Below are 576,716 nucleotides of genomic sequence, written 5' to 3' on the forward strand. Positions count from 1 at the left end.
CCTGCCACGACTTCAATCAAAGGCAGTAATTAAGGAGAGAAAGTGGTTTAATGAGCCTGATTTAGTAATGCATGTGCCAGGGCATGTATTTAAATGCTCCTAATGCTCTTGCTGCAGCCTCGGCAGTCAGTCTGCAAAAACAGCCTGCAAAGGCAAGGTGGGGAGCAAGCACAGCGTGGTCTGCGCACGTGGAGCCGGCACGTGGCCTCCTGTCCCTTGCCCCCTCCTCGCCCCTCCGTGGAGCCCGCAGTGCCAGGCTGCCCGGTGGGACGCTCCTCCTCCCCAGCACGGGTGCAGTGCAGGAGGGGAGCTGGGCAGAAGCACCGAGGCAAGCAGAAAGCGATGCCTCAGTCCCACAGTTGTCTAATGAAGATGTTCCTGGCTTTTGAAGAAGCCTAAAGCGACATCAAATGTTACCAAAGCGTCTCTTCCTTCTGCTCCTGTTTTATGCTTTGTTACGATAACCTCTGAGCTTTGAAAGCTGGTCTTGAGCAGTCTGCACCGGGGCACTGCGTGTGCAGGTGTTCCTCCCTCGTGCACGGGTGCTGCCCAGCACCGCCGCTCTGCAGTGGGTGAGGGACAGTGGTGGCTCCCAGCCATCGCTCACTGGCCCATCCTGGCAGTGGTTTGGGGTCATCCCAAAGTCACAGGTCCTAGACACCCTGGGGACCTCAGGGGTTGTGAAGAATAAGAAGAGAGGCTTCTGATCCTTATGGTCACAGCAAGGAGCTTGAGATGTAAACCCCAAAGGCTCAGTCAGACAATACAGTGAAAAAAAACATTTTTAAGCCTCCAGATTTTTGAGCCAATCTCCAGATCTGTCTCCTTGCAGTCCGAAGCTCTGGGGTCGAATCAAGGGAGCCCTCACCGCTGCAGGAGCAAAACAGGCAGGCAGCAGCCGTCGTGGCCACCAGTGTCCTCTTCTCCCACTCCTCTTTTTCAGGACTTCCCACCTCACCGTGGGCTGAGGAATCACTTGAGGTCTCGTCGCCTGCACCACCCCTAACAGACCCACTCCATGACAGATTCCTTCAGCCTTCTGCTTGGAGGTCGTGGCCAGGCTCTGTGCTGGAAAACCACACCACGTATTTCAGAGCAGCTCTTGACACGTGCTCTTCCATTCAAAGAGTAGACACAGGAAAGAGAAGCGGACTGCAGTCGCCAAATTTATACCTAGGAGTGAGAGGGGGTATTGGATGTGAGGTCTTGGCCCACCTGTTTACAGCATCTGCCAAGCAGAGACCACGATTCAAATGCCTCCAAAGCCAGGGGCATAAGATCAGAGCAGCAAAGGATAGGCCCTTAGCAGCTCCTCTGAAGTAAAGGCTAAAAGGGGTGGCAGCCTCAGTATGAAGATAGTTCTCATAAATCAATTCTCATAAAGCCAGGCACCATTTTTATTTGCCTCTCCAACAGCTGATTAAGTAGCTGGTGAAGGGAAGACGTGTAATTCATCGTCTGACTCAGGACAAGGAAACAAATCTGCTCGCTGTGATGCTTCTGAACAGCTGGAAGGGGAAAGAGGGAGAATGTCTGTTAATATTGGACGTGGCAGAAATAACCCGGCAATACATCAGAGGGCAGACAGCCTAATGCAGTTAAGGGCAGCGTGTGCTGTGAGATACCATTATATTTTAAATAAAGCACTTTGGAAGGTCCCAGATCTTTTCAGATCTTCTGTGACTGGCATGGATGAGGCTACAGCCTGACTTACGCCCTTCTCTCTTGGACAAGCTCAAAGCGACCTAGCTGGATGCTAATCTGCAGGGTCCTTTCTGGGGAGCACAGTTGTTGCATACACGATAAAGCACGGCTGAGATATACCGTGGTCCACAGCAAACTGCCGCTGCCATAGCTCAGCTCCACGTGGTGCCTGGGTGAGCTGGGTGGAGGGGACGGAGGCAGTTACAAACAGTGGTGTAACGTCTCGTCCCCAGGGCACCTGCTTTCAGCACGAAATGAGAAATAAAGCCAGGTCATCGCTGTAAAAAGGATGCTTTGCTCTCCTGGCCTTAACGTGATTTGCTTGGTTTAGGCTTCTTTTTGCAAAGCCAAAAGGAAACTATAGATTTGGTGATAATCTGAGACTCACATAAATGACAGAATCGCAACGGCTGGCCAAATAAAGGAAATGCTTTCAGAATTTAGCAAAGTGAGAGGTATATGAAAACAAAGAACAGCTACACAGAAAATACACTACATGCACGCCTGACTCTCTTGCCACATTAGAACCCCGCGTAGCTAGATATTTAGGAATTAGAGGAGTTAACAGTTCATATATAAATTGTCCTGAAGTTGTGAGTGCTGAAAGCAGGCTCCTCTATGGATCAGTTGGGAGGCTGTCCACCCCGGCATGCTTGATTAAATTGCCTTTGTCTCATTACCTGAGATGAGAAATGAGCCAGCAGAGTTGTCCCAGGCGTAGGGCTGAGCAGGGAGGGCAGCGGCAGGGAGTGCCTTAAACCCGGGGGCACGGCTGGCGCGCATCGCCTTTGCTAGGGTGAACACATGGGCGGAACGAGCCTCTTTCGCCAATCTTCCTTAGTTTTGCCTTCTTTGACTTGTCTCCTCCATGAAAAAGACAGCAGAGCCACCGCTCTACAAAGATACAAATTTAGCAGTGCTGGCATTTAAAAACATGAGTTACTGCTCAAAGCAATGAAACTGGCCTAACACAAGAAGGCTGAGGTTTACAGACAGGCTGCAGGGCAGGGCTCCTCTGTAGTGCTCGGGGTTTTTGCTGGGTTTCCTCCATTGACCCCAGAAGATGTCCATCGCACCACATCATTTTGCTCCCTGCCTGGTGTCACCTGTGGCCCTTTCAGGCCCAGTACCCAGAGAGAAGAACTGGAAACATAGCAGGAAGCAAGTGCAGGCTGTGATTTTGCTTGGCTGCCAGGAAAGCACCTGCCTACTCTCGGATGACCGGTCCTGGAGTACGAGGTGGCCTGAGCTGTCCATGAACGACCCTCCTTTGCGTTCACAGAAATCGAGCTTCAGTCCACCCGATTTTGTCTTTTGGGTCCAGCTCTGCTCTCCTTCCACTTCACAGCATTGGGCTAACAAACCTGGTTTTGACTCTGGTGAAACACTCAAATGCCGGTTGCTGCATGCACCCTCCTCTGGTGTTTGGGCAATGGTATTTCTCAATTTAGCTATCGCAGGAAAATAGGGCTGAACAGGGCCAGTGGAGGGGAAGGGAGGCCGGTGTTGCTCTGGCGGCCTGCAAAACCAGCGCCTGGGCAGAGCCAAAGGGCGAGCGGCTGTCTCTGCCTGGGGAGGGCTGGGACCAGTAACGCGAAACGGGGGGAAAGAGGATAAAAAGGAAGTGCTCTCCTGGTTGGGGGCTGCTTCTTTAGCTTTAACTTTATAGCCGTTTAATTTAAAAATCTATTCTAATAAAGGCAGAAGAAAATGAGCACATTTTCTCAAAAAAACCCCATAAAGTTACTGAAATTAGTTCTGAAACATTTATGTTTAAGAGTCTTTTGCTGTGCTGTGCCTTATGTAGTAAAGGCAAAATTGGATAACCCTCCCTTGTACTGGCCAACACCCTGAGCTGATAGGTGTTTTGTAAGCAGATACAACTGCAACCCCCAGGTTCACAGGCGCCCTCCGAGTCCAGCCTGCAGCCCACACCTAGGCTGCCCGTGCTGTCCCCATGTGCTTACCTGGGGCCTAGCCCAAATCCCCGCAGTTTGCAGACAAAGTGATTGCTCTGCACCAGGGATGCCGCTAAGGCTGGGTGGGCTGATCAGGTCGATGGCAGGGGTCAGGACGAGGGACGAGGTCTCCCCATGCGGTGCAGGGACGTGCTGAGCTGCAGGGGAAACCAGCATGGCCCCTGGAAATGCTGCTCGGGGACTGACCCGGCACAGCAGCGTCCCTGCATCAGCGACCCCGCGTCTCCCTGGCAGTGGACATTGCCTGCGCAGGAGCAGGTCCCTCGTGCGCTCAGCCGCTCTTCTGCTGGAGCTGCAGCACCCCTCAGTGCGTTTCACTGCCCCAGGGATCCCCTGCTCGACACCATGCTCCTGTGGGTGAGAGCCACAGAAGGATCTTCTGTGGGCAAAAGAAGCATAAACTTCATGGCAAGGCAGCACAGCTCTGAATCTGTCATGAGCAGCTGAACTGCTTGTGTCCTGCCCTCGGGGGGCACAAGCCCTGGCGAGCAGGGGCAGCCCCTCAGGGGCACCTTGTGCCCCGCAGCCCCGCTGGCACGTCCCCGACACGGCACCAGGGTCAGCGAGCCCCAGCTGCCCACTTTGGCCTGAGGTCTGAGCAGCCCGGAGGGTCCCGCACGCCACTGTCCTTGCCAGCTTCAATTACACCAACGCTTCTTTCCAGGCACCCTGATCAAACTCCTGATTAATTTGAAAAAGAAGCAATTTCTTGTAGCACGGGTAAGTTTCCCAGCCCATCACCAGTGATGGGCCGGCACCCACCGCCCTCTGCGCGTTTCAGTCGAGCTCAGGCTGCCAGGAGCGGTGCTCCCTCCTCGAGCAGCCCGCCCGAGTCACTGGCAGCGCCGGCACCTCCTTCTGCCAGCGCTGCAACACTGGGTCTCGCTCGTGGTGTCGGGGCCAGCAGTGCTGCTTGTGTGGCTGGGGTGACCTACACCTTCAGTCTGAGGACATCGATTTTTGAATTAATTTTTCATAAAGGCTTGGGATACACAGCTCAGAGTCAATTGCTAGTGCTGCTTAAAGGTTGCTATTTTTATCACCTTGATAAAATAATTACTGCTAGAGCTGGAGGTGAGCGCAAGAATGTAAATATTTATTAGTGGGTCTGTGTGCAGATATGGAGATGCACTGCCAGCTCGGGTGAGGACTGACATTTCATCAGCACTCCTGCCCGGCCTGGCAGGTCTGCTGGCTGGCACATAAATAATTGCTCTGGGAGATGGATTTGGTATTACAGAAGGAGATTGTACAGCGTCTGCAGCACAAACAAGGTAAGGCTTTCAGAAGAGCAGTGCCTGTTACAGTGCAAAGGCACCATAGCACAGAGACGCCCCCAGGTCATTTAAGTAAGCCTCACGGCAACGGTGGGGCAAGTAATTAATAACCGAAGCAGACGAACAGCAGCGAAAGAAGAATGAATGCAGTGCTCCTGGCTCAGCTCTGCCAAAGCCCCGAGTCTCCCGGCTGGACGCGTGGGCTGGGGAGAGGGACCCGTCCTCCCTCCCAGCAGCGCTGTGAAAGGCAGAAGCGCTGACACTGTCCACTTTTATCCCTTATGATTTGTCCCACATTGGTCAGTTTGCTTCATGTTCAGCTGCACAGTGCCAGGGAGGACAGCCTGCTCCTGCTCCCGCTCAAGAAAGAACTGAACGGCTCTTTTCCTCGCCTTTACGTCATGGTTCCTCAGGTGGTTCTTCATAGATTAGCTACAGCACATTTGTTCTGCTGACGCTCTTCAGCACGTTCATTGATTTGCTTTTGCTGTCTGTTTTCCTGCCTTCTGTCTTTGACAGCAGCAAGCAGCACGCCTGCCGCACAGCCTGGCTGAGCTTTTGCTGGCTGCAGAGCAATGCGATACCCCACAGTAGCTCCGATGGACGGTGCTAAGCGTCACCGTGTGCCCGGAGACCCCAGACACGTGAAAACATGTGTGTCCCCCATGTGTGCCGCAGGCGGCCGGCTGGCCTGGCGGGAGCACATGATACCAACAGCAGTCTCCATTTCCACGGGGCTGCGCACAGCGCGGAGATTATCTGCCATGGGGCAGCTTTGGGCTCATCACCGCAGATCTGAGCAAGCCAGTCTTCGCAGAAAACGATTCTGCTCTGACACCTGCAGCTATTCAGCACGGAAAGCCATCACGGGGCTGATTTTACTTAAGGCAGAAATGTCTGATGAAAAATGTGACAGCTTCAGTTAACCCTGCACATGTCCCCATCTCACATGTCTCTCGTCATTTGGTTTTTCAGCTTGCTTTAATGGAGTATGCGGCGCTGCAAGCTCTGAGCAGAAATGAGCAGGACTGGTCCATCAGCGGCAGCCATCGGAGGCGGTTGCAGGACAGGAGCCCACGCCAGCTGATGCACGTATCCTACAGGGACAGCAGAGGCTCTGCAGGGTGCTGCAGGGGGATCGGGTGCCCGTGAGGGTAGCGGGGGCTCCGTGGGTGCAGCCCTCTGCTCCACAGAGAGCGTGATCAGCAGCTGGCACTAGGTGCCGGCACTTTGTATCTCCCTGGGGATGGTTTTTCCTGCATCTCCCTGGGGATGGTTTTTCCTTCATCCACTGCAGCCAACCAGTCCCTGTCCCGAAGGCACCCGTCCTGATGGCCCCACGGAGACCGTCCTCGCTTCAGGCTGGGACCAGGGGAGATGTTGGAGCAGTGGCCGTACCTGATGTATTGCGCGGGTGGGAGGGCAGGCCCAGACCCCCACCTCTGCCCATGGCCACACGGGCTGCTCCTCCCAGCCACTGGCTGAGCCTCAACCGGCCGCGGGCCATGCGGCTACCTGCAGGGTCCCCCAGCCCAGGGGCTGCCGGGGCGCTGGTGGGCTCCCCTCGTGGGGCCGCCACGGCCTGGGCACCCCGAGGGGGCTCACCACCCCTCGGCCGGTGCCTCAGGGCTCACCCTGTCTGGAGCAGGGAAACACCGACAGGGAAGTGTATTAGGAGAGGGAAGGGATACCCCGAGAAACGGCGGAACGAGGCAAAATACTTAAAAATGCAAACTGCACCTTTCATCATTGTCTCTGTGAAAGTGGTTCTGTGCTATTGTGCGTTTTTCAGTAGCTGGCGTGGTCTAATAAAGAGCTGGCTGCGTTTCAGTGATAAGTGAAGAGTTTATCACCAAAGACATGACCAAAAGAAAAAAAAAGGAAAGGGAAGAAATTCTCTCGGTGAGTACTGCGTGAAGAACCATTTCCACACAAGGTGGCACCTGTCTCCTTCCCTTCTAGCCTCGCTAGGGAGACCCAAAAGGCACTGTTCTCTGAAAATTAACTCCTAGCAAATAGGATGGATGATTCCTCATTAATTTGCTCATTTGCAATAATTTTTTTTTTCCTATGCACTAACAATCAGGAACAGAAGTAAATTTTGCTGTAGATCAACACCGGTATTTAGCAGCAAGGGGCAGGCAGGAGGGATGAGGCCAACAAAAGCCGAGTCAGCTCCCGAATCCCCCGGCTGTGGGACAGGCAGGCTTTCCCTCAGAGCCTCCCGAGGCAGGACAGCCCCGCAGCCGAAGGGGAGCCCTGCCCGGCCACCCCCGGCTGCCCGAGCCGGCCCAGGGACACCCCCGGCCCCCGGGCACGTCACGGCCTGCTGCAGGTGGGCAGGGGTTTGTGTACTCGCAGCAGATCTGCCCTGCACTTTGTCTGATGGAGCTTAATGTTTTGTGCCTATAATTTTAAATCACGATCAAGGTCTTTTAGAATACTTTCTCATACACAGTGGAGACCAGTTATAGCTCTGCTGACGTGTGACATGCTTTTGCATTCAGGCTGCTAAGAGGCCTGCCTTCCACTGCAGGCTTTTTGTTTTGATCCTGACCTTTCCAAACAAAGAAAATGCAAAATATTATTACATATTAGAAATACGGTGTAGCTAGAAATAGCCTCTTGCGGCAAGTAGTGGGACAGTAACACCACTGCGGCCTGGCTGAGATGCCCGGGCTGCACTGGGCGCGGTGTTCACCGCCTATGCCAGCGGGATGGCCCGAGTCCGACAGCCCAGTGTGCCCGTGCTCGTCCCCGGGTCCATCCCAGAGCTGTCCTGGAGCTGGTCCCATGGCGAGTAAACTCAGAGAGTTAATTTTTGGCAGGATTTGTCTAGGTTAGCAGACCTCAGAGAACAGCAGAGCTATGAAGGAATTACATAGATAGTGCCTCAGTTGTTTTCTGTAAGAAACTAAGGCTCCTGGATTATGTGGCTTTGGCAAGGAGGCTCCATCTATAGACAGATGCTTCACATTCTTCAGACTCCTCTCAAAAAGCAATACCTCACTGCAGGCTGGGACGGCATCCCTGGAGCTAACCTCAGCTCCAGCTTGGACTGTGCACCGGCAGAGCTGCCCTGGGCAGCACGGGGGGAAGCACGCAGCGCTCTTGGCCAGGGCGCAGTGCAGGCAGGGCACAGCCCCAGGCACCCAAAACCCCAGGCACACACAGCCCCGGGCACCCAAAACCCCGGGCACGCACAGCCCCGGGCACGCACAGCCCCGGGCACTCACAGCCCCGGGCACCCAAAACCCCGGGCACGCACAGCCCCGGGCACTCACAGCCCCGGGCACCCAAAACCCCGGGCACGCACAGCCCCGGGCACGCACAGCCCCGGGCACCCAAAACCCCGGGCACACACAGCCCCGGGCACGCACAGCCCCGGGCACACACAGCCCCGGGCACGCACAGCCCCTCTGACTGTGCAGACTGGCTGCACGGAGCCTTGGGTGTGCTGCAATGCAGAGCTGCTGTTGTTAGACTCATTGCTCCTGTCGCAGGGTACAAAATGCCATTCTTGCCAGCAGCGCCAGTTAATGTTTATCCCAGTACTGAGTGGAAGTTAAAGTTTCAGTATTTCTCCTAAAATCAGAGCCGGGTTGGGATAGGGGTAGACTTTTTAGTGTATCAAAGCACTGTGCTCCAATTTCAGCTTTTAAAAAATGGCCTTTTCTAATATAAAAGGAAATATATGTCAAAGTAATGAACTTCCTACATGGCAATCTAGACATCATGTTCTGAAAATGTCAGCTTGGGATGACGTTAATGAATCATTTTTTGTTTGAGTATTTTGCTGACGTGGAAATTCATCAGAGTGGACTGTCGTCACCGAAATGTATTTGCTTTTGACGAATTGGCCTTTTACAATGGGAAAATGGTCTGTGCGAAAATTGCCGACAGCCCCAGCCAACAGGGCACTGTCGAGCCTTTCTCCCTTCTAAATGCGACCGCTGTTGGCTTCAGCCTGCACACACTCGCTGCACCTCACCCCGGGCCAGGGCGATTTCCCCAGCTCCTGGATTCCCAGGGGTCAACCCCAGATACCTTGGCACTGAAGATGTATTGGCGCCAATTGTTTTAGCAGTTAACCATTAACCCTGACGGCAACGTCTGCTGCATGCTGCCGTCAGGGACTGCAAATAGAAAAACCCGTTTTCTGCTGCGCTGTCAGGTGGGCCTGTTCTGTCCCGGTGCACCGACTCCGTTCAGTTTGGTCGTTTCGTAACTCATCTGTGGACCTGGGGCCGGCTCCTGTGCTTTCGGGGATTGCAGGCAGGAGCCTGAGTTCAGGCTGGGGCAGAGGGCAGCCGTCACCACGGGCACGCTGTGCTCTCCCTTGCCCACACCCCCGACTTTTCAGGGTTGGCATTACTTTTGATTCACCATTTCAGCACACCAAGCTGTGAAAGGTTGATTTCAGATCTCACGAACACTGGTGGGTTGTTACTGCACGGGAATTGCACTTAGTTCAGCTGAATCGGTTCAGATTTAAACCCATGTAAGTGAGGGCTGGTTCTGGGTCCGAGAGGCAATTTATCTGAATTCCTGCTTCATGAACTGTAGTTACCGCTAAACGTCCTGTTTCAAAATCGTCAAAAAATCACACCGATACTTACCAAACACTGCTGCTGCCATAAAGTGAATTTTCATGTTCCTGAGTTGCAGGAAACAGAATTCTTGCACTGCAAATGGATTTGAATATAGCATGAAGAAATTCACACAAGAGTGCTCTTTCTGCAGCGAAAACTGTCTTTCTGTCTGGCACATGGCAGCCTATGGAGGTACTGAGTTTCTGTGATGGCTTATGCATATTTAACTAACATGCATATTTTGCAGAACAGCTGGACTGATAGCATTAAATTGAATTGCTGCAATATTTGAATAAACAAATCTACATGCATGGTTTAGTTTGTCCAAGACTGCAGGTGAGGTCCAGCCTCACACGGTAGCCCTGATTTGGACGGTGGCTGGCCCAGGCGACCTCCTCAGTCCCTTCCAGCCTGGCTCAGCGTCCTCCAGACACTGCCGCAAGGCCAACATCTGCCGAAGTCAGATGCTAGACAGATGCTCCAACACTCAGGTCCTCTGATGATAAAATCATCCCCGGCGCCGAGCTACGGCACTCTGCCATGGCCCCACCGGTGAAATCACTGCAAAAACCTCCCCGTGCTGTACTTGGAGGTTGTGATGCAAACCTCTTCTCTCGCGCGGCCGCTGACCGATGGGCTCGCGGGAAGCGTCCCTTAGAAGTGTTCCTCTGTCCTGTGCTGCTCATTCACTCCCAGCAGCGCTGTGCAAGGGCCTTTAATTCCCGTCATTACCATTTAGTCCTGCAGCCCAGTACCTCTGGGTGCTGTGCCACAGCCACTCCACACACCAGCCAGCTGGGACGGGAGTGACACGGGCTGGGCACCCAGCCTGTATGATGCTGTGTTCCTGTGCTTGGCTTCAGGAGCAGGATCAGTGCCTGCAAGGGGAGCTGAGACCCAAACCCAGACACGTATTGACTCATTCACAAGACTTTTTCTGGCTTTTTTTTGTTTTCTTTAAAGCCTCTGTTTTACCCATCCTCACATCAACCTGCAGGCTGAGAAAGAGTCAAAGTCACAGAGCTCTCAGCTCTGTGATTATGAAAATATATGCCCTTCTATTTTTCTGATTTATACAGGGCAAGTTATTAACCCACTTCTCTCTGCCCTGGCTTCATGTGCCATTTATTCAGTTTTCTAATGAATTTCTAGTTTGAATGGCCAAGTACCTCATCTGTTTAAAATGCTCAATTTTATAAAAACAGACTTTTTCGAGCACTTCTGTTCCCCTCTGGTACAAGAACAGAGGAACATAGAGATTTTCATATCTTAAGCTAGAAAAGAAAAAAAAATGGAAGGTCAGTTTTGTGGATGACTTTAAGGGTGATGAACTTCTCAGCCTACTCCTACCTGACCTGAACATCAGACGAACATCACGCAACAGGGACTGTAACATGACTGCTCCATAATACACGCTTAGCAAATCTGGAAGAGCTTTAAGATAAACAGTGATTCTTCTGGGATATTTATATGCTTTATTGTACACTTTTTATCTGCATCCAGTATGTGTTTGGCACAAACACTTAAAAAATTAAATAGGACATACCAAAAGTGTACTTTCAGAGGGTTATCGCACTTCTGGAATGACTAAAGCCACTTGCCCGTCAGTCCCACATCTCCCACAGCACTAGAGATGCCGGCAGTCCAGAAATCCCTTGTCTTAGTGTGTAAATAAGGCATGAACAGTGCCCCTGATCTGCAGCCGTCAGAGATACTATGTTTGGATAAGGAAAGGATCTTACGGGCCATCTGGCCCATTTACTTCCATCTGTAGGTAATTTGGGTGTATGCAGAAGAGTCATACTAACGAAAGGTCTTTCTGAGACTTGTTGACAGGGGGCGAAAGAAGCAGGGCTGTCCTCCAGCACCTTGCGACCTCGGTACCGCGCTCCCCTGCCTGCACAGAGCCCGCTGGGCACCGTCACGACCCGCCATCCCGGCAGCGGGGTCCTGGCATGGGCGCAGGGATGCCCCTCCTGAGCATCTCCTCTGGCGGCGTTGCCAACAGCCCGGTTCCCACCAGCGCTTCTCCAGGGGCATGCGGTGGCACACAGCACCGCCACAGCATTCCTTCCACGTGCGTTTTCCAAACTCGGCTCGCACAGCTGGGGGGACCCTTAAGGGCCCATCGCCATTTATTTCTTCCCCCTTCCAGCCTCCAGTCTTAGCCTGTGGCTTTCTAAATCCCTGCCTTCATGGACTCTCAGATTTCAGCAGAAGCCTTGCAATGTTTGGTGGCTTTAAACCTTAAAAATCTTAGTGAAGCTATGAAGCTGCAAGATCACTTACTTGCATTAAGGTCCTCCGTCAGACTTGCAGAGAAAGGCAAGGATAGGTCCTGAAGGCTGCAAGACACCAGTTTGATTTTCATGTCATTATTTTTAACCCTTCACATGCTTCTCTCACCTGTCTCCAGCTCCGTGGTCTCTGCCTGCCCAGTGCTGCCACGGTGGCTGGGGGCTTGGGCTGCCATGCCCATGGAGTGGGACAGGGTTGGGGAGGGGTGCAGGACAAACCCTCCGTCTCCAGCCTCCGTGGAGGAGAAGGGGAAAAGCCATGGGGACACCTGGCCAAGGATGAGAAAGGAGATGTGTAAAAAGAGAGAAATGACGATAAATACAGGGAGAAGGAAAGGAACTGTCTGAAAAAGAAAAAAATAATACACATTTCAAGCCTGCTTGGTTGAACAGGGTGTGGGGAAGATGGAGGAAGGGCAGGGATGGTTTTGCAGTACTTCTGCATGTGCATCCACAAGGCACTGAAACACAGAGCCAGCACTGGCAGGACCAGGGCACCTCCTCGGAAAGCAGTATTTATTCCCTTTATGTGTTTCCGTCTCAATAAAGTTGGATAAGGTAATTTTAAAATAACGGAGCCGGTGTAGGTTTGTCATTGCCTGGAAGCCCCTAATCCTCCATGGGGTGTAGGAAACTGCCCAAGCAGCCACACAAAGAGAAAACTCAGATCCTAACAAATTTAGCACACAAAGCGATGCAGCAGCTACCACCAAGCCCAGCCGCGCTGCCTGAGGCCAGGGTCCAGCTTGTCCCCCGTGCCAGCCGCGGGCACCCCATTGGCATGGGGCATGCGGGCAGGAGCAGGCAGCTTTGGAGGGGACAGGGCTGGGGCACAGTCAGCCAAACCCTCATACGTTGCCTGAAGTAAAATTGTTTCTCATCCTGTTTTTGAGCTGTGATTGGGCTCGACAAGCACAGCGGCTTTATGAACTCTGCTCAGGCCCTGCATCGTTTGCCTTATTGCGGTCAAAATCTCCTCCCAGCCCTCCATCCTTGTGCCTGCACCCACAGGCACTGGCATCTGTAACATGCACCCACAGGCCCAGAGAGGGAAGGATGAAAGGATAAAAATATCCATGTAAAAAAAAAGAAAAAAAGAAAAGAAAAAAAGAAAAAGAAAGAAAAAAAAAACCCCAGGCACCATCTGGATTCAGAGCCTAGAGAGCAGGAAAGCTCTGGGCAGGAAGGGAGCAAGCAGAGAGGAGTGCGTTTGCTGGTGCCGAGAGTTGGGGAGCAGTGCCGAGCTGTGAACACTCTCACCGCAGCCGGTCTCTGGGGTGAGGGAGAGTGGCTTCCATGCTCCGTCTCAGCAAACCAGGCAGTGTTTCATCCATCTGCATTTTGCATAAGCCTCTGTGGATGCTCTCAGCAGACGACCGGGGACGTGGGGCCGCCGGGGAGGGCTGGTGGCTCTGCAGGAGGTGGGCAGCCCCCGGGAAGGGGCTGCTGCTGGCTGCAAAGGGGATAGAGCAAGCCGAGAGCTTGCTGGCGATGATGTCCCCATGGTTTGGGAAGGACTGGAGCAGCTAACTCTAATACAAAGAGGCACAGGGGAGCAGACAGCTTAATGACAAAATCTTGCATTGGTTTCTTGTTGCATAGGACAGGGACGGCAGCTGGACCACTAATGTCCAGGTGAGCATTCATGAGGTGGTTGGAGACACGTGAAACTCGGACATCACAGCACCCAGTGCCCAGGAACAGCCCTGTCCTGGGACAACTGGTCCCCAGCTCTTCTTAGAGCAAGGGAGCCCCTCCACAGGAAAGCAGACGAGCAGCAGATGGCAAAGGAAAGGGATGAGCCTTGCCACGGGCACACGCATTGCACCAAGCAAACGTGGATCGGCCAGGAGAGACCTGGCGGCTCCTGGCCCTTGATGCTCCCCCATGTGTCTCACACCCGTCCTGGGGCACAGCAAGGTCCGGCCCCATGGCAAATGCTTCCAGCCAGTCCTCCCTCTGCCGCGGGAGCACATCTGTCGTGGGCTCCCAAGCCACCGTCCCCACTACCCACCCAGTACATGAAATGATGCATGAACAGCACAAACCTGTGCAGATATACCCTCCACAGGCAACACAGAGCAGCACAGAAAATATTAACAATTAAGCTGAGAACTTTTCTTTTCTCAGGATTGGGTTAAATACAGCCCTTATTCAGGATCTTGCAGATTGCTCCTGTTACGACTAAAAATTCATAATGAAGTCTGGTATCAATTTCTTGCAACCTGTTAATTAAAAAAAAGAAATCTCAAATTCTTATATTTTCTGCACATGCTGCAGGAGACAGTTTTCCTGCTCAAAATTCAAATGTCTCTCTCTACCATCAGTATTGTACCCAGAAGTGTCCACCCTCTTCCACAAGCCTTGGCTCTTCTGCTGAGCCTTGGCTTTCCGCTGCCAGCGTCGCCTGTGGCCGCAGTTTCTGGTGGGCGCGCTGACAGCCCCCGTCCCAGTGCCCGTGCCCAGCTCCCAGCCCGGCCGTGCAGCCCGTGCCAGCCCCGCCTGCCCACGGCGGGTACGTGCCCCGGGACCGGGCAGGCTCCGCAGGCGTGCGACCCCCCAGAACAGCCCCAGCTGGAGTCAGTTCATACGAGCCAATTCCTAAGAAGGGACAGAACCCTAACAGAGCTGACGTTTTTACCAATTAACAAAACTACATCCTGAGGCTGTTTCTCCAGCCCCTGCTTCTGAGTACAAACCATCATTTTATCATCTACAAGCATCTGTGCTTTTGGAAGGAAAAGAGGTCTCTCGCCTGACCCCGCAGCAGGCTTTCCGCTCGCGAGAGCTGAAAGGAAAGTCTGGGACTCTGCTCTGTGCAGAAGAAACTGCTGCCGCCTCCGCTTTGTGCTCGCTTTCATGTCCCTGCCCTGGCATGCCGCTCAACCAATTTGTGATTGCTAGTGGCAAAGCACTCGCATCCGAGGTTGCGTTTCCCTCACCCGTGCTGTGTCTGTACAAAGCCTGCAGCAGGGCGCGGGGGGACAGGCAGCCAGTGCGGGGGCTGTTCCAGCGTGGCCGTAACTGGGGCTCTCCACCTCCGCCACGGCTCTGTCTTCCTCACCCCCCGACGCTGCCCTTGCGAAGGCCACGCAGTTTGCAGCTGCCACCACAGCAGTACCAGGGTCAACCGGGGCAGGAGGTGCATTCACACAGAAGGGCACGAGGCAGGTGGGGACGACGGGATGGCCAGATCCCACCGACGCGGGATCCCAGCTACAGGATGGAGACCAGTAGCAGTGACAGTTCCAGCAACAAGCGTACAGCATCACACCACCACCACCACCACGTTTACAAAGCACTTCAGAAAATTGCCTTTTTGGAACGATAACACTTCACGGGACAAAGCACGCTTATTCTCTGTGCTACCAGGCAGGGAAACAGGGAAACACGGGACCAGAGCCTGCCCGGCTGCCGTGCCTGGGACCCGGCCATCTTCCTGCGCTTGCCTTAGTGGGGTCCTCCCCAAGCCTCTGGTTAACAAAACAGGGCTTTAAAAAGAAACAAATTCCTGCAGTCTCTAGTGACTCCAATTCATCAATGAACAGTAAAAAAGACAGGAACTAGGCCAGCTTTAACCCAAAATTCCTGCGGGGTCCAGCCACCCAGATGTTGTGGTTGCGCTGGCAGTGCTGGGAACCGGCCTGGGTGGGAGCTGGTGGTGGGGGCTGGCGGAGGGGCTGCGGGGCAGCGCCGGCTCCTGCACGGGCCCTTCCCCAGCTGGGGACGCTGCTGGTAGGGAGAGGTAACCCGGTGCGATAGAGCCGGGAAGAGCTGGACCGTTTCCCATTAGCTACCTCCAGGCTGTGGGTTTCTGCTCTGGGATGGGGAATGTTTGCTCCAGTGGATGCACTAACTGTCCCACAACAAGTGTGCCCCGGTTCCCTCTGCCCTGCCGGCAGAGGAGCAGTCTCCAGCTGGGCTGCAGCACTCGGTTGCACTATGAGCAATGAATAAGCTCCTGTATTGCATCTCCCTAGCTCCTCTCACATGAATACGGCTGTAATTGAGCGCATACAGGAGGTGCAGCAGCGGCTCTCGGGCAGTGATGAGCCCGGTTCCCTGGTCCGGAGGCTGCGCCTGGGCACGTGGCACCGCGGGGGCTGTGCCAGGGATGGTCCAGGCAGGTCACACCAAGGTGGTCAGCTCCGCACACCTGGCCTTAATCGGGTGCACGCTCAGCCGCTGCCTGAGAGCCCGCATTTGGTGCAAGCGCATCTTCGGGGAAGGCAGGCCTGCACAGCTGCGCTCGGGGGGAGAGCCCAGGCTGTTTGAAGGTGGGCATATGCAGACAGGCAAGTCCTGCTCCATGCGTCCCAGGGATCAGAGAAGGTGCATCAGGAAAAGCAGGGGTCCAGCCTGGTGTCCAAACTTGGCACCCAGATTTCACTGACGGAAGGGTGCCAGGCAGATGGAGAGCTGGCGAGGCACGTGGAGGACATGTGCCACAGGGCACCGCTCCTCCAACTGACCAGCCTTGCTCAGGAAAGCAGCTGGCGGTGTTGATAAATAAATGTGATAAAAAAAGTATAAAGTGTTGGCCATCAGCAAGAGGGCCCCACAGGGTGGGGTAAATGAGTTCAGCAGCAGAGAGCAGCGTGACAGCCGCTCAGTGGGGTGGTTTGCTCCGAGCCTGCAAATCTCATCCGAGGCAGGAGAGGACAGCACCAGACGCTGGAGGAGAAGGGGACCGTGCGAGTGCCAGGACAGGACGGCAGCTCCTTACCCGGAGGTCTGTTGGTGACACAGCGCGGGGACAGGCAGAACCGATGGACAACACTTCTGCTTGCCACGGGCTGTGCTGGCGTTCACTGAAGTCTTCAAGGATCTGATCCCATAGTGCCAGCAGCAGCGCAGCAGCGTCGCCCCACACCAGTCTCCAGCACAGCGTCAGCCCGGGGGTCCCCGTGCCCATGCGGGGTCTGTGCCCGGGGCAGAGGCGGTGCGGCTTTCTCCAGCCCGTCCCCGTAAGCAGCCCTGTGCGGAGGGTCCAGCGTGACTGCAGCAGCCGTCCTGAATGTGGGCTCACCGCAGCTTTCTCACACGGTCCCAGGGACCTGCTGTGCTGCCCTCGCACCTTCAAAGCACATTTTGTGGCTGCAGCGAGCAGGAACAAAAAGCAGCTTAAAGGAAGGCAAGGTGAAACCTAAACCCAGCCTGGGCGTGGGGTCCCTGCCATCAAATAATCCCACTGCTGATCTTTCCTCTCACTTTAATTTCCATCCTGCGTGAAGGCACACAAGGAACTCTGCGTTTGGAGAAGCAATATGCCAAAACCAATGTTTGCTGTTGAAGCTGATGCTCTGTGCTGGGCCAGGGAAGGAAGTTGTCCAGGAAGGGCACCGATGGGCAGCAGCGATACAGCAGTAACTACAGTAAACCCTCGGGCTGCCGACTGTGAAGACAGCAGCGGGGCAGACGCCGCTGGGTGCCGGGAGGGAAACACCACGCGGCTGCTCGCGCCAAGGCTGCCGGAGCCAGTGGAGCTGCGCAGGGCTGGGGCAGCACCCCGTGATCCTCCAACAAAGCCAGTGCTGACTCCGGCCAGAAACCGGCGGGTTTAAACCCAACTCGGAGCAGCTTTTCCCGAGGCACACGAGGGGCCAGCCTGGCGCTCCCCAGGCGTGCACGGACAGGCGTGCGGGGTTGCCACCCTTGCGCCTGCACCTCTTGGGCAGCCCGGTGAGGCAGGGAGCCCCGGTGCGTGGGCACACCACCTCCTGTCTGCCCAGGCGGGAGTTGGGCAGAAAGGTGTCTGCAGGGCAGGCAGACTCGCTGCCCATCCCCGGGAGGGAGCCAGCATGCTGCGTTCAAGGCTACAGCATGGGCACCGAGCGAAAAGCAACTCAACCTTGTCCACAACTCCAAGAAACATTCCTGCAGTGAAGCAGCAGTGCTCAGCCTCTCCGGTGCAGCAAACACAGGGACGGGTGGATCAGCAGCTCCTTGAATAGCTATACACGTCAGGCAGCCAATTTCTGCCTGAAATAAACGGCCTTATGACGGTGTTTCACCTCAGGGGAAAACATGTCCTGACAAGCTGTAGTTAACTCGCGTGCCCCGAGGCTCTGTGGTGCCTGGTTTCTTCAGAGAGCATTTTACTGACTTCTCCCACAGCCAGGAACAGATTTATACCAATAATAAACAAGGCAAAACAAAGAACCAGAGCAAAGAGTTGATAAAAATCTACATTTTGCCCACCTTATTTGCTATTCTGGATCTGCAGCACAGGGAAGGGGCAGGGGCCAGGGAAGGGGAGAGGGAAAGCTCTGTATTGTTGGCACATAGCCTTGTTTCTGTCAGGTAAAAACTCTCCCCAGTGCTTTTGCTGCTGCTTCGTGCTGATTGCCAGAAATCATTGCTAGAGGAATACACCAGACATCTCTTAGATTGTGAATTTTCGTAAGCTCTCTGCTAACGAACCAGAACTGCTAATTTAAAAGCTGACACTAATGCACTTGTGTGAGCCTGAGCTTGCACACGCCACTGCACCGGCGGTGGAAGAGCCTGCTCCTGCTACGAGCACAATCTGTTCCCTCCTGCCCAGCCCCGAGACCCGCGGCGGCAAGGGGCTGCCGGGCTGCCTGCCTCCGCTCGTAGACCAGCGCTGCTCTCCAAACTGCTGCTTATCAGCAGCTTCGGGGAGCACAGCGTTGCAACAGAGGTACCACAGGGGATAAGTCAGAGATGAGCTGACGAGAAGAAATGCTCGGGCTTGTTCAGAGCAGACATTACAGCAGCTCGGGCAGGACGCAGCGGGTGGAACGTCTTTCTGCCATGCAAGGCTGACATGCGGCTGCCTATTTTAAAATAGCATTTAACATGACTAGAGGTGTTGGATGGGTGCAGGAGCGCTGGCTCTCCCGAGCTCTTCTCTTGCTGAGAGCCTGTCTAGATTACCATATGGTATCCTGCCGTACACTTCATCGTGCTTTATTTGTCATCCTTTAGCACATATGCTCACAGCTTTACTGCCTGGCACTCAGAAAGTCTGAATTTAGCTCTGAATCCGTCACAAACAAACACTCGCTGGGGGCAACGATCTCTGCTTCTCACCATCCTCACCTCCCGACCCTGCCTCGCAAAAGGAGAAAACAGTCAGGCGGTCGGACTAGATGACCACTGTAGGTCCCTTTCAACGGAAAATATAATCTTTTCTATTCCTGCAGCATCTGCCGTGGCAAGCAGGAGGGCAAACCGTGCCTGCAACACACGAGTTGCCCTACAGTCACTGGGAGAAGAACAGCCACACTTCAGTTCAGGATATATTTAACGCCATCTTAAAGGAGAACAACCACAAGAAAAATAATCACAAAGGAGGAAACCAGACATGAGGGACGTTTTGTACGGGCCAGGCAGCGAGCCGACCTGCACGGAGGCAGGCGCCGAAGCCCACGCAGCTGCGGTGGCCGCTGTCCCTTCCCTTCAACATCAGTTCTGGGAAGCCAAAAGCACAAGTCAACTGCTTCCCTTGGTGCAGTTGTGTTTACTTAAAAAGAACATGCTCGTTCCTTTTACCTTGAACACAGCAGGGACAAACAGCACCAGGAACATTGCTTACTCACGATTTCTCAGCCTACCTTTCCAGGCAGAGCTACGGCACCAGGAGATTGCTGTCTCGGCTCGCTCGGCAGGGCCGCCCTCCAAACTCTTGCCGCTTTGCCGCACGCAGGGTGCGGGGGGCTCCCTGCCCAGTTGCTGAGTGCACCGGGGCAGAGGGCTGCGGCGGGCCGGGACTGGGTTTCACTGACCGCCAGGCAAGGATGTCATGAATGGCAGCTGGGTGCGCGGGAATATTATTAGTTCATAAGTAAATTTTTAACTTAAGAAGCTGTCTGTGTGCTCCGGGAAATTATTTTATCGTGAGACAGTCTATAATCGTGCAGGTGCAGACCTTGCCAGGCGTGTCCAAAAATACTTCGCCACGAAACGTGGAGAAGGGGGAGACACGGAACCGCTGCACGTGACAGACCAAGGCAGCAACCTCTGCCCACGGGAGTGCGCTGGCTCGGGGCCATACGCGCTCCCGCCTTGCCACAGGGTCACTCATGTGACAACCTCTGTCTGTCCATCAGTCCATCTGCCCATCTGCCATTCTGCCAAATCCTGCCTTTCCCTCCAGCACCACTGAATACTCGCTCCCCAGCAAAGCCCCTGCCCAGCCATGCCCTGCGGGTCACAGAGCGCCCGCAGCTGGGCTCAGCCCGCTGCAGAGCTGGTGTTTCACAGGGGCCGAGACACCACTGTGCTGGAGGAAGATGAAGGTCCCTCCTCCTCTGAATCCCCTCGGGGGTGTGGATTGCAAGTCAGCATTGGAGCATTGGAAAACAAGGGAGAGGGGTGAGGGGCTTGTGCCGTTCCTTCCCTACCAGCTGCGCTCCCTTCACAAGCAGGTGATTTTTGTGCCCACTCATCCCACGGACTCATCCTGGCTCAATGCACAAGCCGTTCCTTCTCCTTAGTGCATCATCAACAACAACACAGGCCCCGCGAGCCAAATTAGCCTCTTAACGACGGCTGGGTCACTGCCCTGGCGTCAGCCCATCCGCACTCGTGCGGGTGGTGGGCACGTGGCGAGCGCGGCTCGTGGCACGCGGGCAGGGGCAGGAGCGGGCGCTCCCTCCCCGCTCTGCTCCCCCGGCGGGAAAGGCGTTTCCGTGAGAGAGCGAGGGATGCTAAAGGCTGGCGCGGGGCAGAGGAACCTCATTTCCCACCGCCAAGCGAGTGCGCGCCCAGGGGAGCAAGCGAACCCATAGGAAGCCGCCACCGTGATCTCGCCTCCCCCAGAGCGTTCACAGCTGCTGCTGGCGAGTAGCAAACCTTCCTGTTGTATTCTTTAAATCAAGTAACGCTAATTGGACCAAACCGTACAGATCTGCATGACAATCACTGCATTAAGTGCAATGTGCCTGAAACAGAGTTTTATGCTGAAAAATACAGCAATTGCACTGAGTGACTTCGGCATTTCAAGGCTGCAGGAGGAAGGTGTGTGTGTATCCCTAAGGAAAGCTTTTCCTGTGCGCTCTAAAAGGAAAGAGAGACTCGAGATTCTTATTCTTCAGGAGTGCTGGGGAGCGTCAGTAATAAGTCATCTTTGGCAGGCATACGTTAACAGCATCCAGGGAGGGGAGAACTTCATCAGAGCAGAGAAATCATTCCAGCCTGACTTTGGTATAACTCCAGCAAGTCTGAAATATCTGTAAGGGCTCTTCTCCCACCCCTCCGCAGATCCAGCCTGACCCCGTCTTGGGCAAGATATGCAATTTACACTTTTCTGTACCACTGGTTTGTAATGCTTATTTGCTTTTACACAGTGTTTTGCAATTTTAAGAGTTTGGACGTGTATTTGCCCAGAAAAAGGCTGCCTCAGTTACAGCAATTACCTTCCCCACCCCGTTAGTGAAACAGGACCTGGTTGCTGCCTGGATGCTGTGCTGCAAGCGGGCCACACACAGTATGTTTTTAACTAGGGCTGCACCTTTGAATGGATCACAACCATGCTTTGATTTTCTTTCATTTATTTTTAGTGCTTATTAACCAGCTAAATGGCAAGGAAGAAAACCACCATGCATGAAGGGTAAAGGCACCTGGATGGAGGAGGCCTTGCAAATCACTTTGAAAGAAGCTGAAGCCATCGTTAAGTGCCAGTCCAAAAGACGGGGGGACGCTGCAGCAGGAGGGGAGGTGGGCAGGAGCAGGGTGGCGAGCCCGGCAGCCCCATCACCCAGCCTGGCGCGACACCTCACAGCCCGGGGCGCAGAAGACCTGCCTGCCGCAGCCGCGCGCCCAGCCACTGTCGGGATTTTGTGCTCCTTCTGGGCTAACTCTGGCCTGCCGGTTGCCCCCGTGTCGCGAGCCTGGCACTCGGCCCAGGGCCCCGGCAACACGGGCACAGCCAGTGACCAGGCGAAGGCACGACAGCAGGGGACCAGCGCCTGAACCAGGGGCACGGGGGGCATCAGCTCCGCCGGGGGAGGCAGCCCAGGCTGCTCAGCCATCCCCGGCCGGGCACAGAGGGGCGGTCAGGCCAGCGTGCTGGGCGCAGGAGCCCAGCAGCACCCAAGGGTGCCCGGCCCCCCACCCCGGATCTGAATGGTTCAGTGTGCAAAGTCCACGGCCGACCAGGCCCCGCCATGTTCACACAGCTCCAATTACAAAAGTTGTCAAAGCTAAAAAAAGAAAATAATAAAAACCTCTGTAGGCAATTAAGGTTGCCCAGAGGCTGTAACGAGCGTGCTGGCTGCTTCTGCACTCCCCGTGCTTCTCCGCAGTTGACTGCTAGGACGAGCATTTGCCCTAACAGCCAGGGGACCTGCGACGGCGATCACATAAATCAGAGAGAAGTGATCCAAGACTGCAGCAGATCAAAAGCATTGGCTGACAAAATCTGCACTGAAATCAGACGTGTTTATTGGTTCAGTTCACCATGGCAATTAATTATCTAGCACTTATCTAATTAACCAGAGCTTTCATCTACCGTTCCCAGAGGCCAATAGCAAATGCCAGATTCTGCCCCTCCAGCCGCTGCCTAAAATATCTTCCTGGGCAACGTCTCACATCGTGTCAGGACAGGCAGCAGGACCAGTATCTCCAGTCTTCTCCCACTCCTAAAGCACAGGACGCTTGCGCACATCTGTCTCAAAAGGCAGCTCGTTGCTGATGAAATGAGCCCGAGAAGCACCGAGGCAGAGACCGAGCAGCCGCAGCTTTGCTGGGCATCCTGCAGCTCAGGCTGCGAGCAGGGGGACCTGGCCTGGCCGGTGCAGGGTTGCCTCCGTGCTGCCCTTTGGTCTGAGCCGCGAGCAGGGGCTGCGGTGGCTGCCCTGGCACTGCTGCCTGCTCCCCAGGCCCCGTCCAGCACCCCAAGGCTTGCTCCATGTCCCACCGCGTGCTCCGTGGCCCTGGGGACAGCAGGCAGTGCTGCGTGCCCCGCGGAACACAGCTATCGCCCGGGCCCGCCACGCGTGAGGACGGTCACCGAGTGCTGCTGTGACACCCGCAGCTGCCATCGGGTGCCGAGGTGCGACGGGCTGCTGTGCAAAGTCCCTTGTGTCCTTAGGAGGGGTCTGAGAAGTGACCCTGCATGGGGCACAGCGGCACCAAAGGTGGCTCCTGAACGGAGGGAGCGGAGGGAAGGCTGTGCTGGAGAGACGCCCCAGGGAGGGCAGCACGCACACCTCCCACAGCCCCAGAGCGCCAGCCGGCCTCCCCGGGAGCAGGGCAAGCCTGCTGCTGGCACCCCTGACCGCAAACGGGCCTGAAGGGCTCCTGGGCTGAGGCGGAGTCGGGTGCGGACAAAAATCATTGTCTGGACATTGCTGAGAATAAAATCAGCCTCTCCAGGCCAGGATCAGTCGCTCCAGGATCCGTTTCTGAGCAGCAGTGGCCTACCTCTGTCCGTCGCCATACCTGGGCACCGCTGCGATAATCAGCGGTGCTGCCATCTGGGGAGCTCAGCCAACGCGCGAAACAGATCTATTGCAGGTCACTGTTTTGTATGAAGAGCCGTGAGCGTGAAGACGGGGCTTAGCGGGAATAGGGACATTGATCTTTTGGCTTTTTGACGCTTACCTTGTGAGTGTTTTCCTTCTCAGACAGTTTTCTGGGCCACTCAGGAGGACCACGACGGTTCAAAATGTAAAAGGCGTCCCAGTCTCTAGCGACCCGACACTCTGATAGACTGGCCAGGGCTGGGGAGCCAAGCGTGCCAGGCCCCGACCCTGGAGCCAGTCCCCGCACCAAGCCCCGTCCCCCCCCGGGAGCGCGTCCCCTCCGAGCGCCCTGGCAGGCTGTCGCCACCAGGACGGACACCTGGGACCTGCAGGCACCAGCGAGCACCAGGCACAAGGCAGCCGCTCCACCGGCACGGGTTGATCGGCACCCACAGGGGACCCACAAAACAGCCCGGGCTGCTGCAGCTACAAGCTGTGGTGCCGAGCTGGGGGCTGTGGCACCGCCGCTCCTAATGCATCGCTGCCCCTTCGCAGAGCCCGCAGAGGTTCACTACAGCATTAACTCTTTCTTTGTGCGCCTGAGAAAAACACAGGGTGGTTTCAGATTTCCACCAAACAGGGCCAGAGAAAGGCACGGTCCAAAGCCAGTGTCCAGGGCGGGAGTGCTGTTTCGACCCCCGGGGCCCAGGGGAGGAGCGCCGCCGCAGCCGACTCAGACAAACCCTTGGCACGAAGCCGTCACCGGAGCCGGGCAGGCCTGCGCCCCGGCGCGCACGGGTGCCTGCCACACGCCCCGGCGCCCGCCCCGCCGGCCAGAGGGCAAGCAGGTCACCGGCCCCGGCCCTCGCTGCCCGAGTACGGCGGTGGAAGGCGACTCGAGGTTAACAGCGACGCACCTGCAAAAACAGCCAATCTGGGACGAACCACGGCGCGGCCCCGAGGAGGAACCTCTCGCACCTGATGGGGCAAGGGGAGCGGGCGGAGGGGCAATGGCCACTGTTGATCTTGGGAGCCGAACAAAGCAGAGAGAGGGTATTTAACCCCCTGCAGAGCCCCTTAAAACCTCTTCTGAGCTCCAAAACCCAACAGCTGAAGAAATAGCAGGGTATTTTCCTTACCCTTTCTGCAGAGTATCACTTTCAGCTGACTCTGGTAGAGCTGCTATGACCGAAACAACAGGTTACTCCGGGTGAGTAACAGGAGGGTTTGAATTTGTTTTAATAAGGCAAGAAAAATGTTCTCTGGGTTTTGTTTAAGCCTTATTTATAAAATTGACCTGTATTGTTACTTAGTTGCTTTCCATTTATTAAAGCAGGTGGAAAGGGAAGGCAAACTGGCCTCCCGCTGTCTGCAGAATCTGAATTTAATTTGCACTTGTGCTGCTAGGCAATTATTTGTCACAATATAAATATAAAATCCCAATTTGCTAAGAGCTTAATAAGCTGTCACATACAAAATAGCACAGTGCATTACCTGCTAGATATTTCTGGCAGAATTATATGAAAGAAAGAGCTAAGGTTACCATTGACAAAATTGATGATAAATATCGAGAAACACTTTTTGCCAAACACGCAGATGTAACGAGAGGGATGTCGAAGAGGTTACCGATCGCGAGGGATGTCAGGAGGAGGAGGCCAGCCTGCCCTGTCCCCGTCCCTGCGGGCACTGCCCGCTGCCCCTGACCCGTCCTCACCCCGTCTCCCTGCAGCAGTGGGCTTGTCCACCTTAAAAACCCACACTTGGACTCGATGGAGGAGGACGTTCTGTATCACTTGGACTTGGGGACGAAGACGCACAACCTGCCGGCAATGTTTGGGGACATAAAGGTAAATGGCAGGTGCAGAAGTGAGGCAGCAGCTCCCAGCCCTGCAGGGCTCTCCAGCCCCTCGCCCTGCGGCTCTGCTCTCTCCTGCTGGGGCCCCGCTGCTGCGGATGCTCCTGCCGGGGACGGGGCCCGGCCGCTCGGTAAAGGGACTCAGCGACCCGGGGCAGCCCAGGCAGGGAGGTCATCCATCCTTGCTTGTTTTGGGCAGAAATCCCAATAGAAAATTATCCTTTTAAAAACCTGTAGCTCCATAAAACCTGATTTTATATTGGCCCCCATGTTAGAGGACAGACGGAGGAAGCATTTGTCTAAAGCATCTGATCATCACCTACTGGAGACAAGGGAAAGAGGATGTTGTATTTTTGGCTGAGACCTGCTGTCAAAACCGGCCTGTCACGACTGCATTCCTCTTCCATTTTAAACCGGAGCATTTCCCCAGCAGCGCGGGGGGAAGAGCCGCGGTGCCCCGGGGCTCGAGCAGCCCGGCACAGCCGCTGCCAGGCGCGGGCTCCTGCTCCCCTGCGCCACTGGCAGCCGGATCAGCAGCGCTGCCCTTGCAGCCACAAGCTGGTCCCACTCCTACCTTCAGGGAGTATTTTTTCTTTTAATATGTAAAATTTGTCCTTTTTCTCGCTGACTTTACGGCTTCTGTGTCATCAGCAGTGCTCACTAATTGCAGTCAACACTGTTGATAGAATAAATTAAACGACGAACTACTCTAACATCTGGTTTTGCTTTGCTGTCAGTAGGAACACTAACAGCTTCAATTTGCTGAATTATTTTACATTTTCTTGGCCTGGGACTGATACCCAAGTACGTGCAGCTATACAGCTGTCTGGACCTAGCATAGTCACAACCCTAAAGGGTAACAGTTTGGTTTTAATGTTAGTTCCTGGTTGTGAGACCCTCAGTTGTTCCGTTGTCCCCTGATTGCCTGCAAGGAGGCAGCATCCCACTGCACTCTCTGGGGAGACGTGCCTGGTGCAGCCCGCCTCTGCCACATTACGACTAAATCTTGGTACCTATTTTAGCTAAAAATTACCAACACATTTGTATTTTACATCCAGTTTGTCTGCGTTGGCGGCAGCCCAAACAGGATGAAGGCATTTGCCCAGTTCATGCACAAGGAGCTGGGACTGGCGGGCGATGGGGAGGACCTGGCAGACATCTGCGCGGGGACGGACCACTGCGCCACGTCCCGGGCTGGGCCGGTGCTCTCCATCAGCGTGAGTACCGCGCCGTGCTGCACCGCACCACACAGGTTTGCCACCCCGGGCACTCACCGCAGCCCCTGCCCCGGGGTCGGCTGCCGCCGGCGCGGTCCCGCAGCGGGCGGGTGCAGGGGCCCCGTCTCAGCCGGCGGCAGGGAGGGTGGCCGGCACGACCTCTCCCTCCCATGCCTCCGCTTCCCACAACACCCACCGGCAGATTTTTTCCCTCTTTTCAGCTGTTACCATCAGCACAACCTTTCAGCCATGGTAAAGCTGCTTCTGTTGGAATGGCATTTTTCACACCGTATATGTTCAGTTTAAAAAGCATCACATTAAAAGGAGCATGCATGTATTTTGCTCAGCTCTGCAGTCTGGCAATTCAAGAGGCAAAGATCACTTCCCACCATGCGTGAACTATGAAATATTGCTGGAAGTACCATGTTAACATGAGCTCTAAAGTAAAAATCTTGCTTTGTTATTAATTATTCTTTAAGAGCAGCAGCATTTTTAGCACTGCACAAAGGGAAAAGCAAATACAGGCTGTGCTGGCGGGTGCTCACACCCCAAGGCTCGGTCCTGCCGTCATTTCTTCATGCACACGATTAGTCTTAAATCTGATTCACAGGAGACGGCGTCACTCATACAACACAGCTCACGTTTGGTCCCTCTGACAAAACCGAACCAACCCAAACCTGACTGATGGAAAAGCCTGAGGGAATCAATCTGACAGGATCCAAGGGGACAAAACCCCACAAGTGTCGCTATTCCCCGATCCGGCAGCAGTTGTGACACAGCTAGAAGAAAAGCCGACGCTGAGCTCTTGGCCATGCACCAGTTTTCTGCCCATGCAGAAGCCATCGGCCCCCAGGCTCGTCCCTGCGAGGGGACGCAGGGCAGAGCACGCAGCGAGCCTCCCCCAAAATGCTTCATGCAGAGCAGCTGCCAACATCACATTTTTGCAAGTTGCTTAGAAACACAAATGAACTCAAACATAGTGGAGGCAGGAACACAGTTTCCTGCTTTGAATATTTACAATGAGAATAAATTTTTTAGGCATTGGCAAATAAGTCAGGCTGATGTTCCAGAATAACAACATGCAAAATGTTTTCATATTTAAAACATGATACAAACCTAATAGACCATCAGTCTCACAGCCAAATGAAGAGAGACAAAGCAATATGAAAACTGCATATGTTAAATTAGCCGGGCTTCTTTACGTATGCTTCCTTCAGGTTTTTGAACACAACAGCAAAACCAAAAAAACGTGAGGCATTTTTCATGGCAAAAAAAAAACCAAACCACATCACCCAACACCTTTTGTTTTTAAAGGTAAAGCTGACAAAAGGACGGCGGTTGAGCGATGGAGCAGAAAACTAAGGGGATCACGTGAGGGAGCGCTGGGCAGAAAGCAGAGGCAGCCTCGACAGCTCGAGATTTGCAAAGCATCTGCCAGCCCAGGGGAGCAGCAGCGGAGCCGGGGCAGCGGGGCACCACCAGCCGTGGCAGGGGACGGGGAGCGGGCTGGTGCCAGCAGAGGGGAGGGCCTGCAGGCAGCCAGGCAGGCGCGGGACGGAGGGACACCGGGGGGGTGATGCGAGCCGGGAAGCAGGACAGGTGGCATGCAAGGCGCGAGGCTTCACGCGGCAAACGCCTGACCCCGAAACCGGTCCTCACCGAGGGGCACAAACCCATCCGTCAGCCTTCGCGCCCAGCGATGCGGATGGAGGTGCTCCGGCGTGGGGCAAGGATGGGCTGGGGGGCGCCCGGAGAAGCAGAGGCTCGGGTTGTCCTCGCTGAGATCGATCGCTCCGAGAGTACGAGCAGGAGACAACAAAGCATGGAAGTCAGCACGTGGCATAAGGATGGGCAACACAATGGGAAGGTCTTGGAGCATTCAGCCGTCAAGATACATTCGTGCAGAGACCTTTCTTGAAGGAGAGACGCCATCTGTGCACCTGACGTACTGGTCCCCAGCGATGAACATCAGCTCTATTGACGAGGAGAGGAGCAGAGGGTTAGATGCTTTACCTGGACAGGCTACACAGACCCTGAGATGTCTCTCCCCCCTCAAAAAATCCCTGTTGGCCTCATCAGTGGGAAGAGGCCACAGCGTAACCCTGGGCTCGTTGCAGTCACGTACCTGTCACCGCTGCAGCGTCACAGGGAACGACATTTTTCTTTTCTCTCCCCCAACAGCATGAGATGGGCATCCCTTCCATTTCTATCATGCTTCATGAACTAATCAAACTGCTGCACCACGCAAAATGCAGAGATGTTACTATTATACGCATTGGTACTTCTGGAGGCTTAGGTAAGCTGCCCAGGGTCTTTCTTTTGGGCAAAGAGGGTATTAATAAAAAACATTCTCAGCAATAGGTCATGTAATTATGAGCTTTAGGATGTTGTCAGGTCCCCAAATATCAAACAACATGATATTTTGTTTTGGGTTAAAACCCAGCAAACTTCTAGCGACTGGCTTAGCAGAGCGAACATTTTCATAATGAACAAAGGCCTTGAATTCACAAGGATTGGGTATCACTTTTCAAACAGAAAACACTTGACTGGAAGTCACTCTCATGCTTGGAGATCCTCCCGGCTGTCCCGGCGCCCGTGGTCCTGCGCGCTGGCGGGACCCCCGGCTGGGGCAGTGGTGCTGCTCGTGCCTGCACGAGCTGGCAGCGGGGTATGATCTCTGCAAGCCAGAAGCAATTAAAAGGCTGTTGCTCAGCACGTTCCCACAATCACTCATCGTGTGCTGATTCCGTACGTTTTACTCCTACATCTGTGCTACTGCATGAATTTCAATCATTCACTCACATCTGTTTTACTCACCAAAGAGAACAACCCCACAGTCACACACACATTTGTAGAGATTTTTCTGTCATACTAAAGTTTTGCAGCAGGTCACAAGTGTTATGAGCTCTGGCTTAGCCTCAGCCTTCGTTTTCACAGGGATCGAGGCTGGGTCTGTTGTGATCACGGACACAGCGGTGGACTCCTTCAAGCCACGGTTTGAGCAGGTGGTGCTGGATGACGTGGTGGTGCGGAGCACTGAGCTGGACAAGGACCTCGCGGAGGAACTACTCGCCTGCAGCAAGGAGATCCCTGACTTTCCCACGCTCATCGGCCATACCATGTGCACCTATGACTTCTATGAAGGTAAAACGATTTTTGACTGTCCTTCCTCCCCCCAAACATAATGCCAAGTCTCTATGCTCTTACGTAGGCAAAATTATCCATGCTACCAAAGGCTAAGAAGGGCTGCAGGAGCTGACGTACCTGGCCCATTAGCGCGCGTTCAGCAGTCGGAGCAGGGTACACCTGCAGAACACACAGTACCTATTTTGGCACTTCGCCAGCATGAGACCTACTCTGCTAATTGGCCTCTGGTGTATCAAGCAGTTCACTTTGTAATGTCACCTACGAGACCAGTGCTGCTGTAGCCGGTGGCAGATCAGGAGTGAAGATCCACCCAGCAGCGGTTGCTCCCTGGGACGACGCAGGTGCCCGGGGGACCTCTCGTGCCCCCCAGCCCAGCCGTTACACAGGCGCAGACCCTCCAGGCGGCCAGTAGCCTCACCCCAGCAAAGAAAACAGTCCCTCATCCACAATCCTGTAGCAAGCCTAGCAGATGGGTTATGCCGAGTTGTTTCCTACAAGAAGATTGTAACTTCAGAACTACCAAACACTAGAAAAATATCAGGAAGCATGTGACATTTACATAAACAAACTTTGGTTACTCTGGATCCATTTCCCTTGCAAAATTAAATGCTGATTGCAGAGTAGATGAAATGTAATAAATGAAGAATTAATAATCTGAGGACTATTTATAAACCTTTGGATCTGCTTGCAAATGCGACCATCTGTGTATTGCTCGAGACCATGTTTTATTTAAACAAAAAGCCATTTGAGAGGATTAACAGTAGGAACAGCAACGAAAGGAAGCGCTCTGCCCAGGTTAGCGCAGCCACAGGTGTACAATTTGCTGGCACAAAGGACTTCACAAACTGTGCGAGAGGAGTCGCTGCACCAGGCACGGGTCCGCTGCGTGGACCCAGGCGCGGCTGCAGGACAGCCAAAGCCACCAGCGGAGTTCGAGGAGAGGGCCAGGATGGGTGCCCGCGCCTGGACGCACTGAACATGGCGCCGGGTCCTGGCTGCGGCGGGAGCGGGAGGGAGCGCAGCGCCAGCGCCCCGGGACCCAGCTCCCTGGCCAGCACCACTGCCACCCAAGCAGGGAATGCCACGCACCAGCAGCTCCAGCTGCCTGCCATCCATGGCAGCCCCCTCAGAAAAATTAAACCTAAATTAAGGGGGTTTTCCTCTCCCCAATTTTCCCGTTCTGCGCAGTTTGCTATGCCCCTCTTCCACAGTAATTTGGTGCTTTTGGGATTTAACCTGACAGCTGATGGATCTCAGAGGAGCTGTGATGACTTGCCCCTGCACAGTGCAATATACCCCGGGTACTTAACGCCTGTAGGCTTACTCATCCTTTTTAGAAATATTAAAGCCTGTGTAATTTTCTCCTTTATACAGAGACATAGCACACTGCCTTTAAACACTGACGTTAATATGAGTTAAGTAACTATTCAAAGGAAAACTTAGTTGGCTTCAGACAACGCGTAGGCACTTCTGGAGTTTCCATTTGGAACTACCGTGAGTGTAAACCCACGCAGGGCCGGCAGTGACACTTCTCTGCTTCCTTTCAAGGTCAGGGGAGATTAGACAGAGCACTGTGCTCTTTCTCCAGTGAAAAGAAGTTAGAGTGCTTAAAAAGAGCTTATGACGCCGGTGTGAGGAACATTGAAATGGAGTCCACAGCATTCGCTGCCCTGTGCAGGCTGTGTGGCCTGAAAGGTGAGTCCTCCTGCAGCCGCTTCCGCATCCTTCCCGCATCCCCGCGCTTAACTCGACCTGAGCGTTCGGTCAGTGCAAGATTCAGAAATCTTGAAGGCCAAAAACGCATTCCTAATAATTTTCACCAGAAAAGTCCACTAAAATAAATTTTGTGGGTCAAAAAAAAAGTTTGTTTTAAAAGGCCTGAGCACATGTCGGACAAAACAAAACTTAATCCCCGCTCATCCCGCTCCCAGCCTTAAAACAAGTCCTGGCTGTACCGCTGTAGCTGCCTTTCCCCATTTTGCTGGAAAAGAAACAGGGTGAGCGGAGGGCGCCTGCAGAGCGGTGCGGTGGGCAGCGGCTCCCCGGGGTCCTGCCGCTTCAGCCCCTCAGGTGCGTGGGGCCGCATCCCCCAGCGAGGCCCGGGGAGGGCAGCGGGAGCAGGGCCTCCTCTCCTTCCCCACAGGGCAGCGTTTTAAGGCAGCGGGTACCTGTTGTCACGCGTGAGATAACGCAGCGCTTTGTCCGTCCTGCAGCCGCCGTCATCTGCGTGGCACTCCTGGACCGCCTGGAGGGGGACCAGATCCGGGCGCCCCGCGAGGTGCTGCGGGAGTACCAGCAGCGGCCCCAGCGCCTGATCGCAGCCTTCATCCGAAAGCGCCTGGGGCCGCGCCCTCCGGCGGGAAACGCGCTTTTCTCCAGCAACTGATGGGCAACACAGCACGAGCAACGGGGCGCCGGGTCCCAGCCGGCATAGGGCATGTTTGTGCCCCCAGCGCTGCCGCGCCAGGGGCGGGCACGCGGGCCTACCCGCACCGGCATACCACGGACCCTTTTTGTGGGAAACGGACAAGAGGCTCAGTCGCGATGCGCTCCCGCGGGCAGGTGCCCTCCGCGGCCGAGTGGGGCAGCCGGGCCCAGCGAACACCGCTGTGCAGGAGCTGTGGACCTCCCATACGGCTTGAATTGCACCAACACACTCGCACGCCTAAGGACCCCAGCCACAATTTGCACAGAAATTAAGACTGTGTTACTGCACGCTCCTCACTCCCGTCTTCAGTGGGCGCAAGGGACTGTCCCATTAGGGTCACCCCTGTCCACAGCGATCCTCTAGGAGGGGCGTGCCTCTGCATTTGGCATAAAGCCAAAACCTAAGTAAATGACATGCAAAAGTAATCCGCATTTGTGACCACTACTGTTACTCATTGCTGTTACGAAGGCCCTTCAGACTTTCATGCAGACAATATTTAAGTCTGTCAAAAGCTGACACGTGCCAGTGTTTGGACAGAAGAGGCTGGTGTGCGGGAAGCCCACCTTGCCCAGGCTGTCCCGGCTGCGCAGGAGCAGCTTCGCCACTGTCGGCAGGCGTGGGCACGGGGCACCCGGGGACCCCGAGAGGGCACGGGATGGGGAGACACCTTACTGGTATAACCTTGACCTGGTTTCAGGTGACTGCCAGGGACTACATCTTTCACATTCACCTGCTAATGAACACCTATCAACGATCCAGAAAATCATCTTCAAGTGTCTCCACAAGCTGTAAGAGACTGAATTGTGCCTGGGTTGAGTGGAGGGGTTTTTCACAGAGGGTCCCTACAGCCTGAAGAATTTCCCACCAAAATCACCTTCAGCTGTTAAGGTTCACTAACAAGCTTGCTTCCAAATGAATTTTGACACCTTTGGAACAATAACTTACAGGATTTAAGAGCCCCGGTAAACAAAATTTTAACATATAAAAAAACATGGGAGAGGATCTTAAGATATTAACGATATTGAGGGCATGAAACACCTAAGTCTGAAGATACTTAGAGACATGCCGGGGGGCTGTCCCCGAGGCACTCGTTCTCCGGTCAGTATTCCAAAATCTGCTTCATCAGCAACCTCGGGAACCCTCTAGTCCCAGAAATATTTCCACACGCTCAGGTAGCGCTCGATTTGCCTCCCAAACGTGCGGGTTCCTCTTGGCGTGCCTCTCATCACCCCGCTGCACGCCGGCACGCCGCCTCCCCCTGTCCGCAGAGGTCTGCTTCTGGGGCGCGGGGCTGGCGGCGGAGCGGGGCCACCCGGGGTGCTCCCCCGGTGCTGGGACCCCCCGGTGCTGGGACCCCCCTTTCATGGTCCCTTAACTCCTCCAACAGCTTAGCAGCACTTCGATCTGGGATACGTTCCGGCTGCTGCCATGAAATAGCAAACTCCACTTTTTACAAGAAAAGGAGATTGGTTCCTAGTTTCCATTCTTGGATTGCAGTTTTTAGGCTCAAATATTAATCTGACAGGGGAGGAATCCCAGGACAGGAGCCAGTGTCCTCCCAGAACAGAAACAAAATCACTCCAGTCCCTTGACGTGCAATCTAACCTACCCTTCAGTCTCAGTTCTGCCAAGTCCAAAGTCCGCTTAAGAAACTTCTATACTAATAGCAATGTACTTTAAGTCCTTTGTGAAAATAATTTAAAATCGCCCCAGGAAAAGACATACAATACTTTATACGTTTTTTTGAAACATTTTTCCTAATTTGATAGGCGAGGTTTGCTCTGCCATAGCTTACAGACACACAGTCCTGGTCATCAGCTTTGCAGGAGACAGAAAACTGAGAGTTCACTAGAACACTCTCCCATGAAGGGACTCTTGTTTTTCTTATTTCGCTTTTAGCTTAATGATTATGTCGTTAAATGGTTTTTCTGCTGCACATTCCAAGTTTGAGGCTCTTCAAGGGTCTCAGGTGAGTCAGCAGTTTACCCAGCTGAGAATGCGTGCCCTTGGTGAGCTCCTTTTCAAAATATTGACCATTACTGCAAAGCCCTCTCTATTCTCAGAGGGGTCAGAACTGGCATCGCAATCACTTATGTTTTTCTTTTTCTATAAATACACACATAAATGTGCATATTCGCTTATGCGCACATAAGTTGGCACAAACTTTAAGTGTTTTGCAACAGCTGGATACCGCACCAACTGATCTTGTGCCAGTTGGGTACTTGACTTTCAGGGACTATTTAACATTTAAGCCACTTTTCTAACTACCAAAATTCACAGATAAATAGCATATCTTGAAACCAAATAACTTAATTTTCACAAACAAGTTTTTCCCAGGCTTTAAAAAAAAAATCAAACTGCATACACTTCATACGTTGGCATAAAGGATAGCTGAATTCTGAACCCTTACCAAGTCAAAACCAACAAAGTAGGGCTGCAAGAGATGCTGGTTGGGAAGTCTATTTCCCATTAACATTTTCTAAATTGCTATTTTTATGTGCAAGTAATTTCATACATCTTTGTACAAAAATAACTTGCAAAATTTCATTTTTTTTTTTTTTAAAAGAATAGAAAGCATTTATCATGAAAACAAATGTCCTTGTAAGCACCTCTATTTCGTGAAGGGTTTGCATCATCTCTCATGAACAGTGCTAAGGTGAGAACAACGGAGCAAGGCGAGAGGCACTTGGCCAGGCCGGGCTGCAGGAGCTCCCTGGGCAAGAGCAGCCTCTGGTTGTGCTGAGCAAAACACCTGAAGCCAGTTTCACCGACCTGCACGTTTTCCATGCTCCACCGTCACATGAAAATCCCTCTAAAGCCCCTCATTCTGGCCTCACCGTTCCAATAACAAGCCCCGACTCACGGCTGCGGTGAGCTGGCACAGACTCATCGAGGTAAGCGGACTTCTACTCAGTCTGTTCCCCGAGAAACAACAGACATGAAGACATTCACAAGAAACTGCCTAAAAATCAGTGCCCTTTATTTCAAAAACAAATGTCTGCTTAATTTAAACCTTCCTTTTTCATCAGTGTCTTGGTATTTGTAAAAGATGACAAGACAACTATAATCTTGTAGATCTGCTTTTAAAGGCAAGGAAAAAAAAAAAAAAAAAAGAAAAAACCAGCTGCCTTGAGTTTGGGATCTGCCATTTCTGGGAAGCAGTCTAGCAGCCAATCTGGTCTCCAAAAGAGAAGAAACGCAATGCTGGCCTCCCCTGCAGGAACATCCAACAAGTTGTGAAGCTGGCCAAGTGAGTTTTAAAAATAATGAGTAACCCCAAATGAGATACCAAAATAAAATGCACAAATATACACAGAATTGTAATTTTAGCACAAACATGCAAAAGCTAAATCCAGAAGACATACAGCTCCCACGGCTTTTGGGCAGTCTCTGTAGCATTTTTCCCCCCATTAAAATAACTTCGCTTCAGTACTCAGATTATGCTGCTCCTGGTCTTAAACTCTGCTTGCTCTCGGGAGCCTGTCGCCCCAGCTCTTCCCCCGCCTTTCTGGCACGCTTCTTAGAGTCCCCGTCTGCTTCTGACTTTGCACCCTTCAGCACCCAGGCCACCAGAGCAAACCTCCCTCCCCCTGGCGCTCAGAGACACCTGCCGAGATCAGGCTTACGCTGCAAGGTTTTGCCAGCGTTACTATCGGTTTGAGGTGTGAAAACGTCACGTTGCTCATCTCTGATCGCAAAACACTGGCTGTAGAGTCGCTGAATATGTCAAGAGAAGAGGGCCCGTTGTCTGGGGCAGGTAAGGAGGTGGCACACGGTGGCCAGCAGTAAAACCGCTCTCGGCGTTTGCTGGACCGGCGCTGCGGGCTGTGCTAGGAGAACACAGGCAGGGCTCCCATCTACCCTGATCCTCAATTTCTCATTTCCACAGTGAGGAATTACTGTTTCACAAAGCACTGTAGGTATGTGATCCATTAACACCTGCAAGGCATTACAATATCACATTAATGAAGTTCCTATAATTATCTAGATACACAACTATGGATGTTCAGATCTTTCTGATATTCATTGTCCTTAGAAATTTTTGGTTAAACTGCTAATTGTAACTTGTTTACATATATTTTACACTCATCTTATGTAAGGCTTGAAAACATAATCAGTTACAAAATGAAATGACATCAGTTTCCCTTTCATTTAATAGAACCGTATTCAGCAGTATCAGCTCCAAAATAAAGATCCCAGATCTGAAACGTTATTTCTGATTTATAATTTATACTGAAAGACTAATCTGCAATATGATATTGCATGACTGGTTTGCAGTAAATATGATGCAGCAAATTGGTTTCTCAATATAGACAAAGGATAAGTTTCTTAGAATAATCAAGGAATAATAGAAACATTCACGATAATGAAGATGTTATAATTAAAAGAATCAAATTCTCAAGAAACCTGGAATAAAAGTTGTGGGATGTATTTATGTGTCATAATATAATCTAAAGCGACTGTTCTGCAAAGCTGTTTTGGATTTATGCTGCCAATTAAAAAGCAGAGTTCGTCCTCGGGGTGCTGTCAGATTGGCCTGCAGTGTCTGTCACGTACAGGTGTCCTGCCTCCCAGTAGAAGGGGACATGGGGAATTCTACCACAACAGCCTACACCCACCAAACCTCTATAAAACCTCCACCAGGGCAGGCGTAAAATGGTGTAGCACTGCACGAGAAAGGCACATTGTTTTTCTGAATGATTGCACACACCGAGAACTTAGTTCTATGACACAGCCTAAGGGAAATTTATTTAAAGTTTTCACGTTACAGGCCAGACAATTCCCCTGAAGCTTCTCTACTCCTGATATGAGAGGTGCTCTACATTTTGAAAGCTGTAGATTCCATATCTCTTCTTGGAAGCTTCAATGGAGGAATTTTTGGTAAAATCTCTTTTGCATAAAGTGTTTTATGAAGTCCAGCTTCTCGAAGAGCTAGCTCAACACGCAGTCTAGGGTCAGAAATGATCTGTTGAAATAAACCACAGCAATGATAAATGGAAAGAAAACAATACTTTCCTCATACAGCGTATCTTACAGGTTATCTGTGGATAGATATATTTAAAAAGTTTTAAGAGACAGTCAGAAAATGATGGTCGTAAAATAAAGCCTTCAAACGTGGAGAAACTCTGCAGCGAACAAGCCTTATGTCACTGCACATATCTTGATATTATCCTTTTTAATATTAACGATCACAACCTACTTTAGCAAAGAGCCCTGGTTGTCATTCCTCAGCAAAACTCAAAGGGTAGATGCGAAAGCGAGTGACTTTTAATTCAGCCTACTCACTGAAAAGTTGCTGACTTCTCTAATGTTCCCATCAATACAGCCCTGCTTTCAGCACAAGGCTTTTCATCCCTCCCTGTTTGTTTCTATGGAATCTGAGCGCTTCAAACACGTTTATGATTTTTCTCACAGCGTTGCCTTGTGACTACATGGCAGTACCACTTCCATTTTACGTAACAACAATTAACGCTCAGGGAAATTACTTCTAAAATTTGTCAAAAGGTTATTTGACAAAATTTGTAAGCCTCTTTCAAATCCTTCTTCCACGGGCTACAGCGGGGGAGCAGTGAAAGCACAAGAGAGCATCACGCTGCCTTCAGTCCTAGCGTCGCCTGCCACTGCGCCCAGAGCGGCTGGGAAGCCCCGCGCTGGGGAACGTTCTCCATGCCCACTGCAGCTCGGGGACGGAGCACACCAATATGCTTGGCAGGAACACGTATTGCAGTCTGAGCAGTACCAAAACCCGTTTGGAGTCGAAACAGAAAGAATGTTCTGAGAATTCAAGTATCAATCCCAAATATACGTTCAGAGCATTTTTAAGCCAAGGCTTTTCAGAACCTCACACATCGGTCAGATTTGGGTAAATCTCAATAGCCAAGCAGTAACTACATCTCTTGTACCACATCTCTCCTTTACCAAACTAAGAAGCTTTAAAATGCCTTAAAATGGGAAGTGCTGGACAAGCTTAGTTATAGACATCGTTAAATTTCAGCTTATTCAGTGCTAAAAAAAAGCTTTTATGCCATAGAATTATATCATAGCACTTCTCTTTCTGTAAACATAATTTTCAAATTCCAGAGTGGGAATAATTTCAAATGCGTAGACTGAGCAGATGGGGAACAGTAAGGGAATCAAAAAATCCTCCCCTATGTTGCTTAATTCCATTTGCAATTGAGCTAGCACTGTCCTCAGCAATCTGAGCGACCTGAAAACAGGAGCAGAGTTACTTCGGTTTCCTGCTTCATTTACACCTCACCGGTTTCTTCTCCTTGAGCCCTTGCATATCACATCCCAACTGATCCTCAGTCCAGCAGTGTAAAGATAGTCAAGATACTAATTTTCAGCTTATGAAGAGATTTGTGCTGTGCATAGTCTTCCAAGAAAAAAGAATACTCCATAATTAAGTTACCTGTGACATAGCTCTTTTGTATACAGTCGGGAGAACTTTCATGCTGAGTCAATTCGCTTCAAATACTTAGTACAACACTAACTGGAGCAGGTGAAAAGGAGGCATGCTCTTACATAAATGCATAAAAGTGTAAAAGGGGTGCATTTTGAAATGAAAAAATAGCAAACAGATCAGTCAAAACACTAGCAAACACAGGAACTGCCTGTCTGGTCCATTTAGCCCAGTGTCCTCTCTCCAGCGGTGGCAATGGGAGATGCTGTGCAGGGAGAGCCCAGGAGCCCTACGCTGGACCTGAATGGACCTTTGTGGTCCACTCTTGTTGTGCTCCTCCAGCATCTACACTGGGTCAGAGAGATTACCCCACCTATTGCTCCTGGTGTTTTTATTTTTACACACATTATATTCTATATTCTACTGTTAATATTGCTATTTAGGATATATTTTTGATATTACGATCATATATCGCCATTAAGATGTACATGCATACAATAAACTATATAGTATGATCACAGACAATTACCTGCTGTTCACTGTATGTATGCAACTTAAACAGTGGCTTCTGAAGATCAAACTCTTCTTTGGTTCCAATGCCCATTCGAGCTTTAGATGCCACCGTATCAGCCACTACTCTAGCTGGATCTACTTTTGCAACAACGGCAACCTAAAAGACATGATATGAAAATAACAATTACCCTATCTATGTAGACCTAAGGTGAGAAAAGGTTATTATCAATAACACATCCTTTGAGAACATGGTCATTTACCTGGTTTAAAAATCTCAAAAGATGTCTTAAACCACCTTGTATCCATATATAGAAGTTGTGAAGCTTAAAACTTGAATCCAGAGTAAAATCACTTTGATGGAGAATAATAATCAGGGAGACTTTTTTCCTCTTTCCCCATGGAGACAATTTAATTAGCTGGACTTAATACAGCACTGTGCATGCCCAGAACTGCTGTAAAGTGGAGAACTGCCTGCTACATGGGCAGGCTTAACACAGAATAACCTGCATATTGTGAATGCCAGTTGTCAGCCCTTGAAAACATAAATCTGAAAGCTGGATGGCATTTCCATGAAGAAAGAGCTTATGTTGCTACCTCGTCATACCCCTGGTAGGAAATAAGCTTATGCTAAGCTTAAGGCTACAAGAAAACAGCTCTTCCCGAATACGTGCACTACTGATCTCTGCACCGTAACAGCGGCGTGTGGTCCTGGCTGCGGAGGCGGCCTTGGCTCAGCAAGGATGCTATGAGAGAGAAGCAATAGCATCCTCAGCTCTCTAGCAGAGACTGACATCAGCTCTGACGTTCAAAACCAGTAACCAAAAAGAACCAGCAGACTCGTAGTTTAGCAATACCCACAATTCCTAGAAGTCCAAACTTTCTTCTTTTTCTTCTGATGGCAACAAAGGTGTTCAGATCAGTAGTTCACAATTTTTAGAGTCATGGGCAGCAACACTGAGCGATATGCCACAAATAACATAATTCTTTGGGTTTTTTTCTGAAGTGTGTCTGTTTTAACTGTTTAATTTCCTGTGGCTAGATCAGCATCGAAGATTCTCTCAGACACTATATTGTGCAAGGGTCAACCTTTTTTCCTTGCTTATTTTCTTTGTGTTAGATATTCAGATATAGGCTAATACTACTTTGGAAAATACAGAAAGAGGCATGAGCAAAATAATCAAAGTCAGGACATCGTCTGAATGGCTAAAACCAGAAAAAATATTTTAAATTGCACATGATAATATTTTTTTTTTCCTCTCTTTAATAAAATGTCATCTTTGTATTTACAGGCTGCCAAATTATACAGACTGGATGACTTTACTAAAGATCTTTTTTTTTTTTTCTCCCACATGCCACCAAGGGGCATATTTTATGAAGCAGTATTTCATTAGTGTGAAACACAGAGAATAAATATTGGTTAGAAAAACATAATGAAGTGGGAACTCTACCATCCTGGTCAAAGGCCATTCTAGAAGCATCTTCTGCTTTGGTAAGAGAATTGGGTCAGTGAAAAGAGATCAACAGATCATGACTCTGAACCAGCCTCTTGTAAAATCTGACACAAAAGATAATGCAATTCAGCCATAACTTAGAAAAGACGTAATAAGAGTTATTATTAAAAATACGTTGACAACCTAAAATAACACTGTTAATACTGCAAAATATTTAATTGAATCAGATTATTAAAAATAAAGCATTGTTGACTGAAAACAAGCCTAAGTTCAACAGTTTAAAAAAATGACTGAAATAACAGGCCAATGATCCCTTAGGTTTATTTATTCGTGTTATGCTCAGCTCTCCCACAGAAGATGGCTTGGAGTATTTGACCTCTGTTATATTTTTCTTTCTTCTTGACTTCGTACACCCAAATGCTGAAGTGAAAGCACTTACAAGGCACAAACAGTCCACGAGGGACTAAGAACGAACTTCACTGGCATGCACACTGTACTGGGATGGTTAATCTTGAAGCCAAAGGACATGCTGAAGGTGAGGTCAAGGCTGCATCAAATACCATATTTTTAACCACGAGTAGTGCCGGGGAGAAAGCTGCTGCATCAGTGCTGTTTAAATTATCTGAAATCAAAAGGGTTTGAAAAGCACCTTTTCTCCCTCCCTTGTTTTCCTTTGGCTGCACATTTAGGCTGCAGTTCCTGGAACGTAAAGAATGTGAACTCCAGATTTTTCCTTTTAATCTTTGGAGGAAAAAACAAGGAGATTAGATACAAAAATATAAATGAAGGTAAAATTACTCCTTCAAAAGTCAGCAGTAGAAAAAAAAAAAACAACACAACACCACTATATTTACGATGACAAACATTAGCAAGCATTTTCTGGGATGCCTTTTTTAAAATAACGTGCAGAAGTTTCACAGAGTTAAATCTCTCTCTGAAGAAAAGTCGTTCAAGGTCTGTAAGTCTTCAGAATTTAAAAAGAATTTAAATTACTCATAAATCTTACCTAAGACTCAAGGCAGACTTAAGATTATTTAAAAAAAAAAAAAATCAAAGAAAAAGAGAGATCACATCCAACCCAGAAAAAATAGTATCTATTTTCAGACATCAGCAGGTTCTGCAGTGCAATTTAACATCATAATGTTCCTGTTGTCCGAGTTACAAAGCACATAGGATTTATAACATGACAGAATTACTGTTGAAGTCAGACCAAAAGTGCATTTTAACTTCTTCATTTATTTACTTTTGATAGATTGTTCTTTTTATCTTTCACGTAATACGAGGGTATGTGTTTGTATACTATACACAGGAAATAAACCCACCTGTTGTCGCAGTGCTTCAAGGCATTTCTCTTTTTCCTCCTCTTCACGTGTTTCTTTAAGGGCCAGTTCCTTTTTCTCCAGCAACCGTTTTTCTAGTAATGCTTGTCTAAACTTTACCCTGCAAAACAGCATACATACAAATGGAAAAAACATGGACCAAGTGTAATTTTAAATTTCTGTTATGATATTTCAGTTTGAAAACTAGTCTGATGTTTTATATATTCACCTAATAATAATACAGTGGTTCATCAAAATGCCTGAAAAACGCAAAAAATGCTTTTTCATTTGAATGTGGGTTTTTGGGGGTTTTTTTGAGTTTTTTGGTTTGGGGTTTTTGGGGAAGGGAGGTTTGGGTAATTGTATTTCTTTAATTTGTTTGGGGTTTTTTTGTTTTGGTTCAGTTTTTTTTAAACAACTTGCCTAACCTTTCAGATTTTCATTTCTAGAATGCAGCTTTTCTCTAGCATGCTTTACATAGCCCTGTTACTCTTTCCCCCCCCCCATTTTCTTTGCCAAGAAAGAAATGTTCTCTGACATCTGTGTATGGCAGAACTCCTTCCTATAACCCTTTCCATTAAAGGAAACACATTACTCCCAATCTTGTTACTGGAAAAAGCAAGAAAACTTGAGAATTACATCCTCCTTCAAAAGGAAAAAAGTGGAGGTTAGCACAAATAATCCTGAAACTTTACCTACGACGTTATTTCTGCTGGTCAACTTTTCGCAACAGGTTTTTATAGCCCTGATAATACTACCATGAGCATATTTCCTAATAACCCTCGTGCACTGCCAGACTCTGTGTCTTATGAAGCTGCAGGGTATTCTTTGGTATGTCGCTTTTAGTCCATATATAGGAGTTGCCATTGCCATGCTTTGCATTCAGAGAATTATCGTTCTTTTGCCCTTCAAATTTTAACTTGCCTTTAGAGAAATAGAGAAGAAAGAGCTGCTTCAACTACAATAAAATATGTATTTTTATCTTCTTACTCTCGAAATTTTAGTAAGCTCAAAGGAGTATATAACTTGTGCTATAAACTGCAAAAATCAGAACTAACCGTACAGTTATGTTGGTAGCTAGAAAAGACCACTTCATCAATAATCCAATAACAATTATCAGGACAAACAAATTTGCCCCAAGAGAGCGGTACAAAGCTGCCTGAGGATGCCCCAGAGAAGCTTTCCGTTTCCTTCTGTAGCCATTGTAGTTTAGGCAGATGAATGCTTACATTAGTAATCTTCAGAGGTAATTCTGTTCCAGGGAGAAAGCCTAATCTTCTTCTTATAGGAAGAAAATTTAATAAAAAGCATACATTCATATTTTTCTGAAAAATGACAAAAATTATATTATATTGAAAACCTTTCACTCCGCTTGAGCTGACTACTATGATACATGTTCTAAAATACCCCAGTGTTATCAAGTATGAAATTCAGTACCCTGGAGACTTCAGTAAATTACCAAGAAGGAAAACTGAGGGGCATTCATCCAGGCCTAATTTCAAATACTTTGTCTCTACTGCAGAAGTTTTCAGGTACATAGGAATGTAAATCATTGCTAAGTGGAAACATTTTATGGCATTTCCATACCCAGTTTGAATAGGTGTAAGTGATTGCAGTTGGTGGCAGACCAGGGCAGAGCAAGGACTTAGCACCTTGGTGCAGCACTTGTTGCTCCTAAGAAGGTGGTTCGTGTTGTCATGACTATGTTATCCTAAGGAGATCATCATCTTGCTCATGCTGGCGAGACCAAGGCCGGTATTAACAAAGATTAAGTTTCATTGTCAGAGGGCAATGGCAGGGCTATGAAGTCTACACTCAGGGAAGGCAGAGACCCTTGTAAATACATCTTCAACCGTACATTGTATTCCTAATTCGGAACATTCTTCCAGTAATTTTATACTTGGCTTTAAATGTTTACTTGAGCTTTGATTTCACAGTGTCCACGTCCAAATAAAGTTGTCAATTCCCTTTCACTCTGTTACACTTAGTAATATTTTAGCTACTATTTCTTCAAAGTAAACTTAATTTTACAGAAAAGCTTAAAATTAAAATGTCTTAATACTCAATTTTGACTTTGAGTACCATAGTAACTAACAATTTTAATAAATCACCAGCTGAAAAAATGAGCTTAGTTGATTAGTTTCAGTAAAGCTACCTTTTTGAAGTATTGTGGGCACACACTTACATAATTTTTGATATGCATAATTTCATTAAAACTCTGCTTTCAGACACTCTCTCATAAATATTCAATAAGAAATAATGAACTACTATGTTTATTATGAAAGCTTTAGCAAAACTGTTAAAAATCAGGTTATAATATAGATAGGTTTTTTGGCCTGTATCACAACTTCTCCTGTTCACCGTTGTCCGTTGAATAAATCTCATATAAACAGCAGAAAGCATCTTAGTGGCTAAGAAGGTCTGCTTGTGTTCGCACCTGCGATAGGCTGAATCGACGCACAACGTCGCCGAGGCACGAGGCGGCTGGGACAGACCGTGCTCTACCCGCTGACTGGAACGTTTCAGAAGCAGCCACCGGTTCCCATGACAAAACTGGCGGGCCAGATCCTTTCCTAGTTTGCGCTGCACCTGCAGCCACAGCGCCGCGGCCACGCCGACGTGCACAGCCTGACCAGCCCGCAGCCCTGAGGCCGTTCTTAAACCTAACGGCACAAGCTCGAAGCAAAGCTGCTGCGAGCATCGACCCCACTCACAGCCCTCTCATTTGCCCAGCTTCGTGAACGGCTTTAACACCCAAGTATTTGTCCATAGTTTTTCTGGATTCTTTCTGTTCTGCGTCCCTTCAAGGTGCAGCACTGACAGGAGAGAGCAGGAGGGTTTCAGGGCAGCTGGTGAGAGCTGTGCTTTGGGAAGGGGGGAACCTTGAGGTGGGGCAAGGGGAGAGAGGAAAGGCTGTCGGCACCCATTGCCAGCAAGGAACTGCTGCAGAGAGCACAGGGGAAGGGAGAGACACAACACGTAAGCACCTTCACCCCCGGCACCTGCTAAAGAGCTGCATGGCAAGCCGCTGCCATTGCTCTGTTTCTGACGGTCAGTCAGACAAAATTCTTGCAGAGAGCAACACTTTCCCTCCCACTCTCCCACCCCTGCCCTTTGAATTCAGGGCCAGGACTGGCAGCAGTACAGGTGCTGGGTTAACATGCGTGCAGATGTTTCCTACTCACTGCCTCGCTGGAGAACAGGACTGTGCCAATCTATTTCTCATAGGTAGCGAGTGAAAATATTTGCACAATTTCATGCCAATTTAATTCTCACCCTGCAACATTAATGCAAAATCTATTGCTTTGGGGGAGAATGTTCTTTCAGAATATTTTATGTATGTTCAATCCATTCCATACCTACGGGACTCAGTGGAAGGCCTGACTGAAATTCACTGCATAGGTAAAAAAAGGGAGAAGTGGACTGTTAGCAACAGACATTTGCCCTTTTGGATGCTAATTCCTGAAGCACATTAAGACTTAAATGCAGCTAAGAGAGTAAAAGAGAGCTTATATTCAGTGTCCTAAAGACATAGGCACGTCGACCTAACTCAAGACATTTAGAATAGCTGAATGTGTGATCCTATGTACGTATAAAGGACTGGCTGCAGCAGATGTACATCCATGCTTACGTCTCTACTTTCCATGGGCTACGTGCAAACGTATCCTGCCAACGCTAACTTCTTACTCCCAAAGTAGTCCCACCAGCTACTCCAGCATAATAGGGTTAAGTCCTGCTGAATGCCAGTAAGGAGCGCACACACCATTTATCCAGTACCTGCTGTGTTTCTGGAGCATTTCTCTCTCTGGAGCTGTCATCTACTAAACCTTTAAGTTTTTTTAATAAAAGGATCAGAACTCTCTGCTTTCCTTTTCAAATGTGACCAGCCCAGACCTTTTACGATACACACCAGTAATCAGAGCTCTTGTCCAGACAGTTTTAGTCTCAGGTTCTTAGCCTGAAGGAGTTAAAAAAAATCTGCATTTTCTGCATTATCAGCAAGCATCACAACCAGTGAGAATATACAACAGTCTAGATAAGGGCACCTCCACCCCTGTTGTAATAGCTGGACCACTATCAGCAAACAATACAAAAGGAATGGGAGTAGAAGAAAGCAAAAAAGGAGTATGATTTTTGCCTACTTGTTGGGGCATATGACGGGATCTGGGCAGACCTAGGTCCTTACCCTAGCCCCTGTGATTTTTTTAAACGCTGTTTTACAGATTTTGTATGGAATGACTGTTGGATAAAAAATTAATACAGAATAGATATTGTGCTTGGAGCAGAAATCACAGCACAATCCTCTTCCCCTCTCCCACGTTCCTGAATGCAGATAGCATTGCTTATTAGGATTTTGTTGAACTCACTCTTCTCGCCATGTTTTACTTGATCAATGTCTACGGGCACTACATGAACTTACACCCACGAGGGTTTAGGCAAGCGCTGGGTAGCCAGCTGCTCTGAAGACGACAGCTCTAAGACACACACGCAACATAAAACTGCAGCTACCTAGGACCTTCCAGGCCAAAAAATGCAATGTCCAATCAGTTCAATGTCTCCACTGTCAGATAGTCACTAAGCAGAGGAACTGTAGACAGCAAATTTGGACTTAGTCACCTGAAATTCTACATCCAGTTTCAGGTGCCTTTAATCCTTTTCTTTGATCTGGTCATAGCTCTGGCTATTCAGCATCTTGCAATTACGAAGTGAGACCTCAATAAATAGAGCACCACAGTGACCCAGTGATAATAATTTTCTTTTTTATAAACTTGATTACTTAATTTTAAATTAATTTAAAAAGCAATTTAGGAGAACAGCAGACCATTTTTTAATATTTTATTGTACCTATTAGAAACTCTACACACTATCTAGGCCATATCTTGTACTTGGAATAGCCAGTCAGCTCACGATCCAAAAATCTTTTCCTTTCCCAAAAAAGCCTGAAAACACGTCAGATCAGAACTGTGGTACTGGCCTGTGCCATCTTGCATGATCAGTTCTGCGAAGACACAAAACCAATTTATGTGCTGCAACAGGTAGAACATGTAAGAATAGCATTAGTTTCTCAGGACTGCAGTTCTGCACTGTGAAACCATTATGCCAGTGTTTCTACCTTACTTCAGTACAATACATATTTTAAAATGCCTTATATCATACTTGTAGCACTAGAGTACCTAATAACAGTAACATCTCTCTGCCCTTCTTTGATTGATGTTTCTGAAGGCTTTGAAGATGAAAAGCATTAAGTAATTTCAAAGAATTATTAATCTCCACAAAGAGTGAGCATTTTTCTTTAAACTGTTTTATTTTGTACAGCATGCCAATTCTGGGAAACATAATGCTAAGCAACTTCTGATTCATACTAGCCCGAAGGTGTAATCATTTCCTTCCGGCATTCCTCAATGAACTGTACCATTTCCTTATATTTTATTCTGCAACGTTTATTAGCATAAGAAAAGAACATTCCTCAGCTGTATGGCACAGTGCAGCACACAGGTTTAAAGAAAAGTCATTTTTTCCTGATCAGTTCTGCTGATAACTCAGTAATTCACGCATGTGTGTTTCTTTTGCTATGAGCTAAAATCATTGCAGGTATGTTTAAGGAAAGGTATAGACATATTTGTAACATGAGGATAGAGACATTTAAATTTAGTTGTCAGCAAGGTATTGTAACAAAATAAGATTGAAGTAGTGCTTCCCACAGAATGCTTAAGACCAAGTTTAATATTCTAATGCCAATGGTACTTTAACCCTATTTTAATTACAATTCTGGTCCGTGCAATTTGGTGGCTCCCTCTATGTAAAAAAAGTAAGCCTGTGACTTGAGAGCAATTATCAGCAGACTACATACAGGTTTTTTATGCCCCTCTATGACAGAGGAATCCTCTATGAAATCAAGTATTTCTTCAACAGGTCATTAAAGGCCATATTCTGCAGTGAAGACTTCGCAAGGATTCAAATGTTAACAGGCTGAAGTCCTAAATTACATCGAACAGATGAAGAACGTCTACAACTAGATGTGCAGTTTAAGACCCTCTAAAAGAATAATAAATGTCTTTGAGGCTGTTAAGTGTTTAATGTGCTCCTCTCACTTCCCTCTCAAACAAAACAAACCTGATTAAAAATAATTGTAGAAGGTCTTATTACCCAGCTACAATTAAAAAATCATGAAGGGAGCTGGTTTTAATGCATGTACCCTATCATGATTACAACAGTTTAGCGCTTACAAATGTCTAAAACTTTGATGGATATGAATTAATTCAAACTAAAAAATAAATTGCATCCAGGATACAATCATGATGCAACCTTAGTGTATAGACTGGGGTAACTGCCAAACAGGAAGAAAAAAACCAAATCACTTCTCATTTATTCTGATTTAGAAAGTTGGGAGATCAAAGCAAATTAGATTATAAGAAGTTCCTATTGATACTATAGTTATTCAACATTTGATTTCTTTTACCTTTCTCTGTCTTTAACTGCTTGTTCAGCCATTAATTTTCTTAATTCCTCCAGACATTGTAGATCTTTCTCTTCCTGTTCTTGCCACTTGAGCTGTTTCTCAGCCCAGTACTTTTTCACCTAGAGTTTGAACAAATACAGTAGACAAAATAACAATCATTCACAAGCCAAGGTGGTGAGAGCAAATAAAGTAAGAAAAGCATTAAGTTAAAGAAAATGCAATTTTGATCTTTTTAGAATAAAATTTATATTTTAGAACAGTATGGGCTAACAAAAGATTTAGTAGGAGAACAAGAGGGTGTGCAGCCCCCACAACAGAAACAGTAAAATCAGACTGCAGACGCTAATTTGAATATAATTTCCAACTGCAAACTAAAGACAACCACTTTCATTTGCTCCTTGCTTTCCTACTCTGCCATCAAAACCTTCAACTATGCTGCTCAAGTGAGTGAATATTCCTTGAGTTAAAATGTCCTAGGTTAGCTTAAGCGGCTGGATCCATGCCAGCCCAGTTCATTTTGGCTGAGGTGGACGGCCTGCTGAGGAACAGCAAGGAGCTTGAGTGGTCCTCATGTAAGTATGAAGCTTTTCCAAAGCTGAGTGAGAAAGAAAGGCCTCAAGCAAGGGAAGCTTATCTGGAAAGATGAGGTTTTTTAGATGCAAAATGAGGAACTGGGATTTAAAGTAAATATTTCTGAAGAGAAACTCTGAATTTGTCATTTGAATACATTCTACAGGATCCCATTCCTAAAACCAGTCTTCAAAGACCACTGGTGGAATTTGCAGCAAGCTTCTAATTTCCACTTTGCCATGACGTACATTACAAATCATAAGATCATAGAATCATTTAGGTTGGACAAGACCTTTAAGATTGCCAAGTCCAACCATTAACCTAACACTGCCAAGTCTGCCACTAAACCATGTCCCCAAGCACCACGTCTACCCAGCTTTTAAATACCTCCAGGGATGGGGACCCAGCCCCTGCCCTGGGCAGCCTGGGCCAGGGCCTGACAGCCCTTTGGGGGAAGTAGTTTTTCCTAATATCCAACCTAACCCTGCCCTGGCGCAGCTTGAGGCCGTTCCCTCTCGTCCCATCGCTTGTTCCTGGGGAGCAGAGACCGACCCCCCCGGCTCCAGCCTCCTTTCAGGCAGTTGCAGAGAGCGATGAGGGCTCCCCTCAGCCTCCTCTTCTCCAGGCTGAGCCCCCCCAGCTCCCCCAGCCGCTCCTCCCCAGCCTTGGGCTCCAGCCCCTGCCCCAGCCTCGCTGCCCTGCTCTGGCCACGCTCCAGCCCCTCCATGGCCGCCTTGGGGTGAGGGGCCCAGCGCTGAGCACAGCATTCGAGGGGCGGCCTCACCAGTGCCCAGCACAGGGGCACCATCACCTCCCTGCTCCTGCTGGCCACACTATCCCTGATACAAGCCAGGATGCCTTTGGCCTTCTTGGCCACCTGGCCACACTGCTGGCTCATAGTCAGATGACTCTCAACCAACACCTTGATGATACCTTAAGAAGAAAACTGCTGCAGCGGTACACTTCCCAAAGACTCGAATGGTGACTCGAGCTAACCTCACAAGCTACCAAGCAGCTCGGAAAGCTGATAGAGCAGGTTCTCTTAGACAGAGGAACAAGAATTGCCTTCTCATCTTTGAAGTGCTGACTTCAGATTTTTTTTAATACAATTTTCAAGAACATCTGAATTGCACTGAAATTCAGGAGCCTGACTCCAATACTGCATTCCTAAGCTAGTGTTAGGTGAACCTATTCAGGTAGCAGTCACAAATGCTGGAGCCGCTACAGCACAGGGTTTGTAGGGATCTCAGGAGGTCATTAACCCACACAGTATGATCAGCATCAATTAAATCATTTCCATCTAGGTGAGACATTCCTGAAATACAAATGTATTTACTTTGCTTCTGAGATAACTATTACTATTAATTTTCACCAAGTCCCAACTGCCATAGTTGGATTGCCAGCAGTACTGCTCCTAATAAGCACACCGTTAGGTATAAAGTATAATATCTGTAATATGGTACGAGGTCAGCAGCGACTGCAGTACAGACAACTCTCTAGCCCTTTTATTTTTCAGCTACATTAACACGAAGCTGCCGCCTGTCACGTTCACAGAGATAAGCCTCTCTCACTTCAGACACCTGGTAGGGGCACAGAACTTCAAACTCCTCTCCTGTAACAGAAAAAAGCCATTCTGCTTGCAGAGCAAAACGCAGGGAAAGTCCTCCTGTAAATCTTGCTCTGCAATCCAACAGCAGCACAGCAACATTTCCTGATGATGCTACATGAAAATGAGGGCCCACGGTTGACATCAAGCAAGGCTTTCAGGAACCAGTGACTGCAGGCTGTATTAAAGCTGATGATGGCACGCAGCAACTTTCACAAAGGCCAAGAAACCATCCTCTGGGGAACAGAAAGCGCAGAGCCCCATGAACAGCACAGCTGATCGAGCACTACACCCCAAACTCGAGTGCCACCGACCAAGAGGGCACCTCTGCCCCTCCTGTGACGCATCAGCTCAGGGCACAGCCGCAGTCGAAAGGCAGATCAAATGTGTCTAGTGTCAGGATGTGGTACAAAAAGAATAGGAAAAAACAGAAAATATGTTTATAGTTCCACGTGCAGTTCTGATCCCTCCCTCTCTGAAAGGAACCTTTTCATATGGAAAGAGAAGAGAAAAAGTAATGATCAAAGGTTCATTGTCTTCATACGAGTTTTCATACAGGCACTGAAGGAACAGGACAGGGCTATTCAGATGGAGAAGTGACACTTTATGGGGCATTTGATATGAAGCCTACAAATTCACAAATGTCATGAAGAGGCTGGATGGAGATCGATTCTGCCTCTCCAACGTGAGAACCAGGAGGCTTCAGCTGACACCAGCGAGACCCAGATTTGGAACAAAGAGAGGAGATGGCTCTCCATGCAGTGGGTGGAAGGCTGGTGGAGCTCCTTGCTGATGGATGCGGGAAGCTCACACGTTTCAGGAAAGATGGGGCAACTGCCCAAAGAGAGAGCCCCTGGTGCGGGGCTGGGCTGCTAAACTGACAAACCACCTCAGCATCAGGGAACAGCTGGAGACAGCAAAAGCAGCTGGGACGGAGGGAGGGAAATTATCGTGTTTCCTCTTTTGTTACGGCCGCTGCTAGAGACAAAAGACAGGGCTCCTGGCCGGCGCCAGCGCAGCCCTTCTCCCCACCACCCGTGGGGCCTCAGCTGCTTACTGCAAAACTCAGTGCTAGGGGCTAGGGCCAACTTCATCTCATGGCTTGGGGAAAACCATGCATCCTTTGGAGGATTAACAGCGATACAAAACGTATGCAAATGATGACGGTTAATACAGAACAGAAAAAACCAAAAAGACGACGACACATAAAATCACACTTAAGATATTTAAATAAGCACTGACAGACAGATTATATATTAGGACAAAAAGCCCCTTAGTTTACTTAGTTTCAGCAACTAATTTTCAGGAAGGGTTTAGACATCTGTAGATAGGAACCTGTGTATGAACCTAAGTTCAAAGACAGACTAATGTATTCAGGGCGCTACACTCCTTATTATGTTAATAACACAAAACAGTTCAATCTATGTAAGGTGATTGGATGTAATCATAATTCCCCAACTCAGTCTATGAAAAGTATCAACTATGCTTATTGGCAACATGATGCTCCAGCCATTTCTTGTATCCTTTTGCCTACGGAAAACCCCAGCACACCTTGGTATAAGACCTCCCGTATTTCCTGACCTTGCAGCCTCTTGCCCTAACTGAAGTTAAGCTGACCCATGCTGCCTGTTCCAGTTATTAACACATAATAATAACAATAACACATAATACTACAGCTCATATTTCATCTCATCTCCAACAGGCATCATATATTCTCTTTTCTGCATTGTACTAAATACTCTGCTATCCAAACAAGAAGTTAGGATGACATGGTAGATCTACAAGGGTTAGCGCTCTTGCAATTTCTCTTTGCTGTACTTCTCTCGCTTTCATCTCCACTTTTTTTCTTTCCATTCCACGTGCAGGTACCAGAAGAGAAAGACAAGCTGGGACACAGAAATAATGACATACTCTGATGTACTTCCAAGCGAGAAACCAAAAGAATAGCCAGAGAATGGCATGGTGCTCCTTACCACCTCAGGGCTGACTGAGAAACCCCTTCATTCCTTAGACCTAACAGACTTCTTGGCAATGGCTGCGACAAATAGAAAGAGAAAAGCTACAAAATTCACTAAAAATTATTGCTTTCAGCAAAACAGTGTTTACCTCGAAAATCAAGACTGAGTTTTTGAAAAGACTATTTATGATGACAGAAGCGTATGACAACGCTGCCACTTGTAATTCACTGACAAAACAGCATTATGTTTCTAAAATTTAAAATACAGCTGGAAAAACAGAGACTAGAAGCTTTAGAAAAAGATGTAAAAATCTAAGAAAATCTTAAGAATCTTAACAATCTAAGAAAATGTTAATTATAAAATTAATTTTAAAAGCAATTGAAATTAATACCTCAATAATCTGTTGATTTTACAATTAAATGCGTAAAGTTCCTGTGAAGGTCTGAGACCTTATCCTGCCTCCCAAAATATAGGCAATTTCTTACAATGAAATCTACTGATGGAATCATCTCATATAGGAAAAGCTTCAGAAAACGGCAATAAACACTTCTGTATCATGCACTGAACTATACTGAATTTAAGCCTCTTTTGGAGATTTCAGTTGAAATGGCAGTCAAAATACCATGCTCTTTATATGATTGACTTTGCGCAGAAAAACCTTTAACTATCATGATTCAGAATAAAAAAAATCTGAAATAGAAGCACTGTTTGGAAGAATTCCCTACCTATCAGCCAATCATTTCTTTATGGTGGCCATTTTTTACACATGAAGGACACGAAAACAAGGATGGCTATAACCAAACTTCTTAAGAATGCCTTTATTTAATATTGTTTGGAATACTTGTATTTATGAAAGAAAACTCTTTTGCAATTATTCCCTTTCCGTACTCCACATTGCCTGAAGGTTTTCTCATAAACTCTTACTAGGGGCCACTGGATATTTCTGAAATTCCATATTTAAATACATAGGAAAAAATCTGATCTGCAGTCCAATAGAGCAAACATAGCAATGGTATTTAAGATTTAATGTCATTTTACCCATTCCTAGGTTTGGAAGTATTTAACATACCCTGCCTAGGTTACAAACTACATCACGGATATTTTACATGTTCTTCTTGCTGCCACAGAACATTCACCAGAAAAGGAGCTGCGGTATAAGGTCAGCAGCCCTTTTTAAGGATCGAAGATGTAACATACTCAACTGAACCATACGACTGCCGACCTCAAACAGCTGCTACTCCATCTGCGCACAGGCAGAGCACTGTTCCCCATAGACACTACACACGGGCCAGAGAAAAGTGGAAAGTTTGCACAACCGAAATATTTACACATAGAACGAACATCGCTGGCGGCGAGGTCAACGCAGCCTCACCAAGCCTCTTCCCCTCCGTGCGGTTTCTGAGCCACCTGCCGCTATGAACACAGTGTGAGTAAAGACAAATAAGCAGAACAAGCTGTAACAAAAAGAAAAGCAGCAGCGAAGTTTCTCATAAGCTAAGCAGCAAACCATCCCTAAATACAGGCTGCCCCTCTCTCTGTACCTCTGCTTCCAAGCCACAACATCTCACAATCACACACCCCAACTGAGACAACTTATGCCTTATCCATACCAGGCAAAATGTCATCACATCTCACCCTGAAAACTCTTCTATAGAAGATGAATGCAGACACCAAAGGTAGAACTTGTGCCTTAATTTGTTATTTTATGACTTTAAATCCAGCATGTAAGAACAGTAACAACATATCAACCAAGAACAAATACCAGGAACCATATGTCAGTGTGAAAAAAAACCAAACAAACCACACAAAGTTTTGTAACACAGTCATAGAATCATAAAAGTGATTAGGTTGGAAGAGACCTTTAAGATCAAAATGCACACACACAAGATCTTGAAAAATTCCCCTGTGTCTTTTTATAGAGGTTTATGTCTAAAAAGTTCACCAACAATATCTACAATAAGCCAATTAAAGGTAAAGGTAAAACCAATACTGATTTAAACTGAGCCAGGATTTCTCTGAAAGTGCATGGTTTGCAAACACATAAATATGGCTTTCTCAACTTTTGACCTTGAAATGACAGTCTCAAATATTAAAGAGAAATTTAGGGATAAATAAATTAAAATAAGGACAAAACCATGAGTTACCTGGTTGGACCTCATAACTGAGCAGGAGATTGGACTAGAGACCTCTTCAGGTCCCTTCCAATCTGAACTTTCCTGATTCCTATGAAAAGCGAGAGTATTCGGTGTATTTTGAAGGAAAGAGAAACATCTCTTGAAACTGTCTTTTGGACAATTAGTTGCAATTTTGCTAACTATATGATTTAGCATAGTTTAACGGAAAGATTGTGCTCTGCCAAGAATGTATATTTCATCTTTAGGATAAATTGCAGAAAAAGAATAAAATCAGGTGACCAACGTAAGCAAAGACCTCTTCAGCTAGAGAAGAAACTGGATATATGCAATGTGCAAACGCAGTCATGAACAAGAAGTGGTCATGAACTCACAAATAAAATAAAATCAATTTGAATTTAGGCAGCTTTTCAAATATTGGCTCTGGGGACTTGCAGTGGTGAGAAATAACAAGGAGATAACAGTCTCTGTCTGGAGACAAGAGGGCTTCCGCTTCTTTTCTCCAGGTAGCACTTCCAGTCAAGTGCTGCTCTGCAGAACTGTTGATAGAACCAAATTCAACGCTTATGCAAACTACCCCCAGGAATACAATTAAGCCGCAAGAGCTTCTGCTCTTGACCTGTTTGACACGACATGAAGACATATTTCTTTGGACAAAGCAAGGAAAAGATATTTGAGTGCTATAAAAATAGATAGTGAAATTCCAAGTAGTGTAGGACTTTGTTTTCATTCTTCTGCTAAGGCAGCCAGTTTCACCCACCTGCAAGTCATTTATTTTGCTCTGCTATAATTTTTTTTCTGCTTTTAGTAAGTGTTGTAAATTGTTTTAGCAACAACTTTATCAAATTACTGTAAGTATGAATAGGTTTGTGTTTGTTTTTTTCTGCTGCAAGGAATATCACTGCAATAGACACCTCTACTGACATGAGAATCCATCAAATTCTAGGGTGTCTAACTGGCCACGGTGTAGTCCCATCAGTAAACGTTTGCTCCCAGTAAGATGTTACACAGAAACATCGCAGATAAATAAAGACAAGACGACAAAATCTAAAGAGAAAATGTGATAACGTATAAAAATTTTGTTTTCTTCTTTCTTTTGCACAAACTTTCTGTAGTGTGACACATACTACTGTCACTAAAGCCTTCATATGCATCACGAAAATACTCTATTTGGAACAGTTTACCCTTGTTTTCTTAACTCTGCTTCTAACTGGTGTGTTATAAGAGCACAGCTTTTAATGACCCTTCTTGCAAACATGTTAGCGTGAGTAGTCCCATAAGAGTAAAGGAGATTATTTACTCATCAGCATTTGAAAGACAAAGCAATAAGAATCTATGACATTCTCCGACTTATTTTTTCTAGAAATAATTATGCAGTCTTAACAAGCACGCCACAGGTGAGTTGGACTCTAAGCATGCCAGATTTCAGTGTAAAAAATAATCAGAATAAGAGGTAAAGTTCTAATAAAACAACCTCCTGAATTTTTGCCATATCATTTAAATAAAAAGGTCAACACAAATACATAACGTGGCACAGCTTGATTTTCTAAAAGCATTACATTCATTATAGCGGATTTCTGATTTTCTGTTAAGTTGAAGTTTAGACTTATGCATCAAAGCCATTTCCCAAGTAGTCACCACGTAAGTACTTAGAATAACGTAACACAGACTTCCGATACCCTGAAATGGTCAATATTACCACTGTGCTTCAGGCCCACTTTTAAGGTCCTTGTGCTGCAAAGTGCAGTGCGCTATCTTGCAGACAATATACTGTAAGGCTCATTTGCTGCATTGCAGCATACTTAACTGCAGCATTGGAAGCTTTCATAGTCTTTGCCACATTGCTAGAAAGCACAAACCTGTAAGAGTTAGAAATCCAGTAGTGCCTCTGCACTGATTTTTTTGTGACACGGAGATAGTCACATACGCTTATTTGTGTACGCTTTTTTTTTTTTTAGAAAGGCAATGAAGTAACATAACTGGTGTGTCAGAGCAGGCAGCTTTAAAGCTAAAATGGACAGCAGCAAGACTCAAGTAGCCAGTTGTTCATCTCTGTGCTAATACTTAATACTTTATATGACTACAAGGTAGCGAGATCAGATAAAGATTTTAAATTGTACACATTAACATAGGCAAAAATGTATAAAAGTTTCGCATACTTTCTCTTTCTCCTGAGCTCTACGAATCGTTTCCCGTTCTTTCTGCAGGCTTTCTTTCTCATCTTTCTTTGCTTTTCTTCTGGCAGCCACAGCAGCTTCTAGTTTAGCAGCCTCGTCCTGCTGTGCTTTCCACTGTAAAACCTGGAAGAGAGAGTTGAAAAGACAGTCCTGCAGCAGACGTGCAATACTGTGATCCTGCCAAACTGAGACTGGGAAGGAAACCCACGTAATCCATTTACAAACAAAGATTTACAATCTTATCAGCAATACATAATCATTTAGTAAGCACCACCTTTCCCACGTTAATGTGCAGTTTGCAACTGGCTGGCATAATATGCAACAAAATCACTCAAGAAAAGATTTTAGGCAAAATTGCCAAAACCACCTCAGTTTTGGCAATCAGATCTGAAATCCCCCTTCAGCCCTTAGACTTTCAATAACATGTAAATTTCTTAACAAACCTATGAATGGAGACCAACGCTAACAGACCAGAGGCCACTCGCATCCTTCAACTCCGGCATTTCTGTAACAGCATTTCACTTCCAACCAGGACTCGGTGGAAATCGACGGACTCCAGTGACAGAGACTTCACCTTTTGTCAGCTTTCAGACCATGCAAAATTAGTCTAGGATCCTTGCCACCTGTTCAAGGGTTGCGACTGTGCCTGTAGTGGTCTCCTACAGGACATCCCGCTCCTCTGGGGGAAGAGAGCCATCAGCTGCAGCTCAGCCGCCCGGCAGCGGCCCGGCCCCTGGTTAAGGGCACGCAGCAGCGCGGCAGGGACCGGCTCCACGGCACCTCTCGCTGCAGGGCCTGCCATGCTTCTTCACAAAACGTGTCGGGGACGGGATGGATCGCTTAGCTCAACATGCCAAAAATCCATTCTCGACATATTCCTGACACACTGTATTGGTGAAACAAGACAACACGTGCTCAGTAACTGGTACTGGGTAGCGACTTATTTTCAGTGTTCTCGAGCACACGGCTCTCAGTCAGTGTGGATCCCTGATTTACCTCGGTGTTGTCAAGAGCACTTGCATGCTCATCTGTTTCACGCTGGTTTCAACAGGATTAACAATGTCTCCTTTTTGTTGGCTTGCCAGCTCTTTTTGCAGTGGATTTGTCAAGCGCTAACAGAACTCTGTGTTCCTCAAAGGAACAAGCATTTCAGCCATTTTTCATCTGGCTTTGTATACTACAGTAAGTACTTTAATACTAAGATATTAAAATACTTACATTTTCCCCCCACCCTTACTGCATTCCACTAGCTGTGCGCACAGACTCTATCAATTCTTCTGTTCCGTGCTTGTGGAAGATTTTTGTTCACAAATCCAGCGCACCCTGTGGTCTGAGATTCTCAGCGAGCTGCGTCTCTGAGTGACGCAGCGTTTGCCCCGCTTCTTTGCTTAAATAACTATTACATTTCGTTCTTTGGAAAGTGTCCCAACAGACTAAACACTGCTGTGGCTTTTCATGTAGCACAGGCAAAGCAATAACATGAAATTTTACAGTGGTTGTAAAATTAAACTCTCTCTTTATTGAAAGATTTAAAGATAGCTTGTTAAAGAGACACTCGCCCTGTAATGAACGCCACGGGTACACAGACTAACCAACGGTTACTTTTGTCTCCTGCAACATGAGTTTATCTTTAAAAGTTCGATGCAGTCTGCTACCATACCCAAGCATAAGCATTAACTGGTGTGTTTTCATGTTTTAATAAAAAATAATGAGTTTTGGAGTTCTTCAAGCAACTTCCATTTATAGTTATTCTCTCAGAGTACAGACAACTTTTCCCAGTTTCAACTCCATCCCCAAAGTTAAGAATTCTAATTTATCTGAGCATTAAACTCTTTTTAACCTCTTTTCTTCCATTTTTGTAACTAATTCTCAGTGGAGAAGTGTGTTTCACTTTCTGAAATCTCCTTTCTCTCCTTTTGGGGGGGGGAGGAGGGGTGGGAAGCTGGAGAAAGAGCCATCTTCACCAATTAAATGTTTTACAGGAAGAGAGCAAAGGCCCAAGTCAAAATTTATCCTTGCGACTAGGAAAATGTAGGCAGATAAGAGAAAAAAGGCACAAGATGCTGAAAACGCAAGCCTCTCTCCTTCCCCCCTCTCCACCTTCTTTGGACAACACAACCAGTTGTATGGGGCAGCGGGGTAGAAACAGGGGTAAGTTTGTCTGTGCCAGCCAGTATTAATGGCACTGAATGAATGTCAAAAAATGTAGTGGGACGGTTTGCAAGGAGGGAACGTAAATGAGTGCACATGGAAACGGCAGGTGGGCATGGATGCCTGAAAATACGCAAGAGGGATCAATCAGGATACACACATGCAAACTGCACTTGTCCATATGTATTTGAGTGTGCAGTAATGTAATGGCAGACAGCATAGAAACAGCTATTTTTCTTTTAGCTATTCTTACAAAATTATTTCAAACTGGAATTCAAACTTGTACAGCATGGAAAGAAAAATTAAAAATGTTACTGCAGTGTTCCTTAGCACAGATGTTACTCTTCATATATGATCTTTCTCCTGAAAATGTTCCCTTAACAGGATCTAAGGAATATAACAATATATATAATATATAATATAACAATAATAATAATTGTTAATGAAAGACATATTTGGTAGAGCTTCTTTGGCAGTGGTAAAACTCTCCTTTCGTTCCTAAAAAGAAAAAAGCCCCCCCCGCCACCCCCTCAAATCCTGTAACCTGCCAGTCATGGGCATGTGACGTTTCTGTCAGAACTGGGGAGCGCACTGAGCACGCGTGGGACACACACAACACCTGCTCCCCCCCCCCCCCAATTTTCCACTAATTACAAGTGACATATTAACATAAATAACCCTTAGACATAAGTACTATATTATAGTATAGCTCTAAGCATCTGCATGAAATAATTTCTTTCTTTTTTTCAGAAAAGAGAACGAAATATGACTGGTCCCACTTGAATATACACTGCGTAGGAATCATTTACCTTATTTTCCTCAAAACAGATTACTAAAAGAAGTACTGGGCAAAAATTTTTGCTAAGTAGTAGGTTTCATACCCCCGTAATATGGGTTTGGTCATCCCAAATACATCAATTAATTCAAGAAGTATGTTCCAAACAGTTTCCAAATTTTTATTTAATGACTTGATTAATCAAGACTGCCATATCACAACATAGATACCTTAAGCCCTCTTACCCAGGCTGTGGGAGATCCACATTCAATTCTTTATTCTGTAAAAAGGAAGATGAAGCCATGTTTATGCTTAAAATTATTCCAGGTTGCAGAAAACAGAGCAGCTGAGGTTGGAAGGGACCTTTCAAGACTGTCTAAGGCCACCCCCCCTGTTCAAGCAGGGTCAGCTACAGCTGGTTACCTAGGACCATGTTGAATTGAGGTTTAAATACCTCCAAAGGGTGGAGGCTCCACAATTTCTCTGGCCAACATATTCTAGTGTTTACCCTCTCAGTAGAAAAGTGATGGATGGAATGGAATTTCAAGTGTTTCGGTTTGTGCCCATTGCTTCTCACCCTGTCACTGGGCACCTCTGAAAAGAGCCCGGCTCCATCCTCTCTGCACCCTCCCTTGAGATATTCATACACGGTGGTGAGATCCCCTGAGCCTTCTCTTCTCCAGGCGGAGCAGTCCCAGCTCTCTCAGCCTTTCCTCCTAGGAGAGGTGCTCCAGACCCTTCATCTTAATGGTCCTTCGCTGGACTTGCTCCAGTAAGAAAGAAATAATGAAACACTTTTTGAGTCAGGGACCTGTATCCAGCTGTCCTCAAAATTAAAAAGAACACCCTGATCTCTAGACTAGCTTGAACCAGGGTCTTCTCATTCCCTGACACTGTAGCTGTTCCACTTGAAAATCACCAAGCAGCAGAAGAGCCTCTCTCTTCCAGTGTCTAGACATTCACTTGGGAATGTCTTCTCTGCCGTCCACTGTCTTTTCTTTAATGTCAAAAAATTACTCTGGTGTAGAGAGGAACACATTTTCTCTATAGTTCAGTCCTCACATCATTCTCCCATACCAGTTCCCATAGTCAGTTCTGGGAGTCAAGCCTTTCTCTCCTATCATCTGAGATCTTATTTCCGTAAGTTTGTTTGTAAGTTAAAAATATCAAGTCAACAAGCAGATGCTCTAAGATTTAAGCAAGTTCCAAGAAAAAGAACCCGGCATTTAGCTCTGTTTTTAAGCATAACAGAAATGCATTTTCTTGAGGAATATGCAAAGCAAGAATTCTTGTGATGTAGTTCAGCATAGGGGCACTACAAAAAAGGCAGGAAAGAAAGAGGTAAGAGGATCTAACACGCTTTCTCAGGAGAGTTAACTCTCCCAAGTTCTGAAGAGAGCCACTGGAAGTGAGGAACAGCCAAGTATAAGAAGCAAGATGCATCCAGACTTTTATTTCAGGGTTTTCTGTAGTTCTGACACTGATAAATTCAGCACTAGACGGGGTCTAAACAGCTTGCTTAGCTTGCCAAGAATGAAAATGGATAAATGAGGACTTGAACAAAAAATTGCTACGTAGCAGAGGTTTATTAGATGGACCCTACAGAGGAAGCTGGAGGGTTTGGGCCTGTCTCGTGCAGAAGGAATGACAGACTGATTGGTTTCAAGCCACACAAGGATAAGAATACCATCAAGTGAGCAAAGAAATCCATAGCAGCTCCGCATCCTAAAGCAAGCAAGTTCCGAGGGAAGTGTCAGCAGAAGAACGTGTATCACTCTTAATGAAAACAGCCAATTACAATTCAAACCATCCATCTAAACAGAAATATGGAACAATAATAAAAAGAATGAGGATTACATGAGAGGACCATATTTGTGTCCATTTTCCTAAGATCCTATTTCCTGGAGCTTAGCTGTAATACCTGAATGAAACTTCCCCCACACTGTGAGATTTGTAACACAAGGTCTTTGTCTAAATAGAAATTTTTATTTAGCAGTTTTGACAGCAGTCTGCTAATGCATTTCAGCAGTTTAAGAATCTAAAATAAAATGCTAAATTGTTTCAGTTACCCTTCACCTGCTACACTGATAAACTTCAAAAGGAATGTTTTGAAAATGAATGTGGAAGAGCATGCAATCATTGCTACCTGACTTTTGAAACAGACTGAAGCAAAAACAGATTCGGGAAACTTTAACGTCTAACAAAAAATGAAATCTGCTAAAACCCTACTCAGACTGGAGCTAGAATAAACTGCAGAAGCATTCAAAGGAACTTTAAACTTTTGTAATAACATCATTGAGATTTTCTGAACTGAAATAAGCTAACAGTCATAGAATCACAGAATCATTAAGGTTGGAAAAGACCCTTAAGATCATCGAGTCCAACCGTTAACCCAGCACTGCCAAGGCCACCACTAAACCATGTCCCCGAGCACCACATCTCCCTGGCTTTTAAATCCCCCCAGGGATGGGGACCCAGCCCCTGCCCTGGGCAGCCTGGGCCAGGGCCTGACAGCCCTTTCGGGGAAGAAGTTTTTCCTAATATCCAACCCAAACCTGCCCTGGCGCAGCTTGAGGCCGTTTCCTCTTGTCCTAAAAAACTATGTTACATAGTCAAACTATGTAACAAAAAAATTGCTTTTTTTTTAAGCTTGTATCTTCCTACATCCTGCTTCACACTCCCTTCAATACGGAGATACATGCCAGTGTAAGTGGGCTCATGACATGATGCAGCTTCAGTTTCCTCCGAGAGCCCTCTTGATCCTTCACTGGTCTTCACTCGACACTAATTTACCTATTAACCAGGAACCTTTTTTAGCTGTTTGACTGCAGGCATTAGCTGTCATGGTGAGTCCATCAAACTGGCCCCAATAGAAGTTGCAGTTAACGGATACTTCAGGGGAACTACTGACTGGACGTGGATGTTGAGAACAGAATCGGCCCAGCAGAGTCTGTCAGGACGAGAACTGACGGAAGGAAAGCAAACAACAATAAAGCAGCAAGCAGATACAGATGCTAATCTAGTCTAAAATCATCTCAAGCCTCCTTATTCACTCGTTTTGATTAGCAGTTGTTTGCACAGCGTACGTTACACACCAATCTCACGACAGGCCATAACCACTTTCCCTAGTTATTTGCACATAGCTTGTCTGTTAAAGCCTTTTGATACAAGTCAGAAATCAATATTGGGGCACAATCTAGATTTTCAACAGGTTTCATACAAACAAGGCAACATAACCAAGCGTCAAATAAATAACTTCATTCAGCTGACAAAACATTAATCACGCAATGAGGTGCCCCAGACAAAAACTGATAAGTCAATAATTCAGTGCATATCTCCACTGCCTTCTACAATGCTATCTACGCTGCCCTAAGTCAATACTAAACACACCCATTTACTCAGTGGGTAGAATCTGCTTACCATTTTTATCTAGGTAGTTTTTTTGAATGCGTAAGCCCACTGCCAATCAACAAAACAGGTAATAAGAATGACAGAAGGAAGGAAAGTTTCACTGCATTATACTTTCCCACAAAACCCATTTATTCTTTTCTGTAGGCACCGTATGAAGTTAGTTTACGTTATCCCTGCCTCTCCTATGTTTATCTAATCCACGCCTTTTCATTACGTCAAAAGGAGTCACTGCCTTTAAAAAATGATTCATAATTGCAACAAAAAAGGAAAAATTGGTAAAAAAACAGAAAAGCACTGTTTGCAAAATATTTATAAAATGTGATTCAGTAGGCCGGCATTATGCCATGTCTTCCCCACATCAGGAACTAAAGTCATATAGGATAAAATGTTCTTAATAGAGCTGAGCTAAATTAAAGTGGTTTATTATGTAAGAAATGCCAAAAATTAGGAATTAAACAACTGACTCAAATGTCGATATATTTCACTTTTTAAACCACATTTGAACATTAAAATATCTCTCTGTGTAGTCCCACAGCCTCAACTTACTTTGTGGGCCAGCCTGCCTACAAAGGGGGACAAAAAAAATTCCTGAACGATAATTCTGGTTCACTAAGGCAGTAACCTGGGACCACAGAATGCACAAGAAAAATTAACGTGTGCAAAATCAGAAGGGTAGAGTTTACTGTGTCAACAGTACATGTTCTGTTTAAATATTAAAAAAATCCTAGTAGTTAAACTAATATTGAAAATACACCGAAAACTGGATCCCCTATTGCCTGTTTCACAAAGAAGCTTACATTTTAGCAGTACAAGCACTGCCAACATTAAGTTCTGGAAGTTTTTAATTACCAGCAGCACTTCAAGTACATTTCACAGTTCTTGTATTATTAGAGGAGCTTTTGCCAAGTGAATTATTAAATTGCTGTGCTGAACAGAATGCGTACATACCTATTTTCAGTTCATTATTTCAATATTGCGTATTACAATAACGTAAAGTACACTACAAACTAATTAAAGTGATAAATTAGTTCTTTCACTCTAACATCTGAATAATAATAACGTATTTACCATGTACTTAATGCTACAGATACATCTCTGTTAATGACAAAACAATTTTTGAGATACTTTCCTTGGGAATTCCCATTAAATTAGCGCGTGGTAACGCAGCACCATGTAAGGTTCTCTCTTTAAGCAACGCTGACTTACATTATAAACAGATTTTGAAGCTGCCCAGGGTGACCCAAGAGAGGTGGCATCAAGCTCCTCCTAGCAGCTAACCTGCAGAGCTAGGTAAATAGGAACACAGGACAACTGACTGGCGTGGAGAGGGTCTGCACGGTAAAGGTCACACAAGGAGTAAAACTAGCCTCTGAAAACTGAGGTAAAAATATACTACAAACCAAAAGGACATAAAATGCCCGGGAGGAACAGCATCACAAAATGACTACTCAGAGCTCCAGGTCAGTATTCTCGCAGGCTACGCTGTGCTACACGGATATAACAAGCTGCTAGAATTCAAATTCTAAGCAAGAATTCCCAATAATCATGTGCTAAAGTCAGTACTGTTTGTCATAACTAAAGGCATAAAAAGACAATCCTCTGATATCCCCACCCTGGTTCACTCGAGCTCACTCTTTCAACCTTATAAAATGACCCGATCCCAATACACTTTAATAAAGCTCTTGGAGATTCTGAATCTCAAACATTTCTGCACACCTTTCCTTATGTTTGTTGTGGTTTGCAGGTTTTTTTTCTTCTTCAAACTGTTCGCAACTGATTCTAAGAATGCCCGGGAAAGAAATTTTAGAGGGTCTCCAAGAGAAATAACTTCACAAATGAAGGTGCCGCAAAATTTGAATGAGTAAGTTGAAGCAGCACGCAACAGAACGCTGTTCCAGCCCTGGTGAAAGAACCAGCATTTTCGTGGTGGCGTCACCATGCAACTGAAAGCAATAGCAGCTGCAGCAATCAGGGTTGCATGGTCAGAAATGTTGAAATGTGATTACAAGATGACTAGAGATACAAATACTATTTAAAGGAATTCAATATAAAAAAACCCGCTAAGTGTAAAACAGGGAATCACAGAATGCATCTACATACATTTGTCCCACAGTTCTCACTGGTTGTTCTGCAAAGTGTGTAGGAAATCCCAACAAGTGATAGCCGTGAAGTGTTATTTCACGTTTCACAGTTGGGACAGCACAGACTACCTGAGCTTAGTGTTATATTGTGCATGTCACCTGCACCAAAAATTGGTATAAGTAGCAATAAAATTCTTCTTTTGTGGCAAAGCTCCATCTTAGGCTACTGAAGGTACCGCTGGTAACAGAGAACAAGTTCAGCAGCGTTTCGGCTTGTCCAGAGAGAGCCCAAGTAGTCGTTCAGAACCACGAAATGAGCTCTGGAAAGGATGAGCACCACATTGCATGGGAACCCGCGTCTGCTCCCTTTCCATAGGATTATTCAGGCTAGAGCCCTCTAGGTCACCTAAGGCTTCCCTACAGCTACTGACACTGCGCTCATACGAAGCTCAAAAGAAAGAAGCAGCTTGGAATCAACAGAGTCCAAAAGCACAGCAAGAAATGTCCACAGTTCAGACAACCAGCCTGATCTAATTCTGTTGCCAGGACTAGCTCCTCTCCTTTCTCCCCCTCCTTCCCAACTTCATCGTGTCATTGTCATCCTCTCTGCCCAGCTTTTCTGCCCTGTTTCTTGCTGAATATGGAATTGAGAGTTATCCCATTATGGTAAATCAGAGATATCTCTTCATTTTTCCAGATGGAAGCCACAAGGCACAGAGAGAAAAAAAGAAAAAAAGCCTCTTAATTGCAAGTTTGGATTCAAACCACATCAACCATGACATTTTTCCTTCATGTTTTTAAGATAAGGACTGCAGCCTCAGAACAAGTTGGTGACCTAAGGAATTCTGTTTACAGAGAAAAGGCTGGTTTAGAGCTATGCATTTCTGGTGTGTCCTGAAAAACAGAGTTAAGCAAAACAGATGTAAAAGGTGATTAAGTGATGAAAGGTTATGGGCTAAAGGAATTACAGGATGGCAACATCAGGTCTTCAGTAAGGATATTCTTCTCAGTTCAGTTCCTAATGGACACATCATCCAAACAATGAAGATGATTTAATAAATTTGGCAAACTTATTTCCCCACACAAGAGAAGGTCATTACTTTTTATCTACTATAGAACTGGCCAAAGAGCACAGTCAAACTGAGATCACTAGAAGATTAACATGGAAAACTCATTAAAAGGTGACTTTCACCACCAGCAGTGTAGCCTCTTCACTTGCAATATAGCTAAGTCGTTAATATTTCAGATAAAAGTAGTACATGCTGATCTATGCCTCTTGCCTGAGTAACTCCCTTTCATTCTAAGGTGGAATAAAAGGAAAGATTTTAAGAAAAGGGGGAAGGAAATGTAGAGGAAAATAAAAAATTGAAGACCTAGTCTCCCGCAGAAGAACAAGGATTCACCCAGATAATTTCTATTAAGGTTAAGAGAAGTTAAGCACATAAATTCCACTTGGGTTAATGGGATAATAAATCCCTTAGACTTAAATATTTTATAAATGGAACAGGACAATAGAGGTCTGTGTTACAAAACTAAAACAATTTTTTAAAGTCACTAATTATACAGAACTGTCTGTTCAATGGCTGCTAAAAAGTAGTGCATTTCATTTTTAAAAAAAGCGCGTTTTCAAACTTACTTGCATTCACCCACAATTTCTCATTACAAACCCTGCTTTGACTACTCAGACTTTTAAGACTTTCTGCTAGGGATTAGGAAGAAGGAAATTAATGCATATTGTAAAACATTTGCATCTCCAGGACAGAACTGCTACAGCTTTTCCCAGACAAACATGTGAGCCTCTCCAGTATGTGCACAGCACCCCCACCGCTCACAGGAAGCAATGGCTGGATACGCTCTTTAGAGATGGTTGGAGCATGCATGAAAAGTATGAAATTCAGGAAACATTGGACCTACTGGTAACATATGCCGATGTGCGGTAGTTTCAACAGCTCTCAGACATGCAGAATTCACAGCACAGGTACGGGAGAGCAGATTTATGCTTGCACAGTGGGCATCTCATGGATTTCTACATTTCCAGTTAACGACTTGTTTGCCGAGACTTTGGAAGTCACAGGCAAATTTTGCCCCAATAAAGCTGACATCTCCAAGGAAACTGGGATGTATAGTAGACCTGCTACTGATGTATAATTTTATCAACTGAAAAAAAAAACCAAAACACCAACCAAAACAGACTTGCACTAATCAAACCCACCACACATTGAAATATAAAATAACAACAGCGTTATTCTTGGAAATAAAATAAGAATAGAAGGTGTATGCATATATTCCTAAATGGAAAGATAATGAGACTGGTGCCTCAGGGTGTGAATACTAGAGCTTATAAAAGGGAAAAAAATAAGAACAGTTCCCTGGAGTCTAAAATATTATGAGGCAAGGGGGAGTTTGTCAAAACAATGTGAAAAAGCCATCATTTTTTAAATTTAGAAAGTCCTAGAAAGTCCTTTTTTATAAGCATCATACATATTGTTTCCTTTTTCTTGTGTGTCAGTAGCCTTATGAACTGACACGAATGTTTAAAATAGCAAATGCGTCAATTCCTAGTTTACTGTGGAAGGAAGTTCAGATTTACAAGGGGGGCTCCATATTAAATATCACGGTCAAGTAGAAATGTTTAGCAAGAATCATTGCTGTATACATGTTTTGGTTCATACGGACCTCGTATTTGGACTTGGCAGTGCTGGGTTAATGGTTGGACTTGATGATCTTAAAGGTCTTTTCCAACCGAAACGATTCCGTGATTGTATATGCTGGTGGTAGCAGCCCAAGGAGCTGCGGTGATGAGTTACTGACTCCTGCCAGCAGGTTAAGCCACACGCTGGTCAGACATCCTGCTGTCTGTGCTCTGTGACACAAGGCTTAAAATTCTGCTGGCCGTTAGCTTCACGACAAACAACAAGCATTCAAAATCCGTGATAACACCTAATCCTAAATACAAAAACCCAACACCCTCCCGCGACAGAGGTTATAGGGCAGCGAACACTCTGAAACAGCAGGTCACTCAGCAGTCCAGCAGTGAGAATGGTGCTCACTCTCGCTGGGGACAAGACTCAGCTCCACCATCACGGCAAAGAACTCGTCTGTATTACTTTTACAGCGCGTGCAGCACCTCCTGAGACCACACAGTTAATAGAGGAATTTACTTATGACATCAACAAGTACGTCAACAACAAACTATCGTGGTATTAACGGATGGTCGTCTGAAGTCTCCAATAACTTTCAACTCTAAAAACCTGCTCCTTCTTCTCTAAATGGAGGATTCTTCTACCCTGAAAACCTCTGAACAGCACCTGGAATCACGTCCAGACTCCACAGGGTCTTGAATGACAAAACAGCAAATGGTACAAGCTAACAGTATTCCGCTTCTGACAGACTTACACAAGACCTATGAGAAGTCCATTATTAGAGCGTTTGGCAATGGGATAATTAAGAAATAAGACACTTGCAAGTTTGTTAATCTCATAAAATAATCTCATTCTGGCTGCGATTAGAAAAAGCAATGAAAGTTGACATCCCTAGTAGATTTTTGACTGGTGCTCTTCAGCAGCTTGTGCTCCACAGGTTACCTCTAAGAGGTCTGCAAGAAATAATGGAGAAAAGCAAGGCTACTGACACTAGGATTAATTTTGTTACATAAAAAAAAAAAAAAATCCATATCCACCTCCAGAAAAATTTTAATTTGAAAATCAGAATGTGGTTAAATGTAACTGTTTTGATCATTAACAGAACTGCAGACATTTTCTTCAGCTATAAAAGTGTTTAAATCTGAAAAAGGGATATGAGAAAAGCATTTGAGCATAATCCTCAGTCATAACCTGAAAAGTAAAAAGATACATTGCTTTTAGTTAGGAAACTTAGTCACAACGGCTAGGATTGGTACCTATAAAACCTGTGATGCAATATAGGACCGGTTTTAATTCCCTGGAGCTGAAAGCACGTCACAACATCTTTGCTCAAGACAGCGTGCGAACAGTTTACTTTTCACAGATGGTCCTTGTGTTTCCTCTCTCTTCTCAGTCAGCATTATTCAGAACATCTTTCTGTTCTTGACAACGGGAGTGTCAACATTTTATTAACATGTTTCAATATTATGTAGGCTTAAACATTCACACATGCATAACCTTAAGTAAGCTGCATTCCTATGTACAACTACTTAGCTAAATTTGCTGTCCTTTTATATACAGTACTCTCTCTTTTAGCTCCTTCTGCAGTTGTATGAAGAGATCCTTTGATCCTTTACTGCTTTTGCAAAATTTTAACGCAAATTATTTTTCTTGCCTGGGCTGCCACTTTCCTAGCTGAAGAAGGAAGATAATTCTCCTAAGAAAATAAGATTAGCATGAGCTGCCTGCTTGTCCAGCTACCCATCCTCAAGTAATTTTGGGGATCACTGGACAATTCCAACTAAATCTGACAGGTAAGTGTATGTCTCAAACATACTGAAGATCCTACAAGCTTTGCTAAACCTAGCAGCCAGGTAAATGAAGAAGATGCATCTCAGGCTGCGGCACTAAGTGCTCCTCTGATTCCTTGACGTTTTGGGGTGCAATGGGTTGTTTAAATGGGTCTCAGAGTTCACAAGTCAGTTCGCGGTCTCCGCCCCTGCAGGGGACCCCTGCAGCCCCCCATTACCAAAATGCTGCAATTTATGCCCAGTACCTAAGATTAAGGATGCAGTCATGATAGCATCCTCAGAAGAATAAAGAGAAACACACACCATGGAGTTACCATGGTTTAAAAAACTGCCCCTTGTCAACTTTTCTAGAGTGTGTGGCTCTGTGTGTGCCCCTAGTCCTTCCCAAATAACGGTCAAATAACGAAGGAAGCATGTTCAAATTTGTATGTTGTCTCCTATAGCGTAAATTCTAATTATAACGTTGGAGCAAAGCATGAAGGCAGTTTAAACTAACACACTTTCCACACAACTGGCACCGCGCAGGGGCCCACTGCTGTGGCTCAGCTGGGAAGCCAATAGTTAGGTTAAGCTGATCACTTGCAATCACCTGCGCATGGCCTCCCACAGCCAAACTCACAGAGTGTTTTGGGCAACTAACAACGTAACTAAATCACTGCAAGTAGAAAGAATGTGTGGCTATAAATTGCATTGCAAACACAATTTATGAAATAGGCAATAGCTAAAGTCTGAACTTCTGTTTCTCTCAGATTAGTATTTACTAAACCCCTGTGAAATAAAATGTAAGGATCTGGTTAACATAATCAGCATCTGGTTATTTATCTTTGTATTCTGCTAATGACTTCTTCTTATTTAGCAAAAAGGACAAATATTTTTTCATTTGTAGCTTAAAACATAGGGAAAACAGTCTGCTTTTTACACACTTCATAAATTGGTTTATCAGCTACTTCTGTTGTGTGTGTATTGAAAGAGAGTGAAGTTATAAGCACATTTCCACCTTTTTATTGTGGGGGTACAGTTGCATCACCATAACAACGAGCTGTGAACTGCACCAGGAGGTAAGAAAAAACATTTGGGATGGTAACCCCTTAAATCTGCTGTGTCCTCAGACAAACTATTAGGTAATACATTGTGAGAAGACTTCAATAGAGAGGTTGATAGATTCAGAAATAACATCGTGTGATAGAAAACATGCGGTATAGGAAAACAGGAGGTAAAAAGGAGGGGTGAAAGGAAAAGCAAGGAAAATTTGCAGAGACAATCTCTGTGTGTCCTTCAAGCTCACTGCACATGAGCTTTGTCTGACCCAAAAGCCATGTAATTCATCAATGCTGCGCTGACCTCAAACTAATAAATCCAGATTTATTAGCTCCGTATTTAAAAACATACTACTGAGTCAGAGTTGGCTCATCTTTGTTGAACTTTAAAATCTGAGATATTTGCTCACATCCACTTTGGAGAAATACTATAGCATCCTACAACTTTTAAGCTCACCACATACTTCATGAATGCGTACCTGTATTTAAAATTTAGGTTATTAAAACTTCCTTGTATTTCTCATATCCAACAAATGAATGGGTCACCTCAGTGGTGAATAGACAATGCTTCTGAAAAAGAAAACTCTTCTTTTAAATATCCCACTATTTAAATATTTATGTTTTTAAAAGTTTCCTGCAGAATGATCAGATTATAGTCAAAGTACTAGATTTGATACCTACTCAGACTTTTTTTTTTTTTTTACACATTCAGTTGTAATATTTCAATATTGACCTCCTACAGCAGTCAAATCATTCACATCAGTGACTTGACTATATGCTGAATAGGGAGATACAACTTTTTTTCCTGAGTTTAAAGTCACATCCTTTCTTCTCATCATACAGGAAGGGAGAAGGAAGGCAATCTGCAACATGCTTTATGTGATTTGCAATACCCCAGTTAATTCCACCTCACTCTTCCTTTTGAAATTAATTTATCTTAGTTTCTGCCAGGATAAGGAATGCAAGAGTTACTCTCCAAAAATTCACAATGTGTTGCAAGAGATTTGAGCACTGGAGTGGGAATTAATCCTAGAACACAAAAAGAGAAAAGATTTAAAGGAAGGCAGAGACATAGCTTTATGCTAAGGAAGAAAAAGCCCAGCCTATGCGTCATACACAGGAGATTCAACTGTCCTTTTGTCTACTGTTGTAGGTCTTCCCTTGAGTGTCCTTTTAAAATTGTTTTATATGAAGATGGAAAATACTGGATTATAAACATTTTACGGCAAATTCAATAGAAAAATAATGTTTTGAATGTATGCAGCAGATACCTTGACTGAATTTCTAAACGTATTACAGCAAGTACTTCAATCCTTCAAACACCAACTGTGAAGCGGCACCCTACTACCCCTCTTAGAAGATCACTCTCTCACTTCATTACTTAACTGCCTTGTGACATAGAAGAATTTGCTTCTCTACGTTGTTTAGAAAGAGGGATTTTACACAGGAAGAGAAATTTTTTACACAGCATTTGCTACAGAACCCTGAAAGTGGTTAAATCCACACAGTATAAAGCATACCAAATATGAGTGATTCTTGATCACTCATTGAAAGTGTAGCCCCTCCGTGGGGTTTTTTTGGTTTGTTTTCCCACAGCAAATGGGTGTTAAAGATGCATACCAGAAACATTTCCTCTTTAAGAATGCACAGTATATCCTCGCTAGTATTATCCATTTCACACTTTATTTCATTCAGATGACTACCATATGGCCCTCGTGATTTATTTCACCTGAGCTTCTTGAGTTGTTTCAAAATTCCTCCTTAGAGGCTCTGATTTCTGCTAAGGACACACATTGATCTTTTGTGAGATGGAACATGGAATAAGAATTTGAAAGTCCTTTCCCCAAGTAAAAACTGCTATAAACATTAATTTAACTTCTCTGCTGCTTTACTTTTTAATTGTTATCACCTCTTGTCACAAGGCCTAGAGTCTCACTCATAGTTGCTTCCAGTGCATTTAAAACAGCTTTAAATAATGCATTCTTTAGTCTGTTTGCTATGCCTTTGGTTTGTTGTTGACAGATGAAAAGAACTTTATAAAAGTTAGGTGATATCATGTGGTTATTGCAGTAATAAAAAAAAAAAAATGCACAGTCTGTCACATATGAATATTTTCTTTCCTGCATTGCTCAATCTGTACTACAATTAGGAACAAACTGATTTTCACACACAGGAAGAAAAACTCTTTTGAAAAACCCCACAAACTCAAAGAAGCATAGAAGTTTACAGAAAGATATCCCTTTTAAACCAAAGAAGCAAAACAGGCTAAATGGTTTACTGACTGGAAGTTAAATGAAAGGTGTCATATTCAGAGTCTAGTCTTCTCCCACTCTATCAACAGCTGCTTAAACAATCCATTTTGATTTTAATGTATTTCTGAGTAATCTGTCTGCAAAATAGATCTAATGATCCTTTGCATTTCTAGAACTGCTTACATATCTTACAGTGCGTGTGTCATAACTTCATTTTCCAGCTGATGTAAATAGGCATATAACTGCTACAACTTTCTCTGAAACCTGCTGGTGTAATGAAGGAGGTCTATATCTCTCACATTCAGGATACAAACTCTTCACAAGCACACACAGAGTTTACAAAACAGCTAAATCATTATCATTAAAACTACATTTTCCCCTCTGACAAAGTGCGACGAGAAAGTTTTCTTTAGGCTAAACTAAATTTTATGCATTTCAGTAAGCCAATTAATGGCAAAAAAGAAAAAGTGGGAGAAGAGCCCTAATCCCTGATTTCCAGCTCTACACTCATTCCCTTAGAGACAGATTCACTTTTCACCCCATCTTACGGATCCTCATCAGGATGGGTTTTTATCCGTATAAATTAACTCACTAGACTGAGAGTTACTTTTTACCTGGCAGCTGCCAACAGTCACTTTCCACAGTATGACACTCTGTAGTTGCACACTTCAGAAGTGTAGAAAGACAAGTCTGTAAAATGAACTATAACTGGGTAAAATATGAGTTTTCAAACGCATATACTCATTGAATCCAAACAAAAACCATGGATATATTCAGAATAATTTCTCTGAAAAACAGCTAGCTCCTTCCCCAATTTCAACTTCCGTCCTCTAGCCCTCTCAGCTGTAGAGCTGATCAAAACAAGGTCACAATGATTCCTTCTTTAATGGAAAAAAAAAAAAAAAAAAGTACCTTTTTCATTCCTCTTTTCTGGGAAACAGGTGAATTGTTTTTGTTCAAACGTTCAACATTTTAACAAAGCCACCTTTGAAAGCAACCCTTGAAAAGTGTAGGCCTAATAGGTTTAAGTTTCAAACAGTTACAGGTTACTGGAAACAGGAGGTCAGCATCCAAAAAACTTTCAGACAATGTTCAATGCATCAGTGAGAATCTTAAGCTACACGGAAACAACGTAAGTACTCCAACAGTTGCTTGTTACTTTTCGGGGGGGGGGGGGGGGGGGGGGGGGAGAAAAAAAAAAAAAAAAAAGACTGACTCATAAATTCACAGTTCTGGAGTAAACGGCCCTTCCACCTCTAATTGTGCAGATAAGAGAGACACAGCAATTCCAGAAAGGGAGGCCTAGGTAAAAAAAACCAAACCAAACCAAACAACCCCCCCCCCCCCGCCCCAACTCCAGAGAACGGCTCCTTACCCCACCTGGCTCCAGGGACGCCCGCCACAGGAGTTACAATGGGGGACTCCCCGCTCAGTCAAGCCCAGACAGTTTCTAACCCTAAAGTGTTTAGGTTCAAACCTTCCTGTGACAGACAGCTCCAGGAACAGGAGAAGGAAGGTTTTTTGTATTATGACTATAGTGAAGAACTAGCATCGACATAAAAGAAATCTTAACCACAGTACAGGTTTTACTGTGTCTTTCTACTTGTAGAAAACCAAAATCAAGTGTTTAGTATTTCACTGAAAAGTAAGGGTTCACCAGAGGTAATGTTGGTAAAGTGAGAATAATACACCGTATATGCTTTTAGATGTTAATTTCTGCGCAAGTGGAAAAACCACAGAGAGCAGTTTAAACAAATCTTAACATGCCTTTCATGCCCAGAAACGTGATTCCCCTTACAAATGCCTTAGGCATCAACATCATAACACTCTCCTCTTGTGTCCAGGCTCCTCCCATTTTATTCTACTCTTACCAAAAGCAACCCAGACATTTTTATCTTTTTTTACCTCTTAACACAGTAAATCACCTTCCAGAATATTGCAAAACCTCCCTAACAAGGGCAAACAAGTTACAGGATCCATTTTTTCAGGTCTTAGAAAGCATTCGTAAAAATAAACAGAAGGGAAGACAGATATTCATTATTTCTCTGAAAACAGACCAGCATTAATCTAAAAAACCGATGGTAGTGATGATGAATGGAATGTTTTGCTTCCACTTCTGAGGAATCTAGTGTTAAAAGCAATTAAGAACTAAGCCTCAGACGGTATAGATATCAATCCCACTTTGTTGAGGAAGAAACAGAAGCACACAAATATTTTGTGATTTGCCAATGTCACACAGGAAACCAAAGGAATATGACGCCAGACCTTAACTCCTGTAGCTTGCTTACAGTCTCTCGTATTGTAAACTGCAGAACAGATCTTGTTCTTCCAACACTGAAATACAGTTCAAACTCTTCAATGGAATTCAAAATCCATCAAAATAAATGTGATCACAGTTTATACAGAGATTATACCCCCAGTATGAAACTCATAGTAAGGCCTAAAGTGTGCTAGGTAATCAAATTCTTAATCAAAAATGGACAAACTAAGTTCAAGGGCTGGTTGAAACACTAACAAGGATCCTTATTGGTAATGAAACAGAGCATCTTCAAAACCATTTGCAAGTCAAGCTTCACAAACATACTGATCTCTGCCAACAGCTTATCGTTTGCTTTTTCCCCCCCAACTGCCCAAAACAATTTGATCAGGCCAGTAAAAATAGGATTGTGACAACCAGCTTCAGTTAGTTTTTCTTCACTTAAACACTATAACTTCATTTTGAATTTACTAATAAAAAAACAGACTTGCATGTGGTAGATTTATAACTGAACCTACCTTTGCTTTCAGATCAGCACAAATCTCCTGTTGCTTTTGTCTGGTATTAGCCAACGCTACTTCTGTCTCATGAGCAGCAGAAGCTTCAGCAACAGTTGTCACTGCCTTAAGTAAAAAGGCTTTCCTAGCTTGAGCCCAATTTAGCATCAAGACTCTGCGCCGATTCCTGATGAAACGGTAACAATCCCAAGCTTTCTCATGCACGACCTAAAAAAGTAAAGCATTTCAGAAAGGTTTTAAAACTATGCATTAATAAAATAAAATAATTCTAGACATTTTTGCAAACCTTGAATATAATTGATTTAATTATTATATCACCACTATTCCTATGGAATCCACAATTTAGGGCCCAAAAGCATTCTGTCAGGTATCAGGTACACTGCAGCCTCCCAGTGTCGGTGACACCACTCCAGCCTTTCCCTGTTTGCCTCCACCACACAGCACTTCGCTACCCTGATGTCCCACCGTTCTTTTCTGAACTACGCTTTTGCAATATGAATAAATTAAATGCAATGGTTCCTTCCTGCCCTAAAGTACATAAAACGCAAGTAGGTCCTTTCAATACATCTTCAGAGACACTGAGCACTTTTAGCAAGGTGAGGCTCTTCGTAGCAAATTATGATCTATGGAGAAACAGAACACCAATTAATGCAATTGTACAAATGCAGTATAGATAAGAATTAGCTTCACTTTTTCTTTCCTAACAGGAAATCCGGAAATAGATTTTTAGCTTGCCCAGCAGCATACTGCCACCACCAATGTCACCACCTAACAAAAATGGTGAGCGTTTGATCTCAAATACACCTTCTTTGGCCTTATTCAGTGAGGTTCCCAAGGACATTCAAGCTTCAAGACTTTAACAGTAGTAGTAACAGGTAAGGCTGCACAGACTGAGGCAGCAGAGTCTTGGACCTGTCTTATATCCCAAAAGTACACGTTACAGGGATGAAGGAGATTCTAGAGATGGCTGTCTGCTCACAAGTGTCAAGGGGACCATTCCTGATGCTAATTTCCAAGCTTTTGGCAGGGGACAAGGGGATGCCGACTCGTCTGGTGCCTAGCTCACAGATATTCCTATCAGCTCATGGCTGGATGAAGATAAAGTTGTACCACTACCTCTGGAGCTTCTCTTGGGCCAAATGCACATAGGCCACTGCAGCAGAAGTTCACATTGCCATTGCTGCTGCCACAAACGCAGGTGACCCTTGCTAGCAAGCACCTAAAGCTAAGACACTCGTAAGTAAGAAATGGGATGGAGAGTTTGCACCTCTAAAACCAGACCTCTCTAATGAGCTGCTACTGGATCAAGCACTCGGTGCTTGTCCACTGATCCGCGGACAGAGGGAGGAAGGCACAGAAGGCTCTAAGTTTAGTATTCCAATGTAACACAAACGCTTTAAGAATAGATTGTTAGTACTGTTTTAACATTTCTGAATTTGTCATGCTAATATACACGCTAAGAGATATTAATTCAATGCAGAATCATGATTTTTAAATTTAGAATTTTTAAATTTTCAATGAACCTTCAGAGAATTAGGGAGACCCATTAATAACGGCTATGCTTAAAATATACCTACATTGTACAAAGCACATCGTTATTTAGCCCAGTTCTCACAGGCAAAAGTTCTGAAATCCACAAGAACTTTCTTTTTGGTGAAACTGTGCTAATTATCAGTATCGCTCCACTGCCACTCCTTTGCACTAGGCACTCCTCAAACACAAGGAAGTAGATGGTCTAAAAATACAGGCAGAGATAAAAAAAGACTCCTAATTTACTTATGACATCCTGAAGTGTTCTGGCCTTGAAATGGGTTTCTCTATTAGCTGCTATGTGCTTATTCACTGTGGAGTGTAAAAGGAACCAGCAATCAATTTGAAAGGTATTATGCATATAAAAATAGCCTCTCCCTGAGAGCAGGAGATAACTTTCCACTCTTCCTGCTATATATGTGCCACAGACCAATTAAAATAACTATTCCTAGACAGTGCGACAATGCTATACATCCTCATAAAAAATAAAAATACCAACAGAAGCAGAATAGCATGACATAACTATAAAACTGTACAGCAAAAGCAATGCTAACAAACTAATTTTGTGAATTTGGCTGTGAGAGTATGTAGAACTATAAAATCTCCACAGTGCTTATTTTGAAGAAGTGATGGGTTTTCAAGTTCGTGCATTTTGCAGACAGGGACACCCCTTATTCACTGTGCAGAATAAAATTTATAATTAAGAAATTTTAAAACAAAAAACTTTGATAAACATTCTTTAATACAAATATTCACTACATGATTTATGTAAGAATTTATATAATTGATCTAATATTTAAAACAACACTGACCAGATCATGCCTAGATTTGTGAGGAAGGTATCTCTGCAGCACATCGAGGTACAAAGTCCTTCTCCTCTGAAGATCACTTGGATACTGATTGATAACAGTCTGAAAAACCCACTGATCTTCTTCCTTCCATTCAATGCTCCTACAGAAATGCAAAACAATCAGCCCCAGTATAACCTAACATTTGAAAAGGAGGAGTTTACTTCTAGTTTCTTTTTTAAGGCCTAACCTTTCAGTGGGCTCACGATCCTGAACCTGTAAACTGGATGTTGGATCAGAGCTGAGAAATTCAGATTTACTTCAATGAAACAAAGCAAACCTATATTGCTTTTCTAATGTGACCATTTACTGTGCCATCGAGTGAATTGTTCCTTTTCTAACCTGGCTTTTTATTGGGGAATGATACTGCGTTTCTCAAACACATTGCATCAATGAATAGTCACACCACACAGAAAATACAATGTCAAAAAGGAGGAAGATGATCAGTCTCTACCACTGAGCACTAAATAAATGATCAAAATGAAATGAAGTGATAATACCTGGACGTAGCTAAATGAAGAACTAGTTTAAAAACAAACTTCTGACACCCAGAAACTCATCAGCAAGGCATAAGATTCACAGTTTTTTTAAAGTAGAAGGTGTAGCAATCAGTATGCATTGATGTGTTTCAGAAAATTAGAGTAGCAAGAAGTAACATAAAATTGAAACAGAGTACCACAGGTTTGGCTTTAGTAGATTAGATTTTACCCTCAATCTGAACTCTTGGCCTTGAAGGGATTAACGTCAGGCTTTTATTGTCAGCATTAATGTACGAGCAGTAACACTGAGTCAGACCAAAAGGTCTCTCTATCCCGGTGACCTGTTTTCAAAAGTGACTAAAAGCCTAGGGAAAATTAAAAGGCGGCCATCACGCGACTCTGCGCCCCACCAAATTCCTGCAGCCTCCAACTGTTCGCAGCTCTTGGGCTTCCTGAGCCAGCAGTGGTGTCTTGGCATTTAATAGCAATGCATTCAGTAAGATGTTAGAGCAGTTTTAGCCTTACGCAGGCAGAAATATCAGGTATTTAAAAAAGAGGATTTTTGGTGAGATGCTCATATGTAATTAATATTAAACTAGATTTTATGATATGATCTAGCATTATCTCTAAAGAGAGAACAGTCACCAAATGTATTAAAAAAATTCTACGTAATCCAGTTTAACACAATTTTTCTTTAAAAAACATTGTACAGTAAAACCACGGTGTATTATCACCATTGTACAATATTCTGCGACACCAAAGGAGGAAACAAGAAAATATCCCTAGACCTGTTAGTTTTAAGAAACGGAAAGCTTCACCTACAGACATATCTCAAGAAGGCAAAGCCACGCTACCCCATTTCAACAAGCGGTTGTCAAAGCAATGTCCTGTCAGGCGGGGGAACCCAATCTCCTGATGACATGCATTTCGCCTTTTTCCTCCTCTCTCCTGGCACTTTCTGCTGTTGCATGCTTTGCCATGAAGTTGGCACAAATTTGGTTCACCTACCGAAAGACATTTACTTTACAGTTTCCTTCAAGCAGACTAATGGGCTTTATTTTTACCCTTATGGTCTTAAGAGGGATTTAACCTTCACCCATGTTTCTGGAGACAGCTTGTGATCACAGGTTCTTTCCTCCCCACTTCAATTCTTCATCCTCTGACTTTCATGAAACAAAAATGATTCTTAGCTTACTATAACATTTTCAGCACAGAATCATTATTCCACAATCAGAATGGTGGCATTAATGATAACCAAATATGAGGAAACATTAACATTACTATTCCCTAGCAATGAACACCTTGTTTCTTGCACTCTATGTGTACTTTTTCTCTTTTTTTTTTTTTTTTTTTTGTTTTAAATAAATGTTAAAAGTTACTCTTGTCTTTTATGCAGACAGCATCACAATGAAGATGGCCAGGTAAGGAGAAATCACATCCTACCTCCTTCAATAAACTCCAGTAACATTATCATGGCCATTAGTGCTACAAACACATCAAAACAGAGCGCTCTGCAGTAATAAGGTCTGTATTGTATACAGAGAGATTCCAGTCATGAAAGGGTTTTTTTGCAGGAAAATGTGAGGCACTAACTCTTAGCTGGCCCTCTGTGGTAGGGCTTTTGAGTAGCTTATCTGTTTATTAATGGAGTAAAATGAAAGCAACACATAGAAAATTAACTCTGGAAAAGACTACAGCGTCCACAGGTAGCAGTATCACGTCACAGGGCAAAGAGCATACGCTGACACTTTAGTCTTTGCTTTCCACGCCAGAGAAAAGGTTCACAATCTGCGTTTGTTGACAGCTCTAGAGTAATGCACAAAACGTAGCCAATAAAACCCAGAATTCACCAGCAACCTAACTTCTCATGAAAAGAACGCCAACCAGCCAACTTGCAGCTAGCGCTCCCGGAGGCGGCGAGCGGGGTACCTAAAGCCTCGCTAAGCCATACCTTATCTTGCAGCCCATCAGCTTCCCTGTTTACACAAGACTTCAAACACTCGCTGTGCGGGGATGTATTACAGTACAGCAGCACAAGCTCATACAGAAAAGCTCCCCGCCACTTGTGTGGATACAGATTTAGGACTAGGAATAGCATAGCAATAATTCTGACTTGGAGATTCACTAGTAGGCTGAAATTAATAAAGTTATGGAAGGAGACAGCTTTCCCTCTACAAGCTTACATGAGATAGATACCTACTATTCATACTTTCCACCTATTTTCCTTTCTCTTCTTATAAACTGTGTGAAATATCTGACAAACTATTCCTAGGACCCAGCTGTTTGCTATTAAATCCAGCCATCACGAAAAGAAATGGAGGTGGCTTCAAAACCGGGGAGAGAAAAGATCTAGCTCCTGTAAAAAGTTTATTTGCAGCAACTGACAACTACCAAGGCAAATGCTGGAGACAACATAAAAGTGAAATTACATTAGCAAAAGCATAATAGCAATTAAAGTGTTTCTTTACAGGTGATTGCTTAAGTTTCCCATGACAGACAATGAATATAGATGCCTGGGCTGAGTGTTTTTTCATACGCTAAGTCTAAAGAAGAAATAGTGCCCTGGAAAGTGCAACGGGGCTAAGGAACCCTTCAAAGAGAGTAATATCCTATAACCTTCAAGCTGCAGGTCGTGAACAGCAGGCACAGTTCTCCAAAGACAAGAGTCCCTGAGCTTTGACACCGAGGCGGCACTGGAAAGATGTGCTATTTCTGCAACACTTACTGCCTCTAAGAAAAACATCTTGCATCTGATTCTCAGAAATTAACGTTTTTAACTCCTCCCTTTTCTCTAGAGGAAGCTTGTCTATGACATCAGTTCATTTATTAATTGTAGAATGTCTGTGTCATAATTCGATATTCTGAGGTATAGGCTTTCTGAAGAATAACTTTAATGAACAAATTAATTATTCTTTGCTGTCTCTTTCACTGCAACTGCTCCTACTGATGCTGAACTGAGCACAAAAATTTTTTTCTTAAGATAACACCTAGCATTCTTGTCTTTCCAGCCCCAATATTTTATTTATTTATTAGAAGAACCACCATAAAACCCTGCTAGCCTTTACTCAGAGGGAGTACCAGACATCCTAGAGAGTGTTTACTAGTTTATGGGTTGGATTTTGAACTACCTCTTGTAATTTCTGAAATAAATCAGTAACCCTTTTCTGTGAGTCCTGATACACCTCGGTACAGTGCCGTCTGGAACATGTTATTTTAGTGACAGTAATGAGACAATTCTAAGAGCTCAGATTCTCTTTTGTAACTATCTACCTCAGATATTTCTGACCATACAGGCTTGTGAACAAATACAGGTCTTCTGTCTGCAAGAAGAGTAAGGCAGACTAAGATACCTCTTGGTCAGGAAACACTACCCCGTGAACTCGAGAGCAGGGAAAAGCACAGATTCTGTGGTCTGAAGGCCAGCCTGGTGACCTCCGCCGCCGCCAGCACGCAAGGGCGGACGCACCAGTTGCTGCATCAGTCTCTGCCTCCTCTATCCCACATATCTTTCAGGGTTCCCCCCGACTTGTATATCCTTCTAACGGCCAGCTAACAATGGATCTCTACACTACCCAGGAACAAGATGGAGAAATTAAGGTTTGTGGAAGATACTCCGGGGAGCAACAAGCTACAGTTAGAGCTACAACTAGTTTATTGTAAGTAGGGACAAACTGACTGCCAATGCCTTGGTTTGTCAGCTGTGCCAAAATTTGTCAGCTGTGCTGAGATTTTGTCAGCTGTTCACAGACAAATAGCCAAAAAAAAAAAAAAAAAAAAAAAGGCAGCATGATCCAGCCCAGCATATTCATAACCATTAAATGCATGGAGAATTTCAAAATATCCTGCCTGATTGAAATCAAGATGTCACCTCACAAACTTCTGTAGAATTCCAGAAAGGAAGATCTCATCTAAAACGAGTTTGAAAAGTGCCAACACATTTTACATTAATCTTTAAGCTAATATCAGGCTTCTTCAGCATCACGATATTGACAAACTTCTACCAGGCTGAATGCATGACCCAAATTTTAAATGCAGTGCTTGCTTTTCTTGCATGTACCATTCTACTAGAAAACAGTACGATCTTTATTTTGTTTCAGAACTGAAACACAGCAATTGTCTCATATTCAACAACCCTGAGGCAGCTGCTTCCTTTGAAACAGATTTACCCAGCATTAATCCCTGGCTTTACACATTCTAAAGAATATAAACGACTCCGAAGGGAAGCTACCCTCTCCACCCTATAATCCCACATATCCTTTGCAATAGCAATGTATACCTGGTGCGCTGCTCTCTTGTTGAGCCTGCAGACGCACAGACCGCACCAACGCCACCAAGTGAGATGTTAACCTCCCCGACTATTAACTATGTCATTGCCAGTTGTTGTACCAGAAACATCCTGGTAAGAGGCCTGAAAAGAGGGACTAAATTTACTTGACTTAGTCCTAACATCCCATTCATTTGAAAGGATGCTGCAGAGGATACAGTGCTGAATACGCAATACTCCTCCATTCATCCTTCAGTTATTTAAATAATTCCGATATCCTTGGAAATTGTGGCAAAAAATTAATAATGCTGAGAGAATCATCAGCTATAACAAACACATCAGTTCCAAGTCCACAATTTGTGGGATAACTCAGGACTTGGGTATTTCCCAAACACAAAAATTTGTGTTTTGCCAGCAGTAAAAGAAGTGAATTTAGATTATAAAACATAATCCTATATTATGCTTCAAAAAACCCCAAATTCTTCTTCAGTCTCTAAAAGCAATAAACACTGCAACGTGCATTCTAGTAGGACTGAAAAGCACACAAAGAACATAGCAGACCAGAATATTATCTTCTTCTGATTTTTCTTCTTCAGAAATTCTATGCTCATTTTCCAAATTTTCTGTTCCAGACACTCTGAGCAGTTCACCAATGAGATGGGTAACGCCAGAAGGTTTCTTTACGTACATTCAAGCATATGATGAGAGAGGAAGAACGACAGAGAAGTAATCCTCAGATGAAGTGACTAAGTTATCATATTATCATATAATCGTGTCGTTCTACTGAGCAACTTCTCAAATTACAAAAGTGAAAAGAAAAAATGTATAGCAGGAGAATGTTTGGTATCCCTGGGTATAGATAATTGCAAAGGCTCCATTAAGGCTATATTAATCAGCAGAGTACACTGGATACATACCAAGGTCAAAAATCTGTCACTCAATTTTTGACAGTATTATCTGTGTCAGTTGGATCAAGGTTAGCTTGATGAATTATAGAATACTTATATCGCAAGGCTATATCTTTGCAAACACATAGAATATTTTCATGCAAACTAGCCAATATAAATGTAAGAAGTGACAGAGAGTGTTGTGTCTTTTATAAAACCCAGAACTTGGAAGTAAGCAATTCTACAAGAACAAAGTCTTGCTTTTTTAAATTGAAAACATATTTTTAACATTGTTGTGGATAAAATCATAGAAACATAAATGAGCAATACATTAAAGATTTGGAGACCAGAAGGCAAACAAAAAAAGGACCAAGATCTAGCTTTAAATAAGAAGCTTAAGATAATTGCTGATGGTTCATTTATGATTTCATACCTTCCCAGCTAACGATACTGGCATACGCTGATCCAAATTGGGTAAATTGTCCTACGCAACCTACCCTTACATCCCACAGCAGATTGCTGCCGCTGCCACTACCACGAGCATTTCCTCCAGCTACATCCGTTTCTTTTTTCCCATCTAGATGTCATAACTTAATTCCTTCAAAGTACCACTGTATCTATTTTCATGCCTACAACTGAATTTCTTTCCCTTACAAATATGGTATTCCATCTTTAAGTCTTGATGTTACTTAATTATCAGTGCAAAATTAGCTAGCTCAAGACCTAAACTCAAACCTGGCATATGATCAATGAAAATACCATGGTAGATTTTTCAACCATTTTAATAGCTTCTGCTGTCTACGTTGGTGTTTGTCTGTTATTCAGTAGCTCACACGCTGTGTGGATCAATGGATTTAAATTTATGAATTTTCACCAAAACTGTGTTGATCATAAACTTTAACACAATTTTAATTAAAACCACTAGAAAGACAAGTACAAAATTTAATGATTTAGTATTTATCACAGATTTTCTCATGGAGGTTGTTAAAGCTTCTTCCATAAGAGCAACTGTAACAAAATATCAGAGACAGCAGCAAAGGAACTGCTGCAAATTTGCCACCTGCTGCTTAATAAATGCTATAAATACGGGAAAGATCAGAACAACTTTTAATAAGTATCATGTTATAATAGGTAGGACATTACACTAATAATATACAGGTTTCAGGTAATGGAAGAAGAACCTACAGAATATCTGTACAATTTATATGAAAGATAAGTAGATTATAACATCACTTTCTAGGGGATCCAACATGTTAAACCTGTTTCAGCACCCCCAAACTAATTCATCAGCAGTGGCAGATTTAAGTGCTCCACTGTAGGTATATAGAGAAAAAGAGGGAGATTTCGAAGCAGCATGTGATTGTTTTATCAAAGAAACTTAGGGACTTTCCTGCTCTCCCCAGTTTCTTCTGCCCAGGCTTCAAACAATTCCACTGACCTTCCTATTTTCAGTTTTCTTAAAACCTGATGCCATTCTAAGCCAGAGGAATATCAGTAGATGGCAAAAAGAAGTCAAGGCTGGTCCAATATCTGCAACTCAGTATCTCTTGGACTCAAGTTAGCCTCAGCAGAAAAGCTAAGCTTTATACTATTAATATATAGATATGTTACATCTCTAGATCAATATTTACGTTCTTTCCATAAACTTTTTCGTTTACAGAAAAATCTCTCCTCCTTTCAGTTATTCTGAATCAGAGCTACATACATTTTTTGCATTTCTTTGTGATGAGAATTACTGCAGTGATCCAAAATTTGTGAAAAGATTGGACCTGATTGGACCTATTTATCTGCTTTATAGATAAATACATTCTAGATCTCTCTCAGAAAAACTGTACTTTTCTGGCATAAATTTGATAGTGTAATTACCATACAGAAAGAATCATTTCTATTCTTACAATAGCATGTGAAGAGGACATTTGATGCACACCAGATTGTTGATTCTTTAATCCACAAAACATTTCCCTTATTATTTCAGATGAGAGCTTTTCAAAGGACTGCCTCAATTCTCTCAGCTGAGCAAACAGTTACGACTATTTAACCCCAGAAAGCTGGGCAGTGCGTCAACTATTCTCTGCTCTGCATAAAATAAAAGCAACTCTAATGGCAAAGGCAACTGCAGGATCTATAGATAACAAAATACATTATAGTTATTTATTCTATACCCAACAAAAGAAATCCAGAAACAGAGGTCATTACCTACATAAAACTTCCAGCTGTTGATCAATCTCTTGAAGCTTAGACCAGTACCCACTTGCAAGCTTTCGGTATTCATTGATAACTAAGGTCTTCAAATCAGGGTAGGGGCATTCCAAAGACAGTAGTGCTGAAGGAACTTCAAGGAAAAGTCCATTTTTCTCTTCAAAAGGATGCGCTAATGCCTGCGATGAAAAAGATGCTACTCAGCAGACTACTCTGCATTGTATTTTCTCTCTCAAAAAATTACTAATTAAACTTACAAGGAAAAGCTTACTTTTGTTTTATAGTCTTCAAGCTCTCTTTCCAAAGCCAGACTTTCACGGATAAGGAATTCCAAAATTGCCTTCTGTTGCTTCTTCACAAATTTGATCTATTTCATGAAATATGTTACTGTTACTTCTTTATCTTGTTATAATACGAAAGACCTTATTTAGAAACAAAGAGCCTGATTTTCAGTTCTACACTGCTATGCTTTTACAGATTTTAGTGAAGCAGATTTACACTATGGCAAGTACTGAGGTTACTGAATACTCTGAATGTGAGCTATATTTTCAAACTATTATATAAAAATAAATGAAAATGCTAAAAATATGGTGATAATAAATTGTAAAAATAAAGTTAAAATACGAACCTGCTGTAACATCTCAACTGGATTGAACTTAGATTTCAGACAAGATTCTTCTGAGAGGTAACACGGCATTTCAGACAGCCTGAATTTCAAATTCTCTTTTAGTTGCCCGATAGGAACTACAGTATTTGTTTGGTACGTATCCCGCTCCTTTGATAATTTATGCTCTATATCCAAATGAAACATAAAGCTTTAAAAAATTAACTCTATCCCAGCTGAAACCAGGACACTCAAATACACAAAATAAGATAATTTTGACTATAATAAATAATCAAGAAACTAAAAAAAAAAATTCTTACCCAAGTTCCTCATATCCAAAAAAAAGTTGTGCTTATGACTTGCTTCATCAAGAAAAGTCTTTATTTCTGCTTCTGCTTTTTGCCTGGAAGGTATGAATATGCGTTTTACAGCAGCTTTAATTTCTTATTCATTAAGTTTTCAAGAATGATAAGCCTCAAATACTCTAATAATTAAGTAAAAAGGGGGATTCTTTGCCTGGGAAGGGATGGAGTGCAGGACTGGGACATGACAGTGGTATGGAAGCCACCCTCCTCTGAGCAAAAAATGCTCTCATTGATCTGCTGTATATACAATACACAAGCGAATGGACAAGAATAATATTAATGTTCCCTATTGTAAGTGTGGCCTCAATATGCACATCGAAAGACAGACTCTGAAGGAATTAAGTATCTGAAAGCTTTTGATATCTCACAAATACATGCTCTTCAGATGTTGATAGGTCAACTAAACAGGTATGAGATCATCATGGAGAAGTACATGCAGAACAACATCCACCCTATCCTCCCCTCCCTTTACGCGTTCTCTTCATGTCTACAGACCCCTTTCAATGTAGGTCACAAACTCTCACGCCCTGCACAAAAAAATTATCTTCAGTTCAAGTAATTTAATCCTTTCCTCTTAATGTCCCTTGAATCAAGTATGCCACACCAGAATCTCTGTCTACTGAAGTATTTCTTTAATAATGGCTAATTAAGATTCCTCAGCTCTTACCTGTTCTCACTCAGTCTTTTATGCTCTTGCCACCACACTTGCCGATGCTGTTGCAGCAGCATTTGCTCTTTGTTAATTTTTGAAACTTGCTCTGTTTTTTTAATCTGGAGGAAAAATTAAAGCTTGTAAGTATTTTAAATCTGTTCAATAGCTTTATCAATAGCAATTTAAATCTGTTCAATAGCTTTTATGCCTTCATATGGAAACTTTTAACTACAGAATGGTGAACGTAAAAGCTTTTTTCAAAACTGTTTTTCTAAAGAACAACTGGTTCAAATGTAACCAATTTTCATGAAAAAAAATTATTTCATTTCAAATCACAATGAACTGAGAGGAGAAAGTGAAAAAAACAGCAGTCCATTTTCTTCTTTCTGTTTTTCTCCTTTTCTTTCCTGTTCCTGCTTCCCAGGAGGTGAAGAGGGGAAGATGAGCAGCAGACAGAAAAATACACTTTCTTACAGGCGGGAAGATGAAAGAGTGAAAGTGAGTCTTTCAAGAAAAAGAATTTCAAAAATTGATTACTAAAAAAGAGTGCTTTTTCAAAATCTATCCAATTAAAGAGGCTCTGAAACCATCTGAGGGCTTCACAGAAACATTGCCTCCAACTTCAGACAAAATAGAAAGAGATGCTTTTGAGATAGATGGAGTTACTGCTTAAACTAGAGGAAAGGCTGTCAGGGAAGGGCTGACGAAGTGGTAGCCAGATGACTCTGGCCAACCAGCAATGAAGGAAAAAGGATCGGAAGCCTGTGGCTGCCAGAAGCCCGAGACAAGTCAGGTTTCTCTCACCCTCCCACCATCATGACTGTCTTCTGGCCTCTCAGTGGATACGCAGCGCAAAGCAGCATTTCGGTTCAGAACTGGCTCCTTTCCTGCTCCTTGTCTTTTTGCTGCCTTCCTCCATAACCCCTGCCTTCATCCCTGCCCCAGCCAACTTCTTCTAGTTGCAAAACCCCTTCTGATTCCAGAGGCTCCCACAATTCACACACATCCCCCCCTTTTTTTTTCCCCTCCTCAGACCTTCCTTGCATGTTACATTATTCTACTGCAGAATGGTAGCAAGACAAGAAAAAAAAAAATCTGGAAGCTATTGTCCTAGTTCATACCAGGGAGAAATGCATAAAGATCTCCCTCCACATCTAGTTCAGGAAAGAAATGATGTTCTGAGTCAAAAATGCTGGTTTTCCACTTGGCTCAGGTGGAAGCAATCTGCTCTGTTTAAAACGCTCAGTCAGCTTTCCTGCCTGCTGAAAGCTGGCCAAAACCACGCGTTATCCCCCTGCGTTCACACGTGTAAGAACAGAGCGCGCACGCCGCTACCGGGGCGTTCTCCCTTCCCTCCGCCGGCGGGGCGGGCGATACCAGCGGGCTTCTCAGGGGAAAGCGGTTGAACTTTTCTTTGCAGCACTCAGGCACAGGTAAGCAAGAATCCCATCGCTTCTCGAATCACGGCCTCTCGTTCACCCACCAACAAAGCTAAAATCTTACTTTAAAACAAAATGCCTAAAATTTTGAAACTAGAAACATTTACACCTCTCAAATGAATCTGAGTTTAATATAGCTGGTTGAATACACCTGGTTTCTAGATAGTCACCTACGGAAGAACCACAACTCGAACGTGGTTGGTCCAGTGTGCTTTTGCAGCAAACGGCTACGGTGGCGCTGTTTGGGTAGGAAGTTGCAGTAGGTGCGACGGAGGGATTACCCGACTGCGAATGAGAAACCAGGTGTTTCTAGGAAGCTGCATGTGTGGCTGTACTATAAGAGAGTTTGAAAATACCCGTTTTATGCTTTCAATCAGTATGTTACAATGCTCTTGAATCAAAGATAAAGTCTCCTTATTTTTATGGCTTACATATTTTCACGTTTAAAAAGTTACTTATAGCTTCCTCTTGATTACCACTAGGTGCTTAAAACCAGACTTCAGCAAACAGAATACTGTATTTAAAGTAACCTGAAAATACATACATCTTCAAATAAATTCTAAAACTGAAGTGAAACAAAAGTTGAAGTAGATCTGTACCTAAAGTTTAATATGCTCTTGAAATTATTTTATAGCAACAGCAATGACATTTATGTATAACTGCTGCAATATTAGCTTTTTTTCTGTATGTGCTGTATTTTTCTTGCTTAAATGGTCAACAACTGATATACCATTTGCTTCGCTGGTTCTACCTCAATGGAGAAGTAAGCCAGCACTTCAGAATTTGGAGAGCCTGAATCAGCAACAAAAAACCAGTAGGCAGGAACACATTCTACTCTCTGTGGAGCTTTCAGCATATATATTTTACTAGCTACTCAGTTGGAAAACACTTGAAAAGGTGAAATACCAAAAGACAGATGATGAAAAATTTAAAGCTTGAATGAATTCAGTAGAATTTTGTACTGCCAATCCATGAAGAAATATCTGCCGGAGCTTTAGATACATTATACTTAAATGCATTAGAGGAAGCAATACTATAAAGAAAGTATGTATTTTCTCTCTCATTCACTGTCACCCTTTTCTATTTTAAATACAAAGAGGGGAGTTGCACGCACAGCCCCCTTTTTTGTTGCAAGGCCTTCAGGATAGTAGTGCCAACTAGTAAATTATGCTCGTTGGTACTGTATGTATTCCATTTACTAAGATTTAAGAAACAGCATCAGAACAAAAAAAAAAGTATGTGGTTATGTTGCTAACCAATATATTCCATTTAACAACCTCTGTCGAAAGAACTTCTAAACATGTTTTAGACATGAATATAAAGGATTTTTTTTTTTTTAGGACTTTATCATAATCCCATATTTATTCAGCAAATTTCCCTTTGAACTCTGCAATCCCATCTGAATGAAGACTCTGAATTATATTTTATACATGCCAAAGACATCAGATGATCAGGTCCCTTAGTCATCTACACAAGAAAACTTTAGTCACTGCATTTTGCATAGTTTCTATACTCTTCAGCATAGTCTTTCATTCCAAAGGCCATCCACAAAATTGCAACTGTTATGAGGAACGGCAAAGGACTGGAATGACAACAAATTGCCATGTTAGCACAGGTTAAGCATACAAAACCGTGTTATCCTTATGCTGGATTTGCAGTTTTCTGAAAAAGCATTCAAATAACATTACTGCTGGAGGGGGTCTGTTTCAAACTGATAATTTTTTTCCTCTTCTATTTTGTTTCTCAGCCTAAAGGAACTACTTCAGCTGAATGTGTATCAGTGTCAATTTCTTCAGAAATCACTTCTTTCTGTGAATTTGATTTTTTTTTTTTAAATCACGTAACACTCATCAGTGAAACAGTTGTACCCTGAAAGCAGTTCCACTCTCACAAGGAGGTACCACTCTACAGTGTTTCTGGATCAACGTTTTACACTATTTCCACACAACCTGAAAAGGAAAACATACAGAGCCAGCAACACATGCTCCAGAGAGGCTGAAGACTTCTTGGACATCCACATTTCTGGCAGTTTGACATATACTCTCCTTCAAAGAAAGCACAATTTTTTAAAGGGAAGCTCTCAAAAATATAAATCCAAAGAATGTTTCTGGACAGCCACAGCTAAAACCCAAACCTGTTTATTCCTAACCACCTCCATCCTCCAACCCTGCCCCAACTAGTTGCAATATACAAGTACTTATGCACAACCCAGTGTAAAAACACCCATGTCTTGGCTGTCCCATTAAAAACAAGAAGTGCAACACTTCAAATTCTGTTGTGGCTGAACAGCCACAGCGTGATGATAAGCTGTATGGAAAAGACCTAAACTCATAAATAGGTTTCAAAGAATTTCTTTTCTCAAGACAAATATGTTGAGATTAAAATACATTATTTTCTGCCCACTGCAAAACCAGGAAGAAACTATTTAGTGTACAGCTGGATGAGAGCTAAGACGAACCACAGTCTTCTCATAAGTTTGGGTTTGCTGTTTAAGGAGCTTGTTCACAAAAATATTCCATTTTGTCCATGTTGGTTTGTAGGTAATGTTGGAAGCAATCAGAACCACCCCCTGAGAATGGCACAAAATTAAAAAAAAAAAAAAAAAAAATATATATATATATATATATATATTCATCACCTCTCCAATGCTGTATGTAACCAAAACTGACAAGCCAGGCGATACAGTATTCATAGAGAACACACTGAGAAACAAGACACAGACGCTCAAGCAAAGGTAAACTGTGTTCCAGATAAACAAGGCACCTGAGAGTTGACACGACATAAAGTAGGTCTCACACAACAGTTCTGCTTTGGAATGTGACCCAAAGAAGAGACACCTTGATCAGCAGGCTAGCATCCTGTGCGTTTAAAGTAAAATCTGGCTTGATATTGTGGAAAAAGTACGTTTCCATTCCTGCAAGTGTAAAACCAATAAAGCTTTGTAAGAATAGAATGTCGTTTTTACAAAGTCTCTTTTTAAAGCGGTGATATACATTATTGATTTCAGTATTATGTTAAAATAAAGATGGGGAAATTATTGAAGGACAGGAATAAGGAAGAGAATACGATGATGCTCCAAAGTTCTGCTTAGGTTTTTGGCAGAAGAAAAGAACAAAAGCCAATCTGCATCCTTGCTTTTGCTTGCCCAAAGGTAGCTCAAAGCTAAGCAAATTGGAACAGATTCATACATGAGTGGTTTATCTGCAGTTAGTTCTAGTATCAAGTTGTCAGATTTCATTTACCTGTTACATAGACTTGTATTAACATCAGTAAGTATAATCAATACTGTTACTCAAAATACTTGAAAACTTTTAACTCCTTTAGGTTTTCTTATGAGGGTTTTTTTCCTTTATTATTCAGGGTGGGTGTGTGTGGGGGGGTGTGCAGCAGAATGTACCATAACGATGAAGGTCACATGCAGTATTTTACAGCCTCAAGCTGCGCCAGGGCAGGTTTGGGTTGGATATTAGGAAAAACTTCTTCACGGAAAGGGCTGTCAGGCCCTGGCCCAGGCTGCCCAGGGCAGGGGCTGGGTCCCCATCCCTGGAGGGATTTAAAAGCCGGGTAGACGTGGTGCTTGGGGACATGGTTTAGTGGTGGGCTTGGCAGTGCTGGGTTAACGGTTGGACTCGATGATCTTAAGGGTCTTTTCCAAACTTAACGATTCTGTGATTCTATTCTAGAGTTAGCTATGTCCGAGCTATATCTTAATCTTTCCAATTCTCTCTTTACATTGTCTCTAATATTTGGTCCTTCTTCTACAAAGGTAAAACTCTGTCATAATGTTTGGCATATGCCTAATGTAAAGGATGAAATGAGGCTGTCTGGATAGATACCAGCGTTCACCCTGCCCTCCCCCATATTTAGAGACTGGTGCCTACTTTCCATTTTCTTTCTTGGGTTTACAAATTCTTCTCTTCACCTTGTACTCTAATTAACTTGCACATCATTAAAGAATTTGGGTGTATCATTGCCAAAAATGCTTCCAAAATTTTGACTCCTTTCTTAATATACTAAATTACTTTGCTATTTTCAACTCATGTGGTACCGCCCACTGTTGCATGGATTTATTAAATGTCTCAAAGATCAGACTTACAGAAAATATGAGTCTGAAATTACATTAGTGGATGGAGAAAATCTGGTACATAGTCTTCTTTCCAGTTTGACAGCCCTGACTTTTGCTGCTTCTTCAGTTCTGCTAGTGACCCTGCTTTGTCCACAGATTATAAATGATCATTCTTAATAAAATTAGAGGTAAAGTTTTCATTAACCTTTACTAGTATTAAATAGACTACTTTCTTATTTACCTTTTGGCAATACTGCAGCTATTTACACCCTTTTAACTGTCTAGGTCTACATTGACATTTTATGGCTATAAAACCCTTTTAATTTTCTTTTCAAGGTCTACCTCACCTTGACTTTTGGAAATCCTCAGTTCATATCTTTTTGGGGTTTTTCTGTTGTTGGGTGGTTTTTTTTGTTTTGGTTTTTTTTTTTTCCTTCCTTCTGGATCAACCCCCCCTTCCCATTTATTCCTGTAAGTTCCTGATCACCCCCAGTATTTTTAGTAGTTTATGTAATGAGTCTGGATGAATTTCCTCAAAGCACTCAAATACAAACTTTTCCTGTCTTTTTGGGAAGCAGAATCCACACATATTTTGCATCTCTGATTCAAAGAAATTCCACACTTGGCCATTAACGCATCCAAATCACAATAACGCTAACCGTGATAAACTTCCACCTTTTGCCCCCTTTTGCCGAACACTGCTACAGCAATTTGTTATCCCTATTCGTTCTCAGATGCCTTGGGGCAGTGAAAAGAAGTATGATCATTGAATTTTAAAATCATTCATGTTACAAATAATATAAAAATCATACCTTTAATTGAATTTTTGCAGATGCCATTTTTTCTACCGCAGCAAGTTCATATAGATGTTTGTAGTCAACAGGTTTATACTTCTGGCTGCAAAGATCATTTCTCATAGGAACAACCAGATTTTCTAGTTATCACATAAAACACATACAGTCATTTCAAACTCTGGAGAAATATTTTAAGCATGAGTCATAAAATGAAAGCATTATAGATAGAAATTAGAAACAGTATATTTTAAACATTAAAAGTTTCCATGACAGAGATTGTTAGTTGGTGAATAAGAATTTGAAACAAACATAAGCTACTAGAAATTATATAAGAAACGCTAATCATTTGTCTGTTTACAAAGAGTTTATTTTAAAAGGTTTTTTTATATGTAATGTTATTTTTTTTTATACCTAAAGAATAATTCACTTTAAACTGGGTTTACTGGAATTTTAGTAAGTTCTAATACAGAAATACGTAAGTTTCAATATATGCATTCTGATTTCACAAATAGGAAAACTACCTCAATATTTACTGTAATCTACGGAATGAGCAATAGGAGTAATTTTTTTCTAAAAGGTATATAAACTACTAATTATATGTAAGCAGAATGAGTTGCAGTTACATTTCCCATTGAATCTCCAGCCATAAGAGCAGCATAATTTCTCTGTTAAACTTCTGTAGGCCCCTGGGAAACAACGTACTTCCTTAAAAAAGGGAAAGGCACTAAATCATAAGGAAAACATCATACTTGGTTTCTGCTGCATGCAGTATGGATTATAATGTCCACTCTCTGCAGTCCTATCATCAGTATTTGAAAGATCGTGACAGCATTGAAAGATTGTTGTCCAAAAAAACCCAGAGGAAGTAGTTTTGCTGAAAAAGCATTTGATGTCAATAAAGATTCAACCAAGCTGGTCTTTCACCACACAGTGAAGATAACGTACAGTGATCCCTTTAAGAAGTTTCATTGAGGGGTTGCCATATTCCCTGAACAACAGATACCTCAAGTTCACCATGGAGTCCTACTTTGAGCTTATGTTCACATTCCTAAAATCCACTACCTTTATTTCTCTTCCCCCTCACCAACTTCCTAAGAATAACTTCCACCATTTTGCAGTCACTTTAATCCAAAGCATATTATGTATACGATTAAAACTGTGTGAGGCAAGGACTGAGAAGACCAGCAGCCATATCAGAATGAATCCAGAAAACCAAGGCTGCAAACGCTGTCTGAACAAGATTTGTCAACAGAAAAAGAGAGAAGCACGCTCAAGGTAACCTCAGATACATAGCTGCCTAGTATTAATCGACAGGTTTTACTGGCTTATTGGCCTGTGCCAGACTCCCACCAAAACAGAACTGCGTCTTTCTTCCCCTCTAGTCATCACCTAGAGTTTCCACAGGCAATCCCTTTGCAGTTTCCACTCCCTGAGCTTGAGAGGGTACACCACCTACGCAGAGGAAGGCTTCCTCCTCTCCTCCTGCTCGTCAATCCTGCTTTCCTCTCCACTAATCTTCTCAACATGCAGATTATTCCACCAACTCAGTGTTATGCTAAGCAGGTTACAGCTTTGATCTTGTATTATGACTACTTTTTTATTCTCTATATACCTTACACAAAGGTATAAGCTCCTATGAGCTTAGTATGAATAATCTCCTTTCTCCCAGTTTTTAGGCCTTTAGATAGCTTTGTTCATCTGTGTGCTTTTATCATCAATCCAAATTTAAAGTTCTCATCCCTAAGTTAGCAAGATTTTACGTGAAGACTTTTTTTCCTTCTTTCTGAGACTGCTTACAACATTGTCCAGCAGAGATTCTGCAACATCATTCCGTGTTCAAAGAAGCAAAGAGTTCAGTCGCCAACCCTCCGAAAAGCCACTCATTCAGTTCTTTCTCCTAAGCCTATTCCTCCTCCATTACTGCTCCCAAAGGCTTACAGTCACTTCTAGTCTGCTAGGAGTCGTTTCGGGCAGGAACATCAGTGTCCACACACATGAGCAGCAGAGCATGGCAGGAGCTTCACAGCAATTCCGTAACATTTCTAATTTAGGCTCCCGGCAGGCAAATGCATGGGAGCACCTGGGAGATAAGTTAGCAGATGCATCCTGTCATAGTCATCAGAAAAGAATCAGTAACTGTTACTAGTACTACTAAATGACATTACTGCTAGAAGTCATTAAGTACAACTCCTTGGTACGGTGCTTGTCAATCTCATGATCATTGAAAAGCATGATGGTGTGATGTTCCAGCATCAGAGATCCTCAGTTAATTCCAGGAGAGCATACTCTGATGCAGCTAAGTGTCAGAACAAAGGTGGGACACTGTCTTCCTCCCAAGGAGATGAAGATCTAAATCTCTCCCTGCAACAATTGCTGCAGCTGCTGCAGCGACCTCTGTAAGTACCTCCCGTCAATGTTTTTGGAAACGTTCTACATGCATCTTACACGCACGTCAATGCGTGCACTGACCAAGTCCTCAGGCCACAGTCAGCTTTTAGCCTTGCCACTCCTCCTGCAGATCAGGAATCAGAAGTTATTCCTAAATCATTTCACTTGCATGGATCTCTCGCACCACTTGTTCTGAATTGTGGTATAGATATCCAGGGGTAGGAACCCTATCTGGGTATGGCACTCAAAACTGCAATATCCTGACCAGTTTTCTTTGGTCTGTGTCAGCATCGTCATCTCTACTCAGTGAAACTACAGTTCGCTCTCCCTGTTTGACAGCCCTCACTTGCCACTGGCTTTTGAAACCCTGCTTTCTCTATGCCAGCTTTACTCCTCAATACCATGTAGAAGGGATAGGAGACATGATCAAAAAACAAATCCATGTAATCTTTTAGGCATCTTTTCTTTCTCACAATATAAAATGGGAGAAGGGAGTTGACAACAAAAAGCATGGAAAAACAGGATTAAAACTGTTACAGTGTATACTGACGTACAGGAAGCAATAACGAATACAGTGCAGAAAACAACGAGGGAGGGAGAATGGACCATCCCACTGAATGCATAGATGGAGAGCACAAGGAATGCTATAATACAACAGGGAGAAGCACTGTTTTTCTTTGACTGGGTTGTTTTAATCTGTGCTAACCACAGAAAAACGTCAGTGAATAAGCAGAGGGAATCCATTTACTTAAAAAGGTTAAACTTGGTGTTACATAGATTAAAAGAAGTTGTTACTATATGGGGTTTCTAAACAAAAAAAAAGCTTGTGGCAATGTCTGGAAGCCTTAGAGTTGTCTCAAAGTCCCAAATCTAATTTAGCAACATAATCTGATATTTTCTACACTTTAAAAAAAGTGGTATATAAAGCATATAAATATACGTAGCTACATACAGAACTAATGTAAGAGAAAGTGGATGCCTGAGGTACTTCCTCAGGTAACTCATCTTCACCATCTTAATAATGTCCCTCACATCTAAGAAAAGAATGAGGAGGAGTGAAAGACAGGTTCAATTTTCAAACCTCTAACCCAGAATAATTTAATTTTATCTTTGCTTTCGATATGCTTTTCCTTTAGCCTGTATATCTGAACCTTATGAATCTCTGCTACTAATCTTCATCTGTTTCTTCTTCCGCTGAGGATTTTACTCTGAGGAATTTTCTGAAGTCAATAGGGTCTATCCATGTGAGATTAACTCCAAAATCAGGGTCTTGGCATACAGGATGCAAACTTTGTATTTAATAGGTAGTGTATTGGATGTGTCTTATATTTTACAAAGAAAATAAATTTTATGTATTTTTATATGTATGTATACACCCACAAATAAATACACACATATACATACATCAATAAAAATATAAAATATTAAACTTTCATATTTTTAAAATGCCTTTTCACAATTTTCTATAACAAATATTTGCTAAAGTCTGAGATACAATTATAACGGTAAATGAAAATACTTGAACTTTTGGCCCAGTACCGTAAAGCTTTAGGACACAGATCCTCAGTAACTTTACATGAGCTAGGAAGCGTATAGGGATAAGGAACGGGCCTTTTGTTTCCAACCTGCTTTTTAGGTTCCTTTAGTAGTGAAACTTGCCATTAGGTATTAGTAGAAAGATTTTTTTTCCATTCACTATTAAAAACATGGTGGCTGGAAGCAATATGTCTGACATACGGTTTTGCAGAGGGGTCCCATAGAAAATTTTAAGGTAAATCTTGCAAAGCTATCTCATGATCCTCCTTCAAGTCTCCCCTAAGGATTTTCATTTGCCACATGCCTACAGAAAGTTTGACAACATGACCCCAGATGATGCCTCACTGGGGAAAGATTTTTTTCAAGTTAACCACCAGGGCAGTCCCCAGCATCAGTACGGATGGGCCACTGAATGGATCGAGGGCTGCCCTGCAGAGAAGGATTTAGGAATCCTGGTGGACAAAAAATTGGACGTGAGCCCAATGTGTGCTTGCAGCCCAGGAAGCCAGTCGTATCCTGGGCTGCATGAAAAGAAGCGAGGCCAGCAGGTCGAGGGAGGTGATTCTCCCCCTCTACTGTGCTCTCGTCAGACCCCACCTGGAGCACTGCATCCAGCTCTGGGGTCTCCGGTACAAGACAGACATGGACCTAGTAGAGCAGGTCCAGAGGTGGCCGTGGAAATGCTCAGAGGGCTGGAGCACCTCTCCTGTGAAGAAAGGCTGAGACAGTTGGGCTTGTTCAGCCTGGAGAAGAGAAGGCTCCAAGGAGGCCTTATTGTGGCCTTTCAGTACTTAAAGGGGGCTTATAAAAAAAAAACAGAGGAAGACTCTTTACCGGGGCCTGTAAGGGGCAACAGTTTTAAACTGAAAGAGGGCAGATTTAGATTGGATATAAGGAAAAAAATTTTTACAACGAGGGTGGTGAGGCACTGGCACAGGTTGCCCAGAGGAGCTGTGGACGCCCCATCCCCGGCAGTGTTCGAGGCCAGGCTGGATGGGGCTTTGAGCAGCCTGGTCTGGTGGTGGGTGTCCCTGCCCGTGGCAGGGGGTGGGAACCAGATGATCTTTAAGGTCCCTTCCAACCCAAACCGTTCTATGATTCTGTGATCAGAATGCCATAGGAGCTTCCATATGCAGCTGTTAATTGCACAGAGAAGTTTTATTCTAGATCATGATAAAACAATTAAATTTGAACATGATAGCATACATACCTACATCACTAATCCTATGAGTTGTAAAGAATGTTCCACTGTCCGGTTGACTCATTTTTATTTTTTATATCTGTTGAGAAACAAACAGATGTTTTGAGAATATCAACATTGTGGATGGAAGCTAAAAACACATTCAAAAAATATGTATTGTTTTCTGAGGAGAGAGGACACGTCTCACTAAAAATGTAATCAGACAGAAATTCCACAAGTTCATCTTTCATTTTAAGAGAGATTTCATGTGCCTCATATCATTTAGCAGCTAAGAAAACAAAATATTATTTTCTTGATGAATCTGTAATGCTGTCGCATAGATCACCTATTCTTTGCTTTGTGCTTTTCAAAATATAACAATCCTGTCGATCCAAAAGTAAGGTAAGTTTCTGAGGTGTTCTTTGCTTTTTAGAAATTAAGCCTGAAAAGATCACTCTTTTCTTATATTTAGAGACTGTGGTTTATGTATGGATCCATATACACCCCCTTTAAGAGTCTCTGTATTAACACTTGTCAACCCAAGTCAGCTGTTTCAGCAACTGTGGCTCAGCTCCTGATGAGCAACTATGACAGGCAGCATGTATCAAGTATTCACATCATCTTGGGATAAACTTGACATTTAAGATGCAACAAGATACAGTAAAAAACTTGGATGCCTTAAAAACCTTACCTTCACCTTAATTAAGTGTGCATGGGCACCATCACAGGTCTTGTATACACAGAAAAGCAATAGATCAAACCAAAGTGTTTCAGCTGAAGTGAACCAGTAGCTGAATACTGCCAGAAGGGGAAGGTCATGTTCACCCAGCCTCCCCACAAACCCTCTCCCTCAAACCCAGCTCCACCTCACCAAAATTTCCCACACACAACATTCCTTTGTCACACTTTGTCACACATGTGACATTCGTCTGGTCCCACGGCAAGTAGCAACAGAGTAAACAGCAGACCAGCAAAGTAAACAGGAGACCAATTTCATGAATGAGCTTCCATTATTACTGCAAACAAATGGTAAGTGCAGTCGAAATTACAGCCACAACAGTACACATACACACACATGCACTCCTGTTCCCGTGGCTCAAAGTCAGCTTGATATTAATTCTGTACATGTTAACTATGCGAGTTACAAGGCAAATAAAATTCATGACCACCAGGCTTTGTACGGTGAATATTCCATGACCAAACAAGTAGAAAATAGCAAACACTCATTGATGAAGTGTGACATTTCTCAATGCTTCTCCATGCATATTCTTCAGTGTTATTTAACAGCGCTACGAAACTGTCCCTTGCACTGAACCAAAAATATCAAAATCTAAATGTCAGCTGTCTTCACCCAAGAGTCACCATTCATTAACAATACAAGGACCTTTTCAAATTTGTTCTGAAAGTAATTCACAATATCAGTTGGTCAGAAGCTACATTGAACATCATCTGATCACAAAGACTGAAATTGAAGACACAGGAGAGTAAGAAAATATGACAATACATGAGGGAGTTCATTCCTCTTTTGAAATATTAATGTGTATTTTACAAGCTAATAGTCACCTGTAAATAAATTTACAGTTCTGTCCCAAAGTCTACACACTCCTCAAAAGTCAAGGGAAAAAGAAAGGAAGAAAAAGGTTAGCACAGGCATGGTGTTGATTCCATTTTTCTCCACGTAAAGCAATTATTTGGTTTCAACGTGTAACCATATAACACTGCCAAATTCATCTAGACAAATGAAGTAATTCTCCATATCAGAAGCAACTTTGGCCTGTTTGTCATGGTAATGTTTTATCTATACACCAGCTTATCTACATACAATTTTCTAACTGCATATATACTTAAGTTGGAACAGATTTTTTTAAAAATCAAATTAATTATATATGCAAATCCTTAAGGTAGGGATTTACATAACACAGTAAAGTATGGGATTTACCTTACTTACTTCTTCAAGATGCACAAAGACAGTTTAAATGTTACTTCTTTTCCCCCCAAAGACAAAATATATGTTTCTACTTCTTCTTAGAAAGACCAACTATGCACAGGCTTGTCTTTCTCTATTTCTTGGAGGAATCACTGGAAATATAACTGGAACAAGAAATGCTCAATCACCAACACACAAATCTTTAAGCTACAGGCTGATTAATTTAAAAAGGCATTTAAAGAAAATTTTTCTTACAAGTCTGTAAATTAGGTTTAGTGTAGTATCCCTAGTGTCATAATTCCCTTAGATTTCCAGCCTCCACAATCTTCTTCCAAGGAGGAGGGGTAAGTAGACACACCACGCAATTCTGTAATTAAAAAAGGGCCCAGAAGGGGAATCTTAAAACAAAGAGTGAAACCCTGCAAACCGACGTAATTGTCCATGGAATTCTATAATATCCAGCACAATTATATGACACAATTTTCCACTGAATTTATAGTCATTAAGGTTGAACAGGAAAACTTAAAACACTAATAATAAAAGCTCAAAAAGTAGAAAAAAAATGTAAGAAAAATCAAAATATTTGTTTAGTACTACTTTTTGGTTATTCCTTCTTAAGGCTTTCAATGCGAATCACAAAGAAACAAAATGAGGCTTTTTTTTCTTTGCTGAATTTTACCCTTCCCTTGAAGGGTAAATCAATCACACACCTGAATTTAGGGAAAAGGGAAAGCATCACAATATAGTGAAATTCTTTATTTTAAAGCTTTTTAGATTGACCAGTCTAAAACAGGCTTTCATACACCTCTTTCTTAGAAAGATCACAAGTCATCACAATTCCTAGCCACATTCAGGAAGACGTGAATATTCAACTGTGGCTTGATATTTCTGTAACTCTGCTGATATTCTTACTAACATAGAAACGAAGACTAACTGCACCAAGTCTCTTCTTATACCATCAGATATAACCTATATTTACATAGGGCCAAGAAAACAAGGGGGAAGGAAGCAACACAAGGATTCTGAACGAGTATGACCATTCTCCCGTGGAGCCACTCGAGCTCTACAGATCAGCAGCATGATTCTTAAACAACAGCAAGCTCTCTTGAGGGTTTTTGTGTACTGTGGTTAATATCTACACAGCAGCGTTGATTTTCCTTAGCAGAGATATCAGCAAGGCTACTACATTCTGAGATTCTGCAAATAGAAATAAATATATCTGTATTAGAGTTGAAGCAGATTGTCTGCACATGCTTTGTGGAATCATTTGGACTTTTTAGATTTGTAACAGCCCAGTGACAGCAGCAGCTTTGACTAAGTTGCCAGAATTCCTCAAATTAAAAGCAGGAAAATATATCTACAAAGGAAAACACAACATGGGATAGTCCTAAGTACAGAGTGAGACACCAAAGTTCCTTGCAAAGTCAAATGGAGAGATTTGCAACAATGAAAATGGGCTTTGCTTTGCCTGCTCGCGCTTGCAAGTCTTGGCACCCAGTTTCCCCATGCTTAAGTTAGAGAGGGATTCAGCGGTATATTGGAGTACTGTGGTACAAAACGAAGAATTCGCTTCAGAAGTCTCCGACTCTGCTCTTTTCACAAAGTTGGTCCTTAGAAAGGGCATTTAAGCCTCCATCATCAGTTCTACAGTCTGTATTCATTCATGCCAGTATTACAGTAGAGACACTCTCTCTTGCTCTGGGCAAAGCGCCGTCAGGCAGTATTCTCAGAGCACAGGGTTTGCATCGGTAGTCTGAGGAAATCCCTGCCGATCTCAGTCTCCCCAGGCTGAGTGGAAGAACTGTGATTCAGCAATTTCAAGGAGTATAAAACCTACTTCCATTTTCATTCTTACAAACATAACCCGTGGAAAATCACATGTAGCAGAATTTTTTTCTACTTCCTCTTGCACTCTAGTTCATGGAAAGTGATGCAAATATTTCAGTGGGTATTTTAGTTTTTAACAAGAGCCACTGGATTTTGCATCTCAATACATCTTGCAGTGCCTTTAAGCACCTTCACCCTTTTGCTCTTGAAGAGACCATTGGAATTTTTGCATTTTATAGCCTTAAAAGAGTAATTTCCACTATGTCAATGCTCTCATTAAATTCCGAGATCTGTTAGTATTTCTCCTAGTCATGGAGTCTGTATTAAAAGGGGTAAGAAAATCAATTTAGGGTGAGGCTTGGTATATTTACATCATAATGAAACTTTTACAAAGATCAAATTATTTGTAGGCTTAAAGATGACAAATGTAATTGATAGCAGTGGGTTAATTCTGGGGGTGCTTGTTCAACCTCTACCCTGCAAGCCCCTCGCCAGCTTAAATTGAAATTTTGCCCTGAATGAACACTACAGCTTACAACCCAGACTTTATATTTCATGACAAAAATTATTAATTTTTAAAGTTTGCAGCTGCTTGAACAGAGCTAATGAGTTACAGCTAATGATTTTTTTCCATACACCTATGTGTTTTTGAGGCTAAAATACTTAAAGAGTAGAAATATCAATTTCAGTAAGAGTTCCCTGCCTTCAAAGTCTTTTCACCTTCACAGATTACAACAGAATAACTTTAATTCGCATACTTCTTTTCTAAAGGAAGATTATTCAGTAAGTAGTACTCCTTCGAACAAAAGTAACTTCACTTTTCTTACTCTAGCACTCATAGTATATTTTCCTTGGGACTAAGTTTGTTTCTGTGGGCTTTTTTAGCAACTAATTTATTAACAACCATAAAATGCAGCTTGAACCAAACACACTATCCAGGAACTTGGTCAATCCATTTAATATTTGTGACCAGAAAGATTAAGAAAAGATTCAAGGAGGCTGACATCTTAGCATTTAAACTTTTAAAATACTCTTTAGAATACAGCCACAAGGAAATTTGGGTACCGTTCACAAAAGAGAAAAGGACCTTCCCTTCCTTTAAACATTGTATCCCAGTGGTTAGGGATAAAGAGGCACAAAGGAGGAAAAATTTGGTTTCTTTTGTTTTTTTCGGAAGGGTCTCGTAAGCATTGGAACCACAAGGATTCCCACATATTGGATGGTTATCTTATCCATACATATTAAGGGATAATCTACTCTGAAAGTTTTTGAAAAGTGCCTATACCTCGCATGCAAGCATCCTAAACCAAAATGAGATATCATGTCATTTGAGTGTTTAATCCAAAACACTTTATCCAATAACTCAAAATTTAAAAAATACAATAAAATAAAATCCACGTGGGTTCCCTTTCTTAGCTCTGCCCCAGATGTGGTCACGACTGTAAAACAGAAAAGCTCCAGAAGAGCCGAGGAAAACAGTATTAGGAGGTACTGACTGTCCACAGTGCCCCACAAGGCTTTGATCCCAAGCAGCTAGGGCATGCCACGCTTGCTTTGCTGATCCTACATGGTACTTGCAAAGCTGTTAATGCTTTGTGTCATGTAACATTGCATCCTTCCAGGAAAACACCTGGATGATGGTCTGCCCTAACACAGCTGGCCTATGTGGAGCTAGCCAGGCCGGGACGACTGCGCTCCCACCTCGCTGGCGGGCGCAAGCTCAGGCCCAGGCTAACAGGCACCACAAGCTAAGGCCTTCCTCCCATTCCCTCTGCAACCTGCAAGGTGCTCCAAAGCCTATGGGTGAGTGCAAGTTTGTCTCCAACTAGCTTAGACGCAATGAAGTTTAAGCTTAGATTCGTTGTCAGGAACAAGAAAGGACAGGCTGAAACAGAGCAGTTCAAGTACCCGACAGCACTGACGACATGGAGCTACCTCCCATCAGGGTGTGAGTGCGAGGACTGGACAGGAGTTGTAACTAACAGCAAAATCGGATTAACTTCTCACAAATGGGGAACTGCTTCCCTCACCACTCACGCTATGATAAAGAGGATGGCATTTGTACTAAAGGTACTACCACCATGGAGTCCAAGCCTGGAGACCTAAGCAGCAGGGGAAGGGCAAAGGAGCATTTTAGCTGGAGAACTAAGAACTAGAGAACTCAGCAGATTTGGAGGAAAGCTCTAAAAGAAGAAGAAAAAAAGCTACATTAGGGAGCTCTGCCAGTTAGTATTATGTGCTGTGCAATTGCCTAGGAGGATGCAAACTATCTTTTGTAAGGATCAGCAATCCGTATCCAAGTTTGACAGAACGTGTCAACGTGAGCAGTCTTGCACAGACAAACCCACACTCTTCATCCACAGCGTGATTGCCAAGCTGGCTTCTGGTTATTCTCCTGCCTTCCCCATCAGCTCACAGCACCTGTTCTGGCTCTGTTGCACATGGTCAAAGCACAATAGCATGGGATTTAAAAATAAATTAAAAGAAAAACAGGTCAGGGTCAGGAACTTCAGCTGGAAATAAAGAGACGGTTTCATTACTGCATCAAACCTTTAGTAGGGTTAAGATTTTATTAGGTTAAATAAAACAAATCAGGCTGAAGAGACATTTCAAAATTATGAGTAATGCAAAGGCTGGACAAAACATCAGTCTTTAGAAAAATAACCACACAAGGAGATAACAATTTAGTCTCTCACAAGCTTAAAAGAAATTATATTCCTCTGCTATAGACAGCCAGCCTTCCTACTGCCTGCTTTTTCGGGCTTCTGACCATCCTAGCACTACTTCTATTGATAAATTTGGGAAGAAAGCACTACGCAGTAACTCTCGTCTAGCCCTATATGAAGGCAAAAATAACTTATTGATGAAATATTGGGAGTACTTGAAAGCTTTAAGACTACTGGATCCATCACACGCACTTCTCTCTACAAAACCCTTTTATTACTGTCCCCTGCCCTGCTGCCGCATTAGCATCCTTCTCCTGCATTACATATTTTGGGAACCATCATCCCAGTCTGGGTCCACCTTTAAATGACCAGCTTTAAATGACAAGCTTCTTCCACCACAGGAAACACTGCCCTTTTTGAAAAATAACTATGGATACTAGTAAGATTAGCAGCAGCATAGCTACCCCTCCAGTTTATTTATTTACCCCTTCGTCAAATTGTTTATTTCTCCTCTTTCTACTCACATGTTTCTGATATAATGTCAGCATTTTAACAAAGCTTCACATACTCACCTCAGCTTACACTCCTTTGAAAAGAAAGCAGGAGAGTGCATCTGTGGGAACAGAACTGATGCAAAAAACAACTTACTGGCTGTAATTTTAGGGCTACTGTGTTCGATTAAATAAGTGCTTCTTCCCTTCCAGCCTACCCATTTCTCTCTTCTGCAATGACATCATGCATTTGTATTTGATCTCAGCCTTTTAACGCACATTATTTTCTTTTATCACAAATTCAACATTATGACATCACTAAAACACTGAAAAGGAATGTTCAGATGGTTTTGGAAAGGGCAAGATCTGTATAAACTGTATTTTATCTTCAGTAACTAGAAAACATACCAATCAAAATGATAATGCTTTGTTTCAAACTTCAATGGAGTCTCTAGATTAGAAGTCTTGATGCACCTTAGAAAGAAAAAGTACAAAAGACGAAACAGACCTCGAACAGAAGCCTTTAGTACATGGAAAACTGTTCCCCAAGGACGCTGCTTCAGCTGTGTCTGCAACCAGCCATGACTAAACCTTTTAGCAACAGTAAAAAGCACAAGGTTTACCAGTCCTCTGTTTCTCCTCCTGTTGATAATTTTGTATTGCACTACAATTCAGAACTATGTTAGGTAATAACAAATATGACCTCTTAAAAGATTATGCCTCCGATTCAACTCAACACGTCAGTGCATTCTTAATGTAAACACTTGTGCCTGAGGTATATGACTTAAGTATATTCTTAAACATGGGAATACCAAATATTAAGGCAAGATCCTACTCCCTTTCATTTAAATAGAAATGAAACTCTACAAGTGTTAGTCAGCATTTCTGGAGCAAGCAAAGCCTGCCAATCACGCCCCGTCACACGCTGCTACTGGTGATGATTCATGCCCAGCGAAGGTCCCAATTCCACAGGCAGGAGTGCTCCCAATGAGTTTAACCATTAACTTTAAAGGAGCCTAGATTTCACGGCCACAATTCAACAAGTCATTTGCACACGTAAATCTTTGCAGATTCGGGTCATGAGTGTCATCTTTTCCTCTCAGCTAAACTGCTGCTAATCAACAGAAGGGCAAAATTACTGGGCGGGGAGGCACAGTGTTTAATGACCTGGACATGCTATTTAAAGCAAAACTTTTTGTGCATGTTTTAAATCAGTCAAATTATTAAATGTAAAATCAATGATATGAAGCCGTATCAAGTCTACACAAAATACAATTTAACAGCATAATCAATGACAGTTTAATAGCTACTCACATTTTGTGCAAACGAAGGTTGTTTCATTTCACAACAGCAGGCGTTAGAACCCTGTCAGTGGTGCAAGTAAATTACCAGTGGGCACACACGATTAAAAACCAGAAATGAACCACTGACTTCACTGAAAACTTTGAATACAACACCAATGGGAACTTTGATTATAGATTAGGACAGATGTTTCCTAAAACATCCAAACTCAGGGAAAAAAACCCTATACCTCAAAGTCCCTGGAGATTATCTGGATATCTGGAGACTTCTTAAATATTTTGTGGAAGGTTTTTTCTAGATTTTAAAGTTTAAAGGAAATGTTAATTGCTCAGCTACCACACGTTGCCATTGAAAGAAAAGGAATATTAACATGCAGTTGTTGGAACCCTCTGATCCTAATTACCGTTAGGGAAAAGAGGCAGAGAATCACTCCCATTGTACAGCATGGAGTAAAAACAACAAACAAATAACCAGCTTTATCCTTTAATCAGATCCATTCTCTTCTTCTAGTTGAACTATCTGAAAATGGCACCCATCCAGAACGTTTTAATCTTGCAGCAGTCAATCCTTTCCCCAGGAAGAAAATACACAGTATAATACTTTTATCATTCAGTGTCAAAACAGTTGCTAGAGAAGTCCCGTAGTTGGATTATCATTTAAATTTGCATTCCCTAAAGAATGAATTATGGATCTGTTTGAAACAAAGTCAAGTATCAGAAATTGTACAGTCCCAAAACAGACATAGTCCTTTTTGTCTATGATAATCTCATTACTTCCTCATTAAGTAAAACTTAATCCAAAGTAGGAAGATCAATTTGAGGAACACTTAAAACAATCAGCTTCATGGAGTACGCTGTCACACTCCGGGGGGGGTGGGGGGGTGGGAAATAGCTCATCTGCTTTCTGAGTATCTGCACGTTACAAGAGAACTACTACTCCCCCTCCATTCTTTGAATATTCTAAAGTAGCAAATCCAAGATAAAATAAACTTAAACACTTCATATAGAAAAAAAATTGCAACAAGCAAATAAAAGAAAGGAAGAAAAATTTTTAGAAGTTGACATAAAAAGGGTAGGAAATGAAGTCACTCATGTCCACCATGCAACCCTGAATCGAGTGAGTCAGCTGGCATTTTGGTATGTTGTTTTGTTTTGAACAAAGCACGCACAATCCATTTTCACTGACCAAACGCAGCCACTTTGAAGTTAGCCAGCTGCAGACAGCACACCTGGCAATTTCAAAGTTTAACTGAAAGAGAAGATGAAATGAGAAAATGCTCTGATGCTCTTAGTAGTTAATTATCCTAGAATGGTTTGGGTTGGAAGGGACCTTAAAGATCACCTGGTTCCCACCCCCTGCCACCAGACCAGGCTGCTCAAAGCCCCATCCAGCCTGGCCTTGAACACTGCCAGGGATGGGGCGTCCACAGCTCCTCTGGGCAATTCCTGGCATGTGGCTGGGCAATCCTGGACAAAATCCTGCTTTGCTGAGCTAAAGGCAAAAATCCTGAGGCATCATTTACAGACTTCCGGATTTGATCACAAGAAATTTGCAGTTTTATTATATACTTTTTTATTAATGTTCCATCTAGCTTCCTATTTATTACCTCCATGTGTAACAAAAAGTAAGTTACAGATTAAACAATATGCTTCACCATATTCATTTAAAGATTTATTGGAAGATGTGAGTCCGAGTTATCCATTATAGCACCCTACAATTTTCTCCATTACTTAAGAAATAACAAATGTATAGTTAAATCGACCTTTAACTGGCTGACTCGTAAAGCATATCTGCTTATTCGCTAGCCTATGTGGAAAGCAGGGTATTTGTAATGGTGCAGTGAGCAACTTAGCACTCTGCTGCTCTGGCATCCATCAGATAAAATGCTTACATCTACGTCACTCATTTAGCACAACAGAAGTAAAGACGCTGTAATAGAAAACTGCCATAGAATCAACGTTCCCCGCATTACAACAAAGCATCTGGGCTTTGCCTTGACTTTTTTTTTTTTCTTTCTTTTTTTCTATTAATGAAAAACAAAGCCAAAGCAGTAGCTTGAGACTCTATAAAAGAGATTGATATTAGTGGAATAAAATCTTGCAATTTCATTATCTCTTAAGGCCCACCAGTTTTGGAACCAAGCATTTCAGCCACCCATATAAACCCAATATAGTCTTTTTTCTTTTTTAAACCAAAAAAATATCTGACTCACATGAACCAGGAGACTAGACCTAACAGTGCAGAAAAGTACTGAGAGAACTAATTTTCTTGTTCAGGGTTTCTTTGCTTAATAGCACCAATGAAATGATGCTCCTGGTGCAAAATTTGACCTGCCTTCTAACTGCTAAAACAAATTAAATTTTTCTTGCTTGTATATAACGAGAACATTTAACTTTGTGGTAATAAATAAAACTATCACCTTGGTAACTTAAGACAATGCGCTCTTTCTCTAACAAGTGGCACCCAGAGCTCTGCAAGGCACAGCACTTCAAATTGAACCTGTACGGAAATTAAAAACCGCAGTGTTTTCAACATTTAAAATCTATTTCAGAACCAAGTCATATTATCCATACAGATCACTCCAAATTGTGTAAGAAAAAATATCTGCCTGTTTATTTCCATATAAAAGTTCTGGTGCCATTCTTCTTCCCCTGCACTTAGACTTTCTCCTGAGCACTGTTCTGCAAGATCATGGCCATTCTAGGCTGGACCCAACACAGCACATAGCTGCATAGGTGCTTAAACACACCAAAGTACTTTGTAAAGTCTGGGTCAGTATTAAATATTCTTGATACCATGCAAATACACAAGAGGAAGTAAATTATTGCATTTCTAAGAGAACTAGCATACATTTAGAAAAAAAAATCACCAAAACTGTGTAACCAGAAAGGAAGGTTTCATAGGACTAATACCATCAGCTGATGTGTAACTTTCTGACGATAACCTAAAAGCTGTAAGGTTTTTACAAAAGAAACATCTTTCCATTACAGTTTTCATAGAAGAAAAGGAGGGCTTAATCAGAAAAGAAAACGTGTTGCTAGAGCTGTAAGGACAGCAAGGAGGAAAGGACTGCAGTAAAAGCAGAAAATACTTCAGAACAGATATTCAGGAGACTCAAAGGAACTGAATGACAAGAGAAACTAAGGAGGTTACAGAGCTCACGGCCGGGGGACAGACCAGTCAGCAAGGTACACCGACCCAAGCAGAAGGGCTGGCTCTCAGGTGGCTCACTTTGGAAGGTGATACTGAAGCGCTTTTGATTAATGATGGCCTCCTGCCACCCTGATGTGGGAAGGACTGACCATATGTTTCTGCAAAGAGGCATCTTTGCAGGGGAGATATAAACATCTCTTCATCCTTCAATGCGCAGTGCTTGATTGCTTGTAATCTTGCTGATCCTCATGCCTGTTGCAACTAGGATCCTCCGTATCAATGAAGTTGTAACACCATAGGCAATCTGGTCTTACACAAAATGAGCATAAGCCTCCTTTTTTCTAGTAAAAAGTTATGCCTATGCAATAGGCAAGGATTCAACTGCAATGACTTCTTGTCTAGAGGTAGGATATGCACTGTACCACAGAAATTTCAGAGATGGATTCCATGTACAATAATGCAGGGCCAATGGAATAAGAATGTAATTTTACAGGCGGGGATAGTTAAGGAGATAGACCTTAAAGGAGCTGTAGCAGAACAGTGTGAGAACAGTGTGTCCTGTAAGAGGCATCACATCTGCTAAACCATCAGATACTAAAATAATCAATACTAAGTAGTAGCAGAAGTTCAGTGGAAGACAGCTAAAGAAGCTCAGAGTATGCAGAAGTCATCAAGTCACTAAAAAAAAAAAAAATTACCTACTGAAGACTGGGCTTAAAAAGTCTATACAAAGTATCTGGATTACTGTTGTTAAATCACAGCCCCACTGCTCTTCAGATAAACCAGCTGCTGTGATTTTGTTTCCAGTGCTGCAAAATAAACAATTAGAAATATACAGTTTTCAGAGTCATGATAGTTTTATTTTCTTTACCTAACTAAAGCCCAAATTTTCTCAAAGTAGGAGGGGAAACAGAAGTCCAATTCTTTGTTTTATAGAATGAAACAGGTGATTTTAAGTTGTCCTCACCTTTCGCACATGCTCCTGTCTTTGCTCTTGCCTGCTGTATAGTATTTTAAATTAAAGCATTTCCACCTACCCCATTTTCATGCTAGCTTTGTTACTGATGTTTTTTTCTTTAAAAAAACAGACCTGTATGGAAAGGTGCACTGACCCACTGCTGGAGGCCTCCTCCCCACAGCTCCGCTGACAGACCAATTTGTGTACACATTTCTTAATGAACTTCAGGCAGAAGTCAGCTGGCTTAGTTTACACTGTATGGGGGCACAGTTTTTCTTTATCAGTGCTTCAGGAACATATTACTCTGTGTGAGTAAGTCCAATTTCTCTTTAAGCCAAGATACTTTTTCCTATTATACCCTATAAGAAGCTACAGCTTTCTCAGTTGCAGTGGTTTTATACATTTATGGTCATACTTAAAAGCAATTCTGCATCAGTCCTCTCAGCGTTTAACAGATTGCTTCACAAACTGAGCTTAAGGCGAAGACACACAAACAGGGCTAATGGCCATTAGGGGGGAAGGAGGAACTTGAGGAAGCAGGACCTTGTGAGTTAGCGCTGACACCAAAGCCTCTGTATCACTGTACCTCAAGCTCGCCTAGCTGATTTTTGTCTGGCAGTAGCATAGCTGGAGTCAGAGAAGAGCATTTGTCTGCAGCCTACGAGGTAGCAAGCAAGAGGGACAGATAATTCATATGATTTAGAAGCCACTGCGGGTTATTTTGTCAGGAGCATCAGTATCATTTTGTACAGCTTTTGCCAGTTCTGCTAGGCCAAATTTGCAGAGTTATGTGCAGGGAAGCATTTGGCACACCTTCACTTTAAATTAATGCATAATGTTGTCTGATATCCCGCTACAAAAAACAAAACATGCTTGTCTGAAGCCTCTCATTTACAACCCTTGGAAATGTACAATCCATAAATAAGAATCAATCTTCTTTTTGCATATACATTTTCTTTGTTGCATCCTTATTCATAAGGATCTCTAGATTTCAGTTTGAAATTCTGTATCCCTAGTGTGATAAGAAAGATTACAATTTGGGAAATTTCTCAACAATTTTCCAGGCCTCAAATACAGCCTAGTAAGAAGACGGGTAATATTTTGTTCAGCTTGAGAACTGTAGCAGTCAGCAGGAACTGCAAAGGATTTTAGCAGGCCTTCACCTGTCCTTGAGCACATGTAAGTACCTGCATTCTCCAGAGCTGTTTTTGTTGTTGTTGTTTGTGGGGTTGGGGGAGGGTATGTTTTGTGCTTTGATTTTTTTTTAATATTGTTGGTTTCTACAAAAATTATTTACAAGCTTAGGACCTGAAAACCCACAGAACAGAATGACTGCTAATCACCTTTCTCTACTGGACATCCCACTCGCCTTTTCCTCACATCCTCACACCAAATCATCCATTTGGCTGCTGCCGAGCTGCCCAGTTTTGCCAGATGCAGTAATATCCAAGAGCAACCCTGACTTACAGGTACACCTGTGTGATGAAGCCTGGTTTCACAATTATTTGACTTCGGCGGCAAAGCTCACTTAAGGACTTCCCTTCACTGGGCACTTCTTCCAACCCTCCCACTGCAGTATGCTACCCCCAAACGAAATGCCAACAAAACCCCTTGTGGTGCCACACTATAAGCTGAATCAATATATCGGCACAGGATTCTTTGGTTTTGCCAAGAAAAGGCTACTTTTCTTAAACCTGAATCAACTCAGCAACTGAGCTTATATTGTGGTCCAGCAAGCTGCTGTTCCTCAAACCTCCATTTTGCTGAAAAAGGTACCCAGGGCAAAACATTTCACATTGCTGCCAAAAGAGGAGGTCCCCCGTTCCCTCTGTACGTGGCTACCTGCAAATATCTTACTGCAGGCATTAGAGGCAGGAACAGTGAGCTAGATCAGGAAACTGATCCAACTAAACAAATAAGAGCATACATTGTAGGGAGGTTTGTGGGGAAACTGGATCAATTTTCTAATCTAGCTCACTGCACAGTTGCACGATCATGTTTGCTGGCACAAGGAAAGCTGGAGAGATACCATGACAGGGTAGCATTGTCCCTTTCCATTGCAGCTGGGCTTGGGCCAGATTAAAGTGGCTGCGTAATCAGAAGCTTGGTGATCACGCTGAGCACTTTGCAGGATCTAGAATCAAATATTCATACCTGATGCTTCAAAGCCATGGAAGAAAAAAAAATGATGAAAATGCAAACAACTTGGCAGTATCCAAATAGCTTTCCTCAATATTTTGTTTTTCCACAAGGAGAGAGAAATCTATACACATGATAGAGCAGTAATTTTGAATGCCACCATCTGAAAGTTAAAATTTTTATAAAAACCCTCGCTGAAACAGCAAAAGGTCAGTCCACTACTACTTCAGAAATACACCTTCTATTAGGTGCCACACCTCCCCAGTTCAACAATAAAAAAGCAGGAGAACATTTACTGCTTTTTAAACCAAATGAAATTACAGTTTCCAAATTACCCAAAGTCAATTGTATCATGATTGACTGAGTTGCTGTGACATCAACACAATGGCTTGCAGTAACTTTTGAAATCAAATTGTAGGTTTTAATGAGGGGAAAAAACCCACACATCTAAATAATTTCCCCTGTGAATGCTAAACAGCTGCTCATTTGTTCAGTTAGCCTGCCACGAGCATCACTCTCTCCTCCAGTTATTTGTTTCCAAACCTTTGTAATTTCAGTACCTGTAAGAGATTACAGATAAAACAGGTAGCACACTAAAGAGTTTCTAGGAAAAAAAAAAAAAAAAAGAGAGAAACAAAGGCAACACTGGTTTTGTGACTGATATTTATCTTCATAATCCCACATTTCCAAAGACCAAACATTCTGTGCCGACAATTCCCACTTTCTAGCCACGGTGCCTGCATGCTGACACCAAATGAGAAAACCCAGGTAATCTTGCAAATAGAGAAATAATCACTAAAATTAAAGACAGGCATGCCAGTGTTCTGCAAGGACTATGAACATCTGTGGAATATAAAAAAAATAAAAGACTCCAATTTGGATTAATTTCAGAATAGATTAAACGAAGCAGAAAAACATATTAATGACTTGAAATACTGAAGGAGCACAACAGCAGCAAAACAACCAGCAAATATCCGTTAACTAAATTGCTCGTCCAAAAAGCTGGAAAACGAGCACAATCATTTTAAGAGATCAGATTTAAGGCTCATAAGAAACCAGGAGGGTTCAGAAGGAAAACATGCCATTAGATTTTTGTAAGATTTGCAAACATAACGGAATCAGCGCTTTCCAAATGACGCTGAGAATGAAAAAGAAAGATCATCTTACTTTCAAGTCATATCCTGAAGAAGGTGACTAAAAAGAAACAGTACTTGTTTGTTGCTGATCCTAAAATTGATACAAGAGTTTAAACATGTATTTGACAAAGGCTATTATCAGCTAATGGAATAAGAAATCAAAAGAATCACTACACCATGCGGTACCGGAAAGTTAAAATGGGGTGCCTTTCCATAACGTATTTTGTCCCTATTGGGCTCAGTACAGTGATAAATGGGTGGGAATTGATGGCCTGCGATACACAGCAGTCAAATTAGATAATGTATTGGCTGCTCTGGGTGCCAAAACAAATAAAAAAGCTATGACTGTATGACTAATACCAGATAGAATGAAATAGCTGTTCTTTACTGATAGTCATTCAATATATTTGCAAATCCAACAGGACCTCAAAATATTATTTTTAATTCTTTATACTTCTGCTGTGCTAAAACAAACTGGCTCAAGATCACTTTCTCCTTCTCGCCATTATTTTTCACTCTGTCCCATCTTGCCCCAGTGGCAAACTAAAATAAAGAGAGACCTTGCAATGCACGGCTCTGCAGGGACACAGGGCACTTGGAACAGCCTGTTCCTCATAATGCTGAGGGTTACAGCCATCCACCTGGAACCAGCCAGAATCTGGAAGACCTGGAGGTGGCATTATGCCACCTTTCACGTCCTGCCAGTAGACTCTGCCTTGCACAGTCACAACAATAACATTCAGAAACAGTTGGATTTACCAGGGGAGGCAAGTAAGCTTCTTCATTTTCTAAAAGCTGTTACCTGTGGAAGCTAAGCCAATGTAACAATATCCAAATTACAGGTTAAAGCCAGTTGAGACTGATTTGAAGTTGATTTAATTAATCCAGTACACCTGTGGTAGAAGCAACCTTGCAACTAACGAGTGTCATTGCTCTCACAGGTTCTGTGCTTTCTCCTCCCTTTATTGTAGATCTATTTATTCTGATTTCACATTTTATTTTTCTTTTTCACTTGCTCTCCACTCTCTTTTGACCCTTCCCCTGCTTACCTTATTTCACCCTTGTTACTCTTTGTTTTACTAAGCTTCTGCTATTATTCCTCTGGACTCCTGTTTCCTAGAAGGAGGCCACCGTTCTGGTTTGGTAACATTTTATATTCACTTAACATAGTATGAATCATGACATTTTCAGGGCAGTGAGGAATCAAGACCCCTGTTTACATCTGCCAAGCGCTCTCCATCTGCCATATGATCATACTGTAGGAGTTCCTACTGTATTAATCCATACAAATGGTAACAAATATCACAAAGATTAAAAATTATACCAGTAACCTGCACAGTTTCCAGCATTGCAGATTACATTCCACATAAGAAATTAAGAGAAGGGACTATATGAATTCTGAGTTTAGAGGTGACTCTCCATGTTCAGCTACCCCCTACCTTTTACCTGCAGTTCCACCTTTCTGAACAGAGAGTAAGGACATAGTTCTACTTGTAGCATCAGCACTGATTAAACCACATCAGAGTTGTCACATGTCCTTATGCCAAGATAAAAATATGATGCATCCCATTGCACACTAAACTGGAGAACTAATCTGGATGGAAAAAAAAGGCACCAGTTAAAACACAGGTACCGTTTTCATGGTTATTTTTCAGCAGGGCTCCTACACAGTCTGCGTCAATGCAACAGGGGAAGGGGTTGAATAAGACAACCTCTTAAGACAGCAAGAGCTGCTCACTGAATTACACCCCAAATATAAGTTTGCGTATAGGAGAACGTCTGGAGCCTTCTTAGCGTGCCAGACAAGTATCAGGAAAGATAAAAGACTAAAGCATAATAGAGTCAAACAAGAAGACATGCGCTTCTGGGAAGATTCAAATGGCAACTTGGTTTGGGCTTCCTTTAGCCGTTCACAGCACCGTCCCCATATTAGCCAAGGAAGTGGTGAGCGTCCCATCGCAACTGTAACAGCAGTAGACTGGGAGGAGGGGAAACGGTGTTAGTCAGAAAACCCTGAGAAACATAAGGAGGATTTGTGTTCGGGCCAGCCACGTAACTCAAAAAGAAGACGAAATATTTAACACACGTGCCCTCTCACCCAAAACTTATTTTTAAATGTTTTTACAGTATCTTGAAATATATTGGCTTTTCTTTTCTCCATCTACAGTTCTCTATGCCATAACTAGTTAGGCCAGTACTAGAAGCTTCAAAATACCGAGACTTTAAAACGCCGTAGAAAGTATTTTTCCTATCTTTCACAAAGGCCTCGACTTCACCCGCCGGGGCCCGAGCAGAGTTACGGGCTGTTCGTCCTGCGGGGGCACCGCGCTGCCGACGCCGCGGGTCTCCCGTTCCTGGTTCCTCACAGCCCGCCAGGAACCGCCGGAGCGCCCCAGCTGCAGTCGGCTCCCGCTACCGCTCCTACGGCGGCAACGCCGTCCCCGACGGGGCAGGAGGCAGCCCCAAGGGCAGCCCGCCGAGACAGCCCCCCGCGGCGGCCGGCCTCGCCGGCAGAGCCTGGCCGGCGGCGGGAGGACGCGCACCGCCGGCCACCGGCAGCGGCCTTCGCGGGCACCCCCGCCCGGGCACCGCCGCAGCGGCCATTTTGCAACCGGTTGCTCCAGCCACCTGCGCCCCGCCCGCTGCCGCGCCGCGCACGGACACTCACCGCGAGGAGGCCGGCGGACTCCGCGGTGGCGCCGGAGGAGCCTCCCGCCCAGCGGCCCCGCCCAGCGGACACTCCCGCCTGCCGCCAACCCGGGCGCGGTGCGGGGCCGCCGCGTCCCTCCGTGCGGCGTTGCCAGCGGCCTCGCCTCGCCTCCCCTCCCGGCTCGGCCCGGCCGCGACCCCCGCGCTGAGGGGACGGCAGCACCTTCCACTCTGCCGCCTCACGGCATCGGTAACCATAGCAACCTCAAGTTGTGCCGCCATTGGCGGGTTTAACGCGGGGCAGCGGCCAATGGAGCGCCGCCCTGTGCCGCGCCTGGCCAATGGGCGCGGGCGCAGGGCAGGGCGCTGCGCTGACGTCGCGAGCGGGGCGGAGCGAGGCCAGGCGGAGCGGGCGGCGGGGCTCGGCGGCGCCGGCGCCACCACCGCCACCATGGAGACCCCGGGCTAGGGCCCGCCGCGGCCCGCCGGCGCGCTGAGCGGGGCCGGCCCCGCCGCCGCCGCCTCCTTCCGCGCGGTGAGTGGGCGAGGGCTGGGGGTAGGCCGCGGGCCGGCCGGGGCCGGAGCGCCGCGCCGCCCCGGTGGGAGGCGAGGCGAGGCGAGGCGAGGCGGCGGTAGCCCGCCGGCGGCCCGGGGCAGCCGGGCCGAGGAGCCGCCGCCTCAGGCAGAGCAGCGCCCGCTCCGCGGCGCCGCTGCCCGCCCGCGCCGCTCGCCTTCCGCGCGGGCGGAGCGCCGCATGCCCTCCGCGCTGCCGCCCGGTGCCCGGCCGCGCCGCGCGGCCCCTGCGGGCGGAGGTGCCGCCGCCCGGCCCCTGCCCCTGCCCCTGCCCCGGGCTCCGCGCCGGGCGGCGGGAGCGGGCGGGCGCCGCGGGGGCAGGTGCGCGCCGTCTGGGCCGGGGACCCCGCGGCGGGGCGTCGCGGCCGGCCCCGCGGCAGCCGCGGGTCGGGGCCCCGCCGCCTTCAGCCCGGCGCGGCCGCCTCCCTCCCGGGCGCGCCGGCTGCCCGCGGCCGCGGGGCGATCCCGCGGCGGATGCGCAGCCCGCGGCCGCGCCGTGCGGCGCCGTCTGCGCGGGGCGGTGCGCGGCGCTGCGGGCGGGGGCCGGGAGCCGCAGCGGGCAGGGCCGCCCGCCGGAGCCCCCGCCGCGCCGTGCCGCGGCCGCAGCGCCACGGGGCCGGCGGCGCCGCCAGCGCGGGGTCGGGCGGGGGCCCGGCCGGGGCGCGGCGGGGCGGGCCCGTGCCGCCGCCCGGGCAGGGTCCGCGCGCCGGGCGGACCCCGGCGGCCGCGGGGAGGGCAGCGGCGGGCGCGGCGCCGGTGCGGCCCGGAGGCGGGCGGCGCTGCCCGGGCCCTGCCGGGACGCGGCGGGCAGCCCGCCTCCCACCCGCCCGGCGTTTCCGTGCCGCGCTGCCTCCTGCCCCCCGGTTCTGCGGCGGGCCCCCGCCGCTGCGCTCCCTGAGCGGGATTTAAACGCGTGAACGGTTTTCACCCTTGGCGTGGCCGCTGAACTCGGTGTTGCGTACCAGTAGTCAAGCGCTGGAGGACTGGCAGGGAATCCTCTGCCGGCGCGGTGGGAGGGCAACTGTTGAAGCTGGTAACTTTTTGCAGTTTTTCCCCCCCCCTCTGGTCAAAAAAAAGAAAACAAGCAGGAGAGGAGCAGCAGATGCAGAGTTTGAACGCATCCAGGTGAGCGTTGTGGCACACGTGGACGCTCGCTCGCTGCTGGGTTTTGCCTATGGAGATGAAGCAGGCTTGTCTCTACCTGAGGCACTCTGCAGGGGTCCAACAAAAAGCGTAAGCGTATGTCTACATACAGGTTACTGAGTGCAGCTACAGTGTCTGAGGCTCGGACAGCTGGGAAATGAAGTCTCGGAAGAATAAAATTAATACTGACGCTGAAGCCAGGCTGTTTCAGCAAAAAATTATGTTTACGTGATTGTGATTTCTGTGGAAGGTAGGAATACCAAATGCCACAGAAAAACATAGGTTAGGAATTGAGCCCTCTCTGGTCCTTTTCCCCTCCTAGCTAATGCTTCACAATGCATCAGTGTCTCGCTAAAGAAGAACTGTGTGTTTGGCCTGTGGATCTTTGTACTTTTTTTTTTTTGTAACCTCTGCTCCACGTTAATTTTACATTAGTCATTGCTTCAAGATTTGACTGTTTGAAGGAAAAGGTGTGGTTGGACTTACAGTAGTAGTATTTAATTAACTAGCTTTTCAGCTTCTTCAGCATTCTCATTTTTTGATAACTTGGAGCTCAGAGATTAGGAGAAGACAAGGATGATAACATTTTCCCCTTTAACTAATAACTGTATTTTTGAGGTAAACGACAAATAATATCTTCACCGAGATAAAAATATGGGAACCTACTAAATGTACTTGTTTAGTTTATGGAGATAACACTGATTTGGTCTTGTCCATCACATTTAAAATAGGAGTGTGTTTCGGGGGCAAAAGCTTATTGTTGGCACGGACATGCTATAGCGTCTTGGCTAAATATTACAATATTATACGCAAATGAATGTTATCTGTCTGTGAAAAGACAGATTGCAATAACTTTCTCCTTTCATTTGCATTACTTGTAAAGTGCTGTCTTGCTACTGAAATAAGTTGCTATTAATATTTTTAATTAAGGTGCAACAGCTGACGGGCCTTTTCCAGTAAAACTGATGTCTTTTCTTCCTTTCATCTTGTTAGATGTTAAGGATAAATAGCAATAATAATAATAGAAGTTCTGCTATAAAACAGTTGGGGCAAGTTTTGTGAGAGTAGTCTTCTATAAGACGGGAGAATTTGTTCTATTTTTTCTTCAGATGTTGACAGTATAACACACCTTTTGGTGTTTGCTTTTTTTAATAGTAATGCAGGATCCTTTTATAAGGAACAGATGAATTCAGTCACACAATGTAAACAAGGAAAGTGATACAATACTTTTTTTTATAGCAGCTTCATGTACTAGCAAAATAGCATCTGTAATGCATTTTGGGGTATTTTTTATATTGAATGATAGCATGTGCTATGTAAAAATAATTGTAATCCTAATGAGTAAGCTGTGTCAGGTGTTTAGTAGAGGAAATCTGCATGCATTGTGAGAGAAGCCTCAGTGGAAGAAACACTCTGCATATTAACAAAGGCGGAAACATAACTAAGAATTTTATGTACTCCTGCTTCACTTTATGTAGATTATTTAAATACATTTATAACAGATGAAAGGCTAAAGCAATTCCAAAAGATGTGACTCTGTGAGTATGGTCTTAGTTTTGTTGGGTTTTTTTTCTTAATTTTGATGCTGAAAATGAGCAAGTTTTACAAGCATTTATCTGATTATTTATTAGGAGCAAGAAAGCACTGATTAGTTCAGGGATCTCAGTGAGCTTAAAGAAGTTAAGTGTAATCAAGAATAATTGGGTTTATTACCAGAATGTAGTTATTGTAATGTAGTATAGAAAAGACCCCGAAAAAGCAAGCAGAACTCGTGATACTTGTCTGGAAAAAAATACCTATGAGCCTGTTATCAGACATATTTTGTATTGCTCTCATTTACTTTCTTATTATTTTCAGTCAAATCAGTGAGTCTAGGTTAAAATTGGATTCATCTGCATGCGAAGCTGCACTCCTTTTAAGCTGTTTACAACTTGGTTTACCAGAGCAGTCCCCATAAGCAGAGGGGCTTTTATAAGCCATACGGAAGGTTTGAGTTGGCTGTGGTGGCAGGGCAACCCTGATGGTGGCCAGGGACCCTGTTGGGCTAGGCAACCCGCGCCTGTGCCTGCCTTTCCTTGAGGGCTCAGCCTCCTGTCCGCGTGCCGCGGGCCTGCAGAACCGCGGGGCGAAGGCTGCCGAACGAATGAGTCTGGAACAGTAGCTTCATTTGCCCGCGTTCGGTTGGAAACAGCTTGTAAGAGTTGCTGCAGAATCTTTCTGTGTTTTGTCATCTTGCATAAAAAGCGCATGTATGTCTCCTGAGTAACTCCTGCTGGTGCCGTTCAAAATTCTGGACTTTTCAGAGTTTTTGGTTAGGTTTGTGGGGGGTTTTTTCTCTAGTGAAAATAAGACAGCAAATCATTGTGAATATGGCACGTACTGTCACTCCAAAAGTAAACTGAACTGGTTCAAACTTTACTAATCAGGGAGGAAAGAGAAAAATTGAGCTAGCATAGCTTTATGTGCAAGTGAATAGAAAGCTGGACCTGAAACTGGAGTTTTGGGCATGGCTTGTAAATATTGCTTGCTACTGTTCCTGTCTTGATTGCAAATACTGCTGACAATAAGGCAGCTCAAGTGCTAGTGAAGATGGAGAGTAAAACGTGCCGGTGGCTGAGCCCAGAAGCGAAGCCCACGGAAGCAGCCCTTCTCGCTGCCCTCTGCGCTTGGGTCCTGCGGCAGAACTGCGCCTCACGAACTCGCAAGCGGAGCTGGAGGGGCTGCCAGCGCTAAGCGGTTCTCTGGGCGTGCTGGGTAGCTTTCCTGATTCTCAGCTGCTTTTCCTAAGGCCTGTGATACGTCCTAGTTCATTGGATAACTTCTCATGTTCTTTTTATCCAAACGGAATACTCATTTATTCTGCTCGGGGGAGGTTGGCAGAGGGAGGGAGGAGGTGGATGAGGACAGCCAAAAACTGCCTCCGGTGACCTTCCCAAAGCTTGTGCTCGCACGGAAGAAAAGTGCAGCTTCTTGTCAGTTAAAATCTCTGCAGCTGGCACCAGCGTGCAGACCTTTGCTCCTTGCCCGCTCGCTGCCTCTTTCCCTATCTGCCCTTAGTACCCCGCTTGCTTTCCTTCCAAGGCGGAGGAGAGGTGCCTGCACTTCAGGAAAGAGGAAAGAGTCCTTTGCTTTCACGGTAGATTAATCTATTTATTTTTAATAATGAAATCCCCAACGCTGTCATTAAAAGGAAAGGCTTAAGGAGAAAGCTTTGAGTGGTGTCTTGCGGAGGTTTAATTGCTCCCTGAGCCAGTAAGAGGCAGGAGGACGTGCCTTTCCAGTCCGGCCACGCTCTGCGGTGGAGCGGGCCTGTGCCACAGGGTCAGGGAGGTGACTCTGGCGCAGGCTTGTCCTCCTCTCGGGACCGGCTTCCCGAGTCGGCCCTCCACTTCCGAAGAGCATTGCGGCTGGAAGAGCACAACGCTGGCGACCAGTTCGGCCAGTTTGCTGCCTGCCTTGCCTTGCCTTGCCTTTCCTCCCCTTGAGTCGGAAGTGAAGGGCGAACGCAGAAGCTTTGGTTAAAGTGATCTGTGGAGAATTGCTGGGGCTATCTTTAACTTTCTAGTCCTTTTCACTTCATCCCTCTTTTGCAGGCAAATGAAGACAACATCACTTCGTGAAAAGTTAGGGAAAATCTGTTCTTAGTGTTTCAGTATTTTTAAACAAGATGCCTTTTTAACAGAAATTTTTTTTAAAAGTTAGGCATGCTTTTAATAGACATGTGTTTTCCTCCTGTTATTGCAGTTTTAAGATATAGGGGTTACAAAAGAAAAAGAAATTACTGTTTTTCTCCAAAATGTCTCCACAGCCATCTCACGCATCTTCCCCCCGCCTTTTTTTAATTTGCGTAGCGTTTTACAAAGTTCTTACCTAGCACTAGAAATTGAAGACCAGGCGATTTCCTGTTTAATGGCTTTTAAAAATCATTTTAACTATCACTTTATTTTAGTGGAGAAAAGAAAACAAAACTGTGAGACATTCCTTTATTTGAGAGTGATTGATTCATTCTTCAAGGAATAATTAAAATTAAGACTTCTCCCTCACCCCCATGTAGCGGGGCCTTCGCTTATAAAAGACTTGTGATCTAACTGAAATATAGTGGGGTTTTGTGAACCTTAAATCAACATTATAGCTAATCTAATATTCTGATTGGTATTGTGATTAATTCATTATTAAAGAGAAAAAAGGAATCTGTTGTAAATCCTTTGAAGGTGCACGAGCTGAAACTTGCTTTCTGCATCACAGCTCAATGGGGGGATTTTTAATGTATTTACTGTTTACGCAACCGTGGGGTGGTAATTGTGGGCAGTGAATAAAATTGCCCTTTAGCTATTGGATCTGCAAAGCAGATGGTTCGTAGATAGTGTGTAGGCTGTATAATTAGCTAGCCTTTATTGTTCGTTGAGCTTTTAAATCGGAGTTTAGAGCACCGGGTCCCCATTCCTTATGAGTGAGGTACCTCTGGGAGCAGTAAGTGTGAAAGCTCTGGTGGGATTCGCTTGTCCGGAGAGCCCTTGTGCTAGCTGGCAGCAGCGCAGCATGGAGCAAGAGTGGCTCTGCACAGCGTGGGTTCGGTCCAGTAAATGTCCTTTGCTTAGCTGGAGCCGTCTCCAGAGGCAGTAGGAGCAAGAGGGAGAATGTCCTGGAAGGAGATGAAGGGGCTGAAGGCAAGAAGGTAGGAGCCATTTTTCTGGTGCCAGGCAGGGTAAGGAGTAGCAGAGATCTGGGGGAGCAAGTGAGGAAAGGGAGGAGCTGGGCTGCCAGTGCCAGGCCTTGCTTTTTGTCAAATGAGGGTCAGCGATAAGGAAACAGGGAAGAAGCATTAGAAAAATTCTGGATTTCTGTTTGTTTGCGTGGGTGCAAAAAACTTTTTGTCTCTTCACCTTCTTAACAAAACCTCATGATGGCACACAAGTGGTGTGGAAAGCCTTAGGCTATACCTATATATCACCTGGGCTATACCTCTAACATTTTTTTTATAAATGTACTCAAAAGCATTTGCATTACACGTGTTCAAATAGAAAGCATCTAATCTATATCTTAATTTGCTTTGAATGATTTTACTTATGCCATCTCTGCTAGAAATATACTGCGAACAGGAGACTTCCCCATTTGTTGTGGATTTCTGTCCTCTCCCTGCCCAGGAAGGCGGCGGTAGGCAATGCATCCTTAGCGCTCCTAAAGGAAATCTCTTCACTTCCAAACCAGTGGTGTTCATCATCTTGGATTGGCAGAATTTTCTGTTATTGTGTAACGTGAGAATGGAGTATTGGTGCGTTTGTTACTGTGAAGGTAAATCTGGTTGGTGGAAACGAGTAAACTTGTAATCGTTCCCATTAGCCTGTTCCTGTGGAGCGCGGCGTATGGACGGTTGCTCATGGGTCGGGACGCGGTGGGTATGCAGCTGGGTCAGCCGGCAGGCTCCCCGCCGCCTTTGAGGTATCCTTTGGAAACTCTCGGTTGCTGATACCGTATAAGCACAGGATGCAGATTCCCGGATATTTCTTCCTGGATCGATTTGTGCATACAATGCCGCTACTGATATATGTTACCTAATATGCTGAAATTCAATACAATATCTCCACTTAGAATTAACTCTCTTACTTTGTAGTGGCAGGTTTTGTAGTAATTTCAGTTCATAAAAAAATCACGGATCTATCTCTGAAACAATGTCAGACAAATGACAACTCCTTGACTTCTATGTCGGTGTGACATGCTTAAAAATGAAGTGTTTCATATCTTTCACAAAAATAAAACTAAGATGTTGTATGTAATGCAATTGATTTCAAGGGCTTCTGGACAAGTGAAATGCTGGAATGTTAATGGGAGAAATTCTGTATGCAGATGTGTTTGTGTGACAGTGTTCACTGATTGTCTTTTGCAGATTCCTACACAAGTCTTGCATGGTATCCAAAGATAAATAGGGAGACAGATCTTAAAAAGAGTTAATATTGTTGTCATGTTTTTATTTAACACCACAATTGATGGATTTTGTTATTAAGAAATAAGACAACAGTATCAAAATGATAGCATATCATGAAAGGAGGTTCCATTTGTACTGTCGTAGTGCCTAAACTCCAAATTGACGTGCCCTTTTATGAAGTAGAGGAAAATCCACGCTCCATAGACAAAAAGGCAAAATTTAAACAGATAAATGAAACAAGTGGAGGAGAAGAGATCAAGAACATGACTTTTTGTAGTACCTACCTTCAGTCAGGGTGCTTGTGATCCAGGAATAATGCTGAGTTGTTGGTCTCTATTATTTGATACAGCCTTTATCGAAGATGTGCTAGCAGAATTTGCCATCTCTTGCTACTTCATATCCTTCATATCAAGCTTTGTCCTCATAACTAATGTAATGAAAATAACCAGTGCCATATTTTAGCTGAAATAGAAAATATTGGCATGTGAGATGATGGATATAATACATCACTTGTTTCTGGGAGCGTGTTTATATTTTGAACAAGAGATGAAAAATCATTGAACCCAAAAATTTCACATTGGCTCATAGATCTGCGAGATGTGTCTGTTTTCTCCGCGCTATTCGGACTATCCAATAAGAAAGAAAATTACTAAGTTTTCTTAGCTTTGCCATTGTTTCTTAGCATAAAACACAGCAACAACATACACTGAGATTTGCGAGATTTCACTGTAATTAAGTATGTTCTTTTCCAGAAGATACTTTTCAAGATCATTGTTTAGGATTCTTTACAGAATAGAAAGACTGACACAAAAACTTCCTGTGGTTCAAAGACTTGAAATTTTTTAAGCAAGTTCTGAAGTTCTGGTAGAGAACACTGCCTATTGTGGGATGCTTTTTTGTTCAGGCTGATGTAATCGGTCTTCCAGTACTGAGAGAGTTTTCTAATATTGTTGTGGAACACAGAGGCTATTTTTAAGCGACACAAAAAATTCACCAAGTCATGTACTGACACTGAAATAAAAAAACAAAACCAAAAACAACCACCAAAAAACCCAAACCGAACAACAAAAAAAACCCACCCCAAAGACATTCAGTAGCTTAAAATACGTTGAATTAGCAAGGCAGACTGAATACAGGTATTGGATTTGTCTGATGAGCTCCTGAGTTTTATTTTGGCCAACCCTGAGTGCTCAGACAGGAGCAGGAAGACCACCCTCCTTCCGACAGCTGAAAGTCTGAGAATTTACTCGCACAGTGTAGGAAGAGAACACTTTTTATTAAATGTAATATGTTTATTGGTATTCATAATAACTGGATTTTTTTATATCTGTTTTACTGTAACAGAGGTAAAAGAAGATACCTTAAATTACAACTCGCATGCTTTCGGGAAACGTGTAGTTCATCAGGTTTAGAAAGCCTTGCCTTACTTGTATTTGAGCAAATGCTGCTATAGTGATATAGCTCACTGTATTATTTTATATTGTATTATTGAATTGTCTTGTATTACTAGTATATGGATTTATTCTATAATATAAATATTTGTTAATATATTTCAAGAGGACTGAAATTTGAAATAGAAAAGGAAGATACAATTTTTTTTTTTAGATAGCAAAGATAACTCAAGTTACTGCAATTTTTCCAGACTTTTCCTTTGCTTTCCCTTCATCTCAAAGCATCACAGGCATCATATTATAAAACCAAAATACTTTACTATGGTAATATTCCAGGTAATTTTTGTTACAGAAAGTTGAAAAATAATGCTTTATGTACAGCATTGCAAACTGTGCAATGTTGTTTTCACATGTTCAGATTTTAACAGTTTCACTAAGACCATCTGATTAAAAGCTCGTTTATTAGTTACTTAGTCCTGTGTGCACATCTTTGCAGATTAAAATGGTTGACGGAAAAATATCAGGTTGGTAGGCACTAAAGTTGCATGTAAATTAACTGGTCAGGACGGATCGATACAAACAATACAAATATTGTATTGTCACCCATAGAAACACGCCTGCAGCAGTCTGTGGCAGGTTGCTTTTAAGTTGCTGTTTTGGTTGCTTTGAAGAACACCTGTGAGTCCTCAGCCTCGCAGCGTGTGGGGGCTTTTTTCCTGGTATTTACTGCGTAATGTCTTTCTGAATTGGTTGCTCTCAAACTGGCGCGTTCTGATGGAGTATTGTGAAAACAAAGTATCTTGCTGTGCAGTTGCTTTCTGCATTTTGAGGCATAAACGTTATCTTTTCCTTGTGAATGGAAGCTGGGATTGATCACGCTTTAGAAGAATGTCACTATATGAAAACTTACGACAGTTTTCCTCCTTCAGTCACGTTTTGTCATCAGAGTAGCAGTTCAGAAATACTTCATCTTGCAGTCCAACAGCCGAATGCATTCTCCTACTTGTACAGAATTTTTTTCTTACAAAATCAAGAACTGCTCACGCTAAGCGGGTAACTTCTTCAATATTTCATGCTTCTGTTGGAGCTAATAATTGGTTCTGTATGATCCTAAGCAAGCCTTTTCCCCCAGGTTCGCTGAAACAAGCAGGCAATTGGTAAAAGCGTGTCAGTGTTGTCGGTGTGGCAAACAGCCACCTGCCTGCTTAGGCTTTTCTTTCAACATATTTGATGTGTCTGTCTCACTTCCAAGTCTTTGGATGGGCAAACTTAAACATGTTGGAAGAAGGGGAGACAGGATATACCGCTGCGTGAACTCCATTCCTGCTCCTTCCCTCCGTGCCCAGGATCTCGCGGAGGCGGCCGTAGCTTGGGTCTCCTACCTTAGACATAGCCTGCAGCTGACTGCAATGATTTGCCTGTTGCACAGAATTATAGCCAGGCTAGAGGTTTTTATCTTGGGTGCAAAAACGCCTTCTAGTTCTAGAAATTCAAGTGCGGTGTGTCCTTTTCCCTGCAGTATGAATAAATACTAAGTGTGAAACCCCTGCAATGTCATTCTACTAATGTTCGTTAACTAATTAACAACCAACTACAAAGCCTCTGCTCTGGCCATTTGTAACAGTCTTAAACAGAAGGAGAGCAAAGATATAGTTGTGATAACTAAACAATCTTCTTAACTTTCTTAATTCTTACAACTTTTATTTTATCAACCCTCCCATTGTACTGCTGTCTTTTATATTTACGCTTGTCAGTGTGTTTTATAATTCCTTAAACTAAGGCATCAGGTGAAAATCCTTACGGAAGGGTATAGTCTATTGACATTCAAAGCTCTTAAGCTTGCTTGGCCTGTATTTCAGAATCAAGTTTTGGTTCCAGACAACAGATGAATAGCTACTGTTCTTCAGCATCTTTTGTTACAAGAATCAGGCACTTGTATTTAAAGGGTTTAAAAGAAGATTATCTTTAGAGCATATGGGGGGGAAAAAAAAACCCTGGGAAACAGCTAATATTCTGTGTTACTTCAAAATATTTCTCCTTCATTTTACACAACTTTTTAAAAGATACTCTAAGTTGGGACTTTTTATCTGCTTTGCCATTAAATTCCCATAATTCAGCTGAATCTGGTAATTCAGGATTGGAAGATGTCTTGTTTGTACAGCCAACTTGTTTCCTTGTGGTGGCTGGGAGAGAAACCCGGGGATACAGAACTGCATGCTTCTCTGGGCCTTTTTTTCTCAAGCATCTGCTGCAGGACGTCGTCAGTCAAGATTATCATGCTAGATGAGTCTCTAGCCTGACGCAATATAGCTTTACTGAAGTTCTTATGCGTAGCTGGATTTAACACATGCATTTGGTATTTGGACTTTTTCAGTCTCTGTTTGAAACAGGACAATCCAAGCTGAAGACAATGTTTACAACTGAGGATATGCTATTTTTTGAAATATAAAGCTTTATTATTTTTAATGTGTTTAATAATCTCTTACGTAGTGTGTGGAGTGAGCAGCTGTCTTTACAGTAGTACTGGGGACTTAGTTTGCCTTTCAAATGACCTTACTGATGGACAGCCTTGTATGGTCCAAAGTTTAGACTTCTTGCCAGTGTATTTTTTTAAAATGAATGTGAAACAGTTTGGTGTGATGTTGCCTCATGTTGTAATGTGTTAAATTTGCAAAACTTATGACTTCATAGGTGTACAGACACAAACTGCATCTTTTCAGTTGTAAGTGGGTATTAGCTTTCTGCCCAGCTGTTCCTTGAAGGCAGAGCTAGTGTTCAATATAATTAATCTTGTCAGTATACTGGAAGCAGACCTAGTAACGTTGAATTACATGGTGCTAATGTCTGACTTCATTTCCATTTTGCCCTTTTTATTTCAAAGTATGTATTAGGAGATGCAGTGACTGTGCCTCTCACCTGGCCAAAGTCAAGATCGTTTCTTCATCTAGATGAAAGAATATGTGGCTGTCAAACTTCCCGCAGTATAGGATTGAGTGTAGGTTTGTATGTTATCTTCAGACAGAACGATGATTTACGTGTGCAGATTTACTTGGGTAGGGGACATTCAGCATCTCCCCCAAGGAAGTTATCATTTATAATGACACAGCTACATCTGTGTAGATTTTCTCCTGTGCTACTCATTTTGGATTGGTTAGAGCAGCTATGGCCTTGACCACCTTGACTAGCTCTACACTGAAGACGGGAGCAGATCCCCATTTAATCCTGGGTGAACTTAAACCAAAATGTGAAGTCTTACCATAAAACTAGCAGATGGAGACACAGTGACTCGAGCTAATTGTTTTCAAATACTAATTTGTACCTTTAAACATGGTGGAATCTGAGCATATGATTCTAAAAATCCTGTGGATGTCCAGATGTACTTGGCGTTGTTAGAGTGCTATGAGTGGATGCTAAATGTAGTAATAGCTTTGATTATTAATAAGTTCAGCTACTGTATGAAGATACTTGTGTATATTTTATTCAAGAGCGCTAATTGAAATGGCCCTACCACAGAAGGAAAGCAAGCAAATCACCTTGATTTGACCTTAACATTTTCTACTTGTAAAGAAGCCAGCAGGATATGAATCAAAACAATACTGACTGTAAACACATCCCAGAGGACCTGGCTACTTTCTGCTGTTTTAACTGTGTGATTGAAGTAGTCTGACTTTCCTTATGGTAGATAGGATTTTATTTGTATACCAATGGGCCCTTTTGCCATAAGAAAAAATAAATTGGGTATACCAGTATGACAGGAATCCACTCTAAGGATCCTGACAGTGCAGTTACAACAGTGAAGAAAATAGCCACCAGTAATTCTATTCTCAATTAATATATTCAGTATATTTTTTTCACTTTTCCAAGATGTTCGTTACACTGAGAAATTTCCTAATTTATAGTTATAGATTTCGTTATTGTCACTTAAGACCTATTTGGTTTTCTCTCAAATGTCTCCTTATTCCCATTTTTACCCCCAAGTATTCATAGAAAACAATATCTCCTCAGTCACTGTTTTGTTAGGTTTCTGCCTGTCAAAAAGGAGGGTTTGGTCCCTTTATCATCATGACAGCCTTTGAATTCAGTCAGACCAGCACAACCAGCTGCAGATGTAAGAAACAAGACCTGTGCCAGGCACTGGGTTAACTTTTATTCCATTATAATGGAAGCAACACTTCAGAATCTCTTTTGGAAGTGTATTTTTGATGTATTCTACAATGGCATGTGCCATTACTGTGGCCGTCTCACAGGGACAGCTAGTGAGTCCATATTCTTCTCACCAGTCACTTCTTTGTGATGCCTTATTGTCTATTACAGAAACTTCCCTTGGTCACCATCTGTGGCTTGGCTAAAGAACAGCAGCAAGATTAATTCCTCGAGGTCTTCCATAACAACATGCCTGCTTAATGCCCCAAGCCCTTCTTGCCTACCAAAGCCCCCACAGATTTGGAAGCCATGTGAAGGCCAGTTGCTTTGACAATGTTAAACATGATCAATCACAAGGGAATTCCTCGTAGAGAAACTTCTTTCCAGATGGAGCTTCTCATTAACGCTGCTTTTTTGTCTTCCTTCCTGTAAGCAGGCTGAATCGTGATCATCTGAAAATAGAGACCATGTGCAGCTTACTCGGTCTTAGGTACCTGGTAGGGTGTTACCTGACTGTGTCTTCTCGACAGACAAGTGTGTGTGTTACTCTTGGAATTTCTTTGCTGCTTTAGCGAGTCTTGTTTGGCTTGATTGTCTGTAACTTTCACGTAATTCCATTATTATTTGACTTGGAAACCAGCAGTTCTCAAAATTCATGGATGTGTAGATTTCTCCTCTCCCCTTAGGTTGCTCTACTTTTTCACTTCTATCTCTTAAACTAGGTATGCTTCCCAGATAAGTAATTCTTTGTTGGCTTAGATGTATGTTGCATGTTTCTGTGTGTCATCCTTTCCACTGCTTTGGACAGATGCAGATTTGTTTGGTAGCACTAGCATCAGACAGCTCTACTGAGCTCAGCTGCTGATTTCACCACGTTGTTTTCTGTTTGATAAGATTTGTTCTTCTCAAATTGATGACTTCAGTTACAGGTCTGCCTACTTAAATTATCCTTCCATTTTAAATTTAAATCAGTCCATAACAATGTGGTCCGTGGCTATTTTGGCAACTGATTTTTTTTTTCTGCTCTTCTGTCTTTTAGGCTTCAGTTTGTTGAGTAAATAATCTTTTTTGTTGGTTTAATTGCTCTTTCATCACCATATCTGTGAAATGAATGCCTGTGCCCCACCATTATGATGATTATTCGTGCATCAATCAATGTCTAGAAAAGCTAGGTCTTATAGGACCAAGTTTGCAGCAGTATTTGTTTCTAATAGAGCTTCCACCCCAAGGTTTGAGTGGCCACTACTAGCAACTATCTCTTCCCTGCTGTTGGAGATTCACTAAAACGCATTAATGGTTATGCTGTAAACTCTGTCCTTTTTCAAACAAAGGAAGACCAGTTACAGAAATGAACGGTCTCCAGAGATGACTTCTCTCTGAAGCTGAAAGCTGGTAACATGACTGTTCCTATCTTTTGAATTTTGCTTTGGTCAGCGGGTCTTACAATTCACCGATGGATTACGTTTATAACTAATACATTGGAAATGTCACAAAACAGTCTGTTGTGAAGACGCTGTATCAATAGTTTATTAAGGAAGACTTTTTTTTTTCCTGTTGAAAGTTTGTAGCTTTGAGCATGCTATACTTGGCATGGACACAAGTCTTTCCCTCTTTTGCAAATAGGTCATCCGTGAGGTTAGGTCATCAGTTCTTCGGAATTCAGTGTGAAACCTGAAGTTCACATTGCTGTTCCAGTAAATAGTGTTTCACTTTCATGAAGACTTATTTGAGGATAATGAGGTCTAAAGACGCGGCGCACCCCTGTGAGGTGTTCGTTGTGACAAGTATGGAACACGTAACCGACCTCGTGTCAGAGCTTTGTCCCGTGCCAGTTCTACTACATTTTCCTTCGTTTATATGCTTTATGCTTCTAGTTCCTGTTGAGGATAGGAGTAGTGATGGTGATGCCCGCAGTTGTGAAGGGATTTCCAAGTGGCTTCTCCGAGCTGAGGGCTGGCTCCCTGGCACGGGTCTCGGCCCCGCGGAGCATGGGCGTGCCTGGCGGCCCGGGGCAGCGCTGCGCGGGGGCCCGCCCGCTGTCCCGGCCCGGGAGCGCTGCCGCGGTTTGCGGGCAGGGTGATCCTCCTGGGAGGAAGCCTAGGGTGTCCTGGGCTGGGTTATCGACCTCGCGGGATTCTTCTGTGTCTGCGTTTCACTGCAGCAGACACGCGTGCTGGCTCAGCGGTGGCTGGCCGGTGTCGAACGCCAGCGTTGCGCAGAGCTCTGTGTGCCACTCGCTAGTCTGAGGACGGAAACTCTCCAGATCACCACGGGCGTGTTACTCTCTCCGTTCAGTTGCAAGTAAATGCTACCTTTTCGGGTGACGGTAAACGACAAGTTAAGGGACTTCTGGCTTATTCCCTGCGTCTGGCAAAATTGTTGGGCATATGTGGCTCAACAAGAGGATGCTGACAAGCAGCAACAGCATCGGGATTAAAACCAGATAAAAGTGGGACAAGGGAGCATGTGAGTGTGCGTGTGTTTACCTTGCTGTATTTGGGAATGTTGATCTGAAGCCCGCATTAATAGCCTCGCTGAAGTCTATTTTTAAAGCATATAAAAAAAGATTTTAACAGTGTTCATCAGAAGGTGCATTGAGAGTTATTTGGAGTTAACCAGCAGCATTACCGTAGAGAAACAAATTACAAACTGCGTTTGCCGTTGTAAGGGAGCAACTCCTTTGAAAATGTTATTTGAAGAAATAATTATATGCAGACTATATAATGCAGATATTTTTCATAAAGTTTTTATTGTGCTTTTGTTTGACAAAAGAAGTGGGGTGTTATAGACTTCCCTTAAACAAGTGAAGGGTCAGGTAGATTTTTGAGCCTATTTTTGCCCGTCCTTTGCTGGGGATGTTAGCATTTGCTCTGGCATTTATGGCTTTACCTGTCTGGTCATATGAGAACTGAACTAATGGAGGACGTACTAGGTGAGCTTTAAAAGAAAAAAGCAAAAAGAGGTGAAACCCTCAGTAGAACCTCTTCTGTGCCTTTGCTGGGAAGCTCCATTTTAAAATTTTGGGATTCGAAGTGGTCTTTCTCACAAACAGAAAGGCAAAAAATGCAATTAGTAGATATGTATCCCGTTAACATCTGTAATTTATCCTGCTGTCTGTGATACTGAAAAGATAACTAGCAACTGACTTAAAGCACCTTCCTGAAATATTTCATTTTTAGATGGCATAAATGACATGTGTAACAAATATTTTCAGTTCCTGTGGTGTAGTAATACGGGTGTTTCTTGTTGATTCCCTTTCAACCAGGGCTGGTTTTAGTACTTTATTCTGCTGAAGGGTGTTCGGGCTTTGTTTGGCTTGGCGTGCTTTCCTGCCTGGTGCTTCCTTACTTCACAGTGCTCAGAAAGTTCAGTTCAATATCAGCTATCTGGAATTGTATATATTTTTATGAAGCTTAAGTAAGACATTCTAAAAATGGGAGATATGCCTCTAACTACAATTACTATTTAAGCGTTATATGAAATGGCAATCTTGCAAGTTCTGGAAGTGCATTCTTTTCGGCTGTTGTCATCCATGAGTGTATTTCCTGAGTTGTTATATTGGCGTTTTCCTGGACTTGCACGGTGCAAGCAAGAGCAGGCTTTCTCTGTTTTGAAAGTGGAAATCCCCTAAAACAGTAATTAATTGTTGTGGTTTTTTAAGACTTAAAATTGTGTAATTTTTCAACTACTTCGTGTTATTGAGAGGATTTACTTTTGATAGCTGTGTTTTAAACCCCTCATTTTGAGCTTTATGTTAAAGCACAGTGAAAATAACTGATTAAGTTTGGAACTTTTCTGGTGGTAGAGTTGCTTATTTAAATATGTCAGTATTAATTGTCAGGCATATCTAAATCATAACTGTGAGCATTTAATTTTTTCTATTATCTCTCGTTATGAAGAGGTCTAAAAAATAAAGTTTGTTTGAATTTGGAAGGGGAGAAGAGCACCCCAGTGTCCCATTTAGAAAAGACAGTAACACTTAAATAATTAATGTCATTGATATTGTCTGATACCTGGCAAGAAGACAGCAGTAGCTTTTAAATGTTATCCTTCATTATTCTTTTGTCTTTGCTGCAGTAACTTCAATATTTCAGCCGTTATCACTTTTCCCTATAGTCTCTATTTTGTATCTAAACACAGGCTACTGCTACGTAAAATTTGCATAGCTTTGGTTGCTCTCTTCTGACTTTTCAATTGATCTAGCATGAAATTGGGTGCACAAAACTCGGATATACTTCTTTAGCTAAGCAGACTGGGAAGATTGTGCATTTCAGTGCAGTGGGAAATGGAAAATAAGCAGGAGTGATAAGAGATACCTTTTTTTTCTTTTTCCCCTCCTTTTTCTTTGTCACAGGAAAGTGTGCTTTGATTAGAGGCATCCCAGCTTCATGTTGTTTTCCACAGAGCTGTTGTCTTGCTGGTTGTCTTCTGTACTGCACTTGTTCCTGCTTCAGTGCAGGACTTTGATCTTCTTTGTAGCCTGGCGAACGTGAATATAGGCAAGGCAGGATTGTGCTTGTGGAGGTAATGCGAAATCAGTGGGTATCACTGGGGTGGATAGACAAGCTTCGACATTCAGTCTGAGTTGGGATCAGCTGCTTTTGACTTTGACATGTGTTTTTAGAGAGACACTCCTATAGCTGACGATGTCTGAATGCTGGCCCTACCACTCAGCGAGCCGCGCTTTCCCCTCCGCTGTCCCCAGCCATCATCTACGCAATGCTGGCGGTGGGGCTGGTTTTCATTCCTCATCCCGGGTAACCGGGTCCAGGCAGTACCTGTGACAGAACCCCATTGCAAGTCTGCTTTCGATGCAAGTGAACTAGTAACTGCTGCTTTGATTACAACTTTCTAACAGGTTACCCTGGTTACCGCTTTCCCCCCAGCGTGTTTTTACCTGTGCTATCGAGGCTGCGTGTCAGAAGGCCGTGTGGCAGTGTCAAAAGCTTTGCCGTCCAGGTGTATTTCTTCTAGTGCTCTTGTCATAGAACAAAATTAGGTAGGTTTGATATGATCTGCTCTCGACAAATCGACGCTATTTCTTAACACTTGAAGTTCTAGTACCTACGAGATAGCCTGTTACTCGTTTTGGTGTGCTTAATTTTCCCTGCTCGGAAATTAGAATTAGACTAGAATATGGGGCAGGAAATTAAAAGGTAGAAATAAGAAGGATGATGTTGTGACCAATATTTGAGATTCCTTTGAAACTTTGGATTTGAGCTTTTAAAATACATTTTAGTCATATTTTTAGTCTTTCAGGGACTGAGGCAGGAAAGCTGTCTAAATTGCATCTCCAACCGGTAAACTTTGATGCAAAATATTGCCATTTCATGACAAAATTGTATGCCTGTAGGAGGTTTTACAGGAAGAAATGTTTTTCACTGAGGGAAGGAAATCCCATCTTAGCATCATCACAGGGCGCTGCGTAAAGATGCAGTACTTCCACACAACAGGAAGCCTGCGAATACTGGTCTGACAACTTCTTGTTTTGATTGAGCATCAGTAAAAAGCCTGAACTGTTCGCCATCATTCAGTATTCGTTTTCCTTCTTGACCGTTTCGCACTTAATCTTCATTCCTTTGGTATATAGTTTTCTATCACTCTGAATTTTCTTGTTGCTGTATACTGAATTGTCTACATTTTGCACTGCAGGCATCTATTTTAGAGTGTGGTTAAAATTATTTACATTATTTAATGTACCATTGACCTGACTTTTTTTTTCCCTTATGGCACTTCTGCAAAAAGCCTTTGTGCCTAGCCAAACATTTTAACCTAAGTGTGTCTATAGTTATGCTTCTGTCATCCAGCCCCTACTCTGGGAAGGCATATGGATCATGTTGACAGGAATAGTTCATGTAGTTTTGTATTTATCAATGTTAGCTCGTTCACCTTGATTTATGGTTTTCCTCAAGTTACTCAGTTGTCTTTGATCTCCTCTAATTGTAATGTTACTTGTAAATTTTGGCGTTTCACAGCTCTTCATCTCTACAAAGTATGAGTAGAAATACTAAATTCTCTCTAGAGTTACGTGTAATCAAGTACTTAAAGTTTTTCAGGGTGAACTCAGAATATACCTCAGAAAAGTAATACCGATGATACCTCTTTTGGGGGGGATTGGCGAACTGATTGAAGTATTGGTAATTTTGGCCTTAAAAGCCAGACACTTGTTGTCTAATTCACAAGAGAATGTGAGAGCTCCATTTGCTTAAATATAGAAGTTTGCATGTAGAGCATTCTTGGCAGCAAACGGAGTTTTGCTGTGCAGTTCTGTTTCAGAGCAAAAGAAGAGTCAACGACAGTTTAGGAATTGATAAAATTTCATTTTAATAGAACCTTTTGCTAATCCAGGGCCATGTTTATTAGAGAACAGTGGTATTCCCCTGTCTATCTTTATGGTATGCAAGAATTAGACATTTCTGTAGTAGTCATTTGAGCAGGACCAACCATAGGTTGCATTAAAGAACTTACAAATGTATCCTGAGTAAAAGCAGAAGTTTTAACATCATCAGTTTCTAAATTTTGCAAGGGCATAGTTGGACTTTTCTCCCTTCTAAACCCGATTTAAGCTGCTGCTCGTTGGTCACTCGTTCCTGAACCACGGTTCTCAAAGCGGAGATGAAGACTGCAGTCTCAGTAAAAATACGCGAGTCTATGTTACAAGTGAGATGGTGCCACTGACCGAGTCTGCTTGGTTTTTAAAGGCAGGATGCAACAGGGGGTTGGCGGTGTCTGGTTCCAGACCATCTCACTGATACGCCTTGCACCACATCCCTCAGAAGCTTGCATTGGCAAAACGTGGGGAGCTGTGGAAGTCTCGAACTCTTCAGCTGTCTTTTAAAATTGTGGTTGTAGCTGTTAATTTTTATCATTGGAAAAACTGTTTATATAATAATTTTTTTCCAATACACTATGTGACAAAATTGAAAAGCATACTTTTATAAATACATATAAAATAAATTTGTTTTTATAATGCTTCCAGTTGAAATATATCTGTCTACAGTTAGTATGCATTATATCTAGCAATAATGTATGGAGTAATACTTCAGTAACAATTGTACAGGGCTAGGAGAAAAAAAAAGTGGAAATTGAATAATACCTGCAGCTATTGTTCTGCTTGGTAGTGTTTATATCTTTATTTACAGTTACTCTCAATTTAACTCCCGTTCGCTTGTTTATAGGAGTTTTCAGGTGGGAGATTGAGAAGTGTCGGTTTGGAGCTGCTACACTTTGCAAGCATTTGGTAGCAGTACTGCACAGCATACGTGCACTACAGTTACTCAGCCGTTACAGTTTTTAAGTTAAGTTGTTCTGTAACATTCATTCTGAATGACTTCATACTCTAAATTAATCGAGAATATTCCAACACCAAACTAAGAATTTATCCTTCTATGAATGGTTGAATGAATAATTGATGAATCTCTTTGTCACCTGGCAGTCTGCGTGGAAAATCTAAAGTCCTTCTGCGATACTACATATCCCGCCTCCTCCCTCTCAGTCTGCACTAGGATAAGACTGAACTTTATCCCTCGAGGTAAATCTGCTGTTTGTTTGCTCGTCTGCAGAACTGGTTGTGAGCGCTGCACTCGGTGAGGTGCTCCTGAATGGCAGTGGATTCAGATCTGTCGGCTTAACAGAGCAATACAGACTCGGGATGGTCCAAAGGAAAGGTCCGCGTTTGGGGTCTGTCGTTTGTGTTTTCTTTAAGGCATGGAGTCTTGTTGACTTAAAATACTGAAAACTCTATTTATTGCCAATTAGCTTGTGGTACTTCATATATTTGTGAAGCACGAACGCCCTCCAGACATCCTTCAGATGACAAAGATGATTCTTTTTTCAAGGTGAGCTACAAACGGTGCCTCAGGCCTTGGAGGATATGATCGTAAATATGCCTTTATTCAAAATGGTCGTCTTCTATACCTGTCTGATCTCTTCTGTTGAATGGTTAGTTTAAAGCTATAAAAATATTCATCTTGTGAACATGTTACGACTGGATATTTGCGGATGTAGAATCTTGCCTGCTCACTAGAGTGGAGTTAAAGTATGTAGCCATCGGCCAAAAAAAAAGGGGGGGGAGGCTGTCTTTTACTAGGAGCTGTAACAAAAATATATTTGTCCAAAAGCTAGGGTAATAATTTTTAGCATTTTAAAAAGGACATAGTGCCAGATGCTTTTTGAACCTGCATGTATTTAAAAAAAAAAAAAAAAAAAAGAGGGAGAGGAGAAAATGTATCCCGAGAAGAAAAAGGGATGAGGAAGACAGTAAATGGAGCAGTAAGGTAGCTGAGCGCATCTCCCGCATTTCTCGGGCAGCGCATCAGCTGCATGTAGGTTTCTTTTGTTACTGAGGGACTCGGCCTGCACAACTACGCAGCTGTATTTTTTTTACCCTGTCATTACAGAAGTCAATTTCTTCCATGTTTTTATCAGATAATATATTTACTTCCCTGGTTTCATCCTTAAGTCCATGTGAACAAAACTTCTGCACTACTAATGTCCATAAAGAAAAGTGATATCTTAACAGAATGTTTAGCCTATAACGTGGTATTTGAAGTATCTTGACTTACTGCATCTGGAAATTTTAAAACCTATTTTTCATGTAAATGTCTTTCACATAATCCAATTTTAATTGCTTGTGTCATCTTTGCAAGTGGATGAGTTGTCATCTGCTGTCTTTTCATCCAAACACATGACTACGGGCTGGTAGACATAATACAGAGTTTGTCTTAGTTCAGTCACTTGGTTGCACCAAGCTTGAGAATGTAAATCACTGCCTAGTTCGTGGGTGAGCAGCACTCCATCCTTGTAGCAGGATGGAGGTAATAGGAGCTACTCACACCTAGAAGTGTACTGACATGTCTGTGAAGTAACTAAAAAACTCAGATAAATTTTAATCATGTCTTCATCTAAAAACTGTAGAAATGTAGTAAGTCTTGTTCTGGTTTGACTTTCACATATACTGTAAAGGATGAGAAAACAAGAATCTCTGACCAAAAGCTGAGATGTGCCTTGTTGCTTAAGTGTACATTTGTAAGAATAACTTAGTTGTTTAATATACAACATGTCAGTGTCCCAGCAAATTGATTTTAGCATATTGGAGCTTTTTTCTTCTGTACTAACGAGTATCTTCCTGATGTCCTTGGTGATTTACTCCTGTTGCTTGAGTTAATCTTGTAGCTAGATAAATATGAGGATTTTTAGTGATGAGATGTTGCTTGTTTTTATCATGTTTCCCTCATGAAATAGATGGTCTATCCTATCCTAGTTGAAAGCGTTCATAAGAATTACCTTAGCTCTGCAGTGCGAATGACTTTGGTGGCTTTTGTTACTGGCTTCAGGTCAGCAGTGGGAGGCTCAGAAACAGGGAACGCAGGTAAGGAGAAAATTTGGGAGAATCACCTGTGTAAGGAAGGCAAGAGAAATATGAAGGGAAGTGAGTAGAAAGCTGTGGAAAAGCACCGCTTTTGCTGTCTTGCAGGGAACCTGGAAAGGTCTGGGTTCTCCTTGGGCCCACTCTACAAGGAGAGGGATTACTCGGTGCTGGCAAAACTCTCTGGGTATCTCTAAGAAAATAACAGGAGGAGCAGTGGAAGGTGGGGAGTAGAGACTAAAGAGAATGAAGAATTAAAGCATGGTTTCCTACGCTCAGTTTAATGATTTCTCGTATTTCTTCTCTCCTTCTCAGTTGTGTATTCGTGTTCCTTCCTTGCATCAGTGATTGTACGGCTGCAAGATTGGCTGGTTCAGAAAAATAAGACCCACTCCCCCAAAAAAAGCATAGCTTTGTGTCAGATGAACTCACTGAACCTATTTGCTTTGCAGCTGTTTGACCATTTGATCAGACACAAAAGAAAGCATTACCCATTTTGGCAACCTACAACTCCAGCGCATGCTTAGGGGACCAGCGTGAAAGCCAGGATTGGCAAGCTACTAAAGCAAACCGGTGAATCTGCCCCATCATCAATGCTGGGGTGCCAAGAAGTCCGCTGCATTTGTACAAAAGGAGAACATCTGGGAGGTTTTTAGGAGTCGGTGCTTTTGTGTGCTAGATGTAAACAAGCTAATTGTGCATGGTGGAGGCAATAGGTATCCTCTAAAGAGACAGTTAAAGTGGCTGTTTAAATGTGGTTTGCTCAAGCAAATCCCTGCAGTTGCCTAGAGGTGGTCTCCGCCGTACACTTGTTGCATTGGAAGCTAACTCTTCTTGATGGCTTGGTTTGCTCTGATCCAACTTCCTGCATGGTTTCGTGAAACCATTTCAGTGTGCCTCCATGGTAGAGAGGATGGAAAAGCCACTATTTTCAGAATTATTGTAGGGTATTTCAGACTAGAGGCTTCAAATTGAACAGCTTTATTTGCCTTGCACACTTGCATCTAGTTTGAAAATGGGAATGCGGGCCAGCCTGGAGCTAGATTGTCACTGCTTCTGTTCTTTGTCTCTTACTTTTAAACAGAGAATTTCAAAATTCAGAATAGGTCTCAAGAATTTTCTCAGACGTATGCTACAAGATGAAGCATTTAACAATTTTTCTGAAAAAATATTTAAATGATTGGAAATACATTATTTTGATCAGAGACTGAAATCTACAGAAAATGGTAGCAAATTCTTACTGTTCTCAAGTCCGCTGTTAAGTCTCCCTCAAAAGTTTCAAGGCATCTCACATTACACTTTTGAGGTATACTAGAACCATTTACACCATTCACAAATCTGTAGTTCTGCAACATCCACCAAAAGATCATCTCGGAACACTTGCCTTTCAATTCTCATGCATTCTTTCCTATACCAGAGAACTTAAATCTGTAAACTTTTCTCTCGTATTCAGGAATTTTAAGAAGTTATGTGAATAAGATATGCTGAAATGCATTGCACAAAGCAGTAGAACAGTAGAATGTTGTCTGAAGCTTTCGTTATGGCTACATAGATCTCGGTGTCTTTAATGTGCAGGAGCAATTTGAGAATTAAAAAAGCTGGAATACAGGGAAGCTTTAAGGTCTATTTATACATGGTACCTGTGTATATTGTCTGATTCATCCACGTATAAAGTTTGTAGAAAGCAGCCCTGCATCCATCCTGACTGCAGCTTAGTAGCCGTGATACTGCAGCGAAAGGTTGTAGGGGATGAGGATTTGGACAGACAGGGAAAGATGTAGGAGCAAAGTCTCCCATTCTGGGTGAGATCTAACTGCTGGGCCGTGACACAAGAGGCAGGCAACGTAACTATGGACCTAATTTTTTGAGGGATGAAGGGTTGCTCGTTTTCCAATAACAAACCAGTTATCCATACCCAAAGGAGTAACACAACTCAGGAAGTATCTTCAGCCAGTAAATCCCAGTCTTGTGTAAGGAAGAAAGAGGTTTTCTTACTAGCTCCTCCCAAGTTTTACTTGTACTTGAAGGCTCTCACGAATCCTGTATTTGGTATTTCCTATTCCTGTAAGGTGAATATGAGACTCTAAATTGACTTGTTGAGTTCCTTTCCTCAAACAGCATGCCTGGACGGAGGCACGGTGGTGGGGACGGGGTCCTCTGTGGGGCTGGGCGTCAGAGAGCATCTCCCCGTTCCTTCCTTTCCTGCACCAGGTCACCTAGCTCATGCGCCTGGCAGCTGCCTGGCCACGCAGGAGGTCGGAGTGAATGAGCGTACTCGTTTGCAATAGCTTAAGTATGTACATAAGTGTTTGTAGGATCAAAGCCAACAATTGTCTAATCTTGAAATCGAGATTAGAAAATCAGTTACTTTGCCAAGAAATGTGTTAATTGAAAGAACAGCAGTTAAAACAACTGCCTGTGTGGAAGGGTATAGTGCTCTAATTACACCTCTTAACACTGAGATGGATGTACATTTAACATTGACATCTTCATTAATAATTAATTTGATTGGTTTTCACCTGAGTGTTGTTATTAGAGACTCAGTATGGGGTATATTATCTGTTCAGAGAAATTGTCATACTTTCCAACTAGTTCAGATGGAGGTTTTCTTGACTGGTTACAGAAATCTGCTACGGATAGGTTGAAGAGTTATTTCATAGTTTTGGGGTGAGAAGAGAGTGACAGATAAGATTATGGAAAAGACAAATTGAGATCATCTCATATCTGTGCTCATTATATCTTATTTTTGTAGAGATTTTTAGTTGGTCTAGTTTTAAGCATTCATTTAGACAATATACATTGAAAGTGATCACTTACAAGGAATGGGCGCTACATTTTTATAGTACTTTTGTGGCACATCATAGAAGCTTCAAAAAGTCAAGATTGGGGTTTTTTTTAAGTGAAGTTAAAAGAAAAAAGCTGTGCTTTTCTTCCCCATATGTCTTAAAATTAAGAAGTCTTTTGTTTCATGGACTAAGTATTGCACTGATTTCAGTGTTTTAAGGTATCTCATAACTTATCTTTTGTATAAACCATAGTTAAATGTTTGGAAAGAACTGGAAACTTAAAAGTACGTCCATGGCGGCATGTTGTACTGATTTTGGCTGGGACAGAGTTTAATGTTTTCCATAGTGGCTCCTGTGGTGCTATGTTTTGGATTTGTGACCAAAGCAGTGTCGATAATTCCGGGATGTGTTAGTTACTGCTGAGCAGGGCTTACCCAGCGTCAAGGCCTTTTCTGCTCCCCACCCCGCCAGCGAGCAGGCTGGGGGGCACAAGGCGCTGGGAGGGGACGCAGCCGGGACAGCGGACCCCAGCTGACCAAAGGGACATCCCGCACCATGTGGCATCCCGCTCAGCAATGACAGCTGGTCAGAAGGAGGAGGAAGGGGGGACTCTGGGGCATTTGTCTTCTCAAGCCACCGTTACATGGGATGGAGCCCTGCTTTCCTGGAAGTGGCTGAACACCTGCCTGCTGGTGGGAAGTAGGGAATGAATTCCTTATTTCACTTTGCCTGTGCGTGCAACTTCTGCTTTCTCTGTTAAACTGCCTTTATCTCAAGCCCTGAGTTTTCACGCTTTTACCCTTCAGTTCTCCTCCCCATCCCGCCGGGGGGGAGCGGGGGTGAGTGAGTGGCTGTGTGGGGCTGAGTTGCCCACTAGGGTTAAACCACAATGCATCTAAATATTTAATTGATTTAAAGTAACACACATGCATAATTGCATAATTGAGAATTCAGTGCTGCCTTTTTTTTTATTACTTAAAAGATTGGCTTTATTTATTGTTGTACTGTATTTTGTGTTTCTTACCTGGAAGTCCCAAAACACAACAGACGCTCCCCTGGTTACCGTGCAGATGAAGACATGTTGGGATGTATGGGCAAGAAAGCAGCCCATTTCTGAAAGAAACTCATGTGTAACTTGTGAGAGTTTCTGAAATTTGGCCTTTCGATTACTTAGCAAATATTCCTAAATGAAGGAAAAGCTTGACTGGGTAGTTTTATTACTTCATGATATGCTTGCAAATTTAACAGTCCATTTAGAAACCTGAAACACTGCGTTCTAGTCATAAACGAACTCTGGAAAGTGATTTAAAAAATCAGGTGTGACCCAGGGAATCGTAACGTGTATTCTATGATTCTTTGGGTTATTTCAGCCTGATGAAAGAGTTGATTTTTACAAGTAAAACCTTGAAAGAATTCATTTTTATTTCCTAAAACCTTAAAGTTACATCTTTCACTTTGACTGTTCAAAATCCCATTGTATAACTATTAGAGCACATTTTTTATTCCGCTTTCTTGGATGCTATTTAACTCGTTCTTGTAGAAACAAGGGTCCTTGAACCTTTAGGTGTACGCCAGGCTTAGGGTTAGCTTATCAAAATCTGTGTGGCAGCCTTTGTATTTGCAAGCTTGAAACGAATAAAAATGTTGTTTCAAAAATAGCCAGACATGGCTGGTTACGCATTCGGTGGAACTTCGGGGGCCGAGTAGCTGCAGTATTGCTTCACACCTACTCCCCACGAGTAAGTTCTGTCCCGGTTGCGAGGGACCCACCTCGGTCCCCTTCAGACATACCGCCGGCACCTCGGCACAGATAAAGCGACCGTGGGAGAAACGGTTGTTATCCTTTTTTTCTTGTTTCTTTCTTTCCTTTTTTTGGTTGTTGCTGGAAACTCGACCCGCTGCGACCCTGGCAGCGGGCGGCGGCGCTGCCGTTCCCGCCTCCAGCCGGGAGGGCCGAGGGCTCCTCGCCCCCGCGGCGGGGCGGCGGGCTGCGCGCCCCGGGGCCGCCCGGTCCCTCAGGTGCGGCCGCCCCGCGGAGCCTGGGCGGAGGGGGAGCAGGACGCCGTCTCGCCTTCCTTTCTCGTCCTCTCCCCTTTCCTCCCGGTTCCTCTCCCCAGGTCTCTGGCATCCGAGCGGAGCGTACACTGGGAGCCGGCCAGGAACGGGCGGGTGGGAGGCCAGGCGAGGCGGGCCGGAGGCCGCGGTCCAGGTGGGGCTGCCGCCTCCCGCCCCCCGGGCCTTGGCGGGGAGGGCCGGGGGGCCGCGCAGCCCGCAGCCCGCCGCCGTGCCCCGCTGCCCCGCGGGCCGGGCCCCCGGCAGCTGCCCCGGGGGTCGGTGGTGAGGAGGGGCGGCGGTGGCGGGGCCTCCTCTCCCTCAGCGCGGGGCGGGGAAGGCTCTGCTGGGGCGTTGAGGCGCTGGTTGTGGTGGGAAGGAAGAAACACCTACGCTGGACTTAAATTCTTTTTAGATTAGGAGAAGGACAGAGCGTGGCGTAGTCTTTATGTTGCCGTGATGGGGGTTCGGTCCTGTTGGAAGGTGAGGTGAGGGCGGAAGGAAAGGAGTTGCTCTTTGTGTCGCCAAACTAGTGTGCCCAGATTTCCCTCTGCAGTCTGACGCCAGAAACCTGGCAGCGCCGTACTTGTGCAATTTCTTTTTCTTTGTTCCAGAAGATAAATGCAGTATGGACACAAGGTGAGAACGGGCTATTTATACAGACTCTTTTCAGGTTAATGGACAGTCTCCCTGTATGCCTTGTGCGGTCGCTGAGGGGAGGAGAGGCCCTTCTCCAGAAAGTAACTGAGCCCAGGTGAGGCTCTTGCTGTAATGTGCTTTTGGAAGCAGCTTTGCTTTTCCCGTTCACAGCCATAGAAGCTGATGGGTGAGCAGGCGCCTGCAGCATGCGTTACCCCCATGACTACTTCACTGCCTCTCGTCACTCATCTCACTTTATTTTCTGTGAAGTTGCTGTTTGTTTCCCACAGTGACTGATGTGAAACTGCACAATAACAGTGTTACTAGCTCTTTTAGCAGATGAGAATAGTGTGGTTAATAAAGACCACCTGCTAACACGCTTGAAGCAGCTCATAAGCCTGAACATCCCTCTCACGGTGCACGTGCCGCTGTACATGAAGTGGAACGAAAGTACTTTTTCTTACATCATCTCTCTTCTGGTTTCCACTCATCTCCTCTGCCCAAGGCTGCCTGTAGTAGCATAGAAGTCCTCTGACAACACAGTGCTTTGCCTGCCCTCCGCCTCTGTGTATAGGCACCAGTATACAGCCTGTTTGCAGTGTAAGCTGCTCCTTGCGAAATGAAGGGAAGGAAGCTGCTGTTCATATTTGTCTCCTCCAGGAATGCTGAGTTTGTTCTGAAAGTCTGAAATGAAATATTGACTACTTTTAACATTAGACCTCGTGACCTTTATTTTCTTTTTTTCTGAAGGAAATTAAGGCATGGTAGATGAGCAGAAACTACATCAGTACCACCTACTCGCGATTTTCAAAGTATTAAACATGCTTCATAACTATCTCTCTAATATTAGTTAATAGTGACTTCTATAGTTAAACAAATAAATTGCCTTTTTTACATGTACTGGAATTGTTAGTGTGCTGCCTCTGCGATAATGAGGTTTGGGATTCTTGAACGCTAATCCTGTCTGTCCTTTCCACACTATCCATAGCCCAGGGCAATTGGTTTAACTTTAGTGTTTTAATTTCCTCTTTTGCAAAAAGAACACTGGAAGCATTATTCCCATTAACTTTTTATTACCATAATTAGTCTCTTCCATGGTTAGCTCCTAACAGCAAAGCACTCTGCTGTTACATGTCATACTTCTATGCTAAAAGCTGCACACGTGGTGAACTTTTACTGATCCTGGGTGTTCTTAATGTTTAACACTAGTATTTTTCACGCATCTTGGATTTTGCTACTTTTAGTAACTACCACAAAATAACATTTTAAAAATAATCTTTAAATGTCACGCTGCCTGGTTGCTTCTGCCCAACCCTCACGATCTGGATGTAATTCCGATTTCAATTTGTGAAGGTGAAGCACAGTAATAGCAACATACGTTGATATTAATAATGCAAACTTCTCTGCTAATTTGGTTAAGTTTGGAAAGATTTTTAGAAAAAAGAGAATTTATAATCCTCAAAACTTGAATTTTCTTAAACATCACTGGCTCAAAATTTAAACTATTTTAAAATATTGTTATTGCAGGCAAAATGCCAGCCCCTGAGCAGACCCCAATGGTGGAGGAGGGGCTGCCGCAGACAACACAGGAAACTTCCACGGGCCCGGGCATGGAACCAGAGACTACTGCCACTACCATTTTAGCTTCTGTAAAGGAACAGGTATATGCCTTGTTTTCAGCAATTCAGAAATTCAGTATGCGTTGTGGAGTTAACCGTTGTCTTTTATTGGATTGCTGGAAAAAACCAACATTGTTTCTGAAATGTGTTGCCTAGCATTGGTGTAGTATATTTTGTGGGTCAGAATGTTAGAATCTGAATATAAAGGGTTCATTTAATTGCATTGAACAGAAGCATCATTATGGTATTCTGTATCCCTTGGAATGTATGCACTGTTGTTGTAAATCAGACTTGAAATGCAGGGTTATTGTTTAAAAAAGAAAAGCTAGCGTAGAATTGATGCAACATTGAGAACCCGTCCTTTTTGTACATTCTGCAAAGTTATGTACAGTGTTACAGAAATTTGCACATAAAGGTTTTGGTATGATTAATTGTATTTTGTTAAAGAATGGGTTTTAAACTTCGAGTTTGGTTTCGGTTATCAATGCCAAGGTAGTAATATATTTTAAATCTGCAACACATTTATGGATATGTATGTATTAATGATAGTCTCTACAGGGAAGATAAAATTGTGGTTTAGGTCAAGTTCAGCCTTAATTTGTAAAGATCATTCAAGGGGAAAAAAAATTGCAGTTCTACAAAGAAACATTCTAACTAAAGTTCTTTGTTTGTGTGGGGTTTTTTTTGGTTTTGTTTTAAAACAAGTAATAGTTTGGCTCTTACTGTCAGAACGAGGAATAATGATCATCTTTCTTGGCTTAATACGTAAATTATAACATCTGAATTTCAGAATGTATCTGCTTTGCTGTTCAGAACTCCTTTTAAGATAAATCAGTACTTGATTCAAGATACTAACTCTGAATGTAAACACTTGATGTATTAGTTCTCATATGTTGTCCCATATTAATACTAAAAAAAAAAAGGTGAGAATTGGACTATATGGTCTTGATATCAACAGATTTTGTACCCATAGAACCTTCAGTCTTAAAGGAAAATTTTCTGCAGGATGATGAAATTTGGATCTTTATTTTCATGCCTAAATTAATAGTTTCAAAAGTACTTTAAGATGACAATAGCAACCCTAGTAATTTCTTAGTGATATTAAAACTAATGTTAAATCTTCCAATGCGGAAGATATTAATGCTGGAGGCTATTGAGATGCAAGTAATTGCAGTCATCTGAGTTACAGTGATCTTGAGTCTCCTCTCATCGTCTAAGACAGTAGCTTGCCTTGTGCTGTCTTACCTTATCACAAATGTAAATTAGAACTCATTTGCTTAAAGGACATTTGTGGTGATTTTAAGTTGGTCCGTTTGATTTTGCAGTTCACAAAGCACATGCTCATAATGGTAGCTTAGTTGATGAGCAGCATTGCAATAAATGTCAGTACTGTAATTGCTAGTGATCACCAGCCAATACTCTTACTGCTGTGATTACTGTCCAGAAGTGCTTTTGTGCAGCTTTGATGCAATAGTGATTGCTTAAACTGAACACACAATTATGACAGCATCGTCGATATTGGGTTGATACAGGATAAATATACAGTAACAAGGCATTTGTTAACACCCCCCTTCCTACCCAAGAAACATTTTTATCTTTTTCTGGTTCTTGGAGAAAAAATGATAATGGAATATTTCTGAATTTTGAGACCTCTTCCCTTTTCCATTCATAAAAAGACTGTTAAATATGTGGACTATTAAGTAACTCAATTCTGATGAAAGGAAAAAATAAAATTAAAATAGGATTTAATAGTTAGTGAAACACAAACTTCAGAACTGTAGCCTCACTTTAAAATGTATAGCCACATTAGAATGAATACAAGGGGGAGGAAGATGTAAATTGTACTTTGCTCTTGAAAATGATAACGTGAAAGAATTAAGAGCTGAACCGTTGCGTTCTGGTATTTTTTCTGTTGATAATAATTATGGACACTGACATATTCAACACCCTTCCTGTATGGCAGAAAGCCCAGAACAGAATATTTTCCAGTGCAGTTACTTACTTTATTAAGCTTGAACAGAAACTACTATGCTGTTTGCTATGGCCTAACTTCCTTTTATACAGGAATCTCTCTTTATTTGCAGTAAGTCTGTATTTGCAAAATAGAGTTGCCACACCTTAACTTCATTACTTCAGAAACACTTACTACAGTGGAAATACGATTCAGAAAAGCCTTTGTTATTACTTGCCAAATTGTACAAGATTTTAATTTAATAAAAACTTTTTAAATTACTACGGTAGTTCTGAAATAGGTAGATAAATTTATTGAATGACTTTAAGACTGTTCTACCATAGTGGCATAGACACAAATATATAAAAAGTTGCACTAATTAGTCTTTGAACCCTACAAGCCACTTTAAATAAGCTCTCCGTTTGTTTCTTTTTCCTATGACCCCAATCAGTTTGCAGCAACTTTTTTACCAAACTAGACTGTGTGCCCTGCACTCTGAACAGTCTCTCATTGAGACAAAATTGTCAGACAGCTGTGTAAATCTCCCTCGATTATATTTTAGGAAAGAAACATTTCAATTCACTTTTAGTGTTGTAGAATAATATGTGCAGAGCAAGCGTAATCTGCGCAGGAATTTAGATTACTGCAGCTTTGTGCTTTTCTGACAAAGCTCAAGTTTTGTTTTAATGTGAAAACACATCCCTAATTAATATAAGTGATGACACTACCACCACAAGCACCACTGGCTTTGGTTGGGGTAGGGAGGGGATAATTCTTTTACCAGGTTAAGTTGTTCTGTTTGCAGATACGCTAGTGGATATGCTTCTGGATGAAAATCAAGGGAAGGACTGACTCTTACTGGTATAAGTTGCATCTCTACTAGAGGAATTCCTTTATGAGTGCAGGGAAATTCTAAGGCTAACTGTAATGAAGCTGAAACATATTTTGGCCTTTTTTTTTTTTTTCTTTTAGTGGATTTGATGATGGGTTGTGGGTTTTTTGGTTTTGTTTTTGGTTTGGGGAGGGGGTTGTTTTCTGTGGGTTTGTTTGGGAAGTGTTTTTTGTTTGGTCGGTTGGTTTGTTTGTTTTTTTAAGAATGTGTATTTCACTTCTAAAATGTTATGAAGTGTCCATGCCATAATGGATAGCAGTATCTTAGGAAATGCTGAAACAAGTTTTAAGTAAAACTAAAGCATTAAAATATATGTGTCTATATTTCTGAATCCTGGGGAGTCCTTGGACAAAAGTTTAGTTGAGTTCTGTAGGAAGTCTCTTACCCATATTAAAAGTAAATTGACTATTTTAATACTAAAATAACAAGTTGTTACAAATTGGAGGGGCAGCATCATAGCAGTAACTTTTTTGGGGGTGGGGGGAGGGAATGTAGAGGCAGGCAGCTAGTTGCCAACTACTCCAGATAGATTTGTAGAATCGCTGCTATTTTACATGTGCAAGCCGTGTGCTGCTGAATTTGGAATGAATTGCTGCTGAACTGGCAAGATTAAATGGGATCATTTGGAATTGAATTTCCTGCTTAGCGTGTTAGTTTTCCTTTTCAGTGATTGGGCTGAGAGAAAAGGTCTCACAGGAAAAAACTACCCATCGATCCAGTTTTCGAAAGTAACATGAGTATGCCGGCTGTAATTTCTTTCCTAAGAGAGGAGCGCTTGCAGCAGTGGCAGAGGTTTTCGTTTCTTCATTCTTTAGTCTAGTTGGTTTTGATACCTAAAGATGGACAACTTTTCACCATTACTTTTGTAAATAGGTGACAATAGAATAAGAATGATCGGATATGCTTTCGGATGATTAATCGTAAATGTCTTGGGTTTTCCTAAGTGTTTTCCTAGAGGTGTTCACTTTTGTTCAACACTTCAGCAAAACCTTTTCCTTTTGTTAACTGCATGGAACCATATCATATTCTTAGAAAGTGTGCGCTTTACTCTTTTCCCCTTTATTGTTTAAGTACAAAATTCTTTACATAGTTCTTGACGTGTTTTTTTAGGGTTTGTGGGGGGACGAGGGGAAAGGCAAAACCCTAAGTTTTTCAGATGGAAGTGGAGGAAAGAATGCATTCTCCATACAGCAAAGAATTTATTATTGCATGTTTATAAACATCTTTACTAGAATGACAGTATTTTGATATTGTTTGGGAGATTTGTTTACCAATTCAGATACGTAGTGCTTTATGTCAGGTACTCTGTAATCCAACTGTGTAGGCATGTCGTTTCAACAAGATACCTGAAAAAAAGACTTATTAAATGCACTTGCAGTAATTAGGCACAAACATTGAATAGTCTCACTTTGAAATTCTGATTTGCATGTATCTAGTGATCAATTAGTTGGATAAATGTGCATCAGTTCTGAAATGAAGGCGGTACTTTTTATCAAATGGACTTCCAAGCTTCGCGTGAGTGAAACAAAAATCTTTGTCAACGTTTTCTGAATGACTGGAAGAACTGTTTTTTTTCCAACTCTCTTAATATTGTGTTCAATTGCATAGGTCATTGTTCCCTATTTAATCCCAGAATTTTGAAGTTTACTGTTCGTGCTGTTTACAAGCATTTCCAGGTTTGGTGAATCAAGTCTGAGAAGTCCGCTTCCCAATGCTTTTATTCTAGGACAAAATTTATGCCACTCCTGTCTCAGATGAAACAACTAACTCATTTCCTTAATCAAAGTTATGTGTAGTCCTTCATTCATATGAAGGTCTAGAAATTAATTTTGCTTTCTAGCATGTGCTGTTAGGCTTCTGAGGAGAAAGTCCCCTTGAAAAGGAGTTGCCTAGAACCGTGGGTACCCCTGAAATATACTGGAGTATTTATACCTTTTGTAATGCTTTATGTTTAGATTACCAGCCTGTCTACTCAGCAGCAAATGAACTCTAGTCACCAGCTGGCAGAACAGCATACTTAGCTTCGGCACCCATTTAAAACAACCTAGCATTGTAACAAACAGTTTCCAAAGAGGATGCTGCTCAAATGTAGTCAGTGAGTACCTCAAGTGGCGGTCTTCCTTTCTACCATTGACTAAGAGCAAGCTTTCTATGAACTGCTTAAATTTTCATCCCTGTTCAGCTAGAGCAGCACTAAACGGTTTTACCAGACTAGTGAACAATGCAGGCATAAAAGTATTAAGGGCTTTAATGGTCTGCTGCTGTTGAATACAGAGTAAGTGTGATCAGCCAATAATTGTAGCTGTGTCATTTCACATCCTGTAATCTGTGATTCTTTTTACCCTGTCCAATTTTTTTATCTTTTGTCTTCTATTTTGGAAGATACTGAAAGCATGCAAATGCAGTTGTGTGCGTGAGTAAACTTTATTTTTATGGAAAATGTTAAGGTTGATCTAACATGGTTAGTTAAAAGTACAGGGTTTTTTTTCTTAATAGATTCTGGTAGAGAATTTAAATATTAGATCACTACAGTATGATATTCGTGTTAGAAAAATACAGTATTCAGTGTGTTTTTAAGTAGTCAGTTTCTTGATCTAGCTCTGAATTACGGGAAGTGGAAACGTAGAACTCTGCATAGATCAGTGTAGGAGGTTAATGTGAAGAAAGTATAAATGAACTTAATTTTGTTTGTCCTCTTCTTTGTTGCACAGTTGTATCATAAAAATGTTCAAAATGTAATTGTCTTTTCTTTAGCACCATTTGAACTTTCGTAGGCAATGGGAGTTGTGTGTCTCTGCACTGTAGGTTGCAGTTGAATGAGAAATAGTAAATGCAAGATAAAAATATTCCTCTCAAATGTGGGCTACGCTTTCTTAGATCATCAGCTCCAACTACTGGAAGATGCTCAGCTGAATTGTTCAATAGGTAACATTTTTATGATTAGGAAAGTGTTTCATAGTTCAACTTAAAATTGCCTTCTTAATATTTCGTGGTGTCATTTGGCAATTGAAGCAACTTAGCATATCCCAGTGTTGCTACAACTTGAAATAACATCCCATCCTAGCCCTGTCTTCTACCACAGCAACCGTTGAGAACTGGTAGAAGCCAAGACGCTGCAAGAGGTGCATCGCTCTGTCAATGGCATCATCTCTCTCAGATGTCCCAACTTGCCCAATCTGACTAGCCAGGCATGTAGCATTCAAAAACAGTTTGTGACTTGTCTTCACTGCTTGTGCCATTGCTGCTGATTCTTGCATAGTTGTCACCAGAAAACCTTCAGTTAGCCAATTGGTCCACCGTTTGTTTAAAGTTTTAAGTTACCTGTGTTTTGTCAGAGGTTTTCAAATCACAACAGGGCAGGAAGAAAGTAATTTTTATTTTTCAACATTGTGAATGTAGGCTCCTCATTCTCATCCACGTTACTGAGGGATAAAAGTTCCTTGTTAACAAAAATGGAAGTGTTGGGTCTCTGCAACGTGGTATCATAATGGGATGCAGATAGAAAGCTCAGAATTGCCTCTGAACCTTCTTTTATTATCCAAGGACTGCAACAGGAAAATTACAGTCTTCGTGGTCAGTCATACAAATTACATTCCCCTTACTTAGCTGTTTTCAAATATTTGCTGTTAATAGCCCGGCATAGTGTATTGGCAATTGTTTTCATTTGCCAGGGAGCCACAAGCCTGTCGGAGGTACTCAGCTTTCAAATGAAGAGAGTATGTTGTTTTCAGCATTGGTATAACTTGTCTCATCTGTATCTTGCGGCAGTGAAGACCTTACAGTGTCTTCTTGAGTGAGATCTCAACATCATTGCAGGCAAATTACCACTTGGCATGCAGAGCTTGCCAAGTAAGAGCTGTTATTGGTCACCTGGGGTGTACACTACAACGTTGACACCCCAGGCAGGGTTTGTCCCTCCTCTAGAAACTTCAGCCTCTAAAAGGAAATTACACAGCTCTAAAATTTGATGGGTTTTGGTTTTCACTCTTGGAAGCTTGTCTGCCTGTAGTCTGTGTGATTGCCTTTCCAAAGCAAGTTGCTTTCTTCTCTTTCTTTCTTGAACCATGTATATGTTTCCTGTTCCTTAAATGTAATTGTTTTGAAAGCCAGCATTTTTTGTAGCTTGATGTTAAGAAAGATGGTCTGTGGTTTTGCAGTGGAATTTAGGTTATGAATACAAAACCTGTAGTTTTATAAGGTGATTAAGTAGTTACTGCTGAACAGGTGAATAGAATTATAGAGCTTTTTTGTCCCTCGATGTACATTGGATAAAAAGTAGCTCTGGCCAAGGCATTGTAGTACATACGTTTCAGAAGATCTGGCTGGTCCTTTTGATGCAGTATGGCAGTGTATTCTGTAATCTACATCTATAATTTTAGCATGTTCTTGCCACATAGACGTTCTTTTGCAAATGAAAACAAGCTTATTAATTGTTTCATCTGACTCCTGTCATGTCATTTTGTCACAAGCCAGTACTACAAAAATCACTTAATTGTGATTTTTGCCTAGGGCAGCAGCTTCTCTGTGGTGCTAGCAGCCAGCATTGTGTGGGAGCATCCTGTTTGAGGAGCATGTTCTCCCACTGCTTTCAGAGAAGCTGGCTAGAGAAACAAATTCAAATAGATTCCTGCAATAAATAGTATACTGTCTGATAGATAAACGTGGTGGTGGTAGGTATCCATTCAGAGTGGTATAAAATGTCATTATAAGGAAGCATAAGCTATGAAGGTGGTCAATGCACTTATGTAGAAATGGTTAGGACTTAGTTTTATGTAATAATACGATGATTTAAGCTAAAAGAAAAAAAGGCTTAACACGTGAGGTATTCCAGCTGTAAAGAAGATGGTACCTCTAAAATTATTCCTCTTATGTGTTTATGCAGGTACTTAAGACATATCAACTGCAGCTGCAGATATTTAAGAAGAGACATACAAAAGTCAGCATTCATTGTTTCAAAAAGTATGTAAACTTTGCTACTTCATTGGAACCACAGGCTGCACACATTAGAGCATTACTCAGACTAGAAAAGAGCTGAATTTTTTTTGCTGTTTTGCTTGCACTTGCAAAAATACATTAGATCTTCCTAAGCATCATCATGATTTAAAAATGGCAAATTAGTTGCATGCCTTTTACACCTTTGCAATTCAGTGCACAGTGAATTTTTTTTTTTTTTTTGTCAGCACCAAAATATGAAGTTATGAAGAACATCGTAAATAGACAACTGATGGTGTTCTCCAAAATAACAGCGCAAGTACCTGAGAGGAAGTGGCCAAACATGGCTTGGTGGTTTTTTCCTCTTATTTCTACTTAGCACAGTTTTTCTGATAGAATAGTAGCGAATTTTACTTTTTAAACATAGTATAAATAAATGAAGTAAAATTTATTGCTGTGTTGTCCATTTGTTGCATTCACCTCTTCCACCCCCAAGAAAAACAGAAGTACGGTTCTTTTGTTTTAACTGGCTTTGGATTTTTGCAGTGTGGGGAAAAAATAGGGGTTTTACTTAGATAGGCAATTTGTTACGTCTGATGTTGTGCAACTACCTATACCAATTTTATATCACAATGTTGTTTTTTTAAGAGAAAAATTGTCTGTATTAAGAGCTCTGTTGGGCATGCCACACAATGGTCCAATACTAAATGTATATCTTTCTACATCATTCTGCCAGTCAAAACCAAATTGTATAATTTTCTAGATAGGGATTACACTCTCACTGTGAAGACCAAACTGCATAAGTTTAAGACATTCTATATCAAGTTAGAAGATGAATTATCAGCAGAAAAAGAGTTCTTCCCTTTTCCTACTGTGTTGTTTTCAGTTAAAGTAACTGAAATTAATTTAGTTTTAGAAAAGATTTTTGCCTCAATTTTCAGTGGGAGTCTCTTGCCCCCATCTCTCAAGTCCCTGAACCTCAGGGCAGGTATGACATCCCTTCCACTGTAAGTGAAGATCAGGTTTGAGACCACCTGAGGAACCTGAACACACATGTCCATGGGACCTGATGAGATGCATCCCAGGGTCCTGAGGGAATTGGCTGATGTAGTTGCTCTCATGTTTGAAAAGTCATGGCAATCAGGCAAAGACCCCAGTGACTGGCGAAAGGGGAACATCACAGCTGTTTTTAAGAAGGGTAAAAAGGAGGACCCTGTCCTGACCGACCAGTCAGCCTTACCTCAATGCCCAGTAAGATCATGAAGCAGATTCTTCTGGAAGATGTGTGGAAACGTGTGGAAACATATGGATGATAGGGAGGTGAAGCCAACATGGCTTCACCAAGGGCAAATTGTGCCTGACTAATCTGGTGGCCTTCTACAATGGAGTGACTGCATCAGTAGACAAGGGAGGAGCTCCTGCCGTCATCTACCTGGACTTCTGTAAGGCCTTTGATATGGTCCCCCACAGCGTTCTTGCCACTAAATTGTAGAAAGACAGGTTTGTTGGATGGACTGTAAGATGGATAAGGAATTGGCTGGATGGCCATGTCCAAAGAGTTATAGTATGGCTCCATGTCTAAGTGCAAACCAGTAACGAGTGGTGTCCGTACTGGTACCAATGCTATTTACGGTCTTCATTGGTGACATAGACAATGGGATTGAGTGCACCCTCAGCAAGTTTGCAGGTGAAAGCAAGCTGAGTGATGCAGTTGTTTCACTTTGCTAGAGGGAAGGGATGCCATCCAGAGGGACCTTAACAGGCTTGATGTGTGGGCCAACAGGAGCCTCATGAAGTTCAAAAAGGCCAAGTGCAGGGTCCTGCACCTGGGTCAGGGCAATCCCCAGTATCAGTACAGAATGGGGGATGAATGGATTGAGGGCAGCCCTGCAGAGAAGGGCTTGGGAATATTGGTAGATGAAAAATTAGGTATGAGCTGGCAACGTGTGCTTGCAGCCCAGAAATCCAGCCGTATTCTGGGCCGCATCAAAAGAAGTGTGGCCAGCAGGTTGAGGGAGGTGATTCTCCCCCTCTACTGTGCTCTTGTCAGACTCACCCTGGATCCAGTTCTGGGGTCCCCAGTACGAGAAAGACATGGACCTGTTGGAGCGGGCCCAGAGGAGGGCCACAACAGCGATCAGAGGGCTGGAACCACTCACCTGAGAAGAAAGACTGGGAGAGTTGGGGTTGTTCAGCCTGGAGAAGAGAAGGCTCCAGGGGGACCTGATTGTGGCCTTTCAATATATAAAGGGGACTTATAAGAAGGGAGGTGAAAGACTTTTTACCAGGGCCTGTAGTGACAGGATAAGGGGCAATGGTTTTAAACTGAATGAGGGCATATTTAGACTGGATACAAGGAAGAAGTTTTTTTTATCATGACTGGAACAGATTTCCCAGAGGAGTTGTGGATACCTCATCCTTGGAAGGTTGGACAGGGCTTTGAGCAGCCTGGTGTAGTGAAAGATGTCCTGAAATCCTCAAAAATCCGAGGTGATTATTGGAATTGGGTGGACCTTTATTTTCCAGACGAAGAATTGGAATATAGTCTGAGGAGTTCTCAGGGAGGGTGGGAAGGAAACTGTATACCTATTAATACTGTATAAAGAAAGCACACTATGAAATGAGAAAAATATAGCATATCTTCCACTTTCTGTATTTTATCTTGATCCCTTTTCTGTGCTGCAAAAACACAGTATTTTCTGTAGCTGTTACACTTTCGTTGTGTTTTAGAGAAGACCTCTCTTGCATTGGTCATTCTTTTAGTGTCAGTGGGGCGCTTTTGTCTTTTAAACCTGTAATTGTTTTACATCTGTAAAATATAAATCATTATTGATTTTTCTGATGATCTCAATTATCTGGTTCATCTCTTAAGCACCTTTAGGACAGAAGTGTGTGACAAATTAGTGTAAAAAGCTGTGGTTGTGTAGATGCAAGCTTGGTCGACAAGCCCAGATTTTATTTTCCCTCTGGTGTATCTGATTTCTGCTGTTGTAACTGTTGGAGCTGGAGTTTTGTCCTGTTTCCTTTGTTACATGCTCCTTTTTAATTGATTCACTTTTTGTAAAAAGGCTTTCTAGACAATGTCGACCTTTTTGTGGGATTTGGTAATTTACTGTAATTTTTTTCCTTCTGGAATGCAAAACAGCAAAAGTTGCCTAGTGATAACGTTTGCCTTGTAAAATGCCTTCCTGCAGAAATACACGTGAGCTGGTGTAAAGGACTGTGTTAGAGTGCAGGAGAAGACAGCAAAGAGAGGAGAGAGCGCAGATGAATGTCTGTTCGTAGCATGTATTAAGAGTATGTTTTCTAGAATAATGTTATTAATGCCTCTGCCTGTAATTAAAAAACAAATTAATAGAGACTGGTTGAATGGAAGCAAATAATGGCTAGCGTATGTTTATTTTATTCATCTAATTAAAAGATCAGTAAGTAACAGTAGGCAACTTGAGTCTTCTGTTCAAATTCATAGTTTGTATCAATGACATTGCTATTTAAATATGGATTTTAAAGTAAGGAACAGGAAACAGCTTTAAACATAGGGTAAATGTTTTCTATTTCTGCAAACAAGCAGTGCAATACTGTTTATTTTAAAGATTTATGTGTTACATGCTATATAATACATCATGTTTTACTTGGGAAGAAGCTTGTCTTGCTGACATTCACTTCAAAACTTAGAGCTTCAGCATCTGAGGTTTGTTTGTTTGTTTTGTGTTTTTTTTTTTTAAATCATGGCATTCTCCTCTAGCATGTTAATGACTGGCTGGTAAATCAGCTTTTAGGTGGGTATATTATCTATATTCAGACTTAGAATTGAAAAATCTATTCTCATTTATAATGTCTGACTTTTTTTGCTTAATACACATTTTAATATTTTCTCTCCAAAACACAAATTGTCTAAATGAACTGACTGGGTGCATATGTACCTACCTCTTTGGTATAACATGAATTTGAATCATGCTGAGACCTGGTATCAGACTGTGACGACTGGGTCTCTGCTACTGGGTGCAGTTACATGTCATACAAACCTTCTGATATTACCCATACTTTCTAGTCCATATACAGGCCCTTAAGATTTGCTGTGGTCTGCAGGTTATCATGTTCATGAGGCTTTTCATATCAGGTCTCAGGATTAAAAGGATTTTAATGTCTTTCTCTGAGCATTATGTTCCAAAAGCCTTTTACAAAGGCTGAGGTTTGGTGCCTTTGACCAAGAAATGTAACAAAAGGTGAAATAGCACATCTCTACCCTCAGCCAGTTTGAAATAATAAATTTTAAGTTTTTGAATACTGAAGTCAGAACATAGCGTAGCTTAGGATTTGAGGTTTTCAATTGGAAAGGTTAGGATACAATATTTTCCAGTATACCTCTGTTATAGATGAAATTGAGGATTGACTTTATAGGCACCGATTTTGTTAGATTGTGGCAACAGAAGGATATACAAAAATTTTAATTGCAGGAGGAATAAAATCCACAAATACTTAAACATGTTTTTCCTTTTGTAACAGGTGATAAATCAATATTTGCATGAACCACTGATTTAAAGAACCATTAAATTCCCACTTTAATCTTCTAATAGTTTATTCCACTAAGGAAGAGTCAAAACAAGAAACATGATTGTGATGAAACAGTGATTGTTTCGGAATTAATCCACACCCATTTTTTAACATCAAGAATGCTTTTCTTTTTATTTTGAAATTTCAGGAGCTCCAATTTCAAAGACTTACCAGAGAACTGGAAGTGGAAAGGCAAATTGTGGCTAATCAGCTAGAAAGATGTAGGCTTGGAGCAGAATCACCAAGTATCGCCAGCACAAGGTACAAGTCCTGATGACTTTACTTTCATATGTCCCATAAATTAAAGGTCTTTTTAGTGGTGCTTATGTCCTACATACAGATATTTTCACTGATAGCTGTTCACCTTCCATTAGTATCTCAAGTATAAAAAAAAATGCAGACTTGCTATGAAGAGTTATGGGACAGTTTAAAGAGGCCTCTCTTATCATTGATTACATTTTCAATAGAGTGTATGTAAAGCTTTAATTTCTCTTTAAATATGTTGAAGTTTGTTTTTAAGATTCAGCCAAAGAGAAATACAGTAGACATACATATTTGTGTCAAAGTAACAGTGCTAGTTAAATGCAGTAATCCAATTATATATTTTTTTTTTTCCTGAATTAGCTATCTAGTTTCATTCAGCTTTTCTGAAATACTTTTTGTTGTTATATTTGTTTTCAGGGAACATCTTATAAGTGTATTGTTAGCATATTTAAATAGTGTGAAACATACCTAATATATTTTTACATACAATAACTATAGCAAAGCATTTTATTAATATTTCAGCTTTAACTAGTATTATGATTTTCTTTTTTTTAATTCCTTAGCAAACTTTTTAACTCTAAATGTGTTTGGGCACTCCTTTATCTCAAGCATATTAAATGATTGGTAGCTTTTGATTCTGAAAGCCTAGGTAACAGTGTGTTCTCTCATCAAACATTTATACCTGCATTTTGGGTTACAGCGTGATCTCCTGCCTTAAATACTGTTTTTTTCTATATTCTTTCAGCAATAAATTTGGGTATCATTCTGAAATGTTTCCTCCTGTGGCCATAATAAATATTTCTGTAAGTTAAATGGAAAGCTTTTCCTACAAAAACTTAAGAAACAGGAGGTGATTATTCAAAAATGAGTTTTAAAAATCCAGTGTACCAGCTAACACAGCTGGTTTTTATACATCAAACTACTTGACCAGAGTTGTCATTTGACAGTATTGTTACTAGCATGAGAACTTTTGTTTAATAAACTTTGAAATAGTCAAAAATACTCCTTGGACAAGGTGACTATTTTATACCCTTCATGCTTGCCTATCGTCCCTCTAGATCCACATAGTTCTCCCGCTGTTGCTCAGATTTTGTTCTGAAAGCTAAAAAAGTTAAATTCCTGTGGAAGAATAAGTAAAAAGCCTCAGTTATTTTATGGCTCCGGCCACCTTTCATTCAGTCTTGAATGTTCATTTTCAGTGAACTTGCCTGAGTAATACAAAGGAGAAGGTTTTTCTACGTCCCAGGTCCAGAGAATTTCACGTACAAAGAACACCAGAGTTGGCTTATCCCACAGATACTGTTGTGTAGCTTTTGAAATAATGTACAACTACCTGTTTCTACACAATAAGTTAGATCCTATACTTCTATCAAATACTATCATTTACCAAGATGGAAAACATAATTTATAACAGCATGGAGTCATTTCTTCTTTTGGTTGCTTCCTTATGGATAAATGATGTTTATTTGTGTAAAAAAAAGATGATGAAAGTTTAGGGGGAGAAAATACTAGCACAGAAGTTGGTTTGTAGTATACTTTGGTACGAGTACGTTTGTGAATCTAGATAACCTCTTCAAGCTCTTGTTTTCTGGGCCATAAATTTTTCATAGTTATTGATAAAATATTTTACACATTTAAAATTAAAGCCTAGTTATATTTTCAGTTCTTACAGACACCACTGTATGCTGACCACTGCTCCTGGTTTTCTAACTTTTTTTACCCCAGCGGAGTCAGGTCTTGTATAGATGAGGATGCTATTCTACATTACTTTTTTACTGAGGGACACAGGATGAAAACTTGGTTTGGACAATATGCTCCGAGATGTGTATGTCCTTGGTTAATTTTTTGACTTACTCTTTAATGTGGATATTCCTTTTAAGAGATGTTGAGAAGCTTGGGGCGGGGGGGAATCTGTATTTGAATTAGATGCTTTCATTTCTTCACAACCAGTTGCTTCCAGTGTAGTTAGAAAGAGTTGTTGAAAGAATCAAGGTAAAACAATCTCTTAGAGCAGTATCACAGCAGCCACAAATATAGCAGCAACATTTATAGCTATAAAAAGGTACATGTGTTTCCACAAACTAGGTGATGTAAATGTTTTGCTAAGGCTGACAAGAAATTAAATAAACATGAAGAGGGCATGGAGAAGAGGCTTGGAAACGGAATGGCGTGTTGAGAGATTGGTCATGGACAGCTAGCAGCCTGCTCCCAGAAATACAGAGAAGTTAAGCATTTAGAGAGCAAGATGATGTTTCTCCTAGCCAGATATAAGAATTGTCCAATAGTCTTACCTAAAAAAAAACAAACCAAAAACAAACCCAAACAAACAAAAAACAAACAAACACAAAACCAAAGCAATGGCAAAAACTAAAAAAGCCAGCAAAACTAAATCATAAGATGCATACACCTTTTTATTTTTATCCTTTGTTCAAGTTTTCTGTCCCTGAGGAAATCAACAATACTTTCTTTCAAAGATAGTGCTTTAATCTCCTTTAATGTGGTTAAAAAGTTCGGGAGCATTTCATTTCAGAGGTCCAACTGAATGTTTTATTGACCTCGGTGGTCGTAGCCATGTCTCCGATTTACGCGCTTTTAAACTGGATTCCTGCAAGCTGGCGTTGGCCTGGAGGTGGTGCTGCTTTGCAAATAAGATGCTGACGTGAAGTCGCAGGTACTTTTGCGGCAGCATATGCCTGTCTTGGTGGCTGCAGCTTGGGCTTCAGGGTGTTCTGGGTGTCAGTCAAGTCATCCCTCTGAGCCAGCTCATTGCCCACTGGCACAACTGCCAGCCCAAGGGAAGTTGTGGTGACAGCTAGCAAGGGAATGGGGAAATGCAACATCGGTACCTTAAACCAGCTTAAACTTCTCTGCAGCTAGTACGTGTAGCTTCTCAGCTGGTCTTCATGGCCGTGAGCCCAAACGCTAGCACAGTACGGAGTGCAGGCCGTGCAGATGTACACCTGGAGCAATCCATCTGGAGGTAGGCACCGGTGATCAGGCTCTCACCTACGTGAGTGCGCCTGAGGACTCTCCTTTCAGAAGCATGGTTTGTTCTGTTACTGCTAGTCCTTAGGAAATGTGTGTATCGCTTTGTACACATGGACAAAGCAAAACAAACAGAAGGTACTTGTAGTTTAGGTTTGTTAGCCTGTCACCCACCCGTAGTACGACTATATTGTAAGTGCAAGCAACGCACAGGAGCAGATGGATGTTTTGCTCTCTTAAGAGGAGTGTAAAAGATGAGAACAAGAGCAGATCTGCAGATCCTAAGCAACTGTAGTGTAATGGGTGGATAAGGAAGCACTAGATCAGCTGCAGCCCTGGATTCCAATACAGCTTTGTTTTTGTGTACCTGTACTTTTCTGTTAAAATTATCTCTTCTCATAATTATTTTTATAAATGGGTATCGTGCTCAGCACTTCTAAGATCTTTCATGGCATCCTGTACACTTTCAAACCTCTTAAGAGCCTGAAATGATACGTGATCAGTGTTACATGTAAGTATTAAATATTTTTACCCGTGTTGTGCACTACAAGATGGGAGATGATAGACTGGGAAAAACAACATGAGGTTTCAGTTGTATCTTCTTACGTTCGTTTCATGCTATAATGTACGTGCACAAGGTTTCTGTGAAGAAGCCCCTGGGCTGTTCAGCCTCCCGTACAAACAGATACAGCACTGCAGCTAACTTTCCATCTGTGGTGTCACTGATTCAGCTGGATTCAGTTCTGGGCTGCCAGGTGTGTCGGAGTATGCGCTGATGCAGGTAGATACCAATATGTATCAAGGGTCAGTAGTTAGGCTCGGTTTATAAAACACATTGCCTCACCTCTCGGGTGGGAGTTGGCTGCATGACTCTCACAGTCGACTAATTATTTTTGTGAGTTACCTGTGGTGTGCAACTTGTGAAAACTGGGTGGTGTTGGCAACCACAAGGCTCATGCTTACTAATTTAGTTGTAAAATAGTGCACTCATAATAGCAGCTTGTCACAAGCACTTTAACAAAAGAAAAGTACATAAATGGCACACTAGATTTCATCAGAATGCAAGCCCTTTAGGCAGTACGGTAAATAATCAAAAAAATTTTAACACTTCAAGTACTGAACAGTCAGTTCGAGTAATAATGTGCCTACCTGAAGTCTTTTAGAGTTTTGCAAAATTAAATGTATTTCATAGCTACTAGGATGGTTTATTTTCTCTGCTCTACATAGCAGATAGTCGTCGTTTCCCAATGCCAACTAAAATACAGTGGGCACTTTCTGTAGTAGCAGAAAATATTCCAAAGTGATTCGGTAAAATATTGCACTCTGTGGCTGAACACTGTAAACTTGCTGTGAGACGACCACGTATTGTATTTCGTGGTCACGCATTTTTTTCTCTCATAAAATGCGAGAATGCTTATAAAGAGTGTAAACAGAGCAAGTAGTTTTGCTTGAAAGCCAGCACGCCGTCGTCTGACGCTGTGTAACTTTTGTTCCACTTGAGGAGCACTAACGTGCGAGACGCTTCCAAACTGTGCGCCGCCCCACGCTCCGGGCATTCCACGGCGTGCAGCAGCAGGCTTATCCTGACCAGACTGTTCGCAGTGAGCTGCTCTGGCTGTAATTATCCTTACAGAAACTAGTTTCATTTTGCTCGTATGACGTATCAAATATTGCAGTGGTTCCAAAAGGTATATTTGAAATTGCCTGCATATGTTGCAATATATGTGATGTTACCAAACTTTTGTGGCAAATTATAAGCTCCATAAAAATTACCTGTAGAATCAGTTTGTGCTTTCAGGGCAGGAAGAGGGAAGGAATCTCAGTAATTTAAACTTTATTAATTTATTTACGCTAGTATTACACTTACTGAAATTTGAAAACAAAACAATTAAAGAGCTACATTAAATTTAAAAGTAAGTAAGAAAAGACATACTTAATTTTCTTTGCAGAGCTTCAGCATACAATAAAAGCTGGGCTAAAAAGTATTCGACAGAATTTAGCTAAGTAATGAATAATTTTAAATCAAGATCTCCTGGTTGATCATCATAGAGCTGTTGGAAGATTATTTTGGGCACAGATATTAATAGTCCATTTATCCTAACAGTTTAGAAGAAATGATGACTAATTCAGTCACTAGTAGCTAGCTAGGAACTACTTGCCACGTTAGATGAAATAACTGGTCGTCACGTCACCTGGCAGTTGCGGACGCTAAACGTGCGGAGGAAGTACCCATCTCTGTTGCAGAATGAAGGAATCTCCTTTTGTTAGAAACTGGTCCATGCTATGATTGTTTCAGGCATTACAGTTTGTTCTTACTCTCTTATAATTATTCTTTAATCTAGCTGTAGAATTTCTGTTCTCTATATTACAAATAATTACATGCAAAGAATTGGTTTTTATTACATTTTGGACTGTAATGATATCTTGTGACGTTAACTTCAGAACTTGAGAACGGACTGTGTTAGGTTTATTCTTCTGTTTTAAAAACAGTCTCATTGAGTGTCTCTTCCTCTGTCTTTACTATTTGATTGAACTTTGAAATGCCCTTACTTTAGAATTGTCTCAGGAAATGAACTTGTTTTTTCTTATCTTTCATTTCTGCTAATCCTCTAGTAGGGAAAAAAAAAAAAAGGGAAAAAGAAAAGAATTAGAACAAAGATCGGAACCATCGGTCTATAAATACATCAGCAAATTTTCATGATTTTTTTTCATGTTTTCTTCACAGCCTGGTTCAGGTTTGCTTTTTCGACTGTACCTACGTGTTAGAAGTTTCCATTGATGTGTGTGTTTCTGGTTTGTACAGTTTCTTACTTGCCTACTTCAGGTCTTCAGGCCATCCTGGGAATGCAAATACAGTAAGAACCATGCTTGTAGGTAGTTTCATTAGTGGTTATGGTGGACATACAACCTTTGTGTATGCATTATGTGTTGCATATTTTCTAGGTTGTAGTTTTACCAGATGACTTCAGGAAGCATCCTAGGGTCCCCTGCTCTAACTTTTAGGGCCTAAAGAGTCACTATATTTCCAGTCAATCTATCATTTAATAAGGCTAATTAAGGTGTTCCGCTTAGTGAGCAGGTGATCAAAAGCACTTAATCTTGAGATACAGAAGACCTCATTCCAAGTCTCTGATGCTGAATGCTATGTCATTCCTTCAGCGCTTCAGCTGTGGCACTCAAGCAGCGTCAACTGTTTGTTTAAAATTACAGGGTGTGCTATCATTTGTCTTGAGTCCACAGAAATTTAGAAATGCTTATTTTTGCATGTCTACATCAAAAATGAGTGAAACTTGCGAAGTTTCTTGTTAGAGCTCCAGTATTTGTATTTTTGTTTTCTGTTTACCCAGACTGTAAGCCTTTCTGAAATTCCATCAAAGTTTTTGGATGCCAGTAGCATTGAGGAATTTTGGGAGGTTTTTTTATGCAATTTGCTGATGTTCAAATATGAAAAAAAAATGTAGCTTACTGATGAGTTGCTCTGGTGATAAATTGAAGAGTGATGATTTAATATTGACTTCAGTGGCATATATAAATACTTATTATCTTACCCAATAGTAGACTGGGCTACAAAATAGGATTGTTATTTTTACTGTGAATGTACATCTACTGCACACTACAGATTGTGATGCAGTAAGTGACCGTGAGCCAGCTGAATTATGGTAACTGCTCGTACGAGGGCTCATGCAAGATGACCTAAAGTCTCTAGTGGACAGTTGTGACGTATCAGGTAGTACGTGTTAACCTGTCGCCCTCTGAAAATGCCCGAAGCGCTGAAAGGGCAGTGAGTGCCATGGTAGCTACTGTGATGCATCATTTAGCTAAAATAATACTTGAAGGACTGTTAATTCTTTCTGAAGATAGTCAAACATGACAGAGACCTACAGTTTGAATTACTGTTTTGTGGTACCGGTAGGAAGACGCTGGCGATGGGTGGTGTGCTGTTACTGCTGTCAGTGCCGGCTGTGCGCGGTGTCAGGCAGCACAGGGCTGTAGGGTGGCAGCAGTGTGCTGCTGTCCCTGGCGCTGGTGTTGCCTCTGCGGCTGCCTGCTCCGGGGGCTTGGGAGTCTCAGTCGCTTCTCAGCGTTGGCTTTCAAACTGAAATAGCATCCTTCGGTATGAGTGACCACATCTGGGCGTAGTGTTCCACATACAGCTTTCTGAATTCATACCCAGAGCATTAGTGCTTGCCTGTGTCTGCTGAAAACATCTAGTGAGTCGTCGGACCACTTGCTCTTGGTGGCAGAGCTGTTCGATTTTTGTATGTGGGACATAAGATGGCGATGGTACTTTGTATAGTGTCTAGCGGAGTGGGTACGGGAATTAGGCATATTAGTGAAACCAAGAAGATAGCTATTAGAAAGTTGACTGAAAATTACCTCATTTAGTTAAAATATTTGTGAAAACTTCTGTTAACCTGTATCAAAAAGAAAAACAAAAATATGAAATCTCGTTAGACTGATTTTGATGGTTGCCAGTTGCTTGTAATGTGTATCACAAGTTTATGGAGTTTAATATATGCCATTTTATTAGAAAAATCCCCCTCTACCAAGAATTTACAGTTATACAAAGCTTTAAGCCTTCATACTGCGTATAATTGTAAACATGTTCTTGATGTAGATATTTAAAATGGAAGATGAAGGACAAGTAAAACAATACATTGTCTTAAGAGGCACTTAAGTTTTGGCTGGCAGCTCTGCCTAAGCAGCAAGCACGAATCTCTGTGAATAAACCATTTGCTACTGGGTGCCTGACAGAACAGATGTATTCCAATGATGAAAGCTTAGCCAAGCAGTAAACTAAAACACTAAAGAAGTATGTGTGAAGTACATACATTTTCAACAGAATTATATATTTAGCTTTTTACAGCTTTTCACCGTTTTAGAAATATTTAATAAATAATATGTAACTTTTTCAGCTGTTGCCTTTTTTTTGATGACAACAGTGATATATTCAAGCAGTTAAGACAGGCAATGGAAATCGCTACTTTTCTCTCAAGCAGTAGTTTAAATCAGAAATACATTTCATCTTATGGAATACTTGCTAAGATAATGGGCTAAAACTGTTTCATGTCATATAATACCAGCAAAAGATGTATGTAGCGCTAAGAATTTAACTGCCCAGTCTAGAAACTGAAGATCATAGTTGTGTTTACATAATTTTTAAAAAATAGCGTACTGCTTAAGACATCTCAACAAAAATTAGAAATCTGCGATTTTATTATATTGTAGTATTGTTCTCATACACAGCTACTGTCAGAGACCTGTCCGTGACCTTGACCGGCCAGTTCTGCCTTTGAAGTGTGGCCAAGTCCTTGAGCTGTCATAGCCATTCAACTGAGAGGAGGGTTGATCTCCTTTTCTAACTTGGAAATCCAAAGCTGGAAAGTGTTTGTCTGAGATCTGTCTCTTGAAGGATGTAAAATGGTACTAGTGATACTTAGTATGTTTTGTCTCTAAGTGACTTCATAAAAAACCTTTTCCATTTATCAGGTTATTGTTTTTTTCCAGATTGGCAGCTGGTTCAATTTTGTGTCTAAGACATCAGCTTTAAACTAAAGCTGTAAGATGGCAAAGAAAAGGTGTGAAGTTAAGAAAGGGGGAAAAAAACCCAAACAAACAAAACAGACAAAAAAATTCAGATACTTATGAAATACAAATGAGGAAAAAAATGCAAAAGATCAAAAAAAAAAAGTGAATAGATTGATTTCAGCAGAGTTTGTATGCATGCTCCATCTTCAGTTACCAAATATTTGTGTTACTGGCTAAAAAAATTAAGTGTTTCAGTGTATGTATTTTATATGCACTTAGTGTAGAGTTATGTTTATATTTCACTTATTCTTTGTGCTCTTGTGAAGCAGATTGAGAAGGGAAGAGGAAATTCTTTTTGTGTACGTGACCGTATGTCTGATATTTTATCTATGGTTTCCTTCCATAGCATTTTAAAATAGCAGCTATACTGTAATAATATTTATCTCTAACTTCTTTAATTGAAAACTATATACGTCATACCAAACTGTTCTGAAAGAAAAATATAATTTCTGCATGTCTTTCCTACTAACCTAATTCTTTTTCAAGGATAATAGTGGGCTAAAGCTAAGTATTTTTAGAAGTGCAGGGCACCACGTGTAGGCTCTCTTTGGATACGTTACATGTTCCCGTCAGGAAGAGGCAGCCTAGTGACGAGTTCATGGCAGCAGCGTCTCATTGGTAGTGCAGTATTTGACCACACTGGTTTTTAAACAGTGGAATAAAATGCATTAGGCTTGCTTATCAAAGCTGAAAGATTTGGTACCTTCAAAACATTTCATCTGTAAGGTGACAAAATTAGATGATGAAGTCAGTAGGTGGTAGATATTGGACTTCTGCAAAAATAACTAATAAAAATCAAGTTAAATTCTTAACCAGTTTAATTGTTCATGAAGCAGATTTCTACTTATGACCCATACACAAAGCAACCTTTCTCATTCGTAAGTCCTGTACGCATAAAGAAAGTTCAATTAGCCAGATGTGTTGGGTAGAGACACGTTTGGGGTTTTTTATGATCTCGTGTATGTAAGAGTAAAGTATTTCTGTATGCTTAGCACTTTTTACCTTTGCTAGCACCACAGAATGATGTCATCTCATTATACGGAATTGAGTTTCCAGAAAGTCTGAGGAATAAAGTAAAAGGTGAAGGGTGTAAAACTTGATGCTTGGGTAACACAAGAATTCTGGGGCCAGTGTTCACAGTCTCTGTCAAATAGTCTTCCTATTTCTTCATTTCAGTGCAGCAAAGTATTAACGAGCAGGCTAACAGTAATTGATTAAAGAACCCGTTATATCCAAGTTTGCTCGGTGAAGAGTAAAGAATATACTCTGTAAAGAATTCATGTAGATTAACTAACATTCAGAACTCAGCTTTCAATAATTAAAATTCATTCCGTTTTATACAAATTCTTTTGAATTCAATACCAATCTTCGTACAAATTTCCTCATGAATTTTTAACAATAGAAACGTTTTTAAAGGTTTCATCAAAATAGTTAAAAGGTTCAGTTTGCAAGCAAAAAACCAGTAAAGTTGCAAAGAATTTACTTTGGCATGTAGTTACAATCCCCAAAACATGCCAAAGAAACACTCTGGAGTTAAAGCACTAGTTAGATTCAATGGTAGTGTACTAGAAATGAGAAATATTTTTAAGTTGCTATTTAAATTGAATGAACTTTAGCCCAAGGCTGTGCAAAAATTGAGGTTTGGTGGTCTTGGCGCTGCTTCCCGCTGTGGAAGAGGCGGGTGATGGTAGTACAGTTCCTTTGCTGCAGAGTTCCAGGTGTCTCTAGATACTTTTAGTTTTTCACAGAGCTGTCTAACTTGTGCACCACGTTCACTTGGTCTGTTCTTCTGCGGAGAAAGTTGTAATTGCTTAAGAAATAACCATCTGTGGCTCTTTATTGCCTCCTGTTAGCTGGAGGCTATGACCTTCTTTCCTGAAATGCCTTAGCAGATTCTGTCATGCAAAATCTGGGTTTGTTTAAATCCCAATTTAAGCTATACCACTAAAGGTAGTTTAAACTAATCCACCTGACTTTGTACTCGGGTGGATTGACAGAACTTGCGTGGTCACAGTAGCTGAGTTTTGGGGAAGGTAGCTGCTGGTTGTTGTAGGGTAAGTTCTTAAACTATCCTAGTTAAACCCACAGGATGACGTTCAGTTGAAGCGGTCACTTATCCTGTTTTGGCATGTAGTTTGATTTTTTGTTTATGTACTTATTTAGTGTTTCTGACGTTGGACTTGTGTTCCAGTACTGCTAAGTGATTTCGTCTTTGTCTAAACTTAAGATATTTGTACTTCTGGGCTTGGACAAGATGGTTCTTCAGGAAAGGGGAAACATCTGTGAAAGTTCAGGCATGCATCTGAATAGATGGAGTCTGTGTTTGAGCACCTTTCTCTCCACAAGCGTCTTGGAAATACAGTAGAACACAACGAAACTTTTGAAGGCAGATGAGCCTGGAAAGTCTCAGTCTGGAGTTCATCTCTTCACCTGTAATTCTGTACACCAAGTTTCAGTGTTATTTAACTGGTCCACTTCATGTACACTCTAAAGAAAAAATGAGCACCCCAAAAGACACTAAAATTGTAGACTGAGGGAAAGAATAGCCAATACATAGTAAAAATTCTGTTACTACCTAGATATGAAGTTAGCTTTTAGACACTTGAAGCCTCCATTCAAATTCTCCTTTTTCTTTAAATTTCATTGTAATTGTAGTTTAATTTGTGCTAGTATGCAAGTTTAGCAGTCCTTTATACACAAACATTTTGTTTCCAGAAAAGGCTCCTAAATGATTGTTTTTATTTTAGAAAACAAGTGTCTAGCGTTGTTCATATTGCTGTGCTAAAGTTTTTTGTAACTGGTAGCTGTGGGAGAAAGAAGTAAAATAAATAACATTAATTTAGAAATAGATACATCTTACCCAAAATCACAGTTTCATGCTGATATTTAGGCATCACAAAATCTGATGGACTTGCCTATTTTTCCTTTAAATAGCTTTTTGTTTGGAAAATAGCAGCTTGTAATCATTGCAAAAATGATTTAATATTCAAAGTTTGATAGCTCGTATGTCGAGTGAGGAAATACTCTACATATTTTTATGGAAAAATGTATCTAATTTTAATACATGGGTGAATTTTGTATTTGTCTGCAAAGGTAGTCGTGCATCAATACTGTTATCAATACATGAAAGAACATTGCTTTGTAGAAGAAACAAAATGGTTAAGGTAGTTGATATAAAATAGTTATTGGAACAATACAAGAGAAGTAACAAGTAGGGGTTTACACTGATATGAAACACCTGCTTGATCTTGTGAAATAGTTGTTTCTTAAGGCATCCCTTTAACCTTCACGGTGCAAAATCTGTTATCTGTTTACATTTAGAGGTGTACATGTTTTGGTATGTCAAATGGTTTGACTTCTCATCATATGCAAAGGATCAGAATTCTCTCTGGAAAACTGGAAAATGAAATAACAGTAAAAATTGTAGGTCTGTTTCTGTTCTTTTTTTTTTTTTTTTTTTTTTTTCAAGCTGTTTTGCATGTAGAAGCAAAATGCTCTGGAATTGTGATTCCCAAACGTCCTTTGCTAGACCCTACCATGAGCAGCAAATGCTCCTGTCTTTGAGGTGGTTTGTTTATTGCTAATCATACACATATGACTGAATGCTTGCTGTATGCTATTTTACTTACGTCATTACATCTTACATAGGAAGTGCGTATCATAAATCATGCTCTTACCTGTCCTGGTACGGACAGATTATGCTGCTTGATAATTTACCGTGCAGTAAGTTACAGGGCATTCCCACTGAATAATACAAAATTAAACTCAATAACCAAGGGTTTAGTTGTCCAGTGTATAGTGGTGCAGAGTGTTATGTACATGGGCTATTGAAACTTTATCTGCTGGGTTGGTTTGTACGATTTTGTATGCTTTGGTTAAAAAGAAAAAAATCCAAACTAGCCACATGGTTCATTTGTGTGATAATTTTTTTTCTTTCTGCAGCTCTACTGAGAAGTCATTTCCTTGGAGATCATCAGGTATCATCTTTTATGTGTACATTTTGCTTTAAGCCCAAAAAACTGTATTTTCTTGGCATTCATTACTTGTTTTGAAGTGAACTGAACATTAGTAGCAATGCTACATATCTTTTTCAAGTATCTTTTCTAAAGTATAACATTAATGTCCTCTTTCTCACACAGGAAGAGACTTGTGTGTTCCTGTGTTATTGTAAAAGGTCGTTCTGGCTTAGAGGTAGTGGCAGATACTTTTCTTGCACCTTTTTGCGCCTTTGTGTTTTTGTGTGAGATGTGATGGTAACAAAAGTCTTGTGTATTGGGTCTCCTTTGTAATTAATTCAAAAATACTTTTGAGTCCCCCTTGGCAGGTAAGGAACATGGAAAAAATACTGTATGTTTTAAGCTTGAAAACTGATGTTCTTTTTACAGTTATTCGTATTTAACTGAGAAAATCTCCAATAAGCAAAGGTTTTTCTGAGAGTGCTTTTTCTATTTTCGTATCTCAGGATAGCTTGAACCTTCCAAAATGAGAAACACTTTTCTTGTAGTACTTCTACATCTACTCTTGAGTGTATTAGGTGGAATGTATAGTTCTGTATCTTAGAAGTGACATTCAAGTGTCTGTTGAAATAATCCAATCTGTCCTTCACAGATCAGAGCATTTAACTAGTTAGGAGTTTTGCATCAGTTAAAATAGTTTAATATTAAAGAGTCAGTCTTCTGAACACTGGTCACCTCTTTAGAGTGATGAAGTGTATGTGCGGAAGTCAACACGTCAGAACCACGCAGCAGGACCAGAAACGGGACCTTGACTCCCTGCGAATTGCTTTTTGCACTGGATTGCGTTTCTCTAATTCAGTCATGTACTCCTGACAGAATGTCATATGAAGCAAAACTGGTCTAATGTAATCAAAATGCAATTAGAATTTTAGGTAGCTTGTGAAGAGTTTTATTAACAAAGTTCTGCATAGTGTTAATATTGTACCTTTATATAAGGATGCATGCAGTTTTAAGAGCTATCCAGTTTCTGCTGTACAAAGACTAACACTTCATAGTTATCTGCTTGTTCACTCGAGCATATTCATAATTATGATAATTGTGACTATTTTAGGTAAATAAGTCTCTCAAACTATCTACTTTCCCTTCCTCTTCCTGTTTGTTGTTTTATTTAGAGACTTAAGCTCTTAAGCTCGTGCATAATTGTATTTACATGGTTTCAGTTGCCATCATGGTATCGCCTCAGCTGAGGTGAGGCACACATTAGCTTTTTTCCTTTCTTTTAAATCTAATATTCTCAACAGCCTACTTGTCTTGGCATTTAAATTTTGCTAGTCGTGGCGGTGCTTTTCAGGTATTTTTTTAGCAATGTTTTTAAACAGAAGTCAAATTTGTTTTTTTAAGTAATTGAGAAATTCATTTTACTTACTCTTTCAATGTGACAATTATTTTTGTGGGGGTTTTTTTGTTGTTGTTGGGTTTTTTGTTTAATCACATTATTTCCCCTGCTTCTATAATGTTCCACTGTAATCTGAAATATACTGAAGTTAAAGATGAATGAAAACACTGCCTTAAATCACCTTTTTTCCTGATTGCAGACAGTAGTTTATATCCAAAAAATCAGTAGATGATGTGATAAGATGTGACCACAGCTGTAATTGCTTTATGTGGCGGTAGAATTATACAGAATTTTTAACAGAAATATAAAATGCTTATAAACAGAATATTAGATCAGCAGCCATTTATAAAAAGGCTATTATTTTATTCAGGGCACTCTCCTCATGATTTATAGTAGCAGAAAGACACAGAAAGACAACAATTCATTTTATTGTGCATTCTTGCCTTTGTTGGAGAGCCTAAACAATCTTTATTTTTTAGCATTGTGAAAGCATTTGCTTGGTGGCAAATGTGTGATGGAAGCGAGGTTTTGGTTCAGACCTCTGTCTTAGGAACGTCTGTATGGCACTGCACAATTGAACTTTATTCTTCCTACATGTTTCTCCCAAAATTGATTATTTGTCAGTTTGAAATTGGTTTGGTATCATGTAATATCAAGTAACTAAAGTAACAGGGCCTTGTATTATTTAAACAAAAGGATTGAAGATTAAAATCTTGAAGTTGAATAGAATTCTAATTTAAATGTCCCAGTACCTGCAGGTATTCAGTGCTAAAGAATGTCACACCCGCTGATGTCTGTTATGCTCTGTTATCGAGTTAGTGTGGAAGTGCGTTATTTCAGTGTTGGTTCTCTATCATTTCTAGGCATACTGATGATTAAATTAATGGAAGTGTAGTAACACTTCTTATTAAATCTTAATTAAATTTGGTCATGATACTCCTATTATAGTAAAAAAATTAGTGTCATATTTTACTAGATGGTTTTGACTGAAGAACTGTGCTGACTGCCTGTCATTTCGAAGATGTGTTGATTTTTATATATCTTTTTTTTTAGTCTGGTATTTGAATAGTGTTCGAACATTCCTCATAATAGCAATTAATGAATAACGTTTTTAGTATGAACGTTCCATTATGGCTAATTGTGCAAATAGTGAGACACCGGCGTTTTGTGTACAGCTATTGGCAAAAATCAGTGTGTTTCTTTACAGCTTGGTAGGTACAAATACTCTGTGGTTTTTATTTATCTTTTGAAGTATACTGCAATAACAACTGTGATAAAGAATTTCCAATAGTTCATCTGTCAGGATTTTTTTGGTTTGGGTTGTGTTGGTTTTTTCTGGGATTTTTTTCCATGAGTGCCACTAGATTTTATATCAGGGTATTCTTTGTCAGTTTGAGAGAGTTTTTGTTCAATTTGTTTCAGCCCTTTTTTCTGTCTTCCTCCTAGCATGGAATTTCTGCAAACTCCTAACAGTTTTGCCTCTTCCTGTAGCGTGCTGTTGTATTCATTTTCAAAGAGCACTTAGCAGGCTTCACTGTCCACACCTCACAGCTCTTGGCATGAAGCAGTCACAGAAGTTTTTGCTAGACTGGTGCTTCTTAGCGTGTTTCTTTTGGTTTCCACTCTAGGCTCGCTCTCATATATTTTTTCAGCAAGAATTTACATATCTGGTGTTACTTTTAAATGTAACCCACATTTCCTATTCCCCTTCCTCAGGGCAGGTTTAGGTTGGAGGTTAGGAAAACTTTCTTCCCCGAAGGGGCTGTCAGGCCCTGGCCCAGGCTGCCCAGGGCAGGGGTTGGGTCCCCATCCCTGGAGGGATGTAAAAGCCGGGTAGACGTGGTGCTTGAGGACATGGGTTAGTGGTGGCCTTGGCAGTGTTAGATTAATGGTTGGATTCGATGATCTTAAGGGTCTTTTCCAACCTAAATGATTCTGTGATTCTATACTGCGTCTCTGACGCCTGTTCTTCATCAGTAAGTGTAGCATGATGGCAATTGAATGCTTAATATTTCTGTCAAAATAATTTTGATTCAGTTTTTCTTGTTGTTTCATGTCCTCATCTTTGTCCTTTTTTTCCAGGCTATGTTTAACTTTTTCCTTTCTTCATAACAGTGTCGTGATGTCTCCTTTGCTTTCTCTTTGCCCTCTGTGCGGTTCAGCTAATATTCTTAGAACTGAAGTTAGCTTAAGAGTTGTTCAAAAGTAAACATTTGGATAGTAGTATATGAAGTAAAAAAATGTATAAAATTTGCAGCAACTTCTGTTGATGGTGCACAAACAGGGATGAAATTCAGCTCAGCCTTTTACTTACGAAGCTCTTGAGATTACAGGACCTTAAGACAAGTGATAGCTATCCTCTGTGCACTACAACACAGTTGCACAATGTTTCTGCTCTGCAAAGTATACTTACTAGGTAATCAATTATATTTTTCATTAAAATAGGTTGGAACGTATGTTTGAAAAGTTAGAATTGTAGAACTACGTTAAAACTACAGGAAACAAGATCCTCGGACACTAGTAGTAACACGCTTTTCATTTAGTTTGGTAGATGCTACCTGTCTACCAGTAGTAGCAAGTTCTTTATTAGTATGTGTGAGAAAATTTATTATGATTGAGTTTGCAGGAAACTTACATATGAAACATTGGATTTATGTAATTCACTTATTCTTTCAGATCCTCCGACCACCAGTGTAAACAAACCCCAAGCGTCAGAGAGTGTTCATACCAATGCCTATGACATTAGGACAGAACCAGAACAAGGGAACCTCTACTCACCAGAACAGACATCTCTCCATGAAAGTGAGGGTCTGTTGTGTGCATTTTAAATCATAGAATGTATTTCTGTGTTGACTGTATAAAAATGTAATATGATTATGAATGCAACAAATAACAAAATTATATTTTATTTTTGTGAAGTTGTTTGATGCTTTTATTCTTATGCTGGCTTCATATCTACAGGGTCTGTAGGTAACTCAAGAAGTTCAACACAAATGAATTCTTATTCTGACAGTGGTTATCAGGAAGTAAGCAGTTTCCATAACAGCCAAAACTTGAGCAAATCAGAAAACAGACAGCAGCATTCCCTTATTGGAACCGCTAATAACCATTTGGCGAGAAGCTCACGAGCTGAAGGGCAGACATCAGTCCAGGTATGCTCAAAATGGCACACTGTATCTCTGTCTGTACACTGTCTGTAGCGCAGTTTTAAAGACAGTGATTGTATAGCTGTACCTACCTTTGTGTAGGCTGGAATTAATGTTATTAAATTACACTTCTATTTAGCACCTTCACTGGTTAAAAACCAGAAATGGCTTGCAGCAGACAGACTTGTTTGCTGAAATCAGCATGTGTGTGATGTCCTTCATTCACTGCAGCTGAAATTAAGTAAAACTTCTGAGGACTCCTGACTGCAGAGTACGCTGCTAATATAGTATGAAGAAAGTATCGCTCGCTTAAAATTCAGTTGTGATATTGGGGAAATCTCCTAGAATTTAGCCTGTGTGTAAACATAGTGCTTAAAGGAAGATGGCATTTGTGTTCCTGTACCTTCTACTGTTTCTGGTTTTTCCCCCCTTCTTTTTCATTAATCAGAATGACAGTAAGACAGTAATTGACAAAACTTTATTAGCTTATATTAGAACTCTTTGCATTGCTGTGCCTGAATTTCTGAAGTGGTGGAGTAGTGAGGAAAGAAAGCATAGGTGCATATGAACATAGAAAGCCAAATAAGAATGAGGAACGGATGGTTTTTAATGCTAAATTGCCATTTTATATATTAAGAAATACTGGTTAGAAAAAAAAGTTATTTTATAGGAAAGCTTGAAGGAATTCTGTTTAGGGCGAAAGCTATTCTTCAGCTGCTTTTATATATTGTTACATTGTATGCATTTCTTGTTGACTTCCCTGTCTTATGGGGAAAAAGTATCAACTATGTGGCCTAAATGATAAAACTAATAAATGTTTTTGTTTTTTAAATAGCCTTCAGTGAATATTGCTACCAACCGAGTCATGAGACGTGTCAGTTCAGTCCCATCCAGAGCACAGTCTCCCTCTTACATGGTCAGCACAGGTGTTTCCCCTTCCAGGGGGTCGCTGCGAACGTCTCTGGGTAGCGGGTACGGTTCTCCATCAGTTACTGAGCAAAGATCCCTTACTTCTCATGCATATTCATCCACTACTCTGCCAGTACAGCGGGCAGCATCCCCCTATGCTGCACAGAGACCTGCCTCTCCAACGGCCGTGCGGCGGATCGGCTCCGTTACATCCAGACAGACGGCAAATCCCAATGGCGGGACTTCCCAATACCAAACATCAGTCAGAGTTGGCTCTCCTCTTGCCCTTACTGAGGTACAAACCAGAGTAGCTTCTCCATCCCAAACTCAGCTGGGATCTTCTTCCCCGAAGCGTTCTGGCATGACTGCAGTTCCACAGCATTTGGGAACAACACTGCAAAGAACAATTCATGATATTGAACAATATGGACAGCAGTATGATATATATGAGAGAATGGTCCCTCCGCGTCCAGATAGCCTTACAGGTTAGTAAAAAGGTAAAGACACAGCTTAAAACTTGGTACAAACCTACAACTGTAGAAAACATGTAATGCAGTAGTCATTTTGTGGATGAAACGTTGCAGTACTAGGTCATAATTGTGGTGGATGTATCAAATCAGTTGTAAATACTGATGTCAAACACTATGGATCAATCGTACTATAAGTTCCCTGTGAACACTGTCTTTCTCTTTAATTACTGTTTTTCTAGCCGTTAAATTACATCGTATGTTTTAAGTAGCTAAGTGAAATTCTGAGTCTTCCAAACAGAGGCACTTCAGTATTTTCAAAGAGAAAGTACATTTAAATGTACATTTAAATGTATGTGCCGGCTATACATAAAGTAAAAGATACTAGGCTGGAACTAGTTTTATGTCTAGTTCTTTCATATGTAACGTAGTATCACTGAATTTTAGTCTTTTTTTCCCTAATATTTCTGGGTTATCTGAAAGTACTTCAACTTAAATATAGGGTAACCATTGTAATATTATCTTAAAGTAAAGCCCTAAAAGGTAGAATCTATTCATCTGAGAGGCAGTTCTTATTAAGATGCAGTTACTTTGCATTTTAAGTTCTGTGTGTGTTACTGGTTTTGTTCTGACCTTCACCTAAATGAGCACAGACAAGGTGATTTTGCAGTTAGACCATGTGCTCTTTTGAACAGACTGCAACGTCCGTTTTTTCTTTTAAACTATTATACTGCAGGAAATGCCCAAATATTGTCATTCCCCAGCAAAAGGTGTAAGGTGTCTTCTCCCTCACCTCTCTTTGCAAGACACAATAATCTACCAGTTTGATAAGGGGGGGAATCAGTTTGGCATGAAGGGGTATTCAGCAGTTCAAATGAATGCAGGCCAGTGGGCTGCATGACTTGTGATGTAACAGCAATCTTGTACTCTTAAAATGTTAAGGCACTTTACAAATACCACTGCTTGGGAATATCACCGTGTCTAAATAGGTGAACTGATACATCTTTAGAAAAAAGGAGTTATTGGGATAGTGAATCAGTAATTCAGAAACAGATGCTTTAAATTTAATGCTTTTAGTGTTAAGGAAGTAATCAGCAACTGTGGTAGTCAAGCTTAGAGAGCATCTTGCTTTATAGCCATCCCCCCTGTAATCTTTCCAGGAAACTTGAAATGGTCTGGTTTTCCTGGGCTCTGTGTTACAAACTGTAAGAATCCCACAGTATTATAAAGAACCTCTTACATTTTGTAGTATAAATTAGTTTTCATGTCTCTTTAGATGGAACAGTTCGATATAACACCTGAAATCTTAAATTCAAATTTGTATATGATCAGTTTTCTGAGAGGAAGTTTGGATGCGGGGAAGGTTACTACTGTGGCAGCCTTTAGTATCATCCAGAACTCTTCCCTGCTACGTAAGCTGCAGGAGAGGATGGATATATGAGCAGGTCCTCTATTCCTTCTGTGCTTACAGTCTCTAAGCAGGGTGTGTGTGGTGCGTGCTCTGCGAAAGCTGTGATGTGAATAAGGTGTCTTCCCAGGAGATAGCATTGTCACCTGGGAGGTATAGGTCCGATTGCCTGCTCTGCATTAGACATGGGTCCAGTTGCCTGCTTTGCTCTGTTTTCACCACCTCTGTTTTCTTAATGATGACCTGCGGGACCCCCAAAGGTTTCCTTGCAGACACTGTGATAGAGCAGGTCTGTGATTTTGGGGGGAAAAGTACTCAAATGCAGGATACATCTGGTTACACATCACTACTTAATTTATTTTGCAGTTGTTCCGTAATCTCCATCGTTTCATTGCCTTTGCATAGCTCACTTAGCATATTCTATTGCTTTGATAGCTGCTAAAGCTTTTAGTGTCCACAATGGTAACAGCAAAGTAGACCAAACGGTATTAATTTTATAAAATATTTTTTAAAATATCCTTTAAAACCAAAAATTATGCTGTTTTTATGCCCTACTTGAGTTTGTGAATGACTAAACGTTTAAAAATGTGTTTGCCTTGGCTGTACCACCCATATGTTACATACTTATTTGCTAACTTTTTTCTAACTCCGTTAATTTATGATTTGATGTAGTGAGTAAATGTTGCAGATAAACTCTGCATATAATTTTAGGCAAGAAAGATGACAATAAATTATGTAGTAAGATTGAAAAAATTAGGTTAGCAGTCTAGGAAGGGAAGCATGAGGAATGCTGGTCTGAGACCAAGTGGGATGTATGTGATTGTCACACTTACTTACTGTAGTACAATGGGAAGTATTTTGGGTAATCTTTACTCGGAAGAATTTAATTAAAAGAACAAAACTGGTGAAATCACAGAATAAACGAAGAATGCCAAGAGCAGCAGGAACTGGAGTGAGTTCAAAATGGGTGAAGCGAAGGGGAGATTAGACCATTGCAAGATGCAGTAAAGAAAAGTCAGAGAGCAGAAGAGGAGCCCCATGGCAAGGTAAATCTCAGGGGCAAAAGGAGAAGTGTTGTGTAGTTGTTTCAAAGGGAGTAAAAACTCAAGAGACTGGGATACGGACATTAAAAAAAAAAGCTTTTCAAAATTAAAGAGAATTTTCCTGGTAGTGTAATATTCAAACCCCAAGTTGGTGTAGGTGGCAAAAGTGTTACCTAGCACTTATATAAGTAAACGAAGTTTGAAAATAAATATGGGTTTGACTTATATTTTATTAAATATGAGCATCTGAGGCTTGTTTAGCGCTTAGCTAGCTAAAGGTTCGGCCAAGGAGACTGTCAGTTAAGAGCGTGTAAGGCAGTGAAACAGATGATACAAAAGTGTGGGAGATTAGAGAGGAGTACTGAAATACAGCAATTCTGAAATGCTGCCAGGAGAATTTTTTTAAGAGTAGGGGTAGAGGAGAAACTGAGGAGTGCAGAAGAGCTTTTCCTTTGGGTGATGCGTCCTGTTAGTTGCAAAAGCTCTGTACCCTCGGTTCTAAGAGCAGCACAGAAGCTGACAAAACTCAAGTAGGAGATGGTGAAGAACTCTCGGAATTAACTAAATTCTAACTACTTTTCCACTACCCAGTCTAGTACATTAGTGCCTCTCTGTAGACTCTGGACATATAAAATAGGGGAACTAGGATGCTTTAAATGAAAGCATTAAAAAGATGAGGAAGTTGGTGGAGGGTAGCTAGTTAGTACAACACCAATACCAGGAAACAAAGTAGATACAATGCATTCATTAGCTGTATGTCAAAAATGTTCCAGGACTGAAAAAGAAGAAATATAGGATTAAGGCTGTACCACTAAGCCCCTAATCAGGATGGCAGCAGTGAACTTAATAGGAGATTGGTTGCTAATTCAGTTAGCGAAATAGTAAGGGAAAGATACATCCGTGCTGGTTACAGAGGTACGGTAATACACTGAAATGCATGGAAAGAAATTCTAGGCAATGTGAATGAAGTTTTCGTGGAGCAGATAGAGGGGGAACCTTCACAAGGAGAAGCAAATCTGAACTTGTTCAGTGCTATTCAAAATGCTGTTACTGAAAAGCTGTTCTGCCCTCTGCCAATCATGTACCGGGATCTAGCACTGCAAAAGTGGTCGCAGGAGGTCCACTGCTGAGGAATTTAAGTTAAATGAGACAGACATAAGTTGAAAGGACCTCAAGAGGGACAGCTGAAAGGCAAGGTGAAAAAAAGAGATTCTCATGCAGCTGCAGCATAGCAATATGTGTATACACACCTCATGGGCTATTTAAACCTTTATAAAGACTTTTCTCCACATGCCTAAATCTCTGCTGCCACTACCAAGAAGACTTTTGCTCTTACTGCCACGTGTTGTTTCATTTTCAGGATTATGATCCCCTTTAGGCTGTGCCCTGTTTCACAACTGGATTTCTGTCAGGTTCACAAGTTACCTTGTCATTGCTGATTCTGTGAACTGCACATGCTGACTTAGCTTTTGCTCTGTATGTTTTAGACTTTCAACTAGAAATGCTACCAAAAAATTGAGTTGGAAAACTTAAAGTTGTCAGTGTATGGACAAAATTTTTCATCAAAGAAATGCTGCTTTGTCAATGAATCTTTCAGTATGGATCGTTTAATAATGGAAAGAAGTTTAATGAATAAACCTTTATAACTGTAGATACAACTAACACCTTTTCTTGGCTAAAAGAAGAAAGATTCAAGCATGACAGCTTTATCATTTTTAATTGATACAGGCTGTGTACATATTTCCGTCTTCTTGGTTTTAGGCCTGAGGAGTTCATACGCTAGTCAACACAGTCAATTAGGACAAGAACTGCGATCAGCTGTATCTCCTGACTTGCACATCACCCCTATCTATGAAGGCAGGACTTACTACAGCCCCGTGTACCGTAGTCCAAATCATGGAACAATCGAGCTCCACCAGGGATCCCAGTCAGCATTGTATCGAACGGGGTCAGGTGGGTAAAGGGCTTCCAAAGCTCTTCCGTTGATTGTGTCCCAAAGTCATGCTTAATTTACTTACTGGAGTTTTCCTGGAACCGATGGCATAGAGGAGAACATATATGAGATATATAATGCCAGTTTAAAAGGAAAAACTAGACGTTATAAATTGATGGAGGTAGAAACTGGGTTTGAAGGACTTAAAATAGCTAGCAGGAATTAAAAAGCTTTTGTGATGTTTGCAAGAAATACTTGAGGCTATATGTCAGTGTCAGCTTAGGGTCAGAATATTTTGTTTGATATCACGTGCTCGGGTATATCCAAGCAAAGCGTATTTCATGACAAAAAAATTGTTGCTTCCTCTTGCATTCTCTGTGCATCATTCTCTTATGAACTGAGTTTGTTCATTTTTTTTTTTTTATTCATCAGTACAATAAAATGATAGCTTGCACACTTAGATTACCTACTGCCTCTTTCACAGTAAGAATATTGTTTTTACCCAGCTTCTCAGCAAAGGATAATGTTAAAATACTATATCTGAAGATTGTGTATTGAAACTGAAATATTTCTATAGTATTTCATCGAATTACTACTTGTATATTATGAAGTGCATAGGCATTAGATTAGTATTAGAACTGATTATCTGTAAAGAGAAATGTAATACATGTTGCAGTGCAGTTTGTTCTTTAAGGTTGATTAATAACTTGTATAGTGGAGTGATTTCCAAAAGCTCTAAAAATACTAGAGTGATTTAACTAAGTAACTCTCTAGAAGTATTTATAGAAAAGTGTCCGATTCGTATGTCATGTTTTCACACATTTGAAAATTACTTTTTAAAGTTTTTTAATGTAACTGAAATACTAAGAGTATGGAATATTGAAGGAGGCAACAGGTTTTGCAGCTCTCCTGTCTTCTACAACCTAGAGGAAACAAGTTTGTCAGGATGTGCCAATGAGGAAATATGACTAGAAATTGGAATTCTCTGTTTACGTGTCTACCTCATATCACTTACCTTGGAAGAACAAAAGCTACCACAACACCTCTGTTAAGCAGGAAGATACATGTTCCCGGTTTTGAAACGATCAGCTTAATCTTTGAAATCACCTTGTTAGCTTTTACACGTAGTTGGGAAAAGGAAAATATCATATAAACTATGTAAATTTTTGGTTACTTATTTTTCCTTTTTCTTTTTAGTACAGTTGGAAAATTGACGTTACTGTTAGCAATTGAATTTTATTACAAACCGTGAAAACCTTTCACATCCTGATTTCTGCTTGATGGCACAAGATGCATTTCTTACTTTAAATACTTGTTGAGGCAAGCTGAGGCATAAGCCTGATTCCACCAAACCTTTAGTTCTGTAACTAACCTCTCTGTCTTCCCTGAGACGTTGAGTAATTGCTCCCTTAAATCTGGCGATAGCTTTCAACATTGAGCACGCTACGTGTTTTTAGGACTGATTTTTTTTTTTTTTTTTGCTTACATTTTTAACCACATATTGCCTCTTCTCTTCAATAAACATTTGTTACCTAGTTTGTTTTAATACTGATTTTATACTAGGAGTCGGAAATCTGCAAAGATCATCCAGTCAGCGTAGCACACTCACATACCAAAGAAATAATTATGCTCTGAACACAACAGCTACCTATGCGGAACCCTACAGGTCAATGCAGTATCGACTGTCAGAGTCCAGTTATAACAGGCTGCAGCATGCAACGCCCGCCGATGATGGGACCACGCGATCTCCATCCATAGACAGCATTCAGAAAGACCCCAGGCAAGTCCATTTGTGCTTTCAAGAATCATACATATTTGCCGTAATAAGATTTTTAATACATTCCTTGAATACATATGGCACTTTGTTGTGCATATTCCAGTTTTACATTGTTTAAACAATCATGACTATTTCAGATATTAAGATCTATACCTTTATAGCCAAAGTAATAAGTGCAGTCTACTTGTTACCATAAGAAAGAGCAGCTTTTATGCATTTTGATATTATTACATTTTTCTTGTGTTTATTTTCACATAGAAGTTATTACAGGAAATACTTACAAATTTGATGAGAATTGACTGGATTATTCCAAGTATTTTTGAGTAACACTACAGAACAACCTCTAAGTTTTACTCTGTAGTAAGTTTTCTCTTTATGGGAATAGGAATCAGGGTTTGAAAATTAGAAAGTACCTGCCTAATTTATTTGAATGAATTTTTCATGAGCAGCCTGCTTAAATTTCAGAATAAGTTTAAAAATATTATATAAATGTACCATTTTGAAAGCGAATATAGTTACTAGTTTGATGTTGTGAATGTATGTATGCAGTGTGGGCATGTGACAAGTGCAATAATATCATTACAACTTATTAGAGGCACTATTCATGGAAACGTATTCTAAAATGGGAGTATCAAAACCCAGTCCACGCAAAGCTTGGAGGGATTTATGGTAATGTTTGTCTTCAGTATGGGTATGTGATGGCTAGAAATTCCAGTCCGTCCAAGTTCATTGAGGCAGCTCCTAGACACTCCTTGGCCATGAAAGCCCATTACGCGTTCGGCTGGTTTAGAAGGAACTGAAAGCAGAGCACCTCATAGTGGAGGTATGGACTCCAGTGACGGCTCAGGAGTGTTTCGCATGGAAACATTAGGGCACCATACAAACTTTTTTAGTTTTGTATGGAAACGTTAGGGCACAAACTAACTAACAAAACAAACTTTGAAAAAAGATAGCTAACAGCTATGGTCAGACTAGAGTCTTACACTGAAATCTTTTGGGCTTCCTGTGTTACAGAAGGCTCATAGCATGATTCAGTTATTTTCTAGTTTGGCCCTGTTCTTCAGTCTTGAAAACAAAAGCACTGGTTTTAATAGATTTTGTTGTTCTGTTTATTAGTGGAAATTAATATATATATTTTTTTTTTTAATGGATATGGAGAGACTGGATTAATTTCACTTAACTGAGTGGTACATTCATCGAAATGATGTTGATAGGATAATCTTGCCTCTAAGTAGTAATGGTTGCTAGCTGCATGCTACTGCTGGCCTGTTCTGGCATGGCTTACAAGAAAAGTTACTTATAATAGGGATGCTTCCCATTCATAACAGGGAACTTTAAAGAAATTCTGACTCAGTTTTCATTGCTGATGCACCTTCTTATCTTGTAATTTCACAGTGGAATACTTTTACCTTACGTTTTTATCTGTTTCGGTTTCTGGTTTGCATATCGTGCTATGGCAGAGGTTAGGTTAGTGTGTTACAATAGCCTCAAACTGGGCTATTTGAAAGCATCGCTCTAGAATCAGAGTGAGGGAGCATTCAGAAAGCTGCTAGTTTTATTAGAAAGGCAGTTTTCCCTACAGTCTTCCTCTCATTGGTATGGAGAAATAAACCTCTAAGTTGTTGGGCAGTTCAGAGTAGGCACATAACTCAACTTCCCCTTTTTGGTGACTGTAGGAGCCCTGGGGAAACCCGACTGGCCAGGCTAGCGTTAGCTTTGGATAGCTCCCAAAATACTCTTCTTGGAACATCTTTTTTTAATCTTCTTGGATTTTTGAGCATGGGAAAACTTGGATACTACTTTTTTTTTTTTCTTCTCAACCTTCCTTTACAGAAGGAAGATAGCCCAGTAAATATAATGAGTATATTTCTAAATCTGTGAATTGGGCATGGATATGTTTAACGTTCAATCCTTTTCCAGGATTTGTCTGCGCTAAATCATTTTGTTTAACAAAGGAGATTTTATTTTAATGATTTTAAGTTTACAATCCCGGAATAACTCAAATTATGCAAACTTCCTGCACCCGATCATGACGATGAAATTTCAGGCTGCGCAGCTTTTGTTGAAGTATAATTGACTTCAGAGTAGGAAGAACGTTGAGCACTGAGAAAAAAATGTGTGGAAGAGCTGCCCCTGAGCGGCACTGTTAAGTGGATATCTGTTCCATTATATATTTAAGTTTTGGGGGATTTATGTAGGTTGCAGTGCTTGAGTTGGTATAATCTTAGTGTGTGTATATATATATATTTGTGTGATCAACAACCAAGCTAACTGAAGAACATAGGATATAAAGCATCCTTTTCCAGTTGGAAGACTAAAAGGTGATGTGACTCATAGTTATTCTAATATACCTGTTTTTTCTCCTAGCCCTGATATTCCAGAACAAAATCGGAATTGTTGAAAAACACCTAAGATGCTCTAATAATTCTACTTAGTAAATAAACATACATTTATAACTAATGCTTTCTCTTGAATGTGTTCATCTAACGAAGGGAGTTTGCTTGGCGAGATCCAGAACTGCCTGAAGTCATTCACATGCTTCAGCACCAGTTCCCGTCGGTTCAGGCGAATGCAGCTGCCTACCTTCAGCACCTGTGCTTTGGGGATAACAAAGTCAAAACGGAGGTACTGTACTGAGCGTGTTTCTGTTCCTGGGGAGACTATAAAGAAAAACTAGATCTCTCACCTCTTTTTGGTTTTATTCATCATAACATGGTATTTTGGGGCCTTTTGTGTTTCTGTTTGTACCAGATGGATGATAATATTGAAGTACCTAGGTGTGTGTAATTACACACTCCCACTCCCTCCCTCCCTCCCTCCCTCCCTCCCTCCCTCTCTCTCTCTCTCTCTCTCTCTCTCTCTCTCACTCTCACACAGATCTTTCCTGTCATAAGAGGCCGCATGGAAATCATATGAAAATATTTTACATTGAAGTTGTGTAATCTAGCAGAAATGTAAAGTATGTTTACCAGAGCCTGTTTTTGTGTAGCCTGTTGATGACTGGAGACTAAGGAAAACAAGAATTCTGTAAGGCTTTCCACTGGTTTTGATCAAAATATTTTAAGGCATCGTAGGAAATGAGTGAGCTGTCAAGCAAAGGAAAGAAATCCAACCCTAGAAATATATGGAGGATAGTATTTATGTCGGTATGCTGTGAAGGAAGGATACATCTGAGTGAAAATTCAGATTATTATTCAGATTTCTAGAAACCATTTGCATTTGAAGAGCTGCTCTTTTTGCAGAGCAGCTATGAGTTATTGATCTGAAGGCATTTGCTTTTTTGTTCGTATCATGTGTGTGTGTTATCTGTTACTTTCAGTATAAATATTATTTATGTTAATAAAATGTTGGTGCAATTTTTATAAGATAGCCCAACATAATTCACTGTTGCTGGAAGGCAGATGAAAAGATGGTGGTGGTTTTGATGTTCTGTTAAAGATCGTAGTGATAATCAGATGTAGACAGATTTATAAGATAGTCTTGCTGTTTTATAAGGGATATGACAGCTTATTTAGGAATTCTTGGGATATTATTGGTCTGCACATGTTCATCTATAGGAGATCTTGTTTTTCTTCACTCTTTTCATTTTCATTATTACAGAATTTGTTTTAGAAATTATGGAATATCTGTTTTATTTTTTTCAAAAAATACACAAAACTAAAAGAAATACGCCGAAGTTCAAGCAGAATTTGAATGTGAAGCTAATTTGTATGTCATGTAGGAAGTGGTGTCTCAATTGTTTATCCTACTTAGCATTAGAAATATTTGATATGTTTTTAAATCAGTTCAGGTATAAAGGATTATAGACATATGATACCATATAATCAAGCTCATAAAACCTTATCCAAAGAAGAAGGTCATCTTTTTGCTTTAGAAGACGAAATGAGATACAGTAGTCAGAGACACAACTGTAAATGTAGCCTGCCTTCCATTTAGTGTGTGGAATTTTGGAACAGAAAATTGCTCCTTTTCAAACAGAGAAGATTTATGTACTGGCAGTTATTTCTTTTGAATGGGAATAATCAGCCGTTAGAAATTCTTAAATACTATGACAGAAGGAATGCAATTGTCTGCCTTCTAGGAGAAAAGAATATTCCTGTGCTTTTGGGAAAGCGAGCCTTATGTCAGTGTTTCCTGATGAGGCTTTCAGTCTCGTAAGAAGCAGCTGTGCCTTGGGTTGGGATGGCGGGTAGGGATCCGCACGTTTTGAAAGGACGCTGGTATCAGTGGCAGTACAAAAGTTGCAATTCACGTTACCTTCAAAGCAGAGGCCAGCGCAAGAAACTATTTGGAGTCGGAAGGGATTGTAATTATTTTAGTGCCAATGTCAGTAAAGCCTTATTTGAGGACTGCTTTTGTATTTTCATTCATTATTTAAATTTATTATTTTATTGCTGTGGTAAAGACCAGATTAATTTGCTAGACTATTAAGGATATTAAAAGCCTAGCAAAATGAGCTAGAATGCTGGCATTGTTAAAACCTGAAGGTAAGCATAAGAAACTGCTTATCGTGGGGAGGAACCTTTACCATTTAAATTAGCTATGAAACTATACAGAATGAATAAATTACACTGCCATGTAATGAATATCTATCTGTAAATACATACAGTACTGATTTATTAGTTCATGAATGTATCGTTTTACAAGAACACTGATTTTTTTTTAAATTTAGAAATGGAAACGTCTGTTCAAACTAGCAAGAGCTAGTTAAACATTTTAAACTAGTTAATGACTCGGCAAAATGTAAATCTTAAGAATGGATTTCTAGTCCAGTTTGATTTTGAATTATATACACAAAAACTAACGCATCAAGTTTTGAGAAAAGATTGAAAAAACAATAAAGCTATTTTGTCAGTTGTAACTTGTATCTGTATTATGGATGAGTAGTGTAGATGTAGTGTTTGATGTGCTGTATTGACATGCAAGAGGGAGATTTAACTGAGAAGTATGAATAGTTATTTGTTGCTTCATTTTTTAGTAACAGAAATAAGAATTACTTGCCTTGAAAAAGAACAACTCTCTAAATTTTTTTTTTATAGCATCCTGCTTTCAATGTAGTCTGTATCAAATAAATAATCTATAAGGTAATATTCATTTCTGAGCTACAGAAATCTTGCCAGGTGAATAACTTTAAGCTTTAAGTCCACTGAATGCCTTTAGATTCAGATTCCTGGTGGCTTTTGTCATAGCAGTGGCTTGTCTAATTGATCAACGCCAAATTTTATATCCCCTGGATTTATAACTTACACGGTAGATATATCTAGGTGTGTAAATATAGGTTTCCTTTTGAAAAATATACGTTTTAAACAGAGGTCTAAAAAATTTCCAAGTCACCAGTCTTTCATTTTATTTCTTTTATTCTGCTTAAGAGGTGATTTGGCAGGTAAGAATCACATATAGTGTTGGTCATAGACCTTGCATTTCATTTGGCTTTTTCCAAGCCTTTTCAACTTGGCTGTTTTAAGGTGTAGCTAAAGATATTAACCGTTTTGATACCCAGTGCAATTTTCAAGAATGTAACAGAAGATTCTGTTTTCCAAAGTATCAACTTAAAATGATTTGGCTAAATCTCACTTATGTTTTTATTGAGAATAATTTTATTCTCCTTGTGTTATGGCCAGTAAAAGACACTGAACTTTTAAAGCCAAAAATCCATGAAAACTTGTACACAATAGCGTATTCCAAATAGCCTTGTGGCTTGCCAAACTCGTTGTTATACAGGTTAGAATAGAAAAGGGGCCTCTAAAAGTGCTTCCAGTGCTGAACTAGAGAATCCTTAGGACTGTCATGTTTTAGACCTCTTCTAACCGTTTGGCCCAGAATCGCATCCCGTACAAGCCAAGGATTCAGGAATGATGGTACCTCTTTCTTTTCACCGCGGGATCTCCTTCTAGGGCAGCAGCAGTTTAGCTGCTGTAGGTGGGGGGGTTTAAAGAGATCCTGTGCCAACTTCGTTAGGCATATTCTCTGGATAGTATGGCACTAAAGTTACTGTGCCCTGCTGAAATAATACCAGGTTGTAATAGGTCAATCTTACATTGCAAAATAGCTCATATTTTTTAAAACAGTTCATAGAAAATGTTTTGGGAGCTTTTTGGTGGTGATTTTTAATGTAAAAGTAATGTTAATTTTGTAAGTTATACTACTTAGTTATCTCTTTAAAATATTCTTTATTCAGTAAATATTACAGAATTCTAAAATACTTTAATCTTTTATCATTTCTCTAAGTTATTTTGAACAAAGGAAAGTACTACCTGGAAAGGAGATCTCAAAACACAATGTTAAATTTTTTGAAAAATATATAAGAGAATAAATGCAACTAACCTGCTTATAGCAAACAATATAAAAATTTATTTTTGTTTTACAAAATCTCTGCAGAGTAGACCTTCCTTTTAAAAAGAACTCCAGATATGCCAATAGGACTGGATATATGCTAATTTGAACTTATTTTTGTGTGTGTGTAGCTAAGTGTAAAAGTTGGCAGTTAAATCTTTGCAACTTCTGATTTCTAATATTCCCTAAAGAGATATTCTGAGGTATAGGAAATTACGTTAAAAACTGCATTACTGAAAACAAAACTTCAGCAGTAACAATTCTTCTCTGAATACAGCAAATGACTGAAAATGTCCTTTTCGACAAGGACGTGAGTGGTTCACAGGAATTTTCAGTACAGTGTAACAATCAAGTGATTAAGGTTTACCAACAATGTTTCTTCTTGAAGTACAATGGAATGTACTACTTTTATAAAAATAAAAGCCTTTTAAATCTGTAGAGTGAAATGGGCGAAATCAGTGGGTGCTGATGTTCCCGACGTTCCATGTTGCAGGTATGTCGGCTGGGAGGAATCAAGCACCTGGTTGATCTCTTGGATCACAGAGTCCTGGAAGTTCAGAAGAATGCTTGCGGCGCACTGAGAAACCTTGTTTACGGGAAGTCTACTGATGAAAACAAAATAGCAATGAAGAATGTTGGTGGGATACCTGCCCTTCTGCGATTGTTGAGAAAATCTGTTGATGCCGAAATAAAAGAGCTTGTAACAGGTAAGTTTTGAATAGAAACAAGCAGAGAACTATAATACAGATTATTTTTCTGAAGTGGCCAAGACTGGAATAACTGGTAAGTGACTGGAATGGAATATATCGACTGGATTTTTATTTGTGCCTTGGTATTTTTTTGTGAATACCAAATCACTTATTTTGATTACTGACAGTTAAAGTATTAGGATAGAAGTATAGATTCACTGGGAGAAGTGAATCTTGAGGCAGTTGCACTACAGCTCCACTTAGAACAAGTTTTCCCCTGGTATGATTCTCCTGCAGACACAGCTAGGTCTTGGTTAGGTATTTCTTTATTGACTCCTAACATTTGTTTTCTTACGGGCTTTTTTTTTTTTATCATCTGCTGACAACAGCTTTACATAAGGTCTTGGAGAATTCTTAAGATGGACCCAAACTATGTAAACGCGTGTTAAAGTACAGACAGAAAATTGCACGCATGCAAATTATAGAAGCATCTCAGTGCCCAGCCTGCTAGTAGAGTCGTGGCACGTGACTCTGTACACACTCCTAGTCTCTTCAGTAAGAGGTAGCAGATTTAGCTTATAACCCATGCACCTACTTGGCACTTGGTGCAGACAGAAAGTGCAGAAATAATAAATGATTTACAGTTCTAACACATGAAGGAACTCCATTTCCATCAAAACAAGGTGGATTTGTTGGGTACTGCATACATCTGCTATCTCTTTTTCTTAGTGTGGGAGTGATTTGGCTATGAAGGTTTTAGGGGATTGAAAAATATGAGAAGATAGAAAAAAAGCAGAGTTTTCACTTTGCTTAAACAGTTCCTTTCCAGTTTTAGTAGCTCCCTCTTTGGATTTTGTTAAGCTACGAAGCTAAACTACTTACCTACTAAGCAAAGCTGCGCAACAGTGCGCAAGTTAGAAGTAACAGAGGTGTCATACTGGGAGCCTTTCCAAGTCATTGCCTTGTTTAGAAAAGCTGTTAAGCAGGGAAAGGACTCTGTACAGAATGTATCCAAAGCATTTAAGTTCATATGCAGGTGTCGTGGTTTAACCCCAGCTGGCAACTAAGCACCACACAGCCTATTATTTTCCACATAAGCAAGCATTAAGATAACCTGCAGCTTTCATGTTCTCTCTAGAAGGATACAGTTTTTTCCTTAAGGAGTTATGTAAATGGAATATTTAAAACTAGAATTACACATTAGCTGCCTTGTCTGCTCTACAAAATTCATGTTTTATGCATCTAAATTACTTGTGCTTTTAAGATGTTAGGGATGGTTCCACAAACAAAGCCAAAGTCAAATTCTTAGTTATAGAAGGTATTTAGTCACTATTAAAAAAAAAAAACCTACACTGTCATCTATCCAAAAACATATAGCACATCATCTGTAAGAAAAAAAAGATTTTTTCAAATAAATATGTTATTTAATTTGAATTATAATTAAAGGTGACTCCTTCAGAAAAAGTGACTCTTACTTTTCAACACACATATTTTTAATTTTTTTAACCAGCTACAACAAAATGGAAAGTTTTGACCCAGTTGTCTTCTGGTTAAGTCAGTGGCATTGACTTCTGTTAGAGTTAGAACGCTTGAGAAGAATCCAGAGCAGACTTTCGGAGCTTAGGGATTTCTAAATGCTTTCTATAAATAGCAAAGAAAAGAAATGGAAAAGATCCAATGATTTTCTGTTTAATAATTAAAAACCGCCACCTATGTTAGAACTAAAAATAGCACACCACACCCAGTTCACTATGTTCCCAGATTAAGATAATGTAAATACAGTTAAATTAGTATCAGTCTACATCACTAGAAACACTACGTGTCTGACTTCTAGTTTAAAATCGCCACTCTTCATTCCTGCTGTAGTTTATTCATTGTTTTTCATATAAAATGGATTTTCCAGTGTAACATTTAAGGAAGTACAATGCTTTTCGTTTTCCTGAGGATGGTCTTTCTTCCTTACTAAATGAATTATACTTTCATTATCAGCAGTATCAATTGCCTTTGAACGATGACAGGTATATCTGGTGTCACTGCAAGTGACGTTCATCCGGTTTACTTTAATAGGCAGTTAGATAGATGAAAACTTTATTATCCCAGATAAGTGCAATTAGAATAACAAACTTCTTGCAATCTGTATAGCTATTTTTCACATGGATTCATTTATATAAAATTTGTGAGGAATTATGTCGTCAAAAGCAATCTTTTAAACTCAGAAATTATTTGGGAACATGCCCTAATGATTAACTATGGTAAGTTTGAAAAACTAGCGTACTGGAGGAGGGTTTAATTGCACAAACATGTTTTAGAGGAGTTAGAAAACAGTAGGAATACTGGGGTCTATATTTAATTAACAGTAACTGAAATGACACGATTGAAATGCAGGGAGATAAAGAAGTGGAAACTGAATGGAAAGCTACATTAAAAAATGCAGAAAGCATAATTGCAAAACCACAAGAATGTTTTAAGAGGGAAGCAAGTCATCTTTTTAATGGCTATAGATTATTCAGAAAATAAAATGTGCTAAATCACTTTTCATAATCATTATATGAAAATGAAGTAGTAGTTTTTAAAGCAAACGTCTTTAAAAGTTGAACTTTGGAATGCATTGGAAGAGGATAACTCTACACTGAGCTCGCTCCAGCTGCATGCGGTTTCCATTGCTGCTGACCCATGGCAGCCTTGCTGTCCCGTGCCCTGCAGTGAAAAGGTCCTTAGAGGGAAAGTACCCTTTTTTTGGTAACTGCAACACATTTCATTAGGTTTCAGCACAGCGCTTTCTGGAGGCTACTCTTTTTCACGTTCCAGCACAGCTTCAGCACTAGCCAGCAGAAATATTGGTGGGGCCTTCCTGACTGTGTGCAAGAGCTCCATTCCCTAGCAAGTGACGTGAAGGATCTGCACTGGTTCGTGCTGTCTGGTTATGTTTTTACGTTGCAGTCAGCAGAGCCTGGAATCAATCTGTGAATTTCAGGATCTCATGTCTTGGAAGGCTTATACAGCAGAGAACTGTCTATGAGGTAGAAATCAAAATATTGCATGTTCTTGAACCCAGACACAGTTTTCTAACAATTGAGTCTACTTCCAAGAGACCTCAGAAACAGCCCTTTGGTATGTTAAAATGTGAGAAACGTTGGTGTACTGCACTACTGTAAGTTTTCCAGAGAAAGCGAGTCAGATGCCTACCTTAATAGAGTAGTTTCTTGATTTTCATCAGATCTTTAGCAGCAGAGATGAGCCACAAACCGTGCCCTCCCCAGAGCGAGACGTCTGATCCAGTCTTTTGAATAGATGGTTTTCTGTCAGGATTCCTCCCTGAAACGTCAAGCAAGTGACAGTGCTGAACTTGGGGAGTGGTACGATTTTAGAGCTGGAAGGAAGGAAGAATGAGCACAAATTCCAGCAACAATTAATCACTAGCTTAGCTGTACGGTAAAGCTCTGTCCTTAAAGGGGAAGGAGGTTGCTGTTGATGGTCCTGGCAATTCTTCATAGTTTATTTCTTCAAATTAGTACTACCTCAGCCAGTTCAGTTGAGAAATGCTGTTCTCTGTCCAGCAGCACGATCTTTTGTATACACAGTGTCATCTTTGTGAGAGATGGCATTCTTGCAGCAGTTGACACTGTGCATTGTTGCTTGTGTATTTTTGGAAAAGGGACCCTGGGTTCTGCAGTTCCAGGCAACCCGAGGGAACGTGGGAGAAGGTACAGAAACAGCTGCAAGTCCCACACAGTTTTGCAAACTAAGCACTCCGTGAAATGGGTGTAGTTTCCTGTCACAACTTTCACGTTACTATAATATTTACCTCAATTCTACTCTGCATACAGTCCAAAGTACTTTGCAGGTTTTACACAGTGGATCACAGAGGTAGCGTAGGATCATCCATGTTCAGCAGCAGACCTCCAAGCTGGTGCAGCTGCTGAAGGACTCTCAATAAACCTGCTCCCCCTTTGGTTAACGCTACCTGATGTGAGCAGCGGCAGTGGAACTCATTGCAGTAAACTCGTCTAGGGTCTTAAAAATCTGGATTAAAATGCCAAGATTCAAAACCAAAATAAAGCATGAAAAAGTGTGGCTGGATACAGAGCAGAAACAAAGTTCTCTGTCGCTGGCAATGCCAAGGTTCCATGAGTAGCTGAGCCCCCACAACACCCCAGAGTACAAAGCCATCCAGCAAGGAATGAGCAAATCATACTTTTCTCTTTCCCGTCCAGAAATTTTCATTTGTGTTGGTTTTAGTTTTGTTTTTTTTTTTAACCCATGACTTAAGCTTGACTTTAAACAGCTAAAGCTGTTGACTGAGGAGACAGAGATCATTATGCGTTGATGTCTTTTAGTCCTAATGAAATTGCTGGCTTACCTTATACATTTCATGTGTTCTCTGAATTAGGTAACAAAATAAAGCTTTGAAGAGTTACCACATAAGGGATTTTCTGAACAGAGCAATTATTTTACAATTTTACAATCCTATTACAGTTGCTTAAGTGACATCAGTAATGTAACCAATTCAACACTGAACCCGTAACCAGCAGAAACAAACCGACAAAAGCAAACCCTTACAACGCTAAAAGCTACTGAATCAGAGAGAAGGTGGTTTTTAATTATCCTCACACTTCATTGCTATATATTAGAAAAGACAGATTTATCACCTGAAAATATTGCTATAGATCCCAGTCCAGAAGGATTATGAATAAATATAGAAAATTTTGTACATCAGAACAGTCGATACACAATTGTCTTAATATTCTTCCCTGAGAAGAAAATGTTAGAGACAAGGAGATGTTAGGAGTTATTTCCCGTGAAACAACTTCTCTTGGTTAAGGAACATCGCTAGCCTGTCACCCATGAGGCGCTGCTAAGGATCAACAAACTCGTTCTGTCCCAGCTTACTTTTGATGAGCAGTGAGAAAGATGAAGCCGAAGTTCTGCTTACAAATTACAGCTCTTCTAGTAACTCCAGCAACTGCTAGTAAAGTGGCTGAGGATCAAAACAATTATTTATCTTGCCTGCTTAATTTTTGCTGTTACAGAAGCTAACCAGTCTCGTCCAAGTTCAGTCCAGGAGTGGATGTAAAATCCTTATTATGAAGAAAAGTGATGATTTGTAAGTGAAGTAGCCGACATTTGATGCAGTTAGGTTTGCTGATTTTGTATGTCGCTGTAAAGTGGCATCTACTGGTTTTCTTGCACCAGGGCCCACAGACTTAAAGCAGCATTGCTGTGATAGGCATTGACCTTTAAAAATCAATAAAAATAAAACCTTGTATTTCATGAGGTGCTTACAGTCTGTGACAACAAAACTGTTGCAAATCTGAGAAACTCTAGATAACAAGCTATTAACTTTTATACTAATTAATAAAATATTTACATGTGGTATGCAGCTATTGCACTATTTTCTGCATTCCATACACCTTACCACATAACGGTAGAAAAAGGCCAGTGAAATTTCATAGACATTAGTTTCATACTTCTGTGTTTCAGTAAGATCAGCGATGATCTACTTCACTGTTAGTTTCTACTGTATATTACATACTTTGCTGTTCGTTTTCAGCTGATGCTGCCATTTGTAAAGTAGATGAAAGCACTATGTTTGTGCTATTACAGGGCTAGTCTTTTTCCGTACCTTAGTATAGGAGATGAAGCTTACTGCATTTATTAATCTGTGACTGGAGTTTTAAATATAATTTATTTTACTTCTATAGAAAGCCATCAGTTTGTATGCTTGAATATGTTACTCCTGAATAATATCCAGCAATTTATAGAGATCTTTTTTTTGGAGGGCGGAGGTGTTAAAAAATCATAGCAGTGTTTTTTCCATATTTATGCTAGTTCTAGTGCTTTCATTGTTGTATTTGGAAAGTTTAGGTAGAAACATGTTTGTTTCCTTACAAGCTGATAAATCTGGATTTGTACTAGGTAATCACATGACCTTTTATTTCAGGATTTATAATTGCAGTTGAGAAGACATCAAGTTGTCTAAATTAATGATTCTTTTCAGTTGTTTGCCTAAAGGATACTGTTCTTAGAATAGGACTAGTAGAAGGAATGGTAAAGGTATCAAAAGAAAATGTCCATATATTTTTCTTGAGCGGTATATGACACCAACGTGTTTCAACAGTAATATAAGATATACTTCATATACACGGAGTTCTTTATGTCAACACAATAGAAAAGTGAATGCTAGTGTTGATTTGAGTTACACTGGAATAGAAATTACCAGATTGCTGAGTTTTACAAAGAAAAACAGCTTTGGACACACAGCCTTCCCAAGCTCAGATTACAGTAGGTAAGTGCTACAAGAACACAGAGCTGCTCCTTTTCCTTCTGTTACTACAATTCATTATAGGCCAAATCTTGACCCTTGCAGATCTAAATTAGCATACTGTCTTCCATACATTACAGCACCAAGTGAGGCATTTCACAGCTGTTGTCGGGTCATGGGTTCCAGTAATGCTCTCCTGAGCCCAGTATAGTAATCTTGGGCGTAATCACAGATCCATCTGGCTACACATACTTTGCTTGCATCTGTTCCAGCCCAGAGCGTTATGTGCAGCAAGCAGCATATAGAAACAGACTGTTACTATTTAGTGTGTTGAAAAAACAGTTCTTCGTAAATAATTTCTCCCCAGTTGAAAGAGCCCTATGGAACATTATGAAAATTCAGTTGATTTTTCAGTATTTCTATGACCTATCCACATGCAGTGGGATTTGATTAGAAACAGTTGCAATCACTAAATGCAATAACATTAAGTTTTGTCTTTATAGATTCCGAAGTACCTGTTTTCACTAGATGTTCCAGTTCTGGATTTTTTTTTTTTTTTTTTCCCCCGTTCTACTTCATATCGCCTTGTCCGGATCACATTTCCAGGACAAAATTTGATCCTTGCTGCCTAAGTCTTGAGGTCTTTTTTTGTTTCTCCGTAATTTTTTGGTACATTATGTGAGTTAATTCAAGCATCTGTCATCCTCACAGAAGTTCACCCAAGTTGTCTTCTCTATATACAGCTAGATCTGCTGTTTCGTGGCATTACAGGCTGGCATTACAGGGAGTATCATAGCTGGCATGTGGAGTCTGGTCTCTGGGCCTAACTGGCAGACATTTCCTCATCACAGATCTTTGAACCTCCAGATACGCTCCGAGTAAAGTGGTACAGAAACATGAAGACTGAAGAGAGGGCTGTATTACTGCAGAGTCTTGTCCTTTTCCCTTCTAACAGTAATTTCCTTCCTGAGAAGAATCCTTTTCTCCATTATTCTCTAAATATTTTTTGAATCCTTAGGGAAAAAAAAAAAAACAGAAAACGACCCCCCAAAACCTCAGTCACTGAAACTTAGTGGTTTAGATTTGTCTCTCTGTTGCTGCTCTGTTACAGTTTGTAGAAATTTTAAGTGCTTTCAAAGTGTCTTTACATGAGGAAGGAACATCATCGGTTAAAATCAATTTCTATTATTAAAGGTGTACGGGAACAGTTTGACCAGCATCTTAGAGCCAGAGACCCTGGACCTTTACAACAAAAAGCTGATTCTTTCAAATTTTCGGGAGAAAACTGTTAAACCAAACTCTCTCTGCTGCACTATTATGTGTAGGTATTTCTTCAGTTTAGTTCATCTCTGCTCCTTTTAAGCACTCAATTCTATAGTCAGTTCCTCAGAAAAGGCTCCCAGATTATCCTACTTCTTTCTTTTTTTTTTTTTTTTTTTTTTTGCTGGACTGGAGTTTACATTAGTCAAGATTGTTTGGCCTTAAGCAAAGCTTGTCAGGTTCAAGGATGGTAAGGATGGTATCTAAATTAATAAGATTTCTTCTCTCTATTTTCTAAGTAGTAGGGGTTTCAGTCTAGAAAACCAGAAGTTTATGGGCAAGGCTTTTCTTTTTTTTTTTTTTTTTTTTCATTTGCAAGTGTTAATGTATATCCCAATCCTATGTGGAAAATATCCTCAAAACACCTACTGGTACTGTTTCTAGTTGCCATTATTTTTAGAGAATAGAGTACCCTGGCTGTCCTCACCCTATCTGCACCCAGTAACTTCAAACGTGCGATCTATCTGAAGTTGATGGTGTTAAAACAGAACTCTGTTCTGCGTCCATAAGGCAAACCTCAAATACCTTGTCTTTGTATCAGTAGTCCTCAACTTCATTCATGGTATTGTGTTTGGAGGGTTATGTTTTGTTGTTGCCTCCCATTTACAAGGTGGTTGTTACTTCCGCATGCTTTTGTCAGCTGCCACTAGCTGGTCCTGTCCCTTGTTGCATCTTCTGTTCATTTACCCGAGGCCCAAAACAACTTCAAAGCCCTGTAAATACCAATCGCTCGATCTGCTGTCAGCAAGTATTGTTATGCCAAGGAAGATGACAGATGGGGTCAAAGAACAATCCCTCTCATCTGCTTTAGAAGGCTGTATAATTCAGTATTTTTGACTGTTTTAAGTGTTTCTTCTTTGAGAGTCCTGCTGTGCACAACTTTGGGCTTCTGTTTTCACAGAATCACAGAGTAGTTGAGGTTGGAAGGGACCTCTGGAGGTCGCCCTGTCCACACGCACACCTCCCCGCGTGAGCAGGGCCGCGTGGAGCAGACTGCCCAGGACCGTGTCCATGTTTTACCTGTGTGACAAATATTTGTCTATCATCCTCATTTGTGATGTTACATCAATTCTAAAAAAATTCAGGACAGGATAGGAAAAAGATCAGGGGGCTCTAAAATACCTTCAGTGAGTAACTTCTGACTTAAAGGACTCATTTGACTCTGTCAGTACTCCAATGTATAGTCCCTAAATTTTGCTAATTTTAGGATCTAGTGCATGAACCTATACACTCTACATCAAGATTCTTTTATTAAAGCTATTGGGATTTTTATATTGACTTTGTTGGGATGAGATCTTATAGAAGATGTATATCTGTATCTTTAAACATCTCAGCTATTTAAAAGCATTTTCTCTACAGTTTAATCAGGGTTAGATGTTTTCATTATTTTTTAATACTTATGCTGGAATATTTCATTCAAGAGCCAGACATCTAGGTTTTTCTATACTAGGTAGTATTAAATATGAGCTGGAAAGTTGCTTTGTTTTTGAGAAGGCAGACATATTCCTTAAAGGTTGTTGTTTTCATTTTTATTCTTATGATCTAATCAATTTAAATGACTGGCTAAAACTTCGGAGATGGATATTTGTTTGTTAAAGACTCATGTTCCTTGTCACTTTAGATGCAAATGTCAAGGTAAATTCTCTGTCTTGTCTAAAATGAATTTTATGAAAAAAATGTGCAACCATTGCTAATACCAAAGCAGTTTTGTCAATGATAGCAACTGCAAATTTTCATGTAGATAGGCTCTCAACTTTATCGTGCTACTTATTTTAATTTCCTGAGTGGGATTATTTTGGACAATGTTCACAGAAATGTTATTTTCGCATGGTCATCTCTGAGAGCTGTAAGGGTCAGAATTTCAGGCAAAAATAAGGCAGGCAATCCCTGATCAAAAAAAGAAAACAAAAAGACCCACTTCTCATTAGAACTACAGAAGCTTTTTCATATGGCATTTTAAACTCTCCTGCAAAGCTTACTGATATTTTTTTTTCCCCTGGTGCTGTTACTGCTGATTTCCTTCCTCCATTAAGAATTATCCATCCTTGGTAATGCTGGTATCTTTTGAACTTAGCCTTCTCTTCTCAGGTTTTCCCCACCTTTAGGCAATGCCAAGCACTAATAGTGGTTTGTGATTTTTTTCCTGCTGTATTTTATAGTACATTCACAGACTAAGCAAGAACCACGAGGCCAGCTGAAGCAATCAGCTGAATTAAACACAAACTAAAGGGTAACGTGAGTAGCAAGCAGAAGTTCCTCTCCTTCCAAACCCAGAGGTGCTAGGGACAAGAGAGATCTGCCTACGTAGGTAAATGGACTTAGCACTCCCCTTGCTACACAGAGTTGTTTGTGTCTGGGATGTTCACCAGTCTTCCAGAATGATGGAAGTTGCAGCTAATAGCTGTTGAAAAGTGATTTTTTTGAAATTCACCCTCTACCTACAGCTTCAAACTGCCTCTTTGGACTTAGGCAGGTGATTCTGTGACAGTTAAATACTTACTTGTAAGTGTACCTCCACAACAATGAGGCATAAAAAGGCACTGTTATTTAAATGACATACAAAATTACACTGTAGTCCCAGAAGTCTCATAGACCTTACCTTAATACAGCATTGTACCAGCTCCTACCACCATTTTCCTTATCTTTGAATGGAAACTTCCCAAATTATAACTGCCTTTGCCTTCAGGGTTTATTTCTAATAAGCACTAAATTTGGTCCCAATTATCTTAAAATGAGCACTCCACAAATAATCAGAGTCTATTCTCATTTTTAACATGAAGACTAAAGGGCTGTCTAATACCCAGTTCTGCTTTGTAAAATCAATAGCTGAAGACTTCTCCCAAATTAGGAAATGAAGTGTCCTGGTGAGAGCTTTTGCCTTCACATAGTGAACACAGGGGTAATAAATCATTCATCATCTAATCAAGCTACCTCCTTGAGAGTCCAGCTTCTGGGCAAGTTTTGACATAGTTACTCAGTGGAACTCTAGTGATTCGCTCCTCGAACACTCCCAGGCTAATCCTGATGGACAAGTTAATATTTGCAAAAGCTTGACGGGCTTCTTGGAGGGACTGAGTCCAGGGAGTTCCTCTGGCTGGTCTTGTCAGTCTGTGCCATTGTGCCCGTATATGAAAAAGAGATGCTGCTGGCTATTCTCTTCCAGTGTCTTCGCAAGCATCTGCGGTACCGCGTTCCTCTGAAGGCAAGGCAGGGGTGCGTGTGCCACGTCCCTTCTGGCTCTAGCGAGTGCTGCTGCGGGTAACTGCATTGGGCCAGCAATGCCTGGGTAGGTAGCGTATCATTTTGTGGCCTTGGTATTTCGAACGGCAGCCAGCTGCTCCGGCTTTTTCACAAGCTATAGGTTAGCCAGTAAATATTTAGAGGCAGTGGTACTTAGCAAGGCTGAGAGATTTACCCCTATGCCACTAACTGCACAGTAATATTTTCAAAGCTAGGTCACATAGACTCGAGCATGCTATTTTCCTGTACGTTTCACATTACAACAATATGGCAAACGTGACAGTTGTCCTGTGTCTGTCTCACTTGTAACGTAGGTTCCATAGCTCAAGCCATTTGTTTGAGTGAAACCACACCTGGATTCTTCAGCAATGATGCAGCCGGGAGAATTGTCTGTAAACTGTTTCTAACTCCATCGTTGTGTGGTTTCTTTGCATTTAAGATAGATATCCTAGTTTAGATTCCAACAAAATGAGACTTTTGAGTTTTAAAGTTTTTCGCTATCTTTGGGGAGGTCAGTGTAAGGGGGTGATCAAAACAGCCCCATCTCAAAGTCTGGGCTCGTTCTGCTTTCCCTTGAAGCAACCGCAGTCAAATAAAAATGCCTTGGGTTTAGAAAAGGCAGCTGAAGGTTTTGTGAGGGTGTTCTGGCTCTTCTGAGGGTTCATTGTACACTCTTCGCCTAATTGCCCAAAAGTCCGTTTGCTCGGTAGGTGAGCTGCTGAAGAAAGTTGCATTATTCAAGGACAGCCAAGTTAGCAACCATCATCTCCAACCAAACGTTCAAGTTATCTTTGTGTGTGAGCTAAACCACGGAGGTAAGAATCTCCAGGAACCACTGCGTGACACGTTAAGTACGTTGGCTGCCTGTCTCGTAACGAGAAATCAAGACAGTCATAACTCTCCTGACGTATGCATCCCCCCGCGGAGCCCCCTCTTAACTGTTGCACTGAAGAGAAAAAGACAGGATGTTTCATGCAAAGATTTTTCTCTTATTTTTGTGCGGCTGTATTAAACTTTTGCTGTCTTATAAATTTTTGGTTTTGTTAACTCTTGTAACATTTCCTGTCTTGTCCCCCCATAATTTATTTCTGAGGAAACTAAATGTTCAAGATCTAGTCAAACTGAAAACCATATGGTTTATAGTAGCAGCTTTATTGGGCTATTGAGGAAATGCTGTTTAATGTTTTTTGCTGAGCTATACGCAGCTATACTACTTTACAATTAGTAAAATACTGTATGTGAGGAAAATATTTAGAGGGAGATGAGTACCTGGTGAGAATTTAGATGCATTTTAAGCTGTGTTTCACGATGAAAAAGATGAGTAAATGCCATGTTTAGCATTTTACTTGCATATACAGTTCTGCTGATAATTTATGTCAGATCTCAGACTTTTGTATCTGAATGTCATGTAAGAAGGTTCCGCAGGGTAGGGAACTATAGAGTTCTGCCTGAGGATAAAAGATCGACAGCGGTTTCATTTGGCTAATAGGTGAATGTAAAATACTCTAGGCTTCTTGCTATAGTTGCCAGGAAGAAAGTTTCTGTAGGATTTTTACATTCGCTCTTGTGTGTGAAGCTCTGCACTTAAGTCTCTGATATCCCAGGCATCCCATGCAAGAAAGCAGTAATACCAGTGCAGGCCATTCTTCCCGTGTTTATCATTGGGGAAAAAAACCCAAAACCATATCCCCCCTCCATTGCTCATCTTGCATTCCTCCTTCCTCAATGCTGGCTTTCCAGGTTCTGCCTGATACAGAATCATGTCACGTCACGCACTTGGGACCTTTACTGAAAACTCTTTAATGGCTACTACCCATCTGCCAATCTACCTTCTTTGTCATTTTTTCAGAAATTTTTTCACGAGACCTCGTGTTTGCAAAACACTGATGATCTTTCAGCCATGACGTCCATAGATTTGGTTTCTTCTGGCTTTATTTTTGCTCTTGTACTCTTACGACCTTCTGCCTGCAAAGTTGTAGAGATTTCCAGTGTAAACAGTCTCTCTCTTAAGAATATTGCCAAATCTCTTCCATGTTCCTTTTGAAGAAGTAGTTTATAACTTTAATCTCCAAGTTGCATATAAATCAGGATAATGATCTGTTTCTTCCCTCTCCCAAACCTTTTTTTCAGGGTTGTTGAAGACTCACCCTTTGGAGGTCAGATGTTCATGCCTTTTTTTGAATAGGATGAAGAGTTCAGAAAAATGCCTTATCTCTCCTGATAAATATGCCTTCTCACCTCAGACTGCCGACTGGCTAGGACTAATGCGGCAACAAAAAATACCGCTGGGGATCAGGTTGTACTCACAGAGGGCATGCACTTTCAGTGGCCTCTGTAAGGAGCATTTTTATCTCTGAGCTTTAGCTGCCCTTCCACTGAAGGCTGCACCATTGTCTGAGGTACAAAGCGTGGCCCGTTTCTCCTGACAGAGCAGTGACGGTTCCAGTCGTGACCTCTGCAGGTCAGGAGCTTACTGCTGATGGTCCCCGCAGTTGTAATGTCCGCATCAACAGCTACTGGAGGGAGGTTACCAGCAGCTGCCTTCTTCGGAGATACTTTCTCTGTTCATGTCAATATTCGCACCTTTCCTTCTACGGGAATTCTCCTCTGGGAGAGGGACCAACCAGTAGCGCAGGGTGCCGTTCCTGCCAGGCACGCTCGGGAAGCAGTGTCACTGGTATCCCGCTCCTTTCCAGCTGCAGTGACTGCGTGCACACCTACAAATGTGCACAGAGATGACAGACGTCAGTAAAACTCTAGTTAATAGGAAATGACTAAATTACTTTCATTTTTTGTTTTCTATGAAGTTTCAAGCTGAATTAATCTGGCGAATCCATTAGTGACCTCTTTAGGAACAGAAGCGTCTGCTATGGCGTGTTTATAGCAGCTTGCACTGATGTGGCATGTTGCCTGGCATGCTACAAAAAAAGAAAGATTTTTCCTCCCGTTACAGGTAGTCAGTATGGGATTGATCTTTGGGTATGTAAGAAAGCTGTTAGCCTTAGAGAGATACACCGAGCTTGAGGCACGCATGTTTCAGAAAGATGGAAAGGTGTTTTGCAAATGGGATGAGCGTGTGTGCCGGTAGGGAGTGTTCCTCCGGACTCCCGTAGTGCAGCGGGGCCTTCCCCTCCTCTCGGGTAGCAGGATGAGCTGTACCTCGGGAAAGGAAGAAGGGAACCTCTCCTGTCAGTCAGCGCCTGCTTCTGCTGAGTACTTTTCCTTAAGAAAAGAGTGCTTACTCACCGATACGCGTGTTTTCCTTCTCAGTGTTGTGGGAGACCTAGCTGCTGATCTGTTAGGGTTACTCTGGTTATCGTCTCGCATTCCAGCTCTCGGCAAAGAGCTTAGGCAGCAGCCAGACAGCCAGAGCAAAGGCCTGAAGTTTAGAAACCTTTATTTCAGTCTGTAATGTGAATCTTTCAATGGCAGCTTTGACCACTTATTGACCAATAATGTTGTAATAATATTAAAGTGACATCGCAGATTAATTCTGTTTCTTTTGGGTTTGCATAGGTAAACTCTCTTTCTCCTGTTGAAAGCGGCGTCTTTTAAGTTGGTAATGTTGCTTTGTATTTGTTTGCCAAGTCTTCTCTGACTTTACTGCAATGACAATCTTTTCTTCAGGGGTTCTCTGGAACTTGTCTTCGTGCGACGCGGTAAAGATGACAATCATCAGAGACGCTCTGTCGACGCTGACAAACACTGTGATAGTGCCGCATTCTGGGTGGAACAGCTCTTCCTTTGACGATGATCATAAAATGAAATTTCAGACCTCCCTAGTTCTACGCAATACTACCGGGTGCCTGAGGTAATTTGCTGTTCTAGAAGACTCCCTTTTACAGAGCAATCATGTTAGCCAACAGGTCCTTTTTCTGCTGTAATTTTTAAGACAAAAGAGTTGTTGCATTCTATGAATTACGTGTAATTCTGTCATTTAGGCAGCTTTTGCATTTGGGGGTTTTTTTTCATATTAGAAAAATGTGAAAAGTACAAAGTTAGTCACTAAGAGATGCTAACTGCAATGGCTAGCGGTTAAATTTTGGTTGTTTTTTTATAAATTATGATCATTGCACTTTTCCCCTATTAATTACTGCAATTTTTTTATTGTGCGTAGGGCTTATGAGTATTATTTAGGAAAAAAATCATGCATTTGGTGATTCTTTATTGTTGTATACATTTAAATAATTAAGTTTGTACGTGCATACGTATCAGCGAAGAAGTGTTTGACTATTCCCTTTGTGGATTTCTGAAACAGTAGTAAGAAGAAAAAAAAGTATTCAGAATAATAAAAAGCAAACCTAAAATATCTGAAAAGAGAATTCAAGGGCCAGGGGTAGCATATGAGCTATTTCCATTCATTTGTAGGTTTCTTTATGATTTTCATTTATTAGATTTCAAATTGCGTTCCGTTAAACAGCAGAACGAGGCCATTGTGTTTAAACAGAACTGGAATCGCTTTTTATTTGCTGGTAACCCTTCTAAACTTCACAATACTCTCCTCAGCTGCTTTTTTGTTGTTGTTCACTGGGCTGTTTTTCAAGATGACGGGTTTTACACTGCTTTCGAACACAGGGTTGCGCTAGCGTAGTAGAGCAAACATGATGTCTAGAGAAAAAGCGCCTCTGTGGACAGGCACGGAGGCGTGCTTGCAGCAGCAGCACCCTTCTCAGCGTCCGTCCGGTCCCAGTGCGAGCTTCAGGTTGTGCAGTACGGTGGCCTCGAAGGTAGACGCTTGCCTCCGTCCTTTGCTGCTTATTCTAAAGCACAGAGCGGCCTTTTCCTTTCCCTGCACCCTAAATGATAGGTTTATACTTCTGTCTGTGTAGCGCCATTACAAATGTTAACGAGGCTGCACCACAGAACAGATCTCTGGATGGATCCAATTTAAAAAAGAGGCAACGAAGGGTATTTCTAACACAGGGAAGCTCAGCGATCTGTTCTACAGCACGTACAAACCATAGATCTGGGCTTGTACAACAGAGAGGGCTTGGAATGGAAAAGTGTGGGAAAGGGGTTCTATTTGTGGCCGTTTTTGTCGGTGCTATCGTGAAATTGCAGTTTTGAATCATTTACCTTTTATAAGAATCGGGGATGGCTTGCTGCACAAAATGGAGTGTTTGCTTTTAACTTCTCAATTCCCAATCAGCTGTATAAAAAACTTGTGCAAACTGTCTAATAAAATGATCGTGTGTCCGTCCATCTGTGAACACGCCGTGTTCCGTTATCCTTCCAAGGAACCTGAGCTCCGCAGGGGAAGAGGCGCGGAAGCAGATGAGGGCTTGCGAAGGGCTGGTTGATTCGCTGCTGTACGTGATCCACACGTGCGTGAACACGTCGGATTATGACAGCAAGGTGTGTGCACGTCTCATCTAAGTGATTTTTAGTGCTAAACTGTGTGTCTGCTAGGATCTTTTGGGGTTCGTGTAGCGTAATTTAGCACTGTGACGGGCTTAGCTCAGCTGGTCTTCTCTCCCAGCCCCAGTTTACTGATGCACAGGCAAGTTCTGTTGCATAACACAGTGCAACTTGTTCTGCGCTTTTCATTGGCATCAGTGCTGAAGTATTCATTCTTTAACAAAATAATAATAAGCTCTTGTGCTTTTCATTTTCCGAATACGAAAAAAATAAGCCACTATAGTAGAGATTACTGTTATAAATGTTTTCATATTTGAGGATATCAGGAGAGAGATTGCAGTTTTCTCAGAGAAACGGACAAAGCAATGCCCAGGGCCCCAAATCAGAATTTAGTGCTTGTGCTCCAAATGCCTTTTCACTTCTACTTAATTGGTTTGCTTTATCGCTATGTAAGAAAGTAACTAATTACATGACATCTTTCTGGTTGGCTTCAGACAGTGGAAAACTGTGTATGTACCTTGAGAAACCTTTCTTACCGTTTGGAACTGGAGGTACCTCAGGCACGTCTGCTAGGCATCAATGAATTGGATGACTTGTTAGGAAAGGAGTCGCCTAGCAAAGATTCGGAGCCAAGCTGCTGGGGGAAAAAGAAGAAGAAGAAAAAAAAAACTTCACAGGAGGATCAGGTTTGCTGTTTTCCTTGTATTACAAATGTATCAACTGTAGTTTAGCCAATGACGGGGGGAGTACATAGCTTGAAGAAAATCTGTCATATGTTGAATGAAAATACAGAGGTTTCATGTAGTCACAAATATATGCTCATTTCTCAGTGGGATGGAGTTGGCCCTATACCAGGATTTTCCAAGTCTCCTAAAGGGGTGGAAATGCTGTGGCACCCATCTGTGGTAAAGCCATACCTAACGCTTCTAGCAGAAAGCTCCAATCCAGCTACTCTAGAGGGCTCTGCAGGATCTCTCCAGAATCTTTCTGCGGGCAACTGGAAGGTCTGTGAATTCCTATTCTTCCCTCTATCGTTGTGTTTTAGCTGCTTTTTTAAATAAGATATTAGAATGTGTTTGGAAGGAACATGTAATTTTCTAGTATGCACCTGAGCGTTTCTCTCTAGTGTGTGTCATTAGCGCTTATGTGCTGCAGTACTGTTATTTCCACAGTGAAAAGCAATGACAAAGATGGTAGGCAGGAAGAGCAATACGGAAACTGGCCTCGAAATCGGTACCGTTTAGTTTAATTAAACAGAAAAAGCTTTCTTCCAGTGCACATTAGGTCAAAATGATCTTCTAGCATCTTCTAGCTGTGAGTTCCGGTGGGAAGGTACTGTCAAAATAAGACCAGCATAAATAAATTGTTCATATTTGCTTTATTATTTGTACTGCTTATTTCCATACATTCTTGCTTGTGGCCCTTGCATACAATGTCACAAAAGCACCACCTGACAACACTTTATTAATGTTATGTATTTGTTATGCAGAGATTAAAAAAAATGTTAATTGCTTCCTTTGCTTATCGAAAAACTGCTAAGACTTCTTCATTCTATGACCATTATAAAATTGGGTTTTAAAAGAACAAAACAAACCAAAACTGTTCCCTTTTCAATAATTGTCATCTATTAAGATATTTTGTCTGTTAGACGGCCTTTTTTAAACATTGCTGTGTAAGAGGAACGAGTCAAAAACAACAACGAGCCAACCCTTTAGAATAATAGAAAAGATAGCACTTAACGCGTCCTCTTTTCTTCGGAAAACATCCCCTGACGTACCTAAGAATTACAATCTAGCAGGAGATCATTTCAATCAGAATGTTGTAGTCGATCGGTGAGTAACTGGAGTTTTATTATAGTTCGCAGCATACATTCGAGCTGCTGTACGAAAAGAAAAAGGACTGCCGATCCTCGTGGAGCTGCTGAGAATGGACAACGACAGAGTTGTTTCATCTGTGGCAACTGCCTTGAGGAACATGGCGTTAGATGTTCGTAACAAGGAGCTTATTGGTAAGTACAGAACCGTGCTGAAGAAAGCACGATTGCCAGCGTCTCAGGCCTCGTGTTGAAAAAAGACCAGGATGAGATTCTACCAATAGAAACAGCATACTTGATCTTGCTCTGTCACGTCAGTTGTGTCACAGAAATTAATCTTTTTGACAGCAGTAGCTTTTCAGAGTAATATCGACATTTTAGTTTGCCTTCAGCTCTCTTGCGTGGCAATGTCTTTACAATGGATGGAGGTCACCTCAGCTAAACTAAACTGGACAGGGAACTGTCCGTACAAAATATGATGGAAAGCACAACTCGACTTCCTTGGAGCTAAACAGTAACCCTCGCAGAGGCTTTCAAGGTCCCTTACGTATCCTAAGAGGACAGGACAGCTCTGCTGCCAGTACGTCAGTGAATATTTAATAGTATTGGACAGGGAGAGGGAAGAAATCCTCTCCTAGTAAAATATTTCCACGAAACCCCAAATATAGAGCAGTGTATATGTGTCTGCTGAATTAAGGAATCGACAAGGGTGCCTGCTAGAAAAACTTAGTGTTTCCCTTTCATCCATTTCAATATTTAATACTTTAGGCATTCATCTGTGTCTTTCTCATCTAGCATTTAAAAAAAACCCAGACAACATTTTCCCTGCCTTGCCCAGGAGTCTCAGTCTATTATGGCGAGTGTTGAACGTGCCTCACCCTCAGCTTCAGACCGCTGTGGCCCAAATGAACCCTGTTGACACGTGTCATGATCTAAAAAAGCTTCATTTGTGATACAGAAGCATGTTCTGTGTTGTAGACTAGTGGGATAAGGATATAACAACTATTTATACAGATAAGAGTATCATTATTCTCAAAAAGATAAATGCAGGTGAACAGAATTTTATTATATTTCTGAAGCTTCTCCATCTTGGGTGTTCAGAACATGTTTTCTTGCAGTGTAAGTATTACATACGTAAGACATTAGGAAAAAGAAAATTCTGTTCTGTAGCACCAGCCGTATACAGGTCGTACTCAGGTGATATTCTCTTTTCAGGATTTTTGCTTCCCTTCCTGGCAGAGCTTTTCAGTTCAGGAATGCAGCTCCACCTATTCCCTCTCCCTGTCAAAGCCTTCCCTATGAAAGAATTATCGGCTTTCCAGATACACTCTGAAACTAATTTTTGTATAAAATAGTTTGAGACGTGAAGTGAGTCATAACTTAGCCCGTGCTAGTAATCTATTTTATGCAACTGTACTGCCATTGGTAGGGGCAGGAATAATGGGTTTACATAGTCTAAACCCTGAAGAAAATAAGAGACTGGGGACTCCAGCAACCAACCACCAATTGGTACGTGCAAGCGTGTGTCAATGAGACTGGCAGTGACAGGGCACGACTGTATACGGCGTTGTTGGCGATAGTTTTCCAGCGTATTTGAAAAGTTGTTCCTTTTGTCTGCAGAATTCCTTTTTGGATATTTTTTTCCCCTCAGGCACGTTATGCAAATAGATAGCTAATGGCTTTGTGTAAAGCTTATTCATTATTCACTGTTACGTACAAATACGGGTCTTCAGTAACATCGATTAATCGTTCAATTAACAGCGCAGCCTAAACAGGAAGAAAAAAATTGCCTTAGCTTTAGTTAATGTCCTTTGTCCGCAGCGGGGTTATTCCTGTGCAGCAGCCGGTCACTGAAATCTGAGGGCTGAGGTCTGATCCCTTACGGGTAACAAATAAGGTGAACGGCCTCTGAAAGAAAAAAACTCCAAGTTACTGTAAGGTTTTCTTTACCCCTCCCGCAAATGAAGCCCGGGAACGTGCACCGCTCCTTCAGTCATATAAATAGTGTAACGTTCTTCCTTGAATGATTCCGCTCTCTCCAAATAATTCCTGTTTACAGATGCTCCTGTTTTAATGCAAAAATGCAACTTCTCACATTTTTAAGCTAAAAGGAAGAAAAGAAAAATTAAAAATCGATATCTAGTCTCTCTTGACTCTGTGTAATGTGTGAATTCTTGGAAGGTTTCCGTGGTTTTGATCCTGTGTTTCTTTTTACTGCTTTCAGATGAAGTTTTGTGATGAGTCCTACAACTTCAGATCCGAAGTACCAAAATGTATTTTTTCACTTGGTTCTGTTGATGGGTTTTTATAGGTAAATACGCTATGCGAGATCTGGTGAATCGCCTTCCGGGAGGCAATGGTCCAAGCATACTGTCTGATGAGACCGTGGCAGCAATCTGCTGTGCTTTGCACGAGGTCACTAGCAAAAACATGGAAAACGCCAAAGCCCTCGCTGATACTGGAGGAATAGAAAAGCTGGTGAACATAACGAAAGGAAGAGGTGACAGGCAAGTAGGCAACAAAGTTCATACCTACGCTGTTTCTCTATTCCGTTTACAACGCTTAAGAATGCAGGAAATGGTTTTTTGAGAAAAAAAACCAAAACAATCTGCTTTTGTAGTCCTGATCTGAGTAGCTAACAAAGCCTGAGTCACGTTGGGAAAGAGGCGGCGGGCGGTACCGCCATTCTCCTGCAGTGTATTCTCCATCTAAAGCTTTTGGAGGCTTTTCCAGCGGCACGCAGCAACCACGTTAATGGGGCCTAGTCAGGTTAAATGGTATTGAAAAAAAATTGTCCCCTCTTAAACACCTACAAGATTAATAGAATATTTAGAGCTTTCCAAAGTCAGACGATGTTAGCACCTTGGTCAGGATGTATCGCAATCGCTATTAATTATATCTAGCACGGCCGTTTGGTAGGCTGTAAGGAAAACCTGGCCTACCAAGCAGTTTCCCTAGCCGGCGGGATCTTCTTGAGTAGGATTGCAACGCAGGTGTCGATTGAGGAGACCTGGCTCTTTGCAGACTGACTCGGGTACGGCTGTGCCAGCCCCTGTGCTAGGGGTTTTGTTAGCAGCGTTCAGCACTGGGCTTGATCAGGCATTGTGTTCATTTTGTAGTCCTAAAACCTTTCAGAAGGGGACAGCTGAGCATCGAGGAACAGGCACGCCTAACAGCTCCTGAGCCGTGCAGGGTCAGCACTAAGTCAGCCCCGTGGACCCCACCTGGCTTTGGTCAGCGTCGCTGCTCCGTGCTCCTTAGCGATCCGACTGATGCAAACCACGTCGGCAGCGCCTGGTGTAGAGCAGGGTGTCGCAGATCTCCCTTCTGTGGGGAGCAGAAAGCCGATGGTGCAGGCAGCCCCGTGCGCTGCTCCCGGCGTCGGACCAGATGGCAAAGGAGAGAAAAGGATCTCTTCTCAGAGAAGGCGGTCGGCGTCAGTTAAACATACCGCATTTTTAGCAAAGTCTTCGTCCCAAAAGGAACGGCTGTATTTTGAGTATCCACAGTTCGGAACACTTCACGTGTTCAAGGGACACAGCCTTATTTCAGCTGCAGGGGTGAATGCGGTGATCCTTCGTATGACTTCATTGGCCGGTGAGACAACGTGTAAAGCTGCGTCTGCACTTGCATTGATGAGGCAACAGAGTACACTGAACAAATGTAAAATCTTGTGAACATATTAAGAGCGTGTACTCGTGGATTAACGCCGTCCACTGCGATTTTTTTCAGTCTTTTCTTTCAAAAACTGTATTTGGATGAATCTTCACGCTGACAGAAAAAGGCACGTGTTTAACACAGATGTCATGCTGTGGCATTTAATGTCAAATCACTACTTCCGTACCGCTACCGGCTTACTACCATTTCTCTTTAAAATGATGGCACGATTTTATTCTTAATAATAGCTAGAGCAGTTTTCCTAGCCTTGCTCTTGAGAGCGGAAAAGCGTTTTCCCAACAATAAAAGTTTTCAGTAGTGCAACGCAGAACTGAGAACAAAGTCTCACGACGAGAATGTCCGGAGGCTTTTTAAGACCAGCTCTCTTGTATTTGTTTATTCTTTTTCTACAGTTAGGAATTTTGTGCAATGATTTAAAGTATGTAGTCTCAGTTTTTATGAAGTGCACTAAATAGAATGTTTCTTTTCATGATTTTTAATTCTTGCAGACAATGACAGTAGCTATTTCAGCCCTTCTATCTGTATTCCTCACCTGGGTGACCTGAAGCCAAAATTTCTGGGCTGGAGAGGGCAATGATTGTCGTGCTTAATGGGGCAGGTTCTGCACCCGGCTTTTGGCGAGGCTGCTGACACAGCTGCGTTCACGCTGCGGTAACGCAGGCGTGCGTTACCGAGACCTGGAGAGACGGCCTGACTGCTTCACAGCATCAAGGTTTAGGCTATTATGTAGCTCAGGAACATTGTTCTTTTTAAGTGGAATTAAGTGGCTTTCTAATAATGTAATATTCTTTACTTCCTTAGATCGTCACTGAAAGTTGTCAAGGCAGCCGCCCAGGTACTGAATACATTATGGCAATACCGAGATCTCCGTAGCATTTATAAAAAGGTAAATTACAAAATTAGCCCACACTGGAAAATAGTTCTACAAAAACTCCTAATTTGATGAAAAGCGATTTATTTTGATGTTTTTTTCTTTTTGCCACTCCACAGGATGGATGGAATCAGAGTCATTTTATTACGCCAGTATCAACACTAGAGCGAGAGAGATTCAAATCGCATCCTTCTTTATCAACAACAAATCAACAGATGTCACCGGTCATACAGTCAGGTCAGTCACGAAACGTAAGGAGATTTACCGAAGGGGTAGCTGGTATCCCATTTCTTTAACTTAAATAGCCTCTCGGTTTAGTACTGATTCTGTCTAAAAGCGGGAGGTGCTGCCGTCCCTCCTCTGTATTTAAACAGAAGTACCTCACGTACTCGGAACGTTACCTTCGCTGTTACCTGTGGCAGGCTTCAGATTCCACGGGATCTGTGGCTGTCTCCACGTGAGCATTTTAGTTTGGATAAGGAGCACCTGGAAGCAAATCTCCCCACGTACTCCTTAATGCAAATCAAACTGCAGTCTCAGTGTGTGAACTGTGTTCCTTTGGGGTGACAGGAAATCGGCTGGTGCGCCGCCAGACCACTGATGCACTCCCGCTGCTAAGGGGCATTCGGTTCCGGGGACCAGGTTAGACTTGGCGCTCAGTAAAATCCTCGGCGTACAGACCTGGACTTTGTTACCGCCGATTTCCCGCTACAATGGCACTCCTCCTGTGCTGCGTGACCCGGCGGTGTACGCGGGGCCTCACAGAACACGGGTACCTCGAGTACCCCAGCATAGCGAGCAACAGGCCGATAGCAAGGAACCTGTTTTCGTTCCCAGTTACGTGATGGCCCATTAGGATGAGCCAGACAAATACAAAAATTGTCCTTTTCTGACTCCTCCTCCTTTATTTCTCACCTTTGTTCCTTTAACGTCTTCTGTGCTAGGATGTAGATCTCCATGAGGGGGCTGATACAAAACCTACTTGAAGCCTTGTATATTGTCTTCATTGGGCGTTTTATTTTATCCAATTCACACTTCTATTTTTATGTGAATAGATCTCTGTTAATACCAAGAAATATCTATCTGCCATGACTGCTAAAATAAGTGACCAGTTCCTACAATGCTCTTATTTAATTACGTCTTTACATAAAAGTAACAGCCCTCACACGTTCCTTCGTGACACGGTTGACTTGCAGAACAAGGATTCAACCGGGGATTTATTTTCCTATGAGAAGTATACCGATAGTGTCTTAAGAAGGCTGGGCCTAAACCACGACACACACACGCATTATGTTGACCCCGTCAGAATTTTAACGACACCCTCAGTTTAGCTTTTTTAGCCGTGAATATGCCAGGATAGTATCAGTAATTAAACTGTCCATGATAACACAAAACTGAGAGATATGATGTAATGGGCACAGCTAACGGAAGAAGATACCATTGATTAATATTTTGAAGGAAAATTTCGAGAAATTATTCTTAAGTGTTTTTCTCCTGTGTTACTGGAGTCCTTCTAAGCCAACCAAACCTGAGGGGTCTGTAACACAGGGAAGGTTTACCAGAACAAACTTTTCACAACTACAGTAGAGATTCAGCTGTTCACTGTAGGAACATCAAGTAACCAACCCGTGGTTACGATCTTACGGTGGTCAGCCAGCTGGAGCGCAAAATGTCCAAGATACGCTTCGGCATGCTGACCGAGGAACAGTAATACAAGTGTGTGCGTGGATCGCTTCAGCCAGGCAGGCTGTAAATTCTTCTGTCCTGTCCCAAGTGATAGGATGGACTTAAAGATTCTAGTTAACTTACATAAAATCGTAAGCATTAGCAGGAGTATCATCTTCTAAATGCACACAAATTGTGCCATGCGCAAACGGAACCGGGTAAGGTCTCTTATGTCAGTTGCAGGCATTGCAGAGCAGCGACTCGCCATTACGGTATCAATGATAATCTCGTGGTACGCTGTGATAGCTTTTGTCGTTGGGGTTCTTCACCCAGGAAGAGCTGTATACTGGTTTTGTCCCTTACCCGCATCTCTCTCGTTTGTCAGTCCTTGAGGAAGGAAGGGACGAGGAGAGAATGAAGAGAAGGTTTGGTATGGGAAAGGCTTTTGGTGTAGGTACTGATAATCTTTCTCTTTTCATCAGTTGGCAGCACGTCCTCGTCACCGGCTTTATTAGGAATTAGAGAACCCCGCTCTGAATACGACAGAACGCAACCTTCTATGCAGTATTACAATAACCAAGGCGACGTCATTACACACAAAGACATATATAGTGGTAAGATACCGGTTAGGTGAACTTTTAACTGGAGCATGTAAATATTCCTTATATGAGGAGTTCCTACAATCCCAACAGGGACAGCTGCTTTAGCAGGCTTGTTACTACTTCACGTTGCTTTCCATTTTTATTCACTATATTCATTGCCTGTGGAACAGAGCAGGTTTTTCATCTCTCTGCTGTTCTCTTTAAAATCGCACACATGACCAGCATTAGAGAAGATCTGTTTATATATTGGGAGGTGAGAGGTGTTTGGAACTAATATATAAATTATATGAAGGTTTCATCTTTTCCCTGATCTCCCTTTTCCTTCTTACTATTTGACACAAGCTGCAAAACAATCGAGATGACAGTGGATAAAGAGGAGGAAATTCCTTGTTTTAAAGGTTATTAGTCTGTAGAACAAAAACCAGCAGCACAAAAAAGCCTCTTGGTTTCAGTTTAACTACTGCCGAGGGACAAAATTTGCCTGTATTGTATTTATTAGTAGACACTAAAATCTGCAGACTTAATTGTTTGGGTGCTACGTAATTTCTTCTAGGTAAAACAGAAGCAAATAGACTTGCAGACGAAAGAATAAAGACCGAAGTTTATGCCATAAACTGTTTTCTCGCAGGTTCCAGCAAACCTTCACCAATTTACATCAGTTCCTATTCCTCACCAGCAAGAGAACAAAACAGACGACTACAGGTGACTCCAAAATTTTATTTTGAAAGGACCCTCAAAGGTCATAAGGCTCAGCACATCGGGTTTAATGAACTTAAGGGAGTCGGAGTATGCTTCGCACTACTGGAGGGCGTTGTGCGAGAGTCTGGCTACAGCGCAGTTCATTTGTTATAGGGCGTCAGCGTACTTACACTGACCGTTGCTTAGGCACTTCTGTTACCTTTGTTTTCTTTTCATAGCCACCTGCGTTAGCGTGTTCTTCTTACGGGGGGATCCGAGACCGCCCTTCTGACGCGGCTTGCCTTTTCTTTGTTCTGTACTTTCTACTTACGCTCCAAAAGTAGTACTTCGGGGAGTTCCTAGCTTCCCAGGGAAAGCAGGAGGAGACGCGCAGGCAGGCTTAGAGGTTTTTCCCCCATTTAGTTTCATTTAAGAATGAGGTACGTTTCATGGAGGTTTGGAGCCTAGGTCACCGTCGTCATTGGTAGAGCTGCACTCAACTTTTTAGGGAAAGGTTCTGTATAACGTGCGTAAGTTTGAGAAACAAGGATTTTCTCTGCTAATGATACTTTGAAAGCTTATTGTTCTGTCATTTTGTCAACAGCATCAGCAATTGTACTACGGTCAAGAAGATGCCAACAGAAAAAACTATGATGCCTACAGATTATACTTGCAGTCCCCACATAGCTACGAAGACCCATATTTTGACGATCGAGTTCACTTTCCTGCTACTTCAGATTACACGACACAATACGGACTGAAATCATCCACAAATTACGTAGACTTTTATTCCACCAGACGATCTTCTTACAGAGCAGAACAGTACCCAGGTTCCCCCGACTCCTGGGTGTAGCATCAAGGAGGAAACCCAGCAGTGTATTTCTCATCTTGCTTGAGAAGAAATGGAAGGGCCTCATTTGTTCTTTTGGTTATGAAATGTGAAAGTGAAATAAAGAAGGAACAAGGAAGATTTTTTTTTTTTTTTTTTTTTTTTGAGTGAGGAATTGTCAGGAAGAAAAACTGGAAGGGATGGTTTTTTGCTCTGTTTAGGTGTTAGGTATAATTACTTGTAGCTCCTGTAGTCTGGTGAGGGTGCGGGCGACGTGATGAAAGGTCTGAGAATTGGGTAAAATGAATTTGGAAAGAGTGTAGGTCAGAGCAAATTAAAGCTGATTTTTTTTATGTGAATAAAAGTCTTGTTCTGATAGTTTGTACAGAAACAATAAAATGGATGCCCTTGTTTTACTGCTATTACTAAATGTCAAGATTGTACGCTATTACGTCTTGTAAATTTCTTTCGTTGGTGTAAATATGGAAATGCCACGTTGGTTAAAGTGCCATCCATTTGTAACGCAGTGTGTCATTTTAAAAGGAATTTGAAACATCATGCACAAAAAAAATCCAAGAAAATGTTATAAATTTTAAAAGAAAAAAAAAACTTTTAAAAATGAATCGTGTAATTTTGAAGCACAAAGTCCAGTCCAGCGTATCTACACCTCTCCCATTCCCCGCCGAGGTCATAAGAAACTTCACTGCCATTTTCTATGCACATGGAATAACAATAAATATGGAAGTCTCATCCATGGAAAGCTGTTCCCTGTTCATTTTTTTTTTATTTTCTGTGTGTGATATTCGGAAACAAATACCGTGGCTATGAAGTCTAACTGCATGGTTTTAAGCAGGTTAAACATATCAAAACATTTGGGCCATTCTCCCAGCTTGCTTCAGTGCGCATATTCTGAATTGTCAGGCTGGCAGACCACAGTGTGAGATTATGCCCTTCCCTCCCGTTATTCCTTAGACGAGGCATTTTTACTTTTGATACGGGCAATCCAAGATAGTTCAGAACTCTGTCCTGTTTTCTTCCCATCGCTCCTCTACTCCTCCCCTTGCTCTCCCCAAGAAGATTAAGATGATCTTGCTCCCATAGAAATGATAGTCTCCATTTTGACTACATTCGGCTTGGATTTATTTACAATAAAAATCTTTGATTATTTTAAACAACTAAATCGCCTACTTTCCTCGTGCCGTAGAGCCTGTTAGCTTTATACCGTCTGTAATCATCATTGTCCTTCCCCATCATTGCACTGCTCTGCAGTTTTCAGTGTTTCCAAATATCCCGAGTGCGTCGGTGAAATGAGAAAAGGTAAGCAGAACGGCTCCAAAGTTAGATTAGAAGGCAAATTCCCTTCCCCTTAATTGATGAGGCTACTTCAGCCCCCGACTGTAACAGGGAAAAGAAACGAAGGGGTAAAGAGCACAGTAAAAGCAGTGAGTTAGGTCTTAGCTTTGACGCACAGGCACGCGATTCCCCCCGGCCGCGGCGTGCCGTGCGTTGCCGAGGGCCAGGTTTGTGCAGGTGCTGCCTTTTCTTTCCTAGAAGACTTTATTTTTTCTTTTACGACAGAAGATAGTTTCCATTGACTTGACTTTGAGTTCGTTTCTTGTAACAGTAATTTCGCCACTGATCTTTCATCGTTGTTCTGCCTGCCTTCAGAGTTCTGTTCGAGCTTTGGTACGCAGACTAACGCAGGTCAATGCCTACAACCTACTAAAGGAGGTAAGCTCACTGAGCCAAGTACGCTTCTTTGGCGTTTCATTGTCCCAGTGAGATTTAAATTAGCTTCAGATAACAAAATAATAGACTGATCGCCTATTATATTTGCTTCTCTGAATCTGCCAATAACTCTAAAAAAGAGGGAGGTAGTCATTTCAACAGAACAGCTGTATGGTGGAGGGATTTTTGCTTCTCATCTGAGGCGGTTTCATCAAGATCAAAACCAGCAAGATCTGGGACAGCACCCCCAATTTGGATCTTCGACGCTCTAGAATATATATATATATATATATATATATATATAAAATTATGTTAGTTTTCTTTTGGTTTTATTGGTCTCATTTATGTATTTTTACACATTATGTCTTGGTGCTATACTGATTAAAATTATCTGTACAGTGTATTGGTTGGTTAATTTCCCTTTATGTGTGGTTTCAGAGTGAACGTGTGGAAGTGGGGAAGAAATAGGGGACGATTTCATTTCATTGGGCACTTTGGTTGTGCAGTCTGGCTTTTGGGCCTGTTCCAAAATGGCAGGAGCATAAATTTAAGCTGAATGCTTTCAGAATTTGTTGTGTTCACAATTCTGCATTCAGAGTAATACTCCACTGAGAAAGATAAAAATTGTTAACGTTTTGAAAAAGTCCTTAGGAGAAGGTGATGCTGATTTGGAAGTTAAATAGTGGTAGCGCCCTGGGAAATTCAGTACTTTGTTTCCACCTTTCTAATAATTGCAAATGTGGTGAAAGAAAAAGAGGAATTAATCTTCAAAAGCAGGGAGTTAAATATGATTTGGATTAGGAGGGATTGCGGTGGTGTACAGCGAGACTCCGCAGGCTTGTACGCGTCCGTTTGTGTAACTCGCTCCCACGGAGGACAACTGAAAGTAGCGCTGACCGCGGTGAAACAGCTATGCTCGCCCAATGCCAGAGAACGACGGGAAACAAGTGCTTACAGCAACGCATGTCCATGAGTCTCTGTCTTGTAAAAAGCCTAAATACAATGCGCTTTAAAAGGAGACGAATCCTAACTGAGTTAGGATTACTATTTAAATAGGCTCAAAAGAATCCTGGCCCCTAAAAAGATACTTTTTTTTTGTGGTCTTTACTCCCGCCTGAGTGAGAAGCACCCGTTATGACCAAGTTAGTCTTACATGAATGTTCGTAACTCTCAACAGACTGACCTGAAATGTTGGTGAATTGATACAGTTCCATACAAGAAGTCTATATGAAAGGACAGATGAGAATTTTTTTTCAGGACAGCATTTGTGAGATGATTCTTTTATTTCTATTAGTTGTCTTGAAGAGTGTGCCTGAACTGTAGTCCGCTTGTACCGTTCCTCAGATAGCGTCTCACATCTTTAACCACCATGCGCCTCGTTTGTTCAGCTAGGGATTTAGGTTAGTCAGCAGATCGCTTCTGCCCAAGGCGGGTATTGCTGCTTCCTACCGACTCCCCCGTAACTTGAAGCTAAATGTAAGTAAGTAAGTGCTGCACTCTTGCAGTGCCTAATAAAATTTCTCCTGTATGCTCCAAGGGAGAGAAATGGAGCGACTCATCTTAGCGCAGCACAAAGATCTAGGATATATCCTAAAATCCTAATTCTAGACACGTGCACAGAGGCATACCGCTCCAGTGGGAACACCGAGCTGTGGCATGACAGCACAGCTACACGAGGTCAGAACAGGCCTAACAAATATCGGTGAACGGCCAAGTGAAACGAAACCTTTAAGGCCAAGCCCGACTTTACCGGGTAGCAAAAGAAGAGTGATGTGGAGGAACCTGGTAGGAGCAGAAACGAGTTATGCAGAAGAACAAGATCTAGCTAGAGGAAGGATTGTGAACACTGGAAAAAGACCAACTCTTTAGCCTACCAGAGCGAGCAGGCCCTGGCTTGGCTGCAGAGAAAACATCTCAGCCAAGGACGCTAGTCAGGCGTTTACTCTGTGTTTGAGTTACTGTAAGGAAGAGTAATGCTCGTAAAAGGTAACAATGTAAACCCTAATCAACTTCTAAAAAACCAAAACAAAACATGACTTTGTGGCCATGGGTAAATTGTTGCAGCTGTCAACAACAGTAGATAAAGGGCTTAGAAGGAAAGCTGTCATTTTGAGGCCGACTATGAAATTTCTCGTAGGTAAGGGTGCATAGGAGTGACGGGAGGAATCTTCACGTGCTGTGGCATAAAGGTGCAAGGATTCGTTTCTGGCTGTGAGGCAGAAATGAGGCAAGGACTCATTTCTGGCTGCACCACTTGCTTCACTCCATCAGTCCTTGGAACTGGACAATTATTACGGAAGCTTAAGACTGTCTAATGCTATTGTGCACAATGTTGCCTTCCTAACAATGGTCAGCATCTAGTGAGGTGTCAGTCTTGTAGATTTGAAAAGATCCGCCAGTCGTCATCAAAAAGAAAATAGCCCCTTTTCAACAAAACAGAACTTCAGAATAACTAGCCCCCAGTGACGCTCCTGCCTTCCAAGCAAACCTCGCTCCTCTGCAGGCTAGGATCAAGCTGAATATCAGCATAAATACAGCAGCATTAGGCTTCCAAAAGCCTAAAGTATACGGGTCTAAAAACACTTTAAGGGGAGAAATTGCTATGCATCCTATGAAACGGAAAGAGCAACAAAATTATTTAGGTACTTCTTAAAATATACAGTTGTCACACTGTGTCATAGCCTGTAACACTTAATTCAACAGATGATTAGGAACTAGAACTTGGTTAGGCTAACCGTACTAACATGACACACAGGAAAAATCCTCTGATTCAGTATTCAGAAACTTCTACATTGTAATGCAGTCTCTGTTACAGAATCATCCATGAGGGAAAAAAGGTAAGCCAGCCGATTTTTAAGCTGACCCACGGTACGCTCGGCAAAGGTACTACACCTTTGGAGATCCGTGTAAATTGCTGACAAGAATAGGGTTATTTTTTCTGTGCCTTTTTTCAGAACCAAGTCTGATACGTGACTCTTACGCAATAGCCCCTAACACCGTACATTGCTACGTATGAAATGAACAGGTCTTCAGAAAGAAATCATGGCCTTTATTAATTTTCTACCATCTGATTTTTTTCACTGCATTGACATCTGTTGGCAGCTCATGTTTATATAAAGTCCATGAAATGTCACGGAGGTAGTAACTTACAAGGATAACCATGATAGGAATAACAATAGCATTTATAAGCTCTGAAAACAAATGCTGACTTGATTTTTTTATTGCCAATTTCTGTGACTAAATTTTGAGCCTCATATTGCACCTCTTCTGCTGTATCTGATATTTGTATCTCTTCTCAAAACCTCAGTCAGGTTGGAGTAAGTCTAATACGAGGGAGTCATATTAGATCCACATAACTAAATGAGAAATTTTAGGTGATTCTTGTAGGTAAAAACTTTGTTTCCAAAGACGAGCTAAAGATCTCTGAAGAATACCATTGGCTTCTAGTTTGACATATTTACTTTTAAAACTGATCTTTTCTAAATCAAAGTCTAGGGACGTACAACAGGCTCAGAAGAGTACACAACTCGGAATGAGGCAGACTTTGAGGCAAAGCATAAAGCTTGGTATCCTCAAGAAAAGGGTAAGACAAGTTGGCAAGAACTCCGACACAAATGGTGAGGAACAGTCTGAAGGAGGAGGAAAGAAAACCTATTCCCAATTTAAAGGGTTACCAAAAAATCGAAAAGACGACTACAGACAGACATACTCCTAAGAAGCCTGGCTGGGTTAGAATGCTTCTCTCTCCCTTAAACAAGCCCTCCGGGCCCGAGCGGGAAACACGTGCTACAGCTGCTTCCCTCCCTGCCACGCCGGAATGGCAGCGAGTGCTTTAACGGGTTGAGGAAGGTGCCGAAGACTGCAAGTTCAGTCAACGCAATAATAACGGGAGCTCTCGATTACCTCCATGGAGACTGGGAAAATGCCACATTATGGTGTGATGCCCAAACTCATTTTTTACTGACCATAACAGACTGGCACTTGGGGCGGGGGGAAGCAACCTCTCCCTAAAAAAAAAAAAAAAAAAAAAAAAAAGGAATTTCTCCATAACTTCTCCATCCGAGGGGAAGGAACTCTCGACTTGCTCCTAAACACCCAGATCCTGCTCCAAAATGATGGAATGGAAACGGCACAAGCAGTGCCTACAGGGGCTCAGAACTAGCACTCAGGAACTGACCTTTTCACTATTTCATTTTAATTTTTTTAAACAAGGCTAAGGAAAAGCCAGATAGCTGTGATTATGGTGTTTAAATTCAAAATGGCGATTACATAAAACCTGAAAGTTTGTAAAAAAAAAAAATTTAAAAGCACTGTGAAAGGGGTGTTTGTGAATCGAAGAGTACTTAATGGCACTATATTAAAGGCTCAAAGCAAATGCTATCTACTGAGACATTTCGAAAAGATAAAAAAAAGCTAGTATGATTAAACAGCAAGATAGCGGAGTAAGAGAGAAGTAAACATCAATCCTTCAAAAGACTGCAGTTATGTACAAATGAGGAAAAGAAAAAGAGTCAAAACATTTGGTTGGTTAAATGCAAAAAACTACAGTAAATTCTGCCCAAAAGAAAGCTTTACTTGGGAAAGGATTTTAAAAACTAATTACTTTTTCAAATACTGAAGAAACAGTAAGTCTGACAGAGGTATATTTGAAGGTGCTAATGAGGAAAAAAGAAAGAAAAAGAAAAAAAAAAGAAATGCCAAACATCTAACACATACATCCCCTTGCCTCAGGATAATATGATACTATGGATATTAAGATGTCATGTACACTGCAAAATTACTAGGTGAATCTTTCTTGTCTTTATTAATACAGTCACTGAAGGTAGTGAGAGTTTAATACATCTGTCCTACCCTATTCCCTAGCCGAGTCCTACAGGTCACTGTCAGAGCAAAGTGCTCAGGTCTTTTGTCTGACAGCGTAAAGCTGTTGCTAGGTTTAAGGTGGACGACAGCATTTCTGAAGATCAAAAATACATGGAACGTTATTTTTAATGAGTTATTGAGGGAAATAAGCTGCTAAAACGCACTTCTGCCTTCTAAAAGTCTGAGTTGATAGACTGCATTTACATGTAGTTTGCTCAACTTGCAGCACAGGCAACACCACCGAAGCCTATATAGCCAGATTTCATAACACTAAACAACTGTAACCAACCTGATCTCAAAAATACCTGGACTTATCCATGTGTATACAATTCACCTGGGGCCTATTTCCAATAGAACCTTTTAAACATTCTGGAAAAATACAAACCTTGCTCCAGTGTCATGGAATAGACATATAATTCAGAATAAACTTTTTTTCCTAATATTTTAAGATTTGGGGGATTGTTATCAAGTATTTTTTTCCAATTATGCTAATCACCTTGTGCAACAAAGCTTAACTCCAAGTCTGGCTGCTGCATGGACTCAACTAAGGCTATTCTAGATTTATTTCCACACCAAGGAATTTAGACTCCCTAGACCTAATATTTCAGCAACTTACACCTTTATACAGAGCCAAAAGGAAGCATTTTACCACCTTGTTTGCAGAGATCATTGCTACCACTACTACCACCATAGTGCCTTGCGCCAGACAAAAGGTGCATTTCTTCCCGAGGCTCCTTCAAGCTGCTGCCAAAAAGACAGCAGCAAGCAGGGGACTGAGCACTTCTGACACATTCTTCAGACTGGTCCACGGGACACCCTTCCTTTATCCGTGGTTGTGTAATCATTTACTGCCGTGCTAAGGGAACATAAAAGACATAGCAATGCAACTCATCCCTTCAACTATAAAAAAACGCACTTAGCAGAGTTCTAAAAAAATTACCAAGAACATGGAAAGGTCTTAAAGTATCTGTCTACAGAGGGCACTGTTGAGAACATGGTCTGAATTACACTGTATGCTGGCACGGTGAGCACGATCATAGTCAGGCTTTATTGATTATGACTATTAACAAGCTCATTAGTGAAGCTCCTGAACTGTTTCTTCTGTTACCATTGTGTGTCAGCAGCTCATCTGTGTTACCAAGGCTCACTAGCGGGAGGGAAAAAAGAAGGCACTGTAGCTGGTCTTTGAATTGCTTGAATTGTGCTTGTCCAAAGTAGCTTAGTGCAAGCGACCGCGACCATCTCTATTATGTGTTCTTCCTGGATTGTCACACCAGGTCCCAAGATGTACTGCTTTAATTTTATAGCTTAAATATTTTGTCTGTCCATGTGCTACTATACTGCATTTAAAAAATCTATTAAAATATGCCTCTGAAGTTTGCTTGTCTCTTCAAAAGCTTTGTGCATTCTGTCATTAACCTTCAGGAGCGAATCTGATAAAGAGGACAAACTGAGCTCCTTAGTGCCTAGGTTAATGAGCTAAAGTGGAAATGCAGAGTGACTAGAGAGCAGGAAAGCTTAAAAGCATCAAGAGAAGGAAAAACAAATCTTTTGAGATTCTTACTGAGATTTATTTTTTACGTAAAACAAGTTAAGTTTAGAGTCCTTTAGCAGATTAACAAGAATTATTGAAATTCCCAGTACGTAGCGGCCATTAGGATTATAAGTATTTGGAAGTTGATGTAAATCACTTTCTCATTTTCTTGCTTTATTTTGATCGGCACTATTTGCAAAGCTGTTTGTTTGTCAGAAAACATCAGAACAGTAATCATATTCATCATCTTTATGAAAGAACCGGAACATAAGTACAAGCCAAGTATCTCTATAGAAGAAGATCTGTCTAGCTCCCGAGGTATGTGTGTTTTACACACTTTATGTGGGGATATTTACATTAATGCATGTTTCTCCCCTATTTGTTTTAGTTTGAAGATCAGACAATATATTTTTAAATGTTTTTCCTCTGATTAATAAATAGAACAGGGATGGTTTTCAACATAGGTGTATCAAATGGGATGTGAACTTCCAGACCTGAACACACAAAAAGGATCTCCTGTGGGACAAGGTCAAATTAAGGGAAGAAACTGAGCTGAACCTACTGGTTTTGTACTGTTGGATATAAAAAAGTCTGTCAAAACTTGTATTTCAGGGTTGGTTTTTTACAGCAAAGTAGTCTGTGTGTTCTGAATATCTTTACAGATACAATTAATGGCCTGTGCTTAAGATGACAAGAAAATACGCAGCAGTGACTATATGTCTTAAGCTAAGCTAAAATTTGACCATGCCCTTCCCCACAGGAGCTGAAATATTATGGAAAAGGATACGCTTAGCACAGCACAGTCTGGTAAGTACATGTGTTCACTAACTCAGTGTGTCAGTTAAGATCTAAGGAGGTGGAAGGGGCCACGTCTAGTCCACAGTTTGAGCAGTGTATGGCAGAACAAAAGGTGGGTTCTTTTCAACTGCATGGAAAACGTGCCTGGTTTTTATCTTTCCACAGATGGGGAAAGCACTAAGAACTTGCTCATCTCCACAGCAGTTGCAAATAGCATTGAATACAGCTACCTGCTTCTACATAAGGACCAGCAAATACCTCGTTTTCAAGTTGGTATACACAATATCTCCTCCTCTTCCTAATATTTAGAGTTCTGCCCATTCCAGAGTAACAGCTAAACTAGTGTTTAGAGAGTACTGCATTTGCATAGCATTCGCATACTTCTAGGAAGCTCTCTTTCCAGTGGAACCAGCCCATTTGAGTCGTTTTTGAGCAACAATTGCATGCTTCAAATCAAGGCCGATTCATCTGAAATGCATATTTTCATTAAAAAAAGGTCCTTTCTAAACACAGGCAGTAACAGAAGAATATATAAACACATACAGCTCACTGATAGGCAAGCACATACAGCTCACTGCTTTTCCCATTTCTGCTTTCTCCTGGAGATGGGATTACCTCTTGCCAGGGAGAAGTCATGCCTTTTTAGCATCAACACCTTGGCCTGTGAGACCAAGAATTCCCTCATCAATCCAGAGCCACGTGTTCTTGATATTCCATTTGTTGATTATCTTCCTGTCCCACTGTGCTTACAAATTCCTAATACATCCCACTGTAAAAAAAAAAACAAAACAAAACCAAAAAAAACCCCCACGAAACCAAAAACCCACCACATGTTGGCAAATAACTACTGCATAAAATACTACGCACAGTCAACTTCTGCATGCTCCACTCCACTCGTATAGCCAGGGTTATGATTTAACACACAGAATTGAAGAACTGTACAGAAACACCACAAACTATAATTTTCCTAATGCAGTAAGTGACCTTCCCTTAAAGATAACTGCTTGTTAATCAAAGCACTTGGACATTAATCCTTTTAATGTACGTACCTTTCCATACTCTCAAAAAAACCAGAAAATGTACACTCTTTCTATTGTCCATTTCGGCACAAAAGAGGCAGGGCCACAGCACAGATATAATTTCAGAATAAATATGATTTTCCCCCCTTAAAAAATGTACACATTTCAAGTCAGTGAAAGAACTTGTCTGGTCTGAAATTTCTTCCAGGTGATCTATAAACCATCTCATATTTACACTACAAGAGAGTAATGAGAGAATTAAACAGGATTTACAAGCTGTGGGTTCGCCATACTGATTCTTATCTGAGCTCGTACCTGAGATGCCACACTAGCCTTATTTTCACTAAAGCTGAGATATCTAATTTCTTGTTTGTACAGTGTAAATGCTTTTATTATTAACTTACGTTCTTCTCATTTCTTCTAAGCATCATCGTTTTCCTCCAGCTAAAAGGGACAGTGAATCAGTACATTCTAATACTCTTGCTGATTTGCCATTCACTGCTTATGCAAACTTTGACAAAAGACAAACTGTATCCGAAGTACAACCATTCCAAAGAGAAGTGCCCAAACTCAGCTGGATTCCAACATTTACGTATACCCTAAACTGCAGGGGAGTTATGATGACTTCTGTAAGGTTGACATTTCCTTTGTACAAGCAGCAGCATCTCAAGCAGTTCAGTTAGTAGATTGATATGAACACTCACGCTACTCGTGTGCAATTCCCTACAGGCAGCCATGCCTTACTTTTTCTTCTCCAAGAAGTGCTTCAATACTCTCAAAACCTATGCTAAGCTGCGTCACGAGAGTACATGTTCAAAATGATCTGCTAGTGACGCAAACGCCACATTTTACTCATAAGAACTATGCCAAATGAGATAGCCATAGCAACACAACCATAAGCGCTGGCTGGCTAAACCTGCTCACCTATGGCAAAGTTTATTCAGCTAAACTTGCCATGCTCATGGCAATAGTTTTTAGTATCAAGAAACCACTCTTGACGCTGAGTTTCTGCAGATCTGTTCACAAACAACTAACAGCTGTGCACCCCTCCTGCACTACTGGTTTGTGTGGGAAGCCTGACAGGAAATCTGTCCGTACAATTATCATCACGTGATTGAATGCCAGTAGAGGAGACCGCCAGAAGACAATTCACAGGGGATACGCTGCCTCCCTTCTTGCCAAGCAACATGTAAGCATGGCAACATGACTGCAGAAAGGGAGACCTGAAAAGGCTGACTTTTGTCAGGTTAGACCTACAGCAAAAGGTCTGATGCCTTTTAGACCAACTTTTTCAGAAGAATCTGTTGCAGAGGCCTCAGGCCCTGCTGTGAGTACTGAGCAACATTCCCTACCTATCACAACCATTTTCTATGAAGCACGTAACAGCATTTTCCAAAGCTAAGACATGCCTTCAACACAATGGGAATGCAACATATATACTGCGTTGTGGATCCTGTAACATCCAACAGTAAAATTATTCCATTTTTTTCCTGTCACATTCTCATGAGAAGATGTCTCTGCTTTCTATCGGGTGGTCACTGTGTGAGTGGTCTTAAATAAACACAGCCATGAACCTGCAGGACATTCTGATCTGAAGTATGCTGCTGGCTGTATTCTCCGAGCACCCCACCATTAGCTTAGGATTTGAATACTGTCACAGCCTAGATCCAAAACTCAAGTTCTTAAAAGATTAGCACTTCTAATCATGAAGAGAGATTTGAAATAAATGGTCAGTCACTGAGTCTGGCAAATGTAAGACAGGAAAACAGCCAGCAATCCAATTTCTTTCCCAGCCAAGCCCTCAATGTATGAAAACATGATATAAGGCTGGTGTACATAAAGCACTGTTTGCAGTATGTAATTACTTCTTGTTAAGGAGAAGACCTTGACGGTTTACCTCAGAGAAGCCTAAATCAGGAGCAGGGTAACGTTCAGAGCCTTCTGTCAGGGGATATGGAGAGATACAGCTCTCCAAACACATAATACAGGTGGGAGAAGTCAGAGTCTGCAAAGGAAGGCAGAAATCAGCAGCAAGGTTCTTCATTTGCTCACAATTAGCATCAAAGGGGTATTTTGTGAGTCCCTTATCCAAAGATAGCCTTTATTAGATATTATAAATATTTTATATTTAGATGCATACCACTTACAGGGCATTCATCAGTTTAAAATGCATGTATTTTCAAAAAATATGGAGTTTTCTTTTTGCTCTTATTAGGTCTTTCAGGCTATCGAATTTTTTTTTAATATTTACTTAGCTTTCTTTACGGCATTTTAATTAACAGTAGAGTTGATAATTACATCATAATTAGACATGCTAGTGTAATCATCCTAGATGTGCTATTTTCATAAAACCTAATCAGGTACGCTTAAAACGTGTAACTGGAACATTCTAGAGGACTTTTAGGTTAACCCCAGAAAAACAATTCTGATTGGGTTTTGTGAACATCACGTAGGACAATCAAATCCATCATCAGCTGTATCGCTTTCTACACCAGACATCTATTCTGAAACCATACTACTAAAACCAAACAAACAAATAAATAAAACTGAAGTAACACACAGACTTAGAGCATGTACCAACTACTCAGCTACTGCACTGACAGTCTCTTCATCAAGCCCTTCCTCAAGTCTGTGTGGGACTGCGTTTGTGTCTCCACAAACCTAGTACAAGTTCCAGTAAAGTACCTAGAATAGATTATTTCCCAGAGTAAACATTAACTGTCAAAAGCCTGTGTTCTCAATTTTGAGAAGAAAACATGGAGACTTCTCTGAGACTTGTGTACCTCCATTTCAATCTGCCATGAGCACAATTTCATTTATGGCAGCATTTTAAAATGGGCAGTGCCAAAAACAAGGAAAGCAAGCACCCATAGTGCTACATCTCAAAGACTTTCTATCAGCTATTTTAGCAGCTAGAGCATATATGGTAGGCGAAAAGCAATCGCATGCATTTTTCCAATGAAAGAAGCCAGCTCTTTAAGGCTTTAGAAAGTAAACCGCCTACAGATGAAGAGCTGAATTACAGAAAACCAGTCATACTTTATTTTTCCCTTAACCTTGCATGTTGTCAAGGAGGGTGTTTCAATGGAAAGGATTCATTACAGTTTTCTAAGTTCTGCATATGTTTAGTAAGTTTACCCAAAAAGTAACTTAATACTTTGTGAGATTTTAGCATAATTTCATTTTACACCCTTTTATGGAATAGCTACATTCTCTGTATAACTTTCTGATTAAAAGAGAAAAAAAAGCTGGAAAAGTATATTTTTTCATTCCTCCATGGCTTAGAGCACACTGAATGCTCACCTTTCCCATGCAATGGCTCCCATCTGAACTGAGACCAAATGCAGAGTTCCATATGGATGCATCGCTTTCTAAAAAAATAATGGACATAGGAAATAAGAAATTTGTACTATATCAGCAAACTCAACTAGAATGCATTACTTATTCTTTAAAAAGCATTAACTGATATCAGTCAGTCTCATACGTAACAGTGGGGTGCCTCCTTCTGCTTTAAATTGACTTGCTATTTCTGCACTATACCCTCTGCTTAAGTGCAAATTCTCCAATAGAGTTTATTATAGTAAATAAGCCTCGTGTGCTGTTGATATCAAGTTCTAATATCAATTGTTTTGCTATTAAAATGAAGGTTAGGAAAGGTACATTCACAATAATATACCATCCATCCTACATATATAGATGTACCTCAGGTAGACAATGGGCTATACATCCAAGTATCCCTCTAGAACACAGAACAGCAGGCTCTGCTGAACCAAATTTGTATCAAACTAAATTTAAATAAACAAAATAAAGAAATAAAAGCTATGAAAGAAGGTCCTATGTGTTACATACTCCAACCTAACACAACCCATTTAGAATTTGTCTACATTCCTCTTTGCTGGACAAAACTGGGCGTCATTTATACTAGTCATACTTATCCTTCAAAAGTAAAAAGGTAAAGTGAAAATAAGTGAAGTATAAACACTGGAAAATAAGCAAGAGTCAGAAACATAATGTGAAAGACCGAGGACCTGTGCCTGAGAAACAAAACACTGTTCTAATGAGAGCAAGTCGAAAGACTTACTTTGATGCAGCCTTCATGACCTATTACTGTTTTGGCACTCTGCTTTGCTCCACCTTGTCATCTACATGTACGACTGCCCACCACAGTGGAAGATGTGTGAGGAAGCGTTGATTTGTTTCTTGACAAAGGTCAAGACTTGACAAAGGTCAGTGGAGAACTGCAAAATGGGGGAATTACTCGTATATTCCACACAAGAGAATAATTACAGTTCACGAGAGAAGGAAAAAGCATATTGGACAACAACATTCAGCTCAGACTAACCCTTAACTGACATTGATTTCAATTATCTAATGATATTACTATGTCTCAGCTTTCACTCAGGGAAGTAATCATCTGGCCAGAGGAGCTTACAGAATACAAAGGAGATTTAAAAACAACAGACCTATAACACAGTCACATTGGATTGCTGTATGTGTGCCTTGCACTAAAGGAAGGAGCAGGAAAATGGGTTACAGTTATCTGTTGGTAACTTGTATTGCATGTCAATCTGTCCTGTCATATGTGTAACTGGAAACGCTGTAATGATAACACACTTCTCTAAAACACTTAATATGAATTCAATAACCCCTCAGGCCCAAGTGGCACAGTTTGGGAACTAAAGCTTTAGTCTACTTTGATTATTGTTAAATGTGTAGCTTCAGTAGTATGGAAGTAAGTGGAGGCTGCAAAACCTACCCAAGAAGCTGGGTAAATACTCAAGTTGTTAACTGAGCGCCTTGTTATTCCTAGTTGTGCTCACACTCGCAAATTTAAAGGCAACTTCTGTATATCCTAGATAGGACATATATGTCATCAAGACTGTAACATGCATTTATACAAAGCTTCATACGAATATTGGAAAACAATTAAAAAGTAGTATCATGGACAAAAAGATGAACATCTTTTATCCCTATTTCTATTGAAATGAGTCCTGCAGTACTTTCACACATGGGATCTTTTTTTTTTTTTCATTAGTTACTGAAGATAAGCTGGGAAAAAGTCAGCATGCCACATGAAAGCTTTACATGTCATAGCTCATGTGCAGACCGCCTGAAATTTCTAGGGAAGACTTCCATCGGTCCACACGAGCTGATCACTAACACAGTGGACGTTTTTGGACTCAGAGATCCATCAGTGTGTTAACAGAAGGCCTTGCAAAGAACAATGAAAACCTGCCAGTCACCAGCAGCAGCGTTACCCTAGGTAATTAAATGGCAGACACTCATAGCTCCATCAATGGAACTATTAGGAGGAGGGTTAAGCCTACACACAGAGCAGAAAACTAAACATTTGCTCTTCCACTGTGAAGTCTGTCGCTGTAAATGTTTTAAAATAGGCTCTTTCCCCATAACAAAAGGATTTAGTAATTCAAAGAATGATGATGATGACGATCCCTGCTAAAATACTTTGCCAATGAGACTACCATGAATCTGCACATTAAATCTTCAGTGACACATTGGCTCATGCAAGCAAACAATTGCGACAACAGTTTCCCTTCTCTCTGGAACCTAGTGAGTTTTAAAAAAAAAGATGGAGAGTGAAGTTGAAAAAGAAAATTGAGGAATTAATCACATTTGTAGGCAAGCTCTAGAAGGGGATGTGAGGACAAGAAAAAGTATCAGAACAGGAATACTTTATGGAGATTTAAAAAGAGAATGCAATAGCTTCTTCAGAGATACCATCAGACCTAACTGCCCATTCCATTGTTGAACAGGGGCACTCGTACATGATATTAAGGTTTGGGTTCTCTTTATATGCTCAAAGCATTTCTTTCTGCTCAAACCACATGAAAAGTTGATTCAACTCCTACACATTATTTAAAGATATGTGGAGTGCTACCACAGAGTGAGGGCAGACTAGTTAACACGGACAGATGAAATTTCAGGTGTTGATCACACCCCTTCTGAACACAGGCCAGGAAAAGTACACAGTAAGGCACTGTTCACTGGGAAGGTATGCTATTAAATTGCAAAAATAGAAAGTTCTTGCTTCTGTGGTGAGTCTAGGGAAGAAAAGTGGTTATAAAAGAATGTAATGGGTGTGGCAGCAGCTAATAACAAGCAAGGTCACAACGGCTGTCTGGTCCAACTGCCTGCAGGTGGTTTGTGCAAAGAGCACTATCCTGCCACAGGAAGAAACAAAGTTCAACTTTTTTTTTGTCATGCCGATAGAGATCGATAATGCTGTAAAAAGCAAAGCAGGCATTCGCTTTGGGAGACTGCAGCAGTAGCCTTCCACAGCATCCGAAGGCCTGGATCAGCTTGCCAGGGTCAGCTGGTTCACTGACCTTAGCCATGAAGTTGACCAGTCTGAGTCCTAGAGCAGGCCAATAATCTCAGGCACCGTATCTCCTTACTACTTCAGGGCACCCTAACTATTAGTAAATATCTTTACACATACCATTTTTTTACACTAAATATCACCTCGTAGTCTGTTCTACTTTATATGAACTACGTGTAAAAGAATAACACAAGCAGCAGGATATTTAATGGGGTAATTTCCAGCTGGTTCTTAAAGTCATATATGAAAATATTTATTTAATATTTTAAATTTTATAGGTATGTTAACCCCTGTTCATGCCTGACATACTAAGGGCTACAAACCAAATTCTGTTATAACCCTAACCCTTTCACATGACTGCAACTCTCTGCAACATCCATCCTGTTTGACTGTTCACCAGTTACGAATTTTGACAATGAAGCTTCTAAAAAGGACTAAGCAAAACCACTCTCCACTGCTTTTTTAAACTTTTCCCATATAGCACAAGTAAGCTTCTAAGTCCGTTTGTTTGAACGAGGTTGAAAATGACCCATATTGAAACCAAACTTGAAACCTAAGAATATAGTCTTCAACAGGGCCTACTGACTTAACACATTGCACAAAAAAGCAAGTCACGCTGAAAATGCTCACTAGGTGTCTCCATATATTTTTTTGCAGATCTAGCTGCCATGAGATTTTCTTTGCCTTAGTGATTATCTTCCCTAATCTAAGTGGTTTTAAATTAGTGTGCTAGATATGGTGGCAGTTAACCAGTAAGACCACAAAGCCTGTTTGGTCCAATGGCACAGGTAGTGTTGTGGAAGTAGCACTATCCTGCCATAGTGCTAGAGGGACAAACTGGCTGTAAATTACAGGGCTATAGGGACAAACCGTCCCTATAGCACTATAGCTGCTATCCTGCTACGGGGACAAACATACTAAGATGAAGATTTCTCTTCAAATAGCATGAAACTGTCCTAGCGATGCACAGGGGTGTAAGTTGTGTAGTTTACAAAGCCTATGTGTTAAGAGGAGATACGAAGAGCTGGGCAAGCTCATTTCAGCTTGCCAGCTCTGTTGGTCCTACAAATGCTAAAATCCTCTGCTTCATCACCACCATCTAGCGGCAGTTACGTTTCTGTATACAGTCACATTTATGAGAATATGAAATACTTTTGTTTCCCTGGCAACACAGTACAGACAGGTCACTTCCTGCACTCTCCAAGCAGCACGTAAACAGGATCACAAGGACATGCTTCCCCAAGGCTTCCATTTCCACAGTCTGCAACACATATTATTTATATAGCATAATACGTATTACTGCCCCATACATGCTGATCCTATTGTGTAGTCTGGTGGGGGAAAGAGAGGAATCCTTGTGTCTCTGTTTCCTCCTCGTTTTCTTCCGAGTGATTGGCACCTCACAAGACAGAAGGACTAACCCACTCTGTCTGCACAACATTGCCTTTGAAAAAGCTAATCGGGTAGCAACTAAAGAGAAGGCTTGCAGTTTACTTATCCTCACCCTTGACCCACACATTCAAAGAAGGGAAGACTGTAATCTAGCTTGCAAGATGAATATCTCCATAACTATCGTTAACAACACAAACAGAAGAAAAATGGGTATAAAATGGGTATACTAAAACTAATTCTGATTATTCAATTTTAGCACCCTTGTATATTTTTTATGACATTCTGCAAAGACTACAAATTATAACATTTTCCTCTTGTTTAACTTTTGTTTTTATTCCTCTATGTAAATACAGCAATTACATTTTAGCTCTATACTACTACAATGTTATCCCAACCCTGCTATAAATGATACCCAGCCAAACAAGAGCAGGGGCAATTCACAGTTCTCTCCCTCTATTTTCCAGCTTATTGATATGCTTCCAAGGAGTATACTGTAATCACTACTGTTTCAGAAAGCTGCTACTCCAGCGGCAATTACTGGAGAATTTGAATCAGTTTCTACCCACCGTGAAAAAAGTAAATTTCTTGTTTACAACTGGGTCTAGCATGAAGTTATGTATGGTACAGAATTACTATTCAATTACTTAATATCACGTGCCCTCTAGTGGCTAGGCGCTCTAATACAAAAAATTGCTTTTGTATACTTGTTCAGAAAAACAGGTATGATGACAAGTAATTTGTAGTTGGCTAGCTCCAAGGAGTTCAATATCACATGACATGTAAAACCTGCAAGATACTAAAAAATATTTTGCTTTACTTTGCTTCCCACCATTAAGCTGTTTTCTGAGGGTGAAGGTCCAAAGCCATGATCAACAGCAATAAAATACAGTGAATTCTCGAGTTTAACCTTTGAAGAAACAAGTGTTGCTGTTACGATATGACAGAAATAGTGAAATCTGCGTAAGGGCTTCCATACAGCTCAGTGTGTTGCAATTTAATTCTTTAATATCGATTCACTTATTCCACTACCCCATGATGTTTTTTTTTTTTAACAAGGACACTTAGGCGGATAAAACACGTGATGACAAAGGTATATCTTTCTAGTCATTCTGTCAAAAAAGTTTGATTCTATAACCAAAAATTAGCCAGTAAGGTATATCTTCTCCTTAATGACATTACCCTTTACCTTCTAGCACTATCATACAGTGCCTGGACACTTCTTTTTCTCTTGTAGTCTGTTAAACAACTGGCATCCAGATCAGAACCAGAACTTGAACTTCTCAGGTTTCCTAGAAGAAACAGGTAAGCTTTACAGATGTGAAACCAGATTTCCTACAGATTTTGTCAGATGCATAATGCATGCACTAGTGAACAATTATATCAATCTAAAAATCACTGAACATATCTCTGCCTTCACTAATCGGTCATCTCCGTGCTTTAGATACCTAACAATAATGTTCTTCGCAACATTATTAACTTTATGCTGAACGACTATAAACAGACAATAAAAACCCAGGACAGAGGAAAAAACCAATTTTTAAAGCATGTATTAATAAAAAAAAAGTCATATACCTGCACCAGAATATTTGTTGTCTCCATCATGCTCCTGCGGCATCTAAAAATAGCTATATTGACTCAATTGAAAGATGTATTGCTTATCCGTAACTGAGCTTAAGAAAACAGCAATAGTATTTCACCATTCAATTACCAGACATAAAAACAGTATCAGTTTATATCAGTAGCCACAAATTAGTAATTCTGACATTTGAAAATGAACAATACTGGAGATAAGGTGGACAAGGGAAAATACTGCAGAGTCGGGAGCAATAGGTTTAACAACACAGAGATATGAATTAAAACATGATACATGGGGAAGATATTCCAGATGTCTGTGTGCTGAAGTGCTCGGACTATGCCTGGTCTATAATTATGCTAATAGCAATTAGCTAGATTAGATCAAGTAATCAGACAGTCTGCTTGGAAACATGTTGATTCTTGATTCTGCCAAGTGACTTTTCAAACTTTGCAATCAGGTAATAACTTGCCTATAGAATGTAGATTCTAAAGGAGGATTTGTCATGAAATGTGAAAGTGTTCCAGAGCACTGAGAGCGCTGCTCAAAAAAATTTCCTATGATGACTCCTGTCTCTTTATCACAGTTAAAATCCTGTGTCTGCCCTCAGGCTTTCCCACATCTGCCTCCGTTATGAAAAAAACCCACATTCTAAAAATACATAGAACCATTACAGTATAAATTCCATTCCTCATTCAGTCATTCACAGACTACTACCATTAAAAGAAATCTATCCTCCGTATCAGATTAACATCTCTGAAGTCCGATATTTATGTGATCAGGACTTCAATGGAAAAAGGACTGAGAATGGCAGGAAAAGGAAGAGATTTCAACCGCATTATCCCATGGTCACAGAAGAATGATTCTCTCACTCATTCCTCCCACCCAGACAAACCAGCCTAATAATGTCCAACAGAAAAAAATCTAAATAAATTAAAGCATTAAATAAAATCAGATTTACAAATCTATGCTGATGTTGTGCTATTTTAATAGTGCCAAGGACTACCTGTCAAGAACAAGGTGCTCTGATAAGTACTACGCAGATATGATTGCCATGCACAACAGCTTCTGGTTTAACTAAATAACAAGTGACAGAGGTACTGAAGTAAAGAGAAAGAGGGTGGAAGAAAAACAAAAAAGAAATGGTGAATTATATTTAGTATTGTAAGAAATCCACAATATCAACTCACTATTTCTTGTTTAAACCAAGTTCCCACAATTTTCACAAGAATTTCTGGAACAGATGTACAAACTTTTTTATTATTAATGCTTTAGGAAGCACACCAAATCCGTATTACCTGACTGCCTTATGTGGCAAGTTATGAACCACCATCTCTGCGATTTGTATGGTAAAAATCAGTTTCTTTTATGTTCCGTACATTTCATGATTCACGCTCATTATCAGATTGCGCAAAGTGGTTTTCATTTTTGCACTTCCATTTCCATACTATGGGACTAATTTAGCATGGGTCAATGGCTCTGCTTGCCGCTATAGTTTTAGCATTAACAGCATAGACTCCACCTAGATCACCTAAAGTCCGGATTTTAAAGGCAGTGAAGGAGTTGTCTTTTAGACAACTCTCTGAAAATCCAAGCTTAAACATTCAAACCAACAGATACAAATCTAAACCTGTTCAGAATTGCCTTCTTTCAATCAGTTTTATAGAGGTTGTGGAAGATATTGCAGGAAGCATGGATGAGAACTGCTATGGCTTTTATGCCTTAGTAGGAATATTGTTTTGTTTTTAACTAAAGCCGGGAAGGACTAGGTTTTGATACTGAAGTATGGTTGTAGACAATGGGTAGAGATGGCTACCTCACTAACAGCTAGTATTTTAAGCAGAAACATAAAGCCAATATATATAATTATTAGATGTCATGGTATCAAAAGAATCCCAACAGTTCAACTGCCAAACTCCAAGTTTGAATTGAGGGTACTGAGGGGACAGAGTAACGGAGAAGAGTTTGACACTGAACCTGCATGCAGGAGGTGCAAGCTGCAGAAAGGTAAGCAGGCTGTCATGGGTTTTCCAGATTCTTCTGCTCTCTGTGCTTTATTTATTTTAATTTTCTCACTCTCGCTTTTCTTCACATCTATTTCTTCCTTATCCTGCTAGCAGATTCAGCAGCATCTCTAAGATACCTCATTTTCCTATGTGAATTCTAGGTCCACTCCCAAAAAAGTAAAGTAGGCTGTGTCAGCACATTAAAATAACAGCTACCTACAAAAAGTGTCCACTGGTGAGGGCTATGTCTGATCTGAGTAGATAAGCTCTAACAGGGCCTTAAATTTGAAATGAAAGCACCATGGATGGGAATCACCACACAACGTTCCAAAATATGTCAATAATGAAATACGTCAGTTCATCGCTCTTTTACAATGTCTGCCTGAGAACTGTGCTGCTGCTGGGAGAAGGAATGAGATAAGGATTTAATGGATTTGCTCTTGCATGCTTCGACTTCCAGGACTGAAACCTGTGGACAATATCTGATAGTGACTAGCATGCAAATAGAAAAAAGAAACTTCTAATATCTAACCAGTGTAAAGAGATAATGACTTTGGTTCATTTGTCATTGCTATTAGCAGCAGAGAAAATAAATGTTGTATTAATTATCTTAAGGAAAAGCTCCTGAATCATTCAGCTCTGATATAAGGGTACCATACCCAAGTGCACGTAAATAAACTGAAAAATCAATACTTCTCTGCTAAGGCAGAGTAACATTAATATGAAAAACCCTTACTACTGAACAAATAGTTCAGAAAGTTTGTTATCTGTGCTGGCTTTGGCTGGGACAGAGATAATTTTCTTCATAGTAGCTGCTATGGTGCTATGTTTTGGATTTGTGCTGAAAACAGTGTCGATAATTCCGGGATGTGTTAGTTACTGCTGAGCAGGGCTTACCCAGCGTCAAGGCCTTTTCTGCTCCCCACCCCGCCAGCGAGCAGGCTGGGGGGCACAAGGCGCTGGGAGGGGACACAGCCGGGGCAGCGGACCCCAACTGACCAAAGGGACATCCCGCATCATTGAATGAATTCCTTGTTTTGCTTTGCTTGCATGTGCAGCTTTTTCTTTACCTATTAAACTGTCTTTATCTCAACCCGTGAGTGTTCTCACTTTTACCCTTCTGATTCTCTCCCCCATCCCACCCAGGGGGAGTGAGCAAGCGGCTGGGTGGGGCTTAGCTGCCGGCTGGGGTTAAACCACAACATTATTTCTCCTTCAGATCACTTTATCTGAAAGAATTTCTTTCCTCAAACAAAATTGTCGTCATCCATTTCAAGCTAAATACTTATTGGCAGAGACATGCAGTACTATTGACTTTAATATTGGCAAAGTAAGTTGCTTTTCTAGGGAGGAAATCGCTGCATTTCAAAGCTATTTCCTGCCTCATACATACAGAACTAAAATATCAAATAGATCTGGTTTACACTGGATGTCCTTTAACTTTTTGTGCTCTAAAAATCCAAGCCAACAGTAGTCATCCATAAGGTATCTGTAGTGCTGTAAATCCCTACTGGTTTCTTATTCCATGTTCTCTTCTGCTTTTTCTATTTCATTTCCCCCATCTTCTGATTCCACTTAATCACATCCTATTTTTACATTTTCTGCCTCCTTTTGTTTTTAATTGTTGAAATCCAAGAATAAGACAATCCCGAATAAATCATGAGACTAACAATTTTTTCTTCTTTCATGTTTTGCTTTCAGAATCTCTAAAAGAGCTATTTTTTGTGATGAAATGCTTTGGCACAGCAAAGCAGAACATGTTTGCAGCATTCTAGAAAAATCTCTGTTGCATTGTGTGTTATGGTTTCAGCAACTGCTTGCAGATAAAATTAACACCGTCTCATCACAATATATGCAGATTTTGCTTTCTGACTCAGGCAGGGGTCACCCTTGCATGAGTCAGGGAACTGTGAGCAATGCTTTCGTAGCTGTCTTTTTAAGGCACCAAGTACTGCAACACAATAAAATAGCAAGCGTTGGTAGTACTCTAATACGGCTTTCTGTTCTCCCTCCCCAGCACACATGCATGCGTAGGCACACAAATGCACACACACACATGCCTTTCTTGACTTGTCTGGGTAGGGACAGAGTAAGAATGAGCTACCTTCTACTCTACCTGCCCATCATCTTACACAATGCCTAGGGACCTGAAGGTACCATTATCTTAGTACAAAAGATTATAATCACTGACAGATTCAAGAAAATGACAAAATTTGCAATGAAGACTTCTTCATCCACAACATAGTTTACAACATAGATGGTAAACATTAAAAGATAATTCCTTAATTGAGTTTTTAATTTTAAATACTGAAAATGAAACTGTGAAGGTGTTTATCAAATAAATAATTCCAGATTAGCTATATCTACTTCCAGTTCTTATATTTCATTGTAAGATTATTGTAATCAGACATTTATCTTGGGTGATGCTATTCCTACATAGGACATTTATTTTTGTGACTCAAAAAAGTCTCCTATCATCTCTGATGTATTTCAGCTTCTGTATTTCACTACGGCTTCCCCCAACAAATAAGGATTAACTGTAGAGGTAAAGTTTTTTTCAAATACTTGTGCATCTCCTGATCATCCCCTGAACAAAAAACCTTAAAGCCTTCTCTAGAGAGCAAAAATGTATAATTTAGAGGCTTTTTGCCCAGACGTTGGTCATAGAAGCCTAGTAGACAAATGCACAGTTACATATATTCACACAACAGTATGGAGGTTGTTCATAACTATTACAACATTAGACATCAGTCTAAAATTTGGACCACAAATCCATAGTTGAACTTCGTATCATCGACAGTTAAAACCAAGTTCTGCTGCAGTACCACTTAAAAACTCCAAGAGAAACTGATGACTAGTTTTTGTCTCAGAAGAGAATGCTTTCTTCAGTCAGGATACAAAGTCACGCCCAACTTTACACTAACTTCATTATTTTCATTAGAAGTAGTTAGAAGGCACAGCAAAATAACATAGCAAAACACACACACATATGAAATACATATTATCACTAAGATAGCAAAAAAAGAGATGCTGCAATATGATACCTGGTACCATAAATGAAATTTTACCTCTGTACCACTTAAGTCGGTGTTAACTCCATTGACTAAAATAGACTTTTCCTTCACCTACATGTGTATTAGAGGACGTTTCCATGGAATACACAGCCAGTAAGTGACTGGCTCTGGTTCTGAGGGGGTGTGAACTCCAAATGAGATGTCCTGTAGCACTGAGATTCTCTCCTGTCTGCCAACGTTCAAACTCCTACTAGAGCCTTTCCCTCAACTGAGGTACTACCAACTGAGGTACTTCTCTACCCAGAAACTGATTTTCACTAAACTTAGAGCAGAGAATTATGTCTGCAATCTCTAGCCCTCTGTCAAATGTGGCCAGCAGCACCTGGGGGGGTTCAAAAGTTCTCAGTCACAGGAAGGAATACCTCAAAACACGAGTTGAATGCATAACCTTGGATTCCGTAGGAAACTCAGCTAAAAAACAAACAAACAAACAAACAAACAAGTCAACAAAAGCAATGATAAAATTCCAAAAACAACAACAAAAACTTGAGACACATACAAGTGAGAAAAATTCTAAGTGAAATACCATGGAAAGTAAAATTGGCTGAAGGAAACTTTCATAGAACCCTAGAATGGTTTGGGTTGGAAGGGACCTTAAAGATCATCTGGTTCCAGCCCCCTGCCACGGGCAGGGACACCCACCACCAGACCAGGCTGCTCAAAGCCCCATCCAGCCTGGCCTCGAACACTGCCGGGGATGGGGCGTCCACAGCTCCTCTGGGCAGCCTGTGCCAGTGCCTCACCATCCTCATAGGGAAGAACTCTGGGTCTACAGCAGTAACTTAAAAAGTCTATGATGAACAACCATGACAAAACGAAGAAAAAGGAATAGCGACAGGGCGACCTGGATGAGGGCTGACTAAGGCGACGGCGGTTTCCAGCAGAGCGAGATGGGACAGCAGTCAATCTAATACTAACCCCTCGTGTAGTTAATTTGCTTCCTTTGGTCACTCCCTTCCTGCTTTTCGCCTGACTTACACGATGCCCCCACGCGTCGCAGCCTGTTTTCTCGGCGCTGCCTCCTCAGTCGGGAGCTGCGGGGAGTTCAACGCTGTCTCCACCTGCGGGAACAGCGCACCCGGTCAGTCGCTACCGGCCCCGCCGCCACCACCACCCTCCCCCGGCGCGCTGCAGCGAGCCCCTTCCCGCTCCGCCAGCGGATCTCCCCGCTCCGCCCGCTGACTGACTGACCGACCGACCAACGGACCGACCGACCGACCGACCGACGGCCGGCCTGCCCGCCACGCCCACGCGCCGCCTCCCGCACGCCTCAGGCGCCGCCGCCCCGCCCCCGCCCGCACAGGGCGCTGCGGCCCCCTCGCCCCGCCATGGCGCGGCGGAGGCGCGCGTCGCCGTTCCCGCCGCTGGGCAGGCGCCCTCCCGCAGGTAGGGGCTGGGCCCGCGGCGTGAGAGGCGCTCCCGCTCGGCCGCCGCCGCTCTCCTTGGCGCGGGCGGGCGGCACCCGGGCGCCGGCACCCGCCGAGAGCGGAGGGGAGGGGAGCCGAGCCGAGCCAGTTCCCCCCGTGCCCGGGGACCGCCGTGCGGCGACGGCCCCGGGGGCAGCTTGGCGGGTCGCTGAGGGGGCGCGACCCCCGACATCAGCCGTTCTCGACAAACGCGGCTCCCGGTAGCGCCTGGCGTCCGCGGAGCTCCCGGGACGGGCCGCGCTGCCCCGCCGCAGCCGGCGCTGCCGCACCTGCGGGCTCCGGTCCGCCCCTCCCGAGGCCTGAGGGGCTGCGGAGCGGCGCCGGCAGCGAGGGCCCGGGCGGACGGGACCGGTGGGGGCCGCCCCGCCCCCCCCCCCCCCCCGGCGCCGCCGCTGGCAGGGCGTGGGGCCGGAGCTCCCGCGGGAGGAGCGCTGCGGAGCGCCCGTGCAGCCGCAGCCGGCCCGGGTGCGGGCAGGAGCCCGGGGCTGCGGTGCCCAGCCGCTTCCCCTTCACCCGGGCGCCGCGCCTCGCCGCTGGGCGCGCCCGCTGCGGGCGAGGCACGCGGGAGCCGCTCGGCGTGGGCTCCGATCGAGCGGGGCGGCGCGGCTGCGCTCCGAGCCGGGAATGCGGCAGCAAGCAGTGGGGGAGAAACGGGTCCCCGTGCTCTGGGGAAATACTTTTTTTAGCGTTCCAGTCTTATTCCTCGCCCCCTATCGCAACGTGACCCCCCCGCCCCAGGGAGTTCTTCATCGGACTGAACGGTGCTACGAGCTCGGGCTGATGAGCGTTCCACGGGGTGCTCTAACCACTGCGCTACGTCACGGGTGATGCGTAACGATGTAATACTTAGCGTTTAAATGCGTGCCTCGGGTCGTTGGAGAAACCGCAGCTGCGTGCAGGCGGTAGTCGGCTCCTCTGGTTGCCTGTTGGCTGACGGTGCGGAGCCAGGCGCGCAGCGCCGCGGCGGCGTCAGTCCGTCCGTCCGTCCCGGCTTTGGTGTCCGCGCGGCTGGGCGCGCGCGGGAGCCGCTGGGGCTGCAGCCTGCGCGGCGGCGCGCGGCCGCGGCTCAGCCCGGGCCCCGCTTTGGTACCAGCAGCTGTGGCCTGCAGAGCACCAGGCAGAACTCGTGTGTCTCGTCGTGCCCCGAAAATCTGCTTTGTGTTCCCGAAAGGTTTTTTTTAAGCATGCTTGTACATGAATTTGTGATGCAAGTAGTTTTTTCAGCTTCACTTGTCTCTAGTCCTTCCCTGGATTTTGTGGGTCTCTGTGCGTGGCAGGGACGGTTGAGTTGCACCTGAAAGGGCCTTTAAACCACTGCGGTGACCTGGTGCAGGTACTGGTTTTTCCTAATTTGCATGACAGTAAACTTGTCTGTCTTACCTGGCTCATCTGTCACTGCAGCGGAGGTGCCCATCTCCGGCAGAGGAGTAGGGATGGCAGGAGTAAGTTGTTTCAGCTGTGCACTTAGTGAACAAAGGTTGAAGGTGGACACCTTTATTCTGACCATAGTATCCATAAGTAACCTCAGGATTCAGTAGAGCTCAGTGCCTTTGTTTTCAGTTTGGGTTTTTGTTGTTGTTGTTGTTCTTTTGTTGTTTTTTTTTTGGGGGGGGAGGGAGAGAAATGGGATTTTCTTTCTTTCTCTTAGTAAAGATTTAGGCACTTAGTTCTGAACTGTTAGATTACATGGCTTATGGGGCACTTCCAAAATCAAAAAATTGAACTCTATATTAAAATTTTGACATCTCTCTTAATTGCTTCAAAAAAAACCCAAATTACAAAACAGCTCTCTGGTGCATTCCAGAAGCATCCGTATTTAACTATTCCACTGCCATGGATGTGTCTGAACAGGTTTGACAGCTGCTAGTAGCAGCTATTTTCAAGTCAGTGAAAAGATTGAAATGAGTCCTGCGTTATTTCTAATCATTAAAAATAACTTTCTTCTGTGGGCTTATTGGCAGTAGATGCAATTCCTGATTGGCCACTTAGTGTTTAAATATCTTTTCCCATTTTGGGTATCTCCCTCCTTCCCGCCCACCCTCCCAACACCCCAGCTCCCCCTCATGCTTTTTGTAAAGCTTCATAGTGTTAAAATATCTTTGCCTCCCTGTGTGTCTGGATCTCTTCACCCTGCTAAATTAAAACTATAAAAAATGCTTGTATCTAGAAATCACCAGTCCTGCACACGTGTGCTTAGTGAAGGTCCCAAACCAAAAGTCATGGATCTAGGTTCAGGTATGGTTTTTTATCTACTTCCAAAATTTTAGTTGAGTTCCTATTTGCTGTTTGACTCATTGCTAAAAAGCCCCAAAATCTAAGCACCTAATAAGCTGTGGAAGAATACTTGGGATAACTTCCACTGGTGTTCTGGATGAACGTGTTATAAAGGGAAGATGATGTCAAGAAGACATCAGTCTAAGATCTTGAAATATTCCAGGGTGTTTGTGTATGTGGGGTTTTGTTTTTGTTTTTTTTAATCCTTTGTCATTCTTGTTTAAAGGTGCCTCTCGTGTTATCTCCCGCTTACAAAGACGAGAAAGAGTTTCACATCTTGTGAGCTGAGGGTATTTAGAATCTTGATTCTCTTTACTGGTAGATAATTGAAAACGGTCGACACTTCCATTTCAGAGGAGACTTCTCATTTTGCAGTTAGACTCCCAAAAGAATTTGGTTCAGTCTAGATCTCTAGCGTATTTGCAGCTGTAAGATGGCTAGGCAGTTCATTTGCTGCTTATACAGCAGTGTAATTAACTGTATGTATGTAATTTTGAAAAGAAAAGAAAAGCTAAGTCTAGATATTGCAGAACTCTAGCACTGTAAGGCTGCTTTGGACATGACTGTAGGAGAATTCTTGTTTCTAAAACTAAACCTGCAATGAGGAAATAAAAGGCGAGTAGTCAGATTTGATAAAAAATGGGTGTTAGTTACAGATGGACACATCTGCTCCCCCGAAAATGGCCAAATACGTTTCTCATGCTGTTTAGCTGAGTAATTCTTGAAACTTTTCTCCATTCCCTATTCACTCCCGCCCCCAAATGTTTGAGTTTGAAAACTCTAGCATTGATTATTCATGATAAGAATAGGAACCTTGCTGTGAGATGAAGCAACTTCTTCAAAATAAGGAGAAATGCATACTAAGTTTGTTCTTTCTTACTCTCACAGATTGAAAACTGAAAATACCCTCGTGAACAGGGAGAAAGATGTTTCAGCAAGATGTTTTAGATAACTTTACAGGTTCTTTGTTCAGAATTGAATTTTCTGACAGGCTTCAGAACTTAAATTGTTATTGTTAGGTCGTCTGTAGCTTAATTAGTGCTAATTGATTTTGTGATTGGCAGATATCTTAATATAGTATAATTAAACATGTTAGAACACGAGTACAGGATAAGTATGCAGCTGGCTCTTATCTGCATTATTAGGTTTATTCGAGAATACCTTGATCAAATCACAAAACCTTTATTGCTGTTAGTGACATTGTTCAAAAACCTGAAAGTGTTTAGAGGTTGGTTGGTTTGTTTTGCTTTTTTAAATTTAAAATGGAAACTATTGCATCTGAGATTGTGGGGCATATTAACATAATGGCGCGTATTAACATCATAAGATGTTGAGATTTAGTATAGTTAGCAGTGACCAAAACCCCTCTGACTTCTTGATTATAGGATTTGGAAGTTGATTTGAGTATGCCGTGATGCAGAAGTTTGAAGTCTTTGTTGGATCTCTTTGGCTTACTTCTGTGTATGTGTGTGTTCAAAAGCGAAGCATAGAGTTAAATACTGAAAGATCATTTCTCATTAACAATTATCTGGGGTGTAAGTATTTTTTTCTTCTCTAAGTGTACGTAATGTAGTATGTAATTCTGTAGATATTTTTACATAAATTGTATTTTCTTCTTGCAGTCAAAGCTGGAGGTATGAGAGTGTCTAAAAAGCAAGAAAATGGACCTGTTGAGAAAAATGCTAAGCCTCCAGGAAAAGAAAAACCAAGGTATTGCACTGCAGGGCTTCTTCCCCCCTGCCCCATAGTTAAAGTTCATAGGTAATGGGCTGAAGGTTGAAAACAAAGACAACTCTTGATCTCTGAAGAGTTTAATTCTTAAATTAACTTGTGCAATTTATAGGTAAAAGGCAACTTTGAGGTAATCATTGACTCAAAACCAAAAAAAACCCAAACCCAAAATAACCCAACAAAAAAACCCAAACAAACACCCCCCGCCCCCCTCCAACTTCAAAACCTAAGGACAATGCCTTGCAATGAAAGACAAAGGCTGAATCTCTTCTTTATCATCATATATTGTGGAACAGAAATTAAAACTATGTGTTGCCTACCTGTACCTAATAAAGTAACGGTTAAACAGTTCCCAGTGAAATAGGAATGCATTTCATGTCCTCATTCTGAAGGAAATTAAACACACATCTCCTACCCTCCACAAAGAGTCTATTATCTCCTGTACAGGCTGTATCTCCTATTTCAATCTGAAATGTAATTTGGCTTTTTCTGTTTTCTACTTCATAAGGTTACTCAAGCTATTTTGCCCTAAAATGAAGGCATGCTTCTGCTTTTGAATAAGGTAGCAGTGACTGGTTGAAGTGGTCATCAAAACAAATATTTTCTTCCAGCTTTTTCAAATGAAGACTGAATGCTTTTCTAAAGTCTATGCACTTTTCATAAATATCACTTAGCAAAAAGTGAAGTTCACCAATATAAGGATAAGAGGGTAAAATTTTAATGACTTGTGGTGTTCCTGAAATTGCATTAGAGTCCAAATCCTAAATGGAATACAATGCCTAAATAGGATTCAGACACTCAGGGTTTTGCTTCTGTTGCAATTTTAAACTTTCCCAGTGGCCACCCAGTTTGTATGCTCCTTATCTCACCACATACCTTCTTTTTTGCACAAAAAGTTCCCTTTAAGAGCCTGCAGTTCTTTTGGGGCATATCGAGAACTGCACAGTTATTGCCGAGTACCTAGCAGCCCTCATAATTGCTGTGGCCTTCAGAAACCTGTCAATGTGACGCTAAGGTTTTTGTTCAAAGGAGCCCAATCCAGTGATTTGCTCTTGGAACGAATCTGCTGTGTCCTGATAGCTATGACCTTGCTGTGCGAGGAAGTGGTGTACATATCCTCCTCCACATGATGATTAGGATATTTGTGAGGAAATGGAAGACCTGAATTTTAGCCTGTTGTCAGCTCAAACTGGTACATACCTTGCTGTGTCAGTTGCCTTCACCAGTGAGCTAGGTGCTTCCTGTTTAAGTTTCACAGAAAAAAGACTCACAGAAAAAGACGTGAGATTTGTGGGGATAAGACAAAATGTAATGGTTAAAGTACTGTGCTTGGGGAGGTGGGTCTAAAATTCCACTCAGCATTGTAACTCATGTGCATTTAATACCTTTATCCCTTTTGTCAGTGTTCAAAATAATGTGTAAGCTGACACTGGAACTTGGATATCCTTCTCTAATGAGTGCTCCTGCACCTAGTATACACTTTTTTCCTAGCCCTCTAAAACTTTAAATTTTTGCTGCTCAGTGGCCCAGCTCCAAGAGGAGAGCACAGTCTGATCTTGTAGACTCTTGAAAGCAGGAGATGGGGTTTCATTCCCTTTAGAATAAGGGCAGCCTGGAATTCCTTCTTCCCTTGGAAACTGTTGAGCATTACTTCATTCGGTATGGGTAGGAAACACATCTGTTGTTGTTTTAAAAGTGACTTTATCATCTTGCTATGAAAAAGCATTTGTAAGCACATATTTTTACCTGTAGCAGTGGGCTCTGATTTCTGTCTGGATGTAGATGCCTCTCCTGCAGTCCCAATTTCGGACTAGTTTTATGCATAAAAATAAACTGAAACAAAACAAGATTAAATATTCTGTTGTATCTCTTAAGAACAGAACTCCCTATTCTGAACAGCAGTCTTTGTATTGTCCTCATGATAGCCTGCTCTGGGCGCGCTGAAGAGGCCTGTGCAAACTGGGAGGAGCTCTAGAATCAAGTCTTTATTAAAGCATATCTTGGAATTATCCTGAAAGTTGTGCATTACTCCTTCCACTGCTGGGGATTTAGGGACATCAGTTACTTTTTACTTACAAGAAAGGAGCTGCCTATATTATGGAGTTTCTGTGGTACCCAGGTAACCATTTAAAAAGCCTGGATTAGACAGGGTAGGTAAGTAGTCCAGGTGACTTTGTTCTGATTCCCACTTTTTTTTTTTCCACACAGAGGTTTAAGGTGCCTGTATTACTTTTGATGAACAGATTTACCTCTGGTGTTTCTGAATATCTTTAGCTGCTGTCAAGAAGGCTTCCTTTTTAGTTGAATGTCTATGTGTACATTGCAATCATAGTATCAGTGTCTGACAGTCACTACCAAGTACTGTAATCTAGTAACATCATTGTGAAATAGATTATTTTGCCAGGAGTTAAAAGGGAGGCTTGTGACTAGACTGACAGATGAACTCGGTTTTTGGACCAAGACGTGATTTTATTATTTTTATTTTCCTCTAAAATGTTGTAATCAGCTGGATGACTTTTAAATTAACTGGGTTTAGCCATATTTAACGCTGACATATTGATGCTATCTCTTGGCAGGCTACAGAAGTCACCACTGTAGGTTTTTATTTGTGTGTTGGCTCACTGGCTTGGAGGACACTAACCAAAAACAGAATTTTTGGAACACAGCTGAGCCAGTAACACTGACTTCTTTCCCGTTTACTAGTTCTCTGCGCTAGAATCAATGGTTACTCCATATAGTATACATACCTTGTTGGGATGATGGATTTCATTGTCAGGTTGCAATCATAGAAGTTTGTGATGTAGTTTAGTAGCTATCACACACAGACTTCTTGCCTCTAAGTTTCTGATTCAGATGAGATTATCTGAGAGGCTCAAAGTCACTGTCATAGCTTAAAGTGGCTACTCAGAGCTGAGGTTGGTCTTGGCAGGAGCTGAGCTTTGAGATTTAGTTCTAAAAAAAAAAAGCATGCTTGCTCTAAAGTTGTGTAATGTATGGCATAATAGAATGTAATGTATGATGCTAGTAACTAGATGCCTGCCTGACAGTTTTCTGACAATACATTACGTTTGGCTATACCTCATTATTTAAGAGACACGATTCAGTTTGGTGTGTTCTTGAGTTTTTGTTGTTTAATAATTTGACTTGGGTTTTTTTTTTTTGTTTGTGTTTTTTTTCTGGAGTTAGAAGGTTTTTATTTTCATTGATTGCTAGTTGTCTGGGTGTAATTTTGCTGCTGTCTTTTCCATAGTTATAGTTATCTGATGGCATAAACAGATCTTGAATGACTTATATTTGTCAGTGTGGCAAACTATCGATTGCTAAATTGAAGTTTCAGTAGGAAATGTGTCTGGCCTGATCCGCAGAATCATTAACTTAACCAAAGCAGTATCTGCTTTTTCAAGAGTCACATTTAACTTATCTGGTTCCATGGGTAAGGGTAGTAATGATTTTTCTTGACTCCGTTTTAAGCTACAGAGGTGTGACTGCAAATAATGGTATTATCAGAAGAATGTGCACTCCACAGTTCTTCCTGTTGCTAAACTAAATTATTTCCTATCCACGGATTGTTTATTTGTGGAACATTGGTAACATGACTGTTCTTCATTGGCATATGGAGCGGTTAATGGAATAATCTTGCGCAAAAAGTTCTTGCGTGACAAACTGCTGTCAAAGGAAACATTCCCCAAAGGCAGAGGGTGAATTTTTTTCGTGGGTCTAGATTGGAATCAAGAAAATTACGAAGTCAAATTTTGTAGTTCTGGATATCAGTGCTCAGCTTCTGTGAAGCTACTCCGTGGTGTACAAAAAAAAGTCCCTTTTGAGATATTTAAGAATATTTTATATACAGATTTTTTTGTATAAAACTGTATCTAAATAAAACAGCCTGCAACACAGATTTTCATTGTTCTATTCTGAGGCAGCGGACCTTTTTTTAATATCATATAGTCTTTAATGTGATTAAAGGATTTAGCTCCAAAACCTGAATTTCTATTACAAAATGTTTTGTATTATGTCTGAAAAATGAAAGTGACAAGTGTTCCTGTGAGACGGAAATGCTAAATACCTTTTTCTTTTCCTTTACAGTGCTATTGCCAGTTTTTCAAAAACTCAGAACATGAGTGTCTTGCTAGCAGAAGTGCTGAGCAAAGTAAGTACATCTGGAAGAATAAGATGTGTGTTTGTCAGGGCTTCTCCATAAAGCTAAACATAAAAAAAAAGAAATCAAAAAGAGAACTTTCCTTAAACTGCTGACATTTGTAGGTTTCTCACCTACCACTAAATACTCTTGAGATGATCTATTTCTTTAGCAGTTGTGTGGCTGAAATGCTAGATGGCTAAAAAGTAACTAGCCTTCCCTCCTTTTTCTGCTATGTTTGATTCCATTCCTATTTAACACTAAGTAGCCCCAGGGTAATTATGTGTACCGGTTACAGAAAGTACAGCAAGATATTAAGGTGTGTCCTTTTCTTAAAGTGGTATGTTGATTTAGATTTATTGAAATGTCAGGAAGAATTGTCAGTGACGTAGTAAGTTTGTGGCAGACCTGTGATTACAACCCAGAACAAAACCTAGTCTTCAGTTCTTTATCCCGCTGTGGAAATAGCGTTAACTTCTGTAAGGGTCCGACTTAGAGAAGTGAAAAGATAGCTTCTCGAAGGAGGTGGGTGGTGTCACTGACTGCGCACAGTGGATACCAAGACGGTAAGCTAACGTCACACTACTGTAAGTGATCCCGGAGACAACAGGCACAGCATATTCCACTGTTGCCGCATATGCAGCTATTTCACCTGAGGCCTGACATGAGGTAGTCAAGCATCTTCTTCACTTCTCCCTTGGAAATACTACAAGATCATTTAAAATTTTGCGTTGCAAAGCTGTTGATGGACCCTTCTGTTCATCATTATGCTTACAACTACTGTCCAGTATCTCTTGTTAGGCTGTTGATGCAGACTCCTACACCTACACTTTGCAAGAGCTGATTTAACAAGCAGCTTTTTAATTTGCATGCTAATCTGAAGATCTGACAGTTACAATCTATCTTTCATATACTTGCAGTCTTTAGATTCTGAAGCATACAAGAGTTTCTCATCCATAGAGCTTGGTAAAACATCAGTTGCATCATTTCAACATAAGCCTTTTATCAGCAGATGTGATTATAGCTTTAGTATGTAGATCTTGAATTCATGCTTAGACTTGCTTGTTAAGGAGAACAGATACAACTCATCCTGCTTCTCTTCCACTTGTCCCCATCTCCTCTGTTCTGGCCTACCACTTCCTTCTCCTGTTGGTTTCCAGAATCTCATACATGAAGCTTCCTCAGTAGTTTAAGAAGTAATAATTAGATCCTGTAATGATGATGATTTGAATCTGTGAAAATAAGAATTTGAAGCAACTTACTGTTACCTCTGGCATACTGATTGTTTGCTCTGCTTTCCTTATCTTGACAGCTCATTCTATGAACTGCTAAAAAAAGGGAGGAAAAAAAAATCAATAGTTCACTGAAGGTAGTCAGGCTAATAACACTTTGAAAACAGAAATTATAATGAAATGTCCAGTCACCATGAGTTTTATGTATTGATCATTTGAACTTTTTGTGGAGTTAGGTTTTATTACTGTTTTTAAACTACTTTCATATGATGGAATTTAGGAAGAGAATAGCAAAAAAAGCTATATTCTATCACAACTTTTTTTCCTTCCCCTTTAATGTTACAGATGAGCCACAAAATTCATGCAGCAGCATTACAAGTGGCTCACCAAAAGCCACGGCCTGCCTTGGAGAAGTTCATACTGCCTAAAAGAATTTACATTATTCAACAGCCACGGAAATGTTAAGATACTCATTAAAATACTCATGTTTACTTAAAAGTGAGTTTCTATTCTAAATAGCACTTAGCACACTGTGGTAAAATGGTCAAAAGCTGTGTGCCTTCTATCTTACTGTATTTCTGTTACTGACAATAAAATACTTTGTAAGAAGAGTTACTAAATGTACTTGGGATTTATTAAAATATCATGGCTTCTGTCTAACCTGGTTTAACTAGGATACAGTAATTACTCAATGCCAAGAAGTCTAACAGCTTCACTTACTGTGTGAATTTTGACTGTAGTACTGGAAACTGTCAGCCCTATTTTTTTTTAATTTTTTTTTTAATTTAATGATAGCAAAGCTGAAGCGAACATGATCCTAAGAAAGCAGGTCACAACTGAAAGACATGGTTTTTGTTTTAATTTAGGCCGAGGTGTTCCATGCTGAATATATGCCTTAGGCTTACAGCATAATAAGAAACTTCAGAAAGTCCTGGGGAGGATTTCCAGACAGCAGAAAAAATACTTTTTCCTTGCATTGCTTTCTGTAAGGAAATCCAGCTCCTCTGCTGGGATGCAGACAGTAGGAAGAACCAAGTGAAAATGGTCTGTTTGTGCAAGCGCCTTTGGGGCTGGGGAGGGTGAGCGCGGGAAGTACCTGACCTGGGAGCTGAGCCTCTGGGATGAGCGGGCAGATAGGAGGGAGGAGGCAAGGGGCAGAGAATGCGGTGAGCGGAATATGGAGTTTAAGGACGGCCAAATGGGATATGAGGCTGAAAAGCGATGAGGCTGAGCATGGGCTGGTAGTAATAGGGTCTTGAGGGGTCAAGCTTAATAATGGGGAGGAGCAATTGTAAATACAGGTAGAGGCAGTATCCTCGAGCCTTGCCTGCTTACACTGTCAGCAAAAGACAAGAGAAGTAGTCGGTCCTGCCCAGCCCAGAGGATAATACTCTCCTACTGCTGCTAGTTGGTTGGGTAGCTCAGCTGACTTCTTGCTCTGAATTTCATTCTGCTGGGACTGTTGGGGGTTTTGTTGTTGGTTGTATTTGTTCTGGTGTTTTGGTTTTTTTGTTTGTTTTTTTTTTTTTTTAAGGTAGTGATTGCAGGTGAATATGCCACTAAAATTGTAGTCAAGAAGTCCAAATAGACTTAATATGAAAGGTGATGCTCAAAAATGTTTATATTGTCAATGAGGCTTCTTTTTATAGTGTGCTTTCCACATGACTACAGTGGAAATCTACTACAAACGTATGAAACACACTCCCACTTAAATAGAGGGATCCCAGGTGGATTACCCAGAATTAGTGTTACCATGTAACATGAATGTCTGCTTCATTTCATCCATCCATAAAATCCATAGTATGTGCAATAAATAATTCAGTTACACCTTGAATAAGTAGGAAAAATTAAAATAGTGCTGCTCCTATGAAGAAGACTGTTTTTTCTCCTATGTTCCTTAACTGACTGGTAGCTACTTGTAAAGTATTGTCACTGTTACCCTGGACAACAACAGCAATATACTTTATGGATATTTAGGTTGTAGGCACAGGATTTGGAAAACAGCTAGTTCTGCTTTTACATCATACGTAGCACACTTTCTGTTCCCCAGGCTGACTGTATATAAATGAATATCAATATGAATGTAAGCGATGAAACATGATTTGAGTTAAAGCTGTCCGTCATGTGTGAAACGATTATTCATGCCGTCAAGGCCAAACCGTGCACTCCAACATGTCAATGGCTAATAGATGCTCCCTACCAAAAGAATATTAATAAAATCTGTATAATTCTAATCTTTACCCCTTTTGTTTCTGAAGAAAATCAATGACTAGTGAAAAGTTATAGGATCTGATTCTGAGGGCCTTAATGAACATTACTTTCTATGAAGTAATCTGCTTCCGAGAATTTATTTATATTCTGGCCAAGGATTTAATGCGAAATGAGATCTTGTAGGAAAAGGATTGTCTTTTCCCAAGTCATAGCCAGCCTTCCCCTGGATGCTGGATTAACTAGACACCCCATTGTTCCTGCCAGTTTGTGCTTAACGTACCTGAGTGGAGAAACCAGTTGAACACCCTTTCCTGGTGCCTGGAAGGGATGGGACGTATCCTGGCACACTACAGGAATGGGTAACTGTGGTAAGTTGTACCCTGCTGCGAGGAGCTACTCAAATACTGTGGGCATGGAGATACCTGGGATCCTTATTTCTGTCCTACATCCCTAGAGCGGTTGGAAATATTACTATCCTAGCGGTGTGCAAATGGCTCGGTGGGAATTGGACCTGTTCTTGCAGTGCCTTCATCATTGCAGTTGTGGGAACACCACGCTGTGACATCACATTAGCATCGCTGCAAGTGGCAGCGAATAAACCAAAGGATCTGACTGCCCTTCTGTTAGTTCCTTATTTGATTTTGCAGGGGTTTTTTGTTCAGTTGGTTGGGGTTTTTTAATGTTATTTAAACTGTTTAAAGCAGTATGTTCAGGGTAGAGATGGCATGCTCAATGCAGAAGGTAGCTATAGGAAATTACTTTTGTGACATAAATCAGGTAGTCATAGAGTCATTGCTTATGGATGTAATAGTTCTGTTTAAAAGGTCCTGTATAGCACTCTGTGCAGTGCACATTTAGCAAGTTCAATACTATATCGATGAATGGAGTATATTCAGTAACTCAAGTTCTGGAATTATAGTGCCTACTGTATCGTCAAACGAGAGTTACGCAGCGTAGGCTCAGCAGATGCTTCTGAGAAGCATCAGGCCTGGAAAAACGAATCCATGCATGTATTGCAGCCGTGCCTAGGGTCTGTATACATACAGAACGTGTCTGGAGTGATGGTATACTCGTTCCAAACAGCCAAGCAGAAAGCCTGCTTTAATGTAAAGTATCGTCCATGTTCTACTTCTGTAAAAAAATTTCAGGTGTAAAAAGAGGACCTAACAAGAAATCGGGAGGTCTAATTTTGATAAACTCAGTTTCATAGTTTTACTAAATGTAAAGCAGGTGCAAGCTCCTTTTCCGCTCTTAACACATACCTTGCGGAGCAAGAAATCCTGGCAAAGGATCTGTTTCATTTCCAGACAACATCTGTAGGATGTTGTCCCCTGCGGTGGCATTACAAGTAGTGTTTCATACTTGCTTTTTGTGTCAACAGCACTTACTAGTCTTTGGAGGGAATCTGAAGGATTTGTATAGAGAACAAACTAAACTCTTCTGCTTAAATATATTTTATAATTAAGAGCACTCTCCTTTCAACCAAGTCAGTCAGTCTTGTACCTATTGTATTTTGACAGATGCACTGTCAGGTGCGTTATTTTCTCTAATTCATTTCTATTTATTAAGGTGTCCTGCTTATAACAGTATTCTTAATAACAAGAGCTAAATAGGGAGCTAAAACTGATTTTTGAACTTCTAAATAATAGACAACTTAGTTTTTCATCCTGCTTGTGCCCTCCATTCTGCATGTCATTTTAGTGTGTGTTGGCACCATCATTGATGATACTATGATGAATCGCTTGCGTCTTCTGTTTTAGGGAGTTTGTTTTATTTAGCTCAAGTCCTAATTTAGTACTTTGCTTTCATTATTTAAATATGAACTACAGCTAAATTCAGAACACAAGGAACAAGTACAGTTGGTTTGCTAGGAAAACCAAAACCTTGCAGGAAGCCTATTTTCAGGCTTCTTGAGGGTTATTACAAACAATGTAGGCATTCCACAAGAATGGCATGGTTTCAGGAAATTATTTCTTCTGTCGATCTTTATTTCATCATTTTGATGGACGCAGTGTTGGTTAATATGCAGTTGATTTTATCTGTAGACCTCAAAACACCTTACAGAGATGGGAATGACTGAAGCCAAGTGGCAATGAAAGCAGTGAGAACAGATTTCATAGATGTTGATTGGTTCATCATGCTGGTAGACTTGATAATGTCACACATTCTGTTTGACGGCCTGAGTCAGACATGCATGTTTTGCAGGACTTCTCTGCAGCGATGCATCCCCTCTTGGGCAAGGGAGAGTCTCTGCCTTTAAGCACTTGACGCTCCCAGGTTGGGTTGTGCTTGACAGGGCTGTTTGGGATTTTGGCAGTGTGCAACTTTTAACTGGTCTGGAATGAACTGTAGTACGTGCTGTTCAGGGTACAGGCTGAGGTCTGAATTGAGAGTATGGGATTTCTGGCTCTTGCATGAAGCTGCAGCAGATGAGACGGCAAAGAAATTACATGTGGCAAATCTGGGAAGTTACAGTAAAAGAGAACTATAACAGAAGACTTAATAAATAAATATTAACTGTTGTTTAAAGCCTCTGTCCCTTCCAAGATATACTTGTTCAGCCTGTTCCTCTCGAAGTAGTACGCACAGATTTGCAAATCATTTCACGCACAGTAACCTCTCCTTGGTGTACAACACCCAATCTGGTAACTGGTACGCACAGAAGCCCACGCATTTACTGAGCTCATCTTTAGTTTCAGTGGTAGAAGAGTATATTTCTAGAATGTAAAAAAAGAAATTCCTTGGTCTAATTGGTGTCATCTGTGATACTCGTATTGTGATTGTTCCTGTGGTGCATAACTCCCATATCAGGTTCACCATAAAACACCTCTTGGTTTTGAAAGCCTCGCTGTCCGTGAGGACCGTTGTTTCAACATGCTGCCGCTCCTCCTGTTCCCTTCCCGCGTCTCCTAGACCATCCTCTCCTACTGAGTGTGAGCAGGACAGGTATGTGCAGCTGATCAGCTCAGCTGGAGGAATCTCCACTTCATGATTTCGGACCGCTTGTGTTAAATCGTTTTGAAGAGGGTAGGTGGTGTGGGATTCTCTGCAGATACCAGGGTTCCATTTGCTTTGCCTTCCTTCAGCATTGCCTGACTGTTTCTTGTCTTCCCCGCTGTCAGCTGAAGGGCTGCTGCTATGCCAGCGTTCTGCAGACACATTATTGAACCAGGCATGTACTCTAACTGTTTTTGGTCTTGCTCAGCTACTGTAAAATCTAAAGGCACTTTGACTTCCCCGGTGAAACCAGTCAGTTTTCCCTGTATCCAGCAGTATCACGCTGAGAACAACGATTCAACAGAATAGCATGTTTATTATTCTTGTCAAACCTGGCCACGGATTCTACTCTTGGCCTTTATTCCACTCTTGCTGAATTTTAATGAAATACTTTTAGATAATTTTGTTAACAGAGATTTCAGTCTGGCACTTCATTCATAACAGGCTACCAATGTTTAGTTCATTCTTCAATCGAAGAGAAGGACTATAACGATTCCGAAGCCTGAGTGTTGCTGACTCTCCAGCTGAGAGAGACTCTCCAACTAACAGACTCTCCAACTCTCCAGTTGTTTGCTAACACTTAAGATTTTATAGAGGTTTATGACTCACATCAAGAGTAGCTTAAGAAATTTCAATAGTTCTTAATTATTATGTGTATACTATTTTTGCCACAAGAGGTTGCTATATGCCTACAGCTTATTCAGGTTCTGTCAGCTCAGCTAGCCGCAGAAAACACAGCTATTTTCTTACAAGGAGGTATATTTTAATCTGCTGAAAAAGTTTCAAAGAAAAAATAATAGATTAGCTTATGAAAGCATCATGTGGTATTTCACAGAGGACGTGACTCCCTAGAAGTTGTAACGATACACAGGCCATAACTTGATGGTAACAGAAAGTGTTACCCGGTTCCTTATCCTGCCTACACCCTGCGTTCACAGCTGTAGTCAATTGGAAATGAAACCTAGAACAAGGCATAGGGTAAAGCGCATACTGTATTGGTATCAGGTAACATTACAGGCTTAATTAAGATTTGCTGGTTTTGTAGATGCTTTCATATTGTGTTTCTAAATGTGGTCACTTCAGAACAAATTCATTGCTTCATGAACCAGGCAACATTGAAAAGTTGGATGCAGCATTTCATATTCGACAGTTCTGTATGAAGGGATGAAATTTCTGAAACTGACTTCATTTATACACAGTGCTTTGCCCTTGTACTTCGGGTTTACTTCTGGTGATTAATTCAGAAGTTATTTTTACGTAAAGGAATGATTAAGACTTTTGCTAAGCTATTATAAAAAAATGTTTATATAATAGCCATCATTCTAGTTGCACAATACGCATTTACTGTATACTGAAATAGAACAGTCACTAAAATGAAGAATGACTCTAAAATTTAAATCCAGCCTTCTACTTTCATTGTTCATAACTTTCTTAAATTCCTTCTAGTTTAAAGTTCCCATATTTGGTATGTTTTTTCAAAGTTAGAGTTGGAGCAAACTCTGAGCTGTCTTTAAGCTACACAAGCCTGAAATGTTTGTTCTTTATATGTTACTATCAAGAAACGTCAAAAACAATGAAAAGCAAGATTGTCTATTAAAAAACCAGCTGAAATCGAAAACTTAACTTGGTTTATTCTATGGATCTCAGCCTTAAAAAGTAAAACAAATCAAAAAGCCAAATTTAGAATGAGATTTTTGTTGGAGCTGTTCACGGATGCCAGTCAAAGATGGGCAGGCATATAATTGCTTGTCCACAGCGCGTACACATTTGAACTCTTCTATACAAAAGCCTTTTGAGGTTTCTAAAGACAGTACTTTAAAATATGTTATGAAGAGCCCTCCAATTATGTTGAAAACTCTAGCTGCTAGTCCTTTAGTATTGGCCTTGCTGCTTTGAATTGTAATGAAGAAAAAAAAGGGGGGGGGGGGGGCAAAATATCCCAAAGCTCTGCAGGCCTTGGCTGTAAGGAATTTAGAAATTTGACTGGCAAAATCGGATATACTGTGTGCATCTGCTCTTTTAAATGCATATACTGTTCTAAACTAATAAGCCTACACTTCACGAATTGAAGAACTTTAAGTTTGAAGCTAGTAGGGACGGTAGAATGATAATGAACTCAGTTGTTTTTTTTTTTTTTTTTTTTTTTAAATTAACCCTACTTTTCCTTTCAAAAGGAGCAACAAGGACTACTCACTTCTGGTCTTTTCCCCAGCTCACATACAACCTTTCAGTAGCCCGGTGTCTGCATTGTGCCTTCAAACACTGCCAGTGAGGCACAAAGTGTTTCGCTTTTGTGGCTCACTGATTAAAAATAAATTCTCATTTTAAAGAACAGTCCCTAATATTTGTAACAAAAATGTGAAAGCACACTGTTTTCATCGTGCTTTGGTTCCAGCTTGGTGGGGCAAAAAAAATCCCTGTTCCTGAGAAGGACCTCAGTAGCGCTCATCTTTGCAGCAGTCTGCTTGCAGAGCCGAACTGTAATAACCAAAGAACTCCCTTAGGTCTCTTCTGAGACAGTCTTTCCCAACAGAATCTTCAGAAACATAAATTAATACTGGATGTCAGACCTATTGCCATGGAAGTATAAAGAGAAAATATACTAGTGAAGCAGCACAAATTACTAGCCATAAGCACAGGTCTCCTTACTTGCATGACTCTCTTCATCAGATAGATGTTTCTAGTGCTTCCAGCTTTTCAAGACATTAACTGGTTATTTTTTCAATTTTTTTTGTTACATCCTGGGGATTGCCGACGTACAAGGTGTTATAAGGCATTATTTCCTACAATTTAAAATCTTTTTTTCCCTTGAAACTACTACTGTGTTCAGTATTTTCCACATAGGGATTCATTTCCAGACAAGTACTATTAGTAGTTCTTCAAATGTAAAGCATGTGTGTCCCTTATTCTGTGATTTTACCACAGGTTGGAGCACATAATTCATATACAGTAAGCTTCTCAAATTTTATGATCTGAAAACTTTTTTCCATTTTCTAAAGTGCATTTTCTGAACTGATGCTCTGTGCTAAATAAATACACTAAAATAAAATAAAAACACCCGAAAAATTAAAAAAATACTAAAAAACCCCAAACAAACCCAAACCCTGCCCTTTGCATCAGTTCATATTAGTTATTTTGGTACAGGGAAGGAGAGGGAGGGAGCCTAAAGGGCAAAGAAGAAACTCTGGCTCGTCTCAGATTGGTCTCTAGGACATGTTGCCACTGTCTTCTTCCCGCTGCCTTCTTTTGCAGCAGTTTTGCTTCCACCATTATATTTTATCATCATATTGTATTTTTTTCCTTCAAGTGACTCTGTAAAGAAACTGGAATGCTTGAGTGTCAATGGATGATAGATAAATTGTCGTAGAAGGAGCAGAGAGACAGGAAAACCTAAGGAGATAAAAGGTCTTAATCATTGGACCCAGTTCTTTCAGATAAGTGTATACAGTTTTCACTTATTTAAGTGATTTATATTTTTGCTTTATATATATATATAGCTATTTTTGGCACACACAATCCATAGGCAGTCTAGGTAGCCAAATCATCACTTACTGCTTGAACAGTAATTAAAACTCCATGTGTATCATGTAAAAGATTCCCTAGTTCAGACCTTCAAATGTTTCAGATCATTAGTTCTAACTTCTTAGTATCTAGGTATTTTTGTGTATAGGCAACGAGTAACTGTTCACTCATTTTCTATCCCTGCCTTTAGAACTGCCCAAGTTACAAGAGGGCTACATGAGAAATTCCAGATGAACAGGAGTTCTCACAAGTGTGGGGATTTGTCCTGTGGTTTTTGGATTGCAAGCAGGAGGCTACATAAAGAGCACTAAAATTTCCACCCTACATTTTTTGCTAAATTGTATTGCTTTTTGTTGTTGTTGTTTCCTGTAATCAAGAGTAATTTTTTAAATACTCAGTCTGTTACGTTCCCTTAAAAGATTCCCTGGTGTTAGTTAGTTCTATTGCTGAAAGTGAGACAGAATGCATTATGAATATGATTCTTCTAATTGGTGGCCCTTACCAGTATTTCAAGTATCAGTGGCTCCTTAGGAGTTCAGAGGTGTGACCATGCTGCAGATGACCTGTAGAAGCAAGGCTGGAATCCAAATTCTGCTTGTTCTAAAAGCAGAAGACCTGCTTTTGGCATCACGTAGAATCGTAAGTCCCTGCTTACATTATTGGGACCTGCAATACACTATTCAGCTATTCTGTTTCTCCTATAAGTCCCTCTCAGTTCATGACTGTAGACTACTGGCATAAATACATGTTTGAAGAGATGTATCCTAGGTTTTGTTCCTCATGCTGCATGTCTGCTGTTGGCTGTCTTTTGAGCAGTGCCTATACACGTGTTCATGGATCATTACACCTACATGGACTGAATAACAACATTTCTTTTCTTATTCCAGACAAAGTTTACTACCCATCTCTTGCTGTTTTTCTGATTCACTGGAGCAACAGAAAAGACACAATCTCCCACACAGCCTCCAAAAAATCATGCAAAAGTTAAATAAGGAATTAATGCTCATCTGCAGATGAAATAGAAAACTTGTTGGGTAACTTAGATCTACTCTTGCAATACTTCACCGCTGACTTAAAATGGCTTTAGCCTTCTGTGTTCATTGTCAGTCCAGCTTCTGGGATGCGGTAGGAGATGTACTTCTTATCTTTTTCTTTCTTTTCTAAGCAGCATCTGGTTTTGTGTAATGAAGCTATGTGGATTCTGGCTAAAAAGTAATACTTAAACAGAAAATCATTCAGGTCTAAGTATATATTCACAGAGTAAGTCCCTGCCCCCTTCACTTTGACTTTAGAACAGCAATTCCTATGATAAATGATAAGGTTTATTTGTTGTCCTACCTCCCCGCACCTTTCAGAAGCGTACTCCTGACAAACGGACAAGACAAGAGCACACGCTAATGCCGAGCTCTCCAAGCTGCTGTCTGCAAGACCAGACCGTATGCAGAGGTCAGGTTCCGATAATTTTTTTAAGAAGTACATAATGGAAGGAGTTGGGAATAGGTGGACAGAATGGAAGCAAAGCATAGGGAAGGACAATAATTGAAATCTAGCTGGAAAACAGTGGATAGAAAAGAGCACAGGGACCAAATTATTAACGGAAGTGGTTGCAATAAATGTAATGGCATTTGGAATATTTTAGTTGATATCACCAATTATTATTTTCTACTACCTATCCTATTAACACTTTCACAAAGTAGCATCTACACCTGAGGGAGCTGTTGACAAACAAGTATCATAAGAGATTAAACACTACAAATACAGTAAGTTCTGATGTGTTACCAGTGAAATCACTGAGGCTCGGTGCAGAATCTGCTGTGGACAGCAACTGCAAGACCTAAGCTGGTGCGTGTAGTGATCGTGAAGTAGTTTGACACAGGTGGTGTTCGTAACTTGATAGGAAGCTTCACTCCTGTTGTGCCCTGGAACGCCACGTGACCAAATTTTAGCCTGGTTTCGCAGGGAAACCAGGCCTATATATAATCCCTACTCATTCCCATTCCTCTCTTTCCCCGCTAGCTTCAGAACCAGTTGGTTCATTTCAAGTAAAATCAACTGAGAGTAATACTTCAGTGAAATGGTATTAGTTGAAAACAGGTAGCCAAGATGAGACTACCTGCTACTGTTCTCCCACTAGGCAAAAGTGGCAGCACCAACAAAAGCAGACTGAGACATCAGATAACTGCATCCTGCATAGACACTATGAATGCTACTTTTACAGACAAAAAACACAACTCAGAACTTACACCTTCTTAGACATCTGCAAATCCAGCAGTCACAAAGCTACTGAATATAAGGTGGTGTTGATTCTACTAGTTGTAGAACAAGTTGTTTTCTTAAAATCAGTAAATTGAGAATTTTCTACCAAATTACTATTTTGCGTGAGAATGAAACTGACAGGCTAAAAGCAGCTACCTTGAAAGGAAGCTCCTAAAATTTACAAAATTCTCTTCTTTGAAGGAGCCCTCCAAAGCCAAGAATTGAAATCGTAGGTTAAGATGAGAAGCCCAAGCTAACATAAACAACGCTGAAGCTGAGCAGAAAAAGTGAGAAGTCTGATTTCTTATTTCCCTAGTCCCAGCATGACAGTGAACGCTGCTGCCATTATATTTCAGCTTGGTCTAAGGTTCCTGTTTTCCAAAAAAAAAACCCAAAAGACTTTAAAACGACTAGAAGCTTGCATGATAAGGGTGAGGCTCTGAGGACAGCTCTAACATTTGTGAGAAGGAAAAAAAAAGGAAGAGCTGAAGAAGTTCAGTGGCTGGGAATGGACAAATCGTCTGAACAAATGAGCGGAAGGAGCAGAGGGCAGAGCAGTCAAAGTAGAAAAACAGCTGTGGGCTAAATTCTTCCCTAAAGGAAGTTACTGATGAGAGCAAAAATCTTTATGTTGCTGGTATCAAAAGCATTGCTTTACCGAGACAAATAGGGAAGCAATAAAATCAAGGCCTCGTTAAAAATACTTTGATTCTGAGCTTTCCTGTGGAACAGCAGGACCTAAATCCAATTGACTGTAAATACTATTTCAAAACTTCTGGGTTCATCTACAGAGGAAGAGAGTGAGCACTGGACCTGATGAGGAATAGATCCCCTAACACTGGAGTCATAGCTCAGTTTTTTGTCGGATTTCAGAGACAAAGACAAAATCATAAAAGGCTGCCAGAACCAAGACATTTCCTCTGAGAGAGAGAAAATTCCTTTCTTCCCAGACATACGCCTCATCACATAGGCAAAACAGAGGGAAGAGAATGTGATTAAGAGGATTCTCCACTGGAAGAAAGAAAAGCTGCTGGCTGAGTCGCACACAGCATCCTACCCTTGTTTTGGGACAAGTCTTCAGCTACTAAGCTGCTGAAGTCACAGTGGGAGAAGCGTGAGATAACTAATTGCTCTGCTGTTGTAACCCTGAGAGGCTTTGTCTCCATGTTACTCTGCTCCTAACTCCATACAAGGCAATCATGTCAGATGTTCCTGAGAGGGTGCTCCTCTTGTATCTAAGCCTGGGACTCGTTTCTGAACACATCTATGGGTTCCCTTTTGTACCCCTTACAGACACATTGAAGGACACCCTGTGAAATGCATGCGTGGCGTAGAAAACGTTCTAGGTTGCTCTGGCACTGTATAATTCTTTTGCAGTTAAATTCAGATTTAGTTTTTCATGATGAATTACATATGAAAATAAATCATAGTTTGCCCAGCAAACCCTTACTATTATTTCTAAATGTATTTTGGATTGTCCCTACATTTTCCTTTTTTGGTGTGAGGAGGATTCATTTTTTAATTAATTATGTGAAACCCTATTGTAGAAATTACGTGTAGGGAAGCTAAGCACTTCGGCCTCTATGTGGGGAATAGCTGGAGCATTGGGCGTTTGGGGTGGAAAAGGCAAGCAGTTTGAGGTTGAGAGAGAAAAACACATCAGATGAATATTTTTGCTAACGTTATCAAGTGTTGGGCTTGTAATGATGGCATTCCAACCATCGCTGCTAAACCTATGTCTTAAAAAAAACCAAACACCACTTTAACACTAAACCCATTAATGTGAGACGGTTATCTAAATGTAAAAAAAAAAAACAAAACAGCTAGAGATAATGCTCTGTAGTGGCTACTTTGCTCATCGCAGTTACCACAGGTAGCGTTGACCGCAGTTAGGTGCACCAAAGTAAGAATACCGGTACCTCATTTTCTTTCTCGTGAGCTGCCTTTTGAGCCATCTTTTTGAGGAACTAAATATTTTAATGCTCTTACTGCTAGGCATCACCTTCAGCCTCCAGATCAGTTTTGCAGCTCTCTTCTGCACCCTCTCTGATTTTTCAGTATCTTGGAAAATATGGATGGAGACTGGGAACAGTGTTCCACTGCTGGTTTTACTAAAGCTGTATTTGGAGGTGATGCCACCTCTCTGCACATGCTTGCGAATCCCTTGTTTGCACAGGCAAAGAATGCACTAGCTGCTTTTGGTGCAGCAACACCCACGTTGCGTGGCTTTACCGTTACAGCCCCAGATCCTTTCAAAGGCGCTGCTGTCCAGGACGGAGTACGTCCCTTTCTGCATTGCGGGCAGGGCCAAGTTCCTTGTTCCTAAACGTGCAATTTCCAATCTGGCTGTCTTAAATGCCTTGCGTGGCCCAGTGTAGCAAGTCACCTGGATCACTCTGAGAGATCTTCTGTCATTATCATTTATATTCCACCCATCTTTTTGTCCTTTGCAGATCTTTCTTACAAGCAACGATGTGATTATTTTCAGGTTACGGCTAAAAAAGGCTGTATTATTTCCAGCGCGACGGCCGCCGCGGGCCCCTCCGCGGCCTCCCCAGGGACGGGCGGCGTCGGGGCAGCGGGCGCGCTGGCAGCCCGAGGCCCGGGTGCGGCTGTGAGCTTTCGCAGCCCGGCTGCGAGCAGGGACGCCCAAGCCCACCGCAATAAACCCGACAGGAGATGACAGAACGAACCGATGCTCCGCTGCTTGGAGCAGCGCGCGCCCGAGTTCAGCAGGCTGGCGGACCCGAGCCCCTGCTCTGCAGAGCCACGGCAGCTGATGCGGTGTCGGCGCGTCTCGGGTAAGTTTGCCGGCGGTGAAACACTCCCCTGCGGGGACACGGGGCGCAGGCCGGGGGCGGCCCCGCCAGGCCGCGGAGGGCGGACGCCGCCCGGGCCTGCCCGCTGCCCGCTGCCCGCCCCCCCCCTCGCCGCCGCCTGCGGAGCTGCGGGCGGGCGGCGGCGCGCAGCTGTCCCGGGGAGCCGCGGCCCGGCTGCGGGGCCGAGGCGCGGCGCCCTGGCGCTGAGGCGGCCGCGGGACCTGCCCTGCCGCCCGGCTCCGCTCCGCCCCGGGCGCTCCCCGCCCCGCGGAGCCGGTCCCGTGGAGGGGCGGCCGTGGGGGGGCGCGGGGCGGGGACTGCCGCCGCCTGCTCCCGCCTGCTCCCAGTGAGCTCATCCCGCCGACGCGCCGGGCTGGCCGCGGAGGAGCCGTGCCTGGGCCGCGCCGCAGGAGCCCCTGGGCGAGGGGGGCCGGGCCCCGCGGGCGGAGGTAAGCGCTCCCTCCTCCTCCTCTCCGCCGGGGCGTGCGGGGCGCGCCCTTCGCCCGGGCTCCCCGGAGGGCTGCGCGGGGGCTCGGCGGGAGCGGAGGCGCCAGTGAAACTTTCTGGCCGAGGAGCGTGTACGGGCACGTCGGGCTGCGGCGCGGCCGGCGGGGCTGAGGCGGCGGGGCTGCGGCGGCGGGGCTGAGGCGGCGCCTGCCCCCGTGCCGGCGCGGCGGGGCCTGGGCCGTGGCCGTGGCCGGCGCAGGTGGGGGCAGGGCGGGGAGGAGCGCGGAGAGGCGCGGCCTGGGGCGGCCGCGGAGGCCGGAGGGCGCGGGGCCGGGGCCGGGGCCGGGGCCGGCGGGGCCCGGGGCGGGGCGGGAGGCGCTCCCCGGGCGGCGGCGGGGGCGCTCCCGCAGGGGCGAGGCCCGGGGCGCCCTGCGCGGCCGGGATTTCCGCCTCCCGCACAGACTTCCACGTTCCTGTGACTGGCGCGGGCTTCATTGCTTTACTAGCAGAGACTCGGGGGAAAAGGTCGTGCTCTCAGGAAAACTGCATTTCCTGCGGTCACTTGGTTTTGAGGGTAAGATGCGAAGAAGACGCCGCCAAGAAGAGGAGGCGCGCCGTGACGGTGTCGGGCATAGCGCGGCAGCGAAAGCTGAGGAAGACGGCGAGGACGGCCGCGCGTTGCCGAGGGGGGTGGCCGATGTGCGTGAGGTGCTCTGGGCAGAGCTGGCGAGAAGGGAGATGTTCAGCTGTTCGCCTCTCCGGGGGGAGCGGCGGCGTGGGGCCTGTGCGTGTCCGTTGGTAATGACCTGGCTCTGGCTGCCGAAGTAGAAGGTCCTGCCCTGGTGGTGGCCAGCGTTGCCTGCTGCGATCTCAAGAATAAAATGATACGATGATAATTTGATTTGTCTTTTACTATGTGGGTTCCTAATGTATAGTAACTGTGTATTTTATAATACACTTCCTAGAGCTTTTTGATTTCTCAACAGTGTTATTTCAATTATTTGTTTGCCCTAGCCTCATAATGCGTATTTATTGGACAGAGAGTAAACTGGGTCCTAAATGATTGTTTTCAAAAATAGAACGTAGCTGGAGACCTCTTTCTGTGAGGGTGAGCCTCGGGGGGGAAGAGGGGCTTTAGATCTGCTCAGTGTGATACTGAGTGGGTCCCCTCAGCCCTGTTCTCTGCTTCGTGCCCACCTCATTTTCCTCCTTCGTGGCAATGCCTGGGCTGCTCCAGGGGCTGTGTTTTCCAACTGATGAAGCAAACGCTGCTTTACCGTTTGGAAAGCGAACAGTTGGGGATGTGGGAGGTTTCCTTTGGGCTTCTGTGTTTGCTGGGTGTAAAACAGTTTGCAAGAGGGGTACTGCTTTGGGGCATGTTAAATGTTTTACTCATCCAGGCTACTTCAGAGTTTTGCAGGATTATTCAGTATATGCGAAAGTCCTATGTTAGCTCGTATTTTTGACAGCTGCTGCTTGAAAATAGCCTGACGCTTATAAAATTAAAAACACCAGGGAATAAGGGAAATAAATGTGATACCTTGGATCCTACAGAATTTCCTCCCGCTGTAGTTTGATACGCAGCTGCCAAAAATGAATCTTTCCTATTTGTTCTGATCTGACAGTTAAGTGCTGGAAAAATAGTATTATGTTGTCAAATAATGCTAGTAAACAAGGTAAGCGCGAATATAATTTCTTTTTGCTATTGCTAGGACAGTGTATTTAGAGCTTCGTTTACATGGGTGCTCTAAAGTGCTGGTTGTCTTGCTTTCTCAGTTTAGCTAACCATTGGAATGTCCAAATGGTGATGAATTATGTCTACTTTAGAGCCAAAACATATTTGGTTCATAGCCAGAGTTGCTCAGCTTCCCATAACAGTCTGTACGAAAAGGACATTTTGTGTGTCTAACCGCAGTCCTGAAGTTGATGCCATAGCAACTTTGTGATCTCTTGAAGACAGCTAAGCAGTCTTAGCAGAGGTGTTCTGGTTTTCTTTAGCTGAACTTCTTACTGTCATCAAGATTAAACCTTTCTTTGAAGATGAAAGATTAATCAGCAAGCCTTCAAACTCTTGTGTGTCTAAGAACATCGGCCTGATCTGTTGATTATTTGTAATGACACCCATAAACATCTGTAAGTTAAAATTTATATTAATGGTTTTAAAATTAAGATTTTTCTGTAGAGACGTTGTTTTGACTAAAAATTGGTATTTCAAGCTCTATCAGGAGCTAGATCTTCATGGTTTCCAGAAAAACAGAGAAAGGTCAGCTTCGGGTTTTGTGCGTGGGTGAGATTTGAGAAAACTGGGTTAGTTCATGTGTTTTGGTTGCTTTCAGCTCCCAAGACTTAACATGGACGTTGTTGGGTTTATGTATCACAAAGCTGTGGCAAGGGAAAAAGAAAAAAGCATAGGGCCAAACAAATGTGTAAGGTCTTATGTTTTAAAAGTATATTTGTGTATAGGAGGCACTGCTGTTAGAAAACTGACTTCTGAATAATAAGTAAGTCATAGTATAGCACCAAACTGAGAAAAAGAAAAAAAAAAAACCAAACAAAAACCAAAAACACCCAAAAGCAAGCACTGAAACAGTCCATGATCCTCACAGCATTTGGTTTTGTATTTAACTTTTGTTTGAAAAGTATCTTGTTGGTTTTTTGTTTGTGGTTTTTTTTTTAAAAAAAAGGAAAGAAAAAAAAAAGGGGAAGAGGGGGAGAAGTTTGTTTTGGTGGAGCCTTAAACTCTCTGATTTTGTCCTGAAGGGAAGTAAATAAAGATATCGGTTGCTCATTAATGCAAAATATCTATTGTGTGGCCTAATATTAATGCGTCTACATCCTATGATATCTCTTACTACCTTCTCCTTTTGAAAGTCATTGTTTAGGATGACTGATTAAATCCTTTAGTATTCATTGTATTTAGGAAATTCTGTAAGGATATTTCAGCATGCTTACCTGATGAGATTATTTATCTAAGTATAAAAATACTATAGAGGTCACGAGATACTCTCTATTCTGTACTTAGCCTCACCATATACCTTTAAGAGTCTAGCACAGCGTACCTTTCCTGCTTACTTAGGATGGAGACAGTTTTAAGTGGGGAGAGTCTGAACCGAACACAGGTTTTCTGCCATCCAGTTTTGTGCTTCAGCAAAATAGTGTGCCTTCGATCTCCTTATCCATAGCTGAAATGTCCTCTTGCTCCCCCTGCCCCGTCTTTCAGCTTCATAAAGAGACTAATCCCGCAGAGTGTGCTTTCTAGTTATTTCAGGTTTCTGTGCTGCATAGGTGATACATCACCGTATAGACTTCATCCATCCTTGTCACTCCTGCATCTTGAAATATATGCGTTGTAGTTCATGTTAATGTAATGACTTCAACTCTTTGCAGTCCTGTTTCTCTTGCCGAGTTTCAAGAATTCTGTTTTTGTTTCCTCCCCTCCACTCGCTGAGAGGAGGCCCATTAAGCTATAGGCTTAATCTGTAAAGGCACTTTGGTACTGGAACGTCAAACTTTGCAATATTTTAAGTTCACTGCGTGGCCTCCTTGTGTAATGTATGGAGATGGTCCTGTGCCTAAGTAATGTTCCTGAGAGCCTGGAAGCAGAAGGCCAGGTAACAAAAAGTGTCTATTAGAGTTGCTTCTCCATTCTGTGACCGGGAGCAGTTGCTGGAATATGTGCCTTATTTCCTGAGGTAGTGCCACCTCCAATTTAGTATTTCACTTATTTTGTTTTCTCTTCTTGATCAGGAATAATAATTTCTGATGAAGATGCCAATTTGAAAACAGAGGTTCCACTAGCTTGTTGGATTAAACGCCTTGCAGATCAGCCAGCTTGACGGATTTGAAGTGTCTCCTCGTTGGTGTCTTGTCGCGTGGGAAGTCAGTTCTTAAGTGTTCGCAGGGAACAGTTTGCTGGGTTTCATAGACTGTATAATGCTTCCAGCTTGAGAATCTCGATGGGTCTTAAACAGGGATCAGTTCAGTGATACCAGTAAATGAGTTCTTTGCATAGCTGTTAGCAGAAATTTAAATGTCTTTGAGGTCAAATCAAGAGCTGCTGTTAGGATCTTGACGTTGTTGAAGTTGGTGGCAATGCTGAATAAATTATTGCTCACTTGACCTTTCTGTGTAAATACTTTGTGTCAACAGGTGTAGGGGTTATGGTTTTTTAGTGTTTGCATGGTGACTTACTTGCTGAAGCACTGCTTTGTGAAGTACTTCTCAGGCACTTCTGCAGTCCAGATGACCAAAATAATTTTGGGAATAGGGCTGATCTTGAAGTCATCTAGTTCTTCCTCATGTGCCTTGGTGAATTCAGCTGTATCTAGACGTGTATGAAATTGGAAAACTAGGTGCAACCTAGAGTTCTAGTGATCTTAAATATTGTACAAAGCTACAGATACGTATTTTGAATCTCTCTGTGCATTTTTTATCAGCTGCCTTAAATTCATGGTGTTGCTTTAGAGTTAGAACTTGTGAATTACCAATAAATGCAGATTCCTGTGTTTTAGACTTCTAAAATACAGGATGGTGTTGAAAGAGAAAAAACTCCATAGCCTATGGTAGAATTGTTTGCAGTCTCATTTTGGCCTGCAGCAGAATTTCCCCTCTGATTGATGATCCAAGTATTACTCAAATTTAACACCTTTATTAGAAAAAAGATGCATCGTATTCCAGCATTGCAAGAATTAACCCATCCAAGAAAAGCATGCAAGGTGACCGTATGGCATGTACTGCATGGCGTGGGAAGTGAGACCGTTGTACTGATGGAGTGGGAATGGCCTGTGTGGGTGGCACGTTGGCAAACACACCTTGGGACAGCGGCGGTGTGTGAATGGGCGAGTTCATGACTGGAGTCGGTAGCTTGAATGTTGACCCTCCTTCACTTCAAGATGTTTCTTACCCTTTCCCTTCTACCTGCATGTTCCCCCTATCTAGGTCAGACAAATCTGTCATTAAAATATTCCAGAATTGGCACGTTTGTAACAAAGTCTGAAGACTTTGTAAGGAGTCTTTTTGGCTTAATCCAAGCTACTACTGTGGTTAGTCCTCTAATTCAGATAGCAAAGCGTGCTTGGCCGTATTGGGGAGCCTCGCCTTCTGGTTGACCTTCTGACTTCTGTAAGGGGCGCCCGCTTTTACATACATTGAATTAGCAACTGTTAGTGGTGCTTATGCTGTCTGTACCTAGTAGCATGTAAAGTGCAATTTCAGAGCTGTGTAGGGTGAAAGGGTGAGGGGCTGGTACTTGTTTGCTGCGTATTTCATGTATTTGATAATTAACAGCTTTAAAAGCAAAGGTGCCCGTAAAAGGTTTGCTGCATTGCATTGAAGCTGCGTGTATGGTGTGGGTTGGGTTTTTTGTTTTGGTTTGTTGGTGGGGTTTTTTGTTTGGTTTGTTGGGTTTTGTTTTGGCTTTTTTTTTTTTTTTCTTTTTAAACTCTATCTTAGTCTTGGTTAAATTTAGATCCAGCAGGAGAGAAGCTGGAACTTGTTAGCAACGCAGGAAACGCCCTGGAAGAAAGTTTTTGATGTGTACGCTTGTGTCTAAACGTGAACTCTGCAGCTACATGGCTGGAGTTAGACTGTGGGGAGCTCTGCTTAGTTGACAATAGTTTTGCATCTTTAAATGTTGTATTAGGTTCTGGTGGAACTTTGCTGCTGTGTACTTAATATAATTAAGTATTAATTATTGAATATCTCTGACTTGTCAAAAGCTGGTAGTTTTAAGTCAAATTCAAAGCTATTGCACTTAAAATAGCTGAGGCATTTAATTGCTGAGAAGACAGAGTCCAGATTAAACCACTTCGGCTTTGTTTTATCTGGAAAAATATTGGAGTTTGAGTAGCTTAAAGATTGTGCTTTTCTTCTTTTAGTCATTTACAATGAAACTAATCCATTTCTTTCTTAACAGATGTCCTTTCCTTAGAATCTGTATTTCTGACCATACTTCAACAAGTTAGTATTTGAACGATATACAAGTAAATAAAGAGAAGCAAAATATGACCTTTGCTTTTTGAAACTGAAATGAGATGGAAGTTGCTAGAGAGTGTAACGTGTGGGTTGTTTTTGTTTTGGACTTGTTTTTTTGCTTTTTTGTGTCTTTTTTTTTTGTTGGTTTCTTTTTTTGTTGTGTTTTGTCATTCTTGTTCAAAAACAACAAAATATTCTTAATGTGAATTTTGGAGGGAGACTGTTCTTGTGTTTTACACCAGAAATGCCTTTGAGTTGAGTTGATTATTTAGTTAATATGCTTCAAGGTCTGTTTTACACTGGGCTAAATTCCCATTGAGGTCACAAAGGGATTTTTTTGTGTTAGTAAGGACTGAGTTCCTGGATTTTTCTACAATATTTGCCAGAAACTGATAGTTTGAAGAAAAGAGGGAGGAATATTACTGCCACAAAGCGTAGACATGGTTTTGCAATGACAAAGTAAAATTTTCAGCACTTCCCAACTACTGATACAGAATCTTTGTGTGCACGTAAGAATTACTTTGAAAAGTTCAAGAGACAGTGAAAAGACATTGCGGAAAGCTTTGCTTTCTCCTCGGATAAATTATACTTGGCAAAGGTAGAGTGGAGTATAGGAACATTGTGCCTTCTAGCATGATGTACCAAACTAATGTACAGTTTCAGAATTCATTGGTATATTTAGAACTCTGGGAATACAGAGCTGGGGTGTATAGAGTTTTTGTTTATTCTCTAAGCTATTCTTTGTGCCGCTGTAGTACATGACCAGTTGTATTTTCTGTAAGTTTGCAGTAAGTCAATCAGTGAGTGATGGGACCACTTTATAAAAAGTTTTACACTCATTCAGAGGTACTAGGCATATTTTGAAAGTTTGGGGGAAAAAGATCTAATTAATGTTGGGAGGTGTTTTCCCTGACCAAAAATCCTGCCCTTTGTCTTTAAAAGACAATATGGAAAGGAGGACAGAAGTGACCTTAAGCTATTTTGTTCTGCTAGAGTTCAAAGCTCTGTAAAAGTCTGCACCAGAGGAATATACTGAATGGTTTGTCAGAGAGGACTTTTTAATTTTTCTCCCCCCCCCCCTCCGCCGCTGCTGCCTGCGCAGAGGATTCTTCCAAGGGTCTTGCGTCCTCTGCAGCAGCGCGTACCACCAGAGCTGCGCCTTGGATCACGCTGGGGAAATGGGCTTCTTGAGAGCTCCTTTTGTTAGTAAAGTGTTCCAAGAACCTGGCTAACTGGCATCTGAGAAAGCTAACGCTGTCCCTCAATCTGGCAGAAACAAGATTCTTTTCTTCCTATTTCCATCATGTCTGCTAACAGGTAAAACAAATGCTTTTCTCCTTAGTGAGCCTTGCTTGAGCCGTCTTTCTTCAATTCTTAGTGTTCCCCAGGAGAAAAACTGAATTTTGTTTCTTTGCAGTTTTTCTTCTGTTCGCAGGATTTTGAGCTAAGTGAGTTCTTACTGGTGTTACATCTATTCCCCTCATAAATCGGTGAGCTGAGCTCATTTGATTTACATGGGACTTGCAAGCATCTCATTAACAGGTTAAGGTGAGGCAGTATATGCTGTCTTGGCAAACTTGTAAAGATTTGCACAGACCTAAGATTTTAATGAATAATTAATTTTTTTTGAAGGATACAAGTTTGTATTCCACTACTAGTCATATTCTGGTTGTGAGGATTTAATTTTTTTCTTTTTTTTGGACACTTGCCTGTGGAGGGAATGCTTCCTCGCATCTGAATTAGAGGCTTTAGCGGTGCTTGGCTGTTTAATTACTGAAAGCAATAGGACAACTGTAAAATTTTAATAAATATGGGCTTGCCAAGTATTTCATATTTTTGGTAAGAGCATGTAAGATCCTGTCTACACCAGGGAGTTATTGCAGAATGAGGCAGGGTGTGAATGTGAAGCACTTTTCCCCTTGTATAGACAAGTCTTTAATTTTTCTTCAAGAGCAAACTCTGGGATGTTCCATGTATGTTCTTGTCCCTAGTTTGAGCTCTGTAGTGGACTTATGGCTGACAAGGAATAAGACCTATCTAGTTCATGTGAATAATCTGATTGATTTCGGTGGTCTGCTTGTGTAAAGAGAGTACACAAACGCTGGGTTGTGGCAGGATTGGAGGGCTTGCTTGTAAGCCCGTTGTGGGAGATACTGCCTGTCAGAAATGTTCAAACAGAGCTTATGTTAATGCTGTAACGAGGTCTCTCGATGCTACTGCATTGTACGTTAAAATGAAAAGTGCTTTAAGGGAAAAGGAATTGGAAGAATACGGGTATTGGAGTGTTTCCTTGCAGTTTACGCTATAGAAGAATGCCTGAGTCCTGTCCAATAAAATAGCATAATCAAGTAATTAAAAATGGAAGGTTTACATTTCACAGGAGACACAAAAAGGTAGCATCCCAAGATGTGAGATGGGAAGTAGGGAGGGCAATATTTCTGCTTTGCCACATTCCTATGGGTGAGATTTCAGGAGACAGTTGAGCCAATCTAACAGTTTGTTGTGATTCAAAGGCGTGGTTTTCCTTCCTTCTGTACCTGCCATGAGATCCTGCTCTTTTTCCTCTGCCCTCTCTGTTGCTCATCAGACTCTGCAGTGCAGTTCAGTTCAGTAAACACACAGAAAACTGGATCAGCGCTAGCACAATGCAGCAGGAGTATACAGCTGACCTCTTTGGCCATCTTGTAAAGGCTGGCCAATTATGACCTTGAGCAAACGGGTTTTTGCTCCTCTGAAGTGAAAGGGAAATAAGAGTACTACCCTCCCTGCAGGCTGTTATGAGCTGTAATGAGATGCTCTGAGGAGGAAAAGGCAGTGTATATAGATGCCTAAGATACCTTCTGATTCACGTAACTTAAAGGTCTAGTCTGGAGGCAGCCTCAAGAATGTTAGTGTTAGATTCCCAAGTTCGCTAATTTATTTTATCCACCTAGATTACTGCTTTATACCCTTCTTTTATTGTGTGTTGTGCTAATGTGTCCTGGAGAACGGTAACAGTCCCGGTAGGTTTGAGCTTTGTCTTCCTGCTTGTTTCTGCGTTTTAGGGTCGCTTAGGAGTTGCATCATGCTCCTTTGTTTTTTGGGGGGAGTGCGTGCGTGTGTATTTAGGCAGTTGCATGCTCTGAAGGAAATAACTCTGTCTGCATTGCATTTTTAATACAGGTTTCCAAGATTTTCTTGTATGAGTTGCTCTACTTGAGCAGGGGGGCTGGACCAGCTGACCTCCAGAGGTCCCTTCCAACCTCAGCCACTCTGTTACTCTACCCTAATCAAAGAAGTCTTAATGAGTGTGGTTACTTTTTGTCATCGTGAATATTTCAAGCTGCTGTTGCACACATACCACTCTAGTAACTGAAGCTAGAAGATAGATATCCTAATGAAGAAAACATCATCAATTTGAAACCAGAGTAATATTTTTTAAAACTCACATTAAAACCTCCAAAAGTGCTTATTTAATAATAGATATGTTCATCTCTATTTTTAGGCCTCTGAAGCAGGAAGTATATACTGTGCTCTTTGTATACAGAGTTTGAATGGAGCTCTGCATTTGATTTCTGGCACAAGTGAGTGGCTGTGATTCCCAGCTGTTTCAAGATCAAGTATTTTATGATTAGGGATTATAGAAAACATACTGTCTCAGAATTTCTAAGAACACCTGACATGGGGGGAAAAAAAATAGACCAGAACATGGACCTGTATTGGACATTGATGTCTAAAATAGAGACCTGTAGTGTCAAGAGAAAAGTACCAGGAAAACTGGAGGAGAGGGACTACTTTTGTTTTTTTGAAAGGGAGGAAAATTCCATGAAAAAGCAGAGAATAAAATCCTGAAAATAATCTGGTGGGATGGGTGAAGCATACAGGAGATCTGGAGCTAGATATGATAAGGAACTAAAATAGAAAAAAGCTTTGAGTTTTATTAGCACCATCTTACTGTCATTCAAGGAAATACAGCTGTCTACATTAGTGTGACCTTTTTTTTAAAAAAAAAAAATAAATCTCAGGCATACTAGATTTATTGGAAACTTGGAAAGTAGCTGTGATAATGAAAAAGCCACCTTTTCTGTGTCCTGGCCATAATTCTTTGACAGCTTTGCTTTGTCTGTTGCTAGATTTATCGAAGGGATCTGCTGTTGCGGTCGCTGGTCAGGGACGGTTAAGCTACAGGGTGGCCCTTGTTCACACCCCTGCGCAGCAAAGCTGTGTTAAAAGGCGCTCTGGGCCAGAGACGTGAAGGTACTGTGGCTGTCGCAGCTACGGGGGGGCTGCAGCCTACAGCCACACCAACAAAACTGCTCCCTTGCCAGTTTGCTCCACTCCGACGGGGATGACGATACTTCATTCATGCTATTGATGGTTTTGCTGGTATCGTTTCCTTAATGTATCAGTAGAAGTATCCAGGAATAGACCTGGCTTTGGTTTCAATATAGGAGTGAAAGTTAAGCAGCTGGCACGTCAGAGAGATGATGATGTACCAAAGGGAGCTGTATTGCTGCCTCTCCGCTTGTAGATTCGTTTCAGTGTTGTTTTCAAAGTTCGCATTCCTTAGTAGAGTGACTGTCAACTATCTCAAAATTTTTTCCTCTTCTGAGAGATCTTCTTAGCATCTGTAGTGATCTGCCCTGCTGAGTTACCTGCAACCAAAGACAGGGCTGAAGACTCTGAAAGGAAGAAAGCTGTGGGGCGATAGCTTTTGGCAGGCGGTGTACGGTGTAAGTACGTATCGGCACTCTGTAAATTCAGCAGTATTTTGACTGGTCCCCTTTCCTCTTGTTGCATAGAGCAATTGTGTCAGGAATAGCGTCCGTGCTTGCTACAAATTTGCTTTACAATGGGTGAAAGAAATGGTGGAAGAAGCCTTCGCTTCTAGACGCTAAGCATATATCTTCGTATTATGTCCTACAACGTTTTCCTTCAGTTATATGCATCTACTAATCAAATACTGCCAGGTTTCACTAGTGCCTGCTTTGGCTTGGTATCAAATGATTTCATCTAGCATTTGGAGGGAGTTTGTTTTCCTTTTCTGAAAGGATCAGCAGTTAGTCTGTTAAAGTCTTTGTAATTCAGTGATTTTTTTTTCATGTACGACGTGGTACCACTGGCAGACTAGATACAGTAGATGCAGCAGGTGGCATTTTAGGTATACAAAAACATCCCCTTTTCAAAAATGTGACCGAAGACAGTCATGCTGCCTGTTTATATGTAGTCTGGTGGTAGAATCATCTCATTTTGACGTACAGCAAAGCTTCTTCAAATCTGGAGCTGCCTAATGTTTTTTTTCCTTTATCCTTGTTTTGGTTTGCAGGTTTGTTGTGTGTAGCTTTGTCGACAAAAGAAACAAATATGGAAATTAATGTGTTTGTTGGACCACATGCAATTTTAATATGTCCAGAAGAGACCTGTGGTGGTAGATCACTTTGAAGTCGTATTTTTTTGGATATTACCTAGAGTACTGTTTTGAGAGCTGCCTTAGCTTACCAGTGTACTCCACTGAAATTCTCAGGGCATTACTCGTTTTGGTCAGGTCTGATTTTGGAAAAGATAATCTGTGATTCTTTTCTCTTTTTTTAATATTGAGGCTGGTAAGAGCTTGGTTGGTGTTCTTTGGACTGAAAAGGAACAAAAGTGGCTGCTTTACAAGATCTGAGTTATAAATGCACATCTTAAATCTTGAAAACAAGACTCCATGCAGGCACATAACTGGATAGGTTTATGTAGGATTTTTTTATATAGGATTTCTCATCTCCAGTATTTGGCGAGTTGAAAGCGTTAAGCAAGCTGAAAGTGAAACTTAGTAAGTTTATCCCCCTTGCTATTGGTTTAGCCTGATGCTTCCTTCTAATAAAGTATTTTATGATATTAAATCCCTTTACATGGGATAACTTCCTTCCCTTGAAGTTTCAAGGTGGTTGAAATAAATAGTAATTTATTTGTTTCTCTATGTGAGCTGTAGCCTAAAAGCCACAATAAACAAGCAGATGGTGGTTTGCCCGTCTCAGCTGCAGTAGTTCATTTGCTAAGCTTATGGATTTTAGTGATATTTAGTAAGTGTAGGAAGGTTAAGTCATTAGTATTCAACCTCACTGGGTGGACCTTATAATCTTCTCAGTAGTGACATAAGAGGGAAACGTAGCCCTTGGCTACTCACCCATCGTGTGGCTGGAAAACTTGTCTATCCTTTGGGGGGAGTCTGAGTAGAAATGGTACGACTTACACAGAACTGAGTTTTGGTTAAGCTAGTTCTGTCCTGGATTATGATAGTAGACAAATTTTGTGAATGCTCTCTGATGAGGAAGCACTGACCATCTTAAAAGAATGTCCTGTACCAAAAACTGATAATAATTCAAGTGTCATGGTGTCATTTCGCTGTCTACTAAATGAAATTTGGTCTTTTTCTCCTGTGGAGGAGGGTATAAAAATTGCATGCACAGCTAGAGGAGACAGCCATGTGAGTTTTAAAGCGGTAATGAATCCAATATGCCAGGTAGCGTTTCTGAATCAGCTGGCAGGATTGCGTTGCCATGCAGACGTGAAATGAACTGTCATCAGGCTCAGAGTTTTCATGTGGTGAAGCCATCGCTACTGGGGCTGTAGAAGAAACTGTATTTTTCCCTTTGCTGCAGCACAAAGAAGAAAGGATCCCTGATCAGAAGTAGGTGGTGTAGCCCTTTGAAAATCCTGCCCAAAATTATTGCAGATTTGATGTGTGACCGATCAGTTTGGTACTGTTACATGAAGCTTGTAGCCTGTCCTGTAGTAATAGATTTTTTGCGAAGTAGGTATTACTTCTGGTTATTGCTTGTCTTTAACATAAAAATATTTGTTACATCTAGATTGATTTCTTCTGCTTCTTCCCCTACTTAATTTTCTAGACCATGGTGATTCCTTAATAGTACGTGTAGTTTAACAGGAGCAGAAAAAACTTGCTTAAATACAAATTGCAAAGACTAACCCATACAGGCTGCCTGTTGAGCCTTTTTTTTTAGAAGTGGGGGAACCCATTACCTCTTAATGGATATACTGGAGACTGCATGGTGCCTGAATAGGCCAGAGATCCAGTCTGTTAAAATGTTGGGGTCAATTAATGTAGATACCAGTGTACTATCTGCCCCCATTTTTACTTTGTTAGATCAATCCTGTCTTCAGTTTTGTGGGTGATGAAACCACGTCTGGAATTGCAGCAGTCTGGAGTAAGCAGGTTTAAACTGATGTAGAGTGGTGGGCTGAAGGAAAACGGGTTTGCCCACTAAGTTGTTTGAACTGCAGTCTGTGTAATGTAAGATGGATGCATTCTGCATGGCATTTACTTTTAGCTGTTTGGAGTGAATGATTGTGTTGTTTTACAGCAGCTTGTTGATGTTCATCTGGAAATCAGGACAGTATCTAGGACAGCTGAGAAACTGGAGACGCATTTTATTTCTGTACTCCTCATCTTCCGTGCTTTCTGGAGAGGACGGTTCTGTCATAACCTAAGCATACAACTATTCGGTAAAGTACGACTTGATTACTATGACTTGGGTCAAGATTTTGGTTACCATGATTTTTGTCTTCCTTTCATTTTTCTGTGTGCTAGTAAAGCTGAAATGGCAGTTTCTGACCTAGTTTTCATCTAGTTTTAGGCTCTTGATTTTCTGCTGACATAGCGTGTGCAGGGTGTCACTTCTGCCAGCTGGAAAGCAATGACTTTTCTTGCCTAGTGTTTTGACCCTTTCATAATCCATTTTAAAGTAGGGGGTTTGTCACTTTTTCTCTGTTTAACATGGGAGGATGGAGAGAGGTGGGATGAAAGTGGCCATTATGACAAAGGCAAGGAAAAAATACGGTTATATTTCATTTTCCATCACGCACTCCTGCCTCAGTGCAAGCTACTTCTCTGGCATGCGCTGGTTTCTAGGGATTGCTGGCTGGGATGCTCATAATGGTGTTTCCTCGGGACTTTTTTGTAAACCGTGTGACCTTATTTCATTCTAGAACGCCTCTCTAAATAGTGACCTTCCACTTAGAGGAGGGCCAACTTTTTGAACCCTTTTTATTGAGGTGAGGATTATTGCTGAAGCCAAGTAACAGGCAGCCTTCCTCTTACCCACGCTTCGTTATTCTGCTCTCGCCACACCCACCCACCTCCTTCTTGCCCCTGCAGCAAAAACTTATTATGCAGCATAATCTATGTACACTGATCCCCGTCTTGCAAAGCTGGAGGAGAGGAAAGATAATTCATTGAATTTAGAAATAAAAGGCAGTGGAATGATAGAGGGTAATTTACTTCTGTGATACCTAAAGATAAAATTGAAGGGAGAAAACAGCCCTGGTGAGACTGGAGTTAGGCTAAATGAGATGAGACATGGAGAGTACAGGGGATCCTTTGATCCTTTGAAGAATTTGGCGGTATCTTGTAAATGAGAACAGCTAGAGGGGTGAGGTTCAGAAAGAAGCCTAAATAGCAAGGATAAATTTGATAAATTCAGTAGGGATGGGAAGCAGGGGTTTTTTTGTTTGGATTTTGGGTTTGGGGTTTTTTGTTTTGTTTTGTAAGTCAACTGAAGAAAGGGGAAATTTTGTAGAAAATGGTAGAAGGCTATGGTCTTGACATTTTCTCTGAAGGGACTCGGCAGAATGGGAAGCGAAAGGGAAAAATAAATTTGTCTACACCTCATCTGTGGTCAGATATTTTTCATATGAGAAACAGCTGCGAATCTTTAAGATTTTTTGGCTCCTCTGTTGACAACTGCTGCTCTTTTTCCCCAGTGTAGACAGGCAAATGGCTCAGCTGATGATTCTTCATCCGCATCATTGCCGAATTGTTCAGGTTAGTTCAAACAGGTGCTTATGACCTTTGAAGTTAATATTTCTGACTTGTGAGTGCTCTTCCTCTGCTTCAGTGCAAGATCGGTTTCTTCAGTGCTTCAGGGTAGTGACAAGTAGCTGGGGAACAGTAATCTTTAAAAGTGATAAACAGTCATTTCTGCAGTATCTGGCACCAGACCAAGAATTTTTGGACAGCAGTCAAGTGAAGAGACCATCTTTTCCCCTGTGTTGGCAGTCCTTAGAGACACTGGCCAAAATAATCAGTGATAGGGTAAAAGAGTAGCATAGCAGAAAACTGGGTGATTGCAGGATAGAATAGGTACATCTATGACATCTGGGAAGTCAAATCTGGAACCAGACTGGTGGGGAAAAAAGCTACTGCAAAGGCACATTCTAATAGCTAACACGATAATGAGGTTTTTCTCACGCTTCCTCATCTTTCGCCTCTTTCATTGTATTTTAATAGTGCTTCAGGGCATAATTCCGCTACTCAGAAGTGAGCAGCAAATTGGAAACCTTGGTGTTCTTTTGCAGTCTCCTGTTAAATTCATGCATAGCTTTCAGGGGTGTCAGATGGGGGGGGGGGGATGTGGAGTATCTCATAGGTAAGATTAATAATAATCAGGTTATTGAGTGAGCAGCAAATGAAACAAATGCAGTATAGCTTGTCAATTTTGTATCTGTATTGATCTTCCTGCACAAGAAATATCTGCAAAGGGTAAAGACCGTAATTGTTCAGGGTATTGTAGAAAAATATGTCAATAACAGCTGTTTAACTTCAGTGAGTGTGTTAAGATTTGGCTAAATATAGCCCATTGGAAACATGATATACACCATTTACTTTGTTATTGTATGAAGTCAGAGACAGACCTCTTCAGTGGATCTGTTTTATCATTTTCATTCATGCATTTCAATAATAATAAAACAAATATATCTCATCAGAAGTTGTACATTTAAAAAAACTAAAAACCACTGTTCTCTTGTTTTCACATGTTTTTGTTCATTCTTGAATTAGGAGTCTCTTTGATCTGGGAATATGCCTTCTGTTTATTATAAAATGTTACATATTGATGACTCAAAATGTAGTCATTTTAAAGGATTTTTTGCTTACTGTCTTGTCTTGATTTCTGTTGTATCAGTAACACCTTGCTGCTTTAAGTATTGTTGTTGTTGTTTTCCTTTTGTTTGAAAAATACAGTTAAGCTAAAGGAATTCGACTTTGCCAGAAAAGGGAAATGTTGAAAATTTTCCGTGTATAAACAAGGAAATTCTTAATGTGTTTAAAGGCAGTGAAAGCAGTTGTGACTAAATGAAGTTTTCTGCAAACCTTAGGACTGAATCTTGGGATATTTACAAAATACAACATGCACTTTTTAAAATACAGCTTTTTTTTTAAGTATATGTTTAATAAATCCTACCCTGAAAGCTGGTAAATCCTTAAGCACTTCTGTGCAAATGGTAGAATGACTAAGATGTTCCACCATTTATTTCTTTGCAAATATATGCTAACTGTTTTTCAGTATTTAAATATAGAGAGACCGAACAACACAACTTTGGGAAGCAGGTCCATGTGGAGTTCATTAGCTCAGGTGGTTACATACCATGTAGGATGAGTTTATTTGATCTCTCCAGACGTGATGAACTCTTGTGCATAGGTCTTTGAAAATAACCCACCCTGATAGGTAGGGTATATAAAATGTTCCTGCTTCAGACCTTTAAGGAAGGCGGAACAAAAGTTACGAATGCGAACAAAAGCTATGAATCATCTTGCTACTGATGCTAGTATCTGTCAGTAGTAGCTATACGTGGCAAATACTCTCATGCAAGAAGTTGCTGAGTTTCAAGGGAGTGAAAGTGTGGAGAGATTCGCGCCCCCCCCCCCCGTCTTTTTGCTTTTTGGAGGGGATTCCCTCGGTAATGAAGTATTTTGTGAAAGATTAGGAATGAAGTAAACTGTTGTGTGTGTCTGCGCTCCCAACTCTACATAACCTAGCGTTTGTATTTTATAAGCCTGATCTTGTTTTGGAGTCCTTCATTTATAAAAAAGCTGATCATACAAATTCTTAAATCAAGGGACTTTCTGCCCCTTCCCTTCGTGCTCTGAGTATGAGGCGATTGTATGAAATGTCTTGGGTATGTAAAGACAAACAGTTGAACTGGTGGGAGGGCAGCACCCATTTTAAAATGTATTCGACGTGAGCTGGGGTGGGGGATCCAGTTTTGTAAGCAGCTAACGTGATCTTTGATTGCATAAACAAAAGAGCGTCGAGGTTATTTTCCTTCTTATGTGACATTATTAATATACTTGGATAACAAGTTCACATCTGGGGTATCTGTATTGAAACCAGAAATGATAGTTGAAGGTTTTAAAAGGCCTTCAAATCTTTAAAAAAAAAAAACAAAAAAACAAAAAACAAAACAAAACAAAAAAAACAAAACAAAACCGCCACCCACCCCCAAACAACGAACAGGTGGTTTCAGGGCAGAATTTAAAAATTGGAACCAAGAAAATCTAAAGCTGAATTGTTTACCAAAGCAAAACAATTGCAATGGTTGAAAGTGTTTCTGAAATCTTTGTGAATGATTTTATTTAAGCTTAGCTGTGGAGAAGGAGGAAATACGGTGTGCTTAGAAAAGATAAGACGCCAGCATTACCGGAAAATATCCTATTAATACAAATATCTTTAAAAAAAAACAAGATCCAATATCCCATGTCTGTTTAAAGGGATGAGGAAATGTAAACGTACAGTATTGCTGTTCAATTTGATCGGTCGTCTTGAAGTACAAAAGACAGGCATGAAGACGTCTTTTATGAGAGGCTGAAATGCTTCTGGATATATGTCAGAAAGCTTCACGATATGTACAAATAAGCTGTTTTGTTTTGTTTTTAAATAACACATAGTTTATTTGTAATCAGTATTTCTGAGCTGTAGTATTTGGTTCGTTTCCTCAATGGTGCAACTACACACCTTTGTGGAACTTGAATGATGTTGTAAAGTAACCAAGGTATTGGCTTTAGAATTACTTAAGACGACAGTTTATTTTTTGGACCTTTCGGCTTGCAAATGAACAGTAAATTTCACTGTGTTTGCTTTCCTGTTCAGAGCCTTTCTTGGTTAGGCTTCTTGGCTGTAACTGACGTATCAGAAGGTGAGTCTCCTTGGAAGTGGTTGTCTGCCGCTTTTGCGTATCATTTACAGGGGAGAAGGAAGGAAGTGGCCTTCGCTTCCAGGTAACAGGCAACTTTTGTATCTACACTGAACACGGCTGAATAAGCAACCCTCTCACATGCCACGTCCGTTCTGTGTTGGAGTAGATCCTTGAAGAACCATATGCGCAGTAGGGAAGTTGGCCTCAATTCCAAAAGGAGAAAACCTAGGATGGAATTGTCCTTGATTCCTTTTATTTGATCTCTTATTACCCCCCACCTGTATCCTAAGAATAGGAATGACGTACTGTAAAATTTCAGGTCTATATCAAGCTTCTTTCTTCTGGTTAATTGAAAATTTATACTTGTCATGTTCGCAAAATAAGAAGAAAGTGAAATATAATATACAGGTTTTCAGGTGGCGGTGTTTTGGTTGTTTGTTTTTTTTTTTTCTTTTAATTGCCACTCTGTTCTAGCTATGTATGTAGAATATCATTCTCAGATTCTGAAATTCATTAACAGCTCCAGATCTCACCGTTGCATAGTGCAGACTTTCTAACGTGGCATGTTTTTTGTATGGAAAAGAAAAAAAAAATCTTTTTATTTAAAAAGCAGAGTGTAGTAAATACATTGGGACTTTTATTTTCTTTGATGTCTTAGCTTAGGAGGTTATCTGGGAGAGGGTGTTTGTGTATTTAGAGAAAATGCTTAGAGTTGTTTTTCTTTCCTTTTGGAATCTGATAATTAGAATTTTTAGATCTTGTGGTACTGGGAGGCATATAGCATTTAAAGTGAGATTGAGCGAGTTAGAATGCACTTTCTACTACAGTACAGCTAGCTTCTGTAATGTTTTTATTCCGGACCGTTCCGTGAGGTTTTCTTCAGAGGCAGAAGGCGTCCTCTCTGTAGCCCCTTGAGCTGGTTATTTACTGCCTCTGCTCGGAGCTGGATCCAAGGTGAGTTTTGTTGGAGAAAGGGAACATACTTGAACCAACCTACGAGATTCACAGTTGCATTTCCTGCCATTCCCATCACCCTCCCTCAGTATGTTAGGTACATTTCAAGGCATTTCTCTTCTTTTGAGCGTGAGTGGGGCTTATCCCTTAAAAGCAGTATGTGCAGTGTATGGGCCTACAGGACGGATAGACTCAAAGGGAGTAGCGTACCGTAAATGGTGCGGCGTGAAACGCATGCAACGCCTGTGGTCAGTGGCACGAAGTCTAGCTGAAGGCCAGTAACGCGTGGCGTACCCCAGGGGTCAATACTGAGTCTAATTCTGCTCAACATCCTCATTAATCACAGCATGGTTGAGGTTGGAAGGGACCACGGGGAGTCACCTTGTCCGACCTCCCTGCTCAAGAAGGGTTACCTGGAGCCGGTTGCCCAGGACCGTGTCCAGACAGCTCTTGAATACTCCCAGGGAGGGAGACTCCACAGCCTGCCTGGGCAACCTGTGCCAGTGCTTGGTTGCCCTCGCAGTGAGAAAGTATTCCTGATGTTCAGAGGGAACCTCCCGCGTTTCAGCTTGTGCCCATTGCCTCTTCGGCCATTGGATTCCTCTTTGCACCCATTATTTTTTCCACTGACTTTTTTTAAGCTCACATTTCTTCTCTCTTTGAGCTGCTATGGAGGGTTTCTTTTAGCACTGCACCTGTTCAAGATCCTGTAAGTGTTGCGGTTTATTATTACTGTATTTTTCTTAAGAAAGATCCAGTTCTCTTGCAACGATGTAGTTGTCTTCACTTGCAGTAGGCTGCCCCCTCCGATGATCGGCTCTGTGAAACCAAGCTCTTTCATAATTACCCTCTTGTGGTTTTGGTTCTGGTTGCATTACACCACTAAGCTGTATCACTTTGGGGGGAAAAAAGGCATCCCGTGGTCTCTAGGGCAGAGCTAGATGAGACGTGCTCTGGGAACGTCAGCAAGGCTTCAGGTAGACTTCCTTCCTTGTTCATGTGGTGATAGCAGCTGAATTTTAATAAAGTCACTATTGTTCTGCAAGACTTAAAGAGATTTTAAAATGCTTGTAAGTAAAATTTATCATGCAACATACCAACAATATACAACACTGAATAATTTTAGAGGGAACATTAACGTTTCAAAGCCAGGCAGAAGTTAGAGAATACCAAATGAAGAATGTCTCTGCAGCTCTAATTAGACTTCCCATTATTCTACATATATATTATATTTCAGCCTTGAATTATGTGATTAAACACTTTTCTTCACTAAATGCTCTAGCTGGACCTGTGAACGCCTGCTAGTAGCGTTAAAAGCTGCAATACCCTTGAGTGCAATTACCTAAATTGCAATGTACTAAAATGAGCTGAGAAAATTTTCATTTTAAGAAACTGTCCAATTACATACAAAAATGGGTTCCAAAGAACGCAAGACCTTCAAATTGTAATATTAAGGTGAAATTTATATATCTAGGTTTCTGGAACAAATGACTAGTGTCTGAATATGAAGCATAAAGTCTGTGCTAGTTCCAAACTCATAGAAGGACCGCTATCTTGAGGTGTGAAGTGGCTGGAAGGATTTGAGATGAGTCAGAACAGTTGTTTTCAGATTTTTTTTTTTAAGAGTTTTGTACTAAAATTAGAAATATCCTTTTTAAAATGGTGATCAAGAACATGGGAAAGGGAACAGTGGGGCTGGAGCCCACTGTTTGCTGGAAGAAATAACAATGAAGGCTTCTAAAAGTTTGGCTGATAGGTACGAAATGTGTATCGCAGCTGTCCTGTAACAGTACTGTACTTCACACAGTTGCGTGATTCGGGAAACATCAAAGAAGCCTGGTCTTTGAGCAAAGAACATTCACTGCAGCACTTCTAATTATTTGTATAGCCAAAGTACATGCCGTGCACACTGGACATGCATGTTTTTACAGCCATTGCAGCCTACGTGATATGCACAAGGAGGAAGCTATTCTGAAAAAATACTTAGTAAACTTGGGAAGTGAATAATTCAGATATTAGGAAAAATACATTTAAGGTGTTTGAGCAGTCTTTTGTCTCTGTGTAGCACAGTGGCCTTGTGGTAGAGCCAGGAGCAAACAGAGCTTTCCTGGGCCCCGGTCGGCGCGCTGGGGACAAACAAGGTTTTACTTTGTTGGTGGACGGCCTTTGCACCGCATGAGTGGACGTGCTTACATCGTAAAAGTTTCTAGCACAATTTGTGGGCAAAAGCAGCACAAATTTGGGTTGCCCTCACAGTTTTGGCATCATTTACATATGTATAAACCATTTTTGTTTAATCTGCAAATTTTAATCTTGTGCTGTTATGAGAAGTCATATTTTTAAATACCTTTTTCCATACTTAATAAAGACCAGTATTTTATAGGGATAGAGGAAAGTTAGCTCTCTGTGACATTAGAATATCTGTAATAATTCAGAGAATGCTTTTATATATAATTTTTAATGTAAAGTCACTCTCACCTCATACCTGTTTCAAACTATGGAAGATATTCGTAGGTTCTTGATTTGTTAATACTGTTTGAACATGGATTTGAGGTCCAAAAATATAAAGTTTTTACATTACTTTCTCAAAAAAAAAAAAAAAAAACCAAAACAAACTCCACAAAAGCACCAGACTCTATTTTATAAAAAAAATATATTCTTTCTCATGCACTAAATTTCTATAAGAGATATCAGTTGTTGAAGAAAGGAAAGCTGCTTAAATCTTCAGAGTTTGAACCCTTTTTTTAGTATGTTTTTCCTTCTTATGTACAGTTTCGTCACTGGCTATTTGGTAAGCAGTTAGGGCTCTACGATGAACCCTTCTGTAGCCTGTGTATTCCTCTCGGCTGACGTCTGACAGCACGGAGAAGAGGTGTGGGAAGGGCTCCTGGGAGGTGGGTTAGGACATCCCCCAGCTTACAGGTCTGATCCATCGGAAGGATTTCTGTTATTAAACAACTTTTGATAGAATTGGAAGAAAAATAAGCTTTACAGTTCAATCTTTTTTCATGCCTGAAGCAGAAGCTTGTGAAGTTTATGGCATGTCTTGTGGTTTTTGTTTTGGTTTTGTCCCCATCCACTGACGACTGTCACGCGAATGAAATACCTTAACTTGCCTGGGTCTTTCATCCTCAGCATAACACCCCTTACTCCAGCCGCAACCAGTTGTGTGCTTTTTTTCTTGCAGATGTCTGTTTCAGGGATAAATATTCCACTCTTTCCTTATGGGCTGGCAGTTTTCCTGTAGTTTGTTGTCTGTACTTCTAGGAAGTTTTTTCTTAGAGTCTAAACTAAACTTTGTCTGCTGCAAATTACTTGGTCTATCAAGAGATGATACGTAGGATAGATTGCTCCCTTCTGTGTAACACTTTTAAAATATATAACAGGCTAATGTGGTTAGGTCTCTCCTTAAGTCTTCTGCTCTTAAAAATAAACAACCTTTTCAGTCTCTTAAGTTGCAGTGTCTAGACCTCTGATCTCTGGCCTTGGCTTCTCCATTCCCTCCACCTGGTCCAGGTCTAAATTCTGGTGCCCACGATAGGACGTAGGCTCCTCCAGAGGCCTCATTAATACCAGAGAGAGTGGAATGATGACTTTCTTTGTTTTAACAGTGTTGGTCTTCTTACAGCTTAATGAGTGGTTTATTTTCTCCTGTCGTCAGATGGGCTGTTTCCAGCTGACCATGTCTGAGTCTCTCAGAAGAGTCATTCTTCCTTTTTTTGTAACAGCGTACCTGAGGACGTGACTTGTCGTTTTTCCTTGTTACTGCTTTTTGTGAAAGCTGTTCTGTGAGGGAGAAGTGCTGCTTTTTTCCTTTGCGAAGCTAGGAGGCATGAGTATTGGGGAACACGTGATGAGCGAGAGTGGAGATGCAGTGCTTGGCTATCTTTCTCATCCCCCCAGTAACTGGCTGTCGGGGAACATGAAGTATATGGTGTATCAGTGGAAGTAACCAGGGCTGCAGGTAAATTTTGGTTAAGGTTGTTCCGTTTTAAACTTCTTTTTCTAGTTGTCAGTGCTGTTTGTTAATCTCAAAATTCTTTGCTGTTGTGTATTGTCTCTCTATCTAGCTCGGTCAGACAAGCAAGGAAGGGAGATGTTCCCTCATGTTGCATTTAGATGTTCCCTCATGTTGCATTTAGATGTTCCCTTCTCATGATCTTGTGGTTGAATTTTAGGAGATATTTTCTTCTTCGCCCCCCCCCCAATGAACGTTGTTCAGAGGAGTGTTGTTCACCGTGTTCTTTCAATCCAGCTTTTCCTACGTTGCTGGACAGATGTGTTGAGAGCTGGCACATAGCCTTTTCCTGTAGAATACGATTGATATCGAATCACTGATATTATAAGCACATAGAGTATATGTTTAAAAAAAACCGCTTCACTCTTCCAATTGGCATTCAACATTCTAGTACCGTATAGTGATGCTTATTTTCAGAAATATATTTATGCTTTGTATTCCACAGATAATCATAATTTGCTTCCTTTTAGTTTATTTAATTTTTCAGTTAGATGATCTAATTTTGGGGTTTTTTGTTGGCTTTTTCAAGTTTTTTAATGCTGAAACTGGGGAGGGCTGCTTAGTTTACATTCTTTGGGAAACACCTGAAAATACCGCAGAACTTGCTTTACTCCTGTAGTTTGCAAAGAGATAGTATTAGCAGAGCGTCTTTTTTTTCTGTGTGTAGTCCTTGGCAGATACTTCACTTTGCTGCTTGCTTGCCCTACGGTGTGTGATACTAAGGAGTGTAACTCGTCAGTACGACTTGCTTGAGATGTTACCCTGCCGCATGAAAAGCAGCCGTTTGTGTGCACAGCTGTACCTGTATGGACGTGACCCAGGGATTTGTGCGTTGAATATAATACAGGCTGTGGAAACCTTCCAGCTTTCTAATTGGTATTAGTTGTGTGCGCTTCAGGTTATTCATAGAAGCTTAAGAACTCTGCTGTACTGATTTTTCTTTTTCTGCTTTATTTCATAAAAAGAAGTGAACTTTCTGAAGAATCCATTTTTTTTGGATGCAAGATTTTTGCTTTTCCTGTTGATTTCATGTGGGTGTTATGGCAATCTGTTACACAAGACAGCATAGTCAGTACTTTTTTTTTTTTCTTCTTGTTGCATATTCTGTACTGCAAGTTTTCTGAAATGAGATATCTTTGGAATTTTTCAATAGAGAAAACAAACAAAATTAGAATTTATAGATGCTTCAGAAAGCTTTTTGAGAAAGAGGTGCTCTTCATAATTCCTTTCGTTCCATTTTCCTTGCTTTGTATCTGAAGATAGTTGTCTGAAACAACTTAACTGTCTTCCAGGTTTACATCCCTGATATATTTTTCTTATCATTAATAATCTTCTGAAATCTGCAACTGCTGCTCACTTGAAGGTGATTGTTAAATTTGAGATGCGGAAGACAGAAATGCGCGTGCTCGCAGGCATGGATATGTGGGCGCATAGGCATGCTCGCAGCAGTGCAGTGATTTAGGGAATTCGTTCTGCTTTTTCTGCATTGGTCAACAGCGTGTTGCATACAGGCGAAGAACGGTTGCGTGGTGATAGCATGTCCCGTTGTCGCCCGTCTGTTGCACGCTCCTGCAGTGTGCGGTCTCCAGCCGACAGCAGGTTTCTCACGTGTCGCCTGCTCCCCAGCTATGCTGGAGACTCCGGTCAGGAGTTAGACCTTTATTCTGTTTTGGTTTTGCCATAGTGCCTTAAAGTAACTTACAGGGGTTTAGCCTTATAACCTTAATTATATGTGGAATGTGGAGAATGCTGTATTATTTTTCTGCATAAGAAGACAGTGAACTCTAATTGCTTAGCTCAAGTATTAAAACATTCCTTGTGCGTCAGGACTTTGCTTAACCAAGCTACGTTGTAAAAAATAAATGTAACTACTAAAAAGTTTCTTCTGATTCCTTCACTGTTTTATTTGTATTGATCCTATCTTTATTTTCTTCGGTTTTGCGTGAATGGATGTTATTAATGTTGCATTTATTTTTGTTTCTTTCTGTTATCCTTTAGGAGCAACATTTAAAATGTTAAAGGCAGTTTTAAAAAAGAGCCGAGAGGGTGGAAAAGGGAACAAGAAAGACTCAGGTATGAATATTAATAAAATATTTTATGAGATGAGTTGTGCATTATAAATCGAGCAATTAAATTTATTCTGTTGCAGCAGCGATGCCCCATCTTTAGGGCAGCGGGTGACTCCGGTTGCTGACGCCAGCTGCAGGGGGGTCTGTAGGCCACCGGCCCTCCCCGCCGCTTTGGCCGGACTGCTTACAGGCAGAGCAGGAGGAGCAGGTCTGAAGCTTCCCGGAAGGTGTATCCAGTGCGCTTGTTCCTGAATCGCTGCCGGGAAGGACAGAGGAGAGCAGCTTGCTCTTGGTTCTTGCCGTAGAAATACTGAGAGCAGGCTGTGTGTATTGTCCTGCCAGCTTAAACATGGCCCAAGGCCAGAGGTTGAGAACCCTGAAGTACAGAAATAGATTTTAAATTACTTATTTGATTATATTATAGAAAAAAAAACTATTATGGACGATAGAACTTTTATTATTCATGTATTTAGAAAAAAATTATTGAAAATAAATTTTGTGAAAAGTTTTTAAGGTGGTTATCAAACTTCATCGTGTTCTAGCTTTTGCTTTAACTACAGAGATTTTTGAAGGTAAAATTAATCATCAACGAATTTTACTTTTAAAAAAAATAAAGCTTATTTTACTATTAATCATAAATTTAGTAGGCCACTGCTTATCTGTATTGCCTTTCAGGAAGAAGGGTAACTAAGGACTCTGCCATTTTCAAGGGCAGAGAAGGACCAGCAATGCCCTTTGAGAGGGAGTAATAGTTACTGAAGTGCAGGTGTTGGCGGCTGAGTATTAAACCTGCCTGCTCTGCGCAGGTCATGCCGACGTCTTTGCTGCGCTGGCTAGAAAGCTAATAGACCTGAGTGACAGTTACCTTTTCTTCACAGTTACATTTTTAACTTCAAACTATTATTGTAGACTAATACATCTGATTTTTTTTATGAGTTAGATCCTGAATTATCTGTAAGAGTGAATTTGTGCTCTTTGGCAACACAAATTTGTTAGTACCAGAATAAAAAAAAGTAAAAACAAATATTCCTTTGATGTATTAAGTACAGAATGTAATATGGACTACCACATTCACATTCGTCAGAACCTTTAAAACAATGAAGTCATGTTTTCTTTGACAAGCAAGTTGTATACGTATCTTGCATTGTAGCTTTTAAAACTGTACTGAGTTACACTGAGCCCTACACGGGGAGGGTATCTCAAGTGTTCTTTTGCAAAAAGCAGTTCTGTGTTCATCTGGCAGATAATGTGTTCTTCAGGAAATTCTTGTGGGCTTCTGAAGTTTAGACTCTACCACGTTTCTTTCTAAGTGACTGAATGATGAGAGCTGTCCTCAAAAGAAAAAACACTGACAGTAGATCAAAGATGCACAGAAGTGATCACAGAGCAAGACGAAAGGCATCCTGTTAATTTTGTATGTACTGCTGACTTGAAGTTACCAGCTGGAGTTGTTTAAACATAGTGGGCTAAAGATTCCTGTGGTGAGGCTTTCATTGGTACATTTTTCCTTAAAATACTAGATGGAAATTGGTTTAAGCTCAAAAGGAAAATCAGGCTGTTTGGAACGGAGCTTTGACCAGGCTATGATTAAAATCTGAAGCTTGAAAATCCTTTTTCCTTCAGGTCAGAAAACACATTTTTTTATTTTAGGATCTCATCACATCTGTCTGGATTAATGTATGCAAAAGAAAGGATTTTCTCCCTTTGTTTTTACAAACACAGTGCTGCTGTATTTTTGAACACCAAGGGGAGTGTTAAGAGTGTGGGAGTTTTTTTGGGTTTGTTCTTGGTTTGGGTTTTTTGCTTTGTTTTGTTTGTTAAGCAAAGCTCTAGAGTTTCGCGTATGAATTGAATGTTACGGGAACCAAGTATTGGGAAAAATCGGCGGGTAACGCCTGGCTGGTGAAAGCTAGAGTAAGGAGGAGTGCAGGAGCTGCTTTTGAAAGGAATTAATTAATTTATACAGTGGATTCCAGAGATTCTGGCTTATTTTGTATTGGAAGATGTTGTGAAAAGTTTGAAAAAAATGTGTGCATTCCGTTCTGTGTTACATACAGGAGTTCCTGTGAAGTTGTGTTCAGTTTAATAGTTTTCTCTTCTGTTCCGAAGGACCTGCCAGTTCTTTCAGGGGTAAGACATTTCCCAGCTCTTAGAGAAGATGTGAAGCCAGGCAAAGAACGGTGGTCATTGTAGAGCTTATTTTTTTGCTTGCTTGTCTCCCTGGTCCTTAAACTCCAAACAAAGAGAAATGGAAATTTTTTTAGTTCTAGAGTTGTCCCAGTTCATGGCCCTTGGGGTCCTTAACAACAACAGCAGCTCCTAAAATTTACTCTCTAAAGAACTATGAAGAGAGTGAAAATGCATGCTAATGGTGGAAGCTGACTTGAGAGACAGTTAATGTGGAAACATCCATCCTTCTAGCCACTATTTAAGAGAGTAATGCAATAGTAAATTTAGATGCTTCTCTCAGCTTCACCGGCACATAGATTTGATTTTTTTGCTGATGAAGTTTTGAAAAAGTTTTCAGGTTTCTCAGAGCTTGAGAAGGTAGCAGGAAGTAGATGAGAGAGCGCAGCTCAGTACTGCCGGACTGAACCCGATTAGGAGGGCTTCTGGGATCTTTTTTCGGTATATACCCAGTGTAGGAATAATGCTGAACAGCCAGAAGGTAGTAAAATGTTAAGCTGCCATAGCCGTTTCAGAATCGCCTGTCTGAATGTGCTTGCGGGCTTGCCCTAAGGTGGGTGGGCAAATCCATCACACTCCGCGTCCCAGGAGAGAGGGGAGAGGCGCTGAGGTGTGGAGTTGCAGCTGAGGAGCGGTGACTCCCGAAAGCTCTCTCCTGGCCGCGGGTGATTGCTTCGCTCTAGCCGAAGTCAGAGTGGAGGAGGTTTAGGCTAAACTGCAATCGCTTGTTCTTAAACTGAAGTAACCCCTGTTGTCCCATGGGTTCGCTTGTGCATAAAAGGAGCGCCTGGAAGTCTGCGTAATGCGCATCGGAGCGGGATGGTTCCTGTGGCACTGAATGGAAGTTCCTGTTTGTGCACAAACAGGATCTTACTGGTTTTACATCTGTTAGCCTTGCGGAACCAGGGCAAATAGGAATGGGTTTTTTTTCCTCGATTGAAGGCACAACTGTAGGTATTAAAAAGCCCGTAAGAGGGTTAAAGAACAAAAAGCAGTTGGGACTGTTTTTTTAAAAATAGCTTGTATGGATTTTAATGTTAGAATTTCCTCATTTGCCCTGACATAAGGGCTTAAGAGCTGAAGATGCACATAGTCTTTTTGAAATCTAGCTGCTGAGTATGTTAATTACAATTTTTAATAGCTTTTTAAATTAAGGGTTATCTTGAAAAAGAGGGTTGCAAGAATTAGGGTTGATGCTTTTGGGAGAGAGACTGAAGTGCTATGCTAAAGACTGGTAGAGGGTCTTCATATGAACAAGTTCTGCCCTCATCAGGTGGAAGACTGTCATGTGGGAATGTCGCTTTTGGATGGAAAAACGGTGCCTTAGGCTACTCCAGTAGCAGTATGCTAGCGATACGTAGTTGAGCTCAGATCCTGCAGTTGCTTCAGTAATAATTCTTTCTTCTCCAATTGTTTTATTAAACTGGGTTTATTTAGATGTGGCTGGGAGGCATTGATAGGTAGGTGGCTGCTGTAGGATTAGATAAAATCTAAATGAAGCAAAATTTGTGTGCTTAAACATGCACGTACGTAATGACGTACATGATTGTATATCAGTATGTGCAAACATACGTGAATGTAGATGAGAAGAGAGCAGCGTTGACAGCATGTTGTTTATGCATGGAACAACTTTTCAAAACAAAACTTACTGAACTTACTTCTAAACATGGATTTGAAGACAGGGTAGTTGATACCGTATTTAGGTAAACTGATGTGCCAAAGGAACAGAATTTCAGACAAAGCAATTTGTTGAACCAGGCATCCAACTTTTTCTGCATCCAGCTTTTTTTTCAGGTTTTCTGCAGTATGAAGCAGCCTGTCTTTACACCCCTTCAGACATAGTTATTTCTGTTGTATGGAAATAAGTATCTGTAAGTTGATTTCTGTTTTGTCGTGTCCCCCTTCCTTCCATTAAAGTGGTACATACTCGGTCAAGGGAAAAAACCCACAGTCTGCAGCTGTCACGTTAAAGTAACAGAAAACCATTTGGTGAATGTTTGGAACCAAGCAGGAAGAGGGCAAACAGGAACGTTAATTTTTGTGTCCTGGAAAGTAATCTGTGGTTTTATACTGTCTCGTGTACACTGAGCTGGAAATGGACAGCAATTACTCTCTCAGTTTCCCATTGTTTCGCAAGGTTTTCATTCAGTCTCGGAAACAAAATAAAAATTTGATATTTTCTCCTCTTTGGCAGGTTATGATCATCAAATAAATGTTATCTCTTTAAACTCCGAAAGAGTTTCCAAGTCCTTTAGAGATTCCTTAGGAGGTGTCTTTCTAGTAAGAAGCAAGCTGCTTAGCTCGTCTTCTTGACGGGAGTCCGTTAGTGTAACTCTGCTGAGGCCCTAGGAGCTCTGCTTAGGGCACACATTTTCTTTCCTTATTCTTTGCCTTTTGCCTGTGTTTTGTTAATGGACTTCCTTTTCTGGATTTAAGATAATCTTGTCTCTTTGTCTTTATTTCTACCCTGTGTTTCTTTCTAACTACCTTGGAAATTTCTTTCTGCTCTTTCTTCTGTGGTGTTTCCATAGCTGATTGTGGATTGTATGGTTTCCAGTTCCTTTCCTTGAGGTTTTTGAGTTCACCTCTGTAGCCACTGGGAGATTCTCTGCCTCTGCAGGCGTCTCTTGGAGGGAGCTGACCTTTCTTGTTTTAGCATAGCACAGAAACGTCGTATCTTAGTGTCACAATTCAAGAACTCAGAGCCAGAAGACTGTTGTTCGAACTCAGGTTCTGCAGGGTTACGTGCAAGTCTTGTCTGTGTCCATGACGAGGTGATAGTAGAAAGACCATACATAATAAGCTCCGGAATATAAACAAAAAATATTTTTCAATTATGATTGTTTTAGAAGTTCTACTCAGCTACTCATTCTTAAATGCTTAAAAATGCTTCAGAGAGAGACTTGTATTAGTGTTTCCTGTTGGTTTTATAGGCGGCCAGCTGCTTTGCCGTATATAATTATGTTTGTTTTCTTTAACTGCCCTAAAGCCAGCAACTTGCCTGCGTTCTGGGAATCTGCTTTTTTTTTTTCACTTACTAAGCGAAAGATGTTTCAATATAAAATACTTGTAATATATTTCAACTTAAAAAGAAAAGAAAAGAAAAAAAAATCCTGTATGTTAAATTTCTACAGAACATGCTCAGTTATTTCAGATGGCTTTTTAGTAGCATGAGCATTGTCGTTCTGTTGACCCAATATCAGGCCTGAAGGAACATGAATAATGGAAGTATTGTGCTTAATTTGCAGTATTCTTCCTGCACTAAATCCCATCAGAAGTTTAACATCAAATGTAGTACATGGTATGCATGAGAACTTCGTTGATTTCAGTAGAAATTAATGTGGTAAGTAGTTGGGACTTTTAGGTTTTTCAGCTTAAAGGTTTGTTAGACATTCATGTAGTGCTCAGATAACAAGGGACAAATTATTCTGTCAACAAAAAATAACGTTTAGAATGTAATACTATAGCGCTTTAAAGGTAGAGAATCTGGAGAAATGAGATAAATCTTTTTGATTTCTGGATGATGAAATAAAAGGTATTGAACTGCTTACGTATTCGTTTGCGTTGTAATTTCAGTGATTGTCTTTGTACTCAATTTTTTTTTTTTTTATTTAGGCTACAAAAAAGTTCCATGTTAATAAATCTTTCTTGGATCTTGTTTGATTCTCCTGTAGATCAGACTTAATTTTCTACAATACTCTCTTGAGACTTAGTTTCCTTTGTTTTTCCTTCTTGTATTCCAGTATCTTTAGATAAGTATCTTTAGATAAGTGTCTTTGACCTAAATATGAGTGTACAAAGTTCTTGAATGTTAGGACAGAATGGATGCTTTTATTCCTGCATTATGTTCTGTTGTAGATTGGCATACTTTCAGTTATTTTGTTTGTATGCCTTGCTCTTTATCAACATTTTGTACTAAACAGGATGGGTGAAATCTGTGAATTTGAAATTTCTTTCTTTTTTTACATATGATCAGATACAATTAAGGCATTGAAATTATACTTAGTATTCTTTTTGAAAAATAAAATGGCTTTCAAAGGCACAAGCTGTGATCGCTCGTATGATGTCCTGCCATTCTTGTTTTTCTTTCTCCCTTTCCTATTAGCCCAGGCCCCTGTTACAAGCCTGACGCACAGCACTAGCGCTGCACTTTGAATGATAAACATAAATGTGCTTAAATTCACTGACACAATTTGTTTTTTGCTAATGGCAACCAAATTGCTACTTTAAAAGTGAAGCTGCTATGCAAGAAGGCCTAATCTTTTATTAAGACCTACTACTTAATCATTATTTTAAAATGAAGCGTTTTCAGAGTTATTTCCCTGGAGCTGTAAAGGTTCGACTCTCAGCTGAACCTATTTAGTTAAATGCATATTTGAATCCCACCTTTATGTCTCATTAAACATTTCTGTCTGACTAACATACTTGTAACCAAGCTGAGAGCATGAAGAGCTTCAGAGACCCTTCTGGCAAATTGAAAGGCTTGAAATCATTAAATAAAACAAGCTTGCATTTTAAAACTAAATATGCAAATTCAGTTGGCTTTTTCTGTCCAAACTCTCTATGATATTAGGCTTTGAATTTTAAGTGCAGAGGGACTTTGGTGCATAAAGTACTAGCATTAGCTGGAACATTGAACTTGTACTGGAATACTTCCAAGCTGCAGTTTGACTTTTTGTTGTTGCTCTAAAAATATCTTGCAACAGAAGAAGCATTGTTTCATGCTGAAAATATGGAGCTGTTTTTGATTATTCTGTGTTGCTTTGCCCACTTTCTGCGGTTGTTGACAGTTATTTAAGAGTTTAAACTCCTTTTTTTGCTGAGCAGTGAGTATTTAATGCGGTGAATGTCTTTTCCCAGAAGCTAATTCCAGTGATATATCCCATGTACATATAAACGGGAAAAAAAAAGAAAAAAGATCCTGCCCTTGAAACACATAAATGGAAATTACTATAGTGGTCCTAATAACCTCTGTTTATCACTGTTTTCTTTAAAAATTGCTTGTTTTTTTAAGTAAGCACTACAAGAGAACATTAGTATTTTGTGTAGTGAAAAAATAATCCAGAGTTCAGAAATAAATGCCAGAAAGTGAGCAAATAATGCCAAGTACGAGCATAGTTGGCAAAGATTGTCCATTTGGACCTTTTATTCTAACCTTTACTTGGCTTGTTTCTCACTCAGTGCGCTTCACGGCCGCTGTAACTCGGGCTGTAAGGAGTTTTCTTCCCATTCCAGGCTAGTTTCTCCCTTTTCCTGGTCTCTCCAGAGTCTCAAGAGCAAAAGAATTAAATGTTGATCTTCCCTAATGCATGTATTTTACATGACAGAAGCCTGTTTTCCTATCCCGGAAAGCTAGCTGATGAACTGCTTCGCTGAGCATGAATTTTTCCTCAACCCCTGATCAGTGTTGGTAGTAGTGTCAGTGGTTACCTTGTCCGAACTGGAAAGACCGGGTCACTTGGCTCCCCCTGTCCTCCTAGATTGCCTTCTCACTGAGTTGGACTGGCTATGTATGTACAAGTACACGCACGCGTGTAAGCGTTTTAATTTTGAAAGAGACAGATCCTTTAAAGGGCAGTTGTCAGTGTTTTGCAATTAAAATAAAGAACCTCATAGACAGTCACTGAACCACGCTACAGAGTTCTGTTTACAGTTGCCTGTCAATTCTGCTGAAAAATAGGATGGGAATGGAACATAGACAAAAACTGGCTTTTAAAATATCAAACCCACTGTTTTTGGTAATCCTTAATCAGTTTTTTTATTACTTAGACATAGTGATGCCTCGTTCTGGAAAGTGCTTTCCAGCTGTATAGCTTTCCTCATGCCATACAGCTGATTTATTTTTCCCACTCATAATTTCCTCATGAACTTGTCTGTAAAGTCTTATCTTTTCTTAACGTTTGTTACGACGGAACACGTCCTACGAAGCAGAATAAAGCTTAATAAGACTGTCAGTAATGTGTAAGCACATCTGAAAGTTGGATATTCCTGTTTGCAGAGATGGTCTTTCTTTCCATAGTGCTGCGTGTGCGTGTAGATTGGTGCGCTTTGCTACTTGTGCTGTTCTTCGAAACTCCAGTTTTCACAGAGGTACCATGGGGCGCTTGGTGTGAAGAGCGCAGAAGCCTCATGGAAAGCAGCTAGCGGAATAACCCAGCAGTAGTTACTGTCGTTACAGTCTTTTGTGTGCTCCCCATGTCAACGTGATTTAATTCTGTCTCAACTCAGACCATCATGCTTGCTCTAAAATAGCAAAGGAATTATACTTCTTAAGCTCACCTTTTCAGCTTTTTGTGGTAAGGATTCTCCAGAGAGCTTTACAGGAGTTTCAGTGATGGCTGTATATGCAGAAGTTATCACAGAATTGCAGCACCGGGGCTACCCCGGACCGCGTCCGGTCAGCTTTTGAGAGTCTCCAGAGATGGAGGCTCTGCAGCCTCCCCAGGCAACCTTTTCCACTGCTCTACCACCCTCGCAGTTTTTTAACCACAACAATACACTCGTGGCTGACAAATTTAGTGATTCCTCTATTCCAGTAGAAATGTCAGGGCAGTTTGCAGACAGAGCGATTGCACGCAGGTTGAGACTGAGCCAGCCACCAGGTTTAATGCTGGTTGTGTTCTCTTCCATAGAGAATACCGATTTCTTTTTTGTCTTTGCTGTGTCTTGATCTCTGAGGACTGTCGACATAAGCCAGCAGTGGCCTTGGTAGACACGTAGCCCTAGACCAGTCCCATTAACGTTCTCTCCTCCTAAGGATAGTTAGCAGTGGTACCGGGGTTTTTGCCACTTTCTGGTCTCCTGCCCCAAATGTTTTATAAAAGTGCAAAGTTTGCAACTGTTGTTCATTGCTCCTTTTGCTTTCCAGTTCATGCCAGACAAATCTGGTCAGAGCTGGGCTGTTACAGTCAAATTCTCATTTGTTTGGGAGGTGGTGTTGGTGCACTTCACCCCATGGTGCTTGCCAGGAACCTTTTTCAGCAGTAGGATCCTGTAGTGTTAACACTTCTTTTTGTTTTGTTTTATTTTAAAAACATCTTAAGCAGAACTGCAGAATTTAAGATTTTTCCTGCTATAGCACAATTTTATATCAGATATATTTTTTAAGTGGGTTGAAAGTCTTTTGTTTCACTTTAATAGATAGATTAAAGGAGAAAAAGACAAAATCAGCTATCTCAGAAATACATGCTGAGAGAAGCCTGTGGAACACTGTTCTGCAGTCACTGTCAATACTGAGACTTAAGGAGTCTGCACTGTCATTGTTCTAGCTTTCACTGGTTTGAGGGTTGTGGTCCTATTCCTTCGTGTTAAAATAATCTGAATTCCAACATTTGCACCAAACTCCAGTTTACATGTATTTTGGTACAGTAGTTAGCATTCTTCTGGTTTCTATTCAATGTATATTGAATGAAGAATTAGATGTGTTTTATTATGATTAATACTGACACATACACTGTAAAGGTTTTCGTTTTAGTTATCCTCTCTATTCAATAGAAGGATTAGTTTAATCTTAAAGTTCAAGTTCTCTTCTAGGATATTAGGCTCTACAAAAACATTACGTTAGTCAGCCATCCTTGTATCTTTTTGTATCTTAAGGAAGAAGAAAAAAAAGAGTAGTTTGTTAATCAGATTATGCCTTTCAGTTGCATCCCTAGGTGCAACTAAACTGGGATTTGATTTCCATTCTCAAAGCTTTTTGTGTGTGGTTTTTAAAGCTATTAAGTTGTTTCCATGGTTACTTTGACCACTGAATAAGAACTCTGGTGTTGATTGATGCTTATGAAACTTTTTTGTCTGGAGGCTACTTGGCAGTGGAAAATGTACAACTCAGAGGTTTTAAGAATAAGAAAGTGGGATTTCACAGGACCTTTCCTTATGACATTATTCAAAAACTTGTGAGAGGTCATCTTCCTCCTGTTCTAGAACTGATGTTTGTCTGTCTCACACTGGGATGGAGACCAAGAAATGTAATGTAAATTTAAAGTATTGTGCTGGTAGCTAAAATATTTGAAATTACTAACCGTTAAGTTAGTAACAAATAATTTTGGGTTTCTGTGTGCATCAGTGTGAGGCATCTGGTTATATTCGGGCATTGTAACAAGTCGTATTTTGACAGCTATTACTCATGCATTTTTCTAGTATTGTTTCCCTAATATCAAGTTGTTGTGTGGAAAGCATAATGTATTACCTTATGGATCCCACAAGCTTGTAATTTGGGGTCTGTCTTGTCATATATGTAGATCCAAGTATCTTACGGGGATTTTGCTGTAAGTTGGATGAAATGTGTGGATTTGGTCTTCAGCCCGATTTATATACAATAGAAAATGCAGGATTAGGATAAATTAAATATACAGGATAGATTCAGAGACTGAAGAAAGGATGATATAAGCATATAAAATCAAGTTTGCCATCCCACATTATCACATGTGTAATTTAACTATAGCCAGCCATAAATAACATCACTTGTGTGGGTATAGAACCTCCCTTCATGCTGTACTGCAAGAATAGGTTAAATTTTGTGGGTCAGTTTAGAGAGCCCGTAGGACCAAGAGGCAGAGGTCATCTGCCTCTGATTTTGTCCTGTAACCCTCACTGTGATACAGACCCATGATCCTATTATAAAATTGCGTATGTCTGAGGCAAGTGCTTTAATACTCAGTTGAACTGGGTTGTCTCTGTGGGAGCTTGGTACCTCGCAGTCTTAACTTGGCATGAAGCAGCTCTTCCTCCTGCTGTGACACCATTGAATGTGGTGCAGAAAGGTGAGCCTCACCCCAGCATCAGAGGCAGGCTGTATTTCCAAATCTTCTACCCAGTTCTGCCCTCCTACGCACTTACTTCTTTGTGTCCCCGCATCCCCTTTCTTTACCTCTTGCTCCCTTTCGGGGGTGAGAGTATGTTTGCTTCTGTTAGGGAGAAAGCCAGTGGGAAGGATAACCCTGAGGAGGTGCGTAGGGAGCAAGCAGCTGTCCTGCTCACCCTGTCACCGGCCTCTGACTGTTAATGGACTGGGGACTTCCTCCGCTGAAAGGAGGTTTTAGTTGCCATCAACAGATTCTTTCTCTGTGAACAGCCCCTTGAGGCCGCGTAAGGTTCTGGCATTCAAACGCCACAGGTTTCCATTTACTGTTTATTGCTAGGAGAGTTCTGGGACCATGGGGGTCTCTGGGGAGTTGTCCTCCTGGTAGAAGGTCTGGTTTGTGCCTACGGCTGGGACAGTATGCGGAGGGTTGTGGTGTATGAGTTCTGCTGGTTCCCTTCTGTTCCTGTTGTTTTTGGCTTTTGAGGTCACAAACGTGGGATTGGTCCGTTAGCTAGTGTTGCATTTAGTTAACAGTTCTCTAGAAAGGTCCTGGAGGAGCAACTGTGCAGTTTCTGCTTTCTTGGAATGAGTTGTGTCTAATAGCTGTCTGCTATTCCACAGTATCCTAGCCATTTTTCATTTACAACATGCTCTCTTCTGCTCCAGTACAATACATCGGTGTTTAAACGCGTTCCAGCCTCGCTGAGGGTATGACGTCCTCGTAGGCTGAAGCCACTGTGCTTGGGTTTTCTCAAGGTGTGATTTTTTGCTCTAAAGAGCTGTTGTATCTTAACAGCATGGGTACGTGAGTGACAATAAGCAAAAGCTTATTGTTGTAGAATTAGGAAAATAAGTGACCGAAAAGGAGAATTTCTGTGGTACGCATTTTGGATATGCGTTTTTTAAGTCATACTGCTCTTAGAATCTGAGTCATGAAAGCCTGACCTTTGTGCCTCTCCCCGCAGTATCTGCAGTGCTGTCAGGAAAATACAGTAATAAGAAAAATCGGAGTACTGCTGTAACAAAAATTGCTAAGATACAGTGGTGTATACGTAGAGACTGTAAAACATCTTTCAAGTTACTGTCATGATCAAATAATCTAAACGTATTGATTAGAGTTACACCAGCAGTGTATTTAGCCCCATCTAGCTCTCTTCCATGGTGTAACATTTCATATACAATGGAGAAGGATAAATTAAAATTAATTCAAAATTCGCAAGTCTACTAAGAAGACAATGAATTAAACACTGATTGTTTGTGTCATAGTAAAAGGGAAAATATAAATTAGGGCATTGTAGGTGGACTTATTAACCCTGATGGGGGAGTAACTAACTTCTGTTTGTTGTTCTCTCGTCTCTTGCACTCCCTCACTAGCATTCCATCTGGAATACTTACACAAATTCCAACCTTGGCAATGTACCTAGTAAAAAAACGCTAAAAAGAATGCCTGTATTTTCTAATTGTAGTTAGCTGCATTACCGTGCTACTTCCTTGCTTTTAGCTTACGTTCAAAGGAAAAAATGGAATATCACAAGTTTCTCTGTGCGTTCTTCTACAATTTATGAAGCAAACTCAGATGTACTGCATTGAATTATAAATAATAATATACCTAATGTTAAATCTGGGTTTAAAAACAGCTATTGTGAAGGTTTAATTTCTAAAAGAACAGAGGAAGAAAACCCGTAGCCTCTTGATTTCCACTGAAAGTGAGTGGGAACTCAGCAATTCAGGTATCTTGGTGTTTCAAAAAAACCTCATATATGCGATTATAGTGTCTAAAATATTTAGTCTTTTTATTTTAAATATACACTTAGGCTGTACTTTTTTTTTTTAAGAACGGTGTGTTAGAGCTAGCTTGCTAAAACATTGAAGCTGCTTTTCTAGTTCCCAGGATTTTAAACCAATAGTTACACTCCTATAATAGTTGCAATGGACTTAAAAAAAGAATATAAAGTTCCAGTTACTTAGTTTTTAATTTCCATCTTGACTTAAGGAAACCAGAGTTGCTTCCTTAAAATCATTACCTGTTACTATGAATTTTGTTTGAACAGAGAGGGCAACTTTTGGAAGGTGGTAGTTTAGTTGGTTTCAGAGGAATAAGAGAGTAAGTTTTGCAGTTTACAAAATGTTAAGAAAAGTTTGAATCTAGCATAGCATTCTTCAAGGACCTGTGTCATACATAGCCCTCGTGTGGTTCTTGTGAGGACAAAAGTATGGCTAGAAAAAAACCCCAAATAATCTTGGACATGCACCTTTGGCAATAGACTTTAACATTCAGGCATGTTTGATTTTCTTATCTTCCGTGCATACGTCTAAAAAAAGGGAGCAGTAGTTAAATTGACAAAAATATTTTTACTTTTCTCAAAGGGTTAAGTTTGTTTTTTTCCTTCTGACACAGCGTGGAAGTTCGTTGTATGCAGTTAATGCTGCCTGCAGTGGAATGGGGTCGGAGAACAGCTGTTAAAAATTGAAGGCAACAATTGAATGACAACAGAATGAACAAGAAATGCGGATCTTGTAGAGCCACATTTATCTGAAGTGTTTTCCTTGCTGTAGGAAAATAAGCCTGGTATGAGGGATTCACATTTGACAAGATATTACTTCTCATTTGTCTTGTCTTCTAGCTGTATTTGGGTTCCAGTACTTCAAGCATGCTGCTTGTTGCACAGGGACTTGTCTAAAAAATGTTCTGGCATTCTCCTTCCTCTTTGCACCAGTTTTGTTTTGCTATTTTTTATCTTTGGTCATACCAATTCAATTTCAACAGTAGTTCATGTAAATTATTGAGCAATACCCTAATTTGGATATTAAAAAAAGCTGTAGTTAGTTGCTAACCTTTGTTTTTCAGCTCTGTTTCTGTCATTTGACTAGGAAAACCCTAGCGCTTTCAACGTGTATTTCTGCTGTCTTTGAATCATTACTGTGTGCAATCTATTTTTCTGTTGTTTTGAAAACATATTCTTGATTTAGCTGAAATTGCATTTCCTGCACCAGCAAGGCATTTCTCTGTTTTGAGTGTATTTCCCCGTTTCGGTGTGCCACTTAGTGTGTTGTGAACCAATAGCTTGTTTTTCCTTAGGTAAAAAAAATCACTGTTGCTGTCAAATTGCACGTAACTGCACCTCTCAGTTTTAAAACAGAAAAATAAAGTTTAGACTGGCCATCTATGAGTGTACCTTTTAGTGATCCACCTTTTCATTGACCGTAAGGGGTAACCCAAGTAAATTCCTCCTTTAACTAGTTCAGTAAACAGTATTTTCAGGCGGTCTTGACTTTCAGGATATCCCAGTGATCCCAAAATACCTTTTCAGCTGTAAAAAATACTTTTATCTTCATAAGAAACTTGGTTTTACCTCTAAGGATGAAAACTGGAAAGTACTTACTTTGTTGAAAGTGAGGTTTTTCTTACTTGTGTATTTGAATTTTTCTGGTGGTTATCTGGGTTCTGTGGAAGGGAGTACAGGGAAGCGGGGAGTGCACAGTAAGATGAGTCATGCTGCGTTGTTGCTGGCAAATATGTTTTTCTATGTTAAATGCTTGTACTTCAATGCAACACTATGCTTTTCATTTTGGTATATCACGTAACAGATGACAACATTTTATTTTTAGCAGGTGACTCCTGTCCAGAGAATGCCTTGCAGGTTATAGCAACATCTGGCCACAATGCAGATTTCCCCACTGGCGATCAGCCGGTCCCTGAGGACGCTTATAGAATGAACTTGGCTAAAGGAGTCTCAATGTCGCTGCCATCTTCACCTCTGCTGCCACGCCAGTCCTATTTGATGCAGTCAAGATCAAACAAAAAGTCTCCAGGTAAAACGAAACTGCTGAGCAGTTAAAATCTTCATAGCACTTTAACTCAGCTTTTGATACACTTTATATAAAAGTAACAGTAAAATCGTGTTAATCTTTTGCAATAAGAACAAGAGCAGCGAATGCTTTCTGCATGTTTCCAGGGAAAAAAGGTAATTGGTGATTAAATGGAATATATTATTTCATATGGCAAAGAATTGTTCTAATTGGTATCACAAATGCCTATACTGAAATGTCTAAATATGTTTAAAACTGATTAGTTATGATTAGTGTATCAGCTAGGTAGAAGACAGCTGCGAAAACCTTTGTTTATGCATACGTTAGTGACTCTGTAAGAGTGAATGTTGTTTGTGGCTTTTACAGTTCACTTATTTTGCTTGTATCTACATACATAAATGCATTAATAGATAAATTGCTGCTGAAGTTGTGATAAGAAACTTGTTAATTTTCAGCGGTGGTGTCCTTAGTAATGACCGCATACTTATGTGTGAGCCTTGCTAAATAAGGTGCTCCGTCTGGTTGCCGTTTTATCAGCATTCTGTACATATAAATCATTCCAACGCGCTAGCATCACTTGGGTTCAGTCAGGTCAAAGCTTGAGTGTCATGTGAAATTGTCTGTATTCCTATTACTTGTGGAGACATTCAACAGTTTTGAGGTTCTTTGTTGTAAAGTTGGTAAGGTCTAGGAACAAAGAGTGTCGAAAGTTGGTTTTTGTCAGCACTGAGAAATGTCTTGGTTAATGACCCATTTTACATAAAATTAAAGAACAAGTGTTGCTCGAAGAATTGCCACAGGATAGTAAATACAATTTGTAAAAAGTATTCTTGGTTTAAGTTGCCTATCAATATTTATTTCTTCCTTTCAAAATTTAAAAATAATACTCTCACATCATGTTTAAATAATTTTGGGTTGGTTTTGACAGTTCACGTAAAATTTTTGAGCCACAGAACGGTATTTTGTTGTTTTGTCTCTTACTACAAGTGATTTGCTTGCTAAACGACTTTAAAAGATAGGGTGAAGTCCTTGTAATGGAGAAGGAAATGAGATTTTTGCCAAAGACTTAAGTGAAGGTCAGGATCTAACTCTTTGTTTTGTTACTGTTGGGAAAACTTAACTGCATTCTAGGTACGTTTGAGGTAATACCTTACCAACCTCCCCACGCCATGATTTAGTTCGGTGACACGCATTTTTATAAGCCGAGTGTAGGCTGCTGTTTCTCTTGCAGAAAATGTGTAACAGTTGATAAATTTTGAATGAAAAGCCATATTAATGATGACTTCAAAGTCATTCCACTGTGGTACATAGCCAACGAAAAAGGTTTAAGATTATGAAGTGCTGTGAATGCATTGGCATTTATGTATCATTGTTTTGTACAAGTACCTAACCAGGTGACAGGATGCTGATGGAAACATTCTGTGCTAGTCCTTTGACTTTCAACAAACTATAGCTGATGGAAGAGGGGTTAATACAGATGTCTAGCATCTGGGCCAGGAGTAATAAAAAGAGAGTGTGTACTAATGTACTGATTTCACAGCACTCTGTTTTAGTAGCTTACAAATAGCAAGTTAAAGGTTTTTCAGGATATGGTGGATGAAAGAAGAAAGGATTGCACAGAAAGTTGAAGTAGGATGCTGAAGTTAAGATGTAGTGATGAAGTTATCTAACCAGTGGTAGAACAAAATTTTAATTTCAGTCCTCTCAGTGTACAGGTGAAGACAAAGCAACTACTTAGAGATGTATTTTTCAATGTAAATCGTATCATTAATATTTTTTAAAGTCTTTGAAGCTGTGTAATAGAGCAGAGGAAAAAAACTGTCCCTTGACATGTAATCATTTGTTCTACCTTTGTTTCTGTCCTGTAGTTCTGCTCATATAACCCAGGCATGTTGGTGGTCGTATATATAAGGTGATACCCTTGCATAACTTATTTCCTTGAAATAAAATTCTATTTAGTGTCTACTAGACTAAAGCAATATACTGTACATATACTCAGTGGTAACGGTTAAAGAGTATATTCACTAAATGCTACCCAGGTTTTAATGAAGAGTTTTTCATGACTTTTTATTGAGTCTGAGTAGTTCTAGTTAAAAATTTTGGTTAGTAAGTTAAAAACAGTCGGATTTTCCTGACAGTGTGTTTCAGAGTTATAAATTCAAAAATAAAAGTTGTAGTTAGCCAATAGTTATTTGCACCAATGTTCATGAAAACATACATATTTGACGGCTTCATACTCAGTACGTTCCCACTTTTCTAGCAAATTTGTCTATACTCTAGCTTTATATTTATCAGTATTTGCTGATTTAAAAATATGAACTTAATTATGCTTATATGATCAGTGAATAAAAATAGTTTTTCGCGGTTAAATAATTTTAAAACGATGCATGGAAGAACATTCTGCAGTAAGAAATGCACTGTAAAATGTTTTACGTTGAATGTCAATATCAGTTACACAAAAAACTCTTTCACAGAACTAGACTCTGGTTGGTGATGTCTAGAACAGAAAACTCTTCAATGTAAATCAATTAAATGACAAGTTGCTCTTACTGCTTTTCCCTTCATTGCCCTTTCTGCCTGTTTTCAAGTGGGTGTTAACCTGTGCCTACAGATTTGGTTTTGGTTTTTGTTCTGATTTCACCTCTCTGCTTGGCTTCACTACTGCCTGAGCAGCAAGTGTTTCTGTCCATTGTCGTTTCTTTAAAACGTGTGAGCATTTTGAGTAGGACTTGAGCAAACTTTTTCCTTCTATAATTGCTTCATCCACTCGCGATCTGGTTATCCATCGCATAAAAGTGTTGAAAAACCAGCGTTTTAGTTCCACCAAAAGTGATTTAGTGAATGATGGAAGTATGTTTTATACTTAATTTCCTATCTTGTTAGAAAGTTGCACGCTCATAGATAGATGGTGCTTGAAAGAAAGCCAGTTCTGTGACTATATCTCGTTAAGCAAAAGGTATTGCAAATGTTCTGGACATCTTAGTAAATTTTGGTAATTTACTATATCATTTAGCAATAGTACCATATGAAAAAATGGCAAAAACAACAACCAAAATACAAGGCCAGTTTGTAAATTTACATTCAAGCAATGTATAAATCCAAACAGAAACTGTTTAATTTATAATCTGAAATAATGGAAAAGTACTTTTTTTCCCCCCTTTCGGCCAGGCATATTCTTACTTGTGTGAACATTTGCTAATTCTGAAAATTATTTTACCTTCTAGGTTGCTTCAGGGTTTTCTTTAGTTTATCTAATTTTTTTTTTTTTTAATTAAAAATGCAACGGTAGGAAAAGGATGCTATGCTTAAAATGATTTTCCCTGTGAGTGTTGTATACCTCTTTGTAGTTTTCTGCTCCAGGTGACTCAGAGAACAGAATGCTTTTGCCAGTGTGATTAGCCACAGAGGTACTGTGCGGAGTGTGGTGGTTTCCTTCTTACCCTTTAGACTAACAGGATTTTGTTCCCTTGTAGGCATATTTGTTCCATGAATAAGTGAATTATCAGTTCTCAGGTTTGGGCTCGTGTCACTGAGAAAAGCACTTAGATACCTTAATGTTTAGTGAGTTGGAGGTACCTGTTCAGAACAGGTTTGGAAATTGCTAGTCCGGGGCCCCCTGGGACCAACATGGGACTTTCTGGTTTTGGTGTCTCTTTGAAACTGCTGTCCCGACCTCTGGCATCACACTTCTCATGCCTTTCTCTCATCCGCTGCCCCTCTGGGTAGGGGTTCAGGCTTGAGACTGGACTGATCAGTTCTCGTATGCCAGGAGACCAGTCTGTTAGCACTGTTAGCTGTTTTATTGTTCCTATTACAGTGGACAGGCGTGATGACAAACGTACACAACTGAGAGGCGTCTCTGCTGCAGCGCATGTGTGGTCATAGCTGCTTTTTTGCCCATCCATCTGCAAGTAGGTCAGCCGCTAGAACCTCATAACACATGGGCAGGCGAAACCACGGGAGAGCAAGCTGAACTTCTTCACTGCAACACGGGAAGCTGCACGATCCCGTTTGCACAATCTGCTGTGAGTGACATTGGGGTTTAATTATTTGCATGGGAGGTGGGGGAGCTTTTTCTTTGTGAGAAGAGCTTGGAAGAGTACCAGTGCTTCTGGCCCCAGTTCAGTCCTCAACTCTAACTGTAGAAGGAGGGAAGAGAGAAACTATATCTTAAATTACTATGGAGCCTAAAATTATTGGCAGAACTAAAGCGACCGGTTCATTTGGAGTCAAAAGCTTCCTTAATGAAATAGTTCATTGAGGAGGAGGTGGATAAAAGAGCGCAAATGGACAGAACAAGGAAGAAATTGTCAGCAGGACAGCTCTGCGAAGGGGAGCAGTAAATGAGGAACTGTCACAATAAGTTGAGTTTCTTTTACTGTGAAGCCAGAATGAACATTGCTTGGATTGGTAATCTTACAGGTGTGCAACTAAACCAATATTCGTGTTCTTAAAGGGGCGATAGTTGTGATTGTACTCTGATTTAGGAGGGTCAACTAAAAGAATGAAAATACTGATTTCTAAAGGAGGTTCCAAAAAATTGGTCATTGGAGTTTAAGGTGTGAATGAAAGATACTGCTTCTGCCCTTGATGAAGTAAATGTTTACTGACTTAAATTATTGATACGGTCATGCTTGAACAGAGAAAGGAAGCAGCTTTTCTTTTAAAGGCATCAGTGAATGCCCAAGATGACTGCTGGAAGAGTCTTCCATAAATGTGCAATACAACTTTTAGTTAGTTTTTAAATTAAACTTTAATTAAAGCTTTTAAATAATAAAGAAATTAATGATCATACCTGATACTTGAGACTAGACTAGGTAAGAGAACTGGTTTCATCTAAGGCTTCAGTTTTGTGCACCGATCGTGAGAACCCTGGGAAGCAGTTCCTCTTACGTGCAATAAGCAATCCAGGTGCAAGGTCCTGCGCCTGGCGGGGGCAGTCCCCAGTGTCGGTGCGGATACAGATTCATTTAATGCTGATGGGAGGGAAAGCCGGTTCAGAGGATTAGGAAGGAGATGCACAAGTTACAATAATCTTGTGGAAAAACAGCTCTTCTGCAGTCCAAAAAGCATTAAAAATTGCTAGGAGAGCAATAGATCATAAACAAAAAAAAGTATCGTTATGGAATTGTATAAATCTGTAGTTCATCTGCCTCAGGAAGATACTGGTGTAGCTCTAGTGACACCGACTTTAAAAATCGGCAGTAGAGCTAGGAGAGAGCTAGAGAAGGGCTGCAGGAATGGCTCTGAAATAGAAATTATTTAAATAGATTTGGCTGGTATTTTTCTGCCTGGAAGAAAGACAATTGGTGGGAAAGGGAGGCTGCGATTACTGTTTCATGCAATGTTGGGTTAACTTATGGATGGTGCGGATTGTTAAAGAAAGGCCGGGATAGATTCTTGGAAGGAAAATCCATCTGGAACTCCTAAATAGAAAGTGACCATTTCTGACTCAGGAAACAATAAGCCACTTAACGCAAGTCAGGAAAAGCGTACCCGGGAAGTATGTTTTCCCGAACTTAGATTCTTCTCTGCCACTTGCTGCTGATAAAATACTGTCCCAGGGAAACCTTTTGTCAGACCTGATTCAGCCACCTTGCACTTCTGGAAAAGAGCTTCCGTTGTGCAGATACAGTTCAGGTTCAAATGGGTCCTTTTTTATCCGTGGATTAATTCATGTGTCCTACTCTAGATTAGTGCATGAACATAAACTTTCCTAGTTGTTGTGGTGATGTCTATCAAATTTGCAAGCACTTCAAGTCACTTCCACGTTAGTTTGTGAGAATGAAAATTCAATAAAGGGTCTCGGCCACAGGTTAAGGTGTGAGTGTTAAAAATACATCCTGAAGATATTTCCATTCTGATCTATTTTGCATGACTGCTACGTGTTGTTCTGGTTCTTTTAGAATGGTTGCTTTTTGTTGTTCAAATTTTTGAACACATCCAGTTATACTTCTGCTTACAAATGAGAGATTTGGACTATTGTCTCCTTAAAGAATGTGATTTTGTTTCAAAGGAATGTATTTTTAGCTCCTTTTACCAGGGCCAATGCCCCTTATTTTTGTTACGAAATAGCGTTGAAAGAGCACCCTCTGGTGTTAGTTGGTAACTAAGCTATCTTTTAGTGTAAAAATATAATCATCTCGTAGTCTCTAGGTAGAGATACATGAACCTATGTTCATATATGATTTAAATTCCCTGCCTGGGATTTGTTAGCTAAGAAATGAGGTTATCACCATATTCCCATATTCCACTGTTAGGTGGAAATCTGAACGAACAGCTAGGTCCCATAGTCCAATGCCTCAGCACTCTTGTAGAAGCGATCGTTCCCGGGGCATAATGTGCGGAGGCCTGCGACGCAGCCGGCCACGCTTCGCCAGGTCAGCTGCGGTGTGGTGGGGCAGCGTCGCACCCAAAACGGAGAGGGTTGCAACTTGTCTTTAAAAGCAGTCGTCAGCCTTAAAGTACTCATGAAAAAGAGCAAGAAGTCAATGTAGTTTTCAGAGACTTAATGTAGCATCTGAGACTGCTGCCAGAAGGAAGGATGGGACACTTCGTATGACTGCAAGTGTCATTGCTTATTAAAACCCCACAGTATATTTAGGCTAAGTGTGGGATGTCTCAGAGAGCTTTGGCGTGCCCTTGAATTTTGAGCCAAGTAGAAGGATGCTATTTGAAGACACAAATTGAAGACAGGAAAACCGCCTTATCGAGGGCTGTGTGGTATAGTTGGTGTCAGTCCCGCAGTCTCTCTCCAGTGCTTTCTGAATGGAGTTTACTTTGTTAGCAAGGGCGGTTGCAGACCAGAAAAAGGAGGAAGAGTTGAAAGCCTGAAGTGCAGTCCTAAGTTATATACCAGCAATAAGGAGGAAGAGAGGAGGGAAGCCAGCCTGCTGGGGTTGTTTGCAGTGTGCAACTTACACACCACATACTAAGAATACCTGGCAAGCCAGTTCTGTTTTAGCCGAATACTGCAAGCACTTTCAGGTGAGGAAGGTAAGTACTCCTTCTTTTGTTACTGGTGTGACAGGAGGAAAGTGAGACCTGGAGGGCTGCGGTGGCAAAGTAGCATTTAGCAAGCCAGTAGCACGGTGAGGAGGTTATCCACTAGGACAGAAACTCAGTTTGTGCCCATTTTGGTTTTTGTTGGTTTAGTTTGGGGGTTTTTTTGTCATTTTTTCTCTGATATAGGCTATTTTTTTTTATTGTGGTTGTTATTGAGGATGTGGTGGTGGTGTTTAATGGAACATTCACCTCCTTTGTTTTGAAGACTCTACCTTTAGTTATATTTTGTATATTTAACTTAAGGAAAGGTGCTGGTTTTGTCCTTAATTGCTTTCTTGAAATCTCGTTGTAAAACTAATTGAAGTCATCACTTGTCAAATGCTGCGGTAACATCTGTGGATGCAGTTATAGCTGTACATGTATACTAAAAGAATAAGTAGCTGTAGACACTGAGATGTGGTCATGATTGACAAATGTTGGCTTCAGAAATAGTGAAAAATTACTTTTATAATTATTTGGGAATTTACCAGTAGCCTTTTACTGTTATCTACTGGAACTCTTTCATGTCATGAGACTTATGCTTCTACTTGATAAGTTTGTGAACTTTTGTGGGAAGGAAAGATCTTGCTTAATAGCTTGATAACTAAGCCCCTTTCTCTGTTTTTTTAGCTTGGTTTCCTTAGGAAATGAGCAAGCTGAGCTTATTATATAAATCTTCTAACTTCTAATGAGGTTATATTTGTAAAATCAGCTTTTCAATCTGGCACTTCATTCATGATGATATAATTCCTACATAAAAGAATACTTACCTGAAACCTTTTTTCACTCCTTTCTTTTTAGAAATGCATGATTTCTCAGTCAAACAGTATCTAATGTGTTAGTCTATAAGCTTAAGGGATTGGAAGACTATGAACTGTAATTTAAAAACCCTTTTAATATCAGTTTGAGTTTGGGTCAGTGATTCTGTAACCAGACATAAGTATACTACTGTGATTATAGTGATTAAGTCAGGGAACTTTAAAAACTGTGCCTGCAATTTTGTCATCTTTACCAGTGATACTCGGCGTGCACAAACCAGTGTGAGAAACCGTGGCCTTGTGGGATATTCTCCTTGTTTTACAGATGCACTACGTAAATGTCACCGTACTGTTCCTTCGTAGGACCCTGTAAAATGTACCGTCTTCCTTCAGTGAACAGGCTCCCCAGGGCAGAGAAAAATAGACACTGTCAGCAGTGGGTGCCTGAGCACGGCTGCTTCCCTCGTGGAAGCTTTGCATCCGAGACCTCCCGAGGGGAGGCAGGACTGACTTCTTCCGGCTGGGGAGCAGGCGGTCCAGCTTAGAGGAGGGGACGGGGCGTGGAGTACGTGTTTGCCCGGTAGCATAGCTAGCTGTTGCTCCAAGGTGTATCGTGAACTGCCCTTGGTTCACATACAAACGCCTCTAGATTTCTTGGAGCTTCCTGGCTTCAGCTCTGGCCGCCTTCGGAGGCACCGGTCAGTGCTGAGATCCAGAGTTCTGGCACTCCGCAGTTACAGTGTGGACACAGAAGTAACTGGGACTCAGATCCTGGATGGCGGCATTTCCTGGCCTGCTGCTCTTTCACTTCTCGTTAACCGTCAGCTGAACTGTTGGCAAAAGGCCTTCCATCACCCAGTCCCTACTTCTGCAACGGGCAGAGTCAGGCAGTGAAGTGACTTGAAAACCGCAAAGTTTCATAATAACAAAATGCATGTTCTGCGGCAGTGTTGTGGGTCTGCTGCTTAAAGGCGTATTGGTTTTGCGTACTGTGTATTGTTTCATTGATTGTTTCCTGTTTGGAAAAAAAAACCAAAACCAAACCCACCCGAAAAAAATCCCAACAACAACAAACAAGGAAAAAAATATCGAGTAGCCTTGCCGGTAGTTTATTACTGAGAGATATAAGAAATATATTAGTACTTGAGTTCGTCATCTGCTTTCAGTAGGGGCTTATTACTGATGAAAGGTGGAGATTGGAAACACATCTTGATTCTAGAGCTTCAGTTGCTTGAAAGCACCTCAGTGCAAACTTAACCAGTCTAGCCAGGGAAGACATTTGGCTGAGATCTTGGGATTTTGTTTTGATTTCAAGTCTACCATGAATTTGATTAAATAAAGGATCTAAAAGGAATGTTTTTTGAAAGCCAAAGATTGGCGTGACTTGAAGATGAAGTCGCTGTAGCCTTAGACTTTCTATTTGGTAAGTGCTTTTAAAAAAGACTTCTGAAAGTACTTTTAATCCTGGGTTATAAATAAAATATGTAACTTGGGAACTGTAGTGCATTTGAGCAGGTGAAGGGTCTGGGAAACAAGACCAGGACACATGTATAGCACAGTGTTGATAATTGTTAGTGCTTAAGAATTGTAGTACAGTTTAGATGCTCCTGATGAAGACCAAGACCCGGCGGTGAGAAGGTCTGGCGTCTTTTCCGCTGAACTTGAACTGCAGAGTGCAATGTACTGGGAAGGCAAGAGAGGGTACAGTAAGAAAGCAGGGGGAGAAGAGTGTCCTCAGGGGAGAGGAGCAGGGAAGTAAGAGGACCTGAGCCTGGCTGGGGAATCGAGCTGCGCTGTGGCTGTGACAGAGCCTTCGGCTGGGACCCGGGTTCCTGCAAGGACGGTTTGGAGTGGGTAGGGCGGAGGGAAGGTTTGTGGGGAAACCTTTCCTTCCAGGATCTGGAAGAGCTTCACCAGCGAGTGTGGCAGTCCTAACAGTCCTTCCTCTGCTGACAGCCAGTATTTCAAACTGTTGAAGATGCCTTTTGTAGTGCTTAAATGCTGTTTCATTACGCTTACATGGATATTTTTGTAGTACTCCGGCTTCTTTTAGTTAGGTGGGGACAAACAGGGCTCACTTAGTAAGCAGATCTATTCAAGGGGTTTTCTCTTTATTGTTCAGTATGAGGTTCCAGTGCCTTCTCTGCCTTCTTAGAATGATCGAGTATCTCCAGTTGGAAGCGATCCATAAGGATGATCGGGTCTTAACTCCCTGCTCCTTGCAGGACCACCTAGTACTAAACCCTGTGACCGAGAGCAGCATCCAGGCGCTCCTTGAACTCTGACAGGCTTGGTGCTGTGACCACTGCCTGGCGGAGCCTGTTCCAGTGACCGAATCTTTTCAACCAATTCTGGGTTAAAGAATTTGAACAGCTTAAAGACAAAGTTATTAACTTCTTTCTCGTGTGATTCTCTGATACTTTGTGCTACATCTGCATTCATGACAGCCTTTTCCATAAACCTTAGGGGTGTTCGTTAGAGGTGCACGTTTGGTGTTACACCTTTTTTTACTGAATTGGTCACAGGTGAAAAACATTCACTTTTTGGAGTTCCTAAAATATTGGTGCCATTTTGTTGTTGCATTTTCTTCTTTCCCAGAATATATTATGTACTCTAGCACTTAAGAGTGTAGATGTAATACAGTATTTGACTTGAGCTCCAGCATTTCAGCTTCTCCTATTTGAATTTGACAGAATTCAGCTTTGAGGTTCTTTTGATTTAAAAAAAGAAAAAGGTGATGATGTGACTGTAAGTTCAGGATTCTGTGGAGTATCGCAAGAAACGTTCTTCATGAAATATGCCAAGTTCTGCATGCTTGATTTGAGACTCTGATTTTATTATTATGAATAAAATAATAAGAGTAATATACAAACATGCAAGATGCAAAAGTGGAATGCTGCCAGTAGGATGATTTTCACTTGTGCTTCGTCACTGTGGCCTAATGTACATATTTAAAAATCATTTGGCTGCAGCATGTCAGACATATTTTCAAGTGAGGAAACTTCCTTTCCTACTCTACAATGAAGTTACATGATAGAGAGAACCTGAGATTGTATCTCTGCAATGTAACAAGAGGTTTTATGTGAATAAGAAGGGAAAATCAGTGTGTATTGCCAAAGCTGGGGAAATCCACAGAAATACCTGTCTCAGTATTTTGTTAAGCACAGCAACTGACTCTGTTTCTAGGGACTTCCAGCAAATATTTAGGTTCTTCTGGATGAAACATTGGAATCGCCTACCACACCTCAAGCTCACTAAAACTTTGAAAGCTTCAAGTGGCTTTGTTACACGTATTATAAGAAATTGGAATTGTCTTAATGAAAATTTAGGACAAAAATTTGGGTTTGAGTTTTCAGTACCACTGATGATGATGTTTCCATTCCCCATGCCGTTTAAATATCTTAGCTTTCCAACATGTAACTTTGCAAGTTTCCCTGTTCATGTTTTTCCAAATTAGTGTTGCAAATGCCTTTATTGATAGAAAATTCTGCTGATGTGTTTTTCAGGATGTTGATAATATATGGTGGAGTTTCAGTTCTGCGATGTATTGTGCGTCAGCGTAGCAGTCTACCTGCCGATACTATCAGTTGCTGAATTAAGATCTGAATTTCACCCTGTGTCTGCAGTGCAAGCAGTGTTTGTTCATTCAATAGGACCAGTATACTTTTTCTGGTAAACCTTTAGAGGGCAGCATCGTTCCCCTTCTGTTAGATAAGTTGTGTAGTTAAAATTTCCTGTGGGGGCTACTAAACCATATTTAGCGAAGAATAGGATCATAAACAGCCTGAAACCAAAGCATGAAGCTAAAAGTGAGAGTAAAGAGTGAATCCATTTAATTTTTGAGAAGTATGCGTGTGTGTGAATACTCAATTCTTCTTAATACTGAAGGTGGTATGTTTGAGCTTGGTATGCACGTGAACTGGGAATGCTGCTGTTTAATGAAACCAGAAACCATTAGTAGCCGCTAATGTTTTCTTTCGTTTTTCGAACTCGTCTTCACCATTCCTCATGATCGGGGCATGTGTCAGTATTTGGAGAAAGTACGCCGTAAGATAAAGCTTCTTGGGTTTGAATTATTTAGTGTGTTGACGTTGCAAGCTGTCTGCCTGTAGTCTTTTTCTCCTAGCTTCAAAGATGCTGATAATAAAATTATCTTACTGTTATAATGGAAAATAAAAGCTCTGAACCAAGGAGGCCCGTTGAAAGTTGTTTGAGTTTGAACGTGAAAAAGTCACTCACTTTACATATACAGGAGACTTTTTCAGGTTTGTCACAGCAAGGAGATTGGGTTTGTTTTCCAGCAGGCTCCGCATTCCAAAAAGCCCAAAGAGAGTGTTTCTTTCTCACAGGAGTGGAAGTGCAGCAGCTCACTAGTCTTTACGGTAGCAGCTGTGTATGTAAGAAATAATTCCTCTACTTTTTCTGCATCGTGAGGATAGACACTGTACATATGAAACTTGCAGTCCATCTGGAAAAAATTAGATACATGCAGCTCATTCCCATTGCAGGTCCGCTCAGGAAGCCCAAGTATGTGGAAAGTCCTAGAGTGCCAGGTGAGGCAGCTCTACCGCTGAGAAAAGGATCGGAGCAAGGAGAACCCAGTCAAAATGGTAAGAGTCTGATCAATGATGCTTTATTTGGTAGAACAGCTGTTCGTTTCAGACAGAGTGATACAACGGAGCCTGCGTGATAAGGAAATCTGATTCTTTATTTTTAAGAATGTTTTGCAGATTTAACATGCTTGTGGTAAGGAGGAGATGCTCGCCGTTATACTTACGTGGTCTTCATAACTGTCCCAATTCTTGGAGCTGTGCATGTACTGCAGGCAGAATGATGTCCGAGTGTTGTTGATTGCTACATATAGCAAAGGCCTACTAGAATTTTTCTGAACTTGTTTTCAATGTAAATTGATTCCAAGTGTGTACCTCCGCAGGGGGTACAATGCTTCATTTCAGAAATTTTGTAAAAGCTTGCTAAATAAGAAGGCAGTAACAGTAGACTCCTGTGTTGGCAAAGCTGGGAAAAGCTGCGTCCCTGGAGTTAACTGGTATTCTTGGAAAGTTTCATATTTGTTAAATTTGACTGGTGCATAACAGAGTGTCGCTTTGACAGTGAATGTCATGGTCAAAGCAGAATGACCCATGTGTTGGTGTATGACTATATGCACTGTAACATGGATTTCGTATGCCTTGTATTTTTAGATTAATTTTTCAGTCTAACTAACCTCATTAAAGTCATTGCATGTAACTGATGAGGTTCTAGCTGAACAATTTTTTGTTTTACATTTGCTTCAATTTTCAAGGAAACTACAGTTTTAAAAGCCACTGCTTTCTTTTTTTAAAAAGCCCCTTATTTTTGATACTTACTAGTGAAAATAGAACTCATTGAAATCGTTTCCACCATCTTCCATATGCCCTATTTGATACGTTACAGTTACCCTGGTCCCTCTTGTGCCTGCACCTTCACAGCCATCGTAGTGCTGGCAGTAAAGTTTTCTGTCCAACTGGGAGAGCACGTAGTCCTCATCTCCCTAATCTAAAGGAGACCGCCTCATGATGATCCTCCTCTTCAGAGTTGTGCTCCCAGACAGTGAGACTACTGAAGGTCAAAATTAAATGCTAGTGTTTAAGGATTAAGCAGTGGTTGCTGGGTTGAACACCTTAGGCTCTTGGCTTTTATCTCTGTTGCTGAACTGAATTTGGTACTATGCCTAACACTTACTCAGCCTTGTCAAAGATTAAATATAATAACAAGAGGGGTTTGTAACTTTGATAGAAGAATGACGGTGATTTCACGAACTCCATAATTTCCAGGATTGTAATTTTAAAGATTAATTGTAATCCTCAAAATGACAATTTTACAGAGAAACTATATTTTCCGGTCAAATATTCTAAGACCTGTCAATTTGCAAAATATTCTGAGATATAAAAACTTCAAAAAAGACACCATTTCATAGACTTCCTCCTTTTGGGCTTAAATGAGAATCAGATAATTCGATCTTCCAGAGTAAAACCTTAAGCTGTCCACAAAGTTAAGAAATACGTGTGTTGAAGTAGGCATTGAGCTGGAGTGAAATAAAGAAGGATGGTTGACTAGTAAACTAATCGTGTTTGCAAACCATGGGTTTTATGTCACTCCTAAAATTGAAACATTGTTGAAGTAATGCTTACTGGTCAAGCTGTTCAGTTAAAGTCATCGTTTTCTTTGTTTTTCTTACAATCTGCAGCTTGGGGAAAAATGTGCTATTTATTGCAAATACCACTGAACGTCAGCTGTGTCTTATGTAGTCGGATCCTATATGCTCTTCATGAAGAGTAAACACTGTCCTGACACTCGTTTGGCTTAGTGAAGCCGTAAAGGGAAGACCAAAGTAAAAGGGGCAGCTCCGCCTTCCCGCGGCCCGCTCTGCCCGTTGATAGTGTAGAAGGCTTTGCAGCCGAGAGGCTCGTCTGTCCTCTTTTAGACCTCATCAGTGAGTCCATACACTTACATCTCTCTCCCTTTCTTCACTCGTCCTCCGAGGCACTCCTTATCAATTAGGAACTTTTTGTTGCATGAAGTCTGCAATTTTTAAACTGATAAAGCTGTTTGGATGTCCCTGCTGCCTTGCCGTTGTGTGGGGATGACATCCAGAAGCGCAGTGCCTTGCCCACGCAGCCCCGATTGGGAAGTAACAGTACGGGTGCTCCTGCTTTTCTCCCTCTTTGCAGAGTCAGGCGGGAGCTGCCGCAGCCAGCGGTTCCATAGCTGAGAATTGCTGCTGTGAGCTGTCTCACAGTGGTTAGCTGATGCTCCTTAATCAATTTGACTGTTTATACCTGAGGATGGGACAGGCCTACATGTTATTCTTTTTTTAATGGCCAAGAGAAATAAATACTGTATAAATGTTTCTGCTAGGGAAGAGCATTACAGGTTGGTAAGTGATGCCGAAGTGTTGGCACCAAAGGAAGAAAATGGCGGAAGATGCTAGTTTGTGAGATTACATTAGCAGCAGGTGTTTTCCCTCAGCAGATCTGTGATTGGCTGGTATCGGTGCAGGCTGCCTCGTGTTGAACTTTGTCTCATTGTATCTGTTGGACACCAGCGGACACTTTAAAGCACTGTACTGATAAAATTAAATATTTTTGCAACCAGAAAAGTTGGGACATTTAGAACTGGTGTCACATGCTTTGCATAGCAAGCACAAAAAAATGTATGGTATTAGTTGTAGTGTTAACTGTGAGATTACAAAACATCTGTATTATGAACCTCTACTTTTCACGTTTTTAACGTGACCGAAAACTTTTTATGAAGTTACTGGAACAGAATTTCAGTCTGCTACTGAGCTTTGATAGTGCTGAGCTTAATGCTGCGCTTAGGAGAATAATCACATCCATCATCAGTCCAGCGATGAACTGGTTGCACTTAACCATTTCTGTTTTGACTGGCGGGGTGATTTTTTTTTTCCCCTAGATTTGTGCAGATAGGCAGAGGATCCAAGACCCACCAACAATTTAAAGTCTAATGGACAAAAAGTTTAAATGGCAGTAGCTTCTCTGTTAGATATATCGCTGACTGAAGAACGGGTGTTTACGTTTGATTGTACTTTTTCTACCTGTTGTAACAGTTTCCAAATACAAGACTCTAATCTTCACCAACTTTTTTTCCCCCACTCCAAAGCAAAGCCTGATAAAGACTCAAGCTGTTCTCCTGCAGCACAAGAATTGATGACAAGACTGGGTTTTTTACTGGGAGAAGGGATCCCGACTTCTGCTCATGTAGAAGAGAAAAATGAAGTCATGGTAAGCTAATGGAAATAATATATTTAATGTTCATCCTATTTCTGAGAGGACTGATGTTATTTCTTCTATTTGCAAGTTGCAGTTACTTGATACTTAACAAAATACAATCCATTTTAATAGACATATGGTAATAGAATTGTAAATTAATTATAACAAGTGTGTGTGTGTTTGTTTTGAAATTGTGAGTTGACCTTGCATTCTTAAAAAAAAGAAAGAATAGACTCATCATTTCTGGAAGTTAAATCTGATCTACTGTGAATGTGAATAGCTTGTAGGGTTCTCTCTGCCGCCTTTTAGGATTTAGGAGGAACTTTTTTTTTCCTTCTATTCTCAGTGATTTATGAGAATGGAAAATGTCAGTGGTTTGTTAAAATAGGAGAAGGCTTTTTGGGGTGTGTGTTTGTTTTCTCCTGAGAAGTTCGCTTCCATTTGACAGTCTTTCTCTGTCATTTGGGGGTGGAAGAATTGGGGAGAAGCAAGCAGCTACTATCCATATGAAACTCATCTGCTGACCAAAACTGCACAGTAACAACCAGTCTCTCTTTCTTCCCCTTCCTCTCTCTACTTTTAGTCCCCGGCCTCGTAAATTTTAGTGCATCAGTTTGGGTTTCATTGATTGACCTGTTGGAGCAAGTCCAGAGGAGGGCCATGAAGATGATCAGAGGGCTGGAGCACCTCTCCTGTGAGGACAGGCTGAGAGAGTTGGGGTTGTTCAGCCTGGAGAAGAGAAGGCTCCGGGGAGACCTGATTGTGGCCTTTCAGTACCCGACAGGGGCCTACAAGAAAGCTGGAGAGGGACTTTTACAAGGGCATGTAGTGATAGGACATGGGGTAGTGGCTTTAAACTGAAAGACGGCAGATTTAGATTAGATCTTAACAAGGAATTCTTCCCTATGAGGATGGTGAGGCACTGGCACAGGTTGCCCAGAGGAGCTGTGGACGCCCCATCCCCGGCAGTGTTCAAGGCCAGGCTGGATGGGGCTTTGAGCAGCCTGGTCTGGTGGTGGGTGTCCCTGCCCGTGGCAGGGGGTGGGAACCAGATGATCTTTAAGGTCCCTTCCAACTGTTGTAGTTTAACCGCAGCCGGCAACTAAGCCCCACTCAGCCGCTCGCTCACTCGCCCCCCGCTGGGATGGGGGAGAGAGTCGGAAGAGTAAAAGTGAGAAAACTCGTGGGTTGAGATAAAGACAGTTTGATAGGTAAAGCAAAAGCCACGCACGCAAGCAAAGCAAAGCAAGGAATTCATTCACTCCTTCCCGTCGGCAGGCGGGTGCTCAGCCATCCCCAGGAAAGCAGGGCTCCATCACCTGTAACGGTTACTTGGGAAGACAAACGCCGTCGCTCTGAACGTGTCCCCCCCCTTCCTTCTTCTTCCCCCAGCTTTCCGTACTGAGCATGTCATCATACGGTATGGAATAGCCCTTGGGCCAGTGTGGGCCAGCTGTGCCCTGGCTGTGCCCCCTCCCAGCTCCTTGTGCACCAGGCAGAGCAGGGGAAGCTGAAAAGTTCTTGACCGGTATAAACACTCCTTGGCAACAACTGAAACGTCAGTGTGCTATAGACATTATTCTCATCCTAAATCCAAACCACAGCACTATACCAGCTACTAAGAAGAAAATTAACTCTATCCCAGCTGAAACCAGGACACCAACCCAAACCATTCTATGATTCTATGATAGTGAAATGTGAATAAGACTGCAGTTCTAGTGTTTTCAACCCAAAGAATAAATACTGGGGGTGGAGGGGAGGGGTATCCAGTAAAATGTTTAATAGAGAAGAAATCTGCCTCACTGCAACTCTTCCACTGAACTGTGAAGTTCCCTTTATTCTTCAGAACTCACTTTTTAAGAGTAATCTGAAAACATGTCATTAAGGTTCCCAATCAAGATAAAAGTTTGCGCTTCTTGAAATTTTTGCTTGAAAAATGGGCTCTTTGCTTTCTTCTTACTCTAGTTCACCTTGATGTTTTGAATTTTCAGCACAGTAGTGTACTGCCTCCTGTGCAATAACTGTTCGTTTTTCTTCACATTGCAGTGTACAGTAGCCAGTCAAGGAGTGAGTCCATGTTCCACCCTCACAAGCAGCACTACATCACCTAGCACTGATAGTCCCTGCTCAACTCTCAATAGCTGCGTTGGCAAAACAGCAGCTAACAAAGGTAGTCCCTGTGGAACTATTAGCAGCCCTAGCTCCACCCTGGAGAGCAAGGACAGTGGAATTATAGGTAAGCGTCTTAATTGGTAATGCAATTAATAGAAATTAATCTTCTCTTAATAGTACAAGTCTGAATAGCTGCTTCATGTCATTGTGTTCACTTATGCTCTTCGTGGATCCCATTTCAAATCCTCTGTACTTGAAAGACTGAAATCATAATCTTTGGCTCTAACAGTTGCTGTTGTTAGGTGTGCATTTCTCTTCTTTTGTTTTCTTGGTGCAGTTCCAATTTCTCCATGTTTTCCTTTAAAACCATGAATTTCCTCTTTCACTCCATTTCTTATTTTCTTCTACCTTTTTCCTTTTCCATTATATATGTCTCTACACTGCATTTCATAATGGTGAAGCACAGCATAGCTTGAAGCTGGTTTAATTTCCAGCTGAGGAACAAATAATTGATGCTGCTACTTACAAGAATAACCTAAATCAAACTGTTTAAAAACAGTGCAAACTCTTGAGTAATGGCATGAAAATGATGCTAAAATGGGGCATCGTGGAAGAGGTGAAATTGTGTGATCCTCCACTGAATAGATGACTGAACTGAGGCTATACATGCATCTCCTGTGGGGAGTCAGTTATCTGTAGAGAGGCAGCTACCGTCGCAGACCAGCTGTTACATAGCTCCAACTAGCTGAATATTTCAGTAAGTCTATTCAGTGCTAACGAAAAGATCGAAATTCTTTGCTGCCTCGTTTGTGCCATCTTCCCTACTTCTGCTCCCTGCGCTAATGGGTTTTTGTCTGTACCGCTAGCTGCCGGTACCTTTGCGCACCCAGGTGGCTGCTTTAGTATTATTTCCTGGAAGGTCAGACTGAAATGTGCAAAGCGTATTTTTCATGTGGTTATAAACTGATGTAGGAAGGTTTATTCTTCTTTATTGGTTTGGTCTTTTTTTTTTTTTAAATGCTGACTCCTTAACCAGTTGATCCCTTTTAAAATTGATTTTGTAACAGTTGTTAAGCTTACCAACAAAGCACAAAATGCCCCCTAACCTGGTGCTTTCTCAGTATGCAAAAGTGAGCTTTCAGTTTTAGTTAAGTCTAGCTGATGGACTAAATTTAGGGAGGCTGAAAAAGGGAAGCAATTCTAAATCTTAAATGCCTAGATTTGACAAAGTAAACTTAAGATGTATCATTGTCTTCGTGAACTTAGTACTTTTTTAATTACAACCTTTGTTTGTAGAAGGAATTCCAAGTGAAAGTGGTCTCCGCCTGCCATTACCAATACTGCCGTGATGAGCACTGGTGTAGTGCTTGCCAAGAAGTAGTGATAATACATGTTTTCATAACGCAGTTGATAACGCTTTACTCTGACTTTATAGATGTTCTTGCAGTTATTATTATTATTATTATAAAGTGAAGTAAATAATAGTCATAACTTATGATATAATATTATTTCTGCTGATCGGTTACCCTAAAAGAGATGTTCATCATGGGTCAAAAAACTCATTTGCATAACACTTAAGTACTTCAGTTTTAGAAAATGATTTTGTGAACTCATTCTGTAGTAGATTGATAAAAGCCATTGTGCATGGTCAATTCTGTGTAAGATCTAGTTTTGAGATAGCATTAACATTTTGATGTAAAGGAAGGGTTATATCAGAATTGTTGCTCTTGGTTTCGCAGATTTCAGTCATTGCCTGACTTGAGAACAGAGTACATTAGTTGTAGGTTTTGTCAGAATTTAGGGTTTCCTGTTTTGATTACACTGATGCACATATAAAACAAACTGAAATGATGGTACAAGTGAGTATAATGGTGTAAAAATACAGCAATGTATGACTAGAAGAAATGGTAATGCCTCTTGCGGCAAAAAATACTTATCTGTCGGTAGACCTTAGTCCTTTCCTTGTTTAAAAAGTTTTATAGGGGTTTTGCTTTTTTCATAGGGTAGTTTAAATCAGTTCTCTGCATGACACGGGTATCTATGAGAGTTGTGCCATTAAAAGAAAATGGGCTTTGCAGATAGGACCTGGTTACAAAGATAGTTCTGCCTTTGTAAATGCATCTATGCTTAAGCTTTTAGTAGCTCTGTAAGCGGTGTGCAGACTGACTAATAAGTGCTTCTGCTTAGGCGTGTTTCTTTAGAAATTTGGGACCTTAAGGCTTCTCTAAGTGGTAAGTGTTTGCCTTTTATAAAAAAAGCATATTGGTTTGGAATACTTAGTTGTTTGGAGACCTAAATCAATGTGTTTGTTCATTTGTTTAAAGTGGTGCCGCACTGAAAAACTTAGTTGAATTTGCAAAAAAAGTTTAAGGACTGCACACTGTTTTGCATGCAACTTTTGTTTATATCAGTGAGAGCTGCATCAATGTGAATATAAAAATTGGCATTACAATACACTAAATTACTTCTCTGGTACGTGATATAGAAGGGGAAAAAGGGATCCTATTTCTCCCTTAGTTGCATGCTTTCAGCCTTGCTGAGCTCTTCTGTGAGGTCCTGCAGCCCAGGGGAGGGATGCATGCATGTTTTATATATGCAGTTTAATGGCACAGAAGATGCATTTCTTATGCAGATACTTTATGAAGTCTTGGAATAAATACATTTACGGTATGAGTAACACATAGTTCATCCAAGACTGTAGAAGCAGCTGCTGGTTTTGGTGTGGAGTGTGTTCCTTCTTTCCTTCCAGAAAGGCAGGATAATAGGCTGGAGCTCTGTTCTTTAACCTTCTTCAAAACCTGTTCTTGAGTGATAGCTTCCCTTCTCTCAATTGGACAAATGTAGATACTGATATGCACCTACTATCCATGCTTTGCAAGCTTGAAATATTCTGTGAGTATGTCCATGTTCTAAATGAGGTCAGAACTAGCCTCATGTTTGTTTAAAACAGTATATTGGCATGACAACTACATCATCCCTTGTATAACCTTGTAAGTACTAATATTTTTAAGAAAAGATTTTTGAACCCAGTGATAAAAGTTCCTTATTGAACTAATGAAAAGCAACGAGTTTCAAAAATAGGAAAAACACGAAAATAAGTCCTTTGTTATACAGGGAGAAGAGAGGATGGTGGAGTTCTGAAGCGTATGAGTGTGAGAGCAGGGGGGAAAAACCCTAGAGAAGATAGGAGGGTGGGGGGGAACTCCTGTATGCCTCCTTCTGTCAAGTATATGTGGTTCATGATCACGGGACCGTATGAAAATCACCTGCCGCAGTTATGCGGAGCTGTCGTTCCTGTCTCAAATTCAGGGAGAATTTGAACACCTCTTGTCCCTTGGCAACCCATGGCAGCACCCCTTAGATCTATAAAGGCATGAAACGAAGAAGGGAAACGAGACATCTCTCTGATAAATAACCCGTGGTTTTGTTTTTTAAATACAGATGCGTCTGTGCATTCAAATTCATTGTTAGTAGTAAATGTGCATTTTAAATTATGTTTAGCAGGTATTTGTTTTCTAATGTCTTTGACAGAGTTCATCCAACCATGAAAATGGCTTGCTCCTTCATGCTACTTATGTGGGCTTCCATTGTATTTCTACTCCCACTATGTTTTCTGGGCCAGCAGACTCTGATGGGAAATCTAGCTTTCCTTCCTTTCCCTCTTTTTTACTTATGGTTCAGGTTTCTTTTAGTTTTCTAATGTTTTACTGCTGTAGTTGAATTCTTCTTTGCTTCTGTTGAGTTTGACTTAATAGTAGTGGAGGCAGGTTTTAATCTTCAGCAATGAGCTAAGTAGGAGAAAAGACTGGGCTATTGGCCAAAATGTAAGCTTTTCTGGATATTTGCCACTGTTTCAGTATGGAAATCTTGAGGAGCAAGGTTTCCTGATGCTACATTTCACTCCAGGAGGAATCATAGTTTTAAATATTTCATACTTCAGGAGGAGGCAGATTTTTTTTTGACACAACCAAAAAAAAGAAATAGATTTGTCTTACAGATGTATAGTCTAACCTGTGTGCAAAGGTTAGTGGAATGCCTGGAAAGCTTTTTTCTTCTATTGCCTCTAAAACGTATCTTGTATTATTGGTATTTCTTAGAATACGAGCTCTGGAATGTAACCATCAGGTCTTAAATTTCTTGTGAATGTGAGGCTAAGCTGGAAGAAGGCAAAGTTGTATGAGTACCTCATCATCCTGCAAGGCTGAAGCCGCAGTGCAGTCGATGCGAAAGAATAGTTGGTGTTTCTTCTGACTGAAGAAGCCTCAGAGTTCTGAGGAGCAGTCTGTGCGTTTGCATTTTGTTGGCGGTCTAATATGCCAGAGTGTTTTACGTAATGATTTGGTCAGTTGAATGTAGAATCACCACATATATATATTTGACGTTTAAAATTTTAGCCTGGGGAGGACCCACAGTTCACATAGATATTATTATTTGAACTGGCATTGATTTTTATTTTTTTATTTTTTAAATCCTGGTGCCCTTTCATCCTATTTTGTATTTTCCTCTGTTGTGTTCAAGTGTTCAAAATGTATTGAGTGTTGGCTTAACCTTTAATAAATATTTGTTGTTCAGTTATTTTGTGAGAGTTTAATGTAAGTATTGAAAACATTTTAAATGAAACAGAGTAATTTCACTATTAAACATACAAAAAACAGTATGTATTTGCAAAGTGTTCTTATGTGAGCACATTAGCCTAGTTTTATCGAACATCACTCAAGTAGGTCTTTAGGAGTATAAATTCTTCACACCTTCAGTTATTGTAGGTGGCCTTGATTAACTGCAATCTTGAGCAACTAAAGACGCACTCTAATAACCCTCGGCCACCAAACTGGAATATTTGGAGCACTGTACATAATACAGTTCGTGGTGTTGTTTCAGCTTTCATTGGGTGAATCGCTGCAGCAGTGGAAAACTACTGTTCTGTAATGCAACATCCAAAACCACCTGTGTGGTCTTTAGTTGTCTTTTAGCTGTGGATCTGTCTAGCTCTATGTTGCTTATTTTGTGGCATCTGAAATTTTCATAGCAAAAAAAGCACATCCTACTGTCAAAAAGTTTCACATAGTATTGAGAAATTATTTGTACCTGTTTTCTGGTTGGTTTATAATGACATCAGAAACAAACTAAAAAAAAAAAAAAAGCCTTTTTTTGGAGCCTGTGATTTACTTTATACTGCAGTACACTGAAATACTTTAAAAACCTAAATCAATATGTTCAATATAATCTGAAAGTTTGTTCATATACTCTACTGGGTCTGATCAAACATGCATCTAGCCTTGTGTGCTCTTTCTGGCAGGTACTTAAGAAAGGAGTAGTATAAAACTCAGTTGCTGGAACCTTTCTATCCAGGTTAGTTTGCCAGGTATGTGAGTGCAGGCTGATTGCCATCCTAACGTACCTAAGCTAACTATTTTAAGTGAGCTAGATCTCTGAACAGCATTGAATTTTCATCATTTATGCTTCACAACATACAGGATGCTTGGTCACAAGTAGGCTTGTGGAAAGCCTCCCAGCTTTGGAAGAACTGTGCAAGTTTTTTCAAAGAACTGAATTTTTAATTCTTTTTGTAAAATATTAGTCTTTAAAAATGTGAATTATCAAAAAGATGCATTTAATTTTTTTTTTTCTTGCTCTAGATGCTATTTTTACTTCTTAAGGAGCTTTTGTTGTCTCCATGTTTACAGAGTAGTTTGAAAATTTGCAAGATGTTACGGATTTTTAATTTTTAAAAGAAGTTGAGACATGTTTTGGTGAAGTAGTAGATTCTTCATATAAAGTCATAAATGTTTTGGTGGTTGGGTTTGTTCCCGCCCCCCCCCCCCAATTACATAAATCTAAAGATACGTCTGGATTCTTCAGAACATTTTCTTGCCTCCTTTCTCCAGTGTTTTTCCCAATCTGAGAAGCTGTTGTTCAGCTCTTTTAGATAAATAATATTCCTTAAATTTAACAAAATATCCAGTGAAGAAATACTTGAATATCTGCTGGGTATGAAAATCATAGCGCATATTAACAGGAGTGTGCCATTTTTCTCTGATGTGTACTTTAGTTGGGTTTTTTCTCTCTTTTTCAGCAACCATAACAAGTTCCTCAGAAAATGATGATCGTAGTGGTTCCAGTTTGGAATGGAGCAAGGATGGGAGTCTCAGAGCTGGAAAACATCAAGGGATTAGTCATGATCGAAGAACAGATAATTGTTCACCAGTTGCAGAAGAGGAAGGTGTTGGATCTGCTGAAAATTTGCCAAAAGTACCACCAACAGGAGAGGGTCCCGTTCCTTATGCTCAAAGTTCTGGCTCTTTAATAATGCCTCGTCCAAACTCCGTTGCAGGTAGAGTCCTGAGGTAGAAAAAAGGATGTTCTTAATGATAGGACATTTCTGTTGAATCTTTCCATTGAAGTTACGTTGTTAGTATGAAAGAATTTTATAGGACAAAAAAAAAAAAGCATAGGTTCTAAACTGGATAGATGAGCATTATCTAAGTTGTTTAAAATTGTCATACAGAGGGCTTTTATCGTGCATTTTAGTAGGTATTGGTTAGGTCAGGACTTTTGGAACACTTTAAAAGTCCATCAGTCGTTCTAGGACTGTATCTGGTGTCAGCTAATCCTTGAGGTTGTTGCTTTTGTGTGTGCTCGCACTTGCCAGATCTGTAAATCTGACTAACACTAAGACCTGTTGAACAAGCAATGTATATACTTTTCTAAAGAACTATGTGAAATTCTGCCTTCTAGTTGAACCATTCATTCAGAAAATGCCTGTTCAGTTGAGATAGATACATATGTGACCTCACCGTTACTAAGCGTTGTGAAATAGCCAAATCTCTGAAAAAGCACTTCTGACTTGAAATCTATTAGTAGAGACCATCAAATTCTAACAGTAATGGGCAATTCGCTTACATAAATATAACCCTGCAAGAAAAATGTCCTGATAGTGTTCAGAAGCATGGGCACCATATATAAGGCGGTAGGTTTAGCTAACTAAAAGTTCAAAGTTAAAAAACTTGGTAAATGCAGAGTGAAGAAAGCTTCAGTAATGAGGTTAGGGCTTGGGAGTTGGTGATTCCTAGAGGGAAAAGGGGAGGATAGTATACTTCATTCCAGCTAGAAAATATTGTCAGTAAAATGGAGTATTTTTAATGTAAAAGGTGAAACAAAAATTGATGCATGGAATTTTCATAGTATGATAAGATGTATAGGGGAAATATTGCTAGTAAACCAACTTTTGAAATTGTCAATGGCAAAATTTTGGCAAAGAACATGCTAGTAATTTTGATGAGAATCTTTTAAGTTCTGACAATACCACTTTAAATTTTGGAAGGTTATAGATTGTAATATGAGCACTAGTTCTGTGTTTTCATTGTGAAGGAACAAACATGTTGGTTCAACTGGGAAAAAAAAGAAACATTCTCCATTTAATTTTGAAAGGAAGTATACAATGTGTTCATTCCCACAAATGGTAATATATTGGAATTGCAACAGAAAAAGATGCTAATATGCAGCTCAGTAAATGTTATCAAGACCTTAAGACTTGTCAGTAATAGCCAAAATCCAATGCTTTAAAAACAAACAAAGAAACAAAACAGTCCTACGTTTAGAATGCTTCATGAAGTGTCTTCAAAGATACTGAAACACACACTGCACTCTTAATAAAGGTAATTTGCGGTTTTAAAATACAAGGGAAGTTATTAGCACATTGTTTCAAAATTCTGCGGTTGAAGGATTATTTTGCAGCAGCATGTTATGATACGAATACAATAATGCCCAGCTTCACAGGGGGAGAGCGAGTACCACGTAAAACTGCTGTCCCCACAGACCAAAGCTTTGCGGCCTTCTGCTGTGTTTGTTCATTAGAATCACCCTGTTGACAAAAGCGCGTGTCTTACAGTGAACAGCAGCAAACAATTGTAATGAATTTGCACGTGTCTAGCTATTTTACATAGTTAGAAAATTACAAATGTTAGAAAGAATTTTTGAGTCTGCTTTGAAAATAGCTTGATTTATCTGCAATTTGCCTATTGAATGAACTGAGTTATCGTTTTATAGTGCCAAAAAGTTAATGCTCTGTGCAAATCGTCCCATGGCAAAGGAAGTGTAGTATCCTGATGTTGGATGTTCTAGTATCTGATAGTGCAGAGATTTTGGCTACAGATTTTTGTGAAATCTAGTGTCCTTTTAAACTGTAAACGACTGTTTTCTGGCTTTTGAGTGCCAGTGCTAAATACTTCTCTTCAAAAACTGGATACTTGTGCTACACGTGCAAGAAATTAAATAATTAATCTGCAATATCCTTGCAGATAAGGGTGACTGAAGAAATTTTTCCAAGTAGAATGTGGGATCGGAAGTTGTCACGCCTCCAGTCCCTGCTAGAGAAGCAGGAGTGTTGTTTTAGGAATCATTTAATTGTGTCTTGCTGTTACTGCTTCCCCTTTTATTATGTCTCACTTCTTATTTTGGAGTTCTGAGATGGACCGTAACCATGCCATGCTCCTGCTTTTCCTTTTATCTTGCATTATTCTCTTCCTGAAGAAAACTTCCTAGTTCATGAACATGACAAAGATGATATTCCAACTCTGCATCATATGTCAAGCTCATGTTCTGCTCTGGTTATCATTTGGAGCATTTGTATTGCTTGCGTGTGATTCATGTTTTTTCCATGTACTTGATCTGCATGTCCATTTAAAACTCGTGCCTTTTGGAGATGGATGCTGGTTTTGCCGACCCAGCAGCAACCACCTTCTTTTCATGGGTATGATAGCACTACTGCATAAGTTTTGGGGAATTTCACTCTGAACTAAATGGCTTTGTTGCCCAAGAGGACTGCAGTAACTGCCCTTTCATTGTTATAGCTGTCTGAAATACAGATCCTCAGATTTTAACTTTGACTTCTCTTAGACTTATGAGTACCTGAGTTTTCCAAGTGTTAAAACAGCCTAGACTACTTTAGGTTGTAAGGGGCCCCTGGAGGTTTCTGGTCTGCCCTCTCACTGGAAACACATCCAATTAGAACAGTTTGCTCAGAGCCTTGTTCAGCTGAGTGTCGAGTAACTCCAAGGATGAATGTTCCCCCACATCTTTGGGCAACTTGTTTGGGTATCCTCAGTGATTATTTTTTTTTTTCCTTTATATCTAGTGTGTATTTCCCATGTTCTAACCTGTGTTCATTGCCTCTCATCCTGTTACTGTGCCCCTCCAAGAAGAGTCCGATTGTGGCCTCCTGTTAGGTAAAGAATGACAATAAGCTGCTGCCTTAGCCATCTCTGTTCAAAGCTGAACAAACTCCGTTCAAACCCGAGACCTCCCTCCCAGTTTGACACAAAGGAATTCTGCCCAGCCTCTCATATTTTTAAAGTGGCATCCACAGGACCATTGACTTATTTTGGCTCTGGCTCTTTTTCTAGTCTTTAAATCTTTCATTTCATTGCTTTAGTATTCATCCATTGCATTCAGGATTTCTTTTGTTGCTGTAAATTTGGACTGGACTTCAATTTTCAGGCTGAACTTCTGCTACCTTAGTACCGAATACCTTGACTCTGAACATCCATCCCACTGCAAACCTCATTCATATCTAAGAATCTTGGACCTGTAGTTTTGACTTTCCTGCTTTACCTAGGAAGATATTCCATTCCCAATGATATTCCATTAATTCTCAGTAAGTCTGTATCTTTCATGTACTGGGGAGCCCAGAACTGGACAGTGCTCCAGATGGGTCTCACCAGTGCTGAGTAGAGCAGGAGGATTGCCTCCTTGTACCTGCTGGCAGCCCAGGATGCTGTTGGCTGCCTTTGCTGCAAGGGCGCATTGCAGTCTTATGGTCAGCTTGTTTACCACCGGGACCCCAAGGTCCTTCTCTGCACAGCTGCTTTCCAGCCTGTCAGCCCCCATTGTGTACTGATGCCTCGGGTTATTCCTTCTCAGCTGGAGGACTTTGCATTTCCCCTGGTTGAAGTTCATGAGATTCCCTTCAGCCCAGTTCTCCAGCCTGTCAGGGTCCATCAGAATGCCAACACAATTGTCTTGACATATCAGCCATTCCTCCCAGTTTTGTGTCATCTGCAAACTCGGTGAGGTTACACTCTGTCCCATCGTGTTGGTTATTAATGAAGATGTTAAACAGTATTGGACCCGGTGTTGACTGCTGGAGTACACCACTAGTGAGTTGCCTCCAGCTGGACTCTGTGCCACTGATCATAACCCTCTGGGCCCAGTTCAGCCACTTCTGGGTCCACCTCACTGTGCGCTGATGTAACCTGTACTTCATCAGCTTGTCCATGACAATGTTATGGGAGACAGTGTCAGAAGCCTTAGTAAAGTCAAGGTAGACAACATGCGCAGCTCTACCCTCATCCACCAAGCCATCATCATCTTATGGTATCGCAGAATCACAGAATGGTTTGGGTTGGAAGGGGCCTTTAAAGATCACCTAGTTCCAACCCCCCTGCTGTGGACAGGGGCATCTTTCACTAGATCGGGTTGCTCAAAGCCCCATCCAGCCTGTGTTCAGTTAAGAGCTCCTTGGTTATCCATGCAGGCCTCATGCCATATTTGCTTTATTTCCTACTTGTCAGGATTGCCCCTTCTTGAGCTTGCAGGAGGTTATCCTTGAGTGTCAACCAGCTCTTTTGGATCCTTCTTCTCTCCAGGACTATATGCCACGAGATTCTTCTAAGCAGAACTCTGAAGAGGTTGAAGTCTCTGCTCCTGAAATCTGGTGTTATGCTCCTGTTTTTTGCTTTGCTCTCTCGTATCAGGATCCTGAACTCCACCATCTCATGGTCAGCGCAGCCGAGACTGCCCTCAGCTTGCGCATCGGTGACAAGTTCTTCCTTGTTTGCATCAGGTCCAGCAGAGCATCTTTCCTTTCTGCCTTCTCAGTCACCCATGTCGGGAAGTTGTTGTCAATGCACTCCAGAAATCTGAATTGCTTATGCCCTGCTGTGTTGTCTCTCCAACAAATGGAAGACTTTTGGATTTGGTATCAGTTTGAAAACTGCTTTTTTTCATTTGAATATTCATTTCATTTATTTCTGGTGAAAAAGTATATATTCCTGATACGACTTGGCAAATATGTTCTCTGGATTTTCAGTTCTTCTTTTGTATAGCTATCATTTTGGTTTAAATAGTGAAGAAAATAAAAAATGTTATCTAGAATTCTGTAGCATTCAATACAAAAAGAATATAAACATTTTGTCACAGATAGTGTACTAGCAGCTAGTATCTGAACTTGTTCCTAACGCTTCTGACCTCACTGATACGGTTGTTCTCATAGTGAAAAAGGAAGCTATACTAACATGAGAACTGTTTGCCATATGAGGAAGTTCAGGCAGACGTGAGGGCCACCTGAAAGGGGAAAAATCCAGCTACATCTTTAGTGAACTTGATTGAAAAGCATTTTGTAAATATTATAACATGGATGACTTCAACCACTGCCATTGTCTGGAAAAACTTATCTCGAAGTACTACGTTGAGGAAAGAACTATAATAAATAATTACCTTCTTTGTAACTTATGCTGAGAGAAAAATAACCTTCAATCCTTTAATACTCTAGCAACAAGTTCAACCAAACTGGAAGATCTGAGTTATTTGGATGGACAAAGAAGTACTCCTTTACGCACTTCAATTCGCTTACCTTGGCACAACACTGCTGGCGGAAGAGTGCAGCAGGAAAGTAAAGGTATGCATCTTTACATCTGCATCTGTCTTGGCACAGTCATACAGTTCTTCGGCAGCTTTGTAACCTGGATGTTCTGTGGTCTTTGTAAACACCCCCATCCCACGAAGTGTTATTTTATAGTGCTCCTGACAGATCACTCAACATGTCTGAAAATAAGATGCTTGCTTACGCTTTTCCTGCATAATGGTGTGGTTTAGAAATTGAATGTATGGTTTTTAATAAGAAATCAGTATATTGTTTATCTGAGTGTGCGTGTGCAGTGCAGATCATGTGAATCTCCAGATTGAAGTTGTGTAATACAAGTGTTCAGGAACTGTACTGAATATTTTCTTGACTGCCAGATTTTATCATGTGACATTCAGATAAGAGTGTACTGCAACTTAAGAAATACTATGCTGAATTTAAAATCTTCAAGAGGCTGTCACTAGAATTCTGTTTTAGGAAGAAAACCGATGTGATACCATTAGACTTATTTGTGACTAATATGTACTTTGATATCTCTGGTCTTTGAGTCTGAAAGCAGCACGTTTATGTTAAATGCAAGTGAGGTATGCAATTTTTTGTTTCTTCCTTTTAACTAACTTAGCCATCTGCAAGCTCTGTTAATTTACCAATGTCGCAAATGGGTGATTTAGACTGCTTAAAGAACCACTGTCAAAGGTATCGCCAAAAGCGCTTTTATTGAAATATGATGTTGTAAAAGTGCGACTTAACAAAGTTTGATGGCAAGGCTTACTCTATCACTTATGCACAAAGGATATAACGACTCAAAACTACCAAGACGAAATCTCAGCACACTATAACACAAGGTTACGCGCAATATCGGTCACTTGCAAAAGATCTGCAGTGTGTGAGAGGTCTCTCTGCCTCAAGGAGCAAGCTTGAGGGCGTCCCAGCTCAAGGGGCGGTCACCGCTGTGCAGCCAGTTGCTTAGCAGGTAGAGCTCAAAGAAGGCTCACTTAGGCTTGCCATATTCATGGAATAAAGTGGTTGGCTTGTAGTCAAATTCCATGCAATGGAAAAGGTGTGCATGAGACTCCTTGTACCCACAACTTTCTTTGTTCCTTGATGAATGAGTCTTCGAAAAGCCACTTGCTGTTCACATGTTCATCTCATGGTCGGTGTTCCAAGCTCATATGCATCGATGCTCACTGTGTCACTCTGCTCCTTTGTGGGTTTCCAGAGAATGGACTGGAACTAGAGAAGTTCTTGGCCTGGTTACAGCTTAGGCCTTTACCTCCTTTGGAGCCTGAACCAAGCTGCCGCTAGTTTGGTTAAGGAGTCGAGTGCATTCATCACACCCAATAACAATTAAAAGCAGAAGAATTTAAGCAAATTCCTGGTAAAACTCATCTTGAGATCGTATATAGATGCTATGCTGTCCTCTTTCATTTATGTTTTTTCATAGCTGTATATTAATGCTGAAGCGGCATTTGTGTAACATTAGATTTGGTTAATGAATCCTCAGAGCATTATATTAGTGAACATTATTATTTCTGTAAATTTTAATGTATTTTATGCAAACTACCCCAAATTCTTCTCTCTCTAAGTCTTGTCAGGTGTTTGCCAAATGCATAGATTAAAGTAATCAAAGATGACTACACTTTCAGCTGTGCTGTGTAATTTCTGTTCTTGTGACTTCAAAAGTACAGAAAAACAGGGTAGTATTTTTTTTTACATTACTTTAAAAATACGGGTTTTTTAAAAACAGAAAAATGTATTTATTCTCCATACCTTTTTCTGTTTCTCTGTAAATGTCTTTACAGATCTGAAGACCTGACACTGAGATGCTCAGCAGTGTAGTTCACTCTAAACTTGAAAAATGTTAGGCACTTCCCCATTTGTAGAATAATTAATGCATTTTTAAGAAAACTTTTGGATTTTGCAACTTATTAACTCAAGTTAAATTGTAAAAAAAATCCTCAAATTATACTCGTAGCTTCTCTCCTCTAGAGCTTAATTCACGTACAAATTATGGAGGTGTCCTGAACTGAGGAAATCGGTCTTTATTGTTTTCATGATGAAAGCTCTAAGAAGTCTGATTATGAAGGCTATTAACCAGGTCACTGAATGAAATGATCTTCTGAAACAGTGTTGGTTTATTGCATGTCAAGTTTCTTCTAATAAGCTTTTCTCCCTGGCACCTCTTCTCAGCTCGTTTCATCCCCTATAAGCCTCAAGACATTTTACTGAAGCCACTGTTGTTTGAAGTGCCAAGCATAACAACAGACTCGGTGTTTGTTGGAAGAGAATGGCTGTTTCAAGCAATTGAAGAAAAACTGAAGAATACTGATCCAGCAGAGAACAGGGGAGCAGTCATTACTGGAAACGTGGGATTTGGGAAGACTGCAGTTATTTCACGGCTGGTGGCACTTAGCTGCCATGGAAGTCGCATGAGGCAAATAGCTTCAAATAGCCCTAATTCATCCCTCAAAAGTACGTTCCTTTTCTGAGTGATTGTTTGGGTTGTTGTACTGATAAGAGTTGAATGTTGTTTGCTTTTTTGGCTTAAGGTACTCGGGCCTCGTCAGCTCCTCAGGAAATACTTGTTTCCTCCAGTGAGGAAACTGTTGAAGTTGTATGTTTTGACAAATACCTTCCACATAATATAGTGTGGACTCAGCCCATCAAAAGAGATGGTAAAACGGAGACAATATGTAGAATCTCTTCCTTCTGTCAGGCGGTGTATACCCTAAATTCTGTTGGTAGTGCGACTGTGGTAGCTTGTTCTCCCATTAGTTTGGAAAGAGAGAAGTGACATGTTTCTTCCCCATTGTGTACCACACGCTTTTCAGTACCACGCGTTTTCCATAGAATTTCAGTAGAGGAAAGAATAAAGCTATGGAGAAATCTGTTCTGTCTTCTGCTGGGATCCATAGGATTCTGTCACCTGACCAATCCAGTGCCTACGTTAACTGGAAGGACGGTGTGACTGTTGTTACTGCTACTTGCCCTGCTGACACTTCAAATAATAATAATAATATTATTATCAATAATAATGATAAGTCATTTATATTTCCCAAGAGTTCAGTCATGTAATAACTATTAGTTTAAATGAGTGATCGCATATGTAATTGTCATAAGGAAACTCTTCATGTTAGCATCGTTTTGCTTTCAGTAATCCTATAGTTTGATCTAAAAGTCGGATGAATTGTTTTAAAATTGCAAAGTTGCAAATATGTGCCTGTATTTATCAGACTAGTTGCAGGCTTCTTTTAATGCTGTTGTTCAGTTTTAATTTTTACTCTAGCAGTAAAGATATTCTGTGATGTTTTCCTGTGAAGCAATCTGCTATCAGCAAATTTGGTCTCTTTTGTATTTGTTGTCTTTTAAAAATAGGTGGTGACTCCAGTCAGGAGATTCCCTTGAGTCAGTTGCCCCCGTCTGCTCCTCCAACAAGTGGTACCAATACAATGAAGACTCTGAATTGTCCTGGTACTCCTGAATACCAAAATCAAACAGGTGATTCTGTGAGGCGCCTTGCTTCAAAGGTGTGTTTTCACTTATTCATAGATTTTTCAGTATGTTAGAAAACCTCTAACCTGGGGGGAGACAGTCTGCTTCGCAAGCCGCCTGGGTATGCCAGTAGTCGTGGTAGGAGAACAGGCAGTAACCTCAGACACTTCTAGAAGAAGCGTACGTTTCATGACTGGTGAAACCAGCTGCCTACCTTTTCTGCCATGCAGGTTATTACTTGAATTCTGCTTGGTCTTAGGAAGAGTTATGTTAAAAATGTCACATCTGTTTTGTGTGTGTATGGGAGGTTGGGATCCTTTACTTGCAAAAGGGGCCGTGTGTTCTCTGAAGGTAGATGCTCAGTGTACCTTCCAAAAGCAAAATTCTGGAGAAAAAGAAAAAAAAAAAAGATAAAATGTTTGGTCTGCGTATAATCCATCAATATTCTGTGGTAGAGGTTGAGTGTGACAGTAGCCTGTTTTCCAAACTCTGAGAGTCTGAAGTAAGCAATTAAAAGTTATTTTTGCATTAGATTATGATGATAAGTGTTTTATTTTTTGCCTAAGTCGTAAAAATAATTAATTTCTGAATTGCATACTTTATGCAAATAGTTGTGAGGAAAACATGGGGTTATGGTTGCAGTCTTTAAGGTCATGTGTGTTATTTGAAAACAAGGTTATGAAAGCTGCTGAAGTGCAGACTTTTTATTTAGTGTGAACACCGTGTTTTCCTCATGGTTTGATTTTTTTCCCAAAGAAATACGGCCTATGTTATGTTGTATTTTTAAGTAATACACACCTTTGCAATAATCTGAATAAAGCCAGTTGTCCCCTTTCTCTGTTTGCTATATGAAGGTGTCTTCTTTAATAGCTGTCTGTCACTTACTTTTGCCTGATGATGATCAAATTAGTCCTTGGGTCCTTACAGTGTGTGACACAATGTTGTTAAATTATAGCTAATAAGTTGCTTAGTCGGGGCCTCAAGTTATTTTTCTTGTGCTACTTAGTTACTTAGCTGTTTACCCACTGTGTCTAAATGGCATGAACTCAAATTACTATGTTTTCCTGCCAGAATCTGACATTTTTCTTTCTTTTCCTCTTTGCGTGACCTACAAGGTCAAAATCTATGTCATTTCTGCCTTTCTGTGTCTCTGACATAGGCCATCTGAGACCAGTTGCGGAGCTGGGAAATTACTCTAACACTGAAAACTGTTTTGTAGTTGAAAGAGAAATTCAGTAACACTTTATCATAATTGGACTAACTGGAATCCAACGTAAATATTGAAGGGCTAACACTTTTGTTTGGTTGGTTTTTTAAATTCTCCAGGTTGTTGCTTATCACTACTGCCAAGCTGACAACACCTACACGTGTCTTGTCCCAGAATTCGTGCACAGTATTGCGGCTTTACTTTGCCGTTCAAATCAATTAACAGCATACAGAGATCTTCTAATAAAAGAGCCTCACTTACAAAGCATGCTTAGCCTGAGATCTTGCGTCCAAGATCCAGCAGCAGCTTTTAAAAGGGGAGTGCTGGAACCACTTTCAAACCTCAGGAAAGGTAGGTTCAGCAGGAAGTGACTTGGAAACTGAATCTGAACTGCATACAAAGTGGGGAAAAAAAGGTCTAAGAATATGTATTTTAATGCTCTAAGAAAAATAAATAAATTAGAACATTCCTGGAGAAAGGAATTCCTTAATTGTGGTAGTTGTTTGTAGCAATAATAGGTAGGTTTTGAACAGTTGTTTCCTATTTTAAAATAAAATCCTATGAAACTTACTAAAGATCATGGAGACTTTACATTTCTTTTTTTGCCAGAAAACTGAAGGATAACTTTGTAGCTTGAAGTTAAGGCTGGCACATTTGCATTAAAGCATTTTGTTTTCAGATGCCTTTGAGTTTTGTCGCACTTTTTTGTTTTGTAATTTTCTGTGCCTGAACACCTACAAAGTGGATGTGGGTTTTTTGCTTGCTTTTAAAATGGATATGGCAATTTTCCAAGAAAGCGTGTAACAACATGATTGTCATACTTAAAAAAAAAAAAAAAAACAGCAAACTCCTCCTTGAAAACAGCTAGCTTCGCAGTTTATGCCAGCTTGAGCAGGTACTTGATGCATGGCAAGACGGAGGAGATTTGCCTATGTGTGAACAGAGCATGTGTCATTCTTACGAAAACTGGTTTGCAGTTCTTGAATTTTGTTGACTGTAAACAAATATCTGTGAAATCCATTGGCAAATCTTATGTTTACCTCTGGGATTTTCATCCTTAACACGTGCTCAAAATTAATGTTGCTAGTTTCTCAAGCTGTTGCAAAATAACCTCTTCTCCTCAGAACTGAAAGTGTAAACCAGCGCCTTTATGATTTTTGCAAATTGTAAACTTTTTTTTGCTTGGTAAGTCCAATAAAGGATAAGTTTTAAGTAAACAGATAATAATTAGAAGCAGTGTTAACTAATAGCTTAAACAGCCTACACGTGCCTTCTTTTCGTATCCATGCATCTCTTATCTCTTACGTGTTAACAACCTTGTTTAATCTTTTAACTCTTTTTAAATCAGTTGTGAAGTAGATCCATAATCATAGTGCAGTAAAAACCACTATTGTGATTGCTTCCACTTTTTAGCATTTTATGGCAATGTTGTTTTATGTCTCCTAATGTTATTTTTAATCTCCTAAATAATGCTTAAATGCCGTAAGATGTATTGCTGTGCATAAAGATACGTTTTTATTTCTTGATGTTCAAAATTTGGGGATAAAAATATGTCACTTAATAGGAGAATTTGTATTCATCGTTTCCTTTTTTATCTTCATATTTAAGAGCGGAAAATTCCTGAGGAAGACTACATAATTTTGATAGATGGTTTAAATGATGCTGAATTTCATAAACCTGATTATGGTGACACACTTTCCTCATTTATCACAAGCATAATCTGTAAGTTTCCTCCCTGGCTGAAGCTTGTTGTGACTGTAAGAACTAACTTCCAGGTAAAAACACCTTTTAACTTTTTTCTTACCCTCAAAGACTAAGTGATCTATATCAGTGCAGCTGCATTATTATGAAAAATACTCATTTTAGAGGAATCCAAAGTAAAGTCTCTTGGGTTTTTTTCCTTCCTTCCTTTGTTGTTGCATGGTTCTTTACAGCGCACAAGTATGATTTTTGAGGCTTTTTTTGTTTTGAATCACTTTCTTGAGTATGCTAGAAGAGTTGATAATACAAGAAGTGGTGAAATCAGAATATGTTTCCTTGGCCTTCAAGAGTGATGGGCAAATGAATGATTGAAAACTTAAAAAAAAATGAAAGTAATTAGAACCCCATTAGTGATTTTTCCCTTCAACATTTACTTGTTGGAATGTATTTCTGCTAGTATTAAGCTCTGGATTTTCACTTTTTAGGAAGGGATAAGCCACAATTCCACTGTCTATGTTGATGAGATTGATTTCTGGCCTTATCACCATTGATCTCTCTGCATCTCTTCATCTGTTTGCTGCCCCTGAAAAAACGCAGCCTCAAAACTTGTGGTTAAAGCGTTTTGTCAGAATTAAGCAGCTAAGAGATACTTGCAGGAATCCTGAGTGCTTGAGTGAGGCCATACAGAATTCCCGTTTTTCTGCGCTGGACAGCAATTTTCTGAACAAAGTTCTGGTTTTGTTTCCAGCGCTAGTCAGGCTGGTTTAAGATGGTCACCTTCAGTTCACTTCAGTTTAAAAAGGAAGGTGTGTGTGTTTCGGTCTTTCGCCGTATCTCTGAGGTAGCACCTTTATGCATTTTGACAGTGCTTGAGATACAGCTCTACCAGTCCTGGCCTGCCGCTTGGCTAGGCACCCCGCGTTCTCAGAGAAGAAGACTTGAAGGAGGACTGAAGTCCAGCTCTGTAGTAGCTGTTCCCTAATGCAGTTGAGAGTGTGTCTGGGCAGTCGTAGGCAGATGCTCCAGAGTTGCTCTGTGCACCAGCCTGGCAAGGTGCAAGGCAGTGCCGACGTGAAGTCTGTTTTGACAACGTTAAGGTGCAGCTGTGCTTCGGTACGGCCTTCTGAGGGTTTATTTCATATTTGCCTTCTTGCCACTAGGACTTCAAGCATTTAGCTGGCTGAAGAGTTTACTTCTCAACTAAATCTTTATTTTTAACAAGGGATTTCTGTATTAGGGACGATTTCCTGGCTGGAGAAGTGTGTGTCTGATCAAAACATCTCACTAGCCTGAAAGTTCAGCTTTTTGAAATTCGTGTAACTACTTCAAAGCGGAATAAAGCGTTCCTTTTTGTGTTATGAAAGTGCTGAGAAGTTTTTGTTAGACCCTTCGGATATATGCTTCTGTGTAAGAAGTTTTAGGTCTTTTGGATCTTTATTTACGTAAACATAAATGTGTTCTGTGCATAAAAATGTGTTCAGGTAAACCTGTTGGAAGTGTCTGTGCCACACTTGGTACTTGCCTTAAACTAAATGGGGCTGTGTGTGTGTGGATGGTACCTTCCTGGTACATTGGTACTGGAAGACGTAACGATGAGGAGATTCTTTTCTCTCTTGTCATTTGTGATATTTCTTCATAAATCATTCCTCCCTAACAGACCATTCCTTCTACCACCTCCCTTCCCCTGGCCTGTCTTAGGGTCCAGTGCTGGTAACTGTTTTCCCTTAATTTTGAAGTGATCATTTCTATAGCTCATCCCCTTCACTTGCCTTGCTGAGCTTGGTCAGTAAAATATTTGAGACCTTCCTATGAAAAATGATGAAATGTAGAAATACTGTTCTACCTGTTAGCAGGGGACAATATTTGCAAAGCCATCGCAGAGATACTGAGTTTCTTTTTAATCTGTCTGGTGCTCATTACAGAAGAGAGATATAGCAAAGATGCATTGTTAAGTTTTCAGTGCTGGAATACTGTAACGCCTGTGTGGTTTTTCTTTTTTTCTTTTTTTCCCCTTTCCCCATCATAGGAAGTAGTAAGTTCACTGCCTTTTATCGCAATATCCCTGGACAATTTTCCAGACAACAAAGAAATTCATGATGACTTGAATGCTTATATTCAGTACAGAATTAATAACAGCCAGGAAATTATAAACAACATATCTTTAAATGGAAAAGCTGATGCAGTTATTATTGGGAAAGTGAGTAACCACCTGATCATGAGAAGCCTGGGATCTTATCTCTATTTGAAACTCACTCTGGATCTTTTCCAAAAAGGTCACTTAGTAATCAAAAGTGCAAGCTACAAGGTTGTTCCAGTGTCGCTATCAGAACTGTATTTACTTCAGTGCAATATGAAGTTCATGACAAACTCTGCTTTTGAGCGAGCCCTGCCAATATTAAATGTGGCACTGGCATCCCTACATCCCATGACAGATGACCAGATTTTCCAAGCTATTAATGCAGGCCAAATAAATGGTGAACAGCAATGGGAAGACTTCAGCCAAAGGATGGAAGCCCTTTCGTGTTTTCTGATAAAAAGACGTGACAAAACACGTATGTTCTGCCATCCGTCCTTCAGGGAATGGCTTGTTTGGAGAGCAGACGGTGAAAATACTGACTTCTTATGTGAGCCAAGGTAAATGAAACATGCAGTAAATCATGTTCAAATAACTGCAATTATGTTTTATATAATTGATTGCAACAGTTGGTGAGAGGAGAGAGTAATATTAAAACACAAGCATGCCTAATTTTTTCCAAAATGAAAACTTTTATATATTTAGAGGTGGACTTGACCAGAAGTATCAGAGGTTACAATACATAATTGACTTTGTAAAATTTGCAAATTTGCTTTTGCCTTTGCTGCCTTCATGGGGAAATGACAGTATTACGTTGTTATTAACATAGCAAAACTGTTGAGAATTACATGCAGCAACACCATGTCTATTTAGAGTGCAGGAATAGAAAGAACAGATCATTTAGGCTCTTTTAAACATAAAAATATTAAGACATTTCAATCTATAATGATATCCTCATGGCATTGTTTCAGCTTGTTCATCTCACCTTCTTTGACTTGGAGAGCGTGAATTAGTTAAATTGGAGACAATAAGCTGTTATTGTACATGCGCGTTCTCGCAGTCTGCATCTTCCATTTTTTTCATATTCTTCATGGGTTTAGGTTTTCTGTTTTTACAAAAGAATAAATAATGCTGACATTATTTTGTTATGGAAAGAATTTTGTTGAGATGTAATGGTATGTTTCAGCAGCCTGACAAAGAAAGTTGCGCTATTATGACAGGCACACAGATGTGTTAGGATATTTACTGAAAGTATAGTTAGAAAAGCAGTTGTCTCTTAATTCTTTTTGCTAGGAATGGACACGCTCTACTGGCTTTCATGTTTTCTCGACAAGAGGGAAAGTTAAACCGCCAGCAAACTATGGAACTTGGTCATCATATACTTAAAGCTCACATTTTTAAGGTAACACAGCTTTAATAGGTTTATGATCTATTCACATGGATGCGTCTTAGAGATTCTCCTCTGAGTTGCTTTAATAATTTTTTTAGAAGCTTATGCAAAATACTTGGTAGTGCTAACAAACAAAATTGTTACTTCTCTTTATACTGATGAAGTGTAGATATAAATAGTATTTCTAATCCTATAGAGAGATTTCCTGATATATCATTTCTGTTAGGGTCTCAGTAAAAGGACTGGAATTTCTTCCAGTCATCTTCAAGCCTTGTGGATTGGTTATAGTACGGATGGACTGTCTGCAGCCCTTGCCTCTCTGAGAAACATCTACACACCCAATGTGAAGGTAAGAAAATAAGCATTCATGTACAATCAGTGCTTCATCTGCCACTGTTGCTGTAACTCTGTTGATGAATGTTGCAACTAATGTGAAGAAGAAAAGCCACCACTATGCATCCGTAACTGAACTCCTTTATAACTAGTCTCCATGTACTTTTTTAAGCTGTTGTTAAAGTCCAGTTCAGTTTTCCTTGATAGTTTTGATGGCAAGATGGGTTTCACCCTGATCCGGATGTAACCACGCTCTGTAGCTCGGATGTGTGTGGATGCATTTTCAGGGGTCAGACCTACCACCCGATTTGCTGGGCAGAGTTCCGCTGTGTTTTCTTGTATGGGGAGGTAGCGAGAGAGTTGTAAAAGGGGAAATACTGTGAGAGTGAAAGGATGTAAAATGCCAGAACTTTGCACTATTATTTGAATCCCTGGATTATGGACAGGGAAATCCAAGTTGATCAGTAGCAATTTTAGCCAACTCCTAAGCCTTTTGATTGGAAATTTGGGTGCGTGTGCACACACTCATGCATGCTCTTACAATTTCTTTACGATTGCTTTTTATGCAATCTGGTTCTGTATAAATGGAGTCAGTTACATAAATCTGCAGAGTAGTAGCAAGTCACACCTTCAAAAATCCTACTGTTACAATAAATTAAATTGTGGTGAGAGAGTCGTGAGTTTCAGGGGAGAGGCGAGTCTTGTATTAGGAGTCCATAGTTCAGCAATGCAATAATTTCTTTGCTAACGGATGATGTTAAACTTTCCTATTGCTATATTCATTTTAAAGTTGATGTCTGCCGATAAAATCTGCATCAAAATTAGGGAGTTAACATATGAGTACCTGAATCAAGATGTTAAAGTCTCTTAATAAATTCAGACAAATCTGGGGAAAAAATGGTTTTGTTTAAATTTTAGGTGAGTCGGTTGCTGATCTTGGCAGGAGCAAATGTGAATTATAGGACTGAAGTTCTAAATAATGCTCCAGTGCTGTGTGTTCAGTCGCACCTTGGACACGAAGAAGTGGTCACTCTTTTACTAGAATTTGGAGCTGCTGTTGATGGAACTTCGGAAAACGGGATGACAGCGCTTAGTTATGCAGCCGCTGCAGGTCACATGAACATAGTTTCTCTGCTGTGCAAAAAAGGTGCAAAGGTAAGGTGATGCACAAAGATTGCAGTGTTGGCAACCTATAAAATCATGCAAAGGCCTAAGACAACTGTTGTTGATTTACATAATTGTATAATTAACACAAGTCCCTGACTTGGGGACGAGGAGTCCAGATCATCTACACGGACTTCCATGAAGCATTTTCCATGTGCCACTGATGACAGCCCGTCTGTTCAGCCACTCTTGGGTCCACCTCACTGTGCGTTTAACGTAACCTGCCCTTCATCAGCTTGCCCATGACAATGTTATGGGAGACAGTGTCAGAAGCCCTACTAAAGTCGAGGTAGACAACATCCACAGCTCTCCCCGCATCCACCAGGCCAGTCACCTCATTCTAGAAAGCTGTCGGGTTGGTTAAGCGTGATTTCCCTTTTGCAAACCCATGCTGACTACTCCCGATCACCTTCTTGTCCTTCATGTGTTTGGAAATGGTGTCCAGGATTAGTTTCTCCATCACCTTCCCAGCAACTAAGGTGAGGCTGTTTGGCCTTTAATTCCCCCGATCTTCCTTCTTGCCTTTCTTGAAGATAGGAGTGACATTTGCTCTCTTGCAGTGCTCGGGAGCTTCTCCTCTCCGTGGCCTTTCACTAGACTTTTTAACTTTTAACATTTTTTTTCCACTGCAGGCTGACTGTGTAGACAAGAAAGGCCAGTGTGCTTTGGTCCATAGTGCATTGAGAGGGCATTGTGATATCCTTGAATACTTGCTCAATGTTGTTTGGATAACTCCTTCCCAAGAACAAAATGCACTAAGAAAAAGCCACGCGCTGCAACAAGCACTAACAGCAGCTTCCAGTATGGGACACTGTCAGGTAGGTTGATAGTTCAAATATGTCCAAATCTGTTTGAATTTATCAGAATTGTACAACAGTGCTTGCAGCTGTTTTTAAAAGAAGTTTGGAAAGCAGAACTATTGAAACTTCTGATATTTAAAGTAGTATGCATTCTTAGCAGCTGTTTTAAGTGCTGTAGTTAATTATCCAATAATATTGTTTGCTTCAGGATTTGTTTGTATGTAATTTTCTGTCTACTATTTCCTCGCTGTCTTGGAAGTTGTCCTAAATCTCTGGGGGTAATGATGATATTCTGTATCACTAGTATGGTTCTACTTCAGGTTGAATTTTTTTTTTTTTTTCATAGCATAACAAATTGTATATTGCACATACTTGCCCATGCTTAACTTTTTAACCTGATGCACATCAAGGCCAAGTTACAGACTTTGGCTTACTTCAGCTTAACGTCACTTCAGACAGAAGTTTGGGGTTGTGCATGTATATGGTAAAAGAAGTGTTTGTCAGCTTTACAGTATCATTCGGTAAAAGCAACACTAAAAGTAAACACATAAGAAATACTCAAAATGCTTTAGATATTTAGATAATAAAAGTGTGTTTTCTGTTCATTGAGAAAATAAATCTTAACCTTGATAGAAAAGTAATCAATAAGTAGAGATACGTGAATAAAGATAAGGCTAGGCTGATGGAATTTCCTGTGTATGTATTACAAGTGATGTGCCAAAAGTGGAGACTTAAAATATCTTCAATAAAACCATTTCAATATTTACTTTTTTAAATCTATTTTTTAATTGCTATAAGATCAATAATCTGATCTTTAAAGTTGTTTACATGATTCAAACGTAGAAATGTCTATGTGCAATTAATTTATTATATGATCTATAAGCCATGACTGTCTCACAATATGAATTTGAGGATTCTGAACTATGATTAAGTTGAATTAATGGATAATTCCTTTACTCTCATAAAAGTTCTTGTTTGCTATCCACTGATTAAATAAAAGCAGTCAACTCCTGAATATCAGCAAAATAGATCACATTAATCATAAATACTTACTCTTACCTGAAAATATCCATCTTCCTCTATTTTTAGGACAATAAGAAGCTTAATTGTTCTTAGCTAGAAAAAAGACCTGTGTGTTTCATTAATTTTAAATAAATTATATTCTAGCATTTCGAATTTTAAGATTTTCCATACATCACATGCAACACGTCTCATACAGCCTGAAAATACCCGTGTACTTTCTCCTTTCCTACCTTTGCTTTTTCCCATAGCATCCAAAGCTTTTGTTAGTGTGTTTCTACTCCCTTACCTGCTTGCTGCAGTCTCAGTGGCTGTTTAAAATAGCCAGTAGAAGAGGTTTTAATTTAATAATCTTTTACTAGCAGGTGGTTACAAAACATAGACTTCCTTAATAAAATAAAACCACAGCAAAACGTAATTTATAACTTGTCTCAAGTTTAAAAATTAGCATTTAACAACGTGCGCTTAAACCATTCCATGAAGAAATTTTGAAAAACAGCTAAGATCTAAACAGCGTAAAAGGAAAAACATAGGAATCCCTATTTTACAGTATGCATGCAAATATTCTCTTTTTTCCCCCTTCATTTCAGAGATTATGGAATTTTCTCACGGAACTGGGATGCTTTATTTTTGGCATTGTTTGTCTTGATTATTCTGGTATATGTGGGTCACACAGGAGCTCATTAAATCATAGTCACGTAAAACACCCTGAACCAATTAACAGAAAGGCACTGGACTTCTTTTTAAACTGCTTTCAGTAACATTCAGTTGTCTTCAAGTCATACTAAAAGTCATACTGAACGTGCTTTGGTGGATTATGAACAATATTATTTTTCTTTGATTCATATGCATTAAGAGAGAAGCACTCTCGCTGGTTTTCAGTCTTTTACCTGTTGCTCTATCTCGCAAGCGACAGCTGACGGTTTTTGTGACTCGCTACATCTCCGCTAACTGTCTCTGGCAGGTGGTTTGTTACATCCTGACAACTGAAAAGGAACATGGAATAGACGTCAATGACACTGATGCCCTGTGGGGAGAAACAGGTATTTCCTTCCTCTCACTTTCCCTAATTAGAGTTGCTCACTTAAGAAGTAAGAGGTTCTAATTTTGATTTTTTTAAATTTAATTTTCTGTGATAAAAGTGGGAAAATACCAGTTTTAATAGTAAAATGCCGTTTATAAGCATACATATAGAGTTTTTAACTTATTAAATCTACTCATCTCATGTATGGAAAAGTTATTTTATATTAAAATTACTGTAAGTTACTGACTTTCTAATTAAATTGAAAATTGTCTGTGGAAATATAGTGCTTCAAGCTTCAGTGTAGAATTTCGTAGGATGATCTGTTTGGGACCTTTTTTAAAAATCTCATTTGTTTGCAGGAAGTGCTAGGCAATTGCCTCGTGTTCTGATTAGGCAATGGATGAAAAGACATGCCTTTGTATGTATGAGAAATGCCAAATATTTTTTTAAAGACAGACTGTAAACTGTGCAGCCTGCAGCTGAAAGTTTTCCTGTTTTACCATATGAGTATCATCTCGATTTCATTTAAACAGCTGAGATGGCGCAAGCAGGTGGGAAAACAGTCTCTTCTAATGGTTGTCGGTAGCCTCTTCGCACACTGGAGAAGCAAATGGTCTTTATTCCTATGCGTATACAAACTCTCGTTGCAAATCCAGTTAATTCCAAAAACCATACATCTGTTTCTAAATTAATTTTCCTTTAATATTTTCTTGTTAACGTTTTGTATTGAAATTCTTACTTTAACATATTGGGACTGCTTACTCATTAAGTAAGCGCTTCCTTATGCAGTCCTGACTTCCTAGCTTGTGATGGAGGGTGAAGGTCCAAGTCCAGAGAACTACGGCCGGTTCCCTGTGGCACTTTTGTGTTCTCTGAGATACAGAGTAGTAAGTTTGAGACGAGAAAAACATGTAGCCAGTCAAGATAGCCACAGGATTAGCATTACATGAAATATTACTCTTCAGTTACTGAATGTAAAAAAAAAAAAAAAAAACAAACCACCACGTGGAAAGGATGCTAATTTATATGTTGCTGGAATCTTCATAGTTTTGCATGTGTGGGTGAACTTATATTTGCATTGTACTGCATGGTTCTTTGCTGTCTGCTTTGTAAATGGGATCATGGTATGGAACTGGATAGTGATAAAGCTTAGAAATATGAGGCCAACGGAGTGAGGAGCAGTGTGTTTTGTGAGTGCCTGTTTTAAAGAGTGAAAATCCATCTCACCTTGAAACAGCACAGAGCAACCTTAAAGATCGTTCCCTTTCATGTCGTAATATGTTCGGGAATAGCTTGTTTCTGTTCATATATTTGCACTGCTATTATCTACTTGAATGCTAAGTTGGTTCTGCTCATTGTGGAGGCTGTTTCACTAGCATTTTATATTGTGAATCTTTTAGAGGGAAAGACAGCTAGAGATCATCATTGCCATTGCCAATATTTTATCACATTAATGTAGCTGAAGGCCATGTCTGTATGAAGTACAGGTTCAAGGCAAGTTAAATAGCAAATTAAAGTGGAGCAGATAAAAAAGTCAAACACATGAAATGAGAGGATGTAGGGGTGGGAGACTTTTAAGCCTGTTTTCTAAATTTGCTTAGTTTACCCTTTTCAAAATCCACATTACTATGTCTTAGTTGGAAAAGACGATCTTGGGTTGAAGACATCTCCGAGGTGCTTTTCCAGTGTTGTGGGTTCTATACAGATTAGCTAGTTTGGAGCGTTACTTACTGTCTAGTAAAAGTGATAGAAAAATAGCATCATTGTGGCTGCTCTCAACTTTTGCAGAGTACCATTAGGCATATCAGAGGTGGTCCTATTGAGTAGAATAGTTGGAATTCCTGAGCAGGGTTTAGTCCTGATGCTGTTTAAGCTGACTGAGGGAATTGTTTAGTGTTCTTATACCTGGATAAGGTATCGGGAGGTATATTGGTGCTGTAATGTTAGTTACACCATGAGCTGAAATGCTCGTACTGACAGAAGAAAAAATGTGACGTTTTTGAACAAGATAGTTTGTTTGGCCTTTAATATTGATTACCTGTAACAGTCACTTTTCCCGTTGTGCAGATCTAAACAGTTGATGTAACTGTGATATAGTGACGTATCAGTAAGCGAAGAGTGAATGGGTTAGATATTGTCGTTAAACAAAAGTAATGAATTTACCGCTTCCTGCAGTGTTTGTAATGTCATTTACTTTCATCATCCATTGTAATTTTTAAAAATTCTACTTTATCATGTTTGAAAATGCTAAAAAACGAGTAACAAGACATTCACAATTTGACCCACTTCTTATTGGAAAATATACAATATTAGGATTTAGAAAATGGAGGGGTGAGGCCTTTGCTGATTCTTGCAGAAGTTAGCACATGAACTCATTTTCTAAACAGTGTTAACGTTACTGATGATGCTTCAACACGAACAACAAAAAAAAACATTTTCATTTCAAGCTCCATTTAAAACACACAAGAAGTTGATGCAAGCCAAATGGAAGAGGGGAAAAATCATGATGGGGAAAATATTTTATTTTCAAGCTTCAGTGAGTGTCACAAGGAGTTTAATAAGCTATAGGAGAAGGTGGCAAATTGCTTAAATGTATAGCCTTACAGCAACGCTTCAGCATTATGGTACTGAGTCACAAAATATTAGTGCCGGATGTATGGAAATTACCTGCTTTCTCATAAGGCATATATTGTGAACACAGATGTGCAGTAATTTGTGTCTTATGAACATCTAAAATAAAGATCATAGCAATGGTTATATTATTGTGCTATCTGGACACGTTTGCTACTATGTTGTGTTGGACCGCTCCGTCGCCAGTGTGCGCAGGTGTGCATGCCATTGCGATACTCTGGTGGTTTCAGCCAGGGCTGAAAAGGTGTCTTCTGATAGTGGTATCTCTCTGTTTAAAAGTTGCAAGGTTACTGCATTTTTATATAGAGGTCAAGAGCACTTGCTCCTGACAACATACACTCTTCAGTTCAAAAGAGATTTTTAAGGTGAATTAGGATGTTGATGTCTCTTCTGTACTGGAAAATGTACAGTACCCCCTTGAAGTCTAGAGCAAGGGTTAACACACAGGAATTAGGACTGTTGATTGATAACCTACTGTGTTTTTCAGCATGAAAAGCAGGGAAAACTATTTTAACTAGCGCAGAACGAAGCTAAATTGTCCAAGACACAGGCTTTCTGCAGAGATCTAAATATCTGTTTGGTACTACGTCACTGCTAGGGACTGAGTAAACGATGCGTCCTGACGCCTGAGGTACAGTCCCTTTGTTAACAATCTCAGCACTGTTGTCATCGTCGCCTTTGGCAAGGGCCTGATGGAAAGAGGTGAAGCTTTCTTGTCATGAAAAAAATGATTAATGAAAAAGGAACTAGAACTGCCTCAGGCTGATGGGTTTATCCAAAATTTTCATAAAGATTCCTTTTAACCTAAAGCTATGGACATGATACACTTGTTATCTTTGAGAATACTTTTTTTATTTACCAGAGAGTGTCTGTGGCTTATTGACTTAACCTGATTCTGACTAATTCATTTGAGTTATGAAAAATCTTATGGAGCAGCTGGGTTGAAGAAATCGGGGGTTCAGTAACACTCACATAATGTGCATGTGTCAAAAGATGTGGTAAAACAGCTAAGAGATGATGTTGATGAAAATGCCTTCTTTAGCCCTCACAGCTGCTGCAGGAAGAGGAAAACTGGAAGTCTGCGAATTGCTTCTTGAACACGGAGCAGCCGTGACGAGAGCTAACAGGAGGGGGATTGCTCCCCTGTTCTGTGCAGTACGGCAGGGGCACTGGCAGGTCTGACACATCTTCGCAAATTAAACGGATTCCTTTGGGAAGCGGTCCTTGATTCCTCCCTCTAGTCCTGTAATAAATTAGTGTAAATTTTCTAATACGCATTTGCATCAGCTTCAACGGGATATGTGCAGAAGCTCACTTTTTAAGTTATTTAAAGTGATACAAAGGATTTGAAAGTACATCGGCTGCATGACAACCTTAGTTATAGCATACCTGAAAAATAATACCTGGGAGTTAAAATATTTTATTTCCTAGACCAAGAACAGAGGCAATTTCAGATCCTCTATACTGCTTCTGTATTAGTGGAGAGGGAGCCTTCCTCAGGCTGGCCACTCCTGTCAGGAGAAGGCCCTGAATTGCAAACTGTTAAGACTTGAGTTGTGCAGGATTTCTCAATCATTGCTATAAAAAAGAGCTTAGTCCTCTTCTTTAAAAGTTCATGCTATTATGGCTAAAATTTAAATCTGCCAATTCGTTTTTAAATTGCTATTTTCTATTTCAGATTGCTAAACTTCTAGTGGAGCATGGGTCTGATGTGAATTTAAGTGACAAGCAAGGCCGAACTCCACTTATGGTGGCTTCTTGTGAAGGACATTTGAGCACTGTGGAATTTCTGCTTTCTGAAGGTAGAAAATAAATAGTGGCTCAAGGCTGCACAGCTGTGCAAGAGACTGCATCTGTGCAAGTTAGGTAATTTTGCTTATTAAACAAGACATCTTCATAACAAAGTTAATTTTCATTTTACAGGTGCAACTATTTCATCTCTGGACAAAGAAGGACTGACAGCTTTGAGCTGGGCATGTCTAAAAGGCCACAGGGAAGTGGTTCAGTATTTAGTTGAGAAAGGCGCAACGACTGATCAGACAGACAAAAATGGACGAACACCCCTAGACCTGGCAGCTTTCTATGGGGATGCTGATATTGTAAGTAGAACTAACAGTAGAAAAACTAAGCATGTATTGAATTTTCATAATAAAAAACAAAGCAAAGAGAACTGTTAGAAATCCTTACGCTTTTGATCTTGTGAAGATGGCGCTGAGCACATCTCAGTGTTACTATCTAGTTTATATACATGGAAATACAAGGCTTGAGGTGTAAATTCAGTTTTTCTCAGTTTGTTCCACAGGTCGTTTCAGAAATAGGGCAGCAACTGAAATTCCCTTTTCAGTCCTGTACCTTTCTCACATACTGCCTTCTTCCTCTATAATAAACGTTTCAGTGCAAGCATTTAAGGCATTTTAGGTGAAGTTTTTCTAAATCTGAAATGGACCGTTCCTGTAACTGAGATCAAAAGTATACAATAAGTTTAAAGTCTGTGGTTTAGAAGCCTCTGTATCTTTAAAATCACAGATTTTTTTAAGTGATTGTATATTTCTGTTCTCATGGTTCAAAACTCGGTAATTAAGCACAGTTCAGAAGCCTGACCAGATAGGAATGCGATTTCCACAAGCTGCGTGGAAGGGCATGCTTAAGTCTGCATACACTATAAACAGATCCAAGAGTTCACCAGGGACCTAGAGAGAATAGCATACGCAGCCTCTCAGACTGGCTAGCATCTTTATTTCTGGAGTTTGCATACACAGCGCCCTGTTTCAAAACAGCAGTTCTTGAACAAAAATGCTGCCATACAGTATAACTTGCTATAGCACTTTAAGTCCTATTCACTCTTAGTCAGAGTTAACTTGAAATTGTAAATAAGCCCTTAGATTCTGTACTGGCTTTAACAGGTTTCAGAAGTCACATCACGGAGCTATTCCGGCCACTGCAAGTGTTTCTACGTAACGCTGGGTACCTGAAGAGGGACTTCGTTCCTGCTTGGGCATGAGGGATATCCAGACTCCTGTACATTTGCTGCAGGCTGTTGCATTGGAGTAGCACAGGCTGCTGGTTCACCTGGTAGACTGGCCGCATCAGCAGCTCGTGTGGCTGAGCGGCCTGGTCTTTGTGCTAGGGCAACGGACCAGGGTGTGATAGGGCTGACTCAGAGATGACTCAGCAGGCCGGCAGCTTTGGGTCTTGGGGGCCTGTCAGTGGGAAGGATTGTTAATACTTCTTTCCATGCTAGATTACCGCCAGTTGCATTTGGGCAAGCAGTGGTTATGTGAAAGAACTATTGCTTACATCAAACCTGCCATCGCTCTCGTTTCCTTTATACTGCACTTTTAAATTAGTATTGCTGATGAGCAAGTACTAGAATTACTCCGTTGCTCTGGATGCTTGGTGAATGCTTGGTGGAAGCTGATGATATCTGGCATCCCTATTTTGCTTGCTTAAACTTTCTTATTCGCCCTTGCTGCATTTTACATTTGCTGCATTTATGTCCAACTGCAGCGTTAAACTGTCGTAATAAATGGTTAAGAAATGAATAAAATTACAAACGTGTTTTTTTTGTATAGAACAAGAAGTGGTCCCTCAGCATCATAACTTGTATTTACACTGTTAACTAGAATGTTTTAAATATCTCGCATTACACGATAGTAGTCTGTGTATTTTCTGCTTATCGTACTTGTATAGCATTGTGTCCCATACTAGGAGCATATTCTGGTGCTGCACTTCGTGCTTGTCCTTGTAGTGGTACGGTGTACTTGAAGGTGAATCCACAGGGCCTGCGCTGCTACTGTTGTCAACTGAGCTTGCTGCCCTTACGCCTGAGTTGCTGTGTCTGCATATTGGCACGCAGAGCATGAACAAAGGAGAAAACAAGCGTAATGTGTTGGTCTTAGTGTTTTTCTGACACAGGTACTTCCAGGAATTTGGGTGGTGTTTTTTTTTAATTCCTTAACTGCAGCTCTTCGGTGCAGTTTGATAGCATTCCTACGCTGTGTCGTCTTCAATGGATTCAGTTCAGTGGATTTAAAATGGCTTTAGCATACTCCGGAGTGTATACTCGGTATACTCGGTATACTTCAAGGCAGATTAGGTGGTAGCTTAAATATTTCTCTTACCCAAAATAATGTTACAAGGCTTGTCTTCTTTCTTTTCACAGGTGCAGTATTTGGTGGAGAAGGGAGCAATGATTGAGCACGTTGACCACAGTGGCATGCGGCCACTGGACAGAGCTATCGGATGTCGGAATACATCAGTCGTGGTTATGCTACTGAGAAAAGGAGCTAAACTCGGTTAGTAAAACTATCCTATACTCAAGAGAAACTACTGAATATCTGCTCTGCTAGAATTACTGTCAGTTCTGGAAAGCAGATTAAATAATTAAATCTTGACATACACACGAGACTTTTGCAGGTTGTATGGTTTGTGGATGCCCACTCAAGAGAAATCAATCTTTCTTTTAAAGGCAGACACTCAAGACTCACTTCAGAAGTGAGGAAATGCAAGTAATTTTATTCTGTTCCTTTCTTTGATGTATGTCAACGAGGAGGTCTGGAGGAGTCAGTCTTTACGTGGTTACTCTATCATGATATACTTAAACAAGAAAATGGTGATTACACTATTAGTGATACTTAATTCTGACACTATTAATGATGTAGATTAAGAAGTTTTACATTTAAATAACATTCTTTTAATAAATTATAGAATCATACATTTTTGCAAAGGGTGAGCAAAAAATGCATGTCCAAATCACGTATGATCAGTAGGCAAGTAGATGGTGCATCTGTGTACATGAGAATTATTGAATCTGTAGTACCTTTATATCATCATTTCTTATTATTTGGGTACTAAGTATGATCAAATACAGATCCTTACTTAGGTCTGAACTTTACCGTGACTTTCCTACTGTCCTGTACTGGCTTCAGACCGGGGTTAAATGGATCAGACCATTTAATATCTGGCTGCTATCTATGTGGGGCGGCAGGGGGCAGGTATGTACATATACGTATTTTAAATATATGTGCACACACTAGTAATAATAATTCCATGCAAGTGGAATATCTACTGAAGTAGGATTAGGCTTTCTAGTGTGAATAGATATCAGAAACACACTTTCTTCCCTTTTGTCAGAGATCCTTAAAATTTAACTTGCAGGAAATGCAGCATGGGCAATGGCCACCTCAAAACCCGATATTCTCCTTATTCTGCTGCAGAAACTGATGGAAGAAGGAAATATACTGTACAAAGTAGGTAGATTTTTTTTTTTTTTTCCCTGATAGCAGAACATTATAATTGGACTTCTGTCTGAAAGCAGGTTAAAGCTCTTTATACCTCCTTTTCTGTTCAAACAAGATGTGTACTTGCACATCCTGTCATGTTCAGAATGAGACCAAGAAATCTTCAGAACCCTGGGAAAGAATCATTGAAAACTCCTGTGTAAAATAAATAAATATTAAGTACACTTTCTTTCTGTTGAGCAAGTGGCTCTGTGAACATTTGTAGCAGTCAGTTGCTGCTTAGGAGCACCTCAGAATGTAAGGTGCTCGTTTGGAAGTGCCTTGTTGAATTACGTGACAGTGAGGCATATCCTTTTCTTCAGGATGATGTTCTTTTGTGTGCTATTTAAATGTATCATGAGGAAAGCGACAGCCCTTTTGATACATTCTTTTTACTAGTGGTGCTATATTGCTCAGAAGAGAGACTGGAATTATTTTTGTAAACTGCCTGTTACACCTGCGTTATTTCACTAGTGCAACACAGCGCTGAACGGCTTTTACAAGCATCGTTCAAAGTCTGTTCGCGCTACCAGACTTGTAATTTGTAGGGTTTGTTTTTTTTTATAAGGGCCCTCAAGTATCTGCCATCTTATCTCTGGTCTTTGTTCTACATCAGGTGGCTTTGCATAGTACAGAAGAGGGACCCTTGAGACTTTGCCGTCATGAATCAGGGTGGACCTCCTTAGATTCTCCCAAATTCTGTATAGGAGTCTTATGAATACATCTGGATAATTTATCAAGTTTGTTGATCCTGAAATGGGTTTAGAGCTTTATATCCAAGCAGGTGACTTTAAGCATGTCCTAAAGGACAGCAGGTTTTATGCTACGAAGGCAGTTCTGTCCTGTGCCCGGGCAGCCTCTCCTGTGCCACGCTTCCCTAGCGGCGCGTCGAACGCGACTCGCTGGCTCTTCGGGGAGGAGGTGCCACCGCGTCGCCGGCACCGATCCGGTTTCTTCAGTTTCTCCTCAAGTTGCTCCACAGGTTGAACCCTGCCCAGACCCTGAGACCACAGCGTAACACAGCAGGACTTGATACTAACGTGTTTTACACTTTGGTACGAGAGGTTGAATTCCCTGCTGGTGTCTATTTTTAGAGCACTTAATTTTATTATAGTAATTCGAATGGACTTGCTAGAGCTATGGTATGTCATTTTGCTCATTAAACTTTTTCCAGTATACTTTGATTATTTATTTGCCAAAGTGTTTTAAATGGATAATTATTTTGCAGAGTAACACGTATTTGAGTGTGCTCACAGTATGCAATAACTACTTTTCAGCTCTCCAGCTGAGAAAGATAAACCTGAAATATTTTCCTTGCCAGTTTCAACAGTAAATTTTAAGCACTTTGAGCATTAAGATGACTCAAATAATAAACAAACCCCAATGTTTATGAAAATAAATTAACTTGTAATATCCATAATGAGAAAAATTTCTTCATCTGTCAACTAAAAGATTTGCTTTTCTTATCACACCAGGGGGATCTCAGCATTTTTAGCAAAACTGTCTCAAGTCTTCCGTTTGTTGTGGAGACGTGCTCCCGGCATCTCTGGGAGAGTCTGAACGTTTCCAAGGCAAGGGTGGATTATTCAGGTAGTCCTGAGGGGCAGGCTAGCGCTCTTATTCGGCCTCTGTTAAGCAGTGGGAGAGTGACCTTTTACTACTTTAAATTCATACGCACGGTCACCCAGCTCATCGTGACCGAGACACCTAAGGGAATCCGGCAGTAGCTGGACTGCACGTCTGAGCACTGAACGGACTCTTTCTCCCTCTCCCATCCAGCCCCTGCCACTGCCAGAGCTTGTCCTGCAGTGTCACCACCCGATTAAGGATGTCCTCTACTAGAAGCATCTAGGCCTTAAGAGCTTTAATCAACTACATCATCAGATATTTGACTGCTCTGTTTAAAAAATAAAGAAAGAATGAATGAATTACATCATACATTAATTTTTCTGGTACAAACAGCATGTATTAATGCAAATATTATCCTGGTGAAACACCGTGGAAGGTATGAGTTTAGAAACAAACACAAACTAGTTAACATGCAAGTTCTCTCATTTGTCTGTGTGTAAGTGTCATTCATGCTGTATATATTTATTTTTTTTTTAAATCTGGTTCTGTGTTTTGTACTTGAAGAGCATCTGTTGGTCGATGTCAAATATAAATGTGCTTTTTTGCAACACTATTGCAATATTAAGAGTTTGTGAAAAGCTTGTTGTTCCCTAAATTTGTAGAAAGGTAAGATGAAGGAAGCAGCACAGCGCTATCAGTATGCCTTGAGGAAGTTTCCGAGGGAAGGATTTGGAGAAGAAATGAAAGCATTCAATGAGCTGAGAGTTTCATTATACCTAAATTTATCACGATGTCGCCGAAAAACAAACGTAAGCTCGTGCTGTTAATCTGTTGCCTCTCTGGCACTAGGAATCTCAGGCTTCTATTCTGCTGCATTGCTGAGTTTGTGCTTGGACGTTTATTTTTGCTATTTTAGAATCCTTTTCACTGTATCCTGATACCGGGCTTTGTTGTGCCAACAAATGGGGACAGCTCATAAGATGAGGGCACGTCGCCGTGGGGGATCTGTTGCAGCTGTTCTTGTGTAATCCAATTATTTTGGAATGATGAACCGCTGGATGGTTTTGGTACTTCTGAAAGACTAAATGGGAAATGCCACCACCAAACTGGCCGTTTTCCAAAACACTTTCTAAAGCCTTGCTATCTGAGCTAGTCATTTGTCCTGCTAAACATGCAGTCTCTTCTAGCATTTTAACATCTTTGGGTTGAAAATAACCATCTCTTACCTATGTTAACATTGTTTTTAGCTACCTTGGAGTCAGTTTCCCCTAGGCATGAGAGACCAGGTTAGCAAGATGAGCTCTGTTCTCAGTCTTTCAAATACCTGCTCTTGCTAACAGATAAAGGTGACTTTCTATACTGCATAAGCTGTCTGCAGTTTGAAGCAGTACCATGAATAAAGAGTATGCAGCTTCCCTTTACTGTCAATATAATGAGTACATTTGTTTAAATTATTAGGACTTTGGTATGGCAGAAGAGTTTGCTACCAAAGCATTGGATCTGAAACCCAAGTCTTACGAAGCCTATTATGCTAGAGCAAGAGCCAAGAGGAACAGCAGGTACTGTTTGATTCTGTGCATCTGTCTGCACAGATTTTTTTAACTTCCTAACACTTTCAAAAACTGCTTTTCTTTTCTGCTAGTCGTATTTGGAACTTGCAAAGAAAAAGTTATTTTCCTTGTGCACGTTCCATCTGCATTAGGTCTCTGTATCAGTTAAAGCCAACCAAACCCTGAAAGCAACATTGACCGCTCGTTTAGGCAATTATAAGGCAGTCCAGAAGGTAACAATTTGATGTGAAGAGGGATTATTTTAAGCGTAAGAGTGAATGGGACTGCTACTCCGCGTGACTCGGCAGAATGTTGTCAGCAGAGTGCCACCAAATTCCAGCGCTGCGTTATCTGTTGGCAAGAATAGCTGGGTGCTTTTATAGGACAAGCTATGTTGAATCATTGGCAGTTCAAGGTAAAAACAAGGGGAGGGAGGAGGAACCATCTTTTTGAAGCTGGAAAAATACCAAACTACAGTGCTGTAGTTGAAGTATAGGGAGAGGTGCCTTTTCAACTCACCGTGTCTTTTCTAAGCAGAACAATAAACGGTCATGAAGCAGAGCTCCGCAGATTACCTACTCTGAAGATAACAGTAAAGGGCTTAGGAGACAAAGCTTCAGTTCCTAGTGTTACCAGCAGACTTCTGCTGCCTTCCTGAAAAAGGGGAAGGGTTTAGGGCTGGGTCCGCGCTTTCACTGTAGGAAAGAATTTCCTGGTTTGGAGAACATCCAGTTCTTATATTGTCACCACCTGCAGCAGGAGATGACAAATCAGAGTCTGTCTTTGAAAGTGGTGGAGGTGGAGTCGTAGTAGGCAATGCTGAGACTCAGTTTGCCCCAGGTTTTTATTGTTTACTTTTTTTTTTTCCCCCCTAAACAGAAAGCTACTTGCTGCTCTTGCTGACTTACGTGAAGCCACGCAGCTGTGTCCTAGCAATCAAGAGATAAAACGTCTCCTGGCTCGAGTAGAAGAGGAATGCAAACAGTTCCAGAGAACACAGCAACAGAAGCATCAGTCTCCACAGCTACCACAGCAAATTAACAACTCTGATAACGAGGAGGAGGGCATTATACAAGGTGTGAATGATAATTTTAATCTTCAAGACAGGGAGGAAGAACGGCCACACTCTGATGAATCTGTTTCCCCTCCACAAAGGCTGCAACGTTCCTTAGCTGCTTCATCATACAGCAGGACCCTTCAAGAAGGTGTTCAGCAGAAAGCTAGATCTGTGTCCCCTCAAAGCAGAACAGGCAATAAATACCTGAGGGAGCCAGGCTTGATCGTGCAGCCAACAAAGCAGGCACAGATTGTAAAAACTAATCAGCACCTGAGCTCCATCCAGCCTGGATCAAAAATGGGAAGCAGTCAATGTAATACAAAGACACAATCATCTTTTCAGCATCTCCCCCAAAGTCCCTTGCCAGTCCGGCACTCTAAAATTCAGCATTTGGATGGGACAAGCACGTTAGCATCTGGAAGTGTTTCCACAGGTCCTAGTTCTGAACTGTACGCTGAGAAGTTTATGTCCAGCCAGTGCTCCCATTCACAGCACAATGAGAATCTCCCTTCTCATTCTTTTGCAAGCAAGTCTAAAACCGCTGACAGGTTAACAGCCCCTACTCAAACGAATTTCAGTGAAGCAAGGCAGCAAAGTCCTGTAACCAGTGGCGTCTCTTCTAGTTCCCCATCAAGCAGTATGATTCTTGCCAGCTCAGCCAGCAGCTTAACTTCAGCCGGCAGTTTCTCCGATAATATTAAGGGGCTAGGCCCAGACGTTCGGCTCAAGGAGAATAACGTGAACCAAGTTCAGGGTACTATTGCTGAGCACAGACCTCGCAATACCCCATTTATGGGAATCATGGATAAGACGGCAAGGTTTCAGCAGCAAAATACTCAGTCCAGTCGCACTTGGCACTCTCAGGCATCAGATGGATTATCAACAAACGTTGCTTCTGGGGGCATTCAGTCCTCAAATTTTGAGCAGTTCTCAGTCAAACACTACCAAGCTAAAATTTCCTCTACTGGTGCTGCCCCAGGAGACAGCAACCAGAACGGCATGCAGGCTAAAGAACGCGAGGAGCTTAAGTGCCAAATACCTGCCCACTGCCAAGACAACAGAGCACCTAAACAAGCTCCGCATTTATACCCAGATGCTCTACCAAAACAGCAGCCTCCCATCAATAAGGAAGGCCATCTAAGTCACGTCGCGTCTACAAAACCAAAGCGATCATTCATTGAATCAAATGTATAAATACTATTTTGTGTATTTACAGGGTTGTAAAACTTAGCTCACAAGGTCGTAGGGTATTACTTCTCTAGAAATCCTGATCGGCTGGTCACTTGTGAGTTTGTGTAAGCTGTCCATCTTGGCCAGCACGTCATGGGATACAACCACTTTAGACTGTTCCTCCCATCACAGGACAGTTACGGTAACTGGAATGGCAAATTTGCGTAGAAGGAGCCAATGAGGATCATCAATCCACCAGCCCAGGACCTCGAGCAGAGACATCCCTTCCATTACCCTTTACCATCAAATTAGACTGTCCTTTTACATAGGGCTTTAACCTTGGCTTTTGGTTATACTACATCTCACCACGTACGTAATAATCGTGCCTCTCTAATGCTTAAGTAAGTGCTTACTTCTCAAACGGTGTCAAGAAAGTGACCTGCTGCGTAATATTCGGATCTGTATATGTATGGGGTTTTTTAAATCAAAGTATTTTATCACTTTTCTAGTGGGATCTAATTTGGGTTGCATGATGTACATTTAGGAAGCATAAATAATTTGTGTATGAGTAAACTATAAGCGGCCATGTTTTGACATGTAAATATAACTATTTTTAGTAACTAGAAGAAATCAAGTAAAATAAACAGTGACATTTGCATGTGTATTGAAAGGCTTTGACCATATTGGTTATTGCACTGAAGAACACAATATTATGGCATATTAACAATAATCGCACTTTATATAGTTTATCTAATCACCTTTGGGTGCTATCTTAAAGCAAAATGATTTATTGTTTATTCGTGAAAAAGGTACAGCAATGAAATGTTTAGTAAGCGTGTTTGTGGGAAACCCGAGAAATGGATGGAGTGAAGATGGAGGTTTGAGGACGAGTGTATGTGCAGTTGCGTGACAGGATGAAGCTGTGATGCTTTTTCGGAGGAAATGAGGTTTTGTTCTGAAAATAGCCAGACGTAGTGACGTTCCCCGGTGCAGCTGGGCTGGAGCGGTCAGCTTTACCTAGTCACTTTGCACGTCTTGTCTGTATACAGTGTTTTCTGTCCATTGTACACAGCCGTACCCATTTTTACAAATTCTTTGAGTTTGCCTCGTTATGCTTTAGCTTATTTATTGGTTCCTTGATATTTTGTACAAGTCCTATATTAGTCTTGTCCTGTAGTTCTATTTTTGCACAGCTACTGTATTTTTTCCATATAAAATAAAGATTATTAATATACCTGTGGGATGAGGTGCAGTCACTGATGGTTACTGGAGAAACTCTCTCCCAGCTTTTCCAACTACATATTCAGTAGCAGGGAACAGAAAAGACCTATTTTTGGTTTTTAAATTAGAAAAGAAATAAGGATTAATACTTTGGTCTTTCTTATCGTCTGAAAGACTAACTTGGCAAAATCAAGACTCAAAACCCATAAATGTAGTGAAAATTTTAAGAAAACTTTATTTGAAAAACTGAGAGTCTGAATACTTCATTTCTTAAACAGAAGAAATACCACAAAGTAAAATTAGCGATAACTTAAAAGTTTTTCAGTAATTTTGTGGGAGCTTCCAACAGTGAAGACTTTCTTTCTAACAAACATTTAAACGACAGCCACAGATGAGAACAGAAACACAATTTCTTCTTCCCAGTTGTTTCTGATACAATTATTTCCTTTAGCTGCAGACAATTTCATGTCAATTAATTTTGATAAACAACTTAAAAACTAAAAGTGGTTTAACTATATTTCTGCTGAGTCTCCAGCCAGCGACTGATAGCCATTTTTAGTGTCCTGTTTGGTGTCAGCATAAGAGAGTGGAGAGGAAGATTCGTCATGGGACTGGATCGTCTTTTACCGCTGATCCAGTTTTCCATTGCTTCCTTTTCGTAGGAATAGCCGTCTACAAAGAAACCATCATCAAAAGCTTTTATTACCGATGCTGGGCACTGTTACACTGTAAAGATTTTAGCTATTTAAAGGTAAAAGGGATGTAAGGGAATCAGTATTTCCAAACAGGAAAATTGAGATACAGAAAAATGATGTGGTCTGTGAAAGCTTTACCATAGCCTCATACATATTTGTTTCACGTTACATTGTTAAATGTATTATAATAAAACTTTACACGAAATTTGGTTCAACTTTGTTTACATTATACCGTACTTAGCAAACCAGTACAAGCTATTTAGAAAGCACTGAAAATTTACCAGTCTGTTACAGCTGCAGCCGTTCACGGACAACTATACAGCAGCAGAGGGTTTGGAAGGTTCTTGCAGCTGTGTTGGTCACACACACTGACCATTTTATTTCAAAAGGTCAACAGTTTCTCTTAAAAATAACTATTTGATTTTGTAATATACATGTGAATAGTGACTGGCAGTAATTTTCAGCTTTTCAACAAAACTATCCTGCTCCAAAACTACGTATCCTTATTTTGAAATGATATTAAAAAAAAAAAGGATATGCAAGGCTGCCCTCCTGCTGTTGTTTAGAAGCTCAAGCACTGTTAAGTGCAGTGCTTACCACTCCAGCAGTTAGCAAATGTTTTCATATTTTGAACGTTTTAATTCTCAAAAGTCTGGCCCGATACCTCAAAACTCTATGAAATTAGGCACTGTTTACAGAGCATCAAAAAAAAAAAATCTACTGGTCTTTCAATGCTCGTATGCCCCTCCCCCCCCGAGATCAGAACCACAAAACACTACTTCCTCATAAAATGTTTTAACTACATAACATCTTCTGCTCCTTGCAGATCTTAGTTCCAAGGTCTCGTTGAATTTAAATGACTCTCATGCTGTACCAACTTAGAAGTGCCATCTACACCGTGTGCCAAGAGTAGTAATGAGCCTGTCTGTCTTTTGTCCCCCCCCGTGTGCACGATTCCATTTTGCACTTAGCGAGACAAAAGTCTGTAATTAGGCTGTAATTATATTTGCAAAGGCACATAAAGGAAGGAACATTTAAAAAAAACCAACTCTATACAGCCTCATCAGCAGAGCTGACGCTAAGTGCGCTGCTTGATACAGTATTTTTCTCCATATCAGAGACGTATTTTGGCAAATTGAACATTTACCACAGTTCTATTTTGTTGCAACAGCTATTTAGAATAGTTTATCTTTCTACAACTGATAAGATATGCCCATTTTTGTGTTCCCACATCTATCTTTACTCATTCATTTTAGTCACCAGCATTTAAGGCCATACCTGCTGCAATGACAGGATCCTTCATAAGCTCCCTTGTTATAGGACATAAGAACTCATCAGGGATAGCAGCAGAAACAGACACCATTTTCCTCCTCAGTTCTTCAATTTTCTGGAGGACTTTACTGCGCAGGCCTAGAGACTCTGCAAAGTTATTCGTACATGAAGTGGACAACACAGACATGCAAGGCAAAGAGGTTAGGTCTTGCATTAATCAGCAGCTGTGTTACAGGAGACACAGCTCCATCTCACCACCCCCACCTCCTACAGAAACATCTGCAGCCACCCCTACGAACAGCTCAACTGCAGCACCTCACTCCTGCTGGCTAACAGTAACTTCGTTGTTACACATATATAACAATAAATATTGTTGTATTGTTTACAAAACTAAAACAAATGCACGGGCACCACTGCTGCAAAGACATGGCTACCTGGCAGACCGGCATTTTAGTTGCTGCGTAATGGAATCCCATCCAGTGCTGCATGTGCAAAGCTAACCGTAGATAAAACTGAGCCAGCCTGGAAGACAGCAGTGTTTCTCCCTTGAAACTGGACTCTATAAATAACAGTATGAAGGTATAAAGGTGCACAAGTGCCATCATCACCTCCAAACAAGACTACCTACCACCAAAGTACCTGAGTGAGGACTCGACACCCTTGGACCAGGTTTGCCCTGCAGTTTGGCACAGAGTCATATTTATGTCACCATTATGGACATAAAGTGCTAAATTTGTCACAGATCAGCAGGGAGGCATTCAGACGTTGCTTAATCTCCCACAAAGTCGAATTCCAATAACGCCGAGCACACTTAACACAAAGACTCCGCTGTCGGTGCAGCAGTACACAAAACAGGGGGAGAAGGATGTGATATTTACTCCACTTCCAACCCCCCGTGTCACAGCTCAGTGCTCCAGCGCTGCCCCAGGCACCGGGCAGCCTGCGTTCCACTGTGCCCCAGGCTGTGCAGCATCAAGGCCACCCTTCTCACTTCCCAAGTGTATGCATCAACCGTTCTGCTAGCAGAATATTACACCAAGCAGGACAGCAAAATTCACTGACATTGTAGCAGGATCAGGAGACGCCATTAAGAGGTTCTGGCCCCTGTTCCTTACACTCTTTGCACTGCACAATTGGAGAAAAAAATCACATAAAGTAGAACCATTCACTCAAGTGTAAGCTTACTAGCATATGTTTAATCTTCTACCTTTAAGCCATGGCTGCACAACACACATACAATTAGACGCCCACAGAGGTTCTGAGACTTTGCATCCAGGCCTCATGAATTCTTGTGACTCTGTTACTGGAGATCCAGAACCCCGTTCCTACTTCTTGAATTCAGGCCATCATTAATATAAGCATTCACCTTCATTGGAAGTGGCAACAACGAGTGCCAATTTACAAAATGGAAGCATGCAGCCCCAAGAATAAAACCGCATCCCAGTTGCAGGGGTTCCATTCCTTAGCTTGAGTTACAGTTTGACTGACCCAGTTTTTAAAGCGCTAAATAGGAGGACCCCAGGAACTATCGACCAGTCAGCCTCACCTCTGTGCCTGGCAAGAACACGGAACAGGTCCTCCTGTAAGCTATGTCACAGCATATGGATGACAGGGAGCTGATCAGAGACAGCCAGCGTGGCTTCACAAAGGGCAAATCACGCCTGACTCAGCTGGTGGCCTTGTATGACTGCGTTGGTGGATAAGGGAAGAACTACTGATGTCATCTACCTGGACTTCTTTTTTTTTTTTCTGACTCAACTGCATCACAGAATTGCAACGAATGTGTCGTTGTGTCTGTTAAGAATGAGAAATGCTGAACTTTGTTGAATGTACACAAGCTTTTCAGCCAGAATGTATATAATGGTCGCTTTACTTCTGCTCAGCATCTTACAGAGTTTAATACAGTGTTATTTATGTTATATGACAATTAGGTTGGAAAAAGGCTAGTTCCATTTGCATGGTAATGAAGCATTCTTTCAAAAAGCTGTCAAAAACAATCAAAGAAGTTAATGAAATGTTATGTGAACCACTTGCTGACAGCCTTCTCTTAAACACCTTCAAAGAAGTGAGGATACAGTTTTTATTAAATGCAAATCAGAGTTGAAGCAAAGACTAATAGGACAAGGTATCAGCAGCTAACAAAAAATAATAGAAGAAAAAGCGCCTATCCTATCAATCATCAAGTAAAATGGTCTAAAGAAAACTCCCTTTGCACAGACTGTAAAACAACTCCAGAGTTCTTTGGCAAGATCTTATGGAACTGGTAAATGTTCCATTTTTAGAGCAAAGAAAACTGGTTATCAAGGAGAGAAAGGACGTGCTCATTGAAGTATTTGTATAGTGATAAGGCTAATTTAGTTAAATCGGAAATTGAATAACACTGAAAGCACGTAAGTTTTAGGCAGATAGTATTTTCCTATTTTGTAAATGCTTGAGCCATGGCAGGCAGAGAGCAATTCTTCAAGTCAAATATATCAGGCCATAATTTCTATTCTGTGCCAATTATAGTTGTAGAATGATATGTAGAAGCAGAATCACAAGTATTTACGACTTCAGAACTGACTGATTTGAATGATTTTATTTGGCAACTTTGAGTAGTATATTTCATTATTTTCTTTTGAAAACATCTTTCATATAACCATTAAAGTGGAACCCATCCCTTCACGTGGCATATATGCTGGTTCATATTTGTGGAGTAGCTTATGTTTATTAAGATAGTAATTGATTTCAGTTAGAGCTTTTTTAAACATTTCTCATAGCTGCCCGATACCTGTGAAAATCTGACTCCTTATCCTATAATCTTATGACGGGTGTTAAAGTACCCACTGAAGAAAAAGCATGGCAAAAGACTAAAGTCTTGAGAACAGAGACTGAGCAATGAGCATTTTACCTGATAATGGGAAACAACATACTGAAGCTACTTCAGCTCATATGTACAATCAATCCTCACTGCATCCTTTCATAGCAAACGAAAGAGCCAGAAAGCAACAGCTCCCCATAATCAGCCTGTGTTCTGCATGTGCTCTGTCTAAAGCCACGTGCATCCTTTGCCTCTTCCAGCCCGCCTTACAATGGGCTCTTACAACTCAAGATTTTATTTTCTTATTTGAGTTTGAAATTGTTCTTGATAGCGTCATTACACATCTATCAGGCAACACACGCTTTTGTTCATTTTCTTCCCCATAGAGAATGCTATATTCAGCAGGTCAGTTCTCGTCATTGGTCACACTGCATTCAATTCTCACGCAGCTTGCTAGTCAGCATTATTTGATTAGCCTCAGCGGGTGACGGCTGCAACAGTTTTAGGCTACTCCCACATTAAAGAAAATGTGTGCAGAAACTGATGAAGCCAAGTGTCTTTTGGGGGTGACAATTCCTGACAGGTTTCCAGCATCTCTGTTGATTTCTAGAATTCAACAAAGCTAGCTGATACACAGAGATACTATGATCTGATACAGACCAATACCACACAAAACAAAAAAGGAAGGGAGCAGTCTTCCGACAATGAAGAATACTAACTTCTAAAAATAAAACTGTGCTTTTTAAAAGGTTTCTTAACTCATTCAGCCTTTTGCTATACTTGAATCTCACTTTGGCAAACATCCCAGCACCTAATTTACACCTAAATCTACCATCAAAATGAATAGAGAGCTTATATTCAGAAAGTTCCAGTGTAGTTCACCATCCTTAAATTTCTTATTTCAGAATTACCACTGTGGAATCACTACTAATATGGCATTTCCTTGTGACTCCTTCTAAAATGTAATCACAGTTTTACAATGGAGTGACAGGACAATGTATTAACTAGGACGCCTGATGAATTAGAAAGTGTCTGAGCCAGGCAAGCTTTGCTTGATCCTTACTAAATGTCAACATCAAATGCCTCATCTCCAAAATAAGTAAAAACTAAAACATACCTTGTGCTTTTCTATTATGGTAAGAGTACACTGAAGAATTCCACTACTAGTAGTTGACCACATAGTATTATAAACATGGCACTTTTGCAGACTGATAGGAAAAACTATTATAGAGTACCCTATTTACCAAAGTCAGAATCATTAAGTATACACAAAAGCTGAAATTCCTTTTCCACAGCTTAATGACACAAGATCTAAAAAGGCAAATAGAAACAAAAGCAGGTAAGACCACTTAACACGGCATTGTTGGTGGAAGTACATTTTATGTCTCTAGGTATAAGCAAATGATAAAAAAAAAAAGTACTGTGGATAATGTGACATTGGTTTTATCAGCCCTGGTAATGAAATAAAAACACATTTCAGGGAAAAAAACATCCACGTACGGAACTCCTAACTCACTTTCATTCCAACATTTCACACGTACTCTAAAGACTAAAAATTATTTGGATTTCTATACTCTTACCAATTTTTAATTCATTAGTCAGACTTTCTTTAGTAAGATTCAGCAGTTCCTTGCCATCAATGTTATTCATTTTGAAAAGCTCAACGAAGTCTGCTAAGTCTTGTGCACAAAGCCAGGCTGAAACATCATCCTCAGACCAGTCCTCAACAGCCACCTTAGATTCATTTTCTACACTGTTTCCTTTGGAAAGGAAAGATAAGAGACACTTAAAAAACCAAACAAACAACACCCTTGCCCCCCGCAACCCCAGCAATGAAAAAAACCCCAGTTCTAAGAACAATGGCAGTAATAACATTGCTTTTCAAGTGTTCTCAGTACTATACATTCCCCAATATCTGATAAAAGAAATGCTTATTAGACATTACTTCAGTGGGGGGCAATAATTTGGGTTTGTCTTTTACCTATCAATTTTCAAAGTTTAGGGGAATTTAGTCTCTCAGATGCCTACACTTCTGTCAAATTTGAATTGAACTAAAAGACAGAAAAGCATCAGCAGACACTGAAACCAAGTCTCACACCTCCTTAGAAAAGCAGACCAAAGTCCAGACTTACTCTTGTGCTTTGAACAAAGACCTATGTACTTTTGTTCCACATACTTCAGGCGCTGATATATTTTGTAACATTAATTATCCTGGTTTTTTGACATATAACAACTGGTAAGCTGTATTTCTTGTTGACAATTATGCTTGCAATTAGCGTATTTTCTGTTTAACTCATAGCCTATGATACTTATCCAAAAAGTCTTTCAGCGCTCTGGGAGTAATATTCATCTCTTAAATGCTGTCCAGAGAGCAAGAAATGGTGAATATCAGAGAAGAAGATATAGCAGATTTATAAAATTAAAATACTTCTAGTTTATCTTTTCTTTAAAAAACAAAAAGAGAATACCGCTGTAGGACATCAGTAAGATCAATTCAGAGAATAGATAAATAATGTGCACATAATCCTGAGGTTACAAACTAACTGTATGTAAGAAAAAGTGGGTTTTCTGCATCTTCAGAAGGTGTTCGACAATATTATGCTTTAAATTTAAAGATCAGATTACAAATACTTCACACACTAACCTGCACAGGGATGCTTACGGTCAAACTGCCATATGTTCACAGTTTTATCCATTGAACCTGTGGCAAGTAAGAGACTATATGGTGCAAAAGCACAAGTTGTAACATATCTACAAATAAAGATAAACATGTGAAAATTCACAAGAAAATGCTTTAATTTCTTTTATTTATTAACAGTAAATCAGAAAAATCATACTGAATTCTTACCTGGTATGCTGAGACAAAGTATGAAGGGTATTGCCAGTACTCTGTAAAAGAATATTTGCCATTTTAAATCTTAAAGAATAAAAAGAATGTTCGTTCATTTGTATACTTTCCTTCAAAATAAGGAATAATATTGCTTCTTGGAAGGTGACAAAGGTTACCTACAACCTTGCCAAAGCTGATCAGCAGCAGTCAGAAATGCAACCCGAATTTCCTGCTTGAAGCCCCCTGTTCAATTCGCTGGAACGCTGCTATCCTTCGACCATCAGCCAGCGTGGGACTTGCAGCGTAACAATGCCAGAAACACCAGCTGAATTAATCACACCCACATTGGCTGGTTGCTCATGTGGATAAAAACATTTCTTCTACAAATCTAGGATTAGAAATTGCCAAAAGAGAAGAGGTAACTGAAATTCAAATAGATTTCATGCTACAATCCTGGAATTGGGCCAATAATTAATCACACCTGTGGTGCTCCTAGTTGGCCACTAGATGCTACTAAAAACCAAATTCCTGAATTTCCGCACAGTTTTAACTTACGATCTGAAAGATTTTCCTTCTTATGAAAGATACTATTTCTTTGACAGGTACCGACAGACTGGAAAGATGAAGAGCAAATTTATTCTGAAACACTAATTGATCAGTCAGTGCCCCAGTTTTTTGAGCTGCCCACCATGAGGAAAGTGCCCCATTTTAGGCTGAAATCTCTCTCCCTCCCACGAAGGTTTATTGTCCCCACCTCTCCTCAACAGCTATAGAAGTTATTGTTCCATTTGGTAAAAACCTAAGGCCACAAAAGCTGACAAGTAGTATTAAGAAATATTTATGCTGTGATTTTCTGCATCTTTCAATTTTCTGGGGTTCCAAAAATCTAGGGAACTTCTTACATACCTGTCTAAGCTTCAAACTACTACAATAATTGGGCCAAAAATTGGGAATGTATCAAATTAGTGATCTTGGTGAAAAACTTTAACCCTAATTGAAAAATTGTATCAGTACAATAGTATGTGCAAAGCAAGCTGGAGAAGCTTAAAATTTGTTCATCCTTCATTTTCAGCAAAATTATTATTATTTTTAATACTATAGAGTATTAAAGGTAAATACCGCTTACAGGTGAACTATGAAGGATGTAATAACAGTATTATAGAAAATGCCTAAACAATATGTTTAAAGAAAAGACATTGTATTTAACATAGAAATTTTCTTAAATTCTTTATTATGCTTCTAATTTTATGCCTCTATTTTATGTGCACTTTATATATAACTAACGAAAGAATTTCTATGATCACCAGTCCTGATTTTATGTCAAAAGCTACAGTCCTCCTTGCTTTGGAAGCTAAGATAAATTTAGGATAACAAAAAATCCTTCTACTTCAATATGAAGATAACATGTAAGTATGGAATTCATTGAATAGTACGCTACTGTAAAGAAATCAAATAACAAACCCCTCAAAGAAATGTAAACAAACAGTGAGAAAGACTGATCAATTTTCAAGAGACATTTTTCCTCAAACTCCTTCCCTGCCCCCAAACGCACAGTAAATATTTTGGGTTTATAAAGTTCCTATTCTCTAACACTCTTTTACACTGATAAGACACTGCAGAAGCAATGCTGATATTTAAAGACAACAATCTAACGAAGGATCTTGCACTATGCTATACTTACAGTTTCATATATTATGACACACTTGTCCACAGACCTTTTTAAAAGAAACACATTGACATTAAAATTATGCAGAGAGGAAAAAGGAAAGTATTTTTCATTAAGAGGAAGGAAAAAACCTTTTCCACAAACAAAATAAGAGCCAACAGATTTCTTAACACCACTTTACGAAAAGCTTAGATATCTAAATTCCCTCCACCCATGCCCACCTTAAAGCAAAACACTGATTAGCTGTACCTCCAGCATGATGTAAAAAACAGTAAATATGAAAACTCTGCACTTCCATGAGAATTTCTGATGCAGAGGATTTGCACAGTGCTTATGCAAGCTAGCCCCCACTCCTACTGCTCCCCACTGTCTGTACCATATCTACTTTATGTCTTTGCAAGCAGTATCTGTAAAGCAGATGCAGAAAATCCATGATCTGCTCTCAGGACTTCTATGTATTTCTGAAACCTTTTCATTTGCAAAGCAAGCTAGAGGAAGTAGTGCAAAGCAATACATAAAATATAGTGGTGCAATGCAATCAATACATAGTATTTCATGCAATACAAACTGCACAGTTATTTACCATGACAGCAGTGCTTCCTGAAAGGCTTTACGGGATAGACATTTCACTTATGACAATATAAGCAAAAACAATAATCCATATGTCTAATGGAAAATAAAATAACTCTAGATCACAAACATTCATAATGATCTTCGAATACTGAAAAAGACTCCCTTAAAAAGAATACAAAGCAAAATGTCAAAGCAAGCTTTGTCTCCTGGGGTTTGTATAGTTTGAAGTTTATTTGCTGGCTATTGTAGTCCTTCTTCCTTTGCAAGACATCAGTCTTTCTGTTTCAGTTTAGAAAATCTTTGTAAAAAAGACAATTAAAATTTAGAGTTGAGTAATTTTGTTATTTCAAGTTGCCACTTAGACAGTTTAGAAGTGATTAAGCACTTTTCATGAGAAGTGCAGAATAAAAGCATAGTCATTAATATTCATAAAAAAAAATTATTATATCTATCTACCTTATTTATTATTCCTCTTTCAACAGCTTGATCTCTGAGGAAAGCCACTAGTAACCAGCTGCCAGTTTATCTTCGTGCTGCCGATCACCAACAACCATTTGACAGTCCAATAATTTTTCCCCACAACTGACTGTCCACTTTTCTGATCCGTACCTCCCCAATTTGGCTATAAGACTATATTGGGAGACCATGTCAAAAGCTTTGCTAAAGTTGAGGTGTAAAACACACACTGCTCTCCCCTTGTTCACACAGCCAGCCTTCCCATCACAGAAGGCGGTCAAGCTGGTCAGGCTCAGTTTGTCCTTGTTCAATTCCTGCTGCTTTCCCCAAACATCTTGTGCTTGGAAACAGCTTCCAAGCGCACTGGAAGGATTTGCTCCATAACCTTCCCAGAGACCGGAGTTAGGCTGACTGGCCTGTAGTTCTCTGGATCCTCTACCTTGCCCTTCTTAGAGGTAAGTGTGACGTTTGCCTGTTTCCAGTCATCAGGAATCTTCCCATCACCTCCACCTTCCTGGGTCTTTCAAACATAATAGAGCAACCTTGCAATGACACTGGCAGCTCCCTTATTGCCCTCTAACAAAGACTAATAATAATATTAGTCTCTAACTGATGGTTCATGATTGATTTGGGTCTTAACCATCATTCTGTACAGGGCCAACATCAAAAACATAGGTCTACAGTTATCTCAGTCATGCACTTTTTATGGAAAAAAGGCTTATGCTACACCAGGCGTACTCTGGGTGTGGATCAGTGAAGAAATTTTTTATGTCAACCAAATCTATCAAAGACAAAAATCTCAAGATACTTAACTTTTTAAAAAGTTCCTGAAAGTGCGTGAGTGAGAAGGAAATCCTAAATGGTGTCCCAAAGAGACGGTAAGATTGCAATGTAGATTTGTATTTTTAATAGATGCTAAGAGTATCCACATGAAAGGCCACATAAATGCCCCTAAACCAGGAAATCATGAATCTCTACAATACTCAAGAGAACAGAGCTTGCAACATCCTAGATTTCAAACTCAATCACCCACAAGACACAGACCAACTGGAAAGACACTTCAATAGCTCTGGAGGTCACAGAACTATTCCTTAATTATCAGAAATATGTTTTGTAATCTCCAGCTCTTTTGAACTTTCTGTTTTACAACACTGAAGCGTGAACCTGGACAGCCATCTGCATGAAACTTGAACAAGTAAAAGATACTGCTTACCCTGAAACCAACATCTGCCCATCATAAGAAAATGCACAAGCCAGAACTGGGGCAGAATGTCCATTCAATGTGCATTTATATTTTAATTCAACACCTAAAAATATAAAAGGTAAATGATTACATATCGACATATTTGACAAGGTATAAGACAAGCTGCTTTTAGAAGCGTAAAGCTGCACCAAAGATCTGATTCTGTGACATACTGTCTACAAAAAAGGGGATAAAAGATCACAGAGACAATTTTAACATCTCTGACTTCCTCACTTTGTAGTCTTAGCATGCCTAACAGTGTTTTAGATAATTAAATGTGTATGTGTACACACAATATTCATCCTTACAGACTTCCATATAAAAGAGATTACAAAAAAATCCCCACTGTAGATGTTTTTGGCCATCTGCCTAGTCTCTACATAGCAGTCACACATCTACATTGCAGTTTTAGCAGGAGACAACAGTTTTCATTTCTCCAGCTCTTGTGCAAGGGCCAAGATGAACTTAAAGATGAAAGCAAACCTCTCCCTGGCCTGGTAGATTAAGAGGTTTCAACCTATCACCGTGCTCAAAGGCCACAGTAGAAATGTTACTGGTTACCAAAAGATAAAAATGCTAATTAAAACCAAATGTTTATCACAACATTAATTTTGAGGGAACTGGGGGAAGTTGTTTTAAAATCTTTACTTTTACAATTATTGATAAATAGATCACTGAATAAAATCTACAGGGCCCAGCATCACAAAGTGCTGCATGCCTTAGCTGCTCTCCTGATAAACAATTAAAAACTTTCAACTTGTGGTTAGTTTGGCTGTGAATCCATGACAGCAGTATAAATTTGATCTTAGGTGTAAATTGTCACTAAAGACTTAAGACATTGGAATATGAAAACAACATCACTATACACACCTAAGAAATCTGCAAACAAAATAAGCCAGAGTTTGATCTGATTGTCTTGACCACAAGAAGCCATCTGGAAGTATCTGAATCCATGTTCACCATCTGATAAAATTCAAATATATTAATGGGAACCAGAAGCACTGAAAATTACAGCATATCAGTAAACTACATCAGCATTTTTACACTGGAATTTGGTAAATTTCCTTAATCTCAGTAGTACTTTTAAAAAGTGTTAATAAAAATAATTGCAGAAGTTCTAACACCATTTAGAAGGAAGAAATAGGTATCACTCTTATACTGGTTCCTGAACAAGTAGATAAAAGACCAGAACTGGGCTCCTATTTTAAGTTTTCTTGATGGTAAATGATTCCTCTATCTACTGAGTGCAACAATACAGTCTTTTAACCTAAATTATATGGTTATATCCATTTCTTCTACAGTTCAGTAGTTCTCAAACTTAACCACGTACGCATGTACAAAATTTGAGAGTATCTGACAGGCTATTTTCATAATTTTAAACATTCAATGCTTTGTTTTTATAAACTAAGTGATGTTTCATGACTGCAGTCCAGCCAGCCACTCGGGAAATACTGCATTAAAGATGAAATACAACAGTAATAGTGTTATAGCTTTCCCCTCTATTCAGTGGATATGAACATTTCTGAATTAATCATGTTTCATTCTAAATGTGTTGTTTCAGCCTATTATCTTTTTTTTTTATTCTTAAATCCTGTGCCAAATTATTTCTGCTCTTCTACTCCACTGAGCTGGCATACCAGCCTGACACAAGCCACCATAACAATCCCTCACTGGCATTAGCTCTGCCCGTACCAAGTCTTAGAATTCCTACAAGAATCACCAGGATTAAGGCTGGAAATCACAAAATCATAACAGACATTTTAAGGGCTCATCTTTCCAGCTCTGTAGTTACCAGAAATGTCAAAACATTTACTGTCAAGTGTCTTATAAAATAATCCCAGAGATTTTATCTCCATTTTTCCACCACATAAAGTATATTTTAATTCCATATGGTTATCACAATAAAATCCTAGAATACATAGACCTGTTTGTTCACAGGAAAAATCAGAGCCACTATGACTTTGGCAGATCTTAGGACTCACCTCAAATCTGTTGAACATTAAAGCATCAAAGTGCGTCATTTTTGCTAGGATTTTACAGTGTAAGATTTGGGTCTTACAAAAAGATGAGTAGCACGCATTAGCTATCATGTTGCAAAATCACACGTTTCTTGGTTAACTAAGAACATGTTACATGGAAACTTGGTCTGGATGAGAATTCTGTCACCATGCACAGACTTTGACACTATTTTACAAGTTACCAACTTGTTAATGGGGTATTACAGTGTTGCACACACAGAACTCTTTGGGATAACTTGGAGAGGACTATACTGTCTTCCACTGAGGTTCGCCAGAAAATTTTAGCAAGATCTGCCAATTTTTTACCAGTATCGCTCGGTAATTTCACTGAAGTTTACTTATTCAGGAGGAGGGCAACACTGCAACTTTGCAGTCGGATGGGAAAGCCCACACAGCATTACAACTGCTCTAGATCTGACGAGCTTCTATGCAAGTGTGACTGAATCCACTTTAAAGGCAGGAGAATCAACTGGTACAAACAGTCTAAAGCACAAAGAACCAGTCAGAAACTCTGGTTCTAATGTTGCTCTGAATTAAGCAGGTAAAGAGAGTCTCAATCTAAACCCATCTTTAATTGTACTGTATAAGCACTACTGGTATGGATTTTGTAATGTGTTAAATCTGCCAGTAATCCCAGATATTTCCATCCTTGGTTATTAAACAGTAACACACAAAAAGGAAAAATGTTGCCTTTCAATAACATGTGGCTTAAATAAAATTAAGAATGATCATAAATCAGCTAAAAAAATCCACAGTGTAGGAAATACTTGCCGTCTTGCCTGTTTCTCTCTATCTTGGCAGAAGGCTGACGGGTTGGTAACATACCTTTTTAAACCAAGAGAATAATCTCAACAGGAGATGGAGCAGCGGAAATCACACTCTGATCTGTTTCAGCTTCAACGTGTTCCTTTGCCCTCAGATGCAACTCTTAATTCACAATGGAGTTTTTTGGGTAGTATTTTCACCAAGAAAGATCTAGAGGTGTTATTTAGAGATTAATCCCCTTTCTGTTGTGACAGATTAATTCAGTGCTGTCCCTCCACCTTTCAGTGGACACAGGTTTGATTGATTCGATATTGTCAGTCACTAGTTCTCTGTACTGAAGTATACGCTCACCTCCTACTTCCTCAGCTTTCTCCTGCTTCTGTCCTCCTTTTTTCCCCGCTGCTTCTCCTGCTTTCTTCCTGCTCTGTACCCCCTTCTTAGACAAGGTGGTACATAGACAGCACTACTTATTACAAATTAACCTTTCAGCTTTTCTGACTCTTATAAATATCTCAGAATTTCCAATATTTAGTTGTTTGGCTTCGACACTTTCCTGTGCTGCAATTAACTTCTGTTAGGTTCTTGTTTGCGCAAATGCTTCTTCCCACTATACAAGCTATGTAAACTTAGACATGCGACTCTTCAGTATTACCACACAATTAAACAAAAAGTCTGTGTTGTGAAATAATTGTGCTGGGTTTGGCTGGGATAGCAGCTCCTATGGTGCTGTATTTTGGATTTGTGACCAAAAAGAGTGTTGATAACACAGGGATGTGTTAGTTACTGCTGAGCAGCACAAGGCCTTTTCTGCTCCTCATCACACCCCGCCAGCGAGCAGGCTGGGGGGCACAAGGCGCTGGGAGGGGACGCAGCCGGGACAGCGGACCCCAACTGACCAAAGGGACATCCCGCACCATGTGGCATCCCGCTCAGCAATAACAGCTGGCCGAAAGAAGGGAGGACATTTGGAGTTACGGCATTTGCCTTTGGAAGCCACCGTTACGCATGATGAAGTCCTGATTTCCTGGTGATGGCTGAACACCTGCCTGCTGATGGGAAGCAGTGAATTAATTCCTTCTTTTGCTTTGGTTGCACATGCAGCTTCTGCTTTCTCTATTAAACTGTCTTTATCTTAACCCATGAGTTTTCGCACTTTTGCCCTTCGATTCTCTCCCCATCCCACTGCGAGAGAGCGATCAAGTGGCTGCGTGGGGCTGAGCTGCCCACCAGGGTTAAACCACAACAATAATTTTAAAAGCCTGTACACACAAATGCAAAGCTTTCCCTGAGACAGCTGGCAGTTTAAATATGCAATTTTCAATATACATGTTTTTGCATATAGAGAAATCTAGGTTCTAATTATTTTAGTTCCACAGAATGCCTTACAAATATGAAACGAATGAAAATTGAACATAATATGCAATGCAGCCCTGAGAAAGGCATACACTATGCATGTCTTATGTTTTTGATCTCAATACCCAAATATATACAAGAATAACAGATTTCATTCTCAAAAGAAAAAACTAAGTTCTTGCCCATCACAACTGTGAAGAAGCACATAATGACAAAATTGAAACGCAACTTATACATTGAGGTCAGCTAAAAAAGCTGTAAGACATTTGAATGGTATCACATCCTAGTGGGACACGTGAGATTCTGGGCTCATTGCTCCCCCAGATTCCTCCAACTGAGAAAGTCAGGTGCAGGAAAGCAGTCTACGTATTCACACCCCACAGCTCAAGCACTCAGCTTATTAGGGTTACAGTTCTCTGCATTGCTTTAATCCGGTCCTGCTCCTTGGGGAACCAAAGTACAAAAGAGTGAAGTGGGAATGGTAATCAAGCACTGCATCTTCTAACACCCTTGTTAGTCCCAGGAGATAGGCTTCACTTATAGACACTGCCCAAACATTTTCCAAAACTCTGACAAGGTAATTAGCTACTGAAAGCTATCATAAGCATGCTAATCACCTTGTTTGTTGACCTAGTACATTCCTTGTCATCAACCTGACCACAGCCTTTACTTAAGAATGTTCAGAATATTCTAAAACTTCAGCTCTTCCAATGTCATTTGTATCTTGAGCACCGATGACGAAAAGAATATGAAAACAAGAGCTAGAGAGAAATAAAATAACTCTTTTTTTCATGTTCCTCCCCTGACGAGTCAAGTAACTAACCAGAAATTGGCTGTGAAGAAATATCACAGCAGGTAACGCCAAGATCATGTGCTTTTTCATTATACAGGCATCTCGTTTTATCATCCCAAATGGTTAAATCACCACACGATGATCCAGTGACAAAGAAATTTCCATTAGGAGAGAATGCACAGGCCACCAAAGAACCATCTTTAACATTCCCAGATCTGAAAAGCAAGAGTACACGGGATTTGAATTTAGAATAAGCCATGTTCCGAAGATGTGATCTCTAAAATACAATTTGATACAATAAGCCAAACTGTACTAAGTTTTGCACTTTGGAACTTGGTAACAGAAGGGAGAGAAACTCACACCAGCTGTGGAAAGAGATGCAAAATAAGCACAGCTGCAGGAACCAGGACCTGCTCTTCGACTGCAGGACGAAAAATGTGAGATGGCACCCCAAGGCAATAATTTTAACTGAGTGACAAAATAATTTCCAAACAAAAAACAATCTGCATGGACTTACCATTTGAAAGGCACAATGCACCGTTAAAATTCTACGGCAGGATAAATTTTAAAAGTCAAAGATAAGTACACAACTATCATAGCACAAATTTACATGTACACAAACGGGGGGGGGGGGGAGACTCCCAAAATTTCTCTCTTCTGTTTTTAAAGACAAAACAGGACACCTACTAACCCATATGATAAGCTGTAGCTGAGTAGAATACTTTGTCATTTATGATATAGGGTTAATTTTGGACTACTTGTACACAAGAGAAAGCAATGTGAAAAAAATAATTTCTGTATTTTAACTAAGTCAGCCAAAGCCCTTTGTAAAACTGAACTTAAAAGAAAATTCTTAGCAGATATGGAAGTGTGGCCAACCCTCGGGAAGGAAGTGGGGTCAACCTAACACCCTTTAGGTTATCTGATAATAACCTAAAGTCAATTGAAAGTGTCTCACTCCTTTTAATGGACACTAGATCCGGCCCAGCATGCACAGTTGAATTTTTAAGTGCATGAAAAAATCACAGCATAAGCAACAGTCATACAGCAAGAAATGTCAGTCTTGTTTACTCTGTCATTGCATTTTGTAGAACAGCTGCTCATTCTCTTTTGCCGATAGAAATTTTATTTACTGCCAGAGGTTTCAAACTTAATGGCAAAGAAGACAAGTCAATAAACTTTCCTGACAGTCTCTCTAATCAGATCCATGACCATCCAAAAAAAGCACTGACTCCCTTAATTCTATCATTAAGAATACTACCAAATACGCTACAGTACTTCCCATTTTTATAGGAACAATTCTTTTTCCTTAGGGCAGCTTTTAAAACTTTCCTTCTTTCACACAAAAAGCTGCAGATTCTGCTCTGAAAATGTAACAGTAAAATAAATAGTACTATACATGTTCAGAGTATGCATTTAAGACTTCCGGGTCAAATACCAGTATGGTTAACTACTGAACAGGAAATAGAGAACACTTCAAGAAATACACATATTAACTTGCTTTCATGTTGTTCGCATCCATCACAGAGATGATTGAAATAGCCATCTTACTTCACAATTTGAACAGACAGTCAATTACAACAGTTGAGCTGATAAGGAGTAACTGGATACCTTTGTTGTAATTACCATCCCTATATTTAGTCAAGCGCCATAATAGTGTGGGAAAAGGTGTTCTCTTTTTTTAGCATCAACACGATCAACTGTTGCAAAAGAAACAGAGGACCACAGACTGACATTAGACGGTTAACTAAAACCTTCTGACATAATTTCAAAGTACCTTGATAATTTCTAAGTAATACCGATCTCGGTTTTAAGAAAACAGGACAGGTGCAATTAGAAACAATCATCATCATCAATTCATCGGCTGAAAATATATATACACACACATCCCAAAATACATACAATTAAAGGTAAGCTGACTACTGTTGGTATGTTAAAACTTTGAAATGAACTTTTAAAAGTGAAGTGAAGGGGACAGGATTGGAATGTTCAAGTTCTTTCTTGTTTCTTTACAATAGAAACACCAAAGTAAAATAATTTCTGCTTAAAATAATATAGTTTCTACATAGTTATTATACATCCACCATTCAACTAGAAAGAAATTAAGGATGTAGGTCTAAAACATTCATCACTGTATATATTAATAGCATATACTTCTAAGAAATTACTTTTCAATATTTCTGGGTTTTCCCCTGTCAGTAATAAGTATTCTGAATAAAAAAAAAAAGAACCTCTTCACTAGTAATAACTCAAAATAGATAAACCGTTAGATCTGAGAATACTAATGACTGAAATTCCCAATTTTTCTTAAAGATAAAACAAAGGAACAATACGTAATCAATAGCTCTCTATTCTCTGAAAACAGAACAACCAACAGTGTTTCTGTATGCATTACAAACAACAAGCTGGCAAAAATCTGTTAGAATTCTGTTTATGGACAGGTTTACAGATTTACCCAATTTCAGATAACTATAATCAGTCATTTTGAAAAATTTTACAGTTCCCATCTAAATCACTGCTGTGGAAGGCAAAGGTAGAGAGGCCACAAAAGCAGTAACACGCTTGACAGGGGAATACCAAAACCAAACAAGTTTGGCTTTCAGAAATGGCTGCTCCCTCATCCTGAGCGAAACATCTCATCAATTCTCTCAAATTCTTAAATTCTTTCCTAACTTTAGAGAGATGCTGTGTAATTGCTGTTCTAAAACCTAAATAATGTCTTGCCTAAGTACAGATTACAACAACTGGCCTGAAGACTTTACTGAAATATAGAGATGTAGAGAAGGACTTCAAAGATCACCCTAAGGTTCATGCCTTTAACTGGGCAGCATCACTAAAAATGCTCATCTGCTTTGTTTCAAATGTTTATTGGAAACCCATGTGAAATGTTGACTGTCATACTTAACTCACTCAGCTCCAATACTCCCTTCTGTCACCGTTATGTCTTAAACTATATGGTTTCAGGATATGTCAATAGTTTCCAAATTCTTTGACTGCTGGATTATTATCAAGCTTCTAAGACGCCCCTGGACTCCAAACAGCCTTGTAATTAAATGCTTAGTTAAAAACAACTATGCATAATACAAGGGACAGAGCACAGTCAGGTTCCACTAACTCACTGTGCATTACGTATCACAGTTTGTTAACCCACTGTTTAGAAACCAGATGCATGCAGTATGCAATGCATCCTGATTTCATGTTAAATCAATGAAAATGCTTCCATGAACTTAAAAAAATTCAGGAGTTAGATAAAAGATAACTTAGAAAAAATTAAAGCTTCTTGAGTTTGCGATGTTTAACTTAAAAAAAAAAAAAAAAAAAAAAAAAAAAAAAGACTCGGCACTTCTCCCTCTCCTATTGTTAATCTTTTGGTCTTCTAAATCCTATTCCTGTTTCTTCATGATATCAATCGGTGGTGTAAGTCCGCAAGTCTTGTACACAGTACAGCATACTACTTATATTCTTGTCGTTCTAAACAAGGCCGTCAAAAAATATTTAGGACTCACCTGTACAGTTTCAATGACTGCATGTTCCAGAGAACTACACTCCCATCCGCTGCCCCTGACACTAGATAGGTGGACTCGGGAGAAAATCGGCAGATTCTAACAGGACTGCCGCTGGGCTGCTCTAGCACTGCCAGCGTCTGACCATCGCGAGTGTCCCAAACCATGGTGGTGCCATCTGTTGAACATGAAGCTAAAACGTGTCCGGATGGAGAGAAGCAGCAGCAGTGGACAGCATAGGTATGACCTCTTAAAGGCGAGTACGGAAGCTCAGTAAAGTCGTTTAAAGAATAAACGCGAATTGTTTTGTCCAAGGAACAAGTAGCCAAGCACGATGATGAGAAGGCACAGTAGTTGACATCATCACTATGATCTGCTAAAGTGTGAATTAATGTCGCCATTTTATCTACTTTCAACAAAAATATCTGAAAAAAAGTTTAACAGTTAGACTTATCTCTCCTATTTCATAAATGAAACATACTAGCTTAACAAGACACATTCCCCAGGAAAAAAAAAAAAAATCATAAATTCATTTGCAGAGGCAGATTTTACATCTAAGCATTGTTTTGTCTTCAACTTAAATCAGAGATTAATCACAGCAATGTGATGAGGGGTTTATGGCTCAGTTAGAATTAATGTCTCTTTTTGCAGTACAACATGTAAGATTACGTAGTAGCTACTTGGTCTTAGAGCAGTGGGAAAACAAGTTACTCTAGTTATTTAATTTATGCTAAGAAGTTCACTGCTCAAGTTTGTTATTATTTGCATCTACACTAGACACAATGGAGTAAATGGGCACTGTAGAAGACAGTCAAAGCATTAATTAGGGTTACACCAGAAATATAGAATCCTAGAATGGTTTGGGTTGGAAGGGACTTTAAAGATCATCTGGTTCCAGCCCCCTGCCACGGGCAGGGACACCCACCACCAGACCAGGCTGCTCAAAGCCCCATCCAGCCTGGCCTCGAACGTTCCAGGGAGGGGGCATCCACAGCTCCTCTGGGCAAACCCGCTTTCAGTTTAAACCTACCCTCTTTCAGTTTAAAACCACTGCCCCTTCTCCTGTCACTACAGGCCCTGCTAAAAAGTCTCTTTCTTATGATCCCCCTTTATATATTGAAAGGCTGCACTTGGGTCTCCCCGGAGCCTCCTCTTCTCCAGGCTGAACAACCCCAACTCTCCCAGCCTTTCTTCACAGGAGAGGTGCTCCAGCCCTCTGATCACTGTTGTGGCTCTCCTCTGGGCCCGCTCCAACAGGTCCATGTCTTTCTTGTCCTGGGGACCCCTGAGCTGGACACAGTGCTCCACGTGGGGTCTGACGAGATATGAGTAGAGGGGGAGAATCACCTCCCTCAACCTGCTGGCCACACTTCTTTTGATGCGGCCCAGAATACGGCTGGATTTCTGGGCTGCAAGCACACGTTGCCAGCTCATACCTAATTTTTCATCTACCAATATTCCCAAGCCCTTCTCTGCAGGGCTGCTCTCAATCCATTCATCCCCCATTCTGTACTGATACTGGGGATTGCCCTGACCCAGGTGCAGGACCCTGCACTTGGCCTTTTTGAACTTCATGAGTTGGCCCACTCCTCAAGCCTGTCAAGGTCCCTCTGGATGGCATCCCTTCCCTTGAACGAATCAGCTGCACCACTCAACTTGGTGTCATCTGCAAACTTGCTGAGGGTGTACTCAATACCTGTGTCACTGATAAAGATACTAAACAGCACTGGTTGAAGTACCGACACTTGAGGGACACCACTCGTTACTGGTTTCTAGCTGGACACTGAGCCATTGACTGCAACTCTTTGGACACGGCCAGCCAGCCAACTTCTTATCTGTCTAACAGTCCACCCGTCAAACCCATCTGTAATTTAGAGACCAGGATGTTGTGTGGTACTGTGTTAAAGGCCTTACAGAAGTCCAGGCAGATGACATCAGTAGTTCCTCCCTTGTCCACTGATGCAGTTACTCCACCATAGAAGGTTACTACCTTAGTATACCAATTATTAGTAGTATACCAATTACTAGATTATTATAGCAATACATTTTTATTAAATATGATCTAAATGAAAAAAGCCTAGTAAGATTTCCTGCCAATCTAGGACGAAAGGTACAAGGTGTCTGTATTTGCTTTCAAACCATCCTCTCTCTAACTGAAAGTGTCATGTATCCATCTCCAAGCCATCCACATAATTAGCAGAAACGTGTCTCATCATACCTATACACCTGAGCCCAGGAATGAAACAGATTGCTAAATCTCCAGCTGGGAGCAAGCCACAAATGTATGCTAGGACTGATATACAAATCACAGAAAATTCCACTGCCTTTGCTTCCAAAGGAAGACTAACAGCTATTTTGAACTAATGGCTATGGGAAGCGTTGCAAGAGAAAAGGATAAAAGCTAACCTGAGGTACGGTCTGGGGATGCGACAGCTACTGATTCGCTGGGAAAGAGCCACTGCATCTTCCTTTCTATTTTCTTTCCTACTCTTGTGAAATCAAGTTATCTGTATGAACACAGGCCAGCTTGTACTTTGACTTCTTGGAGAGATCTGGTTAGGTGACTAAGTGTGGGACCCCCGTCAGAGGGAGGAAAAGGCAATTTATTTCCTCTCCCCTGCAATCTCCAAATATTAAAAAGAACATTTACGTCCTCTCTCAGCAACTCTGTGCCTCTGCTTACACAGCAACCAATGCAAAAAGGGAGGCTTTGAAGTACTTGATGCAAGGGTCAGAGTAGGAAAGCCTCACTGGAAGTCAGAGGGCCAGCCTAGGGAACAGGGACGGAGCCACAGCTGCTTTACTAGAACCTGAAAAGGCTGTTATTCTGGTCCTTCCTAACCCGCCCACGCCTCCTCTTTTTTCTTGGTGGCAATGAGTGAAGGAAATAAGCAATTATTAATTTTTATGCACAGGGAGAAGCAAGGATCCAGAGAGATACAGAGAGCAGCAGGAAAGACACACAGAGATGGGAATCTAAACTATTGAGCAGGGGGCAGGCGGGAACAGAGCTGGTCAGAGTACTGCAGAAGACTTACAAAGACTGAAAACATTATGACAGAAAACATCAACTGACAGCTGGAGAAATTTAAGTTAGGCGTGAACACAGTGCTTTCCCTGTACTGCCAAGAAGCTCTGTCATTTTTATCTTCTGTATTCTTTAACGTTTGTGTACTGCAGTGCACAGAGGATGCAACCAGAATGAGGCCCTATTGTTTTGAATGTAATACAGAAAAAAGATAAGTCTTCTACTACAAACTTACAAAGTTACCTAAAAAGAAGCAATAATAAAAATAGAATGACTGAGCACAGAATCAAGGATTGCCTGTTCAGAATGCTTCCTAGTAAAACATAAACATTAGCAATAGTCAAATATACTGTTCACTCTTTATTTGCCTTAATTCATTATTATGACGTCCTCAACTATCCTTTTCTCTAACAGAAAACAGTTAGTACGATATAGACACAAGACTAATGCTTCAGCTATACCAAGAGCATACAAAAAATAATCTTACATTTTTATATAAACACTTTCAGCAACTATAACCACACGTATTCAGCAGTCTCTCTCTTCCCACTTACAACTCCAAAAAAGTATGTCTGCACATCATCATTGACCCCCCCAAAAAATTTATCAGGAAGCAGTATCGAAAAGATTCCTGGAAATTATTCTGACCTGGAGCTTGCTGAAATACCTTCCAATGCATTATACGTTGCAGTTTACAGATTCAATAGTTGATACACTCCTTTTAAAAATACAGCATTTAGAGCACTTGTTGTAGTACAACTGAGTAGACAATTGTATATATTCTTTAGAATAAAACCAGATTAAACAATAAATTCGTATCTGCAGGTCTAACAGAGCTGAGCACTAAGATTTGATGACCAGAGTCCAAGATAAATTTTCCTTTCCGGGCCTGAAAACCTTATTCAAAGTCAAACTTCTGCTGCCTTTCACAGTTAGGCAGCAACAGTAGTGACAGCAAAACTTCAGAGTAATACCAACAAGGGTTATGTTCCCAATCAGAGATTTGACACAATTTTCACGTAGCGCAAACATCACATACTGAGTAACGTGTTTAAGTCGAAGTCAAAATGTGAATATTAAGAGGGTGATCAGAATCTGAACCTCTCCAGAAATTGCACTTGCTGCTACATAAAACAGCAAAAGAGAAGATGAACTCCATGCACATTTTCCCAGTACTTCAGACTGCTGGGACCAGTTTAGAGCTCAGCATCAGACAAGTGCTTTACACTGCTGATGTCCAGGAAAGCCCCTAAAAGGTACGTTCCAACCAGTTCCTCCCCATGCTGCAGATCCCAGTCAAGCTTCCTGAGAATAAAGCAGCACAGAGCCAAAAGGAAGTGCCTACAACTCTTAAAAGCTGTTTATGCTGAAAAAAAACCAGCAATGCTATTCATATTAACTTATCTAGACCAGCAGACTATTATTTAAGTGCTTCATTCTGAACAATAATTTCAGAGCTGAGGCAACTACAAACAGGTGTGTTTTTCTATATATACACACACATTTGTTTACATATAAATATATATATATACATACATATAAATATATATACACACCTATATATATGTTCATATATAGGTGGACATATATAAATATGTGCATGTATAAACGTATGCATACCTGCACGCATATCTATGTATGCATATAGACACAAAGGTATATACGGGCAAAGTAACTGTTCCCTTCAGCCAATTTAAAGGTCAGATCTTTGAATACTCTCTATTTTAGCTTCAGGATTCTCCCAGTTTTATTACTATTCTCTTTAAAACCATTAAATAGGTTAAGTAGTGTGAACAACATCTCTTATCTGTAGAGAGAAAATCAATGTACTTCCTTCAACTATGAGAAACCGAAGAGTCAGACAAAGCTCGACATCTGGAAAGATGAGGCTGAAAAAGGCCCCTTAGTCTCGTTGTTACGAGATTTTCAGGAGCTCACTGCAGAAGAGCAAACCTAGGAATGGGAGGTTTCAGGTACCAATAGCTTAAACCAGCTGAGGGAGCAACGAGCACCTGGAGCATTTGCCAGCAGAGAGGTGTTCAGCACTATAGCGTTACCTTCTCTAGCAATTACAGTTTCCTCCTAACTGTAAGCCACCGGCAGCTGCTCACAGAAAAGGCCACAGCGACTCTAGGCGCTGCCGACAACCCCTCTCCTTACCATCGCCTACCGCCATCTCGCCTCACTGCACCGGCGGCGCAGCCAGGGAAACGGCTCCAGAGGAAGGCCGGCATCTCACCCCAACCTCTGATGGCGGCTGTCAGGGACGCCCTCGGGAAGGGCCCGGCCCCGGCTGCCCCTAAGGCCACCACCGCCCTTCCGCAACGGCGGCGACAGCTCCCGCCCGCCCGCCCGGCGCTGAGGGGAGCGGCGCGGAGCGGCCCGCCGCAGGGACACCGGCTCGCCGCCCCCCGAACCGCCGCTCTCGGGCGCGGCAGCGCCACGGACAGGCCTGGAAACGGCCCCGACCGCCGCCCCCCGCCCGGGAGGACGCCCGGCACCGCGCCCCCGGCCCCCTTGCCGGCCGTCCCGCCGCGGAGCTCCCCCGCCGCACAACCGGCGCCGCTGCGCAGGCGCCAGCCCCTCCCCAGCCCTCCCCCCGCCTTCTCAGCGTGGTGCAGCCCGAGGCGGCCTCCCCCGCTCCGGGCCGCACCACGGCGCCGAGGCCGAAGGGGGAGAAGGCGCTGCTGCGTTAGCGGACTCCTCCCTGCCTCGTCATTCCCCACACTGAAGCGACGTCGGCGCGGGTGTTGCTTTTACCCCGCGGCGCCCACAGCTCTTGTCCAAGCGCTCTCCACTTCCCAGATTTGGTGGCCCGGATCCATGCAACACCCGCGGTCGTTTGCTCTGCTGCGGTGCGCTTTGTCGCTGTGTGACACGGGCCCCTCCGGCGGGCGGCAGTGCCTGCGATGAGGGCAGCGGGCTGAGGGGGGGGAAGCGGCGGCAGGACGGGAGCTTGCGCGGGTCGCCCGGGGGCAGCCGAGCTGCGGGACGCCGCCGAGTCCTCAGAGCTGATCAACTCCGGGCAGCGCCAGCCGTCACAGGGCCGCACGCTTCCACACCGGGCACGTCTGGGTCTGCCACGGTTGCAGGGTTGCAGTCGCAGCCGCTGGAACAAGAGATCGTGGCCGCCTTCCCCTGCGCCCCCGGCTGCCACCAGGGCACCAGCGCCGGCCTCTGCTCCGGAGTCGGGGGCGAGCCCGGGCCCCCCGGCTGTTGCTCCAACCCGCGGACGATGAGCAAGAGCGCAAGGGCGCGCGGGAAGTGACCTGCTATTAACAGCTTAACTCAAGGGGTTTCAAACAAATACGACTCCCCCAACCCCACCATCTATCAGGAATTCACATCGTTGCCACTTGCACATCCAGATACAGGCTCAGCAACTCATGCAAAATAAATGGTTTATCACAACACCTACGTTTTCTGAGGAAAACAAAATTGGTTTCTTGGAGTCACTCTTTGCCTGGGAAACATCCCCTTTTAATGTAAACGGTTACCTCCCGCGTTTGGATCTGTATGATCTGGCATTCTGTTTTACAGCATGTGTTACCTGACTGCACACTATTTGATTCACTGGCTGATTACCGCCCATTAATTATTCTGAATGCTAGGTGGTGGCTAGTATTCAGCCTATTTCATGTGTGCTGCGTTGATTTAGCAATCCATAAGATTATACATTACTAAATACAACACCTCATGGCCTTACAAGAACTTTTTATCAATTGTTAGAGACTTCCTTACTGAAGAGGAGGGTAGACAGTTGATTGTGAATACCACGCCAATACACTTAAAGACTGTTCCATAATATTTTACGGATGGGAAGCTTGAAATTACTTGCTAAATAAAACATTGTGAATCAGTGACATGCCCAGAAATTTAGCTACTATCAGTTCTAGGAACAATGGTTAGTTCGGACAATACAAGTAACAGAAGTTTGTGTAACAAAAGATAACACGCAGTCATTTTTCTGAACGTACATACCAGCTATAAAAATTTCTGGTTAACTTTTAAGTTCTAAGCTCAAGGTAGTTCAAAAAGAGTTACATACTCAAACACCGTAATTGTGGTGTTCAGCCTTCAGCCCTCAGTTTGCAGACATGTTTTGGTAAATCTAGGACATCTAGGAATGATACAAGTTCAATAAACGAAGTCCCCTAGGCCACCCGTTCAGCATATTATATATAGTGACTGTTCCTCAGATGTCTGTGCCCAGTCACAGTTAGCAGAGCACCTCTACCCTTCTAATTGTCACTAGGAAACTACAGAAATCATAAAAAGATTAAAGAAGCAGCTTTAGACCTCTTTTTAAAGATAGATATGTTGTCCAAGACAACTACAACTTCCGATTTTCACCTGCTTTTATATCATCCATTTTTTTCAAAGAGATACCAAGAGACAGAAGAGAACCCACGCTCACAACCAGAACACTCTTCACTGAGCACCATTAACGGTACTTTAAAATGAAGAGTTTGAAAGCTTGCTCTAAGACCAGCATACTTCGTTCAGAAAGGAAGAGAGCACACTGGGAAACTTGTCCTTTAAGAAAACAGACAGAAGCATGAACAGGAGAGAAAGTTAGCAAAGAAGAAAAGTTAAGTACATTTTTCGAGTCGCTAAATCCCTGTTCTTTTCTATGGAGATATATAATGGCATATGTACGATTCAAGCTTGCCATTCAAATACAGTAATTCCTGTGAAGTTAATTTTACTGAAATAGTAATGAAGACACTGGCTGCTAGTGGCCAAAGCAATACATTGGTAAAGTTGTCCAGAGAGGTGATGCTTGTCTCACTGTCATAGCTACAGTAGCTGTTAGCACCTTAACTTTCCCAGCTCTTCGGCTGCATTAGGATACAAGCTGAAAAAATGCAACTGTGCGTGTAGTGTACTAGTAATGTTGTTCTGACTCCTCAGAAAACTAGTATTAGATCTAGTATGGCAGACAAAGCATTAACCAGTACAGAATCTGAGGAAAAAAACAATTGTTTTGCACCAAAGAAATAGTTTTCCCAGTAATCTAAGCATACTTACAACACTCTTACAAGCCTACCATCATGTGTTCAAAACACTGATTTAATCTTCACATCTGTGGAACACGTCAGCAAGCCTTTTTATTGAAGTCTTCAGAAAGGCGTGAAGCAGTCAGTGGTGGCACTAATGTTAAAATGAAAGACTGCCTGACATCCAAATGTGAATTTTTTTTATTCTAGGTAACTCGAATTATTCTAAAAGGACTCTGGAAAAGAAAAATATTATTCAACAAGATTTCTGGGGAGGGCAACAGAAACAAAAATTTTATTAAAAACCAGGCACTGACCGTTCTTTCTCAGCAGAGACAAGAAGTATAATGGCAAAACAAGGCTCTAAGACTCAAACATGGGAGGCATAGTTTAAAAGCAAACACCACCACCTTCCCTCGCCCCCCCCCCCCCAAACATTACTTGGTGAGGGAGCTATAGTTATTGGGGTTCCACAATATTCATTTGTAATTCCTCTATTTTCTTCAGTCAGAGCAAGGATTATGACTCATGCCCTTCTACAGACCACAAAAAGGATGAAACCTTGCATGGACAGTCTTAAGAAACATTACATGTGGCATGTATTTACATTATCATGTGCGTTCACACTGTAACGACAGTAAACAGGACTGGCAGAAACAGGTCAAAGACTAGGCAGCCCGATGGTTACACCTAACATTATTTACGCTCATTCAAACAGGCGGTTGAACTGCATGCTGCCTGCTTGGCAATCCCCTCTTTCTGAATTACCATTAAAAGGCCAGGAGAATTAGATGTATCGTAATAAGGACTGAATGTTAAATGCAAGACTCCCAAGATACTATTAAAAAAGTTCCTGTATACACAGGACCTGAAGTATTAAAATCGCCAAGAAAATCCGGTTTGCAAAACAGTCTTTTATTGTATCCGTGCCACACATACTAGTGAAAAATAACACTCCTAAAAAAGGAAAAGAAAAAGAATGCTACCTTTCCACAACATCTTTTTTAAATAAAACTTCAAGTACTCTTACATTAGTACAAAAAAAATTCTGATCTATCTGCCCCAACAGGCCACCACAACACACAGTAGATAAAACACAGTGGTTACAAATGTCTTTTTTGTTATTTCTGTGGCAAGGCAAATGGAGGGAAATGTTTCTATGAAAAAATACTGTGTGCGTAGGAAATCATCACAATTTTATTCCACATGGATACAAATGATTATACTTGAATTTGAGGCCGTGGTGGCTTGAAATTATATAACAAAATAGAAAAATGGAAAACTAATATCCCCTACACCCTGTTTTAAAGGCAGGCACTACCAAGATTAAGGAGACTCCACAGTGTTGGTAGAGGATAATTACTGTACAAGCCATATAGCTATAATTACCTTAAGACTAAAATAAAACGCTACCGTCCTCCTAAGGCATAAACAATAATGTCTGCAAACAATATGTACACATCATACATATTTAAAACAAGACTTAATATAAACAATAATGAACAGTATATACATGTCTCAATTTTTCTTCACTGTCTTGAAATACAATTTAACTACACAAGTGATGCAGCAACATATATATAAATGTACTTGTAACTCTACAGTAAAGTTTAATTTTTAGTGCTTTTACAGCACATCAGTGTAAACAGTTTTACTTGGCTTTGTTTTATATTTTAAAACATTCCTTGTTGTATTTTCAAGATTTAAAGCAATTTTCTAATTCTTCCTTTTCACAGAAAACGAAGATTCTGAATGCTGTATAATCATAAATAATTCATAAAATTAAATACATTCACTAAAAAATAAACTACAAAGTAAAAAAAAGAAAAATAGATATTTATTGAAAGGGAAAAGAGAACCATTTCCCCGAGTAGAGCTCTGGTGGTTGAATATTCAGTGCGTTTTGATATATTTTAAATTGCTATTGCACTATAACACCCCTTTCTTTGAAATTCTTTGGGTGTGCTTCCCTGTTCTACCTAAATTAGTTTGTTAAAACACACAAACCAATAACCAAGGGGCCATGGTTGCTGTAGGAGTGAAGCCTTTAGAACTAGTATCACAATTCTGTGATATTTTAAAGGAAGAAACCAGTCATCAGTTTTGCATGTGCCTTGCACTTTCATGTAAATACAGTTCACATTGCTGGTCTTATCAGTCCTCATTTAATGGCAAAAAAAAAAAAAAAAAAAAAAGAAAAGAAAAAAAAGAAAAAAGAGTTCTGGTAACTTCAGCTCACTTTGAAAACCTCTGTCCATTTTTTTTCAAAATACTTCCTCATGTTGTGGCCAGCCCTGCCTATGTCAGAATCATCTTCATTAAAGGTTTCACAGTTGTCAAAAACAAGCCTGACATCTAGCGAAAATGCTTCAAGATTAGGGTACCTGAAAGAAGAAAAAGGTGAATGATTTTTGGAACATAGAGAATCAAAGGGGAAAAACACTTCAACTACATGAGAAAGAACTACCTTAACATCAGTGAATTTACAACCAGCCACAGAATATTCAATTAATGCTCTACGCGTTAATTATACTTTTACTTTTTAAATTCTAATTTAAATATTAACAAGAAAATGAACATCAGTGGAAGGAAATACTCTCTCGTATTGTATTTGTTATTTTCCTCAAAAACTCTGTAAGGCAGAATTTCAAGCCTGTACTGGAAAACAAACTTTTCTTTAATTTAACTTCCCCCTTCCCTTCAATAGCTTTCTAGTTAAAATGCTGTGACTATTTTCCATTTATTCATCTATTCTTGGGCTTAAGTCCGTTCAAAGTAAGTGTTGAGTACAGCTGCATTTACCTAAAAGAGGAACAATCAGGTACAAACAAAGGCTGCCCAAGCCAATCCTGTAACACTGTTATTCTTTTTGTTATCCTGAACATAGATGGCCCAAATAGTGTTTCAATATTCATGGGAATTATCAAAAAGAAAGGCAGTAAAATTTACAAGTCTACTGATACCAATGAGAACGTGTGGAGCATTTAAATCTCATATTCAAGGAAGAAAAAGCTTGAAGAAGTTAAAAAGCCCCTTGTGTTACCCTAGGAAACTTGCTTTGTGTGGAGCTGACAGGCACTGAAGAGGGCCAATCTTTATGGATGACAAAATTTTCTTTGGTGGTGGTAAACCATTAGAGCACAGGGATGTAACAAGGAGGGAAGGGGAACAGAGGAACGTAGTGTCTTTTTCTTTGTTAAGAAGTTGTGCAGTCTAATTCCAGGATTACAAAATGGTTCACCACCATTACTGGAATGTTACCTGGCTTCCCACAACAGGGTACCAACTCACTCCACAGCTATGTTATCTACAGGGCCTCCATTAGCTTCAAGCCCACACAGCAGGTTCTTGCTTACATGTAACAACAGTAAGAAAGATGTCTCAATGAGAAAAGATGAGGAAAAAAAGTTTTTCCTGTTGATTGATTTTGTGCATTTGACCTGGCAGCTTTATTGTTTTTCAGCCAGTTCCACAGGTTCTCCCACCTGACGTGCTATTTCACTTACATATGGCAAAGACAAAAGTATACAGTTAAGAACTTTTATTTTGATTGTAAAAGTAATCACAAAGGTGCCAGAGCAGGCAGATCGAAACAGTTTAACTAATTTTAAAAAATGTACTGTATTTCAATGTTTAAATACTTTTAAAATGTAAAGTAAAATTTACAATAGGTTTACTTACTGTCCACTACTTAGCTTGTCTCTAATGGTGGAAAAGTCCATAGGTTTTTTAATAACCTTCTTATAACCAGGAACAAGTTTCAAGTTTACAGGAAGTAAGAAAGGCCAGGCATCTTCATGAGTTTCCAATTCTGAGAGAATCATGCTGAATAAAATAAAATAAGGTTTTAAATCACTATTTTTAAGCTGTTCATATATTCACAGAGGTTTTTCACTGTTCCATAAATTAATCATATACTGCCAACCTATTCACTTTATAAAGGGAGAGCACTTTATTCTGTGCCACGTGCAAGGCTGAGAACAACGTCGATAAAGACATCATCTTAACTGAGTATCTAAAATAGCATTAAGTTCTCTCCAGGCAACCTACACAAGATGGAATTCTAGTGACCAACATTCCAAAAGAAAAACAGGGCCCTGCAAGTTCAACACTTCAAACCTCAATGTAAACCACTTGCAAAAAAGGTGCTAATACTGACTTTCCAAAACTATGTCACTTTTGACTGACCAACAATACTACAAAAGAAGATGCATTCCTATTACTGTCTCCTCCTCTGTAACGCAACGCCTTTTGGACGCAGTGGTTAATCACCTGTGCTACACTTGAGAAAGCTGTCAGTACCACTGCTATCGGGGTTCCTCCTTCCCACTCCTGGAAGGGCAGGTAGGAGCAGATCTCACAGGCCACATTCTAACATCAGGTACTTTCCTCTGGGGCTTCATTACCAAATACAGCAGTTACTCCCAGCAAGCACACATTAAGTCCTTTATATATACACTCAATTATCACAACCTCTACGGGATAAAGAACAAAAGACAAAGAACAGGGTTCTCGTTCCCCAGAACATAGATAAAAAGAATCAGGCACTCCTTGTTTCAACAACACTTACCCAAGTTCAGAATTTGTCAGTTTACCTGCATATAGCCAGGTCCTTGGAGTCATCTCTCTTATGTTTCTTAATAGCAGTGAAACTTTCTTGCTTTAACTGGCTTACAGAAACATTTTCATCCATTTTTCTTTTTTTAGGGTCTGTTTTTCCTCTTTTTAAGGAGGTGCTTGTAGTTGCAGAGTCTTCATCTTCTGTATCTCCTGCTAATTTCCTGCTTCTCTTTTGTTCGTTACTTTTTTTCCCTTTGATTTGAAGTTTTTTTATTTTTAGAGTTTGACCGCTTGCCTACAACAGAGAGAACTGAAATAAGCAATAACCAAGAAATTACAGAAACCTCTGTTATTATTGATAGACAGCAGTGAAGATCAGACAAACAGAAGCACCGAAACAATTGAAATATTGAATTATTATATTGAATTATTATATTACAATTGAAATATTTAATATCAGAGATTATTCACTTTTTGCTCTTCTCTAAAGGCAAGTAAGGCTGTAGAAATTCCTGTTACTAGTGATTTAGGTTCTCAACTTGTGACAATATCAAAGCACCTGACCTTCAGATTGGTAAAACAGTACCTCCTAACAAACCAGGCTGGCATAGTTTTAGACAAATATTTGTCTATTCCTAAAAGACTGATATAACCACAGCTGAAATGGTATATTCATTTTCAAGCAACCATATTATTTGCAAGATATGAAAAACCAGAAAAATGTTTTTAAAAAGTCAGGGACGGGATCGACTGATTCAAAGATTAAAAGCCAGATATGGAAGACATAGATAGTTTGGCTACAAGACAACTACAGGAGAACATAAAAGGAGTATGACAATACAAGAACGCTACCAAGTGGGGAAGAAGGAACATTGTTTAATACAGAATTATTTATAGACAGTAAGATGAAACTAAGGGGTACATTTAAGATGAAAAAAGTAAAGTATTATGGGTATTTGCAGCATCATAACTTGGCACAGTATTTTAAGTCATCATTCCGATCATTAGAATGGAAACTTTGCAGAATGCCAAGTGGATCACACGATGCCATTGAAAAGACTCACTGACAGTCAAAGAATGAAAAGACAGAAAACAATTTTTATGAAGAAAGAGAGCCAGCATCAAAAATACTAAACTCTGCCTGTGTTACTAAGACAACTTTAGACCGTTTGAACGATTTTTAAACTGCAACATTTACATTTTATACTCTCCTATCAAAATACCATTTGGTTTTAAAGTTGTCTAAACATGTATTTTTATAATATACTTTTTCAGAGTTAAGAATATGCAGATTTTGCTACCTACTAGAAGCCATAACTACACAATTCCTTTATTTCATGAATGTTATAAAGAACTTTCTTAAGCATTTGGCACTGATTGTAACTAGCATGGTGAAAAACGTAGTCAGTTTGTACAAATCAGACGATGAATGAATGCACGAATGTGGAAAAACGTATGTTGTATATGGAATTCCTTTTGCTTAACACAGAACACTAGAAAGAATAATGGTACTCTCTTAACGCTACTCTGTATCATGACTATGTTCTTAGTCCAAGGATAGAAAAACAATCAAGTACATCACTTCACATGGCAATTTAAGACGAATGTTGATTTTCAGCCATTTTTGTTCATTTTTTTTCAGCCAAAACCACAACGTAAGGCAATGAGAACGTATCAGCTGTCATCACCTAAGGCCTGATTTTGAGACATTCTGTGAATATTAATTCTAAGTAGGTGGGAATGGCAGATGTTGATGTTTTTGTTGTTTTAGGCATACCTTATACTTAGTCTGCAAAAAAACCTGCTTCCATGTTTTGCAGAATTCTGAATCAATATTCAACATGTTTTAAAGTTCTGCTGGAATTTTACCTTAAATTTCTGACACCTTTAAATCTCCAGCTTTCAGCCAAATTTGGGACAGGAAAAAAAAAATCTGAGAAAAAAACATTTTTCTATTATACTAAACCTAGTAGTTATTGGGGGTGGGGGGTGGAATATCAAGAGAAATGACGGGGTAAGTTATAGCATGACAGGGTAATTTCTATCTTTATAACAAGGTAAGTTGTAATATTACAACTATGATAATGACAGAAAAAGTTACAGCATGAGTTAACCCCTTATAAAGTACTAGACAATCAATTCTCAATAGTAACCTGGTTTTATTACTTCTGTTGCACATAATGGTTTAAAAAACAATTTGTCTTCCTTAGTACTTTGTGAAAGATGCACAGAAAAAAAAGGATCACACAGACAATACCCAGAAAATACAAAATTGAGTATTTACTGTAAAACTACTTCTTCAGTTACAGTATTCACAGGTGATGGTAGAAAACATAACTAACAAGTTTAGCAAAAAATGCATTTGATTTTAGGACTAACTAGGGATGGGAAAATTGTGGACTTTTAAACAATACTAACCGCTAATTCAGTCATTGGACTAGAACTAGCCTGAAGTTTTATTTAGACTATTTTTCTTGGGAGGAGAAAAAAAACTCCTGACCTCACACAGAAAATATACATAGCTTCTCTCTCAAATGTACTGTGTACCAAGAAAGTAAAACTAAAGTATGCTGTATAAAAATGAGAAAAAATATTTACTAAGTATTTTCTCTGCTTTTTCTTTTCAAATGGAATCTAAGACATTGCTCTGTCAACACTTAACGATGAAGCTTGAAAAGACAAAAACTGAAAAAATTCTGGAAGAGAAATAAAAAACTATGGTATTGCATCAGCAAGAAAATTCTGTACTACTTACATTAAAAAAATATACAGTTTAAGCCAAATAAAACTGTAGCCTTTATGCAACAAAAATCCAAGTTAAATAAAACTATTAACCTCATTTAATGGCAGCCCAACATAAAACATACATACCATTATTTTCATTGAAAAAAACCACTGGTAGACCCGTAACTCTACGATCTATAAAAAAGTCACTGTAAGTCACTTCGCCTTTAAGGTTAGTATTACCTTTGCTATGCAGGCAGGACAAAACCAGTCACCATCTGGTATGGTAGTGATCTTGGGTCTGTGGCAGTAGGTATGACAGCCTTTATCACAACCATCACAAAGGAGCAGCAGTTCCTCATTATCTCCCTTTCGACAAATCTGGCAGTACTATAATACATGAAAAATGGCTTTAATTAAATTTTTAAAATTTGAAATACAGGAATGGCACCTAAATTACCCTTCCCCTCCAAACACACAAATTCACTCTCAAAATTATCGTCCTTTCATTTTACCACAATCAGAGTCTACTAATGATCACATTTGTAAAAGAATATATGCAGTATGTGAGGAACTAATCTAAAGGCTACATTTGGGAACACATTTGAAAAGCAATTCATTATAAGATAGGTGTCCTACAGCACACAAAACTGTGAATACTTTATGTATTTCATTAATGTCCATGAGAAGTAAAGGTATCTTATACCCATCAAAATCACTTGGCCCACACATACTATCTCAGGAATCTTCTCTTCATTTATGCCCATACTGCATATGTAAGTTGCTATTTCATAAAAATAATTCATATTTTACAACAGCATTTTCAAATAATAATCAGTAACGATCTTATCCAAAGGCCACCCTAAAGTAAGGCAAAACAAATGATCCTAGTACTTCCTAAAATTCACACTAGCTTAAAAATATCTCATGTACTATCAATTTTCTTACACACATTGTGTGATTTTGATACTCTTCTATATCTGGACTTCTTTTTCAGGAACTTAAAGATCTCCACGTCTTCACCAAAGACTTACGTTTAATGTACAATGAAATGCATAGAACATTTCAATCAAATTGAGGATGATACTATACATTTTTTCTGGATAATGAATTACTACACCTTGAAATATTCAAATGCCTTTTCAGGTGCTCCTACTAAATTCATAAACTTTTTGCTCTAAAGATACAGCTTTAAACTTATAGCTATATAAACTCAAAAGTACATCCTTATACTAGAGTTTTTATTTAAATCATCCTTTAATTGTCCAGATGTTACTAGAATCTGTATAGGACTGGCAGAAATTAAAAAATTAGGGAAAAAGCCACTAATGGAAGAATCACTGTTGCCACCCACTACATAGCTCTGGCCATACTTAATCACATCATAATCACTATCGCTGTAGTAATAGTTTTGTTTTCAGAAATTTGAGGTGCAAAGGTCCATGCAAATTTTGACACATGCATTTTTTGCATGCCTTCTTTGTATATGCAGTTAATGCAGATCTACTTGTCAAGTGTACAAGGAAACAGGTCCTTCAGCCTATTTGCTCACACACTTGTCCAATTTTTATGTTCAGTTGTGAGAAGTGTGCATGCAAAGAAGCCACACATTTGGAGCATCTCAGCTTTCTGAAAAATGAAGTCCTTAACTGGGATATGTGATGCTGAACTTCCATAAAGCTTATGTCACGGATGAGATCAGAAATATTCCATCAGATAGATTATCTTCCATCAGATGGAGCAAGAAATGAATCTTTTTTACCAAAATGTTGAAAACAAAGAGTAATTACCATCTTGAAGCAACAGGGGCTTTTTATCTTAGAAAATTCAGGATACTGAATTTGGTAAGAAAGGGACAATCTTTTCCATTAGGCTTATATTTATCTGTGCACAACGTACAGTTCAACTGTATTAAGTTCTACACGCGGTAATAAGAAATGCATTATTAACCATGGTATCTTAAAATGCCTGAAGTGGGAAAACAGGATATAGCAAAAATAGTTTAGTTAAAATATTGTTTTTAAAATTAAAAACACTTACAACTTTCATAATAGATTTTTCCCATGCTATCGATTTCTGTAACTGCTGAATGCACAGAGCTACCTGTGCAGCACTGCGCGCTTCTGACAATGCCCTTCTCCATACCCTTAGCCCTGGAGCCATATCCTCTTCAGTTCTGCATTGGAATACAGAGAAATTAAGTAGGTCACATCCGTGTGTGCTTATGTTCAAACGCGGAACAATCATTATCACATTGAAAGCCAAGCAATGACAAAACGTACACAGCCAATAAGTATAAGGTTTAAGCAACTAAATTTCATGTAGTGCACAGACTGTGGCTACGTGCCTCAAAGCTTAGTCACAACCAGTTAAATGTAAGATAACTTTGCAAGATTATCAACAAACATAACAAAAAATATCTTTACAAAGCACCATGCAGAATAACATGATCCATATGGATCACAGACATACAAGAAAGTACATAGATAACAGGCAATAAGAAAATAGGCTCCAATTAGCAAAGAAGCACAATAATTTTTCAAGTTAATCTCAATAACCTACCCGTCACCATCACCACTAATGGATGGTGCAGGAGCAGGGACAGTAACTGTGCCCACATTATCCAGTTTGATCTGAATGGTGGTACTTAAGGGGCTCTTCAGATACCTTCGCTCTATGTTCCGCTCCAAGTCAGCAAGCCTGGTTACAGCTATATCTAGAGGGTTGTCACTCTTCCGCTCTAGAGAGCTGGTATTGCCTTCTCCGCCTCCAGCACAATCTCCATCGTGCTTCTTGTGCAATCTAGTAATTGACTTATGTTCACGATATACCAAGTCGTCTCTCTCTGATGCAGGTTCAGGACACAGCCAACCCTATGTTAATAGAAAGGTTTGTGCATTTATTGGTTGCTGTTAACTTAGTGTGTAAACAGAGGAACTGTTTTATGGAATCAAACTAAGTAACTGAAGCGCTGTTTCCAGTAGATCTTGGTTACTTGTAATCCATCTGTAGAGACAGTTTCCAAATATCCAGAGAACTAAAACAATTAATCAAAAAATACAAGCATTACCAGACTTTCTGCAACAGTCTGCATTCTTATCTCCTTTTGAAGTATCCTGTTCTATTGGTCAAAACATCAGAATAGGTCTATCTGTCCAACAGGCTCAGGAGACAGTATCAATTGGTCACACAGAAATAACATCCACCCCTACAACAAACTAGATCTCAAATACTACACCTGTACTACAACCAAACATATGCAATTTGACATCCTTACACCCACCTTGGAAAAACTCCAAACTGCAATGACAGCAAGTGAATTCTTAACTCTTTCACACTCACAACCATCACATATTCTCCATGACTCTACAATACTCAAGCAAAGTATTGTAGGCTTTTCTGAAAGCATTAACAGCAATAATCATCCACACCAGGCATAACTATGGCAGAACCCACTATAATTAAGCAGTCTATATGCATTACAATCTTTGCATTCATAGAAGGTTAACAAAATGAGCAGGGAACTGCACACTGTACGAGAACACTCTCCAGGAACTGCCATTCTGAGCATTTTCAGCTGAAGATTTAACTGCAATAAAATGTTTCAAACACAAATATCCATGATAGTGCTGAAGTGGATTTGTTTTATTTGCAGACAATTAAGAGATGGAATAAGAAAGCACTTACCAACAGCAAAAGGACTGCTACTATCTACTTTAAATTCTTACCACTTATTTTAAAGAGACATTTTACTAAAAGTTGGTTTTACCTTAACTTGTAAACTAGCTGATGCAACTCTCCTCTCTAGATCTTCCACCTGCTGAAGAATAGCAAGATCCACCTCCATTGCTTGTTCTTCTACTGACCAGTTTTCCACAACATCTTGAGTTACCTGGTTATCTTCATTTTCATTGATATCAATAATTGCAACTGTATTTGAGAATCACATTTTTATTATTTTAATTAGTATTATAACTTCTCTGAGTAAATTCAAGCTGATATACCTGTCACTCCAGTCAAATGTTGAAGAACTGTTGTAAAAGCGTACTACTCTTAAGATACCCAATATGGACAACAAATTGTGTAGGTTTCCAAACTTGCAATTTAAAGGCAAGAAGGGGAAGAAGAGGCTGAGCTAGAGTGTTACAGAGATGGAAAGAGCTTAAAAAGGTTACCAACTCTTATGCCACTAGAGCAATTTATATTAAACGGGATTTCTCTAATCCTATAACTTTCCAGAACGAGGCTGGTGAAAAGGCAACCACAGACAATGAGACCTTTACCTTTTTTCTCCAGCCACTACTCTAACTCTGTATCTAAAAGAGCTCTATGCCAGTCGCCTCGTGCCCCAACACCATGCGTAACGAATATCAATTACATACCATCCTTATTTTTGATGCAGGCCAGAGTGATATAATCCATGTGTTTCTGTATTTGCTTTTGTAAGGCCTTTTCTCTTATTCCCCTGAGATGCAGCACCTTAAGCAAAGACTTTAGGTCCTCCGGATCAGTAATCCTCCACCACCCATACTGCATTTCTAAATCAAGACAAGCATATAAACACTTTGCAGGCATTTTTAATGTGATCACACACAATCAGATTAGAGAAATCATCTAGCCAAATTCAATAGGCAAATTATTTAAAAAAAAAAAAAAAAAAAAGATTTCTAACATCATAGTGGCACCATAGAAATTATCCTTCACATAGTTCCATCTTATTGTTGTATTATACTTACCTTCTGGTATAGGTTTTGGGTTAGGATAATCTACTGGCTTGGCTACTTCAACTGCTGTAGAAGGGGCAGAAGCTATTTTCTCGGTCTGTAGTGCTGGTGATTCGCTTTTACTTGCAGGAACACTAGATGCCAAGAATGAGTTACCATTCACTTCTGATAATCCCAACCCTGATCCAAGAGCAGGTAAAGGAGATGAAAATGGAACATTTGAAGTAAGAACTCCTGTAGGCCATCCACAAAACTGAAGTCCCATTATAGGTAGTCCAGTCTTCATCTGCTACACAGAATATATTGTTAACACAATCACAACTACCATTATTAATTATTACCAAGAAACCTGAATTATGATTAGGATGCTATTTGTCAAACAATAATCAAAACGTAAGAGAGGCCTTTACTCAGTACTTGGATTAGTTTAAGAAAAACTAACGTAACGCCAGTGTGTAATACACCTTATTAGGGCCTTGTTAATGCTTAAAAAATAATAGCTTTTAAAGGGAGGGTGCGGTGTGTCACATTTCTGAAAACTAGTTCTTATTTATTCATCTGCTTTTCATTTAATGAAAAGTGGCCAACCTCCTAAAAGCCAAATTAAATTACTGAAACACACGTACAAAATATCATACATTGGCTTACCTAATTTTACCTATCTTAATGTTTTTTATAAAACAACTTCTAGTATTATAAAACATCTGTAACATGGAATTAGTTATTAACATTCAGAAACAAAAAAAAAAAAAGAAGACATAATGATAGCACTTCTGTGAAACAATTTGTCTAAACAGAAATTCTGCTCACATAAGCACAGTAAATTCAGACTATTCAAAAAAATCATTTATTTACCTGCAGCGGTGACAATGCAAAAGGACTTAATCCCATTGGACTCTGTGCAGAGGTCGAGCCCAGAAGAGGTGATGGAACAGGTGAAGGTGACTTTGATGGTGGATGTGACTGAGGCGTAAGTGAAGTTGTAGCAGCTGGTGTATCTATATGGGTAACTGACATGTCATCACAGGGTATTCTCGGTAAAAGGCTGAACCACTGTCTGCTCTTTTCAGTAAGAGTCTTTAACAACTGATCATTTGGAATTAGTGGAGAACTGTAAAACTTTCCTGTCCCACTTGCATTAGGACTGAAAAGATTATTAGAATCAGACTTCTCAATGGTGCTTTGTGATACAGCGGGCTGAAGACTGCAGAGAGAGTTTTTTGCATTACTTGGGTAAGATAACGTGCAGCCATTTGCTGCGCTGCCGTTAGGTTTTGGGGACATAATGTCAGATTCAGGTGGCATTTTTGCTACCTCTAACAGTTTGCTTAGTTTTGAAAACGACCCAGGCTTTTGTAAAAACAAATTAGTGTTGTCCTTTTCTTTCAGATCTTCCTTTTGCTCACAGTGGGTTGTATTTAAACAGTGTAATTTTTCTTCTGTCTCAAATTCTTCTTCTTTGATATGCACGCTTTCTACCTTTCTTAACTTCTCTTTTTCTTTTGCAATTTCTTCTAGGCCTAAAAGTATACAGGAAACATAGATGAAATATAATAGACCAACTAATTTAGATCATTTTTATCATCATAGTTAAATAAAAAATTACTTCATTTTTGGCTCAACACATGCTAGATAACAATGTCTTTTTTTTTTTTTCTTTTTTAAATGAAATCTCTTTAAGTAACGTTTTGTAGAAGGAAACAAGCTTCAAGGCACACACAGATTTAAGCCCTGCTAAACACCTGGAGGAAAAATAACCTCAACGCAGTTAACATAGCTATAGTATTCTCCCTTAAGATACATATATGTCTGAAGCAGTTTGCCAGCACGAAGTCTTTGAAAGGGACAAATTTTTGGCAGCTTTCTTTTTGCGAGGCTCTCCATGCTTTATCAAAAAACTCCTCTGTTTATATCAAGAGGGTACCATGTTTATAGCCTTAAAGCTTATTTTTGCAAAAGACCATTTCATTAAACTCACAGCTAACTACAAAAAGGAGGACCAAAATTCCTGTTGTGAAATCAAATATTCCCCAAATATTGAAACACAACATTAAATATCTTACCTCTTCCAATAAAAGTCATTAGCAACTTTGTGAAACAATGTCAACATTCTTGCAAGTTTAAAACTCTCTCAAGAGCCACCCAAGATGATGACTGGGATTCTACATACAGCTAAGCAGACAGATGCAACCAGACAGCGTAACATCTAAGCAATTTGAAGTACAACGAGCTGAAGCTGATTGCAAAAGCCAGTTTCTTCAAACATATGAGGTGCAAAAAATCTATCTTTTATGAAAAGGAAGATTATTTTTCTGTCGTCTTTGCTCTCCTAGTCTTTAACCATTTCTACTCTTACACTGATGTGTCAACTTAGACTAAAAGTCTTAAAAAGTGTAAAATGGGATGGAAAAATGTCAGGAAAAGGGGGAGGAGGCAGAAAAATCCAACATTTCAACTTCTTAAATTATTTTCATCAGATACTGCAATCACAAATAAACAAAGGTCTGGTTTATGGTTTATGGCCAGAACATCCACAAAAGTTTACTTGCTCATTCTGAAAAATCATGTTTTCTATAAAGATAATTCATTAAAGAAAAGACTATCCCCTCCCATTAAAACTTCAAAATGTGTCCACAGTTGTGGTGTATGTCAAGACGTGTCAAAACAATTTGAGTATCAGCATAAGAACTAAAATGACTACATGAAGAGGGAAGAAGTATTTTTTAAATGGACAGATCATTCAACAGTTTATGTCTCACATTTCCAATGTTTAGATAAAGGAATTAGGAGTGGATAAACTGTAGAATTTACTGAAACAGGGCAAACTAAGAGCTGAGGGGAACAGGGAGTAGTTGAGAACTTAAGAACATGTCCATTTCGCTATTCAGGAAGAGTAAACTTTCATTAAGACAATATATTAAAAAATACGGGTTTGCCCTACAGTTCTTGGCTAAAACTTTTGTGTGTTTTTTGTTTGTTTCTTTTTACTATCTTAAGACAGGTAGGTCTATTTCAATGATTTTCTTTGTGTACAATTTCTGAAGCATTTGGGGATTCATTTGGTTAAAATATAATAAATACAATATAGTGAACAAAAGGAATGCAAGCAGTACAACATATAATAGTTTACGTTCCGTATCCAGCTACTCATGTGCAAAACAGTTCCTAACACGTAGCATGAAATAATGCAGAAAAATTATTTTTTATGCTACCCATTTTAGAAAGATAACTTGAAGATCAAGATTAGATTTAGGAAAAGTTCTATGGCTTCTTTTTGGGGCCAAAACAGGGCTCAGATTTCATACTATGCTGTAATGTTAGTTATTTTAATTAAATAGCTCTCTAGAATGATGCAATTCTCATGAGATCATGCAATTCTGATGTGTATCACAGAATTTTTTTTTTTTTTTAATTATTATGTTTTGGGGGGAAAACTGTGAGAGTAATGGGGTTTTGCTTCATCTATATCAGAATTAGAAAGGATTTTTTCTGTGACCAAAATGAAGGCTTATGTAATTTCTAATAAATTCACAAAAAGGTCAGATTAATACATATTTTCTGCATCTATCCAATTTAAAGTGTGTGAAAAATTCAATCACAGTTAGTATACAACTGTCACAACCACAAAATTACATTTTAATTTTAGCAAAAATAACTTCAGCATTTGCTGGATTGGAAGAAAGATCAGTTGGTAAAATACAGAGACTAAACCATATCGCTGATTAGAAAACAAAGTACTTCACTGGGTGAAAATAATTTTCATATTTTTGCAGACATATATCAAACCTTCAAGCACAGAATAGTTTGTGTATTTGCACAAAATAAAACAACTGAAGAATAATTTTTTTGCATTCTATGGTCGTCCTAGTTTTCATATGCAGAGTTCATTGCCATAGGGAAATGTGAAATAGTTCAGAAAGAGCCAAAAAAATATCCCATGTAAATAAATATGAAAAAGCATAACATACACAAATACAACAACTGAAAACTTCCAAAACACTAATCCTCATTTTGAAAGATTTAACTGATATTTCGTAGTCAAAGAGAGAATATCAGAGAGCACCATATGAATAGAGAGGTCTACTGACAGTAGCCTGTTTAGCGTCTGGTTGAAGGTGAAGCCTAAACACCTTGCTGCACAAAATTATACCCTACAGAGATGGGCAGTATGTCTTGGCATGGTATGCCTTGGTGTGACCTTATTCCTTTATATTTCTCACCTTCACCACTTTCCATGCCTTCTACAAAAATACCACCACATTGGGGCAGAATCCAGTATCGGCGCCTGTAACGATCTTGACCAAACATCATTGAACGCAAACAGTGAGAAGCTTCAAATAACTTCTTTCTGTACTGGCTTTGTTGCTGTTTTAAAAAAGGGAAAGCGTTATAATTCAATAGGGGGAAAAAAATTTGTTAGAACAGAAAACATCTCCTGACTGCCAGACTGAACAAAAGTTCAAGGGTCACATGAGGAGACTCTCATGAGGAGATGCGGTGTGCACATTATGTGATATTCTACTCACAATTGCTGCCTTGATGATTTTACTTACAGAGCTCCCTTTTAAAAAAAAAAAAATCGATTCAATCACTTCCTGCTTCAGCTTAAGTTTATCAGTCTTCCTTTAAAAACACATTTTCTGATGGTAGGTCCTGTCTTTTTAACACTGACTTTTAGAGAACAATGGGATCAAAGATTTCATTGCACAAGAACAGCTGAAATCCTATCAATTATACAATAACAGCAAATGGTAAACAGAGCACTGGAGATAGCTGATATGCAGTTCCTGATGGGAAACTAATAAGATATTTTAACTGGTTCATAAAAGAATGAGAACAATCATGTCTGAAAATAAATTCTGTATTCAAACACAAACAGTTCTCAGAGAGGCCAACAAGAATTTCACTTTGTTTATTCAATTCTTGCTCTGCTAATCGACACTACTAGAGGTCAGGTGTAATTGGGGACTGCTAATTTACTGCAATTGGGAACATGAGAGAAACCAAGAGGCAAAGTCTTAAATGACTGATTTTCTAATATGAGGAATAAAAACATGGGCCATGAGTACCCCTGTCTACAGCATTCTATCTTTCTCATTTACATTTCTCTTCCTAATCCATTGCTGCTGCTTTCAAAATCTGAAGCAAAGACAGCTCTCTGTATTGGCTTGGAACACAGCTGCAGAGATTAGCCAGCTGTAGGCGGGAACAAGAACTGCAACCATTTGTATAAAGGAAAAGTCATTGCTTCTCGTACATAAAATGTATCATCACTTTCTAAGATCAACAAACAGAAGTATATCAGTTAGGTCTGGATAAAAATTACATTACTTTTTATTCCGAGATATGCACATATATTACCAACAGCTTTCTAACTGTCTTTTAAGTCATATCCACTTAGTGCCGCTAGACTAAACTCACAATTCAGGTGTCATGAACAGTAGCATCATTCACATTGTCATGAAACAAAAGCTGATCCTTGTTTCAATTTATATTAAGTTGGAGCACTGAAAATGACGGTTAACGTTCTAACTCATGGCATCCAGTGATCAAATTCGTAGTATAACAAAGACAAATGACCTCTCACCTTTGTCAGTTTTTCAATCTGCTTCTCTAGTTCTTCAACACTTGCTGTCTGGTCCCCATCATCCTATAATCACCAAATATACTGTCACGCCGAATTTATTTCAGGGTAAAATCATACTACCACATCTTACTAATATTACAGTAAAAAGATGTAACAGAAAATGAGAGGCAAATTCTAAGGGTAAAGAAGTTCGAATTTTGTGCTTCTTTTAATATATTTGACTAGGAACAATGTAACTGGAAAACGATCTATCTTGAATCTTTCCAAACCATCCCAGATGCATACAAAGGAGAAAGCTGGTGGCCAAATGATTGCTGAAAACAGTCTTCTACTGGAAGAAATAAATCAGTTTGTGCATGAACACTTAAGACTACAGAATTTAATCTTAGTTTCTATGAAGCCTTTTGGATATTCAAATTCATTTCTAAGGGCTTTTCATGCATGAAATAATGGAGTCTGTCAAAATCTTATCAATCCGTCTTTGGTCAGTGCACACTTGCATTTTATTTCAATGTCTATAAGAAATTGTAGAGCCACTTTAAATTACAAGTCTGCTATAAAAGGTCCAGTATTAATCTTCCTGATTTTTGAAAAGGAATGCACCCAGGAGTAAGTCTATGGTTTCCTTCTTCTTGACACAGCTTAAAAGTGAGAGTTGTTTCCATAAAGAGAGTTCTAATTAAATTCAGGAAAGTCTTTGGGGGATAACAGTAAGTGTCCAAAAGAATACAAGCAAAATCCTAGGAGCTCCCAATCACCTGCGCCATAAGCTACTGGTCTTGCATTTCTTGGCTCTGTAAAAGCATACCAGAGTGAAGCCTTCTGAAGTACCACACAGAGCACGAATGCAATGGAACTTCTGTTATATCAGAAAATTAATCTCTACCAGAGTTACAGGACTTTTGTCTGTGAAATGCCCAGTGCACCAAAATAGGAGTTGGTACTAAAGGGAAAAAGATTAAGGGACAGATGTGAAATTAGATACCTAGATATTACTTATTCTTAATCCTGAACTTGTAAGAACTTCATGCTATGCCTCTTAAATTCATACACGTTATAGTATGTGAAATAAATCCAGAATAATAGCACAAAGGGCTCTTCTTAACCCAGCAAATAGTTGGGTTTCTAATGAAGAGTGTTTGCAAAAATGTGAGTTCACATAGCATGTTGTATACATGCGTTGTTCAAGCGGTCATATCCACAGCACCCATAAAACCTTACTTTGAACTTCAATAACCTTGCATAAATGGATCATTTTCTGGCAAACAGTGCAACACCCAGTGCTAAAAAATGAAGTATTCGATATTGCTTGTCTCTTTTATCAGATTTCATCCAGCAGAGAATTCTAGAGTTCTACAGTGAATCTTACAGGCCTATGGCACTTGTATTAAAAAAAAAAATCTCTTCACTATTGTAGATACAATTCAGCTCAACAAGCTAAAAATGTTCCAGTGATCCTTCCTGTATCTTATCTGATATTGACTAGTAAAATTTATCATCTTGTGATCAAACACAGTTGGGCAGTGACTACCCTAGAAAAGTTATGATAAAAATACAGAGGAAGGTCACAGGCAAGGTTTATAATAGATAATGTTAAATATAACTTTACACTTCTTTATTATTTTGTTAACTAATAAATGACCTTTATTCTCCTCCAAGAGAAAACTACAGTTATGCTCATTTGCTAACAAAGCTGCAGTTCTCTGGATCTGGTACAATCTTTCAGAATTTCAGAGAAATTAAAACTCAAGTCAAAACAAGTAAGCAGGAAGAAAAAAAAACAAACCCAAAACAAAGAAACAAAAAACCCCCCACCAACCCATACTACAATAGCTATCAAAAAAAGTACTCCGGAAAATAAAATTTTCCCCAAAATTTTAAAATATTGGAGGTATGTTATTCTTCCTTCCTTTTTGTTGTGAGATTTTGGGGAAGCAGTGCCATATTGCAGAGAAACAGAAGGAAAACAAGTTTTAACTTATTAATTATGTTTCACTATACTTAAAATCCCCCACCTCATCCTCACAAACTTCTGCCTTCTTTCCTTTTTTATCTTCTTTGTCCTCTTCATCCTCATCATCCTCATCTGCCTGATCATCACTGTCATCATCATCATCATCATCGTAATCACTGTCCCCCCCCTTCCGTCTGCGTTTGCGGCCTGGTGTTGGCGTTTCCAAAGAGTGCTGTTCCTCTCCTACGTCACCACCTCCTGTAGCATCTCTTTTGCCAGTTTTCTTGGCGTGAATGATTCTAAGCCTTGAAACACATGACAAGGAGTGAAATTATGGTACGGCATAAACATACCTTTCTTCCTATGTGATTAAAAGTAAATAATACATTTTAGACTCAAATTAGCTCTTCTGTTCTAATATGACATTGTATTTTCTCAATATTTATTGCCATTAGTCAGCAAGAAAAATTCAGGTTATAAAACCCCTGAAAGTCAGAAAAGACAATTAGAAGAAAGAACCATTTCAACTTCTTTATCTTTTATTTTATGCATTTAAGAATAGGATCATAAAATACCTGTGTCTGAGGAGGAAAAAGAAAGGCAAAAATCCTCAGTTGGAAGTATGAAACTATTTACATTTGCACGGCAACAACAAAGTTGGTTTAAATTTTTTTTTTGTCATTTCAGATTTTTATGCATTTTTCATTTATTATATATTATTTGGCTTTAGTCCTTTGGCTGATCTTTTTATTCTAGGACATACTTTCTTTTCTGAGAAATCTTAGCTACCTGAACTACTAGGAGATTACTCAATCAAACTCTCATTTTTCCTTTTATGAAAGAAAAGGGAAACTTACATACCAGTAATTATGGTTGTAGTAGACCTTCTTCTTCTATAAAAACCCTATAAGACAAGATTCCACACAGCAAAAAATTATAGTTCCACCTATCAGGGAGCTAGCAGGCAAACATGCTGAATCACAGGAGGTATAAATAGCCAGGCCTATACCAGTCACTTATAATGCAGACCAAAAATGCAACTGACTTAGAAGAGATTCATAAACATGTGCAGAAAAGACAAAGATTTTTGTAGAGAGATGACTGGAAGAAGGTAGGATGGGAAAAGTAGAACGGTAACGACAAACACAATTACCAGCACGTAATTTTTCCTTGTCATACTTCTCTCTCTTCCCATCCTACAAAACAATATTCCATACAGCAAGTGGCTACAAGTATGACGAGTGGTGTAGAAGTATAGGCTTCTGGGCATACTTACAAATATATCAGCCTTCTAAAATGCTGATAAACAAAGCCAGTACTCAACAGCACAGATTTAAGTGAAGCTGTCACTGTTCAACTGGCAGCAGCACTTTTTAAAAAGACAGTTAGCAAGAAACCATCAAAAGGACTTCTGTTTGCTTAAAAACAGGTGGGCTTTGGTTTTGGGGTTGGGGAGGGAGGGGGGCGTGGGAGCGGGGGGAGTGGGGTGGGCTTTTTGGCTGGTTGGGTGGGTTTTTATGCAGTGGTTAATCCACTGCAGAATTTAAAAAGTTTTATGCTTTTTCCAATACAAATGGATTTTTAGCTCTTTTAGCGATTTGAAGTACTTTTTGATAAAAAAAATTTCTCAAGCCTTCCAGTTAATTTGGAAGCAAGTAACATTTTCAGGTCTGGTCCAAAAAGCCTTAGTCTCACTGAGCATCAATACTACTCAGGCTTCCACTGAGTTAATTTTTTAGAAGGAAAATTTCCTTTTTATGAGGATAACTTCAAACCATCGAATCCTCTTCATCTAGATTGGAAATTCCTGCCTATACACAGGAATTAACTATCAAACAAAGCCACTAGTCAACGATTGGATTGACTGCTGCGTGACTGGACAATTTTAGAGACAAATTAAACTAAGATAATCTTGAAGACAATCCAGTAATGAAGCTGTCGGGTGGAAGTTCAATGACCAGCAAAGACCTCTTTCCTATACCGCAAAGAAACGAGAAGAAGCAAAAAAGGCTACTTTTGCTGAAAGCAAAAATAGAGATATAATGCTGTCAAGCACTGAAGGAAGCCTGCATGACACTACAAATTGTAAGGATGGAAATGAATCAAAGATGCTTTCTTTTAATAGCACCATAAGCATAAGATGGGAGCAGTCTGTATCCGAAGTAGCGTAGAGGCAGAAACCAATGAGAGCATAACTTAAAAAAATGTTCCAGTATTTCAAGAGGTAGCATGATTTTCCTGCTGCTACCTAAACATATGGCTCACTGAGAGAAGAAAACCTTCGCTCAGAAAACTGTTCCATCTTTCTCACTTTCAGGTATATACCAGAACAACATCTGAAACTCTTGAGAGAATTATAAAGTCTGTTGGCCTATAAAAAGAGTGGGTGGCCCATGAAATAATCAGATGTGTGACTTAAGCCTGCTCTAAACTTATCTGTAATGTTTACTAGATCATAGAACGAAAATTCACCTTTTGACTTAATTTTCATGCCTTCCTCATAATTCTTGCACATAAATATTAAGTAGTAGCAAGGCAAAGAAATTCTAAATATCGCACTTTTAACATACTTCAGCTTGGGTCTCAAAAAATGAGTGTTTCCCAAATCAACATTACCACCTCCTACCCAAACTCAGGGTTTACCTTCTCCCCTCATGTAACACTGCTTTTGCTATACCATCATCATTTACAGTTGAGATGGCCTCACTGGAAAGAAATTCACTTACAAGCAGTACGCCATAATACTGGCATGTTAAGAAGAACACTGTTGCAGTGAAAAACCTTGTTCTGCAGTATTTCAAGTCTTGTAAAGAAACAGTACCTAATCCTTCAAGTAGCTATCTTTCATTTTTATTCTCTTTTATATTGATCAAGCTACAAAAGAGACGCCAAGGAGAAGACGTGTAATGGAAAAGGAGACGCTGAGATTGTGATTATCTAGTTAAAAATAGCTGAATCCTCTCAGGTGAGACAGTCTTCTGAGTATAGTTGTGATACAGAAAGCACAAAGATGAATTGATTGTATGAGACAGGTGTCTTTACAAAAATGGTGATTAGTACCAAGATTCACATCTAAATGTGATAGAGAAGGAACTAGATGCAACTTCTCACTGACCATCAGCCCAGCAGAAACAATCCCGGCAGCTCAGGATTCAGTTTCCAACCATATATATTATACTTATCAAGGAAGGTTCTTCAATATCCTTAAGAGAGGGGAAGAGGAGGGAAGAAGCATCCCTTTAGGCTTTTATACAATGATTCCTTTTTCCAACCTGGGATTTTAATGTTGCTTTTTTGTATCTCACAAACACAGGTTGGTTTTTTTTTTTTTTCTTTTGCCCCTCCTCCCCCCGCCCCTGATATCTAGTTGAGGAGCTAATCTCCTAAAACGTGAGAATGTAAGCACAAAAAAAAAAAAAAAAAATCACTTGGTGAAAACATTTGATACAGGTAAAATCTTTTCTCATCCCACTTGGATGTACTTCAAGACAGCCTGGACATAGTGGCATGAAGATTTACCACAACAAACACTGGCAAACCAGGCTGAGATGAAATAAACCCATTCCTCAGCATCTGTTATTCTACCACTATACACATCCCAGGCATTGTGTTGAGGGTCATGTAACGGTCTGTATGCATATGAAGAGTATGCATCCATTGATCACATGGCAAGTAGTCAAGAAATCAGATATTCCTAAGCAAAACTGTTTGGGACTGGGATGCTTAAAAACTAGACTGGGCTTTGAAATGGATGGAGAAGATAACATGCATAAGAATGAAGTCTGGAAGCAGAAAAAAAGACCAAACAGAAGACTGAAATGGACAGGTTTCTTTTCAGAGAAGCCCCAGAACAGTTCTAAAGGTTTATGAACAACACCAACGGACATAATAAAGAAGAAAACATTGTTTAAAAATTGATCAAAGAAGGCTCTTCTAAAAAGCTTCTCAGAGTTCATCAGAAAACAGTGGAAAATCCAAAGATTTTGAACCAAAGATGAGAGAGATGAATCAAGTCCAGTGCATTCGAAGAAGCGGAAGAACAACATTTCTGAGCACTCCCGTGATACTTACGCTCGAAAATAGGGACAGCACTACTGGAACCTGAAATCCACAGGAGGGGAAAACACAAGAAACGGAGAAATGATTGTAGAAAGGAAGAGGGGCTTAGGACTTCAGGGTATTATGCCCACTATTTGAAAGGGAAGAAAAGAGATCATGAGGAAAAGGGAGGATCCTACATCTACAAGTACTTACAGTTTGATGGAGGGAGAGAAAGACTAAGCAGTCCCTAAGGAGACAAGGACAGGTAAGGGTCCCATTGCACTAATGGACAGTTGACTACATCAGAACTTCAGAAACACTTTTTAAACTATATCCTATAGAAGGGCTACAGATGAAGACAGGAAAAAGTATTTGGATTGTCCTAAAAGATAAAATATATTAACCCTGTGCAGACTGGGATCTGCAGTATTAGTAGAAAATTTCTTTTCATTGGCCTAATTTTTTCCTCTACCTCCCTCTTGTCCTTCTTCTTTACTTCTTTCCTTCTTCCTTCTGAGATACATTAAAGGGAAAAAAGGGAGACATAAGATTAGAAACACAAGTACCTAAAGCAAGGATTAAGAAAGGATTCACCATTCCTAGTAAGAGGAAAAGATGACTAAGAAAAAAAATAAAAAAAAGAAAGTAGAGCCTGGCTATGTATTTTTACCCCCTGTGATTCATGAACTTTATGCCTTCTAGGTTCCTGGTAGTTGGAGCCGTTATGCTTGCTGTATGGAATTTTGTCTTGTAGAATGGGAGAACAGTGGACGTGAAACTGACAACCCTTAAAAAGTTCCAATGTTACCTTACATAAAAATATAAAAAAATATCTCCACGTTTGCATTCTACATATGATCCTTAGCTATAGGGAACAACGCAACACTGACAGATGGGAAACACTACGATAACATAATATAAATTAGCAAAATTCGATTGGTAATTGTTGTATGAAAATCTTAAAACACCTTTCAGAAGGAACATTGGTAATTATGGTAGGTCCAAATAAACTTTGATAATGTCAATAGCGATTTGACAGCTCCTGTAAACATTCCAATAAAAAAAAAATTTTTACTTTCTTCCGAAGAATACAAAATGGACTTGACTTTCCTCCAATCTTGAGGGACACTAACCCTCTGAATCTATTGCATCTTTAATAGATTGTAAGACTGGTGCTGCGCCATTCTAAATCCACATCCATCTTAATTAAGCAGTTCAGTTACTAAGTTCTTGGTAAACCTGTAATTGCATCAGCTAATTTTGTCCTTAGAATCAATTGCCTATATAGCAGCATATCCGAGCAAACGCAAAAAGCGATACATTGTAATATTTAAGGAAAGGAAACTTACTTCCGAAGTTTGCCTTCAACCATCCATTTATCTCTCCTTAAGTTTGACATATAATCAATGTTTTTATCAATTTCACTGTCAAAGACAAAATAATCCATTAACTGTGCACCTTACATATCTTTTTCTGACAGACATTTACGTACAGACACTTTGCCTCAAAGAACTACCTTGGAGAAATGTTTAAAATTCAAAATTAAAAAAATAATTTTAGAGCTAGGCAATTCCAATACCAGGAATGCCAATGTAGCGTACTGCTGCACTTATGTCAGGCAGTCTTTATTTACAGTATCACATAAGCTTTCTTTCCATAAGAAGCATGTCATTCAAGGAATTTGACATTTCTTTCCATAGTTCTAATTCAATGTCAAGCCTCCAGACGTGTTTGCCACAAAACACCCAGCCCTGCGCTGAAAACAAAGTTATCACTGGTACATCTATGCTATCTGTGGTATTCTAACTAGGATCCATGTGATCTACAAGCTAACGTTGACTTTTCACTGCAGAAATTGAAAAACCAAAAAAAGTGCTTGAGTACAGTGACCGTCTGCAAGCCCACTTCTGAGACACCCCAGCCTCAACAATTTAGCAGGTTATAGTTGCTTCTACGATGAAAATAGAGCAACTCAAGTTCTGACTGATCATTTCTACAAACCTGACTTAACAGTTGGTCACCTGTAATAACATGAAGTTTCTTACTATGATGAATTTCATTAATGCACACAAACTCTCTTGCATAGTACATGCAGAGCACTTGCACTGCCCGCTTCTGCTATTTTTCAACTTCGGAAAACATGAAGCATCTCTTTCATTCTTGCCTTACACAACCCTGATTCACTTTTGCAGCACAGTATACCAAAAGCAGCAGAATTCACCAGGAAACAAAAACAGCACTCAATTCGGTGATAAAAGACAGTAAGTAAGTAAAAAGACATTAAGTAAGTACACAGAGGTATAGGTATCCCAAAGACTGGCATTTCCCGAGTTTTTATTGCACGTTGTTGGGTTTTAAAATGTTGTTTAACATAGAGGTTTTTTTAATTATGAAATGCTATACATTACTGACCACAAATGAAGTACACACTTTCTTGAATTACTACCATGATAAATCAGGCTTGCCACCTCAGCTTGTGACCCTAATTAAAGTATTTGGACAAAAGAGGTCTTAAAAAACAAAAGGAAAAAAGGGGAAACAGAAGCCTTATATGACTCTTCTAAATTATTCCCTAGAATACCTAGTAAATTTCTTCGCAATCAACCTCATCTTTTACTCCAAAAATAGCTGGAGAAATTTTGATGCAAGCTTTGAAAACATATTTACAGACCAAACACGGAAAAGTTCTACTCTTCCATCATATCAGAAGTACATAAAGGTAAGAAGCAGTAACATAGCGAATTTGTTTTCATTATAAGAACAACAAGAATCCTCCTGTAACAGAACACAGTGCATACAGTATTTTTGAACTATAACATTTTTATAATTTTATTTTACAAACCTATTTGGGAAAAAACTTACCTTACTACACTTTTGCTGCATGCTAACTCATTGACAAGAAAAGCAAGTACTGATGCTTTCTGAGCTGGAGCATGTGCCTGAAAAGCTTTTGTCTTCAAGCTCTCTGTCAGCTCAGTTTGCCCACAGTGAGCCTCCATGAATATTTGTAGAATTTCAGACACATTATCTCGATTGATACCAACATTCAGTAAGTGTTCCCCAAGAATAGTTTTAGCCTAAAAAGAATAAAGACATTTCGAACAATCACGTTTAAAAATATTATTTTCCTCTGCAGGCTATATTATTGTTTATAAAACAGTGTGGTGGGTTTGTTTGCACTTTTAAATAAGGACTTTAATCAGGATTTTTCTTTAAAACTATTCAAATGTAAATATTGAATAGCGTAACACATCAGGATGTTTTCATCTCCGAGTTTTTAAGAACAGAGATAATATTAATGAAATAGTTTAAATGAAAAAAAGACATGATCCAACTGGAACTTGATGAATACTGTTTTGCACAATCATGTAGAGTTCTAGAGTAGAAAAGAGCTATATTGGCTTGAAAAAGAAGGAGAATAAGAAAGAGAATCATAAACGAATCAAAGCTTTGATGAAGTGACATACAAAGCAGACTCTGGCAAGATTCACTGAGAGGATAACATGAGGTTAAGAATGAAAGGAGGGAAAAAGGAGTTAAAAGACGTGGCCACAGATGTGATAGTGCCCTACAAGAGGTCCAAATAAAAATGGGGGAGGGTAGAGAAAATGCCCAGACATATATCACTTCTGGAAAACGGGAAGGCTGACAGGGCACAGGAAGTCTTTGAGTAACATTAGAACAGTGACACCAAACAGAAGAATTAGGAGAGAATGGAAATCCAAATCAGAGAGGTGTCAAAGACACATTATGAAGAATGCATTCATAAACATAGGGTGCTTACTATGGATTTTTTTTCCCGTTTTTGTTTTTTGTTTGGTTTTTGTTTGTTTGTTTGTTTGTTTGTTTTTACCTTGTATCCTGTAACAAGTCCTGGATCACAAACAGCTGCAGAGACAAGCTTTACAAGCAAGTCTTGGACTTCTCCCATGCTGTCCCCTATGTTCAGCAAACCCTCTTGAAGAACGCTCAGGGAAGGGACATCCACATTCACATCAAAGCCAAGAACTTTACCAAAGTTACGCAGGAACTGCACTACCATGAGACAATCAGAAAATGTGCTTCCATCGAGAACAAGGCCTGGGATGCGAGGCAACTCTGGCAAAGGCTGAAAAGTAAAGAAAAAACAATGAAAGACTCAGGAGTATATTTCAAAATAAAACTTTTTTGATACTAGCTAGGGAAATTGGCTGATACTTCCATGTGACCTACGGCATGACAATGCTAGAAGGTAAAGGCATTAGAGAAGCTGCCCCCCCCCCCCCCCCCCATCCAGTAAATTCAATTTAAAACTGAAGCACATTTACCTTTTCACATATTAGAGGAGGCAAGAGATTAATGAACGCTTACTTTTTGGCCAGGAGACGCTCTGAGGCTCTATTCTGAGCCAAAATACTGTAAAAGGTGGTGTAAAAATATTTGGGGGACATAGGGAGGGGAAATCTCTGGAACAGAGAGGGCTTGAACCTAAGGTATGTCAAGTCCTGAAGGACAAGAACTAAGAACACAGAAGACTAGGAGAGTAATTTTTTTGAGTAACAGCTTAGAATATTTACACATATGAGAAAAGCTCTATCTAGTGCCTGTGTACTGAGATATGATGCATATTCCTGCTCTAAAAATAACTCAGAGTAATCGAATTTTTTTTTTTTTTTTTTTTTTTTAAGCAATCTTGCAAGTGCTTTTTGGGAAGCAGGCCACTTTTAAACAAAATGCTTTTAATTAACTAAACATATGCTACTTTAGTGTTTGTACTATCTTGTATATGTATATGTTTCAAATAGTTATCTAATTATCTAGACCAAAACTTGAACGCTTTGGGAGTGGCTCAAAGAGAAGATGTTATTGTCACAATGGCAAAATAGAGAAACAAGAGGCAAGAAAACAGTTTACATTATTACGATTACCTTCTGGTCTGCTAAGCACATATCTTCATTAGGCTTCTTTAGCTCCTTTGCCATTTCTAATTCCAATCTTCGCTGTTCCAGTTTACGTTCTTTATTTAATCTTTTTTCATCGCGTTTCTCTTGCTTTAACCGCTCTTTTTCCTTAAATAGAATAGAATTGAAACAGCAGAAAATAAACCCCATGTATTATACTTAAAATGGCACAATCTAAGAATCTGAAAAGCACTACTTACATAATCTTAATAATTACCACAGCAATTAAGGAAACTGCATTCCAGTAAAGGGAAGGAGAAAACTACAGAAATAGGACAAAATCATTGAATTTGTAAGCAAATCTAAGATATACTTTTTTTCTCTCCTGTCCACATGGAAATGGGTGTTGAGTATGCTTCCACTGAAAGACTCTTTGGAGTACCATTTCAGAAAGATGACTGAGTGACAATATGGTAAAGAACTACCATACATGCAAGGGATCTGATTTTAAAGGCCCCACTTACACACTAGTATCATGAACACGCATCTGCAGAGACAACTCAAGAAAGCAGCACTTGGGAAGACCTCTCTGGACAACACATGGTTTAAAAATTCCCATAATACATAAACTGGATATGAATAGCTTATAAGACACAACTGATCTTTTCGACACACAGCTTCTAGCCTTAGCATGCAATCTGCAAACTAAACAGTTATTAATCAAGTGAGAAGTCAACTATCTATTATTTTTCTCTTCCAACACCCTCCACGTTGATGTCATACAGAATACCATACTAACTGCAGCTCTCTCTAACCTGCTAAGACTGACTGAATTTGGAGCTCCAGCTGCCTTTCCTATCCCTGACTTGAGCGGTTCCGCTGTTACATGCCCAGTGTTGATATGCTGGCCTTCCTACACAATTCATTACGTACCTCTGTGCAACCGCTACGGAATGCAAAATATTGAGTAAGAAACCATGTATGGAATCTGCCATATATCGATGCTACCTCATTAGATCACGAAACTGAGTGCATATACACAAACACAGCGTATGTGTTTGTGTGTGTGTGAGTGTTTGTCATGACCTAAGAACCTGATACAGTATAAAAGTGAAGACGCTATACGCACTTTTCACCTGTGGACACAGAAGAGCTAAAGAACCAAGCTAAGCTGATTCATATTATTCAGAATCACTCCCCATTACTGTGGCAGTTTAAGAGGTCACTCCAGTCTCTTCAGTTTACTACTACCAAATTTTGCATAAACTAGAGTATGGGCTGTAACTGTAAGTCAGGACTCAGCTGCATTTGTAGAACAGCATTAACTACTGACTTTGCTGTATACTTCTGTCAGGCCCCATGACTTTTTATTCTTTCTTTTGATTCTATACTGAGTATTACTAGATCACTGGTGATAACTGTGGCTAAACACTATGACTGCACAGAGCAGTTGGTAAGGACCTCTACTACTACAGCCTTTAGTGGATTTTAGGCAAGACAGAGTTCGGAGCTGGACACAAAGAACATGTCTGGACCAGCAATCACACTGGCAGAAAAAAAGCAGTCATGTACAGAACTACCCATCTGCCCAACTGCCGCTTCGCAGCTGTTTAAGCATCCTCTGTATTGACAACACAGGCCCTCATGTCTGTGATGATTTCATAAGGGGCACACTGCTTATTCATGTTTTTTTCCCTTTACCAGCATACATCGTGTGGAAAATCACAACACACTAAAGCAGCACACAAAATCAGTACCTTTATTTTAAAACGGAAGATACTCCCTGACTTGTTTTTTCAAATGGTTCATTGCCTTTTTTCTTAACCTATGTCAAGGTCTGAAAGCCAACTGGCATTTCCTACAACTTGTTTCTGACAACTAGAAACATTCTATGTCAGAAAAAATCAAGAGAAGTACATATGGATATTTAACTGGCAACATATTAATTTGCAGTTATGATTAAAAATGCAAACCTTAACCACACTAAGTTTCATGAATGTATTTAGAGATTACTTTAACTGGCTGCAATAAACATTTACTATTCTATTTCTATTATAGTAAGAATATAATTACAGCACTGGATCAGACTATACAACCATTTAGCCTGGCATCCTGATTTCCAACAGTGCATCAGATGCTTACGGTATCATCTTCTTCGACTCGGTGCTGATGAAACTATCTGAAAGAGTGTTCAATTTTGAGCCCTCCACGTCAAAAAGGATGTGGAGAACACAGAAAAGGTAACACGTTTTTTAAAAAGGAACATACTGGTTTTTTGAAATGAGATCTATCCCTTATTTACGGCTGCTGTGGAAAAACCATCTTCAGAATATTCCGCTTTTAATAGCTCAATTTGCACAATTGTAACTGTCACTACTTACCAGAATGATATAGGTCAGAAATGGATTTCTGATTCTAGTTTATGAAAATATTATCAACAAAACTTGCATTATCTTCCTTTCCAGTTTGTATTATGGGATACTACTAGGAAGATCAGAAGCAACTTAATCTAACTTTTTAATAACAATTAATCATAGAATCTGTTGACGTCCTGGTTTCCGCTGGGATAGAGTTAATTTTCTTCTTAGTAGCTGGTATAGTGCTGTGGTTTGGATTTAGGATGAGAATAATGTTGATAACACCCTGATGTTTTGCTGTTGCTCAGTAGTGCTTACACTGGTCAGGAGTTTTCAGCTTCCCATGCTCTGCCCGGTGCACAAGGAGCTGGGAGGGGGCACAGCCAGGACAGCTGACCCAGACTGGCCCAAGGGCTATTCCACACCATAGGACGTCATGTTCAGCATATAAAGCTGAGGGAAGAAGAAGGAAGGGGGGGGACACGGGGGGACGACACACGTTCAGCGTGATGGTGTTTGTCTTCTCAAGTAAGCGTTACAGGTGATGGAGCCCTGCTTTCCTGGTGATGGCTGAGCACCCGCCTGCCGACGGGAAGGAGCGAATGAATTCCTTGCTTTGCTTGTGCGTGCAGCTTTTGCTTTACCTATTAAACTGTCTTCATCTCAACCCACGAGTTTTCTTACTTTTACTCTTCCGATTCTCTCCCCCATCCCACTGGGGGCGGGGGGGGTGGGGGTGTGAGCGAGCGGCTGGGTGGGGCTTAGTTGCTGGCTGGGGTTAAACCATGACACTTGAGTTGGAAGGGACCCATAAAGATCACTGAGTCCAGCTCCCTGCTCCTCGCAGGACTACCTAAAACTAAACCATGTGACTGAGAGCATCATCCAGACACTGCTTGAACTCTGACAGGCTTGGTGCCATGACCACTTCCCTGTGGAGCCTGTTCCAGTGACTGACCACCCTCAGTGAAGAACTTTTTCCTAATGTCCAACCTGAACTTCCCCTGATGCAGTTTGATTCCATTTCCTCATGTCCTATCACTGGTCACCAGAGAGAGGAGAGCAGCACCTCCCCCTCCACTGCCCCCCTTGAGGAAGTTGTAGACTGCGATGAGGTCACCTCTCAGCCTTCTCTTCTCCAAGCTGAACACACCAAGTGACCTCAGCCAATCCTCATAAGTCTTGCCCTCGAGACCCTTCACCACCATGGTCGTCCTCCTCTGGACACACTCTAATATAGTCTGATGTCCTTCTTATAGTGAGGCACCCAAAACTGCACAGAGTACTTGAGGTGGGGCCGCACCAGTGCAGTGTAGAGTGGGACAATCACCCTCCTCAACCAGCGAATGATGCTGTGCTTGATGCACTCCAAGACACAGTTGGTTCTTTTGGCCCCCAGGGCACACTGTTGACTCATGTTCAACTTGCCATCAACCCAAACCCCGAGATCTCTTTCCGCAGGGCTGCTCTCCAGCCTCTTGTCCGCTAATTTGTATGTATAACCAGGATTACCCCGCCCCAGATGGAGAATCCAACACTTGCTCTTGTTTAATTTTATATGGTTGACGATTACCCAGCTCTCTAGTCTGTCCAGATCTCTCTGTAAGACCTCTCTACCCTTGAGGGAGTCCACAGCTCCTCCTAATTTAGTATCATCAGCAAACTTGCTTAATGTGCATTCGACTCCTGCATCCAGATCATTTATAAAAACATTAAAGAGCACCGGCCCAAAAATTAAGCCCTGGGGAACCCCACTGGTGACTGGCCGCCAACTTGATGTGACCCCATTTATTAAAACTATTTGAGCCCAACCTGTCAGCCAATTGTTCACCCATCACACTATGCACTTGTCTAGCTGTGCGCTGGACATGCTGTCCAGAAGGATACTGTGACAGACAGTATCAAAAGCTTTGCTAGAAATAAAAATAAATAAATAAATAAATAAATAAATAAATAAATAAATAAATAAATAAAAACCACACACCACACATCTACTGGCTTCCCTTGGTCAACTAGATGGGTGACCTTGTCATAAACGGAAATTAAGATAGTTAAGCAGGACTTTCCCCTCATGAACCTGTGCTGGCTACGACCAATGACTGCATTGTCTCTCAAGTGTTTTTCAACAATTCCCAGAATAACCTTCTCCATAATTTTACCAGGCACTGAAGTTAGACTCACAGGCCTGTAATTACCAGGGTCTTCCTTCTTTCCCTTCTTGAGAACTGGGACAACATCTGCCAGCTTCCAGTCGACTGGGACCTCTCCAGATTCCCAAGACCATTGAAAAATAATGGAGAGAGGTCCCACAATAACATCAGCCAGCTCTTTCAGTACCCTAGGATGAATCCCATCAGGCCCCATAGCATTATGTGCATCCAGCTGGAGCAGCAAGTCTCCAACACGTTCAGAGTCACCTGGGAGTTTATCATCCCCCTAGTCAAGGTCTTCCAACACAGTGCTCCGGGGGTCCCAGGGACCATCATTGGTGTTAAAGACAAAGGCAAAGAAGGCACTACACATCTCTGCTTTTTCTATGCCCCTATTTGTAAGGTGACTGACTTCATCAAGTAACGAACCAATGTTATTTCTGATCCTCCTTTTCCTGTTAACATATTTTAAAAAGCTCTTTTTGTTGTCCTGCACAGTACTAGCCAGCTTGAACTCTAATCGAGCTTTGGCCGCACGAATTTTCTCCCTGCAGTGGTGAACAGCATCCCAACAGTCCTCCCACATCGCCTGTCCTTGCTTCCAATGTCCATACACTTTCCTTTTCCACCTAAGTTCTAGAACATCATCATTGCTCAGCCAAGCTGGCCTTCTGCCCCGCTTGCTTGACTTCCCGCACTTTGGAATTGCCTGCTCCTGTGCTCTTAAGACAACAGCAGGGTTAAATGTGAAGACAGCCTCAGGATTAAGACGTAAATTAGTTTATCATGGTCTAACAAAAGTTTCATCAATCATACTGTACAGCTCTGGTTTTATCATCAATGCTATTTCATCATGTACTTTTATTTTTTAGATAATTTTTTTAACCATCTATAATGCAACATAAACTACTGTATTATTTCAAATCAATGAAGCTAAAAAAGTTTGAGTTGTTTTAGCTAGTTACATTTCATTTACTGCAGTGTAACCTGAATAAGCAGTATGTAGTATTCCTGTAAGAAAGGCTTTTTCCCAAGCTACCTTAGTCATGAACATAAGCAATGTGGTTACAACTGCTTTTCCAGGCAAAGCTAAAGACTTTTCCCTCATTTCCTTCTGCAACCTTCTAATGAAATTCAGACCTCTCAACTGGTTGTAAGAACAAGTTCTATTACAAAAACACTATTACATTAGCTTAAGAGCAGGAAAACTTCAGTGTCTTTCATGTGATACTATGGTTAAGAGTAAAATTTAACTAGTTAAAGGCCTGATTAGTCGACACAATGAAAATATTTTGATGGATTTTGGGTTAGAGGTTGTGCCAATACAGACTACCAGTGTTTCCTGAATATTTTTCCCCCTTTAAGTAAAGTATCTAGAAAAACATTTCCATTTTGCAGTACTTTAAAGGAATAGTTTAATTCAGTTGCCCAACAAACACCCAATTTTATAGCACAGAACGTGTATTTAATCTTTACCATTAATCCTCATAATAAGTGAGTGTTATTAGGTCCTTTCATGATATACTAGATTTATGAAATGAAAGCAGTCACCAAAATAAGAAGCACTCATCATAAGGAAAGGGCAGCTATTTTGAAAATCGTCTCATTTTCAGGAAACAGAGCACAACAGAAAAATGTAGATGTTGAGATAATCAGCATCAAAAGAAGCCTGAAATTTTGGAAAGTGAAATCAACCAGTTTTTTGTTATCAGCTTAGTGTCACTGTGTTCAAAAAAGAAAACAAATTAAATAACTAGATTCAAAGATGGACCAAGTAAAATGATTGTACACAAAATGACACATACACACTTGTGACTTTAGGTTTCTCCATCTCTTGGTTCAGAATTTATGACATATTTTTAGTAAAACAAAACAAGAAAAATGAAGCATCTATTTTCTGTAGTGCAGCAGTACTTTCTACTGAAACAGAAAAAAATAAAATTATGAAGGCATAATAATCCTATTTGCTTGGTTTTGTGGTGGTCCAAATCTAGAATCATCTACAAAATCTGCAAGTTCCAAGAAGCTTGGACTGGAATAAGATGTGTATTTTTACCCCTGGATAAGTACTGAGCAAAACCTGTTCAGCAAGTCTGACAAGTCACTATGATGAAGTCCTTACTCTTCTTATACACAGGAACAAGGAGAAGAAGAGAAAAAAAGCCTTCCTTTCCAGGAAATACTAAGAACTCTGAAGTGACTATGCAATTATTGGCTTCTTGCTCAGAATCACTGAGGATGGAAGGGACCTCTTGAGATCATCCGGTCCCCATCCCCGTGTGTGTCCTGCCCCCGTCATCATCCCCCAGCAGCAGTATCAGTTACAGCAGGTTGCAACTCCACAACCTACCTGGGCAAGCTGTGCCAGTGTTCAACCACCACCCTCAAAGTAAAAAAGTTTTTCTTAAGTTTAAACAGAATTCCCTGTATTTCAATTTGTGCCTATTGCTTCGCGTCCTGCCACTGCCACGTATACAAATGAAATTATACATACAGGTAGATCAAAGATACTGCTCTTCTACAGATCACTGCAGAATAAAACCATGAAATCTTCAAACTTTCAGAGGTTAATACTCACTTCTGCTTTTTTACGTGCTTCCATGGCTTTCATAAGCATCATATGTTGTCGTCTTCTTTCTCGTTCCTATTGAAGCAGGTAAGATTAGAACAAAACTAATCCACATTTTCAAATCAGTAAAAAAGCTGAGTAACAAATTTAGCATTAATAGACAAGTCACAGTAAATACTAAATATAGGACGAGAATGGCCAAGTCTGTGCATGTTTTAGTTCAGGTTTAGAAAGCAAATACAAGAACAATCAAAAGCAAAAAGGTAAAGCAATGGACATGGAGACAGTGTAAAAAGAAGCATACAGATTTACTTATGGTCAGTTGTGATGCTCCTTCATAAGCTGGCAGAACAAAAAGCATAATGGTTGGCTGGAACAGGTCAGTTACCTTACATCTGCTATTACGAAACTTGCAATTTACTTCTTCAATAGCCAATTCAGCAGAAATGTTAAACTGGCCATTTTCAAACGTTGCAAATATTAACATTTTTGTAACCAAGCAAATTAATATGATTAATTTCCTCAGCTCTAGATCAGTTTTAGTCAGGCTAGAGGCGGCGCATATACATACGCAACAACACTTGCATTTACTGATGCCTGTCCCTCAATAAATTACGTCAGTAACTTCAAATGCTGTATTTATGAGCATTAAGTATGGGGGTTTTGCTTTAAAAGCTGTAAAATAAATCTTGGCCCCAGTAAAGGCTATGGGAATTTTATTATCTAATTCAGTGAGGCTAGGATTACATTCTAATGCTTCATTTTATACTTATAACATTATGTATTTACCACTGACTGAAAGCTGATTTCCTCAGTACCTTACAAACTTAGGAAAGACATCATCCTGATTTTTAAAATACATCAATTCAAATTCATTCCCAGTGAAAGGGACAAGGCTTGCAAAAATTATCCAAGTGACTACCTATTAATTTTGTATTAATTAATCCCTGATTTTATACAGTAGTCCAATTCCTATTGGGACATCAGTAACATAGATTTCTGGTTAAAAACCTCATTTATTTATCGCCATGTTCAATTTATACACATGTTCAAGACATCTTTTTTTTTTTTTTCCTTAACAGACAAGACAAGCAGATGTATGCAATGCACTGTGCTGTAAAGCCATGCAGCAGTATGTAATATGACAGCAGCCAGTGCTACATTTTATGCATTGCTATGACAACCATATCACAACCAAATCACAATGCGGTGTTAGATGTACAAAAATAAACATACCCATACCATATCTAGTCTATGCCTCTCCAACTCCTGGTAGAAAGAGTTGGCACAACATTATGAAACAGAAATCACAAAGTCATAAAACCACTTTATAATCCCCCAAAAGACCCCAATACCAAAGCAAAGCAACAAATCATAAGGTGAAAGAAAATTTGTGCAGGCATCAAACCCAGAAATTTTAAAAGGGCATATTTTGAAGATTTCCACCCCGCCCCCCATACAGCTTAAGTAGTAGTTCACAATTGACATTCTGCCTGTGTGGTCAACTGAGTGTATACCAACCTGGTGTTTCAGAAGAACAGCTTGCTGCCTTCGCATCTCTTTTTCCTTAAACAAAAGAACAAAAATTTATTTAAAATATCTATTAAAATTTACTTACCAAGTTGCACATTTTTGCCACACTAAAACAGCACAACTAAATTAAATTCTTACTTCCCTGCCCCCCATAAACTGACCACAGAGAAGTATACGTAGTATACATGACAGCAAGTCTATTCAGTTGGGAGTTCCTTGTTAAAGTACACCAATAGCAAAGCAGTAATAGAAGTACATATATAAACTGTATTTTCCAACATCTGTAAAAGAGTTCTGTAGTCTTGTATACAATATAATCTAGAAAAGACTGCGCTTGTTGAGAAGCAACAGTTTTTTGATACAGTGTGCTTGAAAGAACATTGTGAATGTTACTGCATGAGCCTTTTAAGTTATGCAAACCAAGCATCATGTAAGCAAAACACATGGTAATGGCACACAAAAAATCTCTCTATATATCTTCATGTGTGTATGTACGAATATATGTATGTGTGTGTGTTTGTGTATGTCACACATGGACAAACTTATCTCTGTGTATGCTTCATGTATTTATATAAACATACGTACACATTACTCATATGCCATCTCAATTTACAGTTTCTTTATCAATGAATATTCTTCCAAATTTACTGCTTTTATACATCAACATATATTATGCACAACAACATAGTTCTTGTTTTTGCAGCTCCTCTAAACTAACCTTTATTCGTTTTTCGGCCTCCAATAATTTGGCATTTGCTGCTTCTTCCTTCTTTTTCTTTTTTGCCTGTGCATGCAAAACAGGTCACACAACAGCACCATCACAACTTGAAAATAATCTGACTAGAAATAAAGTTATGTGCCTTTAAAAGTTCAAAACATCATCACATATTCTGTTCGTTACAAAAGATTTCTTCCCCAATGCAGCCTTCACAATCAATCAATTCACAATTCATTTACTTTTTAAAAACCAAGCCAGAATTTCAAGTCCCACTCAAAATTTCTTCACCTGGCTATTATAACTAATAAAGTAAGTATACACAGAAACAATAAAATATAAATGGCAAAGAGATTACCATTAATTTTTCCATGAATGAAGACTTGAAAACTAGCAATCTATCTTTGCTAGTATACTTGCAAACTAGTATAGTACACCAGTATACTCTAGCATATATGGAAACTTAGCATGATACTGCTTTAACATCCTATTACTGCAAACTTGTTTTCTAACAAAGGAATAATTGTGCTGTTAACTTTAGCAAACACAAGACTATTTGCGTAGAAAGTCGGGAACTTAAGGGAACATTTGCAATATCTGGATTGCAGTTACTATCGATTTTTTAAGAAAAATATTTTAAGACACTTTTTTGAACTGGCCTTTGGAAGTCTAAGTTGTTAGAGCTGTTATATTTAGTTACATTCCTAACCACATGTGACTTAAAATACAACATTCTTTAAAATGGCCACACAAAAATTATATTTGGGCCATTTTTTTTACCTCTAAAATTTGCTGAGCTCTAAGTTCTTTCTCCATTCTGATTTGCTGGATTCGCTTGATTTTCTCCTACAAGGGGAAGAAAGTTATTTCTTTTTAAAAAAACAATATTGAGAAAGTAAATTTACTTTTACATTTTAAAAAATGACCAAGTTTATACATATATACTTTTTGTTAGAGTCTCACACCCATTGTAGTCAGTTGTTCCCATATAACAATGTACGTTTAAAATTTTTACTAGCATCAGAAGATGTCTGGTATATCCCTGAAGGAACCAACACTTAGTTATGGCTAGGTGCTTATGTTTAAGTTGTCATAGTATTGTTTTTAACAGCTTTAGGGGGACCAGATTAATGACAACGTAAGTAAGCTAGAAGCATTCCAATTCTAGCTGGCAATGGTGGAGCCATTTAGGAATTAATGGGAAAGGGAGCTATGACATGAAAAACATGTTTTGATGTGATCTCCCTGAATAAGAAATACGGGGTTCTGTCAAACCACTATTTTCTGCCTTGGTTCTAGCAGCCTTTCCGTTCATTATGGTACCATGGGCAACAAGGAGAATCCGAGTACTGTGAAATCCAAAGCACAAACTCTCTCAGCCAGTAATAGTCACCCACATGAAACCTGGGTAATATATTTACAGTTCAGTACACTTCAGTTTCTCCAGATTTTTAGAGCATTCAAGTAATTGATGATGAGTTTGGATGCCTTAATATGTCATTTAGGGGACTGAGTTTTACACATGCTGAAGAGTGAAATAACAAAAAAGGTAACCGAACAGCAGCCACAGGCAGTACAACACATTTCATCACGGTAAGAAGAAAAGGATCAAGCTAAGCACTCCACAGATGGATGCTGTGTATCCATATTCTAATTTATTTTTTTTTCCAAGAATTAGTTCCTAGAATCTGAATAAAGTCTTATTACATTGATTTAGAAATGCAATCATTGCAAACTTTGGGATTAGCCCATATTTCCTGTGCTGCATGGGCTTTGTCTGTAAAGTAGTAATAACCCAAGCTCATATTAAAAATTTCTTAGCACATTATTTGAGGTTTTATTATCTCAAAAAAGCTGCTTGAGCCACAGTGACTAGGAAGGGACCATTATGAAGAGAAGTGTTGCAATACATTCAGCTGGACTTGCTGTAAAGTTTTAACAGTAAAACCCAGACCATGCAAAAGACTTGCGAGCTGGGAGGCCTAAATCAGAAGCCTGCAATGGAGCTCAATGCTCTTCTCTGGAACAGCAGATGTTTTCCCAACAGTGAGGGTAAAACCCATCTGTATGGAAGACATTGTTTTCTTGTGAGCTGGTCTGAGACTCTAGAACATGGACTACTCTAAAATTTAACTTTCCAGAGAACACACAGTGATGTATATACTTTAGTGACAAATAACTAAAGCCAAAGCCAAGCCCCTAAGACAAGACAATCTGAAATATTTGATGGAAAAGGAGCAATCACAGAAGCGAAAGACATAGAAAATTTCCTGAAGAATGGAGCTCCAATACAAGACAAACACATGAAGTCTTACAAACTTCAGGCACATCTTGCCACCTCCTTAAACTGATGAGAAGTCTAGCATAAGACCACCTTATCCAGGAAATTAATTTGGGGGCCTTGTTTATACAGTGCTGAACTTTTATTTTCAACATGAAAAGCTCACAGCATAGTATTCTACACACTGGAATCATGAAAATTTTATCAGTTTTTGTATCAAGAAGGAATATGGTGATGATAAACAGGGTCTGGACTTGATGTATTTGCCAATTAAGCAATTCTTGCTCCCTGCATACCTAATAACGTAAGGACCACTTTATAACAGGGTGATGTGAATGGACCCAAGTCCAATGCTCTGGAAAAAAAAAAAAAAAAAAAAAAAAGTCTGCATTATTTGCCTTTCTTTAACAAGTATGGGTTGCCTTCAGAAGTGGAAACTTTGAAGCTGTCACTATCTACAAAAGTTCAGAATGGGTGAGGTTGGAAGGGACCTCTGGAGGTCACCTTGTCCAAACCCCGCCTGCTCAAGAAGGGTCACCTAGAGCCAGTTACCCAGGATGATGTCCAGACAGCTGTTGAAAATCTCTAAGCTGAGAGACTCCACAACCTCCCTGGGCCACCTGTGCCAGTTCTCAGTCACCGTCACGGTGACAAAGTGTTTCCTGATGTTTCAGTTTACGCCCATTGCCCCTTGTCCTGTCGCTGGGCATCTCTGAAAAGAGCCTGGCTCCGTCCTCTCTGCACCCTCCCTCCAGCTATTTATACACCCTGGTGAGATCCCCCTGCACCTTCTCTTCTCCAGGCTGGGCAGTCCCAGCTCTCAGCCTCTCCTAGTTTAACTCATAGACAGCAGAGTGACAACTTCTAGCCCACTGTCTACTATACTGAGCACTTTCTTAATGGAAAAATTTAAATTGTTACCAACAAGGATTAATTGTTGTCTATTCCTGGGATATTTAAGGCAGTCTGCAGTAACACCAATTCTGGTTAAGTACTTTAAAAAAAAAAAAAAAAAAAAAACTAAGTTAGGTTTTAATATCTGGGTTTCAAAGATGTGAAAGGCCTTCATATTTTCATTGGCTTTTTTAACAGCTCAGGATGCCACTTACAGGCAAAATAATGAGAGACCTGGTTTTCTAGAACTATTTCTAAGTGGTAGGATGATAAGATCATACAAAGACATGGAGGTGCTGGAGCGTGTCCAAAGAAGGGCAATGAACATGGAGAAGGGTCTGGAGCACAAGGCTGGGGAGGAGCGGCTGGGGGAGCTGGGGGGGCTCAGCCTGGAGAAGAGGAGGCTGAAGGGAGCCCTCATCGCTCTCTGCAACTGCCTGAAAGGAGGCTGGAGCCGGGGGGGTCGGTCTCTTCTCCCCAGGAACAAGCGCTGGGACGAGAGGAAACTGCCTCAAGCTGCGCCAGGGCAGGCTTAGGTGGGGTATTAGGAAAAATTTCTTCACCAAAAGAGTTATCAAGCACTGACACAGGCTGCCCAGAGCAGTGGTTGAGTCCCCATCCCTGGAGGTATTTAAAAGCCAGGTAGATGCGGTACTTAGGGACATGGTTTAGTGGTGGACTTGGCAGTATTAGGTTTACAGTTGGACTCAATGATCTTAAATGTCTTTTCCAACCTAAATGATTCTACGATTCTATTATTTCATCCTAATTAGGGGGGGGGGGGGGGGAGAAAAACCACAAAGAAAATAAATCAAATACAGACATTTTTTGGTTTGCTAATTTCTGAATCTGAATGTTAGATGTGAAGCTTCTATAGAGATCTAAATACAACTTAGCTGCAAAATAAAATTACTCAACACAGCCCAACACAACAGGTTGAAAAGGTGCAAAACTAGAGCTCAAAAAAATTATAATTAAACCATCTTTAGAAAAAACACAACTGAACTACAACATAAATAGAAACCAGTCTTGAGACTACAGTGAAGACACTGCACCACTGAAGAAACATTTTCCCTGCAACAGACTTCAGTTTTATCCTGTATGAAAGGCGTGAGCTACTTTAAATCATGAAGTTAATGGAATGTCCCAAAAAGCTGAGGCAGTGAATGCAGTGGAAGTCAAACCTGGAATCCTCTCTTCCCATGTCCAACTTCAAAATTTTATTTAGAGCTAAAAATACAAATTACATTACAACGTAACATATCATCAAGTGCAAATATTTATAGAATTTAATGGAAATTTCAGTAAAAGTTTCTATCACAAATAAAAGGTATTGGTTTTAATAGTAAATGTTCATCCTTCCCATCTCCATATATCCCTTTAATTTAAGCCTCTGTAAATACTACTATAATGAGAATATTAACATTGAACATAAAACTGTTAATTCAAACAATATTTAGACATTCTTGTTTAAAAGTAACTATATGTACTATCTGTACTATGCATACACATACTATTTAACAGTAGTACAGGTTGAATTGGCCTCCCAAAGTCAACTTTTCCTACTTTTAGGAGGTTCTATATGCTTATTCTCCGCCACTGTAAGAGGGTAAAAACCTAAGGCAATAATGGTAGTGAACACAAAAAAGTGTCTTTTCACTGAAAGCTAAGAAACTTGTCCTTCGACTGCTACCAGATGAAGTATTTAATTTCTGAACTCTGCAGTAAGTTTCATGCTGAACAGAACTCATATAAAAAAAATAACCATGCAAATATATTTTTGGATGCAAATTATTCCCTTTTAAAAGTCTTCAGATTCCCAACATACATAACATTTCACTACTTTGTCAAAATCAGTTGTTAAAAAAAATTAAAAGCCTGCTTCCGTAGGTAGCTTCATTTGGTAAAGTTTATATGGGCTCACTTTTATTGGAAGTATTTGCTATGACAGTATTTAACAATACTTGTATGTTTAAAAACATGTATAAATTCACTGGCATACTGAGATACAACCCTTTGCACACAACCGAAAACCATTGACAGCCAGCCAGAATCACTGAAGAAGCTAATTACACTATTCCAGTATTTACATAAACAGATATAACCGTTATATCACTGTACTTTAATACCAGTTTTTTAATTTCTTACCAATATTGGCAAGCAATTACATACGTTGGGTGGCTTAAATCAACACAGACAAAATTGGGATGTCCTGACAACATGAACAGTAACTATAGAGTTTAGAATTTTAAATAATATACCGCGTGCTCTTTAAAATTATATTTTTAAAAATTCACTTTGTAATCAACATACTTAATAATTTACTAAATAATTAAAATACCCCTAATTCAATAATTTGAGACATAATTTAAAGAGCTTATTTAGCAATCACATCAAGTTTACCTGCTGCTTCATTATCTTTATCTGCTCCTTTTGCTTTCGCTTTTCTTCAGCTGCCATAATAGCTAACAAACAGAAAATTAGTATCAGCAGAACATGACAAGAGACAGGTAACTTTTCATTAATACTTTTCAAAATAATATGCTAGCATGCACAGACTTTCACAAGTAATACTTACCTTGCTGTTTTTTCGCTTCTTTGGCAGCTCGAGCTTGTTCCTGCTTCTGGAGTTTTCTCAATAGCTTTATTTGCGCTGCTTGCCTAGCTATTTCTGTTACAAAAAGAAAATACTAAGTTCATAAAAACAGTGCTGTCCAACAATAAAGGCACAACTCATATTCCAGACATTTGCATGAGGTGAAGACGAAGAAAACAGTGGATTTGTTTTGCACACATTTATCTTGACAACGTTTCACTATCAACTACTTTTAGTGGTATCTCGTGTATCAGTAACTACATCAACAGCGCAAATGAACATGGATACTTTCTACATAAAAGAAAATGCTGTTTTTTGAGGAAAAAAATACCTATTAAGCGATAGCATCGGGTCAATAATGCTGCTTCATTTAAAAACTTATTTGTTCTTTCTTTTTAAAGCAGAAAACATTTGTCTCAGAGTACTAAATCAACATTTTATTCCGAAAGCATGGAATTCCTGTTTTCCTTACAAGTCACTTCATGTAATTATCTAATCCTTTTTTAACAATGCAGTAAGAGCACACTCATCTGGGTCACGCTTCTATTTACTGTGGCTACCTACCAGCCTTCTGCTCATTACGAACTTCCTGAAGCATTCTACTACTTTAAGTGAGAATATTTATGAAATTTGCATGAACTGTTCATGGACACACTGATACAAGACAGCTGTAGGAAGGATTTTCTGAACGTTGAATTCAGCTTGCTACTCAAAGGACTGAGGTCCAGCACCTCTTCAATAGCATTCTCCAAAATACTGTAAGCTTCTGGTGCAATGACCAAGAGGCAAGCAGACATATGGAAAATCCACGTACAGATAAGATGATGCTGTAGATAGCAAGGGTAGTGTAAACAGATATACGACAACGGGGAAACCTTCAGGGCCAAGGGGAAAACATACAGAACGAAAAGTTACACCTTAATCAAAACATAACCAGTAGCTGGAAATTAGAATTTACATTATAGAGGAGAACTTAAAACTATGAACTATATGGAAAGGCCAACAGATGCAGAGCACAGCTTAGTCTGAACTGACACAATCCATGAGGAAGATGTAGTTAATGTTCAGCATGCTTTTGAAAAGCACAGATGGGAAACAAACACCTATACGGCAAAAAACAGGGACGACAAATCAGACCACCTGTATTTCCATTAAACTAGTATGTGCTGTATAGAGCAAAATTTAAGGGCTTCTAAATCAAGCCAAGACATCTAAAAAGAAATTAGGGAAACTAGAGCTCTTGGTATCAAATGTAATCCAGATGTAATGGACATCTCACGGACACAGTTGAAGGATAATTCATAATACATGGTGTTGCCAGGTACCAACGTTACAGGAATATCAGAATGAGATGTACTGGCAGAAGACCAGCTTTCTATGCAACGTGCAATATCAAGTCACACAGCATAAAAACAATGAATGAAAAAACATCTGTGTAGACCATTTGGTGGAACCCTAAAAGAAACTGCACAAAAGCAGTCTTCAAGCATGCATACTTCAAGTGAGCAACCTAGAAGCAGTTCAAAAAAATGTATACTTGTCCAGGTAAATACTGAGCCACATTTAAAGAAGGAAAAAGGTATTCCATGCGTGGCTCTTCAGAAAAGCTGGAGGCCGTCATAGGAAAACAGTGAGCATGTAAAAAATGAAAAGCTTGTTCAAATAAGAACAGGAAAGCCTATGACACACCAAACTTAAAGAGTGGGTCAGAAAGGCTAAAGAAGAATTTGAAGAGCACCTTGCAAAGGATGCCTGAGCAGACAGTAAAAGATCTTTACATCCATCACAACAGGAAGCCAGAAATACAATCAGTGGGACCTAGCGATGAACAGGATAGAAAGAAGAGCCTTAGGAAAAAAGGTTACTCAATTCCTTGTACCAGTCTCTACTGCTGAAGATGCTGCGTAGATTTCACTACTCAGTGCATCGTCTACGGCAGACAGGTCAGAAGAGCTAGATGAATTTGAGATAAATATAAAAGAAGTATTAGATCAAGAAGGTCAGTCAGATGTTAACAGATCACCAGGACGGGACAGAGTCAGCTGAGAAATCTGAAGGAACACTAACATGAAACCATAGAGGCACTGATCTGGGCGTTTACCGTACTATTAACAACAGCCACTGTGTCATAGGATTGGTGAGTCCCATTAACAAAAAAAAAAGGGCTCTAGCAGAAGTCTTGGAAACTGCAGATCAGTTAATCTGATTTTCCTTTCCTGTTGAGGTGGTAGTCTTATTGTATGTATTATGTCTTGTATATACTTATGCAGTACATTATAAAACACCAACAGTTCAGGCAGTCGGCACGGCTGCTACTAAGAGAAATTCTGCGTAATTTCGGGTTTCAATGAGCGTGTCAGTTCAGGGAGATAAAGAGAATCTAATGGACCTCATGTATTTGGAATTTCAGAAAGTATCTGACTAGGTTCTAAGTCAAACATTATTAATAAAACTAAGCTGTTATGCCATTGAAGGAAAGCTTCACAGACTGAAAGCTCTTCAAAATGATAGCAGGCAAAGGGCTGAGATCAGCGGTCACCTCTTCTGATGAAGAAGAGTTAGTAGAGGGTTTCTTCACAAATTAACATTAGAACCAGCTTTATTTAATATCTTTTTTCATCAATGAAACCTGTAAAGGCGACTGCAAAGTTAAATCCCAAAATGTGAAGAAGATATTAAGCATTCTGGAAAATCCAAGGCTGTGCTGATGGCAAGGAACTCTGTAAGAGCTCTGCAAAACAGTAGGCAAAGGTAGCAGAGGAGCTTCATCATATATAAATGTACAGTAATATACCTAGAAAGGAAATACTGAGATTAGAGGCCACATAAGAGGATCAAAGGGATGGGACAACTACCTTCTGAGAAAAGACTAAAAATACTTGGGCTCTTCAGTTTAGAGAGGAGAAGACTAAGGACAGAGAGGATCAAGGTCTGCAAAATCATCGAGGTGGTGGATAACATAAATTGGAGAACTGTTATTCTCCAAACCCCGCAATAACGGAACTAGGGAACACCCACTGACAGTAACAGAAGATCATTTTTTAAATGAAAATGGTCCAGTAGTTAGCAGATTTCTGGAACTTGTTGCCACAGCAGGCTGGTAGAGCAAACATTGTCAGGAGGTTAAAAAAGAAAGAACAGGCTAACTCACGGGCAACAGTTCCATACACGGAAAATAAATAGAGCAAGAAAAAACATGCTCTACAACATCACTCATAAAACACCTCAGGATGCCACAGTGCATGTATGAGGAAATAAATGGACCAAGAAGTGATCAGGTTCACATACTTTCTCCAAGCAGCATCTCCTATGGCCACTACTGGAGACAGAGCTCTGCACTAGATGAATCCCTGGGCTGAGCCACTGAGACATTTCTTATGTTCTCATGAGGGGAAAAAAGCAGCAAGGTAGATATGAACGTACGTAACATCAAATACTATACATTCTGAATCTTCTTGTATATATAGACCATATGTTTTTGTTCATTTTATTAAATGCTACAGTGTGTGGTGGGAAAATAGACACGGGAGAGTGCTCCTAAATACTTTCCCCCCAACCCTTACAGTGACCAGTATAGGGAAAGGGAAGATACAAAGTAAAGCAAAATGGCTTAGTGACCAGGGCTTAACTCTTCCCACTAAGAAGAAAAGACTTCTGGAACCAGTTACTGTCTCTCAACAATAAACACGCAGCCTCGCAGCAAATGCTACAAAGCTTCAGCAGTTGACACAGTTTCCCAATTCTCCAACTGAACAAAAGGTGGTGGTGACCTTAACACACAGGTAAAACAGCTGTGCCACATTACAAGACATACTACGTGCTAAGGTGATTCTAAAACTGCCTTCTCTCTGTCCATGTGTCCAAAGCATTACCATCGCATGCCTTAAATATATCTATACAGAACAGTACTCTTTGCAGGCAACAAGGGAGAAAGATGTGAAGAATCGCACCAAGGCAGATATTAAAGGCAGCACACGTGCTGTTAGCAAGGACATTATGCAAAATACAAGGTAGCTACCCCAACGTGTCCGTCCACAGTCAGCACATGAAAGAATACTTAAGTCCTAAATTAAAACAAACATCCTGGCTCCTGGGCTCTAAGAATTTTTCATATTGGATTAGGTGCATTCAGAAAATATGAAACAGCTATGGACTGAAGAACTGGAATTCAAAAGACACGTACCTGATGTTTATTTAAAACCAGGCCCTCATGCTTTTAATATGCAGTAGTATCTGATATCATGAAAGTTCTACTGTCAACATTGGTACTACTTATTATAGGATCCTATTCAACTTTATGGGCATTTAAATCTTGTCACTATCAGGGATTTCACGAGAAAAGTATTTTCCCTGTAACAGCCAAAAGCTTCACAGAAATGCTAACTTCAGTGGTTCTTAATTTCAATTTCAAATTCTAGGTCCACTGTTGTTTGAGCCAATACAGAGGAAAACAAATATCTGTTAATTTTTGCCAATTTAAAAAATACATCAGTGGTAACCAGATTACTGGATGTCTGCTTTTTTAAATTATAAATATAAATCTAAAAAAAGTAACTATAGAGGAAGCTCTTCGATACACATTTACACAAACACTTCTTCCTTTAATCATCTATACATTTACTGATCTTGAAAAAGGTTTCAATAAAAGCATGTGACAGATTTCCAAAATAAAACATTGTATACTAATATCCTAGTGAAACACATCACTCCTCTTTAGAAAAAGCATTAACTCTCTATATACCGATACCCTCTCTCCATGAAAACAGTAACATACTTCTTACCTTGAGCCTGGAGCTTCCTTAAAAGCTTTGCATCAGTGTTGTCTAGAAATTCAGTGCTACCAACATTCGGAGGTCGGCCTTTGCGTCGTCTCATTCTTGACTCCTCTCTAGAGTGCTGTCTGTCTGGATTTGGTGGTCGTCCTCTGCGCCCTTCCATAGCTCTGATACGGGGAATGACTTCCTCTTCCTTCAGAAGACACCACTGCACGCCCTTTTAATTGACAGATTTCACAGACAGGTATTTAAACACAGATTTAAAAAAAGGAAAAATAAATCTAAGACACTTGAGAACACGAACAGCAAAGTATTTTTTTCTTCCCCCAAGTAAGTTATATATATAAAATATGAGAGAGCTGTGATGTACTATTTGGGTAGTACAATGTTTTGATGATGCACAGAAGCTATATATTGAGAGGTCATCACTACAAACTTCTGTAAATTGTACTGCTATGCAAGATTTTGAAGACTATTCAGTGACATACACGGTTATTACTTAGGAGATATGCCACTACTGTGTTATTTTTATTTATTTCTGACCAAATCGCTTATTGCTCAACCCTTTTTAAAAGGTGAAATAGATTCCTCGTTGTTATTACGTGAAGTGAAAAATAACTACTCTGCTTTCACATAATCCACAAGAATGAAAAAAATGTGTCAAGTTCTCCCCTCATCCACTGCAACAAAATTAATTTCTGTGCCAACCTGAAGCAATCAAAAGTTTTTAACTTTTAAGAATCCATCTATCTGAACTAGAAGTTGTATTAGCTATACTCTCTAACTAAACAAAGTATGCAGCAATACATTCAAGCCTTTCTTTCACTATTACTACGGTTTTTTAACAGAATCTCAAAAACAAATACTGAAATACTTTGTTAATACAAATACCCAAGTTGGTCCTCACACAGAAATAGCTTTACATTAAGTGATTATAAAATAGAGTTTATTACGTCTACCGAGCAGAACAGGAGCACAGTCTATCTGATCCTGTTTGACTGAACATGAGTATTTCAAAATTGTAACATCCTTTCCCATTTTCTCAAGTTTTTGAAAAATGCGGGGGAAAAAATGTAAGCTAAGTATCCTTCAGGACTACTCCATAATTTCCCTTAAAAAGGTTTGTAAAAGATTTTGAAAATGTCTGCTAAAGCAAGAATTAAAGTTGGTAACTTTTATAAAACACACTAATTAAATATCTGTTCAGAAAAAAAATACATTTGCATTACCAAAGTTTTCATATTTATATGTACATAAAAACTGAAATCAAATTAGCTGTACCACAAAATACATTTTTTTTATTTGCTTACTCTGAAAATTTGTCTTTTAATTCTTTCTATTCATTCTTCATAGTTACAAATGTTCAACATAAGATTCGACAAAAGAAATGGCATTTTGCTAATGAAACATTCACATTCCAAGGAAGCTATCAGTATCTACAAAGATACCTTTTTTCAAGCGTGGATCACTCCCAGTTAAGACCACCCCAAGAGTACATCTCACACTTAGTCTACAGACATTCCAAAGGACTTTGTTATTAGCTATGTTCCTAAAAACAAGCTGTTCAGAATCACGACCATATCACTATGTGTACAACGCATCATCACTAAGGACTTTTTAATCCAAAATAGTTACCTCTACCACTTAAACAGAAGTTAATTCATCTTCTATCTTTAAGAGTACTACTTAGGTGTACACTTTCATTTCACTGTCTGGTACCCGACTTACTATTTATTATGGGTTCTGTTTGTAGAGCAATGTAAGCTAGATTTACACCAGCCTCCAACCTAGGAAATCTTATCCCACAAACTGCAAGTGCTGGGGTGGGGGTGGGGGGGAGGCAAAATAGAATTCAAAGAAAAGGAGGAGAAGCAGCCATAGTTCAAGAAGTACTTTAGGTCCTGCAATGGAGATTGCTCTTCCTCTGTATTTGTATTTTCTATGGTTAATGATACTAACGATAACAAATATGTGGAAAAGAAAGAGAGGTCTACAAGATCATTAGTGCCGCAGAGACTATGGATGCGTATTACATTTTCCTAATGCCTCCCAAGAGAGAAACTAGAGGCCATCAAACGAAGCTAGTAGAAGGTCTAATAAGCAAAAGGAGCTGGTGTTTCAAGGAATGGGGAGAAGACTGTTTAATGTCCTGCCAAAGGACATTGTGGATGCAACAAGTTTCCACAAGACTAAGGGAGGATAAGACAAAAATAGTCCAGAACAGATCCATTCACAGTTAAGCAGGAGTTAATTGACCATCTATATTTTGTGCTCATATACCTTTTAAAATCTGACCAAAAATACATTTCTATTAAAAGAACGTACAATCTGATATTCTGTGGATTTTCAATATTCCAAAGAAAAAATATGGGGGCTGTGCCCCAACATAGGAGAATCAGGGGCTTCCATAAAATCTAAGCTTCACTACACAAACATTAGAGAAAAAACAGGAATAACACTGTGAAATGCTGTGTTTTAGTGTTGAAACTAATCAAAATAAGAACTTAATTCAATTTCTCACCTTCAGGCATCTACCATCCATTGCAATACCGTACTGTAATCAGGACATTTGCCAATAAGGCACCAGATAATGATGCGTGGAAGAAGAATCAAGCTCAAAGCCTGTTAACCAAACTAATGAACAAAACCATAGGCACTTCGCAAGAAGCAGACATCCTCATTAATTTCAGTTTAGATTTGTGAGAAAAAGTTAACAACAAAGCTTTCTAAATTGAATTACAGAATTCAGAATAGGACAAACATTTTAAATTCCAGTTTCTAGAAAAGGAAGCAAATAATTCCTACTACATTAAAAATGCGTATGACAGACAATTTTATAGTTGGCTGTTCTGTATGGTATTTCTATTGCATCTGTAATAAACATTTTAGACTTTTAAATATTCACAGCATAAGTCTCTTAAGTAAACAACAGTAAGCTTAAGAATTGGCTTAAAAGAGGTAGACTTCATGCCTTATAAAGATGCACTGTATTTGTTCTGAGGCGGCACCATAATCAGATAATCTGAGAAAGACTAACGTACATAGGAGTTACTTAACACTAAGGAGATGCCAAAAAGTACTTTAAGGAGATGGCAAAAAGTATTTCAAGCACTTTCCTCCTTTCCTGTATCTGAATTCAGCTGCCTTCTTAGGCAAGCACTCAGACTCATTGGAGGGGGGGGGGAAACAAACAAAAAAAACACCACAACCCACAACCAACCAACATTATTTTCACAGCTTTATGCAAAATCTTATTGGGATAAAAAGTGCATGCTATGTTTACTACGACTTAATTACTCCCAGAGGGCTAAATCCATGTTAAAAAGTCTGTATTTTGGCCTTACTGATATTTCAGTTTCAACTAAAATGGGTATGAATGGAGCTGCGTGAAGAGTCAAGTTTTCTCTAACTGTATAATGACCCTGCGAAGGGAAGGGCTGAGAGCTGGGACTGCCCAGCCTGGAGAAGAGAAGGTGCAGGGGGATCTCACCAGGGTGTATAAATAGCTGGAGGGAGGGTGCAGAGAGGACGGAGCCAGGCTCTTTTCAGAGATGCCCAGCGACAGGACAAGGGGCAATGGGCGTAAACTGAAACATCAGGAAACACTTTGTCACCGTGACGGTGACCGAGAACTGGCACAGGTGGCCCAGGGAGGTTGTGGAGTCTCTCAGCTTAGAGATTTTCAACAGCTGTCTGGACATCATCCTGGGTAACTGGCTCTAGGTGACCCTTCTTGAGCAGGCGGGGTTTGGACAAGGTGACCTCCAGAGGTCCCTTCCAACCTCAACCATTCTGTGATTCTGTGATGGATACTCTTGCTGTTACATATGAAGCAAAGCCAGCGAGATGCAATCTTAGGGGCACAGCTCAGCATCACTCCACAACACACTCTTCCACCTACTCTTTGACGTGGTATTCCTATCCATATTACTAGAACTCATAAGGACCCGTGTCCTCTCCATCACCCCAAATCACATTCACACTGATCTTTCTAAAGCACAGCAGTTTAAAGCCTCCAGGTCCTGTAACTGAATTTCCACATTTGCCAAACTTCAAACATTCCTCTAACCCTACTATTTCAGGGCCCACTTCTGCCAGATATGCTTCTCTGTTAAAGCAGTTAGTCACTGCTTTGAATAACCCATAATATCCGGTTGCCTGTGCACCAGGAGAGAGAAACACAGGTGCTATCAGAAGCAAGTAATCCACGTGGTTTTGGTTTGCTATAGGTAATTCTTTAACATACACTGATTTAGCCCTTAGATAATTTTCTTCGTATCTTGTTCCATCTTTGAGCTTTTTGAAACTTACCCAATCACTGGATGCATGTCATGGAATTTTACTTATCCTTTTGTGGTTTATCTATACAAAGGCTAACCATGACCATGGTAAAGCATAACTAGAATTCCTTCCCATAAAAATCTCATGCTTCAGGAAGCTCAGACTGTATTCTCGATACATGAAACACTTGTATTTAAACACATATTTTATATACATTATGCACATGAATACATGAAAATAGTGTGATTTAACGCATACACATACATTACTATCAATATTAGGTTTATACAGTAAAGGAAGAAAGAGAGTTTTAGTCAGAAATATCTGAACACCGACTAAGATAAAATATGTAGCTCAGAGTTCTTTCATACTAGATAAATCCAGGCTCAGAGCTGATCATAAGGCATGCTGAACTCCTGCAACCTCCTCATAAAATCACTGAGAGGAGCGGTTTTCAACACTGCCCAGGATCAAGCTCTCAGCATCTCACTATCACTACTATTAAGAAATATGCACAATTTTTAGAACGAATTAGCTAAAAACAGACAATGCTTCAGACTGTAGCAAAAATTACTTCACCTAAATTTAAGTTAATGTTCCTTGGATCAAAGACTTTACTTTTTAAAAAGTGGATACCTGCGGTCCATCTCTGGCTTCATAGAAGTCACCCACTCCTATTTTTGCACTGAAGCTGAAATTGTCCCTTGAGATATCCATTATTCCATTTCTGCTGAGATACTGAAAAAATCACATATTTTTCCACTTCAGCTTGTAAATAATTACAACCCAGCTTTGATGTACAGCTAACTTTGTGAGTGTAATGTTTTGCATATTCTATCAAAGGGATATGCATTTATAGGAGATCAAATCAGTAACAGACTGAGATACATTATGCCTCACATCATCGGACATTTTGAAATAAGTATCTTTATTGGAGGGGAAAAATGGCATTTTTTTTAATTGCAAGCATGCTTAGTAGCATTAGAACACGGAAGTTAAAAAAAGGAATGTACCTTTACTACTTCAGGATACTGTCTCAGCTTCTTTCCACAAGGTGCAAAATATGCTACTTCTCCTTGAAGACGACCACCGAAGTTTCTTATTCGAGTTTCTCTTTGCCAGCTAGAGTAATATGAAATAGTTGCATACAACAATACACTTTTTAAAAAACAAGTAATTAATGTCAATTTAAGATTTTTACATAAAAGGGAAAAGGCACATACCTAAAATGTGACAAGAGTATCATAAATCAAATAGGCAAAACTAGAAACTGTTATTATGTAGATTGTCCAAACTCTGACTACATATGGATTTATTTGTATCAAGCTACTTACATATTACCAGATTTTCAACAGCTTAGAACTATATTTCAGTGAGTTATTTGCAGTCTACACTGGCTCAGATATAACCATCAGGATTAATTTCCAGTGGCAAAACTGCTAAGAGACAGGTCATGTTCGCAAAAGAGCGAGTTTGATGCACAAAAATGAATACGTGAAATATGCTCACACTTTTTACACAGATTCACAGTCCCTGTGCGTTGGAAATCTAAATCATCGAAATCCTTTCCTTACTATTCAGACTCAAAAATTTTTAAACTGTCATTTCTTTACCAACTGACTTTTGAAGGTATTCTCTCCCTTTAGGGAATATCAAGTATATACATAACCTACCCATATTCAAGAGGAACACGCAGCTCCCGTTCATCTGTTACTCTTCGTCTTTTTGAAATACCTAAAACAGAATTTCTGATTAACACTTAAGAGAATTTACAAAATGAAAACATGTTCCTAAAATATACTTTTTATCCTTATATCCCCAAACCAAAAAGATGAATTGTTTTTACATTCTAGCCATTACATACCTCAAGTACCAAGAAAATTAATGTAACTATTCTCCCTTTTGAAATACATTTTTCTCTAAGTTTCCTTTAACCTCTTCTAAAATTGTAAACAGAAGACAACCTAATTATGCCATACTGAACTGCTTGCCTTGTTTGGCTCTCTCTGATATTGCTAAAATAATTCCTTGCACACCTGTTTTTCTATACTAGACCATATTTAAATTTTTTCAATACAGAAGGTGAAAATGAAAACACTCTTTACTTTAAAAATCCATACATTATAATAGGCTCAGTCTTCAAAGAGCACTGTGTATAGATTGTGGTCAACTGCCAAAAGCACAAGTTTCTCAGGATTATTCCAGTTTTTCAAAGTTCAAACAGATGTTGTGTTTAGTGCTAGTCAAGAGACTGAATCAATAATATGATAGAGACACTTGCCAAGCACGGGGTTTTACAGAGTGCCAAAGGCTGATACTTTTCTCAAGCCTCTTTGACAGAACTGTAGGACATGAACTACGTACACAGACAAACTTTTGGAAGACACGTTTCTCAAAAAAGTAGCTTGGACCTTGTGTAAAGCATGTGACATTTCTCTTCCCCATGGCAACAGACATGAGATAGTGTCATTATCAGACCGAACCCTTGAAACTTGCTCCAACCTCTTACAGACAGGAGGAGTGCCATATGGCGCAATGGCACAGGTTTCCAACTGAGAAGCCTGCACGATCTGGAAGCGATTGCTAAGAGTCCTCTACAGAAAGCACTGAGGAACTGCCCGTGCTTGGATGCCAAACTTCTTGGACATGTCTGCAGTCTTAAACTAACGTGACTGACTGTTACATTACTTCTAATAGTCACAGTGGAAGGAGAGAGATTGCTTGTCCAAATACAAGTGAATTGAAAAAAATGAGTTGTCCAGTGAAAAACAGATACAGAGAAGAGACACAAGACCTCTTCAGTGACTGACCAGCTTTAGGTAAAGTGGACACAAAAATATTTTAATTGTATTACAGTGATTCTTATTAGGAAAAAGTACTACACCTAAAACAAGAACACAAAATTAATTTATTCTACCTTCCACCTCTGTAAACAGACAGAAATCTGCTATCGGCCTTTTCAAAGCATCATAAATCAACAGAGATTTCTGAGCAAAAAAAATTAAGTTTGTATTTTAACAATTTGGATTGCTCCTAATGCATGGAAATTCTTTTACAAACTGTGTGATTAACGGGCCTGTTTCTGGGAAAAATATGAAGTAGATCACGTTACACTGCTTCACAGTTAACACCCTTGATGACACGGAATGAAAATTCCTATTCCACTGAATCCAAATATAAAAACCAATTTATGAGTGGATGTCCCCATTTAAAATGTACTTACTTGCATGTTAATTAAATATCAAGTTTCTGATTCAAAGTAGTAAATATGTAATTTAATAGTTACCATGCAAATTGAGAAGTGTGACTTTCAAAAATGCATTCTTTTCTGTAGCAGTAGTAATTACTAAATCTTACAAATTAGTCACCAAATGAAGGATTATAAACACTATAAAACATCAGGTAAATACTAAATGTACTTTTCACGACCCTTTTAAAAATAATTCCTTGCATGGAATCCATAAATGCCACTGAGATTTTTTAAATAATAATGAATAAAGTTGTATTTTAACTAAATACAGTTATCGAATTTGTTGAAGAAGGGGCAGAAATAGAACACTCAGAATGCAAACTATAGTGCATAGAAATTAGAAATAAGTAAGAATAACTAGCTTATAATAAAACGGTAAATAACAAAGACTAAATAATGAAGAGTTTTAATGTAATAAATATCACCTCTGGCTATTTCATCCTACCTTCTCTCAAATAATTATATAAGCTAAAATGTCCTGGACTAAGTGTAACGTTCAGGTCTTGAGAAGTTGCAATTCTGCTGACTGATTTTCATGTCTGTTGCAAACACCCATGAAAAGATCACAGAATCACAGAATAGCCTAGGTTGAAAAGGACCTTAAAAGATTATCTGGTCCAGCCTTTCGTGGGAAAGGGAGCCTAGATGAGATTATCTGGCACCCTGTCCAACTGCATCTTGAAAACCTCCAGCAACGGCGACTCTACCACATCCCTAGGGAGGCTGTTTCAGTAAATGATTGTTCTTACAGGAAAAAAATTTTCTTCCTTACGTTGAGATGTAATTCGATACCAGTGTCTAAAATACTTTTGTAACTACTTCTACAACACATGCCACTTAGATGTCACATTGTACTATAACAAAAGATGTTCAGATACCACAGTGTGTACTTGGTGTAAGAGTAGATGGTGCTGTCCCAAGAAAAACCGCAGGCTGGGACTCAGGACATAAGGCAGCTGGCGCAGAGCTTGGGGTCTTTGCTACTTGGAGATTAAGTGGGGTGGAATGAGCTGCAAGACCAATGGAAGAGCTCTTCACAGAGGATGAAGTTTTATTCAGTTTCAGTGGAGTTTTTTCTCCCTCAGTGTCTGTATCCGATTCATCTTGATCTTTATCATCCTCATCATCTTCATCCTCAGACCCTTCTGTATCTGACTCAGAATTACTGTCAGACTCTGTTTAAAAAAAAAGCGTGGCAAAAGGCACATTATGACTTGGTTACTAATGGCAAATATATTTAATTTCTGACACTTGCAAAGTCTTTTGTCTTATTAAATAAGAAGCTTTTCTGACTCCAATTTTTTTTTATAACATCTCTTAAGTATAAATAGACGGTTATAATTAACTACCTAAACTTTAAAATGACTACAAATATGGCAGCATAAAGTAATTCTGTATGATAATGCACTGTTGTTTCGATGGAATCCTTTGTTTTTCCACAAGGAGATGAGAGACAGAAGCTGCAGTATTTTAAGAGATTGTTTGCCCTAGAATGAGCTACAGCTAAGACATCCCCTGTGAGCCAGGCAGCAGTTGAACACTACCACAGGAAGGCACTTCACAGGTTGTGGTATCTAGCATGAAGAGGAAGCAAACGATGGAACTGGGTACAGGCTGAAAGGTGTCAGAATTGGAAGTGTTGCGATCTGGGCAAAGGAAGAGTTAGAGATACAGTAAAGGGCAGGCAGCATAAGGAACTGAAGATGGGCTACAGCTGTGAGGAAAAAGGAGGATTAGTACAGGGTGTGTAGATGAGAGGGGGAAAGAGAATGATGAAGGTGGAGCTGGACCCAAGGGATATCGGCACACAGGGGAGAAAGGAGCGACTGGGAATACAATTAACTCTTTAGAACAGGCCTTGCCTTTCCGAATTGCGTAAGAGCCTTTAAAATAGCAGTCTGAAAGCTATCTATGAACACTGCAGCCCTTACAACTGTCCTGGTACTTTTCTCTAATCTTGCTCATTGACCACTGTGCTCCTGAATGAAGCCTAGAGTCATGCTTTTCTTGCCACTCTTGACAATCCGAAGGCCTTTGTTTAGTCCCTCTCTGGTTGGGGAAGCCTGTTCTGCAGATGGGCTCTGCCTGCCAGAATAATTAACCATCAACCAGCCCGTTCTCTCCATCCCCCTCCTGGGTACCTTGCCTCATAAACAGTACATGAGCTGCAGGCTGGGCGATTGATCTGGAAGGTAGGTCTCCGACAGCCTTTCCAGAAGGCTGGAGCGATCTTACCAGGACAGCTGACAGTATACTTGCCATATGACCAAGTGGCAGAATACCCGAAACATGATTTTGGATATGACACAATGGGGGACTGGGAGGACATGTGCTACTTTCCAGGATATCTGCAGGACAATGTGTGGGTCATGCTGCCCCAAAATTTCCTACCCCTATTTTAAAATACTGTGGGAAATGCACGTTTTCAACACTCGAAAAAAAAGTTTCTGTTTTTCCTATTAAAAAGGTTAAACCACCTGATTGGCTATCATCAGAATCATCATCTTCATCGTCCTCATCTTCATCTTCATCATCGTCGTCGTCGTCATTTGAGTCGTCAGAGTCCTTACTGCTGGGGGCATCTGAGTCTACCCCTCTGAACTGCTCCACCACCAGTTTTGCAGAATGAAGGCGGTGTTGTGTTTTTACTGCATTTACTGCATTATTGCTGACTGTTTTATCCTTGCCTGAACCAGGTAACACAGGAGAGGTAGAGGGCATAACGGGTGTCCGGTTACCAGTTGTTTTTTTCCCACATGAACTCAAGTTTACTGGCAAAGAAAAGGGGGCACTACTAGAAATGGCTACGCTTTCATTGATCTTGGTCTGGGATTTCAGTTTCGTAGTAAGTGCAAGAGGAGCCTCCTGGATGACGCTCTGAATAACTCCATTGGGTTGGTGATTACCTAAAAGTGCATTTGTCAGGAATGGATTAGAATGGTTGTTTTCCAAGGGTGTGAGTTTTTGATGAGCTGGTGAACTAGATGTTGGTTTGGGGCTTGACAAAGCTGCAATAACCTTCTTCAGGTTCTTAGATGATTCCTGTTTCTTTAGCTGTGCTGCTGGGAATGTCTGTTTATATTGTTCCTAAAGAAATAAGAAGACAGAGGAATAAAATGTGGATTTTCTGTTTTGTTTTGTTTGTTTGTTTGTTTTGGTTTTTTTTTTTTCTTTAATTCAGGCAGGTGAACTTATGAAATCTTAAACATCTGCTAAGCTATTTCTCATAGGTCAAAAGTAGGTGCTAGCTACCACAGAAGAGATGAGTAACTACAAGTTATGTAAGTCTCGTGATTTTCACTGTAAATCAAGTAGGAAAAGACAAACCGAACTCAGGATGAAGCTATCTAAATTATGTACGGAAGCTTCTTCACTTGCTACATCGCTCTAGACAGGGATTTTCATAAAGATATTAAACATCTCGAAATAAGAAATGTTTAAAAAGCCACTACTGCTATGTACTGGCATGGGAAACACCCATTTTTTACTGATTTCAGCATATAAAATCGCATTAGTGAATGTAAAACTAGCTTTAGTAATTTGTTCATTTTAAAGCACAAGGTAAATACAACACAGCAATGGCTACAATACTATCAGAAAATCAAGAGAAAGCTCTTGGCATAAAAAAAATTATCAAAAAAAGGGGGGGGTATTACTCAGAAGTACTGCGATATGCTCATTTTTTTAAACTCTGAAAAAAATAGTACTTGAAAGTTCTTCAGGTAGAACTTAACCAGTAGTGGCTCAGAAATGTATGTAAAGCTTACACTGTCTTTAGTCTCAAGACTCTTCCAAGGAAAAAGAAAACACATCATCTTTGATGGAAAAAAATAAGACTGGATAAAGATGGTACATTCTAAATACATTTTTAAATATTAAGTCAAATACAATACCTTCTTGAAGTTACTAACATTTAAAACTGCATATGAAATTATGAAAACCTATAAAATAAATATTCACACAGTGCACATTTCCAGCAAAAGTTTTAAAGAAATCAAACCAGTACATGGGTGATGTATTACCAGCTGAAGATTCATAACCTAAATTTGACAGCAGAAGCCTCTTCCAATGACAAAGATGTATGTTTGCGTAATTATAATTTATTTACCCATTTCAGGTAAATTACTAGCTTATTTGAATTTTAGGAAGAAACTTGAAGTTGAAAGGAAAAACAGTGTTTCTCTTCTGGTTTACGAATAAAAACTATGTACTAAAAATATTTTTCAGTGCTCACTGAGGATTGTGAGTTAGCTGTGAATCAGAGTTCAGTTTACTCTTCACCAATATTACTCAGTTTAAAACAAAGTTTGTTTTTAATAATGAAACTTGCCTTGGTAAATGTACTTTTTAATATATTTATTAATGCCTCAACATTTCTAAAATGCTAGATTTTTATTCTGTTCTAATCCCCATTCAAATCTAACTGAATAGAAAATATGAAAATTCATCACTAGACACCATAATCCCTATTAACAAAATAAACAAACTGAGAATCTACAAAGAATCTGGAACTGTTAAGACAGAAACATGTAAACATATTGTAGAGTCCTGACCAGCAAAAAGGAACATCAAATTTATTGCAATGGCCACACTGAGTTTTAATAGCTATCAGTGCATAAATATCCTTCATCTTTAAAGAGCAAACAAAACCCAAGATTAAATCAAACATTTGTTTTAAAAAAGGCTTTCAATTACTTTTTTAAAAATCATTATTAAAATAGGTAATTTTAATTACTTTGATTTAAAACTATCCAACTTGAAACAAAGTGAAGCCATGCTTAGATACTACTTATGGAAAGTATTAAATCGGTGTTCTGACTGAAACTAGGAGAAGCACAGGAAAAATATCCAAGCTAAACAATTTTCTCATGAGTACTTTTCTCATTTTGATACTGATTTTAGCTGCTCATTTTCCTTAAGAGATGCATGACAAAATCCTTTGCTTTCTTTGTACCCGTTACTCTCACCAGTACACTGATCGCTCTCAGCAGAGCTGTAAAGCTTCACTACGTGATGAGCATGAAACTCAAGTTTGGCATTATGTGACAGTAAGTTGTGTATACAATTACATCACGTATACATTAGGGTATGCCTACATGTACATGCACCACCAAGTCGATGACTTTTCTCCAAGATGAAAGTTATGGAATAGTTCAGCGCACTTGTAATGTATAGTGAATCATCTCTAAAATTGAAGTATAATACTTGCTGCTCTTTAATAAAAAATTTAAAAATGGAAAAAAAAAAACAAAAAAAAACCACCAAAAACCCCAACCACCACAGTTCAGAACATATACTATCCACACAATTTAGTTAATTTACATCATTCAGAAATCCGTGTCAACTCTAAAAACACATTAAAAAACCATGATATGAAAATAAATATACATATGATTTCAAAACATTATTTAAAAGAGCCTGATAGCACAATGTTGCATCTTGTTAAGCAGGCAACACAGGTTACAAATAATAAAACTACCAGTGATTTTTCACTCACCCGTTTGGATCTTACATCGCTGGTCAAAGAGAGAGATTCTTCAGAGGTATTTTTATTCCCTGCTTTGAGTAGATCAGGGGAAGGAACTATGAGTTTTAAATAGGTTTCCTTTTTGGCTTGATGCACCAAAGACAAAGGTTTCACATTGGGAACCAATCCCGTAGACTGTATTACACTTGTGTGTTTGTTCACAGATTCCTCCTTTGCCTGAGAGCTTTGGAAAATAAACGGAAGCTGCTGTGACAAAACCTGAGGCTGCTTCTGCTGGGACTGGAATGATGAGTGAGTCTGGGAATCAGACACAAGAGGTATCTGCTGGTGTGTTCTTTTTTCTTGGGACTTTTCATGTGGTTTTTGTCCATCGGTTTTCGTATCTGTTGCGCCACTATGCATTAGCACCTGCAAAATATGTATTTTTGAATGTTCATACTAGATCAGTTAAAGATCCTTTAGAAAAATGTACATTATCAGTCCCCATGAAACAATTATACTATTCTTGGCAGAGGATGAACAATAATAATTTTAAAATCAATCTTGTCATATATTTTATTGCTTTGTTGTTTTGTTTTTTTTTTTTTTCCTCAGATAGCTTTAGTGTGTGAAGACAATGCTTAGTAGAGAAGGAGTACTAAACCATGGTTGTTTTTAAATGTATTTTTGACTGTATACCTAACAGGATACCCAAGATTTCAGTCTTGTTCTTCTGTTGGCTACCAGGAAAAGTAACCACTCCGGTAGGAAAAAAGCAACTGCCAAAGCAATATCCATAGAAAGACAGATTTCCAATACACTATCAGTGCACAGCACTTAAATTTCTTTATATTTCCCACTTTATAACAAAAGTAACAGTATAAATGTTAAACTCCTAGCCTGGAAAGAAAAACAAAACACACACATGCACGCACACAAAGGAAGCAAAAAAATCCCAGAAAACTCTGAAGCAAAACCAAAAAGAGTATTCTTAGCATTCATTAATGTGTAGTTAAATAATTGCTCACTGGTACAAACATGAACAAATCAATTTTGCACAACAGCTTTCAGTGACAAGACTGTGGGCGGCAGAGTGAGGTATCCTACCTTGTTCTTGGTTTTGTGATGTGCTTCGTTTTCAGAATCAGATTCATCATCTTCACTCTCTTCAGCACTCTGGTCCTCCTCTTCCTCTTCATCCTCCTCTAGATCATCAGAGTCACTACTACTTATGCCTTCACTTGAGGTGTCTGAAGAGGAGCCCGAATCACTGTCACTGTTACTAGAGCTTTCCGCAGCTTTTTTTCTGGGCTTCTACCAGGAAGATGAATGCTCTATTAATGGTTCAGCTTTAATCTGCTGTATCATCTTATTATTATTCATAATCTTTAAAACAAAGAACAGTAAGACTTTGGAGTAAAGTGATCTGCAATCCTTGAATACAATTGACTGTCTTTGCAGAAGACTAAAGAGAAAGAAGTGCTTCACAAGATGATGAAAATGAAAAACTGGTCACAAGGTTCCGCTGAAGTGTTTTTCTGACCACACGCACTGGCAGAACAGTTGGCATCACTACATTTCAAAGCAGTTATCAAATTTAGGCCTAGAAAATTGACCTAGAACTCAGGTCTAGCTGACCTCCACAGAATGTACTGCTTCCAAAAAGATTTAAAACCAAAAGCTTTATTGGAAACTAACATAGAAAGAACAATACACATTAGATTCATCAATATGTTTCAGTGACACATTCATTTAACTACATTACTTAACTTGTAAATTCACAGTATGCACTGTTCAGCAAATGTAAGGTTTTGAGGACTGAAAATCAAATTGCTCATCAAATTGCTTCTGGGATTTGCTTCTGAAAAATGGACCAAAATCTGCTGAAATACTCTGACAACTATGTTAAATTTAAAGTCTTATGAAGAACAAATTTGCAGACCAGAATGGGAAAGTAAAAGAAGCAACACACAAGAATGCAGAGAAAGAAGAAAGGTGTAAAAAACCACAGAACTCCAAACGTTGACACTGCAAGACCAGATTTTCAAGTGCAATGGCTGAGGAAAGCCAGCCTTTGAGGAGCTAACTAAAACAAGCGTGTGCCTTTTACAAACACATCTGAAGGAGGTACATGTGGACTCAAGTGTTCTGACGGTGGCTATGTGAGAGAGACATGAAAGTATGTATTACTGCATTAAAGTGTATTTAATCATGAAATAGAGTTTGTAGAATGATGTTGGAAGGTAGAGAAACATGTGAAACGATTACAGATGTCAGGTGGCAGCAACGAAGTGTTATGTAGCATCTAAACAGGGCATGTGGAGTCACTGAGGGAATTGTAAGATTAGAATTAGTCAAAAGGAAGATAGGTGGACAGCGAAAGCAGGTGACTGGAGGGCAAAAAGGTTGCAGCAATAGATAACAATGTAGACAGGAGCATCAGAGAAAGAGCTTTAAAGCATGTATCTAAAAATATATGATTTCTTAACAAAACTTCCCTCGAAAGTTTACTTTTCAAATCTTTTTTTTTTTTTTTTTTTTATGGTAGGTGTATTATAAAACTAAGAGGCTAAAAAGAAAGCGCAATTTTATGTCAAAGATCTTTGTCTTATGAAGAAGAAATTAACTTAAATTAGTGGGAGAACATAACAAACTTTCAGATGGGTTACAGTTAATTTTTTCGTAGTAGCTGCTATGGTGCTATGTTTTGGATTTGTGACCAAAGCAGTGTCGATAATTCCGGGATGTGTTAGTTACTGCTGAGCAGGGCTTACCCAGCGTCAAGGCCTTTTCTGCTCCCCACCCCGCCAGCGAGCAGGCTGGGGGGCACAAGGCGCTGGGAGGGGACGCAGCCGGGACAGCGGACCCCAGCTGACCAAAGGGACATCCCGCACCATGTGGCATCCCGCTCAGCAATAACAGCTGGTCAGAAGGAGGAGGAAGGGGGGACTCTGGGGCATTTGTCTTCTCAAGCCACCGTTACATGGGATGGAGCCCTGCTTTCCTGGAAATGGCTGAACACCTGCCTGCTGGTGGGAAGTAGGGAATGAATTCCTTATTTCGCTTTGCCTGTGCGTGCAACTTATGCTTTCTCTGTTAATCTCAAGCCATGAGTTTTCACGCTTCTACCCTTTGATTCTCTCCCTGTCCCACTGGGTGGGGAGTGAGCGAACAGCCGTGTGGGGCTGAGCTGCCCACTGGGGCTAAACCGCAACAATACAATTCAATTTACTTTGTGACATAGCTATGAAACATGGAAGCTGTGGGTGGATAAGGCTCATCTATTTGTCAATTGGATGGTACCTGTATCTTCTTTTTAAACTAGGTTCCCTTTATCAATTCCTGTGATGAACACAGTAACACTCCATATCATCATACCTTCTGCATACTGTCATATGCATTGCTTCACTGTTGGGAAATCTTAAGAATTTAAGTGTATTTATTTGCATTTATTTTTTCATTGCTCAATTCAGAAAGGTGTCAGTTGATACTTCACATGAGTGACAACGATCTGAATGTATGCAGATGCTTAAAAAAATAACAGATCTAAATAACTGTGCCAGTCTATGGTAGGTCCTCTGTGTTTCATCGTTGGTGTCCTTTAGATCATATTTAAGTATCTTCCTGTCTAATATTTGGCACAGATGCAGAACATTTCTTCATGAAGGTTAAGATCATAAAATGAAGGACAAGACCATGATCTGAAGCGGTAAAAGTTACAATGCCTCCTGGAATCACATCTCTAGGATTCTATTCTAGTTTTTCCCCTACATGGTTCTCCATTTATCTCTGTATATGGAAAGGGAAGCACCCAAAACACTGCAATAATACTAAAATCAGAAATATCCAGTTTATTCACGATGCTGATGAAATACATATCCATAACATCAGCTTCTTAAGAGATGCACGTAACAGTCTGGAAAAAGAAGAGTACTTAGCTGATAGTGTTTACTTCCACTCGTCAACACTTTAAAACTTTTGCAGTCCATCTACCTTTACAAAATGTGTTAGCTGCTATATCTTACAAATCTATCTTTTCATACTGCAGACAAGAATATAAGAAAATTACCATACCAAGCAAGCAGTCAGGAACATTCTTGTGAAAAAGGAGGCAGCAAGTGCCAAGCAACATCCGACACTTAAGTCGGATTCACAAAGAATTACCTCAAGTGAGAAAAGGAACAGCTAATTTTGACATAAAATTTAGTATAACTTATAAGCAATCAAATGCTTCAAAACAAATCAGGCACTTCGCTACACTGTGAAACACAACTGCTTCCCAGGGAGTTTTTACTTCGTAAACAAACAGAATCGCTTTTGACAGCGATAAAACCAATACAAAGAAGTTGGATTAGTAGGATTCCAAAGAAGGGATGGCAAATTAGTAGCTTAGAAAAATGTAATGATAGGGAAAATTTAAACTCATGCATTTAGTGGATATAAAAGAATTACTCTTGATGGAGAAGTTTCTATCAAATCCAGCATAAAAGGTAAAGCAGCTGAGGGAAGGGGCGGGGCGGGGGGGCAGTAAACTGCATCGAGAAGAAATAATTCAGACTAAATCAAATAAAGTAAGCCAGAAGGAGAAAAAGATAACTGTAAAGAAAAATATCTCTGCAATGACATTTAGAACAACAAAAAATACATGAAAGAAATTCTAAAAGCTTGCTGACACAAAAGAAAATAGTCAAGAGACGGAAAAGTACAGACCAAAAAGTAAGCACTGTTTTACTTCATTTGAAATATACTAGAAAGAAAAAGAAGAGAGCATTAGAATTCTGAAGACACATGTAAGACCAGATATTTATAGAATATCAAAAAATATATTGTTTAGAAAAAGATAATAAAAGACTCTTCAAGAAATACACTCAATAAAAACCTATTATTAAGTTATATTAAAAGGCAAATTTCACTTTGACTAGTTCCTCTATTTGCAACAATATAGTCACAAAAGTTGAAGCAAGAGTGGGTTCAATTAAACTAAATTTCATATTTCATTTTGGTTCACTGCCTTTAGCAAATCTGCTGGATGGTTACGCTAACTGAAAATGTCTATTGTTCAGAAAGCAATAGGTAGACTGAATACGACTACCAAGAAAAGTAGCCCAACCTTAATGACCCAATGGGACAGTCCCATAAAAAGCTGACTAAAGTGATAGTTTAAAAATATTTTAGTCATGATTTCAAAGTACTGAAGCTTATAAAGGAGATAGAACATGGTAATTCTCAAGAAGAGCTATTAAAGGTACAGGATGTGACTACAGTTAAAAACCCAGCATCCTGATACTAATTCTGGAATCCAGGTAAGTAAAAGCCCCCCAGCACAAGATCGTGGACTGGATTCCTATCTCACCAGCTGCCCACAATGGTAGGGGACTTTCTCTAAGCCAAATGAGACTCAAGTTCACCAGTTATGCCTTCTTTCCCTGGAGACTGTTGCTTTACCAACGTAAAAATCCTGCCGAGCTTCCTCATCCCCGAAATTCGCTAATGGGATCAATAGAGGGGCAGTCAGTTTTAGAGTTGTGAGGCTGAAGCAGCACATTCAGATGAATGATTATTTATAAAGTGTATCTGCTTATTCAGTTTCATCTTGGCCACAAACAGGGCAGGCTTAAAAGACGACAATTAAAGCATGCTAAAGTTATCAACAGGGTGACCAACACAGCAAAGTAAAAAGGTAACGCAGTTACCAAATTTTTGTATGTAAGAAGTAATGGATAGTATATCAGATCATCACAACGATACCTATCTTCAACACATTGTTATGCTCAACAGACATAACATGATACGCCACAAACATACAGTGATGAGTGAGGATGTGGCACACTTTTAAACTCATGTTTTGGACAGATTCCGGTTTATCATTGTCTGATATGCATAGCCCTCTGAATGATCAAATACACACCCTAGACAAAAGGAACTGGATGAGAAGTTCTAATAACTACAGCTTTGAAGATCAGATGCTTCTATCAACTCAGAAGTTGTTCTTCACACACTAAAGGCAAAAAAAAAAATTATATAACACAAGTTACTATCAGAATGCACTTTAGGATTCTCTAAGATGGTAGGAGACAGAACTAGAATTCAACCAGGAAGAAAACATTGCACAAAAAGTAACTGTAAGAACAGCTTGGTACCAGCTTTGCCTTTTTTTTTTTTAAATATTTTAAATACCAACCTCAAAAGAAAATTACAACTAAGGATATGAGTGAAGAAATCAGCAGATGAATACTAAAAAAAAAATAAAACCCTAAAGAAAGGAACATTTAGAGAAGTATAACTAAAATGCTTTAAAATAAACTGTGCTCTTTAGAAGGAGAGGCAAGTGTTGTTACACTCTGAAATCTAAAAACATAACATCACTTGTACAAACATCTGCCTATTGCTCCCTACTTATTCCTCTGCCTTCAGTTCCAGTTGTGGCTTCGTTCTAACATACTGAAATATTGATTTTTTATTTTTTTTTTTTTTTTTAAATCAAATCTCTTGATCTTCTCCTCATGTTGGAGTTCTCATTTAGAGTATTCTCTATGTTTTGATTGGAAAGCTTGTTCAAATTGTTACATTGACAAATACCAATTACCTCAAAAGTTTCGGAAGAAAACAAGTTAAGAATAAAGGATTAGAGGAACATCTAGAATGTCGGCATATCGAGTAAGACCAGAAAAAACAAACTCCACTTCCATATTAGAAAAATTACTACAAAAACGTAGGAAGCAAAACTGTTGACAACCTGACATTTACCTGCATTAGACAGACGATTTAAATGTTAAGATACAAAACTGAACAAATTTAAGATAGGAGGTACACTAATCGATTGAGTACATTGTTTTACAGCAACTCAGTATTTAGCAAAGCGAAACCCAAGTTTGAAATTGGTACCCACATCAAAAGAAAAAAATAATAATAATAAAAAAAAAAAAATCTATCAAGGATACAGAATTTATACTTAAAGACAAATGGTAATATGAAGGAGAAGATAACAATGCTGACAAACATCCTGACTGAAATTTGAAAAAAAGGCAAAAAGGGGTGAGATTTTCAGTGATACTCATATTAACAAGTACCTAGCTTAACCAGCTCAGTTTTCTGAATAAGGCAACGAGCCAAAAAGTGAACAGAAAAGAGTCTGTTCATTTACTTATGATATAAACTTTTGGGAAGGTATTTGCAGATAGTAAAAGATAGTAATTTACTTGGTATTCTGCATAACTGCAGTAATAGTCAGAAATGCAGAGACGTTATCTGGAAAAAGATTTACTTCTGCACTATAGAAACAAAGCTTACGTTTTGCACATAGATATCCAGGATAAAAGCAGAATTTTAGAAAGGAAAGAGCCATTTCTAGTATTTAAGCCTGAAAAAAGTCAAAGGTTTCCCAAATACCTGTAACTACCTTAATACCTGCAAAAGCTGTTCATCGTTGAACACATGAAGAATGTTTTATGGGACAATGTTCTTTAATATGTTAGTAATTTTCCTATTGTCAATATAATAAACACCGTATTACTACACAAATATAATTAGCCATTTTAGTGCTAACAGCTATTTTTTACGCAGATACATGCAAACACCAACTGTCCTTTGAAAATGCCAACCTCTCACCTAAGAACACTCAGATTTGGGAGCTGAATGTAATGCAATAACAGAAAGAGAAAGAAAGCAACAGGCCTAATTCACTCACAAAACAAAAATACGAAAAAATATCAAGAAATAAAAGTATTTTAGCCTAGATGGCTGCCCGTAGGGAACGACTCCCTTAGCTTCTGTTCTGACAGTAATCCATTTCCCAGTACGGCATTTCATGTGTTTTGACTAAGTAGTTTTGATTCCAAGAGCAGCAAAGTTCTGAAGGAGTGCTTGGGTCAGTATATAAGGAGGTTTACTAACACACTGAGACTACTCATACCTTTCATGTTAGACGGCTGTCTAAGTTTTTTCCTGAATCACAGCCATTAATAATACTTCCTTCTTCTGATAAATAGGAAATTACTCCCAGAAAAGCAATTTTCATTTAACACTTAAAAATTTCATTTTCCTTCTGATTTTTTTTATATTTTAAGTTACAAAAAACATAATTAAATAAACAGATATAATTTATAATAGGCTGTGATTTATAACTATAATACAAATATTTATACTCTAAGATAATAATATCAAATATTGGTGTTAAAAATAATATATTTTTATAATTATATAAATTAAATAAAAATATGTTATCTCATACAGCTAGTGGCATACTAGCTATCTCATACTAGTGGCATTAGTGCTAATGGTAGCTTTTGCTTCATAAACATATCAAAACCCAAACAAATTTAAAAACAAAAATGAAACAAAACAACAAAAAACCCCAACCAACCAAACACAAAAACCCCCAACACACACACACACACACACACAAAAAAAAAAACAAACCACCACACAAAAACAAACCCACAACACAGAGACAAGGGTACTGATCTTGCTCTAATAAATAATAAGAAGAAAAACCCAAAACATTTTGCACTGGGAGAGAACACTTAAAAATGCTGCTGTGTGCACAATCAGAGCACTTACCATGTCAATTTTTTGTCTGAATCTTAAGGAGTTTTTTTCTGTATATTTACCTTATCTTTGATTTTGTCAGCTCTGGTTTCCAAAAGCTGAATTTTGCTTTGCTCCTGGCTGAATTTGCGGCCTCCTGCTCCTGAGGTTATAGCTTTCACTTGTCCTGCAGACGTTGCAATGCTAGTGGATAGTACAGATGTGCTGATACCAGATACTGCAGTGGTACTGTTCCCATTCAGTGATCCATTTATACCTTAAGATGACAGATTTATGAAGTGATACTTAAAAAAAAATTTGAAGCAGCAGATACTTACTTTGAGATATTCCAGTCACACTAACCTAGCTTCCATAAACACGTAACAAGATACTAGACTGCTCACAGGTTACTCCTAACATATACTAAAAACTTGCCATCCAAGAGTCTTTCTGATTTGCACATGGAGTTATTTTAATTAAAACATGCAGAGCACCCATGATTTAAAGGACAAACACACATTTAACGCTGTACGGAGAGGGGGGAAATTAAAAAAAAAAAAAAAAAAAGGAAAAAAATCTGAAATGGTCCATTTTTAAGCTCAAACTATCCTTGAGTTTAGTCAGGGGCAGAAAAATAAGATTTTGAAGAAAGACGACACAAAAATATACATTCCAGTAAATATCTCACAGAATAATTTGTTTACAATTTTGAAGTATCAATCAGCTCCAAAGAAAACCATGTGAAGCCCAAAATATTTTGAGTTTTGCAATGTGTAAAACCGGGGGGGGGGGGAAGTTGTGGGAATGCTACTTGAAATAACATCCTCATTCAAGCTTGTTTACTTATCTGTCAAGAAGACTTTTGTTTTCTAAGAAAATACCCCTAACCACACAAACTTGCTACTCTGCAATACCAGGGCTACTATCAGATTGATTCTGAAACACACATCAGGTCCTAAAACCTACCAAAATTATTTAAAAAAAACCCTTTGTTTGTAGATCATAGAATCACGGAACAGAATATCCCAAGTTGGAAGGGATCCACAAGGATCATCAAGTCCAACTCCTGACTCCACACACAACAACTTAAAAGTTAAACCATAGATCCAAGAGCATCATCCAAATGCTTCTTGAACACAGACAGGCTTGGGGCCATGACCACTTCCCTGGAGAGCTTGCTCACCCTCTCGGTGAACAACATTTTCCTAATATCCAATGTGAACTCCACCTGATGCAGCTTTAAGCCATCTCCTCGCATCCTGTCACCGGACGCCAGAGAGAAGAGACAGCACCCCGCTCGCCCCGGGGAAGCCACAGACAGCAATGAGGTCACCCCTCAGCCTCCTCTCCTCTAAGCTGAACAAACCTAGTATCAAACATCAAACAAACTCATCTTACGTCTTCAAAAGGCATGCAATACCACTACATAAAATACTGGTTTGAAATGCAGGAAAATGTTCTAATGTCATTGGGTTATTTTCAATGAGATCCTGTAGCCACGACCAGCCCTCCCTCCATGCCCCCCCAACAAATGACTGCCTGACGCCTGCTTCTTACATGCAGAGGAACAGTATTCACTACAGAAGTACAAAGCCTCCTAAATCAAAGCACACTCTTTAAAAGAAAACTTCTCCCTACAACTCAGTTCCAAACAAACTATCTAAGGAAAAAGAGGGGGAAAAAATATAAGCAGAAAGAGTATTTCATTATTGAAAGCCCATACTTGTACGTCTCATGCTTAGCTAATAGAACCAATTTTTACAGAACTGTTTAGGAATGGGAAGAACAATGAGAGGTAAAGCTCAAATTCTACATCTTTCTGCATGTGCAGATGTTCAATAAGATTATCGCCTTTACAACTTCAGCCATTACCTTTCTCTGTACTGCTCCGACTATTTTTTCCCGTAGCTCTTGAGTGGAATGAAGTAGAATCATGATTCTGTGACGGAGGTGCAAACAGCGGTGGAATTCCCAAGAGCGGTGGGAAAAAAGCTGCGCTGGGACGAGAGTGTGTGTCCGCTGTTCGCCACCATTCTGCACCGCAAAGGAAATAAAAGCAAACTTCAGTTGTTCTAGTAATATATTTAAATATTTCTGTAAGCATGTTGCTGTGCATACCCTAGAGCAGATTTACTAAATCTGGGAGTAAGAAGAAAACGTAACATTTAGGAACATCTTAAATGACATGAATTTCCTGCAGCAATTCTGGTCTTAAGTCATTAAAGCCATTCTGGTAAAGATTTCAATGCAGTTTTATTTAAACGCATTCTGAAAATAAATACTTAATAGAAAGCTATGTGACAGTGATCACCCCAAAATGAAACTGCTAGTCTTATAAACAGGATCAATATTCACAGGTCACGCTGGAAGAATCATTATTACCTCAGCAGTCTTCCCACAGCAGAACACTGAAACAGCACAACAGCTTTAAGTCACCTCTGCAATCTCAGCCTTGGAACACTCCAAGGCCTCCACCACAAAAACATATCTGAAGCAGTTCCCCATGAAATGACCTATTTAACACAGGAATCTCTAGCTACTCTATAGTAACTCTATACCCACTCTAAGAAGTTTCTACCCTGGAATTTGACACTGGATCGGACAAAAGTAGCCTTTTTTTTTCCTGTAACATCCGTACTAAAATGGCCGTTTCACAATGAGAAGCAGAGCTACTCTGTGCTGCTTGTTACATACATTCAAGTGGTTGAGCAAGGAATAAAGAGTTCTTATTTTAAAAACAATCTAATACTCTTTTTGGTTTTGTTGCCATTTTAAACGTTCATCTTAAATGGTTATTGATTTTTGTATTCCAGGAAAATGAACTTCAAATGAGTTGATACGGTCCCTACAACTTTCAATTTTTAAAGTTCTTTACTATAGCAGCAACGATTTAGAATATTTATGCAACCCTTATGTAAGCCTTTTCTGCAGATTCTTGAAACTCTGCGAGACAAAAGTGATTTTTTTTTTTTTTTTTAAATAAGGCACTGCTAAGCCTAAACAGCCACATAAGAGGCAAATACCCAGTGCACTGCTCTTGTCATAGGTTTCTGTGCTTAAACAGGAGCCCAGAAACAATGTGCAGATTTGCATAGGGGAATTCCTTAAAAGTATCAAGGTCTTCTTTTATAATAGCTGTTGCAGTAGCTACAGCATTTTGTAACACATTTATTAGTCAGCAACTGGAAAAAAACCACAAAGCATAATTAAAGCAGAACCTTTCAAACCCCTCCAAAGGGAAAGAAACTTTTGAAAGAAGATTTTACGTTAAAAATTATATATGTGAGAGAGAAAATGTGTGTGTGGAAAAAAAAAAATGCAGTAATATTTTGCCAGGAAAGAAAAATATCTTCCAAACTTCTGTTAAAACTAACTTGCCCCACCCACCACCAATCAAAACAGAAACGATATCACATTACACGAAGCAGAAGAATCAGAAACATGACACATAAATGCCATTGTGACAAGGGCTAGAAACAGAGGTTTGGTCTACAGAAACCCTAAATCTAACAAGCAAGTGCACATAAAATAATTCAAGTCCTGGAAGAGACGGTTATCTCTTGGCCAGGTCCTAGAGTGGCCATAAGACTCTGCGAAGGCGTTTACAGGGCAGCAATGGTAAATGTTTTGGTACAGTTGACTCACACAAAAAAGCTGTTAAAACACACTGCTTTTTAAAATTTTTTTTAAACTTAAATATCAGATTTGTGAGTACCCTTTCCAGTCTTATAGTGAAAACTTTATTATGTAACACTAAACACTAGAAACACACTGGAAGGCACAATCTGCGCAAGGAGCAGCATGGACTACTAGGTGGCGAGCACGTCTCTTCCGACTTCTGTGATTGACTGATTTTCCTCTTCTTGAAAATTATTTCTTTACGGCTTAAGTGCAATTATGATTTCTTTTTTGAACCTTGAAACATAGATTAAGTTGTGGCATACATTCAGGATAGAAAGAGGTTTGCATAATATCCTTGTGAAGAGCTGAGAAAGAGCAAAATCTGTGGTTTGGCCCACTGGTATGCTTCATTTCTTCAAATAAAGATACCAAGTTTTGTACACTACGAGGACGAAAACTGAGCCTAAGTATAGAACATCTGCTATTTTACACACATACATTACCAGTGTGATTAAAAGAATTAAACCATGTAGTAGAGCAAGATTTAGTCTAATGCATTTTAAGACCGTTATTTCATATTGCTATACAACACATTAAGAAGGTAAAGAAAGTAAGAAATAGCTACATAAGTATATGGAAGTTACATACAGTAATTAAGACTCTTAATGAATACATAAATGAAGTTTCAACAATGCTAATAACAGATTTTAACCTGTCAGTGTCAACAGACACTGAAATTGTACGAACATACATCACAGTGAGTTTAAAACATTATAAATGAAAGATTCTAATTGCTAAAAAGACACAAAATATGGCTAGAACACCAGTGATGAAAACAGAAGACCGGACACTCTAAAGCAACAATTCCGACATTTTCATCATGGTATGATAAGCAGGCTGTAATTGATCTGCAAAAACTTCACATTATTCTATTAACTTAATTCTGGAATTTGAGCGTAGTGATACATAGTAGTTTTGTATGCATTCTGAGTGGTCCCACAAAGTTACTGATTCATTGCCTTGCTATGTACTAACCAAGAAATGTAAAAACAATCATCACTGGACTATATATATATAAAATAGTACACATGCAGACAAATTGCTACCAAATTAAGGACAAAGGTGCCATTCAAAGGCTTAAGCAAGATTCTAACAACTACATAAAGCTGGACTGCCTAAGATGATAATATAATAAATAGCTTGGAAGTTAAGATCTATGGAAAATACTGCCCTTCAATGAGACAGCAAAACCAGAATTATTAATTTTTTCCCCCTACACTTATTTACCCAGATACATAAATGTAAAAACCCCATCTTTACAGACACGAGTGTCTCAATTTTTAGTTAAAACTTTTAAGAACACCACAGAAGGTCAGAAAATTGTTTAAGGTCAGATGCAGAGTTCTTTCATTCCTACTTCAGCAAAAATAAAATCTTCTCAATGAAGAAAGTTTCTCTTGCAAAATGGAACAAAGTCAGTGGAAGCTATGAACAAATACTATCCCTTATAGCAAAGCTTGAAACGAGTACTCGTTAACTCTGCTGCACTAACACACGTTAGATGGCTGTGACAACTGAATGAATCTTTTCATACAATAAAAATAAAATCCACTGAATGAGAACATTACCAAAGAATCAGTATTCACTGCTTTTTGAAGTATTTTACCCCTCCTTACTTCACATCTACATGCATTTCTTTTGGATGCTTTTGCTTTGTGTAAGTATGTCTATAGTACCTCATTATCCTCCCAGTAACAGAAGTTTTGCTTTTACTCCTCTGGCATTAATAACTAAAACAAAATTCTGTCATTTATATCGAAGCAAAATTTTAAAAATACTAAAAGATCTCTTTGCAATATTTGCTGTAGGTTTTTGCCGGTACCTAATCCTACACTCCTAAAGCTCTACTGGTGGTCGAATCCCACAATCCTAAATTCTGCTGGGGATGGGGGGGATGGGATATGGGGATGGACACACAGGGCCTGGCCAGCCAAGAAAAGGGAAGGCCTCTTCAAGAGACTCACTTCCTGGCAGGAATATCGTTTCTTCAAACTACAGAAGTGAATTAAGAAGCATCTTGACTTACTGCGGGCTTTGGAGAATATATTACAGTATTTCATAGAATCATGGAATCGTTAAGGTTGGAAAAGACCCTTAAGATCAGTCCAACCGTTAACCTATCACTGCCAAGTCCATCACTATGCCATGTCCTCGAGCACCGTATCTATTCATTCTTTAAATACCTCCAGGGATGGAGACTCAACCACTTGCCCGGGCAGCCTGTTCCAATGCTTGACCACCCTTTCAGTGAAGAAGTTTTTCCCAATATCCAACCTAAACCTCCCGTGGCACAGCCTGAGGCCGTTTCCTCTCGTCCTAAAGTTAATTTACTTTAGAAAGCTTTGGTCTCAGATATAAGATTTACAGAGTATGCAAGACTGGAAAACACTAGCTGAGTAACTGACATCTTACAGTGGAAGTCAAATGCAGCCGTTTGTGTTCATCTCTCTTGTGTGGTACGTTGATAGTTTAAAGGATGGGAGACTACTGACTTTTACAAGATGCCGCCAAAATTTACAAATAAAATCAAGGAAGAAACAAGATCATGCTGGCCAATCCTATTACAGACAAATGATATGTCTGTAATAGCACTTTCAAGAATTGTGGTTATGCAATCAACACACCCACGTAATGAAGAAGGATTTGCCTCGTGATGGAAAGAATAAAAAAGATCAAGCACTGCTTTACAAAGTCGGCCTAGGGGATGAGGACAGTTAACTCTCTTCAGTTTAATATTCCTTGCAACAATGTTTACATGGAAAAAGTGCTAGCTGGGGATGTGCCGGTAAGGCTGCGGGTATACCTAAGCCACCAAACTCTGAACACCCTGGACTGGCTGCATGCAGCCCGAAGACTGGGTGGCTGACCACTGGGAAGGCACTCGATACACGGGATAGGTTACACGGCTGATCCCCAGCTGTTCCGAATGTATGTCCTGAGGGGAAAAAACAACACTTGAAATTGCACTATCCAAACAGATGCTGTGATGGCTTAAAAAAATTTTACTAAAAAGTTTTTGTATTTTAGAAGCTATTGTTAAGTTCTTCTTCTAGTATTGGCATCCTACTTCCACAGCACAGAAAATATCTGAAAACATGAGCAATTCTAACAAAAGGTTTGTAAGGAAAAATAAAAAAAGGTATTATAATTGCCATGGCAATTTCTGATAGCAGAGGAAGAGTGCATCCCTTTAACATACTGGGATCACAAACAGAGGAATATCCTTTTATAAGCAGAACTGTTTGATGGATCTATCCCTTAATACACATGAAATAACACATTTCAGAGATCAACAGGGGCCTACAAAACACACAATGCACAAACTAATAATGAAATACACAAAATAATGAAGACGTCTTGCACATATTTTGTCAATTTTAAAACAGAACTCAAAACCCCAATAACTTCAGTCATTTTTGAGAGCTAAAATGAAATGTATGTAAGCTAGTTTTAGAAAACAATTTGAAGAAAATTCTACTGATCATGATCAAATTATCCGTTTGTAGGCACTTCTACATTCAGTCCTTAATGGTATCAAAGGTACAAAATAGAATTTCTAGGGAAGCCATTAGCTTTTCCTTTAGAGGTTGTGAAACTGCTATTATATTGCTTAAACATTGTATTTCATCTTTTTAGCTATGGTCCTAGATGAACTACATTGAATGAAACATGGCCCAATTTCTGAAGATGATCCCAAAAACAAAAAAAAATCTGTTCTAAATGGCAGATATACATTACTCCTAAATCTTTTTTCACCTCAGTTAGTTCTAATCTTAAACTATTTATATTTTCAAAGCTCACAACTTCATTTAAAACTCCTAGAATACTAATTTCCAATCAAACTAATTTTCCGATCAAACAAGAGGAAGGGTTACAATGCTTTGTCTGACTTCTGTCAACAGTCATGTCAAGTGACTTCACCAAGTCAAGCTTGGATATGTTACAGCTGTTTACATCCTCCATTTTGGTGAGACTCTTCTCCTTTTCTTGACTGCTGTAAAGCTTTGACTTAAAGCCATATACTTTATTTTCAAAAACCTGCTTTACAATAGGCTATCTTTCGTATAGCTGGACTTCAACAATAGCATCCAGAAAGTAAAGGCACTATTAAGACAGACGTTTTTTTAAACAACTCTCATCATTCTTTTTTTTTTTTCTCCTTTTTTTCTTTTTAAATTAACAGGGTTACCTAATCCAAAAAACAAGTCTACAGAAAAGGTCTTCAATCTCTGGCTTTAACAAAGAGAAGAAAGAAAAATAAGTCTGGTGTCTACAAACTTAGCAGTCTGTGGTATGCATTTCCCTTAGAAAAGATTATGGCCATTTAAAAAAATACATTGTGTGCTACCTAGGCCATTGTGTCCAGAAAAGAGAAGCCATCAATTTTTAAATATGCATTTAGAAACATGGAAGAAATAAAACATAAAGGAAAAATGGAAGCAAAGTCTTGTAACAATAAACTGAACTGTAGTAACATTTTTCCTCTTTCTTACTTGATGAAAACATCAACAGTCTGCCTGGCAATTAATTCTACTATTTCCTTAATTTTCCTATATTAGTGTTTGCTCTTCAAGTTACTAACTTACTGCAGACACACTCTGCATAGCAAAATTTCATATTAAACTGCACTCCTTCACATTCTTGACTTACTTCAAATAGGTTAAATATTTTTGAGCACAGCTTTCGAAATTCTACCAACCACTCCACAGATAAATTATTGAGAGCATTACTCCAAAGGGCAACACGCATTTCAACAATGCTGGTCTCTTAGTAACAAGAAATGATAACTGTGAATGCCTTTGTTAATATTAATGAACTTCACGGTGCAATATAAGGTTTTCAAAAGAGCTAAAAAGGAACAAATACTTAAATAATGCCTTAAAATACAAAGCATCAATGCACCAACCAGCACAAACACAAAAATAACGTGGTATTTCTAACAATGCTAAGGGCATTCCAACATACACAGCAAATCTAGAGAACTGCTTAGGGTGACAGAAATTACTGTGTATTTTCCTCCTTGCTGTGTTGTTCTTTAATCATTACAGGGCTAGCAAAGTTTGCCGTCTACATGCCTCCCACTACCATTAAGTCTTCCAAACTCCTTGTATGCATGATTCCAAACTACTTGTATGCTCGATTTCATAGTACTGGTGAACGTCCCTCAGTGAAAAAGCTGGAAAGCATGGAAAAGGCTGGAAATGGTTTATATACACATAAGTAACAATCATCCACTCTATTTGTTGGTTTAAAAAAACAAAAACCCTCATCTGAATAGAGAAACATCAAAAATATCTGTTAATTTAAATGAAGAGCAAAGCACTGGCTACCTCATTAAAGCACTTCAAAAAACAAAAAAATTAGCATTTTAATAAAAACTCTCACAGAAGCAAGTACACAGGTAACAAACACGAATGCAATTCCAAGGACTCCCATCTTTAACTTTCCTTCATAAATCACAGGTTAAAAGAAGCTAGTCTTGGACTAATTTTCTAAAAAAAAGGAAATTTTCAAAAGAGGTTGACAAAACTGCACTCTACTGAGAAAATTAATACATAATTTAGGCACAAACACTGCAGATTATTAACTCTGAGGAGTAAGAATACAAGGAACATACACAGAGCACTGACCTATTAAACCATATTTTTATAAGTATCAATCACATGGTAGCTCTCAATATAAGAACTACTAGGTGCTTGATGTGGTTTTAAACGAAATTATTTAGGTGCTCAAATACAATGGTTTCCTTTAATCTCTAACATTCAAAAAGCAATGCATTGAAATTGTTTTTCTTTCAATGTTGTTTCCACCAAGTCCTTTCCTTACAAATCAAGGTAAAATTCTATGTCCAAACAATACTCAAAATCATTCACTCATCTATGTAGTCCTTATAGCAAACATTAGATGAGACAGAATTTTAAAACGTGGAAGTACCTGAGTTATGCCTATCAAAGTACTTTCTCCCATGCCCTCCTTTTTTCCTCCGTATTTTTGCTTTTATGTTCTTTAATAACATTGAAAAATAGATCTATTTTTTACATCTCGCATATTATTCTCATCGTATTGTCCCTAAAAAACAGAGTTTAGCCAGTGCCTGGACCCCACTGCACTGTGCAATCTGAACACTGACAAAGAAATCAGCTTCTGGCCTATAAAGGTAATACTATGAAACGGGAAGTCTAAACGAGGCTGATGATTAAAGAATTAAAGAATTATTGATAATAATGAAATCGGAGACTGCTTCTTAACGATACATATGTAAGACACTAAAATTAAGAGGGAGTCCAGTTTCGATGTCATTCTCTCTGGCGTGGTACCAGGCAGTACAGCGCAGCACAGTGCGGAGGTACTGGCAGAAATAGCTCAGATACTTAAGCTGGGGGGCCGTGTCCTCCTGAAAGAACTGGTGGTTACAGAATCAGGAAACAACCTTAACAATTGATTTCCAAAAACTGAGAACTTGTGATGTGGATTGTGTAACACTATGCATACTCTGTTAGTATCAGAACTGGCAATTGTACTCTACTATTGTTCACATCCTTGTACTTAATCTAAGGATCTGCATTACTTCAACTATTATCACCACATTCTCCCTCAACATTTGAAATTGTTATACATTCCACAAACTGTAAATAACCACTTTGTTTTTACATATCCATTTCAATGTTGCTATTGTCACTTAGCATTCAGAATCCTTAAAACCTCCAGAAGTCAATAAATACCTACAAGCCTCAGATGAAAACTGTGACAAAACCAAGGACTATGAAAAACACTTTCCACAAAAGCAATTTGTGTATACAGTGTTACATTTTAGGCAATAAGTATGATCTTTCTCAACATTTATTTCAGCAGCCACAATGTCATTTTTACATAAAGACTGAGACACAAAAAAATGTAGCTGGTGTTAAAAAAAAAAAAAAAAAACAAACAACTTTGTTACTGTAAATTGGAAAAATCAAGTGGAAAAATACAGACTTTTCCAATTAAAACTATCCTGTGACTTTGTGCATTTATGTCCACAATTTTAAAATTCTTCTGGGTCTCATTTAAGGAGAAATAGTAGACTCCAAAAAGACTGAAGATTTTTGCTTTGATAGAAGCAGCTTCTGGTTTGGAAAAAACTTTTTTTTTTTTTCTTTTCAATTTTTCCTTTTATAAAAAGTTAATAAAACTTCCTTTTTCTTAAAAAGTGAAAATAAAGAACCCTTCAGGTCTGATAATGTCAAAACAGTAAGACTTGATTGTTCAGCTTTGAACAGTTTCACATGCTGGTATTATTGCCCCTCCTAAAGACAGAACACTGAACTATGATATCATTTACTCATGTGAGAAAAGACTGTTGATTTATATTTTTCCAAAGTTGCTAACATTCTCATGAGGATGAATTTAAACCTCTTTCCAGAGTCAATTCTCTTTTCCAATTCGCCTTCTTATTTTCAGCAATGGGTGAATAAGAAGAAAGCAAGTGAAGTATCTGTTTACTTGATTGGAAAGCTTCAATTATTCAGGAACTAGTGCTGTATTAACCAATTAAACTAACAGTATGTGATATATTCCATAATGGTTTCACACAGGTGCTTTGTCTATTTGACCTGGGAATATGCCAGAATAATTTATTTGTAGTGTAATCTCGCTGGCAAAGCATAAAGACTCTCAGTCCTAACTCACCATGCATCGTGGGGACCTGACAGGGTATGCAATCAAGTTTATTGCGGAGACTACTTAATAGACTATTGATTGCTGCAAAGAAAATAAATAGATGAATTGGAATAAAAAGAACCTCTCTAATCTAATGCATAGATTAAGATGCCTTTACCTTCTCTTAGCAAGAATAATTGTTCATTCTAAAACAATTATTTTATTAGATGCTAGAGAAATGCATTTTTAAATGTGAAGATAATTTAATTATCAGATTGAGGTTGACAGACATTGTCATCTTTTTTTTTTCTTTTTTAAATATCACAGAAGTGAATAACATCTCAGTTTAGGAACAGGCTAGGATACTAGTCTATCTTGACTACAGAATATCTTGTAAAACAAGAAAGTTTTATAGTATCAAGGCAGAAGAGTTTTTCAGTTTGGAGAACACATGCTTGCTCACTCTACTGCAAGAACCAAGTTTGTTTGAAGGTAGTGGATTACCATGAATTTAAGCTGAAAAACTTCCTATTTACTGTATATCTTATAAGAATCAGTAGTACTCAGGCTAACAAAAAGAATGTATATAATCTGTTCTCCAAAGTGAAGAAAGAAACAGCAGGGAAGAGTTATTTACCATTTCTTGTTCTGTTGATAACATATTGAACATTCAGTTGAAATACGAGTTTCATTCACAAAAATGTGATTCTTGCATGGAGAAATCTTGCATATAAGTTTCTGATTCAAGCCAAGATGTTTCACTCTAGTCAAGACTATTTAAGACTATGACATTTTGAAATTCACCTTTTCAATCTCAAGTTCCATTAGAAGAAACTATTCCTCCAGATACAAAAATGCAGTAGGGGTTGGGCTTGAATGCTGAGAACATAATACATATTCAAGAAGTTGATTATTAGATCTGAATCTGAAAGCGGTACAGAGCTTGCTAGATCAATCAATCCTTAATTTGATCCTTGCTTCCAAGGCAGCTTTGCAAACTGAAATTTTCTTTCACTTTTGAAATAGGCAATTTATAATTGATTTCATTCCTTCAATAAACAAGTACTATGTAAAATGTATTCACATGATAGGAATGTCACTTAGGGGGAAAAAAAAAAAAACCAACAACAACAAAAACCATTTTTCTTAAATGCATCTGTGCAACCTTTTTATATTTGACCTGTAATAATTATTACAGGTGTTGACAAACACTAAAATCACATTGCAATATATAATTGAGTCAATTTTACCGCATGTGTTGATTGTGGAACTCAGTGACGCAGCTCCAGTGGAAAGGCCACCTTTCGATACTGCTGAAGCTACAGAGGGTGTAGAAGACACTGGAGTCGAAGCAGCTGCAGTAGAGGAGACTGACGATGACGTTAACCGCTCTCCAGACTCCATATCTGTAAGAGAGAAGATAAACGTTTTCTATGCCAGGAAATGAAACCATAAGGAGACTACAGGAGTGTCTGTGCTGACCATGTCTCAGGATCTGCACTCATTTCTTGAGTGGTTCCTACGAGACCTTCCCATGAGAGGTACATCACATGAACAGCACTCAGTCATCAGGGGAATCCAACACAACTGCAGCAGTAAGGGAATTAGGTAGTGCTGTTGAGAGCTACGTCGCATTTCAAATTCAATGCCAACAGCCTCACCTGGGACCACCGCCCACACCTTCTCATCCATTTCACCTCAGGCTGGCACCTCCAGCCCTTGTCTGAGTCAGGTCATAGCTCTGCAGCCTGGTCTGTGCCCACGCCTCCCGGCTAGATCCCACGTCTCCTGTCAGAGCTTCCCTCCAGGCCTGCATCAGCTCCTACCTTCTGCTACTCCTGACCAGACTACCCAGAGGAACCCTGGGCCTGACAGATTCCTTTATTTTGTCTGGACCCTGTGACCAGCACAGATCCTGTGGGACTGTGTCGGGGTCGGGAAAAGCGCTGCCTGCATCATCCTCAACTGCCAGCTTGTCCCTCCTTGCACAGCAGCCCTGCTCTTGCTGCTCCTGACAGACCCCAGCTTTAAAGAACCTGTAATGCAGGCCAAAAAGTCTGTATCTAGTCTCTTAATTTCGGGAAAGACTCAGCAATTATGGTGAGATAGTATAAATATAAGACCTCCTGTAAGTTGCTAGCTTTTTTTTTCCCTGGTGAGGTTTTCACATAAAATAAGGTATTTTCATTTGTGCCATGAATTGCCTAAATCAAAAGTTACCAGACTTATTTCGCTGAACAAGCATGTGCATTCTAAGAAACAGACACAGTAAAATTATTATTAAATTACTACTTGTTGAGAAGTAGTTTCTCAAATACTTCAAAATTTCAGCCAAGCAAATGATGTCTAAGCATAGCTGCAGCAGAGTCAGAAGACTATCTGACCCAATCTGCCAGAAGTGCAGTTGATGGTGAGTCAGGATCAGAGTATAAATAAGGTGGGGAAGAAATCTTGTCAGAGTCCCTTTATTACGAGGAAAGCAAGGAGACTAAGCACAGTTAACTCCTAATAGGGCAACGCCTGAGAAACCGGTTCCTGTCCTGGACTCTCCTTCCGCCTCTGCAGGCGACGCCCTTTCTCAGGCCCATGGCTGGAAACCTGCGGAAGCCAGGTACGCCAAACAAGTGCTCTAAAATCTCACTCCCAGCCTTGGTAAACCAGAATGCCAAGTACGCAAGAGACACACTTTTCCAAATTCTATTTCAATCAATTTGGAAAACTGATGTGTTAAACAGCACTTCTGATCCAAAGTTATGTTAAACAGTGACTTCCCAAATACTCATTTGGAAAGTCAGCATAACAGCTGTTATCTCCTTCTCCAGAAAGATGCGGTATCCTTGGTTCCTCTCAGTCAGTAAAAGTGAACCTTAAAAAGCCAAAGGAAATACAAGAGCAAAAGTCACGCAGAAACACACAAAATATCTGGAAGACACACTGTGCCCATTTTAACTACATCATTAATTCCTTATCGCAAATAATATTTATATGTGGTGATTTCTAGGTACTGGATGTAGTCTCTAGACTTTGCTAGCTAGCAGAACAAAAGATGCTACTTTCCCAAAGTGAAAAATCTGCTAACAAGGGAACTACAGTATATCATATAGAACTGCCTATCCTTTACACAAACTGCAAACAACCATTCTGCAGACAACAGCACTGAAAGACTTCATTGCTTTTGTTCTTTACAGCCCCATTTATCACACGTAATTTTCATGCACGCAGAAGAGAATTAATTTTTTTCTGCAAATACAGAAAAATCAACTACTTACACTGATATGGTACGGTATCTACTACTATACTGAATATGAGGGCTACGAACTTTTCCTTCATAACAATAGTAGAAATCACAAAAACTATTACCTTCAGAGAATTTATCAAGGCAAAAATACTATTAAACATTTTAAGTTTTTAATTCAGGACTCCTAAATACATACTTTTCTCCAATTAAACATTTTCTATCCACAGTTAAAGTATGCCTCGCTGATTTTTAGTAATCTGTGAATATAATTCAGCTAACCTGCTACTCAGTGGAAGCAGACCACTGAAAAATACTGTATATACCGTAGACTTTAACTGTTTTATTATGTCTATTAAATCTCATCATTATTCCTAAGCATAATAATAAATAGAAATCCCTTTCATAAGGGATCTGTATCTACAGCTTTAAGTCTGTAGCATTTGCAAACACATGCATTATTTCACGCTACAAAAAAATTACCATCTTTAGTATATATAGAGAGCTCAATATATGAATTCATTCATATAAATGAATATAACAAAGTACATTTTTAGACACTATGCATGATTGAACCTAGGTGAGGCCAACAGGCAGTCCTTGTACAAAGAACACTATGGTTTTGTTGTATTTTGGTATTCACTGTTGTAAGTATGGCCACAGTGAATTTACTGTATATACGGATGGCATAAGTGAAATTAGAAACACATCATAATGGTATTATTACAGTAATCACTTGTAAAAAAGGAAGGTATTTCTAAGCTTTAATGTACTGCATTCAAAACTCAGGATTGAAACTTTGTATTTTACTTATGTTTCCTGACAAAACCATCCAGAACTCTCCAATTTCTAAAAAAAATTGCTGTCATGTTGTATGTAATAACACAGCATTAAAAGAAGTCTTTACCATCTAATGTATTTTATAAATAAGCACAGTTAAGAACCACCTATAAGCAAGCCACATTTGTGTCATAAATGGGAAGATATCCTTGGTAAATCAATACTTTTTTTAATACAGAAATGTAAATTTAGCTATACTTGCAAGCTTTTAACCAACGTGAGCCATCTGTTTGAACTGGTAATACAGCATCAAATAAGAACTGGGAGAATAGTAATAAACTGCCTTTTTAAGGCTCCCCTCCTTCCTCCCCCCTTCCCCGCTCTTTTTGTTTCAGTTTGCGGGGGGCTGGGGAGTTGCATTTTCAATTCAGCTGCTTGTTTAAAGTCATTAATAGAAAACTGGAATATTGGTATTTCTGAATGATTTTGAACTGAAGAAATTATATCCTTTTCCTAGAGACATACATACTTCTGCCTTCAAACTAAGTCAACCCTCAATTATGTTTAGTTAGTTTATTACTCTAACCACAGCAGATGGCTGACTCCAAAGAGATAATCCCCGAAACAGTCATTAGTCAGGATCAGCAATAATTACACTGTAGACCTAATGCATTCTGTGACTAAAAAAGTCCATACCAGTTACAGCAGATCCATATTCTTTTCAACCTCAAGTATAAATTAGACATTTGTCCCATTTTAGTGTATTTTGCCAGTCAATACCTATGATGAACTTCCATGATTGCTTTTTAAACTCTCATATTTGTAAAAGAGAAATCGAATAAGTAAAACTAGGAAAAAAACCTGACACCTTTTATTTTCCAGGTGTAGTGATTTATGTCAGTTCCTCTCAATGCTTTGCCTGAAACTCCCGTTACTTTCCCAGAATTTTCCATAGTGAATAAAAGCATGAATGCAACTGAACCCAATGAAAACAGAAAGCAATCTCTTATTAAAAAGGAACAAATGCAAGTATGTGCAGCTTTACACAAGGAAAATGTTGTCTTTTCTGAAAAAAAACAAAGGAAAAAAATTACTAATGTTTAATAAAAATAAGAACACTAAGAACGGGTAAAGGCTTACTAAAGGAAATAACAATCAAATCATTTTCACATTTAACAAGGTGAAATGTCTTCAAGCTAAACTACACACCAATTCCACGCTTAAAACCTTTGCTGAAATGCATACTAACATAGGGAAAAAATACATTCTTAAATAGGTATTAACAAGTAACATGGGCTATTATCATGGATATAATAGCATCCTGTCAATGTCAGTTGGCATGAGTGAATACTACAAAGTGGGTCTTGAAAAAATCTAAACAGTAGGCTTACTCACCTCCAACTTCCAGTTTAACTTCTACGCTCCCATGTATTGCTTCATTATTTCAATGATTACCTCTAACGCAGTGAAAAAGAAGTTGAAAGTGCAGGGGTAAAAATATACTTCAGTCTTCCTCAATGACCAAGTGAAATTTGTACCAACTATCTGACAACTGGAGAAGAGTCGCACAACATTTGGTGTTCTTTTGCCTTATAGCAGGGTATTTAATCGTATTGTATCGTAGTATTGTCAGTCCGCGACTACTTCTTGAGTCAGTATGAGTGCTCTAATGCTGAAGATCTTACAGGTGCTGAAGGAAAGCACGTCAGAGTCTCTCAGACCAGCACAGTAAAGTTCATCACAAATCTGAAATGCAGTTTCATTTTATGACGTAAAATTTAACATCTAACACTTCTCCTTCAAAGTGGGGCAGAGCCCAAAAAGGTCAGCGCAGAGAAGGCCAACGGGAGCACGAGTGCTGGCCGGGTGGGTGACCCCGCAGGCCAAGCGGCACCCAGGGGTTCCGCACCGCCGTGTCACAAAGGCCGCGGAACCAAAGAGGAGTGGGTGTAAAAGCAGCGGTGTGCCAAAAAATACACAAACCCAACAAGTACCCTGACTAAAACCTCACAGAGAAGGAAGTGTAGCACCCCCATGAACGGGTGCAGTCCATTGCAGAGAAGCTATGGACACAGGAGGCTCCCAGTGATGCTCCCAGCTCTAGTTACAGGGTCTGGTCACAGACCTTCCAACATGCAGCCTACTACTGCTACAACGTTTTAGACATCCGAGACTTTCAAACTCAAATAAAAGTGTCAATATAATTAATGAGATTCACTTCCTATGTCTCAAATGCTGTACAAGCCTTAAAGGCCAGGTTAAGTGCTAAATATTCCAAGTTTTGCAGAACTTCACTGTAATTATGTCACTTTCAATAATTTACTCCAAGCACTTTACATAAAACTCTCTAGGGAAAAAAGCCACCACTATAAATCAACAGCAAGATTGGCTTGTGTTTCACAGGTATCATACCAACTACAAAGACACTTCTGTCCACAAATAACCATAATATATTGCTGTCAGTTACACTGTGCAAGGCACATGGCACATTCCTGCACTGTGCTCTAAACCCTTTACAGCCGCCCTCTTTCTAATACCAGGCCAGATCCAACCAGTGGTATAACAGCTCACTGTTTATTGCATCAGAATCCAAAGCAGTGAAAATATTCATAAAATCACAAATATATCACATCACAATTCCACAAATGTTTGTTTTAAAAGTCTTTATCCACATAAGGCAACTTACTAAAAACCACTGAAAAGCAGATCCAAGTCTTAAGTGTAGTTTAGCCGAGTCAGGACTGGCCTGGCAAAAATGGAAACAGAGAAGGGAATTGGTTGCCATTCTACTATTTGGTAACATGCAACGGCCTTTTTAAACAGACTCAGGATAAAACATGACATTTTTTAAAATGTATCTGTTTTGACTCCATCTGAGAAGATAAACTCATCATTAAATGATACAGGCAAATTAGGTTGTACCTCAAAAATCTTATTTTCTCCTATTTTACAAGTAATTGTGTTATTTGTAGTTAGAAATAAACCTCACTTCAAATACTTCTGCATTCACACATTTTATGATCTTCATGATTATGGTAAAGAAAGAATACTTATGAATGACACAGGGCATTATAATTCGGTTGCTTTACATTCCATGGAGCGAGGAGGGGCACACACAGGTCAGGTTAAATTCCAGTCCTCTGTGATCCTCACTTCTAGATAAAACTCAGAGTATATTCCTGAAAGCTGCATAATGCTGGGCAAGAAATACAATCCATCAAATTTGTACCACAAAAAGTGAATGGCCAGGCCAGGTACCCATGAAGCAACACAGCACTGCAGGGAATCACTTAATGTCGAAGTGACCCAAGTCTACTTAAAACAAACATTTCAACCCCAGAATATCAAGAGTCTGGTTTAAATAAATAAATAAATCAATGCAAGTCTATCTGTATTATTTGTTATTCTGTATGAGGCTATCAACTTTATACATGTATGTTTAGCAGTCACCACTTTTATTTCAAATAAGGACCCCTTCACCTTCTGTTGTTTTCACTTCTATGTTAGGTTAGGACAGGAGAAGCTGACACCAGCACCCTCAAAACACGAAAATAGACGAGTGGAGATAGCTTCTTACACAGATGTAAACACTTTCAATCAGGAATGCTCACCCTACAAAAGCAGCCTGCTAGTACAATTCATCTACACAAGCCACTCCTTGCAGCGCAGCAAATTTCAATCAGGTGACAAGAAAAGGACCCCATCATATAATTTACTTTTGCCAAAGGAAAAGCTGTGCAATTCGTCCAGCTCAAGAAGATAAGCACTCATGCTTTACATAGCAGTATGACAACGGTACAGTGCCATTCTGGGGAGACAACATTAAAGCTCGCAGAGACATAGCTCATGGCGTGGAGATGCCGGCACTACGCGCTTGTATTCCAACACTTCTAAGCAGATTCTAAACAGCAAATAAGTATTGGCACAACCTAAAACTGCTGCAGAGCCTGGACTCTGTCATGACTGCAGAGGCTGAAATGACAGTATCTGAAGAAAATTCAAATGCAAGGATTCTCTGACATCAGTTTGGTAAGTGCCCAAAAGAAGCAATTCCACCAGATTCTGTCATCAAACTGAAACAAATGTGTCATCATTTCAGAACCGATGTTTCACAAGCCTTTCTGTTCCAAGGAAAAAATTCATCACTGCAATATGGTAGCATAATTTATATTTAAGGACTCAAAAGAATTACATTTTGCTTTACAGTCTTACAAACCTAATTGTGTGCTAGGGCTCCCAGTACTAGGAACATCAGGCCCCCAGTTTCCAAACGTTATTAAAAGAAACAGGACTCGTCAGTAATACGTTATCTGGCCACTTCCTAGTCTAGCATTCCGTGACTGAGAGTAAGCACCATCACCTCCTTTCGTGGTTATCTGTATCCTATTCTCCTACTCGCCTCTCTAAGCTAAACAACTGGACTTCTTCAGGTCCTTTTCCTCAGAATCACTTGGTTATCTTCCCTGCTTATATCTAAAACGTTGTATCCGAGACAAGTATTCCTGCATATATTTACCCAGTGACACACCCCATAGTATTTTGCTTACCAGTTATTATGCATCCAAATTTTTCACTTGCTGATGTCTATCAAGCTAATCTTTTCATTCAGCTACGCACTACTTACGCACAAAATACCCAGATATTTCACAGAGGTGAAGAAACGCATTTAGAACTCACAAAAGTATGAGCGCACATTTATATTACTACCCTTTTCCTCACCTACCAAGAAGGGACAACAAAGAATAGTGTCGTTTTAGAAATTAAGGTACCAGAATGACCAGTGACGTGCAGCAGCACAGTCTCTTTCAATACACTTCCCAAGCAGGTCTTTAAAGCAGCAAAACTTGAGTGCCAAAATACTAGCACAGACACGAAGAATTGCTTTGACTGGACTTCAACAGGAAGGAAGAGGAAAGGAGTGTCTGAACACCGCTGTGCAGACAAATCCATTAAAATCAGGAGTGTGAATTAAAAACTGTTACTTTTTATTTCTCTGTCTCAAATTCTCACCATCATTGCTTTAAAGACATCAGCTATTCTAGTAATAAAAAGACATGTATCCTATACTGGCAACTCTAGGTGAGGAAGTTCCTGGACCTCACACAACTGAACGCTTGGGACTTGCCGCTAAGAACTACGTTAATCAGCCTTTTTGTACTTTAACTGTGTAAACAGCTAACTGAACTTCTCTGTCACTGTTTTCCCTCCAACTTCAAGTACCCCATAAAATCATGGTCCAGTAAGGATAAAGAAAAAAAGGGAAGAACATTGCCTTGCGGTAAATGCCTTGTCTTGTTTCATTAACACCAAGAGAGGCTCCTGAGGTGTTTATTTTCCGTAGGATACGGCAGGCCAGTTGCGAAAAAAAAGCTCAGTTGTTTGAATGGCAAAAGCACCAAAAACTTTTTCCCCAGCGAAGGAAGCCAGTTTAACGGGGTCATACACTAGATTAGGATGTGTACTTTTTACTGAACTACTGCTATTTTAAAGTCACTGTGATCCAGCCAATTTTTGACACTACCTCCTTTTCTAATTTGCCTGAAATCTCTGGATCATTCAGGTGCTAGAAAGCTCTATGTATATAAAGAATTGGATTTGGCTTTTCCAACTCCCCTCTGTAGACACACCGTCTACTATCACTTGGAGGTACCCGTGTCCATGGACTGAATTACAGATGCTGTAACGATGATATGCGTGTAAAGGACAGAAGCAACTGAAAACAGAAAAAGCTCCAGAAAACTTATACAGAGTCATTTCACTGAAGCGCCTGTGACACTAACATGTCCTGAAATTGCCTTCATCTCCAGTAATTACACACCTAAATAGATGCCCTACAAAAAAGTTTATCTTCCCTCTACATCCTACATCTTAATATTTCCTCCAAGATAAATATTTTCTCTTCAGTGAAGAAAGCCTGAATACACTTTATTCTGCAAGAACCAGGTGAGAAATGCTCTTTCCACCTAAGTCCCTATTTGTTAAGTTAAATGAGAATCAGTATGGTGCTTTTACGTGACCTAGTCATTCATGGGGTAATTCTGACAAGTTTTTTCAAAACTGGTGACACAGCAATGTTCTGCAGTCAACATTTTTAAGCTTGGTAAATACCACCATTGAGAATGCTAAGAGGGAAAGAGCATAATTAACTTCTAACTATTACCACCTAACAGTAGCTCACATACCAGGGCTTTAGGACATCACTTTCTAACCTTTTTAATGTTAATATCTAGATATATGCCACTTGGTAACATATCTACCTCCTGATTTTGTTCTCCTTATCTTTCTCTACAAGGAAGGAAGAAAAGGAGAAAATAACAGTTTGGAAAATGAAAATTATATTTCAGTTGAGCATAAAGAAGAATTTCTTACCCATACTTATATATGTTAAGTAACAGTGAAAGGAACACTAATTACAAAATAATCTCTTTAAAATGCAACTGAAAACAGGTGAAAGAGTAACATATATAATGTGGCTCCATAAAGCGTATGATAGCTTTCTGACCTTGCCTATGACAGTGCAGCAAACGAGGCAGCTGCCAGAGGCAGAGCAGTTGTCGCAGCAGTTAACCAGGTTGCCTCTTCAGGGAATTTTGGGGGCCATTTCTTCGGGAGTCACCTTTTAGGTGGCCTGCTGCTGACAGTGATGGCTGGCACCTTTTGCTTCTGTCAGCTCTAACTGTCAGCGTCTACTAGCCTTTTTCTGAACGGGGAGTGCCGGTACCTGTTGCCTACAACCGAGGGAGTGCCAATCACCTCTTCGGCCAGCGCTGGGGACAGCTACAGAGAAGGCAGCACAGCTCACGGGGGAGCAAGCAGAGGGGCCCCGAAGCCCTGCTGAGGACTGGGCAAGGACTGCGGTCGTGGGCCATAGGGCCTGAGCCGCTGTCCCTCGTACATCACAGAGCTCAACCCATGAAAATCTCTCCTGCATTTGCTTGACTCTCTATCAATATGTTTGATTCATCAAGATGAAGCAAACCTGAATAAGCAATGATAGTTTCTTGCACTGTCATATAAACAGTTGGGAAAGATTACTAGTAGCTATTTTGTATCTGACTTTTCACAATAAACAGCTTGAAAAAAAGGAAAAATAAAAGATTCCAACATTCTGTTCTATTTCATCTGACTATTCACGCAGCAAAACAGAAGCTGTCCAAGGACTGGGATGTTAAAGTAACCGCCCTTCTTTCAGCGCCGCGCTTTTAATTAAACCTGATTATCATAGCAGAATAAGCTATTTTTAAATAAACACAGAATTGAATCACTGAAGTCTTTACACATAATTCTAAAGGTTATTGATACTTGACTGAAACTAAGTGTTTAATTTTTCAATGCAAGTAGAAAGAAGTATTTAAGGTGGCTAGCTACCATAAGTGATCTACTGAGCTAAACTAGTGGTCTTTTATTTTTTAATTTTTTTTTTTTGTCTCAGTGTGTTTATGAAGCTGTGTGCACAGTATACAACAGTCTATTATCTAAACAAAACGTTTAAATTAATGCCCAGTGAAAATATCCAAATTTTGCATTGTTATGCTCAACTGAATGGGGTTCAAATGACGGATAACTTAAGTGCACCTTCAAGAAAGTAAGTTTAGATTTTTTGTAATGAGTTCTGAAAGCCTGTTGTCAAATGATTACACTGGTACTTTACATTTATACCTCATAAAAATGCCTGTCCTTGTAACTATAATTACTATCGCATAAAATGTTTTCCATTGCCAGCTTCACAACTGAAAAAAATGGCACCAAGAAAAAAAACTTCACCTTTTACACTAACACTCCAAAAGAGGAAAAGGGGGGGGTGGCTCCAGGGGATGGGGATGGGGGCGCGGGCGCACGGCCACTACCTTCTCAAATATATTATTTTGATTAAACATGAATGATAGTCAAGATTGTAACAAAAAAATACTGTCTCTTCCAATATTTTTGGAAGTCCTAGAGTTATAAGAAACTTCCAGCTCAGCTATTTAAATAAATTCCCTTAACAACTGCATATTAGCACCAAATCAACATGATAAAAGACAGAAAAGCAATCTATGCAGACTGTTTTCTAAATCAACTTAATAGTTATACTCTGAAATTAACTGTTTATGTATGTAGCTCTCAACATGAACTTTCTTTAGTATTATGTAATGGCAAGAGTCAACAAACAGGATACAGCAGTGCTGCTTAGCGGCTGGGTATTCTTGACCATTGTATGATTCATCTACAATTTTCTAATCCATTTATGTAGTCTTAATGAGCATCGTATTTTATGAAAACAGCAGGTCTCAAATAAAACATTATATTAATTGAATAGATATAGCGTTCAAAATATCTGTTAAATCTCACCTCGTATTAAGGAAAATCCCTAAAACATACAAGCATCTTTCTGTCAAAGTATGTATTTATTTTAAATAAATTCTGCTTAATAGCTCAAGAAATCTTTTCTTTTCAATCTCAGAACCTGTTTCTTCATCTCCTACCAATATACATATAGCAGTAACTTCAAGCATTTTAACTCTATTAGAGCTGTCTTGGAGCAGATACAGAACTAAATGGGAAATACACACTGTGGCCAAGAAGTTCAAAACTGGGACAGCTGAAGTCAATGCCTTTTTTTTTTGTGCTTTTCCAAAACCTGACTTTCAATCTGTCAGAAGCACAGTTTCTGCTTTTCTGCTGACTTTCTGCCACTCAGAAAGTTAGTTCCAGTTCAGCCATTGTATTGTACACCTCTTCCCATGGTTCAAAAGCCAGACTTCATCACCTCAAGCTCAAAATCTAGGGTTAGCTCCAACTACAGGTGCCAACAGAGCTTCAGAAGAAGTTACAGAGGAAGTGCCCTGCTGAACCTTTGATGGCAAAAGCTGCCACAGGTTTGTCTGGGAGTTGTTAAAATTCAAGAGGGTTAAAAATTCATGCTTGTGCCAAACATGCTGGTTAGTATTTCCACAACTGAACCTTGCCTATCTTTGCCAAAGAATGATAGAAGGCACTGAAACAAAGGCTAACTTTGTGAAACCTAATGTATCTGCTCTAACATACATACACAAAAACTCTCCAAAAAAACCACTACAAACAACATACTGAGCCCACCTGGCATTACTTTGCTTCGTGTTGGGAAAAAGCACGTTAAAAAATGAGCGGGCAGAGAAAAATGTCAATCCAAATAGTTAAACTTTAAAGCATAAGCTAAGGGAAAGATAATTTTGGGAAGAAATAACTACAAACCCAGATACCTGTTTGTGTGCATGAACTCCATGTCAATCAAAGTAACCAATTCAGAACTAGTTCATGGGCACTCCCCTGTAAATCCTTCAAAGAATAAAAGATACAGAGAAAAGGATTCCTGTACCCTGCAGTCCTAAACTTACGGACTATCATAATACCTCACGTACTCCAACAAGTAAGAGGGGGCAAGGATGTCAACCAAACTCGTTCACAATAAATGGTCCAGAGTCTGCATTAGCGGCTTTTTTTTTTTTTAAAAGAAATTTTCATCCTAACAATTTCAAGATACTAATTTACTCTTTTAAAGATTGCTAAAACTAAAACAACCAGCATACCATGAGAAATGAGTTCTTGGATACTAAGTCAGAGTAAAGCACTCAGGAGAAGCAAATCTTTTGAATGGGTCCTGATTTTGTTTTAGAATAGCACCAAACTTCAGTCTCATTATTCTAACATTAATATTGTTTTACATTTAAACAAAAAGAGAAAAAGCCAAACATCCAGACTGTACATTCAGTTCTCCAATGCCAGCAAAGACTAGTTTTAGCTGATATGATAGTGAAGAAGTCCATCAGCTTCTCATGTCATTAGTGAGTTTTGGCACCTTCACTAAAACAAAACAAACACCAACGTATCCTCATTAGCACTGAGGAATGCTAATTCCTCAGTTTTGAACTCTTAAAGCACCTTGTGGTGTCATCTAGCAGAAATACAATGGTTCCCACTAACAGTCTGAGGCACCAAGGCTGAGACACAGATAAATGGTTTCCACGTTTTCATGCTGTGCCACTCACGTAGTTCTTTGGAACCCCAGAACCAGTTCTAGAAGGAAGTATTCTGTGCTATACTAGCCATCGATTTAAGTCAGCTTCACCATTGGCATCCACACTCATTTCCAAAATATCTTTCTTAGGTTATTTGTTCATTGTTTCTTCCAGCTTTAAGGCATTACTTGGCAGTGACAGGTTAACAGTTGGACTCGATGATCTTAAGGGTCTTTTCCAACCTTAACGATTCTATGACTCTATGATTATGATCTTTAAAAAAAAATTGAGATATTTAAGCAAAATAAAACAAAAAAACATGCCCCCCCCCAAAAAAAAAAGGTACACTCAAGTTTACCTAAACAGAGTAACTAGAAGGAATAATAATGGGGTTGTTTAGAAACAAAGAAATAAAACCAAGCCTCAACAGAAGCCACAGTAGCTACCACCACGTCAGAAGATTATCCTTGCTGACTCCATTCACAGTATTATTCTTACAAACCAAGCAGATGCAAATCTGACATCTCAATGTTATTTACACACTTGAAGGAAGTGGTTGGACATAAAAAACTTGACAGATTGCATTTTTATTTCCACATACTGGAGAGAAAGAAGATAATAAACCATCTATATTTCCATCTACAAAAACAAAAGCGCATGTCAGAATATGTATCTAGATTTCAGGCTTCTAACAAAGCCACGTGCTAAACATTACATTTTCCTACTTTATTAAAGAATACTAGTTAAAATACAGGCGTCCATTTTAGCTGTATCAGGTGTCGTTGTCTTGGCAAAGCTTGGTAATCATTTAAAGATGAACAACTATACACAGTATTCCCATAAACCATTCTCTCAGAATTTAAAGGCACTCTGCAAAGGCAAGCTGGTACATCATGGTCATATCTGAGCAACAGATAAAACGGTAGCTCTTTTGCAGGGTGGGGGAGAAGGAAGCCTAAGCAGCCCCAACTCCTGCCACACAGCACTCACCTCAGGAGGACGGCAACGAGAAGTGTGCAGTGATGGTCCATGGCTGCAGCCTGGCTTAGGATCTGCCCTTCTCTGTGCAGCGAGGGCAGCTGTATCCCTCAGCACTTCCCTCTCCCCGTGGGGCACAGAACTGGCACGAACTGCAAGGCAGCCCGTGAACCGGTAGCTCCAGCAGCACCCATCAGGGCTGTCCCTCCTGTTTCGCAGGAATCCAGTTTTGCCAAGTAAGCTAAGCTGAAGCTTTGAGCCAACAAGTTCAGCTGTGAGGTACCCAGCTTTGAGTTTACGAGCCTCTACAGAGGCAGAGTATGCAGAAAGATTAAAAACAGCAAGGGAAATGTTTATAACACACCAGGATTGTAGGACCTTGGAAAAACCTGACCAGAGGTACAAGAAGCCAGCTAGACAGTGAGGGGCTGCAAGCCTGTTGGAAGATGGTACACATTTTGCTGGCACCCAAATTAGGACATTTCTTACACATTGTCAATATTAGGCCTTATTGTAACTTTTTTAGAACGTGAAATTATATAAAATTTTATCTAGTAACAGGAGCGATTCAGTATTTTGTTAAAAAAAAAAAAAAAATCAATGGAATCTTGTTTTGTAAGAGGGATTAGTATAGAATAGTACTCCAGATCACAGGTCTTTCAAATTACACAGCCAGCGTTAAGGGGCTTGTAAGAGAGGCAGCGTGCGTAAGAAACCTAAGGCTATCCCATGAAACCTTTATTTTGCAGTTAATGCTCTCAACATGAAGAGGTCATAGTTTCATAGAGAATGTTGACTGCCACTCATTCCTCAGTAATCCTCAGAATACATGGGGACGGACGGACAGACACAACCCCACACACCCCCACACCCACCAGTGCAAACCAACAGTTTCCAAATACCAGGTCTTCACCACCACTTGAGAAGAGGAGCCCTTTAACACATTAATGTAGGTTCAATCCCTCCTTTTCTTCCCCATGGCATTTTTCCTGCCTTGTTCCCCTCAAAACAGACCTGTACCCGCACGCTCTAGCCACTCTGTTGTCCACAGCATTGTTTCTATATATAACAACCCATGTGAACTAATCTCCAAAAACCCCTTCCTACCCCAAGCTGGAGGAGCACTGTCTCTGTTCCTCACCTACTTATTTTTCTCGTAGTGTGAACAAACATAGATTTCTTGTATATGCTGTCTACTTTACAAGTTCTTTAATAATGGCTATTTAATTTTACCTATTCTTTTAACTATCTATTATGAAAAGATCTATTTCTTTTAACTTAAATCATAATTTTTCTCCGGATTTCATTTTTGGTTCCAGTATCTGTCAACATAGTGGATACCTCCTGTTACTAAATGAAACTGTAAACAATTTTATTTCCACATTAAGATAAAATAATAGAAAAAGTGGACATTTCGAAGAGCAGCAATGATTTTGGTTAGTAATTCACTACAGGGTTTTTCCATACTCTAACTAGCTTACAAAAAAGGGACAAGTCTTTGGTACCAAAAGCACAACATTATTTTAATATGCATTTATATTGGAACTGCAAAATTTGACTTAGCACCTTTCTAAACTTTCACAAAATAACCAAGAATATGCATTGGTATTACCTGGTATAAAACTTCAGTGACGTTTATCATGGTACATACAACACTATTGCAAATACTATGCCATTTATACTAGCATAAGAGAAAACCAACCTTAAAGCAAACAAAATCATTGTAGATCCATTTAACAGAGCACAGTAAGACCAAAAATGCACTGCATCCATCGTTTTACAATATGAAATCTGTTAGACTGATACTCCGGAGCAAAATAAAACTGGACGTGTGCACTGAGTGAGAGCTGTCACACCCACCTAGTCCTCATCAGCAAGAGCTGAGAAATTACTTGAAGGGAAAATAATGCATCGACTATAATAAACATAGAAACAGCACAACGTTTCCTATACGTAGAATAAAAGCTGCAAAAAAGGGAGGTTTATTTTATTTGAAAGCTAGGTTTATGTTAGACATGAAACAGTTCTGCACGTGATAAAAAAAAGCTATGACATACTAATGCTTCAGAATGTGCATGAAACACATGCATTTTATGTCACGGTATTTGTCCAATGAGTATTCATTAGAATTTTTCATAAGTTAATACTAGTTGTCTAGCACCTAAACAGACTTTAATGGTTTTTTTTTTAATCTCATGCAAATCAGATCTATTTGCTCATCACTACTATCAGATAAGCATTACCAAAAAGCAGTAGTTGTCCATCTTAGAATATCAAAAAATTGGAAGTTGCAACTCTATATATCCTTTCTTCAATGCATAAACATTTCAAACTATTAACCTGGGGAAGAGGGAGGGAGGGGGAGAGGGAAGGAAGCACAGAAGAAAAGCACTGAACACTTGGCATTGCAGCAGAACAGATACAGAACACGAACAGCTTACTGTGGAGAGTGGTTAATCAGGAAGTAGCCATTATCCTGTCGCTACAGAGCAATGACAGCACTCCAAAACAACAAGCCGTGGTTTTGGTGTTGGGGTTTGTTGTTGGTTTTTTTTTTCCCCCCAGTCCTGAAGAAAGAAAGAACACATGCTATTGTGTCCGAGCTTTGCTGAGCCCAAAGGTCGCCAGATGTCTATTGTCAAAAGCTACCCTGAAAACGAAATTCAAGCAAGCATTTACAAAGCTGTATTTGAGGAAGCATCTAAAATCTACCACAACCTCCCTCTGTGTTACACACAAAACATGGCTGTCTTATTCAGAGATTAGCAATTATTGTAATGAGATACTGTCGGAGAGGGTCAAATAGTACTTCCTGCAGTTTACACATCTTGATTTCCTGGTAAACAAACTGGAAGGCAGGTGGAGCACTTAGATCGCCCCTGAACACACACGCTCACATGACCAAAACCAGCCCAGGTGAAGGATGCGGTTTTAATAAAATGCATATCGGCATTGTAATTACATGAGGCAATAAGGTAGCAAAAAACCAGAAAAATAACTGAACCATGAAGGAAATTTTTTTCCACAATGTTACATAGTCATCAATGCCCTATTTTGTTTTCTTTTTTAAGCCAAACCCAAGAAAAATATTTTATTTTCTTTTAAATGATGCTTATGTACACACACACCCCAGAACAAACTGCTCACAAAGTTGTTTTGGTATGAGAAAGTGCTACGAAATGATAACCTGAATCAACCCTGGAAAAACCTGAAACTGAGAAAAAACAAAGGCTCATCACTACATTCAGAATTTAAGCATCAATCTCCAAAAAAGCACAATTAAAGAAATCTACTAACATTATTCAGAAATGATCAAAATTGACTTAGTGAATACAATTTTAAAAGAAAAAAAAATTCAAATGCCTTTTTTTTTTAAATGGCCTAACACTTTTCCTCCTCAAAAAATTAATCACATACGGACTAGACACATGGCAGCGATCCAGCGAGAAAAGCTAGTTGTTTCCTACCTATAATCTTTCCAAAAATTAATTTCAACAAGCTCCAGTTTAAAAATCAGATTTTCACAGTGGAACTGAAGAGGGCCCTAGGCTACTATGAAAATTAAAAGGAAAAAAAAGAAAAAAAAAACAACAAACAAACAACAACCCCCCACAAGAAAATCCTGGACTACTGAAAGAAAAAGCTTGCTACTCCTAAGCAACTAGAATAAAGTATTTGGTCCACTGACAGGAGACAGAATTTCTTTAAGGGATAAATACAGTCAACTTATACGCAACAGGTCAATGCAAGTAAAACTGCTACAGTGCCTAAAACAACAGCACAAGGGCTTCAACTTTAGCATGCAATAAGATAAAACACTATTTGCACACCAGGGGAAAATTGCGGGGGGGGGGGGGGGGTGGTGGAACAATAATTGTCCCTCTCTCGGAAACCCAGCAGCGTGAAACAAGATGACCTAGGGAATACACCACAGGAACGTGTCTGAGGAAACACAACGAGGAACAGAACAATAAAGAAGTTTCTAATAACAATGTTATAAATACGCTGCGACCATTTTTCACATTAAGCTCACAAAAGGAGCAAAGGAAAGCTATGAGAAAAAACAATACAGAAAGCATTACTGGAAAGATCATGAAATATGAAAGGGTGTATCTGTATCAGCAAACCCCTGCTACTGAAGACGCAGCTTGTGCCAATGAAGGAGTTATTCTGCTATTGCAGTCTCCCAAAGAAGGTAAGATACATTAAGAACAGGGATCTCTGCCACCAAAACAATACCCAAAGCAGGACTTTTGCAAGCTGCGCTTGTTATAGATACAATTAGTACAGCCACAGTTTCCTAATCAAACATTTGGATATAACTCATTCCCTTAAGTAAAACCACATCAAAACTTCAGCACTTCATTCATCTGGTTTTCTACTGTTCCTCATCTTACAAAAAAGCAGTCTTGTCAAACAATATATAGTGTTTCTGAAGAAAACAATAAAAATCCTAACCATCAGATGAGAAAAGCCTTCTGCAAAGACAAGGAGTATCAGCAGAACTCTTCACAGTAGTCTTAAAATAGTTTTAAAAAGCAATGTATGTTGTATTTAATCAGGGCAAGTTTGGTACTAGTATCACTGCAAACAAGCTCTCACAGCAAGATTTAGGAGATCATGATCTAAAGTCTCCATCTGGGAATTATTCTTGATTCCAGAAATCTGCACGCTAAAATACAGGCACAATGAATTCAAGTCTTATATGACTCGGGAAGAATCATGTACAATAGTTCTACATGTTAAAATACTAGCTCATAAATAATGATTTTTCTAAAATTATTTCAATTCATATTGCTCATAATGTGAAATATATTTACTGTGGAACAGCTGTTTTGCATTGAGATAGCAATGAAGGAGAGGGAAACAAAAATACAACACTGGAAACAGCCAAACAGAAGGTCCATACTTACTTTCTGAACTCCAGGTCAAATCAGACCCTAGCCCAGTAACAGTCTGTGCAAGATGTTAAAAGCAGGGACTTGTTTTCTACCAGTGCAACCATTAGAGAAGCTAAATATACTGAACTACAACGCACTACCTCCATGTCAGTCAGCAAGCCTATCGGGGACATCACCGAGAGACTACCCAGCCTCGTACAGTCCACTGACCTTATCCACTGCTGCTGTTTCACATGGGCACCAGTGATGCCGCCAGGAGCGGTCTGAGGAGTAACAACGGATTACAGAGCCCTGGGAGAGCAGTGAGGGACTCTGGAGCACAGGTAGTTTTTTCATCAATCCTCCCAGTCAAAGGGAAGGGGCTTGAAAGGGCCAATCGAATCTGGCGAATCAACAAATGGTTACAGGACTGGTGCCAGAGCCAGAGGTTCAGCTACTTAGACCATGGGACTGGCTTTGAGAAACCTGGTCTGCTACAGGCTGATGGGGTCCATCTGCCAGAGAAGGGACAGAGCACCTTCGGTCAGAGGCTTGCCAACCTGGTGAAGAGGGCTTCCAACTAAAGTTGCTGGGGGAGGGGAACCTCAATCCATCCCACTCCTACCAGCTGGGTGCCAGTGCCAGCAATAGACGCCCAGAGCCTGGAGAAGGATCACAGGTCAGCAGGAGAGCACCTGAAGAGCAGCACAAAGGAATTTCAGCCAGGGAGTCAGCTTCGTTGGGGGCCCAACTTAAATGCCTCTATGCAAACGTACATAGCATGGGAAATGAACAAGAGGAGGTAGAGATGTGTGCGTGCCTGCAGGCCTATGACCTTACTGGCATCACAGAGATGTGGTGGGACAGCTCCTGTGACTGGAGTGTTGGAATGGAAGGATACAGGCTCTTTAGGAAGGACAGGCAGGGGAAATGGGGAATGGGTGTCGCCCTCTCTGTCAGTGACTGGCTGGAGCGCATGGAGCTCCGCCTGGGGATGGATGAGGAGCCGACTGAGAGCCAATGGGTCAGGATTAAAGGGGGGGCAGGGACAGGTGACATTATAGTGGGGGTCTGCTACAAGCCACCCAACAAGGAAGAACGAGCAGATGAGGCCCTCTATAGACAGATAGGAGCAGCATCATGTTCATAAGCCCTGGTCCTCATGTGGGACTTCAACCACCCCGATATCTGTTGGAGGGACAACACAGCAGGGCATAAGCAATCCAGGAGGTTCCTGGAATGTGTTCATGGTAACCTCCTTCTCCAAGTGACAGAAGAGTCAATGAGAAGAGGAGCTATGCTGGGCCTTGCTCTCACCAACAAGGAGGGGCTGGTGGGGAATATGAAGCTCAAGGGCAGCCTTGGCTGCAGTGACCATGAAACGGTGGAGTTCAAGATCCTCAGGGCACCAAGGAGGGTGCACAGCAAGCTCACTGCCCTGGACTTCAGGAAAGCAGACTCTGGCCTTGTAAGAGACTAAGTGTTAAGAACAATTCTCTCAAAGCTTGCTTGTGTGTGTTTATCTGGTAAGACCGGACAGCAGACCACTCTTCTGTCTGACAAGACCCGAGGGCAGACCATTCTTTGGCTTATCAAGTACCACCATCTGGCAAGGAAACTTGTGCAAACTTGCTGAAGCAGCAGCCCATTCTTTGGCTTATCAGGCACCACCAAGAACAGGACACCAACTGGTATCCAGTCAGGCCGCTTGCCCCACCAGTAGATGTGCATGTGTTGGGTATGTGATGTTGCCCTGAGTAACCAAACGGAAACGAGAGGGCAAACTCCCTCTCCAAAACCGGATAAAAGATGGCACAACGAAACCTGAGTGTGGCCATCCACCGCCGAAAGACTGAAGACTGAGGACCAATGGGACGCCGCTGGATCCATGGTGGTGACTATCCTTCACTTATCTCTCTGAATGCTTGCTTAATTTCCTCCTAATATTTCCTGCCTTTCCTATCACTTTACTCTTTTCTATTTACCCAATAAAACATCTGATTGGCGGCACGTGACCTCGTTTGTGTCTTAATTTCACCCTTGGGATCATTACAAACCTTCCCCGAGCCTGACTGGGACTTAAGACTGGGACTTAAGACTGGGACTTAAGACTGGGACTTAACAGGCTTCTTCAGGGATCTGCTTGGTAGAGTACCGTGGGGAAAAGCCCTGGAGGGAACAGGTGCCCAAGAAAGCTGGTTAATATTCAAGGATCACCTCCTCCAAGCTCAGGAGTGATGCATCCCAACAAAGAGGAAGGCAGGCAAAAACACCAGGAGGCCTGCATGGATGAACAAGGAGACATCAAGGGCAACAAGAAAAGCTTCTATAGGTATGTCAGTGATAAAAGGAAGACTAAGGAAAATGTGGACCCCCTGCAGAAGGGAACAGGAGACCTGGTTACACAGGATAAGGAGGTGGTTCTGCCCCTCTGCTCTGCTGTCCTGAGGCCCCACCTGGAGTACTGTATTCAGCTCTGGGGTTCCCAACATAAGGAGGGCATGGACCTGTTGCAGCAAGTCCAGAGGAGGGCCATGAAGATGATCAGAAGACTGGAGCACCTCTCCTATGAAGACAGGCTGAGAGAGTTGGGGTTGTTCAGCCTGGAGAAGAGAAGGCTCCAGGAAGACCTTATAGCAGCCTTTCAGTACCCGACGGGGGCCTCCAAGAAAGCTGGAGAGGGACTTTTACAAGGGCATGTAGTGATAGGACATGGGGTAATGGCTTTAAACTGAAAGACGGCAGATTTAGATTAGATCTTAACAAGGAATTCTTCCCTATGAGGATGGTGAGGCACTGGCACAGGTTGCCCAGAGGAGCTGTGGATGCCCCATCCCCAGCAGTGTTCGAGGCCAGGCTGGATGGGGCTTTGAGCAGCCTGGTCTGGTGGTGGGTGTCCCTGCCCGTGGCAGGGGGTGGGAACCAGATGATCTTTAAAGTCCCTTCCAACCCAAACCATTCTAGGGTTCTAAGACAATAATGATTCAGCAATTTATGTCCTTGGACAGAAGTTCTACAGGCTATTAAAATTCTGGTGTCCAACACCTCAGCTCCCTGAAAAATTTTTTTTTTATAAAACAGGCCTTAATAGGATACTGAGACATATAATACAATAAATCACTACTCCACCTACGTCTTAAATACACATCAGCACTGCCCTCATAAAATGGCACAGCGTCAACCTGTGGAGCCCAACTGAACAGTTACTGTCTTTCTAGGAGATTAAAAAAAAAAAAAAATCAGTTTCTATATAGCAAATTCTAACTATAAATATGGCTATTGAATATGGGTCTAGCTATAAATATGGGTATTGGAAAATAATTAAAAATATTTAGAAAACAATACATACAGTAACAGTGAGTAAAATATTGAAGTGTTCTTTTATTGAGATTTTAAACATTACCCAGGGGAATGAAGTCTATGGTCATAAAGAAAATACAAAATCCTGAAAAAAAAATTTAAAAAAAAAAAAAAAACAAAAACAAAAAACACCATCAACAGCTTCTTACAGAGCCTTGTGTGCTATGATTCCTGCCAAAGAACTTCCAAAAGTTAAGAATCATACCACTACAGAGTGTAAGAATCATCTCAACACTGTATCAAAAAAACAAGTGTCAACCACAAAAGAGAGATTTGAGCCTATCTAGAACTATCATTCAGGTAGCATTATTCCAAAAAAAGTTTTGATTTAAAACTTCATAGTTTACCCTGTGATAAAGAAATATAAAAGCAGTTAAGCCATGAATGTTGCTTACGCTCACCTGAGAATAGCATGTAATCTCTGTGCAACCTCTAGTGAATGCCAACAAAGCCAGACATCTATATTTTGCATCATACCTTGATGCAAATACCAAAATTGCTGCAAGAAATACAGATTACTTCACAGCGGAAACACTTGCTTAAAATAGTAAACATTTATGAATATAAACACAATACCTAAATCCAGCATCATCTGTAAATACAACCTGCAGCAATGGTTTTGGAGAGTATGAACTCCCTGCAGCCATCTCTGTAGTGCATTAAATCGATAAATTTATTTCTAAAAGTTTCACATGCAGTATTAGTCTGTCTTTTGCTTCTAGCCATTTTAGCTAGAATCCTTTCACGCTAGCTGCATGGACGAATAAGGAAGGAACAAAAAGGACAATTCATTACATACAAAAATAACTTTCTGGGGTGGGACACTATAAGTTCTAAATCATCTTTTTACTCGACAAAAATTAACAAGTTAATAAAAGTGACCTCCAACTAAACTACAAAAGTTGGGGACGGACGGAGACACAACACGGACGGACACAACAACCAACCAACTTTGCTCCTCATAGTCAGCCTGTGCCAAAAGTGTCAACCACCTTTTACTCCTGAGAGCCCTTCACACGATGGCATACCAAAGCAAGTCCTATTTGTGTCCCTATAAAGTAGGTTCTCACAACATTCACAAGCCTCAATATCATTTTTCCCCACATATGCTACTCCACAGAGACCATTCTGGGGTTCCACTGTTACACAGCGTAACACCAGATATTTAAATTGGTCTCCACATTTGAAAACATTAAGATGCAGCAACAGAGAGATTACCTCACTTCAATTAGTTTCTTGCCACCAAAAGAACCTAAAAGAACCAATCTTTAAAATCCAGCAGCTGACGCTACGTAGTCTGTGTCCTTATACTGGTTATAGCCCTACCAAAGCAAAGGGAAAGAGGCTCCCTTTCCCAAGGGGAAAAGACAGGCAAGCAATCGTCTCTTTGTTCTGCCCCCTCCATATTATGGTCGCGTACATTGGTCGTATTGCTCATGATTTAGCTTCATTTTGAAGGCCCTTCGGTCCTCAATGAATTTTTACCAAATGCATGGACACTTCATCTATCAATTTGATCCTTAAAATAGTGTCTTGGAATTGGAATAAACACAGTAGCTCCTACAGAACTATCACTAAGAGAGAGCCAGCCATATTCTACTATTATTAGACACATCTCTAACAAAACCCTAATATGAACAGAATTGTTTCAAGGCATGTAAAAGTCACTCACATGAAAACCCAGAAAACTAGTTTATTCTTTACATTACTACAGTGCTCAAAACCATTCTTCATGCTGGCTCGTTACCTAGAACTAACCACAAAACTATTCAAAATCCCAAATTATAATTTATTTAGTAGCATTTCATAGATTTGCTACTAGATTTCAACCCCACAAAGTTTATATATGGAATAAATTCTGAAAGAGCATAGAAAAATACCTGAATTAAATAATTTCAGTGCATTTTAATTTTCCTGCATCAAAGCCTTCTCGTATGTTCCTTCTCATTTTGAATATTGTGTTTATCAAAATGTCTTAATACTACAGAAAGAGTAGTTTTAACAAGCAACTTGGAAACAAAAGAAACTAAAGCACACCAGTATCTTAAGGAACCCATTGTCCTATGTAGCAAAACGTGCCATTTCATAATAAAGTCCTTACAATGAACAGTTTTTCAATATTTTTCAGTATATTCTCTTAAAATATAAAAAGTGATTCGAGTTTGATGAGATTTGAGACTGAGGTGCTTGTTTCAATGTTCTATATACATTACTATCAGCCATTTTAAAAAGCATTACAGATACCAGTATTATTATAGTTAATTTTTTATTTTTGATATGGTAAATTCAGTATTAACTGCTATTCAGTCAAACTGAAGGTTTTGGGGGAAAGATCACATAGGTAGCAAACATGGCAAAGAAATGCAGAGAAGGAGGGTTAAACTGCTATTTTTCATAAAAATAACCATTAATTTACCATTTTATTGGAAAACTGAAATATAAAATTATTGTAAAAATAGAAAGGTTTTTCAGAAGTTTTAAAAGGTTAGAACAATTATAAATATATGTTCTTTATCTATCATCATAATATACACATACACACACGCACAGACCCTCCGAGAATACAATATTCATTTTGCTGCAGAAGAACAGACATTGCATAACAATGAGATTTGCTAATGAAATCAGCTATCAACCTGGAATACATATGTATTAAACCAAGACCTCAGTGTCATTTTCTTTTTGCATCGTTTGTTCTTTCTCTCATTTTTCCTCGACCTTTCAGTATCTTGTCCTCCTCCTGGTTTCACTGCTTCAAGTACAGCAATATTGCAAAATATTTTGTTAACATTGTATGTGCAATACTTTTTATTTACAAAATGTATTTCTCTACTTATTGCTAAACATAGATTCTAATTGCATGGGTTCTATCAACATTGTTAACGTAGCCTTGAAAGAAAAATCAATGGGTGCTAAGGAGACAAAGGAGTTTTATTTCTCTGTAAAGCAGCAGGAATATCTAATAAAAATCGGGTGTCACTTTGAACAAACTATACTTTCACAGCTAAAGTTGTGCTCCAATTAATACAAGAATTTAATACAAGAACAACACGTTTTTTAAAATCTCTTCTATCTTTATCTAATGATTATACAGGAACAGAATTTAGAACCACTGCATGAATAAAAGTGTAATTGCTTTGCATGAACATGCAAAATCATCATGAAACCAAGTAAAACAATCCAGCGAGTTCAGTAACAGTATGTATAAGCATGCAGTATACATATCAATTATGCAAAACATCTTTACTGAAAAAGAAATTAATACGGAATGGAATTATTTACTCTACTACTCAGACCTGACCATAAAGATTAAAACATTACAGAAGTCTTTTAAAAGACTTTTTTCTCTCATTACAGTAATACCATATTTTGGTTTTGTGGGATATGTGCTGCCTTATACTTCACAGATAACAAGCAACCTATTTACACCCCCCTAGCTCCAAGAGTATCAAAACTAGGTTTTGAATTCACGCCAAAACTATTAAAACTAATAATATAGCCCGCTACATTTTTCAGCTGTTCTCATTTTACAGAATGTTTTAATTGAAACAATACAACTAAGATATTGCTACTACAATGCCACTATCGAGTCAGCATTATTGTTGATAAGCTCCAAAGTCATACGAAAAACTAATACAAAACAGTAGAAAATAAATGCTTGCTGGCTTGATGGTAGGTTTAGGTTTTTTTGTTTGTGTGGGGGGTTGGTTTGCTTCTTTTTCTCCTTTCTTTTTCAACTAACACTCTAAAACCCTAATCCTATGAAGACAAACCACCAATTAGTTAGTTACTTTTAGTATACCAAAACCGCATAGAGAACTCCTTTGGAATAAACGAAAGTAATTTGTAATTTATTTTCTCATTTTATCTTGAGGGCATAAGGAAGTCATTCACTCATTCTATAGTTACGATGGCCATCACAACACCAGAGAAAAAGAAGGCACAAGAGACCACTGAAAAATAGAGGAGAAAAATAATGAAACGTCTGAAAATGGACTTAACCATCCCTGGAGCCAGTCATATCAAATCGTCACTACACAACCCAGAAAGAATACCATCAAGATACTGGATGTAATGAGCTAGGTAAGTAATTGAAAGCATAAAAATTTCCATAAACTCTCTTCATACGTGCTCCAATTCTTCCTTTTTAAGTTAACAAGCACTTATGTCATTGAGAGCTTTGAAAGCTGAAAGCATATAACACATGGCCTTATTTTTCATTCCATTTCTCCCACTTTTAAAGATATGTGGCTACCTGATATAAACATCCAGGCATATGTCATGTGAAGCGGTCTTACTCTCATTCGTGCATTACGATGTCCTAATAAAAAGATTTATGAAGACTATTTTCAATCACACGCTATCAAAAATGCTTCTGTTTCAATTACAAAGCATTTGTCCTTCTGCAAAAAACCCATCCACATTGCATCTCAAAATGACTGAAACTGAATAGAAGCACAGTTAATTATAGTGGGCTCACCTTTAAAAGCAAAGACTATACAACCTCCAGGGTTTGAGAGAAAGAGTCTCTAATGCAACAACCTTGACCCTTGAAAGTGCTGGGTCATCTTCTTCTGTGATGAACAGTGATTGCTTTCTATAATTCTAACAATTGTCAAGTAGGCTAAAGAGTACGGCTGGCAGGTGATAGTTGTGAAATGCTTCCACTTTTAACAATGACTTATTACCCTGTAATATAGGTCAACTGTCCAATTGAACATCATCTACAAGATGTTACAGGCTTTTGAAGCCATATACTACAACAACTGACATCAATGGTTTTATTAGGGATCAAACTAATGTATAAGGGACCTAAGAATATAGAGAACTGTTAAAGGATATAGTCTTAATTCAAATGATTAAATGAGAAAGACTCTAAGATATCCACATCTACTGTACATATGAAATACGCAATTCTCGTACATAACTGTTGACGCTAGGCAATCATGCATATATCTTAAGTACAGGACATCAAACTTCACAACTTACACAACTTGGCACAAATTTCATTAATAGGAATGAGAATATAGAAACCAGTTACTCTACAGATTAAAGTGAACCCTCATTCTATAAATATAGACTCAACTTCCTAGAAGAACACAGATGAAACCATATCAACAGTACACAGGATTAGATGCTGTCAGGTGCTAAAAGATACCTGAATTTTTATCAATAAAGAAAAAACATTAACTCAGAAATGAGACTGAATTTATCAACCACATTTATCCTCTCTGATCTAACCAGAAATAGCTTCTTCAACATATAGTCTAAAATTCTGTACTTTACTGAAATATATCGCACAAATATAGATGCCCACGGTATGAACACATTCCAAAAATTAACGCTGTCTAGTTCACTGTGTTTTTTGTTGCGGGTTAAAATCATATTCCAGAGAATTAACAGTAGTATTGTGCTGTACTAGTAGTCATATCTATACGCACAAACACACACCCCCCCCTTTATTTTCAGTAACACACAATGCTTAGTTAAAAGCTGTTCCTGGCACTTCATGCAGACATTGCGAGCATCCTTCAAAGCTTACTTTTAAAAAATCTGTCAATGAAGCATGCTTATGTTTTTTCATAATTAAATACCCCAAATTGTACTGAACTATGATGACTACTATTTATCTACTTTTAGGGAACAGAAGTGGAGGACAATTTATTGAAGCACAGGAGGAACTCCTGAACACTGGAAGGTCACAGCCTATGTGCTGAGCTGCTAAGCAAAAACATCTATGATGTTCCAGAGCTGCCATTTTTCTTCCTTGACAAAGACTCCATCTGCCACAGAGCCATTTACAGCCTCAGAGTCAGAATATCAATGATTTCCAACCATTCTGCAAGTCTGCTTTCACCTTGACATCACCTCTGTAATACATCTAAAACAGATGATACATATAACCCCTCTGCAAGCTCTAAGCCCATGCTTTATTCAACTGATATGCATTTAAGCTGTGCTCTAACATACCATTTCTTTACTTCCTCTGAATTGTGCAAGAATATAAAAACTCCAAATTCTATATCCTTTTCATTGCTGTGCTTGTTTTAAATGAATTACCTTTGGAAAACCTAAAAAGAAAACCTTTCAAATATTGACAAGACATGTAAAAACAGTTAGAAAACATCTGATCATTTTAAAATCTGTATTTACATAACATACATGCATACAATCTCACTTTTTTTCTTCTTTTCCAAAGAAACAAAACATGCCTAATAAGATCCTTATTACAGGCAACCATGCAGAATAAATTATCACAGCTTCACTGAAACCAACAAAACTACATTCAGCTCTACATCTCTTGATGTATATACAAACTGATAAAAAAAAAAAAAAACACAAAAAAAACAAAACAAAACAACCTCCATGTTAGAGCTTTGACAAAAAAGGAAAGAGAATCTTGCCTTACTGAATGAATACCTGAAGAATTAGATCCTCAGATGAAACAGATTATACATGGACTGATAAAACTAATTATATATATATATATTCTCATGTATACACACACACGTATATGCACACATATGCTCTCCATCAAGTATGCGAACATACAGTTCATCATCAGGCTCATCACAACACGACTTCAGTGAACTTATTCCTTGATAGCAACTTTTGGAGTCTTGAAATTCAGGTGGATGTTGGTACTCTGGAGTAATTTTTAAACGTGCAAACTTGCAGCTTGATTTTGCAGTGAAACTGAACCACAGGAGAAACAGTTTTGTATTGCAAATATATATGAAAACACATATGATCACATAGCTAGATGTCCAACTATTGCCATACAAACCCCCCAGATGTTAAATACATAGGAGCAAAACATTTGAACACTAGACAAAACTTGGAACTTTATGAAAGTTTACTTCATAACACCTGTAAAGTACGTAATTTACAATCTCAACTTTACCTCCCATCCTTTCTTCTCATTGCCTACGTCTTTACTTCTTCCAGTTACAGAAGTAATAGTGTCGGACACTTGATAAATTGAATCTGTTCTACGTGCTCTCTGCCCACTACTTGCTTTGTTCAGGCTGCTTTTAATATTCCAAACATAAACACAATTTAAGCCAATAATGTTTTTCTAAATCCATATGGAAAAAATGCCTCTTCATCCCCCAAAATACATTGCCCCCTAGAATTTTCCCAGCTAAATCACACTAGGGCTTGGGTAGACTGCAGTATAAGGTTGAACTAGTTCAGGCATTACCTTTGTGCTTGCCCTAGAAAGAGTAGGATCAGATATACACGGATACATATCCAACATGTTTATTTTATGAGTTACAGATATTCACCTGACACTCTCATATCACATCTCTCACCCAAAAAAACCAAAACCAAACAAATACAAAAAAACCCCACCAAACTTGTTCAATTTTCCACCTGCTATCAATATACATTTCAGTCATTTCTTATCTCATCTGCAATTCAACTATCCCTACCCATCTCCTCACTACCGCTAGCTAATTACTTGGTTTTTTTAGTGGTGTTAAAGTGGGTTGGCAAACTAGAGAATAAAAGGGAGCACCTCTATGAAATATACTCGTCTCAAGTCAAATACGGACAAGCACTTCATTGTTTGCTATTTTTTGCACCTAAGAGTCAAACCTGAAGAAGGGCACCATGCTGCATCCAAATTTAAGACAATTGTTCCTAAACTGGGGAAAACCAGGCCCAACAGAAAAGCAAAGGAACACATCTTTGAGAGGATGTACTACAACACAGCAGAGCTAAGGAAGTGACCAAGATACATTACTCAGGCATGGCCACATCTGGGACTACTAGCACTACCCTAAGAAAGATCTCGCTGAGGAAATGGAAGGGCAGTGGAAAAAACAAGAGTCAATCACTAAGAAATCCAATACCTCTCAGTCTTACACAACTGCAGCTTCCACCACATCTCCCCTGCTATGAAGCACTGACTTGACTCAACAATTCCTTGATGCTACTGCCTCTAATTCTACCTTCCTCCTTTAAAAATCCTAAGAGGAAAAAGAGACAAAGGGGAAGAAAAGGAAAATAATTAAGAACTTTCTAGTTAAGACAGAATCAAAGTTGTTTAGATTGGAAGGATCTTACAGAGGTCATCTGGTCCCATCTCCTGCTTAAAGCATGGTTAATTTCGAAGTACATCAAGTTGCTCAGAGCCTTGTCCAGCAAACAAGATGCAGATTTTGCAGGCTCTCTAAGCACCCATTTCAGTGTCTCCTAGAACCACAGACTGGTTTGGGTTGGAAAGCAACTTCAAAGATCATCCAGTCCCATCCCCCTGCCATGGGCAGGGACACCTTTCACTACGTCAGGTTGCTCAAAGCCCTGTCCAACCAGATTTTGACCACTTCCAATGACGGGGCATCCACAACTTCTCTGGGCAAACCTGTTCCAGTGTCTCACCACCCTCATCATAAAGAATTTCTTCCTTATGTGCAATCTAAACCTACCTTCTTTCAGTTTAAAACCACTGCCCCTTCTCCTGTCACTACAGGCCCTGCTAAAAAGTCTCTCTCTGTCTATCTTATGATCCCCCTTTATATACTGAAAGGCCACAACGAGGTCTCCCTGGGGCCTTCTCCAGGCTGAACAACCCCAGCTCTTTCAGCCTTTCCTCATAGGAGAGGTGCTCCAGCCCTCTGATCACTGTTGTGGCCCTCCTCTGGGCCCGCTCCAACAGGTCCATGTCTTTCTCGTACTGGGGACCCCTGAGCTGGACGCAGTGCTCCAGGGGAGGTCTCACCAGAGCAGAGGAGAGGGGCAGAATCACCTCCCTCAACCTGGCCACGCTTTTTTTGATGCGGCCCAAAATATGACTGGTTTTCTAGGCTGCAAGAGCACAATGAAAGTTGTCAAACTTCATGACCTGGCATTCTCAGGAATTTTTCCTTTTTATCTAATCAAATTTTCCCTTCACATAATTTGTGTCTTTTCCCTTTTCTCTTTTCATTGTATACTTCCAAGAAGAATCTGACTTTTCTTCTCTAACACCTTTTAGGCAGCTCAAGATAACCATTACCTTCCCTGAGCCTCCTCAAGGCTGAACGATTCCAATTCTCTCACACATCTGTTATTTTGTCCTGCACTCTTGTTCCCTATTCATCATGGTAGCCAACCACTGAACTCACTAAAGTATGTCACTATCTTTCTTGTACTGAGGACCCCAAAACTGGGATCCAGCACTCTAGATGTGGTCTCACAAGGGCCAAATGGGGCAGTGGGAATCACTTCCCTCAGACTGCTGCCTACACTCTTGCTAATACACCCCATGATGCAGTTGGCTCACTTTGCTGCAGGAGTGCATGGCCAACTCATGTTCAGCTTGCTGTCTAGCGAAACCCCAAGGGCCTTTCTGCTACTGCCCCTAACCTGTCCCAATAGGCAAAGATTTCTGAAAATAAATCGTTTATTCATTCACTGTTAAGATAAATTAGTAAATGGTTTATGGACCACCAATGATACAAGCAATGGAAGAACAAAGCTACAACCACAAATCAAGAATAAGCAAAGGCCTTGTGCCTTTCACACACGGTTGAAGAGAGATGCTGATCAGTATGCTACTCCCAGTTACCAAGCTGTTCTGTTTTCACATCAGTTTCTCATAAAACGCACATCTAAGCTCTTCTAGTTATCAAGTTAAAAATAAAAACTCTCAACTCATTGTTTATTTAATTTAGGATCCCAGTTGCCTTCTCAGTTTTGACTCTTGATTCCACTATTTCAAGTTTTCTTCATTACCACAGGATTTGCTACTTACCTTAAAATCAGAAAATAAATTAAACAAAGCAAATTTAGTTTTGCCTAAGAATTTTAAGACCTTAAGAATATAATCAAATATCAAATGATTCACAGTAATATTATGAACTCTGGTAACAGCAAATAAAAAAACCCACGTACAACATGCCTTCCTCCTTGAACTTGTAACCCTTACCCAGACCACACTTTTTGGAGTGGTGGTTTGGTGAAGTCCTACTAAAAGCAGCTTTCTTGTTGAAACAGGAACACAAAACTCGGATTAGCTACCAGCAGTAAAGTCCCTGAACACTTAGATTCAAAAGATAAAGTTTCATCAACTTACATATGGAAAATTATCTTTTCAATAGTTGACTAGAAATGTCTTCTTAACCTAAACATCTAAATTACAGAGCTACTGTATATTAAGACTCTGAAATTTAATTAGAAAAAAATATTTCTTCATTTCCCATAAGTGGACAAAGCTTTGTATTTAAATGCTAACCACACTTCTTTCTATAAGAAAGCCAAAGCAAACAAAGTGAAAACTCCTATCTAATCATACATAATCTGAAAGATTTCTGAACTTTTAAACTGTTGAAGTAACTGTAAACAACAAAACCACTTTTTTGTGCAAACCGATTGCTGCTATTGCAAAGATAAAACCAGCTGGTCTTAACAGTACAGTGATACTACCGAAAATTCAATTTACATCTGAGCTCCCCCAGTTGCCATCTGTACAGTAAAGCTTAATAAATCACTTATTCCTCCTAACAGATGCTAATCATGGATTGACAATACATAATCAAAATCTGCTTTTTAACCCTTTCAGCAAATAATCGTTATTAAGTTTGGTTTGCAGCAGCAGCATTAAAACACTTGGGAGTAACTCTTACAGAAGTTGTGTCAGTAGTGGGGTTTTTTTTGTTTTCTTTTTTTCCTTAAACCTTTCGGTCATTTTGTAATTTTACTTCTGTAATTGTTTTATCTAGCATGTTAATTTGTTTTCCTTGATAATAAAACGAAACATACACATACAAGCAAGCATATACACGTACACATACAATGACCACATTTCCAGACAAATCGGCAACATACAGTAATAAACTGTTTTTATTTCAATTTTTTAATTAGATGATTTTCTAAAAATAACTATGCAAAAATAAGTAGAAAAAAGGCATAATTGCCTTCTGCCTTTTATTTACACTCTGTATAATTACTGTAAGCACATAAAACTGTTAAAATCATATTATTTTTAGTTTCTTAGTCAATGTTAATTGTTGTTATTACACTGAAGTAAAGATATAATTAAATCTGCAGGTGTTACACATGTATGAAGGAAGTAAATTCTCACATTCTTTGGGGAAGGGCTGTTTTGGAAACTTTTTTATTTTTTCTGAGCTTACCAAAAAGTACATCCACATACACTGTCAGAAAAACAAACTGCTGCTTTTCAAATACTATTACTACAAGCAACGAACAGCATGTTTTCATAGAATCACAGAATGCTGCGGATTGGAAGGGACTGTCAAAGATCATCCAGTCCCATCCCCCTGCCATGGGCAGGGACACCTTTCACTACGTCAGGTTGCTCAAAGCCCTGTCCAACCAGATTTTGACCACTTCCAATGACGGGGCATCCACAACTTCTCTGGGCAAACCTGTTCCAGTGTCTCACCACCCTCATCATAAAGAATTTCTTCCTTATGTGCAATCTAAACCTACCTTCTTTCAGTTTAAAACCACTGCCCCTTCTCCTGTCACTACAGGCCCTGCTAAAAAGTCTCTCTCTGTCTATCTTATGATCCCCCTTTATTTATTGAAAGGCTGCAACCAGGTCTCCCCCGGAGCCTCCTCTTCTCCATGCTAAACAAACCCAATGTTCTCAGCCTTTCTTCACAGGAGAGGTGTTCCAGCCCCCTGACCACTGCGGTGGCCTCCTCTGGACCTGCTCTAACAGGTGCATGTCTGTCTTGTACTGTAGACCCCCGAATTGTTTTGGGGGAATATAAAAACAAAAATTCCTTTTCCAAAACCAAATGCACCTTCACATGAATTCTCTGCATCCTTTTGAATATTTACGTGATGAAAAAAGGCAAATACAGCTATGTATCTAGATGCTTAAGTTAACTTCTGACGAGAAGAACAGGAACAGTTGTGGGAAGGGAGCTAATGATACACCCAAACTGGCATAGAAGCACAGAACTATTTTTGTTAACCCGAGTTCACCAAATTTTTCTTCTTTCTTTCCCCCTTACCTCCCCATACAGTGTGTTCCAATTTGTTATCAAGAGTCTCTCATTAGTTGCCAGTTCCCAGACTTCTTATCGAATTTCACTTAAAATGCAATAATCACATTTTTTGTGCGATTTCTTTTGTTCCGAGACACAGCAGCTGACAAGTGATAAAGCACACGGTGGGGTTTTTTTGTTTTTGTTTTTTTTTTAAAAAAGGAAGATGTTTGCCTAACTTGCATGTTTCTGCAAGTCTGCTGCATTTTTATTTAGTTTGCAAACAGGCTACTATTTGCACACATTTAAGTTTCATGTAAGGGAAGTGCTTTTCTTGGCAATCTGCTTCTGTATTTTAGAACCAGTAATTAAAATACACAAAATCTTTCCTGGGTCTGACAGAAAAAAACTCAAACACTTTCTTTGTTGTTGTTCACCTTCACACTCCTAGTCACCAGTTCAAAGTAGGCCAATGCATACTTCATTACTGTGAAAAGAACCTGGGTAGTTTTCAAAACCTGTCAAATCCTTACTTCTACTTTCTGTAGAAGGCATGATTTACGAATCCTTTAACATCTGCCTCTTCTTTGCAAGATGGTTTTTTTTTTTTCCTCCTCCACCACCCCCCCCCCCCCAAAAAAAGAAAAAAACTTCAGTGTAGATCTCACCTACAAAGATTCTTCTGATAACTGCAGTATTCACCACCTCTAGCATTCCTGTAATGCTGTACTGGCAACATCTCTCAAACTTAACTTGTCATCACAATTTTGGTCAAATTCTGAGGCCTCTCTTCTTAACTTTACCTTAACCATTTAGAAAATGCCGTTCAGCCTTCTGCTCAGCTGATCTTTTACTTTTAAATCACTTGTTTAATTAGAGCCATTAATAAATTCTTTAGATACAACCACACAGAAAATTTTCAGAAAGTATTATCTGCAGAACTTTTAAGTACTGTGTCAAGATTCTACCGTATTTCTGTTTCCACAGGTAAAGTGGTACTATGAGAATTCACCACCACCACCTTTTGGAACAAATAAAAAGAGCCATCATTAGGGATGGAAACAATTTTGTATTTTGGGAGCAGAAATTAGTATCCTCAAGAACCTCTCATCAAAAATGGCATGACTTTAACACAAAACAAAACAACAACAAAAAAAATAACCCACAAAAACCCATAACTCTCAAAGTACGAGGAATTATTACTTGCCATTTTTCCTAATCTTTTCAAGCTCTCCCTTGAGCAACCTATTTGTTACAACAGAATGCATACTGAGGTGCCATTTCGTTGTTTGGATGGAAGGGTTGTTGTTGCTTCGTAACAAAGAAAGTAAGTTCTGTTGGCTAAAGAATTGACTGCACCCACAAAAATGCTAAAGATGACTAAGGATAGGGTTTTTCTTCTTTTTCAGAGATCTGACATTTTTCATCCCTCACAAAAGGATTAAGTAATTTACAGTTGGCCATAAACACACAAGCAGAATAAACCAGTACACTGAGTTAGTACAAACAATCAGCCTTAAAAATAAGCTGATTGAGAGAAAGAGATCTACACCTGGCTATTGCTTCCCTTGCATTTTTTAAGGCCTACAAGAAAATTGATCAAAAAGCACAAATCTTTCTATAAATTCCTCCTGTTCTTCTCCAATTGCATACTTAAAGGGACAAAAGTTATGCATGTCAACAACCATTTATGGACCATTCTTCTCATGCTACTGTGTAAGGCGCTACACCCCCCTACCCCCTGCAAAACTGGAACCTTCTTCTAGGAAGTTTCAACACCTTTCTTCAGGCACAGGGAGGCTGAGAAGGTAGCAGTCTTTCAGTTTCAGTCCATCCCAGGAAAAAAAAACACATTACCTCATTAGCGAAAAAACAACAGGGTTCGGCTTTTATGAAAAGAAAGCTTTTTCATTAAAACTGGCTCACCTTACAGAAGCTGGCAGTATACTACTGTATTACAGAAAGTTTCACAATGTCTGATGCCTGCAGTAAAGCCTAAATCCTAGATACAGTCTTCATATTTTTGTCTATTATTACAAATTACTTAATGACTTTCCTAGTTCTGCCGCCCCCCCCCTTTTTTTTGTTAGCCTGCTATTTTGAAGTGAGGAGCAGCAATCTTACCTGCTCTCATACCTCTGCTTGCTAAGCAATGTGTTCAACTAGAAAACTGTTCTTTTGACCTTTAATTCACTTGATCTCTCCTACTTAATAGATCTGCTCTCTCCATATGAACCTATTCGTTCTTTGAATTCAGCAAATGTTGGTGCTCTTACCATTCCCGTAAATACTGTATTAAGTCACACGTAGTGGTTTTAGTATCTTTTCTTTCCACACAGTACATTTGCATTGAAAGCATACAACTGTACACTTGAAGTACTTCTAAAACCTGGGCCTTTTAAATTTAATCTTAAAATTTATTTTAATCATCATGCAAAAATGATTGTTTTATCCTCCCCCTCCCCCCCCCCCCCCCCGTCAGTGCAAATTTTATCTTTACTGATTGTAAAGTTACCTCTGAGATGAGGGCACGAAGGTCGGTACTGAAACATAAGACTCCATTGTATCACACAATATTGTATCTGGGATCTAAACAAGGCTCTTATTAACCAACAGATCTCATTACTGGACATAAACCTACAATATGTCTTTAAGTATGCTATTTGCTATTTTCAGGGTATATTATCACAAGGGTATGAAGAATTGATGGTTAATATGAGGAGCACCAAAATAATAAACTTGAAAAATCATTTCAAATCTATTTCAGATTTTCCTCTCTAACTTTTATTGTACTTACTGTCTGTCAGGTACATAAAGTAACACCGTGTGCCTGAAAGTGGCATCTGTGAACTAAGCAAAGATGGTCAGGCTTTCTGTTTAAATCTCTTACCTATCTTAGCTTTCACTGTCAACTTTGTCTAAAGCAAGGTACTGGAGTAAGACAGAAATAATTTTTTTCTTTAGTTATCCTGAAAAAAACCAAGCAAATTGATGTGAATGCAAAATTCTTCATTTCCTAACAGTCTAGTAAACTATCTATTAACAAAACAAGATAATTCATCCTCATCATGTAGCAAAAGATAACACATTCTCTGACTATTCAAAATACTTTTCGAAGTTGCTAAAATTGGTTTTGGAATCAGAACTCTCAGCACAATCTCTCAACGCACTTTAAATATTCCTTAAACTGTATAACACCAGACATCAAAACTACTAAAGGTATACTGAAAATGTGCCACACACTAAAATCACATTCTATCATATTTATATTTCAAGCCTACATACAAAGAAATCCAGAAAGCATGATAACAGTATTATCATGGACATTAATTGTTAAAGACCTACTCAATAGTTAACCCTGAACTCGCAAAAGTAATTGCACATATGGACTAAGCATCTGAAAGTCTTAGTTAAGCCTGTGCTTAATGTCTTGCAAAAATCAGGACCTGGATGCAGAATTTAGCACTAAGCCATACAGTATAGAAAACATTTTCCTTTTCCCTATATCAGTCATGCTTCTCCGAAAATCATCAGAATGCTTATTGCCACGGCTTACTTACTGTGATGAATGTGGTCAGTTCTGTGACATTGCTGTTTTGCAACCTGAAAACAGAAAACAATTAATGATCAGCTGACTCACGCTTTCATCAAGTAACTTTTACAAGGACAAAGAAAGACACATCAAACAGAACAGTAAAATTTCTCAGAAAAAACACATCTGTGAAATATTTCCAGTGTACTGAAAACACTTTAATTGTTTCCCACAGTCAGCTATGAAGCCATTAAAACAATAATAGTTTAAGCCAAATGTTATGTAATCACACTTTTTTTGTTGGCAACCAGCCATTTTAATATACATACTCATTTTACCCTTACTAAATTGTGAATGATATAATACAATGTGTTCTCCTTTGACGTACACAGTAAGTCAAAGGAATCTTTCTGTTAAAATGCAAAAGAATTCTGGCCTCCCAGAAATCAATGGGAATTTTCAATTTTGTTTATACGGAATCAGAGTTTCATTCCATCGCTGATGCTCTCTAGCATGAGGATTTCAAATTCTCCTCATGCTATGAGAATTCAGAAGCATCTCTATGTCAGTACAAAATCCACACATATTTCACTGAAAATTTAAAACTAAAAATGATTTTTGAACACTTGTTTGGATTGCTTTCTTCCCAGATTTTTTCCCCTGGGTAGATCAAGTTTTTCTAAACATATAGTTCATGCACGCTGTATACAACAGAAAACTGCGTAACAGATGCAACATTTGGAACACAACCATTTCGGGAAAACTTTACTTGCTGTAGTAGTAATCTGATATTGTCGGGGTTTTCTAATAATTTTTTTTCACTGAAGACTAGTAAAGAGTCAGTGAAATTTTACAGTTCGATCTCTTAAAAATATCTTCTGTAGCATTAAGCATATACTTGCTATACAGAGCTCGTAGATGCTCTCTTCAGCTACACTGATAGAAAATTTTAACTGAGCAAATATGCATAATTCCCTACATATCAAAAAATGCTAGTGTAAAATGGCTCTTCTGGGGTTTTTTGTTGTTGTTGGTTTGTTTGGGGCTTTTATTATACACTGAACACTTTTTTTAAAAACCAAATGTATAGAAAAATTGACCTTTTTACTCTAGAATTTTTTCTACAGCATCACACTGATGGGAGCATAAAGCTGGGTTATCCCACAGTGGCACGTTCAAGAAAACATACCAATAAATTTACACAAACAAAACTTCAGCCTTCTACATAAGCAAGAACTTCTTTTATAGAGTTAGGTAAGCTAAGTAACAATTTAAATCTAGGTAGGTAATTACATCAACAACAGCTAGAGTTTTTTAAGTTTAATTTTAAATTACAACCTGTAAATGTGTGGGCATTAACACCAACGATTGCTTTTTTGTTTGTTATGCCCAGTACTGTCCAACTACACTCCCCAGCCTGCCAGGAAAACAACAGGTATCGCTCTCCCTTGTCAAAAGGACAGCCAGGAACCAATTGTTCCTCCTAACAGTCAGTGGCAACATCATCACCCTATACAGGAAAAGAATCACGTTTGTTCTCCCAAGGAGAAACATTACTGTTTCCCTTCTCTACCCTACAGCCATGCTTTGATGACACCAAAAAAAAAACCCAACCTACTAGACCAGAAACAAGAAAGAGCGCAGTGATGGAAGGAGATATGACACAGTAACTACCCCATTTAAAAAGTGGGAGCAAAGCCTTTCAGAGAGGAAAAGCTTAAGAAAGTAGGTATTTTGCTACTCTCTCAACCACCCTGCTGGCTGACTAGAAGCCTGAACTGTCCTTCAGAAAGTAGAAAACAGTCATATTTCTTCTTCCAAGTTGGAAACGTGGTATTTCCTCTATTAGCTGAAGATCAAGTACTTGCTGCCCATTACAATTTTGCACACACATTCTACTTCTGACTACACCTATACCTGTGACACTGCTAAGTTTTGGGTTTGGTATCAGTCCTGAAGGCATTCAATAGCCCACCGACACTTGAACCTTGAGACAAATGTTAGAGGTTCAATGGAGTTGAGGACAGTGAAAACAGCTCCAGCTTGCCATTTGCAAGGAATGATAACCAACTACCTTACCGACAAGCAGAGCATACTGCACAGTAACAGCTTCCTCAGCCCTGAATACTGTCCAGTGAGAAGAAAAAGGTTTCCTACAGAAAAGTTACCCAGATCCCTAAGAATCCAACCACATCGGAAAATAGCCTACGTGTTTCCCCAGGGTAACAACACTTCCAGAGGAGAAAAAAAGACTGGGAGGAAATATTGAGTAGTAGCTTCAGCCCGATGCTCTCTGACAATCTGTTGCTTCAACTCATCTCCTTTACCAGCTGCTGACTTCTCCTGTGTACTTCGTCTGCTCTGGCTGGATGCAAGTATGTAAACCAAGGAGTGAGGAAAGAGAGAGGGGCTTTTTTCATCTCTTCTCTATCCTTAGTACATGAAAAGGGTCACTGCTTGGAAAATCCTCTACAACTTTACTAGAAATGCAAAAAATTGTAAGCAAAAGTTTCCACAAGAAATTGGAATAGGTACTTAAGAAATTGTAATACAAAAGACTGCATGACTGCAAGGAAAAACAGGTAACAGTTTTAAAACCAGGCTTTACTATGGCTCCAATACTTCAGGGTCTGCATACGTTAAGAATTATTCCCAAAGCAAAAAATTTCAACGTTAGCCATGTGCATAAGCAAAATCACTTAGCACTGTTTGGAGCGATCTCAGAGCTTCATGCCACACAAATGACTTCAGATAGTAATGTAAAATATATTTCAAAGTACATTCATATTTTCTTAGCCTTCTTTGACTAAAGACCTACTAAAGTCAGTCTTTAATCTCAAATGATGCAATAAACATTTCAGTCCACCTTCAAAACTCATAGAAGACCTCAAGATCGGCTGCCTGTGTAAGCCTTCTGCCTTCTATACTCCAGTATTCATGTTATTAGAGGTCATGTTCTACGTCGCTTCCTGCCTTGAATACCCGTGTACCTACGCGAGCTAGAAGGCAAGTACCTTTCCATAGGCAGCTGAGGCACGAAGTTGATTGCACCTGAGGGAAGGGGTGGGGTAGGAGGGTTGGCAAATCTAAGCTTGGAAAGGGGTGATAGAACATGAAATCAGAGTTTGAGATAGACGAGCAGAGGTGTCAGGAAACATCTGGGAGATGCGAGGATGAAAAACCAGGGGAAGAAGGGACCAGAAAACATGCAACTGTGCAATACCACCAGCAGGTGCTGGGGTACACAAACAGGGCAATTTCTTAATCCCTTTCTTTAAATACTTAAGAGAATTACAAGAGTATAGCCCTCCATTGAAATATCATCTGGTATTATGCATGAACATATGAGTATCACATACTTTCCTTCGGCTAAATAAAAAGTCTGTATTCAGCAGGAAAATTCTAGCAGTACGTTCAAAATTACAGGTAATAAGCTAGTACTAGCATTGAATTAATCTCATGCAGTAGTCGTTATTCCTCCCGAACACTGTCAACTGCACATAGTCAAGAGTTCAGTGAAGGTACAAATCCAAGAATTTTACAGATTGGGAAAGCAAATCTGGCTAGATGTATACACACAAACTTACCCACTATCTTTTGATAAGCCAAAACTAACTTCAACTGGAGAATTTTGTATCACACACAATTGACTGACAAATGTTCTGTGTATCTAATACTCTGCAAGGAGAAAAAAAAAAAAAGTGCATCTTGATGCAACTGCTGTAAACCTGAGCAAATAAATTCAGTTTTTAAGAACAGAAATAGAGTTGTCTATTATATTTACATAAGAAAAAAATCTAACTTCCCATTTCTTGCTCAAGTAAACAAACGCAAATACACTGCAACATGTACAAAATGCATCACACCCTGCCCTGGTTCCTTCTCCCATATGCTGTATATATTTACAATAAACAAATTACTAAGTTAAATCAAAGCCCATTGTCCATTCTTCATCAATAAAGAAAAGCACTTTTAATGCATGGTCTTCTATTACTGAAGTTGTTTATTCTCTTCCCAAAGACTAAAGGTTTCATTGTTCAGAGTTTTATTCACTTGCTGCAGAAAACTACCTCAATACATGAGTAGCACTCACCACAGTCCATAAATAAATGGTCCAAGACCTCTAAAACAAGCATAGCAATTATTTTCCCTTTGAAAGGGAGAAGAAACCTATATGTTGAAAACATCCCTCCCACCACACCCTGTCTTCCCAAGCATCAAAGAAATATTACAAGCTCACATGTTGGAATGGATCGGAATTTGCCTCGTCAATTTTTCTTAACGATAATGGCATTTTTATATAGACATAGCTAACCTTCCCAGGTATTCACTTTATTCTTAAAATAACTCTATTACAACTTTATTTTTTTTTTTTTTTTAAAAAAACAAGATGGGCACCAGTCAAAAACTCAAAGTCCCAGGATCTAACAGTGTAATTTAGGCTTTAAGTATGTTTTGTATTTCTATCACAAGATTCAAACAATGTTACATAAAATGCGTTCATTACTCCACTACTTTGAAACTCTTCTTTTTTGTTTTAAATATACATCTCATTCCACAACGGTTACAGTATTTCCTTAAACACATCATCATGAAAGCACAATGAATGGCTTGAAGTAGTGTCATCAAGTGTCATTTATTCATTTGGTTCCTATTCAGTCTCTGCAGGAGTCCTGAATCTACCTCCCTCCATTACCTTGGCAAATCTCAGCCACACACTGTCCATTTCAATAAGGAATTTCACCTCCCCATAACATGTTAACAAAAATAATGCTTCTCTCCCTTCACAGTAGTTGCAGAAAAGATACTTTCGTAACTCTAATGATTATTTTATTTTAAACACAGAGGAACTTTACATCTGCCATCACCTGTGCATTTCACCTGTGTGTGATATACACACATAGAATCATAGAATCGTTAGGGTTGGAAAAGACCCTTAAGATCATCGAGTCCAACCGTTAACCCAGCACTGCCAAGGCCACCACCAACCCACATCCCCGAGCACCACATCTCCCTGGCTTTTAAATCCCTCCAGGGATGGGGACTCAGCCCCTGCCCTGGGCAGCCTGGGCCAGGGCCTGACAGCCCTTTCCGTGAAGAATTTTTTCCTAATATCCAACCTAAACCTGCCCTGGCACAGCTTGAGGCCATAAAACATATCACACATTGAATTAGCCTGACTTTACTTTAAAAAATTATTTTAAGACTACACATGACTCAGAATTAGTATTTTCCCCCTCCTTCCAGCACCTTGTATCTGGTGCTCCCAAGAGAGTCAAAAGATGATTATCAGTGGTACAATCCAATTATTTCACACTTTATCTTGGAAAATTGGAAATAATAAACCTGCTTTGCTTGAAAGAAATTACTCTTTAACCCTCCAAGTAAATACAGTTGTGCATTTCTTCCTAAAGGGAAGTAGCACTCAGTAGTAAGGTAATTTTTTGGTTAACATTCCAAGACCTAATTGGACATTTGTATATTATAAGCAATGAACACATGAGGAAGTGGTGGAGAAAAGGTAGAGGACTTTACTATCACAAAGAACATTAAATAAGACAATGTAAAAAATGCACATGGGGGGGGGGGGCACCGTGAAACCCACACAGTCTGTGCCCTACAAGCTTAAACTGGGCTATCATAAACCCAGTGTTCAGGCTGCTTTGTATAAAATTTAATTGTAGCAAGACATCTAACTCATAAAATTAAGGGTAAAAACAAAATAGATCTACCACACCACTTGACAGATTCTCAGAAGCAGAAGACTCTCCCATAAGTAGGACATATCCACGCTACAACCCCCACTGTGACTGTTTAACTAGTTTTCAGCCAAGGTTAAGCTAAACTAAACAATGCAACTGTCATCTTAGAGCACACAACACAGTGCAGTTATTTTTCAAGTATTTACTGCTATTTCCCTTCAGCCCGTGAACAGCTGCATACTACTGCATCTACACTGTTAGCAACACATAAGTTAGCCAGCCCAAAGCTGGTTCAGGATTCCGTGTGAAGTACTTCCATTGCAAACACGTTAGCTCCCCAAAGTTTTGTAAGAGTTGTCAGGAACCAGATTCTACATCTTCCGAAATTATTCCCTTACCCATTTGTAAAATTTAACTGACAGTACTCCCATTTAAAATAGTCCTTTTCTCCTTCACATCCCATTGCTTCTGGTTGCAACTCCTTCTAAACAAACCCTCTGTTCTGACGCTATCAAAATCAGTCTGAATGTACTGGTCCTGTGCTCAGGAGTTCAGTAATACTGCTCTTGCACAGCCAGTTGTAGCAGAGATGGAAGTGTGCTGCAGTAAAGCAACCTGTAGTTTATTTACACACACACGGACATCTTCCAATCAGTGGGACTGCCCCTTACAGCAACATCTCGGCACGAGACCAAATAAGGCACGATAGAAAACCCTACGAATTAAATGAAAGCAGTACTGACTCTAAATTGTTTTAAACTTCTAATAGGAAAAAGCAAGAATTTTGATCCTCACAACCAGAACAGATTAGATGGCCGAAACAAAGGTAAGCATTCCAGTGGAAATAACAGCACATCCTTTTGATAGCTGTGAGGTTTCATTACCTCAGTACCTCATAGCTCTACCTATGACACATTTCTTCCATTCACTTTACAACTTACTGACAGGTCCGACTCGATCACCAGCATGTATCAACCAACAACTAAAAGGCACACCTATCGTGGCAAACATGATTCTGGTTGTTACTTCCTCTAGAGTCCATCCTCATGTTTGCTTTACTCAAAATTGAATTTGCATTAGCTGACCATGTAAGGGTTTGCACAACAGGTATAAAATTAACATATAAAAAAACTTTTTTTACAAGCAAGCTCAAAGAAGAATCCAAATTTCTATGTTTACTGAAGGTTTTAAAAACAGACTGTAAAAGAAAAAAAAAAAAGAACACCTTACATCATTATCTACAAAAAGACCCAACTTTTATTTATTGGGACTAGGGAAAACATGACTGAGACAAGTGGCGGTGAGGTTTGAAAAATCATACTATTTGCTGTGGATATGTATATAGCAAGACTGAAGCTTTAACATTTTGAAGCTAAAAAAAAAGGAAGCATCTACTTTTATAAATAATATATTCCTTACCTATTTCAGTATTTTTCTTCTCCCTGATTAAAAGCACACAGACTGATTTTGGCCCCAGCATCCAAAGTACAGAGTAAACAGGTGCCTTAGGTATACAAATACTATACTAAGTGGAAAACTAAGCTAAAACTCAACATCAAAGATACAATTTGGCATAAACTTGAGGAACTTGCGCTACATCAACTTCTCTGTCCAATTAAAAAAAAAAGTTTAAAAGGACCAAAGAATATTGTTTCAGACTAAGTATTCTCTTCCTTGACACAACTGCACATACACACACACAGAGAGCTCAGGATTTACCATCTGTGCAATAACAAAAGCCCTTGCAACTAGCTACTGCTTCTCCCTTTTAGTACTCACAGTTATTCCACTCAGAAAGCCCAACAGGAAAGCATTTTATCGTGGTTTATTTTTTAGATTTATTTTTAGAACTGATTATTACAAAGCTTAAAACACAGTATCCTTAAACACAAACAAAATCCTAATGCAATTTGAGAACAGAAGTCCAGAAACAGCCAACATTCCACACCCAATGGAGATAGGTGGAAGCTGAATATTTGAAAGAACAGAAAATGTAGACAGCTTGGAAGAAGAGATTGTAAACTTTCTTTTATGTTTGTATTTCCCACTATCAACCCAGCGCAGGCAAAGTGTCTCATTGACTGCATTGCGCTACACAGACACACAGGTTTTTGGGGTTGTCCTATACAGGGACAGGAGTGTGACTCGACGATCCTTGTGGGTCCCTTCCAACTCAGGGCATCTATGACTCTAGGTGTAACAATTGCTTCTCATTGCAAGAATGGGACAGTTTACGTGGACAGGAAAGATTATATTTTTTATTTTCATATTTCATTATTAACCATGCAATGTTAATGTAACCTAATCTTTTTTCCCTGCATTATTTCCTTATTGTACACAAAGTAAAGAAAAAGGAAGTTTCCTGTGCTTAGTATTAGCATATAAATGGAGCTAATTGAGGTTTGACTTGAGTGGGAAGACAGGGTGGGGTGAATTCCCACCTTTGTTACTGTTATCACTTTGCAAAGTGGTTTTTAAGCAAGACTAGAATAACTGGTTTACATTCTGGCAATGGCATCTTCTCAATTAAATCAAAACTTAGAATCTGAAAGCACTGCAGAATGCAGCAAAAACTGCACCATTTTCATAAAGCCGTGAGGCAAGATGTTTTCCTTCCTGACTGCAATTTGCTTCTTTCTCCAATGCAAACATACTACAAAAGATACGCCTGTCTTTTAAAAATTTCCTTGGTGCCCTTTTTAATTATATTGCAAACAAAGGTTGAAAGAACATGAGTTTTCAAGTTACATTCATTCTGGTTGTCATTAGTAATTCAGGACTTATCTGCTCTGGAAGTTTACTGCAACAGGAGAGCTAACAAAGTTATGGCATTATAAAAGACTGAAAAAGTGAGATTAGGGAAACTTTTGTCAAACTGTTTCATACTTCTGTTAACATTTATAACTCATATTTCTTGAAAACCTGATAGAAAGACCATTTTATAAAATCAGGGCACTTGTTCCCTAAAACTTACATAAATATTTGAAAAAAACAGAAGCTAGTTTCTCTATGCAAGACAAGATATGCCATTACTGATACTTTTAAAAGTCTTGGCAGAGAAGTCATTAATACCTATTAAAGACTAACACATGACAATCCGCTTCCTGGAAAACTCTTCTACCAGAACAGTCAAAAGGAAAAGAGAATTCATGGCCCTAAAATACACAGTTTTAGGAAAGTAAACTGATTTAAAAAAAAAAAAAAAAAAACCACACACCTATTTTTAGAAATATTTTTTCAAAGGCTTTTATCTCCTTTGATGAACAAGTGTGTGGAGAACCAATAATTCAAAACATGGATTTAGAACAAAAGATCAACCAAAAAAAATCTCCACTGTGACAGTACAGTCAACAATATAAGCTTTGTGCAAACATACGATATAGTCGCATAGAATTTTTAATCTACCAAAGCAAAATTATCCCTTATGATTTTGGAAGTTGATAATTCAATAGGAGTTCAGGTCAGTATTTCAGCAGCAGATTTCAGCAATGTGCATATTAGTGCTAGCAAAGACTGGGCATCAGTCAGTATGAGGAATACTTAAGTGCCAGAAATCAAATGCTTTCCCTAAGATTTAGGTTCTGGGTTTAATTTCTTTTAAAAGATTTATGTAGTGGGGTTTTTCCTGCTTCCAATTCTTCCCCCACCCCCTTCTATAAACCAGCGTACTACTGTTAAAAGAGCACATGACTGGAAAAGACTTCCTGGATCAAACCTACCTCCTTCCTATCCCACATCATGCAATCCTTCTCGTAACGGATCAAAGGCCATCTTAAAATTTGGCTTCCTTCTCCCGTCTTTACATTCCTCAGGTTTTCAGCCTAAAATTGTTCTTTATCAGCTTAGCCCCATTTGTTTGCATCCTACAATTTTTCTGTTCTTTACACTGTTTTGCTTGGAGTTTGTGGCCCATAGGGCGGGAGTATGCAAGCTCTCAGTTTTTAATTTTGTTAAACTAAACCAGTCTATGAATTGGCCCCAAAACGCAAGACTGAGGCTTCTATAGCCCACAGTTTCTCTTTGTTATTTTATTCAAGCAATTTGATCTATGCACCTGGAAACTTCTCTCATATTCAATTCTCTGGGTATAGGGATCCACTTACATAGAACCACAGAATCATTTAGGTTGGAAAGACACTTAAGATCATTGAGTCCAACCGTCAACCTAACACTGCCAAGGCCACCACTAAACCACGTCCCTAAGCACCACATCTCCCCAGCTTTTAAATACTTCCAGGGATGGGGACTCAACCACTGCCCTGGGCAGCCTGGGCCAGCGCCTGACAGCCTTTTTGAAGAAATTTTTCCTAATATCCAACCTAAACCTCCCTGGCACAAGACTGTCTGATCAAGATCAAGTAAACGCCTTCTAGATACAGTCATTATTCTCTGAATTGTTATCCTTCCCCCTAAATCTATATTAATTTAAAATTTGCTTGTTTGACCCTTTTTCGAATATCTTCAAAATATTATTATTAATTATCACACTAGAAGTATTACACATAATCTGATTTCCAAATGCTGAAAATCTCTAAATACACTGTGTGAAGAACAAAGAGGATCCTCCTTCGTGCTTATTTCTCTTTCAGTGCAACAGGCCACAGAAGCTTAACTACTGATCTGAGGCTTTATTTAGTTCAGTAGTATTAAAAAAGAATTCAACTTCTACGTCCTTTTTGCATTTTTCAGGCAAAACGTGTCTGCGAAACATGACAGTTTTGTAGCATCATTATCCTCTCACTGAAACAGAATTCAAGCTAAAAAGTGAAAAAGTTCAGAATGCTGAGGTATGTTTTTCTATTCACATTGCTGACCATTTCACACAGCTTGACAAGGTGAGATTCCTAGACTGACTCAGCTACTAAGACAAAAAAATTCCTTTGGAAGAAACAAAAGCTGTGTGGATCGTCAAAGCTCTGTCAGCACATCAGACACACTTAGGCCGTGAACCTTTACGCATCAGGACCTGATTTCACTGTTATGATGGATGAAAGCAATGACGTCAGCAATGACAAGAAGGTCTACATCATGATTAGGTATTTTGATCAAGATTCAAGACTTGTGAAAAAACTATCTTTTGGCAAAGCTTCTCTAAAAGTGCTGAAAGGGTTTTGGATCACTTAATTAGTTTTCATCGACTCCCACATCCTACAGACACGATAGAATTCTTCTCTGACTCAGCATTACAGGGATCAGCAAGCACACTTATGACTAAAAAGCGTTGGCCGTTCTATATAACCTCCCCTGTGTGTCACTTCAGAACATTTGATAAACAAGAATGATGTCAAGGCCATTCTCTAACAAGTGGGGACATGTTGATTAACAACTCTACCATGCCAGTATAAATTGAAGAAAGGAATACTGTCAGTAAAAATACAATACTGTTCCACTTCCTGCCATCATCATCAGTGGAAGATGAAAGAAAAATGTGAAAAGAATTAAGTTTTTCTTCTAGCAAGGGAAGTGCTATTTCATCCTTTAACATCCATTTTAAGCTGAACAACAAGAGAAAGTCTGAGTACTGCTGCATTAAGAGGGACTTTATCTTCAATACCCGGGAAAGTCATGGAGTGGATCCTCCTGGGGGCCATCTCGAGTCAAATGAAGCATGTGATTGGGAAAAGCCAACATGGCTTCACAAAAGGCAGATCGTGCCTGACAAATCTGGTGGCCTTCTATGATAAAGTGACCTGCTCGGTTGATATGGGGCGAGTGGTCGATGTTGTCTACTTGGACTTCTCCAAGGCCTTCGATACGGTTCCCGACGGCCTCCTCCTGGAGAAACTGATGCGTTATGGCCTGGACAAGCGGTCTGTGCAGCGGGTGAGAAACTGGCTGACGGGCCACACCCAAAGGGTGGTGGTAAATGGCTCTTTTTCAAACTGGCAACCCATCACAAGTGGGGTCCCCCAGGGATCAATACTGGGCCCAATGCTATTCAATATCTTCATAAGCGATCTGGATAACGGCATTAAGTGTAGCCTGATGAAGTCTGCAGATCACACCAAATCGAGTGGGGAAGTAGACACTCTGGAAGGGAGAGCCACCCTGCAGGAAGATCTGGATAGGCTGGAAGAGTGGGCTAACAAGAACCTTATGGAGTTTAACAAAGACAAGTGTAAGGTCTTGCACCTGGGAAAACGTAATGCAGGAGTGCAGCTCAGACTGGGATCCACCTGGCTGGAGAGCAGCTCCATGGAAAGGGACCTGGGGGTCCTGGCGGACAGGAAGCTCAACATGAGGGAGCAGGGTGCTGCTGCGGCCAAAAAGACCAATAGGATGCGGGTTGTATCAAAAAAGGGCATCACCAGCAGAGACAAAGAAGTCTTATCCCTCTCTACTTGGCGCTTGTCAGGCCACACCTGGAATACTGTGTACAGTTCTGGTCCCCGTTATACAAAAAAAAAGATGTGGACAGGCTGGAGGGGTCCAGAGAAGGGCCACCAAGATGATCCAGGCTCTGGACAGCCTGCCATATGAGGACAGGCTGAGAAAGCTTGGCTTGTTCAGCCTTGAGAAAAGGAGGTTTAGAGGTGATCTCATCACCATGTACCAGTACTTAAAGGGGAGCTACAAAGAAGATGGAGACTCCCTTTTTACAGGGAGTTCCATGGTGAAGACAAGGGGTAACAGGTACAAGTTACTCCCAGGGAGATTCCAATTGGATACGAGAGGTAAATTTTTCACAATGAGAACAGTCAGTTCTCCCCAGAGAAGTGGCTGACTCTGCTACACTGAACACGTTTAAGACTCGGGTGGACATGGTGCTGGGCCACCTCACCTAGATTGTGCTAGAAAGGTTGGACCAGATGATCCTCGAGGTCCCTTCCAACCTGGTATTCTATGATTCTATGATCCTCTGTTTAAAGACTGACCACTACCTTGGGACTGCATATTTGCTCTACAATGTTGTAAGCTCTAGCAAACACGGAGGGAGCACGAAGACGCGAGTTCAGCATTCATGTAGCTGCTCCTGTCTGCCAAAAGGACACAGTAATTGTTTTGCATATTGCCCCATTAGCCAGAAACCCCAGTCACAAATGAAACGTCACTGCATTTTGCATGATTCAGGGAAACTCGCACAGTATTAAAAAAGCAATAATCACACAGACACAAACATACCTGGGGGAAAAGAGAGAGAAAACAAGGATGAAAAAGCCAGTCAAGGGAAGAAAATAAGAAAAAAAGCAAACCTATGATAAAGGAGAAAATGCCTTGGTTTTGTTTTTAATGAATAAATAAGGTTACTTAAAACAAAAACACAATGCAAGTGAAAAGGAGAAAAAGCATACAGGAATGAAGTGACAGTTCTTTGCATTATTATTATTACAGTTGTTAGAACTGTGAATACAAATAGTTTGAAGTTCTTTTAATTTTTGCAAATTCTCACCACTGATATAGGTACCTTTATTAGATATATGTTTACTATCACAGCCAGCACAAAGTTGAGGCATCATATTTAAAAGGTAAGTCACTTTTACTAAGTCTCCCAGCACTGAAATCTCTTGATAACACATGGTTAGATGAAGTGTGAAATATAGATTTGATTCCCAATTAAGTTATATCAAGTACACAAGCAAATATCAAGAGTCCTATTCTGAAAACTCTAACAAGAAGCTACTTCCTTCCACATAAAGATCCTATTCCCAGGTCTTTAACAAAGAAAGTAGCTTGATCTCTAAAATTTGAATTTGTGCTTCCTCTGATGTGACAAACAGAAACAGCCTGTATCTTCTCTAATAAAAGCAATTACCAGCTGCAAGATAAAGTGCCTTAACCAAATGAAATTGGAAATTAATTGGCTATCAAGTATAGCTACATTTAAACATCCGTTGCATCAGATCTTGTCTCTCTATATTTTCACATCAATGACAAAAACATTGCCCTGCCTGTTAGCAAAACCAATTAATCCAACTTGTTAAAAAAAAAAATATTTTTTTATATATATATATCTCTATATCTATATCTATCTCTATCTCCTACTCTTAAAAATTAACTAGACAGGGAAAATAAAGAAAAATTCTTATATATATGGTTTTCTGAAACACTAACAAATATCTCTGTCATTGAATCATACATACAATCATAGAACCCTAGAATGGTTTGGGTTGGAAGGGACCTTAAAGATCATCTGGTTCCCACCCCCTGCCACGGGCAGGGACACCCACCACCAGACCAGGCTGCTCAAAGCCCCATCCAGCCTGGCCTCGAACACTGCCAGGGATGGGGCGTCCACAGCTCCTCTGGGCAACCTGCTCCAGTGTCCCACCAACCTCAGAGTAAAGAACTTCTTCCTAATATCTAATCTAAACCTACCCTACCAATCACCTGCCATTTAGAGCCTGAGATATCATGGGAGAAAAAGACCACCCATAATGCATGACACTGAAGACTTAATTTAGACCTAATGCAGAAGTAGTATTTTTGAGGCAAACACAGATACTTTTAACAGTTACTTGTAATTGTGCTCTTGATGTGTGATATACTTAAAAAAATATCATTTTTAAGATTAAATACACACGAATTTACATGACACGAAGCAGGCACGACATAACGTATTTTCATAAAACTGAAGTCAGAAATGGGGGGGTTGTCTTGAGAACCACATAGTCTGCTGCTTTTATGCTACTACAGAAGCAGCCCATACTCAAATCTGAGTTACATAGCCTTGTATTGGGAGATGCCATTAACAAATACCTAGTACCATAAGATAAATAGCAGCAATACATAAGAAAAATATATCAAGATATGAAGAAACTGAGATAATACAATACCCCATTTGTGATTAAAATATTGCACCTTCATTCTCGTTTAATAATGTTTAGTAACATATCTGATTTAAATTAAAAATCTGGTAGCAAACTTTATTCATTGACATCACTCCACTACGTTTAGACTGGAACACTGCTCTTATTAATAATAAATCATACAGCATGTTTCCTAGTTACATGTATAGTGAAGGCAGCATTACCTTTCAAAACAACCAACAAAAGATGTAAAAATTAGTTTTGTTATTAAGGACGGTTCCTTGGTTTTTTAAGTATTTGTTCAGTTTCTGAAGTTTACTGCCTTACCAAAAAAAGGCACTGAAGTTGATAAGCTAACTTTAGCACAGCAAAGAGCAAAGGGAAACGCTGATTTTCCCAATTTTCAAACTCGTGGTATGTTTACATATTACCCTTTATGTCTTCATATTTGCAGAAATGAAGAGTGATTATTAAAAGGTGGAATTACATCCATAAAAAATTAAACTAGTTGACGTATTTTAGAAAATTAAAACAGTGACTTTAAAGTAATATATTACACAATGAACTATGAAAGTCTTCAAATTGGTCAATGTGCAAATAATCACATCAAAGGCAATATAAAAGCCTGCATTACAGAAAAACAATAGTACTAATGGACATCTTCAGTTGTTTATCGCTCAACTGTCAAGATACATGACATGAGCCATATGACAGGCATACCTAGCTGATTTATCATACCACATGATAAGTACAGGTGTAAGACATGCTACTGGGGGGGGGGGGGGGGGGGGGGGCAACACCACCAAACACCCTGGTGAGTGAAGTCTGCTCCATAGAGTTTCCTGAACACAGAACCCTGCTACAGAAAGTTCATTTCCCTGAAGCTAAGAGGCAAAGCAGACCCTCCAGCTAAGACTGGAACAGAGAAGTTACATTCCTCCTGCTAGATGCAAAACATAGGCACTGAGAAAGCCAATAAGCAGACACAGGATAGGAGTCAGAAGAACGAGTCTTACACACTACAGGAGCATTGACAGATATGCAACAACTATATTCCCAGGAAAATATTTTCCTTCTCTCAAAGACAAGATAAGTACTGTTTTAATATATGCCAATAGTGTCATTTATACCATGGCTCTGTAATGCCTGGTTAGGGAAAAAAAGCAAGTACAAGTGATTCACATTTAGTCGGACTTCGTAATTACTTTATTATAAGCTTAGTGGCAAGTTCTTCAGTTCTGTCTTTGATGGATTACTGCATATATTTACATTGCCAAGTTCTCCCGTACCCAAAATCTGAAGGGAGAGAGAGAAGGGTTGATTTTTCTTTTATTAAAATTAGCTCCTTTGTTTTTCCCTGAAAACCGACAATTATTTTGATTCAACTTTATCCGTGCCTAAACAAAATACACAACTTTCTTGTCTGCAGCTCCATTCTGTCAACTTACAACATTTTTATTATTCTGAGGAAAAGCAACATAAAGAACAGAAGTTTAACCTATAATGCTCAGGTTTCACTGTACTCACTCACACAGTTTATCACAAAGTTACTAACATCACCTGTGTCGACATTCTCTAGTAACACGATATAACAGCAGGACAAGAAAAGCCATTTTGTGCTTTCCACATTTGTCAGTTTCCTTAAGGCACACTTTTATGAAGTCCTCCTCTCTCAGGACATTGTGCGTTAACTGTCAAAACAGTATAAACTAAGTAAAAAGATAACTTTTGTTCTGTTATTTAAGATCACATTGGGTAGACTGTATTTTAACCCTTGTGCATCTTATTCCAATGAAACTTAAAGACCTCAGAGTTTTAGAATATGTTACTTCAAGACTGTAGCAATATTCCACTCTTCTGGTCAAAACTTACAACTCCGCATGTGCTCCTAGTATCATTCTGACACAAAGTAAGTTTATAGACAATTCACCAAAACATCCTAAAACATACAAGTGACACACAATCACAAAGTGGTTGAGACTGAGAGGTCTTCTCAAACCCCCTTGCTCAAGCAGAGTAACCTACATCCAGTTGCCCAGGACTGTATCCAGATGACTCTGGAGTACCTCCAAGGGTGAAGACTCCACAACCTCTCTGGTCAACCTGTGTCAGTTCTCAGTCACCGTCACGGTGACAAAGTGTTTCCCAATGTTCAGGGGGAACCTCCTGTGTTTCAGTTTGTGCCCATTGCCCCTTATCCTGTTGCTGGGCACCTCAGAAAAGAGCCTGGCTCCATCCTCTCTGCGCTCTCCCTCCAGGTATTTATATACATTGATGAGATCTCTTCTCCAGGCTGGACAGCCCCAGCCCTCTCAGCCTTTCCTCACATGAGAGATGCTCCAGTCCCTTCAACATCTTAATGGCCATTTATTGGACTCTCTTCAGTAGCTCCATCTCTCTCCCATACTGAGGAGCTCAGAACCAGACACAGAACTCGATGCTTCTGACAAGTTTCACCTCTGTCCTTCAGCATGTAGTTAGCTGTATTTCAAACAGTGAAATGCCATAAAGAATTATGGTAACTACTTATGATAATTCTTATGGCATAAGGAACTACGACAACTAGTACAAAGAAACAGAAACTGCATACAGATGCTTCTCCATCATACTGGAAAACATAGTTCTGGGATATTAACAAACAAAAAAACATCAACCACCAAAACAACAGACTACAAGACATCACTGGAAGTTGGAAGCATAAAGGAAGGTAGCAATTTAACCTCTTACTAGTTAAAAGAAAACTGAGAATTAGGCCGGAGTGATGGGCTCTGCTGCCAGGAGTGCCAGTGTTTTTTCTATATTCCCCCTTCTTTCCTATAAGCCAAGTCTTGCTGAAGCGATGACGTAAATCTTGGCCACATATGAGAGGGGGGGAAGGGGGGGGGGGGCGTGAATTATATATACACACAAAATAAGAGAGTCTAAAAATAAGGAACTAGTGGTAGTCATAAATTTTTTACTTCAAACCATTCATACATAAAATTAATTATCCTAGCATCATTCTAGTACAATAGCAATGACCTGGCCTATGATGATGATGGTAAGCAAACTGCAGCATGGATTACAGCAAGCCTGAAGACTTTATTAATGGCAACCTATTGAAAATAACTATAGCATTGTGTTTCAGATGATTTCCCTTCTGCTTCCCTACTCTTTCTGGGCAAAAATAAGCTTGCGAGTACTTTCTTTTGGTCCGTGACTTTTCAGGCTCAGGGTAAGAACACTGTTTTGACTCAGGTTTCTGCTAAGACGAAGGTTGACAAGATAACTTATGAACCTCTAGAAGAAAGTCATCTGCCCAGTGACTGAAAGAGAAAATACTGTAAAGACAGGGCACTAAAACCTGAGTGGAAGGGACCACTGTGGGGCACAATGGGGCAAGAGGCCACAAGCTAGCTGAAGTCTAAATATATATAGTGTTTCTTACTAGAATATCCTTGTCTTTTCATTTCTTAAAGGCTGGAGCTTGAGCTAGAGAACAAAGTTTCCACCACTGCTTAGCACAAATTTAACTCTGCTACTAATGGAGTCCAAAGCACTTCTAACAAGAGTATCAATAAAAATGCTAAGCATTTTTTAAATATTGCCCTAAGTATCAATCAATATCTGAATATCTCAGACAACAAAACATTAAAGCAAATTAGTAATAGTCCACTCTGGAATAGTTTTATTAACAAACTACTACTTATTTAGAAGGAAAGATGGCCAAGATATACATTTGTTCTAAAACTTAACACACTTGCTTTCAGTTTCAGATCTACAGACCCCTGGTAACCTGACCCCCAACTGCTTCTTGACAACCCGTAAAAAATAACCAGGAAAGCAAGCAAGAGAGAAGTTGAAGATTAATCATTCCGAGTCCACATTTAAAAGATGTGACTTCTGATTATTTCCTTGGTTGCTATATGCAAAATATTCCATTTTTTAAAAAAAAAGGGGAACTTAAATGTCTTGTTTAAAGAACAAAGCTTCTCTTGAAGTCCTGTAAAAATTGTAGTCTTACACTTTTGGTGTTCAAGATTAGTTAAATTTATACTGGTCTAATGGCACCTAACTTCTGTTAGCTGAGTCAAAACACACTGAAACCTGTTTTTCAGCAATGATATGACGACTTCTTTTCTAACATCAACAGAAGTTAACTATTCCCACGTGCATGAACCAGTGTGATTTACACTGCAATAAAGCAGTCGTTTGTGCAGGGTTTTTAATATCTGACAAACAGGTCTGACTCTTGCTAGTCTGGTTTACAGCTTACAGTACAGAAGTGAATCAGGAATGATCTACTGCATCACTGAAATCAAGTCCATGATATTAAAAAAAAAAAACAGCAACAACAAAAAAAAACCAACACCCTTCACTTGCTTTAGAAAATAGCTATGGCTATACTTTTTAAAACCCTAGAGTTTTCCATTACATTTGACCAAGTAAAATGGCAAGTCCTACTTTTATTGATGAAACTGCAATCAGCTGTCCGTAAGCTAACCATGCGCACAATCCGTTTCACAGGACACTGTTAAGCACACAAACTTTGGTTCTGAAAAATCCCCAACTAAAATGAAAGCTCTGGAAAACTGTGTATTACGTGCATACATTTCATAATGGCAAGCTTTCGTTTCACACATCAATGCAAATGTTTGCTCTCTCATGTAATAGTGGAATGAAAAGATAACAGCTAATTAGCATGACTTGCATTAGCGTATCTGCATCCTCAGTAATACTAACATATGCACATAGGAATGACTCTAAGGTATTTTCACCAACAGAAATAATTGGATTGCTTACTGCTTGCAGTTACATACGTAAACATCATTCTATTCACTTTACTTAAAAGTGACCAACATTTTCTAACTGAAATCATACCAAATTTATTCTGAAAACAAAATTTTGATCCAAAAAGTAAACTTTAGTATCCAATATCCACATTCTATTATGCACAGAACACATGTAAGAAGGGACCATGCGAAAGCTTTTTACTACAGGTTTCCTTATGTGCATGCAACTTTTGAGGTGGCAGAAAAAAATTCTCCTGTGAGCAATGTTCCTATGATGGTCCTTCCCATTTTCCTACTGCCATAAACCAGATCCTCTCCAGGAAATACACGCGCACTGCAACAACCCACTTGGCAAGGACAGTGATGACAGTGGAGATGTACTGGCTGGACAGCACGCACGCACTGAGGAATTGGAGATCTGCTTGGGGCAGGGGTGAAGTAACACTAATATTGCCTACCATTTCCTCAGCGGGTGGGTCTAACCTGTGCATCTTCAATAGTGATTTTCACAAAATGTAGAACTTTACCTTTGAATCTCTAGCCTACTTTCAACTATGGCTGAAAATGAATGGCAAACAGAAGTTACTGCACGGAATGGACAGGCACATGGACAAACAGGTGAACAGACCCAGTGTAGTCATAAAATTTTATGTGTGTTGACAACAGGTATGTAAAAGGGAAAGAGCCACAAAGGAACCTCCTGTGTAATTAGGAGTAACCAGAAGCATTACAGAAGCAGTTGAGTTTTATTAGAAATTAGTTGTTTCATTTCATAAACAGCATTTGAGTTCAATCTCTGTAATAAAGTCTGTAAATACAAGTTAATCTCCAGCTCCAAGGCTAAGGACGCTCTGGATCCATAACTATTTCATAGAATCCTAGAATGGTTTGGGTTGGAAGGGACTTTAAAGATCATCTGGTTCCCACCCCCTGCCACGGGCAGGGACACCCACCACCAGACCAGGCTGCTCAAAGCCCCATCCAGCCTGGCCTCGAACACTGCTGGGGATGGGGCGTCCACAGCTCCTCTGGGCAACCTGTGCCAGTGCCTCACCATCCTCATAGGGAAGAATTTCTTGTTAGTATCTAATCTAAATCTGCCATCTTTCAGTTTAAAGCCATTACCCCATGTCCTATCACTACATGCCCTTGTAAAAGTCCCTCTCCAGCTTTCTTGGAGGCCCCTGTCGGGTACTGAAAGGCTGCTATAAGGTCTTCCTGGAGCCTTCTCTTCTCCAGGCTGAACAACCCCAACTCTCTCAGCCTGTCTTCATAGGAGAGGTGCTCCAGCCCTCTGATCATCTTCATGGCCCTCCTCTGGACTCGCTGCAACAGGTCCATGCCCTCCTTATGTTGGGGACCCCAGAGCTGAATACAGTACTCCAGGTGGGGCCTCAGGACAGCAGAGCAGAGGGGCAGAATCACCTCCCTTGACCTGCTGGTCACACTGCTTTTGATGCAGCCCAGAACACAATTTGCTTTCTGGGCTGCAAGTGCACATGGCCAGGTCATGTTGAGTTTCTCATCAACCAACACCCCCAAGTCCTCCTCCTCAGGGCTGCTCCAATCCATTCTCCACCCAGCCTGTATTTGTGCTTGGGACTGCCCCAACCCACATGCAGGACCTTGCACTTGGCCTTGTTGAACTTCATGAGGTTCGCATGACCCCACCTCTCCAGCCTGTCAAGGTCTGGATGGCATCCCTACCCTCCAGCATGTCGACGGCACGCCAGTGTCATCGGCGAACTTGCCAAGGGTGCACTCAATCCCACTGTCCATGTCGCCAACAAAGATATTAAACAGTTCCAGCCCCAATACTGACCCCTGAGGAACACCACTCGTCACTGATCTCCACTTGGACATCGAGCCATTGACCTCAGCTCTTTCAAGGTCACCATCCAGCCAACTCCTTATCCACCAACTGGTCCATCCGTCGAATTCATGTCTCACCAATTTAGAGACCAGGATGCCACGTGGGACAGTGTCAAATGCTTTGCACAAGTCCAGGTAATCCATTTAAGGATTCTCAAAAATCTACCTTATGTAGAATCAGCATTTGAAAGCGTTTCATTATTTAACTAATGCCATTCTCTGCATCACAGGCAGCTTTTGAGTTGGGATGGTACCTCATATAATTACAAACCACAATGTGAACAGTGTACATGCACCAAAGCCAAACTTTTAAGTACAAAACACTACCATATTCAAAACAGTATCATATTCACTGAATTAGCAGCCACTTATAAGAGCTTCCTTCTTTCTCTGACAATTGTGTCTAGAAAAGGTAGCTATGTTTAAAAAACAAAACCAAAAATGTTCAAAAGTTGGAATCTGCCCAGAACAAAACAGCCTAAAATTTTATAGCCTACATTCTTCTGACTACTGTGATTCAGTGTAAGTGGGGTAAAGCATTTTTCATAGTGAAGAAAAATATCAGTTAATGAAATGAGAAGACTGTTGAAATCTGGTAAATAATTTTTGATGAGAAAAGGTGTACATTGTTATGTTTTGAGGAAAAAAAAAAAAAACACAAATTACTAAAGGTTTTAAGATAGCATTAACGTTACTACTGAAATCATGAGAAGAGCCCAGTCACTGACTAATTTAAGGCTGAGATTCTGAAAACAATTTTACATGCTTAGCTCCTTTAAGAGTCAGTAGGTCAATGCTTGTTTATGAACGCAGGCACACACTTGGATCTATTCAGCATTAAGATGTATTGATTTAATCTAACTGCATCTGAATTACGATACGTGCCCTACATCTAATGGTAAACTTGTGTAGTGGGGTCACCTGAGATCTATATACTGCTTAAGTTTTCTTCTAGCAGAGGCAGGCCCCAATTCAAGGAATACAAATGAGAAGTAAACAAGTACCTTTAGAGAATCACAGAATCATTTAGGTTGGAAAAGACCTTTAAGATCATAGTGTTTAACCATTAACCCATCACTGCCAAGTCCACCACTAAACCATGTCCCTAAGCACCACATCTCCCCATCTTTTAAATCCCTCCAGGGATGGGGACTAAACCCCTTCCCCTGGGCAGCCTGGGCCAGGGCCTGACTACCCTTTTGGTGAAGAAATTTTTCCTCATATCCAATCTAAACCTCCCCTAGTGCAACTTGAGGCCGTTTCCTCTTGTCCTATCACTTGCCACTTGGGAGAAGAGACCGACCCCCACCTCACTACAACCTAGTTTCAGGTAGTTGTGGAGAGTGATAAGGTCTCCCCTCACCCTCCTTTCCTCCAGGCCAAACAACCCCAGTTCCCTCAGCTGCTCCTCCCTGGCCCTCTTCTCCAAACTGAGCAACCCCAGCTCCCTCAGCCGCTCCTCATAAGACTTGTGCTCCAGACCCTTCCCCAGCCTTGTTGCCCTTCTCTGGACACGCTCCAGCACCTCGATGTCCTTCTTGTAGTGAGGGGCCCAAAACTGAACACAGGATTCAAGGTGCAGCCTCACCAGTGCCAAGTACAGAAGCACTATCACCTCCCTGCTCCTGCTGGCCACACTGTTCCTGATACAAGCCAGGATGCCATTGGCCTTCTTGGCCACCTGGGCACACTGCCAGCTCATACTCAGCCAGCTGTTGACCAAGACCCCCAGGTCCTTTTCCACCAGGCAGCTCTCCGGCCACTCTTCCCCAAGCCTGTAGCATTGCCTGGGATTGTTGTGACCCAAGTGCAGGACCCAGCACTGAGCCTTGTTGAACCTCACACAGTTGGCCTCATCCCATCGATCCAGCCTGTCCAGATCCCCCTGTAGAACCTTCCTACCCTCCAGCAGACCAACACTCCCACCCAACTTGGTGTCATCTGCAAACTTAGTGAGGGTGCACTTGATCCCCTCATCCAGGTCTGATAAAGATATTAAACAGAACTGGCCCCAGGACTGAGCCCTGGAGAACACCGTTTGTGACCAGCCAACAACTGGATTTAACTCCATTCAGAACTCTTTCAGCCCAGCCATCCGGCCAGTTTTTTACCCAGTGAAAAGTACACCTGTCCAAGCCATGAGCAGCCGGTTTCTCCAGGAGGATGCTGTGGGAAATGGTGTCAAAGGCTTTACTAAAGTCCAGATGGACAATATCCACAGCCTTTCCCTCATCCACTAAGCAGGTCACCTCGTCACAGAAGATCAGGTTGGTCAAGCAGAACCTGGTTTTCATAAACCCGTGCTGGCTGGGCCTTATCCCCTGGTTGTGCTCTACGTGCCACGTGATGGCACCACAGGATGATCTGCTCCATAACCCTCCCCGGTACCGAGGTCAGGCTGACAGGCCTGTAGTTCCCCGTATCCTCCTTCCAGCCCTTCTTGTAGATGGGCTTCACATTTGCTAACCTCCCGTCACAGAATCATACAATCGCTAAGGCTGGAAAGGACCTCTGAGATCATTGAATCCAACCTGTTAGCCTAACCGCCTGGTCCACCTCTAAACCATGTCCCTAAGTACGACATCCACACGTTTTTTGAATACTTCCAGAGACTGTGACTGCACCACTTCCCTGGACAGTCTGTTCCAATGCCTAACCACTCTCTCCATGAAGAAATTTTTCCTAATATCTAATCTAAATCTCCCCTGGCACAACTTGAGATCATTTTCTCTCGTCCTGTCACTTGTTACTTGGGAGAAGAGACCGACCCCTACCTCACTACAGCCTCCTTTCAGGTAGTTGTAGAGAGCGACAAGGTCTCCCCTCAGCCTCCTCTTCTCCAAACAACCCCAGCTCCCTCAGCCGCTCCTCATAAGACTTGTGCTCCAGACCCTTCACCAGCCTTGTTGCCCTTCTCTGGACACGCTCCAGCACCTCGATGTCCTTCTTGTAGTGAGGGGCCCAAAACTGAACACAGGATTCAAGGTGCAGCCTCACCAGTGCCAAGTACAGAAGCACTATCACCTCCCTGCTCCTGCTGGCCACACTATTCCTGATACAAGCCAGGATGCCATTGGCCCTCTTGGCCACCTGAGCACACTGCTGGCTCATGTTCAGGTGACTGTCGACCAACACCCCCAGGTCCTTTTCCCCTGCGCAGCTCTCCAGCCACTCCTCCCCCAGCCTGTAGCGTTGCATGGGGTTGTTGGGACCCAAGTGCAGAACCCGGCACTCAGCCTTGTTGACCCTCACACAGTTGGCCCCGCCCCAATGATCCAGCCTGGCCAGGTCCCTCTGTAGGGCCTTCCTACCCTCCAGCAGATCAACACTTCCACCCAACGTGGTGTCATCTGCAAACTTACTGAGGGTGCACTCAATCCCCTCATCCAGATCATCAATAAAGACATAAGGCCCAGTCCACTGGGACCTCCCTGGTTAGACAGGACTGCTGACAGATGATGGAAGGTGGCTTGGTGAACACCTCCGCCAGCTCCCTCAGTGCCCTTGGGTGGATCCCATGCAGCCCCATAGACTTGTGTGTGTCTAAGCGATGTAGCAGGTCACTAACCATTTCCCCTTGGATTATGGTGGCTTCATTCTGCTCCCCATCCCTGCCTTCCAGCTCAGGGGGCTGGGTACCCTTGGGTACCCTGAGAACAACTGGTCTGACTATTAAAAGAAGGCATTAAGGACCTCAGCCTTTTCCTCAGCCTTTGTTACTGTGTTCCCCCATCCAATAAAGGATGGAGATTCTCCTTAGCCCTCCTTTTGTTGCTAACGTATTTATAGAAATATTTTTAATTGTCTTTTACGGCAGTAGCCAGATTAAGTTCTAGTTGTGCTTTGGCCCTTTTAATTTTCTGCCTGCATAACCTCACAACATCCTTGTAGTCTTCCTGAGTTGCCTGCCCCTTCTTCCAAAGGTTGTAAACTCGCCTTTGTTTCCTGAGTTCCAGCCAAAGCTCTCTGTTCAGCCAGGCCAGTCTTCTTCCCCAGGACGGTCTTTTGGCACATGGGGCAGCCTGCTCCTTTGCCTTTAGGATTTCCTTCTTGAAGAAGGTCCAGCCTTCTGGGACTCCTTTGCCCTTCAGGACTGCCTCCCAAGGGACTCTGTCAACCAGGCTCCTAAACAGGCCAGTCTGCCCTCCAGAAGTCCAAGGTAGCCGTTCTGCTGACCCCCCCTCCTTACTTCTCTGAGAATCAAAAACTTTATCATCATTTCATGATTGCTGTGCCCACGACAGCCTCCAACCATCACATCACCCACCAGGCCTTCTCTGTTCGCAAACAACAGGTCCAGCAGGGCACCTTCCCTAGTTTATCTCCTTTACTGAAACACTATTTGGGAATAAATGCATACCTTCAACCTGTTGAATCAAGGTTTACAATCGATGTTAGCCCAGTATATTACTCTTAATAAGCACACTGGATCAGGTCACTTTCACTTAACAGTTCTCTGCATTAGATCAGTTTTCCTTCAACTGCACACATTCCATTCAGAAAACAAGCATATCCGACTAACTGGACGCCTTAATTTTCACAATATGTATGAATTGGAGACAAAGTTAAGCTCATGAGCAGACTTAACTTGTTTAATTTAGCCTAACCAAAATAAGACACTTATTTTCTAAGTAACTAAGATCCCAAAAGTTCCTTTAAAAATATCATTGTGATATTGAAGCCACAGACCTCTCAAGAAAGCATTAAAAAAACCCCAAACTAAAAGCTTTGTTGCACTAGAGCAAAATGTATTTCAATACTTAGAATTAACTACCCATCTATCACATACAATTTTTCAAATTCCTAGTACTGCTATTTCTCTTATTCTTGTAATGAAAGATAAACACAGTATATCCACGTACAGAATGGCCAACCTAATAGTTAAGCCTTTTTGTGACAATTAATACACTGAGGCTTCTGTGTTTAAAAATAATGCTGTTTGCTATTAGGAGCAATGTCATAGCAAATATAATTCCGAGATATTCTTATTTTATAAGCTGCATTTCAGAGAGCAGTTACCCCCAAAAATGCTCTGCTTATTAGTACTATGTCATTCACATTGACAGCACTGATAGGTTACCTGATGCACACAAAAAAAAGACAAAACAAACAAACAGAGTAACATCTTTACACTAGTTTCTGATGTGGTTTTAATCTTCTCCTTTCACAGGTGATCCAGAAGGAAAACAGGCTGAGAATGTATGTAGCAGGTGGCCTCTTTTAGCCTTTTTTATGTACAAGTTACAACAGGCCTTCTCTAAACCAGATGCGAACTCTATGCCTCAGCTACTGTAAGCCCCACAGGACACGAGTAGCTTCAACATTTTTATTTATTACTCCAGCCAAACACGTTAGCTCAAATTTAACTGCAACTTACTTGCAGTGTTGTGTGAAGTCTTTAGGACAGGACATTTTTCATTTCCATTTAGTATAATGCCAACAACATACTCTGAGTTGACACGTACTGTGGGTTGTCTTTTGGGGTTTTTTTAGGTCATAATTCTCAAGAAATTGGTACTTTTCATGTAACAGTTTTGTTGTTTACTACCCTGCTATCACAATTTTTTCCCCCAATGAAAAGAAAGAACTTGTATTGGCCAAGTAACTGACCTATTTATGCACATTATACTAGTAGTTTCACATTATTCCTATTCCTAAAATTCTTTTCAACGTTGAAGACCTTTTCAGAAAGTTCATAAAAACACATTTAAAATACATCCATGACAAAGCTTTATTTAAAAAGAGCTTCTTCACATAAAAAATAAAAACTCATTTTTTAAACAAAATTCTAACAACATGCTGCTAAGTGCTCAAAATTCTCTTCCTTGTAAAAATTTCAAGCCAGCACCTCTGACATTGTTTCAGATGGCTTGAGACTTTCACACTTGTAAGACAAATCCAGAATTCCAAATTTACCGAACTGGATTTTCTTGTTATTTTTCTAGTATGTGCTTTAATTTCTACCTCTAATACGTAAATTGTTACATCTTAGCTATAATATGCATTATGCACACTGAAAATGTTGCATTTTGTAATTCTGTGGTCCAAATATTTAAATGTTTATGTATGTTAATAGAAACACCAACATGCTATCCAAAGCTTAAACAGATTTTCTAAAACCAACAAAAGATCAGTTCTAGTCATCAAAGAAAAATATTCAAACCTAACAACTATTCAAATGCATCAAAGCAAACAGTCTACAGTTTCAAAAGTTCTCGTAAACAAAAAAAAAAATAAATTTACAATATAACAATGTAGTCAGTGCTCTAGGAAGTAGTAAAATTAGTCTAGGATTAACAGTTGAGGCCTGTAAGAATCCAGTCCATGGCCCAAATGTTTGTTTACACACAGTTTCAAAAACAAAGGAATTGTTTTGATGGCATGTCACTGTTTTTCTGAATGCTTTATTTGGCTAAAATACATGTTATTATTTTGCTTGTGAGACACCTGTGCAGTTTGGTCTGAATGGAATTTTACTCGCACCTACCAAATATTCACTAAATCAATGACTGAAAGGCATATATGGAGACACGCACTGTAGCCCCAATTGTTCATTTTTAGGATTTAATGGAAACGTACACAATTTAAGACACAACATATTTACGTATCAAATCCTGAAATCACTTGTCAAATCCAAAAATGAAGCAGCTCTTCAACTCTATCTTCTACTGACACATTAATCTGACTGCTCATGGCCTGTTCCTCAAATCCGTAACAAAAATCCCATTCTCAAGTGTTTTTTTTCCAAAGTCAGATGAGTTACAAAAAGGTAAAGCGAAAGCTGCCAGAGTAATTTAAGTATTTATTTTATCCTCCCCTCCAAAACATCTGTTCTCATGGAAAGAGAAGGAGAAACTAAGTCAGACAGTTCAGTTGCTGGCTACTGGCTCTCCGGTTCTGCTTTTGTTCCCATGGCAACTGATGTGGCATCAGGAAAAACAAATAAAATAAAAAGGATAAACAACAGCTGAGGGTAGAAGTGCTATTTGACCAAAAAAAAAAAATTTACCTCTGTACTCCAAAATGCTAATAAACATAAATTACAACATTAGAGGCCCTGTGCCAGAAGTAAAAAACCAGTCTGCAAAAATAACCACAGAAGTATGATCTGAAGCATCAAACTCTTCATTTATAAAAGAATCTGCACAGCATGAAAACTCTTCATCATCCAGCAAAATCTTACTTCCCCCTTCCTACATAAGAACACACATATATATTGCCATACACATAGTTGTCATCTATTTGCTCATGCGTATATCTGGCACCGTAATAAATGAGCTTGTCCCAAGCCTACTTTAGAACAGAAATAGCTTCTGTTCTCTCTCTGTTTTTTCTTTCTGAGCAGCTCAGCCCTGAATTGCCACAAGCAGCAGAGATTAAACGCAAAGTATTCCCAGTAAGTACTACCCAGTCATAGTTATACCTGGCCACTGTCTCACGAGAAAACAGAATGGGGTGCTGATTGGACAAAACTTTAAGCATGTCTCTGCCAGTAAAACATGGCAAAATATAAGGATTCCTTTGGTCTATGCATTGTGCTTTAACACTGCCATTTCCTGGGCAGTTTTTCCTTCTGAATGCTTTTCTCCTTTGATCCTGGAACTTCTGGTTTGTTTCTCACTGTGCTGAAACTAATAGGTTATGGCCTACAACCTACAAGGTTCTTATTTTTTCCCCCCCAATGTTTCCAGCTAGCTTGAGAGAGGGTTACATACACCAATATATACTTAATATAAGCAACACTGCAACATGCAGTTACTTCAAGACTGTTTCTTATACATGGAAAATACATACATTAGGACTAAGGACTAGGTATGGAATGCACTATCTTCAACCCTCCCGTTCCAATTTTGACAATATTTGAGATCCAGACTATTTTAGAAATGTATGAGGCTCATCTTATCAGCTATGGTGTTAGGAGAATTTATTCAAGAAGCAGAACAAAAATATCCTTTTCCCCAGAATTAATTTCCTAGAGCTGGAGAGAAGGTAAAGAAATACTTAAATGGCAGGGGTGAGGTAAAGACTGAGTTTACAAAGATCACAGGTGATATACCTGAAGACTAAATATACACACATAGGAACGTGGAAGGAAAGGGATACGAAAAAAAATCTGTAAGGTTGAAGTTACAATACATAAAATTATTCTCTACTACATTATGTTAAAGGAAGAATGCACGTTAACAAACTCTATGCAAAAAGAACACAGTAAGGAACCAAGAACGAAGGACAGGATAATCAGTGATGATTGAAAAAACTGTGTTGAACAATCACAAACCAAAGATGATTACTTTTCAATCCATCACATAAAAACATGAAGAAACGTCTATATTCATTTAAATCTTAGCAGAATTTTCATATTTTTGGCATCCTTATTATTCCATCTACACAAATGATCAGAGACACAAAACACTGAATATTAACAAAAACAAAATTAACAGCAACTAATTCAGAATAAAGGTCCATCTACACAAGTAATAAACATATTGAGAAATAAAGCTATCTCTCTCAGAAATCGGAAGTATGAAGACCTAACAAACATAACATTTCAATCACCATGTTCAGCAGCCACTGATAAACACATCTTCCATGAATATATCTAATCATTTTAAGTGCGTTGTAATTTTGCTCTCCATAGCAGCCAAGGATGATTCCACCATCTAACCCAGCATCAAGTGAAAAGCACTACTTCTTGTTTTATGTTAACAAACTGTGGGGTTTTGTTTCACTTGGTTATTTTAGTTCCAATAGTATATTTCAGTCATGTCTGAAATGCCAAAAAATTGTTTTCTGTTTACTTTACTATTCCAAGCATGACTTTATAGCACTTGGTCATAGCCCAAGCTGAAGATTTCTATATACTCGCATCTCGTATGAAAAGTATTCCAAAACTGCTGATTCCTTTCAGCTTTACTTGCTTTTTATTCTACTTGACAGGGTGACCTGAATTAATACAGTGCCCTAGATGTGTTTTGTTTTGTCCTTTTTCTTTTTTCTCCTAGTTACGTGTCAAACTGGCATTGTGACTGCTGCTGAACTGATGTTTTTAACAGAACTATGCATTATGACTCCAATATCTCTACCTGATGGCAAGCAATTAATTTGGAACCCATCACTGTGTATGTTTAGTTCATGTTATTGTCCCTGATTCCCTCTGCTCCACATGCATTACTTCAGATTCATCAGTGATTAATTTCATGCAGTCACTTAGTTTCCTGAGATTCTTCCAGTTCAGTTTGATCTTTTCATAAGCATGGCATTTTTTCACCATAGTAAAACTTTTTTTTGTTAACAGACAAACTCAGCCTGTACCCTATAAGGCCCTTTCATATCACATCCTATTAAAAAAAGTATCCTGCATTGTAACCAAGCCATCAAAAAATCTGACATCACTCATTGTAAAGACAAGCTACCCAGCAGCAGAAATCAATAAGGGTCTCATGAATTTGAAGTACGTTGTTTGTAAACACTGTTCGAAAGGTCTTAACTAGTGTGAGATCTTAATTTACTTTTAATCTGCATGTGGCTGCTGCTTTTTCAGAATAAAACTTGATAAATAAGTCAGAATTTCAGTAAACCAGAATCTATAAAGCATTTTGTGAATTCATGCTGAAAGTGAAATTTTCTTACAAAATTGGGTATACATGAAGTAACGTGATGCCCCTTTGCCTACGTAATTCAACACTGTAGAGTCAGTTTTGCATTTTTCTGTCCATAAACACTAATATGGATGTTCAACAAACAAGTAATATCTTAACTTTTATTACAGTATTGCAATGGGATAGGTTAAAGCCAATGGGCTCAGGGCTAGACAGACCCCATCACCACACCAACTGAAAAAGAAATAACTGTCTTTTCAAGAAATTGAAGTCACACAAAACAAAAGGCCCATTATGTCCTTTTTTCAGGGAACAGTTGAGGTTTGAATGGTTTTGACCTGAAAAATGGGCATTAACTGATTCTGTGAATGTCTTTCCATGGCTAGTAAGACAGGCAAACAACTCACAAGTACCAGTCATTTACTTGTCATCCTACTTTTTTCTCCAATTAAACCACTGCAAACTTTAATATTAAAAAACATGAATGAAAAAAACCCGTGACAATTAGCCATGCCTACCAGCATGTCTAGTCAGCAACTATCCCTTCTTACCAAGCCAGAGAAACTTTTTAACACAGTACTAGATCACTGTACGTCCAAAACAATACATGAATCTTCATTTCTACCCTTGACATTCTGAGATCATAAGTAACATAAGTAAATAACACAGGTAACTTCTCTAAACTGTTCCTTTATTTCAGTTAGGCTGGTAAGAACTATATACCAATCTGTCTAATGCTGTACTTAAACAGGCGTCACTGTGCATCTCCAGGCTGACTAAATCCTAACACAATAAAATGCAACTTTTGCTCCTAAACATCAAGTACTGTACACCTCAAATATTCTTCTGAAACATCTCTGAAAAAATTGTCTGTGTAAGTGTTTGTCAACGCTTTCCACAATCAGCAGCCCTTGCTAAACCACGTATTACAACTTGCAGTGCTATTTTCAGCCAAGCATACTGATGTACTATTTCTGGATCATCTTCTCTGGCATGGGTCTCTCCCAGAAATTAGCATATGATTTTTTTCTAAAAAATCTGAAGTGACTATTATAAAGAATCAGACTTGAAATTTGACACCCAAATAGCTCTTTAAAATTTAAGCAAACTTTTGTAGTTTTCTGCAAATTCTTATTGAGTTATGAATCACTCGAATTATATATGGCAACAGACACCTGTAAGGGGCTGCTAAACTAAAGAATAAGATTCTGTGTATAAACAGAACATAATACAATGAACACGAAGATTTATACACATTACCTAACTATCCCAGCACTCAAAATTATCTATGTTATTGCCTATGCTCCTATGCTGCTGGAAGCAACAGGGACAACTAAAGAATGAACCCTTCCCTCAGTCCAAGTTTTATAAAATTAATAGAATGCAGGCCAGTTCTGCTGAGGTCAAAGTATGAAGCAAAAAAAAGTAACTCAGCTTTACCAAGTGTGTTAGAGTTCCCACTTACCTGCATTTCAAATGTCTCCTACAACATATAACACAGATCATTCCATAAGATAATTGCTTGTGTATTTATTTTAAGCACTTCACAAGATACCAAAACTACAATAATTACATAAATTAAGCATTGAGGAAAAGAAATTTTAAAAAGTGATTGTCCCCCCCTACATGCCTGTTTTATTATAAAGTCTTTACACTATTAACGGATCTCTCAAAATACATAATTCATTTCCACAACTGCAAAAAGACTGTAGGCTACATTTAAATACTACTGTGTATAAACCACTTGTATCAACACAATAAACTTTGCAATATGCTGTATATCCATAACATCATAATTGTTAACACTGAAAATCTACTGGCATCTGCAAGAGTCAAAAGATTATAAATTTACCTCAATGATAATCGGAAACAGCTTGACACACAGAAAACATCTCTCAGAAAAACAGCAAAGTATTCCAAGCTGCTCTGTATCTTTATCACATACAAATAAAAGGGAAATTTCCTAGCATAATCTGTTCCTTTTTATTTCCTAATGCCAGGAGAAAAAGGGCATTATAAAACTGATCGCACTCATTAGTGCACTTAACACTAGTTTTACCCTGAAACAAGCAAGAGTGAGTTCCTTCCTTCCCAGCACACCCTTTGACTACTGCTTTGCGTGATGAACACGCTTTTTCACGCAGTCGTAAAAAACTACTTCAAAACTAACCCTCTGCACAAGGCTCAACTATCGAATCAATACTTCCCACTGTTGTTCAAAAATATGTTTGGTTCAGTGAAGACAACTTGCTATACGTTTAAGACTCAGGGGAGAGAAAATAAGGGTTGAAAAGCACTTCTAGAAAAGAAAAAAAGACGACAACTGCAGAAAAATGTACTGCTAATATCACAGTTTAACACCAAACAGTAAAGGACCTTCAGCAACAGTTTGTTGTCATTTTAGGAATATATTCTTTCCTTAAGCCTTTTTTATTCTTCTAAAATTTACTTCTCCAAACACTCTCACATGCATGAAGTAGCAAGTAAACTATACAAACCCCTCAGTATTATTTTCATTTGGTAGCTGTTGGCAAGTTTAAAAAAAAAAAAAAGAAAAACAAACAAACTTGCCAAATGGAAGGCCTCTAGTATGCCATCCAAAGACTTAGCAGTTTGGGATATCCCTATTTTGTGTTCAAACACCCACCCACTTTGTTTAAACCCTATCCTCCATATCTTTCTCAGATACATTCAAGGTACAACTAAATCTGAGTGTTTTTTCTACTAAGTTGCCAGAAAGATAAAATATTGCTGGAATGCATTACTGTGATTTTTTTCAATAATCTACACCCTTTCGTTGTTTTTAATCAAGACTTTGGATCTCAACTTTCTTTGCATTTCTCAGACCTTCTTTGGGACAGTAGCTTTTTAACACGGTCTATATTGACAACATGGTGAAAAAAATTCAATCACTGTCTGCTGTTGTCTGACTGTCAATGATTATTACTAAGTAGGCTATGCCCATTCAGTGTTTCAAGGGGCAGAGGCATCCGTTTACTTCTTTGGAGTCCCACTTAAGGTAATTTCCCTGCAAGAGCCAAAATGGGACTCTATTGTTTCTAATATTAGACTTGGTGAGTTTAAAAAAAAAAAAAAAAAAAAGGAATTCTCCTTGCTTTGAAAGCTCTTACAGCTGTGCTATAAAGAATTTGTTTCTAGCAACACAGCTGTTGTAGAGGTTGGGTCCCCAAATGATCTAACTATCAAGCACTCTTCTGCCTCACTTTTCTCCTAAACCACACAGTTGTAGTCTCAACTATTATCTCTGATCTAGCTCTTTCATCAACATTGAAAAGAAGCAGTGAGGTGCTTAAGGGTAACTCCAAGGATGAAAAATGATCAGAGCTGCAATGGAAAAATACTGGTTTGCATTTCTTACAGTTTAGCCTTTTTAAAATTGCTGTAACTACTTAGAAAAGACCACAGCTGTAGGGAGTGATAATATCTTTTATTAAATCAACTGATACAGCTTGAAAAACTAGACTCTCTTTCAGGCATGTATGCCTGGTATTTTTAACTCACTAACTGACACAGGAAAGAACCTTCCTTAATGGCTTCCCATCTTCCTGTATCCACATATATGAAGTAAGAATTTGTTTACATCTTTCCTCAGCAATACTTTCTGTCTACATGCCAGGTAGTAACTTACAACGTACTGGATCAAAAGATGTGTAAGAGTGGGCATTTTGGGCTCCCCTTTATTTCCACAGGAGCTAAGGATTTTCAGAAAAATGGTTTTTATAGTCAAAAGTATAGTTCTCCTTTTAGAAGTTCCAGTCACTAGGGCAAGCAAAGATACAGAAAAGTTATCAGACTAAGTGTATAAACTAGTGGAAATGCCTCACTTTATTTCTAACCTGGAAAAGCAAAACTGAAAGGGGGTGGGGAGTGAACTACACTAGCATAGCTTGTATATGTTACTAACCAATATTTCCAAGTATGTATTTTTCACATTATAACGATAGATAGGCTTACCCATATAAGAGTACAGTCACTTCTAATACATCCATTATTTTTTCCATGTGACACTCAGCAAGACTGTGCTTACTATATATAATCACGTTTTATACTTGTGGGCTTTCCTCCAAAAGCACTGGGCATACAATGCATGAAAACCACAAATTTCAGCAACTACAGTTTCAGCAAGGTAACCTTGGGTAAATCTAACAAAGATTTCTTATTCAGAACAATAAAGCTACCAAAAGACTATAAAGGTTGGTTGATGTTACTTTTTTAGGCTGCTTTACATAACAAGATTTTGTTTTCAAGATATATGTCACTGCTCACCCTTACACTTTGTTTCCGAAGCTCACAGTTTACCATTTTACTCTGCATTTAGTTAAAATTAAATATTTAATACTGAGGCTGTTCTACGATGAAAGCACAGCTAAAATGAAAGGCCTCTGTGGCTGCAGTGACCGGATTTCAAATGCAGGTAGATCAATAAAAAAAAAAAAAAAAAAAGGCTCAAGCACAGCCTACATGTGTGAGTAGAACGGTTTATAATAGCTTGCAAATGACTATGTGCTTGCTGTAACCAGCTGTTCTTAAATTATGAATATGCAACCAATTCATGTTAAAGCCAAATCCCAGCACTATTTCTACAGGGAAATCCCAGTAGTTTTTGCTTGTTCTACATGTTAGTTCTGTTAAGGATACAAATAGCAGTAAGCTTCAGAACAAATAGGACCAAACTATGGGCGTTTCATGCACTAAGTCCATTATCGCAGCAGGGGTTGTCAATCTCTAGAACTTTCCTATAACAGCTCAGGCAATACAACAATGATGTCCCAGTCAAAAAATAAAAAGAAAAAAATATCTCCACAGCATACACGAAAGTCCCTCTGCCAAGCTAATGCTTTTTTGCTTCAGCCAATCAGATGGTCAGCCCTGACCTGCTTGAAGGCTTGCATCAAGCTTCAAACACTTAAAAACATCAATCATAAAAACAAAGACAGGACATTGAATTATACAGTATTAACCTCCAGGGTTTGCATACAAAGACCTTAGATTTATTTATGTCCTAGCACGTTAAGAGCTTCAGTACATTGTTCTTTACACCAAACTGGCTGCCAATTTGATGAACCTCTCTGCCCTCAGCAGGAGTACAGTGTCTTTGATTAATGAGTGCATGCTTGTGGAAAAGTGCAAGAACAGAAAATGGGGCAAAATCCACACAATTATGTCCCTATGCATCCGATGGACCACTGCAATAATTTCTGTCAATCTGGTTTTCTTTTGTATAAGAAAAGACTGAGGGCTGAGGAGGGGGTTGTGGGGTTATTGTGCTGATTATATTTGGATACCACACACCACTGTTCTAAAATAAGCATTTGATAAAACGCAATGCATTGTTTATTAAAGAATCTTTCAGCATTAGAAAAGCATTAATTCATTAATATAAATCGATTAATAAATAGGGTCACAATCCAAAAAAAGTTAGCTATGTATTCGAAGTGAAGGAAAAAATACTCCCTAGAAGACTTCAAAGTTTTAGCTTCTCATCCAACAGTCTCACAACTGAGATTCAAGCTCAAGAACAGCTAGGCAGAGTATTTTGTGCCTTTAAATTAACGTATTTAATAAATATTCTAGAGAAAATCTAGCTTCATTCTTCATTATCTGTTCCAACAATTCCAGAGCAGAAGTTCTGCTTGAGGCTCCAAAAAGAAGACAACACTATCTGATGGCCACTGCATTATTTCTAAACCTACGTTCTTTTCCAAGCTTTTATGCTGCAAACATTACCCGAGACAAGTCTTTATACTCAGCAGTCCCATTGATTTCAATGGGACCATTACTAATGTAAACAGTCCATCAGATAGACCAATTTTTCAGTGATACCTTTACATTTTTAGTAGTTTGAATTTTAAGGTTTTGTGTGATTCCTCCCTCAGGGGCTAGAAAAATCTCTGCAATCGCTTTTTGCAAACTACCAAGGCTTAACCCATTCAGCTCTTTACAATGCCTGACCTACATCAAGTGAAAAGAGAGTCTTATGTCCTTTACACACAGAAAACAAGACATTCAGGAGGCCCTGATGGGTGTGAGTAGGAAGGCAATGGGAGAGATTTCACGTTAATGGCAACAGGCATCAACCTTCTGAAAGAATGAAACAGACACTGACAAGCCCAGCACATCTTTTTTTAAGTCCATACTTTCAGAGGCTATGTCTGAGAGATCATCTGTCACTAGGCAAGGTTTAAAAATGTATGCTTCCTTTGATACTTGTCTTTTCCCCACCGATCTGAAAAACACTCACATAAAAAGAGAATAAACTGATATTAGGAATTTTGTCAAACGCATAAATTAATTCTGTTAAACTAAGCAGGGGAAAACCCTGTGTCCTCCTTTCCTTGTTGCTACATTAAAAAACTGAAACAAGCATTAAGACTTCCTCACTCTCTGGGAGTGTTTCTTCCACCTGGTGGTCTCATTATATGCTAATACCACAATAAAATAAATCACAGTTTCTCCTCCCTCCCCCAAAAAAGAAACAAAAATCAGAACGATACTGTAAAATTAGTAAGGTTTTTTTTGTTTTATTTTCATTTAAATCTCGAAGGAACTTCTGTATCAGACTTTAAAAAACATATTGACTTTTTTCTTTTTAAGGAATGTCTCAAGACCACGGCATTATATAACTGTAAATTTAGGGCAGTAAAGAAATAAAACAGTAAGCAAGAACTTAACACCGCTAATACGTGAAACTGTATGCTAACTGGATTAAATGTTCCACATTTTTTTTTTTAACTTAAAATCGTATGATTAAGAAAGTAACAGAAAAATACTGCATCTTGCTTGGCCCTTCTGCAGAGACTAGATGAAAACATGGCCCCAATTTCTTTTTAACAACTATGTGCACTCGACTTACCTACTCGAGTAGCATTACGCTCTGCAGAATAACAAACCATGCATTTCAGTTTTCAAGGAAACATCTACCCAGCACACTACAGATTAAAGTCAGCGAAGACAGCTTTTCTTTCTACCTCTACTTCGTGTCACATTGGTAAAAGACTAAATCCTTCTGTGCATCAGAGTCCTTATCTGTGTAACAGTGAACTAACACATTCTCACCTTCATAAAAGTACTAAGAAACACAAATAAAAAAAATTAATGTGAACCTACTATTTTCCTTATGCAAATCTTCTGGTGACCCCTTGTTGATTTGTTTGTTGCTTTTTTCTCCCCCTCCCCCCCCCCTTTTTTGAATAAGCAGGAAAATTTGGGGGAGTGGGGTGGGGGAGGATCTATTTTCTCTAATCTTACTAATACAGTATCCTTGTTTCTGTTCCTCATCAGTAACGAGTAAGCAGGGAAGAAATCCAAACCCCTACCTCTCACTTAGAACAAAGATGCGCTTTCATTCTACCATTGCACAGAAGGACTACAACAAACATAGTTTTTAAGTAAAAAGGTAGCAGTATAACCAAAAATTCTTAAAAAGCATAAATGTCAGTCACAAAGAGGACATTTCATTTCTTTCTTTGATGCAGTGCGGAAGATCATCTGTATGTAAACGTTGAATTCTGCATAATGTTATCTTCAACACAAACTTCCAATTTCTTTAAAACGTTGACCAACACATAGTTACTACATTTTGTCGATGTTTGAGATGTTGTAAACTATCCAGCAATCACAAAAACCACTGCTGTCCTTGACACCTGTGTCAGTGTTTCTTCTGATGGCAATTTATAATCACAAACTAGTTTATAATGTGGTATCACATACTTTACTGAATGTACTGTAGTAAAACAAAATTAACTCAAAAGTTGAACCACACTTGGGAGAAAACTGGTAGACTTTGGGAATCTGCGTTGGGCCAAATTATCTAAGTGATGGAAACACAAAGTACCATTCTTCTGTAATCTTCTATTAGAATAAAGTTTGCTGATTTAAAAAAAAAAAACAAAAAAAACCAACAACACACCACAACCTATTTGGTTTTATTTAAAGATACCCGTATTAGGGACTGAGGGGGGCAGAATCACAATGAAGCGATTTGAACTGTGGGATGCCCTTACTGTGTCAGGGTGTGTATGTGTAGCAAATTGCATTTTTGGTTGTGCTAAATCTACCTCCCAACAGCTAAGATCTCTTAATCCCAAACAGGCCATTATAAGAATATTATAAAACTAAAACCCGTCAAGTACTAATGCCTCCTTTCCCTAATTCAGGGAGATGAGACAGAGAGCACAAACTTCCTCTTCTTTGCAACTGTGATATTCCACATCTCTGTGTAGGAACAGAAAAGTAGCAACAAAGACATTAACAATTGCAGTTCAAGCTGGGAGTGACTGCTCTGTTTCAATTCAATGACACCACTAATGGCTTCTTAGCAGTTCCATGAAATCAACCAGCTGTCAAGTCGATGCATCAGAAGGAACAGTTATGCACTCCCATAAGAAAAAGCAACACATCAGGATGTTTTGCAAAACATCTGCTCCTTTACACTGCAGCTCCATAATAAACAATGCAAACAAAGAAAATGAGAAAAAGGGCAACAGGACCTAAAAAGAAAGACTTTCTTATTTGCATTTTCAGTGTCTCCCAAAAAGACAAAAAATTCAGTCTCTCTTATCATAAGGTCAGTATAAAGATTAAACAAATATACTGCAGTGGTCAACCAATGCTTATTCCCTCCGTAATATAAAAATATTGCTAATTTATCTTTTGAAAATGCAAAGCATCTTATCCCCGTTCATGAAAATCAACTATTTCTCACCAAAAATGTTATTGACAACCTACAACAATCTACAAGAACGAATCTTAAAAACAATTACTCTTTGTGGGAACACTGACTTGTAAGGAACCCAGCACAGGGATAGTCAGTTAAAAAAATTTAGCATGAGAAATACCAGTACCACAATGCTAGTTTATTTTCAATATACATTAGTCACAAAGCCTTATTTTGTGCCATTCAGAACAGACTTTGGGTCAGTAATGAAAAGGGAACATTGCCTGACCCTCTGAAGAAACATTTATTACTCTCCAGAGAGTTCTATTTATGAAGAACTTCATCACAACCTGATATTAATACTCCCCTGCTAGCAAGGAATTGGCACCATCTATGATTAAACAAATAGCCCCTGCCTGAAGTGAACATAAAATTTTTTGAACATCAAAGAGATCCCTTAACAACTCCTAATGCTTCCTCTATACACACTTTACAAAAATTACCTTGGCTACTATTTTCTTAATATTATGTAGTTTATTGATTTTGCAGCAGTGACAAAAAACGTGTACATAGTTTACTACGGGTATGAGACATCACGTATACTATTATTTTCTGAAACTATTTATCCTCTGTTGCTCACCATTTATAATCTGTCAAATCTTCTAGACCTTCGTTGCATGTATAATTTAGAACCATCTGTTGTACACGCTTTCAACTATTTAAACAATTTCATCTACCTAATATTCACGTAGCTGGCAAATACTCAATTCAACCACACCTTCTGAGGCATTTAAAAAAGAACAAAAAAAAAAAAACCAAACCACACACACACCCCCCCTCGAGGTAAGTATCCGACATTTCTTCCAACATAAGCTTAAGGACACTTTAGGTACATCATTCAATATACTGACTTGGATAGGAAAAAAGTCTTGATGTACTAACAGCTATTCCTATCACTTTCTATGTTAACTGTTGTCAGTGTTTTTCTCCAAGCTGAAGACAAAGAAAATGCAAATTAAATACAGGCAGTTTCATGTTCTCTTTAGTGTGACTGTAAATATGCAGCAAGTAAGACGAGTATAGGAAGAAGAATGGAAAAATGGAACTTTACCTACAATAGTCAGTCCTTATCAAGTACCCTGTGTTTCACTAAGTCATATCATGTGACCAGAAAAACTTGTATGAGATTTAAAAAAAAAGTGCAATTGAGAAGTAAATTAACAGAACAGTACCTTTTATTGTTTCCCTTTTCACAACAGCTGACACAGAGCTTATTGCCAGAGGTAAAGAGATTTTTTTTTTTTTAATTAGTTTAGCATAGTAACTACGTTTTGCCACCCGCATTATACAGTATTTGGAACATAACCCAAACTACATGTAACATATGTATAAAGTACTTTTCCAGCTGAACTTTTTAACAATATAGCTTAATGAGTTTGTTACTTTCAAATATGCCCCCCAAATCCGTCATTTAAAAATGGAACAACTGTGTATTTCCATGTTCCTCATCCCAAATAGAAACTGTTTATTCCTCAGGGAAGATTCTGTACCAAGTGTTTCACGTAAACTTCACATCAGATTACTACTTTCCGTAAACAAAAATAATGCAAATCTCCAGATGATTCGTTATTTAACGTAAGAACTTTGGAATTTTTGTTTTTAAACAACCAAACAGTTAAGCAAGCATTACATATTAAATACTAAAGGCCAGGGAAAAAAAAGGGGGGGGGGGAATAACCCAAAAGCACAATTACAGAATTACTGTTACAAAACCAGAGACTGAAGCATATTCTTAATGCTCCCTGAACGTGCAGTCTCAACTAGGAACCTTTCTCTTTAAAGTGCGGTTTACAACACGTTAGATCAGGAATTCCGGGGGAAAGCACACACTCTTGGAAAAATTCCCCTTAAACTTTACATGACGTCACTGTCGGTCCCTGTAACATTTCCTAAACTTTGAGTCTTATCCAAAAGGACTTTCAGGATTTCCACTCATTCCCTCCTAAAAGAGACGGACAGACTTGGGAATAAAAATTTGCCCAAGATGGCGAAAGGCTCGTTGTTTAGAGGGCAGAAAAATGGAGGATATTGTAATATACACAAAGGGATAAATTTCAACAACTCGGCCCAGGGCCGCAGCTGCTTGTTTCTCTTCACAAGGAAGCAACCCGCACAAAAGATAAAGGCGGAGGGGCCCGCCGCGAGCCGGGTGCGCGGAGCGGCGCCCGCTCCCCGCGCGCCCCGAGCCCGCCGCCCCGCCAGCGCGCACCGCGGCGGGGCTGCGCCTACGCGCCCGCGCTCGGGAGCGCGGAGGCGCGCGGGGGCCGGGGGCCGCCCGCCGCGAGGCAGAGCCCGCTCCCGCCGCCCCCCCGCGCCCCCTTCCCAGCGGCCGCTCCGCGCGACCCCGCCGAACGCCTCACGCCGCTCCGCGCCCGCGCACTGCCGGCCGGCACGCCCGGGCCGGCCTGACAGCCCCGGCCGGCGGGCCGGCGCCGGACGGGGGAAGCGGGGCAGCTCGGCGGCGGCAAGAGGAGAGCGGGTGCGCAGGCGGGGGATGAGAGGGGCGGGAGGGCCGGCGCGGAGCGCACCGCGCCACACAAAAGAGCCGCCCCGGCGGCCGCCACCGGCCGCCGCGCCGCCCGAGAGGCTGCGGGCGACCGCCGGCAGAGACGTGACCGGCGCCGCCCGGGCAAGGGACGGCCTCGCGGCCACCAGCGAAGTTTAAAATCGCTCGGGACCCGGGCCGTCCCGTCCCGTCCCGGGACGCCCCGGCCGCTTCCCCAGAACTCGCCTCCCCGCGGCGCCGCCGCCGCCGCCGCCCGGCCGCAGCCCTGCCCGGGCAGGGCCCCATGGCGGGACCTGCGCTCGCGCCCAGAGAGGCGGCCGGCCCGCCACAACAAAGAGGCGATACGCACCGGCAGCGAGACGGCCAGAGCGGCGGGCGCAGCCTGACTGGGGAGCCCGAGCGCCAGCTCGGCGCGGCGAAACGCGGCAACGTCTCGGGCGTTCGTCTGGAGGAAGGGCTCTCCCGGCTCCGGACGCGAGCGGCCCCCACTCACCTCCGCCGCCCGCCGGAGCGCCGCCTGCCCCTCAGGTGGCCGCGGCCGGGCGCGCGTGCCGGGAGCCGTCCCTCCCCAGCGCTCGCGGCGCCTCACGCGGCTCGGGGAGGGGGCGGGGGCCTGCGCGCGCGCGGCGGGCGCAGTGCCGGCCGCTCCGTGCCCTCGCCGCCGCGAGCAGGTCCCTGCGCGAGGTCTCTTCAGCTTCGCCAACCCGGAGTGACGTCAGCCCGCCCGGCTCCTCGCGCCGACAATGCGAGTTGCTGTTAACAAGACGGGAAAAAGGGAGAATTGTTTGTCTCGCTCCAGCCCCGGTCAGCGATGACCTCTCTGCTCCTGAAGGAGCAGGGAGCGAGCCGCATTCCCGCTTCCCAAGCGCGGTCCTCGCGCGCGCTCCGCACGGTCATTTTTTGTTTAGAAAAGTTATCAACAGTTCCTGTTTTTCAAACAACGACAAAAGGATGCAAGCCTGCATTCGGTCATTTTTTAATGACGACTTTGTCGACCGGCGGAGAAACACGGTTGCCCACTTTTGGCACCTAAATCAATTGTCACGCTGCAGATTAACTTCAGGTAAAAAAAGATTTTAATACAGCAACAAAGAATCTGTGATACAAACAATAGCCATCTACTGGGGGGGGGGGGGAGCAAAGGCGACCCATTTCCGAAAGAGGAGACATTTTAAAGAAGCCTAGTAAATCAGAAATCCACAGTGGAAGCAACGTTCGACTTTATGCTCTAGCAGAACTAGATAAATTCAAGTAAAACCGGCAACAAGGGTGAGGGAATCAAGTTAAAGTTATGGGGAAGTATTAAAATTCACCAGCTATTGACACAAGAATTAAAAAAAAAATACAGTACATTTCTTAAGTACCAATGTTCTCGCTTGCCCGAAACAACCCATACAGGTTATTTGTAAAAAAGTAAAAGCTGTGCTTCCATACGCCAACCCTTCACGCTACACACATGGTATCCTCCTCTTTTTTCTTTCTTTGGCATAGTCTCAAACTCAGGCAGGGTTAAAGTACACTTCAAGAGCCAAAGGACTGCTCCCTATAAACCCTAACACTGCAGATTTAAAGTTATACCACACTGCAACGAAGAAAATCTAAGTGATTTCAGTACGAGCGAGCAAAAATCATACTTGCAGAATTCAAGAACATGTACAGCTTGTTAACCTTGTTAAATGCTACATACAAGCATTTTAAAAATCAACATTATTTCTAAATAAGGCTGATCTCAGCATAAAGAAATATGCATATGTAGAAAGATGCCATTGTTTTCTGTTTCCTCTTCAGCCACTGGCTGTGATTTTAATTGTGCTGGAGGATCTTCATTAGTATTAACACATGGGGAGATTTCACAAAGCTGCTTCATTAGGAAAAAAAAAAGCTTGGCAGACTAGCTCTTTTTGCATGCAATGAGAATGTCAGCCTTACCTCGGTCATTTGTAACATAATAAGTGCAAGCACAATGATTGCGATGCAGGAACATTGGGGGAAGGGCAAAAATGCTGCCTAATACGGATATGAGAAAAGAAAGCTTCTCATTACACAGTAAAATGTATGCTAAAAATTAGTGAAGATGATGTCTCACGAGACTCATGCTAAATACATTAACGTGCTGATATGTTTTTAATTATTATTTTTGTACCAGTTTATTTCATTCCCAGGATTCACATCCAGCAGCAAAGGTTTGCTAGCATTTATTGATTTTTTTTGTCCGCCACATTCCCAGAATACAGATTTTAATCATTTCACTACACCACACTCAGTAATTTCATTAAAAACTGGAACCTTCCATCCCCAGAAAGGCATTTAATTTCAATGACACACAATTTCTTTTAGCAGCAAACTGTCTCAACAGTAAAAGCTGGCCTAAGGTTCAAATGCATAATTTAGTCCTGAGTTCTCCATGCTCTGCATTCCTTTGAAGCTATAATTTGACTAACTACCTAATAACTGTAATAAGGACACTGATTTCCTTATAATATGTTATTAACCCGTATTTAATTAACTCGGAGGCCAAGCTCTGTACATGTTTGATTGGGTCAGTACCTCTCTAACCTCAAAATTTACTAATAATGGTCTTGAACAAAGAGTGTGGGATAAGAATGAGTATGGGTACAATAAATAGCTGTTTTGCTCAGGATGTTATGCATCAAAAACTCATGCATCTTCTAAGACAACAATATTGTCACTCAGGAGATAACAGGATTTTATAAGGGGAAACAAACAATGGATTTAGATAATTCACTATCAAATTTATTGGCTGTTATGTACGTATTTAATATCTCTGCTTGTAACATTTAAAATAAATTCTAGTATCTATGATTATTACGACTACTCTAAATGACCATTCTAAATATATTTGTTGCTGTTAATAAGCCAAACCGTAGTTATCTTGTGAAAAATAAAGACGTGTGTATGTTTGGACAATGTTATGTAATCTTTGTTTTCTGTAATGCTCAGCAGGACAGAATTTAATCAACTTGAGTACAGAACCACAGGCCCCAACACATACCTCTTGTCTTCACAAAGTTCAGTCAACTATCCAAATCTAAACCACTGGGAAATATTTGACATCAAAATATGAACAATGTCTTTCTCATTGCACTGAATATCAATTTGGGCTTCAGTCAACAATTGAAAATAGTTTTAGGTAACTACATAGTATTTTATAGTCTATACCAAAATATGTTTAAAAAGTTATGGTTTTTCCATTAGTCACAAACAAATCAGTTTTACTACTGCAAAACTTACTACGGTTTTAAAAATGTATTAACAATTCCTTTGTTTTAATATGCTTTTTCAACAGAAGCTGTTGTTAGTGGATGCTACTGATGCATTTAAAGTGATTAACTATTACATCAGAAGGGTTCCTAGCTTTCAAATTTGGCCGTTCTCCCTGAGGCAATATTAAAGCTGTAATTCTCAATTTTAAAAAATGCAAATTCAAACTGCATCATGTGTATCACAAAAACAGGATTCTTGTTTCTTATGCTTTCTTTGTGTGATGAATTAATTACAAATATAGTTAGCCTTTGCATTCTTTTCAGGCATCCAGTATAAGCGCCGTAAAAAAAAAGAAAATATATATATATACACACCATATCAGAGTATTGTTTTGTAGTTCCTTTCGTCTTTTCTGCCATGCTTATTGACCCTATCATTAACATTTCTTTAACTAGTTGCACCAATGCATTCATAAAATTAATTGCTGAATTGGGAGAAAACAGAAATAAAATCAAGCCAGCTCCATATTTACAGACATGTAACCTTACACATTTGGATAATTATACTGATGTCACTAGGACCATTTACATACCATACATAAATGTCTGGGAGGTCAAGCCCAAAATTCCTATGGGACTAGGTAGGTGGAGTTCACTGTAATGATCTCCCCAACGGCAAAGCCAGTTTAAGAGGTTCCTCTCTTCTCCACCCCTGTTCACAGGTTAACAGCACAGGTTTACAACCCTTCGTTTGTAGCAATTCAGCTGTTTGTGGGGCTACACTCTTAAGGTCAGCAAGTAAAGTTAAAACCCACACAAATATTTCCAGACTCTGATCTTGTAACATGGTCTATTCTAGGCAGACCTTCTTATCCACCTAAACAAACAAAAAGTCTTTAAAAGTGTTTTAAAAGGCTATGCAGTATTCACTAGAGGCTGGAAGCCATGCTATATACTTCTGTTAACAGATGTCCTGGAGTAGTGTTGGCAAAGCACGTATTTTATTGTTATAAAATATATTAAGACAAATTTGACACACCGTAAGGACCAGCAGAAAGTTACCATCAAATAAAAAATAACAAAGTTTTTGCAAGGTTAGTAGGACAAGTCATTCCTCTGATGAAGTGTAGAAACAGTTAGCGTTTAATGCATGCTATTAATAAAAAAATACAAAGGTCAATTTTCATAAAAAACTGAATATATCATTCAATTTTGATGTGCAATCTATGTTTTTAAAACATTACATTAAAAAGTAATAATAGTATAAACCAGTTAAAAGCATAGCCTTTTTGCTGAATTTCCTCTGTGTTTAGCAGGTTTATTCGCATCACAGATGCTCGTGGGCATCGCAGAGGTTATGCTACCACTCTCTGACAGCTATTTATACAAGTTAACATGTCTAAGTACTCCTGGCTTTGTGCTCTTACACCTCTGGTTTTATTATGTCATCCTAGAGTGGTCAAAAGAGGATCTACTTGTCCTCACTATAATGAAAGAGGTTAGAAGTACAAAAGGCCAAGGAATCTTTAAAAGCGCAAACAAGTTTATATACGAGACAAAACAAATGTAATAGCTTTGCATCTGGATTTATGTGTTCACCACTAAGCTGCTTCCATTAAGAAATGCTGTTTAATTGCTGAAAATCAGCATGTAGGTAGCTTTTCTTCTAAAGCTTTGCAAAGGTGCTGAGGAAAATGAATCCCCAGAAGAACAGCCGTAACTGTTTGCAGAAAATACAGATTTGAAGTCAGATGATCTGAACGAGGTCCAAAATAAGAAATTCCAAAGGATGGGAAAGAAGCTAGACAGCATATACTATCAAAGCTTCTAAAAATCTTCCCTAAGCAGCTTCTGCATCAGCCTATGTTACACACACAACTTACCAAATACACTTTCGAGAAAGTGCACTCCTCTTATCACACATCTCGCTGTGAAAGAGACAAAATTAGCTACGAGTTATTTTATTTCCCTTCAGTCCTCAATTGTTAAAGGGTACCTGTGCTCTTCTTAAAAGATAGAGAAATCTATGATTTATTCTGCCAACCCCATTTTAGCAGTATCTCATACTCCAACCTTGCAGCTTCTGTAGCTCCTCCAGCATCTCTTTCACGTCTTCTCCCATCTGAAAGCCCTGAGTGTGAACAAAAATATTATTTTTATTAACCAATTTAATCACTAATAATGAGAAATGTCAGTTCATTCCAAACAATTAAACTATTAACCCTTTAAAAGTAGATAGATAAAAAAAATGTTCTTCACTATGTCCCCTCTATACCGGTATTGTCATTCCATTTTACAGTTAAAATATATGTCTCTGTCTTGTACTCAGAACCAATGTTTAAGTCTAAGTACCAGAGTGCTTTCAACTGCAAGTTTTTTGGGCCAGATATCCAGGAGATAATTTTGACCCTTGGAATGAACAAAAAACAAGCTCATTTTAAATTTTTCAGTCAGGTAGTAAAATACTTCTACATTAGAAAAGACTTAGGTTACTTGTTTCTATTTGACTGGAAAAACACCAGCCTCACCAACAGTAATGTTAGCAATTATGGTACTGAAAATCTTTTCTTACCATGAGACCTTACATTGTTCTATCAAAATCTTTGCAAAATAAAGTGACCAAATAAAAAATCAAGGGGTTTTTGTATCATTTTTTTCCTAAGTCTTTTATAAGAAATAAGACAGGGAAATGCTAACTTGCAAATCCAGTTCATTTTTATCTTCTTCCAAAAAATCAGATGCTTTTTGCTATTTAGGCATATTTGGCATTTCCCCTTCCCTGTATAGCTCTACAAAATACCTTACAAAATACCTTGCTTCATTTTCTTTATGTCCATGAAGCTCTCTTTTTTCTGGACCAAAATTAAAGCTGAGTTTTCTCTGATCGAGGGATGTAGTGTGGGGTTTTTTTTGCTCCTGTTGCTTCTTTAACCACAAGGATTCAAAAAAGCCCACCTCAAAATTCAGCGTGGATCAGTAGTCATTACACCCACCAGCGGAAAGAAACTCTTTCGGGGCGGCATACCGCAGCTGTTAGACAGCAGCAAGGCTACACAATAGTTTAGGACAGGAAGTGATGGCATCTCTCATTAAACTATAGCTAAGCAGGAAATAAGCTTATGTAATTAGCCAACTTGGAATCCGGCCAGGTCACAAGGATTAAGAACTCTTGCAAAAAGTTCAGTATACTCTTCGTTAATTGTTAATTGTCCATTAATTTGAAAGCACAGCATATTACTACTGCATATATATAGTACAGTATGCACCGAAAGAAGCTATGACAAATTATTTTGTCAGTGTATACATATTCACGTTGCACTTGGGCTATTTTTAAGACGCAGTTGGACACTTTTAAGACTCAGCTGGACAGGGTGCTGGGCCATCTCGTCTAGACCGTGCTCTTGCTTAGAAAGGTTGGACTGGATGATCCTTAAGGTCCCTTCCAACCTGGTATTCTACGATTCTATGATTCTATGGTGATATTAAAGATGTTACCTTTAGTGTAAATAGTTTTATGCATAAAATACTACGCAGTTGGCTACCTTTAAAGCTACAAAGAATTTATACATATTGTCTAGCTGATGTTTAGTATATTAAAACAGAATAACGCAGAATTTCTTTTCAACGCTCACCAACACTGTGACACAACAGAGATGTTTTTTTGGTTGGGTGGGTGGGTTTTGGTGTTTTGTTTTTCTTTTTTTAAAGAGATGCATGCCAGCCAAATTTTATTTGATTAAGATCTCTGGTGCCTGCAAAGCCTTTAGTTTTGAGGCGCAAACTGTCTTTGCTTATGCAGTTCAGATTCTTAGGCTTCTAGCTCTTCTCATAGTCTGTCCTTATCGCTAAAGACATTAGAAACACACTTTTATCTTTTAAGAACCTGGTGATGCACCCGTAAGATAGAAAATATATAAAACAGAATAAGGATAACTGCAAGAAAGCTAACCTGGAGGATAAGTTGGATGAATTTACAAAACCATGTTCATAAAGAAAAAACCCAACATCCTAAAATACCGTTCATCCAACATACACATTAACCCCTGGTACCTTTCAGTTACAAAAGTCTCTGTTAACTACTTCTTCCCAGAAAACTTAATCCGATACTGTATTATTGCAGATAACTTCATTGATTTGATTAAATATCGCTGATACAATAACTGGTGAAGTAATTTAAGACAAAGTACACAATACGTCAAAGTGCTCTGACTCATCTTTTCAGCCATTGGGATAATGGCTTTTCCAGCAATACCATTAAGTGAAAGAAATACAGAGGACATGGGTCTAATGTCCAAAGAATGTCCTTAGCATAACAGAATCAACCAATTAATATATTTCATTTTTCCCCTATACCATAAATGCTATTCTAGATGAGAATTAGATTCAAAGGTAAATTATACAATGATCCTTAAAAGTTACATTTACTTGTTCTTTCTTCATTGCCTCACCAACAGTAATCCTTAAATTTGAAAACTGCTAATTATTATGTCCTTTTTATAGATAAGGACTGAGGTAGACAGAACTAAGAGCTGAAATAAGCTTGTGATTCTAAGTCCTACAAAGTTCCACCTTCCAAACACTAGACAAAAACTTTTTAGGAGTTTTGTACTGAGGTTAGTTGTATATGTTGGTAAAGAAATTCCAGAAACTGATTGTTTTCTAGGAATTTGGTTTATAATAATTTATAACTGTAGAAGAGTTCAGAAGTATTCTTCCTGAATGCAATACTGACTACTGCCATTTTTTTAAAACGTTTTTCCTATCTCCGTGCCTTCAGAAACTCTTGCTAATCTGTTATTTCTTAATCTGAGCATATTTTCTGCATCATCAGTTTGATTTCTCAACTCTTCACACTCACTTAGAACCCTAAGAACATCATCACCATGCATGGCACAACATAACCCAAATACAGATCAGGCTTCTTTCAGGACTACAGAGTGCTGAACTACAGATCTAGAAATTATTACTGCAGCTTTCAGAACTTGAATATTTTTCAAAAGTGTTTCTGAAAGGATTGAAACATGTATTAAGGAAGTTTTACACTGTTTCGTACATCAAATAACTAGCATTTCTTGATATGAAAGCAAGCATGAAAAGGTCCTTTTCCTTACTAGTGAAAATTTAAAACCCCCCTACGTTTATTGTTATATATTTGGGGGTATCTTAGGCAAACAATTGTAACAAAAAGGAACTTGCTGTAGAAAAGTAGAAAGCTGACATACACATACTGGTAACTCAAAACTTTCACAATCTTGGCCTTCCCGCTACCTTTTCCCTTCTTCTCTCCCCCCAAATTATACTAACTTCCTTTGTTGAAAATTAAATCTGCATAAATTCATTACTATCCCCTACAGAGAGCTTTTGGCAAAGCTCTATGACAAAAGTTTGCCTAAAGCACTTGCTGGCATGGTAAAACAACTAATTTGTGGTTCTGTGAAAGCACATAAGAATTCTCACGAGTGGGAAAAGTGTATCATGTTTGAACTTTTAATGACTATAATAGATACTGTTCTCAAATTAAGCATGTCAATCCAAACTTTAGCTTCTAAAAATTAGTTTTCTGATCAAGGAAATCAGTAAAGATTCCTTTGATGCTTCTCATGTCATTATTTTTTAACATAAACAGAGAAATACTAAAAAAAAAACCCCAAAACATTCTAAGTGTCTAGTCTTGAATTTCAACATTAAATCATACTCAGCAAATATAAATACAGCTGCATGACAGATAATGTAAAAGATTGCATACATTCATAAAATGCAAGAGTTAAAAATAACTTCTATGCTTTCCCCAGCATTTTTAATAAGCTATATATACTAAATTCAATCTCCTTTTCTGTGGTACTTCAGCAGTTTAGCAAAAACTTTAAACTGCTATTAAAAAAAAAAAGTTAGAGCAAATAGCAGAACACCTATAGAGTTAATTGCTAGACCCTGCAGCTTTTCTCTGATTTTACCATATTAATGGCCTTTGGCCCACATTCAGCCATGTGTTTGATTTCTAGCTGTTGAAGACAGCGCACAAACTAGAGCCGACCTGGGTTTTCACAGTCCTACACCAGCACACGTGAAGCATTAAGCCAAGGAGCATCTCAGTACCTTCATTACCCCTGAAGCCCCAAGGCTGTCGCCCAGTTGTCCACCTCTTCCCTTACGCTCATGCATATCCAAACAAGGCCCGCTGGAAGCTCACAAAAACCGACATCAGTTTCATCTAGTTAGCGACGCACGGGAACAGGGCCCTCGCTGCTCCTCACGCCCACGGTGCAGCTCTCGCACGCCTGCGGTGTGGTGCGGCCCTCGCCCGGCAGCCCGTGCCCGTCCGCTCGCCCTCACAGCACGCACTCGGGCCTTCCCCCGCGCCAGCTACGGTACAGAGCCCTGCTGAGGGAGCGGGTGGCGGGGCAGAGCTGCCTGCGTGCTGATCGGCCATCCAGTAACGTCCACGGTGACTGGCCAAACTTGGTTTAAAGTCGGGCAGCCATGCTGGCCTGCCTGGCTGTGAGGGGGCAGGCGCGGCCTTGCCTCCTGGTTGCGTGGCCTTGCCTCCTGGTTGCGTGGCCTTGCCTCCTGGTTGCACGGTGTGGCATGGCAGCAAAACTGACAGCTCTGGACTTAACTGACCCTCGCTTTTCCGGAGTCTGTGTTCCCACTGCCAGTCCAGCCTCTGAGTGCCTGAAAACACTTGGGTCCAGGTACCACCTTGGTTATTAAGCTTATCTCTGCTTGAAGTTGGGTTTTGCTAGCATAAGATCGACTGGAGGTGACTTCATGCTCAACTGGAGTGGTTTATTGCACAATTAAATTTTCTCACCTACCTCACTCATTGGCAAGGATTCTTCTAAATACAGTGAAATCTAGTTTATGCTCCTTTGTTTAAAATGTGTGCAGGTGTCAAACAGGGCAGCGCTTCTGAATGAGTCAATTTATGTACATAAAAAGTGTTAGGCAACAGCAAGTGAAATGTTTAATGTAAAATCTGTGAATGTTTAGAGTAGGTAAGAGTATATTTGCACACAGAGGAATTGAGGCAGACAATGAGGGAAAGGAGTAACCATCAACACACAGTTTAGATGGAAAAGACTCAGTTATTTTGTTTTGCAAAGCAGGTACACATACAGGTGAGTAGGTGTACTTGCTTCTTAAAAGACTATGTCTTTTATGAAAGGACTATGAAAAAGCTAGACTAGACGTATTTATTAACCTTTTTTCACTGCTGGACACAGCTCTAGCATGGAACTCTACAGTAGAAGTATTGAAGGTAACGCCAGAAACTCTTCTCAATCTCCTGTTAACAGTATCTGAACAAGAGGCTAGGGAAGCATTTTTTAACATTTTGGGGCAAATATATAAGTTTCAACTTGAAAGGAGATGTGTAGATGCTGTCTGAAACATGAAGCCAAGAACCCTGAGCTTTAACACAATCAGTGTTAACACAGTCAGTGTAAAGGTAATAATGCCTCTAAAGTAATCATGAGTGCAAGTCTTAAATTTTACTGGGGAAAAAAACAAGCCAGTTTTGGATCTTTTTCTCTCAATACATACAGAAAGAGAGGAATAACTCTTCCCGTGAGACACCAATGTAGAAACTGAATGAAGATTTCCAAAGACAAAGAATTATAAAAAAGGCTTGGATTCTATTAGATATATTATCTGCTGTCAAAAATCAGTGTTGGTAGTAGAGGCAGTTCAACAAGTTTGTCCAGTGTTGAACATTGTTTAAGACTAAGGAGAAACTGCCAACAACAGGCAATTTTCCCATTGCAGACTAACCTCAAATGATTTAATTCCGTATACTTCAGTGCACATAGAAGACAGCCAAGAAGTCTATAGATACTAATGACTGCAAGAGAGAAGATCAAGGTAAGTCTCAGACAGCTTTAATAGCTAACCTTATTAGTATCATTATAGTGCTACTGTCAAGAAATCTAGATGCTGGCAAGGAAACTGCTAGCAAAGAATTCCTGTAGTTATATTTGAAACCAATCACTAAGCAAGTCCTCAATAATCTGTCTTTTCCTCCATGGAGCATTTATTAATAAAACGTATTTACTAAGGAAACACTGAATTTCTGAACCCATTCTTATCAAGCATTAATTTTCCATCTTACAGGGTACAAAAGGGTATGCTTCTGCTCTAAGATCTTGAGCTATGCATTGTTTTTTACTAATATTTTTTCCATTCACTCTACTGAAGAGTTCTGATAAAAATAGGGGGTTTTATTTTCCCCAATGTCAAATATATTAGTTCAGTTCTCTGAGCCATCCTAACTTCTGCCAATTTGTCTCAAGTCAAATGAATTGACAAAAGTCATCTGAGTTCTGATTTCTTTGCCCTGCTTTTGCTGCCTAATATTAATTGTATTGATTGATACTACGTCCTTTCATTTCCTCATCTTTATCGATGATCTGGACAAGGGGATCGAGGGCACCCTCAGTAAGTTTGCAGATGACACCACGTTGGGTGGAAGTGTTGATCTGCTGGAGGGTAGGAAGGCCCTACAGAGGGACCTGGCCAGGCTGGATCGTTGGGGCGGGGCCAACTGTGTGAGGGTCAACAAGGCTGAGTGCCGGGTTCTGCACTTGGGTCCCAACAACCCCATGCAACGCTACAGGCTGGGGGAGGAGTGGCTGGAGAGCTGCGCAGGGGAAAAGGACCTGGGGGTGTTGGTCGACAGTCGCCTGAACATGAGCCAGCAGTGTGCTCAGGTGGCCAAGAGGGCCAATGGCATCCTGGCTTGTATCAGGAATAGTGTGGCCAGCAGGAGCAGGGAGGTGATAGTGCTTCTGTACTTGGCACTGGTGAGGCTGCACCTTGAATCCTGTGTTCAGTTTTGGGCCCCTCACTACAAGAAGGACATCGAGGTGCTGGAGCGTGTCCAGAGAAGGGCAACAAGGCTGGTGAAGGGTCTGGAGCACAAGTCTTATGAGGAGCGGCTGAGGGAGCTGGGGTTGTTTGGAGAAGAGGAGGCTGAGGGGAGACCTTGTCGCTCTCTACAACTACCTGAAAGGAGGCTGTAGTGAGGTAGGGGTCGGTCTCTTCTCCCAAGTAACAAGGGACACGACAAGAGGAAACGGCCTCAAGCTGCACCAGGGGAGGTCTAGGTTGGATATAAGGAAAAACTTCTTCACCAAAAGGGCAGTCAGGCATTGGAACAGGCTGCCCAGGGCAGGGGTTGAGTCTCCATCCCTGGAGGTATTTAAAAGACAGGGAGACGTGGTGCTTAGGGACATGGTTTAGTGGTGGACTTGGCAGTGATGGGTTAACGGTTGGACTCGATGATCTTAAGAGTCTTTTCCAACCTTAACGATTCTATGATTCTATGATAAAAGTATGAGTTCTATATGCACACCAGCAGGTATTTACTATTAGCTATTAAGTTACCTCTTCAGGTTGTCTGAGACTTACCTTTATCTTCCCTCATGCAGTCATCAGCATTTATAGATTTCTTGGCTGTCTTCTATGTGCACGGAAGTATACGGAATCAAAATAAATTGGGGGGCAGATTCCTTGGTCTAACAAGCCTAAGCTTCCTACACAATTTGAGGAAGTTGAGAAATGAGACTTTTTGCTCTCAAGTCCAAACACTAGCTGGATTTCAACAAGGGCTAGGTTGAAAGCACGGCACAACTCGCCCACTAATAACAACTTAGGTTTTGAACGGCTGGCTTGATGCAGTCAGCCCTGGAAATGATCTCTTCCACACCTGCCCATATGTTATTAACTTGAGTCGACTACAAATGGTGTTCATGAGATTCCTTTTAATCTGATCTATTCTGAGTGCAGCTATGCTGGCTTCACATTCTGTAGCTTCATTTATATATTCGTATATTAAGACATATGCACAATAATAAGTGCAACTGTCCATCATCTTTTGAGTTGTTTTTTTTTTTACCTAAGAAAGTCAAAATTCCAAATATCCCTCTTTCATGGATGCTTGAAAATCCACACCAGAGGACAGTACTGGGGTTGCTCATATGCACAAGAGCTCATCACAGAAGACGACTACATACTGCTGTGTATGTCAGTAATAACACTCCAGTGCAATAGCTATTTGGATGGCCACGGAAGAAGTGTCTGGATTCCTAAATCCTGGGTGGCAGCTGTAAAAGAAGAAAGAAAGAACAGACTTTTGGAGGGGAGCAGTGAGAACTGACAACTTTGATTCCTGTTCCATTCGTTTAAATTTTTCAGTAAACTCAATAGACAAAGATCTCAGATTTAGCTTCCTGTCAGGGACTACAAAGTTGACAGCTATTAAATGTCAGTCATCTATGAGCTGAGCAGGCCTAAGGACCAAAAATGTACAGATATTATAGAAATAATCCTGTGCCTCTTCATTGGCCTTACGTTTTGCTGTTATATAAAAAAATATTGTCAAGACTGCAAAGACAAGCTCTCTGAGTTAAGAACAAACAGAGCTAAAGCTGCAGGTGTGACATCAATTTGGCCTCCTTGTGCTCATGAGCTTATTATTCTAGAGTGGTTTGGTGGGGTAGCAGGGCTATACACAAAGGAGGCAGTTGTCTGTTGAATTCCTGACTCATTTGCTGCAGAAGTTGGAGCACAGAATTAATGAAATATTGAGTTGTTGGTCTTTAAGTTAAGGAAAATGAACTCCACACAGGAGAGCAGCCTTTCTATCTCTACCTCTGACATGAAATGTTTTTTCTTAAACTGAATTTTTAGAGCTGGTCAGTAATTAATCTTCATTACCTAAATATGCAGTTTGACCACCTGATTTCTGAAAGTATAGGGTATTCACAACTGCAATTGACATAAATATAGACCTGTTGTTTGAGCAAAGATCTTCACAAAACACAGGTGCTTGATCTGAGTATCCAAACTGGTCAAGCAAAGTTAGCAGGTATGTGTTCCAATATGCCACATATGAAAAATGAGAAAATAATTCATAATACATATAAACAGGTATGCCAAAACAGGACTACTTATTCCAGAATAAACTGTCACGTAAACAAGGTCTCATGCACGGCCTAATCACCATATTATAAAGAATGTACTTTAAATTCATGTCTGCTCTTGTTCCAGATTAATTTTCACCTGTAAGAAAATCATTAGTTATAGCCTACTTCTTGCCTCTGAATTGATAAATTCCTCATGTGCCTTTCTAGTGTGTACCTTGCTACAGTACAAGAAGTAGAAGCTTGTTGTCCTTCTTCATTTTGTACACACAAGCAATTGTCAACATAATCTGGCTTTGTAGTTTGACTTCAGTTGCTTTCAAACAGGGCAACTGATTTACGGTCAATGCAGTAACAAACATATGAAGACTTGTTTAAAATATCTCCTTGTAATCTGATGGGTATTGCCATTTCTAAAATTACACAGCAGCAATTTGAGACCTATGACTGGAGAGGTAGTTTCATTACAGATTCCTGCTCTCAGAATGCTGCCATTTCTGACAGAATGATTTTACTCATGCATCTCAATCCAAAGGTGATTTTTATTACTGTTGCTTTGTAAGCGTGGCAAATTAAATCAAAAATATTTTCTCAAAGTCCTCACTTTGTGAAAAAGGTGACAAATCTATTTTATTTTGTCACTTATTTCATGAGTATTTTTGTCTCCATAAATTAAACATTTGGTTTTCCATAAGCTTAGTTCTCATTTAAAAATACAACTTGTTCAAGGAAACTGAATTTAAAAAATAGAGATTTTTGTCTAAAAACTATGTAATAACCCATGCATTGATTCCATGTCCTACCTCCTACTAACCTCCTGTTAACTACAGAAAAAGCTGTAATACGGCCTTCTGGAAGAGCGAAAGGAAACTAGCCTTTGCTAGTTCCACTAGTCACAGACCTATTTAATTTGTGTTTATTGGTGTCCTTAAAGCAAAACTGTTCACCTGAATATTTATGTTTGCACAAAACACAAGTTTTCAGTGAACAGAAGAATCAGGAAAGCATTCTTTCTACGGATTTTTGTCCTTTGACTCCTCTTGTACCGCTGTAGTCCAGTTTATCCCAGGATCCCTTTGACATCCTTTCCAGGGCAGGAGACAACACATATTATGCTAATGTAAATCTATACGAGTGTTGACTGGCCAGGAGATTTGTTCCAACCAGAACATACAGCATATGCATCGTGCCAGTCTTTTCCTCTCTGAACATATTAATTCATACTACTCTCCTTCATGCCTGGAAAGATCCAGCCGCTGAGACCTCCAGTATGTATTCTTGCTGTCTGCTTTTACTGCTCGCCCAGGATCTTCACTGGGCATCTCTGTCTCAGCAAGCAACTTCTCTCTCTGTCTGTTCAGGCTCAGATTTAGAAATCTCTGCTCCCAGGGACCCTGGGTTTATCGCTGAAATGGCTACTATTATTTTGGCATTTACCTCTGTACAGCCACTGATTTTCAAAAAACTTGCAGGAACACAGTTATCTTACAGATTTCTATCCATCTTTCAAATGGGTTGAAATTGGTCAAGACATTGAATGATGTGATTGACCGGGCGTTTGTATGAGCCTCATTTCCTTGGGAAAGCACACTAGAATTATGTCTCCCAACTGTGCTGGTGAGAGCACTGTAACCTATGCAGGGGTCAAAGTGGCTCCAGTTACAAGGTAAGCAGAGATAGACAATTGTCCCCTTTGAGAACACACCTCCATTATAGTCTATCCATCAGGCCTAGGCACATTCCCTCCTGTGGTTTTACAAGAAGTCTCTAACAAAACACTGGAATTCATGTATGCTAAATGTTTACATCAGACATGTGAAAGAAAAAGCAACCGGTAAATGACTGACTGACACAATTATTCATGCCTTTTTCAAGTCCAAAGGAAGGTGATAACCAGGAATGGCAGAGGAGCTGAAAGTGAACCTTACTGGAAAGGCAGCAGGAGGCAGCTGTGTGCAAGAAGAAAGGAAGAAGGCAGGCAAAAACACACAGGTATTTTGGGGAGCTATGTGTTCCTGACATCTGCAAAAGATTCTTCTCAATATAAAGAGAGGCATGTTGGGGGAAAAAATTAATGACTTAGGGCTATGAAAAGGAATCTCTACCAAAATTTGTTTCAAATAGATTTTTAAGATTGACTCTGATCTTCGCTTGAAGTTAATCTTCTAAGCAGGAGCAGAAGCCTGCCAAGACGTACTTCGACACAGTGCACTCAAACTAACAGACTGGCTCGGTATGTAAAACTAAGCAGGTACATTGTCTTTATACAAGACTTAGGAGTAAGACTCTTTTGGCAATCTTCTAGACAAAGCAAACAATTGCCACACACACATTGGTTAATAGTTTCAGAAAGGTTTCATTTTAAGTAAGTAAATGGTAAGAAGGCAGCAGCTGATTCCTGGCATTTGCATGTTTTCCAGCAGTATGGGACTAGCTGTTTTGCTGGGTCCTTAATGGATGCATATGGTCAACTGCAGAGTCCTCCAAGAATGTGTATATATTGCTATCTGTATTTTTTTATTGTAGAGGATTGGAGAAGATGCTGGGATAGACACAATCTTTTTAATAAAATATTTTCAGTACACATGGAGGAAATTACCTTGAAATAATATCACTCTTTTTCAGCTCTTTGCATTATTCCTATACTTTCTTCCATTAGCTTTGTTTCCACATGATAAAGAGGCAAGTTTCTCATGTTTGTTTGTTCTTTTTACTTTGACAATAATGATGGTTTCTCATGACTCTTGGGTTGTTGGCTCTAACAGGATACTCCTTTTTCTCACTATAAAGTACCACCACTAAAAGTGGACAAAAAAGTAAAATAAATAGTTGGTCAAGTATAATGTTAAAAAAGGTACCCCAGTTCGTATTTGGAGGACTCCCAAATCAGTCGCTATGTTTACACAACATAAAGGAAGCAAAGAACACAGAGAACAATTTTACTAACTTCAGAAAGAGAAGTACAACAGAAGTTGGGTGGAATAAGCAGACTATCATTAAGTGAATTACTGTATTAGTGGTTAATTTTTCCCCTTGTCATACGTCACCTTTCCCTCCATCATTCAGAAGCAATTCTGACAGATAGTAAGCATCGTAAGCATCATAAGCATTAGCCTTCTACAGGCAGTGGACTTACTTACATTTCAGGACTTCTTTCCAAATGCTGTATCAGCCAAAACTTCCATGTCTTAGGATGTAATGACAGGTGAAGGTGAGCACAGAAAGCCCCACTGATGGTTTTGGGGATCATTGTCACCAATATCTCAGGCCGGGATAATAACTACCCATCTGAAGAAAAGACACTGCAAAAAGCACCAAGCCTATTAGTAAACAAAGCTTTGGGGAGCCACGTTATAACCTTTATTTTAGACTTCGACAGAAAACAGCAATTCAGGTTCTTGTGAAGCACTTAATATTATGCCAATCAAATAGGTACCTGTGAGCCCAAGGCTTTGAACATCAGTTTTATCCGGACTTTTAAAAATCCTGTGTGAATCTTCAGATGGCTCTAGGCTTTTAAAAGTCTAAAACTGTTGCCTAAATGGTTTCTGACAAAATTGCTGGGAGGGTGTAATATGCAAACTCAGTTCCCCTATTCTGGTCATTTGGGAGTTTTCTTTCTCTCTTTCTTTCTTTTTTTTTTTTAAGGTTAGTAACTAGTTGGATTCAGGACCATAATCAATGTTAATTGCATATATTTATTTTGGATAATTGCTTGGATGACTGTTTATCATACAGTAAACATTACCCTTAACTAGGTATTTTAGAGCTGACAATGATAAATGCAGATTGATTATTTTAAAGGAGTACTGTATTTATTTTCACCTCTCACTTGCAGCTCACAGAGCTTGGTGATGGAACTAAAATCATGTGTTCTCTTTTCCCCTGCATTATCTTTTCATATGAAACTGCCAGTCATGCTTATTTATTAAGGCAAACAAAAGAACCTATGGTTTTGATATCAAATAAAAGATATTAAGTGATTTAACTAATTCCATGAATGTGCTTTAAATTATGAGAAATGATGAGTATTTCTTACCATATTTGTTCTTTATCTTATGAAGTGACAATAATGCAGAGGCTAAATGACACCTTCCAAACAAAACACAATCTAAATTTAATTATGTCATGTGTAATCACAGGAATCTAAATATATTAGCGTAAGAATATTATAATTCTGCACAGTAAATAGAAGTAGACCGAGTTATGTTATAAAAAATTTAAGACATAAACTTTCTTTTTGTCAGACCCTTATTTTGCTCTCCGGAGCTAGGTTCAAATCCAGGGTTTTTAACTTCACAGATAAGCAATAATCCATAATTCAATCCACTCTTCCTCAAATGCAAATATTTTTCTTACTGGATCTACATTATTTAAATTCCAGACAATATTACTTGTTCAGCAATATGCTAAACTCTTATTATAGCCTGAGCTAAGACAGATGATCTTGAAGATGAAGCAAGAGACAGTTAAAAAATCCATGACTGATTTCAAAGCTGACCAATGCTTAACTGATTGAGACTCAGAAGGCAAAAAGAAAATAACATCAACCTTTATGATTGTAACGGAATAGAAAGTCTCTAATATATTACCAAAAGAATCTTTAACATTGATAATGACGTATAAACAAACAAGACTGGTGTTTTTGCATGCAGTTACATGGATGCAAGCCTTATTTGCAAGGGAGACAAAGAAAAGGAGTAAATTTATTAGAAGATGCAATGGATATGCTCCAAAATTAAAGAGGATAGCTTATCCCCAGAATATACACTCAGCCATTTCAGTGATGTAATAAGTGACCTTGTCCTTCTCACATTACATTCAAAAAGTATGCATAAATTACACAACAAAGCAGCATAATGTCTTGCAACAAAGCAATTTCTCAAAGGGTATTTAAAAGCAGTTTGAGAGCATTAGGATTGGGGTGGTACCGTTTGTCTTGCTGCGCGGTCTTGCCCCTCTTTGTACATCACTGGGATACAGTTAATCAATAAGAATTCAGTTATAAAATTGCTTCAATGAGTAGCTTTCCAGAGTAAGATCTACTCATCTGAATGGTTTTCCTCCCAAGAGGAAGCAGAAATAGGAAGAGTACATCAAAATCAGTTTTTACTGCAGCACAAGGTTTCTGATTTCACCAGTCCGTGTTACTCTGTCAACTGGTGATAATAAACTTCTACAACAAAGGGGGAGAACCACGCTGCATCAGTGAGGAAAATGGACACTGAGATACAAAAAGGAAAAAAGGCACAACATGATATTGTGTGATTACACAACGGAGTCATTGAGCCTGGAGTATGTTTTAGAAACTTTTTTCTACCTACATATGGGACTTGCAGTTTTAAGGTAAATAAACCATTGTGAAAGCCTTATTTCTGTTTTGTTAGTGTACTATTGCTTTCTTTATTTCCTGGAGATTACATTTTTGGCAGTGTATAGTTTCAGTGAAATCTAACAAATCTAACAAATAACACCAATACAATATTGTTTACAACCCCACCTAGCGGTCTTAAACTTAAAAATTGCCAATGGATTTGTGTAGTTGATAGCCTGTACATTTAGAACTCTCTCCTTATCTGTTTCTGGCTGTATTCTTCTTATTTTTCTACTTGAAGATTCAATTAAAAACTAAATACATTTTATTTACCCAGGCTTTGCAGTATCTGTATTACAGCAGTAATTATTTTACAGATATTTAGCAATTTTCATCCTGAAGATTCAAAATATTTTGTAACTGTACCACAGCAAGCCAAGATGCAAACCGTATATAGGGATCCTGTCACTCAGTGCTAACTGAATCCGTTCTTGAAGTGGAACTCAACATCTGTCTGACAATATATGGCGACATTACAGATTAAAACAAAGAGGAATAGTGTTAAATCTGAAACTGCAAAAAGGCAGAGACTCATACTTCCCAAATGAGGATATAAGGAGTACACAAGTATCAGTATTTTAGCTCTTGCAAATATTGACCTAGAATAAGTAATTATAAATTCTGAGGATCTTGATTTTGTATCCAAACTGAGAAACAAATAGCCTGTCACCTGTAGAAGAACGCTGTCCCCCATTACAGTACAGGACATTTGGATTTAAGTTACTCAGAGGAAAGTGTGCCATCTGCTGAACTGCCAATGTACATAAGCAATTTATTTCCCAGCATAACCTGATAAAGAGCATCTTGCATTTAGAAATCTTTAAGCACTTGCATCTTAACCATCTTTACATTGGTCTCCTGAACATATGGATTAGGATTCAGCCTTTAAATACATGATGACCTTTTGCTGAGACCACTGCCTATCTAGTGAGAAATATGCTCTCATTGTCTAGTCTCCTGTTTCCTATCTACTTACCTTACATGCTATTGAGGTTAAGACCATCTTTTTTTTTTTCTTTCTGTATTAGAACAGCAGCTATTTCAAAAAGATCCAATGGGTCATTGCAGCTTATATGTGCTTTGTGCTACAGATAGATAATATATCAGAAAGTATCACTGAGGCATCGACTAAAGCCTCATGGACCACATATGAAGTGTCAATAAGGCATGAGAAACATATGCAATACAAAACTAGAATTCTTGGAAAGGGAAGAAAATATAATAAATCAGCAAAAGAAAATTATGTCTTTGCAAGAAACAATTTTTCTAATTGAATTTTGGATGAGGCCTTCATAAATGCATTTAGTCTCATTAACATTCCAAATAGACCCTTAATTTTTAAGTAATGCCTTGGATGTGAAAATCTGCATGTAAAAGTTATCTTTTCATCCAGAAGAATAATTTGTTTCAGTGAAAATGAACAAATTATGCATATATGTATATGTCTGATTATTAGTGGAAAAGCAATAATGTTTTAAAAGAGAGAATCTTATTTCCTGGTTTCATGGATATTGAATTATTTTTAACCTTTTTCTGCATAAGAGCTTCTAATGACAGGACGCACCCTCCTCACTTTCTCATATACACAGCCTAGCCATAGTGTAACGTAAGGACATTTCATAAAAGATAGGAGAGAGTTTCCCCAGAAGGAGACTGAACTTGATTTTTACCTCTCCTAGGCAAGGGGTCGGTTAACCACAAAGAGATGCAATTCTTGTATTATATACCTAACTCCTTTTACAGATCTAAGTCATAGTTTGCGTTTTTGATGACTTGACATTATTTAAGAATGATCTAGCATTCCTCTGTTTAGCCTAAATGGCATGTTTCCTGAGTTTCTGACTCTGGGTATTTGCATATGTTTTATTCATTTACTTTTTGTGTTCCAGCATGAATGGCTATGTTATACTTTCAAAGCAATTCCCAAAGGCCTGAGGCAAACTGGGGGTGCTGGTCAGCAGCAGGCTCAATAGGAGCCAGCAGTGTGCCCTGGCACCAAGGGGGCAAACGCATCCTGGGGTGCATCAAACACAGCGTAACCAGCTGGTCAAGAGAGGGGATTCACCCGCCGTATTCAGTGTTGGCGTGGCCTCACCGCGAGCACTGTGTGCAGTTCTGGGTCCTACAATTTAAGAAGGATGTGAAGGTCCTTGAATGTGTCCAGAGGAGGGCAACAAAGCTGGTGACGGGGCTGGAAGGCATGTCCTCTGAGGACTGGCTGAGGACTTTGGGCTTGTCTAGTTTGGAGGTCACTGAGAGGAGACCTCATTGCTCCCTACAGCTTCCTGAGGAGGGGACGTGGAGAGGGAGGTGCTGAGCTCTTCTCCCTGGGATCCAGTGAAAGGACGCGTTGGGAATGGTTCAAAGCTGCACTAGGAGAGGTTCAAGCTGGACATGAGGAAGCATTTCTTTACCGAGAGGGTTGTCAAACACCAGAACAGGCTTCCTGGAGAGGTGGTCGATGCCCCAAGCCTGTCAGTTTTCAAGAGGCATTTGGACAGTGCCCTTAATAACATGCTTTAACTTGGTCAGCCCTGAATCGGTCAGGCAGTTGGACTAGATGATCATTGTAGATCCCCTCGAACTGAAATAGTCTATTCTATTTGAAACCTTTTGGCTGAGTTAGTTATACAATATCTTTGTTTTAAGATATCCATCCATTTTATTACAACCTGGCTGACACTTTATCTCATTTGTCATTAAGTCCAATACTACTTAATCACTGATGCCCTTGAATTATTGCCTTAAATGCAGAAATGAGTTTAAGGCTGTATTTGTATTAGACACTTAAGCTGATTTACTAGGTAACTACAGAGAAAAAAGGGAGGCACCATTCAGCTCACATCTTCCTCCCAACTCCCAGCTATTCACTCTTGCCCTTAACTTGTACTGTGACTTTATTTTGACTTCAATTAAAGTGATACAAAACAACCCCCCACCCCTGCCAACATAGATTGTTTTCAGCAGTTTAGTGATACAAATTCACACACATAAGAATCACAGAGGAGAATCAGTATAAAGGAAGGGTACGATCTGTGAATATCCACTAGCGGAGAGTCGGGAGCTAAGGAGGAGCAGGAAAGGGGATGAGCGAGGATGAGCAGATGGAAAAGGCAATACGATTACCTTTTGATAGTCATCAGCCACTAGATGAGCT

At 40.3% G+C, this 576,716-nt stretch overlaps 8 protein-coding genes across 40 annotated transcripts; 4 read left to right on the top strand and 4 right to left on the bottom strand.

Annotated features, from left to right (window-relative positions):
* Positions 1-24,465: 24,465 nt before the first annotated feature.
* On the top strand, positions 24,466-32,195 carry UPP2 (uridine phosphorylase 2). The gene is made up of 7 exons (XM_087731503.1): positions 24,466-24,491; positions 25,011-25,128; positions 26,195-26,353; positions 28,535-28,649; positions 29,291-29,497; positions 31,049-31,195; positions 31,714-32,195. Exons 1-7 carry the CDS (start codon positions 24,466-24,468, stop codon positions 31,884-31,886), a joined length of 945 nt encoding a protein of 314 aa, XP_087587629.1. The 3' UTR covers positions 31,887-32,195.
* Positions 28,288-117,139, bottom strand: CCDC148 (coiled-coil domain containing 148). 7 transcript variants are annotated; one of them, XM_087733601.1, is made up of 18 exons: positions 116,930-117,139; positions 100,845-100,956; positions 100,611-100,753; positions 98,693-98,762; positions 93,577-93,698; positions 87,275-87,378; positions 86,563-86,645; positions 86,267-86,430; positions 85,910-86,005; positions 85,636-85,817; positions 77,774-77,912; positions 75,432-75,638; positions 56,500-56,640; positions 48,075-48,193; positions 41,618-41,735; positions 38,861-39,001; positions 36,752-36,894; positions 34,935-35,867 (listed from the first exon to the last, which is right to left on the bottom strand). In XM_087733601.1, the coding sequence occupies exons 4-18, from the start codon at positions 98,745-98,747 to the stop codon at positions 35,861-35,863; spliced, it is 1,821 nt and encodes a 606-aa protein (XP_087589727.1). In that variant the 5' UTR covers positions 98,748-98,762; positions 100,611-100,753; positions 100,845-100,956; positions 116,930-117,139; the 3' UTR covers positions 34,935-35,860. The 7 variants fall into 7 exon arrangements, 6 of the variants coding, with proteins under 6 accessions (XP_087589727.1, XP_087589726.1, XP_087589725.1 ...); XM_087733600.1 differs by having other exon boundaries at positions 100,602-100,753; XR_015699069.1 differs by lacking the exons at positions 100,611-100,753; positions 100,845-100,956 and adding an exon at positions 28,288-28,327 and having other exon boundaries at positions 35,555-35,867.
* Positions 117,140-117,310: 171 nt separating this feature from the next.
* PKP4 (plakophilin 4) lies at positions 117,311-219,073 on the top strand. The gene is made up of 23 exons (XM_087732981.1): positions 117,311-117,445; positions 144,962-145,042; positions 146,455-146,588; positions 159,024-159,136; positions 171,656-171,690; positions 175,742-175,873; positions 176,027-176,217; positions 177,047-177,605; positions 181,800-181,991; positions 183,535-183,755; positions 186,245-186,373; positions 190,575-190,788; positions 205,220-205,403; positions 206,830-206,947; positions 207,445-207,636; positions 207,781-207,954; positions 208,808-208,958; positions 211,075-211,270; positions 213,243-213,327; positions 213,432-213,549; positions 215,460-215,591; positions 216,133-216,281; positions 216,862-219,073. Exons 3-23 carry the CDS (start codon positions 146,460-146,462, stop codon positions 217,108-217,110), a joined length of 3,663 nt encoding a protein of 1,220 aa, XP_087589107.1. The 5' UTR covers positions 117,311-117,445; positions 144,962-145,042; positions 146,455-146,459; the 3' UTR covers positions 217,111-219,073.
* Positions 208,971-242,625, bottom strand: LOC148052413 (uncharacterized). Of its 2 annotated transcripts, none has more exons than XM_087732980.1 (6): positions 242,605-242,625; positions 242,332-242,474; positions 235,947-236,049; positions 230,332-230,399; positions 228,926-229,033; positions 208,971-210,671 (listed from the first exon to the last, which is right to left on the bottom strand). In XM_087732980.1, the coding sequence occupies exons 3-6, from the start codon at positions 235,960-235,962 to the stop codon at positions 210,561-210,563; spliced, it is 303 nt and encodes a 100-aa protein (XP_087589106.1). In that variant the 5' UTR covers positions 235,963-236,049; positions 242,332-242,474; positions 242,605-242,625; the 3' UTR covers positions 208,971-210,560. The 2 variants fall into 2 exon arrangements, 1 of the variants encoding a protein (XP_087589106.1); XR_015698947.1 differs by lacking the exons at positions 208,971-210,671; positions 242,605-242,625 and adding exons at positions 224,289-224,533; positions 226,625-226,778 and having other exon boundaries at positions 242,332-242,458.
* Positions 242,626-242,631: 6 nt separating this feature from the next.
* DAPL1 (death associated protein like 1) lies at positions 242,632-264,552 on the top strand. 8 transcript variants are annotated; one of them, XR_015698946.1, is made up of 7 exons: positions 243,282-243,664; positions 245,341-245,404; positions 246,500-246,649; positions 246,737-246,824; positions 250,932-250,995; positions 257,270-257,372; positions 261,833-264,552. XR_015698946.1 is itself a non-coding variant. In XM_087732976.1 (7 exons), the coding sequence occupies exons 4-7, from the start codon at positions 246,529-246,531 to the stop codon at positions 252,678-252,680; spliced, it is 393 nt and encodes a 130-aa protein (XP_087589102.1). In that variant the 5' UTR covers positions 243,304-243,664; positions 245,008-245,075; positions 245,341-245,404; positions 246,500-246,528; the 3' UTR covers positions 252,681-252,826. The 8 variants fall into 8 exon arrangements, 7 of the variants coding, with proteins under 7 accessions (XP_087589104.1, XP_087589100.1, XP_087589101.1 ...); XM_087732976.1 differs by lacking the exons at positions 257,270-257,372; positions 261,833-264,552 and adding exons at positions 245,008-245,075; positions 252,561-252,826 and having other exon boundaries at positions 243,304-243,664; XM_087732975.1 differs by lacking the exons at positions 243,282-243,664; positions 257,270-257,372; positions 261,833-264,552 and adding exons at positions 242,706-242,799; positions 252,561-252,826.
* A 1,817-nt stretch (positions 264,553-266,369) lies between these two features.
* TANC1 (tetratricopeptide repeat, ankyrin repeat and coiled-coil containing 1) lies at positions 266,370-364,261 on the top strand. 4 transcript variants are annotated; one of them, XM_087732964.1, is made up of 27 exons: positions 266,409-266,469; positions 279,787-279,928; positions 291,366-291,440; positions 306,036-306,239; positions 318,547-318,648; positions 321,698-321,819; positions 323,854-324,043; positions 329,993-330,250; positions 335,468-335,593; positions 337,748-338,029; positions 338,933-339,084; positions 340,376-340,607; positions 341,865-342,031; positions 343,984-344,591; positions 345,325-345,433; positions 345,648-345,770; positions 346,673-346,909; positions 347,551-347,736; positions 349,703-349,781; positions 353,436-353,569; positions 354,072-354,195; positions 354,317-354,492; positions 356,556-356,688; positions 357,551-357,642; positions 359,904-360,050; positions 360,700-360,800; positions 361,671-364,261. In XM_087732964.1, exons 3-27 carry the CDS (start codon positions 291,380-291,382, stop codon positions 363,040-363,042), a joined length of 5,517 nt encoding a protein of 1,838 aa, XP_087589090.1. In that variant the 5' UTR covers positions 266,409-266,469; positions 279,787-279,928; positions 291,366-291,379; the 3' UTR covers positions 363,043-364,261. The 4 variants fall into 4 exon arrangements, with proteins under 4 accessions (XP_087589089.1, XP_087589091.1, XP_087589090.1 ...); XM_087732963.1 differs by lacking the exon at positions 279,787-279,928 and having other exon boundaries at positions 266,370-266,469; XM_087732965.1 differs by lacking the exon at positions 279,787-279,928 and having other exon boundaries at positions 266,370-266,469; positions 306,039-306,239.
* A 188-nt stretch (positions 364,262-364,449) lies between these two features.
* On the bottom strand, positions 364,450-389,788 carry WDSUB1 (WD repeat, sterile alpha motif and U-box domain containing 1). 5 transcript variants are annotated; one of them, XM_087732969.1, is made up of 11 exons: positions 389,292-389,781; positions 384,210-384,631; positions 380,734-380,918; positions 376,645-376,737; positions 375,745-375,838; positions 373,518-373,551; positions 371,855-371,895; positions 371,651-371,757; positions 370,587-370,766; positions 366,213-366,353; positions 364,450-364,911 (listed from the first exon to the last, which is right to left on the bottom strand). In XM_087732969.1, exons 2-11 carry the CDS (start codon positions 384,605-384,607, stop codon positions 364,748-364,750), a joined length of 1,437 nt encoding a protein of 478 aa, XP_087589095.1. In that variant the 5' UTR covers positions 384,608-384,631; positions 389,292-389,781; the 3' UTR covers positions 364,450-364,747. The 5 variants fall into 5 exon arrangements, with proteins under 5 accessions (XP_087589095.1, XP_087589093.1, XP_087589096.1 ...); XM_087732967.1 differs by having other exon boundaries at positions 389,395-389,780; XM_087732970.1 differs by lacking the exon at positions 389,292-389,781 and adding an exon at positions 386,613-386,713.
* A 4,619-nt stretch (positions 389,789-394,407) lies between these two features.
* On the bottom strand, positions 394,408-559,391 carry BAZ2B (bromodomain adjacent to zinc finger domain 2B). Of its 12 annotated transcripts, none has more exons than XM_087732680.1 (38): positions 559,340-559,391; positions 554,536-554,795; positions 512,136-512,178; positions 474,668-474,823; positions 463,971-464,132; positions 462,182-462,375; positions 454,680-454,886; positions 453,603-454,001; positions 450,583-451,192; positions 448,984-449,280; positions 446,529-446,589; positions 445,869-445,977; positions 445,492-445,593; positions 440,581-440,791; positions 435,782-435,874; positions 435,607-435,668; positions 430,809-430,874; positions 430,032-430,097; positions 429,302-429,346; positions 429,023-429,049; positions 427,790-427,855; positions 420,732-420,872; positions 419,678-419,932; positions 418,687-418,901; positions 417,174-417,248; positions 411,845-412,088; positions 409,830-409,892; positions 408,463-408,607; positions 405,098-405,762; positions 404,255-404,531; positions 403,901-404,056; positions 403,288-403,448; positions 402,081-402,391; positions 401,559-401,694; positions 399,762-399,908; positions 396,830-397,089; positions 395,916-396,059; positions 394,408-394,618 (listed from the first exon to the last, which is right to left on the bottom strand). In XM_087732680.1, exons 4-38 carry the CDS (start codon positions 474,819-474,821, stop codon positions 394,465-394,467), a joined length of 6,480 nt encoding a protein of 2,159 aa, XP_087588806.1. In that variant the 5' UTR covers positions 474,822-474,823; positions 512,136-512,178; positions 554,536-554,795; positions 559,340-559,391; the 3' UTR covers positions 394,408-394,464. The 12 variants fall into 12 exon arrangements, 11 of the variants coding, with proteins under 11 accessions (XP_087588806.1, XP_087588805.1, XP_087588802.1 ...); XM_087732679.1 differs by having other exon boundaries at positions 554,392-554,795; XM_087732676.1 differs by lacking the exons at positions 554,536-554,795; positions 559,340-559,391 and adding an exon at positions 557,642-557,657.
* Between the last annotated feature and the right edge of the window lie 17,325 nt (positions 559,392-576,716).

This window comes from Nipponia nippon, unplaced genomic scaffold, assembly GCF_047370975.1.
Source record: "Nipponia nippon isolate SJK-2023a ecotype South Korea unplaced genomic scaffold, ASM4737097v1 scaffold_5, whole genome shotgun sequence".
Lineage (NCBI taxonomy): Eukaryota > Metazoa > Chordata > Aves > Pelecaniformes > Threskiornithidae > Nipponia > Nipponia nippon.

Coding starts and splice junctions, on each gene's coding strand:
- UPP2 (XM_087731503.1), top strand. CDS start 24,466: ATGACCGAAACAACAGGTTACTCCGG. Junction 25,129..26,194: donor CAATGTTTGGGGACATAAAG/GTAAATGGCAGG, acceptor TTTTACATCCAG/TTTGTCTGCGTTGGCGGCAG. Junction 28,650..29,290: donor TGGTACTTCTGGAGGCTTAG/GTAAGCTGCCCA, acceptor TCGTTTTCACAG/GGATCGAGGCTGGGTCTGTT.
- CCDC148 (XM_087733599.1), bottom strand. CDS start 98,747: ATGAGTCAACCGGACAGTGGAACATTCTTTACAACTCATAGGATTAGT. Junction 86,646..87,274: donor AAAAGACTGAGTGAGAACAG/GTAAGAGCTGAG, acceptor CATACCTTCCAG/GCAAAAAGCAGAAGCAGAAA. Junction 75,639..77,773: donor ACAAATCTAGGCATGATCTG/GTCAGTGTTGTT, acceptor TTACTTTTTTAG/GTCGTGCATGAGAAAGCTTG.
- PKP4 (XM_087732981.1), top strand. CDS start 146,460: ATGCCAGCCCCTGAGCAGACCCCAATGGTGGAGGAGGGGCTGCCGCAG. Junction 176,218..177,046: donor AAGGGCAGACATCAGTCCAG/GTATGCTCAAAA, acceptor TTTTTTAAATAG/CCTTCAGTGAATATTGCTAC. Junction 207,637..207,780: donor AAACTTCACAGGAGGATCAG/GTTTGCTGTTTT, acceptor CTCATTTCTCAG/TGGGATGGAGTTGGCCCTAT.
- LOC148052413 (XM_087732980.1), bottom strand. Junction 229,034..230,331: donor GGAGCCATTGCATGGGAAAG/GTGAGCATTCAG, acceptor CTTCCTTTGCAG/ACTCTGACTTCTCCCACCTG. Junction 210,672..228,925: donor CTGATTTAGGCTTCTCTGAG/GTAAACCGTCAA, acceptor TTTTTCTTTCAG/AGGCCGTTCACCTTATTTGT.
- DAPL1 (XM_087732974.1), top strand. CDS start 246,529: ATGCAGAAGTTTGAAGTCTTTGTTGGATCTCTTTGGCTTACTTCTGTG. Junction 246,650..246,736: donor CATTAACAATTATCTGGGGT/GTAAGTATTTTT, acceptor TTCTTCTTGCAG/TCAAAGCTGGAGGTATGAGA. Junction 246,825..250,931: donor CCAGGAAAAGAAAAACCAAG/GTATTGCACTGC, acceptor TTTCCTTTACAG/TGCTATTGCCAGTTTTTCAA.
- TANC1 (XM_087732963.1), top strand. CDS start 291,380: ATGTTAAAGGCAGTTTTAAAAAAGAGCCGAGAGGGTGGAAAAGGGAAC. Junction 324,044..329,992: donor CAAGGACAGTGGAATTATAG/GTAAGCGTCTTA, acceptor TCTCTTTTTCAG/CAACCATAACAAGTTCCTCA. Junction 353,570..354,071: donor TACGGCAGGGGCACTGGCAG/GTCTGACACATC, acceptor TTTCTATTTCAG/ATTGCTAAACTTCTAGTGGA.
- WDSUB1 (XM_087732967.1), bottom strand. Junction 375,839..376,644: donor TTTGTTTGCAGATTTCTTAG/GTGTGTATAGTG, acceptor TTATATTTTTAG/GTGTTGAATTAAAATATAAA. Junction 373,552..375,744: donor GGGCAGATGTTGGTTTCAGG/GTAAGCAGTATC, acceptor TCTTTTAAAAAG/GTCTGTGGACAAGTGTGTCA.
- BAZ2B (XM_087732676.1), bottom strand. Junction 420,873..427,789: donor AAGCACGTAAAAAAGCAGAA/GTGAGTATTAAC, acceptor ATTCTATTTAAG/GAAAAAGAGCGGTTAAAGCA. Junction 405,763..408,462: donor AGGCATGGAAAGTGGTGAAG/GTGAGAAATATA, acceptor GTATACTTTTAG/GCCTAGAAGAAATTGCAAAA.